Consider the following 576716-nt stretch of genomic DNA (forward strand, 5'->3'; position numbering starts at 1 on the left):
ATTCCTTAGTAACTCCCAGTTTTTCAAGCATTCCAAATTCGGATGTAATGTTATGTTCCTTATTGACTTCTGATATTTCATGCATACCAAATTGAGGTCAGAAAAACATTTCACTACCTGTAACTGTAATTGTAAAAGAAAAAACAGTGTCTATCTATTTTTCAATTGGTTATCTTCACATGGGATGAAGTTATAATCCCTACAGTCAGGATGCCAGCACCAGCTTCAAGCAGGTAAATACCTGGTTAGGGGAGGTTTAGGAATTGGGGTTAGGGCTAGGCACTAGGTGGAAGGTTAGGGTTAGGCACTAAGGGGGGAGTGATAGGGATAGGTACTAGTGGGGAGGTTAGGTTTACATACTAGGGGGTAGGGTTAGGTTTAGGCATTAGGGGGTTAGGTTTAGGCAATGAGGAGGGAGAATTACTGTAGGGGTAGGGAGAGAGGGAGGGTTAGAATACTGACCGACAGGTCTCAGTAACCTAACCCTGTTAGGATCCTGGCGTTTGGATTCTGACCACGGAATCCTTAGCACCATCATCCCATAATAAAAACCCTTCAAATAATTGGTTCCTTTCATTTGAATAAGCTTATATCACAACATATGTAACTTGCGAACAGAGTGACAGCAGTGGCAGACATGATATGCTCAAGGTACCTGCAGACGGAATACCACACCTTTTAATCCCGACGCCCGGCATAATGCCGACACCACCATGCCGAAGACATCAAGATACCAACTGCTGGCATCCCAAACATAAGTATGTGGGTAAGTATCACATTTAGCCCGGGGATAGGGGGATTAGGTTTAGGAACCACCCCGGGTGGGTTAGCGTTAGGCACCCCCCAGTAAGGGTTATCCTGGGAGGGGGGGTTCAGTTAGGCACCACCAGGGGGAGGTTATGGTTAGGCACCCCTGGGGAGGGTTAGAGGGGGAGACTGGGAGGACTAGGTTACTTATCAGCCCCTGTCAGGATACTGCACCTTTGACATTCCAGCATTGGGATTTCAACCCCTGGCAATTCATCTGCTGGCATATCATATCCATTCCATGTCAGACTGATCATATGAACCTGAAGGTACACCAACATACTGGCCAAAACTCATAATGAAAGATAGAGCAAGGTGGAATTGTCCTTTTTACCTGTCACCCACCATTTTCTTGCATTTTAAAAAGAACATGTAGAGTTTAACTAAACCAAGAACTTTAATCACAATGTCGCACAAAATAAAACATTAGTAGTTGCCACTGCTTGTGGAATAGCATAGGAAGTGATATATAGCAAGTTAGTAATAAGCTTTAGGCTGACATAGTTCATATTTCTTTATTAAAATGTATTTATTCTCACTGGAATCTAGTATTACAAATAGAGATGGTATTTTGAGGCCATGGCATTCCTTAAGTTGTTGTTCATTTTGATGAACACCAGTTTTTCAAAATTTTTGGTAAGCAGCCTCCTGCAATGATTGCTCATAATGTTCCCATTCTCTCAGAGTGCATGCTGGGTAGCTTAAATACTCCATAGCTAGTTTTTTAAAATTGTCTTTTTTTTTCAAGAAAGCAAATGGACTGTTTGAGCTGCTAATATCTACTGTACATTAGCATTAAAATAATCCTCCACTATTCTACTAATACAAAGTGTATTAGACTGAAACATAGAGGAAGTGTCAACATTTTTTGGTCATTTGTATTAAATCGGACCAGATGTCATAATAGTTCCTATTGGTGCAGTGTGTTGAATAATCACATCTGTGTACATTTTAATGACAGTGGCATGTGTAGTAGGAGCTGAAGCATGAGATGTGTCATCTGCAACTTGAGCCAACAACTTGTTTAGGAGGAATATCTCTTAAGATGTTTGTCAATTGGAAAGAAAGTCATAACAAATGAAATAAGCCTAGGATCAAGCATGGTTAACAAAATGTATTGAACCAATGCCAAGATGCAGCAAGCACATTGGGTCCTGGCAAAACAAATAAGGAACTGCATCTACAAGGCCAGCATATTTAGCCAAATCATATACTTTTAAATTGTCCTTCATCATCTATAGCTCCTATTCCAGTAGTTTGATTAGGGGAATGAGTTGAATCAGGCTGGCAGTATCTGAACTCAATTAATTTATTACACTTCCATATAAGATTGTATTCTTAACTGTGCTGCAGTTATATAGCATGCCCTCACCCTAGATCATGGCTTGATGTGTAGGTCTTGGTGACCTTTTGTTGTTACTCCAGTCATTGAAGCATATGTTGTATTCTAGCTTGTTACTACCTATTTCTTCAGTTTGTGGCATGGCAGATCATTTTTTTAGTTTGTAGCTACTGCAATGTTTTCCTTGCAGTCCCTAAATGCTCATTCATTTTACAAATTTTACAGCATCTCCTGCATGGACCTCTCATTTTCATGAAATTAAAAACCATCAAATTTATTGTGTGCATAAAGCATGGCAAGTATTGTTATTTGCCCTGTCATAATGCACTCATAATGTTTGCTGCATTACCAGCATTAATAAATAATAATAATAGCACTCATCACCACCCCAGGACTCTAATCAGGATTTTTTTGTAATTCTCAATTTGTTCATTAGCCTCAGTTTTCTATTCAGACACTTATGGAATTGTTTTGGAGATGACAAACCAAGGCTTTGAGCGACAAGGGGCTGCATAGGAAAATACAGAATTTGTGTAACCTGGTATTACACTCGCTTTTGCACTGGGCATCCTAGTAAATTTAAGAGTAGTAATAGTACCACTACTAGCAATATGTGGCCATGGTCAGAGCCTTTCCTTGCCATTCAGTCAAGGGGTGGTCATGAGTGTTATTTATTATTATTATTATTATTATTATTATTATTATTATCACAACAATCATCAATAAATTCTACCTTAATACATTTTCTTTGATGTGGGCAAATATGCTTTTGGATTTGGAGCTCCATTTCATACACTTTCTTCCCCAGATGACTTAACAGTTTTTACTAGTAGATAATTATGAGGAGGGATGATAGGTTTTGATGAAGAGGTGTTTTTTTAGTGCCCATTTGAATCTGGGCACTAAATGTTAATAATAACTAGACATATCATAACAGGAATATTTGTCTAGCAAGATTACAATGCCTTGAAATTCAGTTACTAACCATTCTAATAAATTAAAAAGAGACTAATAAATTAAAAAGAGACTCAGTAAAAAAAAATGGCAACCAATTAGCATGCCACCAATGATTGCATTGAAATGACAGAAACTTTAGAGAACCAAAGATATATGTAATTAATTATATGAAGCCATTTTAATACATTATAGATAATATAAAAAATGTTTAGAATAATAGTAGAAGGAAAATGCTTTGGCATATATGAAAGACTGATTATTCTACAAAGATATATAGACAGATATTGAGGGATAACTATCAACTACAGAAATGCTTAGGGTTTTTTAATTATTATTATCATTTATTTATAAGGCACCACAAGTGTTCAAAAGCACCTTACAAAGCACATAAACAAATAGGTGACCAGTGACCTACTGTACAATGCAGGACAAGGACATGGATAATATACATTGCTACATTAGTATCTATCAGGGGCATATCTATAATGGGTGCAGGGTGTGTGGGGCACATAGATGGTGCACACCGCACACCCTGCACCTATATAGTCTTATACTTAGACTTTTTTAATTCTTAAAAGAATGGACAGATTCTGAACTGATACCAATTATCTCAAGGTTTCTGTGTCATCTCATTATCCAATAGAAGCTAATCAAGTTGTATATGTACTGTATACTTGGAACTAGATTACAAATTTTTTGGGAGGGATGTCCAAATCCACTGTACATCACCATCAGTTTTCACTTTCAATTTGCTAAATTTATTATTCAGCAGTTTATAGGTAAAAATCTCAAACCACCAACATTGTGCGGTGGTTTCAATAGCACCAGCAGTTTAGGACAATTTTTTGGAAACTGCATAATGTTTGAGATACAGTATCTGGCCATACTGAATATAAGATGATGCACAATAAGCTTATTAACTTTGCAGTCAATCATTATTTATTAAGGCACAAAAATAGTTAATCTAATGGGGACGAATTAAAATGTATGAATATATTAGGTGATCCAAATTAATGTATGATAATATTGAGGGAAATGTTACTTTAAAATTATATTAAGGTGCATTATTATTTATTATGGGGTGCACAATACTATTTGATAATGGGGTTGATAACAATTTTTTGATGACCTGGCAACACTTAATATTTTATGACATGTGCACCATATGTAGTGCCACAAACTTTTACACCAAGTGGTGCCCCATTATAAATACAAATGTATTAAGGATACTGGCTAAATACCTTCCTACCTATACCTTCTAAAACCTGCCTATAACCTCTAAGATTTACGCTATTTGCGTACGCAGTCATACAGTAAAATAAAGACTTTAGACCTTGAACTTGTGTTTCCAAAGCACAAAGTATTATTCAACCAAAGTACAGATAATACACTCTGTGATCTAAGTACAATTTAGCACAAAGAAATTATACAGACCCAAGATACAGTCATACATAAGCAAGCCAGCAAGAGACCTCTGTCAATCAGCAATCAGCAGAATAGACTAGAAACCCAGGGTCAGAGCACACATATTTATACCCCCCAGAAATAGACAACACAATAGAGAAAATTGTTGCTGATCCCATTGGTTCCCAGTGTGGGTGCATTTGTTACAGGGCATTTAACAGGTTGATTCAAATGGCCACAGTCCAGCCTCCAACAGCTGGTTGCCTTCGTTTTCCCACCTCATGCAAATCTAGACTGTTGGTTTTACAAAGTACATTTTGGTTCTTTATGTCTTTACGGTCCATAAGTTGCGAACGCATGTTCCGATCTTCACACCGATGACACCAGAAAGCTGTGGATATAGTGCGGATCAGTATAATATCAAACATGGCTTACTTATCACGTATTAAACCTTAGATACCAAAATAGTCTTTATTTCATAGCATTTGTAATAAATGAATAAAACTTGAATATTTTATTTTATAGCTATGGAACCTTTTGTGTAAGTGTGCATTATGTAAGTATTAGGGATATGGGAAAAGACGCTAGTTAGGTTTATCTGATTTGGGGCAGATATGCATGCATGCATGCAGCTAATAAACAGCATTCACATGCAGGATATTGTGCATTCGCTACTGTGCGTAATGCGCAGTGTTTATGCACGAGATTCTGTTTATGATGGCTTTAACATATATATATATATATATATATATATATATATACATACACACATATCTCATTCCTTACTAACAGTTTCAAACTGCAATGCAAATGTGTTATGGGCAGTGAGCTTCACTTCTCAAACAAGGTGGAGACCCCCAGCTGTGAAGCTGGGGCCATTCTGTCTGGGAGTGAGACTAAAACCTGTTTAGGATTCAGACAAATTTAATTGTGTAGATCAATGTCCGGGTTATATTACAACTGCCACAACTATACTTGTCTATACAGGGATTCCCAATTTGTATTTAAAACACTCACAGTATTCTGGTGTATTGTCTATTCTATTTACTTTTCTCAGGAGGCTGTTTTTCTAGTTGTTTTGGTATTTCTCTATGCAAGGTTGTCCCCAGAATGGGCCTGTCATGGCTTCTAAAAAGATTATCAAAAACATTGCCATCTGTACTTAGCTCGTGAGTTGTAACTTAAAATGGCACTGGTCGCAAAATGGTGTCTTGCAGATTCTTGTTTCTAAAATGGAGTCTAGCTGCCATTCGCAAGATGGCATCGCGCATGCTAATTTTTACGCTGATCATGTCTCAGCCACTAATCCAGCTTCGACAGTCCACCCTTTGATAGCTAACAACATGCTATCACATCCTGATGTTAAAATTAATTTTAGGCATACATTTATATATTACTTAATGTTATTAGGGGATGGCACAAGGTGGTTATTAATCCATCAATAATGTGTCTCTAGGAGAGGACATAAAACTACCATTATTCGCACACCACGGACCTTGGGAGATCATGTGAAAGATGCAGGGATGCACCAGTCCTATAAAGGAAGTTTTGATGGGGAATTAGGGACTTACATTATTTGAGGTGTTTTTAAAATAACATTTTGATAATACTTTTTATGCACATCTAAATATAATACATTATATGATAGTATTTCTAGTTCAGGGTTGTAATGCAGTTCTACATTTACCGCAGTATTCATATGGGTACAACTAACCACCATCATAATTTTGCTCTTCCGATTTACCTTATTTTTACATTTTCCACACTTCAACACATTAGGAACACACTTGGCAAATATGCCAATTACTATGATGACAACCAATATAAGGATCAGGAGGTTACCTATGCTTGTGATAATTTCCTGGACCCACTCCTCTAGACCTGAGAACCACTTCACGGGGTTCAACCATGACATCCATTCCTCTACCTTTTCCTCTACTTCAGCCACTGAAGTGTTATGGTTCTTCTGAAATTCCCATTTTATCTGCAGAATTTCATCCATCTTCTGGTCTATCACCTCCTTGGGGTCACTGGTGTTATTAGCAATATATGTGCATCACTTTACTCCAAACTGGGTGGCCAAAGTTACGCAATACCCTCCAGTGACAGCTGTTAAATAATTTAGCACTAGTCTGTGTTGCACCAGTTCTTTCTTGTACGCTTGCAATTCCCTACCTGTATACCTGAAGGTGTCATCATACATCTTGGTTATATTATCTATCAATTTAGCGAGATCTTGGGGTACGCTAAATATCTAAAATTTAGCGTACCCCGAGTTATCCTGGTGGGATCCAATGCGACTAAAACTTGAAAGCCAGTTGTCTCACTAATTAACTGAGTGGCTTTATGCACATCACCAGGTATAATATTTCTTTGGTCTCTGTGTTCATACTGTGTGTGAAGATATGGTGATGGTGTGTTTTTATGAATACCAAGCATTTCACCATGTGTAAGGGTCATAATTTCTGGAAGCAGTCTTCCCAAATAACATAACAATTACGGTACTAAGATTGGTTAGACACTCCCCTGATTTGGCATAGCACTCTTCCTCCTGACTCCACTCCATCAGCACTGCCATCAGCTCCCATCTCCTCTATCGGTCCTCCATCACAGAAACTGGGTATCCCCAAACAGATCATCAAGACAGAAACTCTGGAAGAAAGAACTAGGATGACCACAGCAGACAACTCCATTGCTGGAAGCACTGATCTACACATTTCTTTAGCTCAGGTATCTCACCGCACCTTTTAACCCTCCTGGAACAGGCTCGCAATTGACAGGTTCACGTTATCTGCCTCAACTCTGCCCAGTATCTCCACCGGTTGGTTGACCTTTCTACAGTGAGTGGAATGAACCCAGGTATCTCTCTCGGCCACCTTCAGCAACACCTGATTCGGACCTTCCCAACGATCAGTCAAACAACCTGAGCTAAAAAAAATTTGGGTCATAACAAAATCCCCAGGTTTGACATCATGACAGTTTGCATCAGACATGTTGGAAAATAACATTTTCAATTTCAGTTGTTCTTACTCATCTTCGTGAGACACTGCACAGTAACCTCATTATCATCTTTTCACATGAGGTTGCCTGTTAAACAGTATCTCAAAGGGGGACAGGTAGACAGATTGTCTGGGATGATCTTGATATTAATACCCATCACCTTACACAGGTTATAAAAGACATTACTTGTGAAATGATTATCCCTCCTATATTCAATTATTCTAGGGATACTGTATTTGTACACAAATTCCTGTAATTTAAATTCTGTTATCAATATCTACTGCTCTAAATATTGCCTGGGCCCCTGGGTTGGACAGTATTCTGAGTATTTGACCTTAGACTGGCATGGCTGACGTTTGTCCTTAGCAACCTTGTGTTCTGTGTGTGAGAGATAAAGCACAACAGTTTAATATCATTTAAACATGACCTAAATACAACAATAAATCATCCACATTTTACATTAGGACAGATTCATTGGCAGGTTGAAAAGATTGTAAACAGTCATATAAGGCCTGGGAGAAGATACTGGGGTTGTCTATGAACCCATGGGACACTCATGTCTATGTGTAGTGTACACCTCCCCGTAGGTGGGAAAAGAAAAATACTGACAGTCAGGGTGTTAGGGCATAAGGAAGAAGGCAGAACAGAGATTGGGTATCAGTTACATCAATTACCATTACCAGTTTTTCCCTAGTACTTCCCATCAACCTGTCTATCTGCAGACCACAAGTATGACCCGACTCCTAGCATTGGCTCCCACTCTCCAATAAAGCATTAACGGCAACAATTGGAGCTGCTGCCTGTTGGACGTTTGCTGGTCTCTGTGCATATCCCTTATGGGGATATCCAGGTACTCCCTGGTTTGGGGGTCCTACCCTCTTTGCCATGCAGCTCTTTCTTATGTGTCCTGGCTGGTTGCAATTAAAACACTTCTGTGGGAAGGATTGTTGTGTGGGTTGAGCAGGAGAGAAAGGTGATGGGTATGGGTAAGGATATTGAGGAAAAGGATATTGTGGGAGGTATGGAGCTTGTGGGTAGTATGGGACTTGTGGTTGTGTAGGATAAGTGGGATAAGGCTGTGTTTGCTGTGGTGTAGGATTAGTGAGGGCGTATAACTGTTCAGGTGTGGGTGTGGATGCAGGTGTGTCTGCTGGCTGTGATGTTACCATCATTCCTTCCAGAGCTTGAATACTGACAGCCATTAGTTTCTCGGTCTGTGTCTCTCTCTTCTTTGAGATGTTTTTATCATGTTCTATGGTGGATTCTATGAGGGTATCTATTGTGACTCCCCTCCAGCCAGGCTGTGAGGTCTGAACCCGGGTTTTTAGGTTCTCTTTAAGGCCATCCATGAGTATGGTGACAATCATTCCCCTGTGGTGAATGCTATATTTAATATCATCTAACCCAGTGTACTGGGTGATAGCCTGCTGAGCCCGGTCGCAATAATCTTCTGCAGATTCACTCTCCTTTTGCTTTATTGTGAAAATGTTGTTCCAGTTAACTACTACTGGAAAATATACACCCAATAGAGCTATAATACGGGTAATGTTACCTTGGTTTACTTGGTCTGTTAAGGGAACGTCACCATCCAGTACACAATCCGTGATAAATTTTGTCACGTCGATATTGCATGGTAGACAGGCCCTTAACACCACCCGCCAATCTTTATTGGTGGGCTCATGAGAACTACCCAAATTTCTCAAAAATCTTTGACATTTGCCTAATTCCTTTTTGGGATTGGGGAAATCATTTATGATGGAATTTAGCTCTGCTCTTGTCCAAGGACAATGCATTACCACATCCCTTGTAGGTACAACTCCGTTCGTGTCCGCATTCCCATTCGGAACAGTGATTGTCTGAATGGGATGCAGACTGGCCGCAGTGCTACCTTTGACCTTATTACCTGGCTGGGGGTTTAGTCTGTAGCTGCAACGTATAGTATTAACAACTTCCTCCACAGGCGCAGAGGAGTTTAACACTTCCCGTGCTGTTACAGATGGAGATGGTGGCACCACTTGAGCTTGTCATGGTGCCGCATGTGTAACATGTGCACAGCATGGGAAATGGCAGACATAACAATAGGCTCATCATCAACATCATAAACATTTTCTTTATGGTTACTTAAGAGAGGGTACAAGATGCTTGTTACATTTTTATGAGTTTTTTTCATGACTGTATCTGCACCTCCATCCACATAAGGTGGCGGTGGTGCATGTGAACTACTGGCAATACCTTCCACAATGCTACCTTGCCGCACATGCACGCCATTTTGCGTCTCGCACGCATTGCAATTCAGCACCGCGGGTGTATTTGCTGACAATGCGCTCGCAGCGCTAGTTTGTGTCACTTGCACATTTTTAAGCCACGCATCCCCTTCATGCTGCCACAATTTTAAACATTCATAATATTTTGTTTTTTTTCTCGAGAACGCATCAGACTGATGTGATCCCGGACATTATCCAATACATCTTTATCAAAACTACCAATCCTGGGAAATGGTCTAACACTCTTCATCATTATTTTAAACCATACGTCACAATACCTTATTGCATAAGTACCGTACTTAGTATGCATAATACGACGGGCCGTTCCAAGCGGCGCTTCCATTAGCAGAACATCATTGTCTAACATTTCTATTGTCTTGGGACAACTCCTACATTTTTCAATAAAATTTAAACTGGTGAAAGACAATTAAGTTACTTTCACTTACCTGCGGACGCCTTTGAAAAAGGGTGTATCTGCAAACCCTATGGAGGACTTCTAGATGCTTCCACTCACCTACGGAAGTAAAGGCCGCTTCCGCTCAGCAATCCCTTTTTGACTACCTTTCAACTGCTAGGGGGCAGCAAAGTACCCTTTGTGTTCCAGTTGATTTTGTCCACCCTCCCACCAGCTCACAATCATAATCTAACCAAAATTATGCGGTTAAATTATAGTGTTCAAATAAGCCTAACAGATCACACACATTGATTACTGAATGCTATAATAATGCTAGGGGCCGAACCCTAACAAAAATAACCCATACACCTGCTTTGTGTAAAGTAAATGGTCAGCTGCTACCGAGTCACTAGGCCAACTCCTGCACCTAGCACTTAAGGGTCCTACGATACCCTTAACATTTAGGTCCCGTGTCACACCCTAAACAAGTACTCACAGTTACACACTTTTTTCCTGCGCAGAAAAATACACGTTAACCCAGTTATTGGCAACAATTGACAATGTGACCTTATCAGCTTTCTTTAAACATGTGGCAGCACTACCGGAAATACATATACACTATTTGTGCGACTAGTTGCATACACAATAATGCAACTAGTACACAACCATATGACTTACCCTTAGCTGCGTACGCAAAAGTGCATCCCTATTGTGCACAAAAATGCGACTTAGCCGCGTGCACAATACTGCGACACCCCTTTTAAACGCAAAATACTATCAACAAAGGAAAACAAACTTCTTCCCCTCTTGTCCCTGGATTCTAGTCAGCGTCTCTTGGTCACATGATAACGGGAAGCAATCTCTCAGCATCGAATGGTTGCAGGTAAGACTGCTTGTGGCCACTGTCCATCCTTTTCTGAGATATACATATCCGTGTATATATCGTGTGATTAGGTACGTGACTTCACTATGAGCCCCCAACTAAGGATACTGGCTATATACCTTCCTACCTATACCTTCTAAAACCTGCCTATAACCTCTAAGATTTACGCTGTTTGCGTACGCAGTCATACAGTAAAATAAAGACTTTAGACCTTGAACTTGTGTTTCCAAAGCACAAAGTATTATTCAACCAAAGTACAGATAATACACTCTGTGATCTAAGTACAATTTAGCGCAAAGAAATTATACAGACCCAAGATACAGTCATACATAAGCAAGTGCTCTGGGACCAGATTCCGGCATCAGCAAGAGACCTCCGTCAATCAGCAATCAGCAGAATAGACTAGAAACCCAGGGTCAGAACACACATATTTATACCCCCCAGAAATAGACAACACAATAGAGGAGTTTGTTGCTGATCCCATTGGTTCCCAGTGTGGGTGCATTTGTTACAGGGCATTTAACAGGTTGATTCAAATGGCCACAGTCCAGCCTCCAACAGCTGGTTGCCTTCGTTTTCCCACCTCATGCAAATCTAGACTGTTGGTTTTACAAAGTACATTTTGGTTCTTTATGTCTTTATGATCCATAAGTTGCGAACGCATGTTCCGATCTTCACACCGATGATACCGGAAAGCTGTGGATAAAGTGCAGATCAGTATAATATCAAACATGGCTTACTTATCACGTATTAAACCTTAGATACCAAAATAGTCTTTATTTCATAGCATTTGTAATAAATGAATAAAACTTGGATCTTTTACTTTATAGCTATGGAACCTTTTGTGTAAGTGTGCATTATGTAAGTATTCGGGATATGGGAAAAGATGCTAGTTAGGTTTATCTGATTTGGGGCAGATTGAGGGCAATTGAGTTTCCATGGTGGTATATGTGATTAATATTACCAGTACTAGTGTGTAGGTAAAGCAGCATTTGGATGTAAAACAATGACCAAATCTCCTATGGCTTGCTCAGTGTCAATAATTCATGTAATGTCATATCTATAAGGATGCTGGGTGGCCATTCATTACAATAGATCCAACAGCTAAGAGGTTGTTTTCGGATGCATTTTGTTTTAGAGAACAGCTTATTTAGAGGAAGACTGTTGCAGAACACCATGAAATATCTGATTATTGCACCCAAAAGCTTCCAGTACTAACATGTGCTTGCAATGAGGCCAAGTTTTTTTCATCCTCAGGACATACTTGTACATTAAGAGAGTTATTAAGCATGACACAATACGTTCTTGGTGCATGCACACCCACCTACAGTAGATGGGACTTACAGCATGTACACACTGTATCTTCATATCTTATTCTATCCTGTAATGCCTGACCTTGTCTACTTTTTGTCAGGCTGGGATTTGTGAGTGAACTTGGACTAGGACATGGACTAGGAGTTGGCACAAGATTGGGACTAGAGAGGCTGGGTTAAATACTAGGAGGCTTGATATAACTCTTCTTCATTCTGGATGACAGTAGGACAAAGTTGTAGAGCTGGGATGTGGAGCAGTACCAGCTATTACCAGATTGCTGGGATGCAGATCAGTACCAGCTATTTCAGGATTGCTGGGATGCAGAGCAGTACCAGCTATTACAGAATTGCTAGGATGCAGAGCAGTACCAGCTATTACAGGATTGCTGGGATGCGGAGCAGAACCAGCTATTGCAGGAGTGCTGGGATGAGCAGTACCAGCTATTGCAGGAATGCTTGGATGAGGAGTACCAGCTATTGCATGAATGCTGGGATGAGCAGTACCAGGTATTCCAGGAATGCTGGGATGAGCCAGGGACTGCTGGAGATCATGCTTACTGCACTGAAGTCATTGAGCAGAACTCTTGCTATGAATATTTCCAAGAGAGACCGCAGCAGGTCTGTGGACAACAAAGCACTGGCAATTAATGAGTGCTCAGGAAGCTTCCTTTATACCCCTGGCTGTTCAGGGATTGGATCGTGGAGTCAGATGATCGCAGATTGGGATTCCATTGGCTGTGAGCTAGTCACCTGATTGGAAATAACATGGCTACGCCCATATCTGATTTTGGAGGGAATTCAGGCATGGAGCACACTGTGGACATGCAAAGAGAATGGTAAGCACTAAAGGACTGGTAACAATACATCCACATGATCTCTGCAGGTCAGGTCCAGCATCAGATGTATTGCAAAACTCTGCTTGTAATCCTGGAGTCTGCAGCTCTCACAGACAGAGTGGCTCTCAAGTGCATAATCAGTCCAGAAGGTGAATCCAGCAACTAGCAACACAGACACATGCTGCAACCTGCAGCTGAACAGATCTCCCAGTCAAACATGAATATCCTAACCTGGAGAGTGCACAGAATGGGAGAGGTGTGAGAGCGTTCGGCACGGCAGTGTGAGACGACGCTGGTTTGTGAAACATTTCTTATTAAATACAAAAGGCAAGTGAACTGCTAAAGGTGGAAGAGAATAAGAAATCTGATCAATAGCATTTATACAGTAGAAGGGGTGATCCTTACATTACAGATAAGATCTATTGTTTGAAAATGAACTATGATATGATCTTATATTATTGTAAGTAAAATATTCTATTTTTACTAAAAGTCAGCATAAATAGGGAAACATTGGTTTGTAGGGATGCTGTGAATATCCTGGCAGTCAAAATGCTGGAGATTAGAATGCCGGCACTGGAATCCTGACACCTGTCATAATCTCGGCACCGACATCCCAACAGTAAGTACTGGGGTAAAGGGGTGGGTTAGGGGTTAGACACTAGGGGGTGAGTTAGTGTAAGGTACTAAGGACTGCAGGGTTAGATTAGGGTGCGGGAGGGGTAGGTTAGGTATTGGCACCAGGGAGGGTTAGGGGTTAGGGATAGGGGGATGGTTAAGGGAAGGGAAATGGAAATGGTGAGGGGTATGGAAAGGGGGTGGGTTAGAAGTGGTGACAAGAGGGGGGAGTGTGCCAGGTCTGGCACTGCCCGCCCTTCCCTTTTACTTCACAGCAGTCCAGCACCCACTGCTGTGTGATGGGCTGCAGTGGGAGACTGCTCACAGCTGCTGAGCAGCAGCTGAAGCAGTTTCCTATGCCTGTGGGGGGAGTGATCATACTGATCGCACCCCCCAGGCTTTGAGCCAGGCTCACAGCGCCATCCTCCCCAGCTCTTTCCAATGGTGCTAAAAAAAAATAAAAAATCCTAAGGGGGCATGGCCGTGCCTCCACATTTAGTCCATGCTCCTTTCCCCTCAGCCTGGTGCAGCTCTCTGCACCCCTGAGGTTGGAATACTGACCGACAAGTGTCTGTATCCTAACCCTGTCAGAATCCTGTACCCAACCGTGATTTGTAGCCTTATGAAATGAAGAGGATAAAATAATATGTGAAAAAGTGGTAAATGTACAACTCACACATACACCATTTACATAACATTTTTTTTAACCCTCTATAAGGAAATTACATACAGTAAATGTGATGAAATACATCAGAACATGAACTTGGCTGGTGTTATTATTATAATCTCATCTTAATACTGTCTCTGCAGAGCTAAGGGACAACCTATAAGACATATATATATAGTTTGTTTGCCGAATAAGAAGCCAATACAGTCAAGAGGCATTGGTCTCTATACAACTAAGAGATCATCCGTAAGACACATACACATTCTGATACAGTAGGTGCTATTACAGCTCTAAGGAAACTATCAACATAGCTAAATACAAGCTTCACATTTTCCTGGAGGACATTTTTTTCTGGAATGTCATATATTTATGGTATATCCTCTTTGCAAATATAAATTTCCTGCTCCTATCTCATGATTCCTGAAATATACCTTCCTGAAACCACCTGAAGCTACAGTACAGTACATGCACAATTGTTGGATTAATTTGCCAATAATTAAACTAAAGCTTTATATAACAAATTGTTCAACACAATAAATTGTTGAAGCTTTTTTTTTGTTTAAACTGGTATATCCCTATATTCTACACTAATGATTTGTTATGTAAAATATCATGCCTAAGCTATTAATTCATATTTAATTAAATTGGATGTAGATAATGGCTTAAGAAAAAATAAAGGTTATATAAATTCAGTAAGTAATATTTACTCACTATCACAGATGTCTAACTGAATATACATGGCCAAAAAGTTTAATGGATTGCATCAACACTATTTTGCTAATTATAAAGCTGGGTACACACTGGAGCGATGACCGTATGATTTTCTGTTTCGTAAGGACAAATCATTTACATCACTCAGGGTCTGATTCAGAGCCGCTCGTAAGCGGCCGCTCGTTCGTTCTGAAAGATGTTCGCACATCTGCGCATGCGTATGGTTTGTAATACGCCTGTGCGAACCAGTCAGTGCGGACGAAAATCGTTTGTTCGCTAAGTAGCGAATGCCAGCTATTTTGAGTGACAGGAGGAGGCATATGTGGGTGGTAACAGGGGATGGTGCTTGTAAACGGGGAGTGGAATTCAGAATGCAGGCGTTTTTAAAGGTCAAAACGGGCGTTTTAAGGGAGTGCATAATTAATAAAGCAGCGTCAACGACCACGTCACTTGGTTGTTTTATAGTCAGAACTGCTCGCAATATAGTGGTAGGAAAAACCAACCACAAGAATAGCGAGCAGTTCATATGCTGTTCGATGTACTCGATTAATCTAATAAATAGCGGACATGACGTATGGTGCGGGCGGCCAGGGGGCGTCTTTTTCAAAATTACGACCGCAAGTTTTGCTCGCTCGTTCAGACTTATAGGCATGAACAGACTGCAAAGAGCGAACGGTTCATTTGAATAGCCACCCCATTTTCCAGAACGAACGACCGCAAATAGCGACCGGCTCTGAATCAGGTCCTCAGTGTGTAGAGGTGATTGCATGCTCCCTTGGTTGCCAGGTTTGATGTGCTGCACATCAAACCTAGGAGCTCATTCAGACCCACTCACAAGTTGCAGCCGCTCGCTGGCAAAAAGGGGCCGGATATTTAAATGAAGTGCTCGCACTGCATCGCGTAAGGACGCTCACTATGTTTTAGCGAGCTACGAAAAAGTGCACCCGCAAGTGTATATAGACGACCCCTTGCCACTCGCAACACAGGTCATCTCCGGGAAATGTAGGATTACTTGGAACCATCAAGAGCCATCGGAGCTGCTCGCAGCCCTTGAGGTTGCCTTAACCCGCCGCAAGCACAGCGATCAGTGCGGCCTGAAATACATGCTGGTCCCGTGACCAATGACGCTACTTTGCTAATTATGCACGCCCTTTAAACAGCGCTTTGGCGGCCTGACATGCCTGCGTCTGCAACACCACTCCCCCGTTTACAAGCACCTTACCCAGTTACCACCCACAAATGGCACTATCTGTCACTCAAAGTAGCGACCTGATAGTGGCTTACGAGCAACCAAAATCAGATCGCAAAGACTTGCTTGCGCACTGCAAATTATACGCATGCGCAGATGGGCGAAAATCGCTCAGAGCGAGCGCAACTTAGCCACCGGGTCTGAATCAGGTCCCTAGTGCTAACACTAGTGACCTGTGGTATGGTAATGAAGGACACAACAGTGATCATTCCGCCCTTCATTAACTCGTGTGTATGGGCAAACCCGGCTCAAGTGCATTCATTCTGATGTCTGAACGAATGCCCATCGCTCCAGCGTGTATCCACCTTAAGACATCTGTAAAATATACTCCTAAACATCATATTGTACCATCACACTTCATTGCTTATTCACAATGTGGAAAACCACAATGGTGATAAGATCTATGCTAGTCGGTGACAGAGCTATAATGACTGTTGTAGATTATAGTGGTAGAGTGTATACAGCCATGGTGGGCCAACCATTGCCTTAAATACTACTACATCTACTGGGACCACATTTATTTTTTTTTATTTGAAACCATAGTGAAGATTTTGTTTTATTAACTCATGCATTGATGTTTTTTATTTAATTACGTTGAGCTTTATTGCTGACCTATTTTGCAATAGATATTTTAATGCAAGATGTTGTACACATCAATATAAAGATCACCTCATACAAACAACATTTGACATCTGATCATGGCTGTGTTGAAAGTGTGAATTGATTGAGACAAACACAAAAGAACTAGTAGTGTTTAATATGCCACAAAGGCATGATCTGCGTCATTCATGAATATGCAATATATCAACACACTCAGAGGCTTCCTAGGAAACCAAATGTAAATAGTTGCACAGTAATTCACAATACTGCACAATAAATGGCACTATACTGTATGATAAAATTACAAGAGCACTGTGTTCATCTGTAGTATTTTATATGTTTGTATGATTTGTATTTTGCTTGTCCTTCCAATACTGATTTATGGAATACTATTGCGTTGTATAGACACATAATCTGTATAGATCATGTGAACAAACACTGTAATAGTATCATTCTGGTATAAGATTTTCAATGTTCTAGTACCAGTGATAGACACATACAGTATGCATATAATTGTTATCACTTACTGGTACTGTAGCCGAAACGCGTTGTTGGTTATTCAGCTGTCAGTACAGCGGAGGCTCAGGGAAGTACTGATTCATTCCAATTAAACAACTGACTTCAATGGTGAATACATATATATATATATCACAAGATGCAGACACTGGCATTTGACACTCCCAGAAAATGGGGCCAACAACTTCCTGTTTTCTAGGAACACAGGCAATATCACCATATCACCACATGTCAATCACAGCAGCCTGGGGGCACCGCCCGCATGTGCAGAATGGGTCAAACACATGCGCAGTCCCCCACCAATGGAAATGTAGGCAATCCATCGGGTTTACGTACAAGTCTGAATCAGGCCCTAATCAAGACAATTGAAAGGTATAAATTTGTGTTTCCCATTCAACCTAAGTAGCATTTAGATTATGTTACCTAATTGTGGGAGAAGCAATTAAGATACTGTATGTGCATTTTATTAGTTATTAATTCATGCTTGCTTTATTGTTACATTTGCTTACTGCATTAATTTTTGAAAGTTATATGTAGCAAATTCCCGGAAGATGTACTTTGCATATCAAACCTCTTTAAACATGGACTCTTTTATCTTAATTATAATCAAATCATTGCTGTAAAGGAAAAAAAAATGACGTTAAATGAAACTATATTTTGAAGTACATTAAATACACCTACAGCATACTTATTCTGTGAAGTATTCATTTTCTAAATCATGAAAAAATACTTTTTCAACCAGCAAAGCATTTAATGAAGCAGCATTGGGACACTGACTGTCAATCACGTTCTGCTTTTTGATGCCAAGCTGCCAATCTCGAAGCAACAGGAAAGTCATTAACTTTACTACTTGCTGAGAAGTTCTGCATCAACTGCTGTCTTTCAACTGCACAAGTCCTTTCCAATTTTCTGCTTGTTCTGAGTTAGTGGTGCTCTGTCACATGAGACCAACTGTACTGATAGCCTATTATTTCGGACAAGAAGAACAGAATGTATCCAGTCTAAAATGGAACGTTGCTAAAATAAACACAGTACAATAGATTGGTCACAATTTTCAGACATCGCATTAGGAGTTTTTAGAAAGGAGACATGAGATAGATAGCACATGTTTTGTAATAGTGTAACATTAAGGGAGTGATTAGATCTTGCTAAGAGCTTTGTGCACTGTGGCTATACATTCATTTTGCTAGGTTCCTTCTGCGGTGTTCTCCTCACATACAGGCAGCATTGCTGTTTTTAGCTGTTGAAGTGTAAAACTTACCTCAAATGGCATAATCTAAAAAAAGTATTGTTAGATAAACAGTATAATGCTATCGGGACAGATGTGCACATCATTCGACTGTGCATTACTAAATAGCTACCACTTCAGGTAACAGCCAATTAACATCCACAGCAGAAAAAATCCTCATCATAAAATGAACTTTAAAAGTGACAAGTGGGAGCAACATTCTTCATTTCAGCTTAATAAACTGTTTTCATACAGACATTTTTGGTAATAAAAATAACTAATTTAGTGTACTACAAAAATATGATGAAGTTAAGGAATTACAATCTCATATAGCTGCCTGAGTTATGTAAGAAAATATTTTATTAATGACATCACAAAAAATGTTTCTTAAAGGAGACCTGGGGGTAAATTTACTAAGATGGGAGTTCTATTAAGAAGTGATGTTGCCCATAGCAACCAATCAGATTCGAGGTATTATCTTCTAGAAGGTGCTAGATAAATGAGAAGTAGAATCTGATTGGTTGCTTTGGGCAACATCACTTCTTAAATAGAACTCCCATCTTAGTAAATTTACCCACTGGTATTTGTAGTGCTTCTAAGAGTGTAAACACCTAACAAATAGGGCACATTAGACACACTAGAAAGTGATTTAACAATGTGACATCAGATAGTATAGTTTTTAATGTTTAATAATAATCTATGTCAATATTGCAAAAAAAAGTAGTATTAAGAAAGACCTCTTTGTATTTTGTTGTATTTTACCCTGATATCTATATATTTTTTACAGCTGTTCGCAATGACAAGAAATGTTTTTTTCCCATAGTTATTTATCCATCTGTAGGTGCTGGGATAGCATTTGAGAAAATAATTCATTAGTCTTCATAGGTGTCTTTAGCAAATGCAAAATATTTCACCATATTAATCTTCAAATTTGTACATAAAGAACTTTCATTTTTGTAGAAGCCTCCTTTTACTTGTCACTTTTTATGAGAGATGAGCGCAGACCCCTGTGTTTTGGTTCTAAAGCATTGTAAGGTTTTGGTTTTGGCAAAACTATTCTCAAGTGTTTTGGTTTGGATTCAGTTTTGGATTCCTCAACAATCGACAAAATATTGATAAAAACAGCTAAAATCATGTCATTTGGACATGCTTACATGCAATCCAAAACCAAAGTTTGTTTTTTAAATACGAGTTCCGAACTGAGAGCAGACCCAAGACGGGATTTGCTTTAGCATGGAACCCCAAAGTGATTCCATACTGGGACTCGATTTGTCTTGGAACCCCTAAGTTCGGGTGTGTTTGTATTTTAGGAAAATTGAACCACACATCTCTATCTCAATTGTTTAGATTTTGGATTTCTTTAAAAAATTATAAAAACAGCTAAAATCATGTACTGTATTATGGACTTTTTTTAAGGCTACAGTATTAATAATATAAAAAACAATAATTTCAAGTAATTTTCAGTTAGTTTTGACCACCTCAGAGCTCACAATATTGTTTTCACCAACATTGGCCAAAGGCTGCAGCAAGCTTGCTGGCTAAACTAAGTGGATATAAGAAGGGAAGGGGAAAAGGGAATGCAGCACAGGAAAACAATGAATGTAACCTCAGATTAAGGAATTTGAAAATTTGTATAAGTAAATACAGTAATTATAAAGAAAGCCCCATAATCAGTAACAAAGGTGCTTCCAAGGAGTTAAGTGGCTATGTCCAAAAGGAAAAAGAAGAGAAGAAAAGATAACTCCCTTGGATGGAGCACTCTTTGTCACAAAGTAATTAAAAAATAACTTTTATTATTAGATATGTAAAATCAAAGTAAGATGAGGCAAATAATAATAATAAACAAAAAGGAATATATGTTGTCCAGAAATATATTGGACTAATAATTCATAATATATGTATATAAAGTCCTTGAAAAAAAGGAAAAGTTCCAACTTAGCATATTACATAGATTCATACCCAAACCTCTAAAGTGAAAAATTCTACTGTTGCCCAGCAATGACGTCATATAATGCAGAGAGAATATATTCACATGCTCTCTAGTGGTATTGGTAATATATTGCAAATGACCAATTCACATTAAATATTGTGTTTTTGTCAATAGTCAGCAGCAATAAATATGAAAATGCTTGTGCAATTCAAAGCATTTTTTTTTATCTAAACAGCATAATAGTGAAAAAAAAGAAAAACTGAAAAATTGTTAGTTGATTTGCCAATAACTACTGTATGTACTATCTTCATAAAGTGCAAATCCAAAGTGCTGAGTGCAAAAAATATAAATCAAATAAAGTAGAGAGTACATCTGCTGTGAATTCACGAATGTCACTGGGGACAGATATCAGACAGGTTATCTCAATAGATATGTAATGGATCTTATGATGTAGTATCTTTTGCTAACAAATTTAAACACAAATGTAGGTTTAAGGCAAAAATATAACATTTATGGACATAATGTCATCAATTCATAAATAAATTACTGCATAAGTCATATCAACAAATAGAATGCAGTAACACCATGGATCTCATAGTTCTAAATTGCAAACTATGGTAAATTGAGGTGGCCCTCAGTATGCAGTAATCACAGTTGTTATGTCCCCAATAGAAAGTGCTCCTTGAAAAAGCCACGGGAGTCTCTGCGTACACATGGACTCCATACACCACAGGCGCCAGTCAAAGCATCATATCCTCTCCCTGCCTCTGTGCTGACAGTTATCTATTCCTTTCTCTCTTCACTAGACTCTCATCAGTTGCCGCCTATGTATTTTCACCCTGTAATGCTGCAGTAACAGGGTGACTGCACTGCCCGCACTGACAGCAGAAAAAGTACCTTTTGTTTCTTCACTGTGCCACGGGCCAGAGACTCTCATTCCCAGTCCAATACATTAGTAATACTGGCAAAAGCAGACCCCTGTCCTGTTAAGTACACAGGCACTATTTTCTGATCTTCAGCACTTTCTATTGGGGACATAACTGTGATTACTGCATAATGAGGGACGCCTCAATTTACCATAGTTCGCAATTTTAGAACTATGAGATCTGTGGTGTTACTGCATTCTATTTGTTGATATGACTTATGCAGTGATTTATTTATGAATTGATGACATTATGTCTATATATATTTTATATTTTTGCCTTAAACCTACATTTGTCTTTACATTTTTTAGCATAAGATACTATATCATAAGATCCATTATATATCTATTGAGGTAACCTGTCTGATATATGTCCTCAGTGACATCCATGAATTCACAGCAGGTGCACCCTCTACTTTATTTGAATTATTATTTTTTTGCACTCAGCACTTTGGATTTAGCACTTTCTGAAGATAATACATAGTTATTGGCAGATAAAACTAGCAATTTTTCTCTTTTTTTGCTATTATGTTGTTTATATAAAAAAATATGCTTTGAATTGCACTAACACTTTAATATTTATTGCTGCCAACTGTTATTGACAAAAACACAATATTTAATGTGAATTGGTCATTTGCATTATATTATCAATACCACTAGAGAGCATGTGAATATATTCTCTCAGCATTATATGACGTCATTGTTGGGCAACAGTAGTGAATTTTTCACTTTACAGGTTTGGGTATGAATCTATGTAATAAGCTAAATTGGAACTTTAACTTTTTTTCAAGGACTTTATATACATATATTATGAATTATTAGTCCAATATATTTCTGGACAACATATATTACTTTTTGTTTATTATTATTATTTGCCCCATTTTACTTTAATTTTACATATCTAATAATAAAGGTACATTTTTAATTACTTTGTGACAAAGAGTGCCCCATCCAAGAGAGCTATCTTTTCTTCTCTTCTTTTTATTTTTGGTTAAACTAAGTGGCAGACAAGTGACACAAGCACATAGCAGTTTAATAGAATATACTGTAGCACATCTATGAAATATAGTGGCACAGCAGTGGCAGACAATGGTAGTTTAATAAACTATATGACCCTACAGAATTTTTTTTTGTCAAGAACTAATAGCCTAAAAGTAAAAAATTCCATAATATATTACCAAAACACTACTCCAAACAGAAAATCACTGGACTCAGGCCAGTACTTGTAATTGCTGCTGGAAAAATGTCTAGTAGAAAGATAAATCGCCATCAAACTTGCTCCAAACAGCAAATCACAGGCCCAAGGCCAGTACAGATTATTGAAGGTGGATGTTTCATGTGCTGGTATCTATCCCTGCTGCTGGTAGCTGATACTGGACTGCTTTACGGGATTTTTCAGATTTTGATAAACAATGTGAATGAACTTGCTGCATATTATGTAACAGGGAGGAGGTTCCTAGATGGTTAATGCCCCTACCTCTACTTACTTTTGCACTACAAATGCCACAGATGCTTTGACAAATGTCAGGATTTTGGAAAAAATATTTCCACATTGTTGAGGTAGCTCATTTGATCTTTTTCCCAAGCATAATAATGCACTTCTTGTCACTGCGTGAAGTGCTGCCACTAGTGTCTGACTTACTTTGACAAAAACAACATCATCCTAATGAATTTTATCAGCTTATTCTTGTCCAACACATTCATCATCATTATTCTCATTAGTGCCAGATACACAATTACCCCCTCATCCTGTTGCACATTAATACATTCCACAGTAGCATCCTTAATATGTATGTCTAAGTCATCATCATTAATACTCTCTACTTGTTCTCACATTTGCAGAGGGATCAGATATTACAGTGTCAGAATCTGACATGTCAGACTCACACATAGCACTCGTGGACATAAAGCTTGATACTCACTTGTCCAATCTGCATTCAATCCGACCTCTGACCAATCAGTTTGTCTGACATTGGACGAGTGTGTATGATCTAAGCAGGCTTCATTATGTGATAAAATAGAATAAATGGTAAATATATATATATATATATATACTTCCCATGGAAGCCTGGCACTCTGGATGATTGGACCAGCGGAGGGGTGCCTTCCTAAACACATGTAGTCATCTCATGTCCCACTCCAAGAACGAGGCGGCACTCCCAAATAGTCATGATGCAAAAAAACGTGTATTTAAATAAGTTCAGTGACACATGTTATCATCGACGTTTCAAGGTCCGTGGACCTTTTCATCAGGATGGGTCACATTATGTGAAGAAACAACAATCAAACCTGCGTGTGCAGGCATCTTACCTTATACAGCTGAAGTTCTCCTCCCCACAGCGCTGCTGCCCGAGCAGGAGGCGGGCCACCTGACTGTCCGGAAACCGGAAGTAGCGGGGGATGGCGTATGCGGTTATCTAGCAACCCCTAACACCACACTCCTCTCCTGAGGAAAAGGTCCACGGACCTTGAAACGTTGATGATAACATGTGTCACTGAACTTATTTAAATACACGTTTTTTTGCATCATGACTATTTGGGAGTGCCGCCTCGTTCTTGGAGTGGGACGTGAGACGACTATATATATATATATATATATATATATATATAAAATACATAGAAGGTCCCTTACCTGCCACACGAGCAATGTTATATACTAGATTGAATGCTTGTGTGGTTTATTTTATGTAGGACGCACTTCCAGGGCCCTTAAAACAAGGATGTCCGAGCATGCAAGAAATATTAAAAAAGAGTTGGATACACATAGTTTATCCAACCATTTTAAAACCACCCACCACTGTAATGTAAATGATGTGAAATTATTTGTAGGCATACAGAGTGTGAGGGCGAACTGGAAAAATAGAGATATTGAAGGGATTTTAGCTAAAACGGAAATGTCCTGGATTTGTAGATTGAATACGATCATACCTACGGGTCTTAACAAAGAATTTGAATTTAAATGGTTCTTAAATTAATGACTGTTATTTAATATCCCTTTTATACATATACTTTTAAACTTTTAATAGTATTAATATGGGAAAAGTAAATCCAGCACCCTGGTGTACCTAACCCATGTTTACTTTTTATTAATATTATGTCTTTTTTTATTATATATTGTATACTTATTGAATGCACACATTTTATGCATATCAGTTCCACTAATTTTTAATTCTGCCTTTTTTATTGTTATTTTAAAATAAGCTATCTTTTTATGATTATTTAATGTATATTGGTGGCCACGTGGTTTGAGGTGCTACTTCTGGTAGATAACTCAGGATCTGCCAGATGTACTCTACGATGGAGGTAAGAACACGTGGAGCCTGCCACGTGTGTTGGAGGTGGGAGTTCGGTAAGGACTTGCCACCACAGCTCTCCGGAAAGGAGAACAGTGGCCCGACAACTTCCAGTAATTACTGGAAGTTGGAATGTTTATGTCGGCGGCATGGTAACCTATAAACACCGGATAACATAGGAGAAACACCCAGATATGAGGTAACTCTCACAACACCAGGAATTGGATTGTTTCTTGGGATTATTTGTAGTTTGGATTTTATTAATGAGTGGATCTGGTTATGTATATTTGATCTTGAATTATGTTTGTGAAGAGGAAGTAGTTTATATTTCCGGGTCAAGGGACCCATAAATAGCAGGTCAGTCAAGTTATCCCATACAGTCTTGAGGAAGAGTAGTGTTTACTTGAAACGCTTTGGAAGCTGGGATTTACATGATTTTAATCATTGGAAATCCGGAACTGTGGGCCTGATTCAGAGCTGAACGCTCTGACCAGAGCTCTCGCTCTGAATCAGGGCCCTCCTACCTGTTTTTGGAACGTCCTCATGGATGCTCGCATAGCTGTGGGTTACCACCCACAGCTTATGCGAGCATCCATGATGATGGCCGCGATGGGCTTGCGATGAGACCCTGCGGTAGGGTCTCGCTGCCGCAAGCCCAAGAGTGATTTTGGCTCTATCAGAGCCAAAATCACTCCCGCTGACATCATTACTGATGTCAGTGGGGCTGGACACAGACGGTAGGTGTTCTGGCAGCCACACCCCTGGCACACCCACCAAAGGGGGCGTGCTGTCAGTCACCATCGTCAGCACGCCCCCTTTGGTGCGAGACCCTGAGCGACGTATTTCTCGTCGCTCACCAGGTCTCGCCCATGTGCTTGACGGAGCTCCCTCCGTCGTGCGCATGCGCATTTGCACAACATCGACCCGCTAGCGAGCGACCTTCGCTCGTGAGCGGGTCTGAATGACCCCCCGTGTACGGCCAACTAAACCAGATGCTTGGAGGGAGAAGGACAATTATACGGAGATCTCTTATTTATGCTCTCTTGAAGCACCTATTTTGATGCAAAACACAGTACGGTTCCAATTTATATATAACTATACATATTGGATGAAATTTTGTCACTGGGTGATCCCAGAAAGTTTTTTTGTCACAGAATCATTGTTTGCTTGATTTAAAAATATTTAATGAAGACTGGATATTTCATTTTATTTTGCTTGTTCCATTAAATTACAAATAATATACTACACTATATTTGCCTTCTTTTCTCTCTCCTCCCCTTATTTTCCATATATCCTGGAGTATTACGGGATTTGAACCAAACCCAAAAAAGAATATCTGACTATATGAAGGATTGCAGAACGAAAAAGATACAACAAAGACTTTATCCATATCCTTATTGCATAGATTCATATTACCTTTTGTTAGTAGTGCCTTTGGATATTACCACCTTTTTATAAATTGACTATTTTATTGACTGTTCCTGGTGGAAACAGTAGGGTGTTTACTTTGGCAACTTGTTTAATTTTATTTTGTGCCCATGTATGTTCATTTGTCTCTTATTTTGTGTTCTTGATACCACTTACTTTGACCAGTTGGCCGAGTGAAATGGGTCCCAGGTACTTGCGTCTGTAATCCACAGGTGTAGAGGAGAAGACAGCACCCGGATGGAGCTGGTATTGTTCCATGATTATAATCTGCACCCTCTTATGCTATAATCTGCAGGGATCTGCACCTGACATGCTTTGCTATGGGATAGGCCTTTCATCCCTCTGAGAGTGTGCTGCACCTCATTCTCTGTTTGTCTTCTGATTTACATTACAGTACCTTTCCTTCTGTTCACAATTACCACACCATTCTGTCTTTTCAGTAAACTCCCATTTGTTAAACTGATTCCATCTCTTCCAAAGATTACATCTGTTGAATAACCTGTGTAACAGACATTTGTAAATAGACCTGCCTCTGCTTTTCCCCTTTATAGGCTGCTAATTACATTGTGTAACAGATCCTTGGTACACTGTCCAATTTTTTTTGAATGGAAACGACAAACAGGGTGATATTTCAGCAAATTGAAAGCCCCAAAATCTGTGCTACACATTATGCAATTTTTTTTTATTAGAAGCTACCGATTTTCCACCATACCATAATGAATTTGCTTATGTCTGCCCACAATGAGGATGACATAGTGACAGGAAAACATAGGAAATTTGGGAAAAATATTGAGGATGCACATGCAATGCCCAATATCGGGAAATCGAGGCCAAGATTTTTGATCTTGACAGACAGATTGGATAATTTTAGGAATGCGTTTCTGGATGTTTTCCGACTGTTTTGTCGGTGAAACGATAGTTCATACACACTATACAATAAATCAGGCTGATCACAAGATTATTGGCAAGTCGACCCAATAATTGTATAGCTTAACTAATCAGACTTGTTAGTGTCTTATCTTTATCTATTTTCTGCGAGTATATTCATTTATCAGTGTCCAGCTCTGCTAACAATTAAAGGTGCATACACACGGGACGTTTGACAATGATAACGATATTGTTGAACGATCTCCCGGGTGTGCTGGATGATCGATATCAATCATCCAGCACACCACCAACTCACCAATGACTATAGCGATCAACGATCGCGGGTCCCTATAGTAACCTGATCAGTATCTACCAGGTTGGCCTGCATGCATGGGCGAAGGACGATATCGATATTGTCCATATGTGCACACGCATCGCAGGTTGTTGGGCACTGAAAAATGCACAATATGAATGATAACAATATGATCGATATCGTTATCATTCATATCATTCATTTTAAACGTACCGTGTATACGCACCATAAGTGGGTGGAAAATACAGTACTTTCCAACACTTTAACAAAGAATACATCTGTAGGCAGGTACAGATAAGTTACTCCATAAAAAGAGATATTAATGGCTAACTATGCTGAAAATTGTGTTTGTTTAAACCATATCAATTAAATGTTAAACACTATCATTTAGACAATTAAAGTAAATGTTTTTTTTTGCTATAAACTATGATATGTACTGTATCTCATTCATGTGCAACTTTAATAGTAGCATATGTTTTTCATAAATTAATGAATTCATAATATGAAATGGACAGTCAGAAAAAAAGAAACAATCTGGCTGGAATCCTCAGTGATCAGTGTGAAAAGAATAATACACAAATGAGAGTGAATATGACAATTTTTACAGTGGTTCAAATTACAATACTTGGCATAAAAAATATTTGGGACATCACTTCCTGTGTGGGGAAACATTCAAACATGTAACTACACAAAGTAGTTAATATTGCATACAGCATGTCTATTGTGCCACTGTTTTACTGGTTTTAACCATTATCATTCCTCCCATGTGTTTTTTAGAAGCTGGATCCTCAGTAATGCTCCTTTCTAACTTGCCCCTTTTTGAATTTGATCTTTATGATTTATATACTCCTTGGCTTCCAAAAGCCTTTATTTGGCTCTAAAATGTATTTATGTGTCCATCCTATACATTAGTACCTTTTCAAGTCCTTTATCGTCTTAGTAACTGTATTTTTTATAGGTATATTTATCTCTATTTCCTTAACCCATGAGTGAGTGTGATATACTGTAATGTGGAAAAAGTGATGCAATTTCACAATGAATTAGTAAGGTTCGCAGCTGGCACATAGAAATACATTTTTAACCAGTTCTATTGGCAAAAAGCGCAAGCCACAGGCATAGTATTTGCACTGATATCTTATATAAATACATGTGAATACTTTTCATTGTACAGTACAGTATATATTTTCTTTTCATTGATTTTGTGGGTTTACATGGTATTTGCTGCAAAGCATTCTGGAACCTCCAGATGCAGAAGACTGGTCCCTTGGAATGGACCAGATATAAGGGTGTGCTTTAGTGTTTTCCTTCATTGGGTCATAGTGTGACAACGGTAAACCCTAAATGTGACATACACCATGCAAGACAGATTTTATATTTATATTCTTAATTTTTTGCTTGGGCTTCTTTCGAAACATTCTTTATTTACACTTTTGTTACTATAATGCTATGATCGCATTGCTCTCACAAAGCTGTAGATGACCACTATGAGAGATCCAAAACACAGTTTATTATGTAGTTCCTAATATCCGTAGGGACAGCACTGGTTCCCTGATTCTGAGTAACTTGAAGCAACTGTTTGCTTTCTTCTATTGCAAAAATAAGATTAAAAAATGACAATGTCTTTGGCAAGACTGCAGTGACATCCATATTAAGTTCTAATGATTTTATTTTGCTGTCCGTAAAATGGCTGAATCCAACACCCTTTGTTTTTCTTAAATGCAGTTACGAAGGCAAAGTCTAATAGTCTTAAGGCTCATCTTAACACTTTCCAAAATTGATTTGGCATTAGTCTGAATTCGGTCCAGTACGCAATCCAGTACCATTGTTGGTAAAAACTCAATGCTGGTCTCCAGAAGTAGAATTCATTTCATGTCCTCACTCACCAAGTCTAGGCATGTATAGAACATGGCTGATACTGGCATATGTGAGAGTGAAGCTATGTCTACCAGCATGAATCCAAAAGAGGCTTCATCTCCAGAAGTCATCTGGTTTTCATATTTCTACAATTGCCACCCATGTGAAACTGTCCAACATTTCATTTAGCAGTGAAGTATTTTAATGAAGGCCTTTCTGAATTCCACATTAAATGTGGTGTAAATAATAGGATTGACTGCACTGTTGACATATCCGAGCCAAGTGAATGCACTATACAAGATTGGTGGTATTTTGCAGTTACAATGCATATTTAGGATGTGCGTAATGAAGAAAGGAAACCAACAAACAATGAAGACACCTGGGTGAAAGACAAGACAAGAAGTTACATATGTGAATATTTGTCATATACTGTAAATCACAATTAATATACTTGTAGAAAAAAAATCCAAATTTTATTTTGTATTGCTTTGTATAAGACTTCACATTTGCAAGTACTGTAAGCAGACTTTCCTAAGCTGTTAACAGTGGGCCTGACTCTAATGTGGATGGTACTGTACAGCTGCAGGGAAGAAACTGTGAAATACTGTACAACTATGCAAATGGAGCAGGAGGCATCTGTAGGAATGGATGCCTCCTGTATGCATCTGTGATCCGAGTGCTGCATCTGAAGTTGCAGCATCGGATCACCATCTTGACTATCGGTCACGATTGTTGCAGCCCTTGGCCAGTCTGTGTAAGCCAAAGCTCATCCAGACTGGCAATCACAACTGGTCAGCTGCATCCAGGAAGTCTGCATCTGACGACTCAGATACTGGGCTCGCTGCACCTACAAAATAGGGACGACGTGCCCCATTTTGTAAAACCATTTTGGACTCTGCCCCCCAAATGTCACAACATGTCAATCATGCTGTGGCTTTGGCGGGACTGCGAGTGATCACACCTTTTCATATTACACCAACTTAAATAACAAATGAAATGGTCCTTTTATATATTTCAACCAAAAGATCTATATAATACAATAAAGTAGTTGCAATCCCAAATGCACAACATGGCTAGATGTGAGACAGTCAAGTAATTTATAGTCCAGCTGACAACAAATCTTGTGCTATTGTGCTACCTCTTTGGCTCCAAAAGCCACAATTCTTTAAGTCTGACATATCTCGCCAGTGCTAGTAAAATGGCAATTATCTTTTATTGTAGGGTATGATTAACTCTTTTAAAATATAGGACATATTTAAAAGCTAGAACTTGTTGATTTTTGTTTACATTTTTATATATATTGTTCAGCATAGTTTACTCTTAATAGTACTTTATACTTACCAAGAACAATGGCTAACATCTGTGTAGCTTTCTTCTCCTTTTGTTGTGAAAGCTTCCGTTTACTCATAGTATTAAGAGAGGTCTGTGTTTTCCCATTGGGTATTGGCTGAATTTCAAAGGCTTTTTGCGGCTTTGCACTGTCATTTGGCAGCCCGTTCTTTTCAGCCTTGCAGGGGCTCTCCGCTGGAGAGGGGACAGAAGTATTGTTGAACGGATTTGATGTTGCTGGCACAGCCAGTTGCTGGTGGTTTGGAGAAGCTGATTTGTGTTTTGACTTTTCTGGGGGTGATGTACTTGACATCATCTCCATCTCCATTTCTTCTGGGTGGTTCCCAGCCTCCTGCACAAGAATCAAAAAATATAATAACAAAAAAAGTAAATACATAATCGTATACTGTACACACTGGATGTCCTAGGAATTTAAGTGAGTTCTATTACTATGGGGCTCACTGAGGGGCTTATGTAATAGGGTGTGACTTGCAGCCACTGCAGGAGCTCCTGCAAGCCTTCCTGTATTTTTAAAGCGACAATCAATTGGTTGGTTTGGCTTTTAAAATGATTGCTGCTTTAAAAATATTGGAAGACTCGCAGGAGTTCCTACAGTGGCTGCAAGTCGCACCCTATTACATAAGCCCCCCGGGTGTGTTACTGTATATACAGAACTTCACTATTTTTGGTTTATGTTTCTACTTGTCTGGAAGATTATTATACTACTATAGATGAATATTGGAGCATTGGTTTATGTGGATGATAGAGATTTCCACCAAGTTTGGCATTCTACACATGATTTTTTTCCTTTATTTTGTGCATAGAATTTTTCACATTCATTTGAATCATATGTTTTGGATGAAAGAAAGAAAAAGGCTCAGACAAATCACTACAGTACATTCCTTAATTATAGTAAGTTTCACAATTCGCCATGCAAAATATATGCTTTTCTTTTATACACATATGCTTGAGGAACAAATATTTTGGAGTGTCGTATAAGTTTAAGAAGAAGACTTATATGACTTATATGGATACAAACTATTGCTGGAGTCTTAAGACTTAAGATGCCCACAATAATTTGTGTCAGACTAATATTGCTATGGATCTATGCACAATATAATATAGCAAAGTATTTTATATATATATATATATATATATATATATTATTAATATTATCATGGACCTATACAAAGTGTAATATAGTGAAGTGCAAATTCTTATATATTTTTGTTTATTACTGTTTGAATTGGACAAAAATTCCAAAGCTGGACAGAACAATATCCATTTTAAAATGCTTAACAATTCAGCACTTCAGGCCCGATTCAGAGATGGACACAATGCCGATGTTATGCAGTTGAGCTATTATCGGTGGTCTAAGTCGCAACGTGCATGCATCAAGTGTCATTGCCGATATTGCTCACACTTAGGATTTATCCGTAAAATGATTGACAGGCAGGGACCATTTGTGAGCAGCAATGGGGAGGTGGCAACTGAAATGCAGGCATGTCACAACCATTTTTGGGGCATGTCTCGGCCTGGGACTGCAATCATGTATGCAGTTAAAATGTCTCCTTTCTACGCATTCACAGGATTACTTAGAAGTCTAAAAATTGACTGATTTGCAGCCAAGAATATCTGCAATGGATTCTTCATCATACACAGTCGCTTGGTTTTGCAAAGCCATATGTGGGCGTCTCAATAAATAAATCTCGGTGGTTGCGATATTTGCATATTTTGGCACAGCCATTTCATACAAATTGGGTGACATTAGCATACATCTCTGAATCAGGCCCTGTATCAAGACAAAAAATAATCTACCCCTCTTGCACTGAAATGTCAGCATATAATTATATGTACTGACAATGTATATCAAGTGAAAAACCCATAAAATTTCTTCCTACAGTACCATTTTTTATAGTTATTGCAAAGTTTTATCTTACCAAAAATGAATGAATAGATCCATGAATGGCAAAGTCAAACTTCAAATCCAAACACGACAATGCTCTCTGTTCAAATTTTTCAAAAATGTAAAAAATTATACAGAACTAGGCCATTTGGTCTCAAGGCAACATTTTTTAATTTATTTTAATATCTTTTGTTTTAACTGCAATCTGTGAACTGTAAACACCAAACCGCAATTTGGGCACATGTTTTAAACACAAATGACTACAGTATGCTTAAAATTATGATCACACATTGGACAAATTTAAGGCCATCAAACACTCAAATGTGATAAAATTTTTAACCATTTCCAATAATTTAAGCATCTCTATAAACTACTCTTTTATTTTATGCCGCAGAATTACCCATATAACCATCCCAAGGGATAAGAATTGGTGATTGGTGTGGAGATTCTATATTTATTATTCAGTCACTGTTGCATAGATCACTAGACACATTCCGCATTGGTTATAAATAAAGAGATAAAATAATAATTTTCGTTTTATAAATCCAGAGCTTATGCTAGTTTACATTGGCTTTGTTTAGTCCATCAGACTATACACATTCCAATTTCTTACAATTAGCAAATTCATTCCAGGTTCGAATAATAAAACAAAATACCTATCAAACATTAAAAAATTGACTGAATAATGTACCCTGTGTTGAAGTTTAGAATTATATTTTTTTAAACTATATTTCACAAACAATAATTCATAAAAATGTAGACTGCATTACACCATGAATATTTAATAAAAACTTTTACAATGTTCTTAACTTCCAGTTATAGAGATAGATAACCTAAATTTATATTATTAATGCCTAGCAAGTTTGCAAGGTGTGACATTCTCACATAAGGAAGATCATGAATGATACAGTCTCTTGAATACATGCATATTTAACAGTAATACTGAATGTTGAACAATTCATCTCATCTTGTTAAATATGTATTAATGCTCATAACACTCATAATAAAAGCAATTTATTGCCATTAGTGGATGGAAAAATGTGAAATATATTGGAAACTTAATTGCTTTTAACAATGCATCAATAACTTCTGTCTCTAATATTTTTTGAATTCCAAAATCGCAATGCTCTGATATTTTTAGCAACCAAACTCTTAAAGTGGTAAAATATTTTGTGGTTCTTCTATACAGAATAGTCAAAGATAGAACTTATATAGACTGAAAAGCTTTTATTTGAAAAATTTATATTTCCACTCCATGTATAAGCTATAAAACAGCATTCTTCACCTCAGAACCCCTCTGGTATCTGAATCACAAAACAGCCTAAGCTATCATACTACATACTGTAAATCTAAATCAGTATAATAGATCTCTATTGAATAGGTTCCATAGACCTCTATAGCGGAGATGTGGATAAGACGAGTTATACAGTCCTGGAAACCATGACACAAGCCTCCAATTTAGGTAACAATGCTATTGCTGTATTTGCAGGTTATATTTAATTAAAAAAGCGCTGTTGACAGTGTGACTTTGTAATATAAGATGGCTTCTGTTTCTTTCATGCTCCATCTAATATCTACAGTATGTGGTGCCCTTCTTGTTTAACCAGCTCACTTACAGCATCCATTAGTAGCCTCATACTCCCCCAGTAGTGGACACTTTTTGGGGCACTTTTCCTAGCATGAAGAAACTCTTACTCCTAGGAGCCATGTCCCACATCGCAGACATAACCAACACTATGCCACACAAACCAAAAATAATTGCTTGACTTTCCTTGCACCACTGTATGCCCATCTATGACCTTCCTCTAGTGCCCTGAGATTTCAACATCTCTTCTACCTCAACTAAGTCTCCATGGCATTATTCATCATTATAAAACCCAGTAAAATGTCCCACACAATGCACTGCACCATTTACATTACTATAATTGCCATCAAGCTGGAAGGTATCTCTGTCTCCCGCTGTGTTGCTGAAGCTTACCTACAGATATGATTACTGCTCACAACACTGGAGTGTATGATAATTGGTTGCTCTGTTTTTCCTAGCTAACTGCTCACGGCCTTACCAGGTCTCTAGCTGCATCATGGGAATGGGCACCATCTTGTAACTCAGCAGGCTTGCAGCAATGGCCTGAAGACCACAGCAGGCCTTCCTCACTACCAGCAGTTCCATCTCTACTGGGAGCTGTCTGTCACCTAAATAAGATCCAAATCTGGGCTCTCTCTTATCCAAGGGCCACATTCATCCCAGCCCTCTAAATGTAACAACTGTAATTGCCAGGACTTTTAAAGTTACTTTGTGTTAGTTTCTACTTCTTTGTTCCTTTTTGGGAATCTAGTTGTTGCTTAAGGATATACTGTACAACCCCAGGTGCATGATATACAGAAACACACAAATACCAGTGTGTCTTATAATAAATCTCCTTCTCCTCAGACACTTTTTATACTTGGTACTTCCATAGAGTATAGAGATTGCTGGCCTTAAGGGATCATTTCTTTATTAGGGAATTAAGAGGTTATCTTGAAGCATTGACTGCACAACAGCCATATTGCCCTTTAAAATGGTTTTTGATATTACCCACACTTATGCTACAAGGGTGTTTCAATAAATAAGGTAAAAATACCTATCATTGTGTGAATTTATTTAACTTGTACCTATAGGGCGAAATGTAATAGGGTGAGAGTTTAGAAAATGTTTAGCAGTAAACTCTCACATTTTTTTTTTGAAGCACGACACAATGATACAAGTTTAATACAGACATATCAAAGAGTAAACATGGGTACAAAATTGGTATTACAAGTGAGTGATGTGCATATGATATCATATAGAGAATACAAGGATGTATCCATGCAATGCAAAGGCTACACATGAAGCACATAGTAACTGGATAGAACATAATAGAGTTAATGACTAGAGCCACAGAGTTGACAATAAAGTATAGTACCAAAATGTCCATGCCTCAACCACTTTTCTTAATTTTCCTTTCCAACTCTCACATTTTTTTAAACTCAGCCAATGTAGTAGAGTACGAGAACATGCAAACCTTGCATGTTTTTAGACTAAAAAAACTGTCATGATTTAAACTCTCATCCAGATGTTTTCCTATTTTGAAGATAAAACTCAATGAATGTGAAAGATTACTGCTAAACTCTCACATTTTCTAAACTCCTGTTAGTTATATACCACAAAATATTTTGTTACACTTTACAATTGGGAAAAAACAGGAATAAAACAAGACTGGATAATAACAGTCATACATAGAGGGAAGAAGTCCTGCTCACAAGCTAACAGTCTAAAGGAAAATAGGCAGTGATACAAAAACGTAGATGCTACCTATTGCATAATTATCCAGCGAGATAGCAGAGGTTCTTGGTGTGCTGTATAAACCACTTACACAGGAATGACGGCCAATTGTCAGGAGGATTTGAAAGTGAAGAAAGGGAAAATATGTAAAGTTACTGTCAGGTTGCAGCCTAGGATTGGCCATTGCTCAACTTTGCACCGGCTTCCCCCGATCTCCCGTGGGGTCAGTGGAGGGTAACACGCTGAGCATAATACTTAGTGCCATGTGAACTGCCTTGGGCTGCTCCGTGCCTGGTTTCTGCAGTTGCCGTCACGGATGCGGCCATAACAGTTTGCATCACCTGACGACTCCATACCCAATGGTAGCATGATGGTGGTCATCTGACGCTGTCCACCAATGATCTGCTACTGCAGGGGATAAAGCCAGACTGTGGATCACAGGAAGTTGCCTCAGGAATGTTGTTGTTTTCCAGTGTCTGCTGATGCTACTTCGGTACAGGTCTGTCCTTGTGTTACTCCTGTGATTACCAGTTCAGCAATTACCAAATCATTGTGATCCAGTGTGTTCAGAATATCTCTTCTGTGTTACAGCAATTACCAAATCATTGTGCTCCGGTGTATTCAGATTATTTCTCCTGTGTTACAGCAATTACCAAATCATTGTGCTCCAGCGTGTTCAGAATATCTCTTCTGTGTTACAGCAATTACCAAATCATTGTGCTCCAGTGTGTTCAGAATATTTCTCCTGTACTTGCAGCAATTACCAAATCATTGTGCTCCAGCGTGTTCAGAATATCTCTTCTGTGTTACAGCAATTACCAAATCATTGTGCTCCAGTGTGTTCAGAATATTTCTCCTGTACTTGCAGCAATTACCAAATCATTGTGCTCCAGTGTGTTCAGAATATCTCTTCTGTGTTACAGCAATTACCAAATCATTGTGCTCCAGTGTGTTCAGAATATTTCTCCTGTACTTGCAGCAATCACCAAATCATTGTGCTCCGGTGTGTTCAGAAAATCTCTCCTGTGTTGCAACAATTACCAAAGCATTGTACTACAGTGTGTTCAGAATATCTCTCCTGTGCTTGCAGCCATTATCAAATCACTGTGCTCCAGTGTGTTCAGAAAATCTCTCCTGTGCTGCAGCAATTTCCCAAGCATTGTGTTACAGTGTGTTCAGAATATCTCTCCTGTGCTTGCAGCGATCACCAAATCATTATGCTCCAGTGTGTTCAGATTATCTCTCCTGTGTTGCAGCGATTACCAAATCACTGTGCTCCACTGTGTTCAGAAAATCTCTCCTGTGTTGCAGCAATTTCCCAAGCATTGTGCTACAGTGTGTTCAGAATATCTCTCCTGTGTTGCAGCAATTACCAAAGTATTGTTACTACAGTGCCCGGCCTCAGTTCTGCTGTCATTACAGCATCCAGTCTCAGTACCGCTGTCACCACAGCATCCAGCCTCAGTACCGCTGTCACTACAGCATCCAGTCCTCAGTTCCATTGAGCTTCGTAGATCCTCCGGTGTATATATTGGAAGCTATACAAGGGTATAGCATAATCCTTGTAAGAAGTATCCATGGTAGCAAGGCTCTCTATTCCTGTGAGTACCAGTTACCTGACCAAAGGACCGCGGCCTGCCACCTGGGTGCAGCTAAACCCATATCCCGCTTGGAGGGGTCACTGGAGAACACCTCCCGGGTGGTTAGATTCTGCACCTTTGGTCAGGTCTTGTAAACGACTGGTACTCGTGGATGAGGAGACCTTGTGTACAGACCCCACATCTCACACTTCCTCTAGCCCTGAACCTCAACTTGCACCCCTCAGTAGGGGATTCCATAGAGCCAGTCGTGACAGTTACAGTATGTGTGGACTTTATAGAGCAAATATAATTGGGAAGGATAGCTTATAAAGTAATGTGAGTGGTTCTGGAGTTTGTTAAGCTTGTCTGCAGAAATGAGGTTTTAAGGAATGATTGAAGGTTTAGAGACTAGAGGAAAGTCTTATTGTGCATGGGAGGGCATTCCACAGACTGGGTGCAATGTGAAAGATGTTCTTTAACCGTATATGGGAACAGCTAATGTGTGTGGATGAGAGATGCAGATCTTGTGCAGGGCAGAGAAGTCAGGTTGGGAGATATTTTTAGATAAGTGTAGAGATGTATGGTGATGTAGTATGGTTAAAAGTGTAAGTAAAAGTATTTTATATTGAGTACGGTAGAATACAGGTAACTAATGGATGGTCTGACAGATAAACAATTTTCTGATAGAAATGGCAAATATGACTTGTGAAAACTTTAGAAAATTGAGTAATCACATTGGTATTCCTTTATGCCCCCAACACTAAACAGACTGCCTTTTTAGACAGTTATTTAATGAGTTTCAAAAAAAGGGAGCAATACTTTAACTAAGGGATTTTAACATGGTTTCCCATACTAGGGGAATGTAACATGGTGTTGGAACCCAAACTTGATCCAGTTTACACTATCAATAAACTTTGGATTCCTGATTGTCATAATCCTTCTTAAGCTTTTTGTCAGATTCTTTGTTTGATGTGTGGTGAGTAGAACACCCAACATTTAAAAATTTTACTTGTATGTTCACAGATAAAAATTTAGAATAGTTCTCACTTTTAGTGGATAAATGAATAATGCAGAAAATAATGTATTCTATTATTTTTTATGTAATATTGATGATGATCCAGATGGGTATTGCATAGATCTTCACCTCCCCATGCTTGAAATGCACATTTCAGCAAGTTGTAGCGCTGCTAGATGCTTAAACACATGCATTTGAGATGACATCATCATTAAAGAAAATTGTTGACTCCCATCCTGGCCTTTAGGTGACCAATAACATGGAAATTCGCTCATTTTGTGGTCAATTCTTCATTATACCCAAAAGGTTTATTATCTTACTCAGAATTAGACATAAAAGGCCATAATGGCTGTTTATACAGTATGTGAAACTAACACATACTGCACCTTGTTAGGGATCAAAAACAGAGCTAACAATACACTAAAATATGAATCACTAGCTGTCAGTGTATTTATTTTATAATAAATCACCACTCCTCCCCCATCTGTTCACCTCTCTCTCTCTCTCTCTCTCTCTCTCTCTCTCTCATTATCTTCCATTGTCCTTAGTTGCTTTGTCTATGTTTGTCCCCACAACTGGATCCCCCCAATTTCTGCAAAAACAAGATAGTCAGCACTCGGAGAGGATAGCTGATCAGCTTAGTGTAGTAGTACCAGGGCCGTAGCTACGGTAGTGCGGCCGTTGCCATCGCACATGGCACCACAGGTCAGGGGGTGCTGTTTGGGCCTGTCAAATTTCTGTTTATTATCATTATTGCTTGTAGCTTCCTATTATTTCATCCCCAGCATCTCTTGGCCTCTGCTATCTCTTCCCTGGCCCTTCCCCATGTAGCCATGGCCCTTTTTGGGTGCATTGTGTCCCTTTGAAAAATGAGGGGTGCGTCAATGCTCTTACTGGCACAGGTCACCAAAAAGTCTAGTTACGGCTCTGAGTAGTACCACTGTAATGATGTTTTTCTGTCCCCCAAGAAAATATTATTGATGTGCGCTGACCCTTATGTTTTGGTTTTTTATTGAAAAAAAGTTTTAAAAAACAGCTAAAATAATTTTATGTTTGCAATCCTAAATTCAGATTGAAAATCCAAATTCTGAACTATCAAAGATCAGATCCTCGACTTGGATTTATCCAGATCTCTTCAGTGCAGTGGCATAACTAAAGGGGGTCGAGCAGGGTGTGTGCCCTGTGTGACGTAGGACCGGCGGCATGGGGGTGGCGCCGGCGGCCACGGTACCGGCCCATCTTAGTTAGCCAGTGTAGTGCCGACCGCAGTGAGTGTGGTCAGCACTACACATTATACACAGGGGGCACTTTATAATGGGCACTATTAGGGGCCTGCATAAGAGAGACCACTACTGGGGACATTGCATACTGGGGGTACTGCATAAGGGAAACTACTGGGGTTAAGGTGCATATGGAAAGGAATGTTCAGAGTGATGAGAGAGGGGTGTGTCATGTTGCCATTTTTACATTTGCCCTTGGCTCCAAATACCCTAGTTATGCCACTGCCTCAGGGGATTGGATCCGCAATCAGATTAGTCTGGATGCACAAAATTCAGGTGGATTCGGATATCTGGAGAACCAAAGCACACATCTCCAAAAGTTATTATTAGTTTAAACTTGCTATGACAATCACACCATTTCTATATTATTTTTAATTAAGTCTTTCCAGGAGTGGTACTGACTTTTTACTGTTTTAAATATACAGGGATAATGCCAATGTGAACATAGTTATAGAAAAAATTAATGTACTTGGTCATGAATTACTGCATGTTTAGTATGGTTTAGACATTTACAGTAAACATCATTAAATTGATTTAAATCCCCCATTCCAGTTGGGCTCTAACAGAAGCATCCATGCTAAACAGGCAAAACTGCTACATTTGTCTAACTACTGTATGAATAACAAAAAGGAGCAATTTGATTCTGGAACAAACCAAACTTAAACATAAGGGGGGCAAATGCATGCAGGAATGTTACTAGGGTGGTGCGACCTGTGCCATGCAGTAGCGGATTTACTGCTAGGCAACCAAAGTTGACCGCATGCTCCACTGAAAATGCCGGAGCATTGGGCTGGCTCCCGGCAAGTTGTCAGTGAGTAGACAGCTGCTGGGTGCCAGATCCAGCACTGGCCTGATATGAATCTTCTGTATTTTGTTCTTGAGATATGGGAGCAGGGGATGAAGGTGCATGACTGCATACAGTGACCGGAGGGGGACGGATACACTGCCCTACAATGGAGCACCCAGTGACAGACTGCAAAGGGGACAGCTAGGGAGGAGCCGCAGCACCGTTATCCCATGAAAAGAAAGTTGATGAGAGATATATACGGCTCTGTTCAGGCAGCTGTGTTTTGGGTTAAAAGCTAGCAGGGGAGGCTGGTTCAGGGGGCAGGGTGCCACCTGGCCCCTGGGAAGAACATCTTTGCTGCAATGAGGGCTGCCAGTGCGCAATTGCTGATGGCAGGGCTGTAAACAAGAGTGCTACTGGTCCCTCTAATGGTGTGTATAACACAATTAGAGCATCTGGGCAGCATACTCTGCTTACTGCCCGTCTGTCAGTCCAGGGACACAGTGAATGACGGGGTGGCTGTGGCCAGAGGGTACTTGGAGGGGTTGGGGAGGGCAGTCAGGCCATTATGCTAGTGCTACATGTAGCATTACTATTAGTGATTCAGTGTGAGCCACTAATCTATACAGTATATTGGGCAGACTGCACTGTGACTAATAATCCCTGCCTGTGTCCTCACCCCCTACAATGCTCATTCTCTCCTGTCAATAAGCAATGGGAAGGATGGAGGTCTAAAAGGCATTGCTAGGCTCCACCCCCTTTCCTGAGGCTCCGTCCCCTTTTCAGGGGCATCCATTCCATGCACAGTGAAGTTGGGACTTAGAGCAAGTTGGAGGTATGCTGATAGTTGTAAAATTATGGGGGTATCCATGCATGGCAAAGTTGGGAGGTATACATATGGTTGTAAAATGATGTACAATAAGATATCAATATCTTTAGTGAAGTGTAAACATTCAAAAATTATTTTAGTAGCTCTTAAATCTACTTCAGTGTGCATGCAAAGTTGTTCAAAATGTTTTTGTAACTGATATTTGTGAATTTTATTGTTTTGAGAGTTAAACTATAGTCTGTACTGAGATGTGGGCATTATGGTAACTTAACATTACTTTCTAAACAGGAATAACAAATAGATTTTTGAGTGTGGAGGATCTTGTTGCCAGGTTGGGGGCCACTGGAAAAATCATGTCACCCATGGATATAGGGGGGAAGGGCTTGGGGTGATCTTGCCTTCAGAAGCCACAGTTGAAGTTCTGTCCCTGGATGAAGGGTATGAAGGTTGATGATCAATCATCAATCATCACCCTTAATTTTGGCGACACTGCAGTTTGGCTGCCTCCATAATATTTTTGTGCAGGCTCATTGTGTCTGGCCCCATACATTTTGTGAGAAAGGAGATGGAGCTTTGCTCTGTGTAACCAAAATGAGGAGCCTGTCTGAGGGAAGAGACAATCAGGGACACTGATCTCAGCATGCATTCCAACACAGCCATACCATGGTAAGGTGAAGACTCACAGTGCTGCCCATTACAGGTTTGTACTGCAATGGTTGGATGAGACCGGAGCTCCACCAGTGCTGGACCCAGAGTAGGTTTCTGGCTGAGAGACAGTCAAGTCACTCTTCGCCTCAACAATGCGAAGTGGGCATTGGGGGGCACCAAACTGAGTATTTGTGTAGGGTGACAGCCTAGCTTTACCCCTGCATCAGTCACATCCACAAATGTTAAGTTCGTGAATGTGACACACACACTCAAACACGCATATAAATGGGATTGTTTGGGGCAGGGGGGCCCAAATCAATGGCTTGCTTAGGGCCCTATGAGGTCTAAATCCACCTCCGGTGCCATGGCACAGGGCAGGGAGCTCTTTTTGGACCTGTTAATTTTACTGTTTATTATCATTCTCCCTTGTAGCTTCCTCTTGTTTTATCCCCAGCATCTCCTGGTGTCCCCTATCTCTTCCCTTGCCCTTCCCCATGAGACCACGGTCCTTTTTCAGGTGTACTACAGATGTGTCCTCTACCATCTTTGCAGCTTTGCCAACAAATGTGTGCATGCATCGCTCCATGCAACTTGCCAAGCATGAATGCAAACAAAAACCACATAACGCCAGCCGGCGGCAGCATTCGCTCCATGCAATCCAATGGATCATGGGTGCAAATGCAGTGTGCGTACACATTCACGGGTGTACGACTAGCGCAAAACGTGGAACTATTTGTTGCATCAGCGGCAAAGATACAAGAGGACACATCTGTATCTTATGTCCCTATTTAAAAAATGGAAGGCAGGGGGCGCCAATGCTCTATCTGGCACAGGGCACCAAAAAGTCTAGTTATAGCTCTGAATACATGTGTTTATTGAATGCAGGGCAAATACTGGCTCCTTTTGCATGTAGTGCACAAATTGTCAAGTTTTTTTTTTTACACTGAAATTTAGAATTAAGCTAGGACATGCCTTTCCCAACCATAAATCTCTCTACACAATTGTGCAAATTGCTCAATTTTTTTACTCTTTTTTGTATTCTTTTCTGAATCAGGCCCAGACAATTCAACAATCTCAATATCAATTTCCAGATATATATGTACAAAGCATCAGCAGGAAACCAAGGCTAACATCAATTATCAAAGTTATCAAACTATACTACAAGAGAAATTAGTGGCCCTGCATCTTCCAGTCTCCATAACTTATGCTCACAAAAAGGTGGATTGTTCAACTTACGCTCACAAAATAATCATGAGAGCCCACATACCTTCAATGTAAATATAAAAATTAAAAAGGATAAAAAACCACCGATCAAAATGAAATAAAAAGAAATGTAAAAAATGCTGCAATGTGTCATAAAAAAGTAAAATTAGATGGATAACTATTTTGTTGTTATATAAAATAGTATGGTCCAGACTTTTATGGTTGTAATTGGACTTGCAGAACTAATAATATGTGAGTTGTTACACACATAAGGTTTGTAGTAATGGTCCATTATACTGTAGGAGGTTATGCTTATTTAGCACTACATGCATACAGTACTTTATGTAATACACTTGTTCAAATTATAGTAGTAAAATGCCAAAGCTCTGATTAAATCTACAAACCTTTTCCCAGAGGCAGAATTATTCACTGCCGACTTAAAATATGTTTAACCTTTTGGGAAATAAGATAAATAATAGAAGATATGATATGAAGCAGTCTCACTAAGGAAAGTGCATACAATTGGCAGTTCCTTAGTGTATGAATTACTGTACATTTGAACAGGCAGAAATGAAAATTAGCTACATTGGAGGAACTGCTTGGTCAAAGGGTTAATCGTAAGGAATGGAAACCAAGTAGCGAATTCCACTGTTTAGGAAGACATGTCCAACCTGTAGCTATGGATAGACTTAGACCGGGTTCACATCAGTACAATGTGTATCTCGACTGACAGAACGAGATGTCAGTTGGCTGTACACACTGAATGATATAGTGCACAATAACGTGCTATATCGTTCATGGCCACATTCAGCTGTATGCTGCTGGCCGCCTGGTCCTCCCATCTGCCGTGCAGTACAGCAGATAGGACGACCCCAATGTTGGCCGGTGGGAGTGAGCAGTAGTATGTACTTATCAGACGATGTGTATGATATGCCTATCCATTCCGCGGGATCGGACAACATATCATCTGATGTGTACCCACCCTTAGTGAAACATGTTTTGCAAACTATATCTGTAAAATGAGATAAAATGTAAGCCTCATACCTGAGATGCCCCACTGAGTCCCTGTTTACAGTCTGAACACCATCTAGGTAAAACCTGGATAACACAGATGAAGTAGATTTTGGTAAGATTAAAGATTAAAGTAAGATTAAAATTATACTTAAGTAATGTTACTTATATATCACTGTTTTTGACAGAGAGCAGATGAGAGAGATTAGAAGAAGGACAAGACTTCAGTGTCAGAGGGGTTAGTACCTGATTGGTTGTGAGCTGCTCTGTGGAACTGTAAAATGACTTATCCTTACTGACTTTCTGGCTACCCCCTTCAGTAGGGGGCAACAAGGTTGGCTCTGCATTGGGCATTGCTGTGGCAATAGTGGGTCGGTGCAGGCCATGACGTCGTGATTGCATCATCATAGCCCCACCCCCCACATTACAATACCGAGATTTCCGGAATTGTAAGATGGCGCGATTCAGAGTGAATCCCGCCACAGACCTTTCCAGACAGCCCACTTTGACTGGTAAGTACAGAGGGTGCGGAGGGTTGCGTGGAGGGGAGGCCAAACTGGTAGACTTGCCTTCTCCTGCAGGGGCCCGGGAGCACCACTTGATGTTCGGGAGCCTCCTGTCCATTGAGGGAGAGTTGGCAAGTCTGAACTTACTGCTCTTAAAAAAAACAGTTATTGGCATGTTACAGTGCGCACGAATACACCCCCTTTAAGTAAAAAGAGTAGGTCTGCGTGCAAAATGTGGTATAGTTGGTCAAAAGGGTAACACAGCTGTGATAGTGTACATTCACAGTCATGTTTCTACTAATAAAGAAATATCACAAATATACAGATGTACCATATTTCCCTGATAATAAGACCTACCCCGAAAATAAGCCCTACCCTTACTTTTGAAAAACGGTCCAAAATAAGCCCTACCCTTACTTTGAAAAGCAGTCCAAAATAATCCCTACCCCGAAAATAAGCCCTAACAATCTTCCCATTTTGTCCGGTCCCTGTGCTACACTAAAATGCCCCCAGCTCCGCCCCCCACATGAAATGGATGCCGTTGTTCAAGATTAACAGTGGCATCGAATCACAGCTGCAGCGTCTCACTCTCTCACAGTGAGCGCGTTGCAGCTGGCGTGCGTGGCAGCATCATTTACAGTAGTGCCATGGAGGAGAGTAGAGAAGATTGGGTCCACTTCTTCTGCAGGAAATGAAGGTGCAAGAAATCCAGGCCGGAATTCGGGGTATGGACACTTATGATGATGTTATTGAAGATGACATGACCATTTTTGAATAAAGGTAGATTTTTTTGTTCACACTTACCTGTTTATTGAAATTGCTGTCAATGCTAATTAAAATAAGCCCTACCCCGAAAATAAGCCATATGGAGTTTTTTGACCAAAAAAAAAAATAAGACAGTGTCTTATTATCGGGGAAACAGGGTATCCTCATACACCTACACCTAGCATCTGTACACCAGATGGCACTACTGAGACGCTCTAAGAGGGGTAGTGTACCATATTTTTCTTTGACATTTTGCATCTTATTTGCATAGCAAACCCAGGAAAACACTCCTCACAGTGTACTAGAGATGCTGGGCTGTGACTTCAACCGCACAGGAATTAGTTTTAAACATATACAAAGTTGCAGATGAAGCACAGCAGAACTTGTTGTGAGAAAACCCTGTGGGGACTTGCATCAGAACCCTTCTAACACAGATTCAGGTTCAGGTGCACTGCACACATACTGTACAAATGTCATACAGCAAATTGATCAGTGTAAGCTAGAAAATACATTTTAATGCTCCCAGTTGTTTGTTCAAATAAGATGCAAATTTGGAGTTAAAAAGATGCATGTCGCGGCCAAAGTCAAAGTTGCTCAGGACCTGCCGTGCCCCCGACCAATGTCAAGTCGCTCAGGACCTGCAGTGCCCGCGGCCAAAGTCAAGTCACTCAGGACCTGCAGTGCCTTTTTATTTATTCAAATAAGATGCATATTTTCAGTGAGAGAGATGTTTGGTGCGGCCAAAGTTGCACAGGACCTGACGCATCGAGAGCGGCTTATTGCTGTGATTTGAGCAACAATGTATGAGGACACATCTGTATTAGATGTTTTAAGTCATATTTCCTTGTGTTATGTAAAATAAGACAAAGGGGGAGATTTAGCAAAGCTTGGAGAGAGATAAAGTACAAACCAACCAGCTTCCAATTATCATTTTACAGGCTGTATTTGAAAAATGACAGGAACTGATTGGTTAGTACTGCATCTCCAAGTTTTGATAAATTTCTCCCATAAAGTCTTAGTGGAAAGCAAAAACAAAATTATTAACATAAAAACCACCTTTATCTATTAAATTATTCAATGCTATCCTGGTTGTTAGACTCCACAAGACGCATTATTATATTCAAATACAGTATGGGAAGTTACAGATGCCAAGGTTAGGAAATCCCAACAGAATTGGCAAATTAAAATGAATATTTAAATATTCAGGGTTGCATTTAAAGAATGTTGTAGACAATTAGCTAGGACCCATAGTTTTATCTTCCTTTGCCATTATGAGAATGCATAATATCACATTAATGATATACTTTTGATCTATGTATTATACATTGAAGTGGGATTTCATTATATAAAGGTAATGGTAGGTGGCTTTACCATACTGTGATGTCTTGGAAATGCCTAGATCTGCATCAGTTGTAATCTGACATCTTGTGAGTCAGTTTGAACACCAGCTAGGCTACTTATGGCAAGATGATGTCAATTATCAGAGTTCAAATAGGGTATGATAGTGGGTGCTCAATGCTTGGGCATTCCATTTCCAAAGTGGTGTGGACAATCAACATTCCTGGAGTTATGGTGTAACGTGTATTGGGAATACCTTGTGGAAAGCATTACCACCCATCAGTGGATGACCATGGGTGCCTAATCATCGTGATCAGTGGTATCTTGTCAGAAGTGTTGGTGGTAACAGACAAGTGATACTGGCTCAACATTCATCTATATCTTACACAAGACACTGCAAAAACTCTAATACATGCAATCATTATGTCCCACATTGACTATTGCAATAGTCTCCTTATTGGTCTTACCAAAAATAGGCTCTCCCCACTACAATCCATTTTGAATGCAGCTGCGAGGCTGATCTTTCTCACCAAGTGTTCAGTGTCAGTCCCTCCACTGGCTGCCGGTCTTCTACCGTATTCAATATAAAATACTTCCACTCACACATAAAGCTATTAACCAAACCACACATACAGTACATACATCTCTTCACTTATCTCAAAATATCTTCCAACCCAACATCTAAGCTCTGCACAAGATCTGCATCTTTCATCCCCATGATTACTTGTTCCCATGCACGGTTATTGGACTTTTTTTGGGCTGCACCCACCCTGCAATATGTAGCACCTATCTTTGCGTATCAACACCTAATTCCCTATAGATTGTAAGCTTGCGAGCCCATTTACCTTTATGTATGTCTTTTACGTATGTCTTTTATGTATGTATGTATGTATGTATGTATGTATGTCTTTTACAACCCAGTAAAGTGTTAATGTTGATTCAAATTGTAAAGTGCAACAGAATTTGCTGCGCTATATAAGAAACTGTTAATAAATAAATAAATTAATGGTGGAAAGGTCCATTCTCACCCAAGGTCCTGCACCAACAAATATCAGGGAGCTGTGGGAAGTTATCCAGATGGTATGGGTCATCATCTCTCCAAAGGTCTTCCGTCCACTTGTAGAATCAATGCCACATTGAGTTGCTGACTTTTTCAGCCTAGAGTGGGTCCTACAGGATACTAGACATCTATCCCATGACTTTTACTGAATTGCAGGGATAGTAGCAAACAATATTATAACAGAAGTGTTAATGCAATTTGTGCAGGATATATTGCCTTGCAGATGGTATTTGCACTTAAAGTAATGCTGAGGCAGTAAATATACAATGGTCCACGGTTAGTAGAACAAGATACTGGTTCCAAGCAGACTGGGGTTCTCCAATAGACAGACCATGCAAGGCAAATGCAGGAAAGTCACCAGAACATGGATCAGGATCAGACCAGAGATTTTCACAGCAGTGCAAAACTATCACTGGCAAGGACCTACACCAATGAAAAGATCTGCATCTGTAATGAGCCACAATGGCATCTCTTAACACTAGTGGGATGCACTACACTGATCTTATTATCTATATGTAAATAGCCAGATCTAGGAAGTTGATGAAGATAGTGCTTGAATTAAACTAAAGTTGAATATTCTTATCATTATTGTTTAAAATGGTAAAAAACTATATATACCTCTACCAGCTGACCAAGTTCACCCCAATGTTCATAGATGTACTAGTATTTATTTTTCCCAATAAGCCATACACATATTGGTGGAACTAGGGGCAAACTTGATCCCCACAGGGGTACCATTTTTTAAAATCTTCATTCATATTACTTTCAGAAAGAAAATATGTTACCGCTTGTATACCTTGTTCATAATTGATACTAGTGTATATGGACATCACATCTGCTGTAACTAGGTGCATGTTCTTTTCCCATTGTACTTTCTTTAATTTATTTAGAATATAAATAGTAACCTTCAAGTATGATTTTTTTTTTTAACTAATGGCTGTAGATGGCAGTCAATAAATGAGGAAAGGTTTGCTGTGAGGATGTCAACTCCAGTTATGATAGTTCAACCGGGGGTATTATTGATATCTTTATGTATTTTAGATAAAATGTGGTGACTTGTTTGACTGGGTCTTCTTTCTTTAAAAATATTATTTTTCAGTAATTGTACATTTATTAAAAAACTTTTCCAGTATTTTATCAATTGTTCCTTTGATCCCATCAGAGAGATCAGATCTAATATTCTGATATTATTTTTTGCCTTAAACTCAATAATCATTATAGATATCAACCTTGAGAAGTAAGGTTTTTTTCTTTACACGAATCATGAATTAATTTTCACCTATTCATGTTGTCCTAACAAATTATTATAAGCTAAATGTATAATTTCAGCTGGGGGTCATTGATATAATCCAAGCTGTTTAAAGCCATGTGCTGTTTCAATTAATTATCCAGGTACTGCAGTCATTCAGTGGAGTGTGTGCACCATTTTGAAATACCTCTACCCTTGTATACTGTATAGTGATTTTAGGTCACTTTTGTGTAATAGGACCATGGGGAGTTTCAGGCTGCTTACACCCTAAGCAGAAGTGGTCTATTGTATATTTTTTCTATTAGTCTACCAGTGGGAAACATCTCCACACAATGCCATTGTTGTTCCAGCGCTGGGATCCTATATTTGATCCCAGCACTGGGAAACTTCTCCAATGCGGCAAAAATGAAGTAATGGCAGGAAGTGGCATTATGTAATACCACCCCACTTTGAGCACTAATTGCTGCCGAGTGGATTCAGTCCAGGGAGGTCTGAGGCAGACCAGTCAGACAGTCCAGGTGGGACTGCAATTGGAGACCAGTGTGTTCTGGGAAGTTACTGGTGGTTAGGAAGCCATGGCTCAGACCTACAGAAGGTAGGGAGACCCTAAATCTCTAAAAGACTGTGTTGAGAATGCAACTGTGAGGCTGTGGCAGCCAGCCAGCTAGAGACCAGGCCGGAGCCTGTTTCAGGACAGCTGACAATTGAGTAGCCAGGCCATGCCAATTATCACAGGGTTACTCTGCAGGAAGCAAAGAGTGAGACTTTGGACTCTATTGGCACACTAGCTGCCCAAAGGTAATCAGGGGTGAAGAAGTGAGTCAGTGCCCTGATTGGGGACTAGGTGTTTGTTACTTTCTGTTCATTTGTGTTGCGCCATTTCATGCTGGAAGTAAAGCACCATTTTCATTTATTATTTACTGAAATGCACCTAAACACTGCACCACTGACACCCATCTACTGAGATAATTACCCCAAGTCATCACAATATATATATATATATATATATATATATATATGTATGTGTGTTTGTTTGTACTCAAAATCACTGTGCACATTTAATTTCACCGCCACTGCAGCACAACATGGTTTTGGAGGAGTGCAAGATTTGATCATGGAACTAAGCTTGCACCTGTACTGGGACTCACTTTCATTGACTGATCACTCTCTATTGCTTAGTATGTTTTACACCTTCAGTTTCAACTTGAGGCTACACATTGCATGCAGTGATAGTGTCCTTCTTTCATTTTTGATTGTAGGCTCTCGTCTATTGAGACAAAACTCTGCACCAATTTCTGTCTCATATTTTCTGCCCTTTTATAGATGATTCTTGGGTTGTCTTTGATCAAAGGGCGCAGGTCATTATCTTATTTTAGAATAAGCCAATGCTTCCTTATTATGGATTGTATAAATTTGGTATTACTATTGAACTGTGTTACAAACATTAGGTCTAAATAATTTATAGTATTTTTCTGTTTGTATTCAATCAGTTCTTTTCTCTCAAGCTGTTTTTCAAAATTTATCTGTTCTTCTAATTCTTACAGTTTATACCCTTTAGTAATGAAGTTATTTTTAAGTACTTCACTCTGTTCTAGGAATACAGATTCTTCTGTACAGTTGCATCTAATTCTTCTGAACTGCTTTTAAGCCAGCTTTTGTGGTGGTTACTTGAGACCAGTAATGCATTATTTCTGTTAACTTCTTTTATGTGGGTCTTTGGACTGGATCCTGTTGTCTTTGATGTAGATCTCAAGGTCCAAAAATATTGCATTTTGTTTGCTCTTAGTTGTTGTGAATTCTAGATTGATGTGGTTATTGTTTATATGGCTAATGAAATACTGTAAGTCTACATCGGTGCCATCCCAGACAAAGAAGATATCATCAATTTATATTTTCCAGCAAATTAGGTTATCTTTATATACATTATTGTACCATATGCAAACATTCTCCCATTTCACAACAAATACGTTTGCATAACTGGTTGCAAAAGAAGTTCCCATGGCTGTCCAGCATTTTTGGCAATAGAATTTTTCCTCATACCAGAAATAGTTATGAGTTAAGATAAATAGATGTTTTCAATGATGAAGTTTATTTGTCAATTTGTAATTTCAGTCATTGTGGAGAGGAAATGCCTAGTATAGTCACATCCTATATCATGGGCTATGCATGTGTATAATGACTTGATGTCACATGTGCCCAGGGTATAACTTATCCTTCCATTGGAAATCACCAAGAATTTGTAGTACAGTATGCTTATTGCATCCTTCAAGTGGCTTCTTTGTTTCAATACTAGATCCTGTAGGAAAAAATCAGTATACTTAGAGAAATTTGCTGTAATGGACTGTATTCCTGATATGATAGGTCATCCCATTGGATTTTGTCGATCTTTATACATTTTCGGCAGAAAATAGAATGTTGGTATCTTCTGATTTTTTTCACAGATGAAGTCATATTCTTTTTTTGTTTATAATGCCTATATCCAGCCCTTCTTTCAGTATTGATTACAGATCTTTTGAGAATTTTGTAGTAGGGTCATTTTGCAATAATTTGTATGTACTTACGTCTGCCAGCAGTCATTCTGCCTCTCATTTATAATTATCCTTTTCCAAAAGAACGATTCCACCACCTCTGTTGGCTGGTTTGATAATGATTGTAGTATCCTCTTTTAGTTCTCGTATACTTTTCCTTTCACTTTGTGACAAATTATTCTTTATTTTTTGTTTTTTTGATAAATTTGCAATATCCTTTTCTATTCATTTTTGAAAAGTCTCTATATGAAGACCCTTACAATGACTTGGATTAAATGTAGATGCATGTTTGAGTCCTGTGTGTTTAAATTCTTTCACACCCAATGATATTGTATTTGGTATCCATTATTTGTAAAAGAAAATGTCTTTATACACAATTTTCTTACAAATTTCTGAGCATCTATGTAGAGATCAAATTTGTTAATTTGTGTCCTTTCTCCAATACTTTTATTTGTGGTTCTATTAGAGTTTTTTTACTTAAATTGAAGGTTGTGGTCTTTGATTCTATTAAGTCCTTCTTTTGTTGCTTCTTGTGTTTTCCCCCTCTCGTTCCTCTTTTTTTTGTCCGTAATTTATCTTCTGGTTTTGAGGTGTTAGGGTGTAATCTGGGAGATTTTTCAATCCATAGTCCAGTTCTAAAAAATCATCTTCATCATCATTTTCATCCTCCATATCTTCAATGTGGTTTCTTTTCATTTAATGTTTCCTTGGTATGTGAATTGGTTTTTGGATTTGCATTTGTATGCAGTTTTCTTCCCTATTTCTCTGTGATATGTTTTGGATTAGGGAATTGAATTGTACGTTTTCTTCCTTCATTGCTGTTTCCCGTCCTGATCTACTGTATATGAGTCTTTTATCAATTTATATGGGTTATTTCCAAATGTGACATTTTTTTAATTATATGGTTGGTATTGAACATAAAAGAAGTTAACAGAAATAACGTTACTAAAGGGTATAAACTGAAAGAATTAGAAGAGCAGATAAAATTAGCAAACCAGCTGGAGAGAAAAGAACTGATTGAATACAAACAGAAAAATACTAAAAATAATTTAAACCTAATGTTTGTAACACAGTTCAATAGCAATACCAATTTTATAGAATCCATAATAAGGAAGCATGGGCATATACTAAAATTAGATAATGACCTAGCCTTTTGATCCCAGACAACCCAAGAATCATCTATAGAAGGGCGAAAAATATGAGACAGGAATTGTTGCAGAATTTTGTTCCAATAGACGAGAGCCTACAATCAAAAATGAAAGCAGGGCACTATCACTGCATGCAACGTGTAGCCTGTAAACGTCAAAGGATTTCAGCAACCAAACCTATCCAAGAGTTTAAGTCAAACATAACAGGAAAAAAATATCAAATTAAGGAACACACTTCTTGCGAAAGCGATGAAGTCATATACCTGCTGGAATGCCCTTGCGGACTGCAATATGTGGGACAAACAAAAAGGAAAGTAAAAACCTTATACAGGTTGAGTCTCCTATATCCAAAATGCTTGGGACCAGGGGTATTTTGGATAACGGAATATTCCGTATTTTGGAATATTTGCATAAAATAATGAAATGTCTTGGGAATGGGACTCAAATCTAAACACAGAATGCATTTATGTGTTATATACATCTAATACACAAAGCCTGAAGGTCATTTTATACTATATTTTTAATAATTTTGTGCATCAAAAAAAGTGTGTGTAAATACATGAAATTCATTTATGTTTCATATACACCTTATAAACACAGCCTGAAGGTTATTTTATACACTATTTTTAATAAATGGTGCTTTAAACAAAGTTTGTGTACATTAAACCATCAGAAAACAAAGGTTTCACTTTCTCAGTCATGCTAAAAATATTCCGTATTTCGGAATATTCCGTATTTCGGAATATTTGGATATGGGAGACTCAACCTGTATTATAAACATTTATAATATAAAAAAAGGACTGCCAACACATGGTGTTTCGCAACACTTTATGGAAACACACAATAAAAATCCAAAGGGTCTTAAATTAATGGTGATCCAGATGAACAAAAAGAACTGGAGAGGTGGCAACATAGTGAATGCATTGAAAAAAGTAGAAACAAAGTGGATCTATGAATTAAAGATTTTACAATCAAATGGATTCAATATAGATATTGAATTAAATGTTTTTTTATAATGATCTATAAATCTCTTTTGACACACATTTTTATATATATATAATATATATATATATATATTTTTATATATATATATATATATATATATATATATATATATATTATACTACACAACCAATTTATTTATTATAATTAGTGGCACCTTGTATGTTTATTTAATTTCATTTTATTTTTTTAAAACAACTACCAGAAAATGCCTACTAAGGCTGGATGCCTGAACACATGAATACCGCTCTTTTTAATTACTTCCAGTCATCATTTCCAACCGTTTTAACCAATTTTAATAAAGTATATAAAGACAGTTATGGTTGTCCTATTGTCATCCTTGATAAAGTGCATATAACATGAAACGCGTTGGAGGTACTTGGTGGAGCCCCTGGAAATAGCAGAGACCACACAGCTGCTTCCAATGCCCACCGCAACCTGACTGACATCTTCACCCATGGCCAGCTTTGGTTAGATGCTAGGTGGACACGTGGATTGTGAGCCGAGGCCAGGCTCAAGCCCACTGTGTCCATAAGAGACTTGTTTCCGGAGAGAAAGAACATTGTTTGGTTCGGCAGGACTGACACCAGAGCAAGACAGGGTAACATAGAGACAGATAGGGATTAACAACAACATGGGGAAGTGCTATAACATCCACCACTATTTCTCCAAATGAGCTATAAACAAATGTTTATTTATAAATGTTTTTTTATAGGTGCCACTTAATATTAACACTTTGTAGCACTCATTTGCTGTACTGAAACTATTGTTTTTTATTGAGCTGCTCTTACATCTTCACAGCACGGTGAGACATTTATTTTCTAGGCACTGGTGATAAAACAGGGGAGTGATAACTCCAGCATGTGAGGAGAAAATTTCTGAATATATCAGCAGCACATCTGGTGGCACAGAGGTACTGCAGGCCAGATACAAAATAAAGGAAGGAGTCCTAACACATGTTCACAATGTCGACATGTGAAATGTCGAGAGAGAGGGTTAGGTTTAGGATGCATTGGGAGGGTTAGGGCTAGGGATTGGGGTAGTGTATTCACCAAAGATGACTCTGCCGGAACTCTGTATCAACTGACCACCGGACCACAAGACATTGTCAGAGCAACCAGAGCAGGTAAGTGATTCTGCTGCTCCATCGGGACTGTTTGCAAATTATGAATGTTGACATAGTAAATGTTGACATTCTAAGCATGTTGACATTACAACCATTTCAACATTATCATATTAGCATTATGAATGTCGACATTCATCAACAAACACAACCACCCTGTAGTTCTGTACTAAATCTCTGTAAATGATTAAGATTAAAATTTCTTAAATCTTGGAGAGAAATAAAGTGGAACGAGATAAAGTACCAACCAATCAGGTTCTGTCATTTTTCTAGCACAGCCTGTAAAATTACAGGATCTGATTGGTTAGAACTTTATCTCTCTCCATTTTATCTTTCTCCCATATTTGATAAATCTCCCTCTAAATCTGATATAATTGCTCATAACCAGTAAGTTCCGATGACACCACTTAAATGATGAATAGGAAATGTGTATATCTTAAGGAAACTCACTCCCAATACTGTCAAAAATTATCTCTGCTGCTATTCATCGCTTGCAAAAACAATAAAGAGGTGAACAAACGCTGACTAAAATTACTCCCACATTAATTGCATGGAACTAAACTGTACAGTATATTCTCCCATACTCAGATTGGGATGCATCTTTGGTGCTGCAATGCCCCTATCTGGTTTCATAATCATAATCATTGTACACTTGCACTAGCCCTGTACTTGGTGAAAAATATCCATGTGAAAACAAACAAACTTTCTATATGCACAACACTGCCTATCCCATAATTCATTTGACATGTCTCCACTGAACATTGCTTACGTGAGAATAATACCCAGTGTTACAAAAACAAGTTAATTAGCTGCTTTGATTACCAGACCACATGGGAGAGGCTAATAAAGGGTATGTCAATTTCTGTAGTAAGTCTCTCGCTGCTTGGAGAACAGGTCAGAAGCCTGTTGAAAGAGACTGTGATTACTGAATGTAAGTGCTGTGCTAAAGACTTCTGTTTTGTGAGAGGGACATTAGTTCCCTCCAATCTGGGAGAGGGAATCATTTTGTTTAGTTAGAGCAGGACAGGCCAGGAATTACTATTATGTTTTTTGTGCTGCTAGCAAAACAAACTGCAAATACTTGTACCTAGGACCTGAAGTGGTGTACTACTTGACTGCTGCATGACAAATGCAACCATTTACCCCAGGAGATGGCACCCTTGCCCTGATCTTGCCACACCTGTTAGAGCTTTGTTACGCTCCATAAGCTGCAGGTAGCCATTCTTGCATACACATGGCTCCGGACCATGAGCAGTGCAAATCTGGAAGGATATGTTCTGCAAATGGACTTGAGGTCATCTCTATATTGGCCTCTAAACATGAAGCTTTGTACTCCATATGGACTTAGACTCCTCAGTGATAACTAATATCCATATAATTTACATTATCCCATGCATTTTCTAAGAACTGAACACGAAAGCACCATTCTGCTATAAACTTGGGGAAATATGATGGACTATTAGTTTATGCAAAGCATAAAAGGCCTAAGCTGGACCACCAAGAATAGCCAGTGCAGGGGGAAGGCAGCATAAAATATTAAAAAGCATAACATTAATAACACTCCCGTATTATATTTTACTCCAGGCAGGCAGGACAAGGAAGGAATGAAGGAATATGTCACAAATGGGCAGGTTGGTCCTAGTCTTCCCTGAATGAAGGATTTAAAAGGAGGGGAGGTCTGGGCACCACTCTTTCATTGTAAGGTTTCTTAATCCTACTCAACCATTCAATATAATGATAGAGATGTAGGGAGTAGGCATAAACCAAGATAACAGATAACTAACTGAAACGGGTTATTGGTTGAAAAAGAAAGATATTGGAAAGTTGTGGTGAGTTGAACAGAAGAAGGACAGTAGGTGAGTGTCATTGTCTGGGTATCAGAGGTATTAACCCTATAAATACTCTAGAAGATTGCCAACAAGACAGGACACGGAAATATAATTTGTATTAAAACTTACCATGGACAGCAGCAAGTACATAACATATCAAGTGTTTGTGTGAGCAAAGCTTCTTTTGAAGAGACCTGATTAGTTAAATGCGGTATCTGAAGTGCAGACCTATTTATCAAATAGCGAAATATAATTACTCATTCCTGCAAATAATGAATAGTCGCCAAAAAATAAGAGACAAAGTGCTACTTTAACATTTATATAATAATCCAGCATGGACTGTCCCGAGTTAGACATGCACAGTGGAAGCATGTCTGATTCGGGACAGACTCGGGCTTCCTGCCAAAAACACACCATTTTCTGTGTCTAAGTCCTTGCAGTGATGACTTGGAAATAGTGTGATTAACAGTCAGGGAGTGTTTGTGGGAGGTAACAGGGTGGTGGTGACATAGGCATGTGCTGATGATTCCAGGGGCATGTCTGTTCCTGCTCCCACTATGCAGGGACAGATAGAATAGACCATGGCAAAACCATGGCCGGGGAAGTGTAGAGGAGGTGGAATGGGAAATGGACAGGTGAGACCCCTTAATCCATTGGGTCCAATATGCTAGTTTATAAGTGTTCAGCTCTAAATCTGGTTATTAACTGTCAAACCCCAGGCTAATAGTGTGATTGGAATCCAGATGAATACTGTAAACATTTATTAAGACTGCTAATTCAAAAGACTAATTATTACTATTTGACATTGCTTTTATCATACAACGTAATGTAAATATAAATCAAGTGCACCACCCACTGTGTTCTAACAAACTGTTTTAATGTCTGAGTTAATATAATGTGTTTATAAGATGAATGTGTGGGTGTAAGTGATTATTGGAGATTTACAGGTGTTCTTTATAGATACAGTAAACATTTCTGTTACTCTGTGTGTTTAATAGAAACTAGCATTTATACCTTGTAGATGAAAGTGGATATAGGGGGTCATTCAGACCCGCTCGCGAGCGGCAGTACGCTCGCAAGTGTGTCGATGTTCCCCACAGCGCATGCGCACGATGGAGGGAGCTCCGTCGTGCGCATGCGCGAGACCCGGGGAGCGACGGGCTTTCCATCGCTACGGGTCTCGCACCAAAGGGGGCGTGCTGTCAATGTTGATTGACAGCACGCCCCCTTTGGTGGGCGTGCTGGGGGCATGACTGCCAGACGGAGGCGTTCCCATGGTAACGCCTACCGCCTGAAGCCGGCCCCACTGACATCACTAGTGATGTCAGTGGGAGTGATTTTGGCTCTGATAGAGCCAAAATCACTCCAGGGCTTGTGGCAGGGAGACCCTACCGCAGGGTCTCCGTCGCAAGTCCGATGGTCGCGATGGTCAAGACCATCGCGACCATCTTTTTGGCCGCTCGCATATGCTGTGGGTGGTCACCCACAGCTATGCGAGCAGCCAGGAGGCCGCTCCATTTTCATGGAGGAGGGCCCTGATTCAGAGCGAGCGCTCTGGTCAGAGCGTTCAGCTCTGAATCAGGCCCTTAGTGATTAACATTAGTTACACAAATCTTGCCAATAAGTGAAACTGCAATATATGTTGCATTTCCAATTTATTACTCTGCAGTTTGTCAGTAAATATAATTTCATTATAAATAAGTGATATAACATGTAAAATCGAAATGATCTTATTCTTAACGCATTTATAATAATAGACACAATTTCACTTTTGTAATAAGAAATAACACTTTTAAAGGTAGTTTAACTACAAAACAAAGTGTCAGTGTATGTGGGTGACGTTTTACGTACTGTGCACGCTCAAGAGTTGTGTCCTGATGGCTTATAGGTGGTATTTGCACTTCGCAGTAAGGACTAGGACGCAGTGTGTTTGACAGTCAGGAAGCATTTGTGGGAGGTAATGGGGTGGTTATGACGCAAGCATGTCACGACCATTTCAGGGGCATGTCTGTGCCTGCGAATTTGTATGCAGTGGTTAAAGCTCTTGCAGCTGACTTCAGACGGACATTATGTGCAACTATAGGGTTGCTCAGAGATCGAAGCTATGGATGATGGTGTATCTTTGTACCCGAGCAGCGGATTTCAGATCCCACTAGTGTGCACAGCAAATTTTTACACAACCGTTGTCTACTGGATTGTAGCCACGACAGTATTTGCATTCACCTGTGAATCAGACCCTTTTTATTAAATCTAGTTTCTGGGGTTGGGAATTGAAGTTCCCTGAGTCAACCCCCTGCTGCTTGAATCCCAAAGCACAATCCGAAGGTTACAGTTGAGTCAGTTGGAGGGCAACATCAAATATATAATAACACTGCTAAAGATGACAAACCAAGGAATAGGGTGTTAAACTGCATAAGTTCCGAAAATGGGCACATGCAAGTAATGATGATGCAGAGTCATACACATATCATTAGCATCTATGTTTCTAACCACACAAGGTGGAACTGGGCTGTATTGGGTGTTTTCACTTAGGCAAGGTACGCTGATTTAGAGTTGACGGAACTGTGGGCAATGCAGAAATATGCCTGATTGGAGGCATCTCATTTTCACTTAGTATAGGTCAAGTGCAAGTGCATGCTGATGATTATGGATAGTATCAAACCAAGCACACACTCAGTGAAAGTCACATATATTGGTGAATATATGATTTTTTTCCCCTGTACGCTTGTTATTAAACAATGTATGCCCCATTTAATCCAACTCTACCCTTAGAGCGTGGAGTTAATTCAGGTTGAGTATGAAATCCTGGCAGTCGGGATGCCACTGGTCAGAATACCAACAGTGGCATCCCGACAGCCAGAATCCCGACACCCATAGGAAGTCTTGGTGAGTATTTTTCTAACCCCTACCCTAACCCTAACCCACCCTTCCTGGTGCCTAATACTAACCTTCCCCCCTAGTGCCTAAACCTAACCTCCCCCTCCCTGCACCCTAAACCTAACACCCACTCCCCAGTGCCTAAACCTAACCTCCCCCCAGTGCCTAAACCTAACCTCCCCCTCCCCGCATCCTAAACCTAAAACCCCCTCCCTGGTGCCTAAACCTAACCTCCCTCCCCGGTACCTAAACCTAACCTCCCCCTGCTCGCAGCCTAATCCTAACACTCTCAACCCGGTACCTAACCCTAAACCTCCCCCTAATGCCTAACCCTAACCCAGCTACCTAACCCTAACCTCCCCCTTACTCCCCAATACTTACCTTTGGGATGCCGGCGTCGGGATACTGGTGCCGGGATCCCGACCTGTCGAGATTTCGGCGCTTGTATTCAGACCGTCGGCATCCCGCACGCCAGGATGCTGACTACCGCCTGTTAATTCAGGTAGACAGTACAATTTTGCACCTTAGGAAAAGTTGCACTGCCAGAGAGGGGAAATTTAAAGTGTGAGGACAGATGTCACTGTGAGGGGAGCACTAAACCACTGACAGCATATTCAGCTTGTAGCCTTATTTGAAAACCAATACAAATATAAACATAATTTAATAAATAATGACATAGACAACAATGGGGCTGATTCAGGATTAGACATGCAGTTGAATGATTTATTTGCTACTGCACATGCTCAAAGTCTGAGAAGCCCCTGCGATGCATGTGTACAACTGAGTGTATGTTACGAACTAAAGTACTTGTAATAGTGCCACGGACATTCCGGGGAAGTGACTGTGAGGCAGCTTGAAGTGAATGCAAAATAGGGCCGTCTCATGGGTGTGTTATGGGAGTGTCAAGGGCGTTTCAGTGAACGTGGCTGTGTTCTCAAATGCAGAGATGCAGCTACAGAGTCAATGATTAGAGAAAGTTCAGATGTAGATACTGCACCAGCCATAGGCCAATAGTGGAGTGTTTGAGTCCACAGATTTTCACTGTCCACAGATATAGAAAGTGGGCGTCTCAGGGCTTTCACAATCCAGCACTCGCAAGTACACAAGGGGAAGGCTGAGAGTACCATTTCCATATTACAAAATACAAAAGAATTTGCAGCCACGAATGCATTATCATCCACTTCTGAATCAGTCCCAATATGATGGTTAAATTTGTTTTATATTTAAACTAGAGAGAAGAATGGTGGCAGGGGACCCAGAGGAAGACTGATCATGATACACCTTATGTTTTACAGCAAGGTATACATTATTGCCTGCATACATAGTTAGTATATACAGGAGTGTAACAGTGAGGGCATACAGATAAATTGTTGACTATGATTTTCAAACAAAAGGTTCCATTGCTTTGTAATAACAATACTGACCACTGAAACACAGAGTAAACAGTAAAGTTAGATATCTTTGTGCCATTAGATTAGGAGTATGCAACACATTGCACTCCAGCTGCTGTGAAACTACACATCCCAGCATGCCCTGAAACAATTTCAGCATGCCCTAACAGCACAACTGTAGCAGAGCATAGTGGTATATGTAGTTCCACAGCAGCTGGAGTGCTGCACACTGCTTACTCCTGCTTTACATTGCTATCTATCATCACTGTAACTTCTAATATCCTTTATTTCATGTTAACTATATACCAGTATAATCTTAGCTATGAACATACTGTATGTAGATATCGTTGTTAACCTTTTCTAAACCAGAGGCCCATTCTAACTGTGTACCTAAGGAGGCCTTAATCATTTCTCCGCACAATTTGCTTTACTTTTGTTATATTTGTATAACACAATATAACCTTTTATTTCTATTTTATGTTCTAACAATCTGTTGTATGACTTTTCAGTTACAATATAATCATTGACACATTGAAAAGACTTCATTCTATCCATAGTCCCATATTATAATACTCACCACTTTCTTTTTATTAGCTGGGAAATTCCCGTTGGATTTAACAAAGACAGCACACAGCTTCACATCTTCTGGATGAGTGCATTTGTCCTAAGAAACAAAACACAAATGCCTGACGTGAAAGGAACAGCGTCTTACTCTCATGACAGCATGGCTGTTTAAGAACACTTTATCAGCTAAATTATTATTATTACTTTAAAGACAAAAGAAGCAGGAGCTTACTGAAGAACATATATTTCTGTACATAATTCTGTTGTGGGTGTATATTAAATATACAGCATATTAACAGTAGTTCAAACAATAGTACAGGTTGAGTCTCCCATATCCAAATATTCCGAAATATGGAATATTACAAAATACGGAATAATTTTGGCATGACTGAGATGATGAAACCTTTGATTTTTGATGGTTCAATGTACACAAACTTTGCTTGAGCCACAAAATGATTGTAAATATTGTATAAAATTACCTGCAGGCTGTGTGTATAAGGTGTATATAACACATAAATGCTTTCTGTGTGTATATTGGGGCCCCATTCCCAAGTTATTTCAAGATGATATGTAATTATTCCAAAATACAGAATATTCCGTTATCCAAAATACCCGTGGTCCCAAACATTTTGGATATGGGAGACTCAACCTGTAATTCACTAATTTGTGGCTTTGTATGTAAAAGGTGCACTGCCTAATCAGTTCATGATTTTCTTACCAGATAGTATTGCTTATTTAAACGTACATATACAAATTACCCCCATCTTCTCCCACACTATTTCTGGCAAATCCACTAAAGTTTTTTACAGTGCCACTCAAAAAGTTCATGTGGCTGGACACATATATGTTAAAATCACATTTGTAAAATGCATCAGAAAAATACCTAATAATGTGTGTATGCTGTTCTCAAATTGCGCAAAGTTTATGGCAGGAGAAAGCAGTATAATATACACTTGGTTTATATCAGTAGTAGTAATAGCATAGAGATATGGCTTGACAATATTAGTCGTCAATTCTATAGTCATATTACCCAATATGTACACAATATAATCTTGTAATCAAGTGTCACAAACATAGAATAAAATAGTGTCTGGACAGTGTTATTAATGAATGCAAAAGTTGCATTTATCTTAAAAAGTATTATTAAATAATACCAACACAAGTACAAAATAAAAGTACAAATGAAATTGATCTAATTGCAAACATCCATTGTCTTCCCTTTTAAAAATAAAGTTTAGTCCAAATTCTAATTTCAGTTAAGTGATAGGAAAAGATGGCTGCAACTATGCAAGTTATATGCAATGGGTAGGAACTAGATGCAATCACAAGGGCTAGAGATCATCATGCATATTTTGTACTAGGGGTCATCCTGCTAGATATAATCCTCCTATGTCTATGTTCAGGTGTAACTCAGGTGCATAAAGGGAATACACTCTTACTGTACTCAGTTTGTGCTTGCCTTCCATAGTCCACCCACCTCCCAGCTATTTAAGCATTGGTGTTACCAGTGTAAGATGTAACACAATTTTCCATAAAGATGCAAACATACATTTAGCCTTTTGTTCATAAATGGCACTGAAATGCACATTTTACGAAAAAAAAACCATACATGCATCCATCCCCACACGTCTGTGTACATAACAATCATTAAGAAGGAATTATTTGCTTTTTTTATATATAATTTTGGTTTTAAAACATTCTGTGTAACAGGATTTTGGATCATAAATCCAATATCTGTTGTGTGCTTTAACTGTCTTAAAATTCGACAAACTAATTTTGGTCTCGTATTCACTTTCATCAGAACTTCTCCCCCCTTCTACATGTTAAAGCTTATAGTACATATTCAAGTATGCAGTAATATGGTATGCATTCGACAAAACAATTTAACTACAAATAGATATTTTTAATGTAATTGGGTTTGTTCTGGTGCGATGTCATAGTTAAATGAGTGTGTAAGATTGGAATACCACAACTGATTAATGTAGGCAATATTTGCAGGATATTTTTTATGTTTTCCGACAAGAGGCGTAGGTACTGCAGGTACTGTAGGTACTGTAGAATCATATCTACTCTGTAGTGCTTACAATAGTAGGATATAAAATTGACTCTGCATCCAAGCAGCAAACAATGGGGAAGATGCATCAAACCTTCTAAAGAGGACATGTAGAAAAGGTTCCCATAGAAACCATTCAGCTTCCAGCTACCATTTATCTTGTACATTCTATACAATGATAGCTATAAGCTGTTTAGTTGCTATGTGCAATTTCTCCACCTATCCTCTTCAGAAGGTTTGATATATCTCCCCCAATGTTTTATAAGCTGTAGCCTCTCTAGTAAGTCTTGTAACATGTTTTGATAGTCAAAGTCCTTACTATCAAAACCGCACTCTGGGGGAGATGGATCAAACGTTAGAGAATGATAAAGTGAAGAGAGATAAAGGTACCAACCAATCAGCTTCTAACTGCCATTTTACTGGCTGTGTTTGAAAATTGACATGTAGCTGATTGATTGGTACTTTATCTTTCTTCAAGGCTTGATACATATCCCCCTCTGTTTACAACCTATCACAATTACTCCTGATTCTAGTTAGCAACAAAAGAAAGATGTATAGAGTAATACAGTATAAAGGTGACCAATTTAGGGCCATATCCAATTAGATGCGATAAAGCGAAAACTTAACATCGGTGAAGTGTTGCTATACGTGTTTTGTCTATGCACGCTCCCGTTTTTTCACAAACTCATTCGCACAAAAACTGTTAGTGGAGTAACCTGTGAAAAGTACAGCAAGATTTGGGGAAATTTGTTTATACCCCATAAAAACGCTAACTGACATACGAAATCAGTTATATGCATATTTGTGAAACAATTTTTTTGGCAAAATAAATGCCGCTGTAAAGTTAGGTGTACATTAAATTAAGTACAAGTATATTTTTGTGTCATAAAAGTGCCCTTTTAAATTTTTTAAGAAATACACCTGGTGCAGTCACCTACAATGTTTTGAACACATGTCCGATCCATATAGACCCTCAAAATAGCAGACCTACTACTTTAAACCTATTTTCCAACACATTTAATTTTTCACCCCAAAAATGACATCATTATTAGCCATATTAAGCTAATTAAAAAAATATTTTTGCCTAATTGTCATTAGGGGGTTGTCCAAGGGGTTACAGACCAAGTGCCCACATTATTTAGCCCAAAATAGGGTTTTTGCACAACTTTTCACCTGCTCTGAGATGGTGAAAAGTTTTCACCGGTTTTTGTCTATGGAGATCTCACACATACGAAAACTTTGGCAATATAATTGCACATAGCAAACAGTTTGCAGCAGCTAAAACTTTTCGCAAAAACACAGCTTTTTGTGTCTAATTGGATACAGCTGTTATTGTGAGTTGTGTGATTGATAACTCATACATCTAATTTACTGTAGTTTTTCCTTTTATTCAGTTTTTTAAGATTTATTAGAAGAATAAATATCATATTGCACCTGTAGACATTTCCTTCTAGAATATGGAAAACCGTATCATGCCATATTTTACAAAGTTTCTAATAGATGATTTTATTATTGAGGAGTAGAAACCTTAAATCAGTAGTGAAACTGAAGTGATGGAAATTGGGATTAATGATTAATCCTGATCATTATATGTGTAATGATGGATGCATGCATATTTATGGTTTTCATACTGTATATGGCATTTATGTTAAACTGAATTTGAATAACAAAATAACACAAAAGGTTTGATAAAAAAAAATTGAACCTAAATCAGACACAGGTTAACGTCATTTAAAAATGTGAGGTTAAAATGTTGATTGATAACTCAATACAGGGTAAATACATATTTTTTAATGTTAGAATTATCAATTTTACAACTTTTTCTTCTTCTACACTCTGCCACCTGAAATTAATGTATTCTTCAGTCAAATCATTTAATCTTTGCTGGTTGATTATTGAATCAACTGCAATGGATGATTTTCCATTATGTCTATCCCCGATGGTCATCTCATGCTGCCTGCAAACAATAGGTACTGGACTGTTAACAGTCTTTATACCATAAATGTACAGTAACTAACCTAAAAAACATAACATCTAAACAATCCAGTGACCTACTGTAAAACCATAAATTTGGGAAGTGATCCTGCAGTGGGAAAGAAATGAAACCTTTAATCAAAATGCACTAAAAGGCTTAACATGCTAACTCTAGCATGGAGCAAAAAATAGCGAGTATTGCTTCACCGTTAACCTAAATGTGTCTTTTTGTGCTGTTAAGTTTTGATTTATACAGATGTGTCCTGCTACTTCTTTGCTGCATACACAGCAAATTGCGCCATGGAAGGCTTTTATTTTTAAATTTAAATAGCTATCCATGCCAGTAAGAGTTTGTCCAACATTTATGTGTATAGCAGAAACTGCAACTTGGTGAATCAAGAAATAATAAATAGATGAATGACCGATTAAAGTACCATAAACGTAAAGACAATTCTACCCAATACAAAAGATTATAATACCTTTCAGTGCATGATTTTAAACTAAAGTAATAAGCTCAAAAATACAGATAGACCTACCATCCCCTGAAGAAGTTGGAATTTTACTGATGAAACACATTGGATCGATCTATCATCCCCTGAGGAAGTTGGAATTTTACTGATGAAACACTTTGGATAGAACTATCCTCAAGGTAGGAAGTTGGAATTTTACCGATGGATCACATTGGTTAAACCTCTCAGGAAGTCAGGACATTTACCAAGGAAATCCTTTGCTTTAACATGCTAATAGTGAGAGGTACAAGGAGTCCTTTTTTTGTCATCAGTCCTCTAATGCATCCTACTTCCTATTCAGTATAGTTATGTAAGCAGATAAGCCAGGCTCTATCTGGCTCTAAAGCCATCCCACACTCATCATTATAGATGATTTGCCTGTACTTCAATGTCTAAATGTCATACTTTATTGACTTATAATGACAGCATACAGATAAGAACCCCCAAACTTATCCCCACAACAAGATTTGTTTTACCAGTCTGTACTATTCTTTAGAATTAGAATATCATGCTGAGACACATATTATAAGTTCACATATGCATTTAACAAGAAGTTGAGTTGTTGGACACTGTAATTTGTGTACTCCAGCAGTCTTGTTGTATTTTACTTATATTATATTACGTATATTATTTCTTTCTCATTTTTACCAAGATAGACTGCATATAATTCAATTAACATTATTGCAGCACTGGACAAGAATGTCTACAACACTATTTTGTAACTTTATGTATTAATTGGTACTTCTGCAGTCACTATCTGTACTATACTTAGTTAACACCACAAATAGCAGTTTCTGTGGCTGACACATTTGCCTATGCCTATGAGCATATATGAGTAAGTAAAGAAAGACATACTGTAGGTCACATAGGTTACTGCTACACAGTTCAGGTCAGATTACCAGTTCAGATGTAACAAAAGATGGCTGAACTCTTAGATCCATAATGACTTTAGTTAGAGTTAACTTTTTCCTTTACAAGCAAATCCCCATGTCATACATTGGGATTTAAAGTGGTTATGCTATGCTTGCAGTATTTTTCTATGTACTGAACTGAACCAGATAAATCATTTACCTTGTGGCCCACTGCATCCAAGCCTCGGCTGTTGCGTTTGGTGTTTACCCTCTTCCTCCGCTTACGCAGAACTATATAAATCTGGACATACACCAGGAGTGTGACAATAAAAGGGACATAGAAGGACACAACAGAGGAGTAGATCACAAATGCAGGGTTTTCAATGAGGCACTCATTGGAAGCTGGAAAAAAAGGATCAGGACAGAATAATTCTATACATTTTTGCAATACAATACTCAGGAGGCAAATATACAGCAAGTATTAAAGCAATAAACTAGATAAAAATGATCAGGTACAGAACTACTGTGTTAGCAGTGAGTGCATTTACTTAGGAGCCTGAAACAACTTAGTAAAAAAAAACCTTACAGCAGCAGCAGGACTGCAATCAGTCTCTCGCCAGCCCCAAATTACTGAAGTTTACTATACTGTAGCAATCTGGCAGTGTCAGCTTATACAGTGACATAAAGGAAGCCCGTGATTGACTACCAGCATAGGTTGATTCCCATTGGTTGCTAGAGCAACCATGGATTGATCATAGGACCAAGTTCAGTAATCAAAAGGAGGTGAGAAATTGTAAGCTTTGTTCAAGGGACACCATTTCTACCAAATATTCGGTTATATCCTTGAAAATGTTAGAACAGTGTTTCATAACCATGGTCCTCCAGATCCCTAATAGTTCACATTTTTCAGACTACTTATCAGGGACACAGGTGTATTACCAACTGTCACATTATAAAGATCTACAGGTGACCAGGAAAACATGAACTGTTTGGGGTCCTAAGGACCAAACTAGAGAATCACTGATTTTGACTGTTTCTTCCAATTCTTAAGATGGTTACATTATTTTCTCTAAGTAAAAAGCTTATTGAGTAACTGAATAGAACTGAATAGATTCAATAAGGTACTGTACAATTTGTTTTTTTTCCAGATAATGCCAAGCAGTATCTTACATCTTACTGTAATTGTTTGCTTCTATATTCTGTAGACTGTCTAATTGATCAGACGAGACTTTGACTATGATAAAGTTTTTGTCTAGCAACATAAAAATCCAATTTTACAGAAACTTACATTTATTCAATAATAAGTGAGGATCGTACACCTAGAACAACAATAATAGTTTTATACATACACACCAGCCACTGACTGTCTTATGGTTTTAAACTGAAAATGATTTTTGGCCTTTCTATATATTTGTCAGGATGGCAATAAGATTTAATATAAAATCCAATTCACCATTGGTGATCTAATCTATGATAGTACAAGTCTCTGTTAGAAGTGTCAGCTTGTCCAGCATCAATTGCCCCCCATTTAGAAACACAAGTCTTTTATTGGTCAATGCAGCAATGTCTGACTTATCTTTAAGAGACAGAAAATATATGTATAAAAATTAGGTGCAACCAATAAAATACAATAATAACCAATTGTTAGCTATATAGCAGCTCCCAATAGTAGTGCTGGAGACACTACTCAATTAAGATCAACATAAACCAAATGAGTTGGGGAGGGGTGCTGCCCTCTACTGGTGGTGCCCCTGTGCGACCGCACTGGTCGAATACCCCTAGAGCTGGCCCTGACTATATGGATGCAAATTATACTAACACACTGGCTCTGCTAATCAAGTTTCTATACCACTAGTGGATTTCCACATGATCCTTTGAATGACCTTTTTCAAGCGACTAATATTTGCCAGTCATCAGTGGTTATACTGTATATTTTAACTTAATTTTATTGATGTATTTACATGTAATGTTATATATGCATTAAATTTATTATCAATTAATCCAGTGCTCCCTTGGGTGTATATACATATATGTACTCATTTGGTTTATGTTTATCTTTAAGAAACTTGCTGATTCACCACTTATCACAAAGATGCATCAAGTCTAAGCGCTGCATCGTATCAGAAACAGAGTCCCTGGAAAGGTGTTTTCATCATTTGATAAATTATCAATATGCTTCTCCGCCATACTGTAGCTGATTTTTGATAGTGTTACACTAGATCTATTTTATTTTTTCCTCCTTTATGCATATTGGAGATATGATACACTGCATGAGAAGCAACATCTGTGGTTGATTTTTAATAGATCAACAAATATCTGTTTAAAGTAAGGGGTAAATTTATTTTGAATCGTGTTTTGGCGAGACTGCATTCTTGGGTTTGTTTGGATCTTTTTTCCAATGTTGCAAATTTGCTAAGTGTAAACACAGAGAACTTGCAGGAATCGAACAGCAAAACTCGTTCGAATACAAAAAATGCAACAAAACACTCCAAAATACATCATCGGTTAAACTCTGAAGAACTTTCTATAGGAAACAATAAAATACGCAAAATTACCAAGAATCATGTTTTGAATCTCACCCGTAAAATCAGCAAAGTTGCACCAACACAAACTTTTCAAATAGACTGCTGTACCTCATGAGCTTCGTGTTTGCAAAAGCATTGCAAAAATCAGTGGGATCCAAGCAGTGCTTCTGTGTGTCAGTGTAAAAAACCATGAAAATAGAAAAAACAACAAAGTGGGGTCCCCCTCCCCAAACATAACCAGCAATGGATTTTTGAGCTGGTGCTGGTTCAGGAAACACTGGGAAAAATGGTGTATGGATCCCATGTATTTCCTTCAACCAGCACCAGGCTCTTGAGCCGTTCTTGGCTGTGTAAATATATTGGGGGAAAAAGATGTAGGGGTCCCCCATATTTTACACAACCAGGACCAGGCTCTTTCTAGTGGGAGTGCAATGCCACAGCCAAGGGACCCACTTCACATGGTCCCACAGCCAAAGCATTCTCATCCCACACTAGTCAGCTTAGGCTGAGGATCCATGGAGTGCAGTGAAGCCTGGGGCTACCCCCACATCCCTGGGCAGTGGATGCTGGGTTGATAGTGTTAATTTATTGTATAAAATTGATATTGTCTTTTATAGGAGTACTAGAGGTCAACCCAAGCCTCCTCCACATCCCGGTACTCGTGGAACTACGAGTACCAGCATGCGGACAATTAAGGGCCAGCTGGTACATCTAGTCCCCCTTTAAAATAAATATTAAAATAAACACATTACACATACACATAGAAAGTAAAAGTCTATTATATATACTTACACTCACACTATACTCACCTTGTCCCTGGTGTTCACTCCTCTTCTCCAGTAAAGTCCCATTATTTGGATAAAAAATACTCACCTAACCATTGGAGAAGGTCATTCCTTTTGTCCAGTAGCATCCCAGCCATAAAAATACCTCATGTGCCAATACACACGGACACTGAAAAGCTATATGTATATACACATACAGCTCTTCCCCGCAAGTGACAGGATCATCGAGGTATCCTGCACTTGTAGGTTGTAAGCGGCTGCTAATTGGCTGTGAGTGACCTGGCTGTTGATTAACAGTGAGGCCACTGATTGGCCTGTCAGTTAGTATTTCTTTTATAGGAGGAACAGGTACCAGCAGGCCCTTAATGCCCTGCTGTAGTTCCACAAGTACAGGCATGGTTGTGACATTACATCGCCGCTAGAAAGAGCCATGTACTTGTTGTGTAAAATAAGGGGGACCCCTACGTCTTTTTTTCCCCTGTATTTTTACAACCGTTGCTGGCTCAAGAGCCTGGTCTGGTTTAATGAAATACGGGTGACCTCCACACCATTTCCCCCCCCCCCCCGCATAGCCTTAACCAGCACCAGCTCAAAAAGCCTGGTGTTGGTTATGTTTAGGGTGGGACTCCATGCCCTTTTTTTCTATTTTTAACTCTTTTTTACACTAACACACACACAAGCACTGCATGGATCTCACTGATCTGTGCAGGGTTCATGTTCGTGCATCTTTTGTCTCGCCCGTATTAATCGCACACAAAAAACACAAATGCATACACCATCGGAAAACACGCTTTAGTGAAACTTGATTCTTGGTAAATTTGTGAGTTTGCTCTGGATAAACTCGAGCGTGTTAGTGTGAAACAGGTCGTGTCTAATCTCTCCAAACCATGATTCTTAGTGAATTAATCCCTAAAAGAATTTAATTAACATAAGGATCAACTTGGTTGTGTATGGAAGATCATGTACAGAGTATTCACACTGGTAAATGATCATCACCCAATTGGAGGGAAACTATAATTGACATACTATAGGTCTTTTTGATATTTGCTATATTGCACTATTGTATATTTTTCTTTTCTGTTTTTTTTTTAGATTCACTTTAAATTGATATAGGAAGAAATTGTCCACAGCATTGTAAGAGCACAACATTTTTGAAAGTGTAATTGTCTTTGCTTTGCTGGTAGCAGTGGTCTTGCTGCATGCTCTGATTTGTTTCATATTTCTGCAACACTGAGGACTAAAGCAGCCCCTCTTCCCTTAGCAGTACCACAAAATACAAATGTTATAATGTCTTCATGTAGTGTCCCTGTTGTTCCTAAGAAGTACTAATAACAGCACAGCAGCACTTAGACAAAAAGCAAGGTATATATTTACTGCTGTATGGTTGCACTACTGTAGATATATTGCACTTAATACAAAAAAAATCAGCTAGGAAGTGAAGCAGCATCTCTGGGCCCATTCTTACATTTTGCTGAGGGGCTCAGTAATACTGTGTCTGCTGAATCATTCTGTACAATGTTTAATGAAAAAGAAACCCAGCAACTGCAATGCTTTGTCTTGATTAATACAAGTGTAAGTGGTGATATCCACTTCTCCTTTTATGTACTGTATCTGTTCTCTTTAGTTATTATTATTTCCAAAGCTGACACATCCACTCTTGTTTCCCAAACAATTCTACATAATTGCAAAAATGTTGTTAGCATGCGTAATCTATTCTCAATTTAACTTATCATTCACAGCCTGGAACACGTTACTTACACTTCAGTATATAAGAAAATTGCCTTTGAAAAAAATTGAAAAAGAGATTAGAAATCCTCAGCAGATAAATAGCTCTCTTCCTAATCTTATGTGGCTTCATGTGCTAGAAAAAAACCCATCAATGCCATTGTATGAATCCTTCAAGGCTGCTGAATGGGGCTTATTAACATCCTAGGCAATGGCAAATCATGAAGGATTTATGCCAGCATGCTTTAATGATTTTCTGACCTCTGTCTTGCATATCATTTGCTGTAGCTTAGAAATATGAATTCCAAATTATAACTGACTAAACTGAGATGCACAAGCTGAAATAATCTGCTCATGAACTCTTTATGCATGGATCTGATTTATTTTTCTAAACTGTACTACAAATTATTATTTCCTCTCTAATACCTCACGAGGGCAGACAAATATGGCTTTCAGCACACTGCACTTTACAAGCACACACTGCACTTTACAAGCACACACTGCACTTTACAAGCACACACTGCACTTTACAAGTACACACTGCACTTTATTTACTAAAGTGCATGTTTTTAGAAGTGGAGATGTTCCCTATAGCCACCAATCGGATTATATCTATTATCTTCTAGAAGGTGCTAGACAAATGATAAGTAGAATCTGTTTGGTTGCTATGGGTAACATCTCCACTTCTAAAAACTGCACTTTAGTAAATAAACCCCTTATGGGGCAATAATCTGTAAGAAGCAGGCATTAGTGTGATTTTCTCCATTTCTTTAAAAAAAAACAGGTATAATTTAAAAGGCAAAACTAGGTTGGTTTTACCTTTTAAATTATTGCTGATTAAAATAAATAAATAAATAAATAAATATATATATATATATTTATAATTGCTGGAATGGAGCCAATGCTATTAAATTTCCCCCTCAGATTCTTAGGAAGCCATGTGATGGCAGAGAGGTGGGAAGAGGGGTGGATTTTAAAGTCCAGACAAAGCTAACAGTAGGCTTGCTGACAATCTGGCTGCCTCTTCTGGAAGGAGGCAGTCAGCTTGGCACAGCAAAGCGGACATGACAGTTTTGTGGGTGGGGTCATGACCGCATGATCGGTCATCATGGCCCCACCTCCGGCGAGATTACCAGCACTGTGTAGCCAGTGCCGGGATCACGATGACATGATTCAGCACGAATCGTGTCATTTGTTCCCCCTGGACCGGCCACCTATGCAAGGTGAGAGCGGATGCCAGGGGTGGGAGGTAAGGACGGCCGGCACTGGCCGGGAGACTTGCCCACTCTTTTTGGGGGCCAGGAGCGACACCTGTTTTTCTGGAGGCTCCCAACCATTTTGGGAGGGTAGGCAAGTATGGCTCACAGTGACATTCCAAAGCCTCTCTGCTGGTAATTCAGTGATTTCTGCTTTAGATTTGGTACTGAATTGTAAAAACATTTATTTTAATGGCATCAGACTAATATCATCCAAGGTGAGTCTCAATTGGATGAAGGCTCTTGATATTCAGACACATAAAGCACAGATATAAGTTACACAGGTGCTTGTAGAGCTCTTTAGATGACCACCTGTGAAATGTACTGTTATGGTCCATGTAAAGATGCTGGAATAAAAAGAATAAATAAATCTGATGGTGCCAATCTTATTATATCAAGTTTACTGTACCACTAATATTAATTTATAGAGACGGGCCCACAGTAACTAAAGAGGTGCCTAAAACATCTCTAAAGCATAGGACCAAAACCTAAAATAGAAGTCGCGATGCCTGTCTCTATTAGACACGTAGTCTGGTGTATATTAAAGATAAAATATATATATTCTAAGAAAAGTATATATATGTATACTAAAAACACAAAATGTCAACAGAACACGTGGTATATTGTTAAAATCCCTCATATAAGGAAACAATGTTGCATAGTTAGTAATAAATTAATCTTGTAGAAACCAAAAGATGACACAATGTATATAGAGTCCTTTAAAATCCTGATCATCACTTTAGAATAAAAATGTCTCAAAATTCAGATGCTTGGAATATGTTAAAAAGCTACAAGTCAATCACCATTTAATAATTCCTTTGCAGTATGATAATGTAAGCAAGTGATAGCCGCTCCCTCCTAGGTAATGACACAGAAACTTCTCATGTAAATTTCCACTGCTGTGTGTCCTAAGGCTGGTTACCACTTGGTGCACATAGCAAAGAGGTTGTTCAATGAGTGCTGTACATTATAAGTAAGCAGTTTCCCAAGGAAAGTCTGCAGTATAAACTCAGTTCAGCTGGTAGAGGACACTTGTACAGTACACGCTTGAGGCCAGAAACAGCAGTGATGGGTCCCACAGTTTCTAACACATTTTCCCACACTGGTATGGGTTCATCAGAGGGTTGTGTGAAGTATATCCAGACTCCATATTAAGTAGTGTTCTGGGAATTTAATGATTGACTGCAGCTGTGCTGGCTCGATCTTTCTCATTTAACCTGCCACACTTCAATATTAGCTAGGTTATTATTAGATATACACATTTTTGTTAAATAGTTAATAAATTAATTAAATACACCACACTCAATATTGGTTTAGGTCACTATTAAATATAGAGTCATTACCTATATACATTCATTAGTAAATAGTTCAAATACATTTTAAATACATCAGACTCCATACATAATAATAAGTAAGTAACAAATATTAAATAATAACTATAACATTCACATAATAACTATACAACACTATTTAAATATTGTCCAATGTTTTAGATCAGATCAAGTCATACCAGAGATGGCTAATATATATATAATAAATATAAAACGAGGGGTAGAACCCCCCCCCCATTTAGGGATAATATACCAAAAGGAAAGAAAACTGGGAGGAGAGGAGGCAAAGGGGGTGAGGAATTACCTGTAGGTATTTTGGAAGAGAAAATAAACTAAAATGTTAATGGAGGGGGGAATACCACTATCAATCTCAATACACTCATTGAGCCCATCCAGACTGAGGGTTCTCAATTTGTGTAACTAGAAATTCTCTCTAAGGCAGAGTCTCCTATATCTGTTACCCACCCCATGCTTATTAATGCAATGTGTTCAATACCAACTAATTTTAAACATGCGGATCCCTATTATGCTCAGTTCAAAAAATATCTGGAAAGACTATCCTCAGGATATTTTTTCTATGCTCAAGAACTCTATTTTTTATTGTACTTGTGGATCTCCCAACATATTGAAAATGTCTAACACACTCCAGTACATAAATTGCATAAATTGTATTGCAGTCTATAAATGAATTAATACAAAAATTCTCTTCTGTCACATTTGATTGTACACTTCTAATCTTTTTCATTATATATATATATATATATATATATATATATAATTTCAAGTCATACAATTTGTGGCTGCACATTGGTAGCAAATTTTAGGTTGTACAGTGAGCCATGGTTCTTCTATATTGGTCTGCATGATCTTAGGGATTTTAAAATGACTTGGAGCCAATATAATTTTTAATCTCTCTTTTTTTGGTATGAGAATCCTGTAGTAATTTTTCTGAGAAAATAAATGAAATAATAATCTTATTAAAGAATATCTTTAATCTTGGATCCTGCTCTACTGTATTTAGAAATAAACTTTGGAATTTGGTTACTAGATACATCTTCACTCTTGCACCTGAGTGTATTGTTATTACCTATATCAACTCCTATTGATCCTGAGACATTCCTCCTAAATAAATTCTCCTGTTTTATTGATCTTGAATGTGTTAGGACCTCATCCATTAATTCTTCTGGATAAGTTCTTTCTCTAGCGATAAAATTACCAAGTAACACCATGCTTAATGTAAGAGTGTTAAACAGCTCAATATTGTTTAAAGCAAGGTAAAAAAGGTAAAAAATATAAATGAGCAATAAAAATATAAATAGTGGCACCTTTCTAGGAACAAAAATGGCAGGTTAGTAAAGAATTACTGTATGTTTATGGCTCTTTTGAGAATATGTGGGTGAGGTTCAGAATAAAGCAGATTGGCCCGTGATTTATGCTGTGCCCAAAAACTGTTTGTTCCTGACTATCCCTACCTGGTGGTTCCAAACTGTGATGTCATTCAATGTTGGTAGCCTCCGTTAATGATGAGGGTAGTTTCAGACCTGGTGGAGCATGGTGCTGGCTAGCCCTGTTTGTGTCCTGCTGCGTCTAGTCTATTGGACCCATTGTTGATGACGTCAGTCGTACAGATAACTGGCCATGCGGCATTGCCTTCAGCAGATCAAATTAGCAGTAACCTTCATCCATGATGCTTCCAACTCATTTTGTGCATTGATTGCACATTTTTAAGTAGCATCCAGAAGTTCACCAGCCAAAAGTCAATATCTTTAGAGCAATTTATCCTAATTCATCATAATTGACCCCTTGGAATCTTTTTAACCATACAACTAATGAAGGTATTCAAAGAGTCTATTTTCTTACAAAATTTTTTGCAATAATGCCATCATTCTCAATAATCAAAACAAACATGAAATGAGTGCTTATCTCCATCCCAAGTATAAAACAAGTCATATATGAAATGGCCATAGAAGATTATTCTCATGCCACATTCACCCCCCCACACATGTTGCTCCTCAAAAGCTCCCATAACTCACTGCAAATCTAGTTCCCATGGCCATCCCAAGAATCTGGAAGAAAAATGTACTATTAAAAATAAAATAATTGTGTGAAAGAATAAATTAAATAGAACTAATAAGAAAATTACAATGCCTCTCCGAGTTATCCCCATCTCTCATTAGTACATTAGAATGTGTTCTATTACTTTCAAACCACTTTCATTGGAATATAATACTTTCATATCACATTTCACAAAAAAATAAGAATCTCTCTACTTAATATTCCCAATACACTCTAAAAAGTGGGACGTATCCTTAATATGGGACCTCAGAGAGGCAGCTTGTGGTTGCAAAAAAAATCCAGAAATGTGAAAGATTACTAGTGAAGGAACTTACACCTGAAATAATAGGATGGCCCCTTGAGTGGCAAATGTTTTGTGAATTTTGGGAAGGTAGTAGTAGGTGGGTATAATTTGGTGTCCAGGAAGTAAATATTGAAATTCTGCTTTAATGATAACCTTATTCTCTAAAGGCTCATTCAATAAGATTTTTAGTTCTTGCTGGAACTATACAGTTGGTTTATTTTTAAGAATAATATAAGTATCTCTCTTCATAAGTTGGCAATCAGCTTCTCTGATATAATCAACAATGTCTTGACTAATTATACCCCCTCCTTCATCAGCTGGCTTAATGGTTAGAGAAGAATCATTTGCCAATTCTTTCTATTTTTTTCTTCAATTATCATTATCTTACACAATTAATTAAAATCAGACAATGTTACCCTGTAGAATGTATATATCTGTAAACTTTTCAACTGCATAGGATAGAGTTACAAAATTTTATACTGGGCTGGTGATGCTTTAGACCAATAGATTCCTATTGATCTACATTGTCTTAACCCCTGTGTTTGTCACTATTTAATGGTACATACAGTAGGAATGTATCATGCATAAATGTATCTAGGTGTCATGGTTTCTGGCTGGCTTCCTTGTCTATCCGATCTAATGTCATAATCAATGAGAATTAATATCAGTCACATACTGTAGGTCATGTACCATGCATTGCCATCAGGTGGTTATTTATAAAAGTTCCAAACACAAAGCAGCTGATGTCTGGAAATTAGTATCTATGCCATTTTGCATGCCTAGTGTTAAAATAAGTATCTATAAAGACAGCCTGAGGATGACTGTATGTGCAGCTGTCTGTGGTAAGAAATTAACAACAGAAGGAAGTTTGCTCAGGGGACCAGTGCTACATTCACTTCTGCCACTCATAAAACAGTGCTAGGGTATATGGGAGTAGCATACTTTAAGTAAAAGAAAAGTAATTCCTATGGCTTCTTCACAGCCTTCTTTATTACTAATTACAGAAGGTACAAAGCTGGTGAAAACACAAAGCTAGAGAGTTATAAGCCACCTAACAGTTGATATTTTTAACCAAAGGTCCTAAACCTTTTACTAAAATAAAACCCAGGAGAAATTATAAGTTGAAAAGAGGTCACAGCTTTGGAAAAACAAAGTATGCACCAGCAATCAACTTCAGTCAAACACAACAATAAACTACAGCAGGACAGGCCAACCTGTGGCTCCCTAGCTGTTGTGAAACTACAAATCCCAGCATGCTTTACCAGCTAATCAGTAGAGAGGTATGCTGGGACTTGTAATTTCACAACAGCTGGAGTGCCAAAGGTTAGCCAGGGCTGAACAGTATTAGAGGCAGTACTTTCCATCCCATTCTCCTGGCTCAATACTAGACCCCATGCAATGATTGTGTCCAGGACCCCACACAAAGATGTTTTCCTACTATACTGCTCCTAACTATCCCTTAAGCCTTCTATTGCCACTGTCCTTTTCACCCAATGCCAAGTTCCCCACCTGGAACTGCAGGCCACCATCATAACCTCTTACCTTTCCACAAAAGTCCTTGAAACTTGTTCCACATATAAATACAAACTTTTTTGTTAGTCAGGACCATTCAAACATGCATACTACAATTGAATCATATGAATGTTCACCATGGCAGCCACTTGGAGGATCATAAATTAATGTTCATCACAAACTAGAGTTCCCAATTGTCACCTTGACTTTATGAAGAACCTGATCAATCACTGGCCCTCCACTTACGTTTTTCCTTCAACACTTAGGAATGTTGTTGACCAAATTATTGTTGTGTCCACAATGGTCCATAACAGCTGTAAGTTTTACATTGATGAGTAAATTAATTCAATAGGATTCTGTCTACCTAAATCATTATTTCATACAGTAAAAGCATAACTGAAAGCTCTGAGAATCCCACATTTACAAACCAGCTCTTAAAACAGATTCATAAACTATGTCAATGCTGTTAAACAACCTGGCACCCCAACTGTTAATGAATCCCTCAGTCCCTTTCCCCCTTTATATATCTATTAAATATGACCTCAAATTGGTATATTGTGAAAGGACTATGCGCAAACATAGACCTTCAAATACTCATAAACTTTGGCCATGGGACATACAGTATGATTTTGTCTGTGTCAGAAAATAACGTAAACCATATGCCGTTCCCCAGCTGATTACTTTAATGTTTGTGCATTTTACAGATCATAGACTTATCATCATGCACCACATTCTTGACAATGCAAGTGAAAAGCATGTTGGCATTTAGTGTGCTCCTGGCAGCTACATAATTTGCTGATACCTTTGTATGTGAATGACCTTTGAGCATGTGATTAGACATAGTTTCCTGCAGATTAGAATTTGGGTCAAGGCATGTGAGGTCAGGACCAAAATTAAGAGAGTTGATTGTGCCCTTGAATGACTCCTTAAGCTCCAAAATAATGCACAAATGGGCCACTCAGCACTACAGCAACAACCACTTTATAATCATTAGCAATACAATAGTTAACCCAAGATGTATGGCACCACATTCATCATTAACATTTGAGATTCCTATTTTAAATCTAATTACTAGCAATTCTGAAAAAACCTGAACTCAGTGATCCTGAACAATGTATTAGTGGGTATTATTCCACCAAATACTATAAAACCTACATTTGATACTACAGATACTCCCATGATGGAGACACAAATGTACCTACTCAGTAGCAGTCACATATTACAAAGATATGTTGATATAGAGCAAATGTGGTGTAAAGCAATAAATAAAGGAATAATCACATTTGATATTCTGAGTTTATATTAACATGATGTTATAATACTACAGCTGAGCACTATTCAGATAACACTGGGCCTATCCAGTTCAGGCAGACAGAAGTGCACTTGAAGAATATTATAGTGACTCGACACTAAATATGGATTAACCCAAAGGACCAACCATCATTAATTTAGCACAAAGACAGTGGCTAGGTTAGAAGAATTAAGAGGATAACAGGCAACCTATTCACATAAGTGGTATTCACTCTTGATATCACTAATACTACTATGAATAATGATGAATAGACTACACAGCATATTCTATACTCATATAATAAGAACATTGTGTCTGCCTGAAGGTTTCAAGTTGGCACAAAAACTACTGAACCATTTAGCATGCTACATATTCTATTGGAAACTCCAAGAAATAACTTGTACCTTGTTTCATCTTGATACATCAAGTTATAGCTGAGCAATAACAAAAACAAAATGTATTGACATCATCAATGTAAGAGATAGATGTGGCAGAAGATGCAAAAAGGCAAGGGGTGGGGGTAGGGGTGCTTTGGGCCCACATTCACTTAAATAGGTTATGCTATTACGCAGTCTGTGCACAGGGCACACAGTGAAATTGGTTTGGTGGTGGGTAAAGGCACTGCTGCCATCAGTCTGTATAGCACTACTGGTCGTGTGAGCCACTCCCGCGACAGGGCCCCTATGCAAAGCAATAAAACTAGTACACCTAAAAAAAATTGTTGGCGGAAGTGGTTTAATTGTGGGCGAAGCCACTGGCAACAGCTAATAATATTTTTATAAACTATAAAAGTATATTTCCTAGGTTCTAAGGCCCTCATTCAGAGCCGGACGCAAGTGGCCGTACGCACAAAGTTTTGGCCCTTAAGAAAAATGGAGCAAGCACAGAAGGATTGTGGGAAAATTAGCCAGTGCTGTCAGCGCCTTTTGCCACGTTTGGCCGGGGTAGGGGGGGAGCCTGACCGTGTCCGGGAGGTCCTTCGGCTGGCCTGTCCAGAGGCAGATGTTGTGGCCTCTGGACTAGGCATAGGGCTAGGCACATTTGGAGGGATGGCTGTTGTTGTGCCCGAGGGGAAGGGTCCTGATGTTCCAGCAGGAATGGAGGCCGGCTCCAACATGTGCTGGCGAACGAGCTGCTCCAGGGCATTAGCAATCCTGATGTTAGCCCCAGCATTGTCGGCCAGGGCCTGAGCAATGGTCACATTGGCCGCAGCATGTTGCTCCATGGCCTCCGCCACCCGTAGCAGACTGGCGTCCATCCTCTGCAGAATCTCTGTGTGGTGATCCGATTTAAAATTGAGATTCGTGAGGAGGGCCACTGCCTGTAAGGGGGATTGCTCTGGACTGGCAGCTGCAGGGTCCCCAGCCGGAGCTACTGCTTCCTCCCTTACAGAGCCAGCAGAAATTCTGCGGCTAACGCTCCCCTCTGGAGCAGACTCATCCGCCTGTGTCTCTGTTGGAAAAATGAGAAAAGAGTAACATTACAATCTACATAGTGTCACAAACACATTTCTGAGTTGTTAACATTACAACATTTACCTGGGACAACATGAGGAGCCGCAAAGTCTGGCATGTCCGTATCCATATTGGACATGCCAAACACCTCCTCATCCTGCACACACCCCTGTGCCAGCTCCTCCAAATCATTAAGCTCCAATGACACAGGGGTGGGACCCCCACCTGTCCCCTTTGCATGCATAGCCCTATCAGACAGTTTTTGCTTCAGCCGATATTTGAAGTCGCTCCATCTGTGGGTGACAGAGTTGGCATTATTCCTGCAGTATTTGGCCCTGTAACCACTTTTTATTTTAAATGTAGTTTTTACGTACCGGCGTTTGACCTCCTTGGTTGTACGGTCCAACTCACCCACCCTATTGACAGCACTGGCTATATCATCCCACATTTTCCACTTTTGGCTTGCACCCATATTCCTTTTGGCCTGTGGCAGGTTGTCAGTGCACATTTGGACTAAAACCTCCATCTCCTTTCTTGTGAATTGTGACTGCCTTTTTTTTTTGGAAGCTTTTGTAGGCCTACTAGGCCCAGCAGCCTCTGACATGGCATCCTCCACTCCTTGTGTATAAAACATATTTTAATTTGTGATGTCAAACGTTCACAAAAGTAAGGTTTAAAAGAATCCTTTTACCCCAAAAATACAAATACTTACCGTGCGCCTCTTGGCCCGTGCTTTGCTGCTCATTAGACATTTTTGTGTTTCAAGTCTACTACAGCAGACCGTTTTGGGATTTCCGTGACGTATTTATACCTGCGTCTGCATTACTCATCCGCATCATTGATTGTGCGCTCCTATTGTCCATCCTTAATTTGAGCGGGAAAATAAACACTATTTATGGCTTTGGGTGACTCGAGTCGTGGTGGCGGGTGGCCATTTTTGTTTCTTATTTGAGTAAGTATTTTCTAAAACCTCCTTTAAAACTAATCGTATTTGTTTTTGAAATGTTAGTACTTATGTTTTTTTTTCTTTTACCAGTTATTTTGGCATTCCCCCATGAAGTTTTTGGACTTTGGGTTATTTGTCAGTTTTTGGTAAGTCATTTTTAATGCCAGAAGTTATAGTTTCAATGTGTTGGTGTTCGCATATGTTTGGCTAAGTAATTTGTAATTGTTTCTTTAACCAATCCTGTCTTAACACGAAATATAGTGTACTCTTTGGCGTAATATTGTTTGAGTTGTATGTAATTTTGACCTCCTTAAAAAATTAACGCACTAATGTCTCCTTATTCCCCATGTAAAAATGTGAACTATTTAGCGCACTAATATCTCCTTATTCCCATTTAAAAATGCGAACTATTTAGCGCACTAATGTCTCCTTATTCCCCATGTAAAAATGCTAACTATTTAGCGCACTAATGTCTCCTTATTCCGTACGTAAAAATGCGAACTATTTAGCACACTAATGTATCCTTATTCCCCATGTAAAAATGCAAACTATTTAGCGCACTAATGTCTCCTTATTCCCCATGTAAAAATGCGAACTATTTAGCGCACTAATGCCTCCTTATTCCCCATGTAAAAATGCGAAGTATTTAGTGCACTAATGTCTCCTTATTCCCCATGTAAGTATGCAAACTATTTAGCGCACTAATGTCTCCTTATTCCCCATGTAAAAATGCAAACTATTTAGCGCACTAATGTCTCCTTATTCCCCATGTAAAAATGCAAACTATTTAGCGCACTAATGTCTCCTTATTCCCCATGTAAAAATGCAAACTATTTAGCGCACTAATATCTCCTTATTCCCCATGTAAAAATGCGAACTATTTAGCACACTAATGTCTCCTTATTCCCCATGTAAAAATGCAAACTATTTAGCGCACTAATGTCTCCTTATTCCCCATGTAAAAATGCAAACTATTTAGCGCACTAATATCTCCTTATTCCCCATGTAAAAATGCGAACTATTTAGCACACTAATGTCTCCTTATTCCCCATGTAAAAATGCAAACTATTTAGCACACTAATGTCTCCTTATTCCCCATGTAAAAATGCAAACTATTTAGCGCACTAATGTGTTTTTGGCTTTAAACTTGGACATTCTTGTTTGTCCACTAAATGTAGCATGCATTTCCTAACTAATTTGTGCTCCCTTCTATCTTTTAATGCATTTAAAAAAGTGTTTGGATTCAAATCTGACAAACAAAAATTCTAAAACGATTTTCTATTTTGGAAATGTAGGTTGTTGGACTCATGACAATACCCTGGCCTGTAAGCATCTTTGGATTTTTGGCAAAAGTTAAGTAGATTTTTTGATTCACATTTGACTCAAACATTAACTACCTGGCTTACCATTTCAGGTTGATGTTGGTCGTATTATGTTGGCCATGCTTCCGGAACCCGACCAACCTCAACCTCGTCCCAGGCATAGGCATCGTAGGCATGCAAGGCCCCAGATATATAGAACACGTGTCACTCTTTTTGGACTGCCCGATGATGAGGTTTTAAGATGATTCCGTCTTCCTCCACAAATCATCATAGACACTCTCTCATTAATAGAGAGTGATCTTGAGCAGAAAATTGACAGTCCAACAGCAATACCACCACTTACGCAATTAATGTCGGTGTTACATTTCTGTGCCTCAGGATCCTTTCAAACCACGGTGGGAATAGCTGCTGGAATATCCCAATCCTCCTTTTCAAGGATCCTGAGGGCAGTGATGGAGGCCCTATTCAAACACCTCCATCATTTTATTAAAATGCCATTGGATATGGGTTCCCTTAGTGTGGCGAAGGCCAATTTTTACGAAATAGCTGGCTTCCCACACATCATAGATGTTGTGGATGGCACTCACATACCACTTCAGCCTCCAGCAAGGTTGGAGGCTATATTTAGGAACCGCAAGCACTATCATTCACGGAATGTAATGGTGGTATGTGATGCCTCCTTCCAGATCCTGTCCCTGAATGCCAAATTCCCCTGGAGTGCACATGATTCCTTCGTCATCCGGCAATCAGGGATTTGGCCTAAATTAGACAACCTACAAGCTGGTGATGCGTGGCTTCTGGGTGAGTGGACACCTTTAGTTGATGCAAAGCTTGATACACAATGATCCTGATTGTTGTATTTGTTTTTTCACAGGAGACAGTGGTTACCCTTGCATGCCCTGGCTGCTCACTCCTTATTTGGCTCCCACACCAGGGCCCCAAAGTGAGTATAATTCCGCACTTACAGCCACCAGGCAGGTGGTGGAGCACTGTATCTGCCTTTTAAAAGGCCGATTCAGATGCCTCCACCGCTCTGGTGGCGAACTCATGTATTTGCCGGCTATGGTTTTGAAAATAGTGGTCTTGTGTGGGATATTTCACAACATCGCCATAAGGAGTGGTGTCCCAATGCAGCCAGAGGATGTCTTGCCTGAAGATGGCCCCCCCGAGCTTGGTCGAGGTCAGTATGTGGGGGGCCATACGAGATGATGTGGTGGCCAGATATTTCAGGTAATTATTGTCTAACATTTACTTAATTGACACAATGTCGACATGTACGATTGTAATGTGCCTTTTTAATACTTTGTTACTTTTTTTTTCTTGTCTTACTTTAAAATCCTCGAAAAAACAATGCCTACTACCTGCTCCACTAAATTGTGTACATGTGGCCACATTGGATCTAACTTTGGGAACAATTATTTCCTCGCCTCATTTGTGGATTTATGTTGGCCTGCTACCTATTTCAACAGTTCTTGATTGTTTCTTTTGTTGTTTGCTTTTGGTGTTGGTTGTTTTTTGTAGTGTCTTTTCACTGTGTGAATTGCTTGTCACAATTCACTTTCTGTATGTGTTTGGTGTGTATTAAATTTTTGTTTGCCGTTAAAAAGATTGTTTATTTTAAAATTACAAGCACGTGTAACCTGGCACAAAAAATTCCACCTTTCGTAATGCCTAATCCTGTAATGTGTGAAATGGTTGTCTTTGAACATGCTTTGTGTCTTTCAAAAAACAACAAAGGTATTATGTTGAATCAGTAGGTTTTCTAAACTAGGCCTAAGCAGGTTTCATTTTCTATTTACATTACCCACCCAAAGAAAAACAACAAAATGTTTGAATTTCTACAAACCTATTGGTATGGTGAGGTGTTTAATGTGGCAGCTTACATACTTACTAGCGCTTTGTACAATCTAATTTACCTTACTTTAAAGAACATGATCAAATAGTCGACTTATGGAAGGTTAAACAATGTAATTTTTTCAGACAAGGACAACACAATTTTATTTACTCAAACAGTTTGGGCATAATACAAAAATAAAAAAACCTCAGCTCTGAAGGACCGCCACCATGTGGTCAAGGACCACTAGCATCCCTATGACGTGGCCACGCAAGGCCCTCCATCCTCCTCCTCCTCGGAGGTGGGCCAGTGCTGGTGGTTAGACAGAGGGGATTTTTCAGATATGGTGGACGGTGATGAAAAGTGCCGGGAGGGGAGGGTGAAGAAAAGAGGGGGGGTGGAGTGGAGGGTGAATTTTGGGGGTGGGGCAAATTGGGAGAGGGAGGGGCCTCAGGTAGTGGCCGGTCAGGGGTGGAGGGGGAATTGGGGGAAGGTTGGGGAGTTGTGTTTGGGCTTGGAGTCGGACTCAGGGGACGAGCCCGGCGTCTTAGTCGGCGGCGAGCCCGGCTTCTGCGTTCAGCCCCTAAATGATGTTTGAAAAATGTTTAGTCTTTTTTTTTGGGGGGGGGGGTTGGCCACAAATTTACAACTCCACAAATGTTAAAACATTAAAAAAACGGAAAACATGCACATGCAGGCCTGTCAAAAAACAACCAACAGGGCTAGACGGAAAACATGCACACGCAGATAGGGCCACAATAAACAAACAGGGCTATACTGGAAATAAGCACAGGCAGATAGGGCCACAAAAAACCCCCAGAAAATACAAAAAAATTAACTTACTTGCATCGATCCGCAGCCGCAAACAGGCCAGCAAGCGTGGCATGCGGCAGCGCAGATCTGACCACCTGCGCTCTAGCGTGAGCCAAAGGAGCGCAGGCACTGGCGAACCTCCGCATAGGCTGTTCGCTTCTGGCGGTTGCTGATGGGGGAGGCTGGCTGGTGATCCGCCGGTCCATCACCTCCGTTAGGACCAAAAGCTCCCTCCTGGTAAATGCGGAGGCTCTCATGATGGCAATGATTTATTTTACACCAAAAAGTTTTAATAAAGGCCAGAGAAAAAATTTGATTGGCTAATGTACTTGGTAAATTAACAGGAACCTTTCTATTGGTTATTGTATGATTCATGTGTCCTCCAGCCTCAAAAATATAATGTGAGTTATGATAGGCTTGATGCAGTGACATGCGTAAGCTAATTTAAATAAAGAAATGAAAAAACTAAAATATGCCTATCACAAACACAGGAAAACAATAGGATCATTGGTTAAAACATGTATTTTTGATAAAGTAAACCATTGGTGAAACCGTACGTATTCTGCGGGAAAAATGACACACACGGACAAGAATAAAGTTTATTGAAAATGGAAAAAAAAACGGATTGCAAACATGTGAAGAGCAATTAAGCTAATTAATATATTGATTGGCATGAAACGATTAAAGTATGTATGCAGAATGAACGAGCAGGTAATCGAAATCTGACAGGTCCACTTCCGGAATTGACTTGTGCGAGCGTCCAAAGCAACCAAAGAGGAGACGAACGGTCGCTATTTTGAATGGTCGCAAGCTAGAGGAGGGGTTGGGAGACTATAGGGCGGAAAATTAGCTACGAGCGAACATACGGACGAACGCTTTAATTTAAATATTTCCGCTCGTATGGCGGACGAGCGTACGGCCACTTGCGTCTGGGTCTGAATCAGGCCCTAAGTACACAAATTATTCCACAGAAGAGAAACAAAGAAATACCACACACTTTGGCCCCCACATGGAAAAAAACACACAAATTGGCCATGACAGGGAAAAAACACACACTGTCCGCGACTTGAAAAAATAAAAACATCTTGGCGCTAACAGTGGAAAAAAAACACACGTTCCCCAAAACCCACACATCGGCCTCCAAAGGGAAAAAACACATTGTACCCAACAGAAAAAACACACACATTGGCCCTCCCAAAAAACACACACACATTGGTCCCCCACAGGGAAATAAAAAACATATATTGGCCTGGGAGGTAAAACACATACTACTGTGTGTGTGGCATATTATATTTTTCACAGTCCAGACTTTCTAAACAGACTTCTTTAATGGCTTTTCTTGTTACTCTGCCAACTCTGATTGTCAAATTGTCATTTGTCAAATTTACACTGACATTTTTCCCTATCCACTGTATGTAATATTGTACAAGCCATGCCTGCAACATGGATATATTGGGCTGGTCTCGATCCCCAACATCGGAATCCCAGCAAGGGATTTAAGATAGGCATCGAAATACCGACGCCATTCTTAATCCTGACGCCAGAATGCCGAGGACGCCAGCCCAAATGAAGGTAAGTCTGGGGTGCCCTTAGTGTTAGCCACGGGGGGAGGGGTGGAATTAGGGTTAGGTTTGGGGGGGAGATTAGGATTAGGCACCCATAGGGGAAGGGTTAGGGTTAGGCACCACCAGTGAGAGATTAGGGTTAGCCCCCCCAGGAGGGTTAGGCTTAGGGAGAGGTAAGAGGGGTTTAGGGTTAGGCACCCCAGGGGGTGGGGTGGGTTAAGGTTAGGCACCCCCAGGGAGAGGTTAGGGTTAATTACCACTAAGGGAGGGTTAGGGTACTTACCTGCCCCAGTCGGGATCTTCATCTGGCCATCCGCTGTCAGGCTAAACAGCCGCCATTATTTCAATCCCATTCTGCTATATCACATTTTCTCTTTGCTATATCATCACATTGAACTCACAACATACAATTCTCCTTACTAAAGTCAGACTTGAACAATGTAAAGTAAACAATGATAAAACCACAAAATAAGTAATCCTGAAAGAGTGGCGCAACATGAGGAACAAGAGGATGATGGAGAAAGGATCGCTTTTGTGATTACGCACGCAATTTGCTGATTGTTGCATTCTGCACATGCAACTGCGCATGCAACGCGTGCATGAACCAGCCACTGCAATCGGGACTGAGATCACAGTGACTATGTAGACCCATTGCAGAGTGATTGACAGGAAGTACCATTTGGGGGTGGTGACAGGGTGGTGGTTGGCGAAACGCAGGCGTGCCAGTGCATTTGAACGCAGCTGCAGGGGCCTGCATAAATTATCCATTGCGATGCCATACGCAGCTTGGGCTTCCAATGTGTAAGGTCAGACCTTGTGCAAGTGTGCATGAGGCTCCAATGTTACTCGATGTTCTCAATTGTTTTGCAGACTTACTAAGTATTATGGATGTGTACTATAAAGTAAGGTGGACGTTCTTATGTTCGGCTGCATATGGCATTGCGATTGCAATCAATAGCATATCTTCACAGGGAGACTGCGTGCATAATCGCTATTGCAATCATAATAGCGATCCATGCTGAATCAGGCCCCAAATAAAGTACTGCGAGCTGGAGAAACCAAATCACAAACAGCCAGTCAGAAGCAGCTAGAGAGTGTTGCTAGTGTCATTATCATTAGTATGTTTTTTTATACCAGGACTCTTGTACCTACGAAATATATGCCTCTGGGTGAAGAATATCTGGGTATCTAGGGAAGTCTAATTATGTTGCATCTCCAGTTGGCATGCTATATTTTATGTGTATACACAGGTATTGTACTAACTTAGGGTTGTCCAAAGCCGTTTCACATCTTTAGGTGTAAGGTGGCCGCAAGTCTAAAATATGCTCAAATGTAAAAACATACAGTATAAACATACAGTATATATTTGGTACAGTATTTATGTAGCATACAGTAGTACACCTTTAGGAGCACTAACCATACTCCCATCAGTAAATACAAAAATTAGTAATATAAAAAGATGGACACTCGTCAAAATGAGAAGAACTATTAAAACTGTACGTTGGTTACATACATCAGATCTTTGAGATTAGAGACACCTTCACCCTTCTATCAGCTGTACCAATAAGGCTAGTTCTATATCACAAGAACATTATTTTGTTATGAGCCTCATTACTTATAGAGAGAGCAAAATAAGGTGCCCACCTAGTAGCACTATATAGGGTGGAGCCGCTGCTAAACTATGGGTCCACCAACACCCTAAACACTGAGTGCACTGCACAAAGGAACAATACACAACCACAATTCCTAGATTTTAGACACACAGTTTCCATCTATTGCACATATTTGATACATGTTTCTGTTTCTGTTTGCATGTTGATACAGTTGTTTCTTTTTAGTTTTTTATATATAATAAGCATGTCTTATATTGCAAATTGGAGTTTTGCTAGTTATTTATCATTTAATATCATAGTACATAGGAATTTAGCTCAGCACATGGTTTCATTAATTCATTATCTGTTTTTAGTTTTTAATTCAATTGAAATATCACTTTTGTTTAACAGTGACTCCATCTGTATGTAATGATCAATGTACATAACGATAAGAAAAAACAACTGCCCACCTCATACTGTACGTCTCATCTATGTTATAAGGTAGATTTCATAACTGTCATTCAATTCAACAGTTATAAAATCATCTAACAGAATGGTACAGAAATGCAAAAAATAGCCCCTGATAATGCTGAATTTGTTTTTCTCCGATCTGTCTAGTCACGGCCTGATTCTGAGTCAGATGGATTTCTTGTTAAACGCACAAACAGCAACTTTTACCATACAGCTCATGTGCAGAAGCAGATTTTTACATACCTATGATGGATCTCTGCCAGATATCGCTTTGCGTGAAACTGGCCTGAAATTGTGCAGCAACTGGGTGGCAACTCGCAAAGGCTAAATTTCCTAGCAGTGTCAGGTGCATGTAGCTAATGCTATGTGTGATTCTGAGTCATGAGCATGGAAGGCTTTTACTGACACATCTCAAAATAATGACGATTGTAGTGGTTGGCGAAAAATCAGTGGGTGGCTTTCTGCTTGGCAATGCATGGATTCTCGCTTTAGCTGTGCAGAATAATGCATTAGCATAAGGTAGTAACTCAGGCTTCCATCTCTTCACACAGACGGCCATTTTGTGCCATGCCTCAGAATCAGATTCTTAGCTCCATTGTGGTATGCAGTCAGAGCATCAATGTTTCAAATGTGGAAATTCACAATGTCAACAGCAGAAGGTCAACATTGATGATGTCGACATGGTTAAAATATCAACATCATAATTGTCGACACCTGTAAGATGTCGACATTGGCAGAATGTCAACATATCCTTTAAGGTTAGGGTAAGCATTAGGGTTAGGGATAATGTTATATTAATTGAATTAGGATAGACTTAGCCTAACAGCACATTGTCAAAAGTACATCAATGTTGACATGATTGATGTTGATATGGTAATGTCGACATTACAACCATGACTACATAATGAATATCGACAAAATATACCACACCCCTCCAATGTGATGTAATCCAGGCTTGTCCACAGCCTGGATTAGTTGATCATATCTCTCTCTGACACCTATAGAAATGAAACTTGTATGTGGGACTTAACAATTAAGATTGTAAGCATGTGAGCAGGGCCCTCTTACCTCTATGTCTCTATTACGCAGTTTTGCTCTATTACTCTTGTTTCTAATTGTAAAGTGCAACGGAATATGTTGCGCTATATAAAAAACTATTAATGAATAAATAAACAATTACTAAAAATGAATCTCTCCTGTCCACCAGGAAAGTCATCTTTTTTTTTGCCATTTTGTTATTATCACCTTTTAACTCTCGCCTATTTGCAAATCATTGTCAAATTTCATAATATAAAAATCAGCTTAAATGATAATACTTACCGGTATTGTTGAGTCCAAACAGTAGGGGACAAGAGATGGCAAAGGACAGGAACCATACTACAGAAATCATGACAGTCACTCTACGCTTGGAACTGTAGCGTGTGTTGTATAGCATCGGCATTGCTACTGCTGTGTACCTGAAACAAGTAGACATTATATATGTGCAGTCCATAAATAGTTACTAAATTCCTCCCTGAAAGTCAATGTCAGAAACTGTATTATACATAAACACCTATTACCATTATACATAAACACGTTATACTAATCTGAATTGCTTCTGTTTATTTTTTACTAAAATATTTATTCCATAATTGATGTAACCAACTGATTTTATGTAAACTGTTATATGAGCTAACCTTGACCAATGATATTATGAGAATCAGTTTCTATTATTTGGGGTTTTGTGTTTACTTGGATAAGTAAATAAGCAGTCAAGTTCACTTTGCAATTGTCAGCAAAGCACAAATCATATTCATAACACAATAAAATGTGTTGTCCCATATGTAATCAAATATAATTAATGATACACTCACTGCAATGGCCATATTCAGCTTTCCATCTTTCAGATTACACAGACTTGTAATCAAACAGCCTATTCTTTCCAAGGTCCCCCAGTGCACAGCCACCCACTCCAGGAATGAATAGATCAGCTTTACATATCTGATAGATTAGCCTTACTGTGACTCCATTACAAGAAATAGTCACGTAATAACATTCCCCTAACATAGTTACATGTCTTCCATCCCTGCCACTGACTGACAAGATCAACTGATAAATCAGGTCCATGTATGAAATATTGCCTTGATTACATCGATTACATTGAAACAGCATTTATTCATTACTATGTAACAAAAAATGAGAAGGGGATCAAGGGCGATACACACAAATCAAACATTTGGATGTTTAGCAAACCAAAAATTATCCAAAGTTCAAAGGAATGTTTCTTTACGCTTGTAAATATCTTTATCACACACAGAGATTTCCAAAAAACCAACAATATTTTATTGCCAAATAGACATAAAAAATTCTGCATTAAAATGTATTTTTGGTGCAACACTTTAAACATACATAGAGTCCACGATCCAAAAAAATGGGTAATATGCACTAGTAACACATTGCTGGAAGTAAGGTCTGGACTTAAATCCAAATGGGAAACATAGCATACCTCCAGAGCAGATCCAGGTCTCTATAATTGTCCTTTATATATGCCCAGTAATCACAGCATCAAGGTGTGATCTAATACTGGGCTTCTGAAGATATTTATACCTTGTGACCGGAAGTGAAGTAATCATATGAAACTACAATGTATTGTGGGTCGATGTAATCCTTAACCCTATAGGTTTATCGCAATAATGAATGTGATGTGCCTAAAGAACGTCCACCTAGGGACCTATGGTTGGGCGCTAAGAGGGACATAAACAACATTGTGGAAATCAACAGGATGCAGACCGGAAGTTCTGCATTCCACTTGTGTTCCACCTTGCCGGGATGTGCACACAATACCATTCCCTGTGCAACCAATACACATGATACAAGTTCCGGTCATATGAGGGACATTAAAAAACATAGTGAAAATCAAGAGGACGCGAACCGGAAGTTCTGCGTTCCACTTGCGTTCCATCTTGCCAGGATGTACACACAATACTATTCCCAGTAAAACCAATACACATAATACAGGTTCCGGTCATATGAGGAAAGTGAATCAGGAATTTCCGCGTTTCATCTTGCTGAAGTGTGTAGAAGATGAGCTTACCCATACAGCTAATCAGCGCTGAATGTGTTCCGGTAAAATATGAAAGCATAAGTACAAGATGTATAAAATAAAATAAATAATCCAAGTTTCTTACATCCCAGTCCGATTGGCGATACAGAGTTTAACTAGTACAATCACCAAAATATGATCTCACTGGGGGTAGTTAATATTAAAAATAAACACATGCAATTAGTACACCAGTTACAAACTATACATAATATGTTAATAATATAAATATATTCCATCGATGTGGATCGTGTATTGCATGTAGGGCAGTTCCATCAAAGGAGACTAAAATTACCCAATTCACTGTAAAAAACTCTACCTATGAGATTAAAGATTTTATTATGTGCCACACAGCAAATGTAATCGATTTAATAGAGTCTGAATGTGGCCTTGTATACTGTATATAGGCAAAACAGGAAAAGCCCTGAAAACTCATACAGCCGAACATATACGTAATATAAAGAAAGGCCTTAGAACACATGCCCTTTCAGAGCATTATGTAAAAGTCACAGTCAATACTGCTTATCCGTCCACCTCTGAATCAGGCCCTAAGTGCCCCAAATCGCTCCATGGGAAAATGTGGGTGTAGTGATTGCTGCACTTATCTAGCTACTGACCTATAGCTGACAGACTTACCAAAAATTGGCTATTTTATTACAGTCAGTGGTGAAAACCTGGTGCCCATTACATTAGTGGTGCAATCAGGAGAACCAAAAGCATATGGGTCCCTATGATTTGTTAGACTGGGCTAATCACTGATTGGTCAGATCTAAAAAACTTTCCCCCATCCTATGTACAGTATTATCAGACTTACAGGTTATTTGACAGTAAGACACTTGTTATAGTTATAACAAGTCCTTTCAGCTTAATCTAAAAATGATGTCATCAGTTAGACCTAAAAGAGCACAGTACGCCCCCATTGCTATTAGTTCCCAGAGTTAAAAGAACAAAAAACAAAACACAACTGTTGAAAAATGTTTAAGTTCCCACAGCCCCAGTAACAATGCACTTTCCTAACACACTTGTAGTACTCTTACAGTCAGGATCACTAGATGGAGTAATGGTGAGTTTAGAAGTAAGCGGAGCAGGATGACAATAGTAGGTGATTAGCAGGGATGGGGGAGAGTATGGGTGGGGAGATAACACAAAACCCCAGGCAATGCTGGGGACAACAGCAAGAAGTTAATAAGACAGCCCACCTATGCATCTCATTGGCATATTCCTTATGTCGCAAATGTAAAGGTCAATACAATTAGTCACAATCAGGGCATTACCAAGATGAAATTAAACCAATTTTTTTTTACCCGCTAATATTTGCTTTATGTACAGACGTATAGTGAGCCGCAATACTCTGACACAACATGGACTTTGCAACTAAGCATCCTGCCGGAGACTTTTTCTCAAAATATGTGTCTTATTTGCATCAATAATGGGACCAAAGAACAATGCAAGAGTACACTGACCATTAGCGCTGGCATTTCATGTACTGTACTTCTGTGTGCGAAAGGCAAAATACAGAATATGAGAGCCCACGCCACGCCTTGCACCAGTTATGCTTAATTTGCCACTTTATACTAATTCCTTTGCAACATAATTACTAATCAAGTATCAAGTGTGCCTGGTACACTGTAAGTGACTTTGTATGTGGCTACAATAAGAATAAGATGCAAAACTTAGGAAAAAATACAAGTTCATCCTTGTGGTGGAGAGTCTAAGTCATTCCTAGCATCTCATGCCATATGGCACAAAAATGCTAGGTAAGGACATATCTGTAACACAGCAATGCAAGAACATGGAGCAGTGCTGACTGCCACTACAGTACCTCAGGGACAAGGGACAATTTCCTGTAGGAGGGGAGAGAGGAGCATAACATGCCACATGGCAATGATTATTTACATACTGTACACAGATGAATGACTGTATAAAGAATATGCAGGGGGATGTAGTCAGCATCCCAGGATGCGGGATGCTGACGGATAAAATACTGGTGCTGGAATCCCAACAGTGTCTGGATCCTGGCTTTGGAATCCCGATCACTGGCATCCCAAAGGTAAATACTGAGGGGGGGGTTAGGGGGAGGTTTAGGTTTAGGAACTAGGGGGATGGTTGGGGTTAGGCACTAAGGGGGAGGTTAGGGTTAGGCACTGGGGAGGGGGAGGTTAGGATTAGGTACCAGAGGGAGGTTAGGTTTAGGCACTGGGAAGGGATGGTTAGGGGTAGGAGTAAGGGTTAGTTTTATGTATCTTACTTTATGCTGTCGGGATTCTGACCGGTGGCATCCTGCCAGGATCCCATACCCAACCCATATGCAGGTACAGGCTGAAAATTAGTAATGAGTACAATTTTCTGGTACACAGAAAAAACTAAATACAATTGTGATATCAGAAGATCTGTCTACAAGGCTGAGAATTTAGGGCCTAATTCTGAGATTTTTGCAATTTCGATATTTACGCAGATCAAGTGATTTTTAGCCATTGCGTATGTGTGATATCCATACTGCTCACCTGCAGTGATTGGTGTGCGACTACTCTCATACAGGGGATTTATTCTCAAAGTGAGTGACAGGTAGTCAGCATTTGGGGGAGGTAATGGGGTGTGGCTAGCCAAATGCAGGCATGTCGGGACCTTTTAAACTTCATTCATGGGCATGTATAAAGTAGCCAGTGTTTGAGACAGGTCAGAATTCACTCAGAAGCTGCATGGCTGCCAGAGCTTCATTGATCTTCCCAATATTTACACTGCTGCACATCATTGATCGGATATGAGAATAAAGCAGTGGGTGGCCCTATGCTCAGGTAAGCTTTGGAGAACAATATCATATTTTTGCAATTGCGATCCATAAAGAGAATGCAGTTTTGAATTTATTAGCGTAAATCTCGGAATCAGGCCTTTTGTTTTGTAGAGTAAGGGTTGTCAATTAGTCAGCATTAGACAATCAACAATAACACTGTACAACAAATTAATACTTTTAGTTTGTTTCCTTTCTAAAAATAATCATACATTACTAATTTCAGGTCAAGAAAAACTAAAATGGTTTCAGAATGTTTTTACTAGCTCTATTTTTTGAGCTACACTACTTGCACTATACTGTATGTACATTAGTAATATAGTCATAGTGAAAAGCTATTTTAAAATAATCTGATATTTTCTTGATAGAAAATAAATAACAGTTGTTTTAATTCAATCAATCACACATAAGAACACAAAATGAAACAAACATAAAGCATACAAAACAAACATACAGCATACAAAACATAAAGCATACGAAACAAACATACAGCATACGACATTACTATCTAATATAGTGGCCTATTCATGGGGGTGCTTTCTCTTTGCTTGTCGCTTGTACTCCTCTTCTGGGGCATCTCTTGTCACCGTCCAACAGAAGTGATTCACCTACCCTTATATCTTTGTTCCATTGCTGAAATGTCTTGGTGGAATTGCTCACTATGCTTGTCACTCAGTGCACCACAGTTATCTTGTGTGGGTAATCCCGTGAATCGCATATATTTGAATAGGGGAGGGGACAAATAACTGATTAATTTAATTGGGTCATTAGGCCTCGCCACCTCTGCGCGGAACACAGATTGCTGGTAAGATTCTCTTCATTCTGCCCACTTCACTAGGAATACCCCTACATCGTCATAAATGGGCTATATCTCGGAACTCAGAGCTAACTGAGAGTTTTAAATGTCATATTCATTCTTTGCATGCTGAAATCAATTAGAACGAAGTAACTATTTTCACATCGGAAACATTTTCATTGTTGTGCAGTGTAATCGGCAGTTGCAGTAAAGGCGATAAATCAAACAAATGGGCTCATTTGCTAACAACATTTGGTGCAAAACTTGCTTTTAATTGCACTACCAGTTAGCTCTATCTGCCTATTGCAAGTTATACAAAAAGAGGAAGCAACTCATTTGCTGTCATGGTTTACTGTAAATTGTGTACCCTATTGCAACTTTAGGAAATAAAGAAATGCAAAAATGTAAAAAAAAAACAATGAATTTTGCAGCAGAAAAGTCCATTTTGCAGACATTGAGTTCCACTGTTACTTTGGCATTCCGCAGAAGGGCTATTTATAGTAACACTGAATTTCTAAGTTAGCAATTTACAACCTTAATGGAGCTAAGATGATGTTTTTTATTTACAGTATCCTGCCAAATGCTTTTGGAAACAACATTTCCCATGGGCTGAATATAAGGCAAATTCCATAGAAGACACAAAGCCAGACTCCAACAGAGAAATATACAGCCAAATACGGAATGAAGTGAATATTCCACTGAATAATTTCGAAGCTTACGCTCATCTCTGCTTTTATGATAGTCAGTTGTTCTTCTGCTGACAAATATGAGTTCCTGACTGGTGTTGGGGATTATACTGCAATTTCCTCAGCACTTCTGCAAAGTATGGTCCACAGAGGTTACTACTGTATGACTTGTCATTGTGAACATGCCCTGTGCATACTGATCCCCTCAATTCGTCTGTGCTATTTTCATGATGAAACAGATTATTATATTTAACTTATTTATTATAATTCATAAAATGGAAAGCACAATGCCTTATATGTGACATTTCAAAGTATTAGATGTTCCGCTAGGGAAATCACATTCAGGCAGCTGCATGCAGAAAATCATTGTTATCAAAAAGCATTATGAGACGATGCAGGCTTATAAATATTTCCTTCTTAACAAGACTGAGTCTTTCCAAGTGTACAAAAGTGCTAACACACATATATAAAGGATAGAAAGGGTCTACACTAGTTACAGTATAAGCCTGATTTTACTACTGTATGTCATTATTCTATCAATAGTGCAGCCCATGAACTTTGTGTGATGTACAGAAGGGACATTTTATTAACAATACAAATTTAAAACAAAAGTATGTTTCCCAGTATTTCTTGTTGGGAAGTCAGATATTTTATGCTGGAAAGATACATTGTTCAAAATGCATTGTAATCATTGGTTAATGAAATCGCTGCCGTTTCTAAGGCCACAAACTCTGTTTCATCAGATAAAGCTGACTACTTCCCAGAGCAGGTCGTTTTTTTTAAAGTGTTGGAAGAAAGGGGCATTTTGTAACCAAGGGGGTGGGGGCTGAAATGGTGGTGGAAATAAACTAATTCTTTAAACATACTACTGTATGAGAGATAATTGCCTGGATCACAATATCCTGGGGTAGACTGTTAAGGGTATATTTACTTTAGAGTGGGTATTTAGAAGTGGATATGTTGCCCATATCAACCAATCAAATTCTAGTTATAATTTATCTACCACCTTCTAGAAGATAATGGCTAGAATCTGATTGGTTGCTATGGTCAACAACTCCATGTCATGCTCCGGACTATTAAATCCACTATTTTATCACTCTGGTGCCTGTCCGCTCATGTTGCACATCGCTCCTGGCTGGTGTTGAAGTCTGTCAATGGTGCTGCTCCTTCCCCGGCTGCTCAGTGTCCTGTTACTGAGCATGGAGATGGCTCTCCACAGCCTCTTTCTCACAGCGTGTCTTCCCAGCATGATGGCACACAGGCTGCACGCCAGAGTTCCTTCCTAAACAACAGTATGGGTGCAGCGATGTTGGCCTCTGTCACCTGACACTCTTCCTTCACTGAAAGTGCTGCTCCCAGTCCAGCTGATCACAGCATTCAATCCATTGGGATCCTCCCCTATAACTTCCATTTCCAGACTAGCCTCTGTTGCAAGTACAATGTCACTTCTTGCTGAAGTTACTGCTCAGTGATGAGCTCCCAGGTACTCTGTATCTGAACGGTCCTAGTCCATTTTATCTAGTTCCTCAATTCATCAACATCAATCCCAACCGATCAAGTTCATCAATTCATCAACATTGGTCTCTTATCAGTTAAGTTCTTCAATTTATCAACATCGGTCCCAACCGATTAAGTTAATCAATTCATTAATAGCGGACTCATATCAATTAAGTTCTTCAATTCTTCAACATCGATCTCAGGGCCTGATTCAGTAAGGATCGCTATTCTGCTTATACGCACGCAATGCAGTCTAACATAAGGATGCCCACTTCCCCTTACTTACATCCTTATACTTGGGCAACATGGCAAAAAAAATTGGTAACATCGAGCAACATCAGACCCATATGCACAATTAGGGCAGGTCAGACCTCACTCAGGAATTACTTACTTCAGCGCACACTATGAGGCCTCAGGCTACTTATGGTTTTGCAGTGGCTAATTTAAGCACACCCCTGCAATGCCGTCCCAATGCACTAGCACACCTGCATTCACCCGACCATCCCCCCCATCACCACCCACAAACGGTGCTTCCTGTCAATCACTCTGCCATGGGTCTGCAATTCCTCTGCAATCGCAGTCCCAATTGCAGCGGCTAGTTCTCGCATGGGCACTGTGATGCATGCGCATACGCAACAATTGGCTGATTGCATGTGTATAAGCAACTGCAATCCTTGCTGAATCAGGCTATCAATATGATCAATTTCATCAATTCTTCAACATTGGATTCAAATCCATTAAGTTCTTGAAATCATCAACATAATTCTCGAAACGATCCAGCTCTCAATCCAGCATCATCTGTCCTAATCCGATTCTTCTCATTCATTCAGTATTATCATCTCCAGTACTCACTCCAACCTGCTGTTTAATAAAGACATTCCATTCTAGTTCTCGCCTTCGGGCCCAACATCATCTGCAGCTTCTTTACCTCCTCACAGCACCTCCCAAGTTTCCTTTTTAGCCTCCCAACCCTGTTCCAGCCCAAACCAACCCTCAGGCATGACACCATCTCTAAAGCGTGACGCTCCCCTTTTAAAACCCATACTTTAATAAATAAACCCCTTAAGCTGGGTACACACTGGAGCGATGTTGGGCTGATATACTGTTTCGTAGCGACATATCGCCTACTTCGCTCAGTGTGTATGCATATTTGCATGCTCCCTTTGTTGCTAGCAACTGTTCCAGGTTTGATGTTCTGCACATCAAACCTAGCAATATCACTAGCGGCCAGTGCATTGTAATTGAATGATGTAACAGTGATTGCTACATCGTTTATTAAAGTCATCCATTGTGGATGCACAATCACTGTTGACAGGCATTTGTTCCGATGTCAGAACGAATGCCCGTAGCTCCAGTGTGTACCTAGCTCTACACTCTCAAACTTGGTAACAATTTAGAAAAAATGGTGCAATCCACTCACAACTGTTTACAGGTGACAGGTTTTTCGTAACTTTTAATAAAATCTGTTATGGGACTCGTAAGGTAGTGAGCTCCTGATGTGACCAATCTGATTTTATGCGACTTAGGAGCAATGTCTAATGGAGTTTTCACCATAACTTCAAAGATGTGGTCTTTGATGCTGACATCCTACAGGTCACTCCCCCACCCTCCTACCCCTAGGTCCAGTGACCAGCAGACATGGTTAGCTGGAAATAATGGGACACTGACAGAAGTGTGAGTTGGTAATCTGGGTCAGCAACTAGAATCTACACAAGAATCAGGAACAAGCAGGTTTTCTGAGGCGCAGGCAATATCACTGAACACATCAGTTGTTGTTATTGCTGACCTCTTACACCATGATTCTAAAATTTGCTCTCTTTTGTGTAAGTTGTTTTCCTGACAAGATGAGCTCTGAAGTCATTTATAAGGAGAAAGAGCCTCAACATTTTTCAATGTCGAGAAGAGAGCTCCAAAATATAGGATGAGATGTATGCTGAGCCCATATCTGGTGATAATTACAATGTAGAGTGATAATCCTATCTGATGCCATGTCTAATAAGCATAGTGATTTATTCTGCCAAGTTTGAGTATATAGAGCTATATTGTGTGTCACGTCTTCTGCCCAGCACTATATCTTCTGTCAAGTCTTATATGTACAGTTATATGTATTCTTAAGTTTAGTATAGAGTCATAGTTGGTGTAAAATTTAATATGTATATCCATATCTGGTGGAAGTATAATATAAAGTTGTGTAAGACAGATTCCCGCACTGAATATCTAGGAATACCCTACTTGTACAATGTACTATAGTCCAATACACTGCCTGTTTATACTGTATAATCAAATTGTTTTCAATGGTGATACCCAATAGCTCATTCACAATATATTACACTAAAAAAAGAAAAGGTATGGATACTTGGGGGAGCACACACTTCACTATTCTTACCAATAAAACATAAACTTTAATAGGTACACATTAAAAAGGTTAACAATGAACCTATCATCTCTCTTGTTACTAAAAAACCTATTTCATATAAATAAAATCATGTATATGTTTCTCAGAATAGTGATACTAATCCTATTAACAAAAGCAAAATATGCACACTGTTGCTGTACAGAATATGATAAAGGATACTATGGATCAATCCTGATACTTAAGGGAGTATGGATATCTAGGAAAGGTGATGTTGAAATGGGCTGAAAGAAGGCCCCCATGCCTCAGTCTGATGGGCTGGCAGAAGGCCTCTATTTCTCAGTCTTATGGGCTGACAAAAGGCTCCCATCTGATTGGGCTGGCATAAGACCTCCATTTATTAGTCTTATGGGCTGGCAGAATGTCTTAGTCTGATGGACTGGCAGAAGGTCCCCATCTGATTGGGATGGCAGAAGTCCCTCATGTCTTAGTCTGATGGGCTAGCAGAAGACCCCCATCTGATTGAGATGGCAGAAGGCCTCCATTTATTAGTCTTATGGGCTGGCAGAATGTCCCTATTTGATGGGACTGACAGAAGGCCCATATATCTTAGTCTGGTGGGTTAGCAGAAGACCCCCATTTGATTGAGATGGCAGAAGGCCCCTTATCTGATTTGGCTGGCAGAAGGCCCCTTATCTGATTGGGCTGGCAGAAGGCCTTCAGTTCTTAGTCTGATTGCCTGACAGAATGCCCCATGTCAGTCTGATGGAAAAGCAGAAGGCCCCCATCTGCTTGTGCTGGAAGAAGGACCCTATTTCTTAGTCTGATGAGCTGGCAGAAAGCCCCAATCTGATTGGACTGGCAGAAGACTCCCATTTTAGGTTAATGGGTTGGCAGAAAGCTTCCAAAGTTGTTTCACACTTCTTTTAAATATCCAGGCAGTTGGAATTTTAGTACAGTAATTGGCCTTTCTTTTTTTGCCACCATACATCTTTTACCCGAATAGCATTATTTAATATATTTAAATAAAAGTTGACCTTTCGCCCTCCCAATGCTTGTCTGGCCTCATTATTATTAGATAAGTGGTTTTGAAATGTAAGTTGCTGCTGCTGGTGGAGGGTTGAAAGAGGTTATCATCGGCCATATGGAGTTTAACGTCTGCTACTTTAACATATTAATTCAATGTAGTTAATAGCAAAAGATCATGTTCTTGACTGCATATTATCTTACATTTCCAATCCAAGCTATAGACAGAGTACAGATATTATTTGACATTTCATAATGACATCCCCAGCATATAAATACAGTTTGATAGTTCACTGTCACTCCTTAGTACATTAATTAGATGCTATTGATACAATATAATAGACATTTTGCATTCTGTCCTTGTTCCTGTCAAGATAATCATTCTTGCATTCATAGGTATTTAATTGGGTATATGTGTTACAACTGTTTCAGTTCTATAACAGGTGTTCTGATACAATCATAGATTGTAATTGATTCTGTCACTGTTGCAGATTGTAAAACAGGTGTTTTAAATGCATCATAGACTGCAATTGCCATGATTGTACTAAATTTGTATTTGTATCCAAATATATATGAATCTCTTAAACACGAAGAATGGCATAAATAGCCCTCACTAAATATACCTTTATGTCACATCAAATAGGGAAAGAGAGGTTATGCCTCTCTAGTGAGAGATTGGAAGGAATATTATGACACCTGCGGTCTTACTGTATAGTGTGGTCGGCTTGAGTTGACTATACAGTCAACTATGAATGCACGACTGCTCTTGATAGAAAAAAGGGCCAAATACAAAAAGTCTGTTATCTTATATTAATAAACTCTAATTATTCTACTATGAAGTGACGGTGAACTATCAATCTGTCTTTATATGGTGGAGCTGTAAAATAATATCTGTACTCTCCCCATAATTTATATTGGACATGTAAGAGCAGTCTGGGACATTGGTTACTACAGTAACTGCATTGAATTAACTTGTTCTTAGAACAAAAGTTTCTCATAACAATTATACTACTGTCTTTCATAAACAGTATTTATGTATACTCAGTCTTATGAATCACTAAAAGGTTTGATGTGGTACTTACTCATTGATTATTAGAAACCACAAGGTCAGCAGGTGCACATATGCAAAGATTTTTATATACATAGATAGAGAGGGGGGTGGTGGAGCTGTGGCGCTGCTTCCTATGTTATCTATCAAATAGTCACAGGTAAAATCCAGTCCTGTGCTGGTCTAAGGTCACAACAATGTCCACACACTATTTTCCTGCTTTATGTCACTGGCAGCTCAGTCCCAGCAATGAACCGCTTGGTAGAACAGTTTGGTACTAGAAGAAAAGAGAAGGACAAGCGCCCAAAAGTGTGGTATCTCTGATAAGTATGGGCTGATAGTGTCTCAATATATATGCATGTACCATATATATACTTGTAGGTTAAATGTATCTGATTGGTATCTGTGCATCAACCACAATTACCTGCATTGAGTAGCTGATGTAACCCACATCTTACTCCTGGACTCCAGAATTCAACACACACGATATCAGCAACCTTTGCTGTGTGCTGCTGCTGCGCCACCAACTGACTCCCTCCACTACTTGTCTCCAAATTCATCAGCCATATCCAAGCCCCAAACTCTGTCCGACTCCTGGTAGCAGCTACCAAACCTGGATGGTATCACTAGCAACATGTTCAGATCCAGAGCCACGTGTTCATAGTGATACCATATATCACTTGAGCTAATAATCAGTTGGAAAGAAACACATTACATAGGACTTAAACCTAGGATTTAGCATGGTTGCTAATCTGATCCAATTGAGAAATGTTACAAAGCCTTGGGTCCTGGCAAAGTGAATAAAGTCCAATGTACTTAGTGGATTCATTTAGTTTCATCTCCTCTGTCAGCTTTTCTGGTTGCATTTTCCAGTAGTTTATTTAAGGGTATTACTTGACTCAGGTTGGGAGTGTCTGAACTTACTTCATTGGCTACAATTTCAAATGGTTTCAGTAGCTTACAGAAAACATATTCTCCAATGGGCAGCATCCCTGAGTTTGTCCAATATATTGTAACTGGTATAATTCATAGTGAAGTCAGTGATAGAGAGTAGCCTGCCTGTGAATGAGCTGGTGTTGTATGATAGATACTGCTGCTGAATGTGATACACCCACCCAGTGGGCTGTCACAGTCATGTATTCTTTAGTTTGACCAGTGCTGCTTGTCCACATATCTGTAGTACAGTGGATTGTTGATATAATGACTTTTTCTAGCAACGAATACCCTTAATAAACATCTTGGTACAGGTGAAAAATGGCTGTTGTATTAAAATAGAATTAAGATGCAATTTGATAGCAGGGACACACAACCTAAACCAATCATCTAAACCCAGATGTATTGCTGGAGGATACTGTACACAAATCTAATGCTTACATCCATCAAGGCTTCAGTAATCCACTGTGTAACACTTGGTTTCTCTTGCAATTGATTGTTTAACAGACTATTGTTGTGTAATACTACTAGACTTCTTTTTGTTCATCCTATGTGATGAAGGTTCACCCCCAGTAGCAGCAGCAGACCTATGGCACATGGATTCTTCTTGAGAATCATGGATAGGGAAATAGTCAGTTTCCCTTTGCAAATTCGATTCAGGACTAACTCTGATCATTAATTAGGAGGTTGATGATGAAGGTGTTGGCAGTTGAGATGACATGTGCTGGAATCTATCCATGCTGCTGGTAGCTGATGGACTGCTTGCTATTATTTTGATAAATAATTTGCATAAACTTGCTGCAAATAATGTAACAAGGAGAAGGTGCCTAGATGGTTAACATTCCTATTTGGCACTACATATAGTATAGATGTCTTGACAAAATTTTATCAGGATTCAGGTAAAAATTAATCCACCTGGAAGAGGTGTTTTTTTTGGCCTACTGTCCAGGCATGACAATGGCTGCCTTCTTATCATTTGCAAGAATTGTTGCAACTAGTGGCTGAATTACGTTGACATACACAACATCCTCCTCCTAAATTTTATCAAATTGTTCTTGTCCACCACATTCGTGTCATATACACCATTATCCCTCTCATCATTTTCACTTCCACAGTAGCATCCTCCATGTCTATGTCTAAACCATTATCATTATTACTTTTACTACTACGCATCCTCACATTTGCAGAGGATACAGAAATGGTTGAAGGAGGCTTCTCTAGGATTACAGTATGAGAATCAGAAATATTGGACTACACATAGCACTCGTGGACACCATTAGACTCTCCTCAGGGATCTGTGAAGTTTGTGACCACATAGTTTGTTCTGTAGCCTCAGTGTTAATTTTGTGCACTGATTCACCTGTTTTAGAGTTGAGCCATCAAGACATTCTAGTGCATTAAAGAGCAGTAGAAGGTCCACAATTTGCAAAGAAAGGCCATGGTCTAATACCTTTTCTTGCCAATGTGTGTTGTGGTATATGGTATGTTGGCAATTTAAAAATTTTTGGTGGTAACTTTACCCTTCATGGTGAGAGGGGATCATTTCTTTTAAATTGTCAAACATTGTTTAGATTTGGAGTGCCCTTTCTTACACCTTATTTTTACCTCTTGACATTCTTTAAAAGTAGATGCTGAAGAACTACTGGGTTTTTCCTGTTCTTCCCTTGACTGACCCATGATTGATTTTTATACATGGATAGGAGGGGATGTAGTTACATGTCACAATCCTGACAGCAGAATGCCGGCTAGGGATTTATGATAGGCGTTGACATACCGATGCCTATCATAATCCCGATGCCAGAATCCAGGATGATGCGTGCCCGAACAAGGTAAGTCTGGGGCACCAATCCTGATGGCCATGGGGGGAGGGTTAGGTTTAGGGTGGTTAGCATTAGGTTTTGATGGTGTGGTTAGGGTTAAGCACCCCTAGGGGGCAGGGTTAGGCACCCTCAGGGAGAGGTCAGGGTTAGGCAACCCCCAGGAGGGTTATATTTAGGAAGTGGAAAGGGGGGGTTAGGGTTAGGCACCCCTGGGGGGAGGTTAGGGTTAGGCACTAGGGGGGAGGTTATTGTTAGGCACCACTAAGTGAGGGTTAGGGTTAGGAAGGGGACAGGGGAGGTTAGCCTACTTATCTGCCTCTGTAGGGATTTACATTCTGTTGGGCAGCCGCTGTCGGGATTTCAACCGGTGGCTAATAAGCCGCTGGCATTTCAATCCCATTCCAGATAGGAGTGAAGCTACTGTTGTTGAATTTACTTGCTACAACATCAAGTTATTGTATAATGAGATAGGCACATGAGGTACAGTTTTATTGAAATAGTTGAGATATTTTTTGGCACCAGAAAAAAATTATTTTTTGCACTTATAATGTTTGGGGTGCAGCTGACAGGGACACCAGGCCCAATAAATACAGCAATATAAGCTGCCTCTCAAAAAACACATACTAGTCCCTTGATCTATGGATTTATAGTTTCAATTGAATAATAAAATACTTGAAATTTTTTATAGATGCCAGAATAAAATGGTTTTTTTTTGCACTTATAGTATTTTGGGTGCAGCTGACAGGGACACCACACCCAGTAAGTACAGTAATGTACACTTCCTCTCAAAAACACAATATTCCATTAAAACATCATTTCAATTGAATTATAAAAAACAAGATTTTAAATTTTCTTTGGGGTGCAGCTCGCTTAGACACTTTTCTTTGGAGTGCAGCTCACTTAGACACAGCATAGCATTTTTTGGACAGCTAAGCTTCAAATCACACTGTCTCTACCCTCATACAAAGTGACAATATATACTGTGGTGTAGTTAGATATGCTTGAAAAAACAAATGAAGTACAGCTCACTTCAGGATCACTTCTAACAAAATGACACAAAAGCCTGTTTGCACTGAATTGCATGTGCTACTAGTGTCTGACAAATACACAGTGCCTTTGACAGTAGTCATTTTGCATGCAGACTGCAGTTGCTGCTAGCTGGAGTTTGACAAAATACTGTACACAGTGACAAAGATGCCTGCAGTCTGTTACACCCTCCCACCCATTACTCCTACCTACAACTCTCTCTGATGGTGTCCTAATGGCATCTATTTGAAGCACAACTACAGTCCACACCCTCTCCATACATTTGCCTGTGTGCAGTGGTGCATGATCACAGTATTAATAAGGAGATAGCTCCTGTCTTCAAATCAGAAGCCATTACAGGAGCCAGCTCCATTATTTTCTATATGGATGGATGGAGTTAAGGAGAAATGTAGCAAGCTATTTAAAGTTTAGCTTTTCAAGGCTTGCATGCATTAGCTAACTCCATCTTCAGTTTGCGTTAACCTGCTACAGTCAATAGATGGCCCTGCTTGTGTATACGCGTCTGTCTGGTCTAATATGCACAGTTGCAAGGCTGGGTCTGAACCCAAAAGTAAGATGATTGTGCAATTATCACTTCCAACTTATCTTATAGAAGACAGCAGCTTAATAATTTTCATACCATCAACTTTATTCTTATTGTCACATTAAGCAATGTTAATTTTCAAATGCATAATGCACTCATTAATAAATATGCCCTTCTGTGAGGCAGCACACTATTTATTATTATATTGTATATACTTAATTTCCCTACTCAAAAAGTGCAGCAAGTCAGCCTCGCTCCTGTATACTGTATAAAGTAGAATGCCTATAGTTTCTTGCTGAGAGAGAGAGTTGGTGTGTGTGGTTTTTGTACAGAAAGACTTAAAGGCTTCCACATGCAATTGGCTGTGTCACAAAATTCAAACAACAATTAAATACATTAGGATTAAATCTAACTGAGCCTTATTTTACATATACTCTTAAAATGATAAAGCAAAACGTAACAGAATTATTTTAGTGTCCCCAGCATTCAGTAGGATTAATTAATGAAGAGGTAATAGACAAAGTCGAAAAAAACACACTTCATATTTTTAGCCACACTAACTGTGTTAGTTAGTTAGTATACAAATAAATAGATGACACTAATTAGTTTAATGGTGATGTACTAAATAATTGTACGTTTTAAATATGTTTTTGGCTAATTGTGTTAGTGTAAGTTAGGAATAGTAAAATAAAGTTATTTTATATACAATTACTGCAAGTAAATTGATCTGGATACCCTAAAATAACATTTCAAAAGGTTATCTTTAGTTCACCCAACATATAGTGCAAATGCGGAACCTGATTACTGTATGTTAGAAAAAGTGAAAGAGTTAAAGTAATTTAACTTACAAAAAGCACATCTCATGTAGCACAAATCAGGCATTGCCATCAATTTACGGTGAGATGTAAGAATAATGGATGGTTTTAATCTACTGGGTGTTAGTCAATTTCATACACCATTATCTTCCTATGCTTCCCACACTGAGACCTACTGGCAATGACAATATCCAGATATAAAGCACAAATTATAGGAAGCTAAATGTATATTAGATTGTTGTGCTGTGTAAGGGAACTTAGAATGCTCTTGTGTATTTCTTTTATATCCAATTTTCCCATTTCTGTATTGATAGAGCTGTCAGCAGAATCCTGTGCAAGCACGGTTAATTTGTGCTGTGATTCAAAACATTGTCCATTCGGTAGATTTATTTATTTTAAAGTGAATAAAAGCATACAGTGTGGGCTTCACTTTGAATGCCATTATCCGACATGTACAGCTGTAATGGGATTTTGTATGATATTAATGAAAAGGAAAAAAAATCTCGTGAATTTAGATGAATAAACTCATCAATGTGACTTGTTTTGTCACTACAAGATTAATTGTATTTATTTTAAATAAAGTATTTTAAATAAAGTATAGTAAATGTACAGTGGCATTTCTTATAATTACAGATAGAATGCAAGAGTTAAATGTAGTTTAGTTATAAAGTTAAAACTATGGAATAATACAGCCAATGCATTGTACTAAATAATTTAGTCATTAAGAATTAGTTGTCACTTTCACAATTCTTTATTCCATGCTTGATCACTCACGGCAGCAACTATTCTTCTTCAGTATTCACTCTGAGCTACACTAAATTTCAAACATTCATTATAATATGCATTTCAAAACTCTCATCCCACGTGTATTAGTATACAAGGCAAGCATACACATCTTGCTGTAAGAACATCAGTGTATGTCCATTGTAATATACCTCACAAGAGATGCTCAAATTTGCATCATATTGTTCCTTGAACATGTTTAAAATGCCTCAAATGTGTTCAAGCCTAAATGAATACATTTTAACTGCTTTAAATGGCAAACCCCAAACACAGACTGTAAATGCAATTGGCAGACTTTGACATTCAAATACATTAGTGTTCGCAATTTCCGAAAAAAAAATGGTCATTACATTTTAATTAAAAAAAAAATCAATTATTGTTTAAAAATAAAAATATAATAAGCACAAATGTAACACGAAAAGTGTATGCAAATGAAGAGACTTGAACACTAGCAGTAAACTTTGAATGCAATCAGTGAATGTAAATTGCTAATCAAAAATGAGAATTACAAATGTAAGATACAAATTGGGATTCACAAATTTGTATTGCTGTCAATTGGCGATTGTAACACTGTTCGTGACCATCATCAAAAGCATTTCAGTCAAAATTCTATATGGTTCAAAATTTTAAACATCTCTGCTAAGTACTTCATTCTGGGATCACTGTGGGTGAGATGATTCAAACCTTGGAGAGAGCTAAAGTAGAGAAGTCATGCAGAGCACCAATCAGCTATTAACTGTCATTTATCAACTACAATCTTTGAAGTGACAGTGGTATGTTTACTAAAGTGCTGTTTTTTTAAAAGTGGAGATGTTGCCCATAGCAACCAAACAGGTTGTAGCTATTATCTACTAGAAGGTGCTAGATAAATATTAAGTGGAATCTGATTGGTTGCTATGGGCAACTACTCCACTTTATCTCTATCCAAGACTTGATATATTTCACCTTGTATCTGGTAAAGGTTATACATGCGCCATTGATTTTGAATGAGGTAAGTCTGATTTTCAAAACCTGTGACTGACAATACAGCTATGGGTTTACACAATAAAATAAAGCATATGACAATTATTTTCTTGGAAGATATGTGCACAAAGCTAGAACCTCATTGCCATTGTGTAAAGTTGATAACATTTCAATACTTATTTTGCTTGTATAATTATGCAATATATAATAACAATTGTTTAGCAAAATAGTTGATAAAAGTGTTATAGCTTCAAAATTTAATATTTTAACATAACTATATAATTAACTACTGTATATTCTAACTGAATATACATTACAATTTTGTTTGATACAGTACTTTTCTTTAGCATCTAAATGTATATGGAGACTCTTAAGGGGCCTAACCACTAGGCGATTTTGACACGCGATTGCACAATAATGATGTCATTATTGTGCAATCGCCCGCAAATCTCCCACAAATTGTCCACAGATCGGGCATGTAAATGACAAAAACGACCAGTGATGCGCGTGCCCGCTGGTCATTGTTGCCATTTATCATCGCCCGTACATGCTGGTCAACCTGACGATCCCATCAGATTCAGCTTTTAAGGGGAGCAATAGAGAGCACCTATTGTTCTCTTACTGCCGCCGGACCTCTCTACAATACACGGGAAAGGAAACAAACAGTCACAGCCTGATGATGCTGGACACTCACAACATGTTAGTGGCCAGCGTCATTAGGCTGTGACTGTTTGTTTCCCTTCCCATGTATTGCAGAGAGGTCCTGCGGCAGCATGAGCGGCAGAGAGGTCCGTGTCTAGATCTGCCAAAACTGAATGAGTGAACGTTCAGTCTAGGCACATCACTAGATATACAAACGAGAGCACGATTGCAATGTCGTAATCATGCTCTCGTTTGTATATCTAGTAGTGGATACCTGTCTTTAGACTTTAGACCAACCCAAGACACATGTAAGAAAGGTACAAATGGATACCTAAGCCTTGAAGAGAGATAAAGTGGAGAGAGATAAAGTACCAACCAATCAGCTCCTAACTGCGCCTTTAGAGGCTGTGTTTGAAAAATGACAGTTAGAAGCTGATTGGTTCTCACCTTATCTCTCCCCATTGTATCTCTCTACAAGGGATTTATTTACGAAGTGTTCATGTTTATGCCCAATATTTTAAAGGGCAGTGATTTAACTAGCCATATCTAGTTAGTAAAAGCACTGCCCTTTTAAATATCAGACATAAACAAGAACAGAAGTGTTGGGTTTTACAACCCGACACTTTGTAAAAACAAAACAAAACACAAGGCTTAGTACATCTCCCCCATAGTATAGAAAATGAAAATCCTATTAACATAGTTTAAATAATAAAATCTATACAGTGGCTAGAGAAAGTATTCACCATTTGGAATATTTCACATTTTATTTTCTAGCATCATGTAATAAAGATGAGTAATTTAGGACAATCACTAACCACAATGTACTCTTTAATGTGAAAAAGCTAAAAAACTGACACTATTAGTGTTTTGAGGATGAGGATAAATTGAAGAAGGGAAGAATTGGGTGGTGGGAGTCTTGTAGGAAAAGATGTTCTCAGATGTTAGATTTGATGTGTGTTTTCCACAACTGGTTCCTGAAAACTTTAGGAGAGATTTCATGTGAGGTTTCTTCAATAATGCTTTTCTTTCTTGACCCCTCCCTCAATAAAGTCTCAGCAATGTTTATGGTTAGGCATCATGTATCAGGCATAGCAATCCAAACGAGTGCACAGATGATCAATTTGAAGGATGACCTCCTCTAGACAAATTTACAATTGTTGTCATTTACTCTATATTGCTTTAAAATGGATATCACAGCAGTCCAATTGACTTTCACAGCACTGAAATGTCTTGTGAACTCATGCTCTCTCCTATTCTGTTTGGCACGGCCCATCTAAGGGTGCAGAGTCTAATAAGAGCTTTGGTGTTCGCCAAGAACTGCTGCAAGTAGGATGGTCCTTGCTGCACTGAACTCAGAGGTCATGGCCTCCTAGTGCAGAACACAGTGAGGCAGATGAAAGAAGCAGTAACAGTGTATACTGTAGGATTAGAGGCACTACAGGATAAAGCATGCACCAACTGAAGTAGTACTGTTTTCTGAGTTCATGGTAATTGGATATGTGCTTATAATAGCAGGAGTAGGTGAAATGCTGCAGTCTGCTTAAGCAGCAACTTGATGAGCATGAAGACCTGAGATGGAGGGAGATCCAAGATGGTGGCACCATTGGAGTGCCATTGCCGATTGGAACAGTGAGACCACAGCCACTGCCTCGGCCCAGCCAGAGGAAGCCTCAGCCTGGTGAACTCTGCAGGACAGAATAGAGGAGTCAAACACCTTTTGTGTCTGGTAAATGAGGTCTGCAGTCTGGTGGATCATGACAGGGACATTAAATCTTTGAAATCTTCTATGCCTCCACTCATTGATGCTTTATAATAACCATTTCTTAGATTTAATTTGAAAGTTATCTAAACTTCATGATGAAAACTTTCTTTGTGAACACACTAAATAATGTTGGCACTTCACACAGACAGGTGTTATTTTGAAATTCATTTTTTTTCTTTAAGCTGTATACAGATGAACTCCAGTCAATGAAATGTGCGACCTCTGATGATGACTCATTGCATAATGATTAATTTTGTATATTTTAAAGGGATGAATACTTACTTTCTCTTTTGGGTTTGTTTGACATTGCAGTATTGTAAATTTTGCAAATTTCATCATAGTCAGATATGAAACCAAAATAGTATTTTTTTTTCTGCATTATGCCATTTCCATGAAATGATAGATGCTGTCTTCTGAACTACTGTACAATAAAATATTCATGAGTATCTATGACAGTATGCACCCCATGTATTGGCAGACAAGATCAATATGGTCCTGAGAAGCTTTTATAATATCAAACTGGTAGGAATTTTATAGTACACTAATGGAGCAGCAGTAATTGCATTTACTGGCACACTATAGTTTAAAATGAGTTTTAAATCAAATATTCTAGACTATAAACAGGTAAATTAGTCAGCTATCACAAAATTGCAAAATTGATAGACTATGGCACGTTAAAACAATATTTAGTGACTGACTCTATGTGATCACCAAAATTACATGGGGTTATTCAAATCTACTGTCATAGTCAAGTAAATGTAAAGTACAGTAGCTGCTTTTAAGGTATACATTGCCTAGTTAATAGAGAAATAGTCCCTGATGTGTGCTTTGAAAATGTTTAATTATTAAGCACATGGAATCAACCCTGCAATATATTGGTGGTTCTTTATGTTGACTTCATTGAATTGTTTTCAATAGTTTATATTACCTGGTGGTACATTTCACTATGAATATGTCTCACCTATCATGCAAGATGTTTTTGGTTTTGATTACTGAAGGTTTATAATGGCAGTTTCAACTATACTCTAAATGTCCCTCATGACTCTGACAGATAGAGAGGGTCTGGTGTGAAATTGCTCTCCAGTACACTGAACTTACTACTGTATTATTTACTGTTCTTCAGTACAAAAAGCACTTTTTTAACCACCAAACAGTAGAGACAGTACAGGGAGCATCCCAGTAATAATCATACAATAGTATGATGTGATTGACATACTGTACCGTACAGAGAACATCCCAGTGACCACCACCAAATAATACAGAGAACATCAACATCACATCCATGAAATATAGAGAGCATTCTTTTGACCTTCATACTCTAAAGGCAGCACCCCAGTCACAGTTTTGTCATCACCACATAATATCACACCTCCTCAAAAAATAATTTACTCCTTCAGCATCAATACCCTACTCAACATTATTAAACCCTGTAATAATCTTTGTCTTCTCCAAATTATTAATTAGCCCTTACATCATCAATTAATTACATAAATGGTCGATAACACTTAATTACCTTGTTCCGTCTCATCAAAATAGTTAATTCACTCTATTTAACTACATACATTAACAATAATGACTCCTTAAGCATCATGATAAAACTCAGTAATAACTAATTAACTCCTTATTCTTATGATTATCTTCCCTCAACTATATCCATTCTTCCATGCCCACTTATTTGTTGATGATCTGACTTTCTTTTCTGTATTGCTCTCACACCATGCAGTCAAAGAATGGAAGAAGCAGGTCCAACTGTAATGTGTAAAGTAGAGGTGCCACCAAGGAGGAAACAGGGGACATGTACTGTAGCAGTAGGCTGCATGACCCCAGCAAGAATTTATAAAGTACCCTTAATCAGGTGGCAGCAGTTGCTGGCAGCCTACTTGTCTGCCTGCTGGCCATTTACCACCCCCTTTCCTGTTCATTAGTGAAACAGTGTTTATTTTCTTTCAATCATTTTGGAGAGGGAACCAGGTGGCCCCATTAGGCCACTGGACTGGAAATGCTTGTGCCAATTCATCACATCTCAATATATATTTCTCATAAAAGGTTTGACTGTAAGCGCATCTTAAAATGGAAATACAACAGAGTGTATTAAAACAATAAAATGTTAATTGGGAATCTGAAACAAATTATCCTTCCTCACATTTATTAAAAGCATATGAAAAGTCAGTACACTGTAGATGCAATAAGTGATTTAATTTCATAAAATACAGAGAACATTACATTCCTTGTGGAAGTAATTACAGTATAACAGTCCTTAGCCATATTGGTTAATAGTCTGCGGCCCAGCCAAATGTTACATATCTATTAGTTGTGGTTGTGAAGATGCTGAGGTTCATACAAATGTGAGAAACTTGAGTCTATCCTTGTTCATTCAATTGTGAAAGCAGCTTCCTGGGCATTCCACCCCACTGGTGATGGAAACCGGGAGGGACTCACAAGTCCCAAACTTGTATGAACACCGGTATCTTCACTACCATGCAGGTGAGATACAGAAAATCTGGCAGGACAGCAAACCTTTAATAATATGGATTATGGTAATGATGTTTATCATGTAGTTACTTCCTTAGATATTTGGGTATTGTGGAATGTATAAATGTTAGCATACATGAGGATAAATGGGACTGTAGATGTTATCTGACCCACATAGATCGTACATGGAACATTTCAGTCCAACACAGAGTTTATATTAATTTTTATCTGAACCAGGTTTGCACCAGGCTGGAATACAGTATTACTATTGAGACTGTGTATTACTTGAACAGATATAGTTAATATACTGTGAAGGATGGTCCCACATGGAAATACTAGCTGGACCAAGTGTACGCCCAGCTGGATTGAAGGGGAAGTGCAATAGAACTCCCAGTTATTAGTTCCTGATTTGAATACTAATTTATCCATGCTATTGATCTTTAATAAAATAGTTATGAATACATCATCTTAATTTGTCATTATATATCCCCAGGAACAACATCTCCATAACACATCCACATCCCACAACATATCTAACAGACACACAGGGGAGCTCTGGATGTTTTGAATACATGCATTAACTTTGAGGCCTGGACTCTTTATAAAAGCAGCTCCCTACAAACTAGAGTAGAAGTTAACTACTGTATAAGCACCATATAAGTGGACCCTATTGAATCCTGATGATGTTTTAAGATTTCTTTAATAACCCATGACTTGTTTTTTAGTTTCTAAGTTTAGTTTAGGGAGAGAGAGAGAGCAAGATAGATAGATAAATAGATAGTTAGAAATAGCAATGGCAATGTGGTTGGTGCCATTGCCCAGGGTGTGATACCATGGGGGTGGCATGGCCTCTGCTGCAGTCCAGATTACCACTGCCCACCTGTTGCAGGAGAGTCTGCTGCAATAGATAATGTGCTTGGGGCATGCCCAACTAACCCCTGATGCTTCCCTCTGTCCTGCTTCCGGTGCAACATATAGTTCTGAGTGGGGAATGAGATATCTAATTTCCACATTGTCACTTGACTGGAGCCAGAAAGAGGAGTTGAGTACTTTCTTAATCTTAACAAGCTCTCCTAATAAGTCACAATGTTAGCTCACTGGGTGCACTATGGCTGGAGCAGTGAGACTAGCAGCCAGTGTTACTTACTTATACTGTACATGCTCCAGAGTCCACAAGGTATTGCTGCCACTGTCATATTCAGTCATTTAATAGGATTCTGGAAAGGCTGCCTAATTGCTGTCTGATTTACAGTGTTCAACCCTATGGAAGAGGAGCAATCTAGACTGCATAGCACTAAGCTGTTGGGGAGGGGTGATGCTAAGTTTCAAATGGGCTTTATAACTGCTTATATTTTCTGTTATTTCTTCATGCACTGTAATACTCTCCTGGGATTTCTGAGCAGGGGTTGAGGTAAATTACTACAATGCTTTCCTATCAACACAACATTATCTACTCCTCCCTCTCCCTGTCCATACAAAAATGGAATATCTGCCTCTCCTTCTCTGGCTGTAAATCTCCATCCTTGAATCCATCAGAATTTACCTCTCCACATGTTCCATAAATGCCCTTCAGACTTCCTCTGTGTCCCTCATATGCCAACAGACTCTCCATATGCCCCTTATGTGCCATCTGTACCTTCAATATGCCCCTTATGTGCCATTAGTCCCCTCCACATTCCACTTTATAAGCAGCTTCCCTTAAATAATATCCCTTGGCTTGTAATACTGTTCTAGTGTCAGTGACAGTCTGAGCTTTGGCCTTAATTGTAAGATTTTTCTCTTCTTCCACATATAAAGAATTTATTCTTCCATTCAGTACCATATTTAAGTTCCCATTGGAAGGAGAAAACACACACCACTTGATCTATCTCAACATGTAGTGAAAAGACCCCTCATTTATGTGTCAGCTCATCAGGAAGAGAAGGACGGTAAATAAGATCCATATAGATCATTTATTTTTCCATAAATTATAATAAACTGTTGGTAAAACTATATTATTTACTAGCCAGGAGATATGGGGCAGGGGTGGGGCTAAGTCAATGTTCTCTTTTCAATAATCTTCTTATATTGTATGTCTAGTTATGGAGATAGAAAGACAGACAAACAAAGAACACTAGTTCATTAAGAATATTCTATATAAAAAAATTAAAAATTTTGTTTTGACTACAGACTATTTATATGACAAAAGACTGTGAATGATATCAGATAGTTGCAGCACTTCTAAAAATAAAACCCTGCATTTAGGGCCTGATTCAGACCCGCTCGCGAGCGCACAGCGTTCGCAAGCGGGTCGATGTTCCCCAACTACGCATGCACGAGCCCCAGTTAGCGACATCAGCTCCGTCGCTCTGGGGCTCACTACAAGATGGGGTGGCTGTTGATGTTGATTGACAGCTCGCCCTGTTTTGCAGGCGGGGAGGAGGGGTGGCTGCATAAATGCAGGCGTTCCCTTAGGAACACCTGCCGTTTGTGGGTGGCCCTACTGACATCACTCTATTAGAGCAGTAAGTCCACTCAGGCTTGCGGGAGCCAAGACCCTCACGCAGGGACTTGACGCAAGCCCGATGGTAGCGATAATAGCGACCATCACCAGGCCGCTCGCACTAGCTGTGGGTGGTCACCCACAGCTTTGCGAATGGCCTGGAGGCCAAAACCAAAAAAAAAGCAAAAATGCCCTGATTCAGAACGAGCGCTCGCAAATAGCGAGCGCCTCTGAATCAGGCCCTTAGGATACCTCTTAAATGATACAATATGTAAATTGTTATCTATATGAACCTTTGATAAGTAACATAAATACTATTACACACCTCTTACATGACATGCAGAGCATATAAATTCCCTATCATCAGACAAGAATTCCAATTTCTAGCAATGTCACTTACCTGTCAATGCTGATGGCACAGAGATTAAGTATACTTGCTGTACACATCATAACATCAAGGGTGACAAAGATATCACAGTGGATCCGACTAAATCTCCACTCGCCAACCACCTAAGAAGTAGAACAGAAAATCAATAGTGTAGATGTGTATCTGAAGAAAGAGAATTAACTTGGCGAAAGGCTGGATACAAGAAAAATTGTAAGAGTCTTATACAATATATTCATACCAGCAACAGATGTGTGTTATGATAGCAAAGGATATAGCTTGATATAAATTGACTTTTTATTATGTGACATAAAAAATGATTTGCTGTGTGAAGTGGGGTGACAGCGATGAGGAGTGTTTTGATAAAATGTTGGACATAGACAAATCAGATTGAATTTGCCCAGTGGAAACTGGAAGACTTTAGTTTGCTAAACCACATATCTATTTGAAGGAACTGATTAAATAAATTTTTACTCAAGACCTTTTAATATTATTTTGTTATGTAATTCTGAAAAATTGCAGAGGATGGCAGAGACAAGAAAATAATGCTGCATAGCCATACTAAAAAATGTAATGGGGTGGTGATGGCAGTCCATTTACAAGGTTCCCGTCGAGAGTGTTAACACATGTCAAATAAAGTGCTTTCAGTTCTAGAACTAACAGGGATATATTTACTAAAGTGAGAATTTTTAGAAGTGGAGATGTTGCCTATAGCAACCAATCAGATTCTAGCTATTATCTTCTAGAAGGTGCTAGTTAAATGTTAAGGAGAATCTGATTGGTTGCTATTGGCAACATCTCAACTTCTAAAAACTCTCACTTATAATATAACCCTCTGTTTGATTCTCAGGACCTGATTCAGACCCGGATGCTATGAAGCATTCGCTCGTAGCTGGCCGATGATCGCATTCTACGCATGTGTATGCATTGCAGTGCGCGTGCACGAACCAGAGCTAGAGATTGGGAAGCAATCGCTCATTGCGCATAGACTGCCCAGCAGAGTGAGTGACAGGAGAAGCCATCTGTGGGTGATGACAGGGACTGGTCACTATAAATGGGGGAGTAAAGATGTGAACGCAGGCATGTCTGAGCATCTCAACACCGTTTCAGAGGTGTGCATAATTAACAGGCAGCGTCATTGTACACGTCACCTGGTTGTATTTCACACTCAATTTGCTCGCAGTGCTTGAGGTAGGGTATAGTCAACCTCAAGAGCTGTGTTCACTTTCGATAGTGCCCAATGTACCAATGGTTATATACACTTCCTGGAGATGACATCCGCAAGTGGGCATCTTGAGACAGGCTAGTGGGCATCTACATGCACAAAGTGATTGCATGCCAAGACATAGTGGGCGTGCTTATGCCTTGTCATGCGATCGCCTGCTGTGCCATCACTTAGCTTAATTTGCATATGCTGGGTGCGAAAGAATGCATCTAGCGACCAGTTCTGAATCAGGCCCTCAATTCCCTTCATTACCGCACCCCTTACAACAATGTTGGTCCACCACTGTGTAGAGGAATATACTGTATTATTCATGACTCACTAGTTCTGTTGTTGCATAGTAGTTCTAACAGTCTTATGTGTTAATCTCCACTGTCATGACCACCTTTAATGTTTTGGGAAGAACATTATTTAATTTCTTTGGCAGAAACTTAATTCATAAGCAAGAAGTAATCACTAAAATAGTGGACTAGACTCAAACTGAGCCATAACCTTTGGAGATGTTTTTAAAGCATTGCAAAAGAAAACTATTTATTTGTATCTCAATTAGACAATTACTACTGTGTAAAATTAAACATGTGGCACCATTGCTAATATGATCTGGGAAAAACAATATGAATGTCCTGATTCTAATTACCAATAGTAATCAAAAAATACACATGTTGAATTATTTCACAAACTTCAATGCGTCTAGGTACTTATGAAAAATACACTTTTTTTTCATTTTCCAAGCTTAGTGGAAAAGTAATTTATAATGCAATTGTGGAAGGGTTTTAATTTGTATTTATTTTTTGTCTTTGATTTTTTGCAGTTAGCGCATTAATGTTATCACACCAGGTAACCATTCATGTGCTTCTGATAAATAGAAAAAATGTACATCTAAGCTTAAGGGAGACATCAATATTGGCCATCTATAGTTAGTACATATCCACAGTAGTTTATATATATATATATATATATATATATATATATATATATACCCATACTACACAAAATGAACCTTTATCCTGCATCTATAGGTACAAGACAGCTGCTCCTCTCTGTGAGACCCCTATTAGCGAGGAATAACATTCCGAAGCAAACCACTAGAGGGAGCATATACAACAAACTAAAACTGGTATTCTCTGTCTCCTAGCTGATTATCTGATGGTTTTCTGGTGCCTGACAAGGATTAAATTGTTCTTGGGGCCATCTAGTTTCTGGAAGTTACAAACCTCCCCCAACAAACAAGAATACCATTGGTGCTATACTTTAAATTTAGTACTAATACCATAGGGCTGTAAACCCAATACAACAATTTGAAATATCTTTTTTTTTTTAATTTGTCTAAAACACACTTTTTATAATACAAAATACATATAGTTAGTTGCTTATATTCCACACTCAAGGTACTGTATAAGATATTTCAATCCTTTTTCTATGATTCAGAGTTTGATTGTGTATCCTTATAGTAGATCTCAGAGTGTTCCTTCTCCTTATGAGACTTACAGAGGTATTCAATATGGGAGCGAAAAGTCTGTGCTAGACTATTAGCTCCACATCGGAGATTTTCCTGGGATAAAGTATCGGGCTCGCGCCCGCTTTATCCCCGTATTCAATTTAAATGCTACGAACAGGGGACCCGGCGAACTAGGATCGGCGAAAAAAAATTAAATTTACCTCGAATAAATTGTAGGACCCCCCTAAAGCTGTAAAAACATGGGGGATCACTATGGGTACCCCCGTTTTAGCCTGCAAATGAAAGTCGGGGTTTTAAATAGCGGCTGCAGGTGTTTATTTCCCGACATTGAAGAAGTGATGCAGAAGAGCACAGGTTTTTTTTTTCATTTTTTTAAGTGGTCCTATCAAATTTGGGGTACATGAAAATGGGTGCTAGCATATTTTTAAGTCCCTAAAGTCTTTATTTAAAAATTATGCAAATATGCACTTGCCGCTAATAACCTATTCTAGAAAACACCTGCCGCATATTTGCAGAATAGCCCTGAACCTATTTCCCTATTTTTAAATACTTTTTTCCCATTTTTTTTTTCACCCCAAATTTGAAATAATTTTTTTGGGGTGTCCCTATTTTTTTTTTAAAAACTTTTTTTGACACAGTTTATTTTAAAATGACATTACCAGGGATGCAGGCTATTTTTTTTAAGCCTGCACTCCCTAAACCCCAATTTTGCACTTTTTTTCGCCACCTATTCAGTGGTGAAAAGTTATCCCCGTTTTTTTTTCAAAGACTTTTCGAACATGCGAAAAGTCTTTGAAATTGAATACGGGGATAATTTAAATCGGCGAAAATGACAGCGATTACGACCTTTTCGCTCCAAATTGAATACCCCTATTAGTCATGGGTTGTCTTTATATATGTTTGTTTGCAACTTGAGCCCATCCAATGTAATGCTGGAGAAAAGGATCTTACACCTGGTAACTTTACCATTTGCCACTGATCCAAGCTGTGACTCTGTTAGCTCTAGGTCTTTTGTCAGGATTTTAATTACCAATAGTAAACAAAAATACACATGTTTATTTATTTTGCAAACTAGAAGTGGTCTTCATGGAAGAATTGCAGCCAAAAGCCATGCCTTCGACGTGGAAACAAGGCCAAGCGTCTCAACTATGAACAAAATCATAGGAACTGAGGTGCACAAAATGGCAGCAGGTGCTCTGGACTGATCATTAAAAATTTAAATATTTGGCTGTTACAGAAAACAGTTTGTTCAACGAAGGGCTGGAGAGCGATACAATAATGAATGTCTGCAGGCAACAGTGAAGCATGGTGGAGGTTCCTTGCAAGTTTGGGGCTGCATTTCAGTAAATGGAGTTGGGGATTTGGTCATAATCAACGGTGTTCTCAATGCTGAGAAATACAGGTAGGTACTTATCCATCATGCAATACCATCAAGGAGGCATTTGATTGGCTCTAAATGTATTCTGCAGCAAAACAATGACCTCAAACATACAGCCAATGTCATTATGAAGTATCTTCAGTATAAAGAAGAACAAGGAATTCTGGCAGTGATGATATGACCCCACAGAGCCCTCATCATCGAGTCTGTCTGGGATTACATGAAGAGACAGAAGGATTTGAGCATGCCTACACCCACAGAAGATCTGTGGTTAGTTCTCCAAGATGTTTGGAACAAACTCCCTGATGAGTTCCTTCAAAAACTGTTTGCAAGTGTACCCAGAAGAATTGATGCTGTATTGAAGGCAAAGGGTGTTCACACCAAATTTTGATTTGATTTAGATTTCTCTTCTGTTCATTCACTTTGCATTTTATTAATTGATAAAAATAAACTATTAACACTGTTTTTAAGAGCGTTCTTACTTTGCAGCATTTTTTACGCACCTGCATAAAACTTTTGCAAAGTACTGTGTATATATATATATATATATATATATATACACACACAATGGGCTTTGTAGCTGCATTTGCATATATTCTCAGGCCTTGTCTTTTTTACTTTACTCATTTTAACTTTTCCAGTTACTTTTCCAGTTATTTTCTATTATATACTGTATGGAATATACTGAATTTTTTTTATTACATCTCTCTTTGTCATATAACAGTGATATTTCCCATAGGACTGAGATGAGGCCGAAGATGTATTAAAAGTGGAGCATTGAAAGCAAAAGACGGGACCTTTTCCATAAGGGAATACAGCTTTTCTGACCCCTGATCATCTAGTGAAACCCTAATAAATGCATACACTAATTGCTCTGAAGCTCTTTGAAATTTCTAATACTTCAAAACAATATCTTTGGAATATGTGCACAAATCAATATGCAGGAATGTGCTTAGCCATTAGTAAGCAAGAAACACCCAAGTCTGCTCTGCTATTTGTAGTTCTCACAATCTTGATATGATAATTTAACTGCTTTCCATAAAAGTAAACACATTTGTGCAAAAATAAAAAGCTTTATCCTGTAAGCCTGCATTAAGTAATTACAATAATTGAGTGCTTAAACATGTAACATACTTTATTTAATTACATTGGTGCTGACATAAATAAAATCACATGTATTGTAGTATATCATTAGGAGCTCAAGGTCACAGGAATATTATTTAGAAGTATATTGAAGTTCCTGTTTAATCAGAAGACAGCAACACATTTTTCATAAATGTCAGCTAAATGAAGAACTAGTTACCAGTAGCATACAGTCATTCCATTCATGGCTCTAGGGAACAAGAGAACAAGGAGAAAATAAATCCTACTCTCCTGTAATGTCTGAGAGATTCTCTGATTATTGGGAGACCTCCCAGACTCTTGGGGGAGCAAGAAACCTTACCTAATGTCTACTCACTGACATGCAAAACTCATAATAATACAAAATAGGTTCTCGGGTCCTTCACAATTCAGTGCAGGCTAAGGGACTCATTTATATCCCTTTCACATATAAATGCCGGGTCACACCTGGGATTTTGTTAACAGGCCCATCCTGTGTGCGACCCTGCTGAGACGCCTTTCAGACTGACTTCACCGTCATCATGTGCTGAACCGATACTTGAAGATGATCTCATCTCCCAAGTGCCTGCTCTTCCTATGCAGTGAATGGGATCCCAGTCGGATAGACCTGGATTACCCATTTACTCTACATCACGAGATAGGTTGAACTCGTGTTCAACCCTTCTCGTGACCAGGGTTAAAATCCTGGGTCACTCGACATGGCCTATTTCAACTTGGTCCTTTCATACTGCCCAGTAACCCGGGTTGCTGCGCGTTCATATGCAATAACCTGGGTTATTGGACCAAGTGTGAAAGTGGTATTAGAGTTAAAAATAAGTGGGAGATTTAATAAAACTTTGAGAAAGATACAATTGTGAGAGATAAAGCACCAACCAATCAGCTACTAACTGTTACTTTACAGTCTGTGTTTGTAAAATGACAGTTAGGAGCAGATTGGTTGGTACTTAGGAGCCCTGTCATCATTACATATTTATCAATAGTGATAATTATGTTTTAAACTCGCTGCGAGTTTAAAAGATGTTTTGGAGACATTCATCATGCTTCCCTAACAAAAGTATAACTTATGAAAAGCTGCTCTTTTTACAGAGTCAGCTTTTCAGAAAAGTGATACTTTTCCTATTTATCTGTGCTGTCTCCGCTCCCACTCCCCATGTCTCCCCTCTCCCAGTCCACGGCCTCTGTCTCCATTATCTCCCCTGGTGTCTCCTCTCTCTGAGCTCCCCTGACCGCAGCCTGTCCTTGATTTCTCTGCTCTCCTTGCCCCTGCCCACACTTGCTGCCCGCATCTCCCCTCTCACTGGCTGCCTCTTCTCTCCATGTCTCCCCCTCACTGCCTCAACCTCCTATTTATGTCTCCGTAGTGCCTGGACCACCACCGCATGTCTCCTCCTCACTGTACCAAGTGTGTCCTCCAGTATCTCAGTGCCACCCTCCCACACTGGTGTCCGACCCGCCCCCCCTTGTGGATGTATGGCCTGCCCCCCTCCCGCCCACGAGTGTCTGTCCCACCACCCACGGGTGACTAATCAACGAGGGTCCGATCCGAGACCGCCCATACTCCAGACCACCCCCACCGATGCATTCTCTCCCCAGGCTCCCTCTTACCTATCTCCATGTCTTCTGTCATCAGTGAGTCCAGCAGAAGCAGTGTGGCCACATGTCTGCAGGGCCCCCTCTCTGTTTCGGGGCTCGGCAGTGCAGACACAAGAGGGAGGTTCTTAATAGATCCCTGTGTTGTGGCTGGCATATAAATATTTACAGGCTGCTGTGTAAACAGCAGCCTGTGATGATTATCGGGGGCTGAACGCCATCTCAGGATGTGAAAATGTTAATTTTCACATGCTTTTGTGAAAAATAATTGATGATGAATAGGCCCCTTTATCTTTCATAACTTCATCACTCTCCAAGCGTTATTAAATCTCCCCCTATATCCAAGTAGTATGTGGAATTTTTTTAAACCTGGCACCACTATATATTAAAGCAGGAGGAGAAATACTTAACATGTGTGACCAGATTTACATTTACAAGGGGAGCATGGCCAAACTCACCTCTAAATCATGGTCTTAAACTAATGTTGCTCAGTATTTGTGTGCTACATGCCAAAACGAACAGTATTTTCCTTGCATGAAAAAAATGCATTTGCACCTCTTGAACAAAACATTAATTTCTCTTAAATGAGGGTAATATTATTGCAAACTCAGCATACTATTTTAATATTATTTTTATGAAAAGTAGGTCAATATTAATAAATTACTTAAAACAATTTAAATCAAAAGCTGCATTTGGCTTGAATGATGAAAAGCAAACATAAACGTAATAACAGTGTTACAGTATACAGTATATATAAATCTCAGAGGTAATCCAAAAACAAATTAAGAAAAACAAATATTTTCAACAATGCAATTAGATAATTAGCATTTGCAAATGCAGTACAAATATGCATCAAGGTTTTTCATATTTATTAGCTTTAACTTATTAATACCTATCACTGTCTGTGATTGCTGAGGAAGGTGTTGGAGAGAGTGCTCAGTGCTGTCTCTGCTCTCTGTTGAAGCTACAAGACATTAGGACCTGGAGGAACAGAGACACTAGTTTAGCATGCACTAAAAAGGGGTTCTCTACTCCAATCCTCATGTACCACCCACAGGTCCTTTTATTTGTGGAATTTTTTAATCACTGATAGGTGAGATCATCTTTAGAAATTTTGGTCGAGCAGCTGGATCCAACAATAGACTATCAACCATCACTAGTGGTTTACAGAGACAGGAAACATCATGGTGAATTTACTACCCAAGGAGCAGTTGGTGGGATGGATTTTCTTAATTTGTTGAAAGCCGGCCTCTACAATAGTCTGCTGCATCTTTCATTCAGAAGATTTTGTCCACTGATATCATTACCAGTGGCGTCACTAGATGTTGCAAGGGGTGTGGGCAGCTCTGCTAATTTGGTGTCACCCCTCAGTTAGTGTCACAGGACAGTGCTGCAGTGGTGATGGGTGTATGCTTCATCTACTGTGCTGGGGGCTGCCCAGCAGTTCCCAGAGCACTGGGAAATCCCCCAAGTCCCTAGCATGATGATAATGGGGGAAAGACATGCAATTATTCCACCAAAATGTCCCACATCAGGGGGCATGGCCTTGAGGGCATTTCATGGGGTACATCTTTGGTGTGCACAAAGAGTGCCTACATGTCATATGGGTGTCACCACAGATGATGACGCCATGATGACGCCATTATAGGACACATTACATCCCTTGGTACAACACAAGTGTAAACAATAACAGAATGATAGAGTGGTGTATCCATAATGGGTGCAGGGTAGGTGATTCACATGGGCCTATATCGTACATCCTGCACCCATACATTATATTCACCTCTCTGCAGTCTGGCATTGGTGCTGCAGAAATCACCAGGAAAATGGTGTGGCCTCCATTTTTCCAAAGACCTGTATATGCGCAGTAGACTCTGGGCCTGATTCAGAGCCGCTCGTAAGCGGCCGCTCGTTCGTTCCGAGCGATGTTTGCACAACTGCGCATGCGCGAACCAGTCAGTGCGGCCGAAAATCGTTTGTTATCAAAATAGCGAATGCCTGCTATTTTGAGTGACAGGAGGAGGCGTATGTGGGTGGTAACAGGGGAAGGTGCTTGAAAACGGGGAGTGGAGATCAGAACGCAGGCGTGCTTAAAGGTCAAAACTGGCATTTTATGGGTGTGCAGCGTCATTGACCACGTCACTGGGTTATTTTATAGTCAGAACTGCTCGCAAGATTGCGGTAGGAAAAACCAACCACAAGAATAGCGAGCAGTTCATACGCTGGTCGATGTACTCGATTAATCTAATAAATAGCGGACATGACGTAGGATGCGAACGGCCAGGGGGCGTAGTTTTCAAAAAAACGACCGCAAGTTTTGTTCGCTCGTTCAGACCTAGAGGCGTGAACAGACCGCAAAGAGCGAACGGTTCATTTGAATAGCCACCCCTTTTTTCTGAACGAGCGAGCGCAAATAGCGTCCGGCTCTGAATCAGGCCCTCTATTCACAACTGCACAATGAGAGAGGGAGGTGCCCACACCAAGACTGGGTATCCTCATTTCCTAAACTGTACCTGGACAAAAATGAATGACCTAAAAATAAGGTACAATACAATATTCAAAAAGTAATAACATATTTTTGTCCACCAGGAGTGTATCTATATATTTGTAAGCCACATATCAAAAGGTTGAAAGTCCTCTCTTGTACAGATGTGTACGCATACATTGTGGCTTCAGTCATACAAAAGAGCCCCTCTTGGGGTGCTAGGTCCAGGACAACTGAGCTGCACCAAGCATCTTTATGAGCTGAGCATCTTTCTCACTCAAAATGTGAGTCTTATTCACATAAATAAAATAACTGAAATGATAAAACTACTTTGCTAGATTACACTGATCAATTTGATGTTCAATATTTCTATGTCTATGTGTGAATGAGTCTGAATTTGTATATGAAGTGCTCTGATGCAGTGGCAACAACATGTTTCACACACCAAATTCAACTGTGTTTATATAGTTATACATGTTTAAAACTAATTCCTGTGCGGTTAAATTTATGCCAGACTCTCTATGGCGTAAAGATGCTAGGTGTATGAGGATGCATCTGTACACATGAAGCAGACAATTTCTCACAACATCATTATCACTTAACCCCAGAAATTCCCAAACCCAGTCCTCAAGGCACCCTATCAGTCCAGGTTTTAAGGATATTCATGCTTGACAACAGCTGACTTAATTAGTACCTCAGTCAATTTGATTTAACCATCTGTGTTTAACCATGGACAGCTGTAAAACTTGAACTGTTGGAGTGCCTTAAAGACCACATTTGTGAACCTCTGATTTAACCAATAGAAAACTGAGTAGACTGTTAAGCAATAATTAACTAGAGATGTGTGCCGACCTTCATGTTTTGGTTTTGGATCTGAATCTGGTTTTGGATTTTTTTCCTTGGTGTTTTTGTTTTTCGGTTTTGGTTTCGGATCTGTATTTTTTTTCCCAAAAAATTATATAGACAGCTAAAACCACATAATTTGGTCCTGTTTTGTTCCTACAGTTATATTAACCATAATAACAATAATTTTCAGGCATTTCTAGGCATTTTTAACCAGCTCACAATATTGATTTCACTATATTTCATTAATATAGGCCATAGGCTGCAGCGAGCTGGCTGGCTAAAGTAAGCAACAGAGCAGCAGCACAAATGCACGTCAGCTTAAAAAAAATATAGGACATCCATGAAACATTGTCACACAGCAGTGGCAGACTGGATGGCAGTTTAATAAACTATAATAATATCAGTCGGCAATGCCCCAAATTGTGCCAAATGTAAAGTAAAGAGGTGCAAGATGGAATTGTCCCTCCCACCCACTCTAATGTGGGATATTAAAAAGGACATGCACAGTATAACAAACCAAACACTTTAGCCACTAGGACTGACACTTTCGTGGCTGAACTCCTTGGTTTGTTTGGGACCCACAAAACATTTTTTTGGAAGGATTACCTTCAATTATTAAGGAGGAGGCTGATGATGAGGGTGTTGGTGGTGGAGATTGCATGTGCTGGTCCAAACTGCTGGTAGCTGATACAGGACTGCTTGTTATTAATTTACAAATTATAATTTTGTTAAACAAATTGCATGAACTCGCTGCAAATGACGTAACAGGGAGGAGGTGCCTAGATGGTTAACGTCCTTTCCTCTGCTAAATTTGGCTTTACAAATGGTACAGATGTCTTCATAACTGTTGTCAGAATTTAGATTAAAATAATTCCACACCCAAGACGTGGCTTTTCTGGCTTTCTTTTTATCATTAGCAAGAACTGCTGCCACTGGTGGCTGATTTACGCAAACCACATCCTCATCATCAACATCCACATTAGTGTCAGATAGGAAACAAATTTCCCCCTCATCTTCATCCACACTATCATCCTCATTTTTTATTATTTCACCATCTAATACTAGCACAGCCATCATGGCATCAGTGATCTGCTGTGAAACTGAGTGACAGCTGTTATACTTCTTCTATCAAAGGACTGTTTAATAGTCAATTGTTTTTTAATTACTATTAGTAATAGTCTTCTTGGTCCCTTTCTGGGATGAAGATCCACCCCCAGCAGCAGCAACAGGCATTGCACTCAAGGATCCTTCTGAGGAATCATGGATAAGAGAGGAGTCAGTCATGCTTATGAAATTGGATGCAGGACTACTTCCAATCACGAATGAGGATGTTGATGATGATGCAGGTGTTGGTGGTGGAGGTTGCAGGTGCTTGGATCCAGATAGAAGGGAACAGCTAGGTGACACTGGACTGATTGTTGTTCGACTTTTTGACCCCAAAGTTTTAGAATTTGAAATACCCTTTCCAATTTGATGAATGCGCTGCAAGTGATGTAACAGGGAGGAGGTTCCAAGATGGTTAAGGTCCTTACCTCTACTCACTGTTACTTGGCAATTGGTTACAAATGGATTGGCAATGGTTGTCCAGATTTGGGTGGAAATAACTCCACACATGAGAATTGGATTTTTGGGTCCTTTGCCCAGGCATGCCAACAATGGGATTTTTCCCACCATGGACAACAACGGTTGCCTAATTTACAGTTTTTACACAAACATTCCCACCATCAACATCCTGATCATCATCAACATCCTCATCATCCATGGTGTTATCACCAACTACATAAATATCCTCCTCATCCTCCTCGTGCAATTCCACAGAAGCATCCTCGATTTTTATGTCAGAAGGCACACAAATGGTGGAGGATCATCTTCAAGTACAGTACTAGAAAGGTAAGGCTCACACATGGCAACCGTGGACACATTTGGACTCTCCTCTGGTATATCTGATTTTTCCAAGCACACAATTGGTTCCAGTGTCTTACTTATCTTAAAAATTTTAATTTTTTTTGTACCTCTCCTACAGAGGGGCTTAAATTATCACTAGAACCACCATTCATAAATAAACTAGGCCAAGGCCTTATCCTTTCCTTGCCACTTCATGTAGTGAATGGCATATTGCCATTTTTTTGTTTCTCTAAAGCTGACTTAGCGTTACATTTTTTTTGCTTTAACAGCATAAAAGTTGATTTTTTTAGCCTGACTTTTTGGCCTGAATTAAGCCCTGGTACATTGGCCTTTATAGATGACAATGACAGCCTTGCATCTTTATCATGACTGCTGCCGGCAGCTACAAGACTGGTATGTGGATCCTGGTCTCCGGTCATGTGACGTTCCTCCATACTCACTACGCACACAACCACACACAAAAAAATATGTTGGTTTATTTTTATTATTTTGGGAGGCAGCCCCTCGACAGACAGAAGCACAGCACCCCTGTGTAGCTATGCCAATGACAGTGACAGCCGGGTGTGGCTGACACGCACACAAAAAAAAAATCGATTATTTATTATTTTGGGCAGCAACCCCTCAACAGACAGGAGCAGCTACGCCGATGACAGTGACAACCAGGTGTGGCTGACATGCACAAAAAAAAATGTTTATTTATTATTTCCGGTCCTAGTCAAATCCTTAGTATTCTAGGTAAAATTAATGGGAAGACTTGATTGACCATACTTCAAGTTCCATACTGTGAAGTTACATATTCATTTACCATGCATATTACACAAATCAATTAATAACAGCAATTAATAGGCATCACAGCCATTTCTTGTGTTGTTCTGCAGTGCAAGATCTATTTGAAGTGCATGAAAGAGTGGGAACATCATCCTGTGCCACAAAAAGTGTCAAATTAGATAGAAAAAATTGTCTAGGAAGCTGTTAGTGGCCATTGTCAAAGTATAGGAGGCTGTTAAAAGGTGTCGCAGGGTTGAATTTTACAACTTTTCTTAATGAAGGAAGAACAATAGCCAGCATGTGTATTTTAGGAACTAAATGGTTTAGAGTATTTTGGGGTACATTTAAATATTTATATACAAGTAGTAAAATGTGCATCTGCAATTTCTAAATCCCCATTTATATTTAAGCTACTGTATTGTTTTCTTAGCTGTATGTTTAGGGTGAACCACTTGCCCATATTCTGCTGTCTAGCACAGGGTTACAAGTTTTCCTCAATAATTTGGGTGTAAATGGCAGCATCCATCTACCCTTCAATCTTAACAATTTGCCCAAACCCGCTGTAGAGAAACACTCCCACAACATAATATTGCCACCACCATGCTACACAGTAAGTAGGGTGTGATTTGGGTTGTGTGCTGTGTCTGGTTTTTGACAAGTATAACGCTTGAAGTTCAGTTCAAAAAGTGCTATGTTGGTCTCATCTAACTATACAACCCATGGGGAATCAGAACCTTGAAAGTGTTTTTTTTTTTTTACTAAACACAACCAAGAATGAGCATGGCACTTCTTTTTGCCACCCTGACATACAGGCCAGCTTTGTGTAAAGCTTGTAAGATAGTTGTCTCATGCACTAGCTGACCAATCTCAGCCATAAAGACTTGTAAGTTCTTCAAAATGTCCATTGGCCTCTTAGCTATATCATTTAGCAATGTGCTGGAGGGTAACTTTTTTTTCTGTAGTCCAGAGTAAACCCCTCCCTTTACAAGCACCTCTGAAAAACCATTAAGCTGAGATGAGCAGCCACTATTTTATATTGCTGTTCTGAGAGGCATGGATGGGACTAGATATGGGAGGGTGTGCTGGTTCCTATAGTGCTATTTGGAGGTTTCTGTGGTACATCCTAGGTGTGAGTTGGCTCTCAAAACTTAAATATATTTATGTATGTGCTGTTATCATGTGGCACAAATGTATGTGGGTGCTATTATTATGTAGCATTAGGAACGTCAGTATAGAGGAGCCTTGATGTGGCCTGTCGCTTCACTATGTATTTGCATATATATATATGCAAAAAAAACCTCTATTTCTATTATCATGTAGTATTTAAGCCTTTTTGATGTTTTTTTGCAGTGTGCTGGAGGGAAACTTTTTTCTTTTTTTGTGTAGTCCAGAGTAAACCCCTCCCTTTTGAAGCACCTATGAAAATCCATTAAGCTGATACAGTATGTGCAACCACTATTTTGTACAGCTCAATATCCTCCCAGCTCTTTCATCCAGTTTGAAGGGATGGCCTGATCTAGGCAAGGTGTTACTGGTGTATTAAGCTTTATATTTAATAATGCTTTGAACAGAGCTTAGAGGTATAGTAAAAGCCTTTGAAATTGTCTTGTATTCTTCTCCAACCTTATGCCTTTCCACAACGTTATCCCAGAACCCCTTTGAAAGCACCTTTCTTGGTGAATTATTATGATGCACTTCTAGTATTGCAATGCTCAAGGGACAGCCAGTTTTATTCTAATGCCATCAAATCCACTACAATTAAAGTCAAGTGATGGTCAGTTAGCTTGTTTGTGTTGTGGAAGGTCATGTTTATAATGGTTACTTTACGGGGGTTGGGTATGGGATGCCAGTGCTTCGGGATCCTGGTGGTCATAATACCAACACCGACATCCTGACAGGGTTAGAATACCGACAGCTGTTGGTCAGTATCCTACCCCTAACCCTAATCCTCCCTCCTTGCTGCCTAAACCTAACCCTATCCCCTAGTGCCTAAACCTAATATCCCCCCACAGCCTAAACCTAACCATCCCTCTCTAGTGAATAACCCTAACCCTTCCCTTAGTGCTTAACTCCTAACCGTAACCCTCCCGCTAACCCCACAACTTACCATTGATATGCCGGCAGTCGGGAAGCTGGCATTGGGATTCTGACAGATGTTGGGATTCCGGCAGCAGCATTCTGAGTGATGGCATCCTGACAGTCAGGATATTGACTACTTCCCCTCTATGTGTATGGTCACTTTTCAACGCCTGGTATTTTAGTTATTAAATTATATTAATATTTAACATTTTGTGTAAATGTTATGTTCTCTTTCATTTTGAGGGTTATCATGTGTAAATCAAGGGTGTAATGTGACAAAATGGAATGGATTTTGACAGGGTATGATGATTTTCTATAGGCACTATAAAAATCTTTTTATAATTCCCATCAAACAAAATTTCATGTAAGCATTTGAGACTGAAGGTGGTTAAAGACTTTGGAAAGGTGTGTACTCCATTATCATCCCTGTAGTTGACCTCAACACATTCAGTAAAATAATCACCGAAGATAGACTCTAAATTCCACAAATTGCAGAGTTGAGAACATTTTTAAATTGTGGAAGCAAATGTGTAACTCAAAGACAAATCTCCAACCTTTTCTTCAATAAGGCCTTTTCTGCTGCTGAAACCTCACCCATCTATAAAATACTGTATACTCTTTGTAGGTAAAGCAGGAATCTGTCCCATCCAGCACTTACCCATGTTTCAAGAAAACCAACTTTAGTAACAGTTAATGCAGATAAAGCAATTGTGGTCTACAAAACTTATAAATCAGTGTTAGAAATAAGGTTGTTTTAGTATTGTGAGCATTGTGCAATTCAGCTCTTCACTTTACAATTTATAATATTTAAGAACTATATAAAACCTTAATTATATACAGCATTACATTTATTAGCTGTATTTAGCACACGAGGTATGAATTAAGCCTGTAGTCCTGCAGGGGGCACTATATACTTAACATCCAATAAATATAGCCTGTGTATCCCTACAGGGGGTGCTGTAATAAGAAATTTCTGATGGTAAAATATAATATACATCATGACATCTATTAGTTGTATTTAACATACAACTTATGAAGTGATTTTTTTGATCCTATAGGGGGCATCTATTGTAGTTGTGACATATTCAACTTGTACAACTATAAGGCTGAATATAATTTATCCCAATAGGAGGCTCAGCATTTTACTTTAGATACTGGATATATGTTCCCATGTGGCAAGATTATGTTGTTATAAATGCTTTACCCCTACAGATGGCACTATGTCTGATTTACTATAAATTAGCTTGAGCTGCCATTAGATACACAATCCATATAACTGAATTGCAGTTTATATCCAATAGAGGGCACTGTGATACTAAAAGCTGAATGAAGGTATCATTTGAGATTTATTATGCTCAATATTAGAACTATATTTGACTAATGTACTATCATTAGAGGAACACATTATCGTAACAGTATTATTAATCTCTGTATGTAACATACCCATTTAGGCACAATAAAGAGTGCATTATAAATAATAAAGATATAAAATAATAAAGAATATCATATATTTTAATGATTAAAAGCACAACTTAAAGCAGACACAGAGAAAAGTTTGTTGATTAAAAAAATTCATATAATTAACAAAGATTATGATATATGGTTACCTTGTTTAATACATTTTTCTTTAATGAAATATTTCACTAACAAGAAAAAGTGAATTTTAAGAATTTTTAAATATTTATATATTAAAAGTTATAGTTCATTTAATTATATGTGAGCCAACAAAGAGACAATACTTTTCTTCTTCTTTTCTTGAATTGTTTTATTATTGTCAATAATATAGTCTTAGAAAGAAATGGTGCCAACTACGCCTCCAAGTAATTCAGAAACATTCAAACTTAAAGAGACTCAGAACTGGCATTCTACAGTAGATGATATTTTACTTGGGAGCTGCAAATAGATACAGTGGATCCAGAAAGTATTCATAGCGCTTCACTTTTTCCACATTATTATGTTACAGCCTTATTCCATAATGGAATAAATTCATTTTTGTCCTTAAAATTCTACACATAATACTCCATAATGACAACATGTAAAAAGTTTTTTTGAGATTTTTGCAAATTTAATTAAAAAAACAAACTAAGAAATCACATGTACATAAGTATTCACAGCCTTTGCTCAATTCTATGTTGATGCCCCTTTGGCAGCAATTACAGCCTCAAGTCTTTTTGAATATGATGCCACAAGCTTGGCACACCTATATTTGGGAAGTTTCATCCATTCCTCTTTGCAGCACCACTCAAGCGCCATCAGGTTGTATGGCAAGCGTTGGTGCACAGCCATTTTCAGATCTCTCCAGAGATGTTCAGTCGGATTCAAGTCTGGGCTTTGGCTCAGCCACTCAAGGACATTCACAGAGTTGTCCTGAAGCCACTTCTTTGATATCTTGGCTGTGTGCTGTGTGCAGTCGTTGTCCTGCTTAAAGATGATCCGACGCCCCAGTCTGAGGTCAAGAGCACTCTGGAGCAGGTTTTCATACAGGATGTCTCTGTACATTGCTGCATTCATCTTTCCCTCTATCCTGACTAGTCTCCCAGTTCCTGCCATTGAAAAAAATCCACACAGCATGATGCTGCCACCACCATGCTTCACTGTAGGGATGGCATTGGTCTGGTGATGAGTGGTGCCTGGTTTCCTCCAAACATAAATTACCTGGCATTCATGCCAAAGAGTTCAATCTTTGTCTCATCAGACCAGATAATTTTGTTTATCATGGTCTGAGAGTCCTTCAGATGGGCTGCCATGTGCTTTTTACTAAGGAGTGGCTTCCGTCTGGCCACTCTACCATACAGGCCTTAGTGGTGGGTTGCTGCAGAGATAGTTGTCCTTCTGGAAGGTTCTCCTCTGTCCACAGATGAATGCTGTAGCTCTGACAGAGTGACCATCGGGTTCCTTCTCCCACTATCACTCAGTTTAGACGGCCGGCCAACTCTAGGAAGAGTCCTGGTGGTTCCGAACTTCTTCCATTTATGGATGATGGAGACCACTGTGCTTATTGGGACCTTCAAAGCAACAGATATTTTTCTGTACCCTTCCCCAGATTTGTGCCTTGAGACAATCCTGTCTCGGAGGTCTACAGATAATTCATGCTTGGTTTGTGCTCTGACATGCCCTGTCAAGTGTGGGACCTTATATAGACAGATGTATGCCTTTCAAAATAATGTCCAATCAACTGAATTTACCACATATGGACTCCAATTAAGCTGTAGGAACATCTCTAGGATGATCAGTGGAAACAGGATACACCTGAGCTCAATTTTGCGCTTCATGGCAAAGACAGTGAATACTTATGTACATGTGAGTTGTTTTATTTATTAAATTTGGAAAAATCTAAAAAAATACTTTTTACACATTGTCATTATGGGGTATTGTGTGTAGAATTTTGAGGACAAAAATGAATTTATTCCATTTTGGAATAAAGCTGTAACATAACAAAATGTGGAAAAAGTGAAGCGCTGTGAATACTTTCCGGATGCACTGTATTTTTGAAAGTATAAGTTGGTTGTCTAAAATTATCCTCCATAATGTACCTCTATCAAGAAGGTAACATTTTAATAATCAACTCAATTCATGACTTTTTTAATTAGACCAATATATTTGGATGTAATAAGTATTTGTTCAAAAGTATATTTCTCTTGCAAGACTAATATTTTTCCTGACATTAAAAGCGAGAAATGCTCCAGTGGGAAACCATCAGTGTCTGCATTACTCATACATGTACATGAATCACCCGTCACCCACTGCCTCCCCCATCATCCACTACCTCCCCATGTCACTCTGTCTCCCCTTGTCACCTACTCCCTCCCCTGTCTCCCTCTGCCTCCTTTGTCATCTACTTCCTCCCCTTGTCACCCCTTGCCTCACCAGTCACCCACTGCCTCTCCCTGTCACACACCGCATCTCCCTTTCACCCTCCACCTCTCTCTGTTACCCACTGTCTCTCCCTATCACCCACTGCCTCTACATCACCCTCTACCTATTTTTATCACCATGCTACTGTCACCCTTTACCTCTCCCTGTCACCTACTGCATCTCTGTTTCTCTCTACCTCTCCCTGTAAACCTCTACCTCTCCCAATCCCCTATTGCCTCTCCTAGCCACCCACTGACTGTACCAGTCACCCACTGCCTCTCCCTGTGACCCACTGCCTCATACTGTCACTCAATAACTCTCCATGTCACCCACTGCCTCTCCCTGTCACATTTTGCATCTTTATGCCACCGTCTGCCTCCTCCTGCCCCCCAGTCACCCACTACCATTCTCCATGGGTCAGGGTAGGAGGGCCTAAAGCATATTTGGCACCTGTGCCCACTACTCTCAAGTTCCACCTCAGGGTGATAGGTACAGTGACCACCCTAGCCACTACCTCCCAGCCTACTGAACATACCCTACCCTTGGCCTCATCAGATCCTCCCTCATTTAGGGCTGTTTCCATAATTTTCCTGGGCTGGTTTTCCGTCCCAATCTGCCTCTGTGTGTAGCTATGGTTAAATTGTGGAACTGCAGAAAGAGGCTCTATGTTTTTGGAAGGGAGGTGTCAGCTGTGGCAGCTTCTCTTTGAATAGCAGTTAGCCAATTACCGGTCTGTGTCCCAGTGAGTTTGCATCTGAGGTGGATATTGTGGCTGAAGTTCCCATGAGACAAGAAAATGTTTGTATTCACTCAAAAAACCTCAGACTCGGTTTAATGCTAGTTATTCATTGATCTATATATCATCAGCTCACGCTTAAATTATAAGTTGCTCTAATGTCCATAGAGACACCTTGACAGATATTTTAAAAATATAATTAATCTTCAGGACTGTAATTAGCCAATAAACTCTGGCATTGATGAAGTCTGCTATATTAAACTGAGAAATGATTCAGAACAAATATCTGTTCTCTAGAGCTGGAACATAAACAACTAACCTGGGGATTCATTAATTCTGCAGCAGAGCAAATTCCAACTTGCATGTAAATATTAACAGTGTGACAAGGAAGTCTTTAACTTGAAGTGCTTTTTTTCAAAAGCTGTATATTGGGAACCCGATGATTAAATGAATCACATTAAACAAAACTACAAGGAATAAATTATTCAAATGAAAAATAATTCTGAATCAGTGTTAAGTCTCTTAAAGTCATGCACTAAATTCATTCATAGGATAATTGCTAAACAATTTTCACATAAAAGGTCAACAATAAAAATTGATTTAGACATTAAAATATATGTTTTTCAAGATCAGGGGGTATATTTATCAATTATCACAATGTCCGGATGAAAGTTAAGATTCCATATCACGAGTATTGCAGCAATATGGCACTTTTTAAAATCAAATTGGCAATCTGGGTCTCCTCTTGGTTTCCTGGTGAAAACCCTGGTCATTTGTGGAGATTGTTCCCCCTGGCTGGCAGCATAGCACTGCTGGTGAAGAGTTCAGGAAATCCATGCATGCACGTCCAGCAGCTGCACATGCACAGTGAGATATGACTGGGATTGGATTCTGCAAAACCTCTCCGGCCTTGCATGGCCCCATAGAAGGGTATATGGTAATGCCTTCTCAAGATGGCGTTCACAGGTGGTAGAAAGTAAAGCTTTCTGATGCCACATACATGAAACAAACTCAGCAGTCCCCATACAGGCTATGGGAATGTGGTAAACACAAAAAAGAGGGACACCAAGAGAAATCAGTTATTTATATGCAATATCCCTGGAGGAAGGGGAAACTCTGCTTCATAAATATCCCCCCAAATAATCTATTTCCACTTAATTACCAGGAATTTGCAAATGAAGTAGACAAAATGTAGCTAATTGTTCAAAATGTTGGTTAACCAACTTGAAAAGATCTCACCTTCACACAAATCCATTATGGATGCATTAGGAGTAGAAAGTGCATACTAGCCTGCTATACCTTATTCTTGGAAATTAAAGTTGTATTAATCACAAAGCCTTAAAATAGCAGATTTTTGGGATATATCTCTGAAATATGCTATGAAGACAGTAAGATAAAGAATGATTGTTAATATTAGTGTATATTCTATATTTGGCAAAAGTGTAAATCGTAATTACTCTGCCAGTTGTCAGCTTTCAATGTCCTAAGTGTCATTGCCCATGGCATAATTGTGATAGATGAGCATAGTTTAGATGTGAATTTGTGTCAGCCTCATGTAATTACAGTGAAAGCTGCAATATATAGTGTAGCTGGTGATAAAAATGATTCAAATATGGACAGTGATAAATTATGACAGGTGATGTGATTTTCATTGAATGTGAAAGAGGTGCTTTGCATTGTTGATATGTAGGTTTCTGGGTAACAAAAAATGTGTTTTGGAAGTGTAATAAAAAGAAGTACAGTAGGCACTATAATTTATCTGCTTTTTGAGATTTAATGAACAGAATCTAAGGGGTAGGGTGTTAGTTATGTATGTACAGGTTTTATAGTATGGAGTTCAGGATTTTTGTGTGTGGATTACAGTTACCATTATTGGCCACTGGGTCCTGGACCCATTTTCTAATTTCTTCACCCCTCTTTGCAATAATCATTATGCCAACTCCCTCCTTGCACTGACTATATGTTATGCTATGAGCATGTTTTATGGTAAATAAACAATGATTTCTGTCTGGTTGTCTATATATTTACAGTATCTATTATTTATCTATCTATCTATCTATCTATCTATCTATCTATCCATACCAAACTTCACAATGCAGTTAAAATCTGGGAGTCTGTTTATGAAAAAGTAACAATCCTTTTCTATTCATTTTTTTGCATTATGTAGATGGAAAAGTTCTTGTCACTGCATGCAATGTAGAATCCCTCTACACTGATATTAAGTATGACATGGTTTTAGGTCAGTGTTTTTTTTCTTTTAAAAAAGGGTATGACTGTTATTGGTAATTTTCTTGTGGACTTATTGACATATGTACAAAATATGTTTTTATCTTCAATGACACATCTTATCTTCAAATTAGGGGTACAGCAATGGGGGAAGCATATGCCCCCACAAGCACTAACATTTATTTAGAGTGGTGGGTGGAGAGTCTCATTTTCGATTAGATAAATGAAAAATATAACCAACATATACTAATTTGGAGAGGTATATAAATGATCTTCTCATCCTATGTGATGGGCCCAAAGACAAATTTATTGACTTCATTATCATTCTTAATACTAATACCTTAAGCCTAAATTTGACATATGAGATCAGCAATACAGAGATTTTTTTGTCTTGAAGATACAAAAAATGGATGGAGCGAATATTATGATGATTCCTAAAAATAAACACAGTGCAATGAATATTATTTTGCATAGAACAAGTGCCAATTTCCTCTCTGTTTTGAAAGGAACCCCTAAAGGGGAATTTTTATAACTTAAAAGAAATTGCTCTGCAATTTATGATCAGAGCAGAGGAATTAACTGAAAGGCTAATAAATTAGTACAGCAGAAAAGCAATTAAGAAAGGAAGACATGAAGCGAATAAAAGAGAAAGGAACACCCTGATATATCATTGTAAAATCAAATCCAAGAACTCAAACATAATCAAATTCATTTGAGACTTTTGTTCTGAATGGTGAGATATCCATAAAATAATACAGACACATTGGTCGGTGCTTTTATTAAACCCATATCTTTTTAATGTGGTGGCTGTAAGGCCTGTGATTATATGAATCATATCACATAGTTTAAAGAAAAATATAACATACAACATAAGATCTGTGATTTTATTAATTGTAATACTTCAATGCATGTGTATTGCATCACATGTCCGTGTGACAAATACTAAATTGATATGATCACTATACCCCTAAAGCAGAGAGTTATAGAGCATGTGGACTCTATTAGTAATTCAATAACTGTCATCAAGGAAATTCAAGTGGCTTGAGAGCATTTGGCAAAAAGAAATTACATCTAGGTATAAGAGGTTTTAATACTACTCAAGAATTACTAAGAGAATGCCACTGTATTTTTTGCTGGGATGTTTTAATTCAATAGGATTGAATGAACAGATGAATTATGGAGTTTTTCTTTAATTTAATTTAATTAGGTTATACTGTAGTGTCTGCTCTGAGTTTTACATTTATTCACTTTTTAGTGGTTTTGTTTTACTTTCCTTTCACTTTTTCACAGATATTATCAATCCTTTAAACACCATTAGGAATTAAATTATATTTATGCCACATGATTATTAATACAATTTATTGTTTATTTACAATTACACTTCTATTTATATTACATATGTACACTGTTATCAATAACAATTTCACTTACTGTAGGTACATGGATCATTATTAACACTATACATGTGTACAATTATATTTTGTACATATATATTTGTATTTTATTTTTTTTGGACTTTACACCAAATAGTTCAATAATTCATTAATTGATATTAAGAAATTATATTGTTTTAATGAATTATGGTATTTAACACACAACACCAAATCATTTATAAGATTATTAATTCACATGAAATAGATTAGAAGTATATTAGTATATTAATCTTATGGAAACTTCCCTGTTATGATATTATATTTACCAGGTGAGCTTAAGATCCAACAGTAACAGAATCCACCAAAATAAAGGTTAAAAAGGTAAAGTAAACAATAATTGTGTAACTATTTGTAATAGAAAAGCGAAATAAAGTAAAAAAATACCCTGCCATGTGACTTTATTTCTTATTATTTTATAGATATCCAAGTTCTATAAAAGCAAGTTTTATTCATGCAGAGGTCTGCATTAAATAATTAAGAGAAGAGGTAATCGTACTGGGAGAGAGAGGTTCAATTATTAAATAAACCAATTCACCTCCACTTCTGCATACAATAAACAATAGTAGGGTGGATACAATTGTTAATGATACATTGGATCTACCTATATCATTGATAATGCTCTTTATTAATTGATCAAGGGCATATACCAAATATGTGCTTATGATAATATTAGGTCCCGTCAACCTCTTCTTATTAGTTGATTTATTTTTATGTCTTACTGCATCTTTATATCTGGCTCATTGATAAGGGCATTTATTGTGCTTCTATCTTTATTTAATTAGCATACAAACTCTCCCAGCAGCTCATTAATAATATATTGCTATAATAATCATATCTGCCACAGATCTCATAAAATAAAGATGTAATGTTATTATTCCTGATTGATTAAACTTAGTATAGAGATTTGTCTCTATGCAATTTGCTCAGACTGTAATATAAATGTAGCAGACACAGATGCAGTATTGAAACACTGTTGCCAATCACTACTGGTTCAAAAAATATGCTCACACACACTGAGACATCCTGTAACTGGATGAATATCACAGTGGATATCTAATGTTGATTTTGATACCAGATGTGAAATGGATTTATCTCAGTGCCATGTGACCAGACCTCATTATGAATGTCACAGACACCTGTAGTGAGACAGTGTTACCAGTCACAGCTGGTTAAATAAACATAGATGCGCAGGCTCATACACACTATAATGTCCTGTAACTGGACAAATCATATGGTGGATGTCTAATGTATCTTAATTGTTTAACATGATTTAGCACGCTGCTGGCGTGCCGACACACGTTTCGCTGATAGCTTTGTCAAGTGATATTAGTCCAGGTACAGGACGTCTCAGTGTGTGTGAGCATATTTTTTGAACCAGTAGTGATTGGCAACAGTGTTTCAATACTGCATCTGTGTCTGCTACATTTATATTACAGTCTGAGCAAATTGCATAGATACAAATCTCTATACGAAGTTTAATCAATCAGGAATAATAACATTACATCTTTATATTATGAGATCTGTGGCAGATATGATTATTACAGCAATATATTATTAAGGAGCTGCTGGGAGAGTTTGTATGCTAATTAAATAAAGATATAAGCACAATAAAAACACAGGCATGCCCTTATCAATGAGCCAGATATAATGATGCAGTAAGACATAAAAATAAATCAACTAATAAGGAGAGGTTGACGGGATGGGATAATAAAGAGCATTATCAATGGTATAGGTAGATTAAATGTATCATTCATGATATAGGTGGATCCAATGTTTGGGATAGTACCTCTCCCATTATATGGAATTTAACAATTGTATTATACGGAATTTGACAATTGTATCCACCCTACTATTGTTTATTGTATGCAGAAGTGGAGGTGAGTTTGTTTATTTAATAATTGAACCTCTTTCTCCCAGTACGATTACCTTTTCTCCTAATTATTTAATGCAGAACTCTGCATGAATAAAACTTGCTTTTATAGAACTTGGATAACTATAAAATAATAAGAAATAAAGTCACACATGACAGGGTATTTTTTTTATTTTATTTTACTTTTCTATTACAAATAGTTACACAATTATTCTTCACTTTACCTTTTTAACCTTTATTTCACTGGATTCTGTTCCTTTTGGACCCTTTTAATGTATACCTAATAAAGAAACATTTTTATAATAATTTTCCTTTTGTGCGCCATATAAAAAGACACTTTTTCTCTTTCTTTTCTTGTGATTATAACTAACAGGTTACTCTGACTGGCCAAGAGAGCTGTCAATCTTTGATCCCACGATGTCACTCAACTCACTGAAAGCTCCACATATGCACCAATCAATAGTAGATCTGACAGTTTATTCCAATTGGCCAATAAAGCTGTAAATCTTTGATCCCACAAGGTCACTCCTCTCACAGACTCTCCCTGAATCTGCTTTCCATACTGTGTTTAACCAATGGGTGAATTGATAAGTGGTCAAGATTGTCCATTAGAACCGCCAATCATTATGATAGCTGCTGATTGGTGTGTGATTACTATTTTAGATATGACAACTCACATGGTGAATGATCGCTATTTAAGATATGACAACCCACAACACGGTTGTTCCTATGATTAAGCGCATAGCAAATTACGCATCAGGATAGTTATCATTGGGCTATTTAAATGTACAAACTTGCACTAAACACCACTAGGTGTATCATATCAATGTCAGTGCTTTAAATTTGAGAGATTACTCTTTTTCATATAACACTGATTTACCACCTGATAATATATGTGTTACCCACAATTTTAAAGAATTACAATCATGAAGAGACTCCACTAAATTGATAATAATTGCAATAATTGTTGCTGAGCAATTAGATTCGGACACCTGCATTTGAGTACTTTACTATAAGAGCAATATTGTATTTACAAAATTGTAACTAATTCAATTGTCTCGAAGTATCTATTAAGTAATGGACTGAGATTTGAGAGGTCCATCCACATTATTTTTAAAACCCAATGTACAATATTAAAGATATAAGGGACACAGATGTAAACTCTGTGCTGTTATTTGTCTAGTTGTTGGAAAGCCTCATTCTCTGAATAACAACTCTGCTGGGTACTTCAGTAATATTATAGATACAACACTCTTGTTCAATATTGTATCTCATCTAGTAACTTTATATTGAGAATAGAACAATAATTTATAATGCCAAACTATTATAAGAATTTGCTATTTTATGCAAGTATATATAAATATTTTACTGACTTGAACATTTGAGAATGTGAATAATTACAATTATTAAAGTGGATTAATAGAGTATCGATCAATATTAAATCCCATGATCTCACATTAATTAGTTATCAAGTATAGTAGCTCTAATTGTACTTTAAGTCACAGTGTGTGGTAGGAACATTGGTTTGATATAATATGCCATTTATAAAAGCTATTGGGAGCTAGCAGCTATATATTTTAATATTCATTTTAAACAAATTAACATTTTGCACTTTTCACTTGATATTTCTCTTGCTATAGGATTAATTCAGGAATTAATAATAAAAGTTATATTTGAAATAATGCTATATAGAATCTCTAGAGGATCATTATTGTAAAAAAAAAATTATATCAGCCCACAAGTGCCCTGTATAGGAATAGTGTATTTCTGTATTAGTGCTTGCATGCAATTACATTTTATGCAGAACATGCAACTTTTGTATTAATTAATTGCATTCTCAATCGACATCTTTTCATTATCTCTATGCTATTGCGTGGCGTAATTATACATGCTTGCTACACCTGGCACAAATGTTAGTGTTGTACAACTGGACAAATCTTGCTATTCATATAAACTTGTTTATTGCACTTTTGGTTGCATGTACCTTTTCCTGCTTACATTTTGGTGCAAATGCATCCACTTCTACATGAGCGCATACATTTGCAACATATATTGAGTTCTATTATGATTAAAACCCAGCCAGCTACGTGCCGGTCCAAAGCCCCGGTAAATGGGGAGGGGTGGAGAAAGAAATGGCAAACTACTCCACTATTACTGCCAAAATACTTTATGGATCACAAACAATCGCTTTCAAATATGGTGCTGGAAGGTGGGACCCCTGGGCCAGAAGGCACCCAATATGCTACTAGGGAAGAACAACGACGACCTTTGAGTAACTCGAGCATTTATGATGTGGATCAGATAAAGCCGTCAGGACTCCGTTATGCTGATGCAGCTTCAAGCGAAAGAAGTCGTCTGCATTTGACTAAGGCTCACAACATCAGAACATGGAACATCCGTGGCATGAATACGGGCAAACTGAATATCGTTAAAAGGTAGATGGAACATCTAAATATCGATATCCTTGGTGTCAGCGAACTTCACTGGATTGGCAGTGGATACTTTAACAGCGATGATTATGCAGTTTACTACTCCAGTAATGAAAACATCAGATGTAATGGAGTAGCTGTCATCATGAAAAAGAAAATTGCCAAGTCCGTTCAGGGGTTCAATGCAATCAACAATAGAATCATGTCTGTTTGTTTCTACGGGTAACCCCGTACTATCACACTGCTTCAGGTTTATGTGCCCACTTCAGATGCAACAGAAGAGGATATTGAACGATTTTATGCAGACCTCCAACAAGCAGTCAACCAAATTCTTGCTAAAGACATCATCTTTATTGCTTGAGAGTTCAATACAAAACTAGGTGAAGGAGACGAGCCACTGGTCACTGGCAAATTTGGATTAGGAGAACAGAATGAGGCCGGGGACCGACTGGTTCAGTTCTGTCAAGAAAATCGGCTACTGATCATGAACACGTGGTTTGAACAGCCTAAACGCCACTTATACACATGGACATCTCCTAACAGTCAACATCACAATCAGATCGACTACTTTCTCTGCCAACAACAATGTAAGAGCTCAATACAAGCAGTTAAAACACTCCCAGGTGCGGATTGTGGCTCTGACCATCAGCTACTCATCGCTAAAGTGAAACTCCGGTTCAACACCATCAAAAGGATGCCTACAATGCAATGTTTTGATACCAACAATATTCCAGCACAATATGGAATAGAGGTAAAAAATTGATTCGAACTGCTGAGTACAACTGGAAAAGACCCAGACGATCTGTGGGAAAAAATTAAAAAGCAATCATAATGGTTGAATCGAAAAAATTTGTTCCGTACAAAGAACCAGCAAATGGTTATCAGATGTGTCGATTGAAATTTCAAGAAAGAGATGAACAGCCAAGGCCTCTGGCAATAGTATCGAATTCAAATTGCTAATGCTGAATTTCAGAGAGAATCGAGATGAGATAAGGAACGTTACTGGAATGAACAGTGCACAAAATTGGAAGAGTCAAACAAGCAGGGCCACATTCGTGAAATGTTCGCCTTTGTGAAGCAGGTACGTGCACCATTTACGTCATGCTAAGCAGCGACCATCAAAGACCGGAATGGTAAAATCCTACTGAATGAAGACCAAATCAAGCACATGTGGAAGGAATACACAATGGAATTATATGAAGGCAATCGACCAAATCAGCCCATCAGCCAGGAAAACCCAAGCAAGTATGAACCAGATGTTCTAGAGGAGGAGGTTGCTTGGGCTTTAAAACAACTACCAAACAGGAAAGCCCCAGGCGTGAATGGTTTAAAAGTCGAATTACTCAAGTGGGTACCTGTCTCAACACTAACAGCACTTTGCCAGCAGATATGGAGAATTAACTCATGGCCCAAAGATTGGACTAGATCAGTATTTGTCACACTTCCAAAAAAGGGTGATGCACAGGAATGTGGCAACTATCGGACTATTGCACTCATATCGCACACAAGCAAAATATTGCTGAAGAATATTCAAAGACGCATGGCCTACTTTGTAGAGAAGGAGCTCCCAGACACGCAGGCTGGATTTCGCAGGGGTTGGGGTACCAGAGATCAAATCGCAAACCTGCGATGGATTATGGAAAAGACACGAGAGTATCAAAAGGACATTTAGATTTGCTTCATTGACTACAGCAAAGCATCCGATTGCGTTGATCACGACAAGCTATGGAAATGTTTATGGCACATGGGCATTCCGGAGCACCTGGAGAAACTGATGCGATCGCTCTACATGAGTCAAGAAGCCACAGTCAGGACAGCTTTTGGCAACATGGATTGGTTCAAGATCAGAAAAGGCGTTCAACAAGGCTGTATTCTCTCGCCAGCTTTATTTAATCTTTACGCCAAAATGATCATGAGACGAATCAGTTTGGACGAGTCTACAATTGGGGTAAAAATTGGAGGTAGGAACAATCTACAATATGCCGATGATACGACTCTGCTTGCTGAAAGTAGAAAAGACCTAGAATATCTGGTCAGAAGAGTCAAAGAAGAAAGCGAGAGCATGGGACTGTACCTCAACATCAAGAAAACAAAGATAAAGACTATGGCAAGTGACGATGCAGTTCCATATTGTAATCGATAATGAGGAAGTCGTATCGGTATGAGACTTCTTCTTTCTGGGTTCTAAGATTGGTCGCAGTGGAGATTCATCTACTGAAATAAAGCGACGAATTGCACTTGGCCGCAATGCTATGCTAGGAATGATGAAGATATGGAAGAGCAATTATATCAGCAGCGCAACAAAACCACAGTTGGTCAATGCCACTTATTTACCGATCTTTATGTATGTATGCGATACCTGGATACTCAAGAAGGCAGATCGCAAGAGAATCAACGCTTTTGAATTGTGGTGCTAGAGGCGAATGCCTCGCATACCATGGACAGCAATGAATATGAACAAGGCAGTCCTAGAGTGGGTCAAACCAAAACTATCATTAGAAGGCAAGATCATCAAACAACGACTCTCGTATTTTGGACATGGCATGTGGGCTAATTCCCTAGAAACAGCGCTAATGCTTGGATTCGTCAGCAGGTCCAGAAGAAGAGGACGCCTAAGAACTCATTGGCTGGACACAATAAAGGCTGACACGAACATGCCCATAAATGACCTGAAGGAAGTGGTCAGAGAAAGAGAAGCGTGGTGTTCACTGATCCATAAAGTGTCCGAAAGTCGATGTCGACTAAATGGATAATCATCATCATTATGATTAAGGCATTAAAGAGAAAGGGAATATAAATAAAGTTGTGAGATGTGAGGTGGAAGTAATAGCAGTTACAAGACACTAGTTGGAGCAGCTATTGACATTGTATGACTAGGCACTTGCATGTGTAAAACTAAGTATACAGTATAACACAGAGTAATACCTTATTTATTAGAGAATAAAGTAATAAGTTTAAATTTCCAAGGGTGATCCTGAATACATATACCATAAGGCTATGTGGTCATAATACCAGCAGTTGTAATGCCGCCGCTTAGAATGCAGATGCAGGAATCTAGACACCAGTCAGAATCCCAGCACTGGCATCCCAACATAAAGTACTGGGGTTGGGGGGGGGTTGTGGTTAGGGTTGAGCACTAGGGGGAACATTAGGGATAGGCACTAAGGGGGGAGGGTTAGGTTTAGAGTGCGGGGGTTAGATTTAGGCCCTAGGGGAGGTTAGGTTTAGGAAGCATGGAGGGAGGGTTAGGGTTAGTAGTAGAAAGATGGGGAGGGTTAGGATACTGACTGACAGGTGTCGGTATCCTAACCCTGCCAGGATTCAGGCGCTGGGATTCTGACCACTGGGATCCCAAGCGCCATCATCCCGTACCCACCATAAGTGGTCTGTATACAGTATGTCATTAAGCCTTTAAAGAGAGTAAAGAAATAAGAATAACTAATGAAATCAGGCTTTCCACTCAAATAAATCATGCAGTTTATGCACAAGGGTAGTTCTCCCTTTTTTATTCTCTTTTAGGAATAAAAACATACAGGAAGACAAAAGTCAGATAGCCCTAACCAGTGAGACATTGAGTGAGAGCATAGAGGAGTGACTAAGTTTCAGACATTACTGGAGATGGAACTTATATAGAGAATGTGCACTGCTATTAAAATTGAGTATAATTGCCTTAATAAGAGCATGTGGCTTAAAAATAGACTTCACTTTTCTATTTTTTTTATTTCTAAGAAAAGTTGCAGTAAATCTAAGTATGAAAAAATAAAATAACATCAATTATTTCAATTATTTCATTTTCTGTCATTTTTATTTAAAGTCCTTGAAATAGTTTTAACATTGTTTTAATTAATCAAAACCTGTTCTCATTTTACTAGAAATAATTAATGTACTACTCTTATCTAGCAACCTGTATTTCAGTTAATTGCAAGCGCCGTCATTTGAGTCCCTTTGAAAGTACAAAATATAATATATTTATTTCTAGTTTCCAACAGTTACGAAGCATGAAGTACATACGGTACTACTGCTGTTTACTGGTAAAATTATTATATAGAGCAACAGAAATGTATTACTGAAGAGATAAACTATGTTCAGTGGCATCACAAGGGGGTTGCGGGGGGTGCGGTCCGCACCCAGGTGTCACCTGCCGAGGGGTGACACCAAGGTGCAGACTCCCCCTGACTGAAAGGAGCCGGTGCTGCACTGTAGCATTAAGTCCAGCACTCGGCTCCTTGCACTGAGGGAGCTGGCCAGCACTCCACGAAGGTACCTTCTGCACCCCCCGCTCTCCCCCCAAGTAATGGCAGGGGGGATTGTGCCACGAGGATATGCCCCCTTCTCGGCAGGCCTCCCTGCACTGGGTGACACCTCGGGGAGGGACACCACTGACTATGTTTCATGTTTATGTTGGTAAATGTATTTGTACATAATTTTACAGGTTTAATTTTGAAATCAAACAATTTACTATTAAAGATCTTTTTTCTAAAAGTTAAATATTTACATTGCATAAAGTAGTTCGTGTTTGCATGTTATCACTTTTATGTATTTATTATCCTTTACTGGAGTACTTTTTTTGATAATTCTCTGTCCAATTCTTTTTATCTACCCCATCTGTGTCACCCCTGTCTGTCTACCCCCATACTTTACAATGTAAGCTCCCAAAAGCAGGCCCCTCTTCTCCCATGTGCTTTTCATTCACTTATTATTACTTACAGAACCTAATCCTTGACTTCTACTACCTTAATACTTATTTAAATGTACCACTATTGCAGCAATGTTTATATACCATGTACTTGTCCTGCATTGTCTTGTACTGTAAATCACTGTTCTCTTGTTCTGCTCAATTGTTTATGTAGTTTGTTAGGCACTGCAGAACCCTTGTGGCACAATATAACTAAAGGATAATAATAATTATTATGCTGCTTTGTTTTTACTAGAAGTCAGAAAAGTAATTACAAAGCTGCATATCAGCTAATTGTTAAAGTGTTTTTAAAGTCATTTAATCAAAGAATATAACATTGAAAATGTTCACCTACTTAACCAGGTACATTATTTTCTTTGTGGAAAGTGTTGTCATTTACAGTAAGTTATTGGTTAAAATTAATGTATCAAGTAGAAAATATATTGTTTGCACAGTATTATTTTCATTTGTTTTAGCAATTGCATTGTACAGTAACTTTTCCATTGTATGTAATCAGTTAACGAACAGAAGTACATTTGGCTAGATGGGGGTTAAACCATGAGGCATTTTAAGGGCTGTGTATGAGTCAGAGTGGACTGTTTCCTTAGATCAGTTAACCAATGTGCTAGCTTGAAAGGGGGGGTAATTTAGGAATTCTATATTAGTGTCTAAGCCCTTGATTGAGTCCTTTACTTCAAGATATCTCCTCCCTCTTTTTTGTTTCTAGACGTCGGTAGTGAGCATCAAATTATAGATAATGCACTCTGTTCTCCTCAGAAGGGCATTGGCTGACTGAGACCATAACAGAGGATCAGTGACACCACTTTGCCTGGTAGGACATCCATTAGGCATGACAAGACGTAGTAGGCAAAATCCATTGTTGGCACTATTGGACATATGGTAGTCCGATCTGCTTTCTTTCTCATTGCCACAATACAAGTTATACGGTAGTTATTTTGTTATCAATAAATTGATTAAATGCAAAAGCAGCTGGTATTTACTCTGCATGCAAAAAAGAAATGTGTTTGCACCCCTTGTAGTGAAACATGGTTTGTCCTGGTGAAAAGTTACTTGTTTTTTTTTTTTTTGCTTTGTTCCCAATTTAGGATCAGACCCTTTATAACAGGTATAAACATTGAAAAACCATATATGGTATTATATATTATGAAATGATAGCAAATAAAGGCTGAATGAAATATATAGTATTAGAAGAGTGAAGTGGACTAATGGGTAGATTTACAAAAGCTTCAAAAAACAGAACATAGCAACAATCAGGTTCTATGGTACAGTAGCTATCATTTTTCTAATGCATTCTACAAAGTGATACACATAATCTTATTGGTTGCTATGGGCTCCACCTCCACTCTGTTTGATAAGATTTACTTAATCTGCCCCATAATCTTGATCTAGTATGAGAAAGTAGAAAACTATTATAATCTGTTAGTTTCTTCGTGTGATATTTCATAATAATAATAGTAATACTAATAATACTACTACTACTACTACTACTACTAATAATACTACTACTACTACTACTAATAATAATAATAATAATAATAATAATAGTAATACTAATAATACTACTACTACTACTACTACTACTAATAATAATAATAATAATAATACTACTACTACTACTACTACTACTAATAATAATAATAAATATTATTATTATTAGTAGTAGTAGTGGTAGTAGTAGTAGTAGTAGTAGTAGTAGTAGTAGTAGTAATATTGAGTATTTATAGGGTGTCTGCAGTGGGGCCTATGTGAAAACTTATTACATACACTCAGCAAAAAATACAAAGTATAAACAGAAACAAATAAACAAAACACAGTGGGTGATGGAGAGTAGGATAAAGAGACTCACAACAAAGTGGAAGCTGCTCAAATCAATTTGGCAAAACTCTTCAGGTGCATTAAAGGGAAGGGTCATACTAAACAAAAACACCATCCTTTCTGTTTTTTTGGATAAAGACATTCATTAAGACTTCAATCAATGATGGGTTGCACCGGGGCAAGTGGTTGGCAAACAGAAATCAATGTACCTGTACCCACTAAGAGGGGTATTCAATATGAAACGTTAACTTCACTGCCGAAGTTAACGTTTCTAATCAGAGTTTTTACCTGCTTTAAAGTATCGGGCGCGCTCCCGCTTATCCCCGTATTCAATATAAAATTAACGAAAACGGGAACCTCCGAAGTTGGATTTGCGTAAAGTTATGAATATTTCCTCAAAAAAATTGTAAGACCCCCTAAAGTTGTAAAAACATGGGGGTTCACTATGGGTACCCTCGTTTTAGCCTTTAATTGAAAGCAGGTGTTTTTTTCCCGACATTGAAGAAGTGTTGCAGAAGAGCACTTAGGTTATTTTTTTCGTTTTTTTAAGTGGTCCCATCAAATTTGGGGTACATGAAAATGGGTACTAGCATATTTTTAAGTCCCTAAAGTAAGTTTTTAAAAATTCTGCATTTGTGCACCTGCTGCTATAAATCTATTCTAGAAAACACCTGCCACATCCTTGCAGAATAGCCCTGAACCTATTTCCATTTTGTTAATCAATTTTTTCCCATTTTTTTTTTCACCCCAATTTTTTAATTAGTTTTTTGGGGTGTCCTTATTTTTTTTTTAAACTTTTTTTGACACAGTTCTTTTTTAAATGTCATTCCCAGGGGTGCAAGCTATTTTTTTTAAGCCTGCACCCCTAAACCCCAATTCTGCACTTATTTTCGACACCTATTCAATGGTGAAAAGTTATCCCCGTTTTTTATCACAGACTTTTCAAAACTGCGATAAGTCTCTGAAATTGAATACAGTGTAAAAGTAAAACCTGCGATAATGACGTCATACCTCCGATATTAACGCAAAAACGGACTTATCACTCCCATATTGAATACCCCTGTAAGTGGTGTGTAGAGGGGCAGGACAAAACACAGTAGTACACATAACTTAATTTATGGACAACTAAGGTTTGATTTCTTTGCATGTGTGGAATGCATGGGTTGTTGCTGACATTTGGTGAAAATTTCATTGTAATATCCGCATTACAAATTTATTTACTGAGAAAAATGTTGATGTGTTTAACACTTATTTTACCCACTGTGTATATATATATATATATGTCCAATAGTCCAGCACTCCTATCCAATGATGGACAACCGCCTGGGTGCTCCTGTTGTAATCATACAGATAACTTTGTGTAGTACTATAGAATTAGTACAAATCCAGGAGTGACCTGTGTGGATTTGTACTGATTCTATAGTACTTCCCGAAATTATTTATATATATATATTAGGGATGAGCGGGTTCGGATTTCTGAAATCTGAACCCCCCTGAGCCACCCCGATCCGAGTCGTATCTGAGTCAGGCTCGACTTTCCCGCCTGACTCGGATCTGAAATCGAGGCAAAACGTCATCATCCCGCCTTCCGGATCTCACGGGTTTTGAATTCTATAAAAGGTCCCCGCATCGGCACCATTTCTCACTCCGGCTGTGGACAGTGAAGAGGAAGGGTGGGAGCTAGGGCTAGCTGGGCTGTGTTGTGCTGCTGTTGTCCATAGGGGCTGTGACAACTCAGTCCATAGGGGCTGACTGGGCTATGTTGTGCTGCTGTTGTCCATAGGGACTGGCTGGGCTGTGTTGTGCTACTGTCATAGGGGCTGGCTGGGCTGTGTTGCGCAGTCAGTTGTCCATAGGGGCTGTGTCCACTCCAAAGTCTATAGGGGCTGGCTGGACTGTGTTGTGCAGTGTCCCATAAAGGCTGTAGTCCTAGAGGGGTGCTGAAGTGTTGTCCAGGGGTGATCTGTGCATCAGGGGTGCTCCCCCAAAGTGCCCTCAAAGGGCGCTCCACAAAAAATAACAAATAATTTTTTTTCTGTCTTTGTGAATTGTGTGCACTGTAGCTGCACGTGCATCAACAAAGGAGCAGCTCCAAACATCCCATAAGTAAAGAGCCGGCTGGCTCGTTTCTTAAAGGGTGGTGTAACCCACAAAGTGCACTAGTGTCCAACAAAAATAAATAATTATTTTCTGTGTTTGTGTGCGCCTTAGCCGCACGTATATATCAATATAACATAAATGGAGGACCAAACTTTCTCCGATAAAAATAAAATAGGGAAAGATCAAGAACCACTTCCTCCTAGTGCTGAAGCTGCTGCCACTAGTCATGACATAGACGATAACATGCCATCAACGTCGTCTGCCAAGGCCGATGCCCAATGTTATAGTAGAGGGCATATGCAATCCCAAATGACAAAGTTCAGGAAAATTACCTTAAAAAATCATTTAAACCATCTGAGGAGAAATGTAAACTTGCCAATATGCCATTTACGACACGGAGTGGCAAGGAACGGCTAAGGTCTTTCCCTATGTTCATGACTAGTGGTTCAGCTTCATATGACGATGGAAGCCCTCATCCCGCTAAATAAATCAAACGAGTTAAGCTGGCAAAAGCACAGCGAAGAACTGTGCATTCTAAGAAGATATCACAAATCCCCAAAGAGAGTCCAAGTGTGGTGGCAGTTGCGATGCCTGACCTTCCCAGCACTGGACGGGAAAAGGTGGCTCTTTCCACCATTTGCACGCCCTCTGCAAGTGCTGAAAGGAGCACCCACAGTCCACTTGCTGATATGCAAATTGAAGATGTCACTGTTGAAGTACAACAGGATGAGGATACTGGTGTAGCTGACGCTGAGGAGGAAGTTGGCGAGGAGGATTATGATGGTGATGTGGTTTGTTTAAATCAGGCTCCGGGGAAGACAGTTGTTGTCCGTGGGATGAAATAGCCCATCACGATCATGCCTGGGCAGAAGACCAATCATTCCACCTCTTTGGTCTGGCAATATTTCTATCAAAATCCAGACAACAACTGTCTTGCCATATGTACCATATGTAAAGGTGAAATAAGTAGGTGTAGGGACGTTAACCACCTAGGAACATCCTCCCTTATATGGCACCTGCAGCGTGTTCATAATAAGTTAGTCAAGTTCAGAAACTTTGGCTAAGACCGTAAGCAGTCCAGGGACACCTAAATCCCGTTGTCCTGTTGTATCCAAGCACCTGCAAACCACACCATCATCTCCCTCCTCGTCAATTTCCTCCTTAGTCAGGATTGGAAGTAGTCCTGCAGGCCATGTCACTGGCATGACTGACTCTCCTATCCAGGATTCCTCCAGAGGATCCTGCATTGCTACGCCTACTGCTGCCACTGCTGTTGTTGCTGCTGGGAGTCGTTCATCATTCCAGAGAGGAAGTAGGAACATCACTACTTTTACTAAACAATTGACCCTCCAACAGTCCTTAGCGAGAAAGATGAAGTACGACAGCAGTCATCCTGAAGCAAAATGTATAACTGAGGCTTTGACTGCTATCTTGGTGTTAGACGTGCGTCCGGTATCCGTCATTAGTGCAGTGGGATTTAGACAATTGATGGAGGTAGTGTATCCCTGGTTCCAAATCACTTCTAGATTCCACTTCAGTAGGCAGGCGATACCGAGACTGTACAGAAATGTCAGAAAAAGTGTCCTCAGTGTCCTGAAAAATGCGGTTGTACCCAATGTCCACTTAACCACGGACATGTGGACAAGTGGAACAGGGAAGACTAAGGACTATATGACTGTGACAGCCCACTGGGTAGATGTATCACCTTATGCAGCAACAACAGCAGCATCACCAGTAGCAGCATCTCAGAAATGCTCGTTCCAAGGCAGGCTACGCTGTGTATCACCGGTTTCAGTAAGAGGCACACCGCCGACAACCTCTTAGAGAAACTGAGGGAAATCATCGCCCAGTGGCTTACCCCACTTAGACTCTCCTGGGGATTTGTGATATCTGATAATGCCACCAATATTGTGCAGGCATTACATCTGGGCAAATTCCAGAACGTCCCATGTTTTGCTCACACAATAAATTTGGTGGTGCAGAATTTTCTGAAAAGCGACAGGGGCATGCAGAAGATGCTTTGGGTGGCCCAAAAAATTTCTGGTCACTTTCGCCATTCAGCGACTGCGTGCCAAAGACTGGAGCACCAGCAAACACTCTTGAACCTGCACCGCCATCACCTGAAGCAAGAGGTTGTGATGCGTTGGAACTCAACCCTCTGTATGCTTCAGAGGATGGATGAGCAGCAAAAGGCCATTCAAGCCTATACATCCACCTATGACATAGGCAATGGAGGGTATATGCACCTGACTCAAGCACAGTGGAGAATGATTTCCGTGTTGTGCAAGGTTCTCCAGCCCTTCGAACTTGCCACACGTGAAGTCAGTTCATACACTGCCAGCTTGAGTCAGGTCATTACCCTCATCAGGCTTTTGAAGAAGCAGCTGGAGAAAGTGAAGGAGGAGCTAAGATGGAGTGATTCCGCTCGGCATGTGGGACTTGTGGATGAAGCTCTTCATTCGCTTTGCCAGGATTCCAGGGTGGTCAATCTGTTGAAATCAGACCACTACATTTTGGCCACCGTGCTCAATCCTAGGTTTAAAGTCTATGTGGTGTCTCTCTTGCCGGCCGACACAAGCCTGCAGAGGTGCAAAGACCTGCTGGTGAAAACACTGAAAGCTGAAGCGGAACATGACACATCAACAGCTCCCTCTTCATTTTCTCCCGCAACTGGGGCTGCCAGGAAAAAACTTAGGTATCCTAAGCAACCTGCTGGCGGTGATTCAGGGCAGGCAGGACCAAGTTTGGATATCTGGTCTGGACTGAAGGACCTGGCAACAATTTCTGACATGTCTACTGTCACTGCAAATGATACTCTCACCATTGACATGAATGGTGGAGGATTACATCGGTGACAGCATCCAAGTAGGCATGTCAGACAGTCCGTACCTGTACTGGCCGGAAAAAGAAGGAATTTGGAGGCCCCTGTACAAACTGGCTCTATTTTACCTGAGTTGCCCCCCCTCCAGTGTGTACTCTGAAAGAGTGTTTAGTGCAGCCAGGAACCTTGTCAGCGAAAGGCGTAGGAGGTTGCTTCCACAAAATGTGGCGAAGATGATGTTCATAAAAATGAATTATCAACTCTTCCAGGTAGACCAGCCTCCAGAACATACAGAGGAACCGGTGGTGGTGGATTCCAGCGGGGACGAATTAATACTCTGTGAGGATGAGGATGTACACAACACTGAAGAGGGTGAGGAATCAGTGGATGAGGAGGATGAGGACGACATCTTGCCTCCGTAGAGCCAGTTTGTGCAGGGACAGATTAATTGCAAGCTTGTTTTGTGGGGGCCAAAACAAACCAATCATTTCATCCACAGTCGTGTGGCAGACCCTGGCGCTGAAATGATTGGTTTGTTAAAGTGTGCATGTCCTGTTTATACAACATAAGGGTGGGTGGAAGGGCCCAAGGACAATTCTATCTTGCACCTCTTTTTTTTCTTTGCATTATGTACTGTTTGGGGCCTAGTTTTTCAAACTGCCATCCTGTCTGCCTCTGCAGTGTCACTCCTAGATGGGCCACGTGTTTGTGCCGCCCACTCGTGTCACTTAGCATAGTCATCCAGCTACCTCGGTGCAACCTTTTGGACATAAAAACACTATTGTGAGGTGTGAGGTGTTCAGAATAGACTGGAAATGAGTGGAAATTAAGGTTATTGAGGTTAATAGCATAGGAGCAGAAAAACCCACAAATTCTGTGATTTTAGCTGTTTTTATGCTTTTTTAAAAAAAAATACAGATCCAAAACACAAAACCCAGAACCCAAAACACGGAAGGATGGTTTTGGCAAAACCAATCCAGATCCAAAACACGAAGAAAGACCCAGATCCAAAACCAAAACACAAAAAGTGGCCGGTGCACACCCCTAATAATATATATATATATATATATATATATATATATATACACTACTGTTCAAAAGTTTGGGGTCACTTAGAAATGTACTTATTTTCGAAAGAAAAGTACTTTAGATAACATTAAATTAATCAGAAATACATTCTATACATTGTTAATGTGGTAAAGGACTGTACTGGCTTTAAACATCTGGTTTTTAAATGAATATCTACATAGGTGTATAGAGGCCCATTCCCAGCAACCATCATCCAGTGTTCTAATGGTACATTGTGTTTGCTAAGCGCGTTAGAAGACTAATGGATGATTCGAAAACCCTGGAAAACCCTTGTGCAATTATGTTAGCACTGCTGAAAATTAGTTTGCTCGTTAGAGAAGCTATAAAACTGGCCTTCTTTGAGCTAGTTGAGTATCTGGAGCATCACATTTGTGGGTTCGATTATACTCTCCAAATGGCCAGAAAAAGAGAATTTTCATGTGAAACTCGACAGTCTATTCTTGTTCTTAGAAATTAAGGCTATTCCATGCGAGAATTTGCCAAGAAACTGAACATTTCCTACAATGGTGTGTACTACTCCCTTCAGAAAACAGCACAAACAGGCTCTAACCAGAGTAGCAAGAGAAGTGGGAGTCCCCGGTGCAGAACCGTGCAAGAAGACAAGTACATTAGAGTCTCTAGTTTGAGAAATAGATGCCTCACAAGCAGGGCTGCCATAAGGAGAGGACTTCCGGGACTAGAGTCCCGTGCCCGGGTGGAGGGGGGCCTGGCAGCAGATCGCGGAATAGCAGCCAGGCAATGAAACAGTATGAGCATGCCAATCACAGCTCACAAACTGGCAGCCATTCCTGATTGGCTGCCGGTACGCAAGCTATGATTGGTCCGCACCCGGCACCACCGAATTCTAAATGGTGCTGCTGTCTCTCCAAGCCTGGGCCCTGGCTGCTGGTCCACGATTTGCTGCTGGACCTCCCTTTTTCTCTAGACCTATGGATCTCACACAGAAGAGGACATAGAGAGGTCCTTACTGCAGAGAGCAGCGGTGTGTCTGTACAGCAGGATCCCAATGAGAGGCAGCATCTAGGGGGGCTTAAACACTGGCATCAGACCCTACACCCTCCTCACTCCCAAACACCAAAACTCTCACCTCACCATATGGGGGACAGAATGCACAGTGCACTTCATGCCCATCACTGAACTCCTTCCCTAGATGCAGCTGCAGCAGATTCCGGCTCTATCTCATATATTAAAAAGCACTGGGAACCAGTATTATGAAAAACATGGCAATTATTTATTTATTTCCCAGTCTTGTGCCCCCCCAAGGTCCAACAATGTGCCCCCCTTTAAAGTCCAGCCTCTCTGCCCTGTGCCACCCCCACCATGTCTAGCCATTCCTGTGCGGCCAATAGGTCCAGCCCTCCCTGTCCTGCACTTCTCCTTGGTCTAGCCTGCCCTGCCATGTTCCCCAGATCCAGCCATCCCTGCCCTGCATCCCCCAGGTCCAGTGTTCCCTGTATTGTGACCCTCCAGTTACAGCTCTCCCTGCCCTACCATATCTAGACATAAACAATCTCCCATATATTGCCCCCACCACCCACATTTCCCCTGTGCCCTTCACAAAATACTTTTTCTCTTGCCCTGCCCCCCATCCCTCCACTTTTCACTTCTGCTTCCGTTACCATCCTGCTGGCTGCTGATCAGAAGCTACGTGGAGAAACCTGAACATAGCAGGTAAGCATAAACTTCTGATTTAAATAATCTTTCCCCTCTAACGCTGCTATCACTGGCCAAAACCCTGATGACAGTAAAATTTGCCAGTTTTCAGCAGTGAACACTTCCCCATGTTAACTGCACAAGTGTAATGGTGGTACTTTATGTGGAAATGGCTATTTTAATATTTTTTATGTGAAACTGACTATATCAATGTATTTTATGTAAATTAGGATTTTTAGAGATGGAATCGGTATGAATCGCTGCCGGCCAGCGCCTGGCCGACAGCAGCAGAGTTCCTGGCAGCGGAAGCCCGACAGTGCTGGAAATCACGATCGTGGATAGGTAAGTACTATCTAACCTAGCCTAACCCCCTAACCCTAACCCTCCTTAGGGGTGGTGCCTAACCCTGACCTCCCCCCCAAGTGCCTAACCCTAACCCCCCTTCCCCGCTGCCTAAACTTAAGTCCCCCAGGGGGGTGCCTAACCATGAGTCCCCCCCGGGGGTGCCTATCCCTAACCCTTCCTCCCCCTAGCCTAACCCTCCCGGGGGGATCCTAACCCTAAGTCCCCCCCAGGTGCCCTAAACTTAAGCCTCCCCCCCGCGGCTGTCTGCTCGCGGTGCCCGGCATCCCTTCGATCGGGATGCCGGGCACCTGTCTCCCAGCGTCTGGGAAATGTCAGGCATCTACATCTAGACGCCTGGCATTTCATCCCTCCCCGGGATATGACAGTCGGGAAGCCGGCTGCTGGTATTAAGGCAGCCGGCTTCCCGATTGTATACCATTTAATTTGCATCCAGCTTTTCCAATGTATTTTATGTGGAACCGGCTATATATGAATTTACAGCAGTGTTTTCTCCTATATTTCTGTATTTGTATAGCTTCATATGATAGATTGACAATATATAAAAACACACACCCCCCACAGCTCAAACTTTGACAATTTTTTTAAACTAGTCACGATTTAATGCGCCACCCACATTATCCACAGCTCTGCCCACCTCGAGCTGCCTGTTTTGTCAATCCCGGGCCCCACAATTTCTGATGGCAGCCCTGCTCACAAGTCCTCAACTGGCAGCTTCATTAAATGGTACCCGCAAAACGCCAACGTCTACAGTGAAGAGGCGACTCCAGGATGCTGGCCTTCTAGGCAGATTGGCAAAGAAAAAGCCATATCTGAGACTGGCCAATAAAAGGAAAAGATTAATATGGGCAAAAGAACACAGACATTGGACAGAGGAAGATTGGAAAAAAGTGTTTGGACAGACAAATCGAAGTATGAGGTGTTTGGATCACACAGAAGAACATTTGTGAGACGCAGAACAAGTGAAAAGATGCTGGATGAGTGCCTGACGCCATCTGTCAAACATGGTGGAGGTAATGTGATGGTCTGGGGCTGCTTTGGTGCTGGTAAAGTGGGAGATTTGTACAAGGTAAAAGGGATTTTGAATAAGGAAGGCTATCACTCCATTTTGCAATGCCATGCCATACCCTGAGGACAGCGCTTGATTGAAGCCAATTTCCTCCTCCAACAGGACAATGACCCAAAGCACACCTCCAAATTATGCAAAAACTATTTAGGGAAGAAGCAGGCAGCTGGTATTCTGTCTGTAATGGAGTCATCACATCTCAACCTCATTGAGCTGTTGTGGGAGCAGCTTGACCGTATGGTACGCAAGAAGTGCCCATCAAGCCAATCCAACTTGTGGGAGGTGCTTCAGGAAGCATTGGGTGAAATTTCTTCAGATTACCTCAATAAATTAACAGCTAGAATGCCAAAGGTCTGCAATGCTGCAATTGCTGCAAAAGGAGCATTCTTTGAGAAAGCAAAGTTTGAAGGACAAAATTATTATTTCAAATAAAATTCATTATTTCTAACCTTGCCAATGTCTTGACTATATGTTCTATTCATTTTGCAACTCATTTGATAAACAAAAGTCAGTTTTCATGTAAAACACGAAATTGTCTGGGTGACCCCAAACTTTTGAACGATAGTGTATATTTACAGTATACCAAAAAAATTGATCATAATCATAAGCTTAATTAAGCATCAATATACCGTATATTATATATTTTCATATAATAGCATAAAAAGTAAAATGTATAGTAATATTTTCCTTATGATTGAAGATCTCATAATCCTCCATGTGCTCCAAACACATCACTCACTTGCTACACACACCATGACACGCACTCCTTACCCACATGTTACAGAACTGAAAACACTTGTCTCAGCACCAACAGCACAGCTACAGCCCACAAAGAATTCAGAATGTATTGTATTGTCTCATCCTTCTCTTCCTCTGATTGACTGTGGCCTTATGACACAGAAGCCAGCTGCTCCAATTTATTTTTATTTTCTGCTTTGTAAAGTGTGTGTGTAAAAGGTGTCTAGTGTCCACCATTAAGGTGTGATGGGTACTGTAAAATGCAGGACATTCCAGTGTTGGCATGCTATCTAGGAACTCATCAGTGGTGCCACCAGGTAGGATCTCGCGGACGACACTGGCACCATTCTAATGCCAGTCAACATCTATGATGCAAGTACTCACATCTTGAAGATAAGTCACATGACTGAACCAAACCAATTGCACACCTCCTTATTAGTGAGCATGACTTCTTAACCCTCCCTCCCTGGTGCCTGAACCTAAACTCCCACCTAGTGCTTAAACCTAGCCTCCCCCATCCCGTAGCCTAAACCTAACTCTCCTCCCTTAGTGCCTTACCCTACCCATTAATGCCTAACCCTAACCCTCCGCCTAACAGCAGTACCTACCGCTGGAATGCGCCGGTATTCTGACAGGTGTAGGGATTTCAGCGCCGGCATTCTATGCGCCGGCATCCCGACTTTCGGGATATTGACCGGACCCAATTTTTTAGCTATATTTGTATTACTAATATGTCTGTTATATTGGGTATAAAAGTATGGGAAATATGTTGAGTATATATCCTTTTAATAAAAATAATGTTTTATTCAAGTGAAAGGTATCTAAATTTAACTGGTCATTGGAGTTGAGTTAGATTTACTGGATTTGGGTTCTGATATGAGCTTCTCATAAGTATATGTTCTATGAATGATTATCATACACTGAACGATAATCATTTAAACCAGTCACTTAGTTGACTGGTTTGTACAATTATCATGGAGTGTTTGGCCAGCTTCACTTTCCCTGGTTAAGTAAAATTCTTCTACTTTAATTACAAGTCTGTGTAATAAAAGTGTTCTAGGTATTTCTTAATATAAAAGTGTAGAGTAAAAATTTTTCTTTCCTAAGTGTTTCACATCTCCCCATAAAGCATATCATTAAAAAATAAATTATAAATAGGAATGCTCTTTCATATGATATTGTGTGTTACTATCATTTTTAAATAAATAACTAATATATTTATACAATATTTTTATTTACACTGTTTAACAATAAAAGTTAGTGGATACAGTGAGCCGTGGTGTCAGAAGTTCTTGGTCACAATAACAAACTACTCGACTTTAACATTACACGATAAGTTTAACCTGAACAATTGCTTAAAGAAGTAGCCGAAATACTTCATGCTCATACATTTCTATGTCTATGTATTCTTTACACAATCCAACATTTTAAACAAACATCTGATTATATCTCTCCAGCTGAAGTAGGAATGTTTTATTGCTAGTTACAATTCATCTTCTAGTATGTCGATTTCTGAATCTCTTTTCCTTTATTTGTCATATATCTATTCAGCAGAAAATATTTTAATGTGTAGTTTTATAATACGAGTAACTTGCATTTATAATACTATGGCTGAAATAAAGGTTCCTTATTATGATATACAGGGATTAATTCCACATCGAATAAATGTTTTGTGTTATGAAAATCTATTCATTACAAGCTTTACAGTTATTTATTTTGGCAAACACATCTTAACCAATTCTACACAGTTTTTTTAAAATATATTCCATACTAGAATAATTTCAAATAAAGCATCCGGAGCTTTGGGAATAGGTAAGAATTTTGATTTGGGGGTTGTCACACTCACATTTGAATCTTTTTCAAAGGCTTTGCAGGTAAACAGTCCATGTCTTAATATCCCTTTATCATACTAATAAACTCTTAGGGGTATATTTACTAAAGTGCAGGTTTTTAGAAGTGGAGATGTTGCCCATAGCAACTAATCAGATTCTAGCTATTATCTTCTCGAAGGGGCTAGAAATATGTTAGTAAAAATACCCCTGACACTCAACTAGAATCCAATAAACAGATTTTTGGAGGACCCACATTACTACCAGAGGCTAATTTGTTAACTCTCATACCAGAATTAATTATTCATTATATACAAAGTTCATTAGCCAGTTATCGCAGTAACATTGGGGTTCTTCAATAAACTAACCAAAAATTATCAAATTAGTTTTTTTTATCCACCTAATTCATACATACAGTACATGCATACCCACACTCCATCTGCTCTTGTAATAAGCATCAACATATTGCACTAATATTAGTTGTTTTGAAGTCATTCCAAAACTATAGGACCAACCACTTCCTTACTTGAAACTATTCCCTTTTCCTCCTAAAATGCTACTTAGTTGACTCACTTATTTCTAAAATTGCAAAAAAACGATGGGACACCAAGAGTGTTGCTAATATATATTAGAATTTTTTTCTAATAAATAAAATTTGTAGATAGGGTAGATTTGTGTTTTCAGAAATAAAGTGCAAATTAAGTGTAGGCATTTTCTATATACAAAAATAAGTTGCCGTCCCCGCCAATGTTAAATTGTCTTCCTCATCCACAAGTACCGGATACTGGCTAGACCAGTCCAAAGACATGGAGTCTAACTTACTGGGAGGTGTTTACCAGTGACCCCTCCAATTGGGATTTGAGTTTAAGCTGCATCCAGCAAGCAGGTTACGGCGCTTTGGTCAGGTATCTGGCACAAGTGGGAAACAAAAACACAATTGCAGGGAAAGCACAGGAGAGTTTGCACTTGGGTGATGTACTGAGTACATACACTGTTGATCCAGCTGCAGGGCTAGTACAGGAGAATGGCACTAGGAGATGACACCCAGATGATGTACTGAGTACACACACTGTGAATCCAGATGCAGAACTGGCATAAGAGAATGACACTTAGGAGATGGTACTCGGATGACATACTGAGTACACACTGTAGATCCAGATGCAGAACTGGCACAATTAACTGGTTAATTTCCTTCCTCTGAATCTACAGCACTCCTCCCCACAGCCTGCATGGGTTGTGCTGTGGTCAACTCAAGGTTTAAGGTGCTATGGTAGACCATATGATTTAGGATATAAATGAAAATTAAACACCACTGTGTCTGATAAACTTTGCAGGCTAAACATTGGGAAGGTTAATCTGAATGTCAGATAGGAAACTCTTGTACTGCAGTAATCTCCAAGGGAAATGGGGCAGTTTAGCCTGTAAGTGCATAAAAACATTGTTGATAGCCTTAGGATAGATGGAGAACCATTTGTCACTCACCTATATTCTTGTTCAAACATCCATTCTCCACCCACCAGGAAGAGGAAATTTAATATTGTTTGTTTGCAATTCGGATTGTTCCACACTAGCCAAGGTATGTATGCCAGAGGTGAAAAAAATTTAAAAATAGGAAAAATGAGAAGAGGTCATGTGTTTGGCCCACAATGGACAATAAAGAAACTGGACCTTGAGTAATTATAATCTATCTATAGAGTGCACCAGAATGTATTAATTAACTCTGAAGGTTTACATATATTTCTCATTTAGGGGCCTACAGTATGCATTAGCTCTCACTGCTATGAGACATGGTTGGTATGTTGACAAACACATTCAAGATACTCCGCTCTTATTCAGTTGTATGTATGTATGTAGGTTTCAGCAGCAATCACTGGGGAATTCAATTTGTCTAAATTAGAAAAGACACCCAGATCGAAGAACATTTAAAGATGTTAGCAAGAAGTCCCAGCAAGATGGGGCAGCATCATTCAGCATGTTCCCAAGTGAGGCTAACATGTGTGGCATGAATTCACCCTTTATCTTTTTCAGATTAGGGGCTGTCTCTCCCCAGAAAACATACTTTAATACTCTAATTTTATTAGCAGCAGGGTGTAGTACTGCCTCAATTATGAATATATATTAATTCTCTTGTTTATTTACATGAATGTCAATCAAGGCCACCACCTACCTTTCTACTCAATAAACATATTTTGTTAAGTTCAGAAACAACTTGTCTGTGTATGTCACTATGTGTCCAAAACTATAACCTTTGTTCTACCTACAACATATTCTACTGATAAACTATCTATCAAAGCTTTTAACTTGGATAATATAAAACTGTGCACATGTTTATTCAGATGGTTATAACTAGGCAAAAGTCACATAAATCAAACACTTCCCTATTTGTTACAACAATGTACTTGTCGGCAGCATAACCTCAGCACCATTATGACACACTCAGTAAAATGCTAATTAAAGCATTTTAACACTGTTGTATGTTTACTGTGGACAGAGTTAAATTGCTTTAATTAATATTTTAATGAGTTCAACATCATGGTCACATAATTATGTTGCCTACAATTACATTGTCTGCAATGTACTTATCAATAGTCCATACCCAGCCCACTGCTATAAAAAGTAATTAATTAACTGCTATTAATCAAAATCTTAACCCATTCATTTAAGTAACCCCAAGTTACTAGAAACCCCATTTTTGCAATAGTAATTTCAGTCTTCTGCAATCTTTCAAGGACCAAAAAAGCAAACTTTTTTGATTTTGACTCTTTGATAGCTAACTCCGTCTTTCACTGGTATTAGCATTGTAACCTAAAAGGCCACTTTTGCTTACTATTATGCAAGAAAGGAAGCTTTGGATAAGGAATAATACTTTTCCAAGCCCTCACTGCCACCAATAATATATAAGCCCCTTAGTATATTCCAGATCACACAGTACAGAATTTCCTCAGACCAGAGGATTAACACAAAAACCACATTGTGAGAGAGATTCATTTGCATAGCTCTATTTAATGTGTCCAACGCACTCTATATAAATTATCCCTGCTATGTTTTTGTAAGAAGTGAAATCATGGCCTTTATAGATTTTTCTTAAGAGATTAATAAGTGTAATTGCTTACCTTTTTAATTCAGCAATAAACAAATCCACTTGAAAAAAAATATTTATTCACCAACCATCTTACAAGTAATAAATCTTCAAGCACTGAGTAAGAAATTGTTACCATGCTGATATACTAAAGCTCAAACATTACTGAATCCACTCTTGCTGTAAATCTTTAAGCTATAAAATACAACCTTAGTTAATAAAAAGTATCTAACTAAAAGTTATTAAAAGCCACTGTGAAATGCAGTCATTATTTCCTGAAATGAATATGACATTGCTTATATTGTACATGTAGAGTAGTTTTATGATCACAAACTGACATGCCTTTTTATAGTGTACAAATAAAATTACACATAAACCATTCAAAGAGAGTGCATATAATATTTTAAAAAACTGAATACAATTTATCACAAAATGCACATAAGTAAAATGTACATATAATAAAAGTCATTGATTAGTCCATATATTGCACCTGAGGTTCTGATGAAAAGTATATATATAAAAAATCTTGAACAATAAACTTCTCCTTAGCAAATATTCCTGTAATGTGCAGATGGAAGATGCAGGATATCAGTATTGCCCCATTGACACTGCATGTTTCTCAGGATTGCCAGACACCCGCTAATGTTTAAACACAATCCTTTATAATATTCGGACTTGAGATGTTAATTCAGCCAGCACTGTACTCAACCTCCTCTCTATTGTGGATAGGTCATGTGACAAGACAGCCAACAGAATTCTACCCCAGCCGGGGACCGGCGCTACAGTCTGAGAAATCCCTACAGTGGTACCAGGAAAGGGAGAGCTCAGCAGCTTGGGACATCCAGCAGGCAAGCAAACAAAGTCAGCAGTAGGCTATCTCCAAATTAGAATCACTGGAGGGTATATGAGCACCCTAACATGTTTCTTCAGAGGGATTTTTTTAGAGTAGCAGTCATTTTCATGTGAGGTATTTATACCTGCAGCAACCAATCAATACAAATGTAAGCGAATAAATCTTATTAAAAACATATGTACATTCATAAAGAACAACTGATTAACATCTCTTTGTGATCATCAGAAATACAGAAAAGTATTAAAATTTCATCCAGTGGCGGCTCCAGAGGTGAGGCTGAAGCGCACTACAAAATTCAAATAGGGGAACCACACCCACTGCCCTTCCAAACATTCCCGGCCGGGACTCACTGGCAGTTGGTGTGAATCTGCTATTTGAATTTTGGACTGCGCTGCAGCCTCACCTCTGGAGCAGCCACTGGTTATAAACTAACTATATTAGATAAATAGAGAATACCACAGCACAGTATCAGTATATATCTCCTTTAATATATATATATACAAAAATGTAAAAGTCATAAATAAATATTGCATCAATTAAAAAGCAGGTTTTTATTAGTTTCTAAAATAGAAAGACTAAAAGAAACAAGTACATCTAATTTCAGCTTTAACCTATATGAGGATACAATAGCCTTGTGGTCTAGTAGGTCCTTAAATAATTAATGAAAGATGCCACCATCATAATTAAACCAGCCGATAAAGGCAGGAATACCGTAATTCAGGATAAAGTATTATGTTTCTGAAGCATAAAGGCAACCTATTAATACTACATTTTACATAAAACTTTATTTTGACCTTACAACTGCATTTTTGTATGAATTTAAAGTTATTTAGTGGTCCTTGAGGAAGCTATATCCAGAAAGGAATATTCTTTTCTCTTTAGTGCATATCCTATCACTTCCACTTATTATCATTTACCTATAATTCACAAGTCACTTTTGTCACCACCGGGTGGACCTATTATTTCCGGTGTGAGTTCTTTAACTCCTAATTTATCTGCTTTTGTAGATTTTTTTTCCTACAGCCTCATGTAGCTCAACTTAGCTCTCACATTAGAGACTCTACACATTTTTTGAACCTGATTTAAGATATTAATTGGAAAGATAATTACTTAATATTAACTTGTGACATTGAGTCACTTTACATTAATATACCACACATGGAAAGAGTATTAACACTTAAATATTATTTGAGCTCTGATGGGAGACAAAGTGAATCTAGGTGTAAATTCACTGTGAATTCAGTCAAATTTATTCTATCACATTATCACTTCACCTTTAGAAAAATAACACTTTTTACAAGTTCACAGTACTGCGATGGGTACCAGGTTTGCCCCGAGTTTTGCTAATCTTTATATGGGCTGGTTCGAAGATGAGCACATCTGTGGTGATCCATTCCAAGTTGGTTGCCCAGGGGCCCCTACACACCTTAATCGGGTCCAGTTTATCATACTGTTTAATCTCAGTTGAAATACTTTGGCCTATTTTCCATCATGTAAAATTTTTTATCTGATTGCCAGTGGTTGATGATTATAATACATGAAGGCATGTAATATTATCTACAGTATACTGTAGGTGCAATGCCATTTCAGCTGTCCATTATTTTCACAAATGCTTGTTAAGTTTGTTATTGTAGTGTGATGTACATCATTTGTTACACACTATTATATATATTTACTAAAGGTCAATTTTAATTGATGTTGATCGATTTTCATTGATAAACATCAATGTTGTGTTTCTGGGACTAAATTACACATTTACTAATACTTAAAAAAAACAAATCAAAAATTGTCTGTTAGTAAAATGTGTGATTTACCCCCAGAAACACAACATTGATATTAATCTATTTGCATCCATTTTAAATAGATCAAAATTTATTAAAATCAATATTTAGTAAATACAGTATACCCTTTATTCTAATGTAATGGTGTAGCATTTGTTAAACCAGTGGTTCTCAAACTCGGTCCTCAGGACCTCACACCATTCACATTTTCCAGGTCACCCAGCAGATGCACAGGTGCATTCATTACTCACTGACACTTTTTAATAAATCCACAGGTGGAGCTAATATCTCACTTGCAATTCTGTGAGGATATTTGGAACACATGCACTGTTTGGGGTCCTCAGTACCGAGTTTGAGAACCTGTGTGTTAAACAATACTTTAATTTCATTACCTCTGCTATCCCCAAACACTCAATTGGTCTGGTTATATTCCTGCCCCTTAATATCTACTTTTAAATTTGAAAAGTTCTGTTCTGTTTTTGGACTATTACAGCATCTCTGTGGATGACACAAAAAGCTCTTAATATATTTTCTATATGTTTTTTCAGACAGCTACAGCATTGACTTAACATATGACTTTGAATAAAGGGTCTACGCAAGGGATTGTGCAATGTGAGTGAGGTGTTTCTGATAATGTCACTTAGAATCACAGCCTCAATGGGAAAGAGACTCATAAAAATGATCACCCACTGACACTGCTGTTACCCTATTTGAAAGTGATGAGTTTGTAACATGTAAAAGACTCTCTGATCCCCTTCATATTGATATTTACACTTACATTCCCTGCTATAACCCTAAATTGAAGGGTTTAGGAGTCCATGTACTAAGGTGAAATAAGGGGGGCAAACAAAAAAGGCAGATAAAATCCATGTACATAATGCTATTAGGCATCTATGGCAGTGCTAAGTTACCCAGGTACTACTAAGAGGAGGGACACTTACCATCAGCTGTCTTCTTCAGCGATGCCTTTGTCACTTCCAGTGAGCTCTGTAACGTTTGTCTATTTTTAGATATTAGATTTATTATTATAAGTTTGTATTAAAAAAATCTCACTGCTGAAGCTGTGTGAGATCTGGATAGTGCTGAATGGTGAGAGACTGGAGTCTGTCTCTCATCATCTTTGACAGTTTTATTCTAAGTAATATTTGTGATAGTTGCATCCAGGATTGCAAAGTTAACAGGTGAAGGAGGAGCAGCTTCTTCTCAACAAAAGCCCTTAATGTGAGAAGTGTCAGATGGAGCCCTTAATTTGAGAAGTGTCAGATGGTAGTATGAAAGGATCAGTTACTCTGTGTCACCACTTCTACTGAGCATTAGTTGCAGAGTGACATGGGTCAGTGAGAGACATGGTCAATGTTAAGAGGTCCGAGAGAAAATGGTTTACTTTATGACACTAAAGGGGTATGTACTAAGCATTAAAGAGAGATAAAGTGGAGAGAGATAAAGTACCAACCAATCAGCTCCTAACTGTCAATTTACAGAATGTGTTTGAAAATGACAGGGGTTAATTGGTTGGTAATTTATGTCTCTCGACTTTTTCTCTCTCCAAGGCTCTCCAAGGCTTAGTACATTTAGGGGTATGTGGATAAATATCCATCTACGATAACCACAAAGGAGACAGGGTCACTGTGTTCAATAAACACAAGAAAGAAAGAAAGATTCTCCAATGGTATATAGAAGATGTATGATTTTCCTTGTCCCGCACAGAACTCCTATAGAATATCCTGTGGTACAAATAAATCAGCCAGAAACTTGGATAGTTCAAGAATTAATTTTACCAACTACGGATCTCACTGGAATCAAGGCAAATAAAAGGACCACCAGCATCAGAGAAATGTTGAGACCACCAGCATAAGAGCAAGAATGAAGACTACCATTGTATATAGACTAATGCTATTAGGGAAAATGATTATCAAAATTGGTGTAAACATATAGATAACTAGCATAAATTTGAGGTCCACAAGTGTCAGGGACAGTGGGGAACCACTGACATTAGATGCTATGAATGGACCACTGGTATCCTATGCAACATTGGTAATCAAGGCCACGGGAAGACTGTAGGAGCCAGACAACCAAACAGCATTACGCTGCATAGATGTCAACAAACAGGTTTAATTGACTCTTAAGCATGTCCTTCTAAAAATCCCAAACTGTTAAATTCTCTCTTTATACAATTGTCACTATAATAGGTGGACAACAAATCATAGTTGGTTGTAAATACATTACACATACATGCATCAGGTAATTTCTTTAACTTTAATCATCTACTGCATATAAATCTCACTTAAGAAAGGGAGTAAAAATATATTGTTGATCTTATCATAAAAGTGTATTGCAGATATATACTTTTAATAGATTTTTGTAGATCTCCTAAAAGAAACATATAATTACAGGTGCTGCAAAATCTTGAACCAGTTTGAAATTCAATCCAATATTACGAGTTAGAGGGGCCTGAACTTTCAGTGATTTCATCATAATTATGGTTGGATTCGTTTTCTGCAGTAACTCAACTTTGAAAGACAATTATTATTATTATTATTATTATTATTATTAATAACAGTTTCTTATATAGCGCAGCATGTTCCGTTGCGCTTTACAATTGTAAACATTAATAGAACAAAACTGGGTAATAACAGACAGATATATAGGTAGGAAGGCCCTGCTCGCAAGCTTACAATCTATAGGGAAATAGGCATTGATACACAAGGACATGTGCTATATATTGCATTTGGTCCAGCCAGAATGCACAGTTTCTTGGTTGGCTGCATGATCCAGTCACACAGGAATGTCGACCAAATGTCATGAGGATGTGAGAGAAAGACAATGTGTGAGATTGTGTGTGGACTGTAAAAAGGGGATGTAATTAGATATGGTAGCTATGAAGGTTATGTGGGAGGTTCTGGAATTTGATAAGCTTGCCTGAAGAGGTGAGTTTTCAGGGATCGCTTGAAGGATTGGAGACTAGATGAAAGTCTTATTGTGCGAGGTAGTTCATTCCATAGAGTGGGTGCAGCGCGAAGAAAGTCCTGTAACCGTGAATGGGAGCAAGTAATGCATGGGGATGAGAGACGCAGATCTTGTGCTGAGCAGAGAGGTCGGGTTGGGAGATATTTTGAGATGAGTGAAGAATTAGTTAGTACACAAACAAAATAAGGAGACAGAGGGATTAAAAGTGAGTGAGCTAATGTCACCGATTCTATGTGTTGAATGCACAAAATTATGATGGAGAAGCTTTTCCATACATACTACGTACATGAATATACAGTACGTTCCACTGCATGAGGAAATGGCAAAGCACTGTGAAATGCTTTGCAGAAATACAGTGAGACCTTTTATTTATTTTATGGTTTATTTTTTATGGTTACTCTATATCATGACAATATTTTTTACCTTGTGATGTTGTGATTCAAAAATATTTTTTATTCATTTGTATCTTTCTTTACATTTTATTTAATGTAATTGGTTTTATATGCATTTTCATTTCAATAATCATAAGAACAGTTTTAGACCTTTTTATCTGTCTCTTAAATCTTAATGACTTCATGGATATGGATCTGTGAAAGTGCACTTTATTACAAATAAGTCACATTTTTTAAAATCAATTGTTGTTTGACATTTCCTGTTTATACTGTATATAGCTAAATTTAGGATTGAGTAAAGGGATTGGCTTCACCACACATTCATCTGTATTGGTCAGTCAAACAGTACTCATATATATAGCTCATCAAATCGGTGAGTAAGAGATCTTTTCACAGCTGTAAGTGTCACATACACTATATTCCAGATTAAGCTTTAAAATTACCCATCCAATGCCAGAGAGAACCTAGGCCCTGATTCAGACCCACTCGCGAGCGGCTGTCCGCTCACAAGTGGGTCGATGTTCTGCACTGAGCATGTGCACGACGGAGGGAGCTCCGTCGTGCGCATGCGCCAGACGCGACGAGCGAAGGAAAGTCCTTCGCTCGTTGTGTCTGATCAAAGGGGGCGTGCTGTTGATGTTGATTGACAGCACGCCCCCTTTGGTGGGCGTGCCGGGGGCGTGCCTCCCTGATGGGGGCGTTCCCACGGGAACGCCTCCCGTCAGAAGCCGGCCCACTGACATCACTAGTGATGTCAGTGGGAGTGATTTTGGCTCTGATAGAGCCAAAATCACTCCGGGGCTTGCGGTTGAAAACCTCAACCGCAGGCTCCGGCTCGCAGTTTCAATGGTCGCGATGGTCACGACCATCGCAGCCATCAAACTGCACGCTCATATAGGCTGTGGGTGGTGACCCACAGCTATACGAGCGTCCAGGAGGACGCTCCATTTTTATGGAGGGCGGCCCTCATTCAGAGCGTGCGCTCTGCTCAGAGCGTACGGCTCTGAATGAGGGCCCTAGTTCTTATACTATCTGAAGCAGTCAATACACACTAAGTGTAAACTTATTCTTTATTATTATTATTATTTATTTGTTAACAGTTATTTATATATCACATACAGTGCTTTTGCAGAGAATATTTGGCTACTCACATCCGTTTCTGACCCAGTAGAGCTTACATTACACAAACACACATAAACACTAGGGTTAATTATTGTTGTCAGAATCCAATTAAACTATCAGTATGTTTTGGGTTACGAAGAAACCAGAGTGCCCTGTGGAAAGCCACATTAACATGGGAGAACATACAAACTCCAAACAGTTAGGGCCTTGGTAGGATTTAAACCCAAGATCTCACCTGCTTCGAGGCAGTAGTGGTGACTAGAGATGAGCAGTTCAGTTTTGGTGAAAATAGAACACAGCCAAATTCTGGGGTTCCAAGTTGAAATAAGTCCCAGCTCGGATCACTTTTGGAGTTCCTCCCACCAAGTGTTTTTTATTGCATGCAAGTCTCTCCCTCATGATTTCAATTGCCAGATTTTGTCAAAATTTACTGAAAATTAATGTTATTCATGTTACAGAAACAGAAATAACAGGTCCAAGTTACTTGATTTTAACTGTTTTTATAATTTTTTGTAAAGAAATCCAAAACCAAAACTGAACCAAAACACACACCATGCACATCTCTAGTGGTAACCATTGCACCAACTGTGCTAACCCTTCTTATAATAAAAGCCACTAACTGTTGTCTCAAGATTAAACCAAACTTTTATTAAATTCCCAAATGACACTTTGGAGGAAAAGTCAGCCTATTTAAGGAAATAGTATTTATAGCAACTGCTTGTAATGAAAGAGACTCTGATTTAACTAAAGAAAGGTGACAGGTAACTGACCATTATTGTTGTCTATAAGTTCTTGTTCTGATCTTACATCACATGAGAAAAGGGACAAATCTCATAGCCTTGTATAATACACTTTAATAATATTTCATGAGATGCCTATTTATGTTTAAACTAGAACTTTTATTAGTCAAATTATGTAAATAACTATATTAATGGTCCACATTTAAAACAGCAAAACAAAAAGCAAGATAGAATAAATTGTCTCAACTTTATTTACAGATAATATATTTTATATCTCAGGAGTCAGTATTTTGTTCTAATTTGCAATAAATTCTATATCAGATGCACAGTCAAATTGGTATAGAATTTATTGTAAATTAGAACATACTAAACCCTGACCTTTCTTACCACCTACCATTATGTACTGACTCTTGAGATATAAAATATATTATTCATAAATAAATCAGTCAGTGAGTCAGTTTACTCAGGACCACATCAGATAAGGAATTTGTCACTATACACAGACTTTATTTCAATATATCCCTCCTCTATCTTGGTTTTAGTTATTTACATAATTTGACTAATAAAAGTTACAGGTGAAAATTTTTTTTCACAAGACAGCTGTGCACTCTATTAAATGACTCATTTTGGTTTTTGCTTTATATTTCTGAATATGTCTTAGAATAGCACCCCTGATTAGGTACAACAGAAGATATATTGATGTCCTATATATGATCCTAGTATAGGGAAGTCTTGGTAGTAATGTAAACTAGCTCTTGTAGCAATCCTTTTTTTTCTGACTACTGCCTATTTATTGTTGGTCAGGACAGCTCCACAATACTACCAGAGAGAGCAGTAAGTTTTGGAACAGATTGACAAGGATAAATTAATATAAAAAATAAGCGATTAAAAACATTCATCATTTAAAGCATTGTTAACAAGTAACCCAGGTCAGACTACAAATAAGAAAAATACCCCAACATTATTAGTGCCCAATATTCACTAGTTTCATTTTAGAACTGAGAGTGAATACAATATTGATTGGATGTAACAAATAATGGTAGATTTTAATAAGCAAAGTAATCAAAATAATTAAATCTAAGGTATTAATGGGAAAACCCCTGTCTTGCTTACAATTTTAATCCCCTAATGTGGTGATATATAGTATGTAAGTTGATTTAATAGGGGTTAAATTTAAATTAAACAATTATTAAATTGCCATATATGAGCAAAGTATATGACAGCATAAGGCCAATCTTATTTGTAGTATAAATAGTTACTATAGATAGTTCTTTTATTTATTATAGTGCAACACTGCTTGTACTATTACTTCCATTTATCCCTTTAAAATCAATATGTACCCTCACTCATGATACCTGTTTTCTAACAAAGACATACGCTGATGGTAAAATTATTGTACCTTTAATGTGTCTATATATTTTTTACCTTTTACCTACAAAATAAATTTTGGGGGGAGATTTACTAAAGGTTGATCATGTGGTTCTGGTTGATTTTATGATGATTTGGGAAATCAGAGATTTAAGAAAGTCAAAACCAAGTGAAAAATCAACCAAAAACCCGACTTTCAACCAAATTCGAACATTGGACCAACATAGATACTTTTACATAGCCAATCTAAGGATTCTTTAGTTTTCTAACGATCAGTTTTAAAATCAAACAAAAATCGACCACAAAACTGTGTAGGTCACCCTCAAAATCCAACTGAAATCGACATTGATTTTGAAATCAAATTCAAAACTGACTGTTTGTAAATCTGCAATTTAGACACTAAAATACAATTTCAATTTCAGTCAATTTTAATATTGACTACAAAATCAGCCTCTAGAAAATATACCCCTTGGTGTAGGTCTACCATATTATCTATTTTCATAGGTTATATGATCCTGACCCGATTGCTGGTGGACAACTCATCTGTACCTTCAGTTGAGAGGAAGAAGACCTGCCTAAAAGACTTTCCCTCTAATGCCAAACTGGTCTGTTATTACTAAGCAAGAAAAAGAAAATTATGTTAAAACATTTTGTGACAACTACTTCTTAATATATTTAAAATGTAATTTGAAAAATTTCTACTTGGGAATGGCTAGCCAGCTTCTTAAAATATATGCATTCACATTGGACAATAAGCAACTTGTGCAGGATTGTTGTTTTTTTTAAATTACAGTATAATCATGATTTTTCAACTATTTCTATATGGAAGAACCCCTCAAATCACTAGATATGCTCAATGACTTCAGAACCAAACATGGCTTCTTTAATACAGATTGCGTCTAATAACATAGGTGAAAATGTTTTACAACAAAGCAAGACATAAAAACAATTATCTGCAACAATAATGCAATTTGTAAAGTGGAATGTATGCCAATGTAATAACATATGTTAAATGGGAAAAAAAAATAATTTAATAAGCGGTAAAAGTTCTAAAGTGTCATAAACATGTCAGCTGACATTGGTGAAATCATATGAAATCCCATGTGACATGAAAAGATTCAGGTCCCCTGTGACAAAGCATTGTCATAGTCTTAGGGGTATATTTACCAAAGTGCAGGTTTTTAGAAGTGGAGTTGTTGTACATAGCAACCAATCAATCAGATTTTACTTAACATTTATCTAGCACCTTCTAGAAGATAATAGCTAGAATCTGATTTGTTGCTATGGGCAACATTTCCACTTCTTAAAACCCGCACTTTAGTAAATATCCCGAAGTGCGATAATAAGAGGGGGAAATACATACCCTTGAAAAATCCCCAAAATGAAAATGTGATGTTGCATTTTTAGCCTAAAAGGAAAGATTTGTGGTCATGTATTTCAGTTGTTAATGTGCAAGTCTATAATTTATTATCAGTGATAAAAAAGAAACAAATAGATTTTTGAAGAGCTAAAAAACATTGTCTGTCAGATTTATTTCTACATGATGTTCACAGAGAGCAGTGTCATCTACATACTGAGAGCAGAGGAAAAACAACAGAACATACCAAACAGAGCAGACAGGGCAGTTTGTGTGCAGAACAGTATCTGTTCCAGGTTTTACAAGCTGCAAAAGTAATAAGACATAATAAATTTTAAATACACCTAATTCAGACAGCAAATCTTCATATTACATACTAGCACTTTAGGGCCACCTCTTTCCTCAACTGCAACTTATTAATTTTTTTCTTAAAAACTCTTACATTTCTTTCTTAACGTCATGTGGGTCTTTAAATAATTCTGGGAGTAAGGGGAGTGAATTGACTATGTTTATTAGATGTGTAACTATTGTATGTTTAAATTTTTATCACTTTTTATAAACACTCCTGGAAATGTGCTTTATTTTTTTTTAATTGGTATGGAAGGTAAATATAGTATCACACTGAAATTTTAGGCCAAGACCTGGTGGAATATGTATCAAAGCTTTAAGAGAGGTAAAGTACCTACCAATCAGCATCTAATTGCCATTTTACAGTTTTTACTGGCCTTGTTTGAACAATGACAGTAAAGAGTTGATTGATTAGTACTTTCTCTTTCCATGGCTTAGTACATATACCGTCTGGTTTCCAACTCATCCGAGTGCCTAAAAAAAATCTGTCTACTTCCCTCACTAAACTAGAAGACCTCCATACATGCATCTTCTTTTCCCCTTTAATAATCATGGACCCTAAAACAAAATCTTGTCTGTAGATTTGGGTACAGGACATGGTGCGTCTCCTGCAACATGTAAACAACTTGTTCCATTCAAATGCTCCCATCACAACATTCACAATTTGCATCTCATAAATGCCCCACCTTCGTCTGTAAAATCCCTGTATGTGGGATAAAAACAGAGGTATGTGCTGACCCCCATGTTTTGGATCTGGATTCATCCTTGTATTTTGGTTTTGCAGAACTAACCTGAAGTGTTTTGGTTTTGGATCCTGATTAAAAAAAAAAAACAGCTAAAATCATGTAATTTGGACCTGTTTACATGCACTTCAAAACCCAAGTTTGATTTTATAATTCGAGTTCCAAACTGACTACTGAACCGAACTGGGACTGTTTGATTCATACCCCATAGTGACTCGGTTAGAATCTGATCTATTTAATTTGGTTGTTGTCTGTTGTCTGGGTACCGAATGCACACATCTCTACATATAATTGGCACATTTGCACAAAACACATGACAACAATATATCCTGCTGTAGATACAGTTTTGGTATTTTGTACATGACCATTACTATCTATTCTATAAACAATATAAGTTGTATGAAAGCTTGTACAGTGAAACAGGTCCCCAAATGAGTCCTTCCAAGCATTACTTACACAAATATTTCTCATGCATTGCAGACCGTGTCTTATTCCATAAAACAATGATTTTGCCTTCCAGATTGTAGAGACTCGTGGGGAAAGAAAATAATACAATTTTCACAATTTTACTCCTTATTTATTTGTTGTTCTGAAGCCTGTTCATATGGGGCCTCTCTTACAAGCACAACGTAAAAACAGCTTGGAACTTTCTAATTGTATAAATAAGCTGACACGAGAAGCAATAAAATAAGTGCAAATTCAATATCTCACATGTATTAGGATGCTGTAGATTTCTGTGCAGAAAACAGAGAGATTAGAATCTCCTGAAGTGAAACACAGACGTATATTGTTCCCATAGCAAATTACGAAAACATGAGCTCCCTAAAGTGGTTCTAAAGTATCCAGTGTGTAAAAGAGAAATCACTTGAAGAATGCTTAAATAAGACCTAGCATGGCATGCCAATTGTATCATTCCCTTGCAACCATGTCATACTACAGCTAAAATACAACATAAATGGGGTTACTAGGGCATCTCCTTGTTCTTATTTAAAAATTGCTCCTTCTGTAAATGTAAACTACAATTTCATTGTGAATAGTAAAAAATAGCGATCATTAATTTAGGTTTTTCATATATAAAGGTATATTACTACCTGTGCTGAAAGGGTAAATAGTATAAAGAAAGTGGAATCCAGTAGGTGCAGGTTAGACCAGAAATAAAACTTCAATGAAGTTGATATTAACAGTATGGTATTATTTTATAAAACACAATAAATTGTTGGAAAACTGTATTAGTAAAAAAAAAAATATTTTTAAATAAAGTAGTCCTGGCACAAATACTGTAGGTGCATTTAGCCCTTTTCTAGTTATGATTAGTAAAGATATATAACCACTAGTGGTGTACAGATATAATCTTACCATAAGCTGAATAATAAGTACTATATAAATTGAGCTCCACTGAGTGATATGGCATATGTTTAATAAGGGGTAAAAAACATAGGAGTATACCAGCTGTTCCATACATACAATGATATGCTGCAATGTGGTATTAACAACACAAACACAATGGATGGTTACACATAGTGGGAAATAGTAACAATGTATGAGATGGTAGTACAAAAGAGTTCAGACACTGATAAGAAGTGGCAGGTGGCGTCCCAACCTGTGTATGTCCTTTTACAGTGGATGCTAGCACTTAGTGATGTGGGTCACAAGTGCAGAGTACCTGGTTTGTGGGAACTTCTGCTTGCTGGCTGTTTGTATTAGTTCGGGCTTCTTGCCAGGGACGCAGCAAACAGCTCACCTGGTCCTGGTGGTCCGCTGGGCGTCTACCTGAAGCGTGGGTCCCTGGCGAGAAGCCCGAACTACTCCAAGCGGCCAGCAAGCAGAAGTCCCCACAAACCAGGTACTCTGCACTTGTGACCCACATCACTAAGTGCTAGCATCCACTGTAAAAGACTGGTCTCTGAACAGGCAGCCACCGAGAAGGACATACACAGGTTGGGATGCCACCTGTCACTTCTTATCAGTGTCTGAACTCTTTCGTACTACCATCTCATACATTGTTACTATTTCCCACTGTGTGTAACCATCCATAGTGTTTGTGTTGTTAATACCACATTGCAGCATATCATTGTAGGTATACTCCTATGTTTAATACCCCTTATTAAACATATGCCATATTACTCAGTGGAGCTCAATTTATATATTACCTATTATTCAGCTTATGGTAAGATTATATCTGTAAACCACTAGGGGTTATATATCCAATAATTACTAGACACTATTATTACACCACAAGGGGAAGCACATTAGATACCACACTATTACTATTATCCCCTAAGGGGTATGGCATCCTCTTATCTAAGTGCTGAATACCCCGGCCACTAAACTCCAGTACGCAGGAATACTCAACTTTTGTCTATGATTAGTAAGGAGTCTCTGTGGATATATTGAAGGCTTCAAATTGGCCAGTGTCAGCAGCTGTTAAGGATATTACAGCAGTAGAGATACAAAAGACTTTTGTCGGTATATCCACATAAATGGGAGTACTCATGGTGTTGGAGGAGTCCTCCTAGTTTTTTCTTGGTTGTAGCAGGCAAGATGCAGAGCTCCAGGGGGTTCCAGGTCAACTGCGGCTCTTTCGGTTTCCTTATATGAGAGATGGCCTGTGCCTTTTTCTTGCCTCTGTGTATTGGACTCTATGGCTTAGTCACTGTGGCTATGACGCCTTGCTACTGTACGTGGGTATGCGTGTGGCTAGGAATAACTGTACTTGGTAAAACTGTACATGGCCCTTCTCACACAGGCTCCCAATAGTGGAGCTCAGCAGACAGCAGCCTATGCAATTAGTTACTTTTTGCTGTGTCTTTTGTCATTCAAGGACAATCTGCACTCAATAGTTCTATGTGCGACTGTGGACACACACTTTGCTCCGTATTCAATTAGAAGCGAAAAGCCGAGATCTGCTAAAAAGTATCGCAGATTGCGACTTTTCGCCAGGCGGAAACTTATCTCCGTGTTCAATTGCAAACACTTTTCACGTATGTGAAAGTGCAATGCAATGTAATAGGCAAAAAAGATTCGGCTATGAATAGGTGGAGAAAAAAAGTGCAAAATCGCTATTTAGGGGTGCAAACATGGGGAAACCACTCAGCACCCTTGGGACAGCCCCCCAAAGGATAACTGCATAAAAAAATGAAAAAAAAGTGAGGAACACCCCAACAAAGCACTTTGAAAAAGAGTGCAAAAAAGTGCAAAGTGGGGGTACAGACATGAAATAGACTTTTGGGGGGGTCTGCAAGTATGGGTGAGGTGTTTTTTTTGATTGCATGTGTTTGCTGAAGGTGCATTATTTACGTTTCTTATAACATCACTTTAGCAACTTTTAAATATGATTGCACCCATTTTCAAGTACCCCAAATTTGCCAGGAGTACTTATTTTCTCCTAAAAATACTGCTTTATGCCATTCTTCAGCACTTGTGCAAAGACCCTAATTAGAGGCAATTGTGCGAACTTTAGTACCCCAGACTGTTTCATTAGGACCAATCAGGCACTACTACATTGATCCCCAATGCTTCCGCATCTTTTTGGGGGGTTCAGGCTGATTTTCCTGATTCAGACACCGCTTTTCGCCTGTTCTGTGTTTGCGTCTCCATTTTCGCGTCAGTGGAATTGAATAGGGCGAAACGCGGGTACGCACCAGATAAGTTTACGTGGCTAAACAACACAATGTAGACGAAAACTCTGGCAGGCGAAACTTTTTCGAGTACGCAAAACTATTTGAATATGGGCCTTAGCTGGAGATGTACTAAGTTTTGAAGAGAGATCAAGTGGAGAGAGATAAGGTAACAACCAATCAGCTCCTAATTTTTTTTAATCACAGTCTGCAAACTAGGGATGTGCAGGCTCGGTTCTACTCGGTTCCATTCGTTTTTTTTTCCCGAATCTTATTGGGTTTCAGCTGTCACGAGTTTTGGATAGCCAATAAGATTCGGTAAAAAAAAACGGACGGAACAGAGTAGAACCGAGCCTGCACATCCCTACTGCAAACTGACATTTAGATGCTGATTGGTTGGTAATTTATCTTTATCCACTTTGTCTCCCTCCAAGGCTTTATACAACTTAGTGTGTCAGTGTGCGGTTTGATATCCCTTGTTCAACTATTCTCTCCAACATGTTTCTCCTGGATAACCAGACTTCCTCAGGGATTGCAGATGTTTAAATATACCTAGTTTTTTCAGGTTGGACTGGCCCACAGGGGTACAGTGGGTATCCTTAGTGGGCCCCACTGCCTGTGTGCCGGTGCTCCTCCTCTAGGTGTCAGGTTCCAGACCTCAAATTATAGATTGCTACTCTATTAGATGCAGTTACCTGGTGGAGTAGGACTACTGATCAGCATGTGGGCTTGGTTCCCTTCTATAGAAACTACACCAAGATTTGCCTAACGGTTAGCCAAGTGTCAGAGGTGGCTGGCCACACACCCACTCTGGTGGATGACCACACCCCTTAAGCATTGCCCCTACCACTCCATTCCCAGATGGGCCTTTCAAGTCCCAGTCCTACACTGCTAGTTTTTAATATATTGGATTTTGATATTATAATTAATAATATTTTAACATTGATATGTCACATAACAAGTTAAGGGGTAAATTAACTAAAGTAAGAGTTTTTAGAAGTGCATATGTTGCCCATAGCAACCAATCATATTCTAGCTATTATCACCTAGAAGGTGCTAGTTAAATGTTAAGTAGAATCTGATTGGTTGCTATAGTATGGGCAACATCTCCCCTTCGAAAAACTCTCACTTTAGTAAATATACAACTCAGTGTCTGAAGTCTGTTCTGTGTTACAATACCCAAAACTCTGGAAACAACTTCTGATTTAAAAGCATATAAGGTCGGATTCTGAGATGCACTCAGAATGACTGCAATTCTGAGAAGTCTCATTTGTCTAATTTACTATGTTTTGCTAATGTGAGTTTCTGTTCAACTAATGGGGGGATCGTGCACGTGCGAGTGAAAATCTGTGTCACTCATTGTTTTTATACCACCGCTGCTCCACCCATCATCATTAATATCTGCATTTTCACCAGCCCCATGCTCGATAGTAGATATCCATCAGAAACAGGTTTCTCTTTCTCATGCGCACAACTTGGAATCATACAGAGCTTTTGAAACATGCCACAACACTTTCATGAAACTCCCATGACACTCCCACAAGTCAGGGTGGTTATGTTCGATCACATTGTTACCGCCCAGTTCATGCCCTGAAACACCTTATTTCATGGAAAGATAGATCCGACCAAGTTACTGTAGTCAGAATGTGATGGACATAAGCAAAGATGTGAAAAATCGCATCTGCTGTATGCAAAATACTTTACATTTATATCCATATACAGAGATCCATGTGACTCAGAATCAGTCCCATAGTATCAAGTCAATATAGGATCTATTTCAGAATTGACGGTGACAGGAATAATTTTCCATTGCGCTGATCACAGTGATAGAAAAACAGTTAATGGTCCAATTTTATAAGTAAAGGCTAAATCGTATAGATCTCTATGCCCATGGCTGCATTAACTTTGCCATTTCACATACTGGGCCTCATTCAAAGGCGGTCGAAGCGGCCGCACGGTCGTACGGGAAAAGGGGCCGGATATGCACATGATTCCCTCGCAAGTTGCGTCCCTAAGTTCGGATCGGTAGCTGGCCGACCAAGGGGAGGAAGCGGCCAGAAGACAAAAAAATAAGCCCCCTTCTCGTACGCATTACACGTCATCTCCGGCCATATAAGGATTAATCGAGACCATCGGAACTGGTTGTAGAGCTTAAGGTTGACCATACCCTCTCTTAAGCTCTACGATCATGTCAGTGTAAAAACCTCCCTTGTCACATGTGCCATGACGCTACTTTGTTAATTATGCACTCCCATAAACCGTATGCACTCCCCCAAAACGCTGTTCGCATAATTAGGCACGCCTGCTTTCAGATCTCCACTCCCCTGTTTTCAAGCACCTTCCCCTGTTACCACCCACAAACGCCTCAATCTGTCACTCAAACTACCGACCTGGCTGTGTTCAAGGAGAGAGAAATTTCTGATCGTAGCGGCTAGTTTGCGCACGCCCATTGCGAACTTTGCGCATGCGCAGTATAGCGAACATCGGTAGTGTACGACCGTACGGCCCCTTCGACCGACTCTGAATGAGGTCCACTGTACAGTATATACAGTGCACTGTAAGCCGACTTCTACTTCCAGTAGCAGATTCATAACAAAAAATACAGAAAATATTGGTAAAAAAATAGTGAAATAAAAATATTTGAATATTTTTTCAAAAGAAATAAATACTATTTTAATAATAGAGCATTATTCCACTAGGAGTTAATTAATATAACCTCTATATAATGAAGGCAGTGATAGGAAGACAGCAACAATAAAAATGTTGGCATTGTTATGTTCATAACTACATCTGATTGAAGAAACTCGAAAGAATTATACCATATAGGGCACTCAAGGTCAACAATATTTCAATAGAATTTCTGTTAAATTTAGAGACGTGCGGCTCGGTAGTGCAGTCAGCTCGAAACTCGGATTTAACGAATGAACTAGAGTTTTGGATTGCACATAACAGGTCCTAATCACATGAATTTAGCTGTTTTTTTATTTAAAAAAAAATACAGGTCCAAAACCAAAACAAATGAGGGTGGTTTTGCAAAGCCAAAACACAAATATGAATCCAGATCCAAAACTAAAATCAAAACATGGGGGTCCGCACACATCTCTAGATAAAATATAGAGTCAGGTCCATAAATATTGGGATATTGACAGAATTTTCATATTTAGGCTTCTATTCACCACCACAATGGCTTTGAAATGAAACAAACAAGATGTGATTTAACTGCAGACTTTCAGATTTAATTTGAGGGTAATTACATCCAAATCAGGTGAGCGGTGTAGGAATTACAACGGTTTCTATATGTGCCTCCCACTTTTTAAGGGGCCAAAAGTAATGGGACAAACTAAACAATCCTAAATCTAACTTTCACGTTTTAATACTTTGTTGCAAATCCTTTGCAGGCAATTACAGCCTGAAGTCTGGAACGCATAGACATCACCAGACGCTGGGTTTCATCCCTGGTGATGCTCTGCCAGGCCTCTACTGCAAATGTCTTCAGTTCCTGCTTGTTCTTGGAGCATTTTCCCTTCAGTTTTGTCTTCATCAAGTGAAATGCATGCTCAATCGGATTCAGGTCAGAGGATTGACTTGGCCACTGCATAACATTCCACTTTTTAGCCTTAAAAAACTCTTTGGTTGCTTTTGCAGTATGCTTCGGGTCATTGTCCATCTGCACTGTGAAGCACTGTCCAATGAGTTCTGAAGCATTTGACTGAATATGAGCATATACTTGCCCGAAACACTTCAGAATTCATTCTGCTGCTTTTGTGAGCAGTCACATCATCAATAAATACAAGGGAACCAGTTTCATTGGCAGCCATACATGCCCACACCATGACACTACCACCACCATGCTTCACTGATGAGGTGGTATGTTTTGGATCATGAACAGTTCCTTTCCTTCTCTTCTCTTCCCATCACTCTGGTACAAGTTGATCTTTGTCTCATCTGTCAATAGGATGTTGTTCCAGAACTGTAATGGCTTTTTTAGATGTTGTTTGGCAAACTCTAATCTGGTCTTCCTGTTTTTGTGGCTCACCAATGGTTTGCATCTTGTGGTGAACCCTCTATATTCACTCTTGTGAAGTCTTCTCTTGATTGTTGACTTTGACACATATACATCTACCTCCTGGAGAGTGTTCTTGATTTGGCCAACTGTTGTGAAGGGGTTTTTCTTCACCAGGGAAATAATTATTTTGTCATCCACCACAGTTGTTTTTCGTGGTCTTCCGGGTCTTTTGGTGTTGCTGAGCTCTCCGGTGCGATCTTTCTTTTTAAGAATGTTCCAAACAGTTGATTTGGCCACACCTAATGTTTTTGCTATCTCTCTGATGGGTTTGTTTTGATTTTACAGCCTAATGATGGCTTGTTTCACTGATAGTGACAGCTCTTTGGATCTCATATTGAGAGTTGACAGCAACTGATTCCAAATGCAAATGTCACACCTAGAATCAACTCCAGACCTTTTACCTGCTTAATTGATAATGAAATAACAAGGGAATAGCCCACACCTGTCCATGAAATAGCTTTTGAGTTGATAGTCCCATTACTTTTGGCACCTTAAAAAGTGGGAGGCACATATTGAAACTGTTGTAATTCCTACACCGTTCACCCGATTTGGATGTAATTACCCTCAAATTAAATCTGAAAGTCTGCAGTTAAAGCACATCTTGTTTGTTTCATTTCAAAACCATTGTGGTGGTGAATAGAGGCCAAAATCTGAAAATTCTGTCAATGTCCCAATATTTATGGACCTGACTGTATAAAATAAAGATATATTAGGCATACTTTAAAATAATAGATAGTGACAATATCCTTTTTAAACAATCGACCAGGTAAAATACAAAGAAAAAACAAATAACATGGACTCAAAGGGCAAAATTTACTAAGTGGCAGGTTCTAAATCCCGGCGGTTCGGTGGCTGTTTGACAGCGGGTTCTATTCTTTTCTAAACCCCGGGGATTTGGTGGCAGTTTTGCAGCGGTTTCTAAATGATAGCCCTGTTCTATTCTAAAATTTGTTTTGATGGCGGTTTTGCGGCGGTTTTGCAGCGGTTTTGGCCTTAGTAAATCTGCAGATAGCAAAACTGCTGCCAAACCCCCAGGGTTTAGAACAGAATAGAATCTGCCGTCAAACCGCCACTCAGTAAATTTTACCCAAAATGTGCACAAAATAGAAAGAATCTATTGGTCTATTATTAATTAAATGTGTCATTAAATTTGGTGCAGTTACTGTAGAAAATTCTTCTTGACATTTATACGTCAACAGGCAAAATGTCAACACAGTCAAAACGTTGACAGGCATAATGTCAGGGTTAAGGGTTACATTCATTTTATGGTTCCCATTCCAGTTTCTGTTCCAGTTAGGGTTCTGATTAATATTTGTCTGGTGTCACCAATTAGTGGTAATTCCTTTGATGAAAGTGTCAGTGATTATTATCTTACAACACAACTGTTACTCACTGCTGTAGTCCTTGGGCAGGTTTTCTCTATTTATTGCACAAGCCTCACACTTTTTCTCACTACCAAGCCGAAGGAATCCATGGATTGTAAAGACACTGCTAAGGGCATTTTTTTCTGGATAGCTGGAGTGACTCAACTGACCTACTGGAGGCCATCTATGACCACAGCTGTCCTATAAGAAAGGTCCTTAATATGCAATATAACATTTATTGTTTCAATTAGACACAACACTGTCTATAGCCATTCCAGAAACTGACTACAATTTGTATTCAAAAAGTGACTTTGACTTGACTGAACACATTGAGACTGATTTGCATTTAATTTCAGATAAGCCCACAAATACAAAAAAAACCCTGATAAATTGCTCCATTACCTTACAACAGGGGTTAATTGGGATCCATTTGCTTTCATTTTATTAATATGAATGACTTTTTGACTAATTAGTATGTATGTTTAACAACTAGATTTCTAAGTCTACATTTTAAATTGTTTATGATTTATATATCTGCATGCTATTTTTACTACAGTATGTTGTATTTCTTCTGTTATTAAACTATGTTTTGTTAATAATCAGACACTTTTGAGTACTACAGATCTTTTTGGGCTGTAGCGCAGGATTTTATCTTTATAAACAATGTGAGAAATTATAAGAAAGAAGAACGGAGGGACAACCGATACATTTTTACACAAATAAAACCCCTTGTCATGAATCGGGGTCTTAGCATTGAAGAAACAATCGACTTTCCAGCAGTCGAAACAAGCCTTTATTTCAGCTCCTATCCTGAAACAACCTGAGATTGATAATCCATTTGTTCTGGTGGTAGACGCATCTTCTGTTAAAGTGTGGGCAGTTCTTTCACAAAAATCTGCTGATGACCTGTGGCATCCATGTGGATTTTTTTCACAAAAGTTCCTTCCTGCTGAATAAAACTGTCATCAGTGACCAAGAACTGTTTGCCATAAAATTGTCTTTGGAAGAATGGCAACATCTCCTAGAAGGGGCTCTGTACCCAGTGACTGTTGTTACTGATCATAAATACCTGTTGTATTTGAAAACTGTGCAATGTATGAATCCTTGGCTGGCAAGATGGGGCATTATTCTTTTCTCATTTTGACTTTTGAGTTAACTTCCACCTGGGGAATAAGAACTGTATGGCTGATGCTCTTTCACGGTCTTTGATGGATGAAGAGCCTACAGATCCACAGCCCATCCTCAACCCTATGAGCATTATAGTCAGAAAAACAAAAGATACTTCTTCTCTAGGTAAAACTTTTGTGGCTGAAGACCTGCATAAAGATGATACAGTTGGCTCATTGCTCAAAATTTGCTGGACATGCTGCGGTACATAAAAAAACCTATACTTTTATTTTCAGAAGTTATTGGTGGCCCAGATGTTCAACATTTTGTTCTATCTGCGCTCAACACAAGAGCTCTAGACTGGGTTCAGCTGGTGAACTTTTACCACTGCCGGTACCACACAAACATTGGTCTCACTTTTAAAGGATTTTTTCACTGATTTACCCAACTACGGTGTCTTCACTACCGTCTAGGTTGTTATTGACATATTTTCCAAAAAAGGCACATTTTATTACTCTTCGTGGTCTTCTATCTGCTCCAGTTCTTACACAATTTTTCATCAAAGAAATTTTCTGATTACATGGATGTCCTGAGGATATGGTATCAGACAGAGATGTTCAATTCATGGCCACATTCTGGCATTCACTGTGCCAAGGTCTGCAATTTAAACTCAACTTCTCATCTGCATAATATCCACAGTCCACTGGACAGACAGAGGGAATCAATAAGTATCTGGAGACCTTACTTTGCATGTTCATTTCCTCTTCACAGGATGAATGGGTACGATTGCTAACTTGGGCTGAATATGCACATAACCAACATTATCACAAATCTTCATCTTCCACTACGTTCTATACAGTTTTTGGTCTGCATCTCAGAGTTCCATTGCTCACACCACTCCCAGCTGATACAATTCTGGCCTCAGGGAAATTTATCAGAAACTTTGCTGACAATTGGCATCATGTGAGAGCCTTGCTCGAGTCTTCCAAATGTTACAAAATACAAGCAGACAAAAAATGAAGAATTATTCCCAGCATGAAAGTTGGAGACAAAGTAAGGTTATCCTCCCCTAATCTTTGTGTTAGAGTACCAACCATGAAATTTGTTAACATCAAGAACCATTTACCACATTTGCATAATAGTGGTTGACCAGACCTTGCACAGTATCTTGGCAACTTCCTGTGTGCATGGAGTCTCATCACTGCGTCCGTTTCCGCACTGGCTTAATTATGAATGCCCCTAAAACAGCATCCCAATGCACAGGCACGCCTGTGTTTGCCCAACCACTCCACGTCACCACCAGCAAATGGCATTTCCTGTCAATCAATATCGGAAGGGGTCTACGTGCATGCTGCGTGTAGTCTGCGTATGCTTATCCAACTGCACTGGCTAGTCTACACACATGCAATGCGATGCATACAAATGCGCAGTACAAAAACATCGCTGAAGTGCATGCGCTCTCTCCTTTGTGTGGCTTGCTGAATCAGGCCCTCAGACATTCATTTATTTTGGTTTTCAAGACATCCCAGGGATGCCTCCCTGTGATTAAATAATGCACCTGTGTGCTTACCTGGTCAATGGATATTCACCACCTCCTACTGTATTTCAATCAGTTCCAGTAAGCAACTCATTGTCTCAACAACATGTTCCTTCCCAGGATAGTTGTAGGCTCCAGGTTCACTCTTGTATCCAGTATCCTGTGATCGTGTCCTCTGTGACTCTATCTGCTACTTTATGAATTCCAACTATTTACCATCTGTCGCTGAGTAACGTCATCTGCTGGCACCACAGCTTCCATGCTGTATACAGTCCTGCTTCTTCCACTTCAGTCAACCAGCAAGTTTACAACTACCAGCTTTCCACTTGCCGCTGTGTAGCGTCACCTGTCAGCACCGCAGCCTCAACACTGCATACAGACCTACCTTCCATCTGTCGCCGTGTTCCATTACCTGCTAGTGCCACAGATCCCATGCTGCATATAGACTTGCTCCAACCACTTTGTCTCAGCCAGCAAGTATACTGCATTCCATCTGCCGCTGTCCATCATCACCTATCAGTGCAGAAGCTTTCATGCTGCATACCAACTTGTTACTCCTCAGTTCAGAGCCGGCGAGTACAGCCACTGTCTTAATTCCATAATACCGCTGGGACAACACATGCAAATTACCTATTCTGTTTTACTTTATGCTTAGTAGTTGTCCGGATTATCAGGCTATACTATTGTGCTGACCTTGTATTTGTTTCTCTGCACTGTGTGCTATTGTATTGGCTGGTACATAAAAAGGTGCTGGTCCGAGGGCTAGGATTTAGTGTGCAGTATATGGTCTGTACACTGAGGTGTCCAGTAAGCTTTATTACTTATCCTGACTCTCAATTTCTTCACTGGTTCCAGTTCCAGGTCTTGCATCTGAGCAGTTACAGCCTCTGCAAGTTGTACTCTGACTACGTAAGACTCTAATTCCAAGCTTGAGTTCTGAGTTCCTATTTACTGTTCTGAGTTCCAGGGGTCACCCTTGTCCCTGGAGTATATTACTAGTCTTACTGGCCTTCACAGGTCACTAGACGAGGGGTTGCCCAGTATGCTCACTCCAGTTCCAGCCCAGTATCCATGCATATCACAAGTCTGTGGTTCTTACACTGTCACTAGTGTACCCAAGCTCCTGTTCATACCCATGAGCCAAATTATCATAAAGCCATCTCATTTCCTATGCACGTCAGTCAAATTTAAGGATCCCGAGCCAGATCTACATAATACCTAGATCTTGATACCCTCCTCTTTCCCACTGTCAGTTATTAAGGAAGAATGTGTGCTTGATTTAGGCAAGCGTTATATGATCAAATAACATTTAGGGGGTCTATTATTTTTTACTTAATTTATACAAAAGTATGTGAAAATTAGCATTTTTATCTAATGTATGTACTTTTGTAAAAATTAAGTATCGGGCCATTCATTATAAAGGCAATGCAGAATATATAACTGATAAATCCTGCTTACCTTTCCGCCCTGGTCTTGTCTCGCAAATATTTTTGGAGCTTAAAAGAGGGAAAATTCGACATCTTCAGATGACATTTGTACCTGCACCCTGCTCCTTCCTTTTTCGAAGGAGTCCCAGATTGCAAAGAGGGATCAGTTCAGATCCCTCTGCCACTGCCCGGCTCCTTCTGCCAGATGCCAGGGCTTTGTGTGTCTGTGTGAACTCAAGTACACGTAGGCACACTAGAACTCCCAAATTAGACTTGGCGGTGCAAATTTTCACTGCTATGGAGGAGATTTTTGGATCAGCTGCATCAGCACTGAAGCAATGATGTATTGCTCCAGCGTCTGCCACGAGATGTAGTGTTAATTATTGGGGGCCGCCCTGCCCCGATAATGAGCATACTGAATAGGCCCCTTTTTGATGGACAGTATCTTACTGCAGGTTGCCTATTGTTTGTGCCAGCCCTGCATTATTAGAACCTGTACATTTAATTTGCTTTGTACAGTATCTAACCCTCATTTAGTGGTAAACTGGACTGTGAGCATATCAATATATCAACTGAAAGTATACATTTGTTTCAATCTCAGTTTATAACTCTACATATATTTCCAATAACCTAGTAATTACTATATGAAAGCACACATATACACTCACATGGGATTATTTACAAACATGAAAAGTATGCATCTGCAGTGTTAGTGCCATTATTTCTTCTTGGTGACATTGGGGCCAATGCAGAATTGAATGTAAGTTGGTTTTGCAGTGCAAGTTCAATGATGTAGTGTTGTAAACAACTAATGGGATGTATGTTAATCATACAGCTGCTGTGTCTTTATATGCAGCGGCTGTGTGACAATATGTCTCCTCCTCTTGTATGGGACCTATGACACCCAAAGATTGACCACAGCTAATATGATGACAAGGCACTACTTTGAATTGTATGGGGAAGCAGAGGGGGTGAGAGATTGCAGGGAAAGTGGGGGAGGATGATCACAATTTAGGCTGCACAGTACTAGGAGGGATGATCACCCTGATCACTTCTCCTATGGATCTGCTTCTGATGTGAGTTAAGTGCAGAGGAAGTGTGCTCCAGTGATGGGCCTCTACGCCTTTGGGGTCTAATAGCAACATCACCCCCTGCACTCACTATTATGCTATTCTTTGTCTACAGCTGTACATCAATATCACAAAAAAATTATGTCAACTGCATGAAGATCACATTTTGGCTCTGATGTATAGATCTAGCCTGACAAGACAGAATAGGTTATTTCATATGATTTGCTGAAGAGATGCAAACACTAGAGTTGTTGGCTCTTGCCTTGTATTCATGCATACTGTAGATGCCAAGAATAATTTCATGCACAGCAAAATATCCCAATGAATACAATACCTCAGAGATGCATTAATCGGAACATGGTCACTTTCAGGGAGAATAAATCTACCACAATTTATGCGCAGTTTTATGCTCATAAATCAATGTAATTTGTGTTAATATTTCCAATAAATGTTACCCAATGTGGTACAAATTATATAATTTATAATGGCATAACTGATTCATACAAAAATGTTCAAATTAACTACAGTATATTGGCTGGCCAAAATATTTTATAGATTGTTTGTAGTGAGATCTATTTTGCATAAAGGCGGATAATGAATTGGACCCTACTCAGTTTGGCCAAAGAAATGTGTATGTTTTTGCACTGCGCATGCCGAGTGTACAGAAATACAGGTGATACAGAGCCGTACACAAAAAACTATGCAGTCTCCACTTAGGGCTGAAAGGGGTAGTTGGGTGGTTACGGTGCATTCGCACCTAGGCAAAGTTCAGAGAGGGAATGCTGAAGGAATTGCAGACCAAGCAGAGTCTTGCCTACGCATATCAGCCTGTTTTCAGTTGGCTCTTTTGCACCAAGGATAGGGCTAGTGCAAGCAGGCACCAATAATGGAGACAGCTATAACACTAAGCATACAGATAAGGGCCACAGAGGCAGAGGGTGCGCACAACTCAGCAGAAGGGTGAATATCCTCATCTTAGGGCCTGATCAGAAGTGGACGCAGTGTAATTTTAGTTGCCAGTAGACAATGTTTTTAGTCTGCGCATGATTCCGAGTCGCACTGTGCCTGCAGTGCCAGATTAAGGCCCTCATTGGCCTGGAGCTGAAATTTATGAAGGGTCTATTGCATGCTGCTGCAGGGGGTGTGATTACTGATATGGGGGTGTGACCAGTGGTGTGGGGGTGTGGAATGTGCCATGGGGCGTGGCTAACACCATGAAGCATAGCTATCCACCTATATTCAACCATCTCAATCCCCCTCCCCTCTTTGATTATATAAAGCATACACCACCTGTGCTATAAAAAAAAATATACAACCTATGGTTTATTAATAAAATACCACAAATTTTATAAAGAAACATACCTGAAAATAGCTAGTTTTCCAATATTTACCATTAATATTTACAATTGTACAATATTACAACATAAAGGGTGCAAAACATGAAAACATAATAAATAATACTAAATAAATATTAAATAAAGCTAAAATAATATGCACATTATTAAATATTAATAAATATTAAATAAAAATGAAATTTGTGAACTGTGAGTGCAAAAATGGCTCCATAAGTATGGGGCCACACTGTAAAAATGTACACTTTTTGGAATTTGGTACATAGGGGTCAGACCGCAGTCCCCACAAAGAGTGTGATTGGGATCCTGCTGCACCATTGTTGGCCCGGTGTCAGTATTAAGCTTGGTAATTATTATGGGCCTGATTCACAACGCATCGCAATATTGCGTACGCATGCAGTTCAACTGTGATAGCAAGCCAAACCACTGTGATCGCATTGTAAACTCAGCACTACATAAGGACGCCCACTTTACCATAAGTACATACATAATACTTAGCAGAATATCGAAACCATCGGTACAATCACGTTCCATCGCAGCCTCACACAGAGTAGGACAAGCCCTGACCTTACTCAGAAATGCTAACAGCCATGCACGCTGTGAGACCTCACACTGCGTATGGCTTCGCAGTGACTAATTTATGCACGCCCCTGAAATGGCGTGTGAACGCAGTGGCATGCCTGCATTTCCCCGACCACCCCACTATCACCACCCACAAACAGCACTTCCTATCAATCACTCTGCGATGGGTCTGTGTAGCCTTCACAGTGGCCGGTTCGTGCATTGCGTGCGTAATTGCAGTAATGAATCAGGCCCAATGTTTGTATGCAACCTGATAAAAATGTTAATCTTACACCTCCCTCCCTATCTCATTCAAATATTGCACTTTTATTTACCATTGTTTCAGACATGCAAAAATCAAACATGCCCGCTCTCTCTCTCTCTCTCTCTCTCTCTATATATATATATATATAAGTCCAAGATAAGTCCATGATTTCTATTACGACCAGTGTCATGGTCTTTATTTGAAGTTATTTAACCTCATGAGTGCTGCCCGTATATATCTGCATATATATATATATATATATATATATATATATATTTAATATACAGAGGCGTAGCTAGACTTTTTTGTGCCCTGTGCAGAGAGAGCATTGGCGCCCCCCTGCCCCCAATTTTTAAATAGGTACATAAGCTAGTGTACCTGAAAAAGAGCCATGGCCTCATGGGGATGGGCCAGATAGGGGAGGCCAGGAGATGCTGGGGATAAGATAAAAGGAAGCTATAAGTGAAAATTATAATAAACAGGAAAATTGACAGGGCCAAACAGTGCCCCCTGCCCTGCGGTCCCCTGGCACTGGTCCACCACCCTAGTTACGGCCCTGGTAATATATGCACATATATATTATATATATTTATATATATATATTTAGAAACACATAAAAAAAATGTTTATATATAGATATGTATTTTTATATATATTTAAATATATATGCATATGTACTATATATACACATATATAGATAGATATATGCACAGTATATATATATATATATATTTAGTATATATATATATATATATATATTTATATTTTATATATATATATGTATATATATACACATAAAGTATGTGTGTATATATTATAAATATTTTGAGTACACTCAAAATATGTACTTATATATAATTCTTAAACTTTATAGCTAATTCCGCTCTCCCTGCATTAGGTGTAAAATTTATACTACTACAGTATACACAGCAGCAGCCAGGCAGCCTGGCCAGCAGGACTGACATGCACCTTACCTCAGGACTGCTGCTGCCAGACCGCCTTCACGCTGAGCTGCTGAGTCTGCCCATGGCCATGCTGGTGGATATAGCCAGGGGCGAGGCTGGCTGGGCTGCTTCAGGCTGTTGGTGTGGTGCTGGCGGACGGCACCTATGTGACATCACACGCAGTGCGTCTCATGGCGCGGAGGCGGTGCCGCCGCTAAGTGACTGTGAGTAATTGGCGCTTGAGGGCTACTAAAGCCCTCCAGGCGCCACCATCATGTTTTTGCTTTTGGCTTGGAGCCACCGATCTCACGGGTGGGGTGCGTGGCCAGGGGGTGGGGCCTCATATATAGGCACTGCAGGCTGCTGTAGAAGGGTAAAAAAAAACTGTCTACGTCAGCGCACACAGCAAAGATCCTTCTGTGTGGGCCTATTCTGATTGTGGGCCAGGAACTGTAACTTCATCAGCCCCATTATTAATCCGGCCCTGTGTGCCTGAATATGCTGCCAGGGGACAAATCAATTTGGATGCAGAGAGAGACAATTTTAAAGGGGGAGGTTGCTTTAATGTCCACTTCTGAATCATGTACTTAGTTCAATGCATGCAGGAGGAACTACTGTATGGCCAACTTGCGTTCAACCTTGCACCAGCTCCAGCATCACCTCGACAGATAATAAAAATGCTTACATTGATCATGCACCTACTGTACATTTGTGTTATAATGCAAAGTATGTGGAATGACACCTAAAATAACACATTAACACTGACAATGTTTCTGTTTTGTACATGATTCATATTGAAAAAACAGTAACGAGAACATTTATTTTCATAATATTTTTACAACTGTGAAGCAGTTCATTCTGTGTTATGTTGGGATTATTACACAGTAGCTCCTAAACTGCCAAGCACACAAAGATTAGACAGCTTTAGTTTAGCTGAAGTATTTTGCTCTTTACATTACATATTATTACTTACAGTAGAAATTTCACTGTGAACAAAACAGAAGGCCTTTGATCTTCCTCTATCTTTTCATGTTCCATAAGATTAAATGTACAAAAAGCAAACACATTTTGGAAACAGTAAACAATGTCTAGTTCCACTTTACTTTTTATTTTATATTTGCTCACCACGACAAATTTATTTATTTTAATCATCATAATTTTTTTCCCCAATTTATACAGTACAGTTTCCTCACCAGATATGACAGAACCCTATATTTACCAAACCTTAGAAGCAGCCATTTATCATCTAGTTCTAGATTCACTTTAAAGCAGAGATGTGTGCCGAGTGCCGACCCCTGTGTTTTGGTTTTGGATTCAGATTAATTTTCGTGTTTTGGATTTGCACCCTTGGTTTTCGTTTTGGATCTGTATTTTTTTAAAAACATAAAAAGAACTAAAATTATGTAATTTTGACCTTTTAGCATGCAATCCAAAACCCGAGTTCGGTTTTAAAATCCGAGTTCCGAACCGCGGCAAGATCCGAACCGGCACTCAGTTTGACCCGGAACCCCTAACTTCAGTTGCTGTTGGTTCTCTGGGAACCAAAACCGCACATCTCTACTTTAAAGCAGTGATGGGCAACCAGACACAAATCACATTTATAGTAACCCTGCGTCAGGCGCACCTCTGGGACTCCCCGGTTTGGGCGCAGTGCACCTGACAGGCGCCTGTTATAAAATTATCAATAGCACCTAATTAACTCAATTTTAACATTCTTAAAGTGATCAGTGACCTTCATTAGGATGTAAAAAGAAAGAATATATGGAAATTTGATTCACAAAACCACTATTATTAACTTTACAGCAAGTAAAACAATAAATACTAAATTTTAAGAGGCGAAGTGTGCCTAAGAGGCCACCCTGGACAAGCCTACATATTTCCGCAAAATCCCCACAACCTTTGTAATTGTTATCCATAAAATGAGCAAAATACACAAAATTGTGAGAAAATAAAAAGAAATACGTACCTTCAAAAGTCAGATGAGTTCGGGCGCAATGAGCCTGAGAGGCCAGGAAGGTCACTACTGTATTCCACGCAGGTGGTGGGAAAACTGACTAGGGGGTTTCAAACAGCACCTAGAGATAGGAAGGTACTAGGATGGGCAGGCCCCTGTGCCCCCTTGCGGCAGAGAGGTGAGCGAGAACAGCTTTGTGGCACCTGTCAGGCCAGCTGCGCCTGACGCAGGGTTAAAGTATGAAAAAACAACCTGAAAATTACCTCATGGCCACATTACTCATCCCAAAATGCCTGCAGATGGCCCAAAGCTATTTCACAAAGTAATGCCTAGTGGGCTAAATCTTTATTTTAATGGATCTCCCCAGCAACTTACGCTCATCACAATCTTTCCAATCAGGCTTTCATTCTAAACACTCCACAGAGACTGCACTGACAAGGTTGTCAATGAGTTGATCACATCTAAGTCTAAATTATATCACTTCTAAATCAATTGGCCCTTTCTGTTGTGTTTGACAGTGTTGACAACTATCATCACATACAAATGCTAGATTCCCTTAGTCTTCAGGACATAGTCCTGTCCTGATGCTCATCCTATTTATCAAATCACTCTGTCACTTTATGATTCAGTTGATTCACCTCCTTTTCACTAACTCTATCAGTTGGAGTTCCACAAGACTCAGTCTTTGGTCCGCTACAAATTCTGCTTGTGCCCCTTGCTGGTACTGAATTAATAAATGTATATATACAAAATTATAAATTTTTATCACTTTATATTTTTAACTTATTCATTTGGGAGTTGGATTTGGGAGTGGCCATAGACCTTGCTCAGAAAATATAAAATATCATGCTGTATATAGAATAAATTGCAATGATGCCCTCCATTAGCCATTTTTCCATATGCAATGGCAGATGCCTGCTATTTTGACTTTACCAAATAATAGAGGTAATTTATGAAATGCAAAAAAACCTGCTCTGCAGTGTAAAGTAGCATCTTACTTTGTGCAAGTGCTCCTGAAATAACAGAAGGGGTAGGGTTTAAGGATCAAGATGGCATTGTTTCCAGATAAAAATCTATTTGAACAGATAGGGGGAGTTAAGGTGGGTACACACTATACAGATATATCTGCAGATCAAGTGATCTGCAGATATAACTGCAGATGATGGCTGTTAGTACACACTGAACAACCATCATCTGTGTCTGCCCGCAGGTCCCGGCGACCAGGGGGCGTGTCCTGGTGGGTGGTGGGCATGTCTTGCCCTCCTCCTCGCAGCTTCCGTTGTGTGTGTACGGGCGGTCTACCGAACGCCCGTACCCACCTGCCGATGGACAGATATGTCTGCAGACATATCTGTCCATCGGCTGTGCAGCACAGCCAATGCGATATGTTGGTGAACGCCGATGTTCACCGACATATCGCGGGTACACACTGCCCGACGGGCAGGAGATGCATTGGCTGATCAATTGATCAGCTGAATATATCTGTCAGTGTGTATCCAGCTTTAGGTATACAGTAGTTAATGTGTAATAGTCAAGTATGGTGAAGGCGCAATAGTACACCTAGTTTTACGACCAGTATTGAAATTAGATTTTAGTTTGCAGAGCAAGATTGTTGTAATAGGATAAATTGGATTAGAGGATGCATTTAAAGGGGTTGGATACAGGATCCCGGTGGTCAGGATGCCGACAGCGGCATCCCGACAGTTAGAATCCTGATGCCTGCAGGTAAGTACCCTAACCGTTCCAATAACCCTAACCCACCCTCCCCTCTCGTAGCCTATGCCTAACCCTTCCCCCCAAAGTCTAACCCTCCCACTGCAGCCTGACCCTAACCCTCCCCCTAGTGCCTAACCCTAACCTCTATTCTAACCCTAACCCAAAGTCTGATACTTACCATCGGGATGTCAGTAGTCAAGATTCCGGCACAAGGATTTTGACTGCTGTCAGGATTCTGGCTTGGAATTCTGACCACTGGATTGCCGAGACTACATCCCATTTAAAGGTGTTATTTACTATGGAAAGGGATGCACAGCCATTTTCAGTCATCAAAAAGACTTGTGCACTCAGGCTCTGAGAGAGTGGAAGTCACGTCATATATTACACCTTTCATCGGAACCATTATACAAAAACAGACTCAAGACTTACCTCTTCACCCAAACATTTCACTAATGTCCCTTGTTTAAGCTTTTTTGTATTTTATACTGTAAATTTAAAGCACTTTGAGTCCTTTAGGAGAAAATCAATAAAATTATTATTATTATTATTATTATTATTATTATTATTATTATTATTATTATTATTATTATTATACACCTTCCTCTTTTTCTGAGTAATATGCATAATAAATAGCTTAAAACATACAATATTGCTACCTGTAATAAAAACATTACTTAAACTGTCAAAATGTTTTAAGCCAGAACCTAAACAATGTTTTAGGTGCAAAATGGAGTGTTTATTTTCTTGAGAGGGTTGATATTAAAAGGGTAGGTGTTTGGACTTTGATATAATGTTACACTTTTGCACAGTGCATGTCTAATGTTTTTTTCTGCAGATTACAAATATATACATCCCAAGAGTCCCCATATTGGCAGGACAGCCCCAATTTTGTCCATGATCAGAACATTTATCCATATTTGCAGTGTAGTTGGCAGGTGTTACACTGCTGCACACTATGGGGACAGGTGTCTGCTCCTCATGTGGTATAAATAAATACATCTATCACACTTTTAGTTTGCTGAGGAATTTCTTAGTAACTCTGAAGTTTGCTGGGAGGACCAGAGGTGTAAAATCTAGGCGTTTTGTGGTGTTCATCAGGTGTGATATGTAAATGACCTCACACAAAGCATACTTCAGTTTCTACAAAACAATAAATAAAGTTTGGTTCAAATAAGCTTAGAGGTCAGATAATAGCCTAAATTCCCAAGTAATACACAAAAATACAATATTAGAACATCAACCTAATTTATTGCACTCATCAAGCTGTGAAACTATTGAAACGACTGTATATAAATGCAAAACAAACCAATTTTGTATAAAGGCAATAGTAAAATACATATAATAGTATAGTCCAGTTGTTTGCAAGTTCACTATCAGACAGTAACAGTTAATTTGGCATCATTGGGGCACAAGATAATGAAATCAATGTCTCTGCTTGGTGCAAATCATTTGACATTCAGCACTCAATTTGTTTTTCCCACTTGCTAGAAGTGACAATAGGTTGCAAAAGTGATATTTATATCCTGGCTGCATATGTAAAGTTTAGGATCCTTTTTTAAAAATAGAACACAGTCAAGTGCAGTATCTGCACAAATCATTACTTGTCAAGCTGGATGGAAATTCAATCTGGTCTTATACATTACAGTACCAGTGACTGCTATCAGCAATTCTATTATGTCATTTGCCTTATTGTAGCTAAATCTTTGTCTATAATTGGTACAGTATTATACCAACTATGGGGAAATTCAATTAGCCGCAATAATGCAGTAATTTTTCGTGCAAGTTTTGGCACCCTTTGCATGTGAATTCCGTTTATCACATCTATACGCACAACCATTTTTTGTGTAATTCAATCCCAAAAAGTTGCGAAGTCGTATTCACATGAAAATTCTTCCTCATAAAAATATAGAAGTGTATTTCTGGGCCTAATAAAAGTATTTGGAGTTCTTAGATTGTTGGCTGTTTTATGCATATTTCAATACACAACCAAATAATGAAATAATGGTTGCAAAAAAAAAGTTCTCTTTAAATTTGGGTTCAGAAAAATGCCTATAAGTTTATATTTGTATCATTTAAAGACACTTTTAAAAACCTACAAAATACACCTTTCACACCCACCTGCAATTATAAAAACACCCTGTACCATGTATACACACCCACATATACCTCTACCACATCAATTAACTCTTTTTCCTGCACATTGCACTTTTTCACCCCAAAAATAACATTATTGGCCAAATTAAACTAATTAAAAACTTATTTTTGCCAAAATAGTCAATACGGAGGCTGTCCTAGTGATTATGAGCCAAGTCCCGACATTTTTATTTAAAAATAGGGGTTTTGCACAACTTTTCACCTGCTCAGGAGGTGTTGAAAACTTTTCGCAGCAAATGTTATGGAGAATTCGCACCTGCGAAAAGTCGCAGTTAATTTGATTGCGCCATAGGAACAAATTCACAAGATCAGCCATTTTTCAAAAAAAAAAAAAAATAGCTTATTGCAGCTATTTGAATCCCCCTTATATATCCTCATAAATAAATCAAATAGATGCCACTTGTAGGTATTCAAATTAGTACTCTAGAAAGTAATAATGGCAGATTTAGCATAGTCCCAGTGGTTTTTGAGTTTTCTCTTTTCCATGCTTTGATGCTGGATCTTTTGTGCCTTGTCAATTTACCTGCCTTTTCACTAGATAGGGTACACAATCCCTGCAGTTTTATCCAGTCACCTCATCTACATAATGACATTCTTGATCTCTTCCTTTATCTGAGGTACCTTGGGGGACATGTAACTTTCTCAGAGCTATGATTGATTGTATATAAAAATGTAGCAGTAACCATACTTAGACACAATAATTAAAATTTCATATCCCCACTTATACCACCAATATTAAAATTATGATTGCAAGAATGTATTAAAAATCACCTACAAGGAAAGGTACTCCAGAAGTACCCTGCGCCTGCAGTGTGTAAAAATTGCAAGTAGTTGCTCATGAGATCACATTCCTTATTCTTCAGGACCCTACGGTCTGCTGAACATGCATGTGCGGACTGTCATTGCCAGGGAGGGAACCTATGGGTTTCTCTCTCAGTAAATGATGCCGTAAGTAGCTTATAGGCTACAATGGCTGACACCAACTAAAGAAGGCATTAGCTACCATGGCCAGGCTCCACAATGCATCACATTCCGGAGCTTGGTAAATTCCATAATAACGCTCCCCAATAGAAACTTATGGAAGCTGTTATTATGATCAAAAATGGGAGACTGCAGCAGATATCTCTTATATCTGCTGAGGTCCCCCATACATACTGTACATTTGTGATTAACTTAAAATTTGCAAGTACCTCCCTTAAAATTGATGCATTTGAGTGATATCTCACATATATTGATTGATAAATAGCTCCCTTAGAGAGAAAACAGCTCAAGAAAATCACTACCAACTCTTTCACTATTACCCAATTGGCAGCTAACTAAATGAAATTGAGTTACAAAAGCTAAGCACAATACAATAAATATACTGTAATCTAATGATGTGGTAGAATAGCGTCACAATCCTGCTCTACACTGTTATGCAGTACCAGGAACATATGTATTATGAAGTCTTGAGTGGGCCTATCAGATAGATGTTAATTTAAAACCCCTGCACTATATTTAACTATGCTCCACATCTTTATGCTCTGACCTTTCCTTGATCCTTTTTCCTTCTCCTCAGTAACTGGACTGTTCTTCTTATACCAAATCCATTACAGTAATTTTCTATCAGCAAAATTGAGCTTGAACATGTGCTAAAGGTGAAGTTGTCTTCTTTGTGATAATGGTAAAGATGCGGAGCTACCTTGAGCTAAGGTTTAATCATTTTTACACATAGCTCATAGGCTTCGGATGTTTATGGTGTTATGAGTGACAGATTAAATCTTTTTTTTAGTCCAAATATGATAGATTGGTATGCTGGGAAACTATACAGATTAATTCCATTTGTGACCCCCAACAGTCAGCAAAATTAGTTTTCCCAGTTGCCCTAAATTCCATTAATCATTTTTTTTATTTGTGAGCATGTTTTTAATGAAGCCTCTTCTGAGCAGCTGTTTTAAATTCATAAACAAGTTTGAGATCTCAATGACCAGTCTCTCTGTATGAGTTTGAGTGGCCTTAGAGGGGGAGGGTATTCAATTATCATAAATGTTCAATTGAAGGAGCCGGCTGGAATACAAATCAATTCCCCATAGTAAAAAGAACAATGAACACTAGCAGCAAATATGGACATGATCACAGAAAAGTACAAAAAAAAATGTGGGTTTATACTTCCTGGACCCTGTTTTGGGATCCACTCTCTCTACACAACCTATAGTAGAATAATGTTTAGAAAGGCAAAACAATTGAAAGCTATTTTAGCTACAAGCCTTATTATGATTGTTGAGAAATCGTATCATAGTTCTGGGATTAAAATTAGTCTTCATTAAGGAAATGTAACTTGTGAACATTGAAACATATGTAGATGCAGGATGTCAAAACCCAATCCATTGATTAATAAAGAGGGAAGAACATGTGCAATTCTGAATTTGCAGTTTATCTTGTGACTTGTGTATATGATCTTTGGTATGTAGTGAAAACTAAAAGACAACTCAATGTATGCATGCAAAAACATGTGCATAATATAAAACTTGACATGCTTACACACAACATGTCATGCCACTTTAGTGAAAAACACAGTAAATATCCCATGCAACTAATGCCTTATACAATCACAATGATAAGCATGCATCGTTTTCTCTTAAGTAGTATTATTAAGTATTTTTCTATCTCCACTTCCCTTGATTGCAGTCCATTTAATGTGAGAATAGCATTGTTATTACAGGCTTTTACATAAAGATACAATTATTTAAAATACTTTTTATTTTCTATGTAATGGCCAAGCTTGCCTTAACTTTCTGTATACTGATGTGCATCCTACTTAAATACTCATACATAGCTTAGTATCCTCTGAAAATATGGACATTTTGTATTCTACGGCTATCTTCAAAGTTGTTGATAAGAACTTTACTTCTACTTTTGGGCACCATTAATTAATTTAGATCTATCTGAATATGTTACATTAATATCTATCCTGTGTCTTCTATCCTTCAGGAACGTCTCATCCCTTGTATTTTTTTCCCCTAGATCTAGTCATCTTGTTTTATTTACCAGACACATGTGTTGAACATTATCTGTCAGCTTTTGCAAAATCCAAAAATGTCGCATCACTTGCACTCCCTCTTGAAATTTAGCTCATCTTATAAACTAATCATATTTGTTAGGAATGACTGGCCCTTTATAAAACAATTAAGACTTTGTTATGAAAAAAATGTTTACAATATACAGATGTGTCCTCACTTATTGGGAGTCCAAACAGCATATGGCACGAGATGGCTGGCTCAAATGAGATGCTCACAGTGTACTAGAGATGCTTGGCTGCGACTTTAACTGCACATGGCATGGGGAAAAGCTGGGGCTGCTCACACTGGAGCGTTCTTTTTACTAAAGATTAGTGGTTCAGTTTTGCTGAAAACCAAACACACCTGAACGTTGGGGTTTAGAGTTAAACTGATTCCTAGCTTGGACCACTTTTGGTGTTCTGAGTAGAACAGAGTTCCAGCTTTGCTCTACCACTAACTTGGGTCTCAGATCTAAAAACCTGATTTTGGGTTTTGGATTGCATGTAAACAGGTCCAAATTACATGAATTGAACTGTTTTTGTCAATTTGAAAGCCAAAACCAAAACATTTGAAGGGTTGATAAGGTCAAAACCCAAACCAAAACATGGGGTCCGCACACATCTGTACTTTTTACTTAGATTTGGACTCAGTCGTACACAGATGCACAAATGTTGCACACCCCATTGACCAGTGTAAACTAACAATACAGTTTAGTTGTTTCTATGTGTTTTAGTCATGTGAATAAGTTCACAGTTTGAGCTAAAAAAATTATCAGCGTGGCATGCTATTTGGTGCGATGGAAGCAGCAGTAAGAAATGACACATCTGTATTTCAAATGATGTCCCTCAGAATACCTTCAAAGGGCTCACATGTCTATAAAGTAATTTATTCTTTCAGATTTTGCTCCCAAATTACAGATTAGTATCACATCTGCTTTCTGTCAGTTGTGACATTGATCCTATTAAGAGGATGTCTTTAGGTATAACTAATATGTGTCTATCAGTTACTGACCTTATTTTATTTTATACACTGGGGTGGACTGCATGTGGGAAAGGTGCTTTATAAATCCATATTTATGGATAACTGCACCTCCTGTGCTAGCCAAGTAACATTTCATGATGTGCATAAGCTATTGCTACACAGCCAATTTACTGGATTTTTTTTCAATTGTCAAAATAGACAGATTAACACATAAATCATCAGTTTTCTATTGACCCTATAATTATTTTCCTTACATACAGTATAATGTTTTGGACACAATTTATAAGTCTAATTCTCATCTTCCAGCTTTGCTAACCTAATTTTCTCTTTGTATGTTTTGTTACATTTTTTGTATTTCCATAAATGTTCAGTCAGTTCTAGTGTTTAGATTTTAAATGTTCTGTTAACATAAGGACCAAAGGAGCTTAGTATTGAGAGCGCTGCTCAAATAAATATTGTTTACTCACTGGTAAAAAGTTACACAGCATAAACCAAATTGTTAGTGGTAGTTTATCACAAAAGAAAAACACATAAAAAATATATTTAAAAATATTATTGACACACTATGCAAAGTTATCAGACTGTATTAAAATAATTATTAGTCTTTAATATGTACACCACATCCTTCTAATTATTAGCAGCAATAAGTATCAATACAAACACAGTAAAAATAAAATCACTAATTAATGTACTACATACAATTCATAAATGTCTGAATCAATAAACAGCTCTAAACAGCTCTTAGCAGCAAAAAATATTCACACATAGATTGGATTATAGAAAAAATGCTGGATAATGTACCACATATAATTCATCCCAAGGCAGGGTTAGTAAGCAGCTGGGTTAGTAAGCAGCTGTAAATAATTATTAGTCCATGTTAGTAAGATTACTCGGATTTAGGTTTGTTAGACAGAGGTCCAGTCCAAGTCAAACAAGCTTTTCCTAGTTGTTAATGTTTTAGAATCAATTGTCCCTTCATACCATGGCATGGGATTATATACTGTATCAGCATGTCAATTATATAAAAGCTGGTCAGTGTCCAGGTAACCTGTCTAACTTCTATTGTACTCCAGCTGTAGGTTGTTCCCAGTATGCAGCTGTCTTGGAGGAATATCCCTTAGATAGTATCAGGGTTTCAGTAATGTCCCATATAAGATATAAGCAGGATTCAGTGGAATGGTTTCTTCCAATGCTGAAATAGCAGACCAATCAGCCATAGCCTAACAGTGCTTTCAAGACGGGGCTCAGAGTGCACACCCGATCAGCTCACCAGTGCTCTCCATCAGTCTAACGCATTTCTCCGCCTATCTCCAATACTCAGCAGCTTTATCAGATACACCAGTCATACCAGCACCTTATTACACCTCCTCCTCCTCACTGTGTAGGGGCTGTGCAGCCTTTTGCTATAAAGTACAGCTGCGGACCCTCCATTTCTGCTGCTCCAGTCCCTGCTTCAAAGGAAAAAACTGTAGAAACTAGAGCTTCCTATATGATCTGAAGTGTAAAGAAAGGCTGCTGCCAAAAAGAAGAAATTGTGCAATTACTTCAAAACCTGATAGAAACAAAATTGGCTGCGCTCAATTAATCACACTTGATATGTATATTATAAATCATACTTGAGTATATAATGTAAAAATATTTTAATCAAACAATCTCATACAAATATATAATACCTGTATGGAACATATATTTGTTCCTACTGTAAAAATACAGACATATATGTATATATAAAACATATAGTTAATATCGAAAAAAAAAGGAACAGGATTTAATGGGTGTAGTCAATTTTCCTGATTAGGTTAGTATCAGGTGAAAAACAAGTGTTCCTCTTATATTTGGATATGCTGTATCTGTGGCAATTTGTTTAAAAATGGGCAACAGCTTGGTATATTGTTGCTAAGTTTCTGCAACATGCAGTAAGCTCACCCGATTCCTGGCTGGTAGGTCAGTCTGTGATCTGCAGATCAAAAAAGTCAAAATTCCACGTATATTGCTGTGTATATATCCCAATGGCTGCAGCATATACCTTCATGTGCCCGTTAGTAAATAGAGGACTTTCTCCCTTTCAACACGGGATCTCTCAGTGGTGTTGCTCTGTTCAGTGTCAGGTATTGTGTAGCTACTGATGGAGCCGCCGGCCGGCTTGGCTATACACTCACTTGGGAGCGGGTGCTTTGCAGTCACAGTAGATAGACGTGGTTCCTGATAAGGGCTTCATGCCGGTTTGTGTGGTGACTGGAATCCCTCTATTGGAGAGGGTGGTGAACCGTATAAGGTCTGGATGTTTGGTCTGCTCAGGGTGAAAAGATTATGGCTTGGAAAGTCAGATGCCACAAGTCCAGCTGTATTTGCTCAACGCGTTTCCGTGTGTCTACACACCTTCATCAGGAGCATGCTGGGAAAGAGGGATTTACATTATATACTCAAGTATGATTTATAATATACATATCAAGTGTGATTAATTGAGCGCATCCAGTCCCTGCTTGCAGGTAAGTTGGAAGGAGGGGGGAGTAGGAGAGGGGGCATGGAGGCAGGGGCATTAGAACTATTTAATGTTGCCCCTAAAATAAAATCGTTCCAACACTCCTGCCCGCAGCTAATTGAAAGTGCTGCTCAATTAGCCTCATGAGCTGCAAGGTAAAATCTGTATTAAAAGAGCTTTTTGCTCTGTTTGTCACAATAGTGGACAGCATTCACAGTATTCCCCTTGGTGAGGAAATCAACAAAAAGCACACCCTTGTGGTCCTAAAACATGGTCGCCGTGACCTTCCTTTGCTGATACAGATGTTTTGAATGTCTTTGAAGGTAGGGACGATGTGTTTTCCTATGTCATGGATGCTTGTTTCATCTCCGGTGTCACATGATGCACCCACGTTTCATCGCCTGTAACAGTACACTGCAGAAACTGCTCTCTCCTCATGGTACCGCATCAAGTACATGAGAGACAATTCCATGCTGTTGGTTTTGATCTTCATTTATTTTATTTTATTTATCATTATAATTTTTTTAGTTTTTTTATAGTTTTTATATTTTTAAATTTATATTTTTTAAGTGCAAATGACATCTATAGATTGTAAGCTTGTGAGCAGGGCCTTCCTACCACTATATCTGTCTGTTATTACCCAGTTTTGCTCTATTAATGTTTCCAATTGTAAAGCACAAATACATTTGTTGCGCTATATAAGAAACTGTTAATAAATAAAATAAATAAACACATTTCTAAATAATTGGCATCAAATGACTGCAACTAAAGGGACATGTAATTCCCACTTTATGAGGACAATTTGCTGTTTTTAAGTTTCTGTTTTTAACAAAACAATAAAGTTTATTGACTTTTTTTTAATGTAAAAGAGGACCCGGCCATACTCCCAAACATCCTTGACAAAGTAGCCAGGAGCTACAAATCTCGTTGGTCGAGATAACGATGGGCAGTGGAACATAGCCGAAACACAGAGAGCGGACTAGCGCAGCACGGTGTCTGACGTCATCAACAGCCACCGTGGCCACAGCACATGCAGTACAGAAGAACAGCTGTCTAATTCCCCGGGGAGGACTAAAGCACCAGTCTGAAGAACCCACATCAGATATGGTAAGCATAGGGAAAGACCACCAACAGTGTCTGCCTATAACTCCGGCTGTAGTCCAATAACATTATTCAAAAAGAGCATAAACATTTTAAGTGTCATTGTGCTTTTATTCATTTTGATTTATAATTCATTTTATATATTTTTATTTTAGTTTTATTTTTTCATTTAATTTATTTCCAATCTAACACACTTTTCTATACCACAATCCACATACTTGGTGCACACAATCCAGTGCTCGATATTATCATTACTCTATGTGATGGATGTGCTTGGCTGGCCGGACCGCTGCTCATCTTAAAAGTCTATCCTGCCATTACCATAGGCACTGCACCAAACCCAAACCTGTTTCTGTGACATGATGTTATCACCATACACCTCGACAAGTTGGCAATGAGTTTCAGCTGCTGATGTGACCTTTAGTTGCAGAAATCTTATCAATGTTTGACCATGTTTCTGCCAGGCCTACCATCTTACAACTGATGTTGGGACAGTATGACTGATATGACGCGCAGTTTAATGGCCGTAAGGGGAAGCGGTGGTCTACCTACTCTGGCCTGGTGGGAAATTTGAGTGAAATAGAGAACATTACACACATGAGAGGTCTTGTTACCTTATATTTTGAACTACCCTCGTACCTTCTAGACCAGCAATTCCCAACCTCGGTCCTCAAGGCACACTAACAGTCCTGGTTTTAGTGATATCCATGCTTAAGCGCAGATGGTTAAATCAAATAACTGATGTACTGATTAAGTGTCATGTGCTCAAGTATGGCGATCCTTAAAACCTGGACTGTTAGTGTGCCTTGAGGACTGTGGTTGGGAATCCCTGCTCTAGACAGTCAAAATAAACCACGAACCACGTTTTTATTTGCTTCCCAGTTTAATTTGTAATAATAATTATTTTAATTTCAGTGCATTTGTTTCTGCTACAGCTGATGGCTTATGACAAACCCCAACTGTACTACTGTATTTTTGATGTATATGTAACCTATGTATAAATAAAGGCTACATTATCATTTTCTCACATAACTTCCACCAGGGCATGTTCTAAACATGTTTTTACATACAAACTCCACCCCATTTTCTCTTTCCTACGGTGGATATAGCCTTCCAAATTGTATTTGAACACTCTATTTTTCTCCTCTGTAAAAGAACCCAGAGGTAGGATGCATGTGTCAGGCAGGGCTGCGTGGGTGATTTAGGTCATTAGGCCTCGCTCTCCAAGTCAGAAGAATTTGTATTATAAGATCATGAAAAGGGTCAGACCAAGATGATGCAATTTTTTCAGAATTCCCAGGAAGTGTGTGTTATATTGGAGGTTGACCTACTCTCCCCAGAGTCTGTGACAACTCCCAATAACTGAAGAGACCCCTGGACACTAACAGTAAAAACTGTCATTATGTACTCTGATATACCCACTATGAGCATAATGCTGGATAGAAAGTACACCAATTTGTGTAGAGTATCTTGTGTGTTCTCACATGCAATTGCTTCAGAAACAAGTGTCTGCAAATATGGGCAATGCAGAGTTCTATTCCATCTACACTTATGACTAAAGAGACATAATTGGTAATCAATGGGATGTTCTCATGCAGGCTAAGGTCAGTCATGATGTGACAGAATTATTATGCAGAGATGGACTGAAGTATAAATACACATATCATTTGCCTCAGGCATACTGTAGATTTGTGCAAGTGCAATCTGATGATGATAACTAATATCAAGCATACAGATAGGGAGCTGGCGGACAGCAAACCAACATATAACTCTGTGTATGGGCGAATATACAAATTTATGTTGTGCACCTAATCGTCATCCAGTTTGTGTCAGAATAAGGCCATACAGTATGTCTTATCTTTTGTCCAACATCACTAATTCCAGTTCACTTATTTAGTTTTTATGACTTCAGCATTTTTACAATATTTAAGGTTGTTGGGCTGGATGCATCAAGCATCGCATTTTGGAAGCAATGCATCCCGTCAATGATTGCATGTATACCAGCGTTTAGTAATGCCATATGCATGAAGATTTAAGCAAAGAACAGCTCTCCTGGAAAGAGCCATTTTTTTGCGGCTTGGAGACTTCCAGGTTTTACACATGTGTGAGCCCTGGGGGACCCTGAGAGGTATCCTATTGGATTCATCTCAGGGAAACCTCTGATAAAAAGTCCATAGGCTTCTATTAGGCATCTGTAGATGTTGTTGGTTAATAGGAAAATGCTCCAGAAAGCTGGTGCATATGGTAATTGCGGTCAAACCTCAGAAAAACAAAATTTTAAGAGGTTTGACTACATTTTTCAGCATAGTGTATACTGTCCATTACCTTTAAAATGTATTGCAGATAAAGAATATACTTTTGACCCAAGTTACTCAACATCAATGCTTACAGAAAATGTCTGTTCAAAATATTTACAAATATATTTTTACATTTATTTCCTGTGTAGTTCATCGAGATTAAAGGGTAAATATAAGCTCCACAACTTTAGCTGTATAAGTGTTTTATCAGATTTAATTTCTTTAACAGTATTATATTCTCTGGTTCGGATGCAAATTTGAATGCAAGTCGGCCGTTATTGTTCCTGCATTTCTTGCACAGAACGAAATCGCATAGTTACATGCATCTCAGTAGTTGGACATCATCATCGGATACATCTGAAAACTGGCTTATTTATGCGTCGGTGTACAATTTTAACATTGCCTACAGTACATGAGAAAACCTTGTTATAGCCAATTATGCCACTTTAGTCGCTAATAAAAGTGAGCACAAATTGCATACGGCCCTGCATAGCTCCTAGTTGCAGGCAATTGAGAGCAAAGTGAAAGCAGACGCAGGCGAAAATACATGAGATATGCCACACAGACGGATTTACCCTCCATTGTCCTCTCTGTGTCATTTTCAGTTGATACATTTTTGTGTTTGATTTTAGGATGGTCATTTACCCAAAAATTAAAACTTCCAATTAGAATAATGAATAAGTAATACTCTTACATACTTATTGTTTTCAATCAGCAGCTGTGATTAAATTTATTTTTATACATTTGAATCTAGTCAAGGAATTGCTAAATTTACACAGAAAGCCAGACTTCATTAAAGACATACAACAACATAAACTAACGGCTTTCTGTCTGTACATTGTAAAGTCTTAAAAGTCAGTGCTTCAATTCAACTCAACATAAAGGGAGTAACAATGGCACATTCAACTCACAGTATTGTATTTGGACATTGCAAAAGTCATAAAAGCTATATGGGTGTAAATTGTTGACACAAAATGGCGGACTGGGGTTATGGGATAATAACATGGCATTTTTATTTCAATTACAAATAATAGTCGTCTAAATTTTGACCAAGGGTAGATATGAGCTCTGTAACTCTGTTAAATTGTTCTTTATCTAACCCTTACACTTTTATATATGTGCATGAGACATTTAGGGCTAATTGCAAAAACCTGGGAGATGGCACCACTGCCGGAATACATGCGAGTATGCCCATATTTTTAAAGCAGCAAGCATGTTAAAGGCTAAACCAAGCTGGTTTAGCCTTTAACATGCTTGCTGCTTTAAAAATAAGGGGATACTCGCATGTATTCCCACAGCGGTGCTGGCTCGCAGGCTATTAAATTTAGCCCTTTATACTTTACATACATTAGAACATATATAATCTTAATTGTCAATTATTTATTAATACAGGTTTAACATAAACATATACAGGTGACATTATTACTGTGTAATATAGTGCAACAAGTCAACGGACTAGTAATATAGGAAACATACCTCCAAGTATACCACCCAAGGCATCACCAATGTTGCCACTAAAAGATCCGCAACAGCCAAACTGACAATTAGGTAATTGGTGGTGGTTTGTAGAGCCTTTTCCCTAGAAACTGCCATGCACACCAAAACATTGCCAAAGACGATGACGAATATAAGAAGTGTAAGAAGCATGGCATAATAATTGTAGTGAGTCTTCTGTTCAATGTCCGTACCATTGGTGACATTATTGAATTCATCATTATACATGGACAGATTCTTTAGATCCATTAAGTTGAGAAGATCCCTCTCCAAATTATCCCTGTAAAAAAGTAGAAAATGTTTAGAGCTATCCAGTAGCCTTACAGTAAATTATTTAATAAATAACCAACATTTCATAGGTTTTTATGAGATATTTGTTCTGAAATAATAAATACATGTATAGTAACTTTTAGTATAGTTTGTGAATAAAAAAAGATTAGTGTAGAAAATATTTTTTTTCACTGGCATTTTGTTTATTAAATAGGATTTTACTGAAGCACTGGTACGATGCCATATTTTTAGCATTGTCTTCTAGTTTCTTTAACTAGATTCTCCTTATGTTTGCAAACTATATACAATTTCCAAAGTATCTCAGCAAGCCATTATTACATCAAACAAGTGGGTTACCTGCCTACTTTACAATAAAGAGCTGCACTATGACTTAACATCATGCTAAGATCCATTTTAAGATTAGTTTAACTGTACATAGCATGGTAGATTAAATTATGGTCTTTTTAGTGGCCAAAGGTAAGGTTAAATAATTACAGTTTAATTGAGATGAATGTTAGTTGAGTGCCCCCCTTGATCCAACATAGAATAATTAGCACTAAAATGTTTACATTCTGTCACAAATAACTTCACAGTGTAATAGTAACAATTCATATTAAAATAAATGTATATATTTTGCTTTAAACATACTGTATCATTAATGACTCATCTGTATTTAAGAGTTACTGGGGAAATCTCAATGTGTCTCTCTATGGCTAGAGAGATCAACTTGTGTTTATTAAAGATAAGAAACAATATTTGTTCTAAGTGCAATTTTGTCCCTTTGTACTTAAAATCAGGCACCATTCCAGAAATGTTCTATAATAAATATTGTCATGAAGGCAAATCAAACTGTGTATGAGATTATCACACATACACTACAATCACACTGTTTGAGACATTAAAAGAGTTTATCTATAATTATACATGTACCATGATAGGAGGGTTATGAAAGAAGCCATAGAGAAAGAGATGGATGAATACCCAGCCTGCCAAACGAACTCATTATTACTTAAAGATGGCTTTTGATTTCCAATTGTATCTATGCAACTTTACTTGATTAATTGGGCAGTAAGGTTATTAACTTGTCATTACCAATACCTCCCAATAGGTCATGGCAGCTGGACAGGGAGACATGGTCACAGATGATGCTCACACAATAACACAACATGTACTGTATGTATGTAATGTATATAGATACTGTATATAATTGGAGCCTGATAAAAACTATGCCATCACGCCACCATGCACATCAGTGTAAAGACATAGGATCTCATTCAGAGTCTCTGGCAAGCGGCCACTCACTTGCTCTGAGCGATGGTCGCACAACTGCGCATGCGTATTATTCACAGTGCACATGTGCAAAATAGCGGCTGCAATGTAGAAGCGAGCGCTCGTAGTACACAGACATGTTGCTACTTTGAGTAACAGATTGCGCCATTTGTGGCTGGTAACAGGGGAAGGTGCTTGTCAATGCGAACGCAGGCGTGCCTGACTGTCAGAACTGAGTTTAATTGGAGTGCATAATTAGCAAAGTAGCGTCATTGAACATGTGACTTCTGTTGTTTGCCTCAAGCACTGGGAGCAGCTCCGATGGCTCCTGATGTTCCCGATTAATCCTTCTTTGCCCGGAGATGATGTGTGCTGCGAGTGGCAAGGGGCGTCTTTAATCACTTGCGAGCGCAAAATGCCGTAGCTTGTTTAGACATAGAGCCTCGAACCGCATGATTTGCATATCCAGCCCCTTTTTTTCCAGCAAGCGACCGCATCTAGCGAGAGACTCTAAATGAGGTCCATAATTTTAAGCACACTGGCAAAAATATGCACCACAGTCTCAGTAGACAGCTGGAGGGAGGCCCCACCCCCACCCCTTCCTTTCTCTCATGAATTACCTAAACAAAGCCTTACTTCTCCCATCCAACATCCTACATGCCAGCCTCTGCTGTGCTGCCTGCTGTGTAGCGTATTCCTGAGTATCACCTCTCCCCAGTCCTGTTTGGTTCCGATGAAGTGGGAGCAGAGCATGTGCACTTGTGTGGGACAGGCAGTGACATCAGGGAACTGAGAGATTTGGGGGGTGAGCATTAGGGTATTCTTTCTGGGGTTGAAGTGGGGAAAGTGTGTGTGTGTGTATGTAGTGGCGTCACTAGAGGTGTGTGGGGGTTGAAGACTGCAATGGGTTACACCATCCAAGGGAGTGATGCCAAAATAGTAAATCTGCTCTGCTATTTAGGTGTCATCCCCTCTGATGGTGTCACTGTGCAGTGGTGACACTGTGCCAGGAGTCAGGAGAGGGTGAGTCCTGCCCAGTGACTCCTGGAGCACCGGGCAAGCCCCATCTGTGATCCAGTTTAAGGGTCTGTGTGTTCATTCTGCCTACTCTTTTGAAACACTGGATGGATTTTGATGTCATTTTCACTATTCTATATAGTATTGATTGAGGAAGGTTTCAGTGTATGACCCATTCATCTGTGACAAAAGGGAGAAGAGCAGTGTCCATTTTAGTGAAGCCATCACAAAAAAAAATCTTGCACCAGAGGAGCTACCCATGATGCTAAAACAGCAAGACAGCATCTGAAACTGAGCCAATCAGAGCAAACAATGTGCCCTGTTGCTTAGCAGCAATTGATTTACATTTGATTGTAGCAAACATCGGACCACCACCATCAAATGGTAAAAACACTACCATTGAAACAAAAGCATTGAAGGTTAGTCAATGTCTATCCCTACACTGAACCTGCAGGTGGACTCTGACCACCACTCCTCCACTATGAAGTGCTCCCTCTCCAGTGAGATTTTCTGGCTCAGCCACATGCCCTGAGTCAGCACTGTTCTCAGACAAGGGCACCAGGGCAAGGAATCTCAACAGAAAGCCCAGGAAATACAGGTTACATAGTGCAAAGAGGACATTGGTCATTGCCATGTTCAGCAGCCAATGAAGGGTGTGCATGGAGGCTAAAGAAATATGCATGTGCCCCAGGGACATGCTGCTGATAATTCTTATGATAGCTCCAATACAAATCTCTCATCCATGATTCTCCTGCCCTTCCAAGCACTTCCCAATGGCCGGGCCCCAGCAACAGTGGCATTTGTGGTGACACTGGTGAGATACAATGGGCAGGAGTGAGAAGCAATGGGTTGTGGTGAGATGCAGAGGTTTGTGGTGTAATGCAGAGGGTTGTGGTAAGAATCAGGGGGCTGTGGTTAGCTGCAAGGGGCTGTGGTAAAATATAGGATGCTGTGGTGAAATGCAGGAGGCATCAGTGAGAAGCAGGGGCTGTGGTGAGATGCAGGGGACTGTGGTGACATGGCATAGGTTGTTATGAGATGCAGGGGGCTGTGGTGAGATGAAATTGCTCCTGTGCAAAGCCTGGGCATGTCGCTAGTACATGTATGTATGTATATATATATATATATATATATACACACACACAGTCGAGTCACATTATTATGACCACCAGCTAATAGCATGGTATGTAGCTAAATGGGCTGGAAGTGACTCAATAAAGTGCTGGTAGGTTGGCACAGGTATCTGGAGCCATGCTGACTGCAGTGCATCCCACAGCTGCTAGCGGGTGCGTGGTGGAGTATCCATATAGCGAACACAACAATCGAGGTGGTCCCACAGATGTTCAATTGGGTTAAATTCCAGGGAATTAGGGGGCCAAGGAAGTACTTGGAGGTTTTGGTCGTGCTCGTCCAACCGCTGTCGGACATTTCTAGCCATGTGACATTTTGCATTGTCTTGCTGGAAGATCCCATCCGCCTCAGGTAAAACAATCAGCATGCATGGGTGTACATGCTCTGCATAACCAAATCGGTTGAGGATGCCTTCCACATGGATGAGTGAGCCCAGAGAATGCCATGAAAACATTCCCCATACCACAATGCTGCCACCACCAGCTTGCGTGGTGGCAGGGTGTTTGTTCTCCGATGTTTCTCACCTGATGAGCCAACGTCCATCCATTTGATGAAGCAGAAAATGTGACTCATTGGAAAAGGCAACCCTTCGCCAATCAGCAGAGTTCTAATTCCAATACAGGCATGAAAATTGAAGCATTTTCCACCGATGCACCTTAGTTAGCATAGGTGCAGTGACTATCCGTTTGCTTTGGAGCCCAAAACGCAGCAGGGTTTGCTGAACTGTCCTTTTAGATACAGTACAAGCCTGATGGCCCCAGGTTCATTTTGATGATGAGCTGCTCCACTGTAGCGTGTTGGTCGGCCCTCGCGCACCTTCATAGCTGACATTCTCCTCTCACATCAATGGCACATGGTGCTCCACAGTTTCCTCGCCGGTTATTCACAATGGTGCCATTTGTCCAGTCACAATACACCTTCACCACAGCAGCACGCAAACAGTTCACAAACTGCGCTGTTTCAGCAATACTGCCACCCCTGGCTCTAAAGCCAATAATCATCCCTTTTTGCAGCTTGAATAAATTGCCCCTTTTACCCATTAAAGCAACGAGTGATATGTATGCAGACGGCCTATCGCACACCTTATATACCCACCAAGCCAGTGCATAGCACATGACGTACTTCATGGGCTGCACGCTGCCAACATCAAATGGAAGAGGTGGTCTTAATAATGTGAATTGACTGTATATATATATATATATATATATATATATCCACAAAAAGGTCCAGGCATCCAGGCATGGGACCGAAACATCGATGCTGCTGCAAACTGCACTTTTGTATGGGATATAAATTATGTTTCTATGAAGACTGGGGAGTGTGCCCCTATTACTTTTATGTTTGTATATATATATATATATATATATATATATAAATATATATATATATATATATATATATATATATATATATTGAAGCTATTGGCTTCAAGTTACAATTGATTAATCCAGAAAATTTAATTAGTTCATTCCCATTTTTACCTATACACCATAGAACATTTTGCTGTACTGTAGGAAATCAACCATGTCAGCCAAGCAAAGGGGTTATTATTATTGAAAAAAAACACTCAATCCCTTGTTTAAATATGAACAGAAATATCCAATTACTGGAATGACATTTAAAGCAGTGTTCCAGCTGCTTCTGCAAACAATGGCCCTCATTCAGACCCACTCGCAAGCGGGCGCACGTACGTTAGGCGTACGTACAAAAATATTTAAATTCAATGGCTCGCTCGTATTTTCGTTCGCATCTAAAATTCCTCCCTAAACTCTGATGACCCCTCCTCTAACTAACGAGCGTACGAAATAGCGAGCGTACATCCCCGAAATGGCTTGAAAGGAACGCACGCACAAGTATAAACAGGAAGTGGCCTTGTCAGATGTCGATTACCTGCTCCTTTATTCTGCCTACCTCCATCAATCGTATCATGCCAATCAATGTATCAATTAGCTTAATTGTTTTTTTTTTTTCAACACAATGCAAGAAACTTTACTCTTGTCCGTGTTTGTGTTTACCCGCAGAATACGTACGGATGAAACATTCGCTTTTATTGTTCAAAAAACATGTGAACCACAATTAAACAATTGTTCTATTGCTGTGGATCCCCGCATATTTCCCTGGGTTCATTTCTTTATTTAAATTTGCTTACGCATGTCACTGCATCAAGCCTATCATAACTCTCCAGAGATTTCTGGCCCTGTCGAACACATGACTCATACACTAACCATTAAAATTGCTCCTGTTAATTTCCAAAATACATTAGCCAATCAGAAAATTTTTACACACTTTATCAAAAATGATTTTTAAGAAAAACACCATTGCCATCATGAGAGCCTCCGCATTCACCAGGCGCGAGCTGCTGGTGCTTACGGAGGTCATGGATCGCCGGATCACCAGCCAACCTCAACCCATCACCAACCGGCAGAAGCGCTCCGCGTATGCGGAGGCACGGTCCCGCCTGCGGTCCTTCGGCTCACGCCGCAACATCGGGCAGCTGGAGCGCAGGTGGTCCGACCTGCAACGGCGAACGCCCCGCTTGCTGGCATGCTTTCGCATGCAGATCCTGGAAAGTAAGTGTTATGTATTGTGGTTTTAATGTTTGTGTTTGTGGGGCAAACTGCGTGTGCATGTTTTCCTGTCTGTCCTATTTATTATTTGTACTCATATCTGCGTGTGCATGTTTTCCTGTCTGTCCTATTTATTATTTGTACTCATATCTGCGTGTGCATGTTTTCCTGTCTGTCCTATTTATTATTTGTACTCATATCTGCGTGTGCATGTTTTCCTGTCTGTCCTATTTATTATTTGTACTCATATCTGCGTGTGCATGTTTTTCTGTCTATCCTATTTATTATTTGTACTCATATCTGCGTGTGCATGTTTTCCTGTCTGTCCTATTTATTATTTGTACTCATATCTGCGTGTGCATGTTTTCCTGTCTGTCCTATTTATTATTTGTACTCATATCTGCGTGTGCATGTTTTCCTGTCTGTCCTATTTATTATTTGTACTCATATCTGCGTGTGCATGTTTTCCCTCTATTTCTGATTTATTCATTCTACTCCTATTTGGCTTATTTTTTGGGTTGTTTTTTTTTTTTAGTTTTGGTCCCCGGATTTGTCCATAAACTAACCGCAATTTCTTTGACATATTTTAGGGGGACAGCCAAGACTCCGCCGTCACCGTCCGTCCAGACGGCGTTCCTGGCCACTATCCCCAACCCCCAGCCAACACTCCACCCCAAATCTTTCCCCTATTCCCCACTCCTCCCCATCCTTCCCAGACCCTCTCCCGGAAATGTCGGGCCTCCTTCCCCTCCGTCCCACTTCCCCCTCTCCTCCACCCACCCCTCTTCCAATTACCCCCTCCCCGGAGTCCATCATAACTCCTCCCCATTCTTTGGGGAATGACGGATCCTCCGAGGAGGATCATGGAGGCATTTCCGGAGCTCCCGTTTTGGCTCCCGGTATGTTTTTATTTTGTTTTTTTTTAAAGCACAAACTGTTTGTATGTAATCATGTGTCGTGCCTTTCTTCGTGTTTTTGTGGCTTGACTTTTGGTGATTTTGCAGTTTGCCTTTACCTCTTCCTGGTGATTTCAACATACACATATCACACCTGTGGGAATTTGTACATAGGCCTTGTATTTTTGCCAGCACCCCCTTTTTTTTTTTTTTTTTAGGTTTAGGAGTGATTTCGTTGTGTTTTTGTTTTTTTAATGTGGATTCCCTATTGTTGTATTAACCCACACACTTTTCTCACCCACAGAGGAACAGAGGCGTCGGCAAGAGGTGGCGGATTGTGTTGGCCAGATGCGCCAACATGTAATTGGCATTCTGGTGGCCCTCGACCGGCTGTCTGGCCTCCTTCGCCAGTAGGTTTTTTATTTTTGTTAACGTTTCAAAATAAATTTATTCAGACAAATATACGTTCTGGCTCATTTTTTAAATCCAAAACCAAGATAGCTTAGCATGACATAAGTAGACTGTTCCTGCAAGGATTTCCCTTTTTTAAAAGTTAGATTGTGTTTTGTCTTTGTATGTCAAACAGACACAAGAAACACATAACAGTAACAATGTCATTTCCCTTTTTGGGTGTAGTGTCAATTACATATTTCTACATTTTACAGGTTCCTAGTTGGTGCGCAAGCTGCTTAGGCCAATCTTACAAATCCCAAGGTTGGGCCAGGCTTCCTTTTGGTGTGGGTTGGGAAGCTGAAAACATATTTCAGTTTAGCTCAACTGGCGTCAGTACTGGATTACCCCTTAGTCAAATGTAACTTGTGTTAACCTGGTTACACTTGCTGTTAACGTCCCAAAAAAGGAAGACCATTTCACTCTCCAAACATTTATTCACAACATAACAGAGAAAACAAAGTGGTCACTCCCAAAAAAAGAACACAGTGATAAATTCAAATACAACACATACCAAGAAATAATTAAATAAAAACAAAAAATCAAGAACTGGTTGACGAAGGACCATGCCAACATGATTCCACAAACATGGCGTTGCGATATGGGTTCCAGAATATATGCCCAAAAGGACCAGATCCAGGTTTGGTAAGGGTAGCAGGAAGTAGTGAGCGTTGGAGTGCCAAAGATTATGTGAACAAACAGAAGATGGTGAGAAAAAAAACACAAAATTAGATGTTCGCAAACAAACACAAACACATTAGGTATAAACACTGTAGTTTTGTTACAACTTACCTAAAAAATCTGGCCACCACATCATCGCGTATGGCCCCCCCACATACTGACCTCCGACCAACCTCGGGGGGGCCATCCTCAGGTAAGGCATCCTCTGGCTGCATTGGGACACCACTCCTTATGGCAATGTTGTGAAATATCCCACACAGGACCACAATTTTTGACACCATATCCGGCACATACATGAGCTCGCCACCAGAGCGGTGGAGGCATCTGAATCGGCCTTTTAAAAGGCCGATACAGCACTCCACCACTTGCCTGGTGGCTGTAAGTGCGGAATTATACGCATTTTGTGGCCCTGGTGTGGGAGCCAAATAAGGAGTGAGCAGCCAGGACATGCAAGGGTATCCACTGTCTCCTGTGAAAAAAAATAGACAACATCAGGAACACTGTGTATCAAGCTTAACATTGTTATGTACTAAAGGTCTCCACTTACCCAGAAGCCACGCATCACCAGCTTGTAGGTTGGTTAATTTCTGCCATATCCCTGATTGCCGGATGACGAAGGAGTCATGAGCACTTCCTGGTAATTTAGCATTCAGGGACAGGATCTGGAGGGAGGCATCACATACCACCATTACATTCAGGGAGTGATAGTGTTTACGGTTTCTAAATATTGCCTCCAGCCGTGCTGGAGGCTGAAGTGGTATGTGAGTACCATCCACAACCCCTATGATGTGTGGGAAGCCAGCTATTTGGTAAAAATTGGCCTTGGCCACACTAAGGGCACCCATATCCAAAGGCATTTTAATAAAATGATGGAGGTGCTTGAAAAGTGCCTCCATCACTGCCCTCAGGATCCGGGAAAAGGAGGATTGGGAGATGCCCGCCACTATTCCCACCGTTGTTTGAAACGATCCTGAGGCACAGAAATGTAACACCGCCATAAATTGCGTCAGTGGTGGTATTGCTGTTGGACTGTCAATTTGCCGCTCAAGATCACTTTCTATTAATGAGAGAGTGTCTATGATGATTTTGGGAGGTAGACGGTAGCGTCTTAAAACCTCATCATCGGGCATTCCAAAAAGGGTGACACGTGTTCGAAATATCTGGGGCCTTGCATGCCTACGATGCCTACGCCTGGGACGAGTTTGAGGTTGGTTGTCTTCCGGGAGCAGGGCCAGAACAATTCGCCCCAGATCTACCTGAAATTCAAAGTTTACAATGTAAGGCTTTTGAGCCACCCCAAAAGTAACATAAAACAACTTAGCTTTATGATACCATCCATAGCTGCTTACATGCCGGGGTATTGTCATGATACGTATAAACTGTAAAAAAGCCAAAAATGAGACATCAAAAATTTAGAGGGTGATTTTATGTTTGTCAAATTGGTGCAAGTCAACACATAAAATAGGCGAAACACACATTTGGCCATCGATGAAAACGACATTGCACACCGTACGTCAAATAGGGGTCAAATGGACCCCAAAAATGGAAAAGGGAAAAGCAAAACTGGTTTACATGATGAATAAGCCTCGAAAAATGCGTTAATTAGTTCGCAAATGCAAGTCACTACACCAACAGTCAAAAATGCGTTAATTAGTTCGCAAATGCAAGTCACTACACCAACAGTCAAAAATGCGTTAATTAGTTCGCAAATGCAAGTCACTACACCAACAGTCAAAAATGCGTTAATTAGTTCGCAAATGCAAGTCACTACACCAACAGTCAAAAATGCGTTAATTAGTTCGCAAATGCAAGAAAAATAATGGACTTACCAAAATCGAATATATAAGATTTCCAACAAAAAGGTCTTTGGGTCCGAAAGCCAAAACAAACTAAAATAGATGAAATTAGTGTAAAAAAAAATATATAAAACAAAAAACCAGAAGTAGACACCAATTGGCCACAAATTAGACTGCACAAAACTTACCAAATCAGGAAACGATGGCAAAAAATAAACCAAAAAAATGCGAATGGAAAACCAAAACAACTGTAGCAAAACCAAAAAAATACAAACACCGCCAAATCCTCCAACCGCAAACAACCAAATCCAACCAACTTAACCGCCAACAATCCAACAACGCAACCTCGACTCCACACACACCAAGCCATAAATAGTGTTTATTTTCCCGCACAAATTAAGGATGAATCATAGGGACGCACAATCAATGATGCGGCCGCAAACTAAGGACGCATGTATAAATACGTCACGAAATCACATTTAATTTCTGGTTGATTTCATTCTGGAAGCAGAGACATGGCTTCAGACCAGGGAAACAATGGCCAAAAATCCGGCGGTAAGGCCTTCATGCATTTTGTCTCAATGATTCTTTTAAAACATAATATTGTGCAAGTTGTGAAGTGGCTAAATCTGCATATTTACCCAAATAGGTGAGGAGGATGACATGGAAGAGACTGCTGGCCCCAGTCAACCCGCCAAAGCTGCCAAAAAAAAAAGGCAGCCACATTTCACAAGCAAGGAGATGGAGGTTTTGATCCAGAAGTGCGTTGACATCCTGCCCCAGGCAGCCAGGAATATGAGCCAAAGCCAGAAGTGGAGAATGTGGGAGGAGGTCGCCGTTGCTGTCAATAGGGTGGGTGATTATGTCCGTCTAGCCCGGGATGTCAAACGGCGGTAAGTAAACACTTTCCCATCCTATAAACAAACCCCATTGTAAAAAAAAGGATAATGGTTCCAATTTCATTCCACAGATGGGCAGACTTCAAATATCGTCTCAAGCAAAAACTTGCCGACAGGGCTAGGCATGCAAGGGGGACAGGTGGGGGTCCCACCCCTGTGTCATTGGAGTTGACAGACTTAGAAGAGCTGGCATAGGGGTGTGTGCAGGCTGTGGAGGTGTTTGGCGTGTCCAACATGGATACGGACATGCCAGACTTTGCGGCTCCTCATGTTGGCCAAGGTAAGTCTTGTGATGTCACCAACTCTGAAATGCTATTGTGCCAATATGTAGATTCTAATGTGAGTCTTTTCGCATTTTTCCTAACAGAGACAGAGGCGGATGAGTCTGCTCCAGAGGGGAGCCTTGGCCGCAGAATTTCTGCTGGCTCTGCAGGGGAGGAACCAGTACATCCGGCTGAGGACCCTGCAGAAGCCAGTCCAGGGCGTGCCCCCTCGCAGGCAGTGGGCCTCCTCACAGAACTCAATTTTAAATCGGATTTCCATACGGAGATTCTGCAGAGGATGGACGCCAGTCTGATACGGGTGGCTGAGGCCCTGGAGCAAAATGCTGCGGCCAACGTGACCATTGCTCAGGCCCTGGCGGAAAATACCAGGGCCAACATCTGCATCGCCGATGCCCTGGAGCAGCTCGTTCGCCAGCACATGGTGGAGCCGACCTCCCTTCCTGCCGGAACATCCGGATCCTCCACCTCTGGCACAACATCAGCCAATCCTCCAAATGTGCCTAGCCCTGTGCCTAGTCCAGAGGCCACAACATCTGCCTCTGGACAGGCCAGCCCGATGGCATCCCGGACCCGGTCTGGCGCCCACCCTCACCCAGCCAAACGGGCGAGAAAACGGTGACAGCAATGGCGACTTTTCCCACACTCCTTCTGTGCTTGGCTCATATTCCTTTCTGGTCAAAACTTCCCTCTCCTTTCTTGTGAAATTTTTTTAAATTTGGTATTTACGTTTATGTTACCAGTTATGGCTTTTTTTTTTTTTTTAACAAATATCTTTGCCACAAAAAAAAGGCAACAAAATATTAGGCCAATTTGTTTGTGTTTAAACAATAAATTTAAAACAAAAAACTGACATTGTATTGTGACATTATTGTACAAATGGGTTACATTTAATCCTGGCCCTAAAGGCAAAAACTGACCCTCTTAAAAAAAAAAAAAGGCCTCTTTAAGGAACGTTTAAAAAATCACATAGCGATGCAAATTCCACAGTAAACCAAAAAAAAGGGGAGCTAATTAAAACATGATGACATTATTGTTACAATAGGCCATAACCAACAAATTGTGGCCAAAATAAAACACCAAAAATGTACGCTAATTGATTGTGTAATCATGACATTAGCAGCTCTGATTTCCACCTGCGTACGCTTTTGTGCTATCCCAATAAACTGCTTTCCAAACACATACCAAGCCGGTTTTCAATCCAACACTAATTACTTTACTGACCAGCCGTGATTAATCGCAGCACCATCCTTGAGTCCCGGGACGGAGGAGAAGGCCATCGCCAATGTGGTCGAGTAATCCTGACCCTAAGCTGTGCGAGCATTTTGAAGGGAAAGCGGATGTTCCAGTGACGTATGAGGCGGTCCGAACACATTTGACGTTCGCATCTGCTAATGTATGTACGCCCCAAAAACGCCTCGCCACGCCTGCGTTTTTTCATCTCCACCCCCGTCAACACCCAAAAACGCCCTGTTCTGTCAATCACATTTGACATGTCACTTCCTGTACGCTATTTTAGGAACGAGAGAAAAAAAACTCGCAATCTGCCGTACGCACATGCGCAGTGTAACACCGACGCATGCGCGGTTAGTCAACATCGGAACGCAACGAGCGTACTGTTGTTAACGTGCAGCTCTGAATGAGGGCCAATGTCTCCTAAGAAATATTGACAATAATCACCTCTGTAACTTGCAGAACAAATGCTTTGAGCCTCACTTATCCAGATCATGTTATCTTTCTGTTACTGTGTCTTGTTATCTTGTGCACACTGCTCATAGCTGATCGAAAGTGTTACAATTCATATGAACATACTTTCCCCAAATACATAGCTTTGTACTGTACAGTATGTAAAGATGTACTACTCTGAATCAGGCCCATAGTTCCTGAAAGTCAGGGCCAGTATGAGGGACAAAGCTTTATATTTAAAAACAAAACAAAAAACAGGACAGTTGACAACTATACATGTACAGTAAACTACAATAAGGTACATATTTTATAGAAATTGTCATCCTTATTAAGTTACAGTGCTCACTATTGTGTTTCGTTTTGGAACTCAAAAAAGGAAAATAAACCAGTGCTGGCATAAGCTTCTCTAATATTGTTTTCTAATTAAACTCCTAAGACCTATTGGATTTCGATAATGTTTAAAGAACACCAATAGAATGCTGGATTTTATTGTGCAAATGTAATCACTACTCAGTATACCAGAAAGTGCTTTGTACTATATTTTAAAGCACAATGGAATATGCTGAAGCTATATAAGTAATACATTTTAATCATCAGGAAAGTATACCGTGTTTCCCCTATAATAATACCTACCCCGAAAATAAGCCCTGCCCTTACTTTTGAAAAATGGTCCAAAATAAGCCCTACCCCGAAAATAAGCCCTAACAAAATCCCCATTTTGTCCGGTCCCTGCGCTACACTAAAATGCCCCCAGCATCCAATCACAGCTGCAGCGTCTCACTCATAGTGAGCACACGGCAGCTGGCGTGCATGGCAGCGTCATTTACAGCAGCGCCGCAGAGGAGAGTAGAGACCATTTTTGAATAAAGGTAGATTTTTTTGTTCACACTTACCTGTTTATTGAAATTGCTGGCAATGTTAATTAAAATAAGCCCTACCCCGAAAATAAGCCCTATGGAGCTTTTTTGACCCCCCCAAAAAATAAGACAGTGTCTTATTATTGGGGAAACACGGTAGTATATACTGTACACTGGTTACCAATATGGGCTCTGCTGTGTATATTTGTTGGCAGTCTTTAGGCGGGTATCCACTTATAGATACACAAACGAGCGCACGATTACGACATTGCAATCGTGCTCTCGTTTGTATACCTAGTGATGTGCTTGGACTGAACGTTCATTCGTCCAGTCCTGGCACATCCCTCATCCCTGCACATGCTGAACCTGACAGGATCGTCAGGTTGACCAGCATATACGGGCGATGTCGGAGGTCGGAAGCGACCAGTTGGCACATGAATCGCTGGTCGCATTCCGACCAAAACATGCACGATGAATGCATGATGCATGCGTGATTTGCAAGCGATTGCACTATAACGACGCCGTTATCGTGCAATCGCTTGCTTAAATCGCTAAGTGGATACCCCCCCTTAGACTTTTATATTGATGTCCAAAATGGAATTTGCATTGTATCCTGGTTATTAGAATTCCCTCTAGATTCTGTGGTAGACATGGAGGACTCTTGTTGGCATACTGATCACCAAAATGGGCTTTGTTTTGTACAATCACCAAATCATAGATGTTCAGTATGGTATACTGGCCACCTGTGTCTTCACTGTAAGTTGCTATTCACATGTAACTCCTTGTTGCACATTATTAGTAGAGACGCGTGCGTTCGTATCTAAGAGATCCGAGCCCACCCGAATTTGGGGCATCCGGGGCGATCCGAGCACAGCTCGGATCTCCCTGCCTGCCCTGGATCCCTGACCCGAGGCAAAACCTTGCAACCCCTCTGTCAAGTTGCGAGGTTTTGTTTTCAGCGGGCTTAACGCTGATTGGCTTTAAGCCCATTGAAAACAGCACAAAAGAAGAAAAGAAGATGGCGCCCATCATCACTCACCGCCTGACACCGTCGGCACATCCACTGGCAGCATCCCCCGCTGCCGACACCACCACTGCCGACACTGCTGCCCAACATACTGAGGACACCATCAGCGACCCCCACACTGCCGACACTCCCACACTGAGGACACCACCAGCACCCCTGCACTGCCGACACAGTCAGCAAACCTGCACTGAGAACACCGCTGGCACCCCCGCTCTGCCGAAACCACCAACACCCTGTATTGAGAACACCCCTGCACTACCGACACAGTCAGAAAACCTGAAATGAGGACACCGCAGGCACCCCCGCACTGCCAACACAGGCAGCAAACCTGCACTAAAGACACTGCAGACACCTCCGCACTGCCGACATCACCGGTACCCTTCACTGAGTACACTGCCAGCACCGCAGCACTGCCATTCCATGTACTGAGGACACCGTCGGAACCCCGCTCTGCCGACACTGCTGTCACAGTAAGTGCACTATTGGTGTATCCAACCCACACTGTATAACACACTGTATCCGTCTTGGAAATTAGAAACTGAACTGCCACATGTTAGTGCCGCCCACTGTGTCACTTAGCTTAGGTAGCCAGCTAGATGTATGCAACCTTTTGGCCTTAACTAGATGAAGCAAATAATATTGTGAGGTGGTCAAAATTGATTGGAAATTACTGGAAATAAATGTTATTGAGGTTAATTATACTGTAAGAACAAAAACAGGCCCATTTTATGTGATTTTAGCTGTTTTTAAGATTTTTTAGGAAAAAAATCCAGACCCAAAACCAAAACACGAAAACAAAACACGGAGGTGAGGTTTTGGCAAAACCAATCCAGATCCAAAACCAGGGTAGATCCAGATCCAAAACCAAAACACGGGGGTCGACGCACATCTCTAATTATTAGACGTGTAGCTCTGAATGCTATTCTGATCATTAGATATAGTTTTGCATTGCATGCTAATCAACAAATGATGCTCTGCATTATATATATATATCTGATGAGACTATTATCTATCTTTATTATACAGTTGGTCTTTATAGATGCACTTTCCATAAATTTCACTGGCTGTGCAAAACCACACCAAAATGCTGACAAACCAGCCCCACAACTCATCAAACTACAGTACACCTATTTTTTTAATGTTATATCCTCCACATTTCCCTTATTTATTTAAGGTTGTATCTCTGTACACACCATAAAGCGATACCAAGTTAGATCTACCATTTATATAACAATAGAGAATTTTTATAATACTAAAATAGCTGAAATATCCAAGTCTAACAGTGCTGGGCATTTCATTTGCAATGGAATCTATTCTGTCAGCAACACTATTGGATTTTTGTGGAGGTCTTGCCCTCAGTATTCTGTAAGGAAACAGATTGTTCTACTAAAACTTTGAAGTGCAATCTGTATTGTGGAAAATAATGAAATGACAGCAGGGGATTGCCATTCAAAAATATCATATGATGCTTAAGAATTAAATAAATTGGATTAGGCCTCATTGAAAAAGCCAGAAAAATAACATGTACACTAATCAGCATTGGGAATGAAATTATGTCTAAAAGCTAAAAATAAAAATGTGGCAGTTATTGCAATTACATTTCCTAAAATAATATGGAGTCTCAGGGGTATATTTACTAAAGTGAGAGTTTTTAGAAGTGAGTTATAGATGAGATGTTGCCGATAGCAACCAATCAGATTCTACTAGCACCTTCTAGAAGGCAGTAGCTAGACTCTGATTGGTTGCTATGGGCAACATCTCTTCTAAAACTCACTTCTAAAAGTTCTCACTTTAGTAAATTTACCCCTACTAGTGAATAACAACTTCAGCATTTTAAATATTACGCACACTGCACTTCAGTGATTCACTAAATATTTAAAATATTCCAAATGTAATGTTTCTCGGCTAAGGAATAAGAAAATCCTTATTTGTGGTTGTAGATAAAAAACGGTGAGTCAAATTCTTACTGTAATGTATTATATGATTTAATTATAAGATTATTTCGGAAAATTAAGGCCCTCATTCAGAGGCGGTCGCTAGGGCGCGATCGATCGTATCATAAAAGAGCGAGAAAATGCAAATCAAAATCGCAGCGCACAATGTAGGCGAGGAAACTCCCATCACAATGAAAACACACCTCCTGAGTCTCGTAAAGGGGTGAGCGAGGACTACAGTCGCAGAAATTTGTCGGTCGCTGGCGCCAAGCTATGTGACCATCGTGTTTTTTTTTGGCAGAGTCAAGTTTCCACATCTGCACTTTCGATGGTTCTTTTGCCTATTTCGATGCGGATGCAAGCAGCGTGCAATCGCTTTGTTTTTTTTTGTCTATTGTTCTAATGTAAATTTTGCATGTGTTTTTGATGTTTGGTTTAAGAAATCTGGCTATGGGCTTTATTATTTAAAAAAAAAAAAAAACAAAGCATGCTGGGATGTGCAGTACCACAAACCTAAAAAAATATAAAAAAACATCTACCAAAACATGTATTTAGCATTTAAACAAAAAAAAGGGAATTATGATTATTAAATGTATTTTAAATGGTTTTGCAAACAAATGTAATATAAATATCACATACCGAGACCAACCAAATGTAATGTCCTTTTAACAAGAAAAAAAAGCCAACTAACGCAACCACTTTGCTAATATACATTGCAATGACAAACACCTGTTACTTTGTTAATTGACTCCAGATATCGGCAGAGGCAGAAACCATCGCCTGCAGTCGCAGTGCTTGAGGTAGACCCTGGGCTAACTCAAGCACTACGAGAAGTAGCATCTTAAAAGTTGCGGTATGACGTGTGCGATGATCCGCTCAGTAATTTATGCACGCCTTTAAATCTCTCTTTTTACGACAGACACGCCTGCTTTCGCTGCGACATGCCCCTGTTCACATGCACCTTCCCCTGCTACCACCCACAAACTGAACTATCTGTCAATCAGAGCTACGACCAAGTAGTGACTGACGACACACTCCATATAGCTCGCAAGAACTGTCTTGCGCAATCGCAATGCCGACTACACGCATGCGCACATGACAAAAAATTGCTCGTTGCGATCGATCGTGCCCTAGCGACCGCCTCTGAGGTCCTAAGTGTGTTAATATTTTTTTTGCATGAACCAATTTTATTTATATGAAAATTAAGGCACTTATATAAAAGGACTCTGATATTTTGTGTGTGTGTGTACATGTACATAAGGTAGGGAATATAGATTGTAAACTCCACTGAGACAGGAAATGGCTAAATATTCTCTGTAAAGTGCTGTGGAATATATGTGCACAATATAAATAAGTGTTAATAAATAATGTATACAAATTATTAAGAGAAGAAGGCACTAAGGGGATTTTAAAATAAAACTTAAAAAGAAAAAAAGGTCAAAACAAAATCATTCATTGGAATAACAAATTGTTTAGATGTGAAGTAAAATTGATTTTAATCTAAATGCATTGGCACCTTAAGAGTTAAATGTTATCTTTGAACCGTTTTTTTTAATGAAACCTATTTTTGATATAATTTTATATTTTTTGATAATTTTGTCCTAACAATTTACAACACTCATATACTACTATACTACTATATTTTTCTTTTTTTTCTATCATTTTGCATTTTTTTCTTTTCTCATAATATTCTATGCACCATTTCAGGAATACCTATCATATTATTTTGTTTATGCTTCCATTTTTAAGTGCTTTCCTATAGCCACATCACGCTGCATATTGTATGCCCAATTTCGTCTGATCCTGGAAGCTAAGCAGTGGGCCAGGTTTTTACTTGAATTGAAGCCCACCGGAAAATACCAAGGGCTGTAGTCCAAAAATCCTTCTCATAAAGATACTTTAAATGTATACAACAACTAAATTTTTTCCTAGTAACACATAAATACTTTATGATTCCTATTTTATGTCACATATATTAGTAGTTTACCTTTTTATATCTGATTTTCTCTTGTATATAATATAGTATTTTAGGATTCATAGCTACAAGCTAGTATTTCTAATGACGGTGACAGCCTCAGTAGTTTTACTGGCTGCTGATTCTGACTGACTGTTGCCATGTTTGTTATTTTGTCATTTATTTTTTTTCTGCAGTGCAGGTGGTATTGTTAGTAATAGGCATTTGCTTTGTGGTGGACTATGGTATATATTTGACTATTAATGGGTCAAATTGTTTTGATCTCGAGTTGCTATTTGTTTGCATATTTTATCTATACTTATAATAAAGTTATAATGGTTGTGTCTGTACATTTTTTTGTTGAGAAATGTACTCCGTGGGACTGTGTATGAACTATGGAGACAAAAACATTTTTTGAGAATTTTTGTTTGTCTGTTTATTCCAGCATCACACAAAAACTACGGGATGAATTTGGATTGTGTTTCAATATATATATATACATACACAATTTTTGTTGGGACAAATATACTATTTATAAACTATGGAGACAAACATTTTTTATCTGAATGTGCAAAATTACTATATGTATATAATTATATATATATATATTATACATATATTGCACACCCGAACACAAACAGATATATATGTATGCATATAGAATGCATATATGCATATATGTATGCATATAGAAATATATATATATATATATATATATATATATATATATATATCATGTTCTATTTTGCAAAAAATTCCAACTATATATAAAGCATTAATCAGGCAGCTTATCTTGACTCACAAAGTTGCAGTATACATGTCAATCCAGTAGATGGCGCACCAAGACAAATACTACATATCAAATATACATCACAATATTAGATGCCACTACTGTAAAATTAGTTCAGCTCAGCAATAACAGACATCTACTCAAGCAAACACTAATATATATATATATATATATATATATACATACACACAGTATATAATTGTTAAAGTATCAAATTAAGATGGGTATGATCTCAAGATTTACAGTAAATAACTGATATACAGTAACTTAAGATAGTAATTTGTTTCTCTGAAACATCACTGCCTAGCCGTGTTCCATACACAGCAGTGTGTACTGACCTGCTGTGAGGTAAGAGTAAGGGGAGGTGGCTTTGGACCTGAGCCCCCACCAGGCCCCTTTAGTAAGCCCAGGCCAGGGTATTTAGTACCCACTTCCCTCCCTCTCGGCACTCATGTCCATGATATATATAAAATGCTATTAAGAATACTGCTAAGAATGCCAAAGTGCTCATATATATATGTAGAAGGCTTAAATTACTTATGGCAGAAACTCTCTTGCACCTCTTTTCAAAAACACATTTATTAACTAATAAATAAAGACACAACAACTGTAAATGGCATTAAAATTGGTCAATTATTTATAGCATTAAACCCTTGACTGGCATGATCGCATTTTACGACCATACCAGGCAGTGCTTTATATGATCTGGTTGCAGTATTACGACCAGTCAGATATACAGCAAGTACGGCTGCAGGAAGAGAATCTTCCCACAGCTGCTGCTCTCAGAAGGACCTTCCGATCCCTCTGCTTGCCTGCTCCCTCCTCCAGTGTCTGTCATGCTGCAGATCACTGCTGAAAGGTCAGTACAGCAGGATCCTGAGAATAGCAGCCACTGGGAAAAGGTAAATTAATCCCTGACCCTCACCCACTAAAATTATCTGGTGCCTGTAGCAGCTGTAAAATGGAAAGGTGTGATGGTCACAATGTTCCCGATGTTCCGATGATGGTGATCCGATGTTCTGTTGTTTAAAAAATTAGACTTTTACAAATATTTTTTTTAAATCTTTTTTTTTTTTACATTAAATCATTTTGGATAAGTTGAAATAGATGTTCTTCACCTAATCTACTTGACAAACCCGACAATTTCTGAGTGGTTTTTAGAAATAAAAATGTAATGTAAGTGGTTAAAATTAGAAAATGGGGGCAAGGAAAGAGAGGCAGGCAGATTAATATATAATCAAGTAAAATTATAGCTTTAATATGTCAAAATGGGGTGTAATTATGCAGCCCCATATAATCAGGCTAAAGGCTCTACAACCACAGTATCCTTAGGATGTCAAAAAAGAGTGTAATCATCCAACCCCAAAGTGCACAGCTAGAAGGCAACACTTTCTCCATATTCACACAAATAAGGTGAGTTCCATCTGGTAAGATGAAATCTCTGCCCTCTAGAAGCTAACATCCGACATGCCACTGTGAAGGAGAGAGGATAAGTTGTGTTTCCCATAGCAACAATCAAAATCTATCAATCTTCTTTGAATGTACTGGATAATTCATAGCAAGAATCTGGTTGGTTGCTGTGGGAAATACCTTAACTTGTCTTCTTTGGATAAATACCCCTTGCTGGAGTCAAAGTGCTGATGGGTTGGTTGCAACTGCACCGCAAATCATAAGAGCAATTTACGTTCATTAGAAAACCTAAATTGCAACTACTACAGTATATGCAAAACAGAAATGATCTTAAGATGCATGCGTATTGGTAACAATATCATATTCACTTCATTTACATCAGGCATATGTTCATTACACGTAAGTCCCACTTATACCCATGGTTTTAATCATGTATTGCCGAACAAATGCATTCAATATCAGTCATCATTAAAACTGCTAAAAACTCTTTAATGCAGAAAAAAAAATACCCATCTCATGTACTAACAAACCCAAAGTTTTGTTTAAAAATGCTCACGAATGCAAAATATATGCCTAAATAATGAAGAAATCTCCAATCAGCATCAAAAAAGCATTTACAAAAAGCCTATCACCAGCAGTTCACTAGTCCTGGGGACTGTCATAATCATCATCAGTTACTTGTATCTGCCACTGACCACTTGCAAATAATACAGCTTCCTTGCAACCATGTCCTGGTCAGCATGTATTCACAATTGCATGACACACCTTTATTGTACTCAGCTTACATTAGAAAGTGTACGGTCCATTCCCACTAGCCAATTTACGCTATGCAATCTGGAGTAGTACTTATTCTGCATCAAGCACTTTGGGCCTGATTCAGATTAATACATAAACCCAATGATTACTTAAGGTCTGCATTTGCGCAGGACCTGTTCTGTGTATATCCACATCTCTCCTCTACACTCAGGGGGTCATTCAGACCCACTCGCGAGCGGCAGTACGCTCGCAAGTGGGTCGATGTTCCCCACTGCGCATGCGCACGACGGAGGGAGCTCCGTCGTGTGCATGCGCGAGACCCGGCCTGCGACAGCCAAGCTGTCGCTCCGGGTCTCGCACCAAAGGGGGCGTGCTGTCGATGTTGATTGACAGCACGCCCCCTTTGGTGGGCGTGCCGGGGCGTGTCTGCCAGATGGAGGCGTTCCCATGGGAATGCCTACCGTCTGAAGCCGGCCCCACTGACATCACTAGTGATGTCAGTGGGAGTGATTTTGTCTCTGATAGAGCCAAAATCACTCCAGGGCTTGTGGCAGGGAGACCTTACTTCAGGGTCTCCGTCGCAAGTCCGATGGTCGCGATGGTCAAGACCATCGCGACCATCTTTTTGGCCGCTCGCATATGCTGTGGGTGGTCACCCACAGCTATGCGAGCGGCCAGGAGGCCGCTCCATTTTCCTGGAGGACGGCCCTGATTCAGAGCGAGCGCTCTGGTCAGAGCGTCCAGCTCTGAATCAGGCCCTCAGTCTCCCGAATACACAGCCCCCTCTTAACTGACTGTCGCCAATATACCCCTCTACACTCAGTCATCCTACTACACTGTTTCCCTTTAAACAGTCCCCTATTCAAAGACTGTTCCCAATACACAGCTCTCCACTACACACAGTCTCCCTGATACACAGTCCCCTCTTCACTCACTGTCCCTAATACACAGCTCTCCTCTACACTCAGTTTCTCTGATACACTACTCCCATCTACGCTGTCTCCTTAATACACAGCTCTCCTCTACACTCAGTTTCTCTGATACACTACTCCCATCTACGCTCAGTCTCCTTAATACACTGCTCCCCTTTACACTCAGTCTCCCTGATACACAGCCCCCTCTTCACTCACTGTCCCTAATACACAGCTCTCCTCTACACTCAGTTTCTCCGATACACTACTCCCTCCCATCTACACTCAGTCTCCTTAATACACTGCTCCCCTTTACACTCAGTCTCCCTGATACACAGTCCCCTCTTCACTCACAGTCCCTAATACACAGCTCTCCTCTACACTCAGTTTCCCTAATACACTACTCCCCTCTACACTCAGTTTCCCTAATATGCTACTCCTCTCTACACTCAGTCTCCCTAATACACTACTCCCCTCTACACTCAGTCTCCCTAATACACAACTCCCCTCTACACTCAGCCAATCTCCCTAATACACTACTCCCTTCTACACTCAATCTCCCTAATACACTGCTCCCCTATACACTCAGTCTCCCTAATATACTACTCCCCTCTACACTTACTGTCCCTAATACACAGCTCTCCTCTACACTCAGTCTCTCTAATACACTGCTCCCCTTTACACTCAGTCTCCCTAATATACTACTCCCCTCTACACTTACTGTCCCTAATACACAGCTCTCCTCTACACTCAGTCTCTCTAATACACTGCTCCCCTTTACAGTCAGTCTCCCTGATGCACAGCCCCCTCTTCACTTACTGTAACTAATACACAGCTCTCCTCTACACTCATTCTCCCTAATACACTACTCCCCTCTACACTCAGTCTCCCTAATATACTACTCGCCTTTACACTTACTGTCCCTAATACACAGCTCTCCTCTACACTCAGTCTCCCTAATACACTACTCCCCTCTACACTCAGTCTCCCTAATACACTGCTCCCCTTTACACACAGTCTCCCTGATACGCAGTTCCCTCTTCACTCACTGTCCTTAATACACAGCTCTCCTCTACACTCAGTTTCCCTAATACACTACTCCACTCTACACTCAGTCTCCCTAATACACTACTCCCCTCTACACTACTCCCCTCTACACTCAGTCTCTCTAATACACTACTCCCCTCTACACTCAGTCTCCCTAATACACTACTCCCCTCTACACTCAGTCAATCTCCCTAATACACTACTCCCCTCTACACTCAGTCAATCTCCGTAATACACTGCTCCCCTCTACACTCAGTCTCCCTAATACTACTACTCACCTCTACACTTACTGTCCCTAATACACAGCTCTCCTCTACACTCAGTCTCCCTAATACACTGCTCCCCTTTACACTCAGTCTCCCTGATGCACAGCCCCCTCTTCACTTACTGTCCCTAATACACAGCTCTCCTCTACACTCATTCTCCCTAATACACTACTCCCCTCTACACAGTCTCCCTATTATACTACTCCCCTCTACACTTACTGTCCCTAATACACAGCTCTCCTCTACACTCAGTCTCCCTAATACACTGCTCCCCTTAACACACAGTCTCCCTAATACACAGTCCCCTCTTCACTCACTGTCCCTAATACACAGCTCTCCTCTACACTCAGTTTCCCTAATATGCTACTCCCCTCTACACTCAGTCTCCTTAATACACTGCTCCCCTCTACACTCAGTCTCCCTAATACACTTCTCCCCTCTACACTCAGTCTCCCTAATATACTGCTCCCCTCTACACTCAGTCTTCCTGATACACAGCTCTCCTCTACACTCAGTCAGTCTCCCTAATACACAGTTCCCCTCTACACTCAGTCTCCCTAATACACTGCTCCCCTCTACACTCAGTCTCCCTAATACACTGTTCCCCTCTACACTCAATCTCCCTGATACACAGCCCCCTCTTCACTTACTGTCCCTAATACACAGCTCTTCTCTACACTCAGTCTCCCTAATACACTGCTCCCCTCTACACTCTGTCTTCCTGATACAAGCCCCCTCTTCACTTACTGTCTCTAATACACAGCTCTTCTCTACACTCATTCTCCCTAATACACTGCCACCACCCCTATTCACTCACTCTCCACAGTTGCTTCCAACAATTTATCAACTAAACATGCATTTGGTACAATCAGAGTATTCATGGGATTAGTAGAAAAATCAGTATTTATGTATTGGAAAAAAAAACTAGCCTACCTGTTCTCTTAACAATTTAATCCCTTCTACCATCTGTATCTGTGTGGTGTTCACAGCATTCATATTCCCATCTTTGCTGAAACAGTCATTCATCTATTTGTCAGAACAATGCTACTGCTGAATTGATAACCCAATATTGCCAAATTGTAATATTTATCAGAGTGTGTCAGGTCAGAACAAACCTCCTTGATATTATTCCCTCAGCCCCATCTTTTACCGTTACCCTACATTGGGATCCTGCTTCAACCACATTTTCATTGGCCCCAATCAGTGCATGATCAGTGAGCAGCAAATTCCCCTCCATGGTGTAAGTGGACCTCTGCTCTTCAAGTTACTAATTTAGGTCCATTCTGGGGTTTTCAATGAACAACTCACTGGTATCACTAGGGAGATGAGGGGGAGCGGTCCACACCGCCTGACACCATCCGAGGGGGTGACACCAAAATAGCAGAGCTGCTGTACTATTTTGGTGTCACCCACTGGATGGTGTCACCAGACAGCCACACGGCAGGGGGGATGCTGGGGACTCCCCCAGCAGCTTACTGGAGCGCTGGGTATGGCAAGCCCACTGTATGCCAAGAACGGGGCCGTAACATACACATAAGCACACATAAGATTCCTTCCAGCCACACAGGATGGCATGGCAAAATTCACCCTATTCCAGAAGTGAATGCACAGCACCAGTATTACCAATGATGAAACACCACAGAACTAAATGAGGATATTTACCAAATAAAAGCAATATTAGAAAGTTTACAAATGTTATTGAACAGTGTGTGTCTATTGAATTCGCAAAAAGTGCCCATTATAAAATTCATTTAGCAAAGAAATAATAAACCAGTATTTGAATTATATATAGTTTTAAGAGTAATATATTGATAGTATAAGTTCACAAAGAATACTAAAAAAAAGTATTAACACAGTGGCATAATTATAGAAACATCTGTAAAAGCAAAACTCTCATTAAATAATTACCTTTTTGCTATCCTCCCTTAATTTAAACTCACCACACTTTAAACACTGCACAGTTCAATACAAAGTATAGTTTTTCAAAACTTCCAAACTTCGACGCAATGGTTAAATTGTTTGTACAGATTTTGGCAGCAAAGGACATATATTCATGTTCGTGATTTTGTGTAGAAAACCAGTCTGCAATCATGACAAATAATCAATATTAAAATGTCGATAAAATCTATTATTGTTCTTCAGATGGGTAAAACTTTAAGATAACTAAATACTAAGAAATATATATATTTTTTAATGAATAAAATAAAATAATCAAATACTTACCCTGTTTAATATTTCCAGAGTCTAGGTATAGCTGATATAAAGATAGCCATATGACTAAATAAGATGTATATCGAGGTTTGCTGTGGTGACCAAGCATTCCATACTGTATAAATGGACACAGAGATCAGGAAACATGCATGGACTGTGTGTAAGAAGTAAAGAAGTGTTCCTGGTTAGAGTAGCTGAGTGAATACTGTAGGATCAGTTGCATTGAGATTTCTTTGCTGAATGAAATATTATTACAGGGTAGCAAGCTGGAAAATAAATATCCAGTAGTATGAGTGAGGTTTAGTGGTTTTTTTTCTGGAGTTTAATTATATGTGAAGAATCATATTTTTTTTTTATTCCAGAGCAAAGGTGAGGATTTATTTATATCACGTGTATGCTGTTACTGGTAGACAGCAGGTGACTAAGGGCTTGTAAAAGAAATAGGAGGGCAAGGAGAGAGAACAATAAAACAAATATAACGGGAACAGGTACTTCTGGACAATGCTGTTTAACAGTAATGATTAAAATTACACACTGTGCAAAAGTTTTAGGCATTTGTGGAAAAAATGCTGCAAAGTAAGAATACTTTCAAAAATAGAAGTGTCAATAGTTTATTTTTAGCATTTCTTCTAGGTACACTTGCACAAAGTCAGGGATTTTGTAGGATTATAATCAGGTGTATAATTACCCAATCATACAAAACAGGTGATAATTATCATCATTTTCATAGATAGGTTGAAACACATCACTTAAACAGATATAGCTGTATAGGAGGTGTGATAGGATCACTGGTAAAGTGGTCTGTGGCAGGTACATTTGTCCCAGATTCCTGTCTTTTGTGTTTTAAACCCCCAGGAGAAAGTCTGCAGTATAGCAGGCTTGAGTTTCGGCTTTTTGAAAAGCCGGTTTGGGACCTGGGGGTTGTGGGTGAGAGGAGAGGGAGGGCTCCACCCACGGCCACTCCAGGTTTTGGTTCTCGCAGCCTGGTAACAGGCTTGTTTGTTTTCCACCTGAGAGTGGCCAATATAAGCCTAGTGTGTTGAGGGCTGATTGTCTCACCTGGGAGAGCAGACAGGGAGTTTGCTCAGAGACACTTGGAAAACCTATCTGTGAGTACTGTGCTGTGCTTTGTTGCTGGCGAGGGCATTAGGCCCTGCCAGGTTCTGGTAGTGAGGGAACTACCTGTGAAGTTAGTGCCCCGACAGGGCTAGGATTTATATTTATGTTTTCTTTATATTTCTGTCATTGTACAATAAAGACTGGCGCCGACCAGCTTGTACTTGCATCCAGACTGCTGCTGTGTGTGTGTGTAAGGAAGGAGTCCTCCACCCAGGAGAGGGACCCCCTAACCTAACTGTGTCACAGAGGCTTAAAATGGGGTTAGGAACAACTAAAATCTGCTACAGAGGTGAGGTTGTGGAAGACAGTTTCATGTCACAGATCATACACCATTTCAAGATTGAGCACAGCAACAAGACACAAGGTAGTTATCCAGTATCAGCAAGGTCTCTCCCAGGCAAAGATTTCAAAGCAGACTGGGGTTTCAAGATGTGCTGTTCAATGTTGAGGACCACAGATGCAGTGGTTGGCCAAAGACACTTAGTGCATCAGATGAAAGACACATCATGCCTACTTCCCTTCGAAATCAGAAGATGTCCATCAGTGCCATCAGCTCAGAACTGGTAGAAACCAGTGAGACCCAGGTACACCCATCTACTGTTCGGAGAAGTCTGGACAGAAGTGGTCTTCATGGAGGAATTGTGGTCAAAAAGCCATATCTTTGAAGTGGAAACAAGGTCAAGTGACTCAACTATGCGCAAACATGGCAGCAGATGCTCTGGATTGATGAGTCAAAATGTAAAATATTTGACTTGTAATAGAAGGCAGTTTGTTCACCGAAGCGCTGGAGAGCGGTATAATAATGAGTGTCTGCAGGCAACAGTGAAGCATTGTGGAGGTTCCCTGCAAGTTTTCCCCACAGAGCCATGATCTCAACATCATCAATTCTGTATGGAATTACATGAAGAGACAGAAGGATTTGAGGAAGCCTACATCTACATAAGATCTGTGGTTAGTTCTCCAAGATGTTTGGAACAACCTCCCTGCTGAGTTCTGGATTTGGTCATAGGGTAAATATATAAATTGTGCGAATATTCTAGTTGTATTTTCTTTTCAGGCTTTAAATCACATAACTTAATTTATTATTTACAGTATATTAATCTCTGTTTTTAGGACTGAAAAACCTTGTAACAACTGTTTTCATTCACTGTACAGATAATAAATAATAATATATAACCAGTAAATATATATATACCATGCATACAGTGTGCATAGCTCAGTAAAGTGAGTGGTTTAACATAAGCACCAGAGAATTATTATGTTTTGTTAATCAGAAAATCAGTTGTTGATATAAGGTAGAGCAACAGGCCTACAATATATTCGGGGTGCCCCTGGAGTGTCTATATATATATATATATATATATATATATATATCTATATGGCTAAGGCTGCACCTCACCTCTATGAGTGGAATTGAAATCTGTTGCACGCAGGCAGTCACTAATCAATTTTATGTATGTACACAAAATTTGTTTGAGCCACAAAATTATTGAAAATATTAAATAAAATGACCTGCAGTCTGTGTGTATAAGGTGTATATAACACATAAATGCATTCTGTGTGTATATTTGGGTCCCATTCCCAAGATATTTCATTATGATATGCAAATATTCCAAAATACGGAATATTCCGTTATCCAAAATACCCCTGGTCCCAAGCATTTTGGATATTGGAGACTCAACCTGTATCTCCAGAAAAACAACATTAAAGATGATCGATTTGAAATCAATTAAAATCAATTCGAATTGAGCATTAGTAAATATACCCCAAGGAGGGAGAGAATACTCACTTGTAGGGGCACCCTTGAATTAATCAATAGTTAAAGCAACTTTTATTTAGAAAAGTTATAAATACGAGGAATACTATTCAGAGACTAGAACAGACTAAGGGCCATATTCATCATGATACAATTGTTATTAGTGATACTTTAGTTTTCAATTCACTGCTTTATTTTTCTGAACATTAATGCAATGCATCATCAGCCTCTTCTAAAATGATCAGTTCTGGAAAACTGCTCCTTTTGCGGAGACAGCTTTTCGGAAGAGTGATAGCTTTTCCCTGCGGCAACGTCTAATGATTATCTCTGCTAGCTGAGGGGCCTATTCATTAACACTAAAATAACGTTTTAAGGACATTTTCCTTAAATAACGTTATTTTAGTATTCATGATGACACTTAGCAAGGAGATATCAGTGTTATCTCCTGTGCTAAGTTCCCCTGCATTAATGTCCACACTCCCAATACATTAGTATGGGGATATGGAAATTATGGTATTCATCAAATTCCGAAAATTATGTATTTTCGGAATTTGATGGAGGTATTATCCGCCACTGTGAGGTGGCGAACAGCAGGTGAGACTTACCTGCGGTCAGCTGGACAGGTCCCCCGCAGCTCCCTCCGGCGCTCTGGTCCCTCCTCTGGCTCCGGTGGTTGCTCGCACACTGTGTTCTTCCAGCAGAACACAATAAAGTTTAGAAAAAAAAAACGTTTTTGTTTTATTCAACAGTACTGTGGTGTGCTGGGAGATCACGTGTCAGAGCATCAGGACAGAGCCGGAGGCTGCTGCGCAGGCAGGTAAGTGCGGGACGGGGGGGAGGTGAGCGGAGGGGGGAGGGGGGGCACACAACTTACCGCCACTGTAGGTAGTGCTGCGCATGCGCTGGGTTTACGAATGTAACAGCGCATGCACAGCATGGATTCTAGCTGTGATAAGTTAGAGCAGATAGGGAAAAGTATCTATTTCCCAAAAAGCTGTCATCGCAAAAATGACAGCTTTTCGGAATAGATACTGATGGAGAGGAGGAATGATGAATTCCTCCGGTAATTAGGTAGAACTCCATGCGAGTTCTAAATCTAATTACCTCCATCGATGTTTAAGGTATGATGAATAGGCCCCTGAATCTTCATTCAGAGCATGTACAGTACCCTATTAGTATACAGCAATAGGCTGCAGTAATAAATTATACAGATACAAAATGCAGACACTATTTATATCTAAAAGATTTTATTCAAGCAGCACTTACATGCCTGTTGTAAGAGACAGGGACCCTTGGAGCCAACACTAGAGGGCACAGCAGGGAGACACGGGCACCCAAGTGAACAACTGTAGGAGTCGGGGAAAAGGGGAGCTGTTACCAGCAGGGAGACACAGGGACCTGTCATCCAGAGTGTGGAGCTGCAGGTGCCGGGCATAGGAGAGCTGTTACCAGCAGGGAGACAGTCATCCAGAGTGTGCAGCTATAGGAGCCAGGTCAAGGGGGAGCTGTTACCAGCAGGCACAGGAGACGGGTCAATGGAAACAGTGACCGACACAAGTAAGTGCAGCAGGTTGGCAACACAGATGAGGAGCTCTGCAAAATACAGCACGATGGTGAGGGCTATGAATAGATTCCACCACTACGCAGGCTGCTACACAGGCTGACGGCAGCTTGATAGCACATTCGGCGAACTTAAATCCATCTCAGGATGGCGCACAGTTTCACTATCACATTCCTAATTTAAAGCATTTTCACAGTTTGATGAATCCCACAATTTTAACATCCCCATACGTAAGTAAGGGAAGTGTGGAAATTATTGCGATAGTTTTGTAGCAAGCAGATATAAGTGATATATTTTTTGTTACTGCTTTGATGAATAGAGATTTTACAATGCAAATGTAAAAAAAATATGAAAACATTACAATTTGGGCTTCTTATATGATGATGAATAGAGCCCTAAGACATAAATAAAATAAAGAATATCTGCATAGATCAGGAATTGGTAAAGAAGTACTAGATCTAGGATTGCTCTTGATAAAGCTCATTGGAATTATATTTACAGTCCATGGGAAATGAGTATCCCAGGAATTGCTATAAGTTATCCCAAAAACAATCTTACAACAATTATATCACATTCCTATTTACATCTAGGGCTATAATATGAATAATCGCCAATATGTGACACATACTGTAGTCAGTGGCGGATTTGCCACAAGGCAACATAAGCGGCCGCCTAGGGCCTGGCGGGTCCTGAGGGGCCCAGGGTCGGACTGGCCCACAGGGGTACAGGGGAAATCCCCAGTGGGCCCCACTGACTGAGGGCCCCCTTCCATCCTCTTGGGGTGAGTTTCAATATTGTGCACTTGAATTATATGTAAAAAATTCTGTACTTAGTTCATTTCTTTGGAACTACATACAAATTAGCCATCCTGACAATCAAAGTAAGCATTCCTGACACACCCTTGTCCTGTTCTTTATAAAGGGGCCCTCTGTTTTTCAGGCTGATTATATCCTATCAAATGGTTGTCCAAGTCCCTCTATGGTGGCTGGCCACACCTCCTCTGGAGACTGGCCACACCTCTTAAGAATGGTCCCCTACCACTGCATTCCCTGGTGGGCCCTTCATGACCCAGTCCGACATTGGAGGGGCCCGTGGCCGGGCCACACAAAACTAAATGGCATGTATTCAAAGTCCATTACTTAGCTTTGCTGTGCCTCTATAAAACCTACCCAGAGGAGCACAGCACGCACCGCATGACATCATGACATCACGCGGACCCTCCACGCACTCCCACAGCATCTGCAGTGCACTGTAGTGAAGTCTCTGCGCAGTGCATTGGACAGGAGGTGAATGGCCTCCAGGCTCCAGCCAGCCCGACTAGGGGGCTCTGCATTCACCTGCATAATGCTGCTGATGCAGAGAAAGACATTAGGGAGGAGGCTGCCTATGAGGAGAGGAGAGCTGAGCCAGGTCCATGGCTGCGCTGCAGTGGTGAAACTAGTTTCTCTGGAGATGCAGGTAAAAGATTCCAGCAACCACCTGCTATAGTCTGGGAGAGGGGTTTGGGTGATGTTTCCAGCACCCAACTGCAATAGTGTGGGAGGGGGGTTTGGGTGATGTTTTCAGCACCCACCTGCTATAGTCTGGGAGGGGGGGTTTGGGTGATGTTTCCAGCACCCACCTGCTATTAGTCTGGGAGGGGGGGTTTGGGTGATGTTTCCAGCACCCAACTGCAATAGTGTGGGAGGGTGGTTTGGATGATGTTTCCAGCACCCACCTGCTACAGTCTGGGGAGGAGGGGGTTTGGGTGATGTTTCCAGCACCCACCTGCTATAGTCTGGGGGGAGGGGGTTTGGGTGATGTTTCCAGCACCCACCTGCTACAGTCTGGGGGGAGGGGGTTTGGGTGATGTTTCCAGCACCCACCTGCTATAGTCTGGGAGGGGGGGTTTGGATGATGTTTCCAGCACCCACCTGCTACAGTCTGGGGGGGAGGGGATTTGGGTAATGTTTCCAGCACCCACCTGCTACAGTCTGGGGAGGAGAGGGTTTGGGTGATGTTTCCAGCACCCACCTGCTATAGTCTGGGGGGGGGGTTTGGGTGATGTTTCCAGCACCCACCCGCTACAGTCTGGGGAGGAGGGGGTTTGGGTGATGTTTCCAGCACCCACCTGCTATAGTCTGGGGGGGAGGGGGTTTGGGTGATGTTTCCAGCACCCACCTGCTATAGTCTGGAGGGGGGGTTTGGGTGATGTTTCCAGCACCCACCTCTTACAGTCTGGGGAGGAGGGGGTTTGGGTGATGTTTCCAGCACCCACCTGCTACAGTCTGGGGAGGAGGGGGTTTGGGTGATGTTTCCAGCACCCACCTGCTAATGCTATAGACGGTGGGGGGGGTTGTTTGTCTTCGTGTGCAGTGTGAATGCATTATAGATGAATGTCTGTGTCAGTAAGTGTGTGTGTCAGTAAAGGGCATTGGTCAGTAAGTGGTGTGTGTCAGTCAGTGGTATCTGTCAGTAAGTTGTGTGTGTTTGTCCGTAATGGTTATCTGTGTCAGTAAGGGGTGTCTGTGAGTAAGCTTGTATAATAATGTGTCAGTAAGGGGAGTCTTTCAGTATGTGGTATCTGTGTCAATAAGTGTGTGTGTCAATAAGTGGTATCTGTCAGGGAGGGATGTCCATGTCAGTAAGGGATGTCCGTGTCGGTAAGGGGTATATGTGTCGGTAAGCGCTATCTGTGTCAGTAAGTGCGGTGTCTGTTTCGGTAAGCGGTATCTGTGTTGGTAAGCATGGTGTCTGTCAGTAAGCGCGGTGTCTGTGTCAGAAAGTGTGTCTGTCAGTAAGTGCAGTGTCTGTGTCAGTAAGTATGTGTCAGTAAGCGCAATGTCTGTGTCAGTAAGCGGTGTCTGTATCAGTAAGTGAGTGTGTTAGTAAGCATAGTGTCTGTGTCAGTAAGTGTGTCTGTAAGCGCAGTGTCTGTGTCAGTAAGCGTGTCTGTAAGCACAGTATCTGTGTCAGTAAGCATGTCTGTAAGCGCAGTGTCTGTGTCAGTAAGTGCAGGTTCTGGTAGTAAGTGGTGTCTGTGTCAGTAAGCACAGTGTCTGTGTCAGTAAGTGTGTCTGTTAGTAAGTAGAGTCTGTGTCAGTAAGCGGTGTCTGTCAGTAAGTGGTGTCTCTCAGTAAGCGCAGTGTCTGTGTCAGTAAGCAGTATATGTGTCAGTAAGCGGTATCTGTGTCAATAAGTGTGTCTGTTAGTAAGTGGTGCCTGTGTCAGTGTGTCTGTTAGTACAGTAAGTGGTGTCTGTGTCAATAAGCGTGTGTCAGTAAGTGGTTGTGTTAGTAAGGTGTGTCAGTCAGGTCTCTATATCATTACCTAATTATCACTATTGATTATTATGTTTTAACCTCACCGCGAGTTTAAAAAATGTTTTGTAGGCATTCATCATGCTGCCCTAACAAAAGTATCTTCTGAAAAGCTGCTCTTTTTGCTGAGTCAGCGTTTTGGAAAAGTAATACTTCCCCCTTACACCTGCCATGTCCCTATGGATTTTCCCATAGCCAGTGTCCTGCTCTGTCTTCCCCGTGCACCGCATATTTTCCCCGGAGCTGTGTCGGCTCTGTCCCCCTCCGTGTCCTCTTTCCTCCCCCTGCTGCCGCATCTTCTATCCCCTCTGCTCCCTCTCCCTTGTCTCCTCCACCAGGATCCTGGACAGAGCATTCACCCCCCTAGTCCCTCTCACCTGTTGCTGCCGGGAGCCGGGGCAGTGTGTGTGTGTGGTTTTGGGACAGTGTGTGTATCTGGCTAGTTGGGCAATGTGTGTCTGTGTAAAATTGCATACAGCTGAGGGAGCGGGGCCCCAAACTGACGTCTTGTTTAGGGCCCCATGAGGTCTAAATCCGCCTCTGACTGTAGTTACACTTGTAACCTGCATACAAGTGCAAAAAATAACCATGTGGTGAAATATACAGTACAGTATAAAACAAATAATCAGCGGTGGCTACTACCCTCTTAGAGGAGGAGGGCTGCCTCCGCCGAGAAGAAGAGGGGACTGAAGAAAAAACTCTCCACCGGTGCCTACTTGCCAGGTCCTGGTGTCTGCAAAATCAATGTGACAGTGCACTAGCCCCTAGCCGAGGTAGGGCTGGCTAAAAGACAGGGTAGCGGCTTCCTACTGGAAGCCACTCTATACTAATAGCAACCTGGACTGGCAGAATGTGTCTCCTGCCCGAGACTGCCTGATGTGTATCTGACTGGCAGATGGCGTTTCCAATAGGAAGCCACTGCCAGTCACAGTGTAGCAGTGCAGTCACAGACTGCACTGACTACACTGAGGTGGCGGATTTTACTGGGGGGGCTACAGCCCTGCAGCCCCTAGGTAATATCTGCCACTGCAGATAATAGAACACAGAACACAAACAACATGTAATCATATATTTAAAAAATACCCTCGATCATGAATTATTTTAATTAGATAATCTCACTTCAACTGTGTTAGATAAAAGAAAAATGCAAAATGAAAGTATCATGACCCATAAAACACAGATGTTTATTGTAAAGTAGCAGTGTAAAAAAAATTGAAGCTATAGGCGCTGAGTTTCTATTGTCTCCCATGTGCTGATTGGTAGTGAACGGGGGATGAGAGCACTCAATCAGATGTAAATGGTAAAATCTGCATCTGCTGTCAGCTGGAGTCCAACTGGAGACAAATTGCCCTGTTGGATACTGATGAGAGTGCAGTAATATGAACAGAGGAGGCAGATATCTGAAAGCAGTGGAGTTACATGTGCCAGTCCTTTGCTATCAGAGGAATACTGATTTGTACTCCTAGGGCTCTACCAGCAGTGACCGATATGTATTTCACCATGACTGGCTTGTTACAAAGTCATCCTGTACAATTAAAAATTAAGCAAACAGAAACAATCTAATGGGTTCACTGTATATTAGAGATATGTGAAGACCCCCATGATCTGGGTTTGGTTCTAAATCCTTGTCACGTTTTGGCAAAACCACCTTCAAATGTTTTAGTTCGGTTTTGGATTTCTTTAAAAATTAATGAAAACAACTAAAATCATGCAACGTGGACCTGTTTTTGTTCCTTTTAGTAGTACAGAATAAACATCAATAACATTACTTTAAAGTCATTTCCAGTCAATTTTGACCATGTGCACCTGAAATCACAAGACAGGGACTTACATGCAATCAAACACATGCAAGATTTAGTTTTTAGATCAGAGTTTTGAACTTGGAGAGAAGACCCAAGTCTGGACTTCGTTCTACTAGGAGCCCCAAAGTGATCACAGCCAGGACTCGGTTTGACTCACAAATTTTCTGGTGTATTCAGTTCTCAGCAAAACCAAACCACTCTTCACTACTGTATATAGGCAATGGAAAGTATGACCATAGGAATTACTATGAAGACTTAGCTCATCATCTTAAAACAATCACCACTTGTCAAATCTTCCACCTGACGTCACGCTTGAAAGTGAGGGACAACTATTTCCTTCCCTGTGATATGGCATTAGGGAAAGTAACCAAAATGTATGGTGAGCCATTTGAAGAAATTAAAATCGGAAACAAGGATGTGGTCGATGTACTAACACACACAAAGCCTCAGTGCTGCATTTTTGGAGCAGAGTGGTGACATTTGTAATATTTAGGGCCTGATCTCAGTTGGACACAGGGCCTGATTCAGAGCTGGACGCTCTGACCAGAGCGCTCGCTCTGAATCAGGGCCCTCCTACCTAAAGTTGGAGCGGCCTCTTGGATGCTCGCATAGCTGTGGGTTACCACCCACAGCTTATGCGAGCGTCCATGATGATGGTCGCTCTGAATCAGGGCCCTCCTCCATGAAAATGGAGCGGCCTCCTGGCCGCTCGCATAGCTGTGTGTGACCACCCACAGCATATGCGAGCGGCCAAAAAGATGGTCGCGATGGTCTTGACCATCGCGACCATCGGACTTGCGACGGAGACCCTGCGGTAGGGCCCTGGAGTGATTTTGGCTCTATCAGAGCCAAAATCACTCCCACTGTCATCACTAGTGATGTCAGTGGGGCCAGACCCAGACGGTAGGCATTCCCATGGGAATGCCTCCGTCTAGCAGCCACGCCCCTGGCACGCCCACCAAAGGGGGCGTGCTGTCACTCACCATCGACAGCATGCCCCCTTTGGTGCGAGACCCCGAGCGACGGCTACCCCGTCGCTCGCCGGGTCTCACGTATGTGCACGACGGAGCTCCGTCCGTCGTGCGCATGTGCATTTGGGTACCATCGACCTGCTTGCGAGCGTCCTGCGCTCGTGAGCGGGTCTGAATGAGACCCACAGTTGAGTGACTTTTTTTCTACGGTTCATGAACCTAGAATCCATGCGCAGAGTTGCAATATGATTAATGTGTGCCATTTACATCTGGTTCCTGTTCCCATATTTGGTAATTTATGTCATACAGTAGTGTCTGGATGTTTATTGTCCTCATCGTGACCTACTACATCACATCATCATCATCTTCCAACAGCATTAATTCTAGTTCACCAATGTTGTTGATATGCTGGTTAGTATACAAATTGTAATTTTTATAGTATGTACCGCCTAATCCCCTCTGTATACTGTTGTTCCAGTCCACCCCACTGTGCTCAACAAAGCTCTGGGCTGGATTCAGAGATGTACACAAGTTTGTACTAGGGGTGAGCGGGTTCGGATTTCTGAAATCCGAACCCCCCCGAGCCCCCCCGATCCGAGTCCGATCCGAGTCAGGCTCGACTTTTCCCGCCTGACTCGGATCTGAAATCGAGGCAAAACGTCATCATTCCGCCTTCCGAGTCTCGCGGGTTTTGGATCCTATATAAGGTACCCGCGTCGGCGCCATTTTCTCACTCGGCTGTGGACAGTGAAGAGGGAGGGTGGGAGTTAGGGCTGTGTAGTGTAGTGTAGTGTAGTGTAGTGTAGTGCTGCTGTTGTCCACTACTTCAAAGTCCATAGGGGCTGGCTGTGTTGTGCTGTGCTGCTGTTGTTAATAGGGGCTGTGTCCACTACTTCAAAGTCCATAGGGGCTGGCTGGACTGTGTTGTGCAGTCAGTTCTCCATAGGGGCTGTGTCCACTCCAAAGTCCTGTGCAGTGTCCCAGACCTAAAGGGGTGCTGTAGTGTTGTCCAGGGGGTGCTCTGTCCATCAGGGGTGCTCCCCCCAAGTGCTAAAAAAATAATATATTTTCTGTGTTTGTGAATTGTGTGCGCAGTAGCCGCACGTGCATCAACAAAGTAGTGCCAAGCGTGCGCCTGTGTCATAAGTAAAGGGCCGGCTGGCTTGACCGTTAAAGGGTGCTGTAACCCCCGAAAGTACACTCCAGTCCAAACCAAAAAAAAAATTATTTTCTGTGTTTGTGAATTGTGTGCGCAGTAGCCGCACGTGCATCAACAAAGTAGTGCCAAGCGTGCGCCTGTGTCATAAGTAAAGGGCCGGCTGGCTTGACCGTTAAGGGTGCTGTAACCCCCGAAAGTACACTCCAGTCCAAACCAAAAAAAAAATTATTTTCTGTGTTTGTGAATTGTGTGCGCAGTAGCCGCACGTGCATCAACAAAGTAGTGCCAAGCGTGCGCCTGTGTCATAAGTAAAGGGCCGGCTGGCTTGACCGTTAAGGGTGCTGTAACCCCCGAAAGTACACTCCAGTCCAAACCAAAAAAAAAATTATTTTCTGTGTTTGTGAATTGTGTGCGCAGTAGCCGCACGTGCATCAACAAAGTAGTGCCAAGCGTGCGCCTGTGTCATAAGTAAAGGTCCGGCTGGCTTGACCGTTAAAGGGTGCTGTAACCCCCAAAGTACACTCCAGTCCAAACCAAAAAAAAAATTATTTTCTGTGTTTGTGAATTGTGTGCGCAGTAGCCGCACGTGCATCAACAAAGTAGTGCCAAGCGTGCGCCTGTGTCATAAGTAAAGGGCCGGCTGGCTTGACCGTTAAAGGGTGCTGTAACCCCCGAAAGTACACTCCAGTCCAAACCAAAAAAAAATTATTTTTTGTGTTTGTGAATTGTGTGCGCAGTAGCCGCACGTGCATCAACAAAGTAGTGCCAAGCGTGCGCCTGTGTCATAAGTAAAGGGCCGGCTGGCTTGACCGTTAAAGGGTGCTGTAACCCCCAAAAGTACACTCCAGTCCAAAACAAAAAAATATATATTTTCTGTGTTTGTGAATTGTGTGCGCAGTAGCCGCACGTGCATCAACAAAGTAGTGCCAAGCGTGCGCCTGTGTCATAAGTAAAGGGCCGGCTGGCTTGACCGTTAAAGGGTGCTGTAACCCCCAAAGTACACTCCAGTCCAAACCAAAAAAAAAATTATTTTCTGTGTTTGTGAATTGTGTGCGCAGTAGCCGCACGTGCATCAACAAAGTAGTGCCAAGCGTGCGCCTGTGTCATAAGTAAAGGGCCGGCTGGCTTGACCGTTAAAGGGTGCTGTAACCCCCGAAAGTACACTCCAGTCCAAACCAAAAAAAAAATATTTTCTGTGTTTGTGAATTGTGTGCGCAGTAGCCGCACGTGCATCAACAAAGTAGTGCCAAGCGTGCACATGTGTCATAAGTAAAGGGCCGGCTGGCTTGACCGTTAAAGGGTGCTGTAACCCCCGAAAGTACACTCCAGTCCAAACCAAAAAAAAATTATTTTCTGTGTTTGTGAATTGTGTGCGCAGTAGCCGCACGTGCATCAACAAAGTAGTGCCAAGCGTGCGCCTGTGTCATAAGTAAAGGGCCCGCTGGCTTGACCGTTAAAGGGTGCTGTAACCCCCAAAAGTACACTCCAGTCCAAACCAAAAAAAAATTATTTTCTGTGTTTGTGAATTGTGTGCGCAGTAGCCGCACATGCATCAACAAAGTAGTGCCAAGCGTGCACCTGTGTCATAAGTAAAGGGCCGGCTGGCTTGACCGTTAAAGGGTGCTGTAACCCCCGAAAGTACACTCCAGTCCAAACCAAAAAAAAATTATTTTCTGTGTTTGTGAATTGTGTGCGCAGTAGCCGCACGTGCATCAACAAAGTAGTGCCAAGCGTGCGCCTGTGTCATAAGTAAAGGGCCGGCTGGCTTGACCGTTAATGGGTGCTGTAACCCCCGAAAGTACACTCCAGTCCAAACCAAAAAAAAATTATTTTCTGTGTTTGTGAATTGTGTGCGCAGTAGCCGCACGTGCATCAACAAAGTAGTGCCAAGCGTGCGCCTGTGTCATAAGTAAAGGGCCGGCTGGCTTGACCGTTAAAGGGTGCTGTAACCCACAAAGTACACTCCAGTCCAAACCAAAAAAAAAATTATTTTCTGTGTTTAGCCGCACGTATATATCAAATCGATATAACATAAATGGAGGACCAAACTTTCTCCGATAAAAATAAAATAGAGAAAGATCAAGAACCACTTCCTCCTAGTGCTGAAGCTGCTGCCACTAGTCATGACATAGACGATAACATGCCATCAACGTCGTCTGCCAAGGCCGATGCCCAATGTCATAGTAGAGGGCACATACAATCCCAAATGGCAAAGTTCAGGAAAATGACCTTGAAAAAGACATTTAAATCAGCTGAAGAGAAACGTAAACTTGCCAATATGCCATTTACGACACGGAGTGGCAAGGAACGGCTAAGGTCGATCCCTAGTATGTTCATGACTAGTGGTTCAGCTTCACATGACGATGGAAGCCCTCCTCCCACTAAAAAAATCAAAAGAGTTAAGCTGGCAAAAGCACAGCGAAGAACTGTGCTTTCTAAGAAGATATCACAAATCCCCAAGGAGAGTCCAAGTGTGGTGGTGGTTGCGATGCCTGACCTTCCCAGCACTGGACGGGAAGAGGTGGCTCTTTCCACCATTTGCACGCCCCCTGCAAGTGCTGAAAGGAGCACCCACAGTCCACTTGCTGATATGCAAATTGAAGATGTCACTGTTGAAGTACAACAGGATGAGGATACTGGTGTAGCTGGCGCTGAGGAGGAAGTTGGCGAGGAGGATTCTGATGGTGATGTGGTTTGTTTAAATCAGGCTCCGGGGGAGACAGTTGTTGTCCGTGGGATGAAAAAGCCCATCACGGTCATGCCTGGGCAGAAGACCAAACATTCCACCTCTTTGGTCTGGCAATATTTCTATCCAAATCCGGACAACAACTGTCTTGCCATATGTACCATATGTAAAGGTGAAATAAGTAGGGGTAGGGACGTCAACCACCTAGGAACATCCTCCCTTATACGGCACCTGCAGCGCGTTCATAAAAAGTTACTGTCAAGTTCAGAAACTTTGGCTAAGACCGTAAGCAGTCCAGGGACACCTAAATCCCGTTGTCCTGTTGTATCCAAGCACCTGCAAACCACACCGTCAACTCCCTCCTCGTCAATTTCCTCCTTAGTCAGGATCGGAAGTAGTCCTGCAGGCCATGTCACTGGCATGACTGACTCTCCTATCCGGGATTCCTCTGGAGGATCCTGCATTGCTACGCCTACTGCTGCCGCTGCTGCTGTTGCTGCTGCTGGGAGTCGTTCATCATCCCAGAGAGGAAGTAGGAACACCACTACTTTTACTAAACAATTGACCCTCCAACAGTCCTTAGCGAGGAGGATGAAGTACGACAGCAGTCATCCTGAAGCAAAACGTATAACTGAGGCCTTGACTGCTATGTTGGTGTTAGACGTGCGTCCGGTATCCGCCATTAGTGCAGTGGGATTTAGACAATTGATGGAGGTAGTGTGTCCCCGGTTCCAAATCCCGTCTAGATTCCACTTCACTAGGCAGGCGATACCGAGACTGTACAGAAACGTCTGAAAAAGTGTCCTCAGTGTCCTGAAAAATGCTGTTGTACACAATGTCCACTTAACCACGGACATGTGGACAAGTGGAACAGGGCAGACTAAGGACTATATGACTGTGACAGCCCACTGGGTAGATGTATCACCTTACGCAGCAACAGCAGCAGCGTCACCAGTTGCAGCATCTCAGAAATGCCAGCTCGTTACAAGGCAGGCTACGCTGTGTATCACCAGTTTCAGTAAGAGGCACACCGCCGACAACCTCTTAGAGAAACTGAGGGAAATCATCGCCCAGTGGCTTACCCCACTTAGACTCTCCTGGGGATTTGTGATATCTGACAACGCCACCAATATTGTGCGGGCATTACATCTGGGCAAATTCCAGCACGTCCCATGTTTTGCTCACACAATAAACTTGGTGGTGCAGAATTTTCTGAAAAGCGACAGGGGCGTGCAGGAGACGCTTTGGGTGGCCCGAAAAATTTCTGGCCACTTTCGCCATTCAGCGACTGCGTGCCGAAGTCTGGAGCGCCAGCAAACACTCTTGAACCTGCCCCGCCATCACCTGAAGCAAGAGGTTGTGACGCGGTGGAACTCAACCCTCTATATGCTTCAGAGGATGGAGGAGCAGCAAAAGGCCATACAAGCCTATACATCCACCTATGACATAGGCAAAGGAGGGGGTATGCACCTGACTCAAGCGCAGTGGAGAATGATTTCCGTGTTGTGCAAGGTTCTCCAGCCCTTCGAACTTGCCACACGTGAAGTCAGTTCAGACACAGCCAGCTTGAGTCAGGTCATTCCCCTCATCAGGCTTTTGCAGAAGCAGCTGGAGAAAGTGAAGGAGGAGCTAAGACGGAGCGATTCCGCTCGGCATGTGGGACTTGTGGATGAAGCCCTTCATTCGCTTTGCCAGGATTCCAGGGTGGTCAATCTGTTGAAATCAGACCACTACGTTTTGGCCACCGTGCTCGATCCTAGGTTTAAAGCCTATGTGGTGTCTCTCTTTCCGGCCGACACAAGCCTGCAGAGGTGCAAAGACCTGCTGGTGAACACACTGTCAGCTGAAGCGGAACGTGACACGTCAACGGCTCCTTCTTCATTTTCTCCTGCAACTGGGGCTGCCAGGAAAAAACTTAGGTATCCTAAGCAACCCGCTGGCGGTGATGCAGGGCAGGCAGGACCAAGTTTGGACATCTGGTCCGGACTGAAGGACCTGGCAACAATTTCTGACATGTCTACTGTCACTGCATATGATACTGTCACCATTGACAGAATGGTGGAGGATTACATCGGTGACAGCATCCAAGTAGGCATGGCAGACAGTCCATACCTGTACTGGCAGGAAAAAGAGGCAATTTGGAGGCCCCTGTACAAACTGGCTCTATTTTACCTGAGTTGCCCCCCCTCCAGTGTGTACTCCGAAAGAGTGTTTAGTGCAGCCGGGAACCTTGTCAGCGAAAGGCGTAGGAGGTTGCTTCCACAGAATGTGGAGAAGATGATGTTCATCAAAATGAATTATCAGCTCTTCCAGGGAGACCAGCCTCCAGAAGGTACAGAGGGACCTGTGGTGGTGGATTCAAGTGGGGACGAGTTAATACTTTGTGAGGATGAGGATGTACACACTGAAGAGGGTGAGGAATCGGTGGATGAGGAGGATGAGGATGACATCTTGCCTCCATAGAGCCAGTTTGTGCAGGGACACATTAATTGCCAGCTTGTTTTGTGGGGGCCCAAACGAACCAATCATTTCAGCCACAGTTGTGTGGCAGACCCTGGCGCTGAAATGATTGGTTTGTTAAAGTGTGCATGTCCTGTTTATACAACATAAGGGTGGGTGGGAGGGCCCAAGGACATTTCCATCTTGCACCTCTTTTTTTTCTTTGCATTATGTACAGTTTGGGGCCTAGTTTTTCAAACTGCCATCCTGTCTGCCACTGCAGTTTCACGCCTAGATGGGTCACGTGTTTGTGCCGCCCACTCGTGTCGCTTAGCATAGTCATCCAGCTACCTCGGTGCAACGTTTTGGACATAAAAACACTATTGTGAGGTGTGAGGTGTTCAGAATAGACTGGAAATGAGTGGAAATTAAGGTTATTGAGGTTAATAATAGCATAGGAGCAGAAAAACCTACAAATTCTGTGATTTTAGCTGTTTTTATGCTTTTTTAAAAAAAAATACAGATCCAAAACACAAAACCCAGAACCCAAAACACGGAAGGGTGGTTTTGGCAAAACCAATCCAGATCCAAAACACGAAGAAAGATCCAGATCCAAAACCAAAACACAAAACACGAAAAGTGGCCGGTGCACACCCCTAGTTTGTACACAGTGGCTTTTGTGAAAATATGCAAAAGTCGCAGCCACAAAGATTTTATTGAAACACCCATTGGTGGCTTCACAAATCCAAGCCAACGCCTGCAAGGATGCAGCATTGGTTACAGATTAGTCAATACGGTAATTGGACTTTCTGCATAACCTTACGGCTGCATGAACTCAGATGCTGGAACCATTTTTATTGCCTAAAGGATCGAATTGCAGACTGAGGGCCTGATTCAGAGCCGCTAGTAAGTGGCCGCTCGTTCGTTCCGAGCGATGTTCGCACATTTGCTCATGTGTATGGGTTTTAGTACGCATGCGCGAACCAGTCAGTGCGGTCAGAAATCGTGTGCTCGCAATATAGCGAATGCCTGCTAATTTGAGTGACAGGGTGAGGCGTTTGTGGGTGGTAACAGGGGAAGGTGCTTGAAAACGGGGAGTGGTGATCCGAACGCAGGCGTGCCAAACGGTCAAAACGGGCGTTTAATGGGAGTGCATAATTAACAAAGCAGCGTCATCGACCACGTCAGTTGGGTGTCTTTTAGCCAGAACTGCGCGTATGATTGCGGTAGAAAAATGCAACCACAAGAATAGCGAGCAGTTCATTCGCCTTTCGATGTACTCGATTAATCTAATAAATAGCGGAGATGACGTATGATGCGAGCGGCCAGGGGGCGTTTTATAGAAAAAATCGTCCGTATGTTTTGTTCACTCATTCAGACATAGAGGCGTGAACAGACCGCAAAGAGCGAACAGTCAATTTAAATAGCCAGCCCCTTTTTCAGGACGAGCAAGCACAAATAGCGTCCGGCTCTGAATCAGACCCTGAGTCTCACCCCAAAAATGGTCACAATGCACCAGCAGTGGAGTCTCCCCCCCATTACCACCTACAAACAGTCCCTGTCTGTACAGTAAATCATTTTGCAAATAAATACTCATTGCAGGTGAAAATGGTAATGAAATTTGATTAAAGGTACATGCAGTGCGTCTCAGATGCATACGTAGATCACCAATCAGGGCCGGCTCCAGGGGTCGGAGCACCCTGTGCCAGCTCTTCAGACTGCGCCCACACATCAAAAATGGGGGAGTGGCCTAATTACCATAGGTCATGCCCCCTATGTGACGTTGTTTGGCGGCATGCCCGGCTGACGCGCCTCCAAATAACGGCAGGCTGGGGGGAGCCTCACTAGCTGGGCTTCCCCCAGCCGTCTCCTGTCACTAAATGGATGCTGCGCGCATTTGCGTAGCATCCATTCAGACTCCGGGGTCCGGCACTGCCGTGCAGCTGTGGCGGTGGGGGTCCCCAACCTCCCGATTTGACCACCCGCGGGCCACTTCAGCCCACGGGTGGAACAGCAGGACAGCACTGTCTCTGGGAAATCGGGATGTTGGGGAGGGGAGCGCCCTCTATGGGAGGCGCCCCTGTTCGACCACACTGGTCGAACACCCCTAGAGCCGGCCCTATCACCAATAATCGCACAACTGTGTAAGCATTGGCATTACATCTCTAAATCAGGCCCTCTGTTCCCTATTTACATTATCTTACACACTACATACTTCTCTCTTCACCCTCCTCCCTTATTCTTTTTAAACAAAGTTTTAAAATAGCTTTGAAAAACATCCATAAGAGAACGAAAGGTACAGCACAAGAAAAACAATGTAAAGCTGAATTTTACTCTCCTACTTTGCACAATGTCCTTGTGGAAAACGAAGCACTTATCAGAACAAATTACCTTTCAGAAAAATGCTAGGAAAATTAGAATCTTGCACAGCTCGGAAAACTTGTATGGATTTGCACAGTCTAGTCTCTGAAGCCAATATTTTTATATGTTTTCAAAATACAAAAAAAATTCTAGAAAATGAGACACATTTTTATTTGTAAAATGATTGGAGACTAATCCAAGGTCTTGTACAGAGTGGTGTCAGCAACAGATCTGGAATAAAATTGACTGTACATTATTAGTGCAAGGGGGAGAAAATGAACTGAAATGAGGATAATATATCTAAATAATAGTAATCATAACTTTAACACTATTAACATACATATTATGAAGCTAGAACACAGTTTTAATGCTTCGAGCACATAAAGTCATCCACAAAAATTAAAGAACTCTGGAACCATAAACGGTGAATGTTTCTGCAAAGAGAAGACACATAGGAGGTCACGTAAATAAATAAAGAAATTAATAAAACTAGCATAACCCCTCCCCAACCACCTCCAAAATAAAACCAGCACCAGTGCTTATTGCCTGGTCTGGTTACTGCTTACACGTGGGTCGAACAGTGTGCTTACACAACCAGCAACAGGCTATGGCATACTTGTCTGGTCACACTATTAATGGGATAAAACAGTCCTGATAATACCTCTTAACACCCTTGGGTAGTTGGTGTCAGGGAAAAATGTTACATGTTGAAAAGTAATAATTTAGTAGATGACATTACAAGTCCCAGTACACTTTTGTAGCAATTAATTGATTGAGTAAGCTGGAAGCTGTAGAACTATAACTGCCAGCATATCTCATGGTTGCAGAGCATTGTATCAATGAAGTTAATTCATAAAATGTATCAATGTATTTTTCATGCTCTTGCCATTCAAAGCCTTGCCTGCCCTGCCATACTAGCAGAACAAGTACTGTGTCATTCTATGGCATTGCTGTTGTTTTTAACCTTTGGATTATTGGAAGAAAAATGGAAAGAAGAAATGAAGGATAGAAGATCCCAAAGTATTTAGCAGAGTAAAAAGAGTATGTTCTGGAAACCATGGTTACTTAGGCACTTGCAGATCTTTAAGTGGTAATATGTCCAAACAATTAATGACTTAAGGGCTTGGCGTGACTAATAGTCCTTGTATTGGCAGTAAAGTTAAATATTTTTATAATTTTACATATGGCACTAGAGATTCTGGGAAGCAAGGATAACTTTTTACTAGGAGAGATGAACCAGGTCTAAATCAGATCACAGAATGCATGAGACATAAACCCACAATATTTAAACAGTCTTAGTGAGCATATCAGAACTGCAGTCCTGTTAGAAATGGTTCAATTTATATTTGTGTGAACAGGACAAAACCAGCATAGAAATGATGTAGGGAAACAGTAACTCACCAATTTGCAATACAGGGAAAGATTTATCAAAACAGTAAATGATTCAATTAAACAAAAGAAGTCAGTGGCAGGGAAATTAGGTAGTTCAGGGGCACCAGTTAATATCCAGAGGTATTAGGGAACCAGTGAAACTGAAGCACTTGAGGGGTAATTGACAATGCTATCCAGTAAACTTATAGAGGTATGTCCTTGAAAATAAAGGAACCTTTTTGAACTTGCAGAGATGAATAATAAAAGATAGGACATTTGGTAAAAATGCAATGGTCTGTGGTTGTAGATGAGAGAAACTGTTTTCACTTGCAGAGATGAATGGTAACTGACAGGAGATAAGGTAAACATGCAGTGGTTAAAGATTACAGAAACTGTTTTCACTTACATGGATGAATAGTAGCAGACAGGAAATCCAGTAAACATGCAATGGTCTTTGAATAACGGAGACTAAAGCTGGCCACACACTAGACCAACTTACATCCAACCATCCAACTAGTTGATTGGTTGGAATGAAAATCTGGTAAGGTATGAAAGCAAATGACAATCAGCAATTTGCTCCCAAATGCCTTTAAATGGACAAAAACTGTTATTTGAACAAATTGTTTAGATCAAACATTTAACAGGCTTGTCTGACATCCATTTTCATCTGTTTTCTGGCATTTAGGAGCAAATTGCTGATCATCAGTTACTCCCATACGTTACCAGATTTTCACTCCAACCAATCAGCTAGTTGGCTGGTTGGACAGATAATCTTTAGATGTGTGGCCAACTTTAGGTAATACAAATGACAGACAAGGTACATGAGCAGAATGAAGACTAGGGGGTATATTTACTAAAGTGCAGGTTTTTAGAAGTTGGGATGTTGCCCATAGCAACCAATCAGATTCTAGCTATTATCTTCTAGAAGGTGCTAGATAAATGTTAATGTTAAGTATAATCTGACTGTTTTCTATAGGAAACGTCTCCACTTCTAAAAATCCACACTTTAGTAAATATACCACCTAGGACACAGCAAAAGTCCGGGAGCTGGAGATGTATGACAAGCAAGGTCAGACAATCACCAGCTCTGAGGAGTCAGTGAGACGAGGCTATAAAGTACAGGTGGGCAATAAGCAGCCCTCCAGTTGTTGTAGAACTACACATCTCAGCATGCTCTGCCACAGTTTTGCTATTTGGCCATGCTAAAATTGTTGCAAGGCATGCTGGGATTTGTAGTTCAACAACAGCTGAAGTACTGCTTATTGCCCACCCCTGATATAAAGGGACTTGATTAACTCACCTGGTTCACTCCCATGACTCACACAAACAGCTGCACATAATTACATGTAATTCACAGAGGGCTGCACAGCATGTAAACATGACGCCTATCCAGGCTGGAGTTATTTCCAATGTGGGATTTAAGGGCAGATTCCAAAAGAGTCTCATGTGATGTAGTCTATGCTCTAATTGCCAATTACAGTAGAGCCACCCTTGCTCACACATCATAAGGTCATAAACAGAAATACTGTAAGTAACTACAAATATCAGCATTTACACCTCACTAATAATTGAATTCCCCCTCCCTAGGTTTTCCACTTTATAGTGGAACCATCTCAGGCTGGCATAGTCTGTGTTGGTTGCATCCTTGGTGGGTGGCTCCAATCATGAACATTAGTGCAAGGATCAAGATTTTGCTATTTTTATTTTGAGATCAGGTACTGTACACTTTTTATGTTTTAAAAGCTCGATTGTGCGGTTGTTCATTGCATCATCCCATTTGCCGTTCGGCACATCAGATGGGATGATGCAATGAATAACTAAGTGCTGTTACATGCAGCATCATGTAATGACACATCGCACTGTCGTACACCAGATCATTCAGTGTGTATAGATCGTGCAATGTTACGTTGCATCATTCTGTTGGAGGGATCACACATCGCATAGTGTGTACCCAGCTTTAGTGTTGTAGTATATAAGGATTAACCTCTTTATTTTCTCTCTTATTAACTATGGTGGACATTTCAATATGTTAATTTATTTTCTTTAATTCTTAGCATAAAAAAATAAAAAGACAAACTCTACATAAAAGCAGACTCATTAAGTTTTAACATATTTATTTTGCATCAGTTTCGATTATAGATTTTAATTTATTGGTTTTCAAATCTCTTCCTTTACTTTGGACAGAAGTTCTTCAGAATTCTACTGGCTAAACACTTCTGTGATTGGTTCCTGGTCTGAAGTGCACGAGCAGCCTAGCCTCTATCTCTGGTCTCTAAGCCTCTTTTATTATATACTTAAATAACACTCCCCCTGTGACAGTAGGTGGATTTATACAGTGTTCTGTGTGTGGTCTGTTACAGTAGTTTTGGTAGAGGTGGAGAGGGCGGAGTGATACTACTTTGTGTGGTTTGTCCTGTCAGAGAAAGTAGGGTGTAATGATATAGATCTGTGTGACTTGCATATACCAGGGATAAGCATTAATATATGTTTTAAAAATACACAGTCTTATCTCTTGATACTAAAATAATTATCACTACAGATACATCTAAAAAATCTTATTTAAAGTTGAGCATCATACTGTATTTGTTTTTAGGTAAGGCAATCAGTGTTACACTATCATGGGACTGTGGGCCTGATTCAGAGCTGCTTGTAAACGGCCGCTCGTTCTCTCTGAGCGATGTTCGCACAACTGCGCATGCGTATGGGTCGTAATGCGTATGCGCAAACCAGTTATTGTGGTCGGAAATCGAGCACTCGCAAAACAGCGAGGGGTTGCTAATTTGATTGACAGAATGTACCGTTTGTGGGTGGTAACAGGGGAAGGTGCTTGAAAACGGGGAAGTGGAGATCCGAACGCAGGCGTGCCTAACGGTAAAAAGGGCGTTTAATGGGAGTGCATAATTAGTAAAGGAGCGTCATCGACCACGTCACTTGGTTGTCTTTTAGCCTGAACTGCTCGCAATGATTGCGGTAGGAAAAACCTACCACAAGCACTGCGAGCAGTTCAGATGCCTTTCGATGTACCCGATTAATCAAATAAATACCGGAGATGATGTGTGATGCGAACGGCAAAGGGGCGTCTTTACAAAATAGCGAGCGCATTTTTCATTTGCCCGCTCAGACATAGAGGCGTCAACAAACCGCAATGAGCGAGCGCACAATTTAAATAGCCGGCCCCTTTTTTTGAACGACCGTCAGCATATAGCATCTGGGTCTGAGTCAGGCCCTGTATTCTCTAGTGCATACTAATACACACAAAGTACTCTAAGATATTAAACTATTTTAAAATGATATGTGTGCACTACAATTAATCAGGCTTGCCGACTTTCTGGCTACCCCTTCCGGGAGGGAGCAGCCAGATCGGCATGACAGGTGGGCGTGGCCTGCTCAAGGAGGTGTGGCTGGCCAGGCTGTGAGTATCTGTGGGCGGGGCAGGGGCGGAGCCGCACAATCGCGTCATTTTGGCCATGTCCCTGCTACACAATGCCGATATTACAGGCATTGTGAAACAGGGGGCGCTGCAGGGGATTCAGAGGTAATTGCGGGGGGGGGGTATAGGAGGGGTGGGCAGCAGCCGGGAGGATTGCCTGCCTTCCCGGGAGGTCGGGAGCGGCACCCGATTTTCGGGTGGCTCCCGACCAAATCGGGAGGGTAGGCAAGTATGCAGTTAATGATACAGTAATATTCAGCATGTGACTGGTTCAAACAGTGATAGGGGCACTCCATATTATGCATACTCCTTTACAGTACAGAAAGCCCTGCCTGTCTAGCCAGGTGCTCATTTCCACTCTAGCAGCGGACACCCCATGCTTGTTATCCCTTGTTTTAGCAGAAGGTATTGGTAAATGTGGGGATTGTCCACATATATTTTTTTATATTATTTATTTAGTTATTTACTTTTAATAACAATTAAAGATACAAGAGTCATCATCATTAACACCAGGCTTATGGGCACACAAAAGTTACTCATCTATAGATACTTGCAATTACAAAACATAGTAAGGGTATTGTATGCTTAACTTTCAATGTGCACATTCTTACACTACTATGCTTGAATGTGAGTTCACCTAATCCACCTCTATAGGTGCAAGAGCTGCAAGCACATGGTAATTATGCTTCTAGAGACAAATCTAGGTTCTGCCTCATTCTCAGTGTAATAAGATGCATTCTTATATTGTGCAAATGGACTTACATTTACTCTAAATGAGGCTCAAGGTGCTTTTTATAAATTATTTTGTCCATAACTTTTAAAAGTTGCAAACTCTTATTTTTTCCTGCACAATACAATGTGAAACCGGATAACATATTGAGCTGAAATGCCATCTGAACATTTGAATTTCTGTATCTACAGTACAATGAGAAGAAAGAAGCTTCAGCACTTGCCATAATGCCTCAATATTCATAAAAAGTACAGGTTACAACCACTGATGCATTGTGAATAGTTCTTCATCTATGATCCATGCATTACGGAGAAGTGCATATGCTGACCTTTCAAAGGTTCTCCCTTTTCCTCATTTAAACTTACAGTGCATTTTCTAGCTCACTATACCAGCCTGACACCTGAGTCATCATTATACTGTATGAAGCAAGATATATTAAAAAATACAAATTACAGCTGCTAGTTTGATTTCCCAAGGGAAGACATAAGGCTGAATCAAATCTGTACAAGGTTTTCTTTCAAAGGTTAACTCCTTAACAGAAAGAATGAAATGCCAAACATCTCCTCATGTTATATCTGTTGTTTGTTTTATTAAGAGATTATCTATTTACATATGTTTTTATGCGCTGAACACTAAAGGGGTGTTTTGACCTTCTGGATATTATAGGTAATTGGTTTGTACAAGACTTATTGTAGCTCTTACTACAGGGATTCCCAATCTTTTATCATGATGTTAAATCTGTCTTGTAATTTATGTCCTCATGATATTTATTGAATATCCTGAAATTATTAATGTAGCTTTATTCAGCTAGCACAACTACATTCTTGTAACTATTCAAATACAAGAGGAATCTTCGACACTGGGAGGGTACAAACATAAAATATGCATCTATGCTTACCTCCCGACATGACCCTCTCTAAATAAAACAGTATAACACCTGGTGTTATCCAGTTTACAGAAGATGTTTTTAAATCTGCCTGGTAAATACAATTATCTGCATTACAGATTGAACTACTTTATCTACAGTTAAATGACTGAACTGCTATTTAATTGCATCTACCCATTGTAGTAGTGTGCAGCATTTTCTCTAAGAATACTGTAGGTTGAATTAGTTAAGACATAGGGATATATTTACTAAAGTGAGAGTTTTTAGAAGTGGAGATGGTGGCCATAGCAACCAGTCAGATACTAGCTATTATCTTCTAGAAGGTGCTAGTTAAGTGTTAAGTAGAATCTGATTGGTTGCTATGGGCAACATCTCCACTTCTAAAAACTCTCACTTTAGTAAATATACCCTATAGATTCAGCAAGACGTTGAAAGTGGCACAGGGATGTTTTCACACTTATACTTAGGGGTGTGCCCTACTATTGTCTGTTGTATTGGTCTCACCTATCACAGCTATGGCTAGAAATAATGGAAAGGTAACTCTTCCTACTTTTGTGTTGGCCCTGTCTATAGTTCATTAAGTCCCTACATGAGGGCACTTTATCGAGGACCAATATAAATTCCCAATCCACCTCTGCTAGTGACACGTACAGTCTAGCAATGTTACACATATAGTATATATATGACCTGATACACTGGTTGGAAATCATGGTTTTGCTAACTACATAACTCTTTTTATATCTACTTTCTGTTTTCTTGTTTTTACTGTGTAGACATATCATCAGACAGAGTTGTTCATTTTTATTGTATTGGGGTATAACAGACAGCTGTTTTCTGCAAAGTGTTATATCCAATAAAAGAGCATAGCAAACGTGTCCTCTATTCACTGGAATTAAGAATCTTTCACTGTAGAAGTACACTGCAGAAAAGATTAAAAGTAAGAAAGAAAGTTATGTTTTTAGTAAAGTTGCAGGGAGTGCAACAGTGCTTCACATAATCTTACTTTGCACATTAAAATGCTAAAGCCTTAATAGTTTTCAGTTGTAAAGAATAACCTTAGAAATGTTTGTAAACAAAATTATATATGGAGTATCTTATTCTTCTTTCAGAAGATCATTGTGATGACTCTGTTTTCTTGTGTAACTGATGTCATGAACAGGGCGGGCTCTTGGGGTGTTCGATCAGTGCGGTCGAACAGAGGTACCACCCCATAGAGGACGCACCCCTCCCCTACATCCCGATTTCAGAGGGAAAGTACTGTCCCACTGTTCCGCCCGTGGCCCGAAGTGGCCCACGGGTGGTCAAATCGGGAGGTTGGGCACCCCCACCGCTGCAGCAGTGCGGCGGTGCCGCCCCCCCCGGAGTCTGAATGGATGCTGTGCGCATGCGTGTGGCATCCATTCAGTGCTGGGAGAGGGCTAGGGGAAGCCCAGCTAGTGATGAAGTGCTGGGCTCCCCTCAGCCTGACGTTACGTGGGAGGCGAGCCATGCGGGCATGCCCTCAAATAATGTCATTTAGGGGTATGGCCTATGGTAAGTAGGCCATGCCCTCACTTTTGGTTGCAGGTGGCACAGGGGCGCAGCTACCCCTGGAGCCGGCCCTGGTCATGAAACAGGATGAATGATCGCCAGATACACATAAATAATTACCAATCAATTCAGGAAGCAAGTATTATGCAAAAAACTTTCAACGTTTTTCTCACATTCACAAAATCATATGGCCCAGTAATGAGGATCCAATAAATATTAGTGTGGTGTATGTATACAGTATGTAAATATACTCACACGTGTACCATGTGATGCCAGTAGTGATTTCATATATTAACAATCACTGGTTGTCATTACATCTCCAGTTGTGGATTACATTTAATGTTAAACTAATAAAAATAATGGAAATTCACTCACATTTAAAGTATCGAAAATCTGTCTTGTGTCGAGGTCCTCTCTCTTTCACTAAATATTCTCCCCCAATGCATTCAAATTGAACTTCCTCTTTCAGTCACAGAACTCCTTGTTGACTACTAATATGAATACAATTTACAGTAGGGAGTGTATTATTTAAGTGGTTAGTGCCTACCAAAAGTGGTCCAAGAAAGCACAACCAATAACCAAGGCTCATAGATGTGCATGAGGAGCAAAGGCTAACCAGTCTGGTCAGATCCCACAGAAGAGTTAGTACAGCACAAATTGCTGAAAGAGTCAATGCTGGCTATGATAGAAAAGTGTCACAACTCAGTGTATTGCTGCTTGCTGCATATGGGTCTGCATAGCCGCAGATTGGTCAGAGTTCCCATGTTGACCTTTGTCCACTGCCAAAAGTACCTACAATGGACACGTGAGCATCAGAACTGAACCATGGTACAATGGAAGAAGGTGACTCAGTCTATTGAATTATGTTTTCTTTTACATCATGTGGATGGCAGGAAGCACTTTGGGAAGAACGCAAAATGGTGGAGTCAGTGTGATGCTCTGGACAATGTTCTGCTGGGAAACCTTGGATCCTGGCATTCATGTTGATGTTACTTTGACAGATAACAACTACCTAAACATTGTTGCAGATCAAGTATACCCTTTATGGCAATGATATTCCATGATGGCAGGGGCCTCTTTGAGCAAGATAATACTGCCACGCTGCAAAAATTGTTCAGGAATGGTTTGAGGAACATGGCAATGAGTTCAAGGTATTGACCTGGCCTCAAAATTCTACAGATCTCAATCTGATTTAGCATCTGTGGGATGTGCTAGAAAAATAAGTATGAGCCATGGAGACGCCACCTGAGAACTTACAGAACTTAAAGCAAACAACCTGGAGCCAGGTACCACAGGACACCTTAAGAAGTCTTGTAGGAGTCCAGGCCTCAATGGGTCAGAGCTGTTTTGGCAGCATGAGGAGGACCTACACAACATTAAGCACTCAGTTTTAATGTAATGACAGATAGGTGTATAAATCTGATATAAGATATGTAACAAGGGCGTTATTATTGCAAAAAAAAGCTCAGTGGAAATTTCTTTCAAGTCAATTATCTTACAAGTTTTGTTGTTAGTTATGCAAGTTTGGTATGTCATTGTACCTTTTCTTTTGTTGGTGCTTGATTTTGCATAGAAACTTGAATAGAATATTGTTGACAACTAACAGAGTTTCCAGCTCAACATCGAGTGCATCAGTGTGGTTTAGAGGTACTGTAGGTCTACAGAGGTAGTAAGTGCATCACTTGAAATTCCTCGCAGTTTGCCATTTATTTGTTATGAATTACAGAGAGGTTTTGAACACAGACGGTCTGCAATTGCACCTCTCCAGAGATGACATAAACTCCTAAGGAGAAGATTCTCCCTTGCTTAGCCAGTACATAGTATTTTATTTATCTTGAAAACATATAGAGGGGTATTCAATCTAAAACGTTAACTTCACTGTCGAAGTTAACGTTTCATATCGGAGTTTTTTTCTGCGTAAAGGTATGGTGCGCACTCCCGCTTATCCCCGTATTCAAAATAAAATTAACGAAAACGGGAAACTCCGAAGTTGGATTTGCGTAAAGTTACGAATTTTTCCTTAAAATAATTGTAAGTCCCCCCTAAAGTTGTAAAAACATGGGGGAACACTATGGGTACCCCCGTTTTAGCCTTTAATTGAAAGTCGGGGATTTAAATAGCCGCAGCAGGTGTTTTTTTTCCCGACATTGAAGAAGTGATGCAGAAGAGCACTTAGGTTATTTTTTTCATTTTTTTAAGTGGTCCCATCAAATTTGGGGTACATGAAAATGGGTACTAGCATATTTTGATGTCCCTAAAGTAAGTTTTTAAAAATTCTGCATTTGTGCACCTGCCGCTATAATCCTATTCTATTTTTTTTTACTTTTTTTGACACAGTTCTTTTTTAAAAGTCATTCTCAGGGGTGCAGGCTATTTTTTTTAAGCCTGCTCCCCAAAACCCCAATTCTGCACTTTTTTTCGACACCTATTCAATGGTGAAAAGTTATCACCGTTTTTTATCAAAGACTTTTCAAAACTGCGATAAGTCTTTGAAATTGAATACGGTGTAAAACTAAAACTAGTGATATTAACACAAAAACGTTAAAAAAGTGCGATATTAACGCAAAAACGGACTTATCGCACCCATATTGAATACCCTTAATAGTATCTAGGCATTGCACTTAGACATAGTATTTTATTTATCTAGAAAACATATAGTATCTAGGCATTGCACTTAGCTAGTACAACACATAGGCACCAATATAGATTTGCAATCAAGTCGGTTACATTACATCTGCATTACAGTATGTACACATAAATAAATGCAGATATTTACACATATGCAGAGATATATGAATCTATGCAGTCACAAAGCTCCTACCCATCTGATTGCGAAAGTAGCCATGAATTTTTTCTAGCCCTATACCTGGTGCAAGAGATCCATCTACAGTATATGCCTTTGACACACCCACAAAACTCTTAGCATAGGTGTAAATGCCCCATTGCTACCAAGTCACACCCATTTGCCAGCAAGTATATGACTAAAATGTGTGTGAATTGCCTGTTGTTGCTCATAGGTGCATACTATTGGCTACAAAGCATTCAGTGGGTCTGTTTCAGAGATGGATGCTGTTAGCATCGCTGCTGTAACTTTGGACGCAGCAGCAATGCTGACATATGCTAATGCAGTAGGAGGCATCTGATGACAAAAGACACCTCCTGCCAGCATTCCAGATCTGAGTGCTGCATCCGAAGATGTGACATCAGATCACCATTACGATCATCTATCGCCATAGCCACAGGCATCGCCCATCTGAGTAAGCTTAGGCAGAGCTGAGAATGGGCAAAAGACCTGCTCTGTCAAGCAGAGCCTTAACTAGATTTTTTGGTGCCTTGTGCAAAAAATAGCATTGGCACCCCCCCCTTCCCCCATTTTTCAAATAGGGACATAAGACACGCACCCGAAAAGGGGCCATGGCCTCATGGTGAAGGGCCAGGGAAGAGATAGGGGAGGCCAGGAGCTGCTGGGAATAATATATGAGGAAGTTACAAGTGAGAATGATAATAAACAGAAAATTGACAGGTCTGAACAGCGCCCCCTGTCCTGCTATGCCCAGTACACATGGCAATCATGCTAAAGCTATGTGGGCACTGTGAGCGAACTTGCAGATGGAGGCCTGTATTTCTGCACATGAACATTCCTCAGACCATCAGAGATGTATGCAATCCATCGAGTTTGTGTACATCTCTGAAGGCGACGCGACCCTGTGCTAATAATCACAAGAATAATCTGCAATACAGACTTGTGTACAAATCTACAGCAGTCACAATTATTAAAGCCAAAATATAATTATGAATTCCTTAATCTGCTTTAATTTGAACAGATCCACCTAGTTTAACATTGGAAGTTAAGAATTTTTAGTTCAATCAAGTAGTATGCAAAAAAATATATTTTTTTATGGAGCCATAAATATAGTGGATTGAACCAAACATCAAAGTCATGTTAACTAGTGACTATGATTTTTTGCTAAACACAGCAGGATGACTGTTAGTTCCATGGGCTGTAAAACCATCTTTTTTGTATTTTATATAATCACTGAATTAGTTCTGCATAACCTAAGCTAGAGGTTGGGTCAGTTTGGCTAACTGATATAATTGAGATACTGTAGGAAACCATATTAGCCGGTAATGTATTAATTGTCACTATTACCATTTATGGAATAGATTATGAGCTGTATTCAATTAGCGGCGAAAAGCCGTAATCTGCGAAAAAGTATTGTGGATGATGTTATTTCGCTAGGCGGAAACTTTCCACCGTATTCAATTGCAAAGACTTTTCAAGTGCGCGAAAAGTCAATGCAATGTAATAGGCGAAAAAGTTTCGCCTATGAATACCCGGTGGAAAAAAGTGCTGAATTGCAGTTTTGGGGTGCAAAAGTGCGGCAAGCACTCTGCACCCTTTTGTCAGAACCCCAAAGTATAACTACATCAAAAAAACGCCAAAAAAAAAGAGGGAACACCCCAAAAAAACACTTTGAAAAAGAGGGCAAAAAAGTACAATGTTGGGGTACTGACTTAAAAACTAGTGAAATAAGCTTTTGGGGGATCTGCAAGTATGGGGGAGGTGTGTTTTTTATTGCAGGTGCTTGCTGAAGGTGCGTTTTTAACTCTTTTTAACACTTCATATTTGCGCTTTTTAACCATGCTTGCACCCATTTTCATGTACCCCAAATTTGCTGGAACTAGATATTTTCTCCCCCCAAAAATGCTAAATGCTATTCTTCACCACTTATGCATAGACGCTATATAGAGGCAATTGAAAACACTTAAGTACCCCAAATAGCTCCAGGGGGGCTAATCGGTGACATCTATAAACATTCCCAATGTTAGTGCATCTTTTGGTGGGTGTCAGGCTGATTTCCCCAAAACTGGCAGCACTTTTCAGCTGTTTGAGTTTCCCCAGGACGCGATTTCGCCTCTTTTGGAATTGAATACGGCGAATAGCTGTAGGGCGCACAAAAAGTTTCCACGGCTAAAGCACGTGAAGTCGGCAAAAAGTGCGGCATGCGAAAAGTACGGGACTTATTGTGGCTAATTGAATACGGCCCTAAGATGAGATTTGGGAGTAGAAATATACATTTTGATGTTGCATGGAAATTTATTGATTACAAAATTGACCCCCTGCATTTTCATTACTCAAACTGTTTACAATGACAGAATTGAACACAAAACCAATTTGCAAATATATTATTGTTCATATTGATTATCACCTATTATGCCGGATCGATAGAGGTCCAGACTGGAGCTCCCATTAGTGATCTGACTCCATAGTTTTTAGTTTACTAGGCTTCTTTGAAGAGCTGATAATGAGGTTTGGAGGGGTTGTCAAAAATTGCACTATAGCACAGATCTGAATTGAAAGCTCTAAGAGGGAAATAAATTCAAGGTCTACCTAATAATCATGTGACACTAATGGAGCATAGTGGCCAAGAAAGGATTTTGTCTTAGATACATTAATCAAAGCAACTCATTATAAGCCTCAATGGCTTAGTCTAAACAGACTCTGTCAGCACCTGTTAGCGGATAGCTTGCAGTAAACTTTGTTAATGTATACCGTGAGCAGAAACATGCCTACACACATTGAAAGCCCTATGATCAGATAACAGAAATTCAATATACATTACACAACATTTATATTTTATTCTATTCCAAAATTAAAAGAGGAATATATTGGTTAGACGAGATACAACGTTTACTTAAAGTTTTAATATGAAATTGAGGGTTAATTTATAACATTGAATTACAAAAACAATATTAGTTCAAAATCACATTTCATAAGTGACATAATATATTTCTTTAAAAAGTTATTATTAATATTATTATAACAGATCTGAAAAATCAGTCTTACTGACAGAATCAGTGGTGGGAGCGCTTGCATCTGTTGCCTGAAGTCAGGTGCCACCTTCTTCCAGATTTAGTGCCTGATGTTTGGGAACAGAAGACAGTGTCCTTTCCTCCCTTACATTTTCTTCCTTTGAAAGTATCACTGCTCTTTCATTAGAAGAGGTCTTGTTCTCCAGATGTTTTGCTCCATTGGATCCTCAGGTTTTAAATAGCTTACTACTTTCTAGTTTCTGATGACCCAGTGTGCAGAACATGTGTTCCTGAGTTTGTATCTTTGTTGTTACCTTATTTTGTCATTACTTCTACTTGTTTACTGGATTCTGCCTTAGCTCGCAGTCTGCTCCAGACATAGGATTGTTCACTGACCTTGCCAGTTGCCTGCATTTGATTTCAGATTATATACTGACCTTCACTTACCAGCTGAAAGCTGAAAGCGATTGACCTTGGATGTTTATGGAACTGTGCAATTACCCATTACCTGCTCTGAGCTCAACCTGTTTTCTGGAATTTGTGCCTTATCAGTTTTCCTGGTTCCCAGTCCATCATTATAGAGCTACTGGTGCACCTACACTAACATAATGTTTATTACTTCTATCTGTCTACTTTAGTGCACCATCCATCAAAGTTTCCACACAATACCCTGAGTTAATAAGTCCCTTCTGTACAGAGCTTTAAGATCTGTGGGCATCCAATTACTAGTGAGTGTATAAAGCTATATGGTAAAGATGGCTAACTATAAATGAAGACCTCAAGAAGCCATTCTATTAAGCTTATTATCACTCCATGGGTGTTGCACTAACATGCGTTTTTTTTATTAAGTAAATACACTTTTGTGCCATTATTTTGTACCATCCCCCTGATGAAGTCCAAATGCTGTTAGTAGAATGAAATGCATTGTGATTACTGCTGGAGACCCTCATCCTCTCTATTAATGTGAACAAATGCCATCTAATTTGAATTTGCTATGATCCAAATCAAAAATAATGCAGATAATGTTTTTGTATTTCCCTTTTCTGTAATAGATTGTTTGAAAATACTGCATTGTATATCTTTAATGCTCTGAGTGTGAGAACTCAGAAACATTGTGTTACAAACTGATAAATATTTATTTATACAAATTCTAGAACACAGGCACTATTTGCTATGTTTAATACCCAGATGGTTAAAAAATAGAATTAGCTTTTGTTATTTTTTTGGTTTTCATTTTTTTGTATGGTATGTTTTTGATTTGATCACTGAAGAATCATTGAATATTCAGGCAAAGATTCACAGATAAACTTTTGATATATTATATTGTGCTATAGAGGCACTTTATATTACTACTGTACATAATTCATGGAAGTCACTGCTTTCAACAGAATGACACTATTATTGTCCTACTTTTGCCTGCTTTTGTCTCCATTTGCATACTTTGAGATTCTTTGGAATACACAGAGAAATGTATTGGAAAACTGCAAATACACACAGATAAGCCACAATCTAATCATATCTAGCATGTTGGCTCATTTTCCCCTTCCCCTTTATTGTTTTAGTATTAGATTTGATAGACTACTGGGATATTTTATTGTCCCTTGAGATTTACTAATATTTCACATTTGATAGTTTTGAAAACATCACAAGTAGCTAGCGATTTACACATCCAAAATGCTGGATTTATAATCCAGTAGTTGGTGTATGAAAACTCAAACAGATGAGGGAATACTCCTGGTTGGTTGCCCATCTATTAAGTGGGTGGATTTACCAGACCAGTCCTATTTATCTCCATGGTATAAGTTTTTCTCCTTATGGTTTACATTAGATCAATGTTTTATTTTTTGTATTGCTCTAAAGAATGAAATGCATTGTGATTACTGCTGGAGACCCTCATCCTCTCTATTAATGTGAACAAATGCCATCTAATTTGAATTTGCTATGATCCCAATCAAAAATACTGCAGATAATGTTTTTGTATTTCCCTTTTCTGTAATAGATTGTTTGAAAATACTGCATTGTATATCTTTGATGCTCTGAGTGTGAGAACTCAGAAACATTGTGTTACAAACTGATAAATATTTATTTATACAAATTCTAGAACACAGGCACTATTTGCTATGTTTAATACCCAGATGGTTAAAAAATAGAATTAGCTTTTGTTATTTTTTTAGTTTTCATTTTTTTGTATGGTATGTGTCACAAGCGTGGAATTTAGGAGCTTTGTTCCCGGACTGGGCCTTGGATCTGTATTATATGGCGCAGACGCTCGCTGGAGGAGGCTTGGCTTAATGAAGTTTCTCCGCATGAGAGGGTGCAGCGAACTGACAGGAGTTTGAGGAATGCGGCAGTAACGAGATAGCTAGGAAGCTACGTGGAGCGGCTGGATAGCCTAGGGTAGACGTTGGTAGCTGAGTGGCTAAGTGGAGCGGCTGGATAGCCGTGGGTAGACGTTGGTAGCTGAGTGGCTAAGTGGAGCGGCTGGATAGCCGTGGGTAGACGTTGGTAGCTGAGTGGCTACGTGGAGCGGCTGGATAGCCGTGGGTAGACGTTGGTAGCTGAGGGGCTACGTGGAGCGGCTGGATAGCCTAGGGTAGACGTTGGTAGCTGAGTGGCTAAGTGGAGCGGCTGGATAGCCGTGGGTAGACGTTGGTAGCTGAGTGGCTAAGTGGAGCGGCTGGATAGCCGTGGGTAGACGTTGGTAGCTGAGTGGCTACGTGGAGCGGCTGGATAGCCGTGGGTAGACGTTGGTAGCTGAGCGGCTACGTGGAGCGGCTGGATAGCCGTGGGTAGACGTTGGTAGCTGAGCGGCTACGTGGAGCGGCTGGATAGCCGTGGGTAGACGTTGGTAGCTGAGCGGCTACGTGGAGCGGCTGGATAGCCGTGGGTAGACGTTGGTAGCTGAGCGGCTATGTGGAGCGGCTGGATAGCCGTTGGTAGACGTTGGTAGCTGAGCGGCTACGTGGAGCGGCTGGATAGCCGTGGGTAGACGTTGGTAGCTGAGCGGCTACGTGGAGCGGCTGGATAGCCGTGGGTAGACGTTGGTAGCTGAGTGGCTACGTGGAGCGGCTGGATAGCCGTGGGTAGACGTTGGTAGCTGAGTGGCTACGTGGAGCGGCTGGATAGCCGTGGGTAGACGTTGGTAGCTGAGTGGCTACGTGGAGCGGCTGGATAGCCGTGGGTAGACATTGGTAGCTGAGAGCCTACGTGGAGCGGCTGGATAGCCGTGGGTAGACGTTGGTAGCTGAGTGGCTACGTGGAGCGGCTAGATAGCCGTGGGTAGACGTTGGTAGCTGAGCGGCTACGTGGAGCGGCTGGATAGCCGTGTGTAGACGTTGGTAGCTGAGCTGCTACGTGGAGCGGCTGGATAGCCGTGGGTAGACGTTGGTAGCTGAGCGGCTACGTGGAGCGGCTGGATAGCCGTGGGTAGACGTTGGTAGCTGAGCGGCTACGTGGAGCGGCTGTATAGCCGTGGGTAGACGTTGGTAGCTGAGTGGCTACGTGGAGCGGCTGGATAGCTGTGGGTAGACGTTGGTAGCTGAGCGGCTACGTGGAGTGGCTGGATAGCCGTGGGTAGACGTTGGTTGCTGAGTGGCTACGTGGAGCGGCTGGATAGCCGTGGGTAGACGTTGGTAGCTGAGCGGCTACGTGGAGCGGCTGGATAGCCGTGGGTAGATGTTGGTAGCTGAGTGGCTACGTGGAGCGGCTGGAGCGCAGTGGGAAGGCTACTTAGCTAAACTAAGAAACTAGTTGCACTGGCAACTTGTGTGAGCATTGGGGATCCTTTTATAGTGGACACTTGGAGCTGACAGGCTGAGAGAGAAGGAGAAGGCTCTTCATTGGTGGTAGTGGGGTCACATGGGCAATCCAAGATGGCCGCGCCCATGGACCGGAGGACAGCGCTTCCTGGAGGTAGTCAGCGGGGACCAGTGGTGAGCAGGAGCCGGCGTGGGAGCAGCACAGCAGCGGGACCCTCCAGAGGACAACAGCGGAGACTACCTTTGGAGAAGAGGTAGGAGCGTACAGCGCAGGAGCCGGAAGACAGCGCGGGTCAGCGCCCGCACAGGTAAGCGACGGGGTCTGATTCTGGGGTCTCCAGGCCGGCGTGTGACAGTACCCCCTTCTTCAAGAGTGGCCACCGGACACTTCCTTGGTTTATGAGGAAATTTCACATGGAACGCTTTGACCAGACAGGGTGCATGGACATCGGAGGCATTTATCCAGATTCGTTCCTCCGGACCATAATTCTTCCAGTCGATAAGGTATTGAAGACGGTTGTATCGACAACGGGAATCTAAGATTCTGTCAACTTCGAACTCCTCTCCCTGCTGTGTTTGAACACTAGAAGCTTTAGGCAGGACCTTCTGAAATCGGTTTAAGACTAGTGGTTTTAAAAGAGAAATATGGAAGGAACTTGGAATGCGAAGAAATGGAGGAAGCTTTAACTTGTAAGCCACAGGATTCAGGACTTTGATCATTGGGAATGGACCAATGAATCGCGGAGCAAATTTCATCGAGGGTACTCGGAGTCTTAGGTTTCGGGTAGAGAGCCAGACCATATCCCCAGGTCGGAAATTTGGAATCGCTCGTCTTTGGCGGTCAGCAAATCTCTTGTACCGGGCTGACGTTTTAGTCAGAGAGGAACGAACCTTTTCCCAGATGTTGGAGAATCGTTGAAGGGACATTTTGGCTGCAGGCACATCTAATGTGGGAAGAAGAGGGAAATCTGGCACTCGAGGATGTTGACCAAAAACTGTAAAAAAAGGAGTTGAGCTGGTGGATGTGTGATAATGATTATTGTGGGCAAATTCGGCCCAAGGAAGAAGTTCAATCCAGTCATCTTGGGAGGAGACAAAAGTGCGCAGGAACTGTTCCAGGTCTTGATTGACCCTTTCGGTCTGACCGTTGGTCTGGGGATGTTAAGCGGTAGAAAATTTGAGTTTTACCTGAAGGGCTGAGCAGAGTGACCTCCAGAACTTTGCTACGAACTGTACTCCCCTGTCAGAGATGATCTCTTGAGGAAGGCCGTGGAGCTTGAAGATCTGTTTTATAAAGCTCTGGGCGAGTAGAGGTGCAGACGGAAGCCCAGTAAGTGGTACGAAATGAGCCATTTTAGAAAAACGATCCACGATAACCCAAATTGTGTTGTGGCCCCGAGATGGAGGAAGATCAGAGATGAAATCCATAGATAGGTGAGTCCATGGCTTAGATGGAATTGCAAGAGGTTGGAGTTGACCGTGTGGAACCCGCCGAGGTATCTTGTGTTGGGCACATTTGATGCATGAAGACACATAAGACCTTTTTCATCGAAGACCACCAATAGGACCACTGGATAAATTCTAGGGTTTTATCCATACCCAGTTGACCAGAGAACCGGGAAGCATGAGCCCAATGCAGTAACCTCTTGCGGAGTTCCGGAGCGACGAAAGTCTTCCCAACCGGGGGTATAGAAGATAATTGGGTAGAGGCGAAGGAAGCGGAATTCAAGATTGGTTGGGGCTGCTCCATGGGTAGATCAGGGTTGCTCGTCATGGAACAGGAGAGTGCGTCGGCTTTGAGGTTTTGTGAACCGGGGCGATAGGAGACTTTGAAGTTAAATCTGGAGAAAAACATTGCCCACCGGGCTTGACGAGGGTTCAAGCAATTTGCAGATTTAAGTTAAAGGAGGTTCTTATGGTCAGTAAAAATGGTAATGGGGTAATGAGCTCCTTCTAGAAGATATCGCCATTCTTCAAGGGCTAGTTTCATGGCGAGTAACTCTTGATCTCCAATGGTGTAGTTCTTCTCTGCAGGCAAAAACTTCCGGGAAAAGAAACCACAGGGATGAAGTTTTTCATCTTTAAATCGCTGGGAGAGCACTGCACCGACACCTTCAGAGGATGCATCCACCTCCAGGATAAAGGGCCGGGTGGAGTCTGGTTGCTTTAAGATGGGAGCGGAGATGAAGGCTTGCTTAAGAAGTTGAAATGCAGAGGTAGCTTTGACGGGCCATATAGTTGGATCTGCTCCCTTGCGGGTGAGGGCTGTAATCGGAGCTACCAGAGTCGAGAAACCTTTTACAAACTTGCGATAGTAATTGGCAAATCCTAGGAATCTTTGTATGGATTTTAAGGAAGAAGGAAGAGACCAATCAAGAATGGCTTGTAGTTTTGACGAATCCATTTGAAGGCCTGTTCCGGAGATAATGTATCCCAGGAATGGTACACTTGAGACCTCAAACAGACACTTCTCTAATTTGCAAAACAGTTGATTGGACCGCAACCTCAGAAGGACTTGTTTGACCTGGTCTCGATGAGTTTGGAGGTCTTGAGAAAAAATCAAAATGTCGTCTAAGTAAACGACCACACAAGAGGTCCCGGAAGATTTCATTGACGAAAAACTGGAAGACGGCCGGAGCATTACAGAGGCCGAAGGGCATAACGAGATACTCGTAGTGCCCATCCCTGGTGTTGAAGGCCGTTTTCCATTCATCGCCTGGACGGATACGAATTAAATTATAGGCTCCTCTTAGGTCGAGTTTGGAAAAAACTGTGGCTCCCTTGACTCTATCAAATAACTCTGTAATGAGAGGAAGAGGGTAGTGATTCTTAATAGTTATTTCATTAAGACCCCGGTAGTCAATACACGGGCGCAAGCCACCATCTTTTTTTTTTACGAAGAAAAATCCAGCCCCTGCTGGAGACGTGGAAGGTCGAATGAAGCCTTTATTTAAGTTTTCCGTAATGTACTCCGACATGGCCTGAGTCTCAGGGAGAGATAGAGGATAGGTTCGGCCCCTAGGAGGATTCTTCCCGGGAATCAGATCTATGGGACAGTCCCAATCACGATGGGGAGGTAACAGGTCTGCGCTCTGTTTGCTAAAGATGTCCTGAAACCCATCGTAGGCTTTGGGCAGGTCTGTAGAATGCCGTACAACGGAAGATCTGATAGGTATTACCCGCTGAAGGCAACCTTTGAAGCAATTGGAACCCCAGGAGATTATTTGCATGGTGGTCCAATTGATTTGAGGTGAATGTCTCTGTAGCCAGGGTAATCCGAGGACTAAAGAATGAGAGGCTTTGGGAATCACTAGGAAGGATAGTTGTTCGGAATGGAGCACCCCAATGGTAAGTTTAAGTGGTGTTGTACGATGGGTGATGGTTCCACTAGAAATGCGACTACCATCGATGGCGGTTAAAGTGATGACTCGAGGCAACGCTTCCATGGGGATTTGATGCTTCTGGACAAATTCAGTAGTGACAAAGTTCTCTGCCGCTCCGGAATCCAGGTGAGCTAATACAGCTTTGGAACCTCGAGGACACTTTAAATGAGCCTGGATGGTGGAATCAGACTTCCTTTGTGATTCAATGGCAACTCCTAACTTAACCTCTCTTTCATAAGTTAGGAGGAGGCGTTTCCCGGATGAATGGGACAAGTTTTAACTAAATGTTGAGGAGATCCGCAGTACATACAGAGGTTCTGCCTCCGCCTTTTCAGACGCTCCTCAGCCGATAAATGAGAGCGGTTGACCTGCATGGGTTCTTCGCCCAGAGGAGGAGAGGGTAAGCGGGAAACTGGACGTGGCCTTCCACGATCAAATCTGCCTCTTTCCAAGGCACGCTCCCTGTGACGGAGATCCACCTTGTTGCAGAGGGAGATTAACCCATCCAAACTGGTTGGAAGGTCACGGGAAGCTAGGTCGTCTTTGAGCCTTTCAGAAAGGCCACTCCAGAAGGCAGCGATGAGGGCATCCTCGTTCCAATTGAGTTCTGAAGCCAGAGTCTGGAACTGGACTACGTATTGGCCGATGGTCCTGCTGCCCTGACGGAGGCGTAGAATATCAGCTGATGCGGAGGTGGTTCTTCCGGGTTCATCAAAGATTTTGCGAAATGTAGCAACAAATTCGGGGTAGTTGGGGAGCAGGGGATCCGACTTCTCCCAAAGGGGCGAGACCCAATCGAGTGCTTGGCCAGAGAGTAGAGAGATGATATATGCCACCCTGGTTCTGGCCGTCGGAAAGTTGGCGGATTGTAGCTCGAATTGGATTTCGCATTGATTTAAAAAACCCCTGCATAATTTGGGGTTGCCATCGAACTTGCTCGGAGGGGAGAGCTGAAGACGAGCAGGAGGTAGAACCGGAGGAGCAGGTGACACCACAGGAGGAGAGGCAGCTTGGGAGCCAGCGGGAGCGGGATGAGCCAGTAAGGACTGAATGTTGTCCAGGCGTGACGACATATCTTGGATAAATTGGATCAGCTGAACTTGAGAGGTCTCCTGTCTTTCCAGACGGGATAGTACATCCTGCGAGGCTTCTATCCCAGATCCTTGACCACTTGCCGAGTCCATCTGGCCAGTGCAAACTGTCACAAGCGTGGAATTTAGGAGCTGTGTTCCCGGACTGGGCCTTGGATCTCTATTATTTGGCGCAGACGCTCGCTGGAGGAGGCTTGGCTTAATGAAGTTTCTCCGCATGAGAGGGTGCAGCGAACTGACAGGTGTTTGAGGAATGCGGCAGTAACGAGATAGCTAGGAAGCTACGTGGAGCGGCTGGATAGCCTAGGGTAGACGTTGGTAGCTGAGTGGCTATGTGGAGCGGCTGGATAGCCGTGGGTAGACGTTGGTAGCTGAGTGGCTACGTGGAGCGGCTGGATAGCTGTGGGTAGACGTTGGTAGCTGAGTGGCTACGTGGAGCAGCTAGATAGCCGTGGGTAAACGTTGGTAGCTGAGTGGCTACGTGGAGCGGCTGGATAGCCGTGTGTAGACGTTGGTAGCTGAGCGGCTATGTGGAGTGGCTGGATAGCCGTGGGTAGACGTTGGTAGCTGAGCGGCTACGTGGAGCGGCTGGATAGCAGTGGGTAGACGTTGGTAGCTGAGCGGCTACGTGGAGCGGCTGGATAGCCGTGGGTAGACATTGGTAGCTGAGCGGCTACGTGGAGCGGCTGGATAGCCGTGGGTAGACGTTGGTAGCTGAGCGGCTACGTGGAGTGGCTGGATAGCCGTGGGTAGACGTTGGTAGCTGAGTGGCTACGTGGAGCGGCTGGAGCGCAGTGGGAAGGCTACTTAGCTAAACTAAGAAACTAGTTGCACTGGCAACTTGTGTGAGCATTGGGGATCCTTTTATAGTGGACACTGGGAGCTGACAGGCTGAGAGAGAAGGAGAAGGCTCTTCATTGGTGGTAGTAGGGTCACATGGGCAATCCAAGATGGCCGTGCCCATGGACCGGAGGACAGCGCTTCCTGGAGGTAGTCAGCGGGGACCAGTGGTGAGCAGGAGCCGGCGTGGGAGCAGCACAGCAGCGGGACCCTCCAGAGGACAACAGCGGAGACTGCCTTGGGAGAAGAGGTAGGAGCGTACAGCGCGGGAGCCGGAAGACAGCGCGGGTCAGCGCCCGCACAGGTAAGCGACGGGGTCTGATTCTGGGGTCTCCAGGCCGGCGTGTGACAGTATGTTTTTGATTTGATCACTGAAGAATCATTGAATATTCAGGCAAAGATTCACAGATAAACTTTTGATATATTATATTGTGCTATAGAGGCACTTTATATTACTACTGTACATAATTCATGGAAGTCACTGCTTTCAACAGAATGACACTATTATTGTCCTACTTTTGCCTGCTTTTGTCTCCATTTGCATACTTTGAGATTCTTTGGAATACACAGAGAAATGTATTGGAAAACTGCAAATACACACAGATAAGCCACATCTAATCATATCTAGCATGTTGGCTCGTTTTTCCTCTTCCCCTTTATTGTTTTAGTATTAGATTTGATAGACTACTGGGATATTTTATTGTCCCTTGAGATTTACTAATATTTCACATTTGATAGTTTTGAAAACATCACAAGTAGCTAGCGATTTACACATCCAAAATGCTGGATTTATAATCCAGTAGTTGGTGTATGAAAACTCAAACAGATGAGGGAATACTCCTGGTTGGTTGCCCATCTATTAAGTGGGTGGATTTACCAGACCAGTCCTATTTATCTCCATGGTATAAGTTTTTCTCCTTATGGTTTACATTAGATCAATGTTTTATTTTTTGTATTGCTCTAAAGAAACAAATATGGGGAAAGTAAGTAAAAGAAATACATACTACTTATATCAAAATAAATAGCTTCTACAATATAAGTGGAAACTTTTAAACATTTTACAATATAAGAGGGTATTATAATGTATTATAAAATATCAGGGTTCACCATTATTTACTTTTAAATATAAGGGGGCACAATCATTTATTTTACCACTACCCACCTGCCCCATTCCCCAGGAGTGGTCCAATACTATTTCGAATTGTGATATGCTTCTCTAGTGAGTGTGGGGAGCACAATCCCCCCCGACAACACCACACACACACACACATACACACACTGGGACTAATGCTAGGAGGGATTTCACATTACTGAAGCCATGGAAGGTTTCCATTTTTTTTTTGTTAACTGTGTCTACTCTCACAACCAGAGCCGTAACTAGACTTTTTGGTGCCCTGTGCCAGAAACAGCATTGGCATCCACCTATTTTTTTAAATAGGGAGATAACACACATGAAAAAGGGCCATGGCCACATGGGGAAGGGCCAGGGAAGAGATAGGGGAGGCCAGGAGATACAGTGCAGTGCCCTGTGCCATGGCAGAGGTCGTACTACCCTAGTTACGGCCCTGCTCACAACCATCTTTTTTTCTGATGGAGTTTTACCATTTTCACATCAGTTTGAAAAAGTAAATAAATGTAGCTCTTTCTAATCTTTCCATTTAAAAAATCAGGGTTTCAAAGTGGCGCTTTGTAAAATGGTGCTTTTCCGGTGGTTGTGATGCAGCTTTGGCTAAATCTGACAAACTGAAAAAAAAAAATACCACACAACACACCAGAAAAGTGGAGGTTTTTTTAGCACTCTAGTAAATTTTGTTCAGTCTTTTTCTGTTACAATAATGTGAGTTGAACAAATACGATTTGCTATGTATTTTCTTTACAATACACTAAAAGAGAAGTTGTGTTGATTGTGGAAATTATTATTTTTTTTAAATAAGTAGTTATATGATTAAAAACATTTATTAAAATAATTGAAAAAGAAACAAATACATATCTCCTACAGCATGTATCGTGAAAATATGTAAAACAAAAGAGGAACATAGGGCCTGATTCAGACCCACTCGCGAGCGGCTGTCCGCTCGCAAGTGGGTCGATGTTATGGACTGAGCATGCGCACGACGGAGGGAGCTCCGTCGTGCGCATGCGCCAGACGCGACGAGCGAAGGAAAGTCCTTCGCTCGTTGTGTCCGATCAAAGGGGGCGTGCTGTCAATGTTGATTGACAGCACGCCCCCTTTGGTGGGCGTGCCGGGGGCGTGCCTCCCTGACGGGGGCGTTCCCACGGGAACGCCTCCCGTCAGAAGCCGGCCCACTGACATCACTAGTGATGTCAGTGGGAGTGATTTTGGCTCTGATAGAGCCAAAATCACTCCGGAGCTTGCGGTTGAAAACCTCAACCGCAGGCTCCGGCTCGCAAATTCGATGGTCGCGATGGTCGCGATGGTCTCGACCATTGCGACCATCACAATGCACGCTCGTATAGCCTGTGGGTGGTGACCCACAGCTATACGAGCGTCCAGGAGGACGCTCCATGAAAATGGAGCCCGGCCCTCATTCAGAGCGTGCGCTCTGCTCAGAGCGTACGGCTCTGAATGAGGGCCATAATCCTTATGGTGCATACATACGGTCAGGTTTTTCCTTCAGATATGAACGATAACGATTTAAAAATCGTTCAGTCGTTCATATCTGAAGGAAAATCTGACATATCTGACATGCCTGAATGATGGACGATTTACAATGCGCGTTCCTGTTTGTCAGATAACGATATCTGACATCTGATGTGTTTGCAGTCAGACTTGGACGATTCCATTCATTTTAATGCAGTCAAAAATCGTTCAATCGTTCAAATCGTTCAAATCGTTCAATCGTTCATCTGACAAATCTGACCATGTGTATGCTCCATTAATTCTAAATAACAATGTTGTAACACAATAATATACCAAGGAGAAGATGTATCAAATTTTCAAGAGAGATAAATTTGAGAAGGTGACCATAGCAACCAATCAGCTTCTTACTGTCATTTTATAGACTGTGCTAATTAAATCAAAGGTAGAATCCACTTGGTTGCTATCAACAATATCTCCGCTTTATCTCCCTTGAAAGATTACATCTCATCTTTAATGTCAAGTACCAAAAGACTGAAGATGATAGTGGTATGCTAGTGCTACCATAATGGTTTCACAGATAATCAAAGTAAACCAGCATTACTTTTTTAATAGCATAAATAGACTGAAATCACTTACGAGGTATAGTTTTTAGCATTGACTACCATTCACTCTAGGGGCAGATGGTTTTACTCATACAGCAGTGTGTAGTTGTTAAATTGCCTCAGAAGGCAATGAATTATAATATTGACTCCTTTAAGCACATGACAGTCAATGTATTTATTAGGCAGCAAGTGCCTTATATGAAGTAATTAAGTATATAACTCTAGCCTTATAGTGGACACCTGCTGGCTTGGTGTTGCAAAGTACTTCTAATACTACCGAGAAATTGCTAAGACCAACTATTCATTCAAGTATAACACAAAGTTGCCTGGAGAGTGCAGATAAAGCAAAATAATTGAGATTATGACGCATTTCATCTCCATTCAAAGAGACTTTCTCAAAAAGGTTCTTTATTGAAAAAAACTTCAGTTCAGATATTGCAATACATTAGAATCATTTAGTCAATAAACTTAGTAAATCAGAATCTTAGTTTTTCTTTCATCTTATAATTCTGACACTTATTTTATTTCGATTTCAATATTAAAGTATAGAAATATTCTACTTATTTAATAACTGTTCAGCTAAAATTATAGATATTCATTAATCTACTTCAGTACTTTTGTCTACGTACTCAGGGGCTGATTCAGCGTTGGGAATAGATTAAGATAAAGCAAGTAACTGTGTACCTTGCAAACCATGTTGCAATGCAAGGGGTGGAAATACATTATTTTTTTTGCATGCAGGGTAAATACTGGCTGCTTTTGCATGTAGCTGACAATTTTTGGACAGCATTATTTTTACACTGCAATTTAGACGTCATCTTGGACACACCCCTCCCAAATCTAACTTTATCTGCACATTTAAATATGCCCAACCTGTAGTGCAGCATAGTTTTACCAAGATGCACAGTTAAGGTATGTACACACGGTCAGATATAACAGGACAATATGAACAATAACGATATCGATTATATCATTATCATTCATACTGTCCTGTTTTTGTGCCATTCCAACCCCCAAACAATGGTCGATGCGTGGGTACGGATGGTCGATATCGACCATTGCCCATGCATGCAGACAGTGGTGGTTCTAAGGGTGGACTAACAGGGCTGTCGCCTGGAGCGGCGGCCCCTAGAGGGCGCCACTGAGTCCCCAGGAGAAAAAAAAATTAAAAATCCTAGAAAAGAAAAAACTGCACCGGACCCCCCCCCCCCGCTAGCCGTCGCAGGGAGGCTTCATTTGCCGAGTGCCCATTGATATTTGTTATCAGTGGGCACCCGGCTCCCTCCCTGCAGTGGCAGCCGAAAGCCAGAGCTCATCTGAGCTCCGGCTTCTGGCAGAAAGCACTATGGGAGGGACGTCGTGACGTCATGACCAATGGGGGCACTACTATAGGGGACATTATAAATTGGGGCACTACTACTGGGGGCATTAACACTGTGGGCATTACCACTGTGGGCACTACTAATTAGAGCACTGCATGGGGGGCACCACTTGTGGAGACATTGTGTCAGGGGCAGCATTACTGTGGGCATTGTATAAGGGGTGCTACTACTGTAGGCATTGTATTAGAGGCACTACTACTGTGGGCATTGTGTAAAAGGGGGACCACTGTGTGTCATACTCATAACATGAATAAGGGACTACTGTGTGGCGTAACTTGAATTGGGGATAATGTATTATAAAGGGAATTACTGTGTGTGGCACAATGTATTATACAGGGCATTACTGCGTGTGGCATATTGTGTTATAGAGGTTATTACTGCGTATGGCATAATGTATTATACAGGGCATTACTGCATGTGGCATAATGTGTTATAAAGGGCATTACTGCATGTGGCATAATGTGTTATAAAGTGCATTACTGCATGTGGCATAATGTGTTATAAAGGCCATTACTGCGTGTGGCGTAATGTGTTATAAAGGGCATTACTGCGTGTGGCATAATGTGTTATACAGGGCATTCCTGCATGTGGCATAATGTGTTATAAAGGGCATTATTGTGTAAGGAGCATTACTGCACATGGCAATTATTCGCCACGAGGGGAGGGCTTGGGGGAAGCCCAGCACCTTCATAAGTGCTGAGTATGCCCCACAGTGTGATGAATTGGGGGTGTTCCGCAAGGACACGCCCCTTTTCCGGAAGCGCACGCACAGGGGAACGCCATCTAAAAGAAGGGGTTTTTTATTTGGGGTGGGGGGGCACAACTGGGAACTTTCGCCCTGAGCTCCGCAATGTATAGAACCGGCCCTGCATGGGGCTCTCTTTCTTACTCTGTTCCCAAATATGTATCAGGCCCTTAGTAACGTGATTTGAAATGGTCTCTTCTAAAGTAAAATAATATTTAATTTAATTAGATGCTCCATCAACAATTATAGTACTGATGAAAATATTATAAATAAATGTAAAAAATTGGTCAGTGTTACCAAGTAATAACGTTTGAACAAAGTATCCCTGTATATCAATAGCTTAATTTGGGCAAAATATTAAATATAAAACATAGGTTGCTGTTTAAAAGAGCCTTTATTGTAAATCAAATGAATATGGCTTTTTTTACATCCACCTACAATAAATCCTCCTGCACTCCCTCACCAGGCATTATACACAGCTTCTATCATATACACAATAAACATTATTGAAAGATGATGGTTACTGGTTTCAGACTTTACATATAGTTTGAGCCAACAGCAACTGAAAATATGCTAGGACTGTTAGTATATGGAAATTAAGTTTTATTGATTACATTTTTGATAGAAGCCATTCACCTACTGTAACTAAAATCAGGCATGATAAAAAAAGGTATGGGTCCCTTAAAGGCTTTAAATGTCAATCACTCTATTTTTAGGCTTAGTAGGAATAAAAATAAAACAATTAAAAAAACTATACAATACTTGGCTTCATTTATAGTTGGAGGATAGATCAGGAAACCAGACATAAGATACAATACTGATGAGATAATATCAAGGGCGAACTTTACTCTAAAATGTCAGCTAGTCCAGAAGGACGGGTTTGCTAGTTTTGCGCATGGATTTTTCTTACCTAATTCTGGTCTGAAACACATTTTAGACTTACCCCTATTGATTTAAACAGTGAAGTGAATTGTTCCTAGTTTCAGTATTATTATTAAGTGTACATGTCACTTTTTGGTGTCTAGATGATTACTATTTAATTGAAATAATCCCGACCGTGCTTTAGACAAATAATAATATTATCCTTAATAATACAAACTTTTTATACTGATTTTTCCTTAAATGACTGATCTATACTAGATATTCGATAAGTCTATTTGTGCAGGGCTACTATATTCCCTTGTTTTTATATCCAACAGCATAATTGGCATAATGTGCATGATGTGCAGTAATGATGGGCCCCTGAGTTATGGAGCCCCACAGCACACATTCTGCACCCAGAGCAGTATGCCTGCAGCAGACCTCCACCCTATATTTTTCCGGATGTGCCATTTTTATGTGATATATATTTTGAAAGATGCCACCGTAGTAATTGAATGTAAAAACTCTGGCACTATGATTTTTCCAACTTAAGTGCATGCACCCTGTTCAAATAATATCACACAAGAGATGGCATTGCTGGAAAGAGGCGCGGAGGCACTTCACGGATGCAGGGTGGCACTGCACATGGGTGTCTGGAGGCATTCATTTTACTATGGACATTACCCATTTTTCCTCTTTTATAATTATCATTATTATATTACAAATAGGGTAATGTGATTTACAACTAACAGTGTTAAGCTGCATTTCTACACTACTGGTTGGCATAAGTATAGGCACTTGAATGCCAGGCATAAATATCACTATTTTTGAGCAGGACACATCATAAGATTCATCTGGCTAAAAGCCTGATTCTTTACGGTTCTCAACTGCGATTGCAATGCTAACAGTATGCTAATCCATTGTGATCGCTATGCCATCGCAGCACTACATAAGGATGCCCACCTTACCTTACACACATCCGTAATGCTTAGCAAGACTGCAAAACCATCGGCACAATCGAGTACCATCGCAGCCTCACACACATGTGCACAAAGTCTGACCTTACTCAGAAATTGCTAACCTCATCTCACGCTATGAGGACACCCATGCAACAGCGTTCAAATGCACTGGCACGCCTGCGTTTCCCCGATCACCCCCATCACCACCCACAATCGGCACTTCATGTCAATCACTCTGCGATGGGTCTGCATAGTCTCTATGATCGTAGTCCCGATTGCGGTGGTGGGATCGGGCACTGTCATGCATGTGCAGAACGCAACAATCAGCCTATTGCGTGTGTAATCGCAGTTGCGATTGGAAATGAATCAGGCCCTAAATACACAGTCTTAACATATGTATAGATTTGGGGCATACATAATTTCCTATATATGTTCAGTGAGCAAAGAAACTTAAATAAGGCTCACTGTTTTTATTTTAACTATCTCGTAGTATACCTTGAATTAGTTTACCTTGAATTACCCACTGAACAAAATGGATGTTTTTATGGCAGGTTTAGAAGTTTACATTCTAGTGATGCCACACAAGTGATCCTTCACAGACTGAACTTGGTGAACCCTTCCCTTGAGTTTCTACCTTAGAAAAATACACATTGTTCCTTTGTAGTCATAAATATAATGACAAATTAACAGTAAAGCTAAAGAGTCTGCAAAGCACTAAAATACCTTTGGGATGAATCCTGATATCAGTGTTTTATTTTCTCTGACGGTGCATCCTACTGTACATGCCAAAAGCATATACTCAGGGGCTTCAAGGATAGCTGTTAATTTCATGTACATTGCTGACATTGTATCCTTTACCAGAATGCATTTAGCAGCAGCTGTTAGAAGCAGCAGCATCCAAAAAGATTTATATCAACAGAGAGGCTTTGTTTTTTTTCAGTGCTGCTGCACTCACAATCAGTGAGTCACTGTCTTTCTATGGACGCTACTGTACTATAGTAACATTCAACTACTGCAAAGGGATTTCCTTTTCTTTTCTACTCCAGTGTCAGTATTCTGTCAAAATAAGTGTTTACCATAATCAAGAAAGGTAAATAATAATAATAATAATAATAATAATATAAAACCTGTAGGAATAGTGCTGGGTCAAAGTTTCAATACATAAATGCATTTGTGGTACCCCCAAGTTTGTTCCCAAATAGGGGTCCCCCCCAATTTTTTTATATATAGAGATAACAGCCCCATTCACATAGTACAGTGAACTTTGACTGACCCTGCTCTCCCGGAACCCCACTGAGCATGTGCAAACAGGGAGGTAGAAAGTGCCCCTTGGTCAGCGATCCATTTAGGAGGGAAAATCCTGCCCCATTGATTGGTAGCCTGGGTGTCCAGGCAGAGACCCCTGTATGCGGCCTGTTTGATGGGGTCCCCCTGTCCACTCATAGATGCCGGACCTACAGGCAGGAGAATATGGAAGAGTTTATAAAATACCCTCCCCAGGGCTATCAGTGCAGAGTCTGGGAAGATTTGTCTGTGGAGTGCTCAGAGTTTGGTCATACAATAGGGGAGAGTATTCCCCTATGTTACCCTGGATTACAAATACTGCACCTGGTGCTGTCTGTAAGGAGTTGCTGTGGAGTGTCCCTGGATCTGTACAAATAGGGGAGCAGTAACCCCTCTCATTTATCCTGGATTACAAATACTGCACCTGGTATGCTGTCTGTAAGGAGTTGCTGTGGAGTGCCCTTGGATCTGTAAAAATAGGGGTGCAGTACCCCTTTTTGTTTGCCCTGGATTACAATTACTAGACTTCACATTTACCCTGGAGCAAGCTTGCCTCAGGACTTGCATAGAGGACCCTGGTTTGGACAAAGCCCCCTCTGAAATAAGGACTGCCTTCCTGTGCCTGTTCCATGTGGAAGTCTGCGCATGTTGGGAGAGAAGAGGAGCTGCCTGGGAAGGAGGTCTCATCACTCCATCATCGAGGATGAAGCCCCAGCTGAGGAAAAGGTCCCGCCAGTGACGATAACCCTGCTGGCAACCGCATGGGCAGAAGAAAAGACAGCCCCAGAGGAAGAGTGCTTCAGGACCCCTCCTGCTGCTGTGTTTGTTTGCTGGACAGAGCCCCTGTGCAAAGGGATTTTGCACCTGTTGCCCTTTGTAATATACCTGCCAGAGGTCTGCAGCTGGGAGCTCCGGTGCAGTGCCTAGCATCCCCGAGTTTTCCTGGACATTGTGGGAGGCTGAACAGCCACAGCCAGGGGTAAGAACACCATACCTCCCTCTGCTAAGCTCTTGCCTCCTTTCTTCCCCTGAGTGCAGCTCTTGCCTTTAGATAGTATCACCCAGCCGGGACACCCCCTCACCCTCTTCCCTTAGTGCCTTTTAGTGGGTCCCTTCTCTCCTCCTAGGAGTTGCCACCGTGCAGTTGTGCCCAGTACCTACTCTTAGGCCCACACAGGGGGTTTATCAGTTTATACTAGCCTGCTATATAAACTCTCATTGACAGTGTCTTTAAATTAGGTAAAGTGTTGAAATAGGGGGGAAGTAAAAGATAGGTCACCTCTTCTTTCCCCTAAGATTTGTATTGGTGATTATTTATCTCCTGTGAACCTTTGGCTCATGTCCAGGAAGGGACGTGATTTATGGGTGGCGGCTCATGTCCAATGCCACTGTGGGTGATCTATAAAGTATTTTATGTCTATCTTTAAACTAAATGTAATGCCATGTGATATGTATTTGGCTCTGTTTACTGTTTGACTCATGTGTTAGCTAAAGTGGTTGATAGTGGCCCTCATGGGCCCTTTATCTGTTATAACACTGTAAAGCTGTTCACTGCTCGCTGTGTTATTGTTGTCAATGCTGATTATTATTTTGCTTGCCATGAAATGTTTGATCACTTGCTGGTATTGGTGTTAATGTAAAGTGACTTTTATACACTGCTTGTTGCCGGTATCCATTTTAAAGTACAAGTATGCTGATGCAATGTATATTACTTGTGCTTACATCTCATTAGTACAAGGTGTATGTTTACTGTGAATCTGTTACCTTGTCAATTTCTGTGGTGTAATGTACATTACTTGTTTATTTAGCCCTGTGTAACCCTGGCTGGCAATTTTAGTGGTAATAATTTGTGGCATAGGCATTTAGTAAGACTGTTGTCCCTATTTGCTCAAGGCTCAAAGACTGTTTCAATTATTGCTAGTTGCCGGTGAACTACTGCTATCAGCATAGCCTCAGTGTTGTGCTTATTTTCTCAAGGCTCAAAGACTGTGTTACATTATTGTACGTTGCTGGTGAACTACTGCTATCAGCATAGCCTCAGTGTTGTCCCTATTTTCTCAAGGCTCAAAGACTGTGTTACATTATTGCAAGTTGCCAGTGAACTACTGCTATCAGCATAGCCTCAGTGTTGTCCCTATTTTCTCAAGGCTCAAAGACTGTTTAAATTACTGCAAGTTGCCGGTGAACTACTGCTATCAACACAGACTGTATTTCAAAGCTATAGGCTGCTGGCGCACTACTGATACAAGCCTAACCTGCATGTGTTTTTCCCACATTTTTCTCAGCAAAAGGAAGCGTTAACACAGACTGTATTTCAAAGCTAAACTGCTGGCACACTACTGATACAAGCCTAACCTACATGTGTTTTTCCCACGTTTTTTTCAGCAAAAGGAAGCATTAGCACAGACTGTATTTCAAAGCTATAGGCTGCTGGTGCACTACTGATACAAGCTCGACCAGCAGGTTTCATGTTTAGGTCTCTCATTTGTTTTAAGTAAAGTTCTGCAGGAATCGTGTTTTCTTTTGTTTACACGTGCTTGTCAGCTGGGGTCACCGATAGAGGACGGGGAGGTAATAAATAAATACCTTGACATTGAAAAGTGTCATTTATTTCATTCAATCTGTGAATGGTAAACATTTCCTGTGTTAATTGTTATTCTTTGATTGGTTACAATAAAATTGCGTTGCATCTTTCCCTCCTGACTGGTCATTGTGTTTGCAAAAGGGGAATACAGGCTTGCCTCTCTGTCACGGTGTGTCCTATCTTAGCTATGGGGAAATCGGCCACCGAAGCATTCCAAACACACCTGAACCTGGTACTAGTGGTATCCAGTCGGTACATCACACATTTTCTTTCAATTGTTTCAGAAATGGCTTGGTATCAACTTCCCAATAGGCACAATATTCTGATTCTATCTATGACATTTGAAGGAACTAGATAATCTCTCATGTAACCAGCCAGCTACAGTTTAGCTGAGTATTCTTGAAGTGAGTTTTTAATAAAGTCAAAACAATTGGAATGCTGGATCAGTGGGGTAACTAGGGTCTTTGGCACCATGGGCAAGACAAAAAATTGTGCACCCCCAACTGTGTGCATGCGCAGAAGATGTGCTAAAAAAATCGGTGTGGCTACATGCCACGGGAGGCATGGCCACTGAAATGGGGGCGTGTCCATTCTCATCACTCTGGGAACATTCCTTTCCATTCCATATGCACCTTAAGGTCTCCAGTAGTAGTGTCCCTTATGCAGTGCCCTCAGTAGTTGTGCCCATTATGTAGTTCCCCCAGTAGTAGTGCCCCTTATGCAGAACCCTTAGTAGTAGTGCCCCTTACACATAAAAGGCAGACACACACAACACATTACTTACCTCAATCCCCACTCCTGAGCCCGCTGCCATTCTACTGCTCCAACCGCTCAGGACTATGGGAGAGACGTCATAATGTCTATCCCTTTATCCACTTTGGTAGATGGAAGGCGGAGCTCAGGAGTGAGCTCCAGCCTCCGGCTGCCATTGCAGGGAGGAAGGTGCCGGGCACCCACTGGTAACAAAATCTCAGCAGACACCCGAGAAGTGGAGTATGCAGTGGTGGCGCCTCTCCAGATCGACACTGGGTAAGGGCATTGCACCGGCCCTGATTGCAGCAGCCAATAAGAATCTGCCTGACTGTCATTGGCTGCTGCTGGCTGCTCCTGGATGTACTACACAGTAATTGTAAAACAAACACACCGCCACGGGTGCTGGGTAGTACATTCATCTCTTTTCTCCCACAAACTTCTACCATAATGTCCTGGATTCAGCTTTCTGCTCCACGGGAGGTTTCTGTCCTCCCTGAGCTCGCCTTAGGACAACTGCGTTACGGTTTGACAGGTGTACTGCCCTTCCACAGGTTCACCTACGGAAACCTTGTTACGACTTTTACTTCCTCTAGATAGTCAAGTTTGACCGTCTTCTCGGCACTCCAGTACTCGGCACTGTCAGTGAATGTGCTACCCGATGGGTGGGTGGTCTTTTTACTGTGTAGTGCATGCACTACACTACTCTGAACCAAGACACACACAACCCCCCGCCAGGTCTGACATAGTGCCAAGGGCTTGTGTCCTGCTCGACCCCTCTTGGTTACACCACTGTGCTGGATTGAGAATTGACTGTTTATTGGAACCTTATCCTACTTCAGATTGTACAATGATGCTACCAGAAGTTCTCTGCAACACAAATTGACCATATGCTGAAGGTTAGGTGCATAGACAAGTGCAGGTGAGGTTTCCAGCTATTCAGACACACCCTTCCCGCTTGGCCAGCAGTGTAAAACATCACAACAGCAATAATATATAATAAAATTATGAAAGCTGCAGCCACAACATGCAGTATAAGGGATGGAATGGAGCTGCAGCACATGCCCAGTAGCAATTTTTCCCCTATCTGTAGTGTGTGTGGGTTTCAGCTCCCAATAAGCATACCAGACCAAAGAGCAGCTTCCAGCAAGAAGAAACAGGTGTCTTCACATGAGGTGAGAGAATGTGTGCTTATAAAGCTCAGCTCTGTCCCTTACTGGTTTTATATATATATATATATATATATATATATGTCCCAGAAGTCCTGCACTCTCAACAATGTAGAGACAACTTTGCGGTGCTTCCAATGACCAAATGGCCCCTAAATAGTAGACTTGTTTCCGCTAGGGGAAGGATGCACTCACCATTTGTAACAATAGCTGAATTTATTCATGGTCGAACATCATAATTAGATAGATTTAGATGTCATCATTGACTGGTCCATCATGGACTGGTCTGGTCGACGTTTCTCAAGACCTTGGTCATATAATCATGCATAGACAAAAAGTAGGAACTAGTACAACATAATCTCCATGGAGCAATGACGCTGCTGAAAAAACTCAGGATCACAAGCACCTGAAGAAATACTGACTGGGAACCATATAGGTGTTCTCAGCCAGTATTTCTTCAGGTCCTTGTGATCCATGGGTTCAGCACAAGAACTGAAACGTCGACCAGACCAGTCCATGATGGACCAGTCCATGATGACATCTAAAGCTATCTAGCTATGATGTTCGACCACGAATAAATTCAATTATTGTTACAAATGGCGAGTGCATCCTTCCCCTAGTGGAAACAAGTCTACTATATATATATATATATATATATATATATATATAATTATGGGGTGTTTATCTTTTTCCTGTTTTCATGTGAGTGAAATACTGTATGTTTTCTGCAGAAAGTTAACGTTTTAGACTATCTTACCCACACTAACACTATGGTCCATCTACTGTACATATATATATATATATTTGATTTGACTTTGACTAATAACATTTTTCTGTTTGATAAGCAATTTTTTCTACAGGTAAAGGGCTGCACAAATGCATTTCATCATTTAAGACACCCACTGATGAAGTCTTTCATGACGAAATGCATCTGGGCGTGCCTGGGATGATGATTTATGCAAACACTCCATGTTTGGACCTCACAGCAAGGTGCAGAGCCATCGCACTGATGGCAGTTTCTGAGAAATCCCCTGCTGGCTTTCCAGGTACAAACATGGCTCAGAGGTGCTCAGCACATACCGGCAGCATTCGGAGTGACTCATCATGGGCTGGCAACACTTACTCTAAAATCAAGTATTTGGAAGCCCCCACTTCTAGAATACCTACCCCTGAAGAGCATGAAGAAAGAAGATCCCCATAGGTTTAGGTGATTGATAAACTGGTGAAAAAATAAATTGGAGTGTCTTTCTTAACATTTGTTTAATCTGGCATTACAGTGGTGCCTGGATGCTAGGGCGTGTTAATGCTTGCAGTTTTACAAGTTCTAGCATGCTCTTGAAGTCAGAATTATGTTGGCATTTGTACAGTAGTTCTACAAGTGCCAGAATGCTCAAGCAGATTTTTATTACAACGGTTTGCTGGGACCACGTGTACTGTACTTCATGGATTTTTTTTTCTTGTAATACAGTGCATCCGGAAAGTATTCACAACACTTCACTTTTTCCACATTTTGATATGTCACAACCTTATTCCAAAATGGAATAAATTCATTTTTGGCCTCAAAATTCTACACACAATACCCCATAATGACAACGTGTAAAGTTTTTTTGAGGTTTTTTGCAAATTTAATAAATAAAAAAAAAAAAAACTAAGAAATCACCTGAACATAAGTATTCACAGCCTTTTCCAATAAGCTAAAAAAATAGCTCAGGTGCTTCCTGTTTCCACTGATCATCGTTGAGATGTTCCAACAGCTTAATTGGAGTCCACCTGTGGTAAATTCAGTTGATTGGACATGGTTTTGAAAGGCATACACCTGTCTATATAATATCCCACACTTGACAGTGCATGTCAGAGCACACACCAAGCATGAAGTCCAAGGAATTGTCTGTAGACCTCTGAGACAGGATTGTCTCGAGGCACAAATCTGGGGAAGGGTACAGAAAAATATCTGCTGCTTTGAAGGTCCCAATGAGCACAGTGGCCTCCATCATCTGTAAATGGAAGAAGTTCGGAACCACCAGGACTCTTCCTAGAGTTGGCTGGCCATCTAAACTGAGCGATCGGGGGAGAAGGGCCCTAGTCAGGGAGGTGACCAAGAACCCGATGGTCACTCTGTCAGAGCTACAGCATTCCTCTGTGGAGAGAGGAGAACCTTCCAGAAGGACAACCATATCTGCAGCAATCCACCAATCAGGCCTGTATATTAGAGTGGCCAGATGGAAGCCACTCCTTAGTAAAAATCCCATGGAAGCCCACCTGGAGTTTGCCAAAAAGCACCTGAAGGACTCTCTGGTCTGATGAGACAAAGATTGAACTCTTTGGCGTGAATGCCAGGTGTTATGTTTGGAGCAAACCAGGCACTGCTCATCACTAGGCCAATACTAACCCTACAGTGAAGCATGGTGGTGGCAGCATCATGCTGTGGGGATGTTTTTCAGCGGCAGGAACTGGGAGACTAGTCAGGATAATGGAAAAAATGAATGCAACAATGAACAGAGAAATCCTGGATGAAAACCTGCTCCAGAGCTTCAGACTGGGGCGACGGTTCATCTTTCAGCAGGACAACGACCCTAAGCACACAGCCAAGATATCAAAGGAGTGGCTTCAGGACAACTCTGTGAATGTCCTTGAGTGGCCCAGCCAGAGCCCAGACTTGAATCCATTTGAACATCTCTGGAGAGATCTGAAAATGGCTGTGCACCGACACTTCCCATCCAACCTGATGGAGCTTGAGAGGTGCTGCAAAGAGGAATGGGCGAAACTGCCAAAAGATAGGTGTGCCAAGCTTGTCTAATCATATTCAAAAAGACTTGAGGCTGTAATTGCTGCCAAAGGTGCATCAACAAAGTATTGAGCAAAGGTTGTGAATACAGTACTTATCTACGTGTGATTTCTTCATTTTTTTTTTAATAAATGTGCAAATATCGCATAAAAAATTTTTACACGTTGCCATTATGGGGTATTGTGTGCAGAATTTTGAGGACAAAAATGAATTTATTCAATTTTAGAATAAGGCTGTAACATAACAAAATGTGGAAAAAGTGAAGCGTTGTGAATACTTTCCGGATGCACTATATGTATAGACTGTTTCCTAAGATTTAATGACAATACAGGGATTGGAAGTAAGTAACAATTATTAACCACCTGGAGGCTATCCAATGAAAATACCTCTTATGCTATTTAAGGTGGACATAGGAAACAGAGGGACATATAGCTTGAAAAAGTCTACAGAGAAGATGAAACACGTCGCTGTCCCTGTTTATGACCACCCTGGATCTATTGGACTTGACCGGCCAGGGGCGTAACCAGAGGTATGGGGGGCCCCATAGCAAAATTTTCTCAGGGCCCCCATAGGTCTACCTATACAGTGCCCCTGTAGTTGTGCTCATTATGCAATACCCCCTGTAGTAGTGCCCCTTATACAATGCCCCCTGTAGTTGTGCCCCTTATGCAATGCACCCTGTATTAGGTCCCCTTATGCAATGCCCTCTGTATTAAAGCCCCTTATGCAGTGCTCCCAGTAGTGCCTCTTTTACAGTGCTCCTAGTAGTGCCCCTTATGCTGTGCCCCCGGTAATGCCCCTTATGCTGTGCACCAGGTAATGCCCCTTATGCTGTGCCCCCACCACTATGCAGTACCTCACGGCTAGGTGCAGTTTGAACTAATTACAAACAGACTGGCTCTAACAATGTTTTACAGCTTAGCGCGCGAATACAGTAGAAAATAAATATTATACATCCAGCAGAGATATTGCTATTGAAGTTGTTCTCTCCATATGACAATGCCATGGCATTTGGATAGTATTCAGGATCCTATATCTGTATTACAATTAAATCAGATGTAAGGACATACAATATTTTAAAGCTTAATACTTCTATAGATGTACGGGATCATCCAATATTGTAATATATGATGTGATTTATATGGAATCAGTATTTAATGCCGGCGGCTCAATAGCAAAGGCAAAACACCGACGAACCTAATTCCCGACTGGGGCTGGTCATACCATTGAACCGCTGATTAACCCTATGGTTGCTCAGAATGCTCATTTAACATAAGATGCCAGGGCTAGTGAGCTGCATATAAGGACTCAGACATAGACCGCGACACGACCACAAAACAGTTGTGATACATCTATTTTGAGTCTCCACCTTCAACAAACGGTCTCTGACTGTCAATCAATTTGCGTGCAAATCCTCACTGCAACCGCCATATCTAAGCCATCTGGATGGATGTGACGTGCATCTCAGAAGCAAGCGCAGTACAAAAAACATCAGCCAACTGCACAAACATTGGGATTGTGTCCACCTCTAAATCAGGCCCTTAGTACCCATCTCTTCAATTTGTTCCCAACTCCAAACTATAAATAGTAATTTATTTATTTTCCATTATTGTTTAAGCAATTAGACCTCTATTTAAACCGTCACTCCACACTGACATTGTCTCTTGAAGATTTAGTCTCCGCTATCAACCAACTTGCTGACTGATGTATTAATAGTCATTTACACTGAAACAAGCCTCTTACCGCTTTAGCAAAGTGCATTTTAATATCCCTGTGCTTCTCTATTAAAGCATGCTGTTTGGCCTGCACAACACGTTCCTAGCAGCATGAGTAGCTGTGTTTTATGACCTGCCTAATATACATAAAGTTCAATGAAATCTCAGCTGCTGAGTGAAATCAGTGTGTAGTAATATTGGAATAGGTGGCACAGTGGATAAAATGTTTTATACCCTTGAAAGTTCAATATCATTATAATTTCCTTTATTACACATAGCCAGACATGGAGAAAACCTCTCGGCAGGGTTCATCATTTTTAAAACTTTGCTCATGTAAAAGTCTTGAAAAAATTTCAAATAAAATAAAATAATCCAGACTCTATGGAGGTTCTGAGCCCTTTCAGAACTAAAGAGGATAAATGGTGGTGTGGCCCATATCAACCAATCAGATTTGAGTTATCATTTATTTACTACAGTATGATCTATAAAATCGCTAGATAGCTACAATCTGATTGGTTGCTATGGGCAACAATGTTTGTCAGGCTCCTCAATGACTGACTGGGCATCTGAGGAGACAACAAGAACCTCCACCTCCTCTAAATGACATGAATATAGCCAAATACAAATGGTTAGAGTATCCCTAGTGGGAAAGACAGCCCTACCTAAATGATATGCCACACGTTGGACTCTGAAGAATAACTCTTAGGAGCAAAAATTTTCAGAGCTGTCCTTCCTTGCCACCTTCTTTACCACATTCATTAGAGAGGATGAGTTGCCAGATATTGGCCCAGTCTTATCCTTATTAGTACTTTAGATGGGAAAGTGCAAATCCTAATATAAAACTGCAGATGCAGCTGGCCCTTTAGAACTTTTGGTAGCCTCTAAGTATGCCCACCTCAAAGATGTCAACAGGCCAAAATTTAATTACATATTACATTGCCAAAACACACATTTTCCTTGTTTATCTAGGACTGATCTTGCAGACTAATGTGGGCTATACATCAGTGCTGCAATTTTACGATCCTCTGATGCCGTATCCGATCTGCCAAATGGCAATCAAAACCACATCAATGAACAGTGATACATTGGGGACACAAATAAAAATACTGGGAAGATCACACCCGAGTGCCCCTACTGTACCTTCTTTCAAAAAACAAATCAAGAATAATACTGATCTTTTTCTTATAAACTACTTCTTTTTTGCTTTAATAGGTAATGTAGTGATAAATTGGGGAGTCAAGGAAATTCTGCATGTTAAAAGCCCCGATTTGACAATTCCAATGATTTATTTGTCAGGATTAGCAAATCAGATAGAATCCCCTGACCCAGGCATCGGTGGATTGGGGAATTGCGTCCATCAGTCTCAGATTTATTGGCCCCTGAAGCCACCAAGTCTTAAGATTTCCACAAGTTACTAGAATTGTTTATTATGACACGTTAAAGTTTGTTACATAGCATCATGAGTATCATTCCTTAGAATTTATCAGAAGGCCCTGTCATCAAGGGGACAGAACACAAAAGCCATGGGTTGGGTCTAAGATTATGAAGGGCTCTAAAGCTCAAAGGAGGACACAGACTCCAAATCAGTGCCAGGTGGCTAGTGTAATTTGCCTGGACTTCCTTTGACAAAGGCAAAATGGCCATATGTTTAGCTCCCTCTTTAAATCATAATATACTCAGTTACACCCTACCTCTGTGGCAACATATGACCACAGAAAAATGGATTCTCATGGTAATTTTATTAATGTTAAACCTTCTATTTAAACAATTCCAAGGACAGCTGTTCACTTGATGGGAACTGCAGTCCTATGCTAAATTAATGTGCATGAATATATACACCAAATGAAATGGTGCCGGTATATATATATATACATATATATATACCTGATCCCTATATATAAATATGGATTTTCTGGCACTCACTGCATACTGCGATCTGACCCCATTGCCCTCCATCTTGAAGATGATGGTAACCACTTTCTTCTACACAGAGTCACACAATCTGTGGCGCTCAGGGATTAAAAAAAGACACAAAACCACCAGGTAGCAAAAGCCAACATTTCAAAGCTGGCGCATTTTCATCAGGGCAAATGATGAAAATGTGCCAGCATTGAAACGTTGGCTTTTGCTACCTGGTGGTTTTGTGTATTTTTTAATCCCTGAGTGCCGCCAATTGTGTGACACTATATATATATATATATATATATATATATATATATACACAGTACCAGTCAAAAGTTCGGACACACCTTCTCATTCAATGGTTTTTGTTTATTTAAATTATTTTCAACATAGTAGATTAATATTGAAGACATTAAAACTATGAAAGAACTCATATGGAATTATGTAATCAACAATAAAGTGTTAAACAAATCAAAATATGTTTTATATTTTAGATTCCACAAAGTAGCCCCCTTTTGCTTGGATGACAGCATTGCACACTCTTGGCATTCTCTCAATCAGCTTCATGAGGTAGTCTCCTGGAATGGTTTTCCAACAGTCTTGAAGGAGTTCCCAGAGGTGCTGAGCACTTGTTGACTGTTTTTCCTTCACTCTGCGGTCCAACCCATCCCAAACCAGCTCAATTGGGTTTAGGTCGGGTGATTGTGGAGGCCAGGTCATCTGATGCAGCACTCCATCACTTTCCTTCTTGGTCAAGTAGCCCTTACATAGCCTGGTGGTGTGTTTGGGGTCATTGTCTTGTTGAAAAACAAATGATGGTCCAAGTAAGCACAAACCAGATGGGATGGTATGGTGCAGTAGAATGCTATGGTAGCCATGCTGGTTAAGTGTGCCTTGCATTTTGATTAAAACACCAACAGTGTCACCAGCAAAGCACACCCACACCATCACACCTCCTCTTCAATGCTTCACAGTGGGAACCACACATGCAGAAACCATCCGCTCACCTTCTCTGCGTCTCACAAAGACATGGTGGTTGGAACAAAAAATCTCAAATTTGGACTCATCAGACCAAAGTACAGATTTCCACTAGTCTAATGTCCATTCCTTGTGTTCTTGGCCCAAACAATTCTCTTCTTCTTGTTGTTCATCCTCAGTAGTGGCTTCTTCACAGCAATACGACCATTAAGGCCTGATTCACGCAGTCTCCTCTGAATAGTTGATGTTGAGATTTGTCTGCTACTTGAACTCTGTGAAGACTTTATGTGGTCTCTAATCTGAGGTGCTGTTAAGTAGTAGTTTCTGAGACTGTTAACTCTAATGAACTTATACTCTTCAGCAGAGGTAACTCTTGGTCTTCCTTTCCTGGGGCGGTCCTCATGAGAGCCAGTTTCATCATAGCGTTTGATGGTTTTTGCAACTGCACTTGAGGATACATTCAAAATTCTTGACATTTTCCTTATTGACTGATCTTCATGTCTTAAAGTAATGATGGGCTGTCATTTCTCTTTACTGAGTTGAGTGGTTGGTGCCATAATATGGATTACAACAGTAGTCAAATAGTGGTGTCTACTAATCCTACCTCTGCACAACACAACACAACTGATGGTCTCAAACACATTAAGAAGGCAAATAATTCCACATATTGATTCTTGACAAGGCACACCTGTTAATTCAAAACCATTCCAGGAGACTACCTCATGAAGCTGATTGAGAGAATGCCAAGAGCAGAGTGCCAGACTATTTTGTATGGAACATTTATATATTTATATATTTATATATATATATTTATTTTTTATGACACATCTTATCTACATTTAATAAAAAAAAGATATATATATATATATATATATATATATATATAATAAACATTTTCTTTTAGGTGGTTGGTTAATTAATCTAGTCGTAGACTGGAATTTCTCACATCATAACATGAACATTTGAGATAGGATCCAATAATTTAATAGGACATGTTATGTCTTATGGTAAATATAAGAAATCCGGTATGTATTCAAATATTCTGTGTTTAAAGCTTATATTAGTAATGGCTTGGTTGATTGTTTTGGTCCTCGCACTTTTTTAGTTATGCACCCATTTGAATGTATTTTAAAGAAATTAAAGCTTGAGGAAGTCCTTATAAGGACAAAACGCATTGGGTTGTGTTAATTGGAGTCCTTAAATCCACTTTGTGGAACCTTTAACTAAAGAGCACAGATGTGGATATCCTTTAAATGTGATTACACTGTACCAATCTTTGTGGATTACAATTAATGTAAGCAGAATTGTCCAGTTTTTTAAAATTTGTTCTTATATGGAATAAATATTTTTTATATTTACTAATGGAGGCCTTTGGGACGTATTTTGGGTGACTTTTTGGTGTGTGGGTTTATTTCAGTATAAATCAAGTGGATTACCAATACTTGGAGGATCAGTGTATCATATAGAGAATTTTTGGAATTGCCAGGTCCATCTGCAGGAAAGGAATCTCATTGACTTCGATCCAGAACTGATTGCTCTTTTGGACTTATATACACAAATGAACTGCTATTTGGAATTGTTAAATACAAAAATTGTCATTCAGTAGACCCATCTAACAGGGGGTCAACGGAAAGGTGCAGCTAATACCATATGTGTGGTTGTTTCTATAAATTGCTATGTCATTAATTTTAGCGCAAGTTAGGGGTATTTTTGTATATATATATAAAAAATTTATTTTTTATGAAACATCTTATCTACATTAAATAACTTGTTTAAAGTTTGCTGACATTTTATTGTATTTTATTTGGCATTGAAACCTAATTGAACTAATAAATAGGTGGACACTAGATGCACAATAAATATGGCACCTGTTTGGTTGATGCTAGTTCCAAGTGGGTAGAAAGACCTGCAATGTCAAGGGGAAGGGCAAGGCCAGTGAGCTTGCAGTTTTACTATCCACAGGGACATAGAGAGGGAATAGTAACCCTCCTTGCATGTACTGTGGGCCTGATTCAGACCTGTTCGCTAAGCTGCAGACGCAGGCTATGTGCGATTATTGCATGTTTATGCATGCGTATGCATCAAAGTACGCATGCGCGAATCAGTCACTGTGGCCAGGAATCGTGCGCTTGTCGTACACAGACTGGATGCTATTTTGAGTGACAGTGCCATTTGTGGGTGGTAACAGGGGAAGGTGCTTGTGAACGGGGAAGTGGTGGTGCGAACGCAGGCGTGTCTGGCCGTCAAAACTGAGTATAATGGGTGTGCATAATTAGCAAAGATGCATTGTACACGTCAGTTGGTTGTATTTCAGCCTGCAGTGATCGCAGTGCTTGCGGAAGGTCTACCTCAAGAGCTGCATGCAGCTCCAATGGCTCTCGGTGGTTCCGATTGTCCATACACTTCCTGGAGATGATATGTGTTAAGAGAGAAAAGTGGGCATCTTTATACCACCGGGCGTTCACTCAGCCGTCGCTCTCTAAGACATAGAGGGCGTCCATTCACCAGACAGTGCGATTGCTGCATTTGCATACGTGGCCCCTTTTAGCTGCGTGAGAGCGCAGCTTATCGTTCAGGTCTGAATGAGCTCCCATATGCAAACACTATGCTGGATTTGTGGTTAACCTTTTGGCTCTAGACTGCCTTGCCTGTATGGATTTACAGAGGAAAACTGCATGCCCCTCTGCCTGTTGGCACACTTTTATCAGCAGCTAACTGGAGGAGCTAAGTGCTACGTTATGCTGCACTGGGGAATGATTAGTAGATATACTGCCTCTGCTGGGACTCCAGCATTGGCTTATGAACCCCTTTATAAGAACTTCTATTGATCTGCTTCAATTCCCAACAATAAGTGACAGATACCAACAGCTAAAGTAAGCGCAATATATGAAAGCTTGATGACTGTGGTGTGAACCAATTTACTCTTTGGAATGCATTATACCTAAATTAATTCTAAAGTTTTCATATACTTTGTTTACCGTCCATATTGATTAGGAACAATTGAACTTATGAGGAGGAAAGTGACAGTCTTTTTTATGTGTTTTTATCCTGATTCATCTATACATATTTGGAAATTGATTTTTACTCATTGAGCAAGATTCTTGCTACAAATGTTTTTATTGTTAATTTTATGACAATGATTGTGTGTTTTTATATAGTGTAATTATTAGTAAAAAAAAATGTTCTACAATATTTCTGAGTATCAGTGTATCATCTAATAGGGAGTAGACATTGTATAGTCTTATTTACACATATGTTTAGTACACCTTGGGCCTAATTCATGTTTGTACACAATTGTACACAATTTATTTAGCCATCAGAACTGCTAATCTTAGCAAGTAAAGTTGCCGCCCAGAAAGGAAGTTAGACGCCCACCAGAGCGATTCCAAACTCATTCGAAACTGTGTATGCAGACTATATGCAAGAACGAGGAACATCTACTTCTAGGGTAGCCCTATGGCTATGCACACTGGCCACAGCAGTAGCAGCGCAGGTGCCATGTTTAACAACATACATGATCACAGCTGAAGGTAGATAGACGCCCCAAAAACGGCCATGACACACCTGCGTTTTTCCAACCACACCCCGTTGACACCTCCATATGGTCCTTTTCTGTGAATCACTTTGCAATTGCATCCTCACTAAGAACAACATTGCATAAGTTCCTTGACGTGAACACAATGCATGCACATTCGGGCGATAATCGCTCAGTTGCATGAACATCGGCGTTGCGTACAAACATTAATCAGGCCCTTAGTGCAGTGATTATTTGTTGTTTATCTTTTCATAGAAATTCGTGAAGTTTATCACTAACTTCAATCACTTGACGCAGATAGACTGTGTGTGTATATACTGTATATATATATATATATATATATATATACACACACTATATATGATTGGGGGGTTCCTCTCCTGGGGTAGATGGACACCTCCACACACACACAGCAGCCAGGAAATAGCACACCAGAAGGATTTGAGCAAACCTACATCCAAGTTCTTTGGAACAACCTCCCTGCCAAGTTTCTTCAAAAACTGTGTATAAGTGTACCTAGAAGAATTGATGCTGTTTTGAAGGCAAAGGGTGGTCACACCAAATATCGATTAATTTGATTTAGATTCTCTTCTGTTCATTCACTTTGCATTTTATTAATTGATAAAAGTAAATGATTAACACTTCTATTTTTTAAAGCATTCTTACTTTGTAGCATTTTTTTCCACACCTGTCTAAAACTTTTGCACAGTACTGTATATATACAAAAATCAATCAGGTCAAAGATACAGTTTATAGGAGCAGGTAACATTCCAATGTTTTGAAGCTTCAATGCTTCATCATCAGGGTCACAGATATATATATATATATATATATATATATATCCACTATATTGTTGTTTTTGCTATTATAAAACCAACTCATCTGCCGGAGTGGTGGAGTGAAAATACCCCCTCCAACGATCCCTGCAAAAGCCCACAGTACATCAGCCTAGTGCTGATGCATTGTGTTTCACCTCCCAGCCTGCTCCACTGGGCATGTGCAAGATCTCACATGCAGCCCGGAGCCCGGCAGCCGCTGCAGCCAGGGGTAGTGCTGTCCCTGCTGTGGTGATAGGGCAACAACAGCTGCAGCTGTTGAAATTGATAGCTGCATCTGTCGGAGCGGTCAGTGCCACTGACCGTTGATACATCTGCCTGAATACCGGCACTCCTATCTTGAAGATAGGACCACCGATAATGACTGGAGCTCATAGCTACTAGCATGGAAACAGTAGCTGCAGCAGTTAACGTGTGCAGTTACCGTCTTGCCCCCATCGCCCCTTCATACATCTTACCCATTGTGTGGTATGGTAGTGTGCGTTTCTGGTGTTGCCTTTACACTGACAAATCAGCCAAAGCTGGTTCTTCTTTTTCAGATTTATACAGGCTACAATAGACAATAGTGCAGGTGTGGTATAAATGGAACTAACGATATAGATGAGAAAGGTGAAGTGTTGCATAAACATAGATTATAGTCACCAAGCCATCTTCTATGGTGAATAAATGATAAATATTTGACACAGTCTATATATACATTCTCTTGTCTCCATTTTACTTAAGGTTTTTAAAGATAAATCCTTTGATCACTTTCAACTGTTGCTGCCTGATTAATTCTGTATCAACCCACCCTTTGCCTGGTTTGCCAGGAGACACAAGGTTCACTTGTACAGTATATGGAGCTCATGAACTCACATTTCTCCTCCTGCTCTATGGCTTGTGAGATAACTAATCAAAGTTCTTCTAACCCCAGCTTGCATATCTCCAGTTACTGAGATTTACTCACTGTACAGGCAATCCCTAGTACTGGGATGCCTGTGCTGAACCTTTCTTTCATAGATCTGACTTACATGTCAGTGGATTCTGATTCTCCCACATGTTCGGATTGCCTGCTCACTAGACAAGGCAAAAAATTAACCTACTGTATGTGCACTACAAATAAATCTAGTCTCTCTTAGCCGCAGGCTCAAATAAACCTTTCTGTGGTTTACATAAAAAGAGAACTACTGCAGTAAGAAAGAAATAATAAAAGGCGATACAGAATGATTAACAAACAATGAGGCAGAATGTGAAGGCTTATATGCATTTTTAATGCAAACAAAATTGCACAATTATGAATATATAAGAGCACTTTATTCTGTGGCTCTTTCAGTGGAAAGAGTCCTATTAACCACTTAACTGACAAAAATGTTTTACAAAAAAACGCTCCAAAATTGTCCGATTTGTTTTATGATTGGGTCAAGAACATGTTTTAAAACTTTTCCAATACAATTTTATAAAATAAAATAATTCTTTAAATACTGTATACCATAAATATAGCAATTTTTATGGTATACTGTAGTGATGGCCATTGTCGGCTGTACCATCGATGGGTTCAGCCATCGATGGAAACCATCGATTGGTTGAGATTGCAGCTGCTGATGTCGCCTTAAAAGCAGCAGCCCTCGGCCAGGGAGGAGGAGTGGGAGGTGGGCAAACAGACACAGCAGCCGTGCCTACTGCTTCAACCACTTGAAGGAGGAGGGTCATGCAGGCTGCCTGATCACTGCTGGCCACAGTGGTTGGGATACAATGGAGCCTGCAGCCGCACTGTGAGGGGGGTGCCGCCGGTTGCCCGATCACTGTGGCCAGCAGTGATTGGGACACACGGGTGCAGAGGGACCAGTAGGTTCCTCTGATGTAGGTGGCTGCGGGAAGATTAGCTTCTGATGCGACCATGCCAGGCAAGTGCTTAAGTAACTATCAATTCTAAAATTCTGCAGTACTCTATCGAGGTTATTATTGTTTATTTATTTTTTTCACTTTCATCACTATTTTTTGTTACTTTTACTGTATATCATTATAAATAAATAATTTTTATAGTCAAAACTCTAGAGTAAAAATTGTATGACAGGTGAGGCACTGCCTCCCCTGTCTACCTTTTCCACACCAAATTTCCAGCGCTATATACTGCTGCACTTTTGTATATTGGCCACATGAACCCTCGGGTTCATATATGTATCAGCATATCTGGCTCTGATACTAGCAATTTACCTCACTACACATCACTGGTATCTCGTGTATGCTCTTTAAAATATGATACACCAATAAGAGACATTAGCCTAATTTTCATGCTACTTCGTTTTCATTATAAGGATATTTTCCAATACTAATAAATCTGCAACAATTACAATTCCCTTATATGTATGAATGGAATTGGTAATTAATGCCGGCGGCTGAATAGCCGCCAGATCAAATACTGACAGCGGAACCCCGACGGACCTAATTCCCGACTGGGGCTGGTAATTAACCTAACCCTCCCCTCTCCCCCCCCAAACCCTCCCTTAGTGGTGCCTATCCCTAGCCTCCCACCTAGTGCCTAACCCTAACCACCGCCCAGTTAGTGTCTAAACCTAACCCCCCCTTCCCCACACCCTAAACCTAACCCTCCCGGGGGGGGTACCTATCCCTAACCCCTCCTAGCGGTGCCTAACCCCCCCTTTCCCTAACCTAACCCTCCTGGGGGTGCCTAATTCTAAGTCCCCCTGGGAAACCTAACACCCCCCACCCCGTGGCTAAACGCTAAGACACCCGCCTTACCTTTATTTCGGTATGCCTGGTGTCGGTATTTTGTAGTGGGGCTAATGATAGGTGTCGGGATTTTGATGCCTATCCTTAGTCCCCTGTCAGGCTGTCAGTGTTGGGATATCGGCGGTTGGTATAGCACCCGCCCATATCCTGACTGCATCCCATATGAACAGGGTACTGTAGCAGATAAAAGAGATATCTGCTGCAGTCCCATTTTCATTCGGCAGAGCAGAACCCTCAGAAGCTATGTGGACTGCATTCTGTGTCAATGTTTCAAGCTCTTCAGCCCTGGTGTCCCGATAGCTACAGTAATGCCATCTTTAGATGGGATGCAGTTACCATATCAATATTCAAAATATCGACAATGAAAATGAGAACACCACAATGTCAACAGTTATGTCTACATAATGTCAACATCTGCACAATATCGACAGGTTCACAATGTCAACATGTGAATGTTGGCATTCTGTAGAGAATGGAGGGTTAGGGATAGGCTGCAGGACCATAGAGCAGCGGTTCAGGAGAAGAGGGTCAGTGGTTAGGATTAAAGTTTGTGTATTGTGCTGCCAGAAACACTGGATGACAGCAGGAAGTACCCATTATCTGAGCACAAACTTATAATATACAGCTGGAGTCTTCGGAGATCCGATACCAGGCAAGTAACTGCTGCACTGGGACACAATGTTTTGTCTACATTTTAATCATGTTGACACTTCATCAGTGGCAACATGATACATGTCGACATACCAAGCATGTCGACATTGCAACCATGTTGACATTCTCATATCGACATTATGAATATCGCCATAATGAATGTTTCCAAAATATACGCTACCACTTTTGATAGCATTAGCTATTGTAGCCAACTGGCTGCATGAAATATCATAATTGTTTTCTGAGAGAGATCTGAAGGCTGTGGATGTGTATTATCTCTGTTGAGTCCAAAATCCATATGTAAAGATTTTGCTGGGATAGCAAGTTACTGGAAATGACCTGGCAACAGCCTTTTGATACCATGGTGCAATCACCCTTAAATTCTAATTATTGTTGAATCTCAATCCGATCCTTGGGGTATATTAGCTAAAGATCGACTTTAATTGATTCTGATTGATTTAAAACCAATGAAAATCAATCAAAATCGATCAACATCAATGTAGTGTTTCTGGGGCTAAAGCACAGATTTACAAACAGAAAATTTCTGATTTTGTTTTTTAAGAATTAGTAAATGTGTGAATTATCCCCAAAAACTCAAGATCGATGTTGATCAATTTTAAATAGATCAAAATCTATTAAAATCAACCTTTTATTAAATATACCTGCTGCTCTCTGAGCATTTCTCAGAGAGGTATATAGCAGCAAAATCACCCACCTGGGTGTCAGACACTCCTGGACCAAGGGAGTCTTCTGAAAGCATATTACTGTACATATCACAGCTTTTATAACAGTTAGGTAAAATAAAACCATAACATTAAAATGAGTTTTTTTCTAGCCTCTTTGGAGAAATGTTGCCTGAATTTGCAATCCACTTTCCTTTACACTAAAGAAGCAATTTACTTAAACAACCTTCCTTTGGAGGATGGGAAACTGATTACAATACTTGTAATTGTGCCATGTTAAGCCTTAATGAGAAAATAGTCTGATTTCCAATTAGAGTTAATTATGTTAGGATTGAAGTTTCTAAGATGGCATTTATGTTCTTCCAAGCTGGTTTGCAGTTCCTGCCTTTATCTCAAGCACTTCCCAAACTACAAGGACACTTAAGAAAATACACAACTTTTACACTATGTATTACATGCAAGGAATTCACTATGTACCTTCATTTGGGAAGCAAATTAGAATAAAATCCCCTTTAATAATTGAATTCAAAAATGAGCAAGATAAACAATGAAATATGTAATTCTGACAAATAAATATCTGCTTCATTGTTTGGAAATATTAAAAAACTCTCAAACAATGGAAACACATGTTTTGCTCTCTTAAAGGCTATTCTATGTATTTTTAGATCAACAACCAAATGTTTACATGCAGGCACTGAGCAGGATGAGCCACAAGTCAGATAATTACCTGGAATAGATGTTGCTCTAAACTCGGCTGCCAGAAAAGGCTATACAGTACCCTTCAAAATTGAATACAATAAAAGAAAGGCAGCGTTTAATGATAACAATACTTTTAAGCCAGTAGACAGCAACACACTGCAAATATGATAAAATGTTTTTCAAAGACATGTAAAAAATAGACTATAAAAAACATTGATACCCGTTTTACACCAGAGCTAAAACCTGGGTTATAGCTGGTTAACCTGGCTTGCTGCTCGGTATAAAAGGGGCCAGAGTTGGATTCCCAGATCGAGTGACCTGGCAATGCAACCCGGGTAACTTGCAGGGTTTAACAAGGGGACAACCCGTGTAACCCTGCAGTGTAGACAGGTAAAAGGCCCCATAAATCTAACAACTGATTGTCCGATTTTTTGATTGGATCAGAAACACTGATCATTTCCAACTGCCACCCATCGATGTTTGGATTGGAGGATTTGTGAAATTTTACATGTTCAAGGTCACAGATTTGCAAATCGCAATCATATTTTGTTCGTGATTGGCAAATCAGTGAAATCCAACACATTGGATTTCGCCAATCCTCCGACCCCCCCATCTGGTGGTTGCCAAATTGCGATAAACCGTTGCTGGTGTATGGGGGCCTTTATCAGGGTCATCTGACCCAGGTCCCGTTTACAGCATGTGGAGATCCGAATTCCCAGTGCGTGGAGATGATATCATCTCCAAGCACCAGCAGAGGAGTTACAATGCAAATGGGTGCAGTGTGAACGGCGCCAACCTGGGAATAACCCGGGTCGGTGCCACATTGTGAAAGGGGCCTGTCCTGGATCTGACCCAGTTTGGAACCATGTTACAAATCCCGGGTCAGACCCGGGACTTAAGGGGCCCATACATCTACCGACAGATTGCCTGATCCTCTTATCGGATCAGAAATGATGATCCACCAGTCAGAAATGCCAGCCGACGGCCATAAATGTTCATCGATCAATCGGTGGATCGGTGAAATTCTACATATTAAGGTCACCAATTTACAAATCGCTATTATATTTTGATCGTGATCGGCAAATCAATGAAATCCAACATGTTGGATTTCACCGATCCTCAGACCCCAGCATCTGGGGATCGCTGAATCTTGACAATCAGTTGCTGGTGTATGGGTGGCCTTTAGGTGTGAAAGGGGTATAATTAATCCACCTGCAATCAAAATGAATGGGAATAAGAATGAGTAGTGGACTTTCTTACTAATGCTGTAGTGCACTCTACATTTATCATAGGTTCACCACCGCATTAGTATTTATTTTGCGATTTTTTTTTACTGTGTAATTTTTAGCATCTATTATTAAACATTGTTTTATTATATTTGCAATGTGTTGCTATTTACTAGCTTAGACATTTTGTTGAAAATAGTAATTTACAGTCTGATCGCTTCAAAGAATGAAAAGATGCTGCAAAAGGTTAAAAACACCATAAAGTAGACAAATATAGACAAACGGGATAAACCTTGCACAAAATCTCAAACCAGGGATAAATATCTAGTAGTGGTCCCTTAACTAGACAAGGGTACCACCCTCAATGGTTCATATGTCCGATGTTAGGAAGTTCAACTGATTACTTCAAGTGTGTATGAAGAGGAAAAAGTGACAGTTTTGTTGTTTATGGGCAGACAGTTATATTTTTAAGAAGAGGACCTACACATGTACTTGTTCATCTTGAAGTAATCAATTTAACTTCCTAACGTCGGACATATGAACCATTGAGGGTGGTACCCTTGTTTAGTTAAGGGACCACTACTAGAGATTTATCCCTGATTTGAGATCTTGCGCAAAGTTTATCCCGTTTGTCTATATTAGACATTTTGTTATCTAAAGTACTATCTCTAGTCTAGATACAGTAGTATGTTTAGCATGCAAGTTCCTTATTTCAGGTAATTTTTAAAAAATATTACAATATTGATTTTTTGCTTTTTCATATTAAAATAGATCTCTACCACACTGTTTTTTTCTTTTATTACTGTATAGTATATCTTTATATACTATTTTGTATATATATATATATATATATATATATATATATATATTTTTTTTATTATTTTTTTTTAAAGCAACACAGTAAGATAGTAGGCTGGTCCCTTTCTTAGAATGTCAACATACTATGTTACTCCAATACATATGTTATGCTTCAAATGTAACCATGTTTATAAATATGTCTAATGAAGAACAGTGCATCAAATTATGCTGGATTAAATACACTCCTGTGGGGGTTTTAACCATGCTTTTTTGCAGCTTTGATATATTCAATATAGTATTAGTGAAGAATTTACAGGAGTTGCATATGCTAGCACCATAACGGAAAATACGTATGTGGATTATTTGCTATTACAGTTGACTATATATCTATATATATCTCTCTCTCTCTATATATATATATATATATATATAATCTGAGACAGTAACACAGTGATGTAAAATATAAAAAAATTTACTGCATGTCGATATGTTTAGAAAGAAAAGTTAAAAGGTAGTAGCGAAAATTCTGTGGTTTGCCGATGTTTAGCTTAGGCTGACAAATTTGTGATAGATGCCCAAAGCTGAAAATAGCAATTATGTAGCAGAAGCTTGTAGATATAAGGATATAAGAACCCATGATTACATTCCAGATTTCACAGGTTGCCCAAGGAGAGTTAGGAAATGGAAGAGTATAATCTGCCGGCACACTTTACTTTCTCATCTCTTGGTCCACTCTCATAATACTGTCTATCTTGATTACTGTCAAGACCCATCATTACCGTTCAAATGAAAGTAAAAAATGACCAGCATGCTTTCTAGCTAACCTAACACCTAAATATTGACCTTTAAATCACTGGGATCAATGTTGTGGGTCATTCAATTCCAAATGAGTATACTACTATTGAAAGCATTAACCAATGAAAAATGTCAAACTACATTTATCTTGTTGCTATGGCTACTGGCATGAAGCCTTTTAGCTAATATCATACAACAAATATAACACCTGTTTTCCTAAACCCTCTGTAAATATCACCAGTGCCGTGCAATGTTCCTTCACTTTCTGCTAAAAGTATTACTTTTGCATCAAATTTCTGTTTGTATTAGACCATATTTTATATATGATTTAGCAAAAGTTATGGGTAAAAACATATTTAATCTTAATAAATGGTATCTTATGCTAAACTCTTGCATAATTGATGTGACCGCATGCTGCCCACCCTGCACTGCTGTCGAAAACCGAATAACAGAAAACTGATACCCCACCTCCCATAAAGCACCACTATTCCCCTGCAGCTGATGATGATTAACAAGTGCTGCAACGCTCATTCTCCAGGACAGAAGGGAGTATTCATGAAAGCTTGGAGAAAGATAAAATTGTGAAAGATAAAGTACCAACAATCTTCTCCTGTCATTTTTTAAACACAGCCTGTACAATGACAGTTAGAAGCAGATTGGTTGGTACTTTATCTGTCACAATTGTATCTCTCTCCAAGCTTTCATGAATACCTCCCTTCTCTTCTGCCAGCGCAGTATATTCTGGCTTCTTTCTGGCTGGATGGGTCTCCGGAAAAATGTCCTGGGGACATCTTTTCTGCACATGGGCGAGTTACCGGGAAAATATCTGCCGCCATTTTCCCTGTGTTTTTTTGCTGCTCTGCAGCGCAGGACTCTGGAATCTGCGGAAAGGTAAGTATAACTAACTAAGGTTGCAGGGTGTGCAGTGTGGACCCACCTGGACCCAGGGGCCCATGTGCTCCACACTCCCTGCAACCATTATATGTACGCCCCTGAATGATAGGTAGAAGTAGATTGGTTTCTTTGGGTAACTATGCCATGTGCCCACTCTTTTGTAGAGATGTGCCATTCAGTTTTGCTGAAAATTGAACACACTCAAACTTTGGGGTTCCGATTCGAATCAAGTCCCAGCTCGAATCACCTTTGGGGTTCCAAATATAAATGAATCCTGGCCTGGGTCTGCTCTAAATTTTGAAATCAGATTTAAGAAGTAAGGGGTCTATTTACTAAGCACTGTTAGGAGACAGAGTGAAAAGTGATAAGGTGCCAGCCAATCCGCTCCCAACTGCCATCTCACAGGCTGTGTCTGAAAAATGACAGTTGGGAGCTGATTGGCTGGCACCTTATCACTTTCTTATCACTTTTCACTCTATCTCCTAACACTGTTTAGTACATAGACCCCTAAATCTTGGGTTTTGAATTGCATGTACACAAGTCCAAATTACCTGTCAGGCCTGTATTTATCCAGGCCTATTTGTGGCTGTTTCTACCTTATACCTCAACTGCTTCTGTGAATCTGTGTACCGAACTTGACTTTGCTTCTAACAACTATCTTGTCTATGTCCCTGCTGGCTGCTTACATATACACCAGATCTGTAACTTTATCTGACTAAGGGCTCTATTTACTAAAAAACACTGAAATGTGATGCCAGGATAGACCTTGAGCTAAAGGTCTGTCTCGTTGAAAATTTTGGAAATCAGCCTTGCTTCTGCAAGGTTAATAATCGGTATGCAAGCACTGCCTGCAGATGTGTCTGGTTCCCAACTGGATACCACTCCAGGATCTCTGCCAAGCAGTGGCAGAAGTCTCCATCCCAGCCCTGCAGTAGGTGCCACAACCCAGCCAAAACTTGCATGGGGCATACTGTTCTGCTTGGGGATCACACACACCTAGCTGTACAAGAATCCTTGTTATCACGGTAACCAATGTAACCTTCCCAGCAGCCGCGTCCCAGGATACACCAACACAGGCATCCACCTATCCATAGCATGTGCTGGGATAGGGATAGATGCTGCTGCCGAAGCTGGGCAAGGATCCTGAAGCTGTGGCCGGTCAGAGATTAAAGTTGCCGCTGTGTGTTGGGGGAAAGCCACTGTTTAAAATGGCATCCACAGCACTGAAGGTGTTAACCCTTGTGCCAAAACGGCATCATTAAATGGATCTAAAGGTGCAGAGCGCCAATTTCAAATGTTTTACCGGTGCTAGGCACCATGTACTATAAATGTATATTTAATAATGTGTTTACATATATTTAATGCGCTGTGCGCAGTTGTGAAAATGCATGTCTAATGTATATATTATGCCAGGAAGGTTTCAATACAATTTTGGTTAACAAGCATTGACATTTGTCAAATATCAAATTAATCAGCACAGTCTTCTGATGCATCCTAGTCACATTACTTTGCTAATTAGATGCATTTTAATACTGTGCCCGCAGCTGCACCCATCTCTCTCGCTCTCTGGCTGACTCTTCATTCTCCTCCCCTTCTCTCCATCCTGCTCTCGGTCCTTCTCCTGTCTCATTTGCTCCCCACTGCAGCCTCTCCCAATGGACAGATATGAGGCCTTCCCATCATTAACCCCTCCCTAGACCACGAGGTTGTTGGGCACCAGGCCCGGGGGAGGGGGAATTCAGGCGTTAGGCCTTTGGCACTGATAGGTGGTCATTAGGCCCGTGCTCCTGAGGCTGTAATCATAGGAAAAACTGGGGGGTGGTCCATTGGTGAACTGGACCACCCAATAGCCCAGTTCCGCCATATTACATGAAGGCAGCAGTGACTTTAGATGGGCCACCTATTGCCACTGGGGATGGTGAAATAGCATCACGTTGGTGGCATTTCAATCATGGCACTGGCCATGAACCAATCACATTTTGTGGCAGCCAATCAGGAATGGCCACTCCTGATTGGCGCGTGAATGGCGCTATGTTTTAAATGCCTCCAGCACTGCCGCTGTTTCACTGTGCCCGACTTGCTGCATTGCAGCAGGTCACTCTGCCCCCTGTGCACCCTCTATCAGCCAGCCAGCCCTGTTTAACTGTGAACCCCTCCCATCAGCCAGCCACCCCTATTCAACTGTACAAAAGCTCCCTGTCAGCCAGCCAGCCCTATTCCACTGTGCACCCCCCTTTTCAGCCAGCCAGCTAGCCTTATTCCACTGTGCATACCGCTGTCAGCCAGCCAGTCAGCCAGCCCTATTCCACTGTGCACCCACCTGTCAGCCAGCCAGCCCTATTCAACTGTGCACCCCCCTGTCACTGAGCCAGCCCTATTCCACTATGCACCCCCTGTCAGCAGGCCAGCCAGCCAGCTGGCCCTATTCCACTATTCCATCAAAATTAAGTTTTTTCAGTTCTGAACAAATAATAGAAATAATGTTAGTCTTGAAGTGATTTATAGTTATACTTGGCCCCATCATAGTCCAGGCTTTTTCTTCCCCTGTGCACCCCCAGGTCCAGCCTTCCCTGCCCTGTGTCCTCACAAGCCCTGTGCCCCCCTATTAAAGTCCACACTTTTTTGCCCTGTGTCACACCAAACCCTGTGCCCCCATTAGGTCCAGTCCTCCCTGTCCTGCACTACCCCTTAGTCTAGCTGTCCCTTTCCTGTACCCCCATTAAACTCCAGCCTTCCCAGCCCTGTGCCTCCCTTATTAAAGTCCAGCCTTCCTTGTCCTGTGCCACCCCCACCATGTATAGCCATCCCTATGCCCCCAAATAGGTACAGTGTTTCCTGTCCTGCACTACCCCGTAGTCTAGCCCTCTCTGCCCTGTGCTCCCCTGGTCCATCCATTCCTGCCCTGCATCCACACTTGGTCCAACCCTCCCTGTCCTGCATCCACCCAGGTTCTGTGTTTGATGTCCTGTGACCCTCTAGTTACAGCCGTCCCTGCCCCCCCCATAACTAGACATCACTGGTCTCAATTATATTTCCCCCACCACCCACCTTTCTTCTGTGCCCTTCAAAAACACTGTTCCTCTTGTCCTGCACCTCATCCCACCACCCCTTTTCATCTTCCACTTCTCCCTTCATCATCCCTTACCATCCTCCTCCTCTTCTGCTGAAGGCAATGGAGTCCTGCTGGCCAATGATCAGAAGCGACCAGGAGAAACCTAGACATGGTAGGTAAGCACAATCTTCTGACAGAAATATTTTTTTCCCTATTGCGCTTCTGTCACTGGTGAAAACTCGTCACAGAAGGATTCACAAGTGTTATAGTAGTACTTGCCAACAGTAAAGCATCCTGAGACATTCATGTGTGGGGTTGCTTATCAACCAAGGGAGTGGGATCACTCACAATTTTGCCTAAGAACACAGCCATGAATAAAGAATGGTACCAAAACATCTTCCAAGAGCAACTTCTCCAAACCATCCAAGAACAGTTTGGTGATGAACAATGCCTTTTTCAGGATGATGGAGCACCTTGCCATAAGGCAAAAGTGATAACTAAGTGGCCCGGGGAAAAAAAATAAAATTTGAGGTCCATGGCCGGAAAACTCCCCAGACCTTAGTCCCATTGAGAACTTGGGGTCAATCCTCAAGAAGTGGGTGGACAAACCCCCACGCCCACAAATTCTAACAAACTCCAAGCATTGATTAGGCAAGAATGGGTGGCCATCAGTCAGTATGTGGCCCAGAAGTTGATTTACAGCATGCCAAGGCGGCTTGCAGAGGTCTTGAAAAAGAAGGATCAACACTGCATATATTGACTCTTTGCACAAACTTAATGTAATTGTCAATAAAACCCTTTGACACTTATGAAGCAGCAAACTTTGTGAAAACCAATACTTGTGTCATTCTCAAAACTTTTGGCCATGGCTATATATATATATATATATATATATATATATATAAAGGGGTACAATGGCAGCACTCATGGTTCTTTTAAAGGAATGATCACTCAGTAATTCTTCTCTTAAAGGACCCGTGAGTGCCGCCATTGTACCCCTTTCTGTTGTCTGCATGAGGTTATTCATTAACCTGTAGGAGGGCACCTGGGCATTTTGCTTACCTGTTACAGTGGAGTGCCAGTATTTTGATTTGTTTATTATAATTTATACATAGATTATAAGCTCCACTGGGGCAAGGACTGATGTGAATGGCCAAATATTCTCTGTAATGTGCTGTGGAATATGAAAAGTGTGTGTGTCTGATAACCACGCCCCCTATTTGAGTGACTATGCCCCTTTTTTGGGAGAGAGGCAAAAATTCCCTTTTCTCTAACAGTCACCCTGCTGTCTGTAACTCTAGATTGTATATACATAATATGCTAAAACAAGGACCACCCATTACCAGATCTCTAGTTTTAAAAATAATGATTTAGGAAAAAAAGATCAAAGAGCGCACTTAATAATACAAGTAGTAGTGCATATATATATATATATATATATATATATATACATAAATACATACATACATACACACATAATAATCCAAAGGATTCTTCTTAGAGACCACAGAATGAGAATCTTCTATATATTCAATCCTTTTTCTTTTTCCTTGGTTATGTAACATAAAAAACACAAAGAGAAGAAAAAGGCACAAGGGCCCTCATTCAGACCCACTCGCAAGCGGGCGCACGTACGTTAGGCGTACGTACAAAAATATTTAAATTCAAGGGCTCGCTCGTATTTTCAATCGCATTTAAAAATCCTCCCCAAACTCAGACGACCCCTCCTCTAACTAACGAGCGTGCGAAATAGCGAGAGTACATCCCCGAAATGGCTTGAAGGGAACGCACACACAAGTATTACCCGGAAGTGGCCATGTCAGATGTCGATTACCTGCTCCTTTATTCTGCCTACCTCCATCAATCGTATCATGCCAATCAATGTATCAATTAGCTTAATTTTTTTTTTTTTTCAACACAATGCAAGAAACTTTACTCTTGTCCGTGTTTGTGTTTACCCGCAGAATACGTACAGCTTAAACATTCGCTTTTATTGCTCAAAAAACATGTTAGCCACAATGAAACAATTGTTCTATTGCTGTGGATCCCCGCATATTTCCCGGGGTTCATTTCTTTATTTAAATTTGCTTACGCATGTCACTGCATCAAGCCTATCATAACTCTCCAGAGATTTCTGGCCCTGTCGAACACATGACTCATACACTAACCAATAAAATTGCTCCTGTTACTTTCCAAGATACATTAGCCAATCAGAAATTTTTGCCACACTTTATCAAAAATGAATTTTAAGAAAAACACCTTTGCCATCATGAGAGCCTCCGCATTCACCAGGCGCGAGCTGCTGGTGCTAACGGAGGTGATGGATCAGCGTATCACCAGCCAGCCTCCACCCATCACCAACCGGCAGAAGCGTTCCGCGTATGCGGAGGCACGGGCCCGCCTGCGCTCCTTCGGCTCACGCCGCAACATCGGCCAGCTGGAGCGCAGGTGGTCTGACCTGCAACGGCGAACGCCCCGCTTGCTGGCATGCTTTCGCATGCAGATAGTGGAAAGTAAGTGTTATGTATTGTGGTTTTCAGGTTTGTCTTTGTGGGGCAAACTGCGTGTGCATGTTTTCATGTCTGTCCTATTTTTTCATTCTCATCATATATGCGTGAGCATGTTTTCATGTCTGTCCTATTTATTCATTCTCCTCATATCTGCATGGCCATGTTTTCCCTCTATTTCTGATATATTCATTCTACTCATATTTGCATGTTTTTTGTTGGTGGTGGGTGATTTTAAAATGTTATTTGGCCAGGATTTGGCCAGAAACTAACCACAATTTGTTTGACATCTTTTAGGGGGACAGGCAAGACTACGCCGTCACCGTCCGGCCAGACGGCGGTCCCGCCCACTCTCACCCACCCCCAGGCAACACTCCACCCCAAATAATTCCCCTATTCCCCCCTCCTCCCAAGCCTTCCAAGACCCTCTCCCAGAACTGTCGGGCCTCCTTCCCCTCCGTCCCCCTTCCCCCTCTCCTCCAACCACCCCTCTTCCAATTACCCCCTCCCCGGAGTCCGTGATAACCCCGCCCCGTTCTTTGGGGAATGAAGGCTCCTCCGAGGATGAAGATGGAGGGACTTCGGGATCTGGCGTTTTGGCTACCGGTATGTTTTTCTTTCGCGTTTTTTTTAACCACAAACTGTTTGTATGTAATCATGTGTCGTTCCTTTATTCGTGATTTTTGGGTTGTTTTTTGGCAATTTAGCAGTTTGCCTTTACCTCTTCCTGCTGATTTCAACATACACATATCACACCTGTGGGTATTTCTACATAGGCCTTGTAATTTTTGCAGCACCCCTTTTTTTTTAATTTTGGTTTTGGAGTCATTTCATTGTGTTTTTGTTTTTTTAATGTGGATTCCCTATTGTTTGATTAATCCACACACTTTTCTCACCCACAGAGGAACAGAGGCATCGGCAAGAGGTGGAAGATTGTGTGGCACACATGCGCCAAAATGTAATTGGGGTGCTTGTGGCCCTTGACCGGCTGTCTGGCATCCTTCGGCAGTAGTTTTTTTTTTTTGTTATCTTTTTCAAAATAAACTGTTTATTTCTAATATACGTTCTGCCTCATTCGTTTTTTCAAAACTAAAGATAGTTAACCCTGACATAAGTAGACTGTTCCTGCAAGGTTTTGCATTTTTTAAAAATTAGATTGGGTTTTGTATTTGTATGTAAAACACCCTCAAGAAACACATAACAGTAACAATGTCATTTCCCTTTTTGTGTGTAGTGTCAATTAGATATTTCTACATTTTACAGGTTCCTAGTTGGTGGGCAAGCTGCTCAGGCGAATCTTACAAAGCCAAATGATTGGACAGGCTTCCTTTTGGTGAGGGTTGGGAACCTGAAAACATATTTCATTTTTGCTCAACTGGCGTCAGTACTGGATTACCCCTTAGTCAAATGTAAGGTGTGTTAACCTGGTTAAACTTGCTGGTAACGTCCAAAAAAAGGAAGAACATTTAACTCTCCAAACATTTATTCACAACATAACTGAGAAATCAAAGTGGTCACTCACAAAAGAAACACACAGTGATAATCTCAAATACAACACATACCAATAAAAAAAAAAAAAAAAAATCAAGAACTGGTTGAGGAAGGACCATGCCAAAATGATTCCACAAACATGGCGTTGCGATATGGGTTCCCGAATATATTCCCAAAATGACCAGATCCAAGTTTGGTAAGGGTAGCATGAAGTAGTGAGCGTTGTAGTGCCAAAGATTATGTGAACAAACCGAAGATGGTGAAAAAAAGAAAACACAATTAGATGTTCGCAAACAAACACAAACACATTAGGTATAAACACTGTTTTGTTAAAACTTACCTAAAAAATCTGGCCACCACATCATCGCGTATGGCCCCCCCACATACTGACCTCCGACCAACCTCGGGGGGGCCATCCTCAGGTAAGGCATCCTCTGGCTGCATTGGGACACCACTCCTTATGGCGATGTTGTGAAATATCCCACACAGGACCACAATTTTCGACACCATATCCGGCAAATACATGAGCTCGCCACCAGAGCGGTGGAGGCATCGGAATCGGCCTTTTAAAAGGCCGATACAGCACTCCACCACTTGCCTGGTGGCTGTAAGTGCGGAATTATACACACTTTGTGGGCCTGGTGTGGGAGCCAAATAAGGAGTGAGCAGCCAGGACATGCAAGGATATCCACTGTCTCCTATGGAAAAGAATTGACAACATCAGGAACACTGTGTATCAAGCTTAACATTGTTATGTACTAAAGCTCTCCACTTACCCAGAAGCCACGCATCACCAGCTTGTAGGTTGGTTAATTTGTGCCATATCCCTGATTGCCGGATGACGATGGAGTCATGTGCACTTCCGGGTAATTTAGCATTCAGGGACAGGATCTGGAGGGAGGCATCACATACCACCATTACATTCAGGGAGTGATAGTGTTTCCTGCTTCGAAATATGGCCTCCAGCCACGCTGGAGGCTGAAGTGGTATGTGAGTACCATCCACAACCCCTATGATGTGTGGGAAGCCAGCTATTTGGTAAAAATTGGCCTTGGCCACACTAAGGGCACCCATATCCAAAGGCATTTGAATAAAATGATGGAGGTGCTTGAAAAGTGCCTCCATCACTGCCCTCATGATCTGGGAAAAGGAGGATTGGGAGATGCCCGCCACTATTCCCACCATTGTTTGAAACGATCCTGAGGCACAGAAATGTAACACCGCCATAAATTGCGTAAGTGGTGGTATTGCTGTTGGACTGTCAATTTGCCGCTCAAGATCACTTTCTATTAATGAGAGAGTGTCTATGATGATATTGGGAGGTAGACGGTAGCGTCTTAAAACCTCATCATCGGGCATTCCAAAAAGGGTGACACGTGTTCGAAATATCTGGGGTCTTGCATGCCTACGATGCCTTCGCCTGGGACGAGATTGAGGTTGGTCGGCTTCCGGGAGCATGGCCAGAACAATCCGCCCCAGATCAACCTGAAATTCAAACATTTCAAAGTAAGGCTTTTGACCCACCCCAAAACTATATTAAAGCAACTTAGCTTGATGATACCATCCATTGCTGCTTACATGCTGGGGTATTGTCATGATACGTCCAAACTGAAAATAAACACCAAAATTACTTGACACATTTCACTCTGTGCATTTTTGTTTTTAAATTTTGTGCTAGGCCAAAGTTAAAATATGCCAAACACCCATTTAGCAAAACAGCAAAGCGACATTTAACACAGTACATCAAAAGGGGTCGAAATGTGGGCACAAAAAGCGAAAGAGAAACCACCAAAAAGTTAGAATGATTATTAAACTGTTAAAAATGCGCAAATTAGTTCGCTAATACAAGTCACAAGAGTAACTACTAAAAATGCGCAAATTAGTTCGCTAATACAAGTCACAAGAGTAACTACTAAAAATGCGCTAATTAGTTCGCTAATACAAGTCACAAGAGTAACTACTAAAAATGCGCAAATTAGTTCGCTAATACAAGTCACAAGAGTAACTACTAAAAATGCGCTAATTAGTTCGCTAATACAAGTCACAAGAGTAACTACTAAAAATGCGCTAATTAGTTCGCTAATACAAGATAAAAAATGGACTTACCAAGAGCAAATATATAAGAGTCCAAATCAAAAGGTCTTTTGGGTCGAAAATAAACAAAATCTAAAATAGAAGAAATTATGGATCCAAAAATTACAAAAAATAAGAAACACAATGAAACAACAATTGAACAAAAGTTAGACTTCACAAAACTTACCAAATCAAGAAACGAGGTCCCAAAAATATAAACCAACAAAGATAACGGAAAAAAACCCCGCAAATCTAACCAACAAACGAATCTCCAACCGCCAACTCCTTTCTACGCAAACAAGAAACTCCAACCAAGGTAACCTCCAACAATCCAAAAACGCCACCTCGACTCGAGACACACCAAGCCATAAATAGTGTTTCGTTTCCCGCACAAATTAAGGAGGGATCATAGGAACGCACAATCAATGATGCGGCCGCAAAATAAGGACGCATGTATAAATACGTCACGAAAACACATTCAAATTCTGGTGTATTTCTTGTTTGGACCTCAGACATGGCGACAGACCAGGGAAAAAATGCCCAAGAGTCAGGCGGTAAGTCTTTCATGCATTTTCTATCAATGATTAATTTGAAACATAAGATTAGGCAAGTTGTGATTTTGTGAATTCTGTAAATTTACAAAAATAGGTGAGGAGGATGACATGGAAGTGGCTGCTGGGCCCAGTATTCCGGCCAAAGCGTCCAAAAAAAAAAGGCAGCCACATTTCACAAGAAAGGAGATGGAGGTTTTGATCCAGAAGTGTGTGGACATCCTGCCACAGGCAGACAGGAATATGAGTCTAAGCCAGAAGTCTAGAATGTGGGAAGATGTAGCCGTTGCTGTCAATAGGGTGGGTGATTATGTCCGTCTAGCCCGGGATGTCAAATGGCGGTAAGTAAACCCTTGCCCCCCCTAAAAACAAACCCCATTTTAAACCAAAGGATAATGGCTTCCATTTTTCCCCACAGATGGGGCGACTTCAAATATCGCCTAAAGCAAAAACTCGCGGACAGGGCTAGGCATGCAAGGGGGACAGGTGGGGGTCCCACCCCTGTGTCATTGGAGTTGACTGATTTAGAAGAGCTGGCACAGGGGTGTGTGCAGCCTGTGGAGGTGTTTGGCATGTCCAACATGGATACGGACATGCCAGACTTTGCGGCTCCTCATGTTGTCCCAGGTAAATCTTTGGATGTCATCAACTCTGAAATGTTATTGTGCCAATATGTAGATTGTAATGTGAGGCTTTTCTCTTTTTTCCTAACAGAGACACAGGCGGATGAGTCTGCTCCAGAGGGGAGCCTTGGCCGCCGAATTTCTGCTGGCTCTGCAGGGGAGGAACCAGTACATCCGGCTGAGGACCCTGCAGAAGCCAGTCCAGGACAATCCCCCTCGCAGGCAGTGGCCCTCCTCACAGAACTCAATTTCAAATCGGATTCCCATACGGAAATTCTGCAGAGGATGGACGCCAGTCTGCTACGGGTGGCTGAGGCCCTGGAGCAATATGCTGCGGCCAACGTGACCATTGGTCAGGCCCTGGCGGAAAATACCAGGGCCAACATCCGCATCGCCAATGCCCTGGAGCAGCTCGTTCGCCAGCACATGGTGGAGCCGACCTCCCTTCCTGCCGGAACATCAGGATCCTCCACCTCTGGCACAACATCAGCCAATCCTCCAAATGTGCCTAGCCCTGTGCCTAGTCCAGAGGCCACAACATCTGCCTCTGGACGGGCCAGCCCAATGACATCCCGGACCCGGTCTGGCGCCCTCCCTCCCCCATCCAAACGGGTGAAAAAACGGTGACAGCAATGGTGACTTTTCCCACAATCCTTCTGTGCTTGGCTCATATTCCTTTCTGGTCAAAACTTCCCTCTCCTTTCTTATGAAATGTTTTTATTTTTTTGTTGTATGTTTATGTCAACAGTTATGTTGGGCCAATTTGTTTGTTTTTGGCACATATCTTTGGGCAAAAAAGATGTCCCCAAAATTTAAAAAAAAAGTTTTTTTGTTTGAGCAATAAATTGGAACTTAAACAATGACATTGGATTGTGAAATTATTGTACAAATGGGTTACATTTAATCCTGGGCCAAAAGTCAAAAACTCGGCCAAAACACAAAAAAAAAAAAAAGGTTTCTTTAAGGAACGTTTAAAAATTCATATAATTAGGCAAATTCAAGAGGCACAAATAAAATGGTGCGAAACTGAAAACATGATGACATTATTGTTACAATAGGCCCTAACCACCAAATTGCTGCCCAAATAAACCCCCACAAATGTACGCAAATTGATTGTGTCATCCTGACATTAGCAGCTCTGAGTTCCACCTGCGTACGGTTTTGTGCTATCCCAAAAAACTGCTTTCAAAACACATACCAAGCCGGTTCTCAATCCAACACTAATTGCTTTTCAGCCCTCCCGCGATTAATCGCAACAACATCGTGGAGTCCCGGGACGGAGGAGAAGGCCATCGCCAATGTGGTCGAGTAATCCAGACCTTAAGCTGTGCGAGCATTTTGAAGGGAAAGAGGATCATCCAGTGACGTAGGAGTCGGTCCATACACATTTTACGCTCGCATCTGCTAATGTATGTACGCCCCAAAAACGCCTCGCCACGCCTGCGTTTTTCCATCTCCACCCTCGTCAACACCCTAAAACGCCCTGTTCTGGCAATCACATTTGACATGTCACTTCCTGTACGCTATTTTAGGAACGAGTCCAAAGAAAATCGCAATCTGCAGTACGCACATGCGCAGTGTTACACCGACGCATGCGCGGTTATTCAACATCGGAACGCAACGAGCGTACTGCTGTTAACGACCGGCTCTGAATGAGGGCCAATGTGTAGATTGTTCTAATAAACTCTTCCAGAAGGAAATAACACAAAAAGAGGCTCTGGATATCCTACTTGTAAAGAGCACACTATATCCAAAAGTTCACAATGACGTACCAGAACTTACGTTCATGAAATTTGGTTACCACCTGTAACGGTATCTGTATGTCATGCACATTAAATAATACGGGAGCACCAGAAAGTGTAATTGTAATACTATTCAAAGGTTGGCGTACCCCACTCACATTGAGATATAGCAATGAAAATACATCAAGGTATCTTTTTCCTCAAAAGATGCATACCATTCTCACAAATACTATGTGTATTCCTCCTATAAAGGTATCTTTTTTGTCCTCTAATCTTCATATATGAATTATTCCAAATTCCATGGAGTGTTTAAAACAGGTAATTTATTCCACAAAATACCCAATGAATAAAACAGGATAATAAAAATATATATATATCCCAGTAAAAATGTGTCCAAATCTGGAGTGTAGAGAAAACTCAAAAGTCTCTTAAAAGCAAATGTGGTACAGATGGAAACAATAATAGGTAATCATCCTGATCGATACTTGAACCAAAATAGTGTATATACCTCTATTGCTTCAGGGATCTAGAGGATTCAATTTGTCCAAGATTGCACATACCCCAAAGTCAACGCGTTTCGAATTAATCTTTATCAAGGCTGTGGGGTATGTGCAATTTTGGACAAATGGGCATACATCCTAATCAGCATGATCTTAATGTGCCTTTGATGCACTTACTTAATAACCATGAGCTTAATAAGGAAACATACGCACACTTAAGTATACTGTACTAATATAGCATCCATGTGTGTTGAACTATATTTACGTTGAATTAAGTTGCAATAAACCTACATTATCTGATTAAAATTCCCATGGCATGAAAGAGTCAGCGAGAACTCTTTCTCCACCTCAGAAATCAGTGGGGAAGATTAAGATTAAATGGTTTACATGATCCTTCATTTCCGACTGCTTATGTGGTTGTCTTGTATTCCCAGTTAGAGAACATGCACACTCTATCTCTTAAAACTGTATAACTTCATGCTGAGTCTCTGCTCTTGATGTTCATGAATTTTTAATCAACAAAACAGGCCGGAAATTTAAACAGATTCCAATTCTCTATGTCTCCACTTTCATTTCTCAGATCAGATAAAATGTGTTGTATGACTGTTCAGAAGATAACAGGCAGCTTTCCCACTTTATATCTCCTTGTCTACACTTGCATGTTGGTATATCTTGTATTCTAAGCAACATTATATGCCAAGATGATGAAATACAGGCACAACAATTGTCTACAAATAATACAAAGTATATTAGGTTTATAAAAAAAATCAATCTTAGTTTTAAAATATAAAACTACACTATATAAATCATTACTAGAAACGTATTCACTTTCTTTTGAAAATACTAAGTTTTGATGTTTGGTGACTCTGTGCAGTATAAATAAAGTACAACCATTTAAAATGCAAGTAAAACAACAGACAAATGTAAGATTGATTATAGAAATTACTGCAGTAATAGAAATTGGACAGAAATTTATCATTTATTATGAATAGATGTTGGTATATTGACTATTATTTTGGGCTTCCCCTTGCTGTAATTTTCAGACAATTAAGTTTAAAATTACAATTTGCAATCAGATCTGCAATGTGTTTGTTATTAAACACCAGAGTAGTTGTATAAGACCCCTAGAGCCATGCAACAAAGGTCTTCTGCCTATAACAGCCGCCTGTTGTTCTTTTAGAGTAGAGTACACTCACTGGTACATAGGATGTCGCCAGGTCTTAAAACTCAGGACAGTAGGTATTTATACAATACTCTGGTGATCGCAGGATAATTGGCTGGAGTAGTATTAATGAGGCAAAATACAGACAAAATAGATTATAGATTCTGAAAGCACCTACAGGGTTACTACAGAGCAGTGCTGGTGAAACTGTATATTGGGAGTAGTTGGTAAAATAGCAGAGGTGGATAACCACTGAATAGTAGAGGTAGCTTGCAATGATATACAACAGCAGAATTGACAAACACTTCAGAGCAGAATACAACAAGCTTGCAGATGTAATTGGCTATGAATATACAATAGCTCACCGGTGTAGAGACAGGGTCCAGGTTCCAATCAGACTAGGGGTCTCCAGGTACACAGACCAGGCAAGACACATGCAGAAAAGACAACAGGACACAGGAATCTGGATCCAGACCAGAGGCTTACATAAGAGCATAAGCTATAACCTGCTTTGGTGTGAAGGGCTGGCTGCCTTTTAAGAAGAAGCTGCACCAATCACAGGCAGCCAGAGAAACCAGCCCCTTGAAGATTAATTCCATGCAGGTGTAAGTAAGGACCTGCCCAGCATTCCCCGCAGCTGCCCGGGCCTGTTCCCCTCACCTGGTAATAACTGGGACTCATTGCGTTCAAGTTAAATTGTTAAAATGATCAGTTAAATTCTATATGGGATCAATATGTCAGCTAAAAAATATCTTAGTATGATGTAAATTCATGTTAAATGAGGACTATCATTTATTTAGTAGACCACATCTGAATGGCCAGCTGTTTGTCAAGCAGATCGTTATAACCAGATCAGTACAATATGGACAAAATTTGCTCACTGTAGAGATATGGACATACCGTACAGTAGCAGAATGAATGTAGCAAGATATGTATTTTTTAATCAGCTTGTAACTTTACCCAGAAGGAAATATAGAGACATGTCAATTACATTCAAGGGGGCCACAGTAAAAGCAAGGAAGCAGGAGAGCTTTGATATGTATACCATTGGAATGTAAATTATACATGTAGTCTGTGTTGAGGAATTATTAAATATGTAGACCTTGATAAGGACATAAGGAAGCTATAAACATTGTTAATACCAGCACACATATCTGTTTCCTGCAAACAATCTACCAAGCCATATGAACGAAACAAAAGGGAGCTTGACATTTATATATTTTATGTGGTAAAAAAATGCTAATACAGATGTAGCTAAAAATCTCTAAAATCCTAGTAATATGTAACATGTTTCTTTGTAAAATGTATGCAAATTAGGTTTCATAGAACTGAGGGAAAGGCAGGAATTGTGTATCTATAAAATAATGTTTAGTATCATTGTACAGATTTTAAAAGGTATCTCTGCATACAGTCCCGTACGCTGCACTCGGAGCCCTCAGATGTCCAAGGTCTGGATACATTTTGTAATCCAGGTATAGGGCACAGATTGTGCCAGACGATAAATGTCCAAAAATAACTGGAAAGCTGGTCCAGGCTTGGTTATTTTTGGACATTTATCACCTGGCACAATCTGTGCCCTATACCTGGATTACAAAATGTATCTAGACCTTGAACATCTGAGGGCTCAGAGTGTAGCATACAGGACTGTATGCAAATAGGATCATCCCTCTACTTGGTGTTAGGAATTGGTAACTATACTGGACTGAATATGTTCCTACATTGAGACTGAGATTATTAACAATACTCATTCTTAAATCCGGAAGCCTATATAGGAACAGGCTACATTTATTGATACTATTGTTGGAAGAAGCTATATATTCAATTTGATTTATTCAATTGATGCTCATTTTTATTGTTTTATTGTTTTAGAATTATCAATCAAATTTTATGTATGTTTATGGTATATGTACTATTGAACAATGTGTTCTTATTAAAATGTTTAATTAATCACTCAATTTCGGATGGCTACAGATTTTAGCGCTGCTATCTTTTAATCTTTCCTTTGTCACTGGGTTTGACAAACCCTATTTCTAGCAGCTGCTTAGGAAAACGGTTCTATCCAGTGCCTGCATACCCACCTCTTTTGATCAAACTACCGACTCCTATCTCATTCCTGATGCCTGAACACCGAAGGACATCAGACTGAATGAGGTAAGTCCAGGGGGCCATTAGCATTAGCTGCGTGGGGGGGTTAGGTTTAAAGACCGTAGCGGGATTAGGGTTAGGTTTTTTTGGGGGGGAGATTAGCGTTAGGCACCCCTATGGTTAGGATTAGGTTAGGGTTAGGCACTCTCCTGGGAGGGTTAGGTTTAGGGTGCGATAAGTGGGGGTTAGGGTTAGGCACCTCCGGGGGGGGGAGGTTAGGGTTAAGCACCATTACGGGAGGGTTAAGGTTAGGGGGGGGGAGGGTTAGGGATAGGCTACTTACCCGCCCTGTCAGGATCTTCTCCCTTCGGACTGACGGCATTGGGATATTAACCAGCGGCCGGGACTTCATATCCATTCCAGTTTGTCTGTCTGTCTGTGTGTGTGTGTGTGTGTGTGTGTGTGTGTAGCACTATCCAACAGTATACCACCCTTTACATGAGTTACAATGTACATTACCACAATTTGCCATTTGTTGATATGTTGGAACAGAGCACTATCTGTGTAGAGAATGTATGTACTCCCTGAGTTTTATGTAAGTTTGTTCTGGGTACTCGGTTTTTCCCCACACTCCAAAAACAAATTGGTAAGTTAATCCTCTTCTATCAAAATCAATCTTATTTGTGTGGCTGAAAATGTAGTGTGCGAGCTCTAATTAGGCAGGAGCTTATGTGAATGACTTAATATGTACATCAAACTGCTGTACTGTATAATGTAACTATACAAATAAATAACAATAATACTGTGAAATTTTCTTTAATTTGAACTCCTGCACTTTAATTTAAACTACTGCACCTTAGTTCAAATACATTATTTCTAATTAAACACAACATAAACACTTTAAAGCACCTGGATTTTTCTGAGCAGCATCTGTAATTCAGAATATACAGTAAATAAAAGGGCCCTTGACGTGTATGGATCCTCATATTCTGTTTTGGAAGAATAATTAGATTTTTTTTTATACAAGAAATTTTTTGCAAACAATTACAAAAAATGCAATTGTTTCCATCAGCAAAGTTTTTAAAATACTTATATTCCAATTATTTAGAAAAATTGGCCAACAGATTGCATAGCTGACTTCTACGCTTTAAGGTCTAAGAACCTGTGGTCTATGATGGCACCTTTCAGAGTATGTTGTTATTACTGCATTACTACAACACTAGTGGTGGGTTGGTGGTTTGCTGGATGAACGAAAACGATCATCCAGCAAACCGGGAAGGTGCAGGACGATCAGTCAGCAATATCGTTATTGCTGACTGATCGTACCCAGGGGCGCCAAGAGGGGAAGGTGGAGAGGGTACTATTTACCTGGCCCTGTTGAAGGGGCCTGGCGGGAGCCTGGGTTCTGCAGCCTGCCCCCCACACCGTCCCAGCCACCGCCATCAAGTTCAGGCAGCAGGAGAGAGGACTGACTGCTGCTGCAGTAGCCTCTCTCCCCAGCCCAGCAGACACGCTTTATCACGCTGTGTGCCGGGCTAGGGAGAGAGGCAACAGCAGCAGTCAGACCTCTCCCCCTGCGTTATATGCAGAAGGGGGGAGTGATTGCGCCCCCACCCCCTGACACTTGTGCCCCTTATGCTGTGCGCTCGGCCGCGAACATAGTAACTTTTTTTTTTTTCGGAAGGTGGGTCTGGCCACACCTCCATCATTGGCTACGCCCCCTCCCTGTACCTGGGCCCGGCAGAGCTGTCGGCAGCCCTGATCGTATCGTGTGTACGCACCATAATATTTGACTATACAGGAAAATAAGAACTACAGTATTCAGTGTCTCAAATAAGAGGGGCACAATGATCAAGCTTGCAGTGGATTATTTCAGGAAGCAATTGTACATCTTTCAAATGTCAGTCACAAATGAAATGTATCTGTAACCCATACACATGCACATGAAGTTATTCTACACATTGCAGCACAGTTTGACCATCTGCAGAGAACAGTGAAATGCTATAGCTTACTGTAGCTCCGTTGCCCTGTGTTCTGTTCAACCGCTGACCTGCACCTCTCTACACTCCCAGTGCTTGTTTTCTTAATGCACCTTGCTTCATGGATCAAGCACAGCAAAGAACAGTCTGAATTACAATTGAAGATCTTTGTACATGGCTCACAGAATAGCCAGAGTATACAAGAGAGGTTTTATGAACAATGTCTTATACTTTACTCAGTTGTTGTTTATTTGTAAACACAAAAAAATACCTAGCGATGTACAAACATGAATATTGTATTCATAATTAGTGATAATAACAATGCAAAATCTATTCCACATGTACACCAAGTACAGTTCATTTGGGCTCTAAAGGTTGATGTAAATCACAGCCCACTGGTTAAGTCTTTTCTTACATAAAATCGCACGTGGGTTGATTTCTCATTTGCTATCGTGCTGTTTTCTATTGTATTATCCACACTTCTGTTTACAGTTTCTACTGTTATTACTTTATTTATGCAACTTTGTTTAATATAACAATTTTATTTTGCATAAAGGAGTTTGAGCATACCTTTATTTAATCTCCATTACTTTTTTTTAAATTACTCTTATTATAATTCTTTATATGGCACCACAAGTGATCTGCAGTGCTTTACATAGTACATAAACAAATCAGTGAACAAGCAACAAGTGACTTACAGTACAATACAATGCAGGATATAGGGCACGATTTATATACATTGCTGCATTAGTGATCATAACACTCAAATAACCAACAGGGCGTAAGCAACCAGATGTAAGGAGCCTGAGTGAGGAGTAGATGACAGTATAAATAAGGAGAAGCACAGGAGGGTAGAGGGCCCTGCTCGTGAGAGCTTACATTCTAAAGGGGCAGGGCAGACAAACAGGTCTGACACAGATTTTTAGATTTATGTTACAATTAGCTTGTGGTGAACAGTGACTGAACTTGAAAATGTTGTAAATTATGTTGAAATCAAATGGTGAATGGTGGGGAACAACTATTGTGACCATAAAGCCCTGTACACACTGGACGATCTTTTAGAACGATAACAATATTTTTGAACGATATATATCGTTTAAATCGCCCAGCGTGTATGCACTTACTGACGAACATGGGTTGTGAACAATATCCCCAGTCGTCTGTCATCCAATCTGGTGATATCGTTAGTGATGCCATGCTGCCGAATGCAGCATGGCCCCGCTCTCCCACTCCGACATCGTTCGTCTTTGCCGACATTGGCAAGTGTGTATGCACTTATCTAAGCCAGCACCCTCGCTGGGCCTGCCGCATCTGACATGGTACTAAAGTGAGAGTTTTTAGAAGTGGAGATGTTGCACATTGCAACCAATCAGATTCTGGTCAACATTTAACTAACACCTTCTAGAAGATGATAGCTAGAATCTGATTGATTGTTATGGGCAACATCTCCACTTCTAAAAACTCTCACTTTAGTAAATATACCCAGGGCCGTAGAGAGCCCAGCCGGGCCCAGGTAAAGGATGGGGCACGGCCTAGTCACGGGAGGCCTGGTCATGCCCCCTTGACAAAAAAATAAAGAATTTATAACTTTTGCAGCGTGGGGGCACTGTAAGCCCCCCAGCCCGGCGCTAAGCATGAGGGGGGGCGCGATCAGTGTGATCGCACCCCCCCACAGCCATAGGAGATTGCTTCGGCTGCTGCAGCAGCTGCGAGCAGTCTCACACAAGCTGTGTGCTGAGCTGCTGTGAGGAGGGGGGGAGGGGCGACGCCGGGCCCCTCTAGCAAGCCTGGGCCTGAGTAAACTGTACCCGCTCCCCCCCTATCGGCACCCATGAATATACCCCCTAGGCTCCTGTTTCTGTGGAACAGCCCGTAAATGTGCAGAAATATTTTGCATAGATCGGTTAGCATTACAAAGACACACAATGCCGATGCAGAAGCAAAGCATATAACAGAAAACAAAATTAAACTATTTTATACATTTGCACCTAATGTGAACTTACTGCCATGCTTTATGTGAAAAATCTATGAGGGTCAATGTATATCGGATGTAAAATATTAAAATGAATGAAGAGACAGAATTACTGCGATGGTAGGGCACTGATAAACCTGCATGTTAATTGTGTAGCTGCACCTTGACTTATTAATTTGGCATAAACAAATGTAATCAGCACTGACCTGTAAAATGACGTAGTAGCAACTTGGATAAATAATTCAACTGAATAGACTTCCAGGCAGCATTCACCTGTCTAATACTTGCCCTTTTGAAGTTACACGTATACCGTTTCATTACAAATACTTTAATTGTTATGTGAATATATTTTTAAAGGACTCCACTGTTTAAAAGCAGATATGATTAAAATAGATTATATACTTAACTCAAACAGGTTTAATGAATATCAATAAATATTTAATTAAATAAGCAATTATACCCCTCTCTATTTGCCTAGGTGAGCATCTATTGCTGGGTATACAGTATACAATTATCTGTCAGATATCTGTCCAATCTGGCTTGTTAGAATGAAAATCTGGTAATGTATGGGAGCAAATGACAATCGAACATTTGTTCACAAACACTGGAAAACAGACAGATATCTGATAGATAATTGTATAGTGTATGCTCAGCATTACTAAATTACTAATACTATTTTTCCACCCAAGATTTGGAACACAGGGCCTGATTCAGACAAGCTCGCGAGCGCTATGCGCTCGCAAGTGGGTCAATGGTGGCCCAGTGTGCATGTGCATGACGGAGCCGGCTCCGTCATGCACATGCGCGAGACCCGGATAGCGACGGGCAAAGCGTCGCTCCGGGTCTCGTACCAAAGGGGGTGTGCTGTCGATTTTGAGTGACAGCACGCCTCCTTTGGTGGGTGAGCTGGGGGAGTGGCTGCCCAAATGGAGGCGTTCCCATGTGAATGCCTCCATTTGGGGGCGGCCCCACTGACATCACGAGTGGGAGAGATTTTGGCTCTGTCAGAACCGAAATCTCTCTGGGGCTTACGGCAACGAGACCCTACCACAAGGGTCTCGTCGCAAGCCCGATGGTCGCTATGGTCTTGACCATCGTGACCATCTTCCTGGCCGCTCGCTATAGCTGTGGGTGGTCACCCACAGCTATGCGAGCGGCCAGGAGGCTGCTCTAAAAAACAAGAAGGCCGGCCCTGATTCAGAGAGAGCTCTGAATCAGGGCCACAGTTCCAAAATGGGTCAGACCCTGGACATACCCCTTTTCCACTACGGTGCCGATCCTGGCTTTTCTTGGACCGGCACCATTCACACTGCACATGGGTGCAGTGGAACACTTCTCTCGGCGCTTGGAGATGACATAATTTCCAAGCACTGAGAAACCAGGAAGTCCCCAAGCTGTAAACGGGAACCAGATCGGACGACTCGGGGTACCTGTTTACACTGCAGGGTTTCAAGGGTCTTTCCTGTGTTAAACCCTGCAAGTTACCTAGGTTGGATTGCAGGGTCACTCAACCCGGAAATCCAACCTTGGCCCCTTTTACACCTAGAAGCAACCCGGGTTAACCCTGCAATAACCCAGGTTTTAGCTATGGTGTACAAGGGATATTAGAAAGCAAGTGGATGGCTACTTTCCCTGCTATGCAATGTTTTGTCTGCCTACCAAGGCTTCCTCTTGCTACTGTGTATGTCTACACTCTCATCACTGTAGACGAGTGAAAAGAGCACTGACGTGGATCAGGGAGACTGAATGCTGCCAGTTATTAATTATCCTTTTAGACACACTTTTTACACTGTGTCTTGCTTAACACCACCTCACTGCCATTAAACAGAATGGAGGGGGAGAACGTACTGTATTGTAACAAGATTACATCCTTACTCCATCTGTAAATAGCCTTTGCCCTAGTGATGACAGGTGCTCTATTAATACTACATTGGGTCTACAGAGGCCTTTTGTGTTTATAACTAAACTTTAAGAAATATAAAATATAAGACTCAAATGTCTATTTAAAATGTAGATATTACATACTGTTTTACCGTCTCCTCTCCTCGTCAATGAATATTTGCATTATAAGAGGACATTTAAATTCATTACTTATGAGCCATAATAGCAGCTAATTGTAAAGAATCCTGACAGGCCTGTGAAGTTTAGTTGATTATTCTATGTATTTTTGCTAGCTAGCTGTCAAGTTGTCACAATTTAATTAAATGTTAGGAGCGAATGACTCAAAGCTGAACGTGTGAGAGGGGGTGGTGGACTTAATGCTAAACAAAGAAACATTTTTTTCACTTGTTTCATCCATTCTCTTAATGCAGACAGACACTGAATAATATACCCAAGCTGTTTACATTTTGACAAAGATTGCAGCAAATATTAATTCTAGTCTGCTTTCAACTCCTGAATTTGGTATATTTGCACTTATCTCATGTGAGTAAACAACAGTAAATAATAAAAATTCAATTATGATGGCAAAGGTAATTAATGTATAAATCACGTATAAAAAACAACTTTACAAACTATTTTATTTTGATCCTACATGAAAAGGGCCTTTATTCAATAACATGCATTTGCTGGAAGCAGGGATATTAGGGCCTGATTCAGAGCCGCTCGTAAGTGGCCGCTCGTTCGTTCCGAGCGATGTTTGCACAACTGCGCATGCGTACGGAATTTAATACGCATGTGCAAACCAGTCAGTGCGGCCGAAAATCGTTTGTTCGCTAAATAGATAAATATTTTGAGTGACAGGAGGAGGCATATGTGGGTGGTAACAGAGGAAGGTGCTTGAAAACGGGGAGTGGAGATCCGAACGCAGGCGTGCTTAAAGGTCAAAACGGGCGTTTTATGGGTGTGCATAATTAATACAGCACCGTCATTGACCACGTCACTGGGTTATTTTATAGTCAGAACTGCTCGCAAGATTGTGGTAGGAAAAACCAACCACAAGAATAGCGAGCAGTTCATACGCTGGTCAATGTAATCGATTAATCTAATAAATAGCGCACATGACGTAGGATGCGAGCGGCCAGGGGGCGTAGTTATCCAAAAAACGACCGCAAGTTTTGTTCGCTCGTTCAGACATGGAGGCGTCAACAGACCACAAAGAGCGAACGGTTAATTTGAATAGCCACCCCCTTTTCCTGAACGCCCGTCCGCAAATAGCGTCCGGCTCTGAATCAGGCCCTTAGTCAGTACTACTAGGGCGGCATCCAACACATACTGTACAGTATATATAAAATGTATAAGCATGTTTACAGCAATTGTAGATTTTTGTGAAGTCTAAAATCAAAATGAATCCCATCAGATCTTTCTTCACTTTCAGTATGACTTTCATACAACGCCGGATTAAGGGCCTGATTCAGACCCACTCGCGAGCGGCTGTCCGCTCGCAAGTGGGTCGATGTTATGGACTGAGCATGCGCACGACGGAGGGAGCTCCGTCGTACGCATGCGCCAGATGCGACGAGCGAAGGAAAGTCCTTCGCTCGTTGTGTCCGATCAAAGGGGGCGTGCTGTCAATGTTGATTGACAGCACGCCCCCTTTGGTGGGCGTGCCGGGGGCGTGCCTCCCTGACGGGGGCGTTCCCACGGGAACGCCTCCCGTCAGAAGCCGGCCCACTGACATCACTAGTGATGTCAGTGGGAGTGATTTTGGCTCTGATAGAGCCAAAATCACTCCAGAGCTTGCGGTTGAAAACCTCAACCGCAGGCTCCGGCTCGCAATTTCGATGGTCGCGATGGTCTCGACCATCGCGGCCATCACAAAGCACGCTCGTATAGCCTGTGGGTGGTGACCCACAGCTATACGAGCATCCAGGAGGACGCTCCATGAAAATGGAGCCCGGCCCTCATTCAGAGCGTGCGCTCTGCTCAGAGTGTACGGCTCTGAATGAGGGCCTAAGTGCCATAGAGGCCTGGGGCTGAAAATGATCTTGGGTCTGTTGTGAGAAGATGAGGAGCTATGACCAGTGATGTGTGGGTGTGGCCAGTGTTGTGTGGGTGTGGCCAGTGTCATCTGGGTGTGTACATCCCCTGTACTATCAGCCCCAAAGTCTCTCTGAATACACATAAGTAAAAATATTGCATAATTTTGAGAGGGAATGCAAGTTTAATATTTATAATTTATGGCCATGGGGCCATTAGGCCGGCTGTGCTGCAGTGCAGTAGATTCTGGCTTAGTGCCAGAATCTACTGCGCATACGTGGGTCTCCGGGAAAAAAGGTGCCCATGCTGTTTTCTTGGGGACAGCAGTTCTGCGCATGCATGAGTCACTGGGAAAATGGTGGCGGACATTTTCCCAATGACTTTTTCTGCTCTGCAGAGCAGCACTATGGACAGGTAAGTATAAGACTATATGGGTGTAGACCCTCTAAACCCAGGGGCGCATGTGCACTGCACACCCTGCACTCATTATAGATATTTTAGTCTGATGGCCATGCATGCGCGACTGGAGAGTGATGAGTATCTTTCTGGTACCTTTAGAGCACAAGTTCTCAAATTTGGTCCTCAGGACCCCAAACATTACATGTTTTTCAGGTCTCCTCACAGAATTCCATGTGAAATAATTAGCTCCACCAGTGGACTGTTAAATGTGTCAGGGAGCAATGAACACACCTGTGCACCCGCTAGGGCACCAAGTTTGAGAACCTCTGCTTTAGAGGAACAAAGCCTACTGTCTGCAATGGTTATTGCCATCTGCATATGGTGTTAGCTACTGGGAGAAATGCTTTGCATACCAGAGTGTGGTTTATTCTGCAAATAAGCAGCCCTGTAGGTTTCTATGTGGGCTAATTTTGAAATCTAAAATGTATTGTGGCAGATATCTCCCTTGTGGTACCCTATCAAGCAAATATTAATTGCCCAATAGGCCTCTTACAGGCTAAAATTTTGCGATCTAAATGGAGAATTGTAGCAGATATTTCCAGTATCTCCTGTGGTCCACTGTACATACTTAATGTTTGCAGATACCATTTTTGGGGTATATATGGCAAATATTAATTTATAAATAAACCTCTTGGGGGGGTAAGAAATTTAAAAGAGCAAGAAAAAAAGTAAAAGAACTGTAAAAGCGGCCATTAAATTAATTTTTCAAATACTTAGGGCTGTATTCAATTAGGAGCGAAAAGCCATTTTTGGCGAAAAAGTTTCGCCGTTGACGTCATTTCGCCAGGCGAAAACTTATCCCCGTATTCAAATCTAAAGACTTTCGCCGATGCGGAAAGGCATAGGCATAGGCATAGGTGAAAAAGATTTGCCTATGAAAGCTGTCGAAAAAAAGTGCAGAATTGGGGTTTAGCGGTGAAAACTTGTGGGAATCACCCTGCACCCTTGGGTCAGTGCCCAAAGGTAAACTGTGTCAAAAAAAGTTGAAAAAAAACTTAAAAACACGCCAAAAAAGTATTTTCAATTTGGGGGCGAAAAAAAACAAAGTTGGGGACAAACGTAAAAACTAGTCAAATAGACTCCAGGGGGGTCCCCAAGTATGCCCCAGGTGTTTTTAAGATTGCAGGTGCTTGCGTCAGGTGGATTTTTAAATTTTTTTAAAACTTCACATTAGCAACTTCATAATATGCTAGCACCCATTTTCATGTACCCCAAATTTTCTGGGACTAGTTATTTTAATGCAAAAATATTGCTTCATGCCATTCTTCACCACTTATGCAAAGACGCTATTAGCAAGCTCTTGAAAAAAAAACACAGAATAGCTTTATTAGGGGTACTAGAACACCCCTATAGTGATCCCTTATGTTAGTGCAGCTTTTCGGGGGGTATAGAGTGTTTTCCCCAATTTTGACAGTACTTATCGCCAGGTCCGAATTCGCCGGGTGCCGTTTTCGGTGATTTCTAATTGAATACGGGGATAAGCGGGGAAAAGCGTGATACTTTTCCGCATGGAAAACCAGTGATGACGGCAAAAGTAATGGACTTTTCGCACCTAATTGAATATGCTCATTAGAGCCATATACTGTATTTTTAAAGGGAATGAAAAATACCATATATATGTACACATATATAGTATCAGAATAAAGCATTAAAACAATACTAATAAAGCAATACAATGTCATCTGTATATTAATAGCAGAAGGTTGACTTTTATGAGTGACATACTGTATTTCTATGGTGCTGTTGTCTGAGCATCATATACATCATATATGAAATTAAAGGTCTTGATCCACAGATTTGCATAAATATTGGCTTTGTAATTGGTTGCTTCATTTCAGAGTTACAGGTATGTGGAAAAACATCCCCCCGCCATTTACAATGTATCACCATTGTGCTCTGAAAAATGTGACAGTTGGTGAACTCTTCCTGTGCATCTGTAGGATGACCTGGAACATGTGACCTGCTGGGATATCTGGAAACTGTCAGTTACTGAACTCTCCCTGTGAACCAGCTGGGTGACCTGGAACATGTGACCTGCTTGGTAGTCTGGAAATTGAGACAATTATTTGCAGCCACATACTGTATATTAGCGCGTCTTGCGGGGACTTCAATCACCGACTGCTGTGTTATTTCACCTCGCATTGTTTACACCAACCATGCCTAGAGGACGGCATTGAGGTTGTTGATGTGGTGGAACCCTTACAGGTCACCTAGAGTGTGCAGTTCAAAGATCTTAAACAACACATAACAAGATAAACTGATATGCTGCTTGCATTGGACATGACATATTCGCCACAATACTACTCTTTGGGCTCTATGGATGTGCAATATGTGAAATGTGGTGCCCTACACTTCTTGGTAGAGGAGATTAATGGACATTTTTCAGAATGCTGTCACCATGGAAAGGTTTTATTGCCCAGTGTGGTTCTTCCACCATACTTAGCAGAACTATTTATGACAAAAACCCTCAAATTATGGACTCAATATCTCCATAATATCCTCAGTAACTAATATCCAAAATATCCTCCATAACTAAGGTGGTCACCACTGGGATTCCCTACTACAAGTATGGATGGCTCAAATTAATATTCACAAATATTGGTACCAGACTTATAGACAGTCCCAGGTTACAAACACTGAACATAGGGTCTGATTAAAATATGTATGCTATTCACACAGCTGCTGCATCTTTGCCTTAGTAAAACAAGATTACCTGGACTGTAATGGCAGAGTTTGGGAACCTCTGATGTAGGTAATAAATGTTGGGCATACATTATGTGGCTACTGCTGGGCATGAAGTATTTGGCTGCATGCATAATGAATAGATGTAAGTTTTACAATGCACTTGAATTTAGCGATTTTAAATCTCATATCCGGGCCAGAAAACAGTAGACAGATAGTGTAGATATGTGAGTAGACAGTTAATGTTCCAGATGATAAGTCAGTTAATATTCCCTGATTTTATCAAATCAGCAACAGCCTAATTATCATTCTAAAGACAGTTGTGGTGTGTGATTATAGTATATTATTAAATGAAGAAATTCTAAAAATATATTATTTTGCTGTAACACCTCATTAGATTAAAAATTTTGAGATACAGTACCTCTAATAAACTGACATGTTCTACAGGTCACATTTGTCATATGAGATTTGGTTATAGCTAAACATACAAGAATTCAAGCATTCAGGGGCTCATGTAAAGTTGGCTGCAAACGCAATACTGTGTGGGCCTGATTCAGCAGTGTACCCTAGTGCACTGCTGAACGCAGATTACCGATGGTTGGGAATCTTAACAGGCACCTGATCTATGTAAAGAAAGGGTCTGCGATCCCACATGCAGACTGGCAGCAGACTGTAATTGACTTACAGTCTGCTGCCATTTGTGGGTGGGTAGGGGGCAGCACCAGCCTCAGTTTCTTGAATCGGAGGCTTGTTGTCGCCATTGGGGGGAGGGAGGAGGCCAGGATCTCCATCAGCTAATGGAGATTTCCTGGCCTCTTTCTCTCATCTGCGGCGGCCGGCTTGCATGACCTCATGGGTCACTTAGCCAGCCAATGTTCCTGCAGATTATCTGATACTGCATTGTACAACACAGATCGGATAAGTAATGCATGCAGGAGGCGTGATACCGCCTGCTGCATTACCAGAATTGCAAGGACAGAATTGCGTCCTCTCTCTCTTCACTCCTCTCAATCTCCCACCCATCTGACAGTATCTCTATTTCACTCCTGCCCTCCTGTGACTTACTCTATTGCTTTCCCTTTTGGTCATTTCTTTTCTAAAGCCTCACACACATTTTTTAGACTTCAGTATCTCCTGCTCTGTGGGCCCACCTTCAGTTCTTCCAGTTGGTGTTGTGCAGACCAGCCACTGGGGGGTATATACAATAAAGTGCAGATTTTTAGAAATGGAGATGTTGCAACCAATCAGATTCCAGCTAGCAGGTGTTAGGCAAATGTTAAGTAGAATCTTATTGGTTGCTATGGGCAGCATATCCACTTCTAAAAACGGGGAGGAGGGGTGCTCAGAGTGGTGTGCATTATTTAGGCATATACTATATGTATGTTATGCCTGACATGCGTGTGCGCATTCGGTATGGAATGCCAGCTGCCGCATGACCAGCAGATCGAATCCCGGCTGCGGCAGCCCGACAAAACAGCAGAGCCCGGCAGCGGAAGACCGACAGCACTGGAAATCCCGATCGTCTAAAGGTACGTATAAACTATTCTATTCTAACCCCCTAACCCTAACCGTCCTTAGGGGTGCCTAACCCTAACCTCCCCCCCAAGTGCCTAATCCTAACCTCCCTCCTCTAAGTGCCTAACCCTAAACCCCCCTTCCCTGCTGCCTAAACCTAAATCCCAGGGGGGGTGCCTAACCCTAACCCTCCCTCCCCCTAGCCTAACCCTATCCCTCCCGGGGGGGTGCCTAACCCTAAGTCCCCCCGGGTGCCCTAAACCTAACCCTCCCCCCCGCGGCTGTACGCTTGCGGCGCCTGACATCCCTTCGATAGCGATGCCGGGCGCCGGTGTGCCGGCATCGGGAAAATGACAGGTGTCTGGATTATAGATGCCTGTCATTTAACCCTAGCCGTGATTAAGGATTCTAGATGACGGCGGCATCTTAAACGTATCCCGCGTGTACCGGCGGTATCTTAAACGTATCCCGCGTGTGCACCAATGTGGCAATATAATTTTCCACAATAATTATCGGCAACATAATCAGCAATTCATCTTTTTATTTGTACAATTTATACTTAGCATTACCTTTTTGTCTTACTTTTAATACTGGACATTTTGGGACGTCCTTACTTTTTCTTCTCTGTAGGTGGCCTCTGCATTCCTGTGTACCTTTTTACTTTCTGTATATTGTTACACATTTTTGGTTGAAGATAATGGGCCTGTTTTAAAGATGAACGCAATGCAAATAATTACGCAGTTGGGTGATATCAGTAATCTGCATGTGTCTGAGTCACACGGCGCATGCCTCTAGGTTCTTTACCATCAGCAGTCGTAGTGACTATTTTCCCATAGTGTGATTGACAGGGAGTGTTTGGGGGGGAGGTAACAGGGGATTGGCATAAAAAACGCAGATGTGTCATCATGACTATTGTTTAGAGACGCATCACAGTTTGTGAATGCGATCCCATATGTAGTCAAAAGGGCTCCAGCATCTCAGTTTCTGCAGCCATTCTACGCTGTTGTAGCGTAACTCAGAAAGCCAATTATCAAAGAATCTGTGACCGCAGCTGCGTCTTTGTTTGTAGATGCTTGGATTTGTAAAGCAGCAGCTGGGAGTTCAAATACATCTCCTGATGGCTGCGACATTCGTAGATGACCTTAAATTATGTACGGGATCCATATCTGCACAGAGCGCCAACTATCCTCAGGGAAACTTCAGCGAGAACCAGCTACTAGATGGTTTGATTAGTCTTTCGCTCCTATACCCAGGACGAATGACCGATTTGCATGTCAGGACCACTGCAGACCTCTACCAGAGCTTCCTTAGGCTTTGCCCTGCCGTGGCATAGTTCTCCATCTTTTGGGTCCGGTTCAGCTGATACAGTACGTATGCATTTGCAGCTGTGGTGGTATTAGCATCCATCTCTGATTTGGCCCAATGTTATAATGTTGTTACTGTTAGGAGCATCTATATTTCATTATGAGATCATTTATAATACATAAGTATGGAAAACGGCATAAGTCACTGGTAAGAGCAGTCAGAGTAGAGACAAACTGTCAATAACTGCCAACATGATGGCAAAATGTTTATCAGCAGTTGATTTTATTATATAGATTATCTAAAGCTGGGTACACACTGGCTGATATATTGGCCGAACAATTGATCGGCCAATATATCTGCTGGCCTTCGGCCAGTGTGTACAGACGATATGCCTGTGAACGACGTCATTCCCAGATATATTGCATTGGCTGTGCTGCACAGCCAATGGACAGATATATCTGCAGATATATCTGTCCATCGGCAAGTGTGTACAGGCGGTCTGCAGGCCACCCGTAGACATGCAGTGGCAACTGCAGGGAAGGGGGCAGAACCGCCCCCCAGCCAGCGGGACCCACGGCTGCCTGATAATTGATGGTCGCTCAGTGTGTATGAATGACCATCATCTACAGATATATCTGCAGATCACTCCAATGGTAGATATATCTGTCAGGTGTGTACCCACCTTAAGGAGTCTCGTGTAACACAATTCCCAATCTTTATCACACAGTTTGGATCTTATAACAAACCATTACCAACCTCTGTCATATCTAGGGATCCAAGTTAATTTCTCTCTTAAGTAACCCCTGTTACATCTATTATAAAAACAAAAAATATGGATCTATCAAATAGAGAATTGACAGGAGATTTCAGCAATAAGCTTTCTCTCACTAATTAAATGCACTTTACTTCACTTAGGTACTAAAAGGAAACCGTGTGTGTTTGCAAACACAAGAAAATGAATAACATTAGTATTATAATAATCTTATTTGTTTTTATACATGTTCATGATTGAAAACATATTTATTTCTTCTGTAATAATAAGGGTTAAAAATAGTTATCATATGGCTGATTAATGCTAATTTTACCCAATGCCACAATTCAAAAATAACACTATTTTAAATGTACTTGTGGCAGGTTAAATCATATAATTTCACTCTTCATTATGTAACTCAAGCAGATAGAACAAATTATGTTAAAATAACCATGTGGCACTAAATCCTTCAAAGGAATAATGAACCAGTGGTGGAACTAACGTAACAGCAGGTGGTGTCGTTGATAGAGCCCACAGCAAGGGGGAATCATTAATGCTGCTAAAGCTCAGTGTATATACTGTATGTTTTTTATTCCTTGGCCTACAGTATACTTGGAGTACAGTACATGTACGATTTTGCTATGGGGCAAATCTTTAGTTGTGCTTGTGGTTGCAAAATTTTATGTGCTTTGTTTATTTATGCTACTAGTTCTTATCTTTATTTTATGCATTTACTGTTTTCTATTGTAGGACTTCAGTGTTTTTTTAATTCCACCATACTCCCACTCTCCTTTCTGAGAGAATTCTATGCTGCTGTAATGCTTCATTCTTGTTAATCTATTCTTCTTCTTGTACAGTGTGTATTGCAATGAATGATATATATATATATATATATATATATATATATATATATAATCAGAAGATGGTTGGTTAGTTATAGTATTGTTTAAACTAAAGTCTTAAAAATTGCATTAAATGCTTCATAGTCATTGGATTAACCTTTTCACTTAAGCTGGGTACACACTATACGATATGAGTATCAAACAATGTGGCTGCCACCACCCCGACCCCCCTTTTGACCCGACATATTGAGTAGCCGGTACACACTAGATGCAATGCGGCTGCCGCCACCCTGACCCCCCTTTTGACCCGACATATTGAGTAGCCGGTACACACTAGATGATCCAGTGCCTGACTACCTGATATGTCGGCCCCTGCCAAATCCCGCTGCATGGGGTCATCAGTTGCATAATCAGATTGAGCTGCATATAGGGATGCCCCTGATGACCCCATGGGAGCGCGCAATAGCCAACAAAGTGGGTACACACTATATACGATTTGGACGATATGTTGTTCCGATCCGTCGCAATTGGGCATATCGTTCAACATATCGTATAGTGTGTACCAGGCTTTATTCTGAACACCTTTTTTGAGTGTTGGATAATAAATAAACAATTGGGTAACATACTGCAAACAGTAACACAGACTTTATCTATGTCTCACATTTCCACTTAAATAGAAAATCATGGCTAGCACATACTGTATGTTATAGTAAGGACTCCAAGCCAAATCCATTTAAAGCAAGCTCTAACCTCAATCTTTTTTAAGAATACATCATTTTTAGATTAAATAGTTCCATATAAAGAAGATACAGTGCTAGTAAAACACCAATAAATTCCATGTTAATATTACAATTGATAACGTGTAAAGCAGAAAGCAACATTTTCTAGCAATATCCTTTCTACATCCAACCAAACGTCTTTGGTTTTATTGCGTAAGGTACAGTAAAGGGCTAATACAGTAAACCAAGCTCAGCTCTTATCCTTTTAAACAGGAAAATAAAAGGAAAATAAATTATGTATACAGAGGGATAAATATATTTTAAAGTTTCCTGGACAAGCTAATATATACAGATATGCCCTTACTTATCTCTGCTGCAGTGCCACTAAAAAATCCCCTCTCAACGTGTCAAGTCCCGTGAGACATTATTAGTGTCAGGTGTTTTGTCTTTTTTTTGCAGAAATTGTGTCAGACTGTGCTGATTAATTTGATATGTGACACTTGTATATCTGTGTGTGACTGAGCATCTGAATCTGTATACAAAGTGCTGCAATGTAGCAGCCGCAGCTTTTTTTCATTCCAAGGGGTCTATTTACTAAGCAGTGTTAGGTGACAGAGTGATAAGTGATAAGGTGCCAGCCAATCATCTCCTAACTGCCATCTCACAGGCTGTGTTTGAAAAATGACAGTTGGGAAGTGATTGGCTGGCACCTTATCACTTTTCACTCTGTCTCCTAACACTGCTTAGTAAATAGACCCCTTTGCAAGTCCCATTGTGGTACAAAAACATACTCAGTTGCACACAGATATACAAGTGTTGCATATCAATTTAATCAGCACAGTCTGCTGGTGTGTCCTAGTTGCATCGTATTGTGACTTATAAGCATTTTCGGCAAAAATATGCCTGACACTAGCAGAGTAACACAGGACCTGGCGGCTCACTCATGCCAGGCAAGTCGCACTGTGTGGTGTATTGAGGCTAGATGTATTTTTTACAGTTCCTTTATTGTTCTGACAATATTAAGGGAACATTGAAAGAACCTTACACTGAAAATATTGTTATTGGGAAAAGTGACCTAAATATCCCCTATCCCATTTCATGTCATTCAATGGCTCGGTTTAATTTAACTGATTAAACACAATCAGAACAATCAACATGGATTCCAATGATTATAGAAATCAATTCATAAAGACAAATAAATATTTATTTAGTCTCTGACCCATGCCCATAAATCATATTGGAAACTTGAAACAACAACATTATTTTTAAATAGAGCAAAAATAACCTCATTTATATGTAAAAAGTATTATTATTATTATTATTATTATTATTATTATTATTATTATTATTATTATTATTATTTACAATATGTATCACATTGAGCTTGGTGTTTGCAGTGATCTGTAGTAAGTAAGCTACTATGGGATACCAACTGTATAAAATAATTAGATAACAATATGTAAAGAACTGTACAGGACATTCTGTTTTGGTATTACTTCCTTATTATTTATAATAAGACTCAAAACATTCTGTCCTATATACCTTAGCTAGATCCACACACGTGCAGAACATTAATGGATACTAATTTTGAGACTCTTGGGCACAGATGAAAGGAGGGAATATTAAAAAGGTCACGCTGTGACCATGTGTAATAAAAAAAAAAAATATTGTGCAAATTGTCTATTAAACTTGAATATGTAATTTTCCTACTAGAGACCCTGACAGGAATATAATATGTCATAAAATTAGTCCAACTAACCAATACAAACTTCATAACCATCATAGAGCAATGACAAAATAAATCTCTCTCCCACTCTCTCTCGCTTCTATAATGGTGTGTTAAATGGGGAACTGCTGGCAATTATATAACTATAAGCTATAATGGATTTCTGCAGAGGTACAGCTGCTTGTCCTTGATTTTTTTCTTAATCTAAGTGATTTTCTTTAAATGTAATGTATTTACTACTAATTAAAAAAAACAAGATAGGGAAACATCAGCTTAGTACAACAATATGATATAGCTTTCTATAAACTATACAGTAGTAGGTGCTTATGCTATAGTGAAGATATTGCACTTTAATATTGTCATTTTGTTTCTTTAAATATGTGTGGTCCACAATTAAACAACCTGCAGTGCCCCATGTAATGTGAATTTCAAGTACAATACTGCTACTATACTTAAAAGGAATTTGTCAATTGGAAACCAAGCAGGCATTTTATGGCTGAATTAGTATTCATGAAAATGCACCCTATTGACTTTGTACCTAAGCAATGTCACTGGTTCTGAGTAAAGTAATAAGCTGTATTCTCAGGAAGATTCATTCATCCACAAACGGCTGCTTTCACCCGCTCTGCAAGGTATCCTAATATGGAGCAGCCAATGACCTTCTTTACAATTACCAAAAAGAAGGGGAATAAAAGGTATTAATTCTACATTATATTTGGAGATTCCCTATGACTTACAGAAAGAAAAGCTTTCAACAATGAATCCGTGACTGTTACCAAAATATAGACACCTTGGGGCAAATGCAGGATTACTACCACTCTGTGGGGCTTATTCATCATCGAAGGCCGTATGACCTCTGATGAGTAAGTATTGTTCTCACTGCAAGAGATACTTAAGTATCCAACTCCCAGCGGGGGATAGTTTACACTGGAGCAATTCATCATTGCTCCGTCGCTGGGACAGCTGCTCCAAAAAGCAGCTATCTCCTCGGTTAGTATTGCAGTTACAGATGTAGTTGCATTACTTACCTCCTCCTTGATGACCCAGCTACGAATGCGTGACCCGAGGTCATGCATACACACAGCCGCCGAGGAGTCCGTGAGAAGGCGGCGGAGGGATCTGCTCGGATCCCTCTTCGCATCCCTGGAACTCCTTCTCATAGGAAGGAGCAGGGCTACAAGAGCAAGTGTCGTCTGAAGATGGTGCTTGTTCTCGTGAGCAAACTCAATAAACTTTCAGTTTGCGGAGTTTGCTGAATATCAGGGGGTCGTATCGGACCCCTGATGATGCATGACCCGGTAATTAAAATATGTGGAAGCTAGTGTTTCCGCATGGTTACGGGCCCAATTATCGATGATGAAATGACCCCTGTCTCTCTTATTTACAGTATCTCGCCTATGACAGTCATGTTTTGAATGCATACATAGAATATTTACATCAAGTCTCTTGGAAAACAACTCGCAGAAACCATATTTTGTTAGTGCTATTTGCACTTCAAAAATGTAATGAGATGAAAACCTGAAAAAAAAAAGATTTTAAGTAAGTTGCACACACTTGTTTTACAATGTAAATTCTGCAAATCTATTCAGTTTTGATTAAATATTTCAAGTTTTTACAGTGTTATCTATTGAGCGTTACAACTCAAAGTATGAGAGCAATTAACCTATAAGAGGTTACATTAACATGAAATGTATAATTTAGAACCCAGTTGTGAGAACCTCGTTATTACCCCTCCAACATATGTTTTTCAAAGATAACGTGAAATAGCAATTACATGGATATAGGAATAAACTGTCTTGTTGCTCTAAAGAAGCTTAGCATATTGCATTTATAACACATTTCATTTGTAATGAATGTTAACAAATTCATACATAATCAGTAGTTGCAGTAAAAGTGTATAGAGAAGAATATTTGTATCCAACCTGCAGTTATTTTTACATTTGAGATCATTGTAATAACACAAAGTAGAATAATTTACAATAGTACAGTACACGATTGATTCAGTATATTATTATGAGTTCATGCATGAAAAACTATTGTCTATGAGTCTGAAGATGTGAGTGCATTGAATGTGGATGCGCACGGCTCCATTGGTGTAGCCACGCAGGTACGTTTTCTGTAACTCTTACAAAACTAGTGGTTGACGTTGCAGGTCCTTTATTTAGTTGAATAAAATATGCAGTTGTCTTGGTGAGCTTGAAGGTTTGTGCTTCATCTATGATGAACAAAAAGCTTTTTCAGAGAATAAAATGGCTGCAATTTTTACACCTGTTCATATTTAATGGAAAGCTGTGTGACTAGATGCATAAACAAAGCATATTTGGCCTGATGTAGGGGTTAATGGAATTGGGAGTACAGTATGTGCCCTTGCATTGCATGCATGGAAATAATGTGCATATTGGCCCGCATGCAGATTTGCAAACATCTTGAGGTGCGCACCCCCATATCCATATGTTTGTCTTGCTACTAATATTCATCAGTGCACACTTGGTTCAGATTACACTTGATGTGAAGGATATGCCTGGAAGCAAGCATATTTACTCTTATGTCTACCTTTGCATAGCCAGCTGACTTCCCTGGTGAAGTATAAAGAAAAGATGAAACATGTCGGAAAGGACTCTCTCTTAAGGGAAAGATTAGAAAGTTTCCTGGTCCTCAAACTACTCTACCATCTCTGTTTCCACTCTGGACCCTTCTGCACTGGGCTAGTTAATACCTGGAGAAAGAGGCCATGTGATCAGATACGCTTCACCAATTTTTTTAAGTGTACATACTGTATATTTTTGACTTAAGATATAAATAATGTGGTATGATAATGAAATGATGATGTATTGGAAATGGGCTGCCGATGCATAAGAAATAATTAATGTTACCCCTCTAATATGTAGAACACAAGTACACAAAAAAAATAATTCCAAATGTGAAAAAAATGGGATCATGTGCTTCGTGTCCTATAGCAATCCCCCCCCACACACACGGCATAATCCAACAAATTGCATGTCTAATAAGAGGAGTAGGTGGGGCAAAATGACACAATTCACATCATATTAGACTTGCCCCATCATATGGATCCATGATTCTGGGTGTTACTCTCCCCAAACTGCCCATTTCATTAGGGAATTGATGAAATGTGAGAGATCCACCCACTCTTCCGGGGGTCCAGGGGACTACCCCAAAAATCTGGAGTCTTCCAGAACTTCTGGGAGAGTAGATCAGTATGCATTAGAAAGCATTGTAGTACTGTGTAGTAATATAAGTGGGACTTCTGTTGCATAGTGGTTATGTTTTCCCTATCCTGATCTTATTTGATTTCTGACAGTGAGTTTCAAATGAAAAACCTACGGCAGCATACATACATTGAATGGGAAGTACTAAAGGGGATACGGGAAAACACAATCATATGAAAAAGTAATTAAGGAAAATAAGAAAAGGTTTTACAACTAAAAATATAACATTTGCATAGTACAACACTTCTCATACTACATAGGAGCAAGATAAATGAGATTGTTAAAAAAAACAATCTCTCATAGGCAGATTTATTATTATTGTAAGTGCATGGTGAGACATTTAGGAACATGTTAGGACGGTATAAAAATGCAGAAAATTGTCCTTTGAAAGTATCCTCAGTAAGGGGGTCATTCAGACCCGCTCGTGAGCGTCAGGATGCTCACAAGCGGGTCGATGTTCCCCACTGCGCATGCGCACGACGGAGGGAGCTCCGTCGTGCGCATGCGCGAGACCCGGGGAACGATGGGCTTTCCATCGCTCCGGGTCTCGCACCAAAGGGGGCGTGCTGTCGATGTTGATTGACAGCACGCCCCCTTTGGTGGGCGTGCCAGGGGCATGCCTGCCAGATGGAGGCATTCCCATGGGAACGCCTACCGTCTGAAGCCGGCCCCACTGACATCACTAGTGATATCAGTGGGAGTGATTTTGGCTCTGATAGAGCCAGAATCACTCCAGGGCTTGTGGCAGGGAGACCCTACCGCAGGGTCTCCATTGCAAGTCCGATGGTCAAGACCATCGCGACCATCTTTTTGGCCGCTCGCATATGCTGTGGTTGTCACCCACAGCATATACGAGCGTCCAGGAGGCCGCTCCATTTTCATGGAGGACTGCCCTGATTCAGAGCGTTCAGCTCTGAATCAGGCCCTTAATACCCTGTAATTTTGATTAGTAAATCAGTATGTCACGGTCTAAGCAAATCCATCAACTAGTTTGTACTATACTGCCACTGACCAAAACCCCACATGCCTATGCACCTTTCTGATTATCTTTACTATCCATCAATTATCCTTAAACTGTCATATTGTAATGATTTATTGAAATGATAAAAATTACAAGCTTTAAGAGGCTCATTGTGGCAATAAAAAATCTGTTGCAGCATTTTACTAGAAAACGAAATCAGTATTTCGGCTGAGTAACATTCAGCTGCCGCAGCAATAGTGGCCCTGAGCAGCAAGGCTTCATTTACCAATTATCTGCGCCAGGCTCTGCAGGTACTGTATTCTCATGAGCAGTGGAAGTGGAAGCCACAATTTGTACTTAGAGTTCCACTAGTATTAAATAAAACAATGAATAAGTAAAACTATTTTAAAAAGTCAAAAAAGTAACAAAAAGTAGAAACTTTTACATAAAAAGAAACTGTTTAAACAAAGAATTTATAAAAAAATCTCCCTTATTTCCATACTGAGATATTGGTAACAGAAGAGGTTATAAACGCGAATAGATAGCGTAAGCCTCAGCTGGTAAAAGTCAGTGAATATTATTGTTGGAATGGGTTACCAATGATATCTCCTGCAATTACCGTTTCCTTTATTGTGTGAAAAAAAGCCCTGTTCACCCTTTATTTAATAAGTCAGCCTATAAGTAGTAGGATAGTTTAGTATGCCAAAAGATTAATAGTTTAAGAGGTCAATCTAAATTCATTAATGCATGAATTATAGAAGAGCCGTGAGCATGTAGCAACTAATCTAGCTAGTTTAACCTGCTAACATTGCACCATATATAATCTCACATTTATAAATGTAAAGTAATAAAACAGTAGTTTTATATCCATTTTAATTTTATACATACTGTAATAAATGCCAAAGCATTGAGATGTGGTTTGACAGTGTTAGTAGTAACTGCTAAAGTCATATTACCCTATTTGTACACAATATAATAAAGCGACGAACTATGAAATTCAGAAGAATACATATAATGCTGACAGTTAATAAATGTAATTTCATTTCTCCATGTCAAATGTTAATTAAATAAGATGAAATGCTAAAATATGGTGTTTTCACATATACAATCTAATGTGGAGCATCTTTCCTAATTGAATTGTCAATTAAGTAATGCAAATAAGTGACTGTGACTTCAATACTAATTGTCTACTGTTAAATGCAGCTAATGAGTCATACAAGATATAATTGTCTTTCTAAATGTACACACACACCTGATACTTTATACGAGGGTGGTTCAATAAGTAAGGTAACAAGACCTCTCACGGCTGTAATGTTCTCTATTTCATTCTAATTTTCCACTAGTCCAGAGCAGGTAGATCACTGCTTACCTACACGACCATTAGACTGCGCCTCACATCAGTCATACTATCCCAAAATCAGATGCATTTGAGCTAGTGATATTGCTGCCAAACTGAATATCTCAGTGACAGGGGCGTCTTAAGAGGAGTGCTCACTGGCCCCCTCTCTCCCCGGTGGCCGGCAGTCGCATGATGTGGCTAGCCAGCCACCGGAGCCTTAGTAGACTACGGGCACTAGAGCGTGCACGGAGTCTACTGCGCATGCACAGAACACCGGAAAATGGCCGCGGCGGCCATTTTCCGGTGTCCTGAGCAGCACAGACACCCGACGTGGGACTACGGACAGGTAAGTCTAAAATAAAATGGATGCAGTGTGTGCGGTGCGGGAACCACCTGGACCCGGGGGCCCATGTGCCCCGCACACACTGCACCCATTATAGATACGCCACTGCTTAGTAAGTAATGTGCACAACATCTTTCATGAGCCACATGGGTACAGGAAAAAGTTTTTACGCTGGGTACCAGTATTTCACAAAGTTCACAATACCAATAGGTCGGATTGTCTCTAGTGCACTTGATGTGGTACCATGATGAAGGAGTGCGGTTCTTGCATGGTATTGTTACAGACAATGAAATATGGGTGCATCATGTGACACTAGAGACAAAGCAAGCATCCATGATATAGAAGCAGACATCATCCCTACATTCAAAGAAATTCAAAGCAACTCCCTCAGCAAAGAAGGTCATGGTGACTATGTTTAAGGTCTACAGTGACGTGCTACATTGATTTTTTCACCAGGGGAGATACTGTGAATGCTGACTGCCATTGGGACACACAGACATGAGGGTACAGGAACTTGAAATGCAGACATGAGGACACTGGGGATGCAGATAAGATGGTCCTGGGGATACAGACATAAGGGTATTCCCCTCCCTGGAAGACCGTACCCTTTATAGAATAATGAGGGGATGATGATCTTTCTGGCACATGGCACCAAAATGTCTAGTTATAGCTCTGAATTTATGCAATGAGAGGTCTTGTTACCTTATTTATTGACTCACCCTTATATTAATCATACCATCAAGTGAAAATTCTAAAGTATTCTAATTTCAGCACAAAAAAACATTTTTTTTCAGCGCTGTTCAGTATGAATTCACTCCAAATCTATAAAGTCTTCATAAAACAAAAACATACAAAATAAATCTAGAGTAGGGGTGGGCAATAGGCAGCCCCCCAGCTGTTGCAGAACTACACATCCCAGCATGCATTGCCACAGTTTTGCTATTTGGCCATGCTAAAACTGTTGCAAGGCATGCTGGGAATTGTAGTTCAACAACATCTGGAAGACCGCTTATTGCCCACCCATGATCTAAAGTGTATTATTCTTCATTTACTAATGGTTAACACCACTTGGCATAAAATAAATAACTTAACAAAAACAGATCTATATAAAGAAAAACCTGTGGGTGTTAATCACAGTAGCCCCTATGTGACTGCATTCACACATTTTCTGTCATTTTGTCTTATAAATCCTCTTAGAGTCTTTTCAATTCTCCGTTGTTCCTGCCTATTCAAATTTCACTTTTAAATGTTCTTGCCAGGATAGAGCAGGAGGCAAAGAAGATGGCCAGCCTACCTTTCACTCCAGGATAGATTTTATATAATAGGATATCCTACTATGTAAATTATTACCAGCCTATTTGCATATGTTTTTGGAAATAACTGCTTAATAGAATTACATTTAATATGCTACCTGAAATCTGAGGTCATGTAAAAATACTACAGACGTTAGTTCTTAAGGAATAATGGGTAATATAATATCAGAAAAGGATCTACGTCACCTGTAAGTATGTGAACAATGTTTGCCCACTGCACCCCTGTTCCACCATAAGGAGTCATAAATGTAATTTGCATAAATATATGAGTATGGACAAATGCATGGTCTCAGCAGTGGCCTGGGCTATTCAATTGCAGTTAGCACTTAAAGCAGATTTCTGTTTGAGCTCAAACAGAGATCTGTGCTTAGTGCCCTTATTGCAGGTGCCGCGAATGCCTTAATTCATAGCCCCGGGTACTTATCCCAGAATCCATGGGTTAACGCGCATTAGCCATGGATTTACCATGAGAGGAAAAGGAATTTTAATTGAATAGCTCTGAGCGTAAAGGCCAGAGACTACTATCCTTTTTCCTGCATGGTTAATTAACAAGGCTAATTGAATCCCGCTCTACATATAGGCATTAGGAAATCACATGGGCATGACAAAACACAGTAGTAATTCAAATGTTAAAAGCATAGAAAATTAGATTCTAGCTGCACCGGAGTCGGTGAGATGTGAATCTGATTGATTTTCATGATCATACTCCAGTACTGCTAATGACAGGAATGACATATAGAGTCTAAGCAATGTTTCCACACCTGCAACTTTCATACGCAGACAATAAAGCACACATCAGTGAAAGGAGATTAAATAAAGCAATGTTAAAATTGAGAGCTTATGTTGCTATGGTAAATGTAATTTGAAATACCAAATGCTCGAGAAAAGCTTGCGCTGTCTGGTAAGACACAAAGATCAATCACAATTACACAAGTCACATTTCCTGAGTAAACAAACAGCGTTTTCATCCCTACAAGCTCTTCTCAGATGCATATTGTATATGAGGTCTAAGGTGGACAGCTGTCTTCTAATATACAGTGGGGGTGGAAGCTACAGAATTCACTTGTGTATAAGAACATTTAGAGTCAGCCCTCAGACATGAGATGCTATGTTTTCTCATGCACTGCATTGTTTGTCTTTCAACAGAAGCACTTTGCATTAGGGTGTGAACCTGTCATCTGGAGGAGTTGTGGGGGAGAAGAAGGAATAAGGTCTTATTAGTTCATATAGAGTGTATTGGATGCTAATTGTCTGTCCCCTTGCACTGAGCTTCTGACTATGTTATGCTCTCACAGAATGGCTTCTTGCAGTCAGGATATGAGCTATGAAGGCAGCCAGACCAGGACTGACTATGGCAAGGTCTAAAGCTCAACTGAGAAATCAAGACAAGTACTTAGCACAATAGGCAATTTATCATACAATTCTTCTCTTTAGTGACAGGTATTTCCTGCTAAATGCACAATGCAGTATCTTCTACATGAATATAAAAAGCAACCCTGACCCTCCTTTAGTACAACAATTAATTTTTCCTAAAAGATGTACCATAATTATCACAAAAGACTATATATAAATTGTAAAGGCACAATTGGGATTTCCAATATTACATGAAAAACCTTCATATATTTAGTTAGAGCTTTAGGGTCTGATTCAGAGCCGGACGCCAGTAGCGCTCGCTCGTTCAGAAAAAGGGGGTGGCTATTCAAATGAACCGTTCGCTCTTTGCGGTCTGTTGCCGCCTCTATGTCTGAACGAGCGAACAAAACATGCGGTAGTTTTTTGGAAAAATACGCCCCCTGGCCGCTCGCATCATACGTCATGTCCGCTATTTAATAGATTAATCGAGTACATCGAACAGCGTATGAACTGCTCGCTATTCTTGTGGCTTTTCCTACCGCTATATTGCGAGCAGTTCTGACTTTAAAACAACCCAGTGACGTGGCCAATGACGCTGCTGTATTAATTATGCACTCCCTTAAAACGCCCGTTTTGACCTTTAAGCTCGCCTGCGTTCTGAATTCCACTCCCCGTTTTCACGCACCTTCCCCTGTTACCACCCACATATGCCTCCTCCTGTCACTCAAAATAGCAGGCATTCGCTATATAGCGAACAAACGATTTTCGGCCGCACTGACTGGTTCGCACATGCGTATTACAAACCGTACACATGCGCAGATGTGCGAACATCGCTCAGAACCAGCAAACGGCCGCTTACGAGCGGCTCTGAATGAGACCCTTAGAGCCCTGGGGTAAGCGGAGTACTACAGATGTTATGGCTTTATTATTTCCTTTATTTACTGTGCATAATTTACTTATAGTGAGACAGACCTCTATTACTGTAAATTACATAGCAAATTCCCATGTTTCGGACCTGCAAGGCATGATTATTGCATCTACATGTATATTACTCCTGTGGGAGAGATGTGCAATGCTTGGAAGTGCTGTAAAGTACAATATTAAGTTGAAGACATAATAGCTTATTGTCCTCCATTACAGGCCTGCTGCACCCATTCACCAGAATGCATACCTGATGTGATTTTACAGTAGGGTGTCTAAGTGATGCTACAGTATATACAGTACATACTACTAAGTTTTATATAATGAACAACAAAATATAGATTTAGAATTTCATAAACAAAAAACAAACAATCATGCCAAATTCATGGTTACTGTATCAATATACAGCAGTTACACGTAACAGAATAGACCTTGTCTTCTGAGGTTTGACAGTCGAGGCTACTGTAACTGTTCACTGTTTACAATGAAATTAAAATATATATATATTTTTAATTTTTTAACATTATTTAAAAATGATATTTAAACACTACAATGTATTTTAACATTTAACATGTTCTAATTCGAACAGTGGATGCTATAGTGTTTGAAATTCTAATTTTTTAGCTAATTTCTGCTGTTCATGGTTCTCTGGGGCTCACTGTTTAACATTTAGTGCCTGATTCAGAGACACATGTGGAAACGTCTATTGGTGGTTGCAGGGAATCGGTATGATATCCAGGCGGCTGCATGGCCGGGAGTTCGAATCCCGGCAGCGGCAGCCCGATAAAACAGCAGAGCCCGGCAGAGGAAGAGCGACAGCGCTGGAAATCCTGATCGTCCTAAGGTAAGTATCTACTAACCTAACCCCCCTAACCCTAACTCTCCTTAGGGGTGCCTAACCCTAACCTCCCCCCCTGTGCCTAACCCTAATCCCCCCTCTAAGTGCCAAACCCTAACCCCCCCCTTCCCCGCTGCCTAAACCTAATTCCCCGGGGGGGTGCCTAACCCTAACCCTCCCTCCCCCTAGCCTAACCCTAACCCTCCCAGAGGGGTGCCTAACCCAAAGTCCCCCCGGGGAGCCCTAAACCTAACCCTCCCCCCCCCATGGCTGTCCGCTGGCGGCGCCTGGCATCCCTTCGATCGGCGTTGGAAAAATGACAGGCATCTAGATTTAGACGCCTGTCATTTAACCCTCGCCGGGATAATGCAGTTGGGAAGCCGGCTGTCGGGTTTATGTCAGCCGGCTTTCCGATTGCATCCCAGTTGCAGGGCTTGAGCAGGGCACTATTCCCCAAAACCTGTGATGTTGTGACATCATGCCTAGGGGGCAGGGTCACTGGCACTAGGAAGTACTGTAGAACACTGCTCTACTGATGCTCTGTGCAGCGTTACAGGCTGCAGTGTGTATGCCGCAGCTTCCCTTTGACAGCACTTCATTATAACTACTGGCTGCAAGGTGACATTCCAGGCACCCTGCAAGCAACATGCAGGTGCCATGGGGCAGCAACTGTGCCACCATCATGGCCCTGAACCCTGGGCAATGGCACACCCTTAGGTATGACCCTGGGTGATTGCCTTTCTGTTACTTTTGATAAAAGCGGGTTGTCCGGTAACCAGAATATCAGGAAAGGAAAGTGATAATATAGCCAGAGAGTAAATATACACACTCATCAATGGTGACCAACAGTACTCTGACCTTTATTAGGCATAACAGGGATTTATATAGCTTCTTTATTGCATATCTTATCATATTCAAAGCATGCATCAATGTCTGCCAAAAAATGTGACAGGGTAACGTACCCACTGCAAATTCTATTTGTATTAATGAGTAAAAGTAAGGGTAGGCAGCGCTGCACAAGGGAGAAAGGGAAGATGGGAAAAGGCGGCAGCCCGGGGGTGGGGTGATGTTGTCAGGTAATGTTCAACTGGTGTGCAGATGATGTGCAGTGATTATGTGAACAAAGACTATTACAATACGTATAGGAAGAACTGATGTTTAATCGCAGTGCAAAATATGAGACACACTGCTCGTTGAATGCTGTGGGGCTCCTCTGCACTCAGAATCGTATGGTGATCCTGGTTTTGTTCAATGGGAATGTTCATACCTTATATATCTAAGGGTGAAAGAGTCAAAGTGAGGATGGCCGGTGGGCTTGCAGCTGACTCAGTCCGGTAATAGTCCAGTGCTAGAGGCGGCGTCCCACTTAGGGTTGGTCACTTACCGGTAAGTGTTGAAGGTATGTAAGTTGATTGATGGTCCTTTGTGTCCTTTTCGCTGCCGGTGCGCTGGTGTTAGACCGGGGACACGTAGTTCTGTATCCGCTCAGTCCTGGCTCCTGTGGCGGGGTCACGTGGAGTGGTATAGCATGGGCTAGCTGCTTGTGCTAACGGCGTTGCTGGCTAGAATACTGTAGGTCTGCTAAGGGCAAGAAGTGCTGAAATGCATTGGACCAGAAACACACAGACACACAAACTCACCACCTGTAACGCACCTGCACCCTACTTACCATATCACAGCACACTCACCTCCAGCTGGAGAGAGCAAAATATCATCCGAAGCTCAGATGTAAGGCCCTGGGGCTGGAAGTTAGGGCCGCGAGGAACATTGTGCTATTACGTTCCCGGACTGTCACCAGCACTGCCAGAGGCAAGAGAATGAGCAAGGGAGCCCGGGACTGGAAGTTAGGGCCACAACGATGCTTCAACAGCAAGCCCCTAGCCCTTCACCAGAACACCCAGAGGCACCCACAACAGCAACCAACAACACCCTCGGTGCTACCGACAGCGTGAAGCTGCACCTAACAGCAAGATACAGCAGACCTATTCTGGCCAGCATCACCACTAGCACAGGCAGCTAGCCATGCTATACCACTCCATGTGACCCCGGTACAGGAGCCAGGACTGAGTGGACACAGAACTATGTGTCCCCGGTTTAACACCAGCGTACTGACAGTGAAAAGGACACAAAGGACCATCTATCAACTTACATACCTTCAACACTTACCAGTAAGTGACCAAGCCTAAGCAGGATGCCGCCTCTAGCCCTGGACTATTACCGGACTGAGTCAGCTGCAAGCCCACCGGCCATCCTCACAATGACTCTTTCACCCTTAGATATGCAGGGTATGAACATTCAACTTGAACAAAACCAGGATCACCATATGATTCTGAGTACATAGGAGCCCCACAGCAGTCAACGAGCACTGTGTCTCATATTTTGCACTGCAAATAAACATCAGTTCTTCCTATACTTGTTGTAATAGTCTTTGTTCACATAATCACTGCACATCATCTGCACACCAGTTGAACATTACCTGAAAACATCACCCCACCCCTGGGCTGCCACCTTTTCCCATCCCCCCTTTTCTCACCTTTGCAGCACTGCCTACCTTTACCATTAAATGTTCATTTAAGAGGCCGGACCCCTCTTAGGAGAGCTGCGCACAGACCTCCCCACCCTCCACCCACCACTCTCCTCCTTACATGCACCAACCCCCAGGTTGGGACTAAAATATGGTAATGTATGAGAGAAAATTACAATTGACATTTGCTTCCAAACGCCTGCAAGTGGATATAAACAGATGTTCAGACAAGTTGGTTAAATCAATTTGAATTAACCAACAGTATGACTGAACATTTCTGTCTGTTTCCCTGCATTTCGGAGCAATTAGGTGATTGTCATTTGCACGCATACTGTACATAACCAGATTTGGTTCCAAGAGTCAACTAGTTGGCTGATTGGGAAGTTAAGAGTCTATGTACTAAGCCTTGGAGAGAGGTCAAGTGGACGGAGCTAAAGTACTAACCAATCGGCTACTAACTGTCACTTTATAGGCTGTGTTTCAAAATATTGATATAGTTAATTTGAATCATAAAATTGCGCAAACATATACCAAAAGCAGCCACCCACACCTAAAGGAGTTTTACCACCTTCAACATCAATAATACAAATAAACAGTAAGATGCAGTATCAGCGCTATTGGTCAAGGGATAAAGTTCCAAACAAATATCTTACTTTTAAGTAAGACTTTTCCAGAATCATTTTAAGAGTTCATCCAACAATAATTGCTTATTCCAATAATAATCATTCCAAGTGTAGTGCTCCAATGGAAGAATGTCAAGCGCAAAGGCAATCACACTAGAATGTCCTCAAATTTCATCACTGGCTTAACATGTTTCAGACCTCCTGGTCCTTCATCAGAAGAGAAGAGGAAGAAGAGGCTTCTGATGAAGGACCAGGAGGTCTGAAACATGTTAAGCCAGTGATGAAATTTGAGGACATTCTGGTGTGATTGCCGTTGCGTTCCTCATGTTTCCGGGACTGGTGGGATTCAATTATCATCTGGCTGGAAAGGAAAATCATCGACTTGTGCACCTCCAGCATGTGATGTATATGCTTGTATCTTTTTAAACCATGAGAGTGCATTTGTGTCAAATAAATTCATGTTTCTTTTGAAACAATGTTGCACTATTATTTCTCTTTCTTCTTTTGAGATAAATATGGAGAGAATCTCAGTATCTTCCATCGGAGCACTACACTTGGAATGATTAGTATTGGAATAAGCAATTATTGTTGGATGAACTCTTTAAAGCACAGGTTCTCAAACTCGGTCCTCAGGACCCCAAACAGTGCATGTTTTCCATGTCTCCACACTGAATCAAGTGAAATAATTAGCTCCACCTGTGGACCATTTAAAATGTGTCAGTTAGTAATGATTACACCTGTGCACCTGCCGGGTGACCTGGAAAATGTGACCTGTGTGGGGTCCTGAGGACCGAGTTTGAAAACCACTGCTTTAAAGGACTCTGGAAAAGTCTTACTTAAAGTAAGATATTTGTTTGGAACTTTATCCCTTGACCAATAGCACCGATACTGCATCTTACTGTTTCTTTTGTGTTTGAAAAATGACAGGAGCTGATTGGTTGGTACTCCGTCCAATTTATCTCTCTCCAAGGCTTAGTAGAAAGATGCCATAATCTTTTAGATGTGTGGCCAGCTTTATTTGCTCACTTTTTGCTTTGCTTTCAACTTAGAATCAGACCCTGCATGACATAATTGCAGAGCAGCTGTGTGTACACTTCATATTTCATGTGTGACACTTTTTAAAAGTGCTGTATACTGCAGTTATTACAGAACACATGCATGCTGATTTACCACCTGCCTACATAGTAAAATCCAGATGAAGCATGCATTCCAGCTATAGATTAGCAAAGTCACACTATTTAAGTATTCAAGCTCCACCTTGGCTTCATCATTCTGCTGAATTATATGGTCATTTAATCCTGCTGTGTATTGTGGTTGGTTTAGGACTTGGAATACTTAAAGCATTATTCCGTCAGCGAAATGTGTGACATTTTGTGGCCAAATGAGGAAGAATAAAAATATTTTGTAGATTAGCCTTGAAAATTTTACACATTGTTTTTCTTATGTCAGGTTTAAAAAGTGAATATGTGAAATAGAAATTACAGTTATACACACTCACACATGACACTATTCAGTAGTCTCTAGGTTGTGATTTGCAATCAGTTCTGGATTTAGGAGGGTATTTATCTAAGCTGGGAGAGAGATAATATTGTGAGAGAAGTGCTAACCAATCAGCTTCCAATTTACATTTTGCAGGTTGTGTTTTTAAAATGATAGTTACTGTAGGATCTGTTTGTTGGTAATTTATATTTTATATCTCTCCCAGATTTGATAAATGCACCCCTAAGGGGCCTATGTATCAAAGGGGGGAATTCAATTTAACGCGATGTTGAATAGCTGCTAGAGGGAGCACCCGTAGCTATTCAATTCAATGCAGTGTTTGGGCAGGCTATGGAGTTCCTCTCGCACCCCCCTGGGGATGCGAGGAGAAATCTGACAAAAGTGCCAGGTACGCAGCTGTTTTCCTGCTTAGCGCGGCGCTAACAGCCGCACGCCCGGCACTTTAGTCAGAGAATGCCGGTTCTCGTGCCCAAACACCATGTTAAGTCACGAGAACCGGCATTCTCTGACATAACAGCACTGAATTGAATTCCCCCTACAGTTTGATGAGAGATACAATTGTGAGATATAAATCACCAACCGATCAGCTTTTAACTTACATGTTACAGGCTGTGTTTGAAAAATGACAGTTAGGAGCTGATTGGTTAATACTTTTTCTCTCACAATTTTATCTCTCATCAAGCTTTGACACATAGGGGCCTAAGGGGTCTATTTACTAAGCAGTGTTAGGAGACAGAGTGAAAAGTGATAAGGTGCCAGCCAATCAGCTCCCTACTGTCATTTTTCAAACACAGCCTGTGAGACAGCAGTTAGGAGCTGATTGGCTGGCACCTTATCACTTTTCTCTCTGTCTCCTAACACTGCTTAGTAAATAGACCCCTAAGTGTTTTTGCATCCAAAACATAAATTTTTCTTTATTTTCTATTTCTTTCTCTTCTTTTCATTATCCTGATTTCCACAAAGTGTCATCTATATAAAATAATATTACAAAATAAAGCTAGACTTAATTTATCACGTATCTAGACCTTAATTTATCATCTTAATTTTTAATACTGGTAGAAATACTGTGTATAAGAAGAGAGGTTCCTGCTCTTACACAGCATGGGCTTAAAATTTGTTGATAAATCCGAGCCTTCTTATATATGTAATACATTTATTTTTAGTGTAATTTTATTAAGACATACAGTTAAATATACAAATTGATGTTTATGAATACATACTGTAGATTTGCCATATCCCTTTAATTTGGGACGCATATGAATTACACATATTCTGTGGTTGGCTGGATGACTTCAAGTCACCTGGTTTGAATCGGCCACAGAACCTGTGTAATTCACGTGTCCCACATTAAAGGGATTATATGGCAAGCCTACAGTATACTATACAACTGTTGTAGATGTGCAAAGTTGAAGTCTAGTTCAGGGCATATTAACTCCAGTCCTCAAGTACCACCAACAGGTTATGTTTTGTTTTTGTTTTTTTAATTATACACAGGTGAGCTAATCTATTTAGCTGGGTCAGTAATTATCCCACATGCTTCCACATACAGAAATCTTCAAAAACATGAACTGTGGGTTGAGGTTGTTCTAGTTCATAAAAAATTAATTAAGGTTGTGCATAAAACTTTTTCAATTCAGATGCTACTGTACATCAAATTTGCAGGTTAAAACAAAGTCTGCAGCACAAGTGTGATTTTGTTTCATAAAATAATTACAGGAACACAATATCATTCTTTTCAACATGCAAATTTGATTCTAAGGTAAAAAAATATATATTGTAACATAATTGATTTTGTGGCATATAAATAATTGTGTTCAAATATCACTCGGTAGCACACACTCAATATTGTGAAACAAAATTGATTATGCAACACACAGAATCAATTTAAAAAGAGAAATCTGGGCTTTGTGTACTGTACTGTATCTGCTGTAAATTTAAAACAATAATAATAATTTCCAACAACAGAGGTTATTATGTAACACAAAAACAAATTGTACACAGAATTATGATTAGTTTTGTACAACTAACTAATTGACAAAAGGTAAAGAAGACCCGTAAATGTTTTTTTCTACCTTAAAGAATATAGTTTTAAGGGGACTATTCATAATCCTTAAGGGACCGGTACACATGTGGTTCCTGCATGTTTTAAGTAACATGCTCATCAATTATTAAACTGAAAGTTTTTGGAGTTTGGCTGTGGGAATCAATGTCATATTCAGATGGCATTGATTCATGCAGCCAAGCTCTTTCCTAAAGGCAGGAGGTCCAGGGCTGCAAACAGTGATCCCTCTGTCGCCTCCCCATTAGTGCACTGCAGCCATGCACATGCATGTACTCAGGTCACGCATGCAAAGACTGCCAGTACAGCACCGGTAAGAAAAACTTCTAATTCGATAGCAGTGTTAAGGTGCCCATACATCTGCGACAGATTGTCGTGATGCAGGGATGCGATCAGATATTTTTGATCGCCCATCGGAAATTTCCGATCGCCCACCATCAATGTTCAGTGATCCATCGTTGGATCGCTGACATTTCACATGTTAAATGTCTCCGATTTGACGATCGCAATAATTTTTTGATCGCGATCATCAAATCACCAAAATCCAAAATGTTGAATTTCTGTGATCCTGCATCGCAGGATCATGGCAGTCCGTTGCAGATGTATGGGGCCCATTAGAAATCGTGGGGACAGCTGTTTTTCAGAGCAACTGTCCCTGCACCAGAGCAATACTTAATTGCTCCAGTAATTAAGTATCCACCGCTGCAACCCACAGTGAGTTAGATACTTAATTATCAGGGGAGACCAGGCCCTTGATGATGAATAAGTCCCTATATGTAAAACACCATTAACATCACGTTTTACAAGCAAGTAGAACATTTTCAGGTGTTCCAGATTGCATTTCAGCTGGGGCTTGGGCTATCCATGTCAATCAGGTGAAGTGAATGGTGCATAAAATATAAGGCTATAAAACCTGGGAATTGTCAGTGGGAATGCAGTCTCACAATATTGCACATCAAAGGGAAAATAATGAAAACAGAATGGTCAGTAATTGGAAACCATAACCTTCTCCTAAGCTTTTAGTTTTGTACAACAAAACAACCCATTTTCCAATTGCTGTTACATTTATTTTCAACAAAAGTACATTGAATCATTGAGCTAATATTAGTAATACCCTGAAACAGACGATAAATACAGTAATCGTTATTTGTTTTGCTTTCAACTCTGTGCCCCTTAAACTATTAATGTGTTTTTGAAAGATATTTAAAGATCAATATTAGGCGATGCTGTGCAGTTAGCGAGACTAGACAAGACAGTAATTATAAAGATGTGTTATTTCAAAGTCTGCATGAGTCCCACAGCAGATACAAAACATTACTAAGCCTGGGTGAGTCTGTCACCGTTATTCATATGAGAGAGGTCCCATCCGGACCACATTCTGACAAAATGAGTAATGCACAAACAAAGATCAATAGCAAAGTCTTTAGAGACATTATCATCTTTGTCTCCTTAATTATGAATGGACTGAAAATATAACATTTATATATGGCAAAACATGCTTTGAAACAAAACAAGATTTATATCTTTGACTAAAGTTCTTACATCTTCAAGATGTACTCTGAAGAATTGCCCATTGTCAGTTCATTCCTTAACTAATCTATTTACAGATTCAGGTAACACAATACAACATATTGATTTAAGCACTGAGATTGCAATCTTTATGCAGACTAGAGACCCTAATAAATATGCTTTTTACCAATCATATGGTAAAGCCGTAATTGCAGCTGAAAGTGCTTTTTTTGCAGATTACAGTTAGAAGTTTGACTGTAAATCTGTGGGTTTATTGGGATTTTCTAAATTATTATTATTATTATTATTATTAGCATTTATTTATAAAGCGCCAAAAATTTCTACAGCACTATACACAGCAAAGATAAAAAACAAAGTAACACAATAACATATATACATAATTATATGTGTAGTAACAGTGTATACCTATTATCTCAGTTAAGGGTCTATTCATCATCACTTAATTTCTACAAAAACAGATGAAAATTAACATTTTCACCTGCAATTGTAAAAATTAAGCATCCGGGCCATTCATCATGAAGGTAAAGCAGGAGATATCACAGATATCTCCTGCTTACCTTCCTCTCCCAGAATGGCCTGCTGACTCCATACACTAGTATCACAGATATCTCCTGCTTACCTTACTCTCCCAGAATGGCCTGCTGACTCCTTACACTAGTATCACAGATATCTCCTGCTTACCTTCCTCTCCCAGAATGGCCTGCTGACTCCATACACTAGTATGGGAACAGAATTAATCTAGCTCTGAAAATACAATATTTTCGGAGTTTGACTGTGGGAGCATTCGCTATATTCAGATTGTGTTTGCTCCCGCTCGCGGCTCGCAACCCACTCTCTTCCTATGGGAAGGAGTGTTGGATTGTGAAGAGAGATCTTCTCAGATCCCTCCACCCCTGTCCGGCTCCTTCCACTGGACGCAGGGGCTTTTGTGCACATGTGTGACCTGCAGTGAAGCACTTCAGGGAGATAGTTGATTTTTGGATCAGCTGTCTCAGCGACGGAGTAATGATGAATTGCTCCAATGCTTGCATCAGGTTAGTATGTTAATTATTGGAGTCTGATCGCTCCCTGATAATTAACATAATGAATAGACCCCTCAGTGAACCTACACAGGGGTGTTTTAAGAGAATAGAGTGCCCATATGCAGACTCCATGCAGGCCCACTCCTCCCTGGCAGCACACTGAGCACAATAGATTCTGGTTTGGTGCCAGAATCTACTACACATGCGCTGGTCTCCGGGAAAATGGTGCATGCACCTTATTCCCATGGAAATCTTTACTGTGCATGCGCAAGTCACCGAGAAAATGGTCGCCAGCATTTTCCTTGTGATTTTTGTTGCTCTGCAGCGCCAGACCGGAGACTCTGGAGACTGCTGAGAGGTAAGTATAACTCTTTATGGGTGCCGGGTGTGCATTGTGGGCCCCCCTGGACCCCTGAGCACCGCACACCCTGCACCCATTTTAGATACAGCATTGGAAGACTGAACCAAAAGAAAAGAGGGCCCTGCTCTTAAGTGCTTTCATTCTAAAACAGAAAGGGAAGCTGTAGGGGTATAGTGGAGAAAAAAAGAGGATTAAGGTGGTTATGTAGAAGGAAAATAATGGATTAGACAGAGATCTGGGAGGACAGGGTGCATACAGTGAGAGAGCATTTGTAGCAAAGGAAGTAATGGAGAGAGCAGTATAATAGAGCAAGGGAAAATGTTCCATAGCTTAGGGTCAGCACAGACATCAGTACAGGATGGTAATCAGTGGGGAGGAAAGACAGCAGCCACCAGCTGGCCAGTATTGACAGGAGGGAGAGTAGAGTGTAAGTGCTTTATAGATGAGGGTGAGGAGTTTAATCTAGATTTTGCAGGGGATAGTGAGCCAGTGGAGGGATTACAAGATGTGTCTGACATAATCTGAATTAATGCTCAGGGTGCTATCTGATAGGTATCGCTTTTACCATTTAATCAGCAGAAGGGCTCACTCTTCCTGCACCCCATGCCACTGAATACAAGTGAATAAGAAAATGAAAGTGATGAGAAAGTGAGAAGGCAGAAACAACTGTGAAACCAATTTAATGGACTTGATGGACTGAGGAGACAATGGTTTTGGGTAGTAGAAACAATAAGTTCTTAGACATGAATCTTGAGAATGCATTCAAACATCTATGAGGAGTTATCAGATAGAAATGTTAGAATGCATGAGAGGAGGGAAGTGGATAAGTCAGTAGAGGACAGGTATATTTGTGTGTTATCTTCATTATGGTGGTATTGTAAAATAAAAGAGCTATAAAGTTTTCCACGTGAAGAAGTATACAGTGGATAGAGTAGGGGTCTTGAACTAAGCCTTGAGTGGCCCGTACATGGAGTGGCAGAGAGGGGAGGAAGATGTAGAGGTTGTGATAGAGATGGATTAGTTGGAGAAATAGGTAGACAACTAAGTGTACCTTGCACTAAGATCAAGTTCATGGAAAGGGCATAAAAGAGTGGATTGTCAATGTTGTTAAAGGCTGCAGTAAGGTCAAGATGTATGAGGACAGAGAAATAACCTTTGGATTTAGTGGAGATAAAGTAATTGGTGACTAAGGTCAGGGTAGTTTCTGTGCATTGCTTTATTCCACATAATGCTATACCTGGGGTGAAAACCAATATGGTCTCATCAGTAATCAGGAGTGTGAACATTTTAATGCTACAGTGTCTCCCACACTCCAAATCACTAAGACACAACCTAAAAGTTTGCATTTCCCAGGTGTTTGATCTTCAGTGATACAATGATTGGAGTACTGTATACTGTAATTGAAGTAACTTAATAATACAGTAATTATGTTGTATATGCATAATCAACATGATTAAAGTTTAAACTGCACAAGAAACAGAGGGTTTCCAGGTCAATTCACACATGTGTAAAAATCAAGGATACATTAACCATTGGTGTTACGAATATATGTACAGTATCATACAATTCCTTTAGTAATAAATTTAGATATTAATAAATTATATTGTTTTTTGAAAAGTTAATTATGGATATATACTGTAGAAATCAATGGTATACACCAACTTTACCTAGTAAATACCATACTAGGATTAGCAGTTGGTAGAGAATTAAAAACCTTTTATAAGCAATAAAGTAAAGAAAACAGACAACCTTGACATGACTGAAGGGTAAATCACCTCTTCGTCTTTCTTATTCAAACTGGGCAATCATTTTAAAATATTATATGGGACAAATAGAACAATGATTGGCATCTTTGATCAATGGATTTAAAAGGGCAACAGCAATTAATCCTAAACCATGTTGATATAGCATTAATTAGTAATTATGATTACCGGGCAGCAGTTGAAATCCCAGTGGTCAGGATGCCAACGCTCAATACTCAATATACTGGTAAAATTGATACTTATGAATTTTGATAATTATGCAAATTTTGATGGATTTAATATTTTATCCAAGTTGAAATTGGTGGGCTAACCAGTTCAGTGTAGTGGGTGTGTCTGTGTGTACACTACACTACAATATGTCTAGAAAGTGTGGCAGGCACGGGTGCCGGGCAGTGGGGAAAACAGCAGCTAACTAGCAGTAAGCTTAGGAAAACAGCACGCCCATATCGGGTGGTACCCTTGTGTGTGTCTCGAGCCAGCCTTGACATTATATTCTAGGCACATTATATTCTAGGCACATAATGTTGCTATAGACAACTTTGGGACTGATTCAGAGGTGGACGCTAATGCTGGCATGACTTCAACTTTTTGTAAAGACACAGCAGCGATAATATGCAAATGCTAGTTTCAGCCCCCTGTGTACTAGCATACGTAGGAATGTGCACCCACTTTTAATGCCCATGGACAGTGCAACTCTGCCAGTGGTTCCAAACTCTCCATCATTGGTGCATCATTGTGTTTACTAACGACACTTACACTGGTCTATGGCAGATGCAGTGTCTCCTTCTGAATTCCACTGAACATTGCCTCTGTGGTTGCGTGCTGCATCTGAGAACACAACTGCATTCACTTACATACTTCCAACACTCCCATAACACACCCTGAGATGGCCTTTTTATACGTTCATTTCAGGCCACCTCCCAATCACCACCCAGGAATACCTATGTTTTGGCCTCTCCAATTCTAATGCCAGCACTCCCATACTTAAAAGTGTACAGAGCCGTACATTCAGGGTGACACATGTACTGTAGGGCTTATCAGGACTTTGCACAATAGCAAATAATCATTCAACTGCGCAAAGATTTTAGCAGTGCATCCACCTCTCAATCAGACCCTTTGTTTCATTTATTTCAGCCAAATAACCCAGCAATTTATGGCTTATGTATGGCTACAATTATGATACATTCATATGTTGCACTGTATCAACATATATTGCAACATTGTATTTTCTTAGGCTTCACACACTCTAGTTTATGCAGGTCAGAGTCAGCAGTGCTAAGCTTCATTGCTTTGAAAGGAGCAGTGAAAACACTCGGGGAGAAAGCTCATTTTTGGATCAGCTATCTCCGCCCTGGGGCAATGATGAATTGCTTCGGCACTCGCTGCGAGTTACAATGTTAATTGTCAGGGTCTGCCCACAACCCAATAATAAACATAATGAATAGAATCCTTAATCATAACACCCCATATAAAGTGTCCTAAATCATTTAAATAATGATCATGGGTATAATGCATTTTCAATTACATCTATATAGGCTCATAAAACAACTCAATATAAATGATTTCTTATGTATCATTTGGTTGTTATAATTATTATTACTAAACAATATCACAGCAATCTAATGGTGCATACACACGGTCAGATTTTTCCTTCTGATCTGAACGATAACGATTTAAAAATCGTTCAGTCGTTCATATCTGAAGGAAAATCTGACATCTGACATGCTTGAACGATGGACGATGAACGATGCGCGTTCCCGTTTGTCAGATAACGATATCTGATGTGTTTGCAGTCAGACTTGGACAATTCCATTCATTTTAATGCAGTCAAAAATCGTTCAAATCGTTCAAATCGTTCATCTGACAAATCTGACCGTGTGTATGCTCCATAACATCTTGAGTGATTTAATGTTTACTATAGTTTCTGTATTTTTCAGTTAGCTAAGCAAAGGTGTGTTTCATATCTGTACCACACCTAATTAGGATCATATTAGACATGGGGCCTGACTCAGAGTTGGGAATAGAGAAAGATATCTCTCTCAACTGATCACCTTGGTGAAACCATGCTGCACTGCAGGGGGGCAGATTTAAAATGTGCAGAGAGAGATTTAGATTTGGGAGGGAGGCATCTAAACTGGCATCTAAATTGTAGAGTAATAATAAAGCTGTGCAGTATTTGTGAGCTACATGCAAAAGCAGCCAGTATTTACCCTACATGCAAAAAATGTATGTACTTACACCACTTGCATTGCAATTATGTTTATCCAGGTTCACAGTTGAGAGAGATATCTCACTCTATTCCCAACCCTGAATCAGGCCCATGGTCCTGAGTAAATGTCATTTAATATATATGAAAAATATTATCTAGTAAGCTATAGATATTTATTATATTTTGTGATGGATTCATTCTTAATGCCAAGTACTTGTTTACCAGACGCAGATAGAGCCTGTGAGCCTATTGCATTCATTTAGAATCATATTAGTTCCAAAATCAAGTTGATCACTTTACATGGAAAACATGCATTCTCATTGCCAGGTATCTACTCACTGGGGTTTTGTTGATTTGGATTGGAACCCCTAGGGCTAGCTACAAGTGTAGGAGAATAAACAAAACTAGATGGCCGGATAATGCTTCGCCTCATGCAGACCACTGCTATGGGTAGAGACTTAGGGCAACTGAATATAGGATTGGTGCAGGTATCAGAATAGCCTGAGATAGCAATAGGGAAAATCTGTAATAGACTGAATATACACTTGAGTCGGGTACCAGTACCACGACTGAGGCAGGCTGTAGGATTGCTGGACTTAGAGGCTTTAGCACAGAGGAGGCTGGCTGCTGGTGGTGTTAGCTGGTGATACTGCTGGTAATGCTTGTAAGGCTGCTGGTGAGGCTGGTAAGGCTGCTGGTAATGCTGGTGATACTTTGCACATTAAACAGAATGCAGAGAAGCAATGTTGATACAGTTTTTTTTGGATAGCACTGAAGCTAAATGCTTTGAAGCAATTATTGGAGTAGATGTGTTCAGTAGCGTCCCTCCCCACTGTGACACCTGGTGTGGATAGAATTGTAGTGCGCATGGCAAAGCATGCGCTGGCAAAAAGGGTGTGTGGCCTAGTGGGTAGGGATGTGGACTTTTGGGTAAGGGGTCCCAGAGATGCGGACTGCCCCAAGGACCAGTCTGTGTGTAGTGCCAGCTCCCTCACTGTGTTAGGAGCCAAGTGCTGCACATATTGCTACAGTGCAGCACTCGGCTCCTGTCACTAAGGATGAGTCAGCACTTTGGTGTCACCCCTTGGGTGAGCTGAAACACACTGAGGCAGAATGCTTGTGAAGTAATTACTGAATCAGGTGTGCTGGACCACACTAAGGGGTAAATTTACTAGGAATCGAGTCTGGCAGAGTTTGCTTTTTTTTTCAACTCGATTAGCTTCACCGAAACTCAGGTGATTTGAGGCTCCTGAGACTCTCAAATTTACCAATAAGTGAGTTTAGCTGAGAGTGAGATGTCCGATGGTGAAGCAGAATGAGATTTCTCCCCCGAGTAGCAGGTTTTGCAGGAGATTACTCACCCGAGATTGCAGTGTCTTCTCTCTGCAAAACTCTCCCAAGCAAGCAGCCTGCACATATCAGTGAGATGTGCTTGCTGCTTGTTTTGTACCTTTAAAAAATGGGTTCATTTTTTTAAAAAAAATGACGTGAGGTCCCCCCCCAAAAGACTAACCAGCCACGGACTTGCCAACCAGTCCTGGTTCTTAAAATTACATGGAAAAAAAAAATGTGTTTGGCTCCACTGTAATTTAAGAAACAGCACCAGGCAGCAGGGACAGAGCTGGTTTTAAATAAAGGGAGAAAAAAATTGGCGTGAGGTTACCCCTATGTTTAAAACCAGCTCCAGACCCTTTCTAGTGGGGGACTGAAGCCACAGTCAGGGGTGGCCTTTTACCGGGTGTCTAGTGTAAAATAAATGGTTAAATATTGCCTTTAGTTGTGGAACTATACATACCAGCAAGCCTACCCCGCATGCTGGTATTTGGAGAACCACAAATACCAGCATGTGGGGCATTATGTGCCCGCTGGTACTTGTAGTTCCTCAACCAAAGCAATACAAAAAAAACACAACATACACTGTGAAAGTAAAATTTTATTATAAAATACACGCACATTCACACTCACTATCACACATACTCACCTAGTTTCCAAAGTAATCCATATGGGTACCTATAACCTCACCTCACCTATGTGTAGTTCATGTCCTCTGCTCCAAGTAGGCATCCATGGGGTTAAAACAAAAAAACAGGTGCTCCCAAATCCAAGCCAGACTGAGTAAACATATGTGTTTCCACATACCTTTACTCCGCACGAATGACCGGGGCACACGTGTGCCCCCTCATTGAAGGAGCCGCCAGCCAAACAGCGGGCATCTCCGTCAGAGTAGCTCGCTGATTGGCTGTGTGCGGTCAGCCTGTCTCCCCCATAGACTTAAATGGAGAGAAATCTCCATTGAAGTCTATGGTGGGAACTGCTACATTGTATCATTGATGTAACCACAAGGTTACTTGCCTACGCCAGGCGTGCCCTGGAGAGACCTGGGCTGAATAGTGGTCAGGGCTGATGTTGCGGCTGGGGGGCCCAGTGAAAGAGTCAGTCCCCCACTAGAAAGGGTCTGGAGCTGGTTTTAAATATAGGGTTAACCTTACGCCAATTTTTTTCTCCCTATATTTAAAACCAGCTCTGTCCCTACTGCCTGGTGCTGGTTCTTAAATTATAGTGGAACCCTACACATTTTTTTCCCTGTAATTTCAAGAACCAGGCCTGGCTGACAAGTCTGGGGCTGGTCAAGATTCGGGGTGGGGGGGCCCTATGTCATTTTTTTAAATTTTTTTTAACCTATTCTTTCCTATTTACAGGCAGAAACATACATGGATACATGGATCACAGTGATCTGTGTATGTTTCTGCCAAACTCGCAGATCACAGGCAGGTGTATTTATTTCACAAGTTTTTGCAAGAGAGTTTTCCCATCTCATGAACGTTTAGAAACTCTCTGCTTGGTAAATTCCCGAATCTTATCTTCACTAGTGAAAAGGTTCTCGAGTTTTGCAGATGGTGAATTGAAGAGAGTTTGCTAACTCTCCAGTATTTTCCCGTAGCAAAGGAGATCTCTCTCCCGAGTTTTACATTAGTAAGTTTGAGAGTGGGAAAAAATGCCCGAACTCTCCAGAGTTTGCAACTCTCCCAAACTCTCCCTTTAGTAATTTTACCCCTAAGTCAGAATGCTTATGAAGCAAATATGTAGTATGCAAATGGAATAATACCCCAAAATAAATTCAGCACCAGTGATTCAATGTTTTGTGCCTTCCAGGCAAAGTATACTGTAAATGTTTCCACACATCTCTTTTAAGCTGCCAGGTGCATCACTTACAATATACATTCACTGTAGAATTTCACCACCATTCAAAGCAATAAAAAGGATACAACTATTGCCTATTCTATATAGAAAAGCTCTTAGAGGTTTTTTTTTATCCTTTTAAAGAGTGTTTTATTTTCTGCTCATATCTGATCTTAGCCTGACCCCTACTAGATATATCAGTGTCAACCACTAGGGGTATATTTACTAAAGTGAGAGTTTTTAGAAGTGAGTTTTAAAAGTGATGTTGCCAATAGCAACCAATCAAATTCTACTTAACATTTAACTAGCACCTTCTAGAAGATAATAGCTAGAATCTGATTGGTTGCTATAGGCAACATCACTTTTAAAACTCACTTGAGTAAATTTACCCCCTAGAGTCTGTCTGCAATAGTCACCTTAGAGAGAACAGTAACATTCAATAAGTAATAGAAATGAAAGATAATGGTTTTGGTATATGGCTATATCAGCCACACCAGTCAGTAAGTTGCAAAGAAGTCTAATTGTCAAACATCAAATCAAGCAGAAATGGCTGTTACCACATGATTAAGGGAATTGAAGGTACCTGCGCTATTTATCCAATGTCTAATAAAGGAGATATTGCAGATATAAGGGCTAATTCTGTGTCGCACACAGAGTGGCTGCATTTGTGAGCAATTGCAGGAGATTTAAGGCCCCCATACATCTACTGACAGGTTGCGTGATCCGGCAATCGGATCGGAAACACTGATACGCTGGTCGGAAATGCAGACTGGTGGCCATCGATGTTCCATGATCCGTCGTAGGATCTGTGAAATTCTCTATATTAAATTTAATCAATTTGCAAATACCAATCATATTTTGATCGTGATCGACAAAATAGGGAAATCCAACATGTTGAATTCCACAGCTCAAGTGATGGCGGGTTGCAGGATCGCAGTAATATGGCCACCCATCGCTAGTTTATTAGCCCGTTTACCAGGGCCGGTTCAAGAATGCCCGGCGCCCTAGGCAGAACTTAAGCCTATTATGCCCCCCCCATCCCCCGAAATGGGTGTTGAGTGTCAGTAAGTGTAATGGTTCTGTAGACAGTATATTATATATTGTCTACATCACCATTACAATTTCTGACACAACATAACATAGGAGTTTTAACAATGGGAGCAAGCTGTGCGGTGCCACACTGCACAACCGGCACCCATAGACAATAATATACTTACCTCTGCACAGATTCCGATGTGCTGCCCGGCAGGGCAGGACTGGCGCTGCAGAGCAGTAAAAACTCACTGTGAAAATGGCGGCTGCTATGGGTGCAGAGAAGGGGTATTAGGACAGGGCTGTGAGTGCAGAGAAGGGGTATTAGGACAGGTATGTGAGTACAGGGAGGGGGTATTAGGACAGGTATGTGAGTTCAGGGAGGGGGTATTAGGACAGATATGTGAGTGCAGAGAGGGGGTATTAGGACAGATATGTGAGTGCAGGGAGGAGAGGGGTATTAGGACAGGGCTGTGAATGCAGTGAAGGGGTATTAGGACAGGGCTGTGAGTGCAGAAGGGGTATTAGGACAGGGCTGTGAGTGCAGATAGGGGGTGCTAGACCTGGGCTTTGAGTGCAGGAAGGAGGGTGGTATGAAGACAGGACTGTTGTTGCAGAGAGTGGTTGCTACGACAGGGCTGTGAGTGCAGGGAAGAGTGGGTATTAGGACAGGGCAGTGGGTGCAGAGGAGGGGTATTAGGACAAGGCTGTGAGTGCAGAGATGGGGTGCTAGGCCTGAGCTGTGAGTGCAGGAAGGAGGGTGGTATTAAGACAGGACTGTTGTTGCAGAGAGGGGGTGCTAGACCTGGGCTTTGAGTGCAGGCAGGAGGGTGGTATGAAGACAGGACTGTTGTTGCAGAGTGTGGTTGCTACGACAGGGCAGTGGGTGCAGAGGAGGGGTGCAGGGAAGAGTGGGTATTAGGACAGGGCAGTGGGTGCAGAGGAGGGGTATTAGGACAAGGCTGTGAGTGCAGAGAGGGGGTATTAGGACAGGGCTGTGAGTGCAGAGATGGGGTGCTAGGCCTGAGCTGTGAGTGCAGGAAGGAGGGTGGTATTAAGACAGGACTGTTGTTGCAGAGAGGGGGTGCTAGGACTGGGCTGTGAGTGCAGGGAGGAGGGGGTATTAGGACAGGTCTGTGAATGCAGAGAAGGGGCATTAGGACAGGGCTGTGAGTGCAGATAAGGGGTATTAGGACAGAGCTGTGAGTGCAGTGAGTGTATGCTAGGACTGGGCTGTGAGTGCAGGGAGGTGGGGGCTGCTTGGACTGGGCTGTGAGACCAAGGAGGTGGGGGCTATTAAGACAGGGCTGTGAGTGAAGAGAAGGTGTCTTAGGACAAGGCAGTGAGTGCAGAGAATGGGTATAGGACTGAGCTGTGAGTGCAGTGAGGGGGTGCTAGGACTGGGTTGGGAGTCCAAGGAGGAGGGGGTGATAGGACTGGGCTGTGAGAGCAATGAGGTGGGGGGTAAAAAGACAGGGCTGTGAGTGCAGATAAGGGGTATTAAGACAGTGCTGTGAGTGCAGTGAAGGGGTGCTAGGCCTGGGCTGTGAGTGCAGGAAGGAAGGTGGTATTAAGACAGGACTGTTGTTGCAGAGAGGGGGTGCTAGGACTTTGCTGTGAGTGCAGGGAGCAGGGAGGTATTAGGACAGGGCTGTGAAAGCAGAGAAAGGGTATTAAGACAGGGCTGTGAGTGCAGAGAAGGGGTATTAGGATAGAGCTGTGAGTGCAGTGAGTGTGTGCTAGGACTGGGCTGTGAGTGTAGGGAGGTGAGGGGTGCTAGGACTGGGCTATGATAGCAAGGAGGTGGACGGTATTAAGACAGGGCTGTGAGTGCAGAGAAGTAGTCTTAGGACAGGGCTGTGAATGCAGAGAATGGGTATAGGACAGAGCTGTGAGTGCAGTGAGGGGGTGGTAGGACTGGGCTGTGAGAGCAAGGAGGTGGGGGGTAAAAAGACAGGGCTGTGAGTTCAGAGAAGGGGTATTAGGACAGTGCTGTGAGTGCAGAGAAGGGGTATTAGGACAGGGCTGGGAGTTCAGAGAAGGGGTATTAGGACATGGCTGTGAGTGCAGATAGGGGTGCTAGGCCTAGGCTATGAGTGCAGGAAGGAAGGTGGTATTAAGACAGCACTGTTGTTGCAGAGATTGGTTGCTAGGACTGGGCTGTGAGTGCAGGGAGGAGGGGGTATAAGGATAGGGCTGTTGGTGCAGGAAGGAGAGTGGTATTAGGACAAGGCTGTGAGTGCAGAGAGTGGGTATTAGGACAGGACTGTGAGTGTAGATAGAGGGGGGTATTAAGTAAGGACTGTTGTTGCAGTGGGGGGGTGCTAGGACTGGGTTTTGAGTGCAGGGAGGAGGGCAGAATTATTTCAGGGCTGTGAAAGCAGAGAAGGGGTATTAGGACAGGGCTGTGAGTGCAGAGAAGGGGTATTAGGACAGAGCTGTGAGTGCAGTGAAGGGGTGCTTAGGACTGGGCTGTGAGAGCAAGGAGGTGGGGGGTATTAAGACAGTGCTGTGATTGCAGAGAAGGGGTATTAGGACAGGGCTGTGAGTGCAGATAGCATGTGATAGTCCTGGGCTGTGAATGAAGGAAGGAGGGTGGTATTAAGACAAGACTGTTGTTGCAGAGAGTGGTTGCTAGGAAGGGCTGTGAGTGCAGGAAGGAAGGTGGTATTAAGACAGGACTGTTGGTGCAGAGAGTGGTTGCTTGGACAGGGCTGTGAGTGCAGGGAGGAGGGGGTATTAGGATAGGGCTTTGGGTGCAGAGGAGGGGTATTAGGACAGGTATGTGAGTGCAGTGAGGGTGTATTAGGACAGGGCTGTGAGTGCAGGGAGGAGAGGGTTATTAGGACAAGGCTGTGAGTGTAGAGAGGGGGTATTAGGACAGGGGTGTGAGTGCAGGTAGGAGAGGGGTTTTAGGACAAGGCTGTGAGTGCAGAGAGGGGGTGCTAGGACTGGGCTGTGAGTGCAGGGAGGAGAGGGGTATTAGGACAAGGCTGTGAGTGCAGAGAGGGGGCATTATGACAGGGCTGTGAGTGCAGGGAGGAGAGGGGTATTTGGACAGGGCTGTGAATGCAGAGAATGGGTATTAGGACAGGGCTGTGAGTGCAGAGAAGAGGTAATAGGATAGAGCTATGAGTGCAGGGAGTGGGTGCAAGGACTGGGCTGTAAGTACAAGGAGGAGGGGGTGCTAGGACAGGGCTGTGAGAGCAGAGAGGGGGTATTAGTACAGGTAAAGGAGTGCAAAGATGGGGTATTAGGAGAGGGCTGTGAGTGCAGGGAGGAGAGGTTTATTAGGAAAGTGCTGTGAATGCAGAGAAGGGCTATTAGGAAAGGGCTGTGAATGCAGAGAAGGGGTATTAGGACAGGGCTGTGAGTGCAAAGAAGGGGTATTAGGACAGAGCTGTGAGTGCAGTGAGTGTGTGCTAGTACTGGGCTGTGAGTGGAGGGAGGTGGGGGTTGCAAGGACTGGGCTGTGAGAGCAAAGAGGTGGGGGGTATTAAGACAGGGCTGTGAGTGAAAAGAAGGGGTCTTAGGACAAGGCTGTGAGTGCAGAGAATGGGTATAGGACAGAGCTGTGAGTGCAGTGAGGGGGTGCTAGGACTGAGCTGTGTGTGCAATGAGGTGGGGGGTATTAAGACAGTGCTGTGATTGCAGAGAAGGGGTATTAGGACAGGGCTGTGAGTGCAGAGAAGGGGTATTAGGACAGGACTGTGAGTGCTGATAGGGGGTGCTAGACCTCGGCTGTGAGTGCAGGAAGGAGGGTGGTATTGAGACAGGAATGATGTTGCAGAGAGTGGTTGCTAGGACTGGGCTGTGAGTGCAGGGAGGAGGGGATATTAGGACAGGGTAGTGGGTGCAGAGGAGGGGTATTAGGACAAGGCTGTGAGTGCAGAGAGAGGGTATTATGACAGGGCTGTGAGTGCAGAGAGGGGGTGCTAGGCCTGGGCTGTGAGTGCAGGAAGGAAGGTGGTATTAAGACAGGACTGTTGTGCAGAGAGGGGGTGCTAGGACTTTGCTGTGAGTGCAGGGAGCAGAGGGGTATTAGCACAGGGCTGTGAGTGCAGAGAAGGGGTATTAGGATAGAGCTGTGAGTGCAGTGAGTGTGTGCTAGTACTGGGCTGTGAGTGCTGGGAGGTGGGGGGTGCTAGGACTGGGCTGTGAGAGGAAGGAGGTGGGGGTTATTAAGACAGGGCTGTGATTGCAGAGAAGGGGTATTAGGATAGGGCTGTGAGTGCAGAGAATGGGAATAGGACTGAGCTGTGAGTGCAGTGAGGGGGTTCTTAGGACTGGGCTGTAAGAGCAAGGAGGTGGGGGGTATTAAGACAGTGCTGTGATTGCAGAGAAGGGGTATTAGGATAGGGCTGTGAGTGCAGAGAAGGGGTATTAGGACAGGGCTGTGAGTGCAGATAGCGTGTGGTAGTCCTGGGCTGTGATTGAAGGAAGGAGGGTTGTATTAAGACAGGATAGTTGTTGCAGAGAGTGGTTGCTAGGAAGGGCTGTGAGTGCAGTAAGGAAGGTGGTATTTAGACAGGACTGTTGGTGCAGAGAGTGGTTGCTTGGACTGGGCTGTGAGTGCAGGGAGGAGGGGGTATTAGGATAGGGCTTTGGTTGCAGAGGAGGGGTATTAGGACAGGTATGTGAGTGCAGCAAGGGTGTATTAGGACAGGGCTGTGAGTGCAGGGAGGAGAGGTTTATTAGGACAAGGCTGTGAGTGCAGAAAGGGGGTATTATGACAGGGCTGTGAGTGCAGGGAGGAGAGGGGTTTTAGGACAAGGCTGTGAGTGCAGAGGGGGGTATTAGGACAGGGCTGTGAGTGCAGGGAGGAGCAGGCTATTAGGACAGGGCTGTGAGTGCAGAGAATGGGTATTAGGACAGGGCTGTGAGTGCAGAGAAGAGGTAATAGGACAGAGCTATGAGTGCAGTGAGTGGGTGCTAGGACTGGGCTGTAAGTGCAAGGAGGAGGGGGTGCTAGGACTGGGCTGTGAGAGCAGATAGGGGGTATTAGTACAGGTATGTGAGTGCAAAGTTGGGGTATTAGGAGAGGGCTGTGAGTGCAGGGAGGAGAGGGGTATTAGGAAAGGGCTGTGAATGCAGAGAAGGGGTATTAGGACAGGGCTGTGAGTGCAAAGAAGGGCTATTAGGACAGAGCTGTGAGTGCAGTGAGTGTGTGCTAGTACTGGGCTGTGAGTGCAGGGAGGTGGGGGGTGCTAGGACTGGGCAGTGACAGCAAGGAGGTGGGGGGTATTAAGACAGGTCTGTGAGTGAAAAGATGGGGTCTTAGGACCGTGCTGTGAGTGCAGAGAAGGTGTATTAGGACTGGGCTGTGAGTGCAGTGAAGGGGTGCTAGGACTGGGCTGTGAGTGCAATGAGGTGGGGGGTATTAAGACAGTGCTGTGAGTGCAGAGAAGGGGTATTAGGACAGGGCTGTGAGTTTAGAGAAGGAGTGTTAGGACAGGGCTGTGAGTGCAGATAGGGGGTGCTAGACCTGTGAGTGCAGGAAGGAAGGTGGTATTAAGTCAGTAATGTTGTTGCAGAGAGTACTTGTTAGTACTGGGCTGTGAGTGCAGTTAGGAAGGGGTATTAGGACAGGGTTGTGATTGCAGAGGAGGGGTATTAGGACAAGGCTCTGATTGCAGAGAGGGTTTATTAGGACAGGGCTGTGAGTGCAGAGAGGGGGTGCTAAGCCTGGGCTGTGAGTGGAGGAAGGAAGGTGGTATTAAGACAAGACTGTTGTTGCAGAGAGGGGGTGCTAGGACTTTGCTGTGAGTGCATGGAGCAGGGGGGTATTTGGACAGGGCTGTGAATGCAGAGAAAGGGTATTAGGATAGAGCTGTCAGTGCAGTGAGTGTGTGCTAGGACAGGGCAGTGAGTGCAGGGAAGTGGGGGGTGCTTGGACTGGGCTATGAGAGCAAGGAGGTGGGCGGTATTAAGACAGGGCTGTGAATGCAGAGAATTAGTCCTAAGACAGGGCTGTGAGTGCACAGAATGGGTATAGGACAGAGTTGTGAGTGCAGTGAAGGGGTGGTAGGACTGGGCTGTGAGTGCAAGGAGGAGGGGGTGCTAGGACTGGGCTGTGAGAGCAAGGAGGTGGGGGGTAATAAGACAGGGCTGTGAGTGCAGAGAAGGGGTATTAAGACAATGCTGTGAATGCAGAGAAGGGGTTTTAGGACAGGGCTGTGAGTGCAGATAGCGGGTGGTAGTCCTGGGCTATGAGTGAAGGAAGGAGGGTGGTATTAAGACAGGACTGTTGTTGCAGAGAGTTGTTTCTAGGAAGGGCTGTTAGTGCACGTTGGAAGGTGGTATTAAGACAGGACTGTTGGTGCAGAGAGTGGTTGCTAGGACTTGACTGTGAGTGCAGGGAGGAGGGAGTATTAGGTTAGGACTTTGGGTGCAGAGGAGGGGTATTAGGACAGGGATGTGAGTGCAGAGAGGGTGTATTAGGACAAGGCAGTGAGTGCAGGGAGGAGAGTGGTATTAGGACAAGGCTGTGAGTGCAGAGAGGGGGTATTAGGACAGGGCTGTGAGTGCAGGGAGGAGAGGGCTTTTAGGACAAGGTTGTGAGTGCAGAGGAGGGGGATTAGGACAGGGCTGTGAGTGCAGGGAGAAGAGGGGTATTAGGACAAGGCTGAGAGTGCAGAGAGATGGTATTAGGACAGTACTGTCAGCGCAGGGAGGAGAGGGGTATTAGGACAGGGCTGTGAATGCAGAGAAGAGGTAATAGGACAGAGCTATGAGTGCAGTGAGTGGGTGCTAGGACTGGACTGTGAGTGCAAGGAGGAGGGGGTGCTAGGACTGGGCTGTGAGAGCAAGGAGGTGGGGGGAAAAGAGACAGGGCTGTGAGTGCAGAGAAGGGGTATTAGGGCAGGGCTGTGAGAGCAGAGAAGGGGTATTAGGACATGGCTATGAGTGCAGATAGACATGCTAGGCCTAGGCTATGAGTGCAGGAAGGAAGGAGGTTTTAAGACAGGACTGTTGTTGCAGAGAGTGGTTGCTAGGACTGGGCTGTGAATGCAGGGAGGAGGGGGTATTAGGATATGGCTGTGGGTTCAGATAGGAGGGGGGTATTAAAACAGGACTGTAGTTGCCGTGAGGGGGTGCTAGGACTGCGCTTTGGATGCAGGGAGCAGGGCGGAATTAGGACAGGGCTGTAAGTGCAGAGAAGGGGTATTAGGACATAGCTGTGAGTGCAGTGAAGGGGTGCTAGGACTCGGCAGTGAGTGTAGGGAAGAGGGGGTGCAAGGACTGGGCTGTGAGAGCAAGGAGGTGGTGGGTATTAAGACAGTGCTGTGATTGCAGAGAAGGGGTATTAGGATACGGCTGTGATTGCAGTGAAAGGGTATTAGGACAGGGCTGTGAATGCAGATAACGGGTGGTAGGCCTGGGCTGTTAGTGATGGAAGGAGGGTGGTATTAAAGCAGGACTGTTGTTGCAGAGAGTGGTTGCTATGACTGGGCTGTGAGTGCAGGGAGGAGGGGGTATTAGGATAGGGCTGTGGGTGCAGAGAGGGGGTATTAGTGCAGGGCTGTGAGTGCAGAGAGGGGGTGCTAGGCCTGGGCTGTGAGTGCAGGGGGGAGGGTGGTATTAAGAGAGGAATGTTGTTGCAGAGAGTGGGTGCTAGTCCTGGGCTGTGAGTGCAGGGAGGAGCGTGGTATTAAGACAGGAATGTTGTTGCAGAGAGGGGGTGCTAGGCCTGGGCTGTGAGTGCAGGGAGGAGGGTGGTATTAAGACAGGAATGTTGTTGCAGAGAGGGGGTGCTAGGCCTGGGCTGTGAGTGCAGGGAGGAAAGGTGTATTAAGACAGGACTGTTGTTGCAGAGAGGGGATGCTAGGCCTGGGCTGTGAGTGCAGGGAGGCGAGGGGTATTAAGACATTACTGTTGTTGCATAGAGTGTGTGCTAGTACTGGGCTGTGAGTGCAGGGAGGAGGGGGTATTAGGGTAGAGCTTTGGGTGCAGAGGAGGTGTATTAGGACTGGTATGTGAGTGTAGAGATGGGGTATTATGACAGGGCTGTGAGTGCAGGGTGGAGAGGGGTATTAGGACAGGACTATGAATGCAGAGAGTGGGTATTAGGACAGGGCTTTGAGTGCATCGAAAGGGTATTAGGACAGCTATGAGTGCAGTGAGAGGGTGCTAGGACTGGGCTGTGAGTGCAAGGAGTTGGGGGTGCTAGGACTGGGCTTTGAGAGCAGAGAGGGGGTATTAGGACAGGTATGTGAGTGCAAAGAGGGGGTATTAGGACAGGGCTGTGAGTGTAGGGAGGAGAGGGGTATTAGGACAGGGCTGTGAATGCAGAGAAGGGGTATTAGGACAGGGCTGTGAGTGCAGAGAGTGCAAGGAGGAGGGGGTGCTAGGACTGAGCTGTGAGAGCAAGGAGGTGGGGGGTAAAAAGACAGGGCTGTGAGTGCAGTGAATTGGTGCTAGGACTGGGCTGTGAGCGCAAGGAGGTGGGGGGTATTAAGACAGTGCTGTGATTTCAGAGAAGGGGTATTAGGACAGGGCTGTGAGTGCAGAGAAGGGTATTAGGACAGGGCTGTGAGTGCAGATAGGGGTTGCTAGACCTGGTATTTGAGTGCTGGAAGGAGGGTGGTATTAAGACAGGACTGTTGTTGCAGAGAGTGGTTGCTACGACTGGGCTGTGAGTGCAGGGAGGAGGGGTTATTAGGACAGGGCTGTGGGTGCAGAGAGGGGGTATTAGGACAGGGCTGTGAGTGCAGAGAGGGGGTGCTCGGCCTGGGCTGTGAGTGCAGGGAGGAGGGGGTATTAAAACAGGACTGTTGTTGCAGAGAGGGGGTTCTGGGACTGGGCTGTGAGTGCACGGAGGAGGGGGTATTAGGACAGAGCTGTGAGTGCAGAGAAGGAGAATTAGGACAGGGCTGTGAGTGCGGAGAGTGAGGTTTTAGGACAGGACCCTATTGCTGTTGCCTCACACCCAAAACTGGCAGACAGAATAATGCAAATAGATATATTACTTGCGCTTTGCTACAAGATTACTAAAAGGGTTGGCTGTGGAGGCTGTCCACCAGTGTGTGTCTATTCATTGTGTATTTATGACAATATGGGCTAACAACAATGTATCTTTCACATTAAATTTTACTGATAATATAAAATTGTGTGAACACACCGAACCCATGATATATATATCTATTTGTGAACAAATCAGCAGCACAACTTTACCGTGCCCTAAACTCCACCTTGTAACTCCAAGCCGCCGGCCGCTGTCTGCTGCCTGGCTCGGTGTCTCTCTGCTGACCTCTCAACTACCCCGCAACTCACTCAGTCTCACTCCGCTAAGGCACTGCTCGTAAATGCTGGAAAGAATCATGTCAGACCCATTCCAGCCCAGAAGGCATGGCCAGTGTGAGGGGATGGGGAGGGAGCTTAAGGAACCTGACGCTGTGGCTGGGGGGCAGCCGGGGAGTGAGGAGAAGACAGTGTGCACTGATGCTGCAGTCACACTGTCTCCCTTACATAGCGCGGTGGCCGAGGCCGGCTTTACAAGTGCCATGGCTGCCACTTGGAAGTTACACAGGGGCCGGTCATACTCTGCCGGTTTGTGTTACTAAGATAATAGGGCAACGAGCGGCGTCCTTTAGTGGCCGGTGCCCCTAGGCAGCTGCCTAAGCTGCCTAATGGTGGCGCCGGCCCTGCCCTTTACTGCCTTATGCTAATGTGAGTATCCACTGTAAGGCTTTGTTCGTTTGCAATCAGAAATCCATGCCACCCATTGATTGTACACCGAACACTGCACTTGGACCAGTCCCATGCTCAGTGCAAGATATCTATCTAAAACAGGCTTCTCTTATCCACATAGTTAACTCAGAAATATCTGTTAATACAAGCCCACTCCTGTTGCATTCCCACAACTCCATAATTATTTTGGTTATAAAATACACAACCCCACAGTGACATAACAGCAAGGTTTATACCTTTTAAACATGAAACTGAAGATCTGCTGTTGATTCTTCTTCCCTCTTTTTGGTTTTGCTGCTGCTACCACAGATGGCAGTCCAGTGGTGAGCTAATGAGTGATGGGCCCAGGTGCAAAAATATGTGTTGGGGGCAGTTTGAGCCAGGAGAGGCCGTGGGTGACTGGGAAGACAGTAGGTAACAGAGAGAGGCAGTGGGGGGGCAGTGAAAGGCATTGGGTGGCAGAGAAAGGCAGTGTGTAGCAGGCAGTGACTAGTGAGCAATAGGTGACAGGGGAGGCAGTTGATGACATGAGAAAGCAGTGCTTGGCAAGAAGAGTCTGTGGGTAGCAGGGGATGACTGGGGAGAAAGTGGGTGACAGGGAAAGGCAGTGGGTGACAATGAAGGCAGTGGGTGACAAGGTGAGGCTTTGGTGGCAGGAAGTGACTGGGGAGAGAGTGGGAGACAGAGTGAGACAAAATGTGGCAGGGATAGGCAGTGGGTGGCAGGGAGAGGCTGTGGTTGGCAAGGGTGACTAGGGAGGAATGGGAGATGAGGGAGGTACCACAGGGCCTGGGCCCATGCCAGAACTGTGTGGCTGGCTCAGCTGTGAGATGGCTGGCTGGAAGGGACACTCAGTTACACACTGACAATCACATGATTTGTCATTTTTACTTAATGCAGGAGGTTGGGACTAGGACTGGCTCAACACAGGCTGTGCAATGGCTGACACTGCAGGGAGAGGCTGGGTGGTGGCTCCTTCTATCCTCCCTGTCCGGGTTTTCATGCCAGGGATGGTCATAAGATTATGATGTTATCCCTGGTGGCAAGAGCAGGACTGCCTTGTTCTCAGCAGCTTTCAGTCACTCAAGAGACAGAAAGAAAGAGCAGAGGAGAGATAAAGGGAGGCCCCTCTTCCTCCAGCTGAACTGCACCACCTTTTAGTTATGGGCCGACCCATGGAGAAACAGCAGCAGCAAACTAATGAGTCAATCTGACTCAATATAAAGCCACTGACTGCAGGCCTTCATAACAATGGGCCCTAGTGCAATGCACTGGTTGCACCGCCGCTAGTTCTGCCTATGGTGCAGCCATTATGTGGATGATCTGCCATGGCTCTGAGGTGGTAAAGACAGCAGAGAGGAAACAGAGGCCATCCAAATAGGATACACCATATATATATACAGTATACTGTATGTCCAGTAGGATGAAACATCTTGGGCCTTCCTAGACTCTCCATCCACTATCTATATATATATATATATATATATATATATATACACACACATATATACATACATACAATTCTGGTGATCGGCACTCCACTAAGATGATCCAGAAGCCGGGGTGCAATAATCCAGGGGACACAAACTCACGTGCAGGCTTAGATGAAAGTAAGACAAACAGGCAGCACTCCACGGACTTAATCAATAGACATGAGAAAAAAATGGTAGCTACCATTTTTCTCATGTCTATTGATTAAGTCCGTGGAGTGCTGCCTGTTTGTCATATATATATATATATATATATATATATATATATATATATATATATATATATGTATATAGCGGGTAAAATAAGTATTGAACACATCAACATTTTTCTGTAATGTGAAATGACAAAAAGAAGAAGTATTTAACACCCTTACTGAAATTTATTTAATACTTCGTACAAAAGCCTTTGTTGGTAATGACAACTTCAAGACTCCTCCTGTATGGAGGTCGCATGCATTGCTCAGGTGTGATTTTGGCCCATTCTTCCACACAAACAGTCTTCAAATCTTGAAGATTCCGTGGGCCTCTTCTATGAACTCTGATCTTTAGTTATTTCCATAGATTTTCAATTGGACCAAGTCAGGTGATTGGCTGGGCCATTCTAGCAGCTTTATTCTTTCTCTGAAACTAATGAGTGTCATTGGCTGTGTGTATGGGATCATTGTCTTGCTGAAATGTCCACCCTTGTTTCATCTTCAGCATCCTGGTAGATGGCAGCAGATTTTTTATTAAGAATGTCTTAGTACATTTTTCCATTCATCCTTCCTTCAACCACATGAAGTATTCCAGTACCGTATGCTGAAAAACAGGTTCACACCATGATGTTCCCACCTCCAAACTTCACTGTTGGTATAGTGTTTTTTTGGGTGATGTGCAGTGCCATTTCTCCTCCAAACATGGTGTGTATTATGGCATCCAAAGAGTTAAATTTTGGTCTCATCTGACCAGACTATGGGCCTGATTCAGACACAGTCGCAAGTGCTGTGCGCTCGCAACCGGGTCGATGGTGGGCCAGTGCGCATGCTCGGCGTGCGCACTGCACGTGCGCAAGCCCTGGAGCGAGCGCAAAAAGCGCTCGCTCCAGGACTCACTACAAAAGGGGCGGCTGTCGATGTTGATCGACAGCTCGACCCCTTTTGTAGGCGTGGCCGGGGTGTGGCTTCATAAACGGAGGCGTTACCAAGCAAACGCCTACCGTTTGTGGGTGGCCTCACTGACATCACCAGTGATGTCAGTGAGAGTGCTTCCGGCTCTGTTAGAGCCGAAAGCTCTCTGGGGCTTGCGGCCACGATACCCTACCACAAGGGTCTCGTCACAAGCCCGATTGTCGCGATGGTCTTGACCATTGCGACCATCATCATGGCCGCTCGCATAAGCTGTGGGTGGTAACCCACAGCTATGCGAGTGCCCAAGAGGCCGCAACTTAAAAACCAAGCGACCGCCCTTATTCAGAGCGAGCGAGCGCTCGCTTTTTGCGAGCTCCTCTGAAACAGGCCCTATATTCTCTTAGTATTTCACAGGCTTGTCCAAATGTTGTGCAGCAAACTTTAAATGAGCTTCAACATGCTTTTTCTACAGCAATGGAGTCTTGCATGGTGAGCATGCATATAGGCCATGGCGGTTGAGTGCATTACTTATTGTTTTCTTTGAAACAATTGTACCTGCTAATGCAATCAAAAGTGTGTATTACCAGACGCTTCAAGACCTCATCCTTTTCATCAGGGTCACAAGAAGTCTGAGGCCTTTAAAATGTTAGTCAATACACACTTTTGATTGTATTATTGTCCCTGAGAGCCATTTCTTTACCTTGAAGTGTATATTTCTTTATGGTTCTGGCATTGGGACAAGTAGTTATATTATCATTGTGATTGGCAGAGCAGGCATTGGACTGTGCTATATTCAATTGAAACATGATGTAAAAACAACATTTGTTGGCAAAAATTACAATAAAAACATATTAAGTTAGATAATGTTTCATAAAGAAAGAGCAAAAGTGTTTAACTTAAGAATTTATTTTACTTACTGTATGTCAATTTTCAGAAGCATTGAATTAAAGTAAGACGTTAAAAAAATCACTGTAATTTTTATATATTTTAATTTACAGTATAATATAAATATGTTGCACCTTTTTAACAGGGTGCATTTAAATTGCATAAACAACAAATAAAGTTGTAAGTTAGTTATAGTTTTGGTTATAGTTTTGGTTTGTGTGGTTATGGGAAATGGTTAGTATGATCTTGCAAACATTCTTAGAACTATAAATGTGATGTAATCTATAAAAAGTCAGAGATGAATGGTTCAGTTTTGCTGAATACCAAACACACCCAAACTTTGGGTATCCAAGTCAAAACGAGTCCCAGCTTGGATCACTTTGGGGTTCTGAGTAGAACCAAGCCTTGATACAAGTGTTCTCACCAAGTTCACAACTCGGATCTAAAAAACAGATCTTGTGCATTTTGTATTGCATTTAAGTCCCTCCCTTGTGATTTCAGGTGCTGTGCAAAATTGCCTAGAAATTAATTTTACTGATGATACTAATATTATAGGAACAAATCAGGTCAAAGTTAAATGATTTTAGCTGTTTTTATACACTTTTAAAGAAGTCCAAAACAGAAACGGTACCAAAACACTTGAGGGTGGGTTTGACAAACCCAAAACAAGTGATGATATAAAACCAAAACACAGGGTCTGCAAACATCTCTAATAAAAAGGAAGCACTACCTGTCTTAAACCTAACAATGTTGGTTTCAGTAAGTTACACATACAGTAGTTTTTCGAGTTGATTCTAACTTTAATTGGAAATTGGAGAATTGTGAAAATATAAAATACCTCCAATTTTTAATTGTCTACTATTGTGTCTGTATAACATCTATTAAAGTAGATATATCAGGGCTTTCATTACTTTTAATGATTTTTGTGCCTTTATTAGCTATGGTAATTGCTAACACCAACATACTTTTTTATCTTTCAGTCTATGAACCTTTTGAAATATTGTTTTCAGGGCATATTTAATGTTAATAACATGACCATATCAAACTCTGGGAATATAAAATAAAGGCCCTCATTCAGAGCCGTACGCTCTGAGCAGAGCGCACGCTCTGAATGAGGGCCGCCCTCCATAAAAATGGAGCGTCCTCCTGGACGCTCGTATATCTGTGGGTCACCACCCACAGCCTATACGAGCGTGCAGTTTGATGGCCGCGATGGTCGTGACCATCGCTACCATCGAAACTGCGAGCCGGAGCCTGCGGCTGAGGTTTTCAACCGCAAGCCCCGGAGTGATTTTGGCTCTATCAGAGCCAAAATCACTCCCACTGACATCACTAGTGATGTTAGTGGGCCGGCTTCTGACGGGAGGCGTTCCCTTGGGAATGCCCCCGTCAGGGAGGCACGCCCCCGGCACGCCCACCAAAGGGGGCGTGCTGTCAATCAACATCGACAGCACGCCCCCTTTGATCAGACACAGGACTTTCAGGATCAGGACTTTCCTTCGCTCGTCGCGTCTGGCGCATGCGCACGACGGAGCTCCCTCCGTCGTGCGCATGCTCAGTGCAGACCATCGACCCACTTGCGAGCGGACAGCCGCTTGCGAGTGGGTCTGAATCAGGGCCAAAGTTTGCTAATTTTGAAGGTTGTTATGTTAAGTTCTTAAAAATATTTTGAACTGGATAACCCAGAGCTATACTTCAACTGGCCAAGAAAATGCTGTCACCCAAGGGGAGATGTAACAAGCCTTGGAGAGAGATAAAGTACCAACCAATCAACTTCTAGCTGTCATTTGTTGGTACTTTATCTCTCTGTATGGCTTGATATACCTCCCCTCCCCCCCACTCTGTTGTAACTGGATCTGTATCAAAGGCAACAATCAACTTTTAATGTAGAAATAACCATATCTTCAATAGTCCTTAATTCTGTAATTTTAGTATGCAAATGGCCCAATGAGAGAGTACAGTATGTCATATGGTGTGTTTATTGCACAGTTCCTGTTAATCACTGTGCATTGCTTAGTGTTGAATTGTTATTGATCAGGCTCTTAGAGAGGTGTTAGATTGCATCTGCTTAGTACAATGTACCTGCTTAATACATGTCAGCATCCTTTTATCATGCAGGAAAAAGGTGAAAGGAATATTTTGGTAGATTTTCAAAGGTTCAGTTTTAGTTTTCTTGACAAGGAAATAGGGGCCTATGTATAAAGCCATTTTTCACAGTAAATTATGCACAAACTGCAGTTTCTGCATAATTGTATGTATTGTTCCTATATACTAATAGCACAATGCAGGAGAGTTCACAGAAATCTCTGGCAAAGTGCTAAAGCTGGCCATACACGCTTCAATTATCAGTATCCGATATCCGCGGATCGCCCCCATAATTGTAGCGTGTGTGTGGGCGACAGAGGGTTAAATATTGCTCGGTCGGGCATGGCGGATTGTCCAGCATGCCGGTCCAAAGCAATATTTATGGGGTAAACTGTCGGCCGCATCGGGCTGTGTATGCGCAGCCACGGCCGACAGACAGACATTTCCTGTGTTCCTTCCCATGGAAGGAACAGGGAAATATCTCCTCCCCCGGGAGTGGAGCGCAGATGTCGGTGCTATTATGCTGTGAGATATCTCACAGTGTGTGCCGCAGACATCTGCGGCTGGCAGGCTGAAAAGATAAAATGTCTGTCGGCCTGACAGGCATTTTATCTGGACGTGTATACCCAGCTTTATTAGCACTTCAGATCAATGGCCCCATTATTATTAATGGGGACCACAATCCAGTGGCGTAATGTGTGGGGGTAGAATGGTGCTCGTGCCCTGGGCACCGTCGGACCCGGTAGTGCAGGGGGGCGCTGCAGGCCACAGTCCACGGCACGTGCAGTCCGCGGCACTCCAGACTGAAACAAACACACCATCGACGGCAGTGTGTTTTTGCACTGCAGCCAATAAGAGTCAGACAGACTCTTATTCGCTGTTGCACCCAGTGCCGGAGCCAGGCAGGAGCTCCCTCATGAGCTCTGCCTTCTGGCTCCTGCACTGGCTGAAGGAAGAGATGTCATGACGTTTCTCCCATTGTGTTCACTGCCAAGCAGGATGGGAGCAGCGCAGTGGACAGCAGCGGGCGCGGCAGGAACGGGGATTCAGGTAAGTGTATTTGTCTGTCTGTCTGTGTCTATGTTTTCTGTGTAAATGGCACTGCATAGGGGGCATTATATAAGGGGAACTGTATAATTGGCACTGCATAGGGGGCACTACTAGGGGCACTGTATATGGGCATTACTGGGGGCACTACTGGGAGCACTATGTAAGGGGCACTACTGGGGGACTGCATATTGGACACTGCATATGGGGCACTATATAAAGGTCACTCTATAAGGGGCACTGCAGGGGGCACTGCATAAGGGACACTATATATTGGGCTCTACTGGGGGCACTGCATAAGGGCTACTGTATAATATGCAATACAACAGGGAGCAGTACATACGGGGCACTACTACTGGGGGCACTGCATAAGGGGACTACTACTGGGGCATTGCATAAGGGGCACTGCTACTGAGGAAATTGCATGAGGGGTACTACTACTAGGGGCATCACATAATGGGCACTACAACAGGGGGCACTGCATAAGGGGACTGCATAAGTGGATATACTACTGGGGGCATTAAGGTGTATATGGAATGGTAAGGACTAGAGTGACTAGAAACAGTGATGTGTCATGTTGACAAACGCCCATTTCTCACTGTCCCTGCGAGTTTCCTAGTACATACTGTAGCCAGGATATTTTCATAAAAACGGAAAATATTCCTAACGAGTTGGACTGTTAATAATCATGGCAGTACCGTGATTATTAATACATAGGCCCCATAATCTTAGATCTCTCTATATGGTACTCTTAAATACAGTAGATATGCCAATATGTCATGGATAGGATTGTTTTAGTGTTAATGTTGATGCTACACAGTTAGACTTGTTCAACTAAACATAAGATCATTAGTTCAGTAGGCTGAGAATATTGTTTCCAATTTCTAGAACTGTACAGTATATCCAACAAAATTCCTCAGTAACACTGTGTATTATGTCGGAAGAAATTGCCAAATAATAGTGCAAATAAAAGTAGACTGTATCAAAGTATGCTCTTGTAATTAAATGTTTCTTCCTCATAATCCCAGTTCATGCTGCACAGAATAGTATTACACAGAATGGCAGTTGCTCAAATCAATTTATTGGTCCATCACAGGTGCTTGCACAGAAGGGGCTAATCTAGACAAGAGAAAACACAGAATTCCCAAGCACACTGCAATGGACCAGCAAATGAGATTCTCAGAGGCTAATCTAGTTCTCAATTTAGAAATATATAAATGTATGTGCTATTATCATATAGCATACAAAAATACATAAATGTATGATCCAAGGTGCTATTATCATGGAGTGTTAGTACCACCATACCTGAGACACCTTGATGTGGCTGGTGGCTTACCAAATGTATGCAAATATATGTAACTGAGATCTCTGCAGTGTATCTTATTATGTAGAATGAGAATCCCATTTGCTGGTCCTTTGCAGTGTGCTGGGGAATTCTGTTTTTTTTCTTGTCTTGTTTAGCCCCTTCTTTACAAGCACCTGTTATGGACCAACTGCTATTCTATGCATTACTAATCTGAGAGGCAGGAATAAATGATTGGAAGGTATGCTGATCCTCGTAGCGCCATTTTGGAAGATCCTGGGGTGCCTCCAGGTGAGTTACTGTAGCTATCAATTTAAAAATAAATCAATGTATACTATAATCATGTAGCATAAGACAATATATAATTGTATAGCCCAAAGTGGATGCTTTTATCATGTAGCATTGGGACCACCAAAAGCAGAGATGCCTTGGTGTGGCTTACCATTTGATTGCAAATGTATGTAACAGATATACATATTGCTATTATTATGTAGGATGAGAATCCCATTTGGTGATCCTTTGCAGTGCGCTGGGGAATTTTGTGTTTTTTTCATGCTGCACAGAATATTACTTTTAAAAGTAAAGCCACAGGTTATGATTTGTGATTATATTGAAGATTTCAGCTGGTGATGCATTGCTTTACCAATAACAAATGTATTTTTTTAATCTACAGCACATTGCTTTATTAAGTGAATGAAGCTAGAGATTTAGGGGTATATGTATGAAGCTGATTTTGTGTTGCTATGTACTAATGGTACAATGAAGGAGATTTCACAGAAATCTCCAGCAAAGTGCTAATTACCACTTCAGATCGTAGTCCACATTATTGTCAATGGGGACTATGATCTGACTCCTATGTACTAAACTCCAAAAAGCTAAGCTTTTCAGTGTTTACCATCCGTAGTTTACACCATATTCAGATGGCGTAAGCTACTGTAAGCCAATGGAGGCTCTAGGTGCAGGAGAGAGATCTTTTGATCTCTCCACTGCAGCCCCAAGCCGGCTCCGGAGGCTGACACTGCGAATGCATAGAGTCAGCTTTTCCCGGAGAAGTTTTTCACTTCTGTGAAAGACTTCTTCTAAATGCTGGGGATATAACTCGCATGGACAGTGGTTACCACAACATTTGTCCCTGCGAGTTCCCCTTGGAACATAGGCCCTGATTCAGAGCCGGACGCTCTGACCAGAGCGCTCGCTCTGAATCAGGGCCCACCTCCATTAAGATGGAGCGTCCTCCTGGACGCTCGTATAGCTGTGGGTCACCACCCACAGCATATACGAGCGTGCAGGATGATGGTCGCGATGGTCTTTACCATCGCGACCATCGCCACTGCGAGCAACAGCCTGTGGTTGAGGTTTTCAACCGCAAGGCCAGGAGTGATTTTGGCTCTATCAGAGCCAAAATCACTCCCACTGACATCACTAGTGATGTGATCACTAGTGATGTCAGTGGGGCCGGCTTCAGACGGTAGGCGTTCCCTTGGGAACGCCTCCGTCTGGCAGGCACGCCCCCGGCACGCCCACCAAAGGGGGCGTGCTGTCAGTCAACATCGACAGCACGCCCCCTTTGATGAGACACTCCGAGTGAAGGAAAGTCCTTCGCTCGGCGCGTCTCGCGCATGCGCACGACGGAGCTCCCTCCGTCGTGCGCATGCGCAGTGCAGACAATCGACCCACTTGCGAGTGGACAGCCACTCGCGAGTGGGTCTGAATGAGGGCCATAGGCAGTGGGAGTGATTTTGGCTCTGATAGAGCCAAAATCACTCCTGGCCTTGCGGTTGAAAACCTCAACCGCAGGCTGTTGCTCGCAGTGGCGATGGTCACGACCATCATCCTGCACGCTCGTATATGCTGTGGGTGGTGACCCACAGCTATACGAGCGTCCAGGAGGATGCTCCATATTAATGCAGGTGGGCCCTGATTCAGAGCGAGCGCTCTGTTCAGATCATCCGGCTCTGAATCAGGGCCATAGTGTGGGGATATTTTCATTAAAATTTCAAATATTCCTGGTGAGAAGGATACATAATAATCGCAGCAGTACCGTGATTATTAGTAAATAGATGCCTTAAGCTCTTCAACGAATAGCAAAGAATGTAGGTAGTGTAGCTGTGGACTTTTGGTATACACACATTGTGTAAAAACCAAGTAGTAATCGATATCACACTACCATTTGCCAGTGAACAGTATTTATCTCCCAAAGGAGTCTCCTGTCTCTTTGAAATTGGTTTAAATGTATTTTTTAAAGCAACTTTTCTTGCCATTTATTAACCACTTAACTGGCTACTATTTTTTCCAAAAACTTCTCAGAATTGTATTTTTTTTTAATTATTGAATTAGGTTAATAACATCTATTTGTAACTTATCCAACACAATTTTATAAAAAAATATATATTTTCGGTATACTTTTTGACAACACAGAGATATATTTACAAAAGATTGATTTTGGATTCTGGGCCTGATTCAGAGCCGGACGCTATTTGCGGACGGTCGTTCCAAAAAAGGGGCCGTCTATTTAAATTGAGCGCTCGCTTTTTGTGGTTTGTTGACGCCTCTATGTCTGAGCGAGCGAACGAAAAATGCACTCGCTATTTTGTAAAGACGCCCCCTGGCCGTTCGCATCACACGTCATCTCCAGTGTTTATTTGGTTAATCGGGTAAATCGAAAGGCATCTGAACTGCTAGCAGTGCTTGTAGTAGGTTTTTCTGACCGCTATCACTGCGAAGCAGTTCAGGCTAAAAGACAACCAAGTGACGTGGACGATGACGCTCCTTTACTAATTATGCACTCCCATTAATCGCCCTTTTTACCGTTAGGCACGCCTGCGTTCGGATCTCCACTCCTCCGTTTTCAAGCAGCTTCCCATGTTACCACCCACAAACGGTACATTCTGTAAATCAAATTAGCAGCCCCTCGCTGTTTTGTGAGCACACGATTTCTGACCGCAATGACTGTTTTGCACTTTCACGTTACGACCCATACGCATGCGCAGTTGTGGAACATTGCTCAGAGTGAACGAGCAGCCGCTTACGAGCGGCTCAGGCCCTCTGTTCGATTTGCCATTCAATTTTGGTTTGATTTCCATTCACTTTTGATATTGGAGACTTACTAAAGCCAAAATCAAATGTGAAATCGAACAGAAAAGTGAATTTCACTCAAAATCAAAAATATAGGCAAAACATTGATGTTTTCCCATAGACGAGTATAGGATCCCTTCATTTACTAACATTCGATTTGCAAATCGAATGTAAATCGAACTCAAAATCAAACTTCAAATCCCCAAATGAATACAATAAGGAGCATCAGTTGATTTGAGCTTCTAAGCACCATTCTGTTTGTCAGAACCTGAACTGTATCCCTGTTGAAAGATAAACTACTCTTGTCAAGGTTCCATTGTGGTCGCTAGAGTATCCTTCTGGGCTGCTGGTGTGTATCGCATGGAGTAATCAGAGAGTTAAAGTGATCCTCTCTTCCTTGAGCGTCGTCTGTTTCCTGGAGTCTGTGATTACTTGGTTTTCTAAACCTGGTTCTGTCTGGGTCACATGCTTTAACACTTCCAATGGATTTCATGCATCTGGTATAAAAGTCTGTCACTAACTGAGCATTGTTGTCTGTGCAACATTACCTTCAGGTTCTTCCTTGGACTCCTACCAGATCCTCGCTGTACTTGATATATACTGTGGACTCTCTTTGCCCGGTTCTGCTACAGATTCTTGACGGCACTACAGATCCAGCGCTGCTACTGAACTCTGCTGCAATACTAGACCTAACTTTGCTGGTAGTCTCCGCTGTACTACTAGCCTAGCTTTGCTGCCGTTTCGTGGTATTTTCATGTTTACCTTCAACTAACAGTTGTCAACTGCATCATAAAAGTTTCTTCATTCCGGACCTCTGCTTCATCTCAGGGCTCAACCCTGTACCTCTTCACTCCGGACCTCTGCCTTATCTCAGGGCTCAACCCTGCACCTCCTCATACCGGACCTCCGTCACGTCTTGGGGCTCAACCACATACCGGATCTTCACTGCACTTCAGGGCTCAACCCTGCACCTTTCCATACCAGACTTCCCTCATGTTTTGGGGCTCAACCCCAGCACCTCCTCATACCGGATCTCCCTTGCACCTTGGGGCTCAACTCCATACCGGATTTCAGTCACATCCTGGGGCTCAACCCTGCACCGCTCCATACCGGACTTTCAGTTACGTCTCAGGGCTCAACCCCGCACCACTTCATACCGGATCTTTGTCACGTCTTGGGGCTCAGCTATATACCGGATCTTCGTCACCTCACGGAGTTCAACATATACAGTATATATATATATATATATATATATTTAAGATGAGCATATTCTATGTAGAAATTATAAACCACTTTCACTTTTATAGAGTGTGCACAAGTGTTTCGGATTGTTTTCCCATTATTTAGTGTTCATGTGATTGATTTAGCCCAGTAGGAAGTAATGCAGAAGTTGAGTTAGATTTTGCATTCTATTTTGCATTTGATTTTAATGGGGATTTGAGGTTCGATTTTGGAAGGGATTTCATAAACTGAACACAAAATCCCTGCTTAAAATCAACCAAAATAAAATTTAAAAACCAAATGCAAAATTGAATAATAGTAAATGCGGGATTTGTTAAGGGATTTTGCAGTTTGATTTCAATTCGATTTCAGTTGATTTTATCGATTCATAAAATCGAATACCAAATCTAACTTTAGTAAATTTACCCCCTAAGGGGGAATTCAATTAAGGGCAAATCCATTCACCTGGCTGAATCTGCGCATCAGCCACTGCGCTTTATGGCAGTGGGATCTCACACAAAAGTGTTCGCTACCCTTTAGGGTGGTGAGCACTTTTGTGGGAATCGGGCATTCAGCCGGCCGGGTGAAGTGTGCAAGACGGGCTGCTGTTGCTGGTGTTTAAACACAGTGGCAATGGCAATTCGCACACTCATAACATAAATATAGCTTTTTAACATATTGGTCATATTAGACTATCAATGATCGGACGATCACAACGTTGTGATACACTAAGGGGGCTGAGGGCTATTCATTTGCATTTCTGCGGTGGCTGCTCTTCTCTGCAGCTGATGGGTGGGGGGGTCCTGCCATGCTGCCCTATCAATAGTGATCAGTAGCATCGCAGACACAGGGGCAGTGCAGAGGTGCCAGGAGGACCCTCTTCCATTGGTGGCTGCTGGATGATTATTTTTTGGCAACCGCTCAGCGTGCATTTCTGACTGGTCGAATTGTTTGCGACTATGTCAGGTAACGCAGAGCCTGGCGTACTTGCAAACAATGCGACCACATCAGACAAGTGGTAGAGGCAAATTTATATGTATGTTAATGTTATTGGTACATTCTTTGACAGTATTACCAGAAATAATGTCCTTATAGAGTTTATTCATCCCTATGGAAACTTCTCCTTATTTACATAAAAATTCACTGTAGTGGAACGCTCTATAGATAATTGAGAGAAATCATTATAGCAGCTTGCTGCCAACTAAAGCCAAGATTATGGATTTATTACATTCATATGTACTGTATTAGTAGATGACTTGTACACATTTTAAAATAGGGATTTAATCCACTATTACACGTGCATTTAAAATGCAGTTGTGGCGTTTATTATTATTATTTATAAATTCAAGAGACTCTGTATAAAACTCAGAAATAAGTGTCAAAGTTACATTTCCCTGTTTAGGAATCAGTAAAAAGTTCTTCAATAAAACCTCTTTTTCCATAGGTGTGAAATGGCAATGTCACATGATGTAAAGTAAAAGTTATTTTGACAGTGACAGATTCCCCTGGTCTATTCAGGAGTTATTATAGTTGATTATAATTATTTGTGCCTATCTGATAGGTTGACTTGATGTGTCTTGATGTGTCCCTGGACAGAAAGTACAGTTAAACAAAATCTGCCCAAGACGACACTAGGGCTATGCATCATTATAAATAAGTTAAACAGGGGAAAGCAAAAACCAACACTGGGGGCCAATGTAATAGGGTGAGAGTTTAGAAAATGTTAGAGTTTAGCAGTAAAACTCTCACACTAATACATTGATCGAGTTGTATTGTCAAAACAGGAAACACCTGGATGAGAGTTTAAATGGTAAGAGATTTTTTAGTCTGAAAAACATGCAAGTCTGCAAGTTCTGTGACTTTATGACAGTTTTCTCTCACATTTTCTATAATCTCACCCTATTACATTTGGCCCTGGGAAACCATGTCAGTGTTTTTTTTTGTTTGTCTCATATATAATAAAAATGACATTTTTGACACTGTATATATTTTATTTAAGATATATGATCAGACTTAAAAAAAAATACTGACAGATAACCATGATGTTTTGGCACACATAAACAAGTAAGCTTTGATTATCAGCTATGATGACTGATCACCAGTTACAATCAGATAAAATCCAGTACTGTATGTTTAAAACATTCCCCAGCCACCATGTTCTTTAAGCCCGAAGGAATTAATGCTTCTCAATTATATCTATGTATATTTATACGTATTATATGAACTAAATAAAAATGCTGTAAAAATTGTTTTTGTACCCACAAACTACTACTGTATAGCTGTTCCTTCCCATGAGTGGTTACAGATATAGGGTGAGATGTATTAAGCATTGCATTGTGAATGTGGTACATCCCACCACTTATCGGGTAAATACCAGCGTTAATAACACCAGTATGTACCTAGAAATTAGATTACAATCACATGAGACAGCTATTCCAAAAGGAGCTGTCCTTTACGAAGAGGGGACTTCTGAGTTTATGACCCACAATTCCCTCTGTGCATGCGTTGTATGACACGTGCACCGCGGGGCTTGCTGGGAGCGATTTGATTGGATTCCTCTAACAGAACAATCCAAAAAAAAGCCCATAGGTCCAGGTTTCAGAATGTATCACACTATTTAACTAAAGAGCCCGATCAATTAATAAAAATACAAATGAGATACAATTTTTCAATGAATTTATTATTGGGGCAAAAAAATGATAAAGATATATTTTACTTTCAGTGATTCTATACTATTACATAATATTTAAGGACAATTTTATTTATAAATTAAATAATGGGCAATAATATCATTATGTTAATTAGCGCCATCTTAATTAAGTAATAATAAAGGCACATATATACTGGCACATATAGAGCTACAAGTGTGAAATATAGTTGTTGCCTCCATAATTAATTAATTACCCTAATAAACATTCAAATATTATTGATATTTTATTCAATTTATAAATAATTTTAGGCCCTTTATATATATTTAATATTATATTGGTCACATAATTAAAATATTTTTTTATTATTCATTTATCTCTGTAATAACTTGCAAGAAATATTTGGTGCTTGTTGTTTTATATTAATTAGCAAACATCTTAAAATTTGCCATTAAATGTATGAAACTGGGTCTTCTGCCTTTGTCATTTCTTAGAATATTTTAGTTAGGTTTTCATGTGCCAGAAAGCAGCCACCTCATCAAACAATTATCTGAAACACCTGTTTAATTTGTAGCTTCAGTTACCTGTGTGAGTTAATACATTTATGAGAATGGTATAATTAATTATTTCAGACCAACCATAATAGTTAATTAACTATAAGGTTCAATAGCAGAACCGTAATAATTTGTAGAAGGGGTCATGCAAGTGCTTCTGTGTCTTCAGTGGCAATCTTAGAGTGGCAGATATCCAAGTCCCAGACGAGAAAAATATAACAGGTCAAGTTGGTAAAAAATCAAAAGTACTGTTCAGTAAAAACTTACAAGTCGAATGGATTTTTAAAGATGGAATAATCAAAGTTCATACAGAAGATCAGCTGCCATGATTCAACAAGTTTTATAGATTTGAAGAAAACAACACACATTTAGTACTTTATTTGAACAATGTTGTGACCTCAGCTTATTGCATCTGACATTTGTATGCACAACACTAAGCAAAATCAAAATGGCCTGTTGCATTTTGCTGTACTGTATTTGATAATTACAGCGGACTGGTCATAGCCTGCAAAGTTTCCTTTATTACATCCAGAGGTCTATAACTTTCCCAAAACCTGACAAAAACAATTGATTTGAGAAAAATATTGCTATATTACAGTACTTTTAGCCTCAGTATCTAATATCTCTAACTACTGTCTCAATCCTATCTCAATCCTATTATTTCTAATAAGATTGAGATAGGTTCTCATGGCTAAATTGCACAGCAAATTTTATTTGTAATCCATTTCCAAACTCACATTCATTTTTCAGAGGAAATTTGCAATTTTATGTGGGACAGGTATGGTGAGGTGTAAATAAAGTGAAATAGGCATATGAAGGTATAAATGATGTTGGACAGGTACAGTATGTGGAGGTATAAATGATGTTGGACAGGTACAGTATGTGGAGGTATAAATGATGTTGGACAGGTACAGTATGTGGAGGTATAAATGATGTTGGACAGGTACAGTATGTGGAGGTATTGTATTGATGAGAGAGTGGTTTTTGAGCTTGCAGATCAGAGGTAAAAGTGTTTTTTCTAACGTTTATAAACTTGAAACACTGAAATATTACCATACAGACATTTTTCTGTACTTGAAAATGTCTAGAAATACTTTATTTTGATGAAAAACCGTTGCTATAATTTTTCCACTAGTAATAAAAATGCAAAAATCAGTAATTTGACAACTACAGTAATTACCTTATGGCCACTAAAAGCTTTCTATATGTCCTGCTATCTGCACTTCTCCCAGGTTGCATTTTGTTGAATCTATGGAAAGAACTAAAGATCAGAGTTCATAGAAGAGGACCACAGAACCTTCAAGACTTGAAGACTGTTTGTGTGGAAGAATGGGCCAAAATCACACCTGAGCAATGCATGTGACTAGTTTCTCCATACAGGAGGCGTCTTGAACCTGTCATTAACAACAAAGGCTTTTGTACGAAGTATTAATTAAATTTCAGTAAGCAAGTTACTTTTTCCCTGTCATTTCACATTATTACACATCAGTTAATATATGGACAACTACGGTTTGAATTATTTGCATGTGTGGTGAAAATGTCATTACAATAGCCCCATTACAAATATATTTACTGAGGAAAATGTTGATGTGTGCAATACTTATTTTACCCGCTATATATATATATATATATATATAGTGAAATTTAAAGATACAACAGTAACATTGAATGGACAGTTATCTATCAGTTTTAATTGTAGGCACTCTGCTCTTCTCTAATGATACCACTTCTTAGAAAATTATTAATCTCCTGTAGATTTCACTATAACTTCTATGATGTTACCAAAATGTATCTATCCTCTTTGGATCTCTCACCATTTCAGTTGGCCCATGTTACCAGATGTTTTTCGGCAAAAATATCTTGCCTATCCTTTCACCACATTCGTTTTTCAAAACCTGGTGTTATGTACTGTAAATAAGTGTTAATAATAAAGGAACATATTGTATTCATCAGTTCTTACTTGTCCATTCTCTTTGGCACCAGATGGAATATTTCACTGACTGAATAATGTAATCCTAATGAAAGTTTAAATAGCATGAAACACCTGTGACTCTGGAAACTACAGACGTAACTGAAAACAAATTTTACAATTAACAATTATTTCCTGTAATGCTATGTATTATGCAAGGTTAAAATCTGTCATATAAGATTTACAGATAAGGCATGGCAACACATCAATTAAAATAACATAATTGAACTTCAATAGTTGTGATGTGCCGTGGGCTAAATGTGCGAATCGCATCACAAAATAATTAAAAATCATCACAATTTTAGGTAGACTGTGAAATGATCCTAGAATAATAAATGCACTAACAAAATGAGCCCTCCTTGTTAGGAATAGTAAGATGTACTCATAAAAATTCCTCCTTAAGCTGCATATTAAATACAGGGCTCTCATTATTAATATGAAGTTACTTACTGTATATAGTGCCAGCATATTCTGTTGTGCTTTACAATAGGGAACAAAACAGTTATAAAATAAGACTGGGTAATAACAGACAGACAAAAAGGTAAGAGGGCCCTGCTCGCAAGCTTACTATTTATATGATTATAATTCACCATTTTTAAATGAAAATTCAAGGCATCCTGGTGATATAATTATTCCTTTCATGTTCTAAACAAATTAAAACAAGCTGTACAAGGCTATTCCAACTTGTCCTGTTAGTATAGGCTCATCAAGTATTGTGTGTTAAAGAGTGAGTAAAGCCACGGGCGCTGAGAGAGGGGGGAGTGGATACTAAATACCCAGGCCCCTGCTTGTTGGATGAGCCCACGTCCACCACTGCTCCGTTCCCTCTTACCTGACAGTAGCCCATGTCTCCAGCACATGCTATTGTGTGCTTGGGCTGCAGTGGGCCAGGGAGGCTGCTGCAGATAAGCAGCAGCAGTCTCCTCTGCCTCTGTGGGGGAAGGGGGGGAGTGATCACACTGATCCCTCCTCAATGAAGCAGTGCTGCAAAAACATTTTTTACTTTCTTGTTTTTTAAGGGGTGTGTGTCCACAACTCCCATGATTAGGCCATACCTCCCTAGAGTACAAGGGTCCGTGACAACTTTCTGCGGACCTGAGTAATGCTGTCATGTGAAATTAATACATATATAAATCTGGGTTATAGCAAGATGAATAATATATATGAAAAGACTATCGTGTTTACACTTCATTAAATAAGTCCACCATGTACTTGTTTACTTCTCTGTAGCAGGCTGCCATTTTAAGAGATAGTTGCTTCTCTATCATGGCAGTCAAAGAGTGATTGAAAGTTTGTCCAACCTTCTTTGAAAATATATCATAAATGGGTTCATAGATTTATAAAAGGTACAAGGTCAGTGATGTCACAGTAAGTATTGTGATTAAATTCTAACTACACTATATTAGTCATTCAGAATGTCAAAACTAGATTGTCAACATGGTCTGAATGTCAACATTTAAAGAATGTAGGCATGTCACATGTCAACATTCATAATGTCAACACTGACATAATGTTAACATTGACCAAATATTGACATTGTGACGATTAATCTAACCCTAGCTGCAGCATTAATTCTAACAATAACCCTAATCTATCCATAACACTAATGGTATCCGAACTATTAAATCAGGTGTCGACATGTGAATGACAAAATTTTGAATGTCGACATTCTGTACATGTTAAAATTCTGAATGTTGAATCCCAGCCAATATCGACGTTCTGGTGTTGACACTCTGAATGTTGACATTCTGACAGCATAACTTTGTGGTAGGGTTTTCAGCTGTCATTAAACTATGGAGAGGAAATACTTTGCACTTTAACCAGTTAACTGGCAGCATTGCATGTGATGTGACCACAGCCAGCAGTGCTTCAGCTGGCAACGTCACATCACATGCGACCGTGCCAACCCACTCTTTCCCCTGGCTTTTGCAGAGGAGATCCATTCTGCACAAGTGCAGAACAGATCTCCTCCAACTCCCCGGAACCCCCAGAATGATCCGATGGTCAGACCGCCATCATCATTTACGGAATCGTGCCCCAGAATGTCCTGCAAACAGCACTCTGGGACACATGTGCCAGGGTTCACAGTGCGAGGAGCACTATTTGACTAATCTCTGCAAGTGCATAGATCAGCTTCAGCATTGGAGACTGATGATCAGTCCCACCTGACATATACACTGCTGCACTCTGCAAAGGGGGGAGGGGTGTGTGTATGCCCATGGGGATTGGAGGATAAACCGGGGGGGCTAGAAAGCATCAGTGGGGGTGTGGGGGCAATAGAGACACATGATTCTGGAAGGCGGAGTGGGGGTTAAATAATAATAATAATAACAATAATAATAATAAAACATACTGGTCACAGGGTAGGAGAAGGGGGGCACAAAGAAAAAAGGTATTTTTTACAGAGGGGAGGGTTGGATTAGAAAATAGGGACTTTTTTTTTACTACTTATGTGGTGTGGGGGGTATTATTATCAGAATGTATGACCCCTGGGTGTTTTTTTGCCTATAGTGGGTAGGAAGTTATTTTATAATGGGGGACTACAGACACAGGGTATGAGGGGATTAGATAAAAATATATAATATTTTTTTTTATATAATATTTAATATATTCTTAAAAATAATTTTTAAACTTAATTAAACAATACAAAAAAAACCTGACAATTTCTGAGCGGTGTTGTACCACTCTTTAAAACCAGCAAGTGTGAAATGCAAGTCTTTATTGCACGTGCAAGTGAGCCTTGTAAATAGCTTACAAGACTGCCCACAGTTCAGTTTTTATTACAGTATATATACATTGCTTAAACACGTCATGACAGTACAATACGTCTTTAAAAATATACCATATATGACACATCTTCAAGCTTGAATATAAATAACACAGTTTAAATTAGGGGTGTGCACCGGCCACTTTTCGTGTTTTGTGTTTTGGTTTTGGATCTGGATCTTTCTTCGTGTTTTGGATCTGGATTGGTTTTGCCAAAACCACCCTTCCGTGTTTTGGGTTCTGGGTTTTGTGTTTTGGATCTGTATTTTTTTTTAAAAAAGCATAAAAACAGCTAAAATCACAGAATTTGTAGGTTTTTCTGCTCCTATGCTATTATTAACCTCAATAACCTTAATTTCCACTCATTTCCAGTCTATTCTGAACACCTCACACCTCACAATAGTGTTTTTATGTCCAAAACGTTGCACCAAGGTAGCTGGATGACTATGCTAAGCGACACGAGTGGGCGGCACAAACACGTGACTAATATAGGCGTGAAACTGCAGTGGCAGACAGGATGGCAGTTTGAAAAACTAGGCACCAAACAGTACATAATGCAAAGAAAAAAAAGAGGTGCAAGATGGAATTGTCCTTGGGCCCTCCCACCCACCCTTATGTTGTATAAACAGGACATGCACACTTTAACAAACCAATCATTTCAGCGCCAGGGTCTGCCACACAACTGTGGCTGAAATGATTGGTTCGTTTGGGCCCCCACAAAACAAGCTGGCAATTAATGTGTCCCTGCACAAACTGGCTCTATGGAGGCAAGATGTCATCCTCATCCTCCTCATCCACCGATTCCTCACCCTCTTCAGTGTGTACATCCTCATCCTCACAAAGTATTAACTCGTCCCCACTTGAATCCACCACCACAGGTCCCTCTGTACCTTCTGGAGGCTGGTCTCCCTGGAAGAGCTGATAATTCATTTTGATGAACATCATCTTCTCCACATTCTGTGGAAGCAACCTCCTACGCCTTTCGCTGACAAGGTTCCCGGCTGCACTAAACACTCTTTCGGAGTACACACTGGAGGGGGGGCAACTCAGGTAAAATAGAGCCAGTTTGTACAGGGGCCTCCAAATTGCCTCTTTTTCCTGCCAGTACAGGTATGGACTGTCTGCCATGCCTACTTGGATGCTGTCACCGATGTAATCCTCCACCATTCTGTCAATGGTGACAGTATCATATGCAGTGACAGTAGACATGTCAGAAATTGTTGCCAGGTCCTTCAGTCCGGACCAGATGTCCAAACTTGGTCCTGCCTGCCCTGCATCACCGCCAGCGGGTTGCTTAGGATACCTAAGTTTTTTCCTGGCAGCCCCAGTTGCAGGAGAAAATGAAGAAGGAGCCGTTGACGTGTCACGTTCCGCTTCAGCTGACAGTGTGTTCACCAGCAGGTCTTTGCACCTCTGCAGGCTTGTGTCGGCCGGAAAGAGAGACACCACATAGGCTTTAAACCTAGGATCGAGCACGGTGGCCAAAACGTAGTGGTCTGATTTCAACAGATTGACCACCCTGGAATCCTGGCAAAGCGAATGAAGGGCTTCATCCACAAGTCCCACATGCCGAGCGGAATCGCTCCGTCTTAGCTCCTCCTTCACTTTCTCCAGCTGCTTCTGCAAAAGCCTGATGAGGGGAATGACCTGACTCAAGCTGGCAGTGTCTGAACTAACTTCACGTGTGGCAAGTTCGAAGGGCTGGAGAACCTTGCACAACACGGAAATCATTCTCCACTGCGCTTGAGTCAGGTGCATACCCCCTCCTTTGCCTATGTCATAGGTGGATGTATAGGCTTGTATGGCCTTTTGCTGCTCCTCCATCCTCTGAAGCATATAGAGGGTTGAGTTCCACCGCGTCACAACCTCTTGCTTCAGGTGATGGCGGGGCAGGTTCAAGAGTGTTTGCTGGCGCTCCAGTCTTCGGCACGCAGTCGCTGAATGGCGAAAGTGGCCAGAAATTTTTCGGGCCACCCAAAGCGTCTCCTGCACGCCCCTGTCGCTTTTCAGAAAATTCTGCACCACCAAGTTTATTGTGTGAGCAAAACATGGGACGTGCTGGAATTTGCCCAGATGTAATGCCCGCACAATATTGGTGGCGTTGTCAGATATCACAAATCCCCAGGAGAGTCTAAGTGGGGTAAGCCACTGGGCGATGATTTCCCTCAGTTTCTCTAAGAGGTTGTCGGCGGTGTGCCTCTTACTGAAACTGGTGATACACAGCGTAGCCTGCCTTGTAACGAGCTGGCATTTCTGAGATGCTGCTACTGGTGACGCTGCTGCTGTTGCTGCGTAAGGTGATACATCTACCCAGTGGGCTGTCACAGTCATATAGTCCTTAGTCTGCCCTGTTCCACTTGTCCACATGTCCGTGGTTAAGTGGACATTGTGTACAACGGCATTTTTCAGGACACTGAGGACACTTTTTCTGACGTTTCTGTACAGTCTCGGTATCGCCTGCCTAGTGAAGTGGAATCTAGACGGGATTTGGAACCGGGGACACACTACCTCCATCAATTGTCTAAATCCCACTGCACTAATGGCAGATACCGGACGCACGTCTAACACCAACATAGCAGTCAAGGCCTCAGTTATACGTTTTGCTTCAGGATGACTGCTGTCGTACTTCATCCTCCTCGCTAAGGACTGTTGGAGGGTCAATTGTTTAGTAAAAGTAGTGGTGTTCCTACTTCCTCTCTGGGATGATGAACGACTCCCAGCAGCAGCAACAGCAGCAGCGGCAGCAGTAGGCGTAGCAATGCAGGATCCTCCAGAGGAATCCCGGATAGGAGAGTCAGTCATGCCAGTGACATGGCCTGCAGGACTACTTCCGATCCTGACTAAGGAGGAAATTGACGAGGAGGGAGTTGACGGTGTGGTTTGCAGGCGCTTGGATACAACAGGACAACGGGATTTAGGTGTCCCTGGACTGCTTACGGTCTTAGCCAAAGTTTCTGAACTTGACAGTAACTTTTTATGAACGCGCTGCAGGTGCCGTATAAGGGAGGATGTTCCTAGGTGGTTGACGTCCCTACCCCTACTTATTTCACCTTTACATATGGTACATATGGCAAGACAGTTGTTGTCCGGATTTGGATAGAAATATTGCCAGACCAAAGAGGTGGAATGTTTGGTCTTCTGCCCAGGCATGACCGTGATGGGCTTTTTCATCCCACGGACAACAACTGTCTCCCCCGGAGCCTGATTTAAACAAACCACATCACCATCAGAATCCTCCTCGCCAACTTCCTCCTCAGCGCCAGCTACACCAGTATCCTCATCCTGTTGTACTTCAACAGTGACATCTTCAATTTGCATATCAGCAAGTGGACTGTGGGTGCTCCTTTCAGCACTTGCAGGGGGCGTGCAAATGGTGGAAAGAGCCACCTCTTCCCGTCCAGTGCTGGGAAGGTCAGGCATCGCAACCACCACCACACTTGGACTCTCCTTGGGGATTTGTGATATCTTCTTAGAAAGCACAGTTCTTCGCTGTGCTTTTGCCAGCTTAACTCTTTTGATTTTTTTAGTGGGAGGAGGGCTTCCATCGTCATGTGAAGCTGAACCACTAGTCATGAACATACTAGGGATCGACCTTAGCCGTTCCTTGCCACTCCGTGTCGTAAATGGCATATTGGCAAGTTTACGTTTCTCTTCAGCTGATTTAAATGTCTTTTTCAAGGTCATTTTCCTGAACTTTGCCATTTGGGATTGTATGTGCCCTCTACTATGACATTGGGCATCGGCCTTGGCAGACGACGTTGATGGCATGTTATCGTCTATGTCATGACTAGTGGCAGCAGCTTCAGCACTAGGAGGAAGTGGTTCTTGATCTTTCTCTATTTTATTTTTATCGGAGAAAGTTTGGTACTCCATTTATGTTATATCGATTTGATATATACGTGCGGCTAAACACAGAAAATAATTTTTTTTTTGGTTTGGACTGGAGTGTACTTTGTGGGTTACAGCACTCTTTAACGGTCAAGCCAGCCGGCCCTTTACTTATGACACAGGCGCACGCTTGGCACTACTTTGTTGATGCACGTGCGGCTACTGCGCACACAATTCACAAACACAGAAAATATTTTTTTTTTTGGTTTGGACTGGAGTGTACTTTCGGGGGTTACAGCACCCTTAACGGTCAAGCCAGCCGGCCCTTTACTTATGACACAGGCGCACGCTTGGCACTACTTTGTTGATGCACGTGCGGCTACTGCGCACACAATTCACAAACACAGAAAATAATTTTTTTTTTGGTTTGGACTGGAGTGTACTTTCGGGGGTTACAGCACCCTTAACAGTCAAGCCAGCCGGCCCTTTACTTATGACACAGGCGCACGCTTGGCACTACTTTGTTGATGCATGTGCGGCTACTGCGCACACAATTCACAAACACAGAAAATAATTTTTTTTTTGGTTTGGACTGGAGTGTACTTTCGGGGGTTACAGCACCCTTAACGGTCAAGCCAGCCGGCCCTTTACTTATGACACAGGCGCACGCTTGGCACTACTTTGTTGATGCACGTGCGGCTACTGCGCACACTATTCACAAACACAGAAAATAATTTTTTTTTTGGTTTGGACTGGAGTGTACTTTCGGGGGTTACAGCACCCTTAATGGTCAAGCCAGCCGGCCCTTTACTTATGACACAGGCGCACGCTTGGCACTACTTTGTTGATGCACGTGCGGCTACTGCGCACACAATTCACAAACACAGAAAATAATTTTTTTTTTGGTTTGGACTGGAGTGTACTTTCGGGGGTTACAGCACCCTTAACGGTCAAGCCAGCCGGCCCCTTACTTATGACACAGGCGCACGCTTGGCACTACTTTGTTGATGCACGTGCGGCTACTGCGCACACAATTCACAAACACAGAAAATAATTTTTTTTTTGGTTTGGACTGGAGTGTACTTTCGGGGGTTACAGCACCCTTAACGGTCAAGCCAGCCGGCCCTTTACTTATGACACAGGCGCACGCTTGGCACTACTTTGTTGATGCACGTGCGGCTACTGCGCACACAATTCACAAACACAGAAAATAATTTTTTTTTTGGTTTGGACTGGAGTGTACTTTCGGGGGTTACAGCACCCTTAACGGTCAAGCCAGCCGGCCCTTTACTTATGACACAGGCGCACGCTTGGCACTACTTTGTTGATGCACGTGCGGCTACTGCGCACACAATTCACAAACACAGAAAATAATTTTTTTTTTGGTTTGGACTGGAGTGTACTTTCGGGGGTTACAGCACCCTTAACGGTCAAGCCAGCCGGCCCTTTACTTATGACACAGGCGCACGCTTGGCACTACTTTGTTGATGCACGTGCGGCTACTGCGCACACAATTCACAAACACAGAAAATAATTTTTTTTTTGGTTTGGACTGGAGTGTACTTTCGGGGGTTACAGCACCCTTAACGGTCAAGCCAGCCGGCCCTTTACTTATGACACAGGCGCACGCTTGGCACTACTTTGTTGACGCACGTGCGGCTACTGCGCACACAATTCACAAACACAGAAAATATATTATTTTTTTAGCACTTGGGGGGAGCACCCCTGATGGACAGAGCACCCCCTGGACAACACTGCAGCACTCCTTTAGGACTGGGACACTGCACAGGACTTTGGAGTGGACACAGCCCCTATGGAGAACTGACTGCACAACACAGTCCAGCCAGCCCCTATGGACTTTGAAGTAGTGGACACAGCCCCTATTAACAACAGCAGCACAGCACAACACAGCCAGCCCCTATGGACTTTGAAGTAGTGGACAACAGCAGCACTACACTACACTACACTACACAGCCCTAACTCCCACCCTCCCTCTTCACTGTCCACAGCCGAGTGAGAAAATGGCGCCGACGTGGGTACCTTATATAGGATCCAAAACCCGCGAGACTCGGAAGGCGGGATGATGACGTTTTGCCTCGATTTCAGATCCGAGTCAGGCGGGAAAAGTCGAGCCTGATTCGGATCGGACTCGGATCGGGGGGGCTCGGGGGGGTTCGGATTTCAGAAATCCGAACCCGCTCACCCCTAGTTTAAATACATATAAGGAATCTTAGCAACATTTCCACCATGTAGGTAATCCTGAAAATGTACCTGAAACCACTTGGAAGGATTCCACCAATACTCTTTTTCATTAACATGATGACTATCTATTTTAAACTTACTCTTCAATGATATCTTATTATATTGTAGAATGGTTATATACTACTTAAGTTCTATTAAACTGTATTGTAGTTTACACATTTTTGTCCTATTGTTTGCTCACCAGTTTTATTATAGTATGTTATATTTTTATGAATAACATTATAATATTTTAATAACTTACAGTATATGATGAAACTGATGAAAAACATCTATAGGATGGTGATCACTAAAATAATTAGGATCATCCTCATACCATTTTTTATATTGCACTTCTGAATGGTATTTACAATATTTACAAATACTGGATTGGAGATACATTTTTACAATGTTCTTTTGATGCAAATATAGTTTCTCCTTTTCATACTTATTTTAGTCAATTTACAGGTTGGTAATATACTTCAAGAAAAATACTTATTAGAACAGCATCAGTGTTATCACAGTTAGAAGTAACTATACTTGCATGTTTGATTAAGGACCAATTAACTCTGTATACCAATGTCTCTGTGACTCTTGACTTTTCCTCTTCACAAGATTTTCCTATCCTGATTTTATCAGGGAGATAGCATCTTGCGGCATTGGTAAGGGCTGAAACATTATTATGGTCTCAGAAATATCCCTTACTTGTTGGTTGTGCGCGTTGGTGGACATCTGGATCTGTTGCCTTTTTACAATGGGATGTATGTATCCACATGCTCTTCTTCTCGACTTTAACCACAGTAGGTGTTGTCAGCTGCACTGGATATGGACTTCCCACCGATCAATTAGCAAACCAGATCTCAAGAAACTTCTTATCATCCAAATCCAGGATGCAGGTTATGACAGACGCTGTCAATTGGAATTGGTTGTGTGCCTATCACAGAAGCTTGAATCTGTTTTCACTGTTTGGCAAATAATGAAATGTATGTAACAGTCACATCATTGACTTGGCTTTGGCTGGTAATATAGTTCAGAGTCAATATAGAAAGTTTTCCAAAAAGGATTTAATTTGGTGATAAGTTAAGAGGTCCTCAAAGGGTTACTCTAATAACATGTAAGACCACTGGCAATGCCTCTGGCCAGGGCACTGCTGTTTCTTTTTTAACTTTTGCACTTAACTTGTGGATTATACAAAGTATACAACTGCTGTTTTATACTGGACAACTCATACATTTGTTAAAAAAAAAAATCTCGTCAGATTAATAAATTAATACCTTGATCAAAGGAAATTTCCTGTGGTATACCATATCCACATATACATTTCTATACTATCTTTTAGCAATAATGTTAGCTGTAACTCTAGATAATGTGTATCCATAAAATTCATCAGCACATTTTCTAACAACCTACACTTAGAACATTGGATGAAATCCATTTGAAATATCTAGAAATGACCTTGATGTGTGGCAGGTGATTAGGTATTGTCTTTACTGACTTCCCTGCATTACTCTGTAACCAGATAGTACACGAAGCACAGTACCTGGTAGCTATGGCTGAGTATCCAGGTGCATACCAATATATTTGGACTATATTCTACATAGCAGTCTTACCTGCATGGGTCAATCAATAACTCATTAGTGCCAATGCTGGCAAGAGTGCATAGGGAGCTACAGGCCTACCTCCCTTTTCATGCCAAGATCCATCTTTTATCAATTTGGTATCCTGCCACTTCCCATCTGGCCTTTTCCTGTGGAAAACAACTTTTTTTTTTTTTCGATTAGTTTGGTTTGATCAGGGAGTAGAACATTTAATATTTAATTATTTGTACAATACCCATTTGTTCTGCATGTACAGCAGCTTAATTCCCTTACAATTTTATGATCAACAACTGATGTACCATTGGCTGTTACAAAATTTCAGGTAGCAAAACATCAGAGTATACAGTTATGTTTTTGTCTACTCCTGCAAACCCTGATTGTAATGTTCCTGTATCATTGTTCCTATGACAACTTCCATCTACATAGAAAACTAAACCAGGATTCTGTAATGGTGTTTCTGTCAAGTCTGGTCTTAGTGAAGTAGTTTGTTGCATATACACAATACAGTCATGTGGATCATGAGCAAAATATGTAAAATTCAAACTTCTACTCCTGTTTGTATCTTTCTCATCTGATTCGCTTAATGTTAACTCATTATCTGTATCCAAATATACCTCTTCCTCTCTTTGAACCTTACAGGGTTCAATTTCCAAATCAATAGTCAACAAAGTTGCAGAGTTTAAAACACTGCATCTGACAAGTGTAATATTTGGAGCCCTAAGAATAATCAATTATCATTGTGTTATTCTAACGTTAGTAACATGTTTAGTCTTCTGGCAATATAATACCTAAGTATACATCAGCACATTTGTCTACAAACACAATAGTAGCTGCTACAGCTTTTAAGCATACCGGACTCCTTTTATAGTTGCTTTTGCAGCTTCAATTTGCAGACTCATTAGTTTTGTTTTTGTTTGAATTTTATTAATCACCATATCCTCATGATGTGCTGCTAGCAAAGCCAAAGTATCAATGTCCTTAGTAGCCCACAAGGGATCTTGAAGCTGAATTCTAGTCTTTAAACTTTGTCTTAAACCTTCTACAAAAGCACTACTTAGGATACTTTTAAAATCATCCTTTGTAAATACATCAGAGACACCTGAATAATTTACAACTTCCCTTCTAAATCTCGTATTATATTCTCTAGCTCCTTCAATAGGAGTCAGTTTAATCAGAAAAACGTTGGACCAATTAACCTTAATTGGAAACATTTCTTTAAACATATTTATTGCACTTTCCCATTGTTTATCAATATTACCCCTATTATCCATCTGCACTGGAAAATCATTCTCATTTCACTTACGCTTAGGAGCACATTAAATAGGCTGTGAGAAAAGCAAAAAACCCCACACCTGCGAGGTTTTTCCTGCAGGTGCGGGTTTATTGCTATTCTATTAGGTGCGTGTCTTGTTTTGAAACATGCGCCGGGAGGTTTATTTTTGCGCACCTCCTGAGCAAGTGTGATTTTTCCTAAAATCAATGATTTCAGGAGAAATCACCGGGACTTGCTCTGACACCCCCATGGCACCCGTAGGGCTACAACAACTATTAGAATGTATTACACCCCTTCTGGGCTACGACCCTGGGCTACGACCCTTGGGCAACCACGCCACCTCATCATGTATTCCTGATGTCTTCACACACTGCTATCTAAGGCCCTATAGTGTACATTTACTTATGTGCTTTTACTGTATTTTAATTTGTCTTGGGACTATCAGTTCATCAATCAAGCGTTAACCATAGTGAAATCCGAACCTGACCAGATTTTGGCCCTGTAAAAGTAGCCCAATCACACTCACATACGTTCAGTCACTTATACTATGGTCAACAAGCTTGTAACAGTCTCTTAAATAAACAGCAATAAGGAAATATTAACTGGTACCATTTCTATATGCATATTATATATAATATATATATATATATATATATATATATACTGCAAAAGCAACCAAAGAGTTTTTTAAGACTAAAAAGTGGAATGTTATGCAATGGCCAACTCAATCCCCTGTCCTGAATCTGATTGAGCATGCATTTCACTTGATGAAGACAAAACTGAAGGGAAAATGCCCCAAGAACAAGCAGGAACTGAAGACATTTGCAGTAGAGGCCTGGCAGAGCATCACCAGTGATGAAACCCAGCGTCTGGTGATGTCTATGCATTCCAGACTTCAGGCTGTAATTGCCTGCAAAGGATTTGCAAGAAAGTATTAAAAAGGGAAAGTTAGATTTAGGATTGTTTAGTTTGTCCCATTACTTTTGGCCCCTTAAAAAGTGGGAGGCACATATTGAAACTGTTGTAATTCCTACACCATTCACCCGATTTGCATGTAATTACCCTCAAATTAAATCTGAAAGTCTGCAGTTAAAGCACATCTTGTTTGTTTCATTTCAAAGCCATTGTGGTGGTGAATAGAGGCCAAAATCTGAAAATTCTGTCAATGTCCCAATATTTATGGACCTGACTGTATATATATATATATCTATATGTATATAAACAAATAAATACAGTTGCAATTTCACACTTACGCAGATAACACTGTAAATACCTTTCAGCAAAATCAAAGGTCAAGAGCCAGAAGCACGGTTCATAGTCAGATAAAAGTATTACCTTTGTGACCACTTGTGATCCCATACTTCGAGATCTCCATTCCCCATTCCTTGTTCGCTGAGAGAATTTACAGATGTATCTCAGTGGAATCTCCAAATGTTGTACCACTCTTTAAAACAGCAAGTGTGAAATGCAAGTCTTCTTTATTGCACGTGCAAGTGAGCCTTGTAAATAGCTTACAAGACTGCCCACAGTTCAGTTTTATCACAGTATATATACATTGCTTAAACACGTCATGACAGTACAATACAACTTTGAAAATATACCATTAATGAGACGTCTTCAAGCATGAATATAAATAACACAGTTTAAGTACATATAAGGAAGCTTAGCAACTTCTAAGGTTGTACTGCAACAAATTATATTTAACCTCTTAAACAGCCTTATGTTAAGCTAAAACTATCTTACTTGAGTTTCAACTAAATTCCTGGTCTTATATTTAATCCCTTATATATTTCTAAACTAATAATGATTTCATCCAATTTATATTTATTATGCCACAAATATACTTTATCAGTGGTTTACAGGGGAAAAAATCATCAGTTTAAAGGTTAACAGAGCTACAGTTGAATGGCAAATTAGTAATTAACCAGAGACTCCCAAACATGGTCCTCAAGGCACTATAACAGTTCAGGTTTTAGAGATATCCATGGTTGAGCACAAGTGACTTAATTGGACAGTACCTTAGTCAATTTGATTGAACCACCTGTGCTCAACCATGGATATTTCTAAAACCTAAACTGTTGGGGAGCCTTGAGGACAGCATTTGGGATACTCTGGATTAAACACTATACTTTACATATACTGTATAGTACATATTGGTAGATGTCAATTTTTGGGTTTAGTGGTTCTTTAAAGATGTTGACTGTCCTGGAAAAGCTGAAACAACTGAAAGCCCAAGTATTACATTTTAAAAACATATTGTAGATACTAGGGGTGTGCACCGGCCACTTTTCGTGTTTTGTGTTTTGGTTTTGGATCTGGATCTTTCTTCGTGTTTTGGATCTGGATTGGTTTTTCCAAAACCACCCTTCCGTGTTTTGGGTTCTGGGTTTTGAGTTTTGGATCTGTATTTTTTTTAAATAAAGCATAAAAACAGCTAAAATCACAGAATTTGTGGGTTTTACCGCTCCTATGCTATTATTAACCTCAATAACCTTAATTTCCACTCATTTCCAGTCTATTCTGAACACCTCACGCCTCACAATAGTGTTTTTATGTCCAAAAGGTTGCACCAAGGTAGCTGGATGACTATGCTAAGCGACACGATTGGGCAGCACAAACATGTGGCCCATCTAGGAGTGACACTGCAGTGGCAGACAGGATGGCAGTTTGAAAAACTAAGCCCCAAACAGTACATAATGCAAAGAAAAAAAAAGAGGTGCAAGATGGAATTGTCCTTGGGCCCTCCCACCCACCATTATGTTGTATAAACAGGACATGCACACTTTAACAACCCAATCATTTCAGTGCCAGGGTCTGCCACACGACTGTGGCTGAAATGATTGGTTCGTTTGGGCCCCCACAAAACAAGCTGGCAATTAATCTGTCCCTGCACAAACTGGCTCTACGGAGGCAAGATGTCGTCCTCATCCTCCTCATTCACCGATTCCTCACCCTCTTCAGTGTTGTGTACATCCTCATCCTAACAGAGTATTAATTTGTCCCCGCTGGAATCCACCACCACAGGTCCCTCTGTACGTTATGGAGGCTGGTCTCCCTGGAAGAGTTGATAATTCATTTTTATGAACATCATCTTCTCCACATTTTGTGGAAGCAACCTCCTATGCCTTTCGCTGACAAGGTTCCCGACTGCACTAAACACTCTTTCAGAGTACACACTGGAGGGGGGGCAACTCAGGTAAAATAGAGCCAGTTTGTACAGGGGCCTCCAAATTGCCTCTTTTTCTGGTCAGTACATGTACGGACTGTCTGACATGCCTACTTGGATGCTGTCACCGATGTAATCCTTTAACAGACATATGCACGCTTGGCGCTGCTGCTTTGAGGATGCAGGTGCGGCTACAGCCCACACAATTCACAAAGACAGAAAAAAAAGAAGAATTTTTTTATTGTTTGTGGGGCGCACTTTGAGGGTTACACCACCCTTTAACAGGCAGATGCACGCTTGTCGCTGCTGTTTTGAGGATGCAGGTGCGGCTACAGCTCACACATTTCACAAAGACAGGAAAAAAAAGAAGAATTTTTTTATTGTTTGTGGAGCGCACTTTGAGGGTTACACCACCCTTTAACAGACAGACGCACGCTTGTCGCTGCTGCTTTGAGGACAGTATCATATGCAGTGACAGTAGACTTGTCAGAAATTGTTGGCAAGTCCTTCAGTCCGGACCAGATGTCCAAACCGGCCTTTGACTTATGACACAGGCGCACGCTTGGCGCTGCTACTGTGTTGATGCACGTGCGGCTACATCGCACACAAGTCACAAACACAGAAAAAAGCATTTTTTTTTTTTTGGAGCACTTTGGGGGTTACACCACCCTTTAACAGACTTATGGGACACAGGTGCACGCTTGGCGCTGCTCCTTTGTTGATGCAGGTGCGGCTACAGCCCACACAATTCACAAAGACAGAAAAAAAGAAGAATTTTTTTATTGTTTGTGGAGCGCACTTTGAGGGTTACACCACCCTTTAACAGACAGATGCACGCTTGTCGCTGCTGCTTTGAGGATGCAGGTGCAGCTACAGCCCACACAATTCACAAAGACAGAAAAAAAGAAGAATTTTTTTATTGTTTGTGGGGCGCACTTTGAGGGTTACACCACCCTTTAACAGGCAGATGCACGCTTGTCGCTGCTGTTTTGAGGATGCAGGTGCGGCTACAGCTCACACATTTCACAAAGACAGGAAAAAAAAGAAGAATTTTTTTATTGTTTGTGGAGCGCACTTTGAGGGTTACACCACCCTTTAACAGACAGACTCACGCTTGTCGCTGCTGCTTTGAGGACAGTATCATATGCAGTGACAGTAGACTTGTCAGAAATTGTTGGCAAGTCCTTCAGTCCGGACCAGATGTCCAAACCGGCTCTTGACTTATGACACAGGCGCACGCTTGGCGCTGCTACTGTGTTGATGCACGTGCGGCTACATCGCACACAAGTCACAAACACAGAAAAAAGCATTTTTTTATTTTTTGGAGCACTTTGGGGGTTACACCACCCTTTAACAGACTTATGGGACACAGGTGCACGCTTGGCGCTGCTCCTTTGTTGATGCAGGTGCGGCTACAGCCCACACAATTCACAAAGACAGAAAAAAAGAAGAATTTTTTTATTGTTTGTGGAGCGCACTTTGAGGGTTACACCACCCTTTAACAGGCAGACGCACGCTTGTCGCTGCTGCTTTGAGGATGCAGGTGGAATCTAGATGGGATTTGGAACCGGGGACACACTACATCTATCAATTGTCTAAATCCCACTGCACTAATGGCGGATACCGGATGCATGTCTAACACCAACATAGCAGTTAAGGCCTCAGTTATACATTTTGCTTCAGGATGACTGCTGTTGTACTTCATCCTCCTTGCTAAGGACTGTTGAAGGGTCAATTGTTTAGTAAAAGTAGTGGTGTTCCTACTTCCTCTCTGGGATGATGAACAACTCCCAGCAGCAGCAACAGCACTAGGAGGAAGTGGTTCTTGATCTTTCCCTATTTTATTTTTATCGGAGAAAGTTTGGTCCTCCATTTATGTTATATTGATATATACGTGCGGCTAAGGCGCACACAAACACAGAAAATATTTTTTTATTTTGTTTGGAGTGCCCTTTGGGGGTTACAGCACCCTTTAATGGACAAGCCAGCTGGCCCTTTACTTATGGGACACAGGCGCACGCTTGGCCACAGTGCACACAATTCACAAACACAGAAAATATATTTTTATTTTGTTTGGAGTGTACTTTGGGGGTTACAGCACCCTCTAATGGTCAAGCCAGATGGCCCTTTACTTATGACACAGGCGCACACTTTGCACTACTTTGTTGATGCACGTGCGGCTACAGTGCACACAATTCACAAACACAGAAAATATTTTTTTGTTTGTTTGGAGTGTACTTTGGGGGTTACAGCACCCTTTAACGGACAAGCCAGCCAGCCCTTTACTAATGGGACACTAATGGGACACAGGCGCATGCTTGGCGCTGCTCCTTTGTTGATGCACGTGCAGCCACAGTGCACACAATTCACAAACACAGAAAATATTTTTTAATTTTGTTTGGAGTGCACTTTGGGGGTTACAGCACCCTTTAACTGTCAAACCAGCCGGCCTTTTACTTATGACACTGGCGCACGCTTGGCACTACTTTGTTGATGCACGTGCGGCTACTGTGCACACAATTCACAAACTCAGAAAAAATATTTTTTTTGTTTGCACTTGGGGGGAGCACCCCTGATGGACAGAGCACCCCCTGGACAACACTACAGCACCCCTGTAGGACTGGGACACTGCACAGGACTTTGGAGTGGACACAGCCCCTATGGACAACTGACTGCACAACACAGTCCAGCCAGCCCCTATGGACTTTGGAGGAGTGGACACAGCCCCTATGGACAACAGCAGCACAGCACAACACAACACTACACTGCACTACACTACACTACACAGCCCAGCCAGCCCTAACTCCCACCCTCCCTCTTCACTGTCCACAGCTGAGTGAGAAAATGGCGCCGATGCGGGTACCTTATATAGGATCCAAAACCCGCGAGACCCGGAAGGCGGGATGATGACATTTTGCCTCGATTTCAGATCCGAGTCAGGCGGGAAAAGTTGACCCTGACTCGGATCGGCCTCGGAATGGGGGGGCTCGGGGGGGTTCGGATTTCAGAAATCCGAACCCGCTCACCTCTAGTAGATACTTAGTATTTAGTTATTCAAAACTTGTTCTGAAGTATGTTTAGACTAAGCTCCAGGAAATTGCCAGGTCTTTCAACCCAGCAAATTCCTAGGTCTCAGCCCAACCCTTTTAAATAGCAGGGTCGTGTTGTCATGCTTCAGACACTTATAACCACTTTCTTACCTTTTTGGTGCCTGTCCAGGCTAGCACTGAAGTTGTTCACGCTGTGCATCATTCCAGCATAGTACAGAGATATGCTCGTGCTGCACATCACTCCCAGCTGGTGCTGTCTGTGATGCTCCTGCCCCATCTGCTCAGTGTCCTGTCATTGAGCATGGAGATGGCTCTCCACATCCCCTTGCTCACATTGTGTCTTCCCAGCATGATGACACACAGGCTGCATGCCCTCCTAAACAACAAAATGGGTGCAGCCATGTTGGACTATCTCATCTGATGCTTTTCCTCCACTCAGAGTGCTGCTCCCAGACCAGCTGATTGTAGCATCCAATCCCTGGGGATACTCCCCTATAAATTCCGTTTCCAGATTGGCCTCTGTTGCCAGTACAACATTGCTTCATGCTGAAGTTACGGCTCTGTGCTGAGCTCCCAGGTACTCTGTATCTGAATGGCCCCAGTTCATTTTATCCAGTTCCTATATCTGGTAAACAAGTCTCCTTAACCATCTTGTACACCAGTCTGGTTTTTACCACTGAGACTTGTTCTTATAGTCACCATTGGTTCTAGTCAATACCTCCAATCATTGGTCTCATCTGATGCTTCCAACATTGGACTCATATCAATTAAGTTCCTCAATTCATCAACATTGGTACCAACTGATCATGTTAATCAATTCATCAACATCAGACTCATATAAATTAAGTTCCTCAATTCATGAACATTGGTCCCAACCGATCAAGTTCATCAATTCAAATATACAGGTAATGATTCAAAATGGCGCTTATCACAAAATGAGCAGAGTTCAAAAAAAGGCTCTTACTCTATAATCACTCAGCCTTATTTTTATTTTTTCAGACTGTTTCTTTTATTTCCTTTGATGGTTTTCAATCATATATGGTTCCCAGATTTTCTTTCTCAAATGAAAAAGAACCAGAAAAAAACTTAGTGCAATATTGTCATACACCAAACACAAATTTATTTGCACATCACACTCTCATGTAAAACAATTTTTACAGGCATTTCCCACCAACATGGTGTTATAGGGATATCCACACATTCAGTTACCCTCCTGGATGGTATAGGAAAAATGTGGGTGTTCAGAGCTCTGGATTTCGGTTCTCCCACTTTCTCCCAGGGATAAAAAGATCAGTCAAAGATTTGTGTGATTCCCTGTTGTTTCATATGTCACCGGCATAACGCATTCTGGATCGTATGTCCTTCATCAGAAGCCTAGTGACAACCTTCACCAGTCCACTTATTTATACCCCTAACAAAAAAACTAATAAGAATAATTCCCAACAGATGCGTCCAGTTTTTCCAGCCAAAATTTTTACCCACATGGTGGTGAATGATGTCATCAGTGCTCGATATGTATTCCAGCTGTCTCTACTGGAAGTAGTCATTGAGCTTCTTCCTCCAGACTTTATAGGGAGACAACGAAACTCAATACACATTCCAGCTGCCTCATCTGGAAGTAATTACTGTGCGTAATCCTCTGGATTCCTCCAACCGCTCTGAAAGACAACCAAGGAGTTGCTACTCATCAGACCGGAAAAAGATGGCCACTGGACCGGAAGTTGTATGGCTTGTGTTTCAAGGTGCATCAGTGTAAAGTGCATCAATGTACTGTCCATTATTAAATGTCCATAAATATATAAAAAATAAAAAGACAAATATAAAATAAAATCAAGTCATATATAACAATATCCAAAGAACAGTTACAAACTACAAACTAAAAACTTTGGTCCCGAGAGGTTTGAAAGGTGAATTTGAAATTAAATGTTTTTTATAATTTTATATTTTTATCAGCTTTGGTTACCCTGTTATCTGATATATTCCTTGATTTTACTGATATTATTGGTCTTTTTATCCTGTGATCTCATATGTTCTGTTTTATGATTTTTTATGATTTTTGCTTAAACTTTTTTATGATCTCTGCTTTAACTTATGTGAGCCCCCATAATTTTATCCCGTGATCCCATACGATCCATCGGGTATAAGGTTATAAATGTTCTTTGGATGTTGTTATATATGACTCGATTTTAATTTTATATTTGTCTTTTTATTTTTGATATATTTATGTACATGTAATAATGGACAATATGTTGATGCACTTTGCACTGATGCACCTTGGAATGCAAGCCATGTAACTTCCAGTCCAGTGGCCATCTTCTTCTGGTCTGATGAGCAGCAACTTCCTGGCTGTATTTCGGACTGGTTGGAGGAATCTGGAGGATTGCGCACAGTAAATACCTCTGGCTGAGACAGCTGGAATGCGTATTGAGTCTTGTGTCTCCCTGTAAAATCCAGAGGAAGATGCGCAATGACTACTTCCGGCTGAGACAGCTGGAACACATGTCGAGCACTGATGATATCATTCAACACTGTGTGGATGGGGAATTTTGGCGGGAAAAACTGAATGCATCTGTTGGTAATTATTCCTATTAGTTTTATTGTTAGAGGTATAAATAAGTGGACTGGGGAAAGTTGCCACCAGGCTTCTGATGAAGGACATATGCTACAATATGTGCTAAGCCGGTGTCATAAGGAACAGCAGGGAACCACACACATCTTTTATCTGACCCTGGGAGAAAGTGGGAGAACAGAAATCCGGAGCTCTGAACACCCACATTTTCCTATACCATCCAGGAGGTTAACTGAATGCGTGGATATCCCTATAACACCATGTTGGTGTGATACAGTATGCCTATAAAAATTGTTTTAAATGTGAGTGCGATGTGCAAATACATTTGTGTTTGGTATATTACAATATTGCACTACGTTTTTTTCTGGTTCTATTTCATTTGAGAAAGAAAAATCTGGGAACCATATATATTTGAAAACCATTGAAGGAAATAAAAGAAATATCCTGAAAAAGGAAAAATAAGGCTGAGTGATTGTAGAGTAAGAGCCTTTTTTGAACTCTGATCAGCGCCATTGTGAATCACTACCTGTAAATTTAAATTGCTCACAGAGGAAAGTGTGAAGGTTCCTCAGTTGTATTCACAGGCAGCTGTCAAGTTCTTGCACAGATTTTAAATTGTTATTTACTTTTAAGTACATCAACTCCTATCAATTATTTTCCTCAAATTATCAACATTGGTCTCAAACCGATCAAGTTCATCAATTCTTCAACATCGGATTCAAATCTATCAACTTCTTCAAATCATCAACATCAGTCTAAAACCTTTCCAGCTCTCAATCCAGCATCAATGGTCCCAATCCGATTCTGCTCATTTATTCAGTATTACCATCTCCAGTTCTCATTCCAACCTCCTATTTAATAAAGACATTCCATTCTTGTTCTCGCCTTTGGGCCCAGCATCCTCTACAGCTACTCTAGTCCTGGATCAAGCCACCCACATTTACTCATACAACCCAAGCCTCCTATTCAGCCTCTCACTCCTGTTCCAGCCAAAACCAAGCCTCAGGCATGACACGTGGATCTGGGACTTTGTCCCGGGTTGTTTGCACTCACACATTGCAAAAACCAGTTTTTTTTCTCTATGTGTGAAAGGTGTATTATTGTGTTGAATGTGAAAGTGCATGGAATGGTTGGATCACATCCATACAAGCGGGAAACTATTTTGAATCTTTCATAATTTAGGGATGTACGTGACCACCGTGTTTAGGTTTTGGTTTTGGATCTGTATCTCCTCGTGCTTTGGATCTGGATTTGGTTTTGCCAAAACTACCCTTGCGTGTTTTGGTTTTGGGTCTGTATTTTTTTTATCCAAAGATTAATAAAAAATGCTAAGATTACATAATTTTTTTTGTTCCTACAGTATTAGTAACCTCAATATTATTAATTTCCACTCATTTTCAGTCAATATTGACAACACCACTGCTCACAATATTGTTTTCATCTGGTTTAAGCCCAAACTTTTCACCAGGCTAGCTGGCTGGCTAAGCTAAGCGGCAGCATTGAGAGGCACAAAAACATGGCATTTCAACTTCCAACATGGCACATAAGGAAACATATGTTTTCATTAATCAAGAGGCCTGAGGATGATGGAGTATGTATGTAGTTGAAGACAGGGACAGAAAGAGTTGATTGGTAGTAAATTTAATTAAATATTTTTATTCCGAAGCAAATTTATGAGGGAGAAGAGGAGAGCATGTGTGCACAACATGGACCTCATTCAGAGTCTCTCGCAAGCGATCGCTCGCATCCAGTGTATGCAAATTTTTCAAAGCGATGCCATGGGAAGCGATTGCTCACCAAGGCATAAGCACACCCACTTTAGCTGTGCGAGGGATCGCTCTGTGTATGCTGACACCCATTAGCCTATGATGATATGCCCACTTGCACACATCATCTCCAGGAAGTTTATTAAAACATTGGTACATTGAGCACCATTGGTAGCGATCGCAACGCTTGTGGTTGCCTTACCCTGCCGCAAGCACTGCGAGGACTTCAGTGTAAATAACAAGCATGTGATGTGTACTATGACACTGCCTGTTAATTATGCACGCCTTAAAAATGGCGTTGAAACACTCAGGCACGCCTGCGTTCGCACCTCCACTCCCCCATTATTAGTGTCCTGCCCCTGTTACCACCCACAAATGGCCTCTCCTGTCACTCATTTCACTGGGCTGTCTTTACTGGGCGAGCAAGTGGGCTGCGCTCGCACAGAGTAGTTCGCGCATGGGCAAAACGAAGCGTGCGCATGCGCGTTTGCAAACCATCGGGCCACTTGCAAGAGACTAAGAATGAGGTCCTATTTCCCATGTTTTGCCCACAACATCAACTTGTTGGTTCAGAATTTTTTTTTAAATTAAAGGGGTATGCACAAGATGCTGTCTGTGGCCATAAATTTTTTTGGACATTTCTGGCATTCAGCAACCGCATGTCAAAGATTGCAGCAGCTGTGGCAGTTTAACTTCCAACATGACACATAAGGAAACAAATATTTTTAATTATTTAACAGGCCTGAGGGAGTTAGGAGTATGTATGTAGTTGAAGGCAGGGAAAGGAAGATTTGATTAGTAGTAAATTTAATTATATTTTTTGATTCTGAAGCAAATTTTATGAGGGAGCAGGGTAAGGGAGGAGGGGAGGTATTTACAAAAAATACAAAAAATATTTAAATCATTCACATCAGTCCTTGCCCCAGAAGAATCCTTAAGCGCTAAGTGCTGCTGCTGCTGGGAGTGGATTTTCATCCCAGTAGTGAACCAGGAAGACTACTAGTAGGACTTTAAAAAACAATTGACTGTTAATCGTTTGCAAGGGGGAGCAAGTATGACAGCAGTCACCCAGTTGCACAGTGGATCACTGATGCCATAACATCTATGCCGGTATTAGATGTGCATCTGATATCTGCCAATAATGCAGAGGGTTTTAGACAGTTAATTGAGGCCCTGTGTTCCTGCTACTAAAACCCCTCTAAATTCCACTTTACTAGAAAAGAAAATACCAAGTTGTACAAGGACATAAAAAGAAACATAATTAGTGTCCTTCAAAATACTGTATTACCCACTGTCCACTTAACACCAAATATGTGGACAAGCAAAACAGAGCAAATGCAAGAATACATGACTGTAGGAGCCCACTGTGTGGGTGTATTGCCTTCAGCAGCACCAATAGCAGCAGCATCTAAGAAACAGCAGTTCATTCAAAGGCAGGCTACTCTGTGTATCAACAGTTTCACTAAGCGGCATACTGCTGACAACCTTTAAGAAAAACTCAGGGAAGCCATTGGACTCTCCTCAGGATTTGGAATTTCTGAAAACACCACCATTACAGCTGGGTAAATTCCAACATGTCCCATGTTTTGCTCACACAATCAACTCTGTTGAGAAATGTTTTTTTTTAAAATGACAGGGCCTTGCAGGAGATGCTCTCTGTGTCCCCAAAAAGTTCTGGGCATTTTCTCCATTCAACAGGTGCATGTAGAAGATTGCAGCACCTGCAGGAAATTTTGATTTGCCCTGCCACCAGCTGAAGCAAGAGGTACTGTAGTTACAAGGTGGAACATCACCATTTATATGTTTCAATGGATGGAGGAACAGCAAAAAGCCATCCAAAGCTACAAAGCATACTATGACAGAGGAAGAGGAGGGGGACTTACACAAGCTCAGTGGAAAATACTTTCCATGTTGTGCAAAGTGCTGACAACCTTTGAAGTAGTCACCTGTGAAGTGAGTTCAGACACTGCCAGCTTGAGTCAGGTAATTACTCTAATAAGACTGTGGGAAAAGCAGCATGAGAAACTAAAGGAGAAGCTGAAACAAAGCGATTCCGCTAAGTATGTTGGGCTTGTAGATCAAGTCCTTTATTTGCTTTACCAGGATCCAAGGATTATCAGGATCTTACAATCAGATCAATAGATTTTGGCATCCATGCTGGATCCTAGGTTTAAGTCATACATTGTGTCTTTCTTCCCAATGGACACAGATCTGAAGAGATGCAAGGAGCTGTTGGTAAGCAAATTGTCAGCTCAATTGGCACATGATGCAGCAATGGCTTCTTCTTCAGCTTCTCCAGCAAATTCATCTGCCGAGACAAAAATAAACCCAAAAGATCCACTGGTGATGAAGATGAGTCAACACAACAAAGTTTTGAGATCTGGTCAGGTCTAAAAGATATGCCTACAGTTAATGAGACCTCTACCATGACTCCATCTGATATGGTCACCATTCAAAGAATGGTGGAGGACAATTGTTAAATTTTTTAATGATAGCATCTAAATACGCATGTTAGACAGTCTGACTACTGGCAGGTAAAAAAGGCTTTGCTTTACTTGAGCTGCCCACCCTCCACATTGTTAACGATAGGCATAAGAGGCTAAGATGATGTCCATCAAAATTAACTACACATTCTGTGCCAATTACATCCCAAAATTACACAGGCACCTGTAATGGTGGATTCCACCGGGGATGAATTAACATTGTGTGAATGGATGAAGGTGAGGAATTGGATGATGATGGTAAAGCCAGTTTGTGCATGGAGAGATCATTGCCAGCAATGTCAGCTGCCCATTGTTAGCTTGTTTTGTGGGGGCCCAAGCAAACCAATCACTTCATGATTGAGGATACTGTTGATGAAGGTTTGGTGGTGAAGATGGCAGGTGCTTGGATCTAGTAAAGAGAAGGGAGCCAGCTGATGCTGGATTGCTTTTTGGTACTTGTTTAGCCAAAGTTTCTGATTAAAAAAAATGTTTTTGATGGATGCGCTGCAGATGATGTAACAGGGAGGAGGTTCCAAGATGGTTAAGGTTCCTACCTCTACTTACTCTGGCTTTACAAAGGGTACAGATGGCTTGACATTTATTTTCCAGATTTGGATAGAAATAATTCCACACATAAGTGGATTTTTTTGTCTCGTACCCAGGCATGACAAGGAGCTTTTCCTTATCATGGACAACAACTGTTTCTTCCACTGGTTCCTGATTAACACAAACAACATTCTCAACAACAACATCTTCATCAACAACATCCTCATCATCAACATCCTTATTAGTCCAATCCAGGTGCACTTCCACAGAAGCATCCTCGATTTCTATGTTAGCATGTTGACTTGTGCTTACATCATCATAAGAGGCAGAATCACCAGTCATAAATTAAGCCTTAGCCTTTCCTTGCCACTTTGTGTGGTGAAAGGCATAGTGCCAATGTTATGTCTTTCTGCAGCTAACATTCCCTTTGATGTTTTTTCTTTACCACTGTAAAAGATTGCTTCTTTGATTTTATATGCCCTGACTTGGGCACTGACTTTCATAGATGACATTTACGGCCTTGTATCATCATCATCATGACTGCTGGCAGCAGCTGCACTAGTATGTGGTTCCTGCTTTCCTCTCCTTTGATTATCTTCCATATCAACAAACTTACACTGCGGTCTGGCCAGCAGAGTCGCCAAACAATAATAGCGTAGCTAACACACACACAAAAAACTTTTTTTATTTTTTGTGGAATGATAATTTTATTTAACTTTTATTTGTTTTATACTGGGGAAGAGCACCCCTGGATGAGGCAGCAGTCCCATGATGAACAACACAGCACCCCTGCATAGTGTGGATGGACCTGCAGATTCACAAATACTTGGATGATAAACTGCAGTCAGGCCATCAGTATCACTGAACAATAACAGGAAAACTGAAAAAAAAAATGTTTTTGTGGAATGATAATTTTATTTAACTTTTATTTTTTTTTATTTTGGGGAAGAGCACCCCTGGATTTACAGAGCACCCCTGGACGACACAGCACCCCTTTATGTACTGAATGTCCAGCCCCTTGATGGACAGTACAACACATCAGCACCCCTTTATGTACTGCAGCCCCTTTTATGTATTGCAGCCCCAGTCTCTTTATGGACAACACAGCAGCACTTCTTTATGTAGAGTAGCCATAGCCCCTTGATGGTACTGCAGCCCCAGCCCCTTGATAGACAGGATAACACAGCAGCACCCCATTGTGTACTACAGCCCCAGACTGTGTACACAATGGACAACACAGCAGCAGCCCTTGTGTACTACAGCCCCAGACTGTGTACACTATGGACAACACAGCAGCAGCCCTTTATGTACTGCATCCCCCTTTATGTACTGCAGCCCCAGCCTCTTAATGGACAACACAGCAGCACTTCTTTATGTACTGCAGCCCCAGCCCCTTGATAGACAGGATAACACAGCAGCACCCCTTTGTGTACTGCAGCCCCAATTTATGTAATGCATTCCCAGACTCTTTATGGACATCACAGCAGCAGCCCTTTATGTATAGCAGCCCCAGCCCCTTCATGGTAGTGCAGCCCCAGCCCCTTGATTGAGAGGACAATAGTGACACAGCAGAACCCCTTTATGTACTGCAGTCCCAGCCCGACAACACTGCACCCTTGAACAACAGAGAGAGATACATAGAACATGTACACAGACAGAGCAGCACAGAGCACGTTTGTTCTGTACTCTCTCCACAGCTGGAGTTAAAATGGCGCCGATCACTGGGACCTTTATGCAATCCAAAACCCGCAAGATCTGACAGCAGGATGATGATATTTTGCCCCATTTTGGGATCCGAGTTAGGCGGTAAAATCCAAGCCAGACTCGGATACCGGATCAGGAGGTTCGGGTGGGTCTGGTTCTTGGAGAACTGGACCCGCTTATCTCCAATAATAATATAATTAATTTTCAAAACTACAATATCTGTTGTTTGAAAGGAATCCTACAGCAGTTTCATTGTTTGTTGCCTTTGACTGGTTTGTGCGTGGCCGGGATAAATCTTATGTGCATTGATACTTCCATATTTTCAGCCACTAATATATTTTGATTGTACATGTGGACTGACTTGTACCTAAGGTTGCCATCTCATATGAATCACACAGATTATGTGTCTGGCTGAGATGTCTCCATTTAACCTGGTTTTAATTAGCGACAGAGCCTGTGTAATTCATATTATACAGGTTATATTACATGAATAATATGGCAACGCTAGAAGTTGTGCCACTATAAAACTTAAAAAGCTACATTTGGAGAGAAGGATAAAAGCTGGTGACTAGGATATTAAATGGAGAGCAATGAGGGGATTTTATCTTAAATTAGGGGTCCTCAACTTCAGTCCTCAGTTACCAGCAACAGGTTATGTTTTGTTGATGTCTTTAATCATGCACAGGTGAGTTAATCTATTTTGCTGCGTCAGTAATTATCCCACCTCCTTCCACAGACAGAAATCCTTAATACATGATCTGCTTGGAGAACATTAACGTTTGAAGTTGAGAAACACTACCTTAAAGGATCAATTTGCAATATGTTAGGAAAAGTTAATTTTCAATTTGAAGCCTGTAGGACAGCGTTGAAGTGAAAGTTCTTTAGGAGGTTGGAGATAAGAGATTACATGGTGTAGATTGAATTCATAGAGGAGATGGAAGTGTTTTGATTTTCAAGGAAGAGCAGCAATTTAACTCCATCAACAGTTGGGGATATTTAAATTATAATTCTTAGGTTGGTATTGGGATTTGCAGGTTCTGGGGTGAGGTTCATGACTGCAAGCTTTTTTGTGGGGATTCACAATTACTATGGAAGCTGGGTGTTAAGTGAAGAAGGTTTTAAATGTTGAGAATATTATGGGCAGTTGGTGCTGACTTTACAGGAAATCAGATTCAATTTGAAATGAAAATTTCTAAGACTTGGGAAAATCAGGTTAAAATGTTCAATTGTTGTATAGATATATGGAATATTTTCAGATAAAGAAAAAGTTACAATAGTTCTACTGAAATAATTATGAACCCAATGTTCTTTCTCTAAAGGAAACACATAATAATCATGAAACACAGTGGGAATCAAATGTTACATGTTACTATAAATTATACTGTATATACATAGTTATTTACAGTATGTGGCATTTTAAAACCTTTTAATTTTATAGAATGCACTAGATAAATATTAGCTAGATCTAAATTCTCTACTTGTTCTCTTAAGAAGGTTGTATATATTTCCTCCTCATTATGATATGATTTTTTTTATATGGTAGTATAATGGTACCATAATTTAGTTCTACACAACTTGCTATATATAGTATACAATGCTACACAACCAGGTGCTTCTTGTCTTGAAAACTGCAAAAAGCTACTGTCAGGGATGATATTTTATATGGCAGAGCAGCAGGGTGATAGAGGCGACTCCTGAAGTCAGATGTATGTCCAATCACAAGGAAGCAGGGGACAATATGGATACAAATTGTGTGCATGTGATGAGCAAAGCAGAATTGTTGTATTAAACTTCTCTTTTCCCCAGCCCAATGTTACAAGACACATTAACACCATACATGTCAAAGAATTAAGAACTAGATAAATTCAGTTAATGGTTTGCTGACATGACCTTTGTAAGGTAAACCTAAGATCCCTGCACTGCAGTTCCTGACCCACAGCCTCTAAGGCATTGGTGCAGGTGCTGTGATATATACAGTATTTATCTCCATGTGTCTCTTTTTGTCTTTTCATTTTGTGTCTGTTGTCTTCACCCTAATGAGTCTAGCTATAATGAGTTCCCAGCAACCTCTAGGAGTCTCTAATGCCTGTCAGTAGACTGGAGGTTGCTGGAGCACTTTGTGACTTGTCCATCCCTGCATTTAATATTCTGATCTCTGCATGCTGATTCCCCATCTTAGTCCTAGTCAGTACCTTGTGCCCTCCATTCTTGTAATAATGTGTGGTTTTCTGTATCTACAATCTGTCTCTCTAAAATGATTCTATTTTTCATTATAAGAGGATAGAACAGATTTTCTATCACTGTTTATCTTAGTCACAGAAAATCTTCAATAACTGCAATGTTATGAAAGTGCTTGGCTGGCACAGCTGAGTAATGTTCACCCTTATGATGAAACTAGCTGGCAGCAGTAAGACTCTTTCTAGCTCTTTAGCCAGTCTTGGAACCTTTTGTGCAAGCTGAAATTGTGATAATGATAAGCGGGACTGAAGCAGTACATTTACCTTTGTACATTTTCTTAATTATGTTTCACATAATGGAGAAGCTATCGCTGAAGACAACCAGCAATCATAACCAGCAAAATAAATATCGGGAACCTATATACTCATGTTTTCAAGGCCCTCCATCCCTCCTTGGTAGGTACAGGGCAATTGACCATTGGCATATCCCCTCTGTCTCTCTCCAGCCTCATCCCACCCTGTGTATCTCCAACTTCATCCACCTTAATAACTCTCCTGCCCCATCCCCCCTGTATCTGTCTGACCAAATCTACCCCTGTATCTCTCCGGTCTCATTCTCCCATGTATATCTGCAGCCTCACTCTCCCCTGTGTCTTTCCAGCCTCATTCCCCCCTGTGTCTTTCTATCTAAATTTCCCCTCTGTGTCTCTCTAGCCTCATTTCCCCTCTGTCTTGTCAGCCTTATTCCCCTATGTGTCTATACAGCCTAATTTCCCTCTGTATCTATCCAGCCTCATATCCATTTGTCTCACCAGCCTCATTTCCCCTGTGTGTACCTCCAGCCTCATTCCTCCTGTATCTCTTCAGCCTCACTCTCCCTGTATCTCTCCAGTCTCATTTTTTTTCTCTCCAGCATTATCCCTCTTTGTGTTTCAACAGCATCATTGCCTCTTGTGTCTCTCAGCATCACCCCCCTTCATGTATCAACACCCTCATCACCCACTGTATCTCTCAATATTACCACATGTCCCTCAGCCTCATCCCTGTTTTGTCTCTCAGCCCTAATCACCTTGTGTCTCATTAGCACCATCCTCATGGGTCTCTCCATCTTCCGTACCACTATGTTTCTCAAACTTTATTTGCCTCCCCCATGACTCTTCTGACCTTCAGTACCACAACATTATAATGTCATGCATGCTGTGCTCTTCATGCCTGCACCACACTGATGCATACTGCAGCAGCAAAGGTAGATGACAGTGATCAGAATCTGACAGGGGACAGATGGGCTGAGCTCTGCAGGCTTCTGAGTTAATGAGACCCCTCAGAATCTTGAGGCCAGATACAAATGCTCCCCTTGTAAGCCCTGTCACTGGGCCTGCTGGCACTGGCCTCTACAGGTAATGCATAACAATAGCCACCACCATGGTTATCCTTTTATAAATATATATACATCATATGTCTCCCAAAATCAACTGGTTTACCAGAGTTTATGGTTATTTTTTTGTCAGCAGTAAATTAACCTACCAGTATGTTTGTTTTTAATGACAGAATTGGAATATTTTCAGACCTATATAGAGTTCATTTGTTGCTGTATTCACTGTGTTCCACTTTGTACTCCAGGGTGTTCATGAGCTAGATGCCAGGACTTTCATATGATTTGTCTGGAGAATCAGGGGATAAGGATTGTGAGGATCATCATATCTTATATCTTCATTGGAGTATCTGTGGGTCTTGGGGATCTGTGTCCACTGAAAGTGGTGACCATTAAACTGGTCTGCTGTATAACTGGCAGTGTCATTAGCCACTGCAGTATTGTTGCAATCTCAGTTAGGATACCCAGGGGTGGACAGTGAGAGACCTGTATAGTGCTGTACATACTGTATATGTTGCTTTTACATATATTATAGTTGTTATCCCTTTTTTAAAAGTGCTACAATTGATTTGTCTGTACTTTGGGCCTGATTCAGCAAGAATTGCAGTTGCTAAAATAAAAGCAATTGGTTGATTGTTTCGTACTGTGAATGCATCACAGTGCGTGAACCGGCCACTGTGATTGGGACTGTGATTGCAGTAACTACACAGACCCATCGCAGAGTGATTGACATGAAGTGCCGTTTGTGGGTAGTGACAGGGGGTGGTCAGTGAAATGAAGGTGTGCCAGTACACATGATTGTTTTTGTTTTTAGCCCAAATCTTCACCCTACCCCTCCCCTTGGTGCCTAACCCAAACCCTCTCTCCTGGTGCCTAACCATCAGGGTAGGTGCCTGGCATTAACAGTCCCTTCTAGAGCCTAACCATAACCCTGCCTCCTGGTGCTAACTCTAACCATCAGGGTAAATGCCTATCCCTAACCCTCCGGTAAGTGCCTAACTCTGTAAAAAAAAAATCATGTGTCGACCATTTTCATGTAGACCATCTGACCCTGTCGGCCATTTGTACCCATCGACCTTTTGTCCCAGTTGATCTAGACATTGTCAATTGTTTTAGTGTCTATCTATAGTCTGGCACCCTTGGTACTTAATGCGGGTTGAGTATGAAATCCCGGCTGTTGGGATGCTGCTGGTCAGAATACCGAAAGCCGTATCCTGACAGCCAGAATCCCGACACCCATAGGAATGAATGTCAAGTGTTTTCCTAACCCCTACCATAACCATAACCCTCCCTCCCTGGTGCCTAACCCTACACCCCCTCTAGTGCCTAAAGCATAACCTCCCCCTCCCTGCACCCTTATCCTAACACTCCATGGGTCCTAACCCTAACCCTCCCCCTAGTGCCTAACACCGCACCCTAACCCTAAACTCCCCCTAACACCCCAATTCTTACCTTTTGGAAGCCGATGGTTGGGATACTGGTTCTGGGATCCCAACCTGTCAGGATTTCGGCACCGGTATTTAGACCATCGACATCCCGCACGCCGGGATGCCGACTACATCCCATTAATGCTGCTAGGGAGTTATGCAGAGTTGAATCCAATTTGGGCATTTATGCTCTTGCATATCGTGCATGGAAATAAAAGTGTATATTGCCTGTATTCACAGTTCTATATATCTCTATGGTCTGTCTGCCCATATCTGTATTCTTGGTTTGTATACTCATCATCATCACCATCAGTAAGGCGCACTTGCAGCAGCCTTTAATTGCTGCAAATCACACGCTTTATGCTTACATCCAGCTCTGCATTGCCTTCAGTTCTGTCACCATGAATATATGAGAAATATGAACATTTTGTTAATGATTATCACACTTTTCTGATCCATTAGTGTGAACTGAAAACACAGAGCATGAGTCTAAATAAAAGATAACACTAGACATTCTTTTACGTAAACCAACTTGACTTAATAGAAACTGGATGACCAGTCAGTTACCATGAGACACACTCCAGCTTATGCCATACACACAAATATGCTTGCATTAGTGAGTCATTAAGAATGTTGGTCAGATTAATTCTGTGGAACTGATGTTTTAACATTTCAAGAAACATATTGAACTGAACATAACTATATAAGTCATATACATTCATGTCCTGTGTGGACAGCTTTTCAGCATACTGTGTAGCTCCCAGCAATTGAATTATGCCATGCTATGTGCACTATAATGAATTATTGTAATATAAGAGGTGGAAGCCATCAATATGTTAAATAGTTGCTAAAGAGGTAAGCGCCTGGAGCTGTGTAATCCAATGTGAGATCTATGTACTCTTAATTCAAGGAGATATCTATATACTTTTTGATTCAACATAATAAGAGTAATTTATAGTACTAAAATAGGAAACTACTGTGGAGGTATACTTAAAAGAGGTTTAAACAAAGTATATAGAGAAAACAAAATAATGTGTGGGTGGGTGTTTGGGTGGGACAATATCTACTGGACCAAGAGTAGTAAGGGACACAAGTTATTTCCTATATACTGTATATCCTTAGTTTTTCTAATCATTACACAACTGAGTTTCTTTCAGTTGGAGCCAGGTTGGTACAAGTTTGGGGCCTGCCAGAATGTGTCAAAACCCATTTCCTCCATTGATATTATTTAATTAATGTTTTCTTTCTGTCAGTAAGCCAATAAGCAGGAGTTGATGCGGTAAAGAACTACTGTACTGTTTTATCCAGTATGGTATTATGGTTATTCATTAAAAATGTGGAATCATTAGGGAAAGTATTGCTGGTCCTGTAACTTGATGTATCAGTTCATTAACAGCCTTCCAGTGAGGTTTTATGGGTGGGCAGGGGAAGTGAACCTCTAGTCCTTCCAAGCACTAATTAAAAACATCAGGAAACATTTATTTCAAATTATTGGAGATGGGAGAGTGGTGCAATCTTGTCAAGAGTTTACTACTGCTTTATTGACTTTTATTGTTTAGTGATCCTTTATGGGTTGGGTATGAAATCCCAGCTGACGGGATGCCACTGGTCAGAATACCAACAGCAGCAACCCGACAGCCAGAATCCCAACCCCCATAGGAACTAATGGTGTTTTCCTACCCTAACCCTCCCTCACCGGTGCCTAAACCTTTCCTCCCCCCCTAGTGCCTAAACCTAACCTCCCCCTCTCCGCACCTTAATCCTAACACTCCCTCCCCAGTGCCTAACCCTAATGCATCCCCTAGTGCCTAACCCTAACTTCCCCCTAACACCCTGATACTTACCTTCGGGATGCCGACGGTCGGGATAATGGTGCCGGGATCCCGACCTGTTGGGATTTTGGTGCCGGTATTTAGACCATCAGCATCCCGCACGCCGGGATGCCGACTACATCCCCTTTATTAGATTTAGTTGATAGGTCACTCTCACACTTCCCTTCAAACTAAGGACTAGAGTCTTCCCTTGTCCTATCTGATGCCCTACAGTATATATAGCTTATGAAATATTATAACTGGATCCACATTTCAAGCAATCTTTTAAAATGCTTTTTAGGATATTTCTTCTGGAAAGAAGATGTTAAATGTTTGAGAGTCGGTTACTTGTTGCAGTTGTCTTGTGCATTATAATGTGTTGCTTTGCATAAAAAGAATGAGCTCCAATTACTTGGGAACACAATGAGAAACAAAGATTTGGATTGGCTGAGGGGCAGTTCAGGTAATTTGTAAAGGAAAATACTGTATATCAACCTCAGAGATGTCCATCTCTCACATAAGAGAGTGATGCAAAGGTGAACTATTTTAAATTCCGGAAGCTATAAGACAAAAATACAAGTGTTGCATGAGTTTTACATTAAATTATTCCCATAATTGAATTGCAAGAAATAAAAATATACAGGGAAAGAAAAAAAATTATGACTTTGTTTTACCAAACATCAGGAATAGGAAATACAGAAATTAGATTGTGGCCACTCACTTATTGTATCTTAACTTCGTCTCATTAATGATAACCTGAAATACAAGCTCTAACTTTAAAATTAGATGCATCCCTTTGTGATGTGCAATAAAACCTGGCTTCAGTATCCTGATTCAACAGATTAGCAGTGGGTGCTGATAACACCTTATACTATAGTTGAAATGTTTTATTTTTTACATTTTATTAGACCGTAGTCCATGAACAAAATCAAATTGCATAACATGCTGGTTTCTCCTGTTGCTAACAGAATGAAATGCTCAAGGCAAAGTTTTCTATTACACTGAATAAGCATTTAAATGTTTGAGAATACTAAGGCCAACTTCGACATTCAGAACTATTCATCATAAATTATTGAATGCTAAAGTTTACCCGTGGAACAGGACCTCTATATGGAATATATTTTCAAAGTTCATAAATTTGATAAATAGATTTTATTTCCAGAACTGCATTATCTATTCTACTTACCATGCATCTTAGAAGCTCTGGCAGGCTTTGACAACCAGTATATTTGGAATAATGTTTCCATTACTCAAAATATTATCAAAAAGCAGCATGACTGTGTGCCATCCACCAAGTGTTACATACATCTATAGCCTTTTTCCAGAGACAGAATTAAGGTGAGGGCAATTGCCCTCATTCAGAGGCATTCGCAAGAAGCGAGCGCTCGTTCTGAATGAGGGCGGCCGCTTGTATTTTTAAGTGCAGCCTCCTGGTCGCTAGCTAAGCTGTGGGTTACCACCCACAGCTTTAGTGACCGACCTGGTTGATGGTCGCGATGGTCAAGACCATCGTGACCATCGTGGCTTGCGACGAGACCCTAAGGTTGGGTTTCGGCAACCGCAAGCCCCATGGAGCTTCCTGCTCTGATCGAGCAGGAAGCTCCCCACTGACATCACTGCTGATGTCAGTGCAGCCGCTCCCACAAAACAGCATGCGTTCCTTAAGGAACGCCTCAATTTGTGAAACCCCCCCCCCGCCCCGCCTACAAAACGGCCCGAACTGTCGATCAACATCAACAGCCGGCCCTTTTATAGTGAGCTCCAGAGCGAGAGAATTTCTCTCTCGCTCCGGGGCTTGCGCACGCGCAGTGCAGGAACTGCCCGTGCGCAGGGCCTAAACATCGACCCGGTTGCAAGCGCTCAGCGCTTGCGACCGGGTCTGAATGAGGTCCAATGTCCACAGTGGTACCCTTTTTTATTTTATTAATTCTTAAAACTGCAATGGCCAATCCTGCCATGCACCATATGTACTAATACCCCACCCTGCTAAGTACTTCGAATTACTGTCTTGGCACCAGATAAGATATTTTTTACGTTAGGGTTGACCCAAAAAATGTGTTTGTTTTAGAGATGAACAATGTAGTTTCATGTCAGACTGGGCATATTACAGGTGCAAATTTCAATTGAAATCAAACATTGGAAATAAACTGTATACAGTAAAATTGTGCATTTATGTTATTTGCACATATCTCCTGTATCCACATAAAGATATGTCAATGTATCCATATAAAGATATGATTCAATCACATTAAGAGATGTTTTAAGTGTTTTATGATGTGGCAGCATTATTGAGACACTATTATAGATCCTGTTCACCATCAACTTGTTAATGATGAATGAAAGTTTAGTATAAGAAAAACCTCAACCCCCCCCTGTTCCCCCCTTCTCCAACCAGCACCAGACCATTAGTGCTTGTGCTGGGATTACTGGTCACACTTTAACATGGAAACCCTCTAACATGGGAGGATATTTGCTAGGAAAAAAAACATAATTTCTGGAAGCACTGGTGTCTCTCCCAAGATCCCTAGCCAGTGGTTTTAACATTTTTAGTTAATTGATCCAAAGCCATACAGGTATTTTTTATTGCAATCATTTGTCTATGTATTTAAGGAAGCTTTACCTCCAGGCTGCCACATCCCTCTGAAGAAATCCCAATAAGGAAGAAACGTGTTAGGGCTATTTTGAGCTTATCCACATTACGCATACTGCCCCTCTGTATTTCAAGCCAACCGGGTCTTTAGCACTTCTCCCCCTCCTCACCTAAAGGACGGAGTACAAAGCTCGGGAGCTCCGCTACTGACAGCAGACCTTCAGACAGTGCTTTGGCACTGTAAAGTCTCTCTGCAGCAAAGGGATGGAGATCGAGTGTTCCGTCACCCGCACCGGATACACCCAGTCATCACACTCCCCGCTATAAGACGGAGACATGGAGCAGAGACTCAGGGCACTTTCCAGCCAAACACTCTTCTGTAGGAGACAGCTACTTAGAACAAGAGACGCTTACGGCTCTCCATTCCGATGGTCCCATCCGTGGGAAGGAGGAGGTAAAAGATTTGCCTTTCTTTTTTTTTTTTCACACCGACAGCCTTGCTATATTGTCCTTCTGAAAATAATTACACCTCCGGCAAGTCCATTATATGGCATATTTCCTTTAATTGAGACTGGAATAATATAACCATCCTAGAAGGATTTCATTTTTCACTGATACATTTATCTGGAACATTGTGTCTAAACAGAGCTACCTATATTCCAATTTCAACAAATGTTTTCAATTTATTTATACTGTGGATTCGTATATCCATACTGACATTTTTTTGGATTAAAGATCTTAGTGCAATTGTCCAAAGGAACTTTCAAAAATCAAAGGACTTTCCTTATTAATTTATTTCTATTGTGGATATCTAATTTTTTACTACATATTCTATTAATATTTACATATTATCTGTACATTTTTATGATGAACATGCTCATCTCTATAAATGTTGTATGTTTATATGCTTTTTAGAACCACAAGGGTCAGAATAAAATGTTATGCTAAATAAATATTGTTTATTTACCTTTTCAAATTTTTGGGCACATTTTAAATAATTTATACATCTATACCTCTACAACGCTGTCTATATATCTTTAATTTATAACTTTTGGAGAAGCACTATACAAAATAGTATGATCTGAATAAGCTTCTTAGGATTAAAACAATATAAATACAGTAGTTAAAAATGAAAAAAAAAAAAAAAAGTATAGGATCCCTTCTAAATACATAACCAGCCCTGAACCTTTCAGCCTTTTCTGGTCATAGAAAATCGGGGGGGGGGGGGGGGGGAACGTGGGGTTGCGCTTATTTTACATTAACCAGCACCAGGCTGAATCAGCTGAGTTGGTAATACCATAGCAGGGGACACACAGCATGGAGACCCCTTGCCATCACATTAACCAGCTCCAAACTGGTCAGCCCAGGACTGCAAATCTTTGGACAGTTGGGACCCAAAAAATAAATTGGGGTCGTACCTCCTGAGGATCTACTGGCTATTGCCCTTATCCCTGGTGGAGATGGATATGTTGTTATTGTGCAAAAATAAAATTTTAATATTGTTCTTTACAGTGGAACTACAGGCCCCAACAAGCTTGCAAGTGCTGACAGGCCCATACATTAAGGTCCCGCTTGCATCTATATACCCACTGCAAAGAAATTATTACAAAAATGAGAGGACACACACACCAATTGTTTTAACCCTTTATAAAACACACTTGAACTTCATAATTACCTGCTCTTTGAATGTGCTTGGCCCTCTTGTCCCCATGGTAGTCCAGGGCCTTGGTAAAACAAAAAAATGCAGTGACCTGAGCCATAACGGACATGCTGTGCATAAGTACAGCACTAAACCCAATAAGACATTTCCTACAATGGGCACTGCACTACACAATTGTGAAGCACTGACTGGCTAAGAGTCGGACACTCTCAGCCAGTCTGTGGATGCTGCCATAGATACCGTCAGCTGATTGGCTGAGAGTGTCCAACTCTTAGTGCTATACATAGTGTACAGCATGATCATTACAGCTCGGGTCACTGTGTTTATTTTACTAAGACCGTGGTCTACTACATGGAAAGGTGACTGAGAACTTACAAGTATTATGTAAATATGAAGTTTTAGTGTGTTTCATAAAGGGTTAAAACAACTGGTGTGTGCATGTTGTTGTTTCTGTAATATTTTCTTTACAGTGGGACTACAGGTGCCAGCGGGACCTTAATGTCTAGGCATGCCGGCACTTGTGGTTCTTCTGCTCTTCCACTGCAAAGAATAATATTAATCTATTTTTTACACATTAAAAAATCTGTCTGACACTGATGTCTGGTTTCAGTTGAAGCTGAAACCCAATGGATGAGATATGTGCGGATTTTGTGGTCGGAAATGTTGTCGATGTCGGTCAATTTAGATTGATTTTAAAATCAATGTAAAACTTACCTTTAGTAAATTTACCCCTAGCAGTGATTACATTTGTAGTATGGCAGCGTTTAGTTTTGTAGTTAAGTGTGCAAAGATTAAAGATTATATATTTACTTAGATGCAAAGGAAATAATTTAAAATACACTATTACACTTTCGTTTTTTTTATTGATTTTTATGAAATCCAATACAGTACCAAACCTGAATTCGAATCACAACACTTGAAGGTGGTTTTGCCAAAACCAAACAGGATATTTAATTAGAACCAAAACCAAAACACGGGGGTCCTTGCACATTTCTTGTTCTCAGGGCTGAAGCTGCATACACACACAACGATTTTGTTACCAACGATTTTGTGAACGACTTTATGAACGATTTTCTGTCAGATTATCTGTCAGATTTTTTAAAGTGTAATGAATGATTTTTTTGAACTACAAATGATTTTTGCATATTTCCTCAATGAAAGTTCAGTTGGTCAGTCTGACTGAACTACAAACTGCAAATGTGAACGAGCATGAATGATAAAATGTCATCGTTTTAACTCAGAAAGTGAACGATTTTTACAACGATTGAACGATAAACGATATCGTTAACGATAATTGTTAAAAAAATTGTTGTGTGTGTATGCACCTTAAATGTTGATTTTTTTTAGTCCATTGGATATTCATTAATCTCTAATCTTAAAAGGACCCAGACCTAACATGCAGATTTATCAAATCTTCTGGAAAGGATAAGTTGTAGTGTTGCCAAATAGTAACCAATCAGATTTTAGCTGTTGTTCAGTCTATTATATCACAACAAAGCTTGTTATGGTACAAAATCTGAAACAACTACATGGCTTCTTTAATTTCAGGCCACAACCACAAAGCCCCATAGTGCAAAATAACTGTTATATCTGTCCCTTTGATTTTCCTTGAGTATAGTATTGGTACTTTTGTTTATTGTCAAGCCTATCACTTACAAACTTTTCAAATTTATATTTGCTGTAAACCTTTTATTTTAACCTTTTCCCAGATCTAAAATACAGGAGCTGCTGATGTTAGAGTGTAAATATATTGCACTGTTTGAAAGATATCTTTAATTTACTAATATTGATTTGTAATTGAACATCAAGAGCCTCACTTAGTGTTTGGATTGAAGGGAAGGATTATGGCCCTGATTCAGAGCCGGACACTCTGACCAGAGCGCTCGCTCTGAATCAGGGCCCACCTCCATTAATATGGAGCGTCCTCCTGGACGCTCGAATAGCTCTGGGTCACCACCCACAGCATATACGAGCGTGCAGGATGATGGTCGCGGTGGTCTTGATCATCGCAACCATCGAAACTGCGAGCAACAGCCTGTGGTTGAGGTTTTCAACCGCAAGGCCAGGAGTGATTTTGGCTCTATCAGAGCCAAAATCACTCCCACTGACATCACTAGTGATGTCAGTGGGGCCGGCTTCAGACGGTAGGCGTTCCCATGGGAACGCCTCCGTCTGGCAGGCACTCCCCCGGCACGCCCTCAAAAGGGGGCGTGCTGTCAGTCAACATCGACAACACGCCCCCTTTGATGAGACACTACGAGCGAAGGAAAGTCCTACGCTCGTCGCGTCTCACGCATGCGCACAACGGAGCACCCTCGTCGTGCGCATGCGCAGTGCAGACCATCGACCCACTTGCGAGCGGACAGCCGCTCGCGAGTGGGTCTGAATGAGGGCCAATATGTGCTCCTGGTGCAATGCATGGGTTGCAAATGCATTCTTTTTTTTTCCTGCCTGCAGGAAAGTACTGTGTGTTTATGCATGCTGTACACACATACTACACAGCTTTACAGGTACTTGAAACTGCAATTCAGAGATGAGCTTTACGATACATCCACCTAACTCTAATTCTGTCCACCCATTGAAAATATGCAACTGCGATTACGCATGTAGTCTCACTGCGAAAATATGCAGATTATTGTAATCACAATGCCGTCGCAGCCTAACATAAGGATTCCCACTTTACCTTACACACATCCATAATACTTTGCAAGTCTGCAAAACCATTGTCAACATCGAGTAGCATTGGAGCCTCCTGCACACTTGCACACGGTCAAACTTTGCTCAGAAGTTGCTAACCTCATTTCATGCAGTGAAAACCCTAACTGCATATGGCATTGCAGTGGCTAATTTATGCACGCCCCTGTATCGTCAAACGTAGCACTCAAACGCACTGGCATGCAGGCCACCCCCTGACACCACCCCCAAATGGTCACTTCCTGTCAATCACTCTGCAATGGGTCTGTGTAGTCACTGCGATCAAAGTCCAATCACAGTGAAATCTTTACGCATGCACATATCGCAAAAATTGGTAATGAATCAGGCTCTCTAAATGAAGCCACTAGTGTACAGTAATTGCACACAAGCAATTCCATGTTTACTGTACAATGCAATGTATTAAAACTTGCAATAATTGCTTTATAAGTGGTATTTTTTTGTGACTTTCTCTATTGTGTAGAGGTGATCACATAGCAAGAATATTCAGGTGATTGTTACCCATCCATGAACATAAATGCCAGGTGAATTCCACTGAACCCTTCTTGAGCTATGGGTTTGTAGTGCATATTGCATCACTGAATGTGTGACCAGACAATGCTTTACACACACACACACACACACACACACACACACACACACACACACACACACACACACACACACACACACACACACACACACACACACACACACACACACACACACATACATACATACCCAAATTTCCACATGTAAATTGGGTCAAAAAAGACTGTCCCCTAAACCATGCCAGATCTACTGGTCCAGTGGGGGGTCGGATAAATCCCAGGTGGGACTCAATGGCTTAGTGCCCAACCCTCTACCTTATGGAGGAGGGATAGATATTTGCAGATTACTGTGACCTAGCACCCTCCTCAGTCATGTGCTCTTTACTTTAAAGAGAAAACAATTAGCTGTTCCCTCTCTTGATCCATCCTCTATTCTGTATCACATTAAAGGGGCTCGCTCCACTGTTGCTGTGTTTTGGGTGGTTACATCTTCCTCTGCGAGCAGTCACTAATGTGCTGCTATCATGCTGTCCCTATTCCCTCCCTTCCCTGAGACCATGTCCCTGCATTTTACTTCCTGAGTTCCCATGTTTTTCTCTACTCTACCCTATCTGTATCTTTACCTCCCCTAGTCTCTGATACATTTTTTCTCTTCCCTAAATCTGTCCATATATTTCCCTAGTCTCTGCCCCTTTCATCCCTCTATTCTACCTCTATCATATTCTACCATAGTCATTGCCCCCTTCTTTACTCTATTCTGTCTTTACCTTCTCCTCCAAAGCTTATCAGCTATAGGGCTGTATGTATTATTTATTGCAATTTGACTCCGATACATCCCACCAGTTTGCACATACTGCACATTTTTAAATCCGGTTACCTGCCAGGATTCTCTTTTGGAATAGAGCTGTACTCAGTAAAGAAGTGACTTACGGGTTTATGACCTGGGAGTCCTAATGCTCAAGCCATGGGGTAACAGAGGCAGGAAACCCTCTCTGTGGGCTTCTTGTGGAAAGAAGCCCATAGATTTCTACAGGCAAGGCCATCTATATATGGTGCATTACTACCATCTGGGGAATTGGCTAGAATTAATGTTATCTGTTGAAATGGGCTGTCTAGTATAGCTATGTGTTGTAAGGGTGTAACAATGCAGTGTGGGAGTTGATATTATGGTATAGATGCTTTGCATTCATACATATGCAATTGTAAAGCACCCACACATATAATAGATCTAAAAGAACTGGTGCCACTAAAGGTCAATGTATGGGAAGTTCTTGGTTTGGTGTTTATGTTGACTCTTTTTCTGCAACACTGATGACAGACTTGATTTGATACTCAACGCTACTGTAAGCAGAAACATGTCATTGGCTTGCGTCACTAAAAATGTCTACACATGCAATGCAAAGTTTGGGGAGTAATCACAAGTTTTGTTTGACCACTTAAGGTAAAGTTAATGTATTGTGCTTTGTTACATACTTTGTGAATTATATATTTTATGTAATGTGTTATTTTTAACAATATATGTTAACTAAAGATTTTGAGTGCTTCCGGTTCTTTTGGATCTTTTATGCTATTTTCCATGGATGACATTATATAAGAATCACACAGGGGAGGTAACCTATGTAGTTATATTTCTTCCCTTCCAACCCTCTGACAGCTGGCCCCTCCCCTTTAGCAGTGTACCATTGCCCTCCAGTGGGCCCATCCCATTGCTTTTCACTGATAGGCCCATCATTGTCCCATGCTGACACTGGCATTTAATCTGCCCACACTTATCTTCTGGGATATCTCACTCCTTTTCTGGTGGGTGGCAACATTTTAACTAAAATGTGAACTATTACTACATACCAGCATTAAAATAGGTCATTTGTTACAGACAAGTTACACTAATCAGATACTGTAGTGCCAAAGACCAAACCTAATATGAGCCTCAATAACCAGGCTAGTCATGGTCTTCACCTTTAGCAGCCATCTTTCCCTTTAGAATGTTATTACTTATTGATTGACCCCCCCCATTATTATGCAAGTAAGTATTATGGCTGGAGAGGCATTGGCTAGTATCAGAGCCAGATTTATATATATATGAACTTGAGGGTTCATGTGGGCATTATACAAAGGTGCAGCCATATATAGTGCTGGAAATTTGGTGTGTTTAAATCAGGAATGTGCAGAAAAGGTAGACACCTGCCATACACTTTTTACTCCACGGTTTTGACTAAAAAATTATTAGAATAATACAAAGAAGATATTTATAATATTTTCTTAAAATTTTACTTATTTTCATAGTAAAAACTAGGGAGTATACATAAGTGTGACAGGTAGGGTTCTGCCTAACCTGACCGCACATCACTGGTCTAAGCCGAGTTCAGTGCAGGGAGCTGGTTACTGTAATAGCAAGGTTGCAAAGACAGGGCAGTTAAAGAATGGTCAGAGTCTGAGTAGAGATCAAAATATCTGGAATATAGGACAATTACAGCAATCCAACACAGTACAATACATGCATATGCACATCTATACCAGCCACTCATTACAAATTCCAATTCTAACACTACCTACTGACATTTAAAATATATGAATGTAGAACTTCAGGACAGGATACTTACACAGCATTTTGAGATGTATCTTAAATATGTGCAATTCAATATACATACTCAATTTTGGGGATCTAGTCAATAAACCTATGATCGGGGTGCCGGCGCTGTAAATCCCGGCGCCGGAATCCTGACCCACTGCCAGAACACTGATGCTGGAATCCCAACATCAGTTGAGATGTCGATGCTGAAATCCCTACAGTCAGCATCCTGATCGTAAGTATAGCAGGCCGGGATAGCTGTTAGCCATGAGGGGGAGGGGTTAGGTGTAGGCACCACAGGGGGGGTTTGGGTTAGGCTGCGGGAGGGGAAAATTAGGGTTAGGTTCCACCAGGGGGGCTTAGGGTTAGGCACTAAGGAGGGTGGGTTGGGTTTAGACACTCAGGGGGGAGGGTTAGGTTTATGCAGTAACCGGGAGGGTTAGGGTGCCGGAAGTGATGGTTAGGGCTACAGGGTGAAAAGGGGAAGGTTAGGATACTTACCTAGTCCATGTCAGGATTCTGAGCATCATAATGCCGTTGTCGGTCTTTTGATAGCCGGTATCCCGACTGCTGGTCTCCCATACCCAACCCTCAATTTTGTTACTATAATTTTTATTGTATGTTTTGGCGAACATACTGGATGCTTCATGGTGCATTTTAATAGAGATACACTGAACAAAATCAAAATAAAGGTCTGAATACATTTATGTGAGTACAATTTTAACACTGATGTCTATATACACTTAGATGACTTTACTTATTTGTGTAAGTGGAAGTGTGCATAAATAGGAAAAATATAGTGTGAGTGTCATATCAATAATGCAATTTTAGTGTGGCAGAGGTATATGATATTTTATAACAAAAAATGGATAGAGCGCTCCGTGGTAATTTGTTCTAATATGATATGATGGTTATTTCTAGATAGATCTAACTAACAGTCTAAATGATGTACTGGTGGGCAAGAACTTTGGGCTGGATGTTCAGGACAAGAGTCCTATTATTATGGAAATAGTCCGGTATCCAAATGCAAAGTCCCAAATAGTGAGATAATGTATGTTTCTCCCAATTGTGGATATTACAGTCTAATCGTAATGCCTCTCTGGTGTGCAGTAACTTGAGGCTGGTTGTTGCCGGCAGATGATGTATATAAATAAATCAGGTGGGCAACATCTGTCGGCAGAGTATTCGCACGTTTGAATTTTTTACATTAGGTCAGCAAAAACTGTAGGCAGATTGTTGCTTTAAACGAACCACAGTCTGGATAATTGTGAAATGCAGTCTCCTTCACCTCCACTTGCCTCACCACCTCAGAAGAGGAACGCAGTATCAGAGTGACAGGTATAACGGAATGCAGTATCATAAGGTAGGAATATGGTGACTTACCTAACCTTGAAGTCTGCTGGTCCTGTATCAATCTTTGTCCATAATCACTGCATGTGAGTGTATGTGGGGAGACTATGTAGTAAGGATGACTGAGTAATTAATAATAATAATAACTGTTTATTCAACAGTATAACAAAGGAAGAAATACCCTTCAAACAGGGATTGATAGTTAATAATCACAAATGGGTATAAGTGAGTGCCCCAACGCGTTTCATCTCATTAAGAGACTTTTTCAAGCAGTTTAAGGAATTGTGGATAATTCCTGAGAGAGCAGCTAGTGGTTAAACACCCTCCCTATTAGCGCCGACTGCTTTTTTCTTGTCTTCTATATGATATTTTATACTACTGTACAGTATACTTATTTACCTGCACATAATATTGTTACTGCCTATTTACTGTCACACCAGTACTGATAAACGGTTTGAACTGCATACTGTATAAAGTGGTCAATTTAATTAAGAGGGAGTTGGATCTTGCAAGGCATTTGCATGCCAAATTTGCACAGCGATTGGCATTAACAATTCAATTCCAAGCTTGCATTTTAAGGTAAAAAATGTCTGGACACAGGGCCTGATTCAGAGGCGCTCACAAAAAGCGAGTGCTCACCCTGAATTAGGGCAGGTGCTTGGTTTTTAAGTTGCGGTCTCTTGGCCGCTCGCATAGCTGTGGGTTACCACCCATAGCCTATGCAAGCGGCCATGATGATGGTCGCGATGGTCAAGACCATCGCAATCAATGGGCTTGCGACGAGACCCTTGTGGTAGGGTCTTGTGGCCGCAAGAACCAGAGAGCTTTCGGCTCTAACAGAGCCGGAAGCTCGCTCACTGACATCACTGGTGATGTCAGTGAGGCCGCCAACAAACGGCAGGCGTTTGCTTGGGAACGCCTTCGTTTGTGAAGCCACCCCCTGGTCACGCCTACAAAAGGGGACGAGCTGTTGATCAACATCGACAGCCGCCCCTTTTGTAGTGAGTCCCAGAGCATGAGCACTGGCCCACCATCGACCGGGTTGCGAGCGCACATCGCTTGTGACCGGGTCTGTATCAGCCCCACAGTGCAGAACCTCTGGTACACCTATCTCAATGAATGAGCATGTAGTTGGAGTTGTTTAAGTAGTATAATTTGGTCAATAAAGATGTCCATTTTCAGGTGAATTGTCTAAAAAGTTTGGTAATGGGTTTAATGAAGTGTGATGTGTTGTATTGATGGGTTTTAGAACTTGCAGATGGGAGCTAAAATTGTTTTTTTCCAAAGCTTTTAAAACTTGTAAAATCAACTCTGAAAAAATCACTTTACAGACATTTTTCTGTAACCCAAAATATTGTAAAGTCTTTAATTTGCTGAATAAAGCTTGCCAGCTATCATTTTTCCTCCATTAATAAAAAATACAAAAGTCAGTCATTTGATACATTTTAAGAGCCTCCAGTACTTTCCTTCATGAATAGCTTTCCGTACGTTCCTGCTATCTTAGTTGCTACTTTTTTGGGGTCCAGGATGGTTTCCCCACATTTTCATGTACTTCTGCCAGGTCACTTATTGTAGAAAAGTTGGAAGTGTTTTGAATTTCCACTTCTAATTGAGTTCTGCATTTCACAGGTGTATGCAAGTTCTATGATGCCAATTTACTTTTGCAAACTTGCATCTAATTGAGCATAACCCCAGCCCCAAAACAAACATACATACATATACAGCTGTGTTCATTATGTTCTGATGGTGGTCCTGATTGCAGGCAGCAGTCTCAAAGTGTACAATATTGCCTAGTTTACCAATGGTTTCTTCTCTACATGAATTATGACTCAGGATTACAACTATAACATAAAGAATATACAAGAATACAAAAATTGCTACTGGTTGATAGTCATTTATTTTCACATAAAACACAGGTTGTATAAAAGAAATAAATAACTAATATAAGTAACCTGGACAGCAGCATCTGCCATTCACAGCCTTGTGATTCTAAAATACTGTGATAACTGTCTTCTCTGTACAGGGTTCAGATGCCACCTACTGGCATTTAATGATTTTGTCACGTATGTTTGTATTCTATTCCTACCATGACCTCAAGCTTTCTAATTCATTCTCAGTTTCAAGAGAAAAAAGTAAAAAAAAGAATATTCACATACAATTGTCTATAACAACAGATACAACTATTTTACAACACAAATATTTATTATATATACATGCCCCCAGATTAAGCACATTCCTAAACCCCTGGAAACTATATTGTCTTGATTCTCATAGTCTTATTCATGGTTCTTAAACCAGTGACTACAATTTCTTAAGTAATGATGTTTAAGAAAGCTGTCTTGTTAATGTGAAGTTAATATACTTTGCACTGATGTTCTGAAATTGCTATATTAGTAGAGACGCTAGAGATGATTTATCGTACAGATACAATTTGTGTATTTTCTCTGTTCTGATATTATGTGACTGCTTTCACACCAATTGCGAACAGGCAAATACAGTATTTGCTCTACATGATGAGTGAATTAGGCGGGATCAATAAGTAGGTATAATGATCAAACCACACTTGTTCTCTAAGTTTAGAGCAAGGCTAAAAAAAACCCACAAGACTTAGCATAAATACTGTACTTAGTTAGTGAGCGAGCATGTACAACAGGATTCACTCAAATACTAGCTGACACAAAAGACCTAACTTACAATTGGTTGCTCAATTTGCAATAAATATCTATTTTGCATAATTTTACAATTATTTGTGAGCCATACTCCAGTAATAAAGTATTATTTCTAATAGGATGACATGAACTGTAACAAATGAGTGCCAACATGTTCGTACAGTAGCTACACAAATTTTATATTGAGAGTAAACTGACCAGGAGGTTTTCCAGATTTTCATATGGGTAATCGCATGGAAGCTCCAGACTTACAGTATAGCTGCAGACCACCTACAGTAAGGGAGCCTCCACAAACAATGTTATAAAATATCATTTTGTTACTTAGAAATGTAGGTAGATATAGATGAGATACGAAACAGAGATGTGCACCTTAACTGACTGTAGTCACAATATAACTCGCTGTTAGACTTTCATACTTATGCATTGTAGTGAAGATGTCATACCAGCTCCGAGTATATGATTTCCCCACCTCAACATCATCTGTCCAATATCAGATGATGTTGAGGTGGAATAGCTTTTTGCTGTGTAGAGATCAACCTCATTTAGGTCATCAGATGACACGTCAGTGGTGGTGGACATGTATGCATTACAAACACACGACTGTCTTCACTGCCATAACAGAGAAGATCTTCACCATTCAGGCAATGCTAAATACTGGAAAGTTGTATTTTAAGCTACAGTATCACTGATAAATGGGAAGTGAAAATTACAAATATTGTCCTTTAGGGGCCAATTCAATTAGCAGCAATATGTCGCCAAACATCCTGCTATTTAAATAAAAAAATCCATAAAAGGTTCAAAAAGTTAGATAATAAAAATGGTATAATGCTTACAGTATTAACCCTGCAAAGCATGAAAATCACTCACTGTCATTCCTCTAAAAGTTCACACTACCCAAAGTCCACACATAAATATAAAATAATACAGCATGCAAATGTCACTGGATTTCTCTTTTCGTGAGAGCTGGCATTTTGAAATTATGAATGTGAGTCATTAGAAGTTATGTTTTTTAAAGTTCTGTAGAAGTATTTTCATATTGGTAAAGTTGACTTCATGGACTGTATCAGGACATTGCTACATTGTTATCTAGAACCATTGGCATGTTTTCGAATAAACCATGGGATGGATTAACAACTAAGGTCAACATATTTTTATTAGCTTCCACCGTGACATTTCTGATTATTATTCTTATGTTGATGTTGGAGAAACACAACAATAAATAATGGTTAAAATGAAGCCTCTAAATCAGGGAGCACCTTATGATGAAAGTGAGGTGGTGCACTGATAAAGACAACCAACAGTAAGAAAAGTACACTCTATGGATATATAGCCCAAATTGTTTCACTGTATCATGCAATAATTCTGTTTTTGCCTGTATTTGTTTCATGGACCCACTTTCACAGTCACCTAGTTGTCTGTATTTTGCCTTTAGTGAGAGTGTTAATGACTGTAAACATGGCCATAAATGCCAATGTAGAAGAAAATGAAGAACTTGCTAGAGGGCCCAACAGTGCCGGTGGACCTTCAGGGAGATTCCATTTTCTGTCCTTGTAATAGCGCCCAACCAGGGTAACTGCCATAAGTGCTGCTCCTGGCACTCCCCTCCTCTGCAATTTCCTCTATACCAAGCATTCAGAGTACAATATCATGGTGTCCATGTGATCCCTGCTGCATGACCACTAAGACAGCAAGGCATTTGCATGAACTGCTGCTCTCTAGTGTTCCATTATAAATTTTTGCTCACATGGAAAGAGAACTGTGATGTCCCTTGCCTCTTTAAATGGGAAGTGCAGAGTGGAACCAGCCAGGATAGGAGAGGAAATGGAAGGGGTGCTAGTGTGCTCCTCAATACAAGTATTGGAAGCACCATGAATATTTTACTATGGTGCTCACAAATATCTAATTGTGCTCCTGATTTGAAATACAACACATATGTATGTTGGGCAGCTTCTCATTGGTGACTCTGGTCTGATAAAGACAGGGATTATGCCCTTGCTTTGTAGAAAACTGATTAAAGTTAGAGAGCATGTTCACCTATAGTGATGATAGAGGGTCATGGTCAAATGGAAACTCAGAGCTCCCACTTCGCCTTCCTAGTACACATGTTATTTCCATAACATAAAGAATGAAGAGCCACACAGTACAAGGACCTAGTGCATCTGAACATTAAAGACCTGAGCACGTGTGAAAACATTAAAGACCTGAGCACGTGTAAAAGCTTTTAGAGAAGTAAATGATGCTACTGTTGCTATATACAGTTCAGAGATTCTATAATGAACAAAATATCTGTCCTATATAAATATTTACTTATTCATTAATCATAAGAACATATTGTAATCTCTTGAGCACATCCACATTTTTATGGCATTTTCCATGGCTCTTGACAGACACTTTCCCTCTTACCACAACATTAGTCCTTGAATAGAGAGCTAAGCTGGAATAGTTTTTGAAATACTCTACATGTGTAATTGCTATTGAAGAACTTTATAGTGGTATTATTTTAAGTAGATCACTGTAAAACAATTAAAATAATGTTATTAATTTATTATATATATATATATATATATATATATATGTGTGTGTGTTCTAAACAGCAAGCAGTCAGAGGTTTATGCATGATATTAAAAGGCAGCCAATCAATAACCAATAAATAAAGCTGACAAAATTGTGAATAGGGTTGCAATTAAATGGAAAATAATATAAAGAAATGTACACAGTAGCATGACAATATTAAAACAAAATAACGCAACACCAACTTCAGAGATATAGGGCCAAATGTAATAGGGTGAGAGTTTAGAAAATGTGAGAGTTTAGCAGTAAAACTCTCATACTAAGGGGTCTATTTACTAAGCAGTGTTAGGAGACAGAGAGAAAACTGATAAGGTGCCAGCCAATCAGCTCCTAACTGCCATCTCACAGGCTGTGTTTGAAAAATGTCAGTTGGGAGTTGATTGGCTGGCACCTTATCACTTTTCACTCTTCACTTTTCACTTCTTCTAACACTGCTTAGTAAATAGACCCCTTGTACATTGATCGAGTTGTATTTTCAAAACCGGAAACACCTGGATGAGAGTTTATATCTTGAGTTTTTTGAGTCTGAAAAACATGCAAGTTTGCATGTTCTGTGACTGATTACATTGGCAGAGTTTAAAAATGTGAGTTTTCTCTCACATTTTCTAAACTTTCACCCTATTCCATTTGGCCCATAGTCATTTTACAATATTATAAATGTCCATGTACAATTTGGGAAGGATAGTTGCATTATAATGCGTTATTCAGTCCTCCGTACTAAGGTTGCAGGCTGGCTGACTGTAGTTATAGCAGTTGGCAAAATTACATTATGCATCCAGTAGGAATACTATGTGCCTTACAGTATGAATCCTTTACTAACCATTCCTTATACCCTTACTTTACAAGTGACTTGTGGAGGCTAATTAGCTTTGACCTACACTAATTACGGTGCTTTATGGTGCTTTAGCTTTATATGAAAGGTATGTCAATGACATATAATACATTATCATGCCACCTTTGTACAAACAAATCACACGTTGACCCAAAAAATAACACTTAGTTGATTTTCACAAACTAAATGACTTTGAGTAAATAACCATATCAACAGCAGCATTACAAACAAAAATCATTATTTTCGCCCATACTTAAATCAATGATTATGTGACATGCTTCAATGTTTACCTTATGGGACAAAAACGAATTGTATAGAACAATTGAAGTGTGGTGACAATATGTGACAATGCTTAAAATGATATTATGCACCTAAAGTAAATTAACCAAGCTTTCATTTTGTAGAGTGAAAGAGATAACAATGGATCACAGTTCATTACAATTAGCACATATTATATAGAACAATTCAAATATGGGATTTTTTAAATGAACAAATGCATGGTCTGTGATACACTACTCTATTTCATAACTGTGGATAGGAGTCAAGTCCTTAGGTTGAAACAATCTCTGAGTACATTGTTAGGGCTATTTTACTGAAAGAGGATAATGGTATCTGGTCACATCCTAAAGCAGTGTTTCATTAAGTTTTAACCAATGCTTATGGTGATCTCATATAAAACTGGAATGAGGTGATAGCCAAACAAATGGAAATAAACAGAAAATGAAATTGAGGTAGGTAAATAGAAAGATAGAAAAAGTATCCAAAAGGAAGTATATATGGAGAGTGAGCGAGGAAGAGGGAGTGAAGGATAGAGGATAGATATGAATGAGATATAGATGTTGAAAGAAATAGAGCAACAGATGCAAATATAAAAGGAGTGAGAAAAAAAATGTTCTTCTGACGATAAAAAATACAGGGTTACACTGAACAGCAGATTTTAAATGCAGCTTTATATAGTACACACATCTTTAGCTGTGCTTTATAGAGAATATTGAGTCATTCACATCAGTCCCTGCCTTGGTGGAGCTTACAACCCATATCCTTACCATATGTACAGACACACACATACAGCTAATTATATTTAGAGAAATGGGAAAAAATTGAGAATGTACTGTAAGAGTGGAGAAAGCACAATATCACTTTAAAGAGGAAGACTGAAACCCAGAAGGCAACAATTCATTGGGAAATCTTTTCATATTAAATAAAATGAGCCACATGTTTCAAACATGCTATGTAATTGTTCTTGTCATCATGAAATCAATATTATTTATTTAAACTTAACCCTTTCCTGTGGTTCAAGTTCAAATTAAGTGATCTAGGTAAAGTCCTCTTTTAACACATACTGTACACCAAAAAAATCAATATAAGTATGGACCATCCTTTAGCTATAATCAACTAATTAAATAGGAAACAGGACAACATTATTTATGCTGTGACATTTTCTAACAGCATAATGACCTCAAAGATATGTACATGTACACATACTTTTTTTTTTTAAAGAGCCATCCTCTCTAACAGTGTATTCTTGATGCTAAAGAGTTAATATCTGGCTGGGAATAAAGGTCTGCAAACCACAAGGGGACTAAACTGCCCTGCACTGTCTTATAGAGAAGATTTGTCAAAGTCTGCTCTTTAAACCTCTCATTTCTAAAGTGAATTGCTTATACAGGAAAAATGCATACATTCTTAAGTGCACTTTATCATAAAAAGAATATTACGTTTCTCCAAAGATACCTTTCTGCAAATATGGTTGTAATAATGTGCTTAGAAAGAGTGATTATTGTATTAAATAATGGATGAGTGTAAAGCATATAAGTAAATAATATAATAGGCAGCTGTATGTAGTCATAGATACATAGAACTATCCACCTTGTTTAAACAAAGCTACACTGAAGGATATACACACAAGTGTGTAATATGCTCTACATATTGTAATTGATTTTAAAAATAAAATAGCCTATATAAAAGTGCTTATAGAAAGCTGACCACTCATTGATCAGTCTTACCACTTGCAACAACTGTATAACACACGCAGGGTGACAGCTTTAATGCACAATATGACCACACAGGTTTGTGGCCAAATTGGACAAGACCCAGCCATTTGACCTCTCAGCTGGATCACTTGTGACACCATTTGAGACTATTAGAGTGGTTGGAAGATGACCTCCCACACAGGTTGGCTTGGACAAAACCAAACATGCTCAATATCGATCCGATCAATACTTGCTGCCATGTCCACTAACTTTATATTATTCTCTTTTAAATATATTTCTGTGTTGAGATTTTGCAGATACTATTTTCGAAAGTTCATATATCACCCAAGACTATTATAGACATTAAGAAATTAAGATGATTTCTAATTAGCAAAACAAGTCATGAAATAGTGATATTAACCCTATCAATGAAGATTTAAGTAGATATATGTGTGACGGGTGTCAATGTTTATTAAACATATTGTCTTACCTTCAAGCCATAAGACTCAGCAGAAATGATGCATCACAATGTTTTGGCTGCTTCTGTAGGTCCACAATACTTTCTGGGTCCTTAGTTTTAAGGAGTTTCCATAATCAATACGATCGAGGCCACACAGAAAAGATGCACATGGGAAAGAGATATGCTTGAAGAACTCAAATTTGTGATAGGTAGTAGTAGGTTATCTGTTTACAATTAATTAAACTTAGTCTGTGTATGCAGAAGTGCCCAATGTCTGACTTCTCAGCTTGCTGTTGTACTTCTGAGATAAACAGTGAAATAGAGAAGCATGAGTTTCATTCACTGTTGCTTCTTGTAACAAATGGGACAAGTGTTCGTGGTTTTGGCATTACACTTTCGATCTTTGCTACCTTGAAACAGGAACTTTACAGATCATCCAATGTTTTATTCCAGAATGTAAGATGCATGTGCAGCTCAGCTGAGATCATCAAACTTTGCCAGCAATCCTGCATAATCAGCGCTGCCTCTTTATATACAGCTGTGCAAGAAATTACCTCACAGGGATTTCTCGTGTTTTATTTCTCTTCGTGTTGCATCAAATAGACTTGTATTTTCCAACTAATTATGAAGCAGTTATTGCAGCCAGCAGCGTCTGCATCAGGTCTGAATAAGCAGCTCATAAATGACATGAAGAGGAGAGATCGCTGTTGCTACAAGCAGAGAAATGTGAATTCAGCACCGGAGATTGGACAGCTCTGTGGATAGCTCAGGTGCGGAGGCTGAATGCTGCTTTAGGCAACCACTTATTTCTTATATTGTCTTCTCTTGTCCCTCCTGCTGGATAATTTCTGCCTTTTATATGTCCATCCTTTTCTACTCCTTTAATTCCCTCCCCTTCTGTAAGGCATTATAGTCAGTTACAGGCAAAGCAGTTTGTCACTTACCTTTTTTATCACTGGGATCTTCCCCATGAAAAATATTTTTACTGTCATGGAGATGGATCAGAGGAGCCTAGTCTTTACTTTATATAATGATTCCAAGCAATTGTTTCTCATGTCTTTAAAACACTCCTCCCCCGACACAATTCGCCCCCTTCCCTTTACAGCCCGTCTTTCCTTTAGATGTTTTTCATGCATTTACATTTGTGATGTCCTCATCTGTCAGTGTGAGTTCATATTTTGCTCAAAACACTGTTGTTATAGATCATTTTATACATTGCACTAACTTGCATGTGGAAAAGTGCAAGCTTTTATTATAATGATGTATAGAAGTGGACTTTCAATGTGATACTCATTATAGTTAGTTTAGCAATACTGTGTATTTCTGCTCCTTGATCATTAACAGCAGATCAGAGGTTATCAACTCAATGTTTCCATAACATTCATTAGTAGATAAAAGCTGCGAGGAGGTGTTTGAACTGTACACACAAACAATCACATACTCGGTTACCTTTCAGGCTAAACCTAAATAACTCGTTACATTTAATGTTAAGCCCAAAATATAGTTACTGCCTTTTGCAGTTAAATGTTTTACATATTTATTTATTATTTAAAGCTGGAGCACCACTTCCATAGAAAAATGTTTTATTATTGTGCCCCTCCCCTTAACCAGCGTCTCTGTCCAGGAAACCAGCTGCCTGTCAGAGCCCCCTAGGCTACATATTGCACAACCATTACAGAACATACAAATCAATTTAGTTTACCAACTGTAAATGGCAAGGGAGGGTTGTGTGGTTGGTAATACCACTCGCAGGGCCGGTGCTAGACTTCTAGGCACCCTAGGCAAAACTTGTGCATGCGCCCCCCCCGTACTCATTTAGCCCCTCAGGTGAAAATGACTTTGCACAGGTGGAGTGGCGGATGAGTTCTGTGTTAAAAAAAATATTTATAATAAATATATATATATATATATATATATATATATATATATATATATAAAACACAAAACTTATCCGCCACTCCATCTTTGCAAAGTCATTTTCAGATGAGGGGTTAAATGAGTACGAAAAGGGGGCGCAGGCAGAAGTATGTATATATACACACACACACATATATACAGTGTATATATACAGTATATATATATATATATATATATATATATAGTACATACACATACACACACACACATAGTATCAGGGGTGTAACTAGAACTTTTTGGGGCCCATAGCAACATTTTTAAGGGCCCCCCTAACTTAGGTTTTACACAATGCCCACAGTAGTAGTTCCCCTAAAGCACTAAATGCCCACTTGTAATGGTGCCCCTTATGCAATGCCCCCAGCAGTGCACCCAGTAGTAAAGGCCTCTGTAGTGCCCCAGTAGTAAGGGCCCTGCAGTGCCCCCAATAGTAAGGCCCCTGTAGTGCTCCCATATGATGCCCCCAGTAGTAAGGCCCCTGTAGTGCCCCAATAGTAAGGCCCTGTAATGCGGACCCTGTAATGCCCCCTGAGTGCCCCCAGTAATGCGGCAGCTGTAATGCCCCCAATAGTGCAGCCCTTGTAATGCCCAGAAAGAGTGCGGCCCTTGTAATGCCACCTGAAGTGCCCCCCGTAGTGCAGCTCCTGTAATGCCCCCTGTAGTAACTCCAGTAGTGCAACCCCTGTAATTCCCTCTGAAGTGTCCCCAGTAGTGTGGCCCCTGTAGTGACCCCAGTAGTGTGGCAGCTGTAATGCCCCCTGTAGTGCCCCCAGTAATGCAGCTGCTGTAGCCAGGGCCGGCGCTTTCACTAGGCAAGGTTAGGCAGCTTCCTAGGGGCGCCGGCAACTAGAGGGCGCCCGGCCCTACGATCGCCTCCTCCCATTTGCCGGGTTCCTGCTGAGATTGTGTTACCAGTGGGCACCCGGCTCCTTCTCTACCCCCACCGACGGCAGCCGACTCCCTACCAACCACTAGCCGTACGATGGTGCTCACTCCTGAGCTCCGTCTTCCAGATCCTGTAGTGCACTATGGGAGTGACGTCATGACATCAGCGGGCTCCAGGGACAGGCGGCAGCAGGCACTGGAGCGGGGTTTAAGGTAAATGTTTTTCTATGTATGTATGTATGTGTGCACGCGGGGTGGAGGGCCGCATCACTGGGGGCACTACAGAGGCCGCACTGGTGGGGGCATTACAGGGGCCTTACTATAGGGGCACTACAGGGGCCTTTACTACTTGGGGCACTGCAGGGGGCATTACAACTGGGGGCACTACTACAGAGTGCATTACTTTTAGGGGCATTATTACTGCTGGGGGGACTGTGTAAGGGGCATTACAGTGGGCATTGCATAAGGGGCACCATTACAAGTGGGCATTTAGTGTTTTAGGGGAACTACTAATTTGGGCATTGTGTAAGACCCAAGTTAGGGGGGCACCTTAAAAATGTTGCTATGTGCCCCAAAAAGTTCTAGTTACACCCCTGCTACTGTGTGTGTGTGTGTATATATATATATATATATACATATATATATATATACATACTGTATATGTGTGTGTGTGTATATATATATATATATATATATATATATATACACACATGCTTTGCCTGCGCCCCCCTCAATTAGCCCCTCAGGTGAAAATGATTTTGCACCAATGGAGTGGCGGATAATTTTTGTGTTTTATATATATATATATATATATATATATATATTTATATAAAATTTTTTATATATTATAACTATTGTCTTTTAAAACAGAACTCATACGCCACTCCACCTGTGCAAAGTCATTTTCACCTGAGGGGCTAAATGAGTACGGGGGGGGCGCAAGGAGAAGTTTTGCCTAGGGTGCCTAGAAGTGTAGCACTGGCCCTGGCTGTAATACCCCCAATAGTGCGGATCCTGTAATGCCACCAATAGTGCGGCCTCTGTAATGCCCCCTGAAGTGCCCCCAGCAGTGCGGCCCCTGTAATGCCCCCTGAAGTGCCCCCAGTAGTGCCCCTTGTAGTGCCCCAAGTAATGCGGCCCCTATAGTGCCCCCAATAGTGTGGCCCCTGTAGTGTGGCCCCCTGTAATGCCCCTAGCAGTGCGGCCTCTGTAGTGCCCCCAGTAATGCAGCCCCCCACCCCGCTCTCACAGACACACACATATATACGTACATAAATTTAAAAAAAACCACTTACCTTACACCCCGCTCCAGTGCCTGCTGCCGCCTGTTCCCGGCACCCGCTCCTCAGAACTATGAGAGTGACATCATGACGTCACTCCCATAGTGCACTGTGGGACCAGGAAGATGGAGCTCAGGAGTGAGCTCCGACATCCGGCTAGCGCCGGGGGGGGTTGGTAGTTAGCCGGGTGCCGCCGAGCCGGGGGGAGCTAGGTAAGGAGCCGGGTGCCTGCTGGTAACACAATCTCAGCGAGCACCCGGGAAAATGGGAGGGGGTGATCATAGGGCCGGGCACCCTCTAGTGGCTGGCGCCCCTTGTAAGCTGCCTAAGCTTGCCTACTGGAAGCGCCGGCCTGACCACTCGACCACTGTCCCCTTGCTTTTCGCTGCTAGTGGAACAGAGTAGCCCTAGAAAAATGTGTTTGTAGCAGCCCCACAGAGCTTCATCTAGGAGCAGGGGCACATTAGTAAAATCGTTTAATGGTGGGGAAATACAGCATTCTATATTGTTGTGTTGCTACAGCAGAATAGTATATAAATGTTTACAAATTGCTATATTTTAATTCAATAAAAAGTACAGCTTATGGTAATTTAAAAATAAATCATATCAGTATGAAGGACACTTTTTATTAGTTATAACAATATAAATTCAGAGGCCTCTTTATTTGGATTATCAAGCAAGCATAATTAATAATCATCCAATCATGTGTCAGCAACTCAAAGCATAAAATCATGCACACATGGTTAAGAGGTTCAGTTGTGTTATGTGATCTATGTGGACTTTGACTGTGGAATAATTGTTGGTGCCAGACAAGGAGGTTTGGGTATCTCAGGAACAGCTGGTCTCCTGGGATTTTCATACAAAACAGTTTCTAGAGTTTACAGAAAATGGTGTGCAAAAAAATCCCAACCAGTGAGTGGCAGCTCTGTGGATATAAATGCCTTATTAATGCAGGAGGTCAGAGGAGAATGGCCAGACTTTTTCCGACTGAAAGAAAGGTGACAGTAACTAAAAAAAAATCAAAAACGTGTTACACTGCCAGAATGAAAAAAGATCTCAGCAGTGGAGGACTACACCAGAGGTTTAGAAAGGAAATTGAGGCTACGATGGCACAGGTTTATCAAACTTGGACAGATGAAGATTGGAAATATGTCACCTGGTCTGATGGATCTCAGTTTCTGCTGTGACATGCAGATGGGACTGTAGGATTAGAATAATCCATGGATCCATCTTGCCTTACATTATGTCAAAAGTTCAGGGTTTTTATTGGCATTTATTGTGTCCCTTAATACCAGTTGAAAGTCATGTGTACAGTATATAGTCTGTATCTGGGTATAAACATTTGTAATATAGTCAGAGGTTGTTAGACTGTTATTATGCATTCTGCATGTCGACAATCATGTCAGCATTCAGGATATCCATAGCACTATCCTGACACCAGTATACTGATGCAACTTAAAGCATTTCAATGGTGTAAGCTATATAACTGTAAACATTCATTATGATTGTTGAACAAGTGTATGCAACCCAGACAGCACATGTAAATGGTTCAGATTATGGACTCGCCAATTAGCAAGCTTCTCTGCTAAAATTCAAAATCAGATATGTCAGTTGGGATTACTAACAAAATTTCAGATGCTTACTGTACTTTTATCCTCTAAATTGCAATAAATAGATACAAATCAATTTGGCTGCTGCTGTTGCACTGATGATATAACATCTACTGTAAATGCAGTGTTAGAAAAATAGCTCTAATATCTTTCTTTAAATCTTTTAAAATGTCTGACAAGTCTTTATTCAGTTTCAGTGTGTCAAGGATCATCAACAAAGGTTATTTAGGAATCAGAAAATCTGTGAACGCCCAAAGTTATTTTTTTCATAATCACAGTAACTTTCCACTAATCAAATTTCAGTCTACACACACCTGTTATTGGAAACAGACCTTTTTGGCGGTTGCTCTGAAAATGTGCATGGTGCAAACAATAAAATGTCACATCAAACTTCAACAAACTACCATTTTAAGAGTACAGTACATCTGATTTATTACACTCTCGCTCTCTCTCTCTCTCTCTCTCTCTCTCGCTCTCTCTCTCTCTCTCACACTCACGCTCTCTCTCTCTCTAAAAAGGACAACATATGTGACATCACAAAACAAGCATCATGCAACTGTGATAGAATGATATGGAAAATCTTGATCCTTTGGCACTGACAAAAGTAAGATTTACAGTATATGATTGACATGCTATATAAACATAATACGATCCCCTCATGTAGCAAATACTTGTTTTAAGGGCTGTGACTCCCTTTGTTCTGTTTTGTATACAATACTTGGAGTAATTCCATTAGGTTTGAAACATGGAAGGGTTGAACAAAAAACGTATTTAATTTAAATGTTTCACCAGTGTGATGCCCTGGGGTGGTTATTGGCTGGGCTGTTTTTGGTGTGCCCTGCACCCCAGATGTGAACCCCAAAGTGTTAGGGACTTGCCTGACAAGAGGTTACCTGGATGGTGGTGGGCAGGCACATATGTTTGGCCAAATATATGCTAACAACCTCTTATATGATATTCAATAGTAATATATATTTCAATTTGTAGTAGTAATGATAGCATAGTGCATCTGCATCCATTTTTTTTCTATGCAAAGTACTATAAATCTCAGCAAGATAGCACCTTTTATTAAATTAAGGTGTGCAGTTAGTTTGTTAGATTAGGTTACATTGTATATACATTTTTCCATTGCATTCTAGTGTGTGTTCACAAACTTAAAAAATCTATCAGGAGAGCGTTTGTCCACGAGTGATATGTGTGATATGACACTGTACTCATAGAGGAGCCTCCTTCCACCATGTCTGCACCCTCTGCAAATGCATGGCCCAATTAACAATGGGGTGGGTGGAGCTGCAGCTCCAGGCCACCCATGAAAATAGGCCCACAGGATCACCTGCAGTGCGCAGTGACAGTGTTGATAGGAAATAAACATTTCTGTCACAACCAACAGCCTAGCACATTATCCTCCTAAACCGGCCGAAGCACCATCCACTAAATTAACACCCCCAGTGCTCTGACCATCAAGGCCATCCAAAGCTCCGCCCCCAACCATCCAAACCTGTGTCACCAGTGTGGGAGCCCCCTGATTGTGGCAAACTCTGCCTCTTGGTTGCCCTAAGATCTGCTCCTGGCAATACAAATCTGTGTTCCCAGTGTGGGAGCCAACTTGTCATGCAAAGCTCCGCCCTTGATCATGGTAAGCTCTGCCTCCTGATTGCAGTAAGCTCTGCCCCTGGCCATACAACAATGTGTCATCAGTGTGGAGACCCTGGTAGTGCTAATCTCCTCTCCTGGTCACCCGGAAAAGTGCCACTATTGTGGAAGCCATCTGGTCATGTTTAGGTCTATCCCACCTATGGTTTGGTGTGACTCATTGGTCTACACCAGGACACACCAAGCCATATTGTAGGTGGAGGCAGACCTTTTTTTCTGGAAAAAACCCTCCTAACACCTATCTGGGAGCAGCAGACATCTCAGTACCTGGATACCCTGGACCCTGGAGTACAGCATTGGAACTCTGCAACCCAGGAGTGGTGAGTTGTATAACTGATTTTCCTCTACTTGGTTGTAGCCCTTGTATCTGTCTGTAAAGCAGCATATGGTGATATAAGAACATCAGGGCCTGATTCAGAGATGTATGCAATCCTGTTGGTTTATGTACAGCTCCAATATTTATGGGTCTGCACATGCACAGAGTCCTGTGTGATCACTCACGGCCCCCCCTCATCTGCAGCATGATTGGGGGCAGTGACCTAGACTGTTCGTATCACCACTGTTTTGTAGGTGTGCTGATGCCAGGCTCTCCGTATTTGGAAGCAGGTGTCCTGGCCCGGCAGAGGAGTTCCGGCTGTCAGTCTGGGTAAGCTGGTATGTGACCAATGATCACGATGGTGATCTGATGCTGCGTCTTCACATGCAGCACTCAGATCAGCACTGCATGCTAGGAACTTAGAGGGCAATTCAGACCCGTTCGCTATGTTGCGATTACACGTTATGGCTGATAGTTGCATGTCTGCGCATGCATATATATGCGCATGCGTGAGCTATTTTTTGCAATCAGGGAGCTATCGCCTGGAGTACACAGATGGCCTGCTAGTTTGAGGGTGGTGATGGAGGAAGGTGCTTGTAAATGGGGGAGTGGTGCTGCAAACGCAGACCTGTCTGAGAGTCAAAATGGCATTAACAGGGCAAGCAGAATTAAAGTAGAGTGTCATTGTACATGTCACCTGGCTCTTTTTTTTACTCCAACACTCGCAGTGCTTGCGGTAATGTAGGGTCTACCTCAAGCACTGCCTATGCTTTTGATGGTAACGATGGTTTAATAAACTTCCAGTAGATGACGTGTGCTATGTATGGAAAGGGGGTGGCATTAAACCAGCATGCAATCGCACTGCCGCCCCACGCTAAGACATAGAGGGCATTCTTAAGCCAGGCCGTGCGATCGCGGGATTTGCATATCCGCCCCCTGACGGCTGCGAGAGAGCTCAGCATAGCGAACAGGTCTGAATGAGCTCTTTAGATTACTATAAAATGCTATCCCATGGTAGGAAGGTGGGGGTACCAAGCTGAGTCTTTGCCTCGGGTGACAGAAAGCCTAGCTTCACCCAAGTGTGTGTATATATATTTACTTGCGCTTTGCCATAAAATAAAAAATAAAAGGTAACACAAAAAAAATGTTTTAGCTAGTGCTAATAATAATAATAATAATAATAATAATAATAATAATAATAATAATATATAAATAAATAAATCATACTCAGTGATTTTGTCTATAAACATGAATGTTGTCACTAGAAGGTGATAACACTGGTAAATGGTGAAGCCTTCCCAAAACCTCTGCATTGAGAATCCTAGTTAACTAGTATTGTAGAGGTACTTGCACTGCTGCATTACCTGTTCTGTTAGCACTATTTTAGGATGGCAATAATAGATTATAATTGTTTTTATGTAAAGACTTGAGAATTTTTTAATAATTTTATATATTTTTTTATTTTAAACTTCATTAGTATTTTTTTTATTAGCAGGTAAATCTAAATCCCCAAAAAGATCACGCATGCACATCCGCAAGCAATAAGTTAACCTTTACCACCCTGGCCCAGTATTGCCATTGCAGCCATCAAGTTTTTTTAAAAGCCAACAGCTAAGAATGCAGTTAATTTCTTAATATACTGCAGAAGCTGAGGATTTGGGAACACTAAAAAACATATGCCAATAATCAGTGAACATTGTTTTTATTGAGTTAAACTATTCTAGTAGTCAAGGAAAGGCAGACATGACAGTTCTCGCCTTTTCACACAAAAACGACAACCTGTTTTTGTTTTTGTTAAAGCTCCATTATAGAATGGTTGAATGTAGGTGCTAGTTATGCCCTCCATGGAGAAAGCCACCCCCATGGAACACACCACACCCCCTGTGTAGGCTACACCGCCACAACGCTTATCACACTCCCTGCAATGATACACAATCAGCTCTTCATAAATATCAGCTCCAGGCCCATGTGGACATTGATCTGGCACTGTGCAAATGTGGGGATGAGCAGCAGAAAGAAATATGGTGACATAAAAAATGAGAATGCTACTGTAAAAGTGCATGAGAGGGATATTTGTGTATATGACGCTGATGAGGATGTTGATTATGAGGATGTTTGTGTCAAAGTAAGTCAGCCACCAGTGGCTGCAGTTCTTGTCCGAGAGCTATTGTCATACCTGGTCAAAGACAAAAAAGCCACCTCTTTTGTGTGGATTTGTTTTTACCCAAATCAGGGGCATATTTATAATGGGTGCAGGGTGTGCAGTGCATACAGGCCCTTGGGTCCGGGGGGCCCAAACCGCACACCCTGCACCCATATGTTTTAATACGTACCCCTCCAATGTCCCGCGTTGGGGTGTAGCGCTGGACAAAACACCTGAAAAATGGCTGCCGCAGAGCCATTTTCCCAGTGACCTGTGCATACACAATATACTCTTGGAACACTCTAGTGCCCAGAGTTTACTGCTGCAATGATGCGGTAGGCTGCTGGGGAAAGAGGGGGGGGGGGGCCCGGATGGGGAATGCACACTGGCCCTCTCCTCTCTTAAGATGCCTCTTAACCAAATTCTCACATTTGTTAAGCCATCTGTGAGGTTTGGGGAGCCAAAGTAAGTAGAGGTAGGAATGTTAACCATCTAGGAACCTCCATCCTGTTACGAGTTCATGCATAGTTTTTGGAAACCTCTGGTAAAATAATGAAAAGCAATTCAGCATCAGCTAGCTCCCAGCTCTCAGCTAGATTCCAGCACACAGGGCCAGATTATAGGCAGGGCGACAGGGGCGGTCATCCCGGGGCCCCCACATATAGGGGGCTACCACACACAGTCTCCGGCCACATCCCCCTGATTAACCATTTATTTTTCTTTGAACGGAGCCTGCTGGGGACCGCGAATAAACCCCGCCCCTCCCGGCATTTTGCACAGTGGAGCTTGGCATTCAGTGTGTCACTGTGTAGCTCTGCCCCTACAGCTCCTCCCCCTCATTGAGATGCATGACATTGCTTGCTGCTGGCGTATACATGGGGTATGCCTGCCGGTTGAGCCCTGCTCCCCTTCAGCTAATGCCGGGCCCAGCTGTGGAAAGACAGCTGAGCAGCAGCAGCCACAGTGCTGGTCGCTCAGGCAGTCCAGAAGTCACGGGGTGAGTTCAGCTTTGCGTCCTGTGTGGAGAAGCAGGAGGTGGGGCTGGACGGCTCAGACTAATGTGCAGCCGCTCTCCATGACTCAGAACCAGACCCGCCTAGAGAGCAGAGCAAAGACTTCGGCCTGGACCCCGAGGAGGGCAGCCAGAAAATTTAGCAGAGCCACGGGAAAGTGACAGGGAGCAGCCACAACAGGAGGAGGAAAAAGGTGGCACATACTGTCTTCCCTGTGACTATATCTGCACTGTCTCCTCTCCCTGTCCACCTGTGTATATACAGTACTCCCTACCACCCTGCCCCTGTGTATATACAGTCCTCCCCTCCCTGTCCCCCTGTGTAAATACAGTCCTCCCCTCTCTGTCCCCCTGTGTATATACAGTCCTGCCCTCCCTGTCCCCTTATGTATATACCGTCCTCCCCTCCCTGTCCCCCTATGTATATACAGTCTTCCCCTCCCTGTCCCCCTGTGTATATACAGCCCTCCCCTTCCTGTTCCTATGTGTGTACTGTCCTTCACACTATATATACTGTATGTATACATAGTTATAGATATATATATATATATATATGTGTGTATATATATATATATATATATATGTGTGTGTATATATATATATTTATATATATATAAACACATAGGTCCGGCACTCGGTGTAACAATGACTACTTAGCTGGTTGCCCCCACAAAGTTCAATTTCATAGGATCCATCCAGAGTGCCACACCGGATGGATCATATATATATATATATATATATATATATATATACATATACAGTCAGGTGCATAAATATTGGGACATTGACAGAATTTTCATATTTTGTCCTCTATTCACCACCCCAATGGCTTTGAAATGAAACAAACAAGATGTGCTTTAACTGCAGACTTTCAGATTTAATTTGAGGGTAATTACATCCAAATCAGGTGAACGGTGTAGGAATTACAACAGTTTCTATATGTGCCTCCCACTTTTTAAGGGGCCAAAAGTAATGGGACAAACTAAACACCCTAAATCTAACTTTCACTTTTTAATACTTTGTTGCAAATCCTTTGCAGGCAATTACAGCCTGAAGTCTGGAACGCATAGACATCACCAGACGCTGGGTTTCATCCCTTGTGAAGCTCTGCCAGGCCTCTACTGCAAATGTCTTCAGTTCCTGCTTGTTCTTGGGGCATTTTCCCTTCAGTTTTGTCTTCCATCAAGTGAAATGCATGTTCAATCAGATTCAGGTCAGGGGATTGACTTGGCCATTGCATAACATTCCACTTTTTAGCCTTAAAAAACTCTTTGGCTGCTTTTGCAGTATGCTTTGGGTCATTGTCCATCTGCACTGTGAAGCGCCGTCCAATGAGTCCTGATAGATTTGACTGAATATGAGCATATAATATTGCCCGAAACACTTCAGAATTCATTCTGCTGCTTTTGTCAGCAGTCACATCATGAATAAATACAAGGGAACCAGCTATACATGCCCACGCCATGACACTACCACCACCATGCTTCACTGATGAGGTGGTATGTTTTGGATCATGAGCAGTTCCTTTCCTTCTCCATACTCTTCTCTTCCCATCACTCTGGTACAAGTTGATCTTTGTCTCATCTGTCCATAGGATGTTGTTCCAGAACTGTAATGGCTTTTTTAGATGTTGTTTGGCAAACTGTAATCTGGTCTTCCTGTTTTTGTGGCTCACCACTGGTTTACATCTTGTGGTGAACCCTCTATATTCACTCTTGTGAAGTCTTCTCTTGATTGCTGAATTTGATACATATACACCTACCTCCTGGAGAGTGTTCTTGATTTGGCCAACTGTTGTGAAGGGGTTTTTCTTCACCAGGGAAATAATTCTTCTGTCATCCACCACAGTTGTTTTCCGTGGTCTTCCGGGTCTTTTGGTGTTGCTGAGCTCTCTGGTGCGTTCTTTCTTTTTAAGTATGTTCTAAACAGTTGATTTGGCCACACCTAATGTTTTTGCTATCTCTCTGATGGGTTTGTTTTGATTTTTCAGCCTAATGATGGCTTGCTTCATTGCTCTTTGGATCTCATATTGAGAGTCAACAGCAACTGATTCCAAATGCAAATGTCACACCTAGAATCAACTCCAGACCTTTTACCTTCTTACTTGATAATGAAATAACGAGGGAATAGCCCACACCTGTCCATGAAATAGCTTTTGCGTTGATAGTCCCATTACTTTTGGCCCCTTAAAAAGTGGGAGGCACATATAGAAACCGTTGTAATTCCTACACCGTTCACCTGATTTGGATGTAATTACCCTCAAATTAAATCTGAAAGTCAGCAGTTAAAGCACATCTTGTTTGTTTCATTTCAAAGCCATTGTGGTGGTGAATAGAGGCCAAAATCTGAAAATTGTATCAATGTCCCAATATTTATGCACCTGACTGTATATAAAATCAACTTTTATCGATAGGGGAACCCACACGTTTGTTGCTCAGGGGCCCCCATAGACCTTTATCCGGCCCTGCCAGCACATGCAATCTCCACCACCAACACCTTCATTATCAATCTCCACATTAATGATTGGAGGTAGTCCTCCTTTATCCAATTTGCGAAAGCTAGCTTATTCCTCTATCCAGGATTTCCGAGAAGAATCCTTGTTCACTAGGGCTGCTGCTACTGGGGATGAATTTCCATTGCAGAACAGGACCAAAAGACTAGTTTGAACAACAATTGACTGTGAAACAATCCTTTGCAAGAGGAAGCAGGTATGAAAGCAGTCATCCAATTGCACAGCGGATTACTGAAGCCATAACAGCTATGCTAGCATTAGATCCGCATCTAATATTCACCATCAATGCATTTGGTTTTAGACAGTTAATTGATGTCCTGTGTCCTTGCTACCAAATTTCATCTTAATTCCATTTTACAAGAACAGCAATTCATTGCCTGTACCAGGACGCTAAAAAAAAATAGTTCTTGGCCTAAAAACTGCCATTGTAACCATTATCCACTTAAACACAGATAAGAGGACAAGCGGTACTGGACAAATAAAGATTACATGACTGTGACAGCTCATTGGGTGGATGTATCGCCTTCAGCAGCAGCAATACCTAACACACAACACCAGCTCATTCACAGGCAGGCTACTCTCTGTATCGCCGACTTCACTAAGAGAGTTTGGATACTGGATGCCAACACTCAGGATGCCGGCGCTGGGGATCTCAGCAGTCAAAATCCCGACACCAACATCCCGACTTAGTTAGGATACTGACACCTGTTGGTAGGTATCCTAACCCTCCTCCTCTCCCTACCCCTAACCCTCCTTCCTTGCTGCCTAAACCTAACCTCCCCACACCCAAAACCTAACCCTCCACCTTTAGTGCCTAACCCTAAACCTCTGCCTAGTGCCTAACCCTAATAAATAACCCTCCCTCTAGCCCCACTACTTACATTTGAGATGCCAGCACTGATATTCTGACAGGTGTTAGAATACTGGTGCTGGAATCCTAAATTACAACATTCCCTTTGCTGGGATTACAACTGGGTGAATTTGAACACTTCCCATGTTTTGCCCACACAATAAACTTGTTGGTTCAAAATTTGTTTTAAAATGAAAGGGGCATGCATGAGTTGCTGTCTGTGGGCAGAAACATTTCTGGACATTTTTGATATTCAGCAACCACTGAAGATATTGAAGATTGCAGTGGCTGCAAGAACAGTTCAGTTTGCCTTGCCACCAACTGAATCAAGAGGTAGTGACCAGGTTTGAGTCCACACTTTAAATGCTTCAGTGATTGGAGGAACAGCCACAAGCCATCCAAACCTACCCAAAAACCATGACATAGGGCCTGATTCACTTCTGAACGCAACTGCAAATGCAATAGGGATTATGCACGCAGTTCCACTTCGATCGTATGCTAATTAATTGAGATTGCAATGCCACCACAGCACTACATAAGGATACCCATTTTACCTTACACACATCCGTAATGTTTAGCAAGACTGTGAAAACATCGGTACAATTGGTTACCATCACAGCCTCACACAAACTTGCACAAGCTCTGACCTTACTTAGAAATGGCTAACTTCAATGCATGTTATCAGACTTCAGGCTGCGTATGGTATCGCAGTGGCTAATTTATGCATGCCCCTGTAATGGCGTTGAATCACACTGGCATGCCTGCGTTCATCTAACCACCCTTCCATTACCACACACAAGTTGCACTTCCTGTCAATCACTCTGTGATGGATCTGCATTATCACTGTGATCGCAGTCCCTAATGCAATGGCTCGTTTGTGCATGCATACTGCAAGGCATACGCATGCGCAGAATGCAACAATAGGCCAATTGCATGCGTATTAGCAACTGTGTTCTTTGCTGAATCAAGCCCATAGGAAGAGGAGGGGAATGTATCTTAGTCCAGCACACTAGAGAATATTTTCTGTTTTATGCACGCTACTGAAACCATTTGAAGTACAGTACAGTAGTAACTAATGAAGTGAGTTGAGACACTTCTTGCTTGAGTCAGGTAATTCGCTTAACAAAACTTCTGAAGAAGCAGCTACAGAAACTGAAGGAGGAGATAATATGAAGTGACCCCCCATAAGTATGTTGGACTTTGTAGATCAAGTTCTTTATTTGATTTTCCTGGACCAATGGGTTATCAAGATCTTGCAAATGGATCACTACATTTTGGCAAGAATGCTTGATCTGAAGTTTAAGTCACACACAATATCTTTCCAACTAACACAAATTATAAGAGATGCAAAGAGCTCCTTTCCAGCAAGTTGTCAGCTCAAATGGCACATGACACGATTATATCTTCTGCTTCAGTTTCTCCTGAAAACACTGCTACAAGGAAAAAAGTTACTTTTTTCAAGAGACCCACTGGGGATGTGGATGATGAGTCAACTCAGCGACACCAAAGTAAAACACCATTTTTACATCTGATCACGGTTAAAAGAATTGCCCTCAATAGTATGGTGGATGATTATTTTGATGACAATGTACAAATTAGCATGTCACACAGTTCTTTTCTGGGAGAAAAAAAAGGGCTTTTTTTTTAGTCCCTTGTACAAACTAGTTTTGGTGCCCAACCTCCAGTGTGTACTTCGAAAGAGTGTTTAGCACAGCTGAGAACCTTGTGAGCAATCGGCATAGGAGGCTACTTCCTCAAAATGTGTAAAAACTCAGTTCATAAAAATGTACTACAAATTCTATAAGGAAGACCTTTGCCACCAATTGCAACAAAGTACAAAGACTTCTTTAACAGTGGATTCCAGTGGGGATGAGCTAATATTGTGTTAACACTGATGAGGGTAAGGAGGATGAGGATGATAATGACATCTTCCTAGTGTAGAGATGATTAACAATGCATTTAGCTCCCTTAAGTCCACTGGTAGCAGGTTTTGTAGGGGCCCAAATAACCAAGCACTTCAACCACAAAAGTGGCAGTCCCACTTGCTGAACTGCCTGGTTTGTTAAACTGTGCATGTCCTTTGTAATATACAACTTAAGAGTGGATTTGGTGAACTCTTTTATTTTCACTTTGGGCTGTTTGGGGGCATTGGTGACTGTATTTTTTGCATAGACAATTATATTTATTTGTTATTGCTCTAACACATTACTAATTTGCAACACATTTTTAACCAAAATTAATGTGGTGCCTCACAAAATATAAAATAATTAGGATAATTATGGAACATATTTAGTATTATTTGGTAATATGAACAAAATGGTACAAAGCCACGTCTCCATTTTATTTTTTAGTTAATCAATCAATCATTCATTTTTTTACCTGCCTTCCTCTACATACATACTCCACCTCCATTTCCCTGCACTGTCTTTGGGACATTGCGCTAGTTCCCCTCACACTCAGACGCTTTGGTGAACCTCATAAATGTACTACAGGGATGTGTTATGCAATTAGGAAGGAGGGAGGAGGAGGGTATTATGGCAAGCTTCACTTGCTACCCTTGTCAGAAATCCTTGACTTTTAACATTTTATTCTTTTATGGCCTTTTCTCTTAGTTGCTGCAAAACAGCTCTTGCATGTCAAATCTCAATTTAATTTTTTTTAATTAATCAATTGATCATCCTTTTTTACCTGCCTTACACTACAGACATACTCCACCTCTATTTTCCTGTACTGCCCACGGTTCTCTGAGCTAGTTCCCTTCATACTCAGACTCTCTGGTGTACCTTATAAAGGTTCTACAGGGGTGTGTTACCCAATTAGAAAGGAGGGGCAAGGGAGTATGGCCTTCTTCTCTTGCAACCCTTGTTAGGAATCCTTGGCTATTAACATTGTATTTTTTATGGTCTTTTCTCTTCTCAGTTGTTGCAAAACTCTCACAAGGTCATTAGGTAATTATGGGAACCTGCGCACACTTGCTGTATTGGAAGCTGCTGGTATATAAGGGCCTATCCCAATTACTCTAATTTACATGGATACATTGATAAACAATACCTACGCTTGATGATGTAAGTTGTAGGCAACTGCCTCATGCATTATGTACACTAAAGAACCCAAATGTTGTAACAAAGATATTTATTAGAATAAGGATAAGTGTAAATTAGCAAATAAAAATGGGATCTAAAGATAGTCACAATGCTATCCCTTGCTCCCACTGTATCTACATTAATAGACATAATGAGTGTAAAAAAAGGGGGGGAAGGGGGGGAAAATGTATGCACACAGATGTGTGCAGGAAAGTCACAAGTTCACCTTCCTAAATGGTAGGTTGTAGTTGTCCAGGGTTTAAGGAAAGAATCGCTCAAACAATAGAGATGTCTGCAAAGATGCTGTATATAGTTCTGGGGTGTTGCGCTCTGGAGGGGTGGCGTCCCGTGCCCTCCTGTCCGACAACTTATCCTTGCCTTCTAGAGTTCTGCTTCCTTCTCCGTTAGGTGGCTTCTGATGGATGGGTTATGTAGATCGCTGTATGTCTTCTGACGGATGCATCTGTAGCGGCAGGGCGGCTTAAGTCTCACAATCCTGTAAGGTCACGTGATCCTCCGCTGTCCACTGCCACTATCAGGTGGCTCTACTCACTTCAGGAGGAGACTGATGGTCTGGGGTGTGTGCCTGGTTGCACCCTGTATGTGGATGGTCACTAAGGACTGGATGCGATGCACCTCACATGGGAGACCGGAAGCGGAACTGAGGGGTATGCTGGGAATCATAGTTCAGTGTGTCCAATGTGTAGCGGCCGTGGTAGCCTTTTTCAGGGACATATGCAAAGGTTTATTGGAAGGTTCTTTAAATAGGGTGTCCTGGGATGACATAATAGCACATGGGTGTGTATGTGCAATTAGCATAGGTGAATCAGATGTGTCTTGTATCCCATGGGAGTGGTCTGTAACCTGGGGTACTGTCTGATCAAATCTGCTGTTGTTCATATGTGGTATACGTTGTTTTTGTATATTCATGTGCTTGATGTTACAGCCCATCGTGAACAGCAGCCTAAGTAGTTTGATACAGGGCTCACTTAGTATGAGCCTTGTAATAAATAAGTACTTATATGTTTTTTAATAGGTATGCAGTTAGAGCACTGGAACCTAGTATATGATCACTCAAAGATACTATATCAAGTATTGATAGATGCGTCCATTAATTATCTTTCCCCTTCAAATTAAAGCTCTTTTATATGTATTCCTTCATTGTGTTATAATGTTATAATGGATTTCACCACATTATCGATGTTGAGGCTCGATGGGCTCTGTGCCTGATTCAGAGCCGGACGCTCTGAAAGAGCGCTCGCTCTGAATCAGGGCGTTTTTTTTTTGTGCGGCCTCCTGGCCACTCGCTTAGCTATGGGTGACCACCCACAGCTATTGCAAGTGGCCAGGGCATTGGTCACAATGGTCTCGACCATCGTGACCATCGGGGCTTGCAACGAGACTCTTGTGGTAGGGTCTCATTCCCGCATGCCCCAGTGAGTTTTTGGCTCTATTAGAGCCAGAAGCTCACCAACTAACTGACATCACTCGTGATGTCAGTGGGGCCTCCCCCAAATGGCAGGTGTTCCTTCGGGAACGCCTCCATTTGGCCAGCCCCCCCCCGCCTGCCTCCAAAACGAGGCAAGCTGTCAATCAAAATCAACAGCTGCCCCACTTTGGTGTGAGACCCATAGCGATGGAGCGCCCATCGCTAGCTGGGTCTCATGCATGCGCACATCAGAGCCGACTCTGGCGTGCTCATGTGCAGTGGCCAAACATCGACCCGCTCATGAGCACAAAGCACTTGAGAGTGGGTCTGAATCAGGCCCTCTGTGTATTGAGTGTAAAAGTCCATTTTAACTCTTATTTGTTCAGTCTCACTTCTAGATCACCCCCCTTCAATATGGTGTGATGGTTTAGATGCCTATTAATCTCAGACCCATGGGATTGCTGTTATGTGTCACCCTAAAATGGTTTGACAAATTGTGTGTAGTCAGGACCTTTTGGATGTTCCTTACATGTTCAGTACTTCTTATGCATAGTTTCCTGGTGGTTCTCCCTATGTACTGGAGACCACAGGGGCACTCTGCCAAGTAGATGACCATACTAGTGTCACATGTAATATGTTCCCCAATATTGAATTGTTCCTTGGTCCTTGTTGATGTGAAGGAAGTTACACCTTTGGTGGTTATAGGGCAAGTTCTGCAGATTTTATAATGTCCACAATGGAAGAAACCGCCTTGTGGTTTTCGCATGGTTAATGCTTTTTGTATCTGTAGTCTAGGTGGGATGTGATTTTTGTTAAGAGTACAGTTAAGATCAGGTGCCTTCTGAAACACAAGGTTCAGTTTGTTTGGAAGAAAGTTTTTTAGTTGTTCATCTTGTAGGAGGACATGCCAGTGTCTCGGTAGTATTTTCTTCAATGGGTTTGCGCCTCTACTAAATTGGGTGACCATGCAAGTCTTCTAATTATTATCCAGTTTTTTTATTTTTAGTCTGTTTTAAAGCCAATAATGGCTCTCTGTTTCATGTAAGTGCTTTCTGAAAAGCGGTTTCTACCAGTATGGGATCATACTCCTTGGCTAGAATTTGGTCCTTCATCTTCCTACCCTGTTCTTTATAGTCAGAGTCTTGGGTACAATTGCATCTGACACAAGTGAACTGACCCAATGAATGTTGACTATCCAATTGGGATGATGTCTGCTAGATGATAGGATGTAGCTATTTATGTCAACTACTTTCTGATAACTTTTTTTGTGTATAGTATTGTTTTGAATGAAAATAGTGATATCTAAGAAGTTCACTTGGGTATGACTGTACTCTACAATGAAGACCAGATTGAGGCTATTTGAATTTATGTAGGCTATGAATTCCTGTAAGGACGTTTCATCTCCTTTCCAGATGAAAATTACATCAACAATGTAATGCCGCCAGAGGACCAAATTCACGTCAAGCCCGCATTGAGCCCAGATGGTAATGTCTTCCAATGTACTCATAAAAAGTTCACATAGCTATTGTCGCCATAGCAGTGCCACTCGTCTGTCTGTAGAATTGAGTGTCAAACCAGAGGAAGTTATGTTGAAGTATGAATTGGATGATTGTGATAAGGAAATCTCTTTGGTCAATATGTAGGTTGGTATCTGCCGTAAGGACGTGTTCTATGGCCTGCAAACCCTGGCTATGGTCTATGACTGTGTAAAGTTATGCTACATTGTACATGCACAGCTAACAGTCTGGTTGCCATTCTATCTATGTTAGAGTTCTTAATATATCTGATGTATCTTGTATATGAGATTTTGATGTTTGACATAGGATTGTAGGTAACTGTCTATGTACTGCGATAGATTTGATGTTAAAGAGTTGATGCCCAATACAATAGGTCTACCAGGTGGTTTTAGTGAATTTTTATGTAGCTTGGGCAAATAATAAAAGACTGGTATTACTGGATGTTTGATGTTCAAAAACTGATATTCTGATTTAGTGAGTATGCCTCTCTCATGGCCTGCCTCCAAGAGTGATATGAGTTGAGTGTGATAATCTTTTGTTGGATCTTTGTCAAGTTTTTCGTAGGTTTTTCTATCACCCAATATTCTGTGGCATTCTTAAATATAGTCAGCCTAGTCCAAAAGGACTATCCCACCTCCCTTGTCTGCCGGCTTGATGACTAAGTTTGGTTCATCAGACAATTCTTTTAATGCTATGTTTTCGGCTTTACTCTGTTGGTGTTTATGTGGTATTATATTTTCTACATCCCTCATGACTAATGACTCGAAGGTATCAATACGTGAGCCCCTAAGAAGTTGTGGGTAAAATCTCAATTTTGGTTTTAAGTCTGCATATCTGAAGCCGGTGGGGTTGTCCAGTGGTTTGTAATCTACCTTCATATTATTGGTGTGAAACTTTTGACTGATGGTAGCACTCACCATTCCTTCTTCAGGCAAGCATTTTTCCAGATGCCCCAAACAATCTGAAAGGGGAGTCATCAGAGAAAATAACTTTACCCCAGTCCTCAGAACTCCAATCCCTGTAACTTTTGCAGAATATCAGTCTGTCCCTGATGTTTTTCCTGGAGAGAAGTAGCTTATTTGCTGGCCTTCTTGACACTAGGCCATACTCCAAAAGTCTTTGCCTTACTGTCCAGAAGATGCACTCACACCTGCCTGCTGCCATTCCAGAGCAGACTCTGCACTGGTGGTGCCCCGATCCCGCAGCTGAATCAACTTTGGGATATGGTCCTGGCACTTGCTGTACATTCTTTGGTGCCCTGAAGCCTTCTTCACAACTATTGAACTTCTCTTCTTGAAATTCCTGATGATCCGATAAATGGTTGATTTAGGTGCAATCTTACTAGCAGCAATATCCTTGCCTGTGAAGCCCTTTTTGTGCAAAGCAATGAGGACTGCATATGTTTCCTTGCAGGTAACCATGGTTAACAGAGGAAGAACAATGATTTCAAGATCCACCACCCTTAAGCTTTCAGTCTGTTATTCTAACTCAGTCAACATGACAGAGTGATTTCCAGCCTTGTCCTCATAAACACTCTCACCTGTGTTAATGAGAGAATCACTGACATGATGTCAGCTGGTCATTTTGTGGCAGGGATGAAATGCAGTGGAAATGTTTATTTTGGGATTGAGTTCATTGTCATGGCAAAGAGGGACTTTGCAATTAATTGCAATTCATCTGATCACTCTTCATGATATTCTGGAGTTATGCAAGTTGCCATCATACAAACTGAAGCAGCAGACTTTGTGAAAACCAATACTTGTGTTATTCTCAAAACTTTTGGCCATGGCTGTATAGTGCAGTCCAATCTTGGTCTTTTTGTATTATGTGTTTTACATATAGGCCAACTGGTTACTGACTAATTGGTCTAGCAGCATTCAAGGTAGACTATTAACTTGATAGAAGTGCAGGATAATAGGTAACTAACACACTATAGATATACAAAAATAAAATTTCAGCTTGCCCATCGTTTCACATACTCATCAAATACCAGCACTAAACAGATTATGCTGGTTTCCACAATTATAGAGACATAAGAGTCAAAGAGCACTGACCTATTGTATAGCACAGGCATAGACAACCTGTGGCACTCCAGCTGCCATGGAACTACACATCCCAGAATGTCCTGACACACACCTTATTTTAGATTATGCAAAAATTGTGGCAGGGCATGCTTGGATGTTTAGTTCCACAGCAGACTTCCACATGTTGCCTACCCCTGGTATTCTGTATGTTACCAATCCATGATGGCTTTGGCTTTTTCCAATCTCCTTGTATTGTTGGGGCCATGGTAAGTAATGTTGCTGTGACTACTGAAGTGGTAACTTTGGCACTGCAGTGCTTCCAGTTTAATGGTTAAGAGTCTTGGAGCTGTTGCCCATAGCAACCAATCAGATTCTATTTATCATTTATCTAGAACCTTTTAGAAGATAATAGCTAGAATCTGATTGGTTGCTATGGGCAACATATCCACTTCCATAAACCTGCACCTTAGTAAATATACCACTTGTACTATAAATTATATCATGATTAAAAGATTCCTTACATTTATGCTTTAATACAATAAAAAACTTTATTTTTTCTTTAATCATCGCAACATAGTTGAAAAAGAAAGAAAATGAAAAAAACATACTCATAAAAATAAGTCCTGTGCGATCACCAACAAATATAAATTGGTCATAGACAGCAGGACTTGGTTTCTCCTTCACCAGCCAATCACTAGCAGTTTTCCATGCTGATGTTTTCCAACAACATGATTGGCACTTTGGGCTGACCAGATACAGCACAATACCTAGTAACATGGTTAATGAAGTACTGTCTATGAAACACTGTAAATACTCATAAAGCACGTTCTCATGGATTTATGTGGCCTGTCGAGGTCCTTTTCTACAGGGTCCAGAAGTATAATAATTTTACCTTTGTTAAATAAATATGAACACATTTAATATCAAATGTTAATAAGTTTGGATGGTAAAAATTAAATATATATAAATAAATGATAAATTCTTGAATGTAATTGTCGTATTTTTAAAATCTATGAAAATAGAGGAAATTCCAATACTATCTGTAAGGTGAGGAAGAAATTATATATATCATATTTATAGTTTATAATAGCTGCAGCACACAATAATCATATTATACTGTACTCTGTGTATTGTAACCCTTTGAATATCCCCTTTTTAACACTGCACTGCAGGCATTATTGACAAATCCCTTTTCCATGAAAATATCATCACAGAAACATGAATGCCAACTGTGGTATTATTTCCCATCTGGCTACTGTGTATTATATTGCATAGGAATACTTGAAACTTTACATTTGAATAAACTAGGTCTATAATTAAGCCAAATAATAAAGAGCAACTGGTTATTAAAATTCTGAAGTTTCAGGATGATGTGTTTGCCCTTGAACAGACCAATCATTACACCAATCGATGTATAATGTTCTGCCAGTGCAGTAGAGAAGGCATGCTGTTTCTATTGTATGTCATTTTATACAATGCTGTTCTATACCCTGCAGAATTAAATAAATCTAGGAACTGGTTTTACTCCCCTTCAAGGTGAACCAGTCACACGCATCCAGCAAAGGAAACCACTTACTCTCGGTCACAGTGATCTCACATCTTTTCTTTTTTCTCTTTATTCAATTTCGACTACAACTGATCAAAAAAGAAGGAAATTTTTTTTTTAAATCTGATTTAGTCTATGATGGATAAAAAAAAGATGATATTTATGTATACTGCATCCAGTAACATGAGTTGGCACACGGCTAACACCAGTTTGTGCATGCTTGCCTTATTTTCAATAGAAGCAGGCACATATACCAAGCGGTTTATACTGTAAGAGGGACTATATATACTGTATATGCATGCTGGCATACTCATATTGGATATCCAAGTCCTTGGTACTGACTGTTAGGAATTTCCCTATTAAACAATGATTCAGTTAAGTCCTGCTTGCATAATCCATTTTTTTGGCATACACTGCATGTTTTCAGGATTACTCAGGCTACACTCTATGACTTTATGTGCTGACTGCTATATTTCTACAGTGAATCCTTCATTGTGGGGATCACATTGATACTTTTAAACAGAAAGGTTTTTCAATTAGAATTGACTGCTACGTATTGCAACATGGTGGATTGATTTCTTTTTCTTTTTAGCTTTCAATTTGCTACAATTTTTTTTACATTAGAAGGCCTTAAGGTGCCAACACACATAGTGACATTTTACACGATTTGGCCGATTTTGACAAATCGTGACAACGAATCGGGTAACAAAAGTACAAAACGATGCCGATGCGCGTCCCCACTAGTCGTATATCGCAACTTCTGATCTGCCGTGCAGTAGGGCAGATTAGCCAACCATGAACACGATGGACGCCGATCGTGAGGGTTTTTTTCCTCACGATGAATCGTACGATTCATCACACAATGCGGAATTTGACTGACAGAAGCCTGGACACGCCCCATCGCTATCTTGTGCAGCATTGTGTATGGAGCAACACAGTCGCACTTTGGGAGCCTGCACACTGAAGTCTTGTTTTGGACAAGTTTTGGTGAGTATTGGTACAGTTTAATACAACCAAACTGACCACCAATATGTGCTCCCCACTGCCCACCAATGTGTGCCCCCAGGTAATAAATGCATGACCCAGCCACCGGACGCCCTATTGAGGTGGGCGGTGGCTGGTTCATGCATTAAGCTCCCACTGCCCACCAATGTATGCCCCCAGGTAATAAATGCATGACCCAGCCACCGCCCGCCGTATTGAGGCGGGCGGTGGCTGGGTCATGCATTAAGCTCCCCCACTGCCCACCAATGTATTGCCCCAGGTAATAAATGCATGACCCAGCCACCGACCGCCGTATTGAGGTGGGCAGTGGCTGGGTCATGCATTAAGCTCTCCCACTGCCCACCAATGTGTGCCCCCAGGTAATAAATGCATGACCCAGCCACCGCCCGCCATATGCATGACTATAATATTTTTTATATCTTTTTTTCCTATATAGACTCCCACCCAAGACCCTGATTTAACATCAACACCAGACCTCAGTCTGCTCGGTGGTGACAGTGATCCGGAGAATAGCATACAAGTGGAAACTCAAGTTCCACCTGGACCCTCATCTTCTCAACAACCCCAAAAAAAGAAAAAAAAAGGCAGAAAGGAGAATTTTACAGAACGAGAGGACAATTTTTTACAAAACGCAGAACGGCTGCTGCAGAAACCCCCAGATGCAATTGATGATTTCACAGCTCATGTGAACAGCACATTGAGAAATCTGGATGCAGATATCCAAAGAAATTTTTTAAGGTTAAACTACGACCTCTTGAGTCGCTGTATGAGCAAAAATATCTCAAATTCGACATACATTGCAGATCCAATGCTATTTTCCCCTGCCCCAAATAGGTATGTCCGTCCCCCCTGCCCAGTTAGATATTACTCCCCCACCAAGCACGCCAAGCACCAGCACCACCTTGTATAATGCTCTGCTGGATGCAGCAGATGAGTCGCCCTAATATACACAGATGTAAATTTTTTCTTGATTGTAATATCACCAAATTTTATGAATTCCAATAGGTGCTTGCTGCATGGGATAGGGTGGTGATGACGCCATTTGAACAAGGTCACTACGCACATGGCACAAGTACACATTGCTGGAAGCCGGGGCCACAATGTGTACTTGTGCCATGTGTGTATTGGCTTGTTCAAACTGGCATCTGACCCACCCTATCACATACAGCCTATTGGGATTCATAAAATTTGGTGATAATGTTCTTTTGTAAAGTTGTAATAAAAAAAATCGTATCGTGAACACATCGGTATATGTAGTGCCCACACATATACCGATGTGCTCACGATACGATTTTATGGCCAATTTGTGAAAGTTCATGAGGAAATAGGCCATAAAATCATATCATGAGCACATCGGTATATGTGGTGCCCACACATATACCGATGTACTCACGATATGATTTTATGGCCAATTTCCTCATGAACTTTCACGGGAGATCCCTTGCCGTCGTGATCATGATTTTGGAAAAAAGACACCCAATCTGTCTTACGATCTCACAATCTATCGGATCGTACGCATCGTGAGATTGGCCATAACAAATCGTGAGTTGAAAAAAAAAAATAAAACAGGCTCTTGACTATTGGAGGGAAATTTAAATAGCCATAACAATGGGAGAGGCTAGCTTGGGAGTATAAAAAAAGCAGGCACCCTAAACTCTGTGTACATTCTGCTCTGCTACTAGATGAGGCTAGGTGTATTCCTGCTGAATCCTGTACATTGCTACTGTGCTCTTTGTATTTGGCTTGCCTTATGCAAAGTTTATTCTACCTGCAAGTGTGTGCTACCTACCTGCATTCTATCCTGTTCCTGAATTCTGTACTGATGCGTCCCTATCAGTATAAAGTGTTGGTCGCTGAAGCCGGGGTCCGGGAGATTAGGAAGAGGGCCCAGCGAAGAAGGACGAGAGCATGCTGGACCAAGGAGTGGCTGCTCTCACATGTCCCTGCTGATAGAGATCAAGGAGAACAACCCGGTGGACTATCAGAACTACCTGCGCATGGATGATGCCAGCTTCCAAGTTTTGCTGCATCTGGTGACCCCCCACATCAAGAGACAGGACACAAGGTGGCGGAGGGCAATCCCTGCTGAAGACAGACTGGTGGCTACCCTAAGCTACCTGGCTACAGGAAGGTCACTGGAAGACCTGAAGTTTGGGACACTCATCTCACCTCAGTCCTTGGGCGTTATCATTCCCGGAGACCTGCAAAGCCATCGTAAAAGTGCTACAGTACCAGTATTGCAAGGTAAGTTAAAAAAAAACACCACACATTGGTTTCTTGTGTAAAGAAATTTTTTTTTTTTCTAAAACAAAGAAAAAAATAGCCTTCATTAAGTACAATGTGCACTGACCTGCAGGCAACTGAAAGTGTGCACTAAACTGTGTGCAAAATACTTTTTTATTACAACTTTACAAAAGAACATTATCACCAAATTTTATGAATCCCAATAGGTAGCTGGCTGTATGTGATAGGGTGGGTCAGACGCCAGTTTGAACAGGCCAATACACACATGGCACAAGTACACATTGTGGCTCCGGCTTCCAGCAATGTGTACTTGTGCCATGTGCATAGTGACCTTGTTCAAATGGCGTCATCACCACCCTATCCCATGCAGCAAGCAACTATTGGAATTCATAAAATTTGGTGATATTACAATCAAGAAAAAATTTACATCTGTGTATATTGGGGCGACTCATCTGCTGCATCAATTGCATCTGGGGGTTTCTGCAGCAGCCGTTCTGCGTTTTGTAAAAAATGGTCCTGCCTTTTTTTTCCTTTTTTTGGGGTTGTTGAGAAGATGAGGGTCCAGGTTGAACTTGAGTTTCCACTTGTGTGCTATTCTCCGGATCACTGTCGCCACCGAGCAGACTGAGGTCCGGTGTTGATGTTAAATCAGGGTCTTGGGTGGGAGTCTATATAGGAAAAAAAGATATATAAAATATTATAGTCATGTTTTAACATCTTTTTTACTATTTTTACAGTTTCCTAACACCGTGGAGGAGTGGACCAGCATCGCGGAAGATTTTGAACTACGTTGGAATTTTCCTAACTGCGGAGGAGCCATCGGTGGGAAACACATCCGCATCAACCCACCTGCCAACACCGGATCATATTATTACAACTACAAAGGATTCTTCAGCATCGTTCTCATTGCAGTGGTGAATGCCAACTACGAATTTCTGTTTGTTGATGTTGGCAAGAATGGGCGTGCTTCGGATGGTGGGTCCTTCAAAATGACAGCTTTCTACCAGAGACTCACCAACAAAACCCTCAACCTGCCCTCACTGGACCAGACAAAGCATGGCCTAAATTACGTTTTCGTTGCAGACGAGGCTTTTTCATTACATGAACATGTGATGAAGCCATTTGCACACAGGGGCCTGACCAGAGAGAAAAGGATCTACAACTACCGTCTATCCCGGGCACGGCGCATTGTGGAAAATGCGTTTGGAATAATGAGCAACTGCTTCCGCATTTTCCACACCACCATCAGTCTACATGTGGAGAAGATAGACTGGGTCGTGATGGCGTGCTGTGTGCTGCACAACTTTCTGCGAAGAAAATCTACTCAACGAGGACCAGTCCCAGCTAGACCAGAAGATGTAGGACCCCTGGAGGACATTGAACATTTGACATCTGTGTCTGCACCACCAACTACAACAACATCCACCGCATGTACCAAAGAAGTGAGGGAGGAGTACATGACCTATTTCAATGGACCAGGTGCTGTACCATGGCAGGAGGACTATCTGTGAACTACTGACTAAATTGGACATTTGGGATTTAACAACAAAAACATTAAGGATTTTGGTTTAAACTGTAACACTACTTACCAAGACTTCTGCAACCTCCTCATCTCCCTCACGCTCAGACATCAAGATGATTGATTCCCTTTGAGGCTCTTGTTCACTGATGAATGACATCATTTGGTAGTACCACAGCGCAGGAGTATATATTTCATCTGTAGCCGCTCCTTATTTTTTGGAGTCATCCACCTTCTTTTCTTTTCTTTGATGTATACTGTCCTGAGATTTTGTATCTTTTGCCGTACAGTTTTCAGGTCTGTATCATATATGTATTTTTATGTATACACCAACAGTTCCTCGAGTGCGGCCAACTTCTGCGACTTATTGTGGTACTTCCGAGAACTGATCTTCCACAGACAGTCTTTCGAGTGTAGGATTTCAATGAATCCTGTAACGAATTCACGTTCTGAATCCATGGACATTATCTATGAATAAGAAAAAAAAGGACATTTAAATATTTGTGTATATAGTGTTGTTAAATGGAATGTTGTTATAGTTCACATTTTTAATGTTTTAATATTTTCTTTTTTACAGGTTTTTAAAGGTTTGTTATGGTATTCTAATCATGTTTTCTTTTACAGGAATGTTATGTGTTTATTGCTTGGTAATATAATGTTTTTCTTTGTTTGACAGTATGGATTTTCCACCTTTGGGCCTGTCGTTGTGGTAGAACTACAGATCCCAGCATGCCCTAAAAACAGTTTCAAAGGTGGGTGGCAGGTCATCCTGGGATCTGTAGTTCCACAACAGCTGGAGACCGAAAGGTAGAAGACCCCCAGCTTTAAATAATGTGTGTTTTTACATGTAATGTATGGTGATTTTTTTGTAAAATACGTGTTTATTTATTTATTTATTTATTTGAGGTATTACACACATTGGTGGGCAGTGGGAGCTTAATGCATGACCCAGCCACCGCCCACCTCAATACGGCGGGCGGTGGCTGGGTCATGCATTTATTACCTGGGGGCATACATTGGTGGGCAGTGGGAGCTTAATGCATGACCCAGCCACCGCCCACCTCAATAGGGCGTCCGGTGGCTGGGTCATGCATTTATTACCTGGGGGCACACATTGGAGGGCAGTGGAGAGCACATATTGGTGGTCAGTGTGGTTGTATTAAACTGTACCAATACTCACAAAACTTGTCCAAAACAAGACTACGGTGTGCAGGCTCCCAAAGTGCGACTGTCTTCCTCCATACACGATGCTGCACAAGATGGCGATGGGGCGTGTCCAGGCTTCTGTCAGTCAAATTCCGCATTGTGTGATGAATCGTACGATTCATTGTGAGGAAAAAAACCCTCACGATCGGCGTCCATCGTGTTCATGGTTGGCTAATCTGCCCTACAGCACGGCAGATCAGAAGATGCGATATACGACTAGCGGGGACGCGCATCGGCATCGTGCTCGTGAGTATAAACTCACGTTTTGTAATTTTTTTTACCCGATTCGTCATCACGATTCGTCGAAATCGGCCAAATCGTGTAAAATGTCGCTATGTGTTTTGGCACCTTAAGTATTTTTATTTTACTGTTCATATATATGTATCATTTATGGTTTACTTCTACCCTTCCTCCCTTTCATACTATGTATATTCTATAAGTTTTAGATTACGGATTACACTGTATATTTTACTGTTAAGTAATTTTGGATATTAAATATGTGTGAATCATAATATGGATCTATAATATATGTTAGATATCATACGATTTCTACATAGATATCCAGCGCGGGTCATTATCATTTGTTATTATTGTACCTTTAAACCTGCACAGGAGGTTTTTCGGATCTGCTGCAGGGTCTCTTGGACCTGACAGGTGCTTAGATTGCTCCTTGGGAAGCACCTTGGATTTAATTTATCTAGGACCGGAACAGAGCCTGGTGCTTGTTGTGCTAAGTACAGGGGAACCCTACTCAATTTTATCCCTGTACTTACACAACCAGGACTGGCTATGAAAAGTCTCTGGCTGGTTGTGTATTTAAGGGGGGGCCCCACATAATTTTTTTTTAAAACATTAACTCTTTACAAGCTTTTACAGTAAGATACATGCAAGCATCTTACTAATATATGCATGTGTCTGTGTGAAATTGAACTCATCATGCTGAAAATGAATGCATGAAGTTTGTCTATTCATTTGGGGATTTGCAGTTCGAGTTTGAGTTAGTTTTTAATTCGATTTACAAATTAAATGTTAGTAAATGAAAGGATCCTATTGTCCTCTCTGTGAAAACATTGATTTTTTTTTCAGAAATTTGATTTTATTTCAGATTCCTTTTTCTGTACGATTTGACAATTGATTTGCACTTTAGTAAATCCCTTCATAAAAAAATGAACCAAAATCGAATGCAAAATCGAACAGAGGGCCTGATTCAGACCCGTTCGCTAATTGCGTGCGCTCGCAAGTGGCCTGATGTTCTGCGTACATGCATGCGCAGGCTTTGTTCTGCGCATGCGTGAATTACTCACTGCAATTGAATACCGCTCGCTCACCCAGCAAAGACAGCCCAGTGTAATGAGTGACAGGAGAGGCCGTTTGTGGGTGGTAACATGGGCAGTCCATTAAAAACGGGGGAGTGGAGTTGTGAACGCAGGCGTGCCTGGGTGTTTCAACGCCGTTTTTAAGGCGTGCATAATTAACAGGCAGCATCATAGTTCACATCACTTGACTGTTTTTCACACTGAAGTCCTCGCAGTGATTGCGGTAGGGTAAGGCAACCGCAAGTGCTGCGTTAGCTTCCGATGGTGCTCGATGTACCAATGTTTTAAAACACTTTCAGGAGATGACATGCGCTAGTGGGCGGCATCTACATACTCTGATGGGCGCCTGCATATTCAGAGCCATCGCCCGCACAGCCAAAGTGGGTATGCTTTTGTCTTGGCGAGCGATCGCATCCCATGATGTCATATTTAAAAATTAGCATATGCAGGATGCGAGCAGCCACAACATGTGAGCGGGTCTGAATCAGGCCCAGAAAACAAAATCAAACCATAATGAATATAATCCCAACACACACTAATGATTTACATGCTGCTGATACCAGGAGAATTTGTCTGCCTGCTGTAATCTGGAAACAACAGTGTGGATATCCTGAGGCGAAGTATTTGATGCTGTTTACTGCTTCTTTTGAATGTATGTGAGCATTGATACAAGTACATTTTGTTTTGATTCTAAAACTCACTTGTGAGCCCTCCATTAGTTCTTTCTTACATGTACATTATGCCTGTGGTTCTGGCTGTGAGGAAGGTGCTGCAAGATGGATTGTGAACTGCTATTAATCTAGAGATTATCTGAGCATAACCAATAACTTTGTGCTGTTTATATATATATATATATATATATATATATATAAATAAATATATTTGGTGTCCCATAGTATTTGCCACTGAGACGTTAGCAGAAGAACCATTAAGTCCTATAACTTGCAAGGTTTTTTGCAGTGTGGCATTGCTGAAAGAAGTCACTGCTAGCAGGGTATACCAGTGCCATCAAGGGGTGTACTTGGTATGCAACAGTGTTTAGGTAGATGGTAAGTGTAAAATAAACATCCAGATGAATGCCAGGACCCAATGTTCCCAGCAGAACATTGCCCAGAGCACACAATGTAAAAGTAAACATGATTCATCAGACTAGGCCACCTTCTTCCATTGTTGCATGGTTGCATTTCCGCAGAGAACAGGGGTCAGCAAAGGCACTGTGACCAGTCTGTGGCTATGCAGCAGGCTAAGATGCACTGTGTGTTAAGATACCTTTCTATCATAGCCATCATTAACTTTTTTAATAATTTTTTTGCTACAAAAGATCTACTGTGGGACAGGACTAGGCCTTCATTCCCCATGCGCATCTATCATCCTTGGCCATGACCCTGTCACCAGTTCACCAGTTGTCCTTAGTTGGACCACTTGTACTAATCACTGCATATTAGCAACACCCCACAAGACATGTCGATTTGGAAATTCTCTAATCCATTCATCCAGCTATCACATTTGGCCCTTGTCAAAGTAATTCAGATCCTTACTCTTGCCTATTTTTCCTGCTTCTAGCACATCAACCTCAAGAACTGGCTTTTTACTTGCTGCCTAAGATATCCCACCCCTTGACATGTCCATTGTAATAAGATAATCAAAGTTATTCAGTTCACCTGTCAGTGGTTTAATGTTATGGCTGATATACCGATTGACAAGTAGTCTGTCCACTGCAAGTGTTGTCTTATTTCTTTCTTTCAAGGTGAATTCCAGTATTGGGATGCAAAGTGAGATAAATACTCTTTTTAAGAGAGAGAACAGATATTATTTTGTTATTTTTTTCTCAGACTACCAATAGTTCTAGGATAATATCACACATCAGGGGATATTATGCTAAAATAGTTTTTATAAAGAGGCATGGGAAGGGGATGATGAGCACCCATAAAGAGCATTTAATGGGTATGATGGCCCATAAGTGGAATGTGGAGGTATCTGATGGCTCATAAGGGTATGTGGATGGGTTCAATGGCCAATAAAGGGCAAGTTGAGGGGTCTGATGGCATAAAAAAGGTAAATAGAGAAGTAAGATAGAAACTTTATACACTGAGTGGCCAGTTTTATCTTTCTATTCACTGCCACATGATTAACAAAAGAACAATTCAACCTCATATGCGCTAAGAATGGTTGCAAACAGTCGGCACAAAGTCCTTATAGGGAATGTTCAGATGATTCCGGTATGATCATCCATAACATAAAATAAAAATAGTGTAACACAGTCTTGTACAAGTACAAAAAACATAGGGAATGTTAATTTTGTAAAAAGATGGTATGTTAGGGTCCTCTTCCAGCTTCAGGTATCCCCAAACTTCATAGGAATCACCCAGGTGTGAGTAGATAAGGTGCTGTGTAAGTTCCTTACATGTATGCTTACTTGTAATGGGAAGATGTAGGCTCATAAATGTTTCTTTGTTTTCTATGTCATCAGTTAGGGGGTTCTTTCAGTAAACAGAAAGTGAAACAGTAAAGGCTATAATATAGTATAAAAACATAAACTTTTATTGATAAAATGGAAATGTACTAATCCCACCGCACTTGGAAGATGGAACCAGGGTCAGTCAAGGTAGGTGGGTATAATATATGGAATGGTAAGGGCACCATATCAATCAAATAAAAGACACTTTAACGTGTTTCGGCACATTGTGGTTCCTCTTTCAAGATGAGTGTCTTTATAAAACAGTATCAGCAAATACATAAACTTTATCTTTTTCAACATAACAGGTTTTACCAACTACCAAGATTGTAGAATAAATATTACTGCTCATTTGCATTCAAACTGTGTTGCATTTTTTTGTTTTCCTTTGGGATAACCCTTACCTCTCTGCTAGGGCATGGTACAATAAGTAAGCAGTTGCTTCCAGAGAACCATCTAGGGTCTGCTTCTGAGTCTCACCCAATTCACACATAGTGCCGATGTTCACATAGTTGAGTGATCTTTTCCAACAGTGCAAAACTTTTTCAAATGTCCAGCATGCATGCATTACACAGAGTGTATGCACAAAGATGCTGTTGCGAATGAGATGGTATCAGAAATGTTTGGAAAGTGGTGGCCATTCCTAGGCAGTGACTGGGAGGTGGCTAGAAATGCATGCACAAGTGGTCTGTACAGTGGGCATGTTATGGGTTTGTCACGGGTGTGTCAATGCAAGCGGCTGTATTCACAGACCAACAGATGTAAGCAGAGGAGGCTATAGACAGATGGAGAAACTGCTCCTGCCATAGGGCTGGTGCATGTTTCAATGGTTCAGCTGATAAAGATGCACCAATCACATTTACAGTGTGCATAGACCTCTCAGTCCTCGTACATTCAGCCGCACAGATGTACATAATGTAAGGAATCTGTAGATACATTCATACAAGGTGGCAGATAGGGGACTGTTAATAGACTCTGTGCTTCTACATGCGACTTGGGATCAAGTCCTTATTGTGCTGTCAGACAGGTGTGTTTGATGCTAGTGCTCCATTTGATCCTATATTAAAACACTGAGGGTGGTGGAGGGTGACTCCTTCCATGTCACAAATGAGTGATTGTGCTGTGAAGATGCTGTTTTCCCTTATTACTGCAATTTGTCAGCATGAGGTTGATTGAGCTCTGTTAGCATTTACTCTTTTTCAAGTTGGTAAAGACCTAGCAGTTAAAGTGTCTCTTTGACAATGCAGATACTGTCAGCTCTCAGTGACTTAAGGGTTTATTTATTACGTCTTGGGTCTAACTACATACAGTATCTGTTTTGCTACTTGTTGTGGAAATTAGAGAAGAGTGGTTCGGTTAAATTCAGATCTGAAAAACAAATCTTATTGACAGGGATGTGCACCGACCCCCGTGTTTTGGTTTTAGATCTAGATTTAAAAAAATAAATAAAAATAGATACAAAGTTTTAAAAACAGCTAAAATCATGTAATTTATGCAATCCAATACTCAAAATTCAGATTTAAAATCCGAATTCCGAACCGCAAAAACATCAGAACCATGACCCAGATTTACCCGGATCTTCTCAGGAGATCCGAATTGCGACTCAGAGTTACCCATATTCGGGTGGATTTGGATTTCTGGTGAACCGAACCGCATATCTCTACTGATTGGTATACCGGTCTCACGTGTTGTGGATAGCCAATGGGATAAATACGAACGTGTGCTAATTTTGGTGGAAAGAACCGAGTAGAACTGAATCGCTCATCTCTAGAGGAAATACAGATTTACTAGCTCCACAATGTACCAATACCACTACAAGGGCCATCTCTCCTTCACTGGCAGCCTAGCACTGTCGAAGAAGTCAAAGTGAAATACACATGCACAGCCTGCACAGTAGTTTGACCTGCAGGGATGAAGTGCAGCCTTTCTGGCTTAGTAGGTCTCCATTGCCAGGTACAGGGTAACATCACCTTAAAGCTTTATTTTGCTTAGTAAATTGTGATAAGCTTTAAACCCTATAGAGGTGAATGTAGACAAGGGCAAACATCGCTAACTATTCAAGAGATTTCTCCAATGTTGCTTTAATAAATTGAGAAAAGTTTAAAAAAGCCCTTTCTTCTATTAAAATGCCAGGTAAAGGGCTTCTTTCAGCTTACTAATTAAACCCCTTGTTGCTTTTGACTTCTTCACACAATTGTATAATGATTGACAGGAAGTTGGACTGAAGCTAGGCAGTAACAAATCACTGAATAGAATTATTAAAATACAAATTTCTGGAATTACTTACACAGTTACTTACACTATTTTATTTTATGTGTCCACAAACCTTCTCTATTACACTGTAAGAGATGGGGGCAGCAATTGTATCTTTCCAAATTAGTAAAACACCTGGGCAAGATGTTATATCTACAAAAAAGAAACTGATGCCATTTGTTTGTTTCAATCCTCTTTATATTAGCGCCAGTGAGTGAAAGAGGGGGAATTAACCACACACATCAATGCAAGAGGCACATATTATTGTTATTCAAAAACCTGATAATGATTTGCTTATACTATGTATTAGTGTCGGCTCCTATCTGTTATTTTCAGATGGTCTGCTCTGCCTGGCTGAAATGTGTGGCTAATATACATGCATGAGATCATGAACCCGCAAATACTCGCAAATTAACAAGAAGCCCAGGCTTCATTGAACTGCATTAGCTGAAGCTTTTAGAAGCCAGATAGGGCTGCCGTTATAGCAGGGAAGTGGCTTCCTAATGAAAGTGCTCTCTCTGCTAAATGCAGTTTGGACTGGCAGTCCCAGCGAGGGAAACACCTCCTGTGCAATTGTGATTAGCAGGGTGCACGTCCAATGGAAATCCACTGCCAGGCAGCCGCAGCCTGTCACTGGGGTGTTGGATTCTCATTGAAGTCAATGGTGGGAACCGCTCATTGGCTGAGAGGCAGAGGCTCACCGCTCTTAGCCAATGAAAGCTGAGCACTGCGATTTCTATAGAGAAATACCACATCTGTGTGGTCATTTGGGTATAACTGTTCTTAGAAGACGGTACTAAGTTTCTTGTCCGGGAGATTTCATTTTTATTTTAAGAAGATGCTGCATGCCTACATGGACCGAAGATGATGTGAACTATGCTAGGAGTAGGGGAGTATGGAATTTTTTTACAGGTGTAATGGATTTCTACTGGAGAAGGGGACGTGAATGGCTACAGGGATTTTTACGTGAGAATATGTGAGTGTGAGTGTGAATGTGAGTGTGCATGTACAGTATGTTGTAATAAAACTTTACTGTCATGGTGTGTGTGTCTTGTGTTTTGTTTTAATATTTCTTTTGCAGGTGAACTACAAGTACAAGTGGGCCTATAATGCCCTGCATGTTGGTACTTGTGGTTCTCCAAGTACCAGCATGCGGGGGAGGCTTGCTGTGACCTGTAGTTCTACTGCACAAGACAATGTAACTTCATCTACTTTAACACACACATTTTCACTATCAACCTGTCACCCACTACCAAGGGATGCCGGGGATAGCCTCAGGCTATCAACCCAGGACTGGGGTGCCCTGGAGAGGATCCCACCTCTCTAGAGATCCCCGGCCTGGGATGACTAGTGGTCAGTCATAATGCTTTGGCCGGGGAACCCTGTGAAGGGTTCAACTGGCTGTTGCATTACCCCCTGCTATAAAGATGAAAACCCACACTTTAGTAAATAAACCCCTTAGTATTAGTAATCATGGGCATAACTACCATAGGTGCAAAATAATAATAATAACAATATGAAATTGTACGGAACAAGTCATCTGATCCCCATTATGTTGAAACTATCCTACTAACATTAAGCAATTTGTAATGAAATATGGTACTGTACTGTACTTATTGCAATTTGTGTTCCGGTAGTTTAATATCTTTGGTTCTCCCTAGATAAAAACACTGTTTCCATTAACCTCCCTTCCTCCTTGTTCAGTAAGATCATCACTTCATCTCTACAATAACACATTTTATTTTTGCTCTATCAAAGTAACATTCAATTCAACCCCCTCTCACTAAGACATATATGATGGTAATACACGATAACGTGAATAGGCAGTGTTCCTTCCAACTCTTAAGAGAAACACGTAGCAAAGATATGATACTTTTATTAGTAACTTTCCCTTGTGCCTGCTCAAATGTTCAACACAATTTCTCAACAAGGTCAGAAAATACCTAAAATATGTGTATATAGTGTTGGCAGTGTGAGTTTCTTTGTAGTTTCTATTTTAGAGGTTTAAATGCATAACACAGTCACATTTTATTTCATTAGATAGCAATGATGGCATTAAAATACTATTACTTACTGTATGTAAGATTGTCTTGTCCAAAACTAATACAGTCTGTAATTACGTCAACAAGGAAGATGCTTCCCAAGTACATATTTAATATATGAAAACATATATATTCCTGGGTGTGTCTCAGTACCTGATGATGTAATACTGTGTATTATTGTGTAAATTGGTATGTATTTTAAGCTCATATATGAACTTTTGTAGCAATGATTGTATCTTGCAATATGTCTATATCTTGAGTACAGTGCTTCAATAAAAAGTATTAATATTTATGTTTGCATCAATCTGGCTTGATCCTGAGTAGAGATGTGCAGGCTCTGTTCATTTTGAATCTTCTCGCCATTTCATATCTAACCCGCCAAAATTTGCCCATGAAAGATGATGTTTTGAATATGGCGGGAAAGATCGGAATTTTGTGGGAGAATCCAAACCGAACCGAGCCTGCACATCTCTAATTCTGAGGTGGAAGTAAAGCAAAAAAGAGAAATAGCTATGCACCTAGACGAGCCATGTTGCAATGCAAGAGGAGCAACTACATTACTTATTTTTGCATGCAGGGTAAAGACTGGCCGCAAAGATAATGGTTCCACTGTACCGATTAACACCCACGGACCAAGGGGTCTATTTACTTAGCAGTGATAAGAGACAGAGTGAAAAGTGATAAGTAAGTGATAAGGTGCCAGCCAATCAGCTCTCAACTGTCATTTTTTCAAACACAGCCTGTGAGATAACAGTTGGGAGCTGATTGGCTGGCACCTTATCACTTACTTATCACTTTTCACTCTATCTCTTATCACTGCTTAGTAAATAGACCCCCAAGACTTTTAAATAATGCGTCTGATAGCAGCTGTAAACTCCATTATATATAGGGTTAGTTCGAGCCCAGTTTAAATGACTGAAGGTAGTGATGGCAGATATCAAAATTGTTTAGAAAAATGGCACACTGCCTGTGTAGGGCGCTGCGGCTGTGTACCATCGGGCCGTTAGTCCAAGCGTCCTCAGAATCTGCAGTGAGCTACACTCCTATGCATGGCTGTATTTGTCCCGGCTACACTTATCCCGGAGCTCGGTAAGGTTTTGTTTGCTGGCTGCTTTGACATGCAGCCCACAAATACTGGACAGTTTTATTATTACACTGCAATTTAAATTTGAATTTGGACACGCCACTCCCAAATCTACATCTCCCTGCATATTGTGCCCCATCTGCAGTGAAGCTGGGTTTTGCGAATGTGCAAAGTTACTTTCTCTTTTTTGCTTTACTCCCACCTCCATATCAATCTCATAAGATACAATCTAAATGGAATCAGGCAAAATATCTTCCTCAAACCCAAGTCTTTTGCAAACCCCAGTATCTACTCAACTTGCTCTTCTGGCCAAAAACTTCCCATCTACCATGTACCTCCAACCATTCTAACCTCAATCATACATAACTGCCTCCCTCTATCTCTTTTCCTGCTCAGATATGGCTAAAACAAACTCACACTGAAATAATTGTCCAATGGCTGCACACAGGTACTAGTTAGTGATTACAATGAACATTCCCTGGAACTTTTCTTCTGCCTCTGTTCATTCTCCAGCTTCTCCGACTAGACCCATCCACTCTCCTTGAACAACCTCCTTATCTTCTGCCTCACCTTGCCTCCCACACTGCCTAGCACCCAAATATGACCTGATTTTGTTATTATCCTCACTCTAGGCCGGACTGGGACTAAAAATAGGCCCTGGCATTTAAATCACACAGGCCCACCTCAGCATCAGCATCTGTCCCAAGCATAGACTCCTCCCCTTACTATTCCTGACTCCTCTTACTTCTTAGTCTATGCTCTTACAAATATAATTAATAACACCATTAACAATTAACAACATAAATGTGTAAATTATTCTCCGTTAAAATACACACAATAGAGCTCATCCTGCAGGGGATTAAAACATGTGCCACAGTCAGACATTTGGTATTTGGTTGGTTCTGTTAGGTAAAGAAGGCACTTCATTGTGTACAGTAGGTCACACACAAAGAAAAGGGGAGGCATTTTCCATCTTGACCAAGCCCTAGCTTAGCAGTTGTAGAGCAATAGATAGAATTCACTGTAGGAATTTTTAAGGACAGGGGTACTGAACACAAAGGAGGGCACATCTGTGCCACCAAAGCAGAGCCTTAACAACCATTTTGGTCCCCTGTGTTCCTCTACACATTGTAAAGTAGAGAGAGCACGTGCCAAAGGCACATAGTCTTACTGGGAAGGGGCATGACCACACAATTGTACCACCAATTCAACCTTAGTTACATTTTACACCGCAAAGTAGTACCCCTTGTTCATGTTACACCACACAGTAGTAGTGCCTTATAACACATTATGCTACACAGTAGTAGTGCCTTATAACACATTATACTAGTGTTCACTCTAGGTCCGGCAGCAGGCAGGGTGCCGGACCTAGAGATAGGGCACTTCCGTGCCCGAAAAGGGAGCGTGACTAAAGATAAGGGGGCGTGTCTTTATGACACATCTTCTTTTTGTCACTTCTAGGGGCGTGCCCAGCACTTACAGACATACCGGGCAGCCCCCAAGTGCTGCGCTGCCATTTTGATCACTCGCAGGACACAGAGATGAGCGCTAATGCGATAACACAATTGCAACTGCAATTTCGCATGGAATACAGTTGCAAAAATATGCAAATAGTTCCAAAGCTTACATAAGCATAATTACGCCTACCGCTGCCTTCTCATCTGCTTACGGTGCTGCTTACCTGCATAAATATCACTAACTTCGACACACATCGAGCAGCCATCTTGCCCCTGCGACAGGTCTGACCAGCCGCAAACACTGCAGCTCTCCTGACATGCAGAGGGCTCTCATGCTGTGTATGTAATCGCAAGGGCTAATTTATACACACCCATGTAATGCCGTTTTAAACAGTAAGCCTGCATTTTTCTGACCACCCCCCCTTACCTCCCCCAAATGCTGACTACCTGTCACTCACTTTACGAATCGGTTTTCTGTCCATGTAGAATTGCAAGACAATCGTAGCGCATATGCAGTGTGAGTTATATGCATGCTCAATGGCAAACAATCGCTCAATCTGCATAAAAATCACCGCTGCGTCTGTCTCTGCATCAGGCCTATAGTATATGTATGTGATGCATAATCTATATCAAATATATGGCAAGTCAGCTATACTTTTATCAGTTTGCACTTCTTGCATCTCTAAGGGTGCCTACACACTTGGCGATGTGCTCATGATCCGACTTGGTGTCCAATTTCCCCTTGAACTCTCCCCAGCAGCTCCCCGGCAGTCGCGGTCACGATTTGGTGTTAAAAACTGTCCAATGTGACAAACAATCTATGGTGCCTCCTAACTATTCCAGTGTATCCTGACTAAGATTGTCAGATCTGCCCTACAGGAGACAGAACCTGCAGGCTGTCTCAGCGGGGTGCCACGCTGGAGGGCAAGGTGCTTTTTGCCCTTCAGAAAAAGGGCAGGGCACGGCGCCCTGCTGAAACAGCCTAGCGGGAACGTTATTATACCACGCTGTAGCAGCGCCTTATAACACATTATACCACACAGTAGTTGCGCCTTATAACACATTATTCTATACAGTACTAGTGACCTATAACACATTATTCCATACAGCAGAAGTCCCTTACAAAACACTATGCCACATAGTAGTAGCGCCCCTTATAACACATTATGCCAAACACGGTAATAATCCTTACACATTCTGCCACACACAGTAGTAAAGTCTCTTACACATTATGCCACATACAGTAGTAACGCCTCTTACACATTATGCCACACACAGTAGTAACGCCTCTTACACATTATGCCACACACACAGTAGTAACACCTCTTACACATTATGCCACACACACAGTAGTAACGCCTCTTACACATTATGCCACAGACAGCAGTAACGCCCCTTACACATTATGCCAGACAGTAGTAACACTCCTTACACATTATGCCACCCACAGTAGTAATGCCTCTTACACAGTAGTAAAGCCTCTTACACATTATACCACACACAGTAGTAATGCCCCTTACACATTATGCCACAGACAGCAGTAACACCTCTTACACATTATACCACACACAGTAGTAACACCTCTTACACATTATGCCACAGACAGCAGTAATGCCACTTACACATTATGCCACACACAGTAGTAACGCCCCTTACACATTATGCCACAGAGAGCAGTAACACCTCTTACACATTATACCACACACAGTAGTAACACCTCTTACACATTATGCCACAGACAGCAGTAACACCTCTTACACATTATACCACACACAGTAGTAACACCTCTTACACATTATACCACACACAGTAGTAACACCTCTTACACATTATGCCACAGACAGCAGTAACACCTCTTACACATTATACCACACACAGTAGTAACACCTCTTACACATTATGCCACAGACAGCAGTAATGCCCATTACACATTATGCCAGACAGTAGTAATGCCCCTTGCACATTATGCCACACAATTTATAATCTCTGTTCAACTACAGCAACACCAACCTTTAATCTAGATAGATCTAATGGCTGCTTTGGTTGGCACTTCCTTGACACAATTGTGATGCTCTTTAAATCTGTACCCTATGAGCACGTGCTATTCAAGGGGTAATAGCACTTGCACTTTACACTTGAATTTATCTGGTTTGTCCTTGAGCAATTTTTTCTGTCTTTATAGGACACGTGTCATTTTATGTTTACTACCTGGATTGTATTATAAATTTAGCAAATTTTAGCAAATAAATTATAAGTTGGGATAGGAGAGCTCGGATGGAGTGCAGGCAGCGCTGCTGCAGCCAAGGAGGATTCACTGGCCATGAAGTACGAGGGCAGACAGAGAAGGAAGGAGATGCTCTGAGGTGACAATGACGGATGAGATGCTGCTAACAGTGATTGGTTAAGATATGCTGCCGGCAGCGATTGGCTGAATAGCGGGTCTGCAGGACGTGGTGTGTGTGTGCTATGTCCGCAGCAACCAATCACTGGCAGTGTCTCCCAAACCAATCGCTGGCAGTGTCTCCCAAACCAATTGCTGCCGGGAGTATCTCCCAAACCAATCGCTGCTGGCAGTGTCTCCCAAACCAATCGCTGCCGGCAGTGTCTCCCAAACGAATAACTGCCGGCAGTGTCTCCCAAACCAATCACTGCCGGCAGTTTGCAGGACCCGCTCTGTTTTAAAACCAGGTCCTCAACTGGAATCGGTATGACATCCAGCTGAGCCTAAGCCCGATGGATGTAATATCAACGCCGGAAGACAGAAGAGTGAAGATCCTGACAGGGTGAGTATTTTAACTATCCCTAACCCTGTCCCCCCCCTAACCCTAACCCTCCTTTAGGGGTGCCTAACCCTAACCTCCTCCCAGAGGTGTCTAAACCTAACCCCCCCTCCCCGCACTCCTTGTTCCTAAACCTAACTCCCCCATCCCTGGGCTAAGTGTTCTACTTACCCATTGCGGACGATCGGGATGGCAGGGGTTGGTGTTCCGACATCAGGATTAACATAGGCGTTGGTATTTCGATGCCTAAGGTAAATCCCTTGCCGGGCTTACACTGTCGGGAAGCCGGCGGTCTGACCGCATAACCCTCAACTGCCTGTATCGCGTAAATACATGCTGTAGCAGATATTTTGTAATCATTGCGTTAAAAACAATGCAAATTAATATAGTCACTGTCTGAGGGGTAGAATAATGGGTAGTATAAGGGATGAAGGACCTGCTAGGCTGCTACAATCAGTGAGGGGGAAAGGGGAAGGCACTTTTTTAATAGTTATTATTACAAGCATTAGTGTGTCTGCATTATATATCAGTGCCTCCCTCATTGAATGTAGGAGCCTAGCAGGTCCCCTATCCCTTATATTAAAGATTATTACATCCTTCAGTCAGTGTGGCTGCATTATATATAAGTCCCCCAACCCCCTCCAAATAAATCATAGAAATTAATTACACTGTTTTAAATAAGACTGCTTCTCCCCACCCCCACCTTCACCCAGCATAAGAGCAGGCTGATCGTGTGAGTTACAAAATGAAAATAACAATACAGGCACTGGCAGGAGCAGGCAGCCGCTGGGTCCACAGCAAGAAACTCACCTCAACATCTACTTGAACTTCTCTGTGTGCGTCCTAGCTCCATGCCCTGTGTGCGTCCCAGCTCCGTGCTCTGTATGCGTCCCGGCTCCTCTCTCCTCCCTGCAGTTTCTGTTGTACGTGTGACATCATCACACACGCGCGTATGATGTCACATCATACGCGTGTGCATCATGATGTCACACGCGCAACAGAAACTGCAGGGCAGGAGTTACAGGCACCCAGCATCTGCGCTGACACCCTAAGGACAGCGTCGGGAGAGAGGCAGGGCTGAGAACAGCATCAGGTTGGAGGCAGGGCAGAGGACACAGTAATCAGTATGTATCTGCAGGGGAGGGAGGCAGGGCTGCTCGATCGGACAGCAACAACCAGACTGGCCCATCTGGTCATCAGTCCTTCTGGCATTTGCCAGAATTGCCCGATGGCCAGTCTGGCCCTGTCCTCACTTATGCATCTCATGTCTCCTATGAATACATTGGTCTACCCTGCCATGACAGTCTCTTACTATAATGCTAGACTCATAACAGCCCTATGCAGTGGTGTCATTAGGCGGTTGCAGAGCATACAATATTTTACCACCCGAAACGGTGACACCAAAATGCTGTCTCCTCAGTGACCGGGGGCTGGGTGCTGCTCTGTGATGTTATTGTAAAGCTACTGATCACTGAAGAGGAGTCAGCAGTGTGGGGAGAGTCTCTGGGGGCAGCCCTGCATCTCTGGGAGTACTGGGCATGCCACCAGAGTGATGAAGATAGGAGAATGCTGTGAAACCATGCCCTTTCCTGTGACACCACATCCTCTTTTTGGATGTGCCTTTTTTGCTTCTTGTGGAAGACTCTTTGGTGCACTGGGTAAAATTGACCCCAAGAATGCCACTCATCATAGGCAGGCTCCAGACCCAATACATTTCCTCCAATGATCCAAGACCCAGCTGTGGCACTCCAAACAGACCATCCACCTGCAAATGTGCTACAATAAAACCAAGAAGAAAAATGTAGAAATTCTTGATTCTTCTTATAGAGCTGTCCTCTCTATTGCCAAGAAAAACTAGAATCAGTCCCTAGTAGCAACCCAATAAACCAGTGGTTTCTCAGTTGAAAGCACCCTTAGGGTCTCTATAATTATCTCAAGGCACCCCTAAGCCAAAATAATTACTGAGCAATCCCTGTTTTTAAGTAATTGGGTCAAAATAACTTAATAGGTATTAAGGTCAGGACAGAAATATTTATATGCTAATTTACATTAAAAAAAATATGCATGCCTCTCCTTTTGCCCCTCTTCTTGTCTCTCATTGCAGCCTTATCCATCTTTCTCCATTTGCCCCTCTCTATATCTCTCATTGCAACCTCCCATGTATCTCCCTTTGCCCCTCTCCAGGTCTCTCCCTTTACCCCTCTCCATGTTTCTCCTTTTACCCCTCCCCATGTTTGTCATTGCAGTCTCCCGCATGTCTTGCCCTTTGCCCCTCTCCAAGTCTCCAAGTCTATCTCTTTGCCCCTCTCCATGTCTCTCATTGGAGCCCCCTCCATTTCTCACCCTTTGTTCCCCTCCATGACTCTTCCTTTGCCCCCCCTTACTTACCTTTAGTTGTGATTGCCAGAACTGTTCTGCAGCATCGCTCTTCAGATCACACAAATGCCACCCTCCTGGTCTGCTCCACGCATCTCAACACCCAAACCCCTCTACCTCTGTGCACAAAAAAAATAATTTATATTAAAAAAATACACCTGGTGGCCTCAATAGGCCACCAGCCACCATAGCACATGGGTGAGAGCACCAATGCACCCCAATAAGCTATGGCACACAGTTTGGGAACCACTGCATTAAACCAGCCCTAACCTCTTTGACACCCACTCAGGAGGTGCCAGGCATAAAAATATGTAACCACCACTTTTTGTGAGATTTAAATTTTTTTTAAGTTGTAATGGTGTCAAATTATATGACATCACAACTGATGATTGGTATTTCCATTTGGACTACTGCAGGAAATAATATTCCCATTTGACTTTTATTGGAAAAAACAAACAAAAAAGTTTGTATTTAATCTAACTTTTTATGTTTTGGGGGGTATTTATGTTTGTCTGTGATTCCATTTCATGAGAAACATGTGACTTTTGCATTTATTAATAACATTGTAAAACCAATTTTCTATCTTGTGTATATGATGCTTTGTTATATTATTTAAATGTGTGCATATAGAATAATACATTATTGCTGCAGTGTCAAATCACATCTCTACATTTTTCCTAAGCTATCATGAGTGTAAGTATATACTGTACAAAAGTTTTGCCTGCATATGCTTGACTCAAACACTACTGCTTCAGCTGGAAATTTGACTGACTTATGTACATAAATATTAAATTTTACATGTATTTTATTATTTTTAATGGGTTTGGAGTGTGGATCTAGAATATGGCATTAACACAGCACCTCAGGAGGAGATTGTACCACCCTGCCCAGCCCCAACACAAAGTAACAATAGGAGGAGTTTCAAAGTAATACCACTTTTTCACCAAACAAGCGACCTGGGTTATTATTGGCGAGAAAACCCAGGTCGACATTTGGTGTAAAGGGGTCCAAGAAAAATAACTCGGTCGGTGGAAGGACCTGGGTAATGGTGCTGTGTGAACGGCATGACATGGGTCACGATGACCAGGTCATTCCTCAAAGGAGCTGATTGGCTGGCTTCAGTAGTACTTGGAGATTACATCATCTCCAAGCATCCACTGTAATTTGCAGAAGACCCAGGTCATGGAAGGTCTAGGTCCGGAGAGAACGGCTGGATCCGGGAATAATCCTGGTCCAGCCACCGGTGTGAAAGGGGTAAAACCTGGCTCTGACCCATGCTCAGTGCAGACTCAGTGTCTCAGGTTGGAGCCAGGTTTTTGGTAGAGAAAGGATATTACAAATTATGGCGTGTCCAATGAGGTGGGGAGTGCCCAGGACACACAGGGGCACATAAGCTAGCCCTGCTTAGGGAATATGTGCAAGCCACATGGGAAAGCTGCAGTTGAAGCACTACAACACTATACAAGAAACCTAGTTTAGCATTGATATTTAAAATTATATTTCAATGGTCACATTTCTTGTTTACTTTAAGGTGATTATACTTCCCATACTTACTGCTGAATTCCCATGATCCCTCCCCCCACATTGACTAGTCGACCATTTTCAATTCTTACAGTATTTTCAATGTACACTCACTTACCAGCAAATAATTATTCTGCTAGGTATTTGGTTAAGAGGCAGATGATTTCTTGGGGTTTAGCGTGTTCATTTTCATAACTGTAACCTAGTCACAGAGACAAAATTGTGAAAATACAATTTTGATTTATGACACAAACAATTAAATTATGGAGTGAGGATTGGAAAAAGCTCAAGGTACAGGTATATTTAAGGGGATATGTGTCAAACCTTTTAAAGAGTGCAAAAGTGAACAAGTGGTGATGTTGCCATAGCAACCAATCAGCTTTTACAATACCTATTATTTTACAGAATATATTTGATAAATGCTAGCTAGAAGCTGATTGGTTGCTAGGGCTCCACTTGTCCGTGTCTTCAATATTTAGAAGGATTGATACATTTCTCACATAATTTAACAAAATGGCACATCATTTTTCCATCTCACAAAAGGTTTGATGTTAACATCACCTCTGAGAGGGCATTAATCAGTAACCCATTAATTACAGATCAATAGCATATTCTGAAATTCCAACGGTTATTTTGATACTCCAAAACACCATAGTGTCCTCCAGTGTATATCAATGGTAATAGGAAATACTCTGCGTAACAGTCACTTGATCACAACAATCCCTTTAAAGAAATGTGCTTCAACTTTATTTAAAATGACTGAATAAACACTATAAATTAAATTTAAAAGAAATGCAGACCATCCTTTCTCTGACTATTAATATACCAGGGTGCCGAGAGGGGGTAAGGAGCTGGTAAAATTTACCTGGGCTCTGGCCGGTTGGAGAGGACCAGTGGGGGCCCAGGTCAGTGACTGCTTCCAATGCTCTGCCTACTACTGCTGGCTGCACCTGTATAGCAGCACAACATCAGTGGCACATCAGTCAGTGAGAGAGCGAAGACTGCCTGATGTGCCACTGCAGCTGCGCTGATATACAAGTGTGGTTACTTACTGATTGTCCCCCACCTCCCCTGGAGCTATTGCTCTGTGTTGAGAGTATGTACAATGTAAAGCATTGTAGTTTCTTACATTTTTAGGGAGGGGCATGACTAAACCTCCTAGATTTGGCCACACCCCCTTCCAGTACCCATGCTCATCAGAGTTCTCAATGGCCCTGGTTTTATATATATATATATATATATATATATACAGTATATATATGTAGAGGGAAAAATCTACAGTAGCAGTACATTTTAAAATTAATAGAAAGTTACAGGAAAGTTTCAAGTATTATTAAGTGTTTTATATAAAACCAATGTAACTCTCAATGTCAAGCTATATAAATCTGCTGTTTATGTTTATAATCAATGTTACACAGGTAAGTGTTAACTTTGACCAAAAGCTTTACATATTATTGAGCACTTAATGATGTGTTCTACTGTGAAACCTTGACAGTGGTTTATGAAAGCTTTAGCAAACATTAGCTTTAGCAAACTTTATAAAAGTTGTAAATGTTTAAACTTTAATAGATAGATTTCCCGTATATTTTATAATTTGCCAGTTGTAAAGCCAAGAATACACGTGTCCTCTTAAATCTAGAGTCCATATAGCATATAATGCACCCTACCACTCACACCCTGTCATGTTCTGGAGCTTGGTGTACTAACTTACACCATGGCAAATTGAGTTGCATCATAATGTACTGAGACACAGGAAAAGCCGGAGAGTGTAATAGGACTTTGGGCCTGATTCAGAGGCGCTCGCAAAAAGCGAGGCTCGCTCTGAATCAGGGGGGGCGCTTGGATTTTAAGTTGCAGCCTCTTGGCCGCTCGCATAGCTGTGGGTTACCACCCACAGCTTATACGAGCGGCCATGATGATGGCTGCGATGGTCAAGACCATCGCGACCATCAGGCTTGCGACGAGACCCCGGTAGGGTCTCGTTGCCGCAAGCCCCAGTGGACTTCCTGCACTATTAGAGCAGGAAGTCCACCTACTGACATCACTAGTGATGTCAGTAGGGCCGCCCACAAACGGCAGGTGTTCCTGCAGGAACGCCTCCATTTGCTCAGCCACACCCCTGCCATGCCTACAAAATGGGGCGAGCTGTCGATCAACATCGACAGCCGCCCCTTTTGTAGTGAGTCCCCGGAGCGAGTGCTTTTTGCACTCGCTCCGGGGCTTGCGCACGCAGCGCTTGTGCATTGGGCCACCATCGACCCGCTTGCGAGCGGGTCTGAATCAGGCCCTTTCTGTCCACCAGATGTTGCTTTTCCTTAAATGCACTGTGCATGCATCAATTAGCCAATGTAGTTTATTGGCTGCTGATTTCCTGACAGAACCATGTGGGAACTATAATTCAGAACGCTATAGTATACAATAGTACATATGTATGTACAGTATACTGTAGTAGGTTGAGCGTGTGCGAGTGTGTAATAAAGGATTAAATCATTCGGTGCGCAAGTTCTGCATTTGTTTTAAATATATTGTTTACAATGGTAGTACAGGTGTCAGCTGCCAATTACTCTCTGGATATATTGGTGCTTTTCGGTGCTGAGATGCTGGGCAGGCTGGCTGTGACCTGTAGTCCAACTGTACTATAACTGATAAAACTAATCTTACACCTACAATCTACAGCATGTGAATATAAAGCAGACTTGTGGGAAATGTGTTGAAGAAGCAATTATGTATCTGGTGCGCTACAAGTTCAGGTTACTGTGAATATGGGTGATTGGTAAGTTCAATGCTTAAAATACTGGACAACTGGGGTTCAAATCCCATTAAGGAGAGGGTAATAGAATAATAATTCTCAATACAGTTACAATTATTTTGACCAGGCCACTAACAACCCATCCCCAACCCCACCGTACATTCACCGTACATTTCTGTAGTATGCAAGTCCCAGAGATGGGTATGCAATGCCAGAGATGGGTATGCAATGCCACAGAGATGGGTATGCAATGCCACAGAGATAGTTTTGCCACTCTGCACTGTAGACATTGTTCCTAGAAGCTTGCTGAACATGATGATAATCGGTACACATAACAGCGGTGATGTAAAGATGCACTTTTTCAAATAAAGGTGAGGAATTCATGTTGACCATTCATTGGTAGGGTACTGCTGCAATATACTATTGCTCTGCACCATCCCCCAGCCTTCATTTCTATGCAATGCCAAAGAGATAGCTTTGCTGCTAACCACTACAGACATTATTGCTAGCAGCTTGCTCAACATACTGCTAATTGGGTCGCATACTGTAAAACTATGGTGATGTAAAAATTAGGGGTGAGCGGGTTCAGTTCTACTCGGTTCCGTTCGGGTGTTTTTACCGAATCTTATTGGGTTTCAGGTGTCACGAGTTTTGGATAGCCAATAAGATTCGGTAAAAACACTCGAACGGAACCGAGTAGAACCGAACCCGCTCACCCCTAGTAAAAATGCACCTCAAGCCTTCAATAAAAGGAGATTCTGACAATTTAAAAACTATATATACTGTAGCAGGGCTGCCATCAGAAATGATGGGGCCCAGGACTGCCAAGATAGGCAGTGCCCCGCCCTCACAACCCCAGACACTTACCTTAGTTACTACACTATTCTTCTTTATTCTGTTGTAACTGCTCCCCAGTCCACACATGCCGCGTCTCCTATCTTATTCAGTGACGCAGCGTGACATTATGACAGCCCTCCCTGAGCAGACAGTGTCTTCAGTCATTATTCACTATTCATGTAAGAAATCCAATTGTCTGGAAGATGCCTGTTTGTGTAGGAATATAATTAATGTCATTATCATACAACACAGGTTCAACCAGACTCACCACCTATGTCCCTCCTGCCCATGTGATGTGTCACTCCTGCCTCCTGCTCCATGTCCCATCTATCCCCTTGTCATTCCAGCTACATACCCCGTGTCATCTGCAGCTTCCTGCTCCCAATGTCACCTCCAGATCCCTGTAACATTCCAACTTCCTGCCCAGTCTACCCTCCAGTACCCTGCATCATTCCAGCTTCCTGCCCTGTCTCACCTCCAGATCCCTGCACCATTCCAACTTCCAGCCCCATGTTTCCTGCAGCCTCCTACTCCATATGTCACCTCCAGCAACATTCCAGCTTCTCGCCCTGTGTCTCTTCCAGCCTCCTGATCCCTGTTTCACCTCGTGTCTCCTGCCCCGTATCCCTACTAGCCTCCTGTATCTCTCCTGCCCCCTGCCCAGTGTCGCCTCCAGTTCTGTTTCACCTCCAGCTCACTGTGGCATTCAAGCCTACTGCTCCGTATCATTCTAGTCTCCTGATCCCTGTTTCACCGCCTGTCCCATGTCACCTGAGTTACCTGCCTTATGGCACTCCAGCCTTCTGCCCCCATGTCTTTCCAGCTTTTCACCCCTTGTCTTTCCAGCCTTTTGCCCCTTGTCTTTCCAGCCTCATGCCCCATTCCAGCCCCCTTGTCTTTCAAGCCACCTGTCCCCTTGTCTTTCCAGCCCCCTGCCCCCTTTCTGTCCCATGTTTACAGCCTCCTGCCCCATTGTTTTTCCAGCCTCCTGCCCCTTGTCCTTCAAGTCACCTGCCTCCTTGTATATCCAGCCTCCTGCCCTTGTCTCTCAAGCCTCCTGCCCCGTCCTTCAAGCCACCTGCCCCCTTGTATATCCAGCCACCTGCCCCTTGTATATCCAGCCACCTGCCCCTTGTATATCCAGCCACCTGCCCCTTGTACATCCAGCCTCCTGCCACTTGTACATCCAGCCTCCTGCCCCCTTGTATATCCAGCCACCTGCCCCCTTGTATATCCAGCCTCCTGCCCCATCTTTCAAGCCACCTGCCCCTTATCTTTCCAGCCTCCTACCCCCATCTTTCAAGCCACCTGCCCCTTGTATATCCAGCCACCTGCCCCATGTACATCCAGCCTCCTGCCACTTGTACATCCAGCCTCCTGCCCCCTTGTATATCCAGCCAACTGCCCCCTTGTATATCCAGCCACCTGCCCCTTGTATATCCAGCCACCTGCCCCTTGTACATCCAGCCTCCTGCCACTTGTACATCCAGCCTCCTGCCCCCTTGTATATCCAGCCACCTGCCCCCTTATATATCAAGCCTCCTGCCCCATCTTTCAAGCCACCTGCCCCTTGTCTTTCCAGCCTCCTACCCCCATCTTTCAAGCCACCTGCCCCTTGTATATCCAGCCACCTGCCCCTTGTATATCCATCCACCTGCCCCTTGTATATCCAGCCTCCTGACCCCTTGTCTTTCCAGCCTCCTGACCCCTTGTCTATCCAGCATCCTGTCTCCGTCTTTCAAGCCACCTGCCCCCTTGTATATCCAGCCACCTGCCCCTTGCATTTCCAGCCACCTGCCCTTTTTACATCCAACCTACTGTCCTCTAGTTTTTCCAGCCACCTGCCCCTTTGTTTTCCCAGCCACCTGCCCCTTGTATATCCAGCATCTTGCCCCTTGTATATCCAGCCACCTGCCCCTTGTATATCCAGCCACCTGCCCCTTATAAATCCAGCCACCTGCCCCTTGTTTTTCCAACCACCTGCACCCTTTCCACCCCCTTGTCTTTCCATCCTGTTGTCCCCCCTACCATTTGCTGATCCGGGACTCCCATGCAGCTGACATCCCCTCTCTTGGTAGTCCTCCTCTCTTTGGCAGGGAGCGCGACGTGACGTCATGTGGTCAGCGTTGTGCCCGCAGCAGTCCTACAGGTAGGAGGAACTGTGCCATGCCTCCCTAGGCTAATGCAGCAGCAGGGGTTAGGAGCAAATGGGTGGGCCCCCCGAGTGTCCGGTCCCAGGACTCCTGACCCTGCAGTCCCCCCTGTACTGTAGCTAAAATAAGTGATTACAAAATCTCATTGCTCAACTCCTCCTCCTCCACATTGCTCAACTCCTTATGGGAATATAACCCCAGTTGACTTCTGTGTTAAGAAAACACCTTTACCACTAACCCTGACAATATTCTTTACACCTGTTGTCTATGACTCACTTTTCAGTGCCTGTAGTAGTAGGATAATAGGCAGGGGATACACAACACTACAAGTGTCAGAATCTCCTTTTATTGGAAGCTTAAAGTGCATCTTTACACCACTGCCAGTTCTGTGTAATACTTAGAGATGAGCGGATTCGGTTCCCTGAGAACCGAACCCACTCCAATTACAGGGATCCGAGGCAGATACGAGTCAGCTCAGGTTTTCCCACCTGACTCAGATCTGAAAATGAGGCAAAACATCATCACCCCCCTTTCGGATTCTCACGGGTTTTGAATTCTATAAGGGTCCCACCATTTCTCCACCATTTTTCAATCTGGCTGTGGAGAGTGAAGAGGGAGGGAGCTGGGAGCTGTGCTGTGCTGCTGTGTTATTGTTAATTGGATGCTAACGCTGTGCATAGGGGCTGGCTACTGTTGTCCATAAGGGCTGGCTATTGTCTATAGAGGGGCTGGCTATTGTCGTGTCCATAGGGGCTGGCTGGCTGTCATTGTATTGTCCATAGGGACTGTCTGGCTGTCATTGTCCTATCCATAGAGGTTTGCTCTTGTACTTGTCCTGTCCATAGGGGGCTGGCTGGTTGTAATGCTGTGTTGTCCAGGGGTGCTCTGTCCTTCAGGGGTGCTCTTCACCCACCCCTAGTATGAAAATATAAAAATGAGTGTTAGCCACACTTGTCATCAGTACAGGGTGCTGTGCTGTTGTCTGCTAAGGGGCTGCTGCCTCTTTTCAGGGGTTCACCCCAGTGTTAAAAAAAAATAAAATAAACTTTTTTTTGTGTGGCATGTTAGCCACACCTGTCATTGGTGTAGATGTGCAGAGGTGCTGTGCTGCTGTCTGTCGAGGGGCTGCTGCCCAAAAAAAAAATTTTTTTGTGTACTTCTCATGGTGTCAGCCACATCTTGCTGTCACTGTCATCAGCGTAGCTGCGCAGGTGTGCTGTGCTGCTGTCTGTCAAAGGGCTGCTGCCCAAAGAATAAATAAACATTTTTTCTTGTGTGCATGTCAGCCATACCTTGCTGTTACTGTCATCGGCGTAGCTGCGCAGGGGTGCTGTACTCCTGTCTGTCAAGGGGATGCTAGCCAAAATAATTAAAAAAATTGTGTGCATGCTAGCCCACACCTGTCATCGGCATAGGTGTGCAGGGGTGCTGTGCTCCTTTCTGTTGAGGGGCTGCTGCCCAAAATAATAAAAATAAAACCAACTATTTTTTTTGAGTGGGGTTGTGTGCATAGTAAGTATGGAGGACAGTCACATGCCCGGAGAGCAGGACCCACATACCCATCTTGTAGCTACTGGTAGCAGTCATGATGATGATGCAAGGCCGTCAATGTCATCTATGAAGGCCGATGTACCAGGGCTTAAGTTATGCCAAAAATCAGGCTAAAAAAATCAACTTTTGCCCTGTTAAAGCAAAAAAAATTGAAAGCTAAGTCAGGTTTAGAGAAACAAAAAATTTATGACTGATGGTTCTAGTGATAGTTTAAGCCCCTCTGCTTGTAGGAGAGGTACAAAAAAAATTACAATTGTTATGACAAGTAAGACACTGGAACCAAATGTGTGCTCGGAAAAATCAGAAATCCCAGAGGAGAGTCCAAGTGTGTCCAAGGTTGCCATGTGTGAGCCTGACCTTTCTAATACTGTACTTTAAGAGGATCCTCATTCCACCATTTGTGTGCCTTCTGACATAGAAATTGAGGATGCTTCTGTGGAATTGCCCAAGGAGGATGAGGAGGATATTTATGTAGTTGGCGATAACAACAAGGATGATGAGGATATTGATGAGGATGTTGATGGCGAGGATGTTTGTGTAAAAACTGTAAATCAGGCAACAATTGTTGCCCATAGTGGGGAAAATCCCAGTGTTGCCATGCCTGGGCAAAGGACCAAAAAATCCACTTCTCATGCGTTGAATTATTTCCAGCCAAATCCGGACAACCTTTGCCAAGCCATTTGTAAATGTTGCCAAGTAACAGGGAGTAGAGGTAAGGACCATAACCATCTTGGAACCTCCTCCTTGTTACATCACTTGAAGTGCATTCATCAATTCAGAAAGGGTATAGAAACTTTGGAGACAAAAAAACAACAACAATCAGTCCAGTGTCACCAAGCTGCACCCTTCTATCTGGATCCAAGCGCCTGCAATATCCACCACCAACACCTGCATCATCATCGACATCCTCACTCGTGATCGGAAGTAGTTCTGCATAAAATATCATAAGGACTGACTCCTCTCCTATCTGTTGTTCCTAAGAAGGATCCTTGATTGTTACAACTGCTGCTGCTGCTGTTGCTATGAGTGGATCTTCATCCCAGAAGGGGACCAGGAAAAAGACTACTTTTAGTAGTTCAGGAAGTTCAACGAAACAATTGACTATCACACAGTCCCTTGCATTGGTGAACAAGTATGACAGCAAACACTCAGCTGCACAGCGGATTAATGATGCCATAAAAGCTATGCTGGTATTAGATGTGCATCCAGTGTCCGCCATTAATGCAGTGGGTTTTACCCAGTTAATGGAGGTCCTGTGTCCCCACCACAATGTGCCTTCTAGATTCCACTTTTCTAGAATAGCAATTCCCAATCTATACAAGAGCATTAAAAAATTCTTATTAATGTCCTCCAAATTGCCATTGTGCCCACTGTCCACTTAACCACAGATATGTGGACAAGTGGGAGAGGGCAAACTAAAGATTACATGACTGTGACAGCTCACTGGGTAGGTGTATTTCCTCCAACTGTGCAAACAGCAGCAGTAGCATCTAACAAATACCAGCTCATTCAGAGGAAGGCTACTCTGTGCATCACCGGTTTCACTAAGAGGCATACCACTGAGAACCTCTTAGAGAAATCAGGGAAATCATTGCAATATGGCTCACTCCACTTGGACTCTCCTCAGGATTTGTGATTTCTGACAATGCCAGCAATATTGTGCAAGCATTACATGTGGGCGAATTCAATAACATCCCATGTTTTGCTTACACAATTAATCTGGTGGTGCAACATTTTAAAAAAATTATATGGGAGTGCAGGAGATGCTCTAAGTGGCACGAAAGATTTCTGGACATTTTCGACATTCAGCAACTGCGTGTTGAAGATTGCAGCACCAGCAAGAACTGATGAATTTGTGCTGCCATCAGCTGATGCAAGAGGTAGTAACTAGGTGGAATTCTACCCTCTATATGCTTCAGCGGATGGAGGAGCAGAAAAAGGCCATCCATGGCTACACTACGACCTATGACATTGGGTGAGGATTGGGAATGCACCTTAGTCAAGTGCAGTAGAGAATAATTTCCATGTTGTACAAGGTTCTCAAACCCTTTGAACTTGCCACATGTGAATTTAGTTTAGACACTGCCAGCTTGAGTCAGGTCATTCCCCTCATCAGACTTTTGCAAAAGCAGCTGGAGAAACTGAAGGAGGAGCTGAAATGGACTGATTCCGCTAAGTATGTGGGACTTGTAGATCAAGCCCTTCATTCACTTTGACAGGATCCAAGGGTCGTCAATCTATTGAAATCAGATAACTATATTTTGGCGACCTTACTTGATCCTAGGTTTAAGTCATACCTTGTGTCTTTCTTTCTGATGGACATAAATCTGAAAAGATGCAAAGAGCTGGTGGTGAAAAAATTGTCAGCTCAAGCAGAATGTGACATGGCAGCATCGCCTCCTTTAGTTTCTACAGCTGCCAGGAAAAAACTAAATTTTCCTAAGAAACCCACTGCTGGTGGTGATGCAGATCACTCGGCAAAATCTAATGACATCTGGTTCGGTCTGAAGGAACTGCCTACAATGAGTGACATGTCTACCGTGACTTTGTTTGATATGGTTACCATTCAGAGAATGGTGGATGAGTATTTTAGGGATAGCATCCAAATAGGCATGTCAGACAGTCTGTTTCACTACTGGAAAGAAAAAGAGGCAATTTGGAGTCCTTTACACAAGCTGGCTTTGCTGTACTTAAGTTGCCCACCCTCCAGTGTGAACTCTGAAAGAGTTTTCAGCGCAGCCGGGGAACCTTGTCACTGATCGTCGTTGGAGGTTTCTTCCCCAAAATGTGGACAAGATGATGTTCATCAAAATGAATTACAAATTCCACGAGGAAGACCTTTACCAGCAATTAAATCCAAAAAATACAGAAGCATCTGTAATCGTGGATTCCAGCGGGGACGAATTCATATTGTGTGAAGAAGAGAAAGATGCACACACTGATGAGGATGATGATGACAATGATGATGATGATGACATCTAATGTATTGTAATGCCAGTTTGTGTATGGGATCATTGCCACCAATGTCCACTGTGCATTGTCAGCTTGTTTTGTGGGGAGTCCAAATAAACCAATCATTTCAGCCGCAAGTGGCAGTCCCTGTCGCTGAAGTGATTGGTTTGTTAAACTGTGAATGTCCTGTTTAATATACAACATAAGGGTGGGTTGGGGGGCCCAAGGACAATTCCATCTTGCACCTTTTTCCTTTCCATTATGTGCTGTTTGGGGCATTGCTGCCTGACATTTTTAATGTTATGGTCTATGAATGTCCAGAAATTGGAATTGCCACAGACTGCATCTCCTGCATGCCCCCTTTAATTATTTTTAAAGAAAATTCTGAACCAATTGCTGCTTGTTGTGTTAACCCAATGGCGCAAGTCACACAACAGTGACATTCAGCCAAGGGTTCTCAGCCCTTAAGGCTACTACACAGCCCAAAGGCTGCATCCTGCTTCATGGCCCAAAGCCCACCTATCATCACTCCTCTCCTGCCCTCAAGGCTGTAATGGCCACAACTTGCCAAGAGTTGCAGGCCTCAAGGCTGTTGCAAGACTAGTTCCTTCCTAATCATAGCTCTGTATTCCACTACTAGTCAGCCCGGAGGCTGCATCAACAATTAACTATCAACTATCAATTCTTCAGTCAGTGGCTGCACCACCCATTATCAATTCTTCAGCCAGGGGCTGCACCAATTATTAATTATTGAGCCAGGAGCTGCACCAATTATCAATTCTTCAGCCAGGGGGTGCATCAATTATTAAGCCAGTGGCTGCACCAATTATCAATTTTTCAGCCAGAGGCTGCACTAATTGTCAATTCTTCAGCCAGCCAGGGGCAGCACCAATTATCAAATCAGCCAGGGGCTGCACCAATTATCAATTCTTTAGCCAGTGGCTGCACCAATTATTAAGCCAGTGGCTGCACCAATTATCAATTCTTCAGCCAGAGGCTGCACTAATTGTCAATTCTTCAGCCAGCCAGGGGCTGCATCAATTATCAATTAATTTCTTTGGCCAGTGGCTGCACCAATTATTAATTCTTCGGCCAGGGGCTGCACCAATTATCAATTCAGCCAGGGGCTGCACCAATTATTAATTTTACAGCCAGTGGCTGCACCAATTATCAATTCTTCAGCCAGAGGCTGCACCAATTATCGATTCTTCAGCCAGCCAGGGGCTGCACCAATTATCAATTCAGCCAGGGGCTGCACCAATTATTAATTATTTTGCCAGTGGCTGCACCAATTATTAAGCCAGTGGCTGCACCAATTATCAATTCTTCAGCCAGAGGCTGCACTAATTGTCAATTCTTCAGCCAGCCACGGGCTGCACCAATTATTAATTAAATTCTTCAGCCAGTGGCTGCACCAATTATTAATTCTTCAGCCAGGGGCTGCACCAATTATCAATTCTTCAATCCTCATCTTTGCACAGTCCTCAACTCTATTTATCACTCAGTTTTGAGCCAGCTAGCTGGATGCAACCATTTGGCCCTTAACTAGATGAAAAAAATCATTATTGTGAGTTGTGAGGTGGTCAAAATTGACTGGAAACGAGTGGAAATAAATGTTATTGAGGTTAGTAATACTGTAGGAACAAAAAAGGTAAATTTTATGTGATTTTAGCTGTTTTTATGTTTTTTTTTAAGAAAAAATCCAGATCCAAAACCAAAACCGAAAAACAAAACACGGAAGTGAGGTTTTGGCAAAACCCATCCAGATCCAACCAAAACACGAGGGTCAGTGCACATCTCTAGTAATACTACAACATTTAGATTAGCAAGCTGAGCAAGCTGCTGGCAATAATCACTATAGTGATTAGCAGCAAAGCCATCTCTCTACAGTGTTTGGGAACAACTCTTGTGCAATATTATTAAAAAGATGATTGTGTGAACATGCAAAATAATAAATATCCTGTTGCTACTGTTTACACTGCAGTACTGTAGTAGTGTATGTGATTGGCCTGCCTATTAGATATCTCCATCCACGGCTACAGTATTGTATTCCTTGGAGCTTTCGCCATACAGCAGTTAAACTGTGTATTGTATGACATAGATTCTCTTACATCTTAGTGTGCCCACACACGTATTTACATGCAGTGACTAGGGCACCTGAGTTTTGCACTGGGAGCAAAGTTGTATGAGGACCAGTGGCGGCTCCAGAGGTGGAGCTGCAGCACTCTCCAAAATTCAAATAGGGGAGCAACACCAACTGCCAATTATGGATAGAAGCATTTGGTGTCAGTTGGTTGTGGCTACCCTATTTGAATTTTGGACTGCACTGCAGCCCCACCGCTGGAGCCGCCACTCATGAGGACACATCTGTACATACCGCATTGCATTCAGCACCAAAGCATTTGTGTGTGTTCTGACATGTTCTTTCCCTTATGAGTAATTTGGTAATAATTTAGTTGTTTGGAAAAAGATTTGAAAGATTTCAATCCAAAGTTTCTACCTGTATCAGAAGCTAAAGGCTCCATGGTGGAAGAAATTATGATTTTTTTACCTTTCCTAAACAATGCAATACATTTATAAATTTCTGTGGGTCAGGTTAAAAGCCTGACATAGTGTACATGGTGAAAAACAAGTCTTAGCTACTGGTGGAGTCAGAAGTTCAGAAGAAAATAAAACAGCAATGCAGGAACAAGCCAGATATTGGTCTTGGAAGGAACTAAGATGAAACACACTCCAGGCAACAGAAGGGATCTGGCATGGAATACCAAGTTCAGACAGAATATACCGTATTGTATGCTTTCCAGCAAATATAGCTGCAATGGTTTAAAAAGTGCTTTAACTCCTGTCCTCCTGGAATACACGCCATAGAAACTGCAGGAAGTATTACAGGATCCTGACAGAATTCTGTCCTTCACATTATGGCTGTCCAGTGCGTAACAAATGTTTAGAAAGAACAAATTACAGTCAACATTTGAAAAAAAAAATGGGAGAGTGGTTAAAAGATCTGTCTGGACAGCAGAAATTAGCATCATGGGTGGCTACCCAGACCCTGAGGCTGCACATTCCAGGCTGGATGCACAGGACCCAAGGCAGCAGACTTATGAAGCCAAGGCAATCACTTGGAAGCCAAGGCAGTCATTTCAGAAACCTTAGGAAAAGCAGAATCTAGGAATCCTAAGTCAAGACAGTAATCTCAGACAAAGCAAACCTTTAAAGGAAACTTGGTAGTTCTCCCAGAGAACTCAGACAAGGCTGTTATCATGGAGACATTAGGCATAACCTCTCTAGCCAACTGATTACTTTCTCCCACTCCCGCTTCCAAAATTTGTCGGTGCTGCTCCCTACTTTGGATTTCTCTCCGTATGGGCTATGGAAGTTTTGGTGGCTATTAAAATGTGTCCCAAAATATAACTATCTGTCTAAAACTGGATATACACCATACAATATATTGCCTAATCTAATACCCGATGTGGATCAGAAGGATATACAGTACTGTATACATCATTTAATGTGTACGCCCGATCGATCGTTCCCAGCTGTTGTTCATTGAATTGTCCCAACTGATGTGCAGCACAGCAGATGGGATGATTCAATGAACAATGTGGTGTAGTTACAAGCAGAATGTTATAATACATCGCTCCATCATACGGCTGATCATGCAGTGTATATGGTGCACACAATGTATCACATCACTCGCCGCAATGCTGGGTCACACAGCTTTAGACATATCTGAAGGAGATACATTAACCCATAGGGATCAAATGGAAGGAAACACCTAAAAGATTTGGTAGATGTTTCCCACTTCCATGCAGTTATGCCAACAAAATTTGGATTGGGTTGGCCATATGGTAGGCAATTTGGCTGGTGTTTAATGTAGGTGGCGAAGGACTTTGTATTGAAGCTCAAAATTGTTGTAACATTTAGACAGTTGATGGACCCTTAGATAAAATTACTCCCATTGTTGAGGTGTAAAGGTAGAATGTAAGTCAGTTTCCCACAAAAGTTGAGATTTAGCTTTGTCTGGGAAATTACCGCTAACACAGTGGGAATAACAAAAATAAATATCCCCTAGAGTAACCATAAGTTATCCTTTTCAAAATATCAGGCACTGGTCAATGTTGAGGGAAACATTGTTAACAATACTAGTCACACAGTGTCTGATGCAGTAATACAAAACAAGTTCAGGTGATGAAAGATTATATAGGTTCTGTAGGTGGAAAAAGGAGAACAAGGTAGTAGTACCCATAAGAACTTCCACACAAGTTAAACCACAAAAGCAACAGTGCATAATCCTAAAATGGTAAAATAATACACTGAGAACTGGGAATCATAGCATCCCATACTGTAACTTTAGGGAATCCAGTATCACTTTTGAGGTAGTGGATGGAAGAGGGCGAAGTTGGGAAATAGTCCATAGAAAGTCACTAAGTAGGTAGTAAGGTAATAGCACCTGTTCCAAGTCAACCCATGGTTTGGTCTTAGGAGGTAAAGCCCAATTGCTCATCTGGGAAATCAAAGATACAGAGTAATAGGCAAATAAGTCAGAAACTTGCAACCGACCATGGCCTAGTATGATGTGAGTAAGCTAGACAAAAGGGATTGTTAATCCAAATAAATGAAATAATAAGCTTATGTACCTGGTGTATACATGCTTTAGGAATGAAATGGGATAGTATGGAAAAGGAACAAGAGTTTTGTCAAAATCATCTATTTAAACCCCAGGAAATGTTGAAGCCTGACCAATATTTCACAAGGTCTGTGATATGTTGTAGCATAGGGTAAAAATTAACCTCTCTATAACTGACAATTTAATTGGAATTTACATTCCCAGATAGAGAAAAGTGTCAACTTTCCAATTATAGGGGTAATGGAGCTTAAAACTTGATAATGTCTCACCAGTGAGATTAAAAGCAAAAAGCTTTCATCTTTGTTGTGTTTAGTTTACAATAGGAAGCTGTGCCATGCCTCTCTAGTACCCCATGAAGGGTGGTAAAGTAAGTCTCAGGGCTGGTTACAAACAGAAAAATATCTTCAGCAACAAGACATTACTGTGATACCAGCAATTCAGGGAGAATCTGAATTGTAGCAGCTAAGGGTTTAACAGCCAATACAGTATGTACATTTAAGGGGAGAGTGGACATACCTGTCTTGTGCTATTCATAACTGAAAAAAGTGGGAGATAGAAACCGGTCATTAAAAACCCTGGCTATAGGCAGCTATAGAGAACAGCAATAGATTGTAGCATTGCACCCTAACATGCATACCGGGATAGTATCTTTATAAGAAAATGCCAATAAAGGCAATCAAACACCTTATTAGTGTCTTTGAAAAGAAAAACAACTTCTTTAAGGTGTTGTAAGACATATTCCACAATGTAAAGGACTCTATAGGTGTTGTCAGGTGCTTGCCTACCACTAATAAATCCCACCTGGTTCAGATGGGTGAGGCAAGGGAGTAGAAGATTTAAGGTGGCCATACACGGTGAGATTCAAAAGTTGGTCAGATCAGTTGTACGATTTCCATGAAAATTCTTCCCTTCAGATGCAGGATGATTTGTATTTAAAATGCAACAATTTCACATAAGACTATACGATTTGATCAATCACATCACATAATGGATGTCAATTCCTACACGATCAATTGAGATCTCTCTGCAAAACTATCTGATCTGCAATCCAACTAGACGATGGCGGGGATACGCATCGGGGTCGCAGAAGACTCAAAATACAACTATTTTCAAATGATTGGTCTGTCCAACCTGTAGAAACTGCCCAAATCATGTGATCAATCATCCCGTGTATGTCCAGCATAAGTTGATTGGCAATTAGTTTGGCATAAATTTTGATTTCAGAATGAACCTCTTAACTGGATAATTTATTTTCCAAAAACCGCTTAGAAATTTCCGGGTTTTTTTATGATTGAATTAGGTCAAGAATATCTATTTATAACATATCCAACACAATTGAAATATTTTTTTAAACATGTAATATTAATATACATTTTTTCACAGATCAGTAATCAATATATTGAACTATCGTTGATCGGACCAATGCAATTTTGCATTTCTCTAGTAGCCTCTCCTCTGAGAAGCTTGTATACATTGGGGTACTAAGGGCTGGTTCATTTACATTTCCCCTGTGGCTGCTTCTCTCTGCAGCTGCTAGTGGGGGGTCCTGCTTTGCTCCATGATTAGCAGTAATCAGCAGCATGGCAGACACTGGGAGAGGGTGCAGGGATGCATAGGAGCCAGGAGTCCCCTCTTTCATTGTTAGCTGCAGGAAGATTATCTTCTGGCAGCTGCCCAGTGTGTGTTTCTAACTGGTCACATTGTTTTTGACCATGTCAGATAACATACAGCCTGGCATGGTCACAAACTGACCACACCAGGCAAGTGGTTAAGGAGGAAAATAGGTGAATATGTTGGCATGTCTGGTCTTTCCAAGGTTTGTGTAGAGTACTAATTTGAGCTTCCAACATCTTTGAGGGGAACTAACTTTATTCAGCTAACAAAACTAAATAAAGAGGTACGGGTGGGTGTCGAAGGGTCTGCAAAGAATTTATAAAACAAATTGGTAAATCCATCTGGACCAGGTACCTTACCCACCAACAGAGCCTTGATTATATCTAGGACCTCTAGTTCAGACCAAGCGGTTGTAGAGGAAGCAAAGTCCTCTTTCTGTAGAGCAGTGGTTTTTAACCTTTTTCAACTCAAGGCACACTACGATTTTAAAATTGCAGAGGCACACCATCCTTTTTTTTAGCAAATATAATATTTAATAACAAATATCAACATATATTTAATATATAGTGATATTTGTTATTATTGCCATTAAAAAGAGTAGAAATAAATAGTTTTTGCTTGCATAAGAATATTAATGGGAAACTTGTGCTTGGTGATGTCTCAACATGTCCCTTGTCCGAGGTCAGATGGTTGACAAGCTTCCCCTCAAGTCCTCCTCCATTGATTGAAGCTGGTACCTGTTCTTGCACTTCATGATGTTCATAGCAGAAAAGCCAGCCTCACACAGATATGATATGGAAAAAGGAAGGAGTGCTTCAATCACTTTTTTTGTGACAATGGGGAATTCTTGTTGGAGAGACAACCAGAATGAGTCCATATCTGTTGAGTGCTTTAGTTTTAGCCCTCTGTTCTTTCTAAATGCTGCAAGATCATCTTCTTCTTCAACACTTAGTTTGGCTGATGTGTACGCACTTGGCACAAAAGGATCTCTCACCCAGTCAAAGGTTGATACTTCAAATGAGGGGAAATACTTTTCAATGTTTTTACTCAGCTGTGACAAACTTTGTAGAATTAAATTGAGAAGATTTTTGTCCAGCCTGCAATGTTTTGTCAGCTCAAACATTTCTACTTTGTTCTCTTTTCTGATTCTATCTCTACACAATGTTAATTCTTCATTTTGCCATTACACGTAAGAATATTTTAATTCTTCCCCTGCATACTCTTGTTAAGAGTATTCAAGATTTGACAGATATCAGCTAAGAAGGCAACTTTATTGCACCAGGTCTCATCACTAAGCAGGTCAGTCATCTCAGACTCTTATAAAGTAAAAAAAATTAAAAGCTCTTCCCTAAGTTCATAGAATCTTGAATGCCCCCGAGATAGCCACCTTACATCTGTGTGCAGTAGGATTTGTGTGCGACCAGCATCCACGGCAGAACACAGTGTAGAAAACAGCTTTGATTTTAATTAGAGATGTGCAGTACGGTTCTCTAGAAATCTGTATCCACATGAATTTCGTGAATCCGGGTAAATCTGAGTAGTGGTTCTGATCTTTTTGCGGTTCAGAATTTGGATTTTAAATCTGAATTTTGGGTTTTGAATTGCATAAATTACATGAATTTATCTGTTTTTAAAACTTTTTATCTATTTTTTATTTAAAAAATCCAGATCCAAAACTAAAACCAAAACACTTGAAGGTGGTTTGCAAAACCAAATCCAGATTCAAAACCTTGAATGAGATACAGATCCAAAACCAAAACCTAAACCAAAACACAGGGGTCGGCGCACATCCCTAATTTGAATGGCCTAGTTTTGATGTAGTTGACCATTTTTATTGCCTCATCCAGTACTTTTTGCAGCTCAGGTACTAAAGATTTTGAAATGAGGGCCTCTCTGTGCAGGTAACAGTGTGTAAAACAATGGCAGGGTAATTTTGCTTGGCTAGTGCTACAAATCCTTTTAATCTTCCTGACATAGATGGAGCACCGTCTGAGCAGATGCTGATGCATGATTTCCAATTCAAATCATGAGAACTGAAATAAGTGTTGACAACATCAAAAATGTTTTGGCCTTTTGTTGTTTCTGGAAGAACTTTGCTAAACAAAAATTGTTCAATGAACTTTCCATTCCAAAGAACCTGGTGAATGCTAGGAGTTGAGCTTTTCCAGTGATGTCAGTTGACTCATCCAGCTGGATGGCAAAATTATATGCTTCTTTGATGTTAATTATAACTTGTGATTCAACATCTTCAGACATGTCTTGTATATGCCAACAAATAGTGTTATCAGACATACAGTAGTAATTTTCAATATCTCTTTTTGCCACAATTTCAACGATAGCATAGCTTGCTTCTTGAACTTTGTCAGAAACAGTTGTGATTTTGGCCAATTGTTTAGCCTTGGATTTTTGTTCAGCTACAAGCCTTTTAAAGTATTCAATTGGCTTTTCACACAAGTGTGAGTACTTTGTGTGAAGGTGTCTTTTCAATTTACTTGGAACCATGGCTTGGTTTACCAGTTTCTCACCACAAACGACACATTTAGAATGTGGCTGGTCTTCTCCAGTTGATATGGATCCAAAGGACAAATATTATTTATTATACTGGCACACTACGGATTTAGTACCAGAACTACAGTCAGCAATTCTTGATTCATTGTCATCGTCATTAGCCAATGCACATTTCCATAAAGAAAATTTGTCCATGTCTAATAAACCTTAAAAAAAAATAACTAGATTCCAAATTTTTTATTATGAAAATTCACACACATTATCAACCATTGGAAAATATGAACAAATTGTCCCCAGCCTACAGGTAAAATGTAAAACACATTGGCCCTCATGGGAAAAAAACACACATTGGCTCCCACATAAAAAAACAACAATACACATTGCCCCTCACAGGAATAAAACATATATACATTGGCCTACAAAGAAAAAAACAATCACATTCTATTTCTGTGGGGCGCAATCACATTGGCTGGCCACCACAAAAAAATAAAATAAAACACACATTGGCTCCTACCTGTCGGTAGCTAAGAAGGGATCTCACAGACATCACTGTCCTTCAGTGGTGCGGATTGCTGTAGCCTCAGTCTCTCTCTATAGTGCAGAGCTGTGAGTACTGTGTGGGATGACTGGTAGCGGGGGGGCTGGCTGGCGATGCTGTGAGCAGGACCTATGAAAAACACATATTAGCTCCAACATAAAAAAATAACAACACACATTGGCCCCAACAGAAATAAAACACACTACAGTGGCCTTCACAGAATAAATAAAAACCATCACATTGCTCCCCACAGAAAAAATAATATTACTTGGCGCCACAGAAATAAGAATAAACACATTGCTACCCACAAAAACATGACATTGGCTCCCACATAAAAAAACAAGTCTTATTGACCCCTCCATGTATCTCAATGTCTGGGGTTGCAGTCAGCACACAGTGTGGAGTTTTGAACAGTGTGTGGGGAGGCTGGCATGACCTATTAATTAAAAAAACATACATATTGGCTCTCACATAACAAAACCAAATACATTGCACCCCACAGAAAAAATCAACTATGCCACTTTGCTCCACACAGGAAAAAAAAACCCATAGCTGGCCCCCACAGAAACAAACAAAAAAAAAGCATTGCTGCCCACTAAAAAATAAACCATTGCTGGCCCCCACAGAAACAAAAAAAACAACAAATTGCAACGCACTATAAAAAAAAACATAGCTGGCCCTCACATAAACAAAAAAATACAACACATTGCTCCCCACTAAAAAAAACCATGGCTGGCCCCACAGAAACAAAAAACAACAACACATTGCTCCCCACTAAAAGAAACATGGCTTGCCCCCACAAAAAAAGATCCTACAAATTGATCAACCAAAAAGAAACTTGTCCCTCACACACTGCAGAGCTGTCCACAGTGGGCGGGTGGTCGGGCGTCCAGGCAGGCAGTCAGGTGGGCATCCAGGCAGGCAATCAGGCAGACGGGCGGGAATTAGAGAGAGAGAGAGTGGGCTGGCTGGCGGAGCGGGCGGGCGGCCAACATGGCATGCATGACCTGTGCTGTCATGCCGCTGCTTCTTGGCAGGTCACGACCCAGACATGCGTGAGCCTCCCAGAGGAGCTCAGCGGCAGCCCCGGGCCGCAGTACTGTATAATGTGCCCAGCGGCTCTGACTGCAGTGGCACACTTCACAACCACAAAGCGGTTGAAAACGTTGCTCTAGAGTATGAAATTGAAGGTCCTGGAGAAAAGTTTGTATGGAGATATCTTTCAGTTGGGGAATGGCTCTATCAAGGTACAAACTATAGAGATATTTTTAATAATCACCAAAAACCTTTGCAATAGCTGCTGGATTCTTTAGCTTCTTTCCAACCGGACAGAATGTATCTAATTATATTTCTAGCCTGGCACTTCCTAAGTCTGCATGTGAGGAGTTTCACTGGCTTATTGCCAAGGTTATATAATTTTGGGGGTTTAGTAAGGGCACTCTTCATGCAAGCCTGAAGGGTATTACTTTAGCTTTAAGGCTGTAAAAAGTATCTAGAAATAATGTGCATTTATGCGGGGAGTTTAGCCCGTGAGCATTTAAAGAGAAAAACGTAACCATGGAATGTAATGGTAATAATTGTTTAATGACCTGAAGATAAAATCATATAAAACATTTATAGAACCATGGTGGCAATATTAGCTTGCAATACTGTGGGCAGAAGTACCCAATAAAACATGAAATGGACAGAAAAGAACAAGTAAATAAAGGAGGGAAAAAAAAAAGGAAGCAAACTGAATAAGCCCTAATATTAGGACTATATTGATTGCTGTTAGAGTAGGAAAATGGGAAAAAGGAAACCATGGGAATAGTTGCCCTTGTGAAGATCTGCCAATGCTGTAATCTATAAACCAGATCCAGATAAACTATAAAATACAAAACCTGTAATGGAAAAGGACAAAGGTGTCCACCTGCTGCCAGAACAAAAGGCAAAGCAGGAAACACATTGACTCGACCATAGCAAAAAAAAGAGGAACATTAGAAAAAGTCACAGTGACCTAACGTGATAGAGAAACATGTCTAAAGAAAAAGGACAACCCACATTATTAGTGCTGACAGAATTATTAATAATATATCTAATGTGGAAAGTAAAAACAATTAAACTAGCAACAGAAAATAAAAGAAACAGAATGTAAATACTTCTAAACGGTATAAAAGTAGATGCTATACATATTGGGTGTATAACTCACAGTGTCCTTGGTGCTTAAAGCACAAAGGTGATTTGTAATGTCCCTTTCTACCAAATATTTAATGCTTGCTTCAATGGAAGCAATAACATATGAGGAGGCGTAATTGTTGATCAACAGCTTAGCAAGGAATCCCCAATGGTAAGTTGTGTGTTGCCTGGATCTGTTCCCCAGGTCAGCCAATGTATCCTTTAGTGTGGTCTTCTCAGCTTGGAGTTTAGCATGGGCTATAAGAAGGTCATTATGAGAGGATTTTAATTTTTAGGTGTTCTGTACGGCCGCTAAGGCCGAGATTTCAGTTTGTAATAATTGCAGAGACAGCATATCTGCATGAAAAGCTGTGAACATCTGGATAATGGAGCTACTGGGTGTGGGATTAGTTGACAGCCATGGCAGCACAGTGGGGGAGGTGGACTTATGTTTTTGTTTTGGGGATAAAGCCACATGAAAATGGATAGGATCTGGAATTTTATGATGTGGTTTAGCTTTCTTAGGCGGCATCTTTAGAAGGTTGAAATAAGGACTCCACCACTATGGAACAGGCAGAAAGGTGATTTCAATGCCTAATCAGGTCAGAGAGTGACTTGTTGTAGAAAGGTCACAGCATTGGTGATAAGTAAGTGATTAACCCAGTGGTTTGCAAACTGTGTGCCGTAGCACCCTGGGGTGCCTCGGGTCACTTGCAGGGGTGCCATTGGTTGATGGTCAGGATCAAATCGAATTATTTATGGTCAATGTAATAGACAAAACAAGAGCTGGTGGTTACCAATCATAAAATATGTGCACAAACACAAGCACAACCCTGTTAACCACCACATAACTGAACATAAGGTGACAAATAAGCAAAATTTACTTAATTTAATAATAGTCCAGATTGTTTTCAATAAGAAACTTTTGGCCTAGGGTTGCTTTGAAAAACATGCTGAGATTTTAGGGTTCTGTGATTCAAGAACGTTTGGGAACCACTGGTTTAACCAGATTACTGGCTAATATATTTTCCAAAAATGCTCAGAAACTGATGCTTTTTTATTGAATATATGAAGAAAATCTATTTATAACTTATACAACACAATTTTATTTAAAAAAAAATATATGTTTTGAAACACATAACATTAGCCAATGGGTATACACTGGGGGTCTGAGGACTAGTTTATTTACATTTTCATGACGACTGCTCCTCTATTCAGCTGCTGGGTCAGAGGTTCTGCCAGACTGCCTGTTTAGCAGTGAAATGCAGCACATGAGATTCTGGGGAAGGGTGCAAGGATTTATAGGGGCCATACTGGTTGCATTGTTTGTGATCATGTCAGTTAACCTACTGCCTGGCGTGGTTGCAAGTGATGCCACCATACCAGGCAAGTGGTTAAAGTAGTTACATCATGTCAAGACTTGAGTTGGACAATGGTCTCTGGGACCAATGTATATAGGCATTCAAAACAATGTTCCTAAATCCCTCACAAGGAAGATGCAGTGACAGGATATCTCCCTTAAGTGTAAGGCAATAGCCAGATCATAGTAATCACAGCCAGAGGGCACAGTGCTGAAACTAGAATTGTATGTTATTGGTAAAAGCTGTCTAGGGCAGTTTTACAAACAGCATCAAGGTCAAGAGATTATAATATTGCAGCTTTGCAATAATATGGCTCACCCAGGGTACAACAGTATACTCATTTAGCAGGGTACACACTGCAGCCAGATGAGTGGTCTGTAAGGAAGCTGATATGACCGAAACTCCCAGAGCCTTCCAGAAGCTAAACAGCCATGAGCCACGGGAGGTCATTCCCGGAAGTCAGGAATTTTTGGCACCAAGTACATGTTCCTGATTCAACTTTAAATTAAGCGTTTGCATTTGATGATTATTATGCATAATCAGTTTGAAAAATTATATAAGTGTGTAGAATATGTATAAAAATAATTCCGTTAGGAGGCAGTATGTAATAAGAATAGAATTGAATAATTAAAAATATATAAAATATAAATATGTATATAAAAATATATAAAATTATAAATATATAAATATCTTTTCTTAAAAGAAGGGAAAATGTATTAAAGGGGGAGCAAGTTTTATAAAAAGGCATTTAGTTCTATATCAATATTCAGCCCATATGGTTCCAGAGTTTTCAGAAGGAATATCCATTTTGTTTCATTTCTTTTTAATAAATTAATCTTATCTTCTCCTCTCCAATTTGGTTACATTTTTTGAATTACTTGCTTTCATGAAGATAATTCTTGGTTTTATTGGTAATATCTTTTTAGCTTCCTCATCCAACATTAAAATGTTCCAATGTTTATTAAGTATATCTTCCATTTTCTTGTGGTTGCCATTGAATTGTGTTATGAATGCTGTCTGTCCAAAATCATCTGGATCTTTTGTTCTGTATTGGAGTAATTCATTCTTTTCAAGAAAGCAAGCAATTTAAAACAAGAATTGACAAAAGGCTACCTACCAACTGAAGCAACCATTAATAGAACAAATCTCGGTACAAAAGGATTTAATTTCTGTAAAAATTGCCCAGGGTGTAAAAACCAGATAACCGATACAAAAAAGAAACAAGAATTTATATCACAACAAACAAAGAAAACCTTTCAGATTAAGGACCTTCTTATCATGTGAAACAGAAGGAATGATTTATTTATTAGAATGTCCATGTGGGTACCAATATGTTGGACAGACAAAAAGAAAAATCAAGGTGAGAATATCAGAACATCTATATAACATCAAAAAAGACTCACCAGCCATAGTGTATCAGCACATTTCTTGACCCACCATGATAAGAACCCGAAAGGTTTAAAGTTTTTGGGAATTCAAAAAATGTAACCAAATTGGAGAGGAGAAGATAAGATTAATTTATTAAAAAGAAATGAAACAAAATGGATATTCCTTCTGAAAACTCTGGAACTATATGGGCTGAATATTGATATAGAACTAAATGCCTTTTTATAAAACATGCTCCCCCTTTTATACATTTTCCCTTCTTTTAACAAGAGATATTTATATATTTATAATTTTATATATTTTTATATATATATATTTATATTTTATATTTTTTTAATTATTCAATTCTATTCTTATTACTTACTGCCTCCTGACGGAATTATTTTTATACATATTCTACGCACTTATATAATTTTTCAAACTGATTATGCATAATAATCATCAAATGCAAACGCTTAATTTAAAGTTGAATCAGGAACATGTGCTTGGTGCCAAAAATTCCTGACTTCCGGGAATGGACTTCCGTTTTTAACCTTTTACTTCAATAAAGTTTAGTATAAATACACCCATTTGAAAGAACTCTCCTCATTCTTGAAAAAGGACCAGAAGAGGTCTGAAACGCATCGAATAAGGAAGGAAGTGTGGAGGGCTTAAGGACCAGACCAAGCGGCACGGAGTCCGCGAAAACCCATGAGGCGGTCGGCATCTGACATCATCTATCAGCGCCACAGCTACTACATCGGCCGAGCAATGCCAGAAGCTACCGTTTGGAGAAGATACCACCGGTGGTAAGGTAGGGCTAGCTTAGGCGGAGTGTACCACCACAGACTTAATACATCTATGGTCTAAATTTGGAACTATAGCCACCACTTCTAACTAGTCTAAAAGACTATAAACATTAACTTATATGTTTGTTTGTATGATTAATATGCTATACAGCGCTCATTCACAGACATCTGTTTTTCATTCTCCACTTTATCACTTTCCAGAGCTTCATACATCTTACCCAATGTCCTATGTCACTCACTTCTTCTCAGTGTACATTTTGATAATTGTAACACTTTGCAGAGAAAGAACCTTGAGATTTTGAGAAGTGTTACTAAGGGCAGACGAAATAAGCCTTTTAAAGAGGACTGACTGATAAGTTGCCCATAGCAATCAATCAGCATCAAGCTATCATTTTATAGAATGTTTTTGATAAATGATAGCTAGAAGATGATTGGTTGATTTAGGGGGTTTCTCCACATGTCCACTTTAGAAGGTTTGATACATCTCCCCCTACAGTATGTCCCATATATAATGGTCTGCAAGTTTGTAGGATGGATTTAAAACAACAGTAATTTAACAGTTAAGGCAAAATTATTTTTTCCTTTTAAATTATTGCTGCTTTAAATCTACTGAGATGCTCTGAGAGTAGTAGTGTACCATATTTTAAATTTATATTTTACTGTATGTCTTAGTCACATTGCTGATGCAGTGAAAAGCCGCCCACAGTGTACTAGAGATGCTGGGCTGCACAGGAATTGTCATAGACAGTCACAGACGAACTTGACATGAGGAAAAGCTGCGGCCACTCACATCAGAGCCTTTCTTATACAAACTCAAACTCAGTCACGCAAAGATGTACAAATGTCACACATCAACTTGATCAGTGCAAGCTAGCAATGTAATTTTGATGCTCCCAGTTGTGTTATTTATGTGAATTAGATGCACATTTTAAGCAAGAAAGACGTTCAGCACAGCCAAGACGTGTGGGACCTGGCGCAACCCAAAGGAGCTGTTTGGTGCAACTGAAGAATAGTAAGAGAGAACACATCTCATTGGGCAGGTGCAAGTGCAGATACTATTGATGGCTGTTGTGGTGGCTGACATAAAATCAATGGGTGGTATGGATTTCCAATTGCGTGCACACAAACCCCCACATTAATTGAGTGGAATCTAGAACTAGCATAATGTAGTAAATCAGGCTTTAGTAGATGTGTGCAACCACATACTCAACTCAGAATCAGCCTATTACTTTCATGCATAAGTATAAATGCAAAAAGAAATTTTCCCCAGCATACTGCAAAAGGCCAGCAATAAGATTTGATTGCTACATGATAATAGAAATCCAGAAATCTTTGTTACATATATAGTATTTGCAAGGATATGTTTAAGCCATCCAGGTAAAATCAAGGCATCTCTGTATCGGAGGTCCCTAATGCTACATGATAATAGCACTCACTTTGGATCATATAATTGCATACTTTTATGCCACATGATAATAGCACATACTGTACATAATATATAAGATTATACCCAACTCACCTGAAAGTACCCCAAAATACTCAAAATGTCACTACAGGAACCAGCACACCCTCCAAATGCTGGCCCCATCCATGGCTCTCAGAACAGTAATATAAAATGGTGTGTAAATGCAGCAGACTTACATGCAAACCTGAAGCAGCACCTTTATTTCCAATAAACTCACAACTTTAAAAAATCTGCTTGTTTCAATTGTAAAATCCAGCTGGTTGTATAGGTAATCACTAGTAATTTGGATTAATGGTATTGTACTAATAATGGTACTGTGCTATTTACTTACATCATGCTTTGACCCAGGAACTCTTCATATGTTTATTATTTTTAAAACCTAGACATACCTTATTATGGTCCATTTTTCAAGAACTGAACCTTGTTTCAAAATTATATAATTATTATAACTAATACTGTACTTATTGTGGGATATACCATTATTTTTAGGGATGAATAACATGGAATGATCCAATGTTTCCTCGTCATCTTATCCTCACTTTCCTGGTAAGCCTTATATTTTTAGGGATCAATAGGGACTTCTTTCTTGTATACCTCAAATACCGCTGGGTAACCTCCCTGAATTAATTTTTCTATTTGTTAGATAAAATCTTTGGCCATGGTTCAATTTGGGAGATGCATCTCTCCTCCCTTGCTGGAAGGTTGACATCCAAGACCATAATATATTAAAATTGTGCGAATTTTAAATGTTTTCATGTTCAAATACTGTATTTAAAATAATCAAAAGTATTTTGAACACTACTTTCCTAAATAATAAAAAGGTTTGTCAATATAATGGCCATAGAGCACAAGGTTCACTCTGTAAGTATTGTACAATATGTTATCAAACTTTTCCACATAGAGGTTAGCCAAGATCAGGGCAAACATGGAGCCCGTGATTGTTTCCAGTGCCTATAGATAGAATGTTGAATCAAACATAAACAAATAATTGTGTATAAGAATGAACAAGATAAAATCTGGTATAAAAGTGTGATAGAATATCTCATCCAAAAGTTTTCTCAAAGCCTCTTTAACATAATCAGCTTCTTTCGAATTCACTACACTTCTTCACTTGTTGACAGAATTAATCACAAGAGAGGAATCTACTTGGATTTTTTAAGAGCTATTCTGTCTGATTTGGGGAGACTGATTTTTACGCAATCATTCTTGGGGTTCATTTTCCAAAATTAAAGTTCTTCAATACAGTTTCTAAAATATTTAATAGGCAAACTTTTTATAGCTAATATCACACAGTGGAAAAAACTTTCCAATGTAACTGTACTCCATTACTTTCATCTTACAATGTGAGACAACTACTTTCAACAGGATGTAGTCATGAGACCGGCGGCTGCAAGGCGAGGATGCCTGCCTGAATGAAGGTAAGTCCGGGGCACCCTTAGCATTAGCCATGGGGGGGAGCATTAGTATTAGGGAGTCTAGCTGGGTTAGGGTTAGGTTTGGGGGGGAAATAGGGTTAGGCACCCATAGAGGGGAGAGTTGGGTTAGGCACCCCCAGGGAGAAGTTAGGGTTAGGTTTAGGAAGCGGGAAGGGGGGCTTAGGTAACCCAGAGACAGCTCTTTCATTCAGACCCCACTACAAGTTTCCTTGACATGAAATCACTACAGTATGTGAGCACTGCACACCACTTTCTGCAGTGCCACAGTGACCAGCACTTATGGCTATGTGTTAAGTAGCAACATGTTGTACAAGCTCCTTGTGGCACAGCAGTGCTGACATTGCCACAAGTATACGACATAAAATGCGTAATCAGTTTGTAATCCAGAGACACCTCTTTCTGGGTTGAGACTTGTAGTTCAGTGATTGTTTTATGCACTGCTACCCAGACCCCATTACTAGTTTCTCTGCAATATTCTATGGAATATGATTGCCTCACCTGTCAGGGATTACTGTTCTATTGTATTGTATTCTGTAGTGCCATACTGTATCCATCCACTGCTGTATTATTCACCACTGTAGTGGAGCACTGGCCACCCAGTAGTGAAGCTGTGTTTTGCATGCCGTGGATGTTGTCAAGTCTCACTGCGCCTTACCGCACCATGCCGTGCTATTCTTATCCGCGACTTAGAAGCCTGTATGGCGTGCTATGAGCAAAGATCTAGCCAGACACTCTGTATGTCTTCTTTGGGCTTGTGACATATAGGCCCTGTTAAAGAATTTGATATGAATATCTTGTAATTTAGTTGAGCTTACAAAATGCATAACATATTGTATAGAAGCTAATTCACTCTGAGAAGTCAAAGTTTGGTAAGTCATGAGTCCATGATGACAAAACTTTTGAGTAAGATCATTAGGCAACATATCAAAATATTAGATATGTGCGCTGACTCCATGTTTCAATTTTATTTTGCCAAAACCACCCTTTTTTTGGATTCTTTAAAAATGTATAAAAACAGCTAAAATCATGTAATTTTGGCCTACAGTATTACTAACCTCAATAACATTCATTTCTAGTCATTTTACATGCAGGCAGGCACCATGTCATTAGTCCCATCCCCCTAGTGACAAAATGCCACGATTTGTAGTCCAATATGAAGGGGGTGGAGCCAAATTATGTGATTCTATAAGAAGATGGTGCCTGCTCTCTAGTCTGTCAGGGGGGTTTCTGGGTACTCAGAACCCCCCTGTATATGCTATATGAAAATTGGAGACCAGTACTGGATGCTGGTACAGCAGGTCAGGTTAAGTTAGGGGTAAAACTTCAGATATTTGCCAATTAATTTTGAAGGAACTAAAAGGCAATTTTCTCCAATATAGTTGATATTGATGAGAGTGCAAACAATGAGAGTTTCAACTAAATCTTATCTACACAGATGCTGTGGTATAAATAATTGGTTCTCAAGGATATGGCTATGGCTAAAAGTTCTAAAACAAGGGTAGTGATGAATGCGGACAGCCCTGCTGGGTGCCTCTGTGAATTAGGATATAAAGTTATTTGCCATTATTCAGAAAGAAGAGGTTGAATTCAGTACATATAAATCCATATGATATAAAAACCACTCTGATGTGCCATCTCTTTCAACATTTACTGTATTTGAACAAGCAGCATTTTTTAAAAATATTATAGCTAGTCAGACTACAGTATTTCCAAGTGTATCTCTTCAAATTCAACATTATCATCTTACTGCCATAAAAACAAATAATGAAAGAATTATAAATGCAAAAAAAACAAAACAAATGTGTGTTGCCTCTTTAACAAAAAACTGTACTGATGTTAAAGCTTGGGCTTGTTACAGCTAAAGCAGGGGAATAAATGGTAAAGGGTTAGCCTGAATATATAGCAACAAGCACCACACAATAATACATTATGGAACACAATATCAGTGCTTGAGAAATTCACAGGTTTAAAGACTTCATCCATATGTTTATGTTAGTCAACTTCAATTGCTCAGCATCTGCTGGAGTTGTGAATAGTCCAAACTCACAGTTATTGAATAAAGAGAGAATAGCCAGTGCTCTGCTACAGTCTGTTGGTAATGGTATGTTACTAGTAATTGAGTAAGTCAACACAATCTAGGGCTATAAAATACTGTAGGTTCAATAGTTAGCATGATACAAATAGCAAGACTGAAGTTCCTTCCTAAACATCTCAAAGTCAAATGTCTGCTGTATCTTTAGGGTATGTTCAATTAGAGGAAACTCAGGTTCCAATTATGATTGAGAACCGAGGATATATATCCAATTCTTTAGTGTATGTTACAGTGTATTTCCCATTTGGTGCAAAAGTAGAAACCAATACAATGGGGGATGCATGAATGTGGAATTTTATTGTGTTTCTTTAACGCTCTCACTGGTCTACCTCCCTTAAAAACATGGGTCATTCATAAGTTCTTAAACATGTAACATGAGATGATCACCAACAAGATACAAAATTTGTTCAGAATTATAGGGTTCCCAAGGCCAAGAATATACTGTATATGGGAAATACAAAGACCCATATAAAAAACCATCTGAGTTCGACAGGAAAATAACCAATTGGTATAATAAAGATTGGATATCAGGAAAAAGCGATGGGAGAACACAGAGGCGGCCAGGACCCCATAGAATGAACATGATGAAGAGGGTATACTCTCCTTTAGAGAATAGACCCAACAAATGCCTACCCTTCTGTACACCAAGAATGGATTGTAGAACCATCAATAGGTTTGAGGGCCTTAGGAGGGAAAGGTTTGAGGATGATGATTTTTTAGATTAAAACCTTTACCCTCCCCACCACTGATATATAGAACCCAAAAGATAAAAGAGGAGGGTTACATAAACACACTATAAATATAAATAAAAATAACACTGTTGGGAATCATGCCGCTAGTAAGGGAAGGTGAAGATGATAATCTGAAGTTCACTAAAATATACAATTTGAGCAGCCATATTTTATCTTGTCATGAAAGAAGTTTGCTCCAAAAAGGACTAAAGTTTGCTCTGTCTAATGTGATTGACCGGTTTGACTGTTATATAGATCTGCAAAGGTTTACCAGGAAGCTCATCCTAAAAATGTTTTTTTGCGGAACAGGATCCAGATACTCAGAACCCTAACTTTCAATCTAGTTTAGACCCAAGTCTGTCTTTTTTTCAATATAAAAAAGGCTGTTATATAGACGCTTTCAAAAGGTTAGTGAAAGTTAAATTAGAGAACACCAAATTTAGAAAGATCCCACATATAAATCTGACTAAACAGGTAATAGAGGACCTTCAATTATTGAAAAATAATAAGGCCATAAAAGTGAAACCCACTGATAAAGACAGCTGGATCATCCTACAAAACATAGAGGATTATAATGATGAAATCTATTGCCAATTAGTAGATAAGAATACATATAAGAAATTGAGGACCAACTCTTTCTACAATATTAAGAAGAATCTAGAGAATCTCCTGACAAAGTATAACTATCTAGATGTAATCGATTAAATGGAATATAAATACATTTATACACCTAAACCATCTATCCCAGTACTGTATACCCTCCCAAAAGTTCACAAAGACAGTGTCAAACATCCAGGGAGGCCAAAAGTGGTGGGGACCAAATATATCACTTAGAATCTGTCCCATTTAATTGATTTTAAATTACAACCTATAGTAAAGAAAGCTAAACCATTTTTAGAAGATTTAATTGAAGCAATTATTATACTAAATATGATAACTTGGACACCTGACATGGTGTTGGTTACGGTAGATGCGTCCTCCCCTTATATGCGTATTAGACACAAACAAGGATTGGCGGCAGTAAAATATTTTTTAAAAATAGAAGAAATTAATAATGTGAATGAAAATAATTTTCTTCTAGAGAGTATGGAGTTTATCTTGACAAATAATTTATTTTGGTTTAATGGTATTATTATCTTCAAATTAACAGGACAGCAATGGGTACCAGGTTCACTCCAAGTTACACCAATTTATTTATGGTGTACTGGGAAGATTTCTCAGTTTTCAATGGCCATTCATTTGGGTGAACCTGGCACTATGAAGTCAATAATAGATTACATTATTTTTATTGGAAGGGCGATCAAACATTATTAAAGGATTTTTGTACACAATTGAATGAAAATGATAGAAACATTCCACTATTCCAAAACTGTTATTTTTTTTAGATTTATCAATTTTTATAGAGGATGAAACTAAATTTTTTAACAAACCTACAGACTACAATTCTTTTGTTAATCACAATAGCAACCACAACCATAATTAACTTGCATCTATCCCCAATAGCCAATTTCACAGGGTCCATAGAAATTGTTCAAAAGTGGAGGACTGTAACATACAAGGTGAGACCATTAAAAAACTATTTATTAAGAAGGGGCACAATGAGAAAAATGTGCAAGACTCTTTCAAATAATATTTGATGATAGAGAGGTCAGAGCTGATTAACCCCAAGAGAAGAGACTCATCAATGGGAGAAAAGCAAGAGGATAGAAAGATTACAGTGATCACCAGTTACAATAGTCAATACATGCAGTTTGAAAAAATTATCAGAAAATATTGGGGAATTTTATTGAAAGATCCAGTGGCAAAATAGTTTATTTGTGAGAAGACCAATTTTATTTAACATAAAGCAAGAACTTTGTGGTTAGCAGTGTAGAACCATTGGTGAATAAAGAAGGGCAATTTGCCTCTAAGGGCTTCTATAGGTATAATGTTCAAGAATTGTAGGAGTGGGACATCAAAGACCACTTACTAATAAACAGGAACATGAACATGAAATAAAGAGTTTCATCACATCACAGCAATAATGTTGTTTATCTTTTACAATGTTCCTGTGATTTACATTACGTAGGGAGAACAAAAGAACAGATGGCAGAACACATATATAACATCAAGAAGGGATTAATGACTCATAGCATGTCAGCACACTTTAAAATCAAGCATAGTTGTGATCCCCACCATCTAGTATCTTTTTGTGGAATCCAGATTCCATTCCATAACTGGAGAAAAAATAACATTGAAGAAGAGTTAGCCAAATTGGAGATGAAAACCATTTTTACATTGGGGACCCTTAGTCTTAAGAAACTCAATGTAGATTTTGAAATTAAATGGTTTTTTTTGGTCATAATCTTTAAGCTGCTCCTTTTATGTATTATGGTGTTCATTAATTTTTATAATTTGGTATTCTTCATTTCTTATATCTTTTTTGGTTTATAATTTTGAAATAGGGGTGGCTAGCTTGGTAACATAATATCTGGTATTTTTTTAACCAAGCATTTATTACTTAATATTTATTGTTATAAAATATTTTATTCACATAATTTTTTATTGCATTTGGTCTGTGTGGTTCACTGAACCCATAGATAGGCCCTCTAAGTTTTATTGAATTTTTATTGAATACCCTAGTGGATTAACTTTAGGCAGGACTCTCAATGACCCCTATGTGTTATAGGAGGATAGGAGGAACACTCCGTCAATGGATGACGCAAGCTTGTTGTCACTTCCGGTTGGACAGAAAAACATAATTCGCTCTTCAAAGGAAGTTCCATCTCCTTATACAGTCTCAGGTATCTGGAGACTGTGGATTCAGATCCCATATCATATTCTGATGGTTTTTATTCTCATCACTATTAGAGAACACAGTAATCATAATCTGCATTTCACAGCCCAGATATCCTGTACTGCAGGAGGTGAGGTAGGACCATTATACTGTATTTGATATATTTTCTGATGGTAAGTTACTTATAATATTTCAAGGTATATATGCAGGAATGGCTATGTGTTCACATTATGTGTAAGTATTTAATGTTTTAACATTGCATTAGTTCAGTTGTTTGTATGATGTCACATAATATATCACATGTTTTAATATCTGGTATAAGTAGCAGGTCTAGTTAGATGAACTTTTGAAAAAGAAGCTAGTACTTCTAAACATGTTGGTGTTATCCGGAGGACAATATTACAGCCATATGACATTGGGATTGGTTGGATACAGAACTCCTGGTTTATCCTGCCCATCGATACATCATGGACACTATCATCCTATAGAGGCTCAGTGGGTCAGATACACGATTCTCAGATATGAGTAGATATTTGAATTTCTTGTATTCTTGTATTTCTTGTATACTGTACATTCCTTTTTTCCATTCTATTTGAGGATTAAAAGAATGAACATTGAACACAGATAGACATACACCTACTTTATATGAAGATAAGACAAGGACTTTGCCTTATTGATGTTTGTTATATGATTAACTATACATATTGTTGGCTAAGCACTGAATCCAGGTCACCTATATTTATTATTTGATGTTATTGAATAGATATTGGTGACCTTAGTAATACTATATGAGTATACAGTTCCTAAGTCTCCTCACCATCTGGGTGAGTAGAGTGGCTGGCCATGGCAGTAGACATCTGGGAACCACATGACCAGCTGGGATCGTCGGACCCGGAAATCTCTCCGTGACTGGTGTACTACAATAGGACACATAGCAAGTGTATAACCAGGCACACACTCCAGCGGCAGCAGTGGATCGTGAGGAACAGGAGAGCACATCCAGGAAGAAGCGCAGCACTCAACAGGAATTTTGGGTAAGTTGATGGACTGGAGGGCACGGGACGTTGCCCCTCCGGAGTGCAACACTCATAAGACTTCTACCAACACCACTATAAGGTGGACAAATTACAAAGTGTTTTTGGTGCATATACCTAAATAAGCCAGCTAAGAAGCATTATTTAACTTGACTATAATATCAAAACACATATATTTCTTACCTTAAATTCAAGGGAGCACTGTGACTCCATGCTACTAATCAATAAATATCTATTTTACTTCACCCCACACTAGTATATTACATTATTTACTGAACCACACCACGCAGCTGAGCACAGGCATATCCTTGTCATATATATTGTCTATACGAGTAACATTCAACTTCCCAGAGTTATCTGGTGCGTGCAAGTTTGGTATGTATTTTCAAATATGATTGTGACACATGTATGAGATTTAGGAGTTTATTTCTAAATTAATTGACATGAAAGTCTAAAAGCAATCAACTCACTCATTGTAAAACATGGGAAGCTCAAGGGCGCTTAATTAGTTAGCAGAGCTGACTCATTGCCACGGTCCCCTATTTAGGACTTTAAAATGTGTTGATTTATCAGTCGTATTTGCCACAATACAATTCATAAGTGCTCAATACTTAAGCAGCCATACATAGTAGTTTTCCTACAGCTAGTCATTCAAATGCAAACCTGTCTGTTTGGTTAATCACATAATGAACCCTTCATTCCTTTGTATTGAGGTTTACTAGGAGCATTTATCATCATTATCTTATATTTAATTAGGTTTACTGTAATTGGAATAGCATCCACCTAGAAGCAAATCACATTTAAGGATATTTTATTATCTGACTGAATCTAATATCTATCTAGTGCGAGTATTTAGAAGTTTTAGAAAACTATGGGCCAAATGTAATAGGGTGAGCGTTTAGAAAAGGTGAGAGTTTTCTCACACTTTTTAAACTTGGCCAATGTAATAGAGTCTGAGAACATGTAAACTTGCATGTTTTTCAGACTCAAAAAAACGTTCACAATTTAAACTCTCTTCCAGATGTATTCCCGTTTGGAAGATACAATTCGACCAATGTAATAGTGTGAGAGTTAACTGCTAAACTCTCACCCCATTACATTTGGCACTATGTATGAGCTTTATCAATTCTGCTGATGGTAATAGCTGCATCAGTCTGAATGGTGAACAAGGTTGTGTTTTGAATTCAGTAGTTAGATCTTTTATGTCACTAACCTATGCAAAACTAAAGATATATATGCATACACAACAAGATTGAAGAGCATTGGTGCACTCATTAAGAATATTTATTTTATATACAATATACATTTTATTATGTTAATAAATAAAATATGTTAACTCAATTTTACAGTTTTTATTGCTTTAAAAAGCAATAGAAACTCTGTGAATTTAAAATGAAAGTGTATTAACAGTTCTGTGCTCTGTCCTCAAACACAAATATACTCACTTATTTTTGTTACATCCAGTGGCCATTGCTGCACCCATGACCCTTGCTTAGCAACAGCTGTTTGCTTCCTGGTTAGTGACATCATAGCTCCTTATTGGTTCCCCAGCTGGTCGCCAGGGATACCCCAAGCAGCATATATATGCTGCCCCAAGTTTTTTTTTAATATAGCTGCCACATTCACTATAGGGTGAGATCTTCAGCACTCACAGCCCATTGATCCTAGTCTACTTAAATAGAGATTCTGCCATCACTCCATAGGCATATTTATAATGGGTTCAGGGAGTGCATTGCACACGGGTGCATGGATCAGAGTATTTTTACCTTGTGCCACTGGCAAGCATATCCCTCCTCCTCCTCTGGCACAAAGTAAAATGAGGGTCTTGGGGTAGAAGATGTTACACAGAGGAGTGCCCCATTGCACATGGGCCCCCTCAGGTGTTAATATGCTCCAGCCTCACTCAAGAGCCTTTATATTGCCAGTTGTGGTGAATTATGAAATCTGCTCTTTTTTAATGATTTGCCTATTGCTGACTCAGATCGGTTTGGGGTTTGACCATGCTGCTTTCTATTGCCCTTGTAATGTTTATGGATTATCTTCAGTTGCCTGTTATCTATCCTGATTTTGGATTGTGTATTACTGTAAGCTAGTTTTTCTGCTGCCTGCCCCAATTTTTGGCTGTATATCACTACAGAAAAAGAGGGGAAGGGGCCACAGTTAAGTTGCAGAGGCATTCATAAAAAGGAAGTACATAAAATTTAATATACAGAGGAGAGGGTAGTAACAGAACTCTCTAAACTGAAAGTGGATAAATCAATGGCGTCAGTTGGGATACATCCAAGGATACTAAAAGAGCTTTAGCAGAATTATTCAACCAGTCGCTAGTATCAGGAGTGATTCCAGAGGACTGGAAAAGAGCAAATGTAATACCACTGTACAAAAGTGGCAGCAAAGAAGAAGCAAATAACTACAGACCAGTAAGCCTTACATCAGTAGTGGGAAAAATTATGGAAACACTATTAAAAGAAAGAGTGGTGGAATATCTCAAATCCAACAATTTACAGGGTCCCAAACAGCATGGATTTACTCAGGGAAGGTCATGCCAAACAAATCTTATTGACTTTTTTGACAGGGTGACAAAAGTAATAGTTCAAGGGGGGGCCGTAGATGTAGCTTATCTAAACTTTATTAAGGCTTTTGACATGGTCCTGCATCGCAGAATGATAAACAAACTGGAAAGTTTGGGATTGGATTCTATGACTGTTGAATGGATAAGATTTTGGTTGCAGGATAGGAAACAGAGAGTTGTAGTAAATGTAGTGTATTCACAGGAGTGTAAGGTAACCAGTGGAGTACCCCAGGGATCAGTACTTGGGCCAATGCTTTTTAATATCTATGTTGGTGATATTGCAAATAAAATTAAAGGGAAAGTATGCCTTTTTGCAGATGACACAAAAGTATGCAACAGGGTAGACACACCAGGAGTGGTAAAACAAATGACTGAGGATCTGGGTAGACTAGAGGAATGGGCAAGAACATGGCAACTACAGTTTAATGTCAAAAAATGCAAAATCATGCACTTGGGTCCCAATAACCTAAAGACTAAATATAGTATCAAGGACACTATAATAGAAAATACAGAGGAGGAAAGGGATTTAGGAGTCACCATTTCAGATGACTTAAAGGCAGGCAAGCAATGCACCAAAGCAACGAGGAAGGCAAGTCAGATGCGTGGTTGCATAGGGAGAGGAATCAGTAGCAGGAAAAAAAGAAGTGATAATGCCACTGTATAGATCCTTGGTACGGCCTCATCTAGAATACTGTGTTCAGTTCTAGAGGCCATATCTCCAGAAGGATATAGACACATTAGAGACGGTACAAAGAAGAGCAACTAAAATGGTGCATGGCCTACAGCACAGAACGTACACAGAAAGACTAAAAAATCTTAATATGTATAGTTTGGAACAGAGAAGGGAAAGGGGGGACATGATAGAAACTTTCAAATACATGAAGCATTTTAACAAGGGACAGGAGGGAAGCATTCTTCAAAGGAAGAGAAGTACAAGAACACAAGGACATGCACTGAAACTGGGGGGAGGTAGGCTCAGAGGACATTTGAGGAAAACTTACTTCACAGATAGGGTAGTGGATAAGTGGAATAGCCTCCCAGCAGATGTGGTTGGAGCTAAAACGGTGGGTCAATTTAAACACGCTTGGGATAGGCATAAGAATATCCTTAAGAGAGATGTAAGGAGTAAATAAGGTTGAAGTTGCCTAAAGGATACATGAAAATGGTCAGACTAGATGGGCCAAGTGGTTCTTATCTGCCATCAAATTCTATGTTTCTATGTACCTAGCCTGTATGCAACTTGACCTGACTCTGGATTGTTCATTAAGCAAGCTCATCTTTGCTACCCTGGTTTGTCAGCTGTGACCTCAAGTTCATCTCAAGTTTGGTTCATGTTACTGTATGCATCATTTCTTCTGATATCATGCACAGCCCAATTTTAATGTCACATAGTGTACCATGTTGTGATGATCCTCTGGCTATACCATGGGCTGATAAGACCTTACAACTGGGATCTCAATGAGTATTTGAGCATATTGTGCTCTACTGGAAAGGCAGCTGCAATAGATAAACTTCTCCAAGAGAGTTCCAAGGCCTAATCACTTCCCAGCAGGTATAGTTCTAACAATGTCCTAGTGTATCTGGTCTAGGTAATTCTCCCTTACAGTAAATTAGTGCATGGTAATGAATAGTTATCATTTTAATAAAACAGATGGATATCTATAGTAATTTGCATAATAATTATAATTTTACAGCTATAAATTTGTTATGGCATTTATACACAATTTGGTGGCTTTCCTACTATCATTTCAAAACCTCTTATTTACATTTAATATGATTATCTGTTGCAGTATTAGAGGGACTCTTTTATCAGATCATCTAATAATAGATACACCAAATATAGGGTATATAATTTTGTTTCAAATTATGCATGGAAAAACTATCTAAGTGCTGGAAAGCATCTGAGACCTGCATAATAAATTGAGACCCTGCCTGCTTTCATAAAAGCAATGTTTAAATCAGGAAATTACGAAGTAATATTGTTTTATCTCAATAGTGACCATACTATACATCCAATATAACTTGTATTTTGGCTTATTATAATCTCATATACCCTGTACTATGTTTAGTTACTTGTTAGTAACTATATCTGGCTGTGGCTCCACATACTGTATTATTGTGGTATGGAAGGCTCATTACTGATTGATACTATTTCTTGCATACTGTATGTTGTGTTAGCTGATTGACTAGGATATATACTGTATGTTTGAAGTGCTACCTTGTATAACTGCCAATTAATACACACCACAACATTTTTTTTTTTAATCTGTTGGAGATTTTATTTTTTTGGCAGAACATTTATAGATATCGAATTATCTAATTCCAGCATTGCATATAGATACTACTGCACATATTATTTTCCCATATTTTCCAAAGATAGCTTAGTAAGAATTTGAGCTCTTATAGTGTTCATTTTTGAACCCTGCACCTGACACAACCCGTGCAGTTCCTTTTTCCTGCCTGGGGTGTTGCTCTCTGCTCTTGTGCTTCCAGCAGATTCAGCTGATGCAACAAACTGCTGAGATGCAGACCAGAGTGTGCTAGAAGACCCAGAGCAGAGAGCGACACCCCAGGCAGGAAAGAGGAACTGCACGGGTTGTGACAGGTGCAGGGTGCTAGTATGAACACTGTCTTATTAAAATAGCCAAATCTCAAGTGAAATGTTACCCATTTGATCAATTACAGTACTTCTGATAACCCTGAAAGGGACATATACGTGGCTACAGTAATATTATGAGTTATAAACGTGTGACTATCAACCTACTATATGAGACAATAGAACAGCCAAAATACAAGCTGTGTTTTCTGAATATATTCAGGGCTTGTAAGAAAGGATGCAGCTTATCAGTTACACAGCTCTCGGATGCTAGCTCTTAGTTAATTTTTCATGCAGATTTTGAAACAAATTATATATTTTATGTGGATATAATTAGAAGACACTTATACAGGTATCTCCCTAATACTGTATTATGTAAGCATACTAGCCCCAAATAAGAGGTTTTGAAATTATAGATTGAAAGAATGCCAGCTAATGGTGTAGAAATGTTATAACATATGCATGATTAATTTTGAAATACAATGTTATTTCTTCTTAACAAATAACTATAGATATCCATCTTTTTGAATAGGGTGATATCTGTGTGTTTTTTATCATGCATTAATTTAGATATTTGTTACAGAGAAAGTCGAACCTTTTAATAATGATATACAAGGACATATGTAAGTGCGATTAAGGATAAAGAGCAGATCATTTATTGATTTTCCTCTTAAATTCACATAAATTCTACTATTTAATTGTAAATGGTTTAACTAACAAATAAAAACTGTACAACTGAGATTACATGTTTGTTTTATTTATTTAAAAAATATATATTTATTTCATGCTTCTTAATGAGTACACTGGTGCTCTATAAACTTTCTCTTTTTCATGTGTATGCATATATGTCTAAATTTAAATGATAACATCTATGTATGTATGTGTATGTGTGGTGCCAAAGGTAAACTGTACCTGCAATCTACAAATATATAAGGGTTTCCTCAACCCTTAGGGTACAAATTGATATACAAGAGGACTCTCCGGCACTGGGAGGGTACAAACATAAAACATGTGTCTATGACACAGAACTGTAATAAGGCATTCCCTTACTCATCCATCTAGGGAGAGCACATACAGTATCTGGGAGGAGCCACAAGAATGTCACAGATTAATAAAGTACAACTGGTAACCTCCAAATGTTTATGGCATAGAAATAACCCAAACAATTTTAAAAATTATTTTTTTATTTATAAATGGCATTTTTATAATATGTTAATGTTCTGTCCTGGACAAACATGTGTATAAAAGTATAAAGTATAAAATAAAATAAAAAATTATACAGCATCAAAAACATATAGGCATAAAATCATATAGACCAAAAAACAAACAAACATAAAAATAAGATAAAATATTTCTCACTGATACGAAAAACTGGACATTTTTCACTGCTCCTGGATGCTTCCTCAAGCATTCACTCTTTTTCTGCTTGAGGAAGCGGCCAGGAGTCATGAAACATGTCCAGTTTTATCAGTGAAAATTTTTTTATCTTATGTTTCATTTTTATTTTATTGTTTGGTCTATATGATTTTAAGCCTATATGCTTGTTTTATGGTGTATGATTTTTTAAAATTAATTGCATACTGACTGTTATACTGAAAACATTCTTTATTATATTAGGGACAAAAATAGAACTATAAAGATATAGTAAGGGGCGCTGTTATGTGTTGGTTTTCCAAGCAGCTGCTGGGGAGGAGGTTGTCAGCCTCCTAAACAACAATATAAACAGTGCAATAGCAGCGCTGATATTTTGGAAAAACAATTTAATATGATAAAACAATGAATGATATACAAAATAAAAAACTCAGTACCGAGGAAATCGACAGATTATAAAATAGTCATAGAAATACTAGGGAGATGAGCGGGTTCGGATTTCTGAAATCCAAAACCCCCGAGCCCCCCCGATCCGAGTCAGGTCCGAGGCAGGCTCGAATTTTTCCCACCTGGCACGGATCTGAAATTGAGGAAAACGTCATCATCCCGCCTTCCGGATCTCACGGGTTTTGAATTCTATAAAAGGTCCGCGCGTCGGCACCATTTCTCACTCTGGCTGTGGACAGTGAAGAAGGAGGGTGGGAGTTAGGGCTGGCTGGGCTATGTTGTGTTGTGCTGTGCTGCTGTTGTTGTCCATAGGGGCTGTGTCCACTCCTCCAAAGTCCATAGGGGATGGCTGGGCTGTGTTGTGCTGCTGTTGTCCATAGGGGCTGGCTGGGCTGTGTTGTGCTGCTGTTGTCCATAGGGGCTGGCTGGGCTGTGTTGTGCAGTGAGTTGTCCATAGTTGTCCACTCCAAAAGTCTATAGGGGCTGGCTGGGCTGTGTTGTGCAGTGTCCCAAAAGGCTGTAGTCCAAAAGGGGTGCTGTAGTGTTGTCCAGGGGGTGATCTGTCCATCAGGGGTGCTCCCACCAAGTGCAAAAAAAACATTTATTTCTGTGTTTGTGAATTGTGTGCACTGTAGCTGCACGTGCATCAACAAAGGAGCAGCGCCAAGCGTGCGCCTGTGTCAAGTAAAGGGCCGGCTGGCTCATTTCTTAAAGGGTGATGTAACCCCCAAAGTGCACTCCAAAAAAAATAAAAAATTATTCTTTTCTGTGTTGTGAATTATGTGCGCTGTAGCCACAAGTGCATCAACAAAGGAGCAGCGCAAAGCGTGCACCTGTCTCATCATAAGTCTGTTAAAGGGTGGTGTAACCCACAAAGTGCCTTAAAAAAAATAAAAATTTCTTATTTTCTGTGTTGTGAATTGTGTGCGCTGTAACCACACGTGCATCAACAAAGGAGCAGCGTCAAGCGTTCACCTGTGTCATAAGTCTGTTAAAGGGTGGTGTAACCCCCAAAGTGCACTCCAAAAAAATAAATTCTTCTTTTCTGTGTTTGTGTGCTCCTTAGCCGCACATATATATCAAAATAACTTAAATGGAGGACAAAAATGTGTCCAATAAAAATAAAATAGGGACAGATCAAGAACCACTTCCTCCTAGTGCTGAAGCTGCTGCCACTAGTCATGACATAGACGATAAAATGCCATCAACGTTGTCTGCCAAGGTCGATGCCCAATGTCATAGTAGAGGGAATATAAAATCCCAAATGACAAAGTTTAGGAAAATTTTCTTAAAAAAAACATTTAAATCATCTGAGGAGAAACGTAAACTTGCCAATATGCCCTTTTACGACACGGAGTGGCAAGGAACGGCTAAGGTCTTTCCCTGTTCATGACTATTGGTTCAGCTTCATATGACGATGGAATCCCTCCTCCCGCTACAAAAATCAAATGAGTTAAGCTGGCAAAAGCACAGCAAAGAACTGTGCGTTCTAAGAAGATTTCACACATCCCCAAGGAGAGTCGAAGTGTGGCGGCGGTTGCGATGCCTGACCTTCCCAGCACTGGACGGGAAGAGGTGGCTCTTTCTACCATTTGCACCAAAACACAAAACCCAGAACCCAAAACACGGAAGGATGGTAATATACCTATACTAATACTGGACTCTGCCACCCTTATTTGACTCCAAAGTACGGTGCATGTCCATTTGTCATGCTGAAATAGCCAGTGCCTACAGGGTTCATAAGCTATGTGCCTTTATGAATTAATTTTGCATATACACACTATATGTATTTATGTGATGATTTTATAATCTGTCAATTTCCTCAGTACTGAGTTTTTTTATTTTGTATATCATTCATAATTTTATCATATTAAATTGTTTTTCCTAAATATCATCAGCGCTGCTATTGCATTGGTTATATATTTTTTTATATTAACACATTTTTCCATCACAGAACAGTATTATATTATAAAAATGCCATTTATAAATATATAAATAAATCCATCAATTTTAAATGTGTTTGGGTTATCTTTATCATTAAAGTAAAACTTGTTTGATTTATATTTAACTAAAATGTCTTCCCTGGTAGTAATTGTTATTTGGATGCTGTGTTAACTGCAAGTTTGCAGAATCTCTAATTTCATATTTGTATAGAGAAAAGAATACTGGTATTTCTTGGCTGAGAGTTGACAGCTGTCACTTTAGGTGTACTCATGGGACAGTTCATATGTCTCTGTAGTAATCATTCAACTGAAGGAACTCTTCGGTGTTAGAGATATTTGATGAATATTATACTTTTTGTAGATAGTGATACCAGAATTTTATCGAGCAAGAGATTACATTTTATTGAGGGCAGCCAAAAATTTAGTATCCCTATAATCAGATATTATGAAATTTAATTTACCTATACTGAGTGGGCAACATTATTTTAGGTGAGGATCTCCTGAGAAATATTATGTGTAGAAGAGAGAACCCTCTTACACTGGTGTAATATCTCTCAACTAATATACGTGTTAAATTCAGGTACTCAAAAGGGGGACAAACCTGGTGATTATATATACAATTTTAAATGTGTTACTCATATCATAATATATAATGTTTCTATCAATTTAGATGTTATATTTGATTGATTTTACAGTACTCCACCAATTGAACATTATTATTAACTTTGAAGAAAGGAAAAATATATTTCCCTGTAAGGCAAAAACTAGGATGCAGCTTAGTTCTCAATAGTAATCACTTAACTACTAAAATCACATACTGTATATCAAAAATAAAATAGAACTTTCGCTCCCAAAAATTGGAATCAGTCCATTGAGCAAATAAAAACCTTATATGTTTAACGTCCAATAATTTGTCTGCGTATATATAAAAAACAAAACTCAGGTGTCGTAAAAAACGTATACTTAAATGAGTATAGTCCTAGATGACATTCATGAAATCCTCTTCTGCCCAAAACCATTTACACAGAATCTTTTACTTTCATAGCACTTCAAAGACATAAGATAAACCACTTCTCATAGTGCAAATCAGTCAGTTCATAAATATGTGAAAACATAAATAGTATGTACTGTGTATCTTTATAAGGCCTAGAATATGCCAATCTGACAGCAGAAGGAGTATAAATTAATAGTCTTCAATGCCTCATTCAAGCCTTTAACTGAGATTTCCTTTGTTTTTACCAGTTAAATACAACACTGGTTGGCATCCATCTTGCCAGTCCACGAACACCTTTTAGAAGTAGCGGTTACTGAAGATATTGGCAGCGATTACTGCCACCAAGTCAGACGAGTTAACAAAAAAGCCGCTTTTCAGGGTGCACCAAAGTGCTAATCAGCACTTCAGATCGTAGTCCCCATTATTATCAATGGGGACTATGATCTGACCCCTATACACTAAACTCCAAAAAGCAGAGTTTAGCCCTGGTAGGTGTAAACTGCTGTAAGCTGATGGAGGCTCCAGGAGCAGGAGAGAGATCTTTCGCTCTCTCTCTCACAGTACTCGTCCGGCTCCGGAAGCTGACACTGTGCACATGCACAGTGTTCACTTCCCCCAGAGAAGTATTTCACTTCTTTAAAAGACTTCTACAATTTGCCGGGATATAACTCGCAGGGACAGTGGATGCTGCAACTGCTGTCTCTGTGAGTTCCCTTTGTACATTAAAATATCCCCACCGATATGGATAGATAATAATCGAGGTTGGTCCGCAATTATTAGTACATAGACACCTTAGTCTTTCATTCCACTGAGAAATAATTTTGAAGATTATGCACAGCTAAGCCAAATATATTGGATTAAGCAGATATTAACAATTAGAAATAAGTTATTTGCAAAAATTATTGCTCAGGAACCAAAGTCCCAAATTGAAATTGGCAGCATAGATTAATGGAAGACATGTATAAGAGTAAGTTATATGGTAGTTTATATAATAATAATAATAATAATAATAATAATACATGAGGTGTAGGACTTTCTACATATTTTTACTCATGTGTCATCTTTATATTTCTGTATCACTTTTTCATATATTTATGCTTTTTCATTTTAATAGGCTCATCACAGTACTATCACACTCATTCCACCTAGTGTCTTTTCACTAATATGCCATTTAAGATATTTCCATTATATAAAATATATATTTGTCCCATCAAAACACTATGTACAAAGGATTTTGTTCTATTAGAATACTATATTACCATAAAACTAATCCTTACAGCATACATGGTTAATTTAACACACCAACATCCTATAGCCATTTACCCCATTCAGTATGCCCTCTGACTTCTGATTGGTGGTCAGTGGTATTTAACATGCACTTAACTTAATGGTCTGGTTACCTACTTTGAAAAAGCACAGATGAGAAACATACACCAGTCATACCCTTTTCACATGGCCAGCAATAACCCAGGTTATTGCATGTGAATGTGCAGCAACCCGGGTTACTGTGCAGTGTGAAAGGGACAGGTTGAAATAAGCAAGACAAGAAAGGTTGAACATGGTTTCCTGACTCAAGATGCAGTGTGAACGGGTAACCTGGGTCGATGCGACCCGGGTCCCGTTCACAGCATAATAAGAGCTGGCACTTGGAGATGATCTCATCTCCAAGGGCTGGCATAGCATGTGATGGCGGTGACATCATCGAAACGTCAATAAGCTGGGTCGGGTCACCAGTCTAAAATGGGTCTCAGCCGGGTCACACCCGGGATGGACGCATGAACAATATCCTGGTTGAGACCCGGCATTGCGATGTGAAAGGGGTATCAGACTGACAAGCTGGCAGCCCACTCTTGCAGTCTGAGCATTTGAAGGAGATAAAGTTTGTTATAATGTTATCTAGATATCGGAGCAGTTACAATAACTATACATATAGAAAGACCCTGATGTATATTGCAGTCAGTGTAAAAACTAATAGAACTGACTTTGGCTCCTGTATTGTTTTATCAGCTAGACAGGTTATCTATTTTTACAGTTTACCCCTACATGTGCTGTATTGTTACAAAAAGGACTAAATTATATCAGCACTGTCTAAGAGAATACTAATATTTCAAACTGTTACCAGTGTTTATATGTGTTAGCAGGATTTCAGTACTTGCCTTACACATCTGTTGTTACTTTGTTATTAATTGACAAGTTAGCTGGATTTGAATCTGGGCGAGAGTCTTGCTAATTATACAGCATTTGTCACTACAGTATGTGTATCTTGAGACCTAATAAACATTCTCATAAAGGAATTTGATTTGGTAAGTTTCATTATATTACCGTTCCCTTAAGAAAGAATCTAATATGATAAAAAATAAGGATTCTTGCAAATGCATATACATTACAGGTAGCTAATCATATAAACCTAGACATTTCCCTTACCCCATAATTCATTTTATACCTGTCTTACTTTAATCTATAATGTCAATATAAATTTTGGGCATTTGGTTACTAAACAATAATTTTAGCAAGTTGTCTATTATTAAGTCAGTGGGTGGATCATGCATTAAATCAACATTGGTGGTCAGTGGGTCATGCATTTATACACATTGGTGGTCAGTGGGTGGGTCATGCTTTTAATAAACATTGGTGGTGAGTGGGTCATACATTTATACACCTTGGTGGTCAGTGGGTCATGCATTTAATAATACACATTGGTGATCAGTGGGCAATGCATTTATACACATTGGTGGTCAGTGGGCCATGCATTTATACACATTGGTGGTCAGTGGGCCATGCATTTATACACATTGGTGGTCCGTGGGTCATGCATTTAATAATACACATTGGTGATCAGTGGGCCATGCATTTATACACATTGGTGGTCAGTGGGTGGGTCATGCATTTAATAATACACATTGGTGGACAATGGGTCATGCATTTAATAAACATTGGTGGACAGTGGGTCATGCAATTTTTAATACACATTGGTGGAAAGGGGAGGGGACACAGTGGGGTCAGTGGCTGGATCATGCATTTCTACACATTGGTGGTCAGTGGGTGGATCATGCATTTAATAAGCATTGGTGGACAGTGGGTCATGCATTTAATAATACACAATGGTGGACAGGGTTGCACTAACATATTGGTGGTAAGTGGATACATTGGTGCTCAGCAACACTATCATTATACTTATCAAAATATAAGGGCCGCACGATCAGGTGTGCCACCTGCTGAAATTATGACCGTCTCCTTCCAAGGCACGATGCTGCACAAAATGGAGACTGGGTGTGTCCACAGATGTCAGTCAAGTGACGTGGATTGGACAATCAATCGTTCGATACATTGTTTGTACCAAAACACGAATGATCTGCACAAAACTGTGTACGAGATTAACAAATCTTGCCTGCTGTAGGCAAGATCTGAAGATGCTATGTACAGATGTGCCCAGCTAGTTTGTTGCTCCATACGCCATGAAGCATGCCATGCATCTTGCACCACACACTACACCATGAGTCGTGCCACACAGAAAGTTTCGTAATGGAATGTGGTGGACTGAAAAAGTCATAACGTGTAATACAACTTTTTGTCCACCAGGTGTCACTTTTCCTAAACTAAGCTTCTGTCAGCCTGATGATAGGCTGACAGAAGCAGTGATTCTGTACAATATACTGTAGTACAGCATTTTCCTCATGGGATCAAGGCTGTAAAATAATTTTTAATAAAGTTTGAAATCATTAAGTGTGTGAGTCCTGTACTTTTATATAAAAATATTTCACAGGCACGCACAGCTCTGTATTACACACTGACTGTCTGTTTGAAGCTGCACACTTGCGTCAATGTCAGCACTGTCTCTGACTAGTGATATCAAGACTTTAGTAGCGGGCTCTGTTTAAAAGTGAGGTCTCTGTATTACAAACTGATTGTGCGACAGTGCTGACAGTGCTGCAAGTGTGCAACTTCAAATGCACAGTCAGTTTCTATTATCGAGATCCCACTTTCACTGTGTGTTACTCCCGACCCATTGGGCATGCACAGTGCTATGATCTTCCATACACCATGGCATAGTACGATTGGCATATGGAGTGGCTCCACAGGGTATGCGCCAGAGATCCCATTGCAACCCCTCCTCTCTGGCACAATGAGAACTCTGGCGCATTCTACATGCGCCAGAGATCCCATTGTAACCCCTCAGAGCTGACAGCCACCACAGCGCCAACATGCTGACATTGCTGCAAGTTCGCAGGGCACAACATGGCTAGGAGTGGCTCCACTGGGCCTTCCCCCAGAGATCCCATTGCAAAACCCTCCACTGGGCCTGCACCAGAGATCCCAATGCAACCCCCAGATCTGACAGCCACCACAGGGCCGACATGCCGACAGTGCCGCAAGTTTGCGCTTTAAAAGGCAAACTTAGTTTCGAATACAGAGACCCCTCTTTCAAACAGAGCCCACTACCAGTTTCTGAAGTCATTAAATCACTAGTGTTTACTGTAAGTCTGGGTTGCACTGTGTGTGACTCCCGACACACTGGGCATGCGCAGTGCTATGATCGTCCATACATCGTGGCATAGCATGACTGGCATATGGAGCGGCTCCACTGGGCATGTGCCATAGATCCTATTGTAACCCCCCAGAGCTGACAGCCACCAAAGCGCCGACAGTGCTGACAGTGCCGCAAGTTTGCATTTTAAAACACACACTCAGTTTGTAATACAGAGACCTCACTGTTAAACAGAGCCCGCTATCAGTTTCTGAAGTCATGAACCACTATATCACTAAATCCTGTAGTGAAGATTTATAAAAAAAAAAAAATAATTTTATTTTCCAGGTCTCGATATTGGGTGCACACACTGAAAGATATTTTTTAAGATATCTTTCAGTGAAGTCATCCTGCCACATCTCTGAACAGGCAATTCTTGCCGATATCGTCAGATTAGCCTGCATGTACGGACAACAAAATACATCGTTAACGAACCAGAGGAGCGCGCATCAATGGTCATTCACTGCATACACACTGATCAATATGAACGATATATCATTGTATGATATTGTTATCGTCCATATCGTTCATAAGAATCGTCTAGTGTGTATGCGGCTTTAGATGTGGTTAGAGTGTTAAGAATTTATCTGGACAGTTTAAGCTAAATTGATACTTTATTTATTATTTATGATGTAAGTAAAGAGGTTGGCCAGAATCCAAACAGGCCGTAGCCAGACAGGTTAAGACCACAATCAAGCAAGCATATGAAAGGGCTGAATGACCTATCACAGCTAAGATCTCAGCTCATTCCACTGACTTAGAAGGAACTTTACGAGCAGCAAAGCATGCTACTTCTGCGAAGCAGTTATGTAGAGCAGCTACATGGTCCTCGTTCACACATTCACCGGATTTTAAAGATTTAATGACTTTGCATCTAGAGTTGCTGTTTTTGTATGGAAAGCTTTGCATTCAGCCAAGGCTGAACATAGCCTCCCATAGGGGCAGATTTTGTACAACCACATGGGCTAATAGTGTCCACTCTAAATATATCTCACAGATGGATGAAGGAGAAGATTTTTGGCTTATATCATTAAATTTTTCTATCCGAGTCCATCTGTGTGTGTGAAACTTATCTTTGAGACTTTTTAAGTTCCAACTGAGGGAGGGGGTAGATGGGAGCATCTTATATACCTGAAAAGTGAACCTATTAAGTGCTGTCTCCTCAACCCTCAATAACCTCCATGGTCTACAAGTGTTCCCCAGATGGACCTGGAGAAAGAGATTTAATGATAGGTACAAAATAACTTATTTTTTTTTGACTGTTGGAGGAAACTGGGGCAACTGTGGTAATGTGTGACCACAGGACGAATATAGAAAATTGACACAAATAAGTTCATTGGTTTAGAGGTGGATGCTATTTAATTTGCGGCTGTGTCTTTGTATTCAGTGGTACTGTGAATATATGCAAATGCTGCAGCCAATGAATTTGTACAAAGACACCCAGTAGCCGCATCTCTAATCTGCCGCATGTGTACAAAGATGTACCATCGGTCGCACCATCGATCTTCTAAGCAATCCTATGATTGCTGAGAATGTCTGTTGGAACAAAGCCACCGGAGTCAGTGCATGCACAGGTGCATTTACTGGCTGCAGCAGGTCTACGAAATGGTCACAACATGCCTGCGTTTAACTAGCCACCCTCCCATTACATCCCATAAACGCACACTGACATTCAATCACTCTGCCTCCAAAAGATTCTTATTTTAAACTGGGGGGGGATATACCCATATTTAATATATTTAAGAGACCTGCAATTATAATATATATAAAATAATGCTCCGGCACTCCAATAAAATGTATAGCTGGCTTTGGCGCCCTCCTAATAGAACAGTTCCCACAACATTCACCACCAGGTACAAAGACGGCACTCGAAGACTGATAAATAATGACTGTTCATTATTTATCAGTCTCTGAGTGCCGCCTTTGTACCTGATGGTATATATATATATATATATATATATATATATTAGGGGTGTGCACCGGCCACTTTTCGTATTTTGGTTTTGGATCTGGATCTTTCTTCGTGTTTTGGATCTGGATTGGTTTTGCCAAAACCACCCTTCTGTGTTTTGGGTTCTGGGTTTTGTGTTTTGGATCTGTATTTTTTTTTAAAAAATGCATATAAACAGCTAAAATCAGAGAGTGTGTGGGTTTTTCTGCTACTATACTATTGTTAACCTCAATAACCTTAATTTCCACTCATTTCCAGTCTATTCTGAACACCTCACACCTCACAATAGTGTTTTTATGTCCAAAAGGTTGCACCGAGGTAGCTGGATGACTATGCTAAGCGACACGAGTGGGCGGCACAAACACGTGGTCCATGTGACACTGCAGTGGCAGACAGGATGGCAGTTTGAAAAACTTGGCCCCAAACAGTACATAATGCAAAGAAAAAAAAGAGGTGCAAGATGGAATTGTCTTTGGGCCCTCCCAACCTCCCTTATGTTGTATAAACAGGACATGCACCAATCATTTCAGTGCCAGGGTCTGCCACACGACTGTGGCTGAAATGATTGGTTTGTTTGGGCCTCCACAAAACAAGCTGGCAATTAATCTGTCCCTGCACAAACTGGCTCTACGGAGGCAAGATCCTCATCCTCCTCATCCACCGATTCCTCACCCTCTTCAGTGTTGTGTACATCCTCATCCTCACAAAGTATTAATTCGTCCCCGCTGGAATCCACCACCACAGATCCCTCTGTACGTTCTGGAGGCTGGTCTCCCTGGAAGAGTTGATAATTCATTTTTATAAACATCATCTCCACATTTTGTGGAAGCAACCTCCTACGCCTTTCGCTGACAAGGTTCCCAGCTGCACTAAACACACTTTCGGAGTACACACTGGGGGGGGGGCAACTCAGGTAAAATAGAGCCAGTTTGTACAGGGGCCTCCAAATTGCCTCTTTTTCCTGCCAGTACAGGTACAGACTGTCTGACATGCCTACTTGGATGCTGTCACCAATGTAATCCTCCACCATTCTGTCAGTGGTGACAGTATCATATGCAGTGACAGTAGACATGTCAGAAAGTGTTGGCATGACCTTCAGTCTGGACCAAATGTCCAAACCGGCCCTTGACTTATGACACAGGCGCATGCTTGGTGCTGCTGCTCTGTTGATCCATGTGTGGCTACTGCACATACATTTCGCACACAAACACAGAAAAAAAAAGAAGAATTGTTTATTTTTTGTGGAGCGCACTTTGGGGGTTACACTACCCTTTAACAGACTTATGGGACACAGGCGCACACTTGGCGCTGCTCCTTTGAGGATGCACATACAGTGCACACAATTCACAAACACAGAAGAAAATGTTTTATTTTTGTTTGAGTGCACTTTGGGGGTTACACCACCCTTTAACAGACAGAAGCACGCTTGCTGCTGCTGCTTTGAGGATGCACGTACAGTGCACACAATTCACAAACACAGAAGAAAATGTTTTATTTTTGTTGGAGTGCACTTTGGGGCTTACACCACTCTTTAACAGACAGAGGCACGCTTGGCGCTGCTGCTTTGAGGATGCACGTACAGTGCACACAATTCACAAACACAGAAGAAGATGTTTTATTTTTGTTGGAGTGCACTTCGGGGGTTACACCACCCTTTAACGGACAGACGCACGCTTAGCGATGCTGCTTTGAGGATGCACGTACAGTGCACACAATTCACAAACACAGAAATAAAAATTTTTTGGGAGTGCACTTTTTTGGGTTACAGTACCCTTTAACGGGCGAGCCTTCCGGCTCTTTACTTATGACACAGGTGCATGCTTGGCTCTACTTTGTTGATGCTCGTGCGGCTACTGCGCACACAATTCACAAACACAGAAAAAAATATATATTTTTTTGCACTTGGGGGGAGCACCCTTGATGGACAGAGCACCCCCTGGACAACACTACAGCACCCCTTTAGGACTGGGACACTGCACAACACAGCCCAGCCAGCCCCTATAGACTATGGAGTGGACACAGCCCCTATGGACAACTGAGTGCACAACACAGCCCAGCCAGTCCCTATTGACAACAGCAGCACAGCACAACACAGCCAGCCCCTATGGACTTTGGAGGAGAGGACAAAGCCCCTATGGACAACAGCAGTGCAGCGCAGCACAGCACAACATTACACTACACTACACTACACAGCCCAGCCAGTCCTAACTCCCACCATCCCTCTTCACTGTCCAACAGCCGAGTGAGAAAATGGCGCCGACGCGGGTACCTTTTATAGAATCCAAAACCCTCGAGATGATGATGTTTTATCTCGATTTCAGATCCGAGTCAGGTGGGAAAAGTCGAGCCTGACTCGGATATGACTCGGATCAGGGGGGATCGGGGGGGTTCAGATTTCAGAAATCCGAACCCGCTCACCCCTAATATATATGTATATAATTTAAATTATTACATTATATTCTTTAGATGTCATATATTAATGCCATTCTGATATATGGAAACAGTTTGCAAAACTAAAAACTATTTATTGCGACAATAAGACAAACTTTTCTCCACTTGGTGAATTCTCTTATCACCAAACCGACAAACTGATACAGCTATACAAAGATATACATCCAAACTTGGCAAATACTGAGTTCCAGCGGCAATCCCTGTTATACGCCACTGCTGTGATGACCCAGGTTATTGCTGGGTCTACCCGGGTTGCAGCTCAGTGTAAAAGGGTCCCTGAAAAATAACCTGGGTCAAGTGACCTGGCAATCTAACCCAGGTACTGTAGCTACCAGGGTCGGACTCAGGATGGACCTGGTAATGGTGCAGTGTAAACGGCGCAACCTGGGTTATCCGACCTGGGTCATGCCTAAAATAAGCTGATTGGTTTTTGTGGAGCAGTCACTTTTTATGACCTCACGTTTAGAAGGGCAGACCCAGATTCAGTGTGACCGGGGCTGACCTGAGAATAACCCAGATCAATGGTGCTGTGTAAACGGTGTCTGACCTGGGTTGGAAGAACCATGTCTGAAAACCCAGGTCGGACCCTCGTTTTTGGTGGAAAAGAGGTATTAGTATATAAAGCAAAGCAAAGCAGATTCATGCCCTTTGATTAGTTCTCAAAGTGTGATTTTATTATACTACTTGATGAGTGCTCTTACTGAAGAACCTAACTGGTGCCAAATATATTCATTAATATTTAATTGACTAATTTATCTTGAAGTCTTCTGGGGAAATCTGCTAAACAGCAGCTCAGGCACATGGTTTATAAACACAGTGATTATATACAGTTAATTGCACTAATTACAATTTGTCCTTATATTAGTGTCAGCCCTTATCTGTCTGAGAGTGACCTAAGAGAAAATTACCCTGCTGCCCCCTTGCTAGTTTACCACTCTGTAAATATTTTAAATTTTGTAGTATGGTTACTTTAAAATTCATACTTTGATGATTGTTATAGATGCCAATTAATATTTTGACAACATTTAATTAGGTTTAACAGTGAGTACAGATGCAGATCTGACTCTATAAATCATTTAGTTCACAAAAGGGTAAATTTTTACTGTACCTTGTTAATTTTTTTTTCCTGTTTTTTATTAATGTCATTATTTGTTACTTGCTGTTCTAATTTAAAACATCATCCTACCTAGATATAAATAAACCTGGCATGTCAGAAAGCAGAACGGATATGCTAATTCTTGCTGGGAAATACAGATGAGACTGCAGTACAACAGAACATTTAAGGTAACTGCTAAAGATGTGCGGTTCGGTTCTGCAGAAATCTGAATCCACCTGAATTTTGTGAAACTGGACAGATCCGAGTCGCTGTTCTGATCTTCTAAGGATATCCAGACAGATTCAAGTCAAAGTTCTGATCTTCCCAAGGTTAGGAATTCGGATTTTAAATCCAAATTTCAGATTTTGGATTGCAAAAATTACATAATTTTAGCTGTTTTTAAAAACTTTTTATCAATAAAAAAAAAAAAAGCAACACAGATCCAAAGCCAAAACACTGAGAGTTGAAATCTAGTTTGTCAATATTCTTGTGGTTTTATATATTCCTTAACAATGTTTAGTAACTAACACCACCTCTTGATGATGAATTTTAATCATTTTGTGCCAGCTCTTGTCTCTTATACTTCAGTCAGCTACTTTTTATTTTGTTATCATTAACTTATATGATGTTATAGACATATTTTTTAAACAAAAAAGCTAAAAGTTTATGTAATAAGTGTTTATTTCTTTTGAGTAATGTGTTTTATTTTGAATGCATTGCCCTAGAGCAGTGATTCCCAACCTCGGTCCTCAAGGCACACGAACAGTCCTGGTTTTAGTGATATCCATGATTGTGACCAGATGGTTAAATCAAAATTACTGGGGCACTAATTAAGCCACTTGTGCTGAAGTATGGCTATCCCTAAAACCTGGACTGATAGTGTGCCTTGAGGACCATGGTTGGGAACCCCTGCCCTAGAGGCTACAATGCTTTCTCAGCCAATCAGTGCTTTCCCATTTAGTCCTATGAGAGTGATCGACAGTAATCTGTCATTATGCGAAGAACTGTACAGTGCTTTGTCCATGGGGTCTCATTTGGTTTAAGGTTTTCCAAAGACCAGTGGACTACTACTTGGACCGAAGAGGAGCTCACCCATGGATTTGGTAAGTATTTCCCAGGCTGTTTTTTATTAGCCACACCTCACGAGGAGTTATAAGCCGGGACTGTAAGTGAATGAGTGGCCTCTGCTGATGGTTCTGGCGAGTGATTTAATATCACCATTATATGGGACATTTGCATTTCGAGGATCATCATTTGTCTACACTTAACAGTGCGGTATCGTTTTTCCCCCATGTTCAATAACTTTCGGGGTCTATAAACTATTCTAACCAGGACTCAGCTAAAAAGGAATATCACAGACCTCCTAGTCTGTTTAAAATCGCCAAAGCCCTGTGTTTCCCGACTGATTTGCAACACACTACAGATATCAACATAAAGTATGAATCTATTAATATAGGGGATGTCTATACCAGTACTCTCAATAACTAGCACTTGATTATCACTTGATATAAGCATTGTGTGATTCAATTAAACTACGATTTATAGCTACATTGTGTATCATTGTATCACTGATCAACAATGATTGGTTATTTTTTATCATATATTTTATTTTTTATGTGTTTCATTGGCCAATGATGTTTGATATATTGTACTTTATGTATCTTTGCAATTAAATAGATTCATTGTCCACTGACATAGCTCATTCTATTAATTTCATTTTCTACTAATTTATTTATTCATTATTGATAATTTTAAATAGTTTTCAGGTATATCTCAGCGTTGTTCTCATTCTTTCTTTTGTATATGATGAAGTGTTAATGATTCTGTGTCACTTGATGGACATTAATTGTTATTTCAAAGTGTGAGACTAACAAAATTACAACACACAGTATGCTATAATAGAAAGTAAACAGGTTTAAAATCATAATCAAAAGTAACAGGATTAATTAAAACGTATATGTAACCCTGACTTACCATGGATATTTTGTCTCTAATTGAGTCAGGTTATCTAGTGTTATCAAATCTTCATGTTGTTGCCTCCACCTAAGCCTCTACAGATTTTTATAGATTTGGTTCTAGCAGGAGTAGGATTAGGAGTGCACCTTTCTTATTCTTTGGGGTTGGTTATACTACTGTCTGCTATCTTGTATACAATCATTATTGCTTACCAAAAATTATACCAAAACATGGGCTAATTGAATTTTATTAACAGCGGTTAATTTCTTTTATGAATGACATTTGAACATTTGACTTAAAGTTAAATTGTTCAGCAAACTACATGTCAGAACATAGGAGTGCAAGGTCATACTACTCTAAATTCTGAATATGAGAACTATTATTCAAACCTAACAAGACTACCAGGTAAATATTGACTACAGAGCATCAGGTTTACTAAAGTGCATTAATAATGTATATATCGCATCAATAGGCAAAGAGGTCAGTTATTTAGACCCATAGTGTAGTTAAAAAAGTAAAAAGTGCTGGTGCTTATAAATATATAATTAACAATTTAATAAGCACAAAAATACAATAATAAACAATAAATGAGATAAAAAATACTATGCAATAGACCCTTTTAAGACAAATGGATAAAATCAGAGGAAATATCTATGACTCAGGGTATATTGTTCAATTTAAGAAGAAAACATTCTTTCTACAAAATAAATAAATAGCAGCTTATCTGAATGAGGTGGATATCATAAGTTCAAGAGGCAAGGTATGGTCACTCCAAACACATTTCATCCTGGGGACTTCATCAAGGGGATATATTTATATATATATATATATATATATATATATATATGTCACTTTTAACCTAATAAGTTAGGACCTGATTCAGACCCACTCGCTAAGTTGTGCTCGCTCTGAGAAATTTTCGCCATCTGCGCATGCATATAATTCGCAGTGCGCGTGCTCAAGCCAGTCTTTGCGATCTGATTTTGGTTGCTCATAAGCCACTATCAGGTCGCTACTTTGAGTGGCAGCCAGTGCCATTTGTGGGTGGTAACAGGGGAAGGTGCTTGTAAACAGGGGAATGGATGTGTGAAAGCAGGTGTATCAGGCCGCCAAAATTCAAATTAAAGGGCGGGCATTATTAACAAAGTATCGTCATTGTACATGTCACCTGCATGTATTTCAGCCCACACTGATCACAGTGCTTGTGGCGGGGTAAGGCAACCTCAAGGGCTGTGAACAGCTCCGATGGCTCTCTATGTAACCGATTAATCCTACAATACCTGGAGATGACGTGTGTTGCGAGTGGCAAGGAGGCGTCTTTATACACTAGCGAGCGCTCATTGCCGTAGCTCGCTAAGACATAGAGGGCGTCCTTACGCAATGCAGTGCGAGCGCTTAATTTAAATATCCAGCCCCTTTTTGCCAACGAGCGACCGCATCCTGCGAGCGGGTCTGAATGAGCTCCTTAGTACACTACTCCACCCCCAGAGGTAATTCCTCCAATTTATATTCAGGGCCATAGAGAGCTGACCCAAGCCCCATTGCTATCGAGGGGGCATGCCTTAATCACGGGAGGCTTGGCCTACACGATTAGTGTGATCACTCTCCCCCACAGGCAGAGGAGAGGAGACTGATGTTACTGCTCAGTGGCAGCAGTGAGCAGTCTCCCTGGTCTCCAAATGCAGCCCAGCACACAGCAGCATGTTCTGGGCTGATGACAGGTGAGAGGGAAGGGGGTGGCATCAGATCCAGGCCCCCCACTGTCCCCTCCAACAAACCTAGCCTCAGGTAATTAGTACCCCCCCTCTCAGTGCCCCTGTTTATATTACCTTTTCTTATATTAAATGAATAATCCACAAACTACAGACCTTAGCTCATTGCATTAATTCCAGCCAAATATATTCCATTTACCGGTTAATCATTTTAAATTAAAACACAACATTACCTTAAATGACTTTGCATAGCGTAAAAATATATATGTACCTATATAATGCAGTCACTGGTTGATGTCATTTTTTGGGATAACACACCAAAACATTTTGGGCCAAATGTAATAGGGTGAGAGTTTAGAAAAGTGAGAGTTTCTGACACTTTTTAAACTTTGCCAATGTAATAGAGTCCAAAAACAAAGTAACAGAGCGAACTTGCATGTTTTTTTAGACTTAAAAAACTCTCACGATTTAAAATCTCATTCAGATGTTTTCCCATTTTGAAGATAAAACTCAACCAATGTGAGAGTTTACTGCTAAACTCTCACATTTTCTAAACTCTCACCCTATTACATTTGGCCCTTTATATTGTTTTGTTTTACAGGTACAGAAAGCAATACTGACTTGAATGATGGAAACCCGTCCTTGAAATGTCTTATTGTGATGGTCCCCTTATGCTGTATGCTGTTCTAACTAAGGTAAGTACTGTCTCTTTAGTGGATAAATGACTTGGAGCTCGGGCCTCTGGTTAACCTATACAGTCTATTACGCTGATCTAATCCTTCACACATTGACTAGACATAATTTATATATATATATATATATATATATATATATATATATATAAATATATATATAATATATATATATTTATATATAATGTATAATAAATCAGTGGCACTTGGAGTCTGAAGTATACTCATTTAATGTGTATAAGAACACATATCACCATCACAAACATTTCGGGGCGGTAAACCCCTTTGTCAAGGTGTAAAAGAAGGAGAAAAATAAAGAAAAACAGCTTACCTTATACCAAGAGAAGCCCGCCAGAAGTGAGTGATCGGACGCCGCCCGGGACCCCTCGTGATGCTGCCGGAGTCCCATACAACTGACGTCATCATGACAAGCATCCCTGGAAACCTAGGCAACCAGTTAGCAAGCGCTCTGATGCGGCTGACCGTCCTACATAGAGAAGATAAAAAATAGTTTAACAACACTAAATTATATACATAAAAAAGATCTCAAGTGACACAAAGAATGTTGGGACACAGAGACACAATAGAAAAGTATCAATAAAGAAAAAACATACATCATTACTGTTACAAAAGATAATAGCATATAAAACTCCACTAAAGGGTAAATAGGAAGCAGGCAAATACATTCTGCCATGTCATTGTACACCGCCTGGGCAGATGTGCCCGATTTGGTAACAACCGGTCTCGTCGATTCCATGGGGGAAAAGGGGTACAAGATATACAACGGGGTAGTGCCCAATATTCCCACCCATCTGGTGCAAGACAATCATAAATTAAATAAACACGTTCCAGTTGATTCTTTCGTTAAGGCCAAAGGGGCTGATTGTCCGTAAATTGTAAATACATCTTGCTTCAACCTGTAAAAGGCGAGCCGCCCTTTCACCTCCTCTGATATTTTTAGCCACATGATCTATGGCCATGTATTTTAAATCGCCTAAGGTGTGTTTTTTCTCATGGAAGTGCCTGGCCACCAGTTGGTCTGTAATCTTGCCTGCCAAGGCTGCTTTGATTGCAGAGCGATGCAGAGCCATACGCTCTCTCATTGTTCTGGTGGTCTTCCCGACATATAAAAGGTCACAAGGGCACTTTATTAAATAAATGATGAAGGCAGAAGTACATATCAAAACGTACTTGATGTGATGAGTCCGTTGTGATTGAGGATGGGTGAATGAACTGCCTATAATCATGTATTGACACGTGGTGCACTTTAAACAATTATAGCAGCCCAGTTTTTTGTGCAAAAATGTCCCTTTGGAGCCACTTCTAGTTTTGTCAAAATCGGTGATGTCATTATGGACCACCTGCCTTTGATCCTCAATCGTCCAACGCCTCGATTAGAACATTCACCCGGATAGGTCGAGACCTGTCTAAATCTCATCGTGGATAAATTTGTACAAAGAGGGTACGAGCTGACCGACCTCATTCGTCAAAAACAAGAGGTCCTAAATACTTCCAGGAGTGTTTTATTGGTCCCTAAAGTAAGGGACACATTGTCAACTATCCCGTGGAAGAGCCAATACAGCACTAGCAGCCCTGTCATTTGTCGTGCCAGTCAAGACTTCTGGCCTATTGTCACTACGGATAGAGAACTCCCATTGTTGAAAAATAAGAGACTGCTAGCGTGCTTCACCAGAGGCCGCAATATTAAAGACATGGTGGTCCATAATGACATCACCGATTTTGACAAAACTAGAAGTGGCTCCAAAGGGACATTTTTGCACAAAAAACCAGGCTGCTATAAGTGTTTAAAGTGCACCACGTGTCAATACATGATTATAGGCAGTTCATTCATCCATCCTCAATCACAACGGACTTATCACATCAAGTACGTTTTGACATGTACTTCTGCCTTCATCAATTATTTAATAAAGTGCCCTTGTGACCTTTTATACGTCGGGAAGACCACCAGAACAATGAGAGAGCATATGGCTCTGCATCGTTCTGCAATCAAAGCAGCCTTGGCAGGCAAGATTACAGACCAACCGGTGGCCAGGCACTTCCATGAGAAAAAAACACACCTTAGGCGATTTAAAATACATGGCCATAGATCATGTGGCTAAAAATATCAGAGGAGATGATAGGGCGGCTCGCCTTTTACAGGTAGAAGCAAGATGGATTTACAATTTACGGACAATCAGCCCCTTTGACCTTAACGAAAGAATCAACTGGAATGTGTTTATTTAATTTATGATTGTCTTGCGCCAGATGGGTGGGAATATTGGGCACTACCCCGTTGTATATCTTGTGCCCTTTTTCCCCATGGAATCTACGAGACCCGTTACCAAATCGGGCACGTCTGCCCAGGCGGTTTACAAGGACATGGCAGAATGTATTTGCCTGCTTCCTATTTACCCTTTAGGGGAGTTTTATATGGTATTATCTTTTGTAACAGTAATGATGTATGTTTTTTCTTTATTGATGCTTTTCTATTGTGTCTCTGTGTCCCAACATTCTTTGTGTCACTTGAGATCTTTTTTATGTATATAATTCAGTGTTGTTAAACTATTTTTTATCTTCTCTATGAAGGATGGACAGCCACGTCAGAGCACTTGCTAGCTGGTTGCCTAGGTTTCCAGGGATGCTTGTCGCGATGACGTTAGTTGTGCGGGACTCCGGCAGTGTCGCGAGGGGTCCTGGGCGGCGTCTGATCACTCACTTCTGGCGGGCTTCTCTTGGTATAAGGTAAGCTGTTTTTCTTTCTCTTTCTTCTTCTTTTACACCTTGACAAAGGGGTTTACCAACCAACGAAATGTTGGTGATGGTGATATGTGTTCTTATACACATTAAATGAGTTTACTTCAGACTCCAAGTGCCGCTGATTTATTATACATATCTTTCTACTACAGAGGGCACTGGAGCATTGATTTATTGAGGAAAGCAGAGTGCCAGTCCGTTGGACTCATATATATATATATATATATATATATACATATATATACGAGGGTTGTTCAAAATGTAATGCCTAAATGCTCACAACTCAAATTTTATTATAGATACAGATTTGAAAATTTACTCAAAAAATTCACCATCTGCCCTCAAACATTTTCTCCACCTCTCAACCCAAGCTGTGAATCCACTTTGGAAAAATTCCAGTGGTTGGTGTTTGACCCAGGAACGTATGGCATTTTTAACAACCTCTAGGTCTTCAAAATGTTGACCACGGTAACAGTTTTTGAGAGGGCCAAACAGATGCAAGTCAGAATGGGCCAAATCAGGACTGTATGGTGGATGTGGCATTATTGCCCACCCCATTTTGGCAATGGACGCAGATGTTGCAATCGAAGTGTGAGGTCTGGCATTGTCGTGGTGTAAGATGACATTTGACAGTGGAATTGTTGACCTTTTTAATGTGGATGGCTTCTTTCAGCTTCTTAAGTGAAATAATGTATTGATCACTGTTGATTGATTGGTTTTGTTCCAAGTAATCGATGAGAATAACACCTCGGCAATCCCAGAAGAATGTGACCATGACTTTGTTTACGGATCGCTGTGATTTAAATTTTTTTGGCCTAGGTGAACTTATGTGTTTCCATTGCTTTGATTGGACCTTTGTTTCTGGGTCATAAAGGAATGCCCAGATCTCATCTCCTGTAGTGACATTTTCCAAAAATGTCTCAGGGTTGGCTTCAAAGTTGGTCAAAAGGTCATTGCACACTTCCACCCTCTGGGCCTTATGATCACTGGTTAATTGCTTTGGAACCCATTTAGCACACACTTTACGATATCCCAAATCATTGATTAGTGTTTTTACAGTGCCATGGCTACATTCAAGTTCATCACTGATATCTCTGATGGTCACACAATGATCTTTCTGAATAATGGCATCGATTTTGTGTCGCTCCTCTGCTGTCACTGCAGTTGATGGTCTGCCACCACTAGGTTTGTCGCACATGGATTATTCTCCCAATTGAAAACAGTTCAACCACCTTCTGACATTGCTATAGTGAATTGTACGCTCACAATACACTTTTTTCAGTCTTCTGTGGATTTCTGTAGCACTGCAGCCTTCTTTTTCCAGAAATTCAATGACGGCTCTTTGTTTCATCTTGGATTCCAAGGTATTTCTTGGACTACCTAAACAAAACTACATATATAGTTAGCAGACATATGAAACTACAAACTGACAAAGCTTCAAATAAATGTTGAATATTATTTCAGAGTTATGAGCATTTAGGCATTACTTTTTGAACAAGCCTCGTATATATATATATATATATATATATATATATATATTTATATGTATATGTGTGTATTAGTAATATAGTTACTGGATCCTTTATCTTGGTACAGTTTACTTCCTATATTAAAGAATAGAGTTCTTATCAAAACTGTCTACTGCTGATCTGTAATACAGTTGGTGTTATTTCCATGTTAGGCAGAAGTTAACTGACAGTCACTTTATTTGCAGCAGTATAGAATATTAGTATAAAGTGAATTATATCTCGGAGTTAAGGCTTCTTTTGTATGTAGCTAGTATAGTCAGTAGCAATGCCTTTTCATCTTCTATTTCATATTAATAAGTTTCAAATCAAGCAGTGACTCTGCTAGGGATAGGTGGTGTGCCTTGGACTTTAAGAGGTGCAGTCTAGATGAAATTTAGAGACATTTTCAGCCTTACTCATGGCACAGCACTTTTCCTGTTGCAGCTTTAGTTCAGCAACAGTGTCTCATGGACAGCTCTGGCTGCCATTCAATCAGAGGTGGGCTTTTTTGGAAGAACTACTCCTTGCAGGGAGGATCAGGCTTAGCTCTGTCAGTACTCTCTTTTTCTGGAATCCCAGTCATGCAGTTGGTTCCGCTGCTCCCCCACTTCTCAGAGACACTTGGACAGCGCCACTCTGGCCCTCAGCCCTTCAGGTCAACTTGTAACTGTCCTCTCTCTCCTTAAAATATAGGCTCACACTACCTGCCAACTGTCTCCTGGCATGTGGTGCTTCAAGAAAAATATCACTTCATACTGTTGCCATGGGCAGTTTGATACTGTCCCTGTCTATAGAAGCATTCCCACTGTAATGGGTCTCCTTCTCAACCAGGTACCTTTGAAGCCACCACAAACTTGTTCTATACATAAATATGATACACTTTTTTTACACCTACAACACCCTGCTAACAATTTTGACATTTGTCTATTATAATAAATAGCCTATATGTAACCAGGAGTTAAATACATATTAACATGGGCCAAACATTCAGTCCAGCAAACCCCAATACTGAAAGACAATGGTCAACTGGTTCTTAATACATGGAAGCCCTGAGCTAGGTTCAAACCCCAACTCTGACTAATATAAGTAAAAGACAGAGGGAATCCTAGAGCTTATGAATTTTGAGACATATTCTACCAAATTCCATGAACAGATTTATTTTTAAACATAGCATTCATCTACAATTGTGCATGGTTTTAGTGAATGTCTATACTGCCTATAGTTTTAATCAAGGCTACCAAGATTAACAACAGATTTAATATTGCATTATTTCTAACCACAAACATTAAAACTTTACAGTTGTATTCATATTGAGGCCTACTCAGTGGCATAACTAGGGGTGGCTGGGCGGGGCATGTGCCCTGGGCACTGTCGGACCGGCTGCATGGGGGGGCATGGCATCGTCCAGGTCAGTGGTTTCAAGCCCTGATTCAGTAAAGATCGCTATTGTGATTTCAATAGTGATTACACTCGCAGTCTCACTGCAAAGATACGCTAATGATTGCATCACAATGTTGTCACAGCTTAACATAAGGACGCCGACTTTACCTTACACACATCTGCAATACTGCAAAACCATCCGTAACATCGAGTACAATCGCAGCCTCATGCACACTATAGCACAAGGTCTGACCATACTCAGGATTTGCTAACCTCATTGCATGTAGTGAAAGCCCGAGCTGCGTAGTGCAATGCAGTGGCTAATTGATACATGCCCCTGCAACGGTGTTTAAATGCATTAGCATGCCTGCCTTTCGCCGACCACCCCCCATCACCACCCCCAAATGCTCACTTTCTGTCAATTACTTTGCGATGATCTACATAGTCACTGCAATCACAGTCCTGATTTCAGTGGGGTGTTCGCACATGCACACTGTGATCCATACACTTAGCCAATTGCATTCGTAATCGTAGATGCGATCGGTAATGAATCAGGCCCTCAGTGTGTAGTGTGGACTGCACTGAGGGAGTTATTCAGCAAGGATAGCATTTGCAAACCTGCAAGCAGGCAGCTTTGCAATTATGTCTTTGCTATTATGCAAATGCCTCAAGAGGTGCATGACACCCCATGCTGCATTCATGATCCCAGCACCGCAATGGAGGTCACAGGCTGGAATCAACATTGGGACCATCGGTGGTCAGTGGTTGCGATGGTGGATGGTACCAGGCCACCAGCCAACTGAGTAAGCCTCAGGCTGGCTGGCTTGTGAGCCCAGGACACTGGATCAGTCAACACAGTGCCTGGGCTTGCCACTCCCGGAAAATGGGGCAGACATGGAATGCCTGCTGACCCTAGGAATGCCTGCTGACCCTGCTACTGCAACACCCCTTACATGCCTCAATCAGGCAAAGGCATAGAAGGGTCTTCGTTCGACTATGCAGGACCCAATCTGCACACTCGCAGAATAGGTCCTCGATAATCGGGAATCTGCAATCAGCAGCGCACTTGTGTGCACTGCCGAATTAGACCCTGAGTGCAGTCCATACTACACAGTAAACAACTGCACTGCTGCCGGTGCTGGGTAGTACACTCACTGACATTGAGTGCACTACCCGGTGGCGGAGTGTTTTTCTTAGCAGACAATAAAAGTCAGACAGTCTCCCATTGGCTGCTGCACCCAGGCCGGACCCAGGCTGGAGCTCACTCATGAGCTTCACCTTCTGGCTCCCACATTGGGTGAAGGGAGAGACATCATGACATCTCTCCCATAGTGAGTGGTGGGTGCAGGGGTGTGGATTTGGGTAAGTATTGTGTGTTGTGTGTGTGTGTCTGTGTGTTTTATATGTAAAGGGAATTACTGGGGCACTGTATAAGGGGCACTACTGGGGGCACTGTATAAGGGACACTACTGGAGGCACTGCATAAAGGGCACTACTAGAGGGGCTTTATACGGGGCACTGTATAAGGGACATTACTGGGGCACTGTACAAGGGGCATTGTATAAGGAGCACTATAAAAGAGGCACTACTGGAGGCACTGTATAAGGGGCACTGTATAAGGGACACTACTGGGGGCACTGTATAAGGGGCACTACTGGAAGCACTGCTTAAGGGGCACTAATGGTGGCACTGTATAAAGGGTACTACTGCGGGCACTACACTAGAGGCACTGTATAAGGGACACTTCTGGGGGCACTGTGTAAGGCGCATTGTATAAGGTGCACTACTGCGGATATTGTATAAGGGGCACTAGTGGAGTCATTGCATAAGGGGCACTGTACAAGGGGAACTACTTGGGCACTATGTATGGAGCATTGTAGAAGGGGCACTACTGGAGGCACTGCATAAGGGGCACTACTTGGGGCACTGTTTAATAGTGCACTGTATAAGGGGCACTGCATAAGGGGCACTACTACTGGGGGAATTGCATAAGGGGCACTACTGGGAGCATTAAGGTGCATATGGAATGGAAAGGAATGTTCCCAGAGTGTCGAGAAACAGTGGTGTGTCATGTTGACATGCCCCAATATTTCAGTGACCATGCTCCTTGTGGCATGTGCCACCCCCACTTTTTTGTGCTGGGGGGTGCCATTTATCATCTTGCCCTGGGCTCCAAAATCCATAATTATGCCACTGGACCTACTGTAGGTAGAAAGAATCAATTTATTAAGTAGTAGCTGATGGGTGAACCAAACTAATGGATTTCTGATGCTCAGAAATATGGATAAAAAGTATTTAATTTTCTAAATGACAGACTACTTTAATTCTTAACTTTTTATTGAAACTTATTACTTAGTAAACTTTTTAATGATACCTTTACTTTTATTTAATTAGAGCAAAACTATATTTTATGGCTTACACATGAAATTATCTAAATTAAATATAAAGAATTGTTCAGATTTAATGTTTTGCTAATTTAGCAATTTACATTCAAAACATTAAAACACATGCAAAGTATTTTTATTAGCGTTTATTCATCAAATAAATGTAATATTTTTTAAATAGCTGTGTGACAGTAAATATTTTTTTTATGGACCAGTTGTGTATTTTGCACATAAGATTGATTTAAATGATTTACGTTCCAGCTACAGTAGCTGAGGATTTTTGTTGTTGAGCCTCACATTAAATAATGGTTTCAATAAATATGACTGAATATTTGCAAGTAGGGTGCATCAAAGGCTAAAATTTTACATTATTATTAAGGATTCATATAGCGTTTACTTTCCACAGTTATATAGATGTATACTGTTGTCATGACTACCAAACACTAATTTACATACTATTTGAACATATGTATGTTTTAAGGTTGTAGATTAACATCCTGCTATTCTAGTGGCACTGTGGGCATTTTTCTGTAAGGAATTGTTTCTTCATCCTCTAGGGAATTCAGGGCCTGATTCAGACTCACTCGCGAGCGCTGAGCGCTCGCAAGCGGGTCGATGGTGCCCTAGTGCGCATGCGCACGACGGAGGGGGCTCCATCGTGCGCATGCGCGAGACCCGAATAGCGACGGCCAAGCCGTCACTATGGGTCTCGCACCAAAGGGGGCATGCTATTGATGGTAAGTGACAGCACGCTCCCTTTGGTGGGCTTGCCGGGGGCGTTCCTGCCCATGGGAACGCCCACTGTCTGGGGCCGGCCCCACTGACATCACTAGTGATGTCAGTGGGAGTGCTTTTGGCTCTGATAGAGCCAAAAGCACTCCTGGGCTTGCGGCAGCGAGACCCTACCTCAGGGTCTCGCTGCAAGCCCGATGGTCACGATGGTCTTGACCATCGCGACCATCTTTGTGGCCGCTCGCATAAGCTGTGGGTGGTCACCCACAGCTATGTGAGCGGCCAGGAGGCCGCTCCAATTTTAGGTAGGAGGGCACTGATTCAGAGCGAGCGCTCTTGTCAGAGTCTCTGGCTCTGAATCAGGCCCTCAGTCCCTTGCTGGACAGGCTAAGGCTGGTGGACGTTATGACAGAATGACCACAAGCAGCAGGTCTTTTTTGACATAACCTAGGGCTGGAAGCAGGTTTTTTTTTTGTACCCCTGGAACAGCTGCTACCAGCCTAGAATATGTATGACAGAGTTAGTAGCAGATCTGGAAAGGGGATGGGTTTATTTACGAGATGTGGGCGGACCCACGTGTTTTGGATTTGGCCATATCACCCGCAAATGTTATATTTTTGGTTTAAATTCAGTTTTGGTTTTGACATTCTGTAAAATTGATAAAACAGCTAAAATTATGTAATTTGGACCTGTTCACATGCAATCCAAAACTTGAGATTTGGATTCCGAGTTCCGAAATTACTGCAGTCCCGAGCCAAAGGTGAACCAAGCCAAGACTTGATTCGACACAAAACTTCAAAGTTCACGTGTGTTTGATTTTCAAGAAGACAAAACCACACATCTATAGTTTATTTATTGATGTTTTTATTTATTATAAAATCACATGCATTAATGCGCCTTCTCTCCACATTTTACATTTAAGTGCATTAAACCCTATAAGTGTATCTTCCTCCAGTATGCACATTTCACATAGTCTGCTGATTTGCACATATCATAAAATACATGCTTCTTACTGTTAAGGCAAACAGTGTTTAAAGCCTTCTAAATAAAAAAGTAAAGTCGTTATTGCAATTCACATTAGTGTAGACACTTCTGATACAAAAGAGAAACTGGGTCTACTGTACTTGCAGACTAGCTAGTTTAGATCCCAGATATGGTAATATATAGAATAAATAAACCTTTTTAACTTCTAAATCCAATACTCCTTAAAATAAAGAACAATATATACTTTAGCTGTAATGCAAGGAATGTGGTGTCACGATTACACACACGACTTCCTTTGATTGATCGTATGTATCCTTCTTAAGATAAACATTTGGTTGGTCAGTATTTTGAAATTGTTGGGTATCACTAGTGGTTTGAATAAAATAAGGAATCAAGACTGCAGCACACTTGGACACTGCAGCTAAAAAATAAATTGACACTTTCAACACCTTTATAAATAATAAAAGCCTTTGGCTATTTGAAAAAGATACTACGTATTGAAATGCGTTAAGGCCCTATAGATGGAGGAACTTCAAAGGAACAACTACCAGAGTCTTGTTAGCATCCAAAGAGACAAGTCAGTTAATGCATTGGGAACCTGGGATCAATCCAAGCATGTTTCTGATGTGCCCATATTTCGTTTCCCTCTGGTAGTAGTTCAGTCTGTCTGTAAATCTGCGGATTATAGATCATGATATGCTGTCTATTTAAAAAAAAAATTGTACAAACAAAGTGCAATTTATTAGATATTGAAATAACTGGATCAAAAAAGGTGTTACACTAGATATTATATTATCTCTTTTCCATATGCACAAAATGGAAAATTGATCCAGGAGATGTTTAGAAGAAAGATACTGTATGTCATTAGAAAAGGCTTCATTTATTTAATCTGAAGGTAACAGTATTTATACATACGAATTGCCTGCAGTGAAAGATATTTTTGTTTTTACTGGCATAAAGGAGATTTTCACTTCATATTCCCATTTCTCACATATTTTTGAGGTGTTTTATGGATGTTCTATTTATGCTGATACACTATTGTATATTTATTTATTTATTAACAGTTTCTTATATAGCGCAGCATATTCTGTTGCGCTTTACAATTGTAAACATTAATAGAACAAAACTGGGTAATAACAGACAGATATATAGGTAGGAAGGCCCTGCTCGCAAGCTTACAATCTATAGGGAAATAGGCATTGATACACAAGGATAGGTGCTATATATTGCATTTGGTCCAGCCAGAATGCACAGTTTCTTGGTTGGCAGCATGATCCAGTCACACAGGAATGTCGACCAAATGTCATGAGGATGTGAGAGAAAGACAATGTGTGAGATTGTGTGTGGACTGTAAAAAGGGGATGTAATTAGATATGGAAGCTATGAAGGTTATGTGGGAGGTTCTGGAATTTGATAAGCTTGCCTGAAGAGGTGAGTTTTCAGGGATCGCTTGAAGGATTGGAGACTAGATGAAAGTCTTATTGTGCGAGGTAGTTCATTCCATAGAGTGGGTTCAGCGTGAAGAAAGTCCTGTAGCCGAGAATGGGAGCAAGTAATGCATGGGGATGAGAGACGCAGATCTTGTGCTGAGCGGAGAGGTCGGGTTGGGAGATATTTTGAGATGAGTGAAGAGATGTATGTTGGTGTGGTTTGGTTAATAACCTTATGTATAAGTGAAAGTATTTTGTATTGCATACGGTAGAAAACCGGCAACCAATGGAGGGACTGACAGAGCGGGACAGCAGAAGAAGAACGTTTTGCAAGGAAGATAAGCCTTGCAGCTGCATTCATAATGGATTGTAATGGTGATAGCCTGTTTTTGGGAAGACCAGTAAGGAGGCTATTGCAATAGTCAATGCGGGAAATAATAAGTGCATGGATTAGAGTTTTTGCAGTGTCTTGTGTGAGATATGGTCGAATTTTGAATATGTTTTTTAAGTGTATGTAACATGATTTTGAGACAGATTGAATGTGGGGAACAAAGGACAGTTCAGAGTCAAGGATGACACCAAGGCAGCGAGCTTGTGGGGCGGGGTGGATGGTCGAGGTATCAACAGTGATAGAGAGAGCAGGTTCAGGTGGCGAGATGACATCCAAGATGAAATGGCAGAAAGACATTCAGTGACATGGACCAATACAGATGGAGATAAATCTGGAGAGGATAGGTAGATTTGAGTATCATCCACATACAGATGGTACTGAAATCCAAAAGAGCTGATTAGTTTGCCAAGAGAGGTGGTATAGATTGAGAATAGCAGAGGACCTAAGACAGAGCCTTGCGGTACTCCAACTGATAGAGGTAGCGAAGAGGAGGCAGAATCAGAAAAATGAACAGTAAAAGAGCGATCAGATAGGTAGGAAGAAAACCAAGAAAGAGCTGTGCCCTTAAGACCTATGGATTGTAGTGTTTGTATGAGAAGAGAGTGGTCAACAGTGTCAAAAGCAGCAGAGAGATCTAGAAGAATTAGAAGTGAATAATGGCCTTTAGCCTTGGCAGTGACAAGATCATTTACTACCTTAGTCAGTGCTGTCTCTGTGGAGTGTTGGGAATGAAAGCCGGATTGAAGTGGGTCCAATAAGTGGTGTGAGTTAAGAAAGTGTGTGAGGCGGGTGTAGACAAGTCTCTCAAGTAGTTTGGAGGGGCATGGGAGCTGGGAGATAGGACGGTAATTTGAGAGCGTACTAGGGTCAGAATTTTGTTTTTTCAGAATGGGAGTAATCACTGCGTTCTTGAACAGTGATGGAAAGTTGCCAGTAGAGAGTGAGAGATTACAGATTTTAGTTAGGGTTGGGATAAGCACAGGAGACAAAGCTTTACTGATTTGTGAGGGTATAGGATCTAGAGGAGAGGTAATAGAGTAGGAGGATGAGATGAGTGTAGATATTTCATCTTCGTTTGTGAGATCAAATGAGGAGAATGTGCCAGAGGGTTCAGGTAGGGAATTGAGCAGGTCACTAGCTGAGGAAGAGCCTACTATTTCATTTTGGATCTTATCAATCTTGTCCCTAAAATAGGAAGCAAGATCTTGTGCACAGATAGTAGCAGGTGGTTTGGGTGATGGAGGGGTAAGAAGCAGTTTAAATGTATTAAAAAGTAGCTTTGGATTAGAAGTTTGAGCAGAGATTAGAGATTGGAAATATGTTTGTTTGGCAGTGTCCAGAGCAGTACGATAAGAGTTGTAGATAGTCTTATATGTGAGGAAGTCACTTGGAGTATTAGACTTTCGCCACTGACGTTCAACTTTACGCAAGAGTTTTTGTAGATGCCTTGTTAAGCTAGAATGCCACGGTTGACGTCTAACTCTACGTGGTGTGTGATGGGTAGCTGGAGCTACTTCATCGAGGGCTATATATATATGTGTGTATATATATGTGTGTATGGTGTGTATATATATATATATATATATATACACACCATATATATGTGTGCCCTGTGGTTGAACGCATGGGTGAACTCTGGTCACTCATGCGCAGTTGGCCGGCACGTCACCTGTAAGTAGGATCATGGAGATTGCTACTTTTCTGAGAAGCTGTCCCAGCACTGGAGCAATACTGAAATGTTCTGGTAATTAAGTATCCATGGCCGCAACTCACAGTGAAATGGACACTTAATTATCAGAGAACACCCAGCCCCCAATGATGAATAGGCCCCATAAATCCAGCTGGACAACCTTTTAACTAGCTTAACATCAAGTTAAGGTAAATTATTCAAAATATTTCTTACAATCCACATTTGACTTCTCTGACACTGGAAAAAAATACTGCCCACCACAATGTATTGTTTAGTTACCAGGAAAATTGTGCAATGGTGCATGCTATTGTGTCAGTATATGATAAGATCCTGCGTTCATAGGCACACCACACATATCTATCCCACAAAGAGGAACTGAAGGAATGAAGGAATTAATTAAATACTTTATTGTCACTGTACAAAAAACAAAAAGCCTTCACAATGAGATACCATTTCTTACACTATAGCAATGATACAAGAGGAATTCAGACATTACAATGCCCCCAAGTAACCTCATTTAAATTCATCCTAACAATAATTGATGGCTATAAACTCTATTTTAGCCTAGTTGTTCATGACTTAATACTTCAAAACCATCTATTTGGTGGCAAAAGCAAACACATGATGGTGTGGCTGATTGCAGCTTTCTTTCCTCAAACTACTTTTGATATAGATATCCTCAATAGAGGGCAATTTTGGACAAACTACATATTGTGCTGATCTTACCACATGCTCTAATAGCTGTCAGTGGGCCTTAGAGCTATTCCCATACCAGACTGGGATGCAATAGGTCAGAACACTTTCTATTACATAGCGGTATAAATAGACCATATCACTTGTTGGCAAATTAACCACCTCCAATTCCTAAGGACATATAGACACTGTTGTGCAACTTCAACCCTGTTTATCGTCTAAAATCTACTATTACATCTCTCTTTTTTAATTCAAATCAGATATATCTCATCATTCCATTTATCAAGATGAGCAACTTTTATCCTGGAATGCCTTCTTGTCCCCATTA

At 40.8% G+C, this 576716-nt stretch overlaps 1 protein-coding gene across 2 annotated transcripts; it reads right to left on the minus strand.

The window, feature by feature from the left end:
* Positions 1–28119: 28119 nt before the first annotated feature.
* DRD2 (dopamine receptor D2) lies at positions 28120–457308 on the minus strand. Of its 2 annotated transcripts, none has more exons than XM_088443014.1 (8): positions 456907–457308; positions 212563–212860; positions 117746–117855; positions 91151–91287; positions 67270–67451; positions 61676–61762; positions 30735–31074; positions 28120–29772 (listed from the first exon to the last, which is right to left on the minus strand). In XM_088443014.1, exons 2-8 carry the CDS (start codon positions 212827–212829, stop codon positions 29579–29581), a joined length of 1317 nt encoding a protein of 438 aa, XP_088299140.1. In that variant the 5' UTR covers positions 212830–212860; positions 456907–457308; the 3' UTR covers positions 28120–29578. The 2 variants fall into 2 exon arrangements, with proteins under 2 accessions (XP_088299140.1, XP_088299139.1); XM_088443013.1 differs by having other exon boundaries at positions 456383–457308.
* Between the last annotated feature and the right edge of the window lie 119408 nt (positions 457309–576716).

This window comes from Taudactylus pleione, unplaced genomic scaffold, assembly GCF_031769625.1.
Source record: "Taudactylus pleione unplaced genomic scaffold, aTauple2 ptg000322l, whole genome shotgun sequence".
NCBI classification, from domain to species: Eukaryota; Metazoa; Chordata; class Amphibia; order Anura; family Myobatrachidae; genus Taudactylus; species Taudactylus pleione.

What these genes read in the sequence shown, in the direction of transcription:
- DRD2 (XM_088443014.1), bottom strand. Translation starts at nt 212,829, where the DNA reads ATGGATCTAAAGAATCTGTCCATGTATAATGATGAATTCAATAATGTC. An exon ending in TGTGCCATCAGCATTGACAG is followed by an intron (nt 91,288 to 117,745) that starts GTAAGTGACATT and finishes TACTTGTTTCAG; the next exon opens with GTACACAGCAGTAGCAATGC. An exon ending in GATGTTAGCCATTGTTCTTG is followed by an intron (nt 29,773 to 30,734) that starts GTAAGTATAAAG and finishes TCTTTCACCCAG; the next exon opens with GTGTCTTCATTGTTTGTTGG.